At 40.0% G+C, this 576,716-nt stretch overlaps 4 protein-coding genes and 1 pseudogene across 4 annotated transcripts; 1 reads left to right on the top strand and 4 right to left on the bottom strand.

Annotated features, from left to right (window-relative positions):
- Positions 1–6,672: 6,672 nt before the first annotated feature.
- LOC140860125 (uncharacterized) lies at positions 6,673–8,959 on the bottom strand. The gene is made up of 3 exons (XM_073262944.1): positions 7,671–8,959; positions 6,987–7,229; positions 6,673–6,898 (listed from the first exon to the last, which is right to left on the bottom strand). Exons 1-3 carry the CDS (start codon positions 8,957–8,959, stop codon positions 6,673–6,675), a joined length of 1,758 nt encoding a protein of 585 aa, XP_073119045.1.
- Positions 8,960–159,613: 150,654 nt separating this feature from the next.
- LOC140860115 (NADPH--cytochrome P450 reductase-like) lies at positions 159,614–162,981 on the bottom strand (annotated as a pseudogene).
- A 2,120-nt stretch (positions 162,982–165,101) lies between these two features.
- On the bottom strand, positions 165,102–165,846 carry LOC140860109 (early light-induced protein 1, chloroplastic-like). Its single transcript, XM_073262922.1, has 2 exons — positions 165,703–165,846; positions 165,102–165,548 (listed from the first exon to the last, which is right to left on the bottom strand). The coding sequence occupies exons 1-2, from the start codon at positions 165,844–165,846 to the stop codon at positions 165,102–165,104; spliced, it is 591 nt and encodes a 196-aa protein (XP_073119023.1).
- Positions 165,847–220,683: 54,837 nt separating this feature from the next.
- Positions 220,684–221,796, bottom strand: LOC140860107 (cyclin-dependent kinase G-1-like). The gene has a single exon (XM_073262906.1). It carries the CDS (start codon positions 221,794–221,796, stop codon positions 220,684–220,686), a length of 1,113 nt encoding a protein of 370 aa, XP_073119007.1.
- A 214,312-nt stretch (positions 221,797–436,108) lies between these two features.
- LOC140860104 (uncharacterized) lies at positions 436,109–436,747 on the top strand. The gene is made up of 2 exons (XM_073262891.1): positions 436,109–436,224; positions 436,342–436,747. The coding sequence occupies exons 1-2, from the start codon at positions 436,109–436,111 to the stop codon at positions 436,745–436,747; spliced, it is 522 nt and encodes a 173-aa protein (XP_073118992.1).
- The last annotated feature ends 139,969 nt before the right edge of the window (positions 436,748–576,716 follow it).

Here is a 576,716-nt window from a genome sequence, read left to right as displayed (position 1 = left end):
ATAAACTTCTAGACTTGCCCAATAACTTAACTTAAGCCCGTTAACTTAAATTTAGTCCAAATAATTTATTTAGGCCCAATAGTACATTTAGTGTAACCCAAGCCATTAATAATCTAGACAGGCCTAATGGGCCCAAATCACTATAAATTGGCCCAATAAGTTTCCTGGGCCCTTGGCCCATAAAAATTAATAGACTTACTTAAGCAATTATTTAATCCCAATTAATGATAATCATGTGGCCCATTTATTTAATAAGCTTAGAATTAAGCCCATTAAAACTCTTAAACTAATAATTAACTTAAAAATAAAATACCAGAGCCCAACTAACAGAACCCGGACCCAAAAACCCAGCTCATCCCGTCATAAAACCCTAAGCCCGAGCAGCCCATTCTCTTAGCTTGTGGCCGCGACCAACAGCTCTTCAAAGGCGTCGGCCGCCTTGCCCCGGCCACCACCGGCCGGAGCACCACCATCTACCCCTACCCCACATCCAGGCGCTTCCAACAAGCAAAACCACAGCCCCAACCAAGGTCTACACAGCCCACATGCTCGATTCTCCCTGGAACCTAACTCTTGCTAGCCTCCTGTGCGCGATAGAGGAGTTCAGGGGTTTCGGCCACCCAGCTTTGGCCACCAAAGGCCGGAGCCCCACCGTAATATCCTTCCCCAAGGTCTTGGGGTTCTAACCCAATTGGAACCAACCTCTAACTCGCACCTACAGTGTATACAAACCAATCTCCCGGAACTGCTCAATCTGCGACCTATTGTGCATCAGAAGAGATGGCTTCGGTTCCAGCCCATTACAGCCCCAAACCCTGACCAAGCTCGACCCTAGGAACCATAAGACACCCACCTAGCCATGCACCAACAGCCTTGACCGACCCATATCAGAAAAATTTGAGAAATCTTCATGAAAAGAACAATAAACCATGGACAGCTTGTAGATACGTACATAAACTTCATGCAAATCAAACATAGGATGCTAAATCAATGATTTCATGCTCAAATCAGAATATATAACTTAAATGGTGGCCAAGAAGAGAATTCAAACGTGCCTTTTTTATTTTAGAAGTCAAAAACAAATTCTTGACGCGTACGACGATCTCCGGGACGAACGAGCTTCAAAACTTTGATGAAATCTTCAAAGTGTTTGTGTGTGATGTGTGTTTTCTGATGAAAAATGTGAGGGAGAGGGGAGATGGTTGCTAGGGTGAAATAACGTAAAGAAGATGATGAAAACAAAGTCTAAATAAATCTATTTATTTGTTTAAATTTTTGGAATATAATTATATAAATTTTTAATATAAAAATAGATCCTAAAAAATTAATATTTTTCTGATTAAATTTCGTAATATATAATTATAGGTTTTTAAAAGCCTATTAAAAACTTTTAAAATGGCTAATTTTTGTGAAAATTGGACTTATATATATTAAAACTATTATTTTAAGAAAATAATACCTTAAAATAATAATTTATGGCTCATTAAATTTTCATAAAAATATTTTGAGTAAAAATCCTAATCTCGTTCATCCACGGTCCCTTCTACGCGATCGAAAAACAATATTTCTAAAAATTCCATAAATAGCATAAATGCGGGTTAAATGCTAAAAATAATAAAATTTAAAACATGAAAATAATTCACATAAATTCACATAATAGTACATAAAATCATTTAACCTCTTTTATAATTTTTAAATCATTAAATTCCCTAGTTATGCATGCGGGTTTACGTAAACGAATTTTCGGGCGTTAGAATTCTCCCCCCTTAAATGGAATTCTGTCTTTGAAATTCGAATGATCAAATTCTAATAGCGAAGTCTCTAAAAGTTCAATTTACTAAATCCTCATTTACATACCTAGTTCCCAAGTTTTAGTATTTCAAAAATCATGCTTTCGCTGCGCACTCTGATAAACAACATATTTTAACTGTTCCATGTGTGTACTTTATCTCTATCAAGCCTAGATTTATAAACCTTCGCTGATAAACACCTAGTAAAGAGAATTATTACAACTTACTTACTACGCATTGTAACCCAAATTTGACTTCTTATATAATCTTTAATACTATACTGAAAGTACAACTATATGCTTACCTCAACTTATACATAAAAACCAATTATTAACTCTACTTCTCATCTTCCCAAATACAACAATCGCATTATACCAAAACTTAACTGGTTACATATGCTTATACACTCCACTTATATATCTCCCAACATTCGTGAGCTGGACGTTTGTTCCCAAATTTTTCATGTAAACATGACACGTAAAATATCAACTCCTATAAAAAAAAATGAACTAGTAAAACTTTTCCATGCAAACTCAAAAATAACCTCACATATCAACTATGTTTCTTGTTATAACTAAATCCGAAAAATCATAACCTATACGTGTAAATCATTGTTCTCAAATAATTCCTCAAAAATCACAAATTCATGAGTTAAATAATTACATTTATAATATACCCTATGTGCTAATCCCACGATCAATTTAACCAACAATTCACCCATGAAATCATTCTAACTTAAAATCAATAAGTTAATACCAAAATTCAAGTGTCAACCCATATATCATAAATATCAAACTTAGATTCAAACAAAATATAATCAAATTCTCAAATTTCGAAATTCCTTGTGGTCATCCTGTCGTAAAACACGATTCGGAGATATACTGTAATTTCCATAAATCCCTTACGTAACCGCCATGCATAACTAAGCATTTTATTTTAAAACTTTCATACTTCAAATTTTCATAAAATAAACATGTGCCCCCTACATAAAACATAACTTAAAACATTTAAAACTCACAGACTGACACTGCGACTTCTGAGCACCACGTGGCAGACTAGTACCCTCCAAGGACCTTGCTCTGATACCAACTGAAACGACTCAATCTTACTACTTCTAAATTTTTTTAAAATAATAATTAACAAAATAACTAAATATTTAATAATATATATTTATTAAATAAATCCATAAATATTTTTAGACTTAAATAAATTTCCATAACAATATTCTACATAAAAATCTCAATATTTTGCATGCAAATAAAAATATCTTAAAAATAAACAAACCCATGCATAAAATATCATCGTTCATACCCTCATAAAATCCTCAACCTAATAAACTATAAATCAAGAAATACTTGTGCGAGAAACTGTATAATTCATAAAAAACACTGAGAAATAGACTAGAGCGTAGGTCACGGGCTAGCCAACCGTCGGGAGCTCATGCGTCCTCACCGCCAGTTGGGGCTAAGTTCTCTACATCAAAATCTACCTGCTCACTTGCACCATTTAAGTCTAGTAAGCCTAGAGGCTCAACATGTTCTATCTCATAGTAACAACATGCTTCAAAATCATGAAGCATATAATACATGCAATATACATAATAAATAATATATATGCATGCATGTCCTTAAAATACATAATTTATGATCATCACATAAGAATATTGTAGCACCTAAAATCCAATCTACTAAATTGCATGCATTAAATTAAATAAATATTAGGATTATTATTTTTAAGTTTAATTGATTTAAATTCTTTATTTGAATTATTTGTCAATAAAATATTAATTATTTATTCAAATGATTTTATTTTACTAACTATTTATTTAATGCTTTTAATTTGTTTAAGTTTATTTGTCAAAATGATTTTTATTGTGCAACTTAATTGTTCTAAATATTTTAAAAGTTAAGTTTGATTAATTAAATGATTTAATTATTTTGTTTATTCATTTAAATGATCTTAAGTGTTCCGTTTACTTATTAAAAATTACTTGAACTTATTTGATAGTTATTTATAAGATTTTAATTGCTCAACTTATTTATTATAAATAATTTAAGTTTAGTGGTTAGTTATTTAAATTATTTAAATTTATATCTTATTTATTTAAATAATTTTAACTGTCCAAGTCATTTTAAACATTTTTTATTCTGCTGGCGTATTTATTTAAATGACTTTTAATCGTTCGTTAAGCTTGTTTAAATTATTTTAATCGCTCTGTTTATTATTTAAATATTTTATTTATCGTTTTGACATCAAAATATTCAAAGTATTGATTTTAATTTCTAATTTATTGTTTAAATTCCTTTAAAGTTTAAGTTGCTCAAATATTTTAAGTTATTTATTCATAAGATTCTTGAGTTCAGTGACTTTTGGTTCTGACTTTCGGCGACGGTGGACTTCGGCGGTTAATTCCAAGATTTTATTTCGAGAGTTATAAGTTGGGAGAAATGATGAAAATAGATGAAAGTTAATTTTTAGAATTTTTCTGGTGACAAAAATCGTCTTTATCGCATTCTTGAGATTATTTTTAAACTTTTCAAAAATTAGCATTTTAAAACCCGGATTAGTAAAAATCCAATTTAATATTTTAAATTGGGAATTTCAAATTAGGAATTTTATAGTGCAAAGTTTATTTGAAAGAAAAGTTGTAACAATTAGGATAACACTTTTATTAAAATGAGTAGCACTTTTTAAAACACACTCACACACCACACACCCACCTATGCATACATACATCTATACATACACACACATATACACTTAAACTTAAAATATAACTCAAGTATAACCCTAGCCCCAAATTAAACCTCTCCCACGCCTCACACTCTCTCTCTCACGTTTCTCACTTCCTCACCAAGCCATTCCATCGGCTTCCTCTCCTAGCTTTCCGATGGCCGCCGCCTACTGCAACCACCATAGCTGATCGAAGCTCGAGTCTTGGGTGTCCTAGCAGCTGTTGTGCCGTGTTCCAGCTAGGTTCCACCAGTTTTTTTTAAGCATTTCAAGAAAGGCAAGTATAGGCTTCCATTTGGACTTCAAGCTAGCTATTTAACCCTTTTGTGCTATAGTTCTTGTTAAAATTCGAAATGGTCATGATTTTGGCATTGTTGTGTTCGGTTTTTACCATTTTCCAGCAAGTATTATGTTTAAATTCGAGCTATGCTTATGATTTGCATTTTAAAGAGTTGTATGATGAATTGTGATATGAGATATGAAGAGTTTTAAAGGCATATTGATTTTTCAAAAATTTCAGAAGTTATTCATGCCTAAATTCGAGATTTTCAAGATGTGTTGTTTGAGTTTGAAGTTGTGTTATGAGAAATTTTTGAATGCCAATGGTCTTTTTGATTGCACAAGTGTTTATTACTTTTTTTTGAGTGATCTTGGCATTTTCGAAAATGAGATTTGTTGTGTGGTTAGGGGCTGCCCTAGTGCCTGTATTAAGTCCCTAAGGATGGTATTAGGGTCTAGAAAGAGTTAAAGTTTAAGGAAAAAGGGGCATAGAGTTGGGTTTGAAAGTATAGGTGAAGTTGGTTGATTAAGCTTTTGCCTGTGGGTTGTTGGATTTCTGGGCAGGGGAGCTGTCACACCAGGTCTGGTTGAGTCGTGACTTAGTCGTGGTCGTGTCGGTTCAAATTGGGCTCGATTAGGTTAAGTTTCGGATAGGATAAGGGTCATTTAAGTTAAAGGGTTGGAGCATAATTTTTAGAGCAATGTGTGAGATGTTGGATTAGTTGCTTAAACTGAACGGTTTGGGCAACTATGGATGGGTGAGGGCTGGTCCTAAGTCTAGTTTAGGATTTTTTGTTCATGTCGGTTTGAATTGGGAGCAAATCGGGTTAGTTTTGGTCAAGTTAGGAATTTCTCAAGTTGGGGTGACTAGTGCAGAATTTTGACAAATTTGAGGGCTGCCCGGAAATCCATTTTGATCGGGTTGCTCGGTTGGTCTTTGGAGGTCCTAACCTAGTCCTTGGGTTAGTTTGAAGTGTTTAGAGAGTGTCGGTTCAAGCGAAATTGAATTTGGTTAAGGTAAGATTGAGTTAAGGGCTTTTCGGTTTGATTGCTCGGTTTAAGACACGTTTGAGGAAAAATAGAGCCAAAGTTGGGTATCTAACTTAGGGGCAGCCACTCACTCATCTAATATTATTATTTTGAGTTGGGCTTTCATTTCATAAAGTTTCATATTCGTGTGCCTGAGTTATCGTCTTCGAGTTGAGTAAAGTTTAAGCAAATTGAAGTATTTCTTTTGCATCTCAAGAAAAGTTAAAGTTTAAAGTCAAGGAAAGTAAATTTTTTTTGAATGAAGTGAGTTGATTTGTGACACAGAGGAGTTTGGACGGGTTGAGAGAAATTCTGGCTTCCCTTACCAATAGAGGGATTTGGACGGGTTGAGAGAAATCCTGTTTTCCCTTACCAACAGACGGGTTTGGACGGGTTGGGAGAAATCCTGGCTTCACAGAAAAGTAAAGTTCAGTTAAAGGAAAGTTTAAGAAAGTTTCAAGTAAAGTTTAAGTAAGTTCCAAGTTTCAAAGTGTGAGTTTGCGTGAGTTCATTGCATACAGTGCAAGTTTCAAAGTATTATATGTACAGTAATTTAAGTATTGCCGCAGATATTTTCAACCCTTGTTATTACAAAGTTTATACTTGTTGAGTCATTAGACTCACTATGCTTGCTTGGTGCAGGTTAGATTATCGTTGAGATCGAGGGGCAGGACCAGGGGCGGAGCCAGGATTCAAAAATACCTGGGGCTGGCTCCGTCCCGTACTTTAATATATTGACAAAATAAATAATTAATTAAAAATTATGTAAATATTAACTTTATGCAAACATGCAACAAAAGTATTTAATATTTAATACCTTCAAAAACACGTAGCTAAAACACTACTGGAGTTGCGCTCTTCGATTCTTCTTAGAATCAAACTCAAGAATGATTAAATCGTTATCAATTTTTTCGACCAAATCCCGTTCAATGTAGATTACCATAGAATCTGCGAAGAACTCTGCTTCCATCTTATTTCGAGGAGCTATTTTAACAAGTTTCATAGCTGAAAATGCTCGTTCTGTTGTTGCAGTAGAAACTGGGAGAGTTAAAACAAGACGAATCAACCTATCAATTAATTAAACATATTAGATTTAATATATAAGTAAACGATGTAGCTGATGTAAATATAAAGTATAACACATGAAAAAATAACCTGTCAATCAAATTGTAGGTTTCTGACTTATTTGTCTCAACCAATCTTCGACACCATTCAGAAATAGATGATAAATTCTGAAATATTTCATGGCCAACAATATCAAGTTTATAATGATCCAATTGCAATCTCAAGTGATGCAAATCTTGTGCATCGAAATCAAGAGAGTAGAATTTCTCAGCAAGTCGATAAACATGATCAACATTAAAAAACTTAAAGTTTTCTCTAGGTTCCAAAGCACAACTAAGTTAAGAAGTTCAACTGTCTCATCATTGAATTTATTATTAAGCTCTTCAACTTGAAAATCTATTGCACCTGTAAATACATCAAATCGATAGTGGTGCTCAACTGTGATTGAATCTTTTTGTTGACAAGAACGACCCGTACCAGATTTATAACGAGCTTCCATGTTTGGTATCTCAATATCATGCTTGACACAAACTTCTTTCACATAACTAAGTAGGATAACAAATCCTTCTTCTCATAATGTATGCAGTAAAGTTTTAGTAGTTGAAACACAATCCATTGCATTTAAAATATCCAGAGATTTCTCTTGCAATGATCGACAAACCAGATTTGTTAGCCCCATTATCTTCTGCATCAAGTGTAATATGAATACGAAATCAAAAGACTTCATCGCAATCAACAAACACCACGGATAGAATTAGAAGCCCCATCATTCACCATATTCCTAACACAGTAGTGACAGAGCTATACATATCAATCATGCTGCAAAGTGAGTCAAAATTAGAACTCCAACGAGTCTTTTCAGGCCCTAATAAATTTCCAATTTGATTACATCCTCTACCAGTATCACGTTCACCAGTAGCTACCATATGCGCAACTTCAATTCTTTGAGCAGAATGTAACTCAGCATGGCGTTTAGGAGATGCATTGATGAGATTACAAATGGAATTCAATTTTGAAAAGAATAACCAAATGGATACCTCTTTTTCAGCAGCTGCAATTAATGCTAGTTGGAGCCGATGAGCGAAACAATGTACATTATATGCACATGAAAAATCTCTCAAGAAAAGAGCTTGTAATCCATTCCAAGAACCGCGCATATTGCTAGCTCCATCATATCCATGTCCCCGCATGTTGTGGATATGCAAGTCATAACGACCAAGAGCATCAGATATTTCTTTCTTAAGTATTGCAGCAGTTGTATCTGTCACATGTACAATGGAAAAGAACCGCTCTTTTAAAAATCCATCACTATCTACAAATCTTAATACAATTGCCATCTGCTCCTTGTTAGATGCATCTCTTGCTTCATCAACTAAAATGCAGAATTTTGCATCCCCGATTTCTAAACGAATATTGGTTATCACTTGGTTGGAAATAATATTCAAGATATCTTTCTGAATATCTGGTGAAGTATACTTTGCATTCTTTGGAGCTTTCTCTAAGACGATGTCCCCAATACTCTCATTCATTTTTCCCATAAATTTTATCATTTCGATAAAATTTCCATGATTTTTAGAAGCTGGAGATTCGTCATGCCCTGTAAGTGCACATGCTTGCAAAGTGAGCCATCTAATGCTTTCAATAGTTGCTATAAGACGTAATCTATTCTTCTGCTTTTCTTCTGAAGATTGTGCATTTATCACTTTGTCAATATGACAAGGTATATTCATCAAATTATTAAGATATTCCACAGCCTTGTTATGTGGGGAAGTATTGCATCCTATATGCATAAAAAATGCGCATCTATCCCCATCATTAACTCGCTTCCAATATTTGAATCCATCTATCGTAAATGCAGAATTGCGAGGATTTTTATGTTCAAACAAGAAACATGGAAAACAAAATGCAGCATCTTTCGAAGGAGAATACTCTAACCAAGTAAATTTCTTAAACCAATGACTTTGGAATCGTCGATTCTGACTTCCAAATTTGGTCGGCGGATACTCATTCTTAATAGGTTGATATGGCCCCATCTTGATATAAACTCGTCTGATTTCATCCATTTGATTAACAGGATATTTCCATATCGGGGTACGTAATGCCGGATCAGGTTCAAGAGTACTCACATCAATATCAATTCTAGGAGATTTGTTAGGTTGTTTGTAACGCCCCGAATTTATCTTAATTGAGCATAATTGAGTTAATCGGAGATTTCAGAGTTCAAGAGCCGACTTGTTTTTTATCAGGATCCTTTTTGCAAATGTCGGATTTTTCAGGGACTAAAATGCAAAAATGGAGATTGTTAGATATTTAATGGGCTTTTGACTTTTCTTCTCCATTCCTTCTCCTTCTTCTTCCTCTCTCCCTCGCCTCTCTCCTCCATAGACGAAGCCCCAAACCCATTCCAAACTTTGTGATTTCGATTTCCGGTCGATCCGTCCGTTGGAATTTAATTCTGAAGGCAGATTAGCGATCACGGCAGTGAGAGCTCCGTTATACCGTAGGTATTTCTCCGATCAGATACGTTTTGTTTTTTGGATGTTGTTAGAATCGACTGAGTTTCGAGTATGTTATTCTTGGCAGAGTTTTGATCGTTTATTCTCATTCAGTTTTGAATTTGAGCGTCGTTCGGAATTGTTTTGATTTTTGGAAGATTATTCAAAATTTGGGTTTTGGAGATTTGTTGGGTTTGAGCCATTTTTGGGTTTGATAGTTGATTTGAGTTTATTGGATTGATATTATACTGTCTGTATTTTCGGTTTGATCAGTTATAGCCGTTATGCCGCCAGTTTGAGTTTTGAAATATCAATCGTTTATATTGATGAGATTTTGGATTTAGGAGTTGAAATTGAGTTTGAATGGTTGATTTGGATGGATTGACATTGGAATTCTTTTATATCTCCTTTCAGATTCAGTTGCAGATTTTGGAGTCCAGAAATTACAGAATTCAAATCGTTGTTGAATTGTTCGAGGTTTGATATCGATGTTACTTTATTATTTTACTTGAATCGAATGATGTTTGATTGAGCCTTTTGTGCTTGTAGCTTGTCCGGATTTCAGCTACGTCAATCAAGGAAGAGGTAAAAGATGACTTTGGAATGGTATAGGACGATTAACTCGAATCCGGAATGATTCGAGTGTCCTAGGGAAAATCACATACTTGCATGCTTCTTGAATTATATGTTATTTATTTTACTGGAATCAGTTGAATGAGTTTTGATTTGCATTGCATTCATATTGAGCCAATTACCTTTGTTTTGCGGGCAAGAGAGGCCCAGAAGAGTTAGATGTTCTATGGACTATAGTTGAGTGACATTGGTTAGCAGATTTTTACCAATTGTCGAGAAACACTCTCTATATGTGCCCAGAGTCTAGAGGAGAAAAATATGCACCGTCCACCTTGATCGGGAGAGTCGGTGTGTTGGTGATATTTTGTCCTCGGGATCCCAATTGAGAAAAGAGAACTTTTACCTTGTGATTATCCAGACTTGATAATCCTTATTTTAAAGACATGCATTGCACTTTATGCAATTGATTTGGAGTTATTGACATGCTATTGGAACTATTATTTGGCTATTTCATATATCGCGTTCGATATATTATTTGATATGCATGCTTTGTCTCTTTTACTTAGAAATTATATTTTTAACCGGATTATTCCGGCTGTTGTCTTTGTTTTGTATGTGTAACTTGGCAACAGGAGGATCAGGAGCTGGACCGAGTCGTCCTGTTTAGCTTGGGGTGAGATTGATAGAAGTGAGACTCCGTGTCGTAGGGTCGAGTCTATTTGAAATTGTATTAGTTTTGTTGAGTCGGTGGAACTCATTTATAAAACTCGACTGGTTATTGTATTTTGGGCAGAACCTAGATTTGGCATGTTCTAAATATTGATTTGTATTATGTTTGAGCTTGGAATGTTTAGAATTGCCTTGTTGGTTGTTTTTGCAGGCTCCTCGACCCCTCTGCCCATTTTGCCTGCGCGCGGGCGAGGAATCACCTCGCGCGTGCGCGAGGAGATTGAAGAGGCTCGGGAGATTTTGCCTGCGTGCGCGCGAGCATCTCCGCGAGCCTTTGCTCGCATAGCCTGCGCGCGCGCGAGGTTATGACCTCGCGCGGGCGCGAGGCTCTAAAAAAAAAAAAAAAATTGATTCGTTTTTCGCGGCTTATTGTGTTCGATTATGTTTAATTATTCGATATTAGAAGATTAGAAACGGGGTCTCACATTGTTGATCACTGGGATTTGAGATGACAATGCTGGACAGAGAATGCTCCTGACTCGTCGATATCTGCTCTTTTGGTTTAAAAATAAATCGATAGTTTTTCTTTTCTTCATTTGAGTTCCTCTATAATCTATCAAAACAACAAAAATGTAAATAATGAGAATTAGTTTAATACATGATTATACAATATTCAATTAGAACAAACAAATGTTAGAAAAAACATTTAATTGAGCATTTAAAAAATCCAAATTTTGATCATAAAAAAACTTAATTTCAATCATCAATTATAAAAATAAAGAATGTTACTACACTCTTTCAACCACTGTTTTTTGTTTTTGTTTGTTTGTGAAGTAAACACTAAACACTATCTAGACAATAAATCCACCAAAAAACTACCTTACTTTTTTTTTTTTTTATAACAAACTACCTTACTTTTAGAACAAAAGAAAAAAACAAGATAAAAAAATATTTCATTGAATTTCTACCAATATATACAAATTCAGAACCAAAAAACAAAAAAATAAAACAACAAATATTTCATCCCAAACCAAACCTTCTGTAGTTCTGTTCGATCGGCTCAATGATTCCATCTAAAAAAACTTTTCAAGAGATTATTTCTTAATTACTATCAAATAATCTTAAACACATTCAATTCTTGTAATTGAAGAACCAAAAATATAACAATCAAACAAAAATCTGGGTCACCTCCTTTAAATCTTGTGCTAGGGCAGAAAATAATTCTTCACAAAAGTAGTGTCAAAAGATAACTTGCAATAAGAGCTTTTCAAATATGTGGTCGATTATAAATTTTGGCAACCAAATATGATGAATCGATTGATTAAAGAGATAGGAGGGTTTAAGAACTTTTTGTTTCAGAATTTTTTTAGGAAAAAACGAGAGAAGAAGAGAAGGAATACAAGGATGAGTGTGGGGCTACACATATATTATAAATAATAAAAAAACTACTAATATTTTTTTTTAATTAGGTGGGGCTGGAGCCCACCCTATCCCCTAGGGTGGCTCCGCCCCTGGGCATGACCATCGAGTGGACTGCCATGCAGGCACGGCACATCCCTCCGACCTATGCTAGACTTCTGCAAAAGTTTACTTTAATGCTTTAAAGTCTTTCTTTTTGTTGATTGGATAAATGTAAGCTTAAGAATTTATAGAATTGTTTGTAGACATGTAAAGTCAGAATGTTGTATTTTCGAAAGATTATGATTATCGTATTTGTTTTCCTTTTTAGCGTCTATTATATTTTTGAATTGCTAAGTATGACAGGTTGGTTTGAAGTATTTTCAAATAAGTCATGGAAATTTTTTTTTAAAAAAATCTGTATTATTCTTTATTAATTAATTTAAAGTAGAGGTCAGGGTCGTTCCACATATCATACATACTCATAACATAATTCATCATGCATCATACTAAGGGCATATTATAACTTAAAAACTCTGTAAGGTTATATCCATGTTGTGTGACGTGTCATGTCGATTGATAAATCTAAAAGCAGCATACGTGGCGATGGGATCTCCACCTCATGTCCCCTTCACCAGGCTGACCCCAGATCCGTAGGCAATCGTAATCATAGTCGTAAGGAAAGGCAATCGGGCCCCAGTATCCTGACCCACAGTCCCGTGTCATATGAAAAGGGCTCTGGGCCTAGGCATCCCATCTCCAATCCCGTAGGTTGTCACACACCCACTTCAATTTCCTTAAAATATTTTTCATGCGCAGCATCACACATATGCATATATCATCATGCACACACATAGAAATTCTTCATGATATTATTTTCATAAAAAATTGCCCGTAAATATATATTTAATTATTTTATATAAAAATAATAATTTAACATACTAAAAAATATTCATGCAAGAATTAAATATATATTTACGGACTATGCATTTTTCAAGGACTGGTTCAGGCTGCTGACTTCTTAGAATTAGGCCCATAAACTTCTATACTGGCCCAATAACTTAACATAAGCCCATTAACTTAAATTTAGCCCAAATAATTTATTTAAGCCCAATAGTACATTCCTAGCCCATTAGTGTAGCCCAAGCCCATTAATAATCTAGACTGGCCCAATGAGCCCAAATCACCATAAACTGGCCCAATAATTTTCATGGGCCCTAGGCGCATAAAAACTAATGGACTTACTTAATCAATTATTTAAGCCCAATTAATAAAACTCATGTGGCCCATTTATTTAATAAGCTTAGACTTAAGCCCATTAATACTCTTAAACTAATAATTTACTTAAAAATAAAATACCCGAGCCCAACTAACACAACCGGGACCGGGACCCGGACCCAACTAACTTGTCCCGTGAAATTTTAGACCCTACCCGGATCCAACAACCCAGCCCGGTTCATCCTAAAACCCTAAGCCCGAATAGCCCCTTCTCTTAGCTGGTGGCCACGACCAGCAGCCCTTTAGAGGCGTCGGCCGCCTTGCTCCGGCAACCACCGGCCAGAGCACCACCACCTACACCTAGCCCACATCAAGGATATTTCAACAAGCCAAACCCCAGCCCCAACCGAGGTCTACACATCCCACACGCTCGATTCTCCCTGGAACCTAATCCTGCTTGCCACCTATGCGCGACATCGGACATCAGGGGCTTTGGCCGCCCACCAATGGCCACCACGGGCCAGAGAACCACCGAAACATCCTTCCGCAAGGTCTTGGAGTTCTAACCCAACTAGAACCAACCTCTAACTTGCACCCTACAGTGTATATGAACCAATCTCCAGGAACTGCTCAATCTGCGACCTGTTGTGCATCAGAAGATATGTCTTCGGTTCCAGCCCATTACAGCCCCAAAACCTGACCAAGATCGACCCTAGGGACCCTAAGACACCCCCCTAGCCATGAACTAGCAGCCATAACCGAGACATGATAGAAAACATGAGTAAATATTCATGAAAAGAACAATAAACCATGGATAGCTTGTATATACGTACATAAACTTCATGTAAATCAAACATAGGATGCTAAATCAATGATTTCATGCTCAAATCAGAATATATAACTTAAATGGTGGCCAATGAGAGAATTCAAACGTGCCTTTTTTATTTTAAAAATCAAAAACGAATTCTTGACACGTACGAAGATCTCCGGGACGAACGAACTTCAAAACTTTGATTAAATCTTCAAAGTGTTTGTGTGTGATGTGTGTTTTCTGATGAAAAATGTGAGGAAGAGGCGAGATGGTGGCTAGGGTTAAATAACGTGAAGAAGATGATGAAAACTAAGTCTAAATAAATCTATTTATTTGTTTAAATTTTTGGAATATAATTATATAAATTTTTAATATAAAAATAGCTCATAAAAAATTAATATTTTTCTGATTAAATTTCGTAATATATAATTATAGGTTTTTAAAAGCCTATTAAAAACTCTTAAAATAGATAATTTTGGGGAAAAACAATATTTCTAAAAAATTCATAAATAACATGCGGGTTAAATGCTAAAAATAATAAAATTTAAAACATGCAAATAATTCACATAAATTCACATAATAGCACATAAAATCATTTAATTCCTTTATAATTTTTAAATCATTAAATTCCCTAGTTATGCATGCGAGTTTACGTAAACAAATTTCCGGGCGTTACAACATTAATAAACTCAAAAATAGTCCTTGTTTTCAAGTTAAACATCTTATAGGCTTGGCTATTTGAAGAATATCCTAAGAAAATACATTTATCACTTTTTGCATCAAACTTAGCAATTTGATCTCTATCATTCAAAACGTAACATACACATCCAAACACATGAAAATACTTAAGTTTTGGCCTCATTTCCTTGAGAATTTCATAGGATGTCATAGTAGAACCATTCCTTAATTATACCTTATTCGAAATATGACATGCAGTGTTTAAGGCTTCTGCTCAAAAATGTTTTGAAATATTCTTTGAACTTAACATCACTCTTGTCATCTCTTGCGAAGCTCTATTCTTTCTTTCTGCAATTCTATTTTGCTGTGAAGTTTTAGGAGCAGAAAATTCATGAGAAATACCTTTCTTATCACACAAACTTGCAAAGAAAGAGTTTTCAACTCCTTACCATGATCAGTGCGAATTCTGACTACCTTCAGGTTGTATAGATTCACAATCTTATTGAGCAATTTTTTTAAGGCATCATACGTGTTTGATTTTTCTCTAAAAAAGTTTACCCATGTATATCTTGAAAAATAATCAACACAAACAAAAGAGTATTTCTGACCTCCGAAGCTTTCAACATCCATTGGACCAATTAAGTCCATATGTATAAGCTCAAGACAACATGTTGTCTCAGATGTTGGCAATATCTGGTGCGACACCCTTGTCTACTTCCCTTTTTGACATGCTTCACAAACAAATAGAATTTCAGATTTTAAATTAGGCTTACCTCTTACAACATCAAGCTTACTTAAGTTCTTCAAAGTTTTGAAGTTTGCATGTCCCAACTTTTGATGCCAAAGGTTGAATTCATTCACCTTTGTATGCCTACAAGTCATCTCTTCTCCAAGTTGATAACAATTTTCACATGACCTAGTACCTGTCATCACACACTTGTTAGAACTATCAAAAACTTTGCATAATTTCTTATCAAATTTCACATGCAAGTTATCGTCACAAAGCTGACTTATGCTTATTAGATTTGCCATCAATCCTTAAACATGATGCACGTTGCGAAGTTTAAGCAAACCAACAACATTCATTGTGTCTTTTTCAACAATTTTTCCTTGGAACCTTCTCCATAGGTTACTTTTCCACTCTTCTATTCAGCATAGTCAGTGAGAAATCTCTTGGAACCTGTCATATGACGTGAGCTACCTCTATCAAAGTACCAATCACCTGAAAAATTAGTTCTCAAAGCAGTATAGAACATATACCAATGAATTTTATATTTTGGTACCCAAACATTTCTCATAGTGGATCTATTCGTGGAGATGTTGTGGAAGGGGTTGTGCAATACCTTAGACAACACCTTAGATACAAATCTCTGTCTATAGTCTTCCTGCAGCTTAAAACAGTATGGTTTGATATGACCAGGTCTATAACAGTAGTGACAAACAAACTTACATTTTCTTCCAGACTTTATAGGAGCAGTAGGCAATGGATTTGGTTTTGGAAGATCGGTTGATATGAATTTTTTGGTTGAGCTTCCTGTACAGCTAATTTATTTGACAAACACAGGAGCTTTTGAAGATTCACCAACCTCAAATTTGCTATTTTCAAAACCCAGTTCTGCCTTACAATCTCTTCCCATCACGAGCAAAGAATCAAACTCATTTGTGCTTGAGTTAAACTTGGCCAGTGTGGCCTTAGATCTCTCAAGTTCTTCCTTTACCTGACACAATTCTAGGTCCTTCTTACTCAGCAAAACTTCAAGTCTTGACACAACAACCTTCAAGTCAGTATTTTCCTTTGAAAGAATAGTATTCGCCTTATTCCTTTCAATCCAGTCAGCATATAGCTCTTCATACATCATACAAACATCTTCCATAGACATTGTTTCATAACCTGTATCAGAATTGCACTTATCATTTGCAGTAGAAGAAGTCAAACATACTGACCTTTGGGAGATGTTGCGTCCAGGTGTGGCAACACCTGCGACAACACCTAATGGATTGACTTAAAAAAATTTCTTTCTTTCAAATAAAGCTGACAGAGCTGTGTGATTTCTTCATCATAATGTTATTAATCTTCTTCATACTCTTCATCACTCAAAGATGTGTTCATTACCTTCCGAAGAGAATTAGCACACTCATTGGAATAATGTCCAAAGCCTTGACATCCATGACACTGTACAGTGTCTATCTTCTTTGAAACAGGCTTATTCTTCCCTTCCAACATTAGTCGAGGCTTTTGAGGATCATGAAACTTCCTTGGTGATTGATCTGGCCCAGCAATTCTCAAAGGCTTGTTAGAAAACATTGGTGCCTTAAGTTTCTGATTAGATTTCTTGATCTCCTTCATCTTCTTCAGATAGTCATTGAACTTTTTGGTGATGAGTGAGATCATATCATCCTCTGGATTATACTGAAGAACTTCTTTTCGGAATTGAACAAAGTCCTCATATGAGTCATTTGAGACTTGAAAAGCTATAGACATTCCTTTATCCTTCTTCTGTGCAGTAGTATTCATCTCAAACACTTGAAGAATGCTTTTCAATTCTGTTAACTTCATATTTGAAGTCCCTTTTACTTCTACAAAGGCCCAAATATTCTCATTAAATCTTTCCGGCAGTGAACGAAGAACCTTATTCACAAGTCTTTCATTAGCAATCAGTTCTCCAAGAGTGAATGCTTCAGTGACTAACTCTCGAAGATGCTGATCATATTCAGAGATCATTTAATCATCATTCATACGGAAGTTCTTGAATTTTGAATTTAGTAGTCTCATCCTTGTTCTTTTGACACTTTTCGATCCTTCACAATGCTCTTGTAGAGTATCCAATACATCCTTGGCAGTAACACAGTCAGCAATAAGCCCGAACATTCTCATGTCCACGCTGAATAATATAGCATTGATAGCCTTAGTGTTGAAGCTTGAGATTTGTGCCTCCTCGGTTGTCCATTGGGTTTCTTGTTTTATGCTGTAGTCACCCTCTTTGTCCACAATATTTGGTGCAGTCCAACCGGTAAGTATACTCTGCCATGCACGTTCATCCATAGCTTTGATAGTGAATCACAACCTTGTCTTCCACAAGGCATAGTTAATGCCATCAAGAGCTGGAGGTTTCAAAAAAAAAAATTGGCTGTATTATATGAGTCCATATTATTCCCTGAAAAATTAAACTCAACCAGGATCAGTTCTTAGTGTATCAAGAAATTGGCTCTGATGCCACTTTAAAGGAATAATTGGTTGTACACAAAATCAGATTCAGATATTTTCACTAGGTGTTGACAACATTTTCAATAACATGCAGCGGAATTTATGAAGAACGTGATTAAAATAAACAATCAACCAAATAAACAGACTCAAATATTTAAGCAAGAGAATAAAATACTCTTGCAATGCCTTAGGCAAAACTTTCACTAGAAAACAAATCAAAGAGTTTTACAAACCTTAAAAATAGTAAATTATTGTAAAAATCAATTTTCTCAAAACATGTGAGAAAATAAAGAATAAAACATCTCCTAAAAATTATATGTAAGACATAATAAGAAAAACAAAGTAGAGATGATCCTTGACGACTAAACATGAGAGAAACAACAACGACGATCCAATCTTCAATGCTCTCAAAACCTTTGAAGTCGATCAAGTAAAGTAGCACGAACAAATTCGAAATCCGAGCTTTAGTAATCTTCAAAGTGTACACAAAATTCTCTCAATCTCGGTTCTCTCTTATTCGTATTCCTCTCTTGTAAGCCTCCACGCCTTTTTTATAAAATCCTCATGATTTGTTTCCATGTAGACGTGGACTCTTATCTCCAAAATTAGCATGATCTTGTTTCCTTCGTTTCAAAATTGTATCTGCAAAGACAAGGTAACAAGAGATTAAGATATGATAAATATAAGATAATACCATAAGTGTACAATATATCATATCTTATCAACTAAGGAAATAATTCTATTAAAACTTTGAGTCCAAGAAAGGCAAAAGACTTAAATAAATCTTCTTAACACTTGGGGGATTTTAGGAAATAAATATTTCCTTCAGGTACTTTTATGGTTAATTTATGAAATGTTTTCCCTGTTTAATTTAATTTTCCTTTAAAGATTAATTTTTTTTATTTATGATTAAGGCGTAATCATGTTTAATTAATGATTGAGACACATTTTCTATGTAGTAATGCAAGGTATGTCATAATGATGTTACTTTTTGTTTGTATCGCGGGGGTGAAATATAATTTTATTATCGTAAATTAGATATAATTTTTATAGTAACCAAATATCATATTTACGTGTTTAAGTTGCTTAATCATGTTTAGAATAGTCAAACATGGTTCATGTAGTGACCCTTACCTGGATCACCTACTAAAAAGAACTTAGGCATGCAATTAACTTAATAAAACAGATATAAGAATAATCTTGCGGAAACCATTAACAAATACAATCCCAAGGAAAGGAATCTGTAATTTATCCAAATAATATACAACCAAATCGAATAGCTGTATCAACCCAAAACAATAGAAATAAAACTTAGACGAAGCTCCAGCTGGCCAACCATTGTCTAGCCCCTCTTGGATCCACCCGCCTCGTCCAATCGCAAACCTGCCCCATGGAATAGGGTGTCCAGAAACACAGAGTACGAGACGTGAGCATAAAACGCTCAGTACGAGAGTATGAGTATACATGCATGCAAAGTTAACTCCTTATAGACTCGAGGTCAAATATCAGATAACAGAGACAGACCGGGCCATGGTATGTAGCACGCTGTGCCGTCGCTTCAGGAGGTGGCTCCCATACCATAATACTAGTGGATATGCCGGACCAAATCGATGGAAGTCCAACCACTAACAGGATAGGGAAAAACCCTACTAACAGACATCTCGAAGGAGATAGCTCAGTATGCAAATGAATGCAGCATAAATCAATGACATATAAACCATGCAGTCACATAATACATGCATACTCAGTCAGGATATCTCGAACAGTACTTTCGTACCTCAAATCAGTACAAGCTCTACCAACTCTAGGTCCACGCCTATAATCTGCTCTACACTGCCAAATGATACTACTATCATTATAGTGCTCTAAAAGCCTTAACTAAGCTATTGCATACTCCTAAATATTTATAGGAAGCAAAAGCTATACATTTGTTCGTCGTTAGCCCTTTGCTGTCGAGTGCCTCAAAACTAGACCACAGTTCCGCTACGACGCCTGGATCGCTATGCCTCTTCTGGATTCCCCACGGGACGCCTAAAATTCCCTAGATCTGAGTTAGAAGGCTAAGGAATCGAGAGAGAAGAGAGGGATTGGTGCACTCAAAAATAAGCTCGGCACCCCCTATTTATAGACGGAGTTCGGATCGTCCGAACTGGACTTCGGGTTGTCCGAACACGTTTGGGTCGTCCGAACTGGACTTTGGTTCGTCTGAACCCGATATTACGTCATTGCTTTTGTCAGCATGATGACATCATCCTTGACGACTGTTGGCAGCACGATCGGAGCGTCCGAACCACTCTTCGAACCGTCCGAACTCGGACTTCGGATCGTCCGAACTCACCAACGGAGCCTCCGAACTCGATGACCCTCAAACCATTTCCAAGTGTTCTGAATTCAATTCCGGACTCCATTAACCCATTAAGAGTTCCCTTAATCATGTTTACTCTTAACTAGTAGGATTAATGAATTGATTAACACTTAATCACTGATTTCGGGTACGGGCTACTACATTCTCCCCCACTTAAGATGTTTCGTCCTCGAAAACAGATCTTAAGTACTGAATGTAAAACAGAAATCAGAAACATTCTTTATTCAAATCAAATGTTTACAGAGTTTGCAACTGAATACAACTTAAAGAATGAAATCAAAACAACTCAGGATGGTCTTCACGCATCCTGTCCTCAAGCTCCCAAGTATCTTATTCAATGTCTCGGTGCTGCCACTGAACTAAAACCAAAGGAATGACTTTTTTCCGCAAAGCCTTATTCTTATAATCCAGGATACGAATAAGTTTCTCAACATAATTCAAATCCTTGCTTACCTGAATCTCAGACCGCTGCAGAATATGAGACTCATCCGCCACATACCGTCGCAACAGAGATACGTGGAACACATCGTGAATACTGGAAAGATGCGGTGGCAAAGCTAGTCAATAAGCCAAATCGCCAATGCTTTCCAAGATCTCAAACGGACCGATAAACCTGGGAGACAACTTGCCCTTAAGACCAAATCTGAGAATATTGCGGAAAGGTGACACTCTCAGAAACACTTTCTCCCCGACATCGAACTACAAAGGCCTACGCTTGGCATTAGCTAGCTGGCCTGACGATCTTGTGCAGTCTTAATCCGTTTCTTGATCTGATCAACAATGTCTATTGCCTGCTGGATAAACTCCGGTCCCTCAGCCTGTCTCACCCCACTTCTTCCCAGAAGAGTGGAGTACGACAACATCGCCCGTACAACGCCTCAAAAGGTGCCATCCCAATACTAGTATGATAGCTGTTGTTGTACACGAACTCGATCAACGGAAAATGATCCTGCCAGGCTGAACCAAAATCCATGACGCACGCTCTAAGCATATCCTCAAAAGTACGGATAGTGCGCTCTGACTGACCATCAGTCTCCAGATGATAGGCAGTACTCAAACTAAGAGTAGTACCCATCGCACGCTGAACACTCCCCCAGAATCTAGAAGTGAACCTGAGGTCCCGATCGCTGACAATGCTCACAGGCACTCCATGAAGTTGAACGATCTCCTGAATTTACAACCGAGCCATACGATCCAATCCACATTGTACTCCCGGCTATAGGCAATGTAATGCGCTGACTTGGTGAGTCGGTCCACCACAACCCAGATAGCATCACAGTTCCTCGGGGATACCGGTAAATGGGTCACAACATCCATTGTGATAAACTCCCATTTCCATTCAGGAATAGGCAGACTTTGAAGCAATCCTCCAGGTCGTCGGTGCTCTGCCTTGACCTGTTGACACACCAAACATCTCGAAACAAACTGATAAAGACTGCGTTTCATACCCTTCCACCAGAAATGAGTACGTAGATCCTTGTACATCTTATTGCTCCCAGGATGAATACTCAACTTAGTGCGATGCGCCTGAGACAAAATCTCCTCTCGCAACTCTTCATCCTGCGGAATCACAAGCCTACCAGACAAACACAGAAAGCCATCTGACTGATAATGAAATCCAGACGAGCTACCCTCGTTAGCTAGACGAGCTAAATGTTGGGTCTTCGAATCAGACATCTGAACATCTCGAATCCGCGAATACAAAGCTGGCTCAGATAATATCGCAAACATCTGGATACTCTGCATACCTTTATTATGCTTGAAAGTATATCCCGAAGTACAACAGTCACTGATCGCACTAGACATTGAACAAGTCTGAAGTGCGGATAGTCACACCTTGCGACTCAAAGCATCAGCGGTGAGATTTGCAGCTCCCGGATGGTACGTAATCTCGCAATCATAGTCCTTAAGCAAATCCATCAAATGTCTCTGCCTCATGTTCAACTCCGCCTGAGTGAACAAATACTTGAGACTCTTATGGTCGGTGAAGATCTCAAATTTCTTGCCATACAGATAATGACGCCAGATCTTCAAAGATAACACAATGGCTGCTAACTCCAAATCATGGACTGGATAGTTGTCCTCATGAAGCTTCAGCTGTCTAGAAGTGTATGCGATCACATGCCCATTCTGAGTCAGGACACAACCTAACCCCTGAAGAGAAGCATCTGTGTATACCACATACCCTCCAGATCCTGACGGTAATGCCAACACCGACGCAGAAGTCAACCGCCGTAGAAGCTCACAGAAGTTCTCCTCACACTCGGAGGACCACTCGAAATCCACACCCTTGCGGGTAAGCTGCGTCAAAGGTCGAGCTAACTGAGAGAAGTTCAGAATGAAGCGACGATAATAGCCTGCTAGACCCAGAAAACTACGGATCTCCGCAACCGTCGTCGGACGCGACCAATTAAGCACCGCCTCAATCTTGCTTGGATCAAAATAAATCCCTTCCCTGGATATGATATGGCCAAGAAATACCACTCGATTCATCCAGAACTCACACTTGCTCAGCTTGGCATACAAGTGCTCATCTCGAAGAGTCTGCAGTACCAACCTCAAGTGAGAAACATGCTCTTCCGTATTACGCAAATACACCAAGATTTCGTCAATGAAGACCATGACAAACTTGTCCAAATACTCCCTGAAGACACGGTTCATCAGGTCCATGAACATAGCCGGCGCATTAGTCAAACCAAATGGCATCACTAGAAACTCGTAATGCCCATAGCGAGTACGGAATGCAGTCTTGGCTACGTCCTGATCACAGACTCTCAACTGATGATACCCAGATCTCAAGTCGATCTTGGAGTAAACTGAAGTGCCCTGCAGCTGATCAAACAAGTCATCAATACGAGGCTACGGATACTTGTTCTTCACAGTGACTCAATTCAGCTGCCGATAGTCAATGCATAGCCGCATAGACCCATCCTTCTTCTTTACAAAAAGAACAGGAGCTCCCCAAGGAGATACACTAGGATGAATGTACCCCTTGTCCAAAAGATCCTGTAGCTGATTCTTCAACTCATGCATCTCTGACGGAGCCAGACGATACGGTGCTCGAGAAATAGGCGAAGTACCCGACATCAACTCTATGCCAAACTCGAATTCCCTAACAGGAGGAAAACCCGGAATCTCATTGGGAAAAACGTCTGGGAATTCATCCACAACAGGAATACTCTCTATCCCGATGCTCTCAGCGGACAAATCAACTGCATAGATAAGGTAGCCTTCCCCTCAAGACTCTAGAGCTCTACAGGCTCTCAAAGCTGATACCAAAGGCATCGGGGGTCGCGCTCCCTCTCCGTAGAAAAAACCAGCTCTCACTCCCCTCTGGATAAAAGCGTACTAATCTCTGATAGCAGTCCAATGAAGCTCGATAAGTAGTCAACATATCTATTCCCAGAATGCAATCAAAGGCATCCATCGCCAGGACCATGAGATTTGCTAACAGAATGTTCCCCTCGAACTCTAAAGGGCAACCCATCACTAGACGCTTAGACAAAGGAGATTGGCCCATCGGAGTAGAAATAAACATCACTACGTCTAGTGCAATGCATGGTAACTTATGCCTCTTAACAAAATGTGCAGAAATTAAGGAATGAGATGCACCAGTGTCAATAAGTACAAGAGCTGTTATACCATAAGGCAGAAATGTACCTACGATGACTTTCTCATTCTCCTCCACTGCCTGATCATGTCTCAGGGCAAACACCTGGCCAGAAGCTCGTGGCCTCAAATGAGAACTCCCAGCAGGCTGTCCCTGCGACCTCTGCTGAATGGTGGCCTGAGAACCAGATCCAGAACCAGATCCTGAACCAGAACCAGAACCAGAACCGCCTCCCTCAGATAGTGGAAAATCCCTCCGGATATGACCAGTCTCTCCACAACGGAAACAAGCTCCAGAAGCTCTATGGCACTTGTCGGATGGATGGTTCTTCCCACAGTGATCACACTTGTCCTTCTTACCGAAACAGAAAACACCAGTAGAGCCAGAGGAAGAAGAAGTAGATCCAGACTTCTTGAAAGATTGGGCATGGGGACCCAAAGAACTAGCAGGTCTTGACTGAGAGAAAGACCTGTTCCGCCGAATGCTGTTGTAGTAACCCACATTTCTAATTAGTGATTAATGAGTAATTAATCACGTGATCATGTTTAGATTAAGTAAAACATGATTAAGTAAGTTCTTGTTGGGGTAACGGACTTCAGAATTGGATTCAGAACACTCGAAAATAGCCAGGAAGGTCCCAAGGGTTCGGATGGATCGGAAGCTCCGAACCAAGTCAGGAGGCTCCGAACGGGTTCGGAGGATCCGAACTCAGGATCGGAGGCTCCGAAGTGGATCGGAAGCTCCGTCGGTAAGATCGGACGTTCCGATCGGGACCAGGGCACACGTCATCGCTTACATCAGCAAGGTGACGTCATGGATGACGTAATATTGGGCGATCGGATGCTCCGAAGGAGGGATCGGAGGTTCCGATCGTGTTCGGACGATACGAACCAGGTTCGGAGGCTCCAAACGTTGCCTATAAATAGAGGGTCCGAGAATTCATTTTCTCGCACCAGTTCCCTCTCTTCTCTCTCAATTCCTAAGCCTTTTAACTCAGATCCAGAGAGATCTAGGCATCCTACGGGAAATCCGGAAGTGGCTTAGTGATCTAGACGTCATCGCGGATCTACGGCCTAGTTTTGAGGCTATTGACAGCAAAGGGCTAACGACGGACGCAGGTATAGCTTTGGCATCCTAAAAATATTTAGGAGTATGCAATAGCTTAGTTAAGGCTTTTAGAGCTTTATTATTGATGCATTGATATTTTCATTGTAGTAGCAGTAGACTGGACTAGTAGGCTTGGAGTCTAGGTTAGTGGAGCTAGGTTTGACCAGCAGTGTTAGAGGTACGTAAGTACTGACCGAGATAGCCGACATGATATATTTGCTTATATGTTGCATGAGTATGTGCTATATGTTTTATCATGTTTTAGCATGTTTTACCGTCTTAGCACATACATGATTTTACGTGTGACTGCATCCGGAGAGATGTGAGTCATTGACAGTCTCCATAGGGAACAATGATCTTATTTTGGACTCGAGTCAGGTATGACAGTTTCCATATGAGGCTTGTATCCTGTTTTGGATTCGGGTCAGGATGGGGTTGGCTCAGCCCTGATATGGAATATACGAGTACCCCGCGGAGTAGCTCTCTAGCCAGTACTGTATATTCTCGGCGCCATGAGCAAGTGTTTTCAATTGAGTTTTAAATCATTTGTGTGCGCATATTTGTATTTATATCATTGCTTCGTATTGAGCGTTCTAGCTCACGCCCCTATGTTTGGGTATTGTGTACCTTGTGGCGGGGCAGGTTTGAGGTTGGACGGTTCCGGCGGCTCCCAACAGGATTGAGCTTTGGAGAGTCCAAGGTTGTAGAGGGTAGGGATTTATTTACCCTGAACCTTCGATTTGGTTGTATAACAGTACTTATACACTTTTTATAGCGTCGGTTGTATTCTGCCGATGGATTTGTTGTATTTAATTATCCGCTCTTTACGCTTTAAGCTTTTATTGCTTGCGCTTTTTCTATAACTCTGATTAGGTAGTGGATCCGGGTTGGGTCACTATATTTTTGGTATCAGAGCGACGCATTGCACTGGGAATATCGTAAAGCGGATTAAGTAATTATCTGTTCTTATGTAACAGATGGCAGATTATGACGAGAGTCACGGTAGCGTAGACGGCAGTCGTTGGGGCGATCCGGACGATCGTAGACGTCGGGGACAGCCCGAGGAGCGCAGGCGAGTGAGCATGCGTAGATTTAAGGAAGTTAGCCCTAAGCCTTTGACGGGTGGTCAGACAGCCGAAGAGGCAGAGGATTGTATGGAGCTGATGGAGCAGTGCTTCCAGGAGTTCCGTTGCACAGCTAAGGATAGGATGGAGATTCTTGCCTTTATGCTTGAGGGCAGAGCGAGGAAGTGGTGGAGATCTACTTCCACACCGTTCATCGAAGCTAGAGGTGCAGCTACTTGGGTTGAGTTCCGTACTGCCTATCAGAGATTTTATTTTCCTCCAGCTCTTCGTCAGGCGAAAGCCAGTGAGTTGTTGAGTTTGCGACAGGGGACGATGACGATCGAGGAGTACCAGCAGAAGTTATTTGATCTGCTACCCTTATGTCCTCATATTGCAGATAGTTCTATGGCGAATTTTGATCATTTCCTTCAGGGTTTAAACCCTAACATTCATCGTATGGTTGCTGTGGGCGGCGATGGGACTTACGAGGATTTGGTGGACCGTTGTCGCCAGACCGAGGACAGTATTCGGAGGAACAGGGGACTTTACTCTTCTTCTTCCAGGCCAGCGAGCTCTAGTCCTTTGGGTCCGAGAGGACAGTCCTTCAAGAAGCCAGGAGGTACTTCTTCTTCTTCCTCTGGATCTGGTGGGGTGCATCGTTTTGGTGGACAGAGACCGAACCGGTGTACTCAGTGCCGACGCAGACATCCGCCAGGGCAGTGTGGTTGATCAACCACTGCATGTTTCCAGTGTGGCCAGGAGGGTCACATGAAGAGAGATTGTCCTATGCTGATTGGGGAAGCGAGTGGTTCTGGAGATTCTCAGGCATCTGTTCAGCCATCTCAGTACCAGCAGCCACCTTTCCAGCAGCAGTATTCGCAGCAGCGCCAGCATCCGCAGCAGTTTCAGAGACAGCCTACTCAGACTCCTTCTCGGGGTCATTCCTCTTTGAGGCCACGTACCCAGGGTCAGGTCTTTGCGCTTAACCAGGAGCAGGCAGAGGCTAAAAGCGATCGGATGATTGCAGGTATCTGTAGTTTATGTGGTTTTCCTGCATATGTTTTAATTGATACCGGTGCATTGCATTCTTTTGTCTCAGCACGTATTGCTAAGAAGTATAGATTGCTGTTTATTCCTTTAGACGTGTTGCTAGTGGTTTATACTCCTATGGGGAGCGAGGTGTTAGCCAAGCTTCTAGTTGTGGGTTGTGTTCTAGATTTTGAGGGACAACAGCTTAGTGCTAACCTGATGATTCTAGCGATGGAGGATTTCGATTGCATCATTGGGATAGATCTATTGACTACCTACCGAGCGATAGTGGATTGCTATCAGAGGTTTTTTCAGTTTCATCCAGAGGATGATGAGTCATGGTATTTCTATGGTGAGGGAGCGCGACCCCCGATGCCAGTGGTTTCAGCTCTGAAGGCACGACATGCTTTAGAGTCTGGCGGGGAAGGCTACCTTATCTACGCCATTGACGCATCCTTAGGAGAGCCAGATATCCGAGAGATACCAGTGGTTCGTGACTTTCCAGATGTATTTTCGGAGGAGATTCCAGGTTTGCCACCAGTAAGGGAGATTGAGTTTGGCATTGAGTCAGTGCCAGGGACTGCACCGATTTCCAGGACTCCTTACCGATTGGCACCGTCAGAAATGAAAGAGTTGCAGAAGCAATTGCAAGATCTTCTTCTTAAGGGTTATATTAGACCTAGCGTTTTGCCATGGGGAGCCCCAGTACTGTTTGTCAAGAAGAAGGATGGTTCGATGCAGTTGTGTATTGACTACCGTCAGTTGAATCAGGTGACAGTGATGAATAAGTATCCTCTTCCGCGGATAGATGATCTCTTTGATCAGTTGCAGGGTACTTCTGTCTATTCAAAGATTGATCTTTGGTCTGGGTATCATCAGTTGCGAGTTCGACAAGAGGATGTTCCTAAGACAGCATTTCGTACGCGGTATGGACACTATGAGTTTCTAGTGATGCCGTTTGGTTTGACAAATTCTCCAGCTATTTTTATGGATCTGATGAACAGAGTTTTCCACAACTTTCTGGATAAGTTCGTGGTGGTGTTCATCGATGATATTTTGGTGTACTCTCGCAGCATGGATGAGCATGCCTACCATCTCTATACTATACTCCAGGTCTTGAGGGAGAGACAGTTGTACGCGAAGCTGAGTAAGTGTGACTTCTGGATTGACCGAGTGGTGTTCCTTGGTCATGTCATTTCTCAGGAGGGCGTATCTGTTGATCCTAGCAAGACAGAGGCTATTCTGAATTGGTCACGACCGACTACAGCTTCTGAGATTCGTAGTTTCCTTGGTTTAACAGGATCCTATCGTCGTTTTGTGGAGAATTTCTCTCAGATAGCTAAGCCTTTGACTCAGTTGATGAAGAAAGACGTTTCTTTCGTTTGGTCTGATGCTTGTGAAGACAGTTTTCGTGAGTTGAGACGTCGTCTGACGACAGCTCCAGTTCTTGCTTTACCGATTGGATCATGTGGTTTTGTAGTCTTCACTGATGCTTCTCTCCAGGGTTTGGGGTGTGTGTTGACTCAGAATGGCCACGTGATCGCTTATGCTTCCAGACAGTTGAAGACTCACGAGGAGAACTATCCCGTACACGATTTAGAGCTTGCAGCAATTGTCTTTGCTCTTAAGATATGGCGTCACTATTTTTACGGAGAACGATTTGAGATCTTCACCGATTATAAGAGTTTGAAGTATCTGTTTACTCAGGCGGAGTTGAACATGCGGCAGCGTCGTTGGATGGATCTGTTGAAGGATTACGATTGTGAGATCAAGTACCATCCAGGTTCTTCAAATCCCGTTGCTGATGCGCTTAGTCGCAAGGTTTATGTGAGTTCCCTTCGTACCAGTTCGGTTTCAAAGGCAGTGGAGGAGTGTTGTTCTTTGGGATTCACGTTCCATCATAGGAAAGAACAACAAGGGATTCGTGTCTCTTCTGTGCTTGCAGAGCCAGCGCTATACAGACAAATCCGGGAAGCTCAGAATTCTGATCTGAAGACTCAGAAGTTGGCCCTCCTGGCTGAGGGTGATAATACTTCTGGTTTTCATTTACAAGGAGACGGTCTGTTGTTTCTTTCTGGTCGAGTTGTGGTACCCGAGGATTCTACTTTGAGGGATGAGATCTTATCGCAAGCTCACCGCAGTCGATTCTCTGTACATCCAGGAAGCATGAAGATGTATAAGGATCTTCGCACTCAATTTTGGTGGAAAGGAATGAAGCGCAGCGTTTATCAGTTTGTATCCCGATGCCTTGTGTGTCAACAAGTCAAGGGAGAGTTTAGACTACCCGGAGGGTTACTTCACAGCTTAGAGATTCCTGAATGGAAGTGGGAGCATGTGACGATGGACTTTGTCACCCACTTGCCTATGTCTTCCAGGAATTGTGATGCTATTTGGGTTGTCGTGGATCGGTTGTCGAAGTCAGCGCATTTTTTTCCCTATAACCGCGATAAAACCTTTGATAGGATGGAGCAATTGTATGTGCGGGAGATTGTTCGATTGCATGGGATTCCGTTGAGCATTGTCAGCGATAGAGATCCGAGGTTCACCTCAAGATTTTGGGGTAGTTTCCAGCAAGCACCTTGGTACTACTTTGAGCTTGAGTACGGCTTATCATCCAGAGACGGATGGACAGTCGGAGTGTACTATTCGCACTTTAGAGGATATGCTTCGCGCGGCGGTGATGGATTTTGGTTCAGCGTGGCATGATCATTTACCCTTGGTGGAGTTCGCCTACAACAATAGTTACCATTGCAGCATTAGCATGGCACCATTTGAGGCTCTTTATGGACGCCGTTGTCGTACACATTTGTTTTGGGACGAGGTTGGCGAGCGTCAGGTTGAGGTTCCTCAGATGATTCAGCAGATTATTGATGCAGTAGAGTTGATCCGACGCAGGGTTAAGGTAGCCCAGGATCGACAGGCTAGCTACGTGAACACCCACCGCAGGACACTTCATTTTGAGGTAGGAGAGTATGTTTTCTTTCGTGTGTCACCTTTCCGGAAGGTGATGAGGTTTGGTCGCAAGGGTAAGCTGACACCTAGATTTATTGGTCCTTTTGAGATTTTCGAGAAGGTTGGGGATGTGGCTTATTGTCTGGCCTTGCCACCCGATCTTTCGGAGATCCACGATGTGTTCCACGTGTCCTTGTTGAGGTAGTATATGGCGGACGAGTCGCATATTTTGCATCCAACCGAGGTAAAGGTAGATCGGGATCTGTCGTATGTGGAGAAACCCCTACGGATTCTTGAAAGGAAGGACAAGGTACTTCGTAACAAGCGTATACCATTGGTGATGGTACAGTGGCAGCGCAGAGGTACAGAGAAAGCTACTTGGGAGTTGGAGAGTCGGATGTTAGCCGAGCACCCCGAGTTATTTTGAGATTTTGTACTTCTTTGTATCGAGTTATACTTGTTCAGTTGTAATAAAGAACATTTGGTTGGCTATTTATGTTTTCCTCTAAGACTTAAATTTCGAGGACGAAATTTCTTAAGTGGGGGAGAATGTAGTAACCCGCATTTCTAATTAGTGATTAATGAGTAATTAATCACGTGATCATGTTTAGATTAAGTAAAAAATGATTAAGTAAGTTCCTGTTGGGTAACGGACATCAGAAATGGATTCAGAACACTCAAAAATAGCCTGGAAGGTCCCAAGGGTTCGGATGGATCGGAAGCTCCGAACCAAGTCAGGAGGCTCCGAACGGGTTCGGAGGATCCGAACTCAGGATCGGAGGCTCCGAAGTGGATCGGAAGCTCCGTCGGTAAGATCGGACGTTCCGATCGGGACCAGGGCACATGTCATCGCTTACATCAGCAAGGTGACGTCATGGATGACATAATATTGGGCGATCGGACGCTCCGAAGGAGGGATCGGAGGTTCCGATCGTGTTCGGACGATCCGAACCAGGTTCGGAGGCTCCGAACGTTGCCTATAAATAGAGGGTCCGAGAATTCATTTTCTCGCACCAGTTCCCTCTCTTCTCTCTCGATTCCTAAGCCTTCTAACTCAGATCCAGAGAGATCTAGGCGTCCTACGGGAAATCCAGAAGTGGCTTAGTGATCTAGACGTCATCGAGGAGCTACGGCCTAGTTTTGAGGCTATTGACAGCAAAGGGCTAACGACGGACGCAGGTATAGCTTTGGCATCCTAAAAATATTTAGGAGTATGCAATAGCTTAGTTAAGGCTTTTAGAGCTTTATTATTGATGCATGGATATTTGCATTGTAGTAGCAGTAGACTGGACTAGTAGGCTTGGAGTCTAGGTGAGTGGAGCTAGGTTTGACCAGCAGTGTTAGAGGTACATAAGTACTAACCGAGATAGCCGGCATGATATATTTGCTTATATGTTGCATGAGTATGTGCTATATGTTTTATCATGTTTTAGCATGTTTTACCGTCTTAGCACATACATGATTTTACGTGTGACTGCATCCGGAGAGATGTGAGTCATTGACAGTCTCCATAGGGAATAATGATCTTATTTTGGACTCGAGTCAGGTATGAAAGTTTCTATATGAGGCTTGTATCCTGTTTTGGATTCGGGTCAGGATGGGGTTGGCTCAGCCCTGATATTTAATATACGAGTACCCCGCGGAGTAGATCTCTAGCCAGTACTGTATATTCTCGACGCCATGAGCAAGTGTTTTAACTTGAGTTTTAAATCATTTGTGTGCACATATTTGTATTTATATCATTGATTCATATTGAGCGTTCTAGCTCACGCCCTTGTGTTTGGGTATTGTGTACGTTGTGGCGGGGCAGGTTTGAGGCTGGACGATTCCGGCAGCTCCCAGCAGGATTGTGCTTTGGAGAGTCCAAGGTTGTAGAGGTTAGGGATTTATTTACCCTGAACCTTTGATTTGGTTGTATAACAGTACTTATACACTTGTGATAGCGTCGGTTGTATTCTGCCGATTGGATTTGTTGTATTTTAATTATCCGCTCTTTACGCTTTAAGCTTTTATTGCGTGCGCTTTTTCTATAACTCTGATTAGGTAGTGGATCCGGGTTGGGTCACTACAGCTGTCCTCTGCCTGGTGACAACGGCTCACCTAACCCTCGTAGGACATGTCGTCGCCAACCGCCACACGGTCATGGATCTCAAGGTTAAGGCCCTGAAGGAACAGATTATACTTCATCCCAGAGCTGTCCGCAATCTCGGGGCAATAGGATAGCAGATCAAAGAACTTCTGCTGATACTCATCAATTGACATGGCTCCCTGTCGCAGACTCAGTAGCTCGCGTGCCTTCGACTGACGGAGTGCAGGAGGAAAATACAGCTTCTGAAAAGCTGTGCGGAACTCGGCCCAAGTGGCCACTCCTCTCGCCACAACAAAATTTGCAGAAGTAAACCTCCACCAACTGGGCGCACGTCCATCCAGAAGATAACCCAGGGTCTCCATCTTCTGCTCCTCGGTGCAGTGGAAAGTCTGAAAATTTGTCTCCATGCGGTCTAACCAGTTCTCCGCATCCTCCGGAGACTCACCTCCAACTAAGGGCTTAGGACCCATATCTAAGAATCGATGCACAGTGAAACGCTCGTCGTCATGATGACGATGACGCCGTTCTCGACGACGCTCTCGGTCGGCATCGCCCCAACGACCGCCTCCACTTCCATGGCTACTCTCATCATTGTATTTTGCCATCTACAAAAAAATTCCTCATGATGAGACTAAATCCCAATAATACTTTTGCATGCTCAGATACCATAAATGTAGTGACCCTTACCTGGATCACCTACTAAACAGAACTTAGGCATGCAATTAACTTAATAAAACAGATATCAGAATAATCTTGCGGAAACCATAAACAAATACAATCCCAAGGAAAGGAATCTGTAATTTATCCAAATAATATACAACCAAATCGAATAGCTGTATCAACCCAAAACAACATAAATAAAACCTAGACGAAGCTCCAGCTGGCCAACTACTGCCTAGCCCCTCTTGGATCCACCCGCCTCGTCCAATCGCAAACCTGCCCCATGGAATAGGGTGTCCAGAAACATAGAGTATGAGACGTGAGCATAAAACGCTCAGTACGAGAGTATGAGTATACATGCATGCAAAGTGAACTCCCTATAGACTCAAGGTCAAAGATCAGATAACAGAGACAGACCGGGCCCTGGTATGTAGCACGCTGTGCCATCGCTTCAGGAGGTGGCTCCCATACCATAATACCAGTGGATATGCCGGACCCAAATCAATGGAAGTCCAACCACTAACAGGATAGGGAAAAACCCTACTAACAGACATCTCGAAGGAGATAGCTCAGTATGCAAATGAATGCAGCATGAATCAATGACATATAAACCATGCAGTCACATAATACATGCATACTCAGTCAGGATATCTCGAACAGTACTTTCGTACCTCAAATCAGTGCAAGCTCTACCAACTCTAGGTCCACGCCTATAGTCTGCTCTATACTGCCAAATGATACTACTATCATTATAGTGCTTTAAAAGCCTTAACTAAGCTATTGCATACTCCTAAATATTTATAGGAAGCAAAAGCTATACCTTCGTCCGTCGTTAGCCATTTGCTGTCAAGTGCCTCAAAACTAGACCACAGTTCCGCTACGACGCCTGGATCGCTATGCCACTTCCGGATTCCCCACGGGACGCCTAGAATTCCCTAGATCTGAGTTAGAAGGCTAAGGAATCGAGAGAGAAGAGAGGGATTGGTGCACTCAAAAATGCGCTCGGCACCCCCTATTTATAGATGGAGTTCGGATCGTCCGAACTGGACTTCGGGTCGTCCGAACACGTTTGGGTCGTCCGAACCCAATATTACATCATTGCTTACATTAGCATGATGACATCATCCATGACGGCTGTCGGCAGCACGATCGGAGCGTCCGAACCACTCTTCGGACTGTCCGAACTCGGACTTCGGACCGTCCGAACTCACCAACGGAGCCTCCAAACTTGATGACCCTCAAACCATTTCCAAGTGTTCTGAATTCAATTCTGGACTCCATTAACCCATTAAGAGTTCCCTTAATCACGTTTACTCTTAACTAGTAGGATTAATGAATTGATTAACACTTAATTACTGATTTCGGGTACGGGCTACTACAATTCAGGGATTCTAAAATTATAAATCGGACCAAGAGATCGACCCCAGGATGTTAGAAAATGGTCCAGGAGACAAAATGACTCAGGTAGTTGGGAAGGTCTGAACATGGACCAGTGTGCGTTCGAAAGGTCCGAAGTGTTTAGACCAAGCGAAGGAGTTCAGAAGAAGATATGAATTTCAGAACAGGAGATTGGAACATCTGAAGAGTTAGGTAATGCGTATTATTTACGTGTCAAGTGTGTGTAAACAAGTGGAAAGACATGCAGATCGGAGCTTCCTATGTGGGAGTTTGGAGTTGATAAGTTCAATTTATGCACTTGATTTATATATGATTTGACTTGGCTTTTGTGAAGTATCGAGTGAATATTATGCGTATTTGTTGTTATGTTTTTGAGATGCAAGAATTTGAGGAAAAGTACCAAGAAGAAGCGAATGAAGGAATTACGGAGCTGTAAGTTTACAAAAATTACTGGAGCTATTAGAAACATCAAAATCCGATCTCTACCATTCAGAATGAAGTTAGAGATGTTTAAAGCTGCTCTCAAAATTTCAGCTCAATCTGACGGTTAAAACGTTAGATATGATTTTTTGAAAATGCCATGCAGCTGGAACAAGATCTGTAGTCGAGATTGTGAAGAGCAGCAGCGCTTGGGATGAAGATTGTGAAGAGCAGCATCACATAGTGAAGAGCAGCAAAGCTATGTGAAAATTTTGGAGATGCATAGCCTAAGCGCTATAGCGCAAGGAGAGAAGAGCAACAACGCTTCCTACATGCGTGAATGAAGAGTTGTTGCGCTTAAAAGAAGAGCTATTGCCCTGCTGCTATTTTTGGGAACTATCAGAATTTTGGAAATTCAAAACACTCAATTTTTGGGCTTCGAGAAGGACTCTACCTCATATAAAAAAACAAGAATAGCACGCATCAAAATGGGGGTTAGCCGCACACACCAGAAAAATAAGGAAAGCAGCAGCCACACACACAACTCATGCACAAAAACAACAACGTGAAGAAGAGAGATTGAGAGGAAGAAGAAGGACTCACGTGCAGAGAAGAAATCTGAGAAAAACTCGAAGACAAAGATGCGGACACTACTTCGGCTTGGTTTCTCTTTTCCTTTTCTTCTTAAATTTTGATTTGATGTCTAGTTTCATAAACATGAATTATATTTGCAATATTTTGATAATGAACTAAATTTTGTTAGTCTTGAGGATGATGGAACCTGGTGTAGACATCTTTTTCAACTGTTAATTTTATTTGATTGAATTCTCCTAGATTAAATTTTTTTTCTAGTATTGATTGTATTTTCAATTTACTGACCATAAATTTATTTGTTATATTTATTTGAAATAGTTGCTCGGAAGAGGGGATTTTGAATAGGACAATAGAAATTACACTGTTAATTGTTTATGTTGCTCGGGAGAGTATATAAATGTTAACGGAGCTTTAAGAAGAACATCATCTTTTCATATATCATTAAGCTTAGATTTTTAATAGGGATATTGAAAGCGAAGTTTAATTGATACAATTTATTTGTTGTTCGGGAGAGGGAAATAAAACAATTAAGTGTTCTTAGCTATTAATTGAATAAAATTTATGAAAATAAGTTAATTAGGAGTATTTTTTGTCGAAACTAGGTGAAATAAAAACCTCTAGACCATTTTCTCTCATTGATTTAATATCTGAATTTGTGTGCTCGGTTTGCTAAATTTTCTGAATTTTCTGAATTAATTAATTTTTCTGAAAAATTCTCATCTTATTTAATTTTCTAGATAAAGTTTGGATTATTTTAATTAAAAGTACTAAATAATTTTCAACACTACTCTTCGTGGGATCGATACTCTACTTACTCTTTATTAAAATTTTACACCGTGCACTTGCGGGCACAAAATTACGCAACAGGAGCTTTCAAAGAGCAGATCAGAGCTTCCGATCAAAGGGAATTCGAGACGTGTCAGACATGCGAGTTTGGAGCTTCCAAACCAGTGATCAAAGATTTCAAACCCTTGCCTATGAATATGGGCCAAAAACTCATAATTCAGTGCGTGTTTTAGGTGTTTAAGTATGTATCAGCGTATATTTCTTAGGGTTCTAGTCATTTACTCGAGGGCCTGGCGATAGCGAGGTGCTACGGGGCTTGTAGCGGAGCTGTGCTTGAGTCAGGGCCCTCAACATCAACAGACTGACATCGGGCGCAGGTATAAATCTAGACCCTTAGTAGCTATTGGGAGTTGTTATTAGTCTAGTTAAGGCTTGTAGACCAGTGTTAGTGATATAGTATATCTTGGATTGTAGGCTTGGACTGTAGATGCTTGTACATCTAGGCCATTTGTTGAGGTACGTAAAGTACTGACTGAAATATCCAACGAGTATGGATGCTTATGCGTTGCATATTATGTGCCATGATCCATGATATACTGCTTTGATGTATTATGCTGCATGTGCATATATCATGTTGAGTCAGTTTCTCCTTCGAGATAAGCCTTTCCAGTAGAGTCGCTCAGCCCTTGTTTTTGGACGGTTAAATGCTGAGAGTCATAGTGGCCGACGGGTTGAGCGGACTCTAGAGTTCTTGGACATTGTAGATCCATGTTCGGTTTGGATTGAGGGAGTTACTCAGTGGTTTGAGTCCCCAGATGGTACTACTCACACTTTGGCGCTAGTCTGAGCAGTATACCCAGATACCCAATCATTCATTTTACATGCATCATTTCAGTATGTTTACTCATGCTTTACGTTCTGAGCTTAGTTCGCCCATGTTCTTGTTATTGTGTTTCTTGGACACCCCATTCGTCAGGACAGTTGCAGGTGGTTTACCTTGGACCTGGGTTATTTGGTGACCAAGGCTGGATTGCAGAGTTAGCGGTTAGGTTGCTCACTTAAGTTTTAATTCTTTTGTATTGGGTTTTATTTACCGAATGTTTCCCACTAATTTAGTATATTTTTTTATTTTCCGTAGTATCTCTGATTAAGATTTCTGATTATTGTTATTGCATGCTTAAGACTCTGGTTAGTAAGTGATCTGAGTCAGGTCACTACATTTTTGTATTAAATGTATGTACCATGAGCAACACATATTAACACTTAAGTGACTGATCTGTGTCATTATATACTTGAACTTGAAACATTAGAACATAAATACAAATTGGTTTATTTAATGTACTCGAATTTTATTCTTTATTCATTTTAACTCGAAAACTTCAAGCGAGATGACCAATTGTGTGAATCATCTCTTCCTCTCGTAATAGGTTGAATTACTATTGCGACGCTGTCATCAGTAGGGTAAAACTAACCTGTCTCACGATGGCCTAAACCCAGCTCACGTTCTCTATTGGTGGGTGAACAATCTAACACTTGGTGAATTCTGCTTTACAATGATAGGAAGAGCCGACATCGAAGGATAAAAAAGAAATGTCGCTATGAACGCTTGGCTGCCACAAGCCAGTTATCCCTGTGATAACTTTTCTAATACCTCTAGCTTCAAAATCCAAAGGTCTAAATGATCGTTAGGCCATGCTTTCACGGTTCGTATTCGTATTGAAAATCATAATAAAACGAGATTTGACCCTTATGTTCCACACAAGATTTCTGTTCTCGTTGAGCTCATCTTAGTACACCTGCGTTATCTATTAATAGATGTGCCGCCCCAGCCAAAATCCCAACCTAACAATATCTTCCTCCTATATCGGCCCACCGAGGCGAGCCTTGGGTCTAAAAGTGATATGAATTCTTATGAATGAAAGGCAAGCACGATTATAACGAATCTCACCCTCAATTCGAATACAAAATAAATCAAATATTTTGTCCCGACTTTTGAAACAAGTAATAGATTTGGATCTCCACCTCTAGTTGAACCCGTAACTAGCAACAGAGAATCACAATAGAAAACAATCAATAATTCAATTAGACCTTCAAAGAAACCTGTCTTTGACAACCCAAGTGAAAATTGATTGACAAATGCCATAAAGTTTTGACACTTTGATAAGTTTAATTTGAACTAAAGCTAAAAGCCTTAATCAAAATTCTAGAGAGAATTTTAGTTAAATAATCAATAATTTGTATTCTATATAAAATAATGAATGTTTGTTGTATTTATAATACAACTACAAAATAATAAAAGATATCGCAATATATATCTAAAGATATAATAATATCTCCTAAAAGTTTCTTAGTAGGAATAAAAGACTCAAAAATATCATAAAATATCAAAACTAAGCCTAATATCTCGCTCACAAACAAAGACCTTCGGTGTGTGTAAAAGTGCATCGCGCGCAAAGCTTACGCAGGTGCGGCGCGGGCGGGCAAGGACTAAGGCGCGGGCGCGCTATAGTCTCGCACAATCTTCGTCAATTCAAGCCTCGTATGCGCGGGCACACGGTTCATGGCGTGGGCACGCGTGGGGTTCGCTCAATATGGCATAGGCGCGCGGAGAAATAGGCGCTGGTGCACTGTAGCTTCGACTTTGACCTTCAGTTTCTTCACTTTCTTGACCTCCTTTGACCTTAATAAGGTTATAACATCTTCCAAATTGAATATTAATAAATCCAACGCCCTCTTGTGACTTCATCATCAAAGATTGAAGTGAATTTTTGAATCTCTTAGCTCGACCTCTCGTAATTGGTCCTCTTAGCATCTCCAATGGATCCTTAGCCACTTGATCAGCATGCGAGTCATCCACGATCGCGTCATCCTCCCCTTCTTGAAAAGGATTTGTCCTCAAATCTTGATCATTACCTACATTAAACAACGATAAGTCAGAAACATTAAAAGTTGTACTCACATTATACTCACTCGGCAAATCTAATTTGTAGTCATTGTCATTGATCCGATCCATGTCTTGGAAAGGTCCATCGCCTCTAGGTAACAACTTAGAACACCGCTTCTCCGGAAAATGCTCCTTCCTCAAATGCAACCAAACCCAATCACCGGGTTCAAACACTACCTTCTTTTTACTTTTGTTTGCTTGCTTTGTATATTGCAAGTTCTTTTTCTCGATGTTCGCTTTCACCTTCTCTTGCAAATTTCTCACAAACTCAGACTTTTTCTTTCCATCCATATTAACCCTTTCACTCATAGGCAAAGACATTAAATCCAACGGGGTTAAAGGATTAAAACCATACACAATTTCAAAAGGTAAAAATTTGTAGTAGAATGCACACTACGATTATATGCAAACTCAACAAATGTCAAACATTCCTCCCAACTCTTAAAATTCTTTTTAATTTTAGTACGTAACAAAGTTCCTAACGTCCTATTAACAACCTCAGTTTGACCATCCGTTTGAGGATGACATGTAGTCGAAAATAGTAGTTTAGTACCAAGTTTGCACCATAATGTTTTCCAAAAGTATCTCAAGAAACGAGTATCTCTATCAGACACAATACTCCTAGGCATGCCATGCAATCTAACAATTTCATTAAAGAACAAGTCCGCAACATGAGATGCATCATAAGATTTATGACACGCAATGAAATGAGCCATCTTAGAAAATCGATCAACCACCACAAACACAGAATCCCTCCCCTTCTTAGACCTTGGTAATCCTAAAACAAAATCCATAGAAATGTCTACTCATGGTTCACTAGGAATGGGAAGTGGAGTATACAATCCATGTGGTTGTGTCTTAGACTTAGCTTTCTTACAAGTCACACACCACTCACAAATATTCTCAACATCATGCTTCATATGTGGCCAATAAAAATGTTCATGCAAAGTATCATAAGTTTTAGCCACACAAAAATGTCCCATCAAACCACCCCCATGTGATTTCCTAACAAGTAACTCACGAATATACGATTTAGGCACACACAATTTGTCTTCCTCAAACAAATATCCATCATGCATGAAAAATTTATCCTTTGGATCATGCAAACACGACGCATAAATTGTTGGAACACGGTCGTTCTCCGGATCGAAAAAGAAAGTGATACCCAGTGCAGCGAAAGTTTTAAAATTTTATATGGAATGATTCCATATGGGTATCAAATTCCTACGATTAAAATTGATAATATAAAATTTAAACAATATAAATTTTACCTTAAAATCTCGAAGCGAGATTATGAACACCAACATATTAAACTGCTCTTGTTGTATATCCCAGGAACTGATGAACGAACAATTCTTCAATCAGGTCCACGAATAGAAATTTAATCCCTCTGATAGACTGCACTAAAAAGTCTATCAGAAGTTTCTACGATGAGATAGAACAGATATGATCTGTTAAATCAGTCTGCAAATTCAAAAATTTACAGACTGAATTTTCGAACAATGTGAGAGAGAGAGGGAGGGGTCGGCCGAAAACCCTAAGAGAGAGCTCTCTAGGTTTTCGAAATTATGAACTGTGTTGTTTAATTTCTGTACTGCAATAACTTATTTATAATGTGGGCTGCTAACAGCTTAGGGCCCATTAGTCATAAGTTCAAGCCTGACAAGCAAAGCCCGCATGTTCAGAAATTAATATAAAATTCATCGTGACTCAGATTGATAAACCAATTTCACGAATGTGCATAGAAATCATTTTTGCATCTTTTAAAGTCAAGATAAATTTTCTGAATCCGAATTCAGTGATTTCCAAAAATTTTCATCACTATGTCATTTTAGGAAATCTTACTCCCTCTACTTTTAAATAAGAAGTCCCACTTCTTTATTCACTAAATTTAACTCTTTAAATTTAATTATCTCAACGGGGATTAAAAATCCATTACTTGTGTGACCCTCAATGGTTCAGGGATACATCTAGCCGTGGGCTCACAACTCCTTGTGACTCGGAACAACAATTTCCGACTTACCCATCGAATCATGGTAAGAGCACCTAGCAACATCGCCCCATGATTCCCTAGGTATCACTGATAGTGCCTGCAAGAACCAATAGATTTTGGTTAGCGTACAGTACGGTCCCTTCATCCACATATCCCGATCGAATCAACAACCATTGGAAAATCGAGAGTCGTTCGAGATTCGATAACTATGCAATGCATCTTGAAGATCAAATAGTGACATCGCATGTGCTACTAAGAAACTATTTCTTAAAACACATCATGTACTCTGGCCAGAGATTCGTCATACTAATATCTCCTTAGATTGCATAGGATATTCACACTCGCAAGTATGTGGTGAATCCTTGACAACAAAGCATCGACTCCTATATGTGTCGTAACTGTACCCAATCCCAACACCTGATGACCCCAATAGAGTCGGTAAATGAGTCAAAGTACAGTACTAGCATATAGAGTCTCAATGATGTTTCAAGTAGTAAGGACTAATGGTGTACAACCAAAACCGCGGAATTTATCCACTCGATATGTGATAACCACTTGGAAAGTCCGGATAGGGTAGTTCGATCATTCATCATATGAATATCCATTTGCATGCTTTTGAACATCTCTATGTTCCATACCAATGAAACGTGGTACTCGGCATCGCAAATGCTAGTCTCAGTCTCGAGCGATCCTTATCCTTATTAACGAACGGCTCAATCGACTAGGAACTGTTTAGAATATACAGTGACTATAAGATGTGTTTCATGATAGCCATCCCCATGTGCTACCACATCTTACATACACTATAGTATATTCAAGGTCTTCATCTAAACATCTTATAGTATGTCACAACATAATAATGTGATAAAAGATAAAGTAAAAGCCATTATAAAAGTTTAAATTATATTAAACAAAAGATCGTTTATACATAGAGTCATAAAAGCCCTTAGCCACAAGTTGGCTCACCGGGCACCCACTCTTTCATAAATATGTCCAAAATAGCATACAACTCTTTCACATACTCAAATCCTAAAAACTTAGAATCTAGAGTAGATAGAAGCACATACCTTCGTGATTGAGAATCCGCTACCACGTTTTTCTTCCCTTGCTTGTACTTGATAATGTAGGAAAAAAGTCTCTACAAATGCCACCCACTTGGCATGTCTCTTGTTCAGCTTTTGTTGTCTTTTGAGATGCTTCAAAGACTCATGATCCGTATGAATCACGAATTCTTTTGGCCTCAAATAATGCTTCCATGTTTCAAGCACTCGAACCAAGACATAGAATTCCTTGTCGTAGGTAGGATAATTCAACGCTGCTCCACTTAGATTCGCACTGAAGTATGCAATTGGTCGTCCACCTTGCATCAAAACACCACCAATTCCTACACATGACGCATCATATTAAATTTCAAAAGTATTAGAAAAATCAGGTAATACAAGTAAAGGAGCATAAATTAATTTTTGCTTAATAATATCAAAATACTTCTCTTGCTCCTCGCCCCAATGGAATGGAATGTTCTTTTTGATCACCGCGGTCATAGGAGCCGCCAAAGTGCTAAAATCCTTCACAAATCGCCTATAGAAACTTGAAAGACCATGAAAACTTCAAACTTGACCATTAGAAGTAGGCGTTGGCTAATCTCAAATTGCACTTACCTTGTCCTCACCAACTTTGACACATTGAGCACTCACAACAAAACCAAGAAACACAATCTCGTTTGTACAAAACACACACTTTTTCAAGTTAGCATACAAGTGTTCAGCTTTTAGTGTGATTAGCACAATTCTCAAATGTTCAACATGCTCATTCAAACTTTTTCTATATACCAAAATATCATCAAATTAAACCAACACAAATTTTCCAATGTAAGCATGCAAAACATGATTCATCAACCTCAAAAGTACTAGGTGCATTAGTTAACTCAAAGGGCATAACCAGCCACTCATACAACCCATACTTAGTTTTAAAAGCAGTTTTTCATTCATCACATTCTCTCATTCTAATTTGATGATAACCACTTTTAAGATCAATTTTACTAAAAATTCTAGAACCATGCAATTCATCTAACATATCATCTAGTCTAGGAATACGATGCTTATACTTGATGGTAATGTTATTAATGACTCTACAATCTACACACATTCTCCATGGACAGTCTTTCTTAGGAACCAACAAAACAGGTACATCACAAGGAGACATAGACTCACGCACAAATCCCTTATCAAGAAGTTCACTTACCTGCCTTTGTAGCTCTTTTGTTTCCTCCGGGTTACTTCTATAACCTGGACGATTCGGCAATGCACTTACGGGCACAAGATCAATTTGATGCTCAATTCCCCTCAAAGGTAGTAATCCTTGAGGTAAATCCTCCGGAAATAATTCTTCAAATTCCTGCAAGAGAGAAATAACACTGCTCGGAAGATTTTCGGCTATATCACTTGTGTTAAGGAGAATCTTCTTATAGAAAATCAACACAAGTGAAGTATGCACATGTAAAATCTCTCGCAACTCACTCGTTTGGGCCATAAATATTTTTTTATTGGCCTCTTTGCTCTCAATATTTTTCTCATTTTTTTTTTCTTTCATTCTTTTTTTCTAAGGCCACCTCACTTTTTTGTTCACTCTTTTTTTCGGCCTCTTCACTCTTTTTATTTTTCAAATGATCCTCCAATACTTGCTTTGGAGTCATAGGTAACAATACAACAGACTCTTTTTTCATAGTAAAAGAATAACGATTTTTAAAACCGTCATGTATCACCTTCTTATCAAATTGCCACGGTCTCCCCAACAAAATATGACAAGATTGCATAGAAACAACATCACACAACACCTCATCCTCATATTTAACAACTGAGAAAGGCACCACAACTCGCCTAGTCACTCTCACTTCAGAACTATCATTAAACCAGTGCAATTTATATGGTTGAGGATGCTTTAAAGTAGGCAAACTCAATTTTTCAACAAGCTCACTACTCGCCACATTAGTACAACTCTCCCCAATCAATAATGACACTACACACTTTATTTTTCACAAAGAATCTAGTATGAAATAAATTTTCTCTTTGATTTTCTTCCTCCTCTTTTTGTTGCACATTCAAAACTCTCCTAGTCAGCAACAACTCTCCAATCACCGCATCATATCCCTCATCATCGGGATCTTCCAACGCAGGCATACCATCATAATTCTCGTCCTCACTCTCCGACTCAAACTCACTACAAGCATTCATAATCATAATCTTTTTATTTGGACACTGACTAGCAATATGACCAACACCTTGACATCTATAGCATTTGATATCTCTAGAAATATTAATAGAAGTTTCAGATTTACCTTGCACTCATCGCTTTGGTGTTTCTTGCTTGGTGTCGAAATTTGGTTTGGACACCGACTTAACATCCTCTCGTTTTCCAACGTTTGGACGCCAAGGGGTTGAAGAACCTCCAACAGTATAATTTCGACCCATTCCTCTTCTTTTGAGTTGTTTTTCCAATTTCATGGAAATTTGCACCATCTCCTCAAGATCCATGCAATGTCTAAGCTCCACTTGGTCTTGAATCTCCCTATTCAAACCACATAAGAAACGAGCCATAGTTGCTTCACGATCCTCTTCAATATTAGCCTGGATCATAGTAACCTCCAACTCCTTGAAATAATCCTCTATACACTCTTTGGACCTTGCTTCAAATTCTGTAGCCGCCTAAACATGTCACGATAGTAGTAATTCGGCACAAATCTTTTTTGCAAAATTTGCTTCATCTCATCCCATGTCTCAATAGGACGCTCTCGATTCCTCCTCCTAGAAATAACAAATTGATCCCACCAAATAATAGCATAATCCACAAACTCAACAACCGCCAATTTTATTTTTTTCGAGTCACTGTAGTTGTGACAATCAAACACCGACTCCACTCTCATCTCCCACTCCAAATAAACTAGTCTTAGTAGCTAAGAGTTAATGAGCTACTATTTCGGATCAGATTTCCCATGGAATGAAGGAATCTTCATCTTAATCCCACTAATATTTCCATCCTCTTGACCCCCTTCAATGTATCTTCCTCTCACCGCTTCTCTTCTATTTCTACCCCAATTTTTACCCAAACTTTCTTCACCCTCACCACCATCATCCTCTTCTTCAAATATTTTATTTTTACTTTTACTACCACCCCTACTAACTTGAAGCTTATCCAACTTCTCATGTATTGGACCCAAAGCCGCCATCATCATCTTGGTCAATTCATCCATTTGTCCTTGAGAAAAATTTTGGCTAGAAGAACTCATTGTACCTGCAAAGAAACGTTAGTAATAAAATTTCCTCACACAAATTCTCACACGACACTCCAAAGAAAATTCACTCAATCACTCTTTTCTTTCCACTCAAAATTTATGTAGAAGGTCTTTTTGCTTTATGATTTTGTATCAAACTCACAAATCCAAAACTTGTAGATGCTTGACAACTGACTCCCACGGGTTGTACAAAAACAAGACAAAGAAATTTATGTATACTTGAATTTTCTACTCGCACCCAAAGATTGACAAAGACTAAATACTTCACCTCAAGTTATCTTGCTTCTCTACTTATTTTTATTTTTTTTTGAAGCTTCTCGGTCCTTTTTTTTTTTTGACCAATTTTTTTTTCTTGAGATATCTTGCAGCAAACAACACGAACAAGAAATAGAGTCAGACGAAGAATGAAAGAAGAAGAACGAAGAACGCAAATAACACGAAGAACATATAAGATCAAAGAATTGAAATTGTAACGCCCCGAATTTATCTTAATTGAGCTTAGTTGAGTTAATTAGAGATTTCAGAGTTCACGAGCCGACTTGATTTTGATCAGGATCCTTTTTGCAAATTTCGGATTTTTCAGGGACTAAAATAAAAAATGGAGATTGTTAGATATTTATAGCATGTTTGACTTGTCTTCTCCTTCATTCTTCCTCATTACATCTCCCTCACGCCTCCTCCCTCTCAAGACCGCCATGGACGTCCCTTTGAGCTTCCAGAATTCTCCCCGAGCTCGATCCGTCCGTTAGAATTTAATTCTGAAGGCAGATTAGCGATCACGACAACGAGAGCTTCGTTATAGAGTAAGTATTTCTCCGATCAAATTCGTTATATTTTTCGGATGTTGTTAGAATCAGATGATTTCCGAGTATGTTGCTCTTGGTAGAGTTCTGGTCGTTTATTCTCAGTCAGTTTTGAATTTGAGCATCGTTCGGAATTGTTTTGATTTTTGGAAGATTATTCGATATTTGGGTTTTGGAGATTTGTTGGGTTTGAGCCATTTTTGGGTTTGATGGTTGATTGGATTTTATTGGATTGATATTATACTGTCTGTATTTTCGGTTTGATCAGTTATAGCCGTTATGCCGCCAGTTTGAGTTTTGGAATATCAATCGTGTATATTGATGAGATTTTGGATTTAGGAGTTGGAATTGAGTTTGAATGGTTGATTTGGATGGATTGACATTGGAATTCTTTTATATCTCCTTTCAGATTCAGTTGCAGATTTTGGAGTCCAGAAATTACAGAATTCGAATCGTTGACGAATTGATCGAGGTTTGATATCGAGGTTACTTTATTATTTGACTTGAATCGAATGATGTTTGATTGAGCCTTTTGTGCTTGTAGCTTGTCCGGATTTCAGCTACGACAATAAAATAAGAGGTTTTCAAGACTTCTACTCATGTGGATCCAAGTTTTGGATTGAGTACCGGATGCCAGAGGCAGTGGTAGAGCATTGGATGGGACGCACTTGATGCTTGCATTTGTACCGTCCATACCATGATGACACTACTCTGAAGATTCTCCAGTCATAGATGGAGAGATTGTCAGATAGACCTTCACCAAAGAATGCCTCGAGTGCCTAAAGCATGACAGGTTTTGAGCGTGAGGTCTTTAACCTCATGTAGAACATGGTTTTGCCGGTATGCTTGTATCGATGCTTTCGGTAGGCACACGGGAAACTTCATGTTCAAAAGCATGATTTGGTTACAAGAATAAGGCTGATGGAAGATCGTGAGCAGAAGGGGTTGACTGACATGCGCTGACGCAGAGCATAGCTGGTTAGCTATCACGTGCCATTTCTCCAAAGTTCTTTACGGGAGGACATGTAGAGAGACTTGGACGGGAGTATGCTTGTATCGATGCGTATGTCGATTAGAAGCTTAATGCTCAACAAACGAAGACTAGTACGATGATTTAAATACTGTATCGTTGTAGTTGTAAACAGTATTTCAGTTGTAATGAATCATCATACTATGGTTGTATCATTTCAAGTTCGATTGTACATTTCATTGTATTTTCGGAATACTGTAAATGTATTACATGGGATTGTAATTAAGAAATTGTACATAAATGGAAGCAATGATACATGTTTTATTTATCCAGCAATTCGTGAATGATTGCAAGTGATTTTGCTAGGATTGGCATTGTTTTAGTTGATTAGTGTTCAACTATTGCAGCTCATGGGATTTGAGTGGGCCGACTACGACAGTGTGACTTATGGTTAGTCTAGGCGTTTTCCTAGGATCGACCTGGTTAGTCAGTGGACTATGTTAGTGCCAGCGATGAGTGGACTCATCTAGGGGCATAAGAATATTGTTCGGTTTAGAACATTTGGTCTTTATTCTAAGTTGTTTCCTTAGAATAGTAGGTTGTCTGACCTTTGTTGTGTTGAGGCTTGTGATGATGGGTTTTCATCAGGGATACCAGGTCCAGTATATGCCGATAGTTGTGGACTATGACCATGACTAGATGTGATGGGGCGCGACCCTATGCCAGTGTTATCTGGGAGCCTTTGTGCTTCAGGATTGGCGGTGGGAAGGCTACTCAGTCTAGGGATTTGGTGACAGTCACGACGAGGTAAAACCTTGGATTAGATATCAGGTTTGATATCAATGGTTCGATATCGTCTGGTGTACCAGAGATATAGTTTGAGTATTCTGCTGTAGGAACCAGTCATGGAGGGATTTTCTTGACAAGTGTGTACTATGAGCAAATAGGTATTAACCTTTGGGTTACAACTAGACGTGTGGATCTAGTAGGTGGACGGATTCTACCAGCGATGGCTATGGGTTGTCATCAGAGTTGTGGTTAGAATTTCCTTGTGATAGGAATTATCCAAGATACTGGATGGAATGCTATTTTAAGACTTAGACTCGAATACGAGGACTACTCCATGATGATTGACTTCATCTGTGATAGATTATGTCAGATGCTAAGGATTGTATATGACTATTTAAGATGTGAGGGAAGCATGGCCTATGACCGTGAAACCTTGGTGGTTTTCCAGGTGGGTTAGTGAGTTAAGCTACCTTAGTCTTGAACGGTTGCACAATCTTTACAAGGGATATGATCAGGAGAGTGTCCGAAGATTGTGGAAATCTTTGGGATTCTTTAGTTATTCTTCTTGGACTTGACGAGCCGTGGTGTTCATTCTGAATGAACGAGGTAAGGATAGTGAGTCCAGTGGTTGCGCTAAGTACTGTCTGATATTTTTAGAGGTTGAGCGTAGGATTTTCCATGGGATGGAATGGGCTTAGTTTATGTTTGCCTTGGGTGAACAAGACAACTATTAGTAGTGCTAAGGTTGCACGAGATCTGTGCTAGTGACTACTAGTGGTTATTGGGTAACTCTGTCAGAGTTAGGATGATTAAGTTCAGAATACGAAGCAACGGTTAGTAGTGCTAAAAAGGCACAGGACTTGTGCCAAGTAAACTACTTATGTAACGTGATCTGACATCGTTTGGAAATGGTTCTTTGTGGCAGCTGAGTCATAGTTATTGACCGAGCAATGTAGGTTGGATGATTAGTGGTGGTCTGATCTGATAAGTGCAAGCTTAAGTAGATTGACGAATTCGATTGGTTGAGCCAATCAGGGTCATGATGTAGCAATTAAGAAATACTTGGGATAGTATTTTGTCGAGTAGTGCTTATGGGATGAGTACTGGATACCATCTCAGAGCATTTGACAATTCGGATGATTTAGGGTCTCTAGGTTGCCAGGGACTAATCTACCGAAAGATTATGATTGACTTGTATGAACAAGTTAGGTGCTAACTTGACAGTGGAGACAAGCAAAGGAGTTTGTAGTTTCCAGTATGGTGTATTCTTGTTAAGAAAGAAGCTGATATTGATCTAATCAATTGCTTAGTGATAGCAAGAGGTCAGGAAAGGATCATGTTATTGTTTCATGTGAGAGTTTTCCATTGAACAACAAAAGTGAAGATTGTTGACCGGACATTTCGGTTAATTAAGGACATCTATGTGTACCGTTGTGGTTGGATCCGACGAGTAGTTTGAAATGCTAATGGACATTAGCAAGGAAACATCAGTTGTGTGATCTGTGTGACATTAGCTAGGATCTAATCCTCGAGATCTAGCAGGATGTGTCACTAGCCTTCTACCGTGTGATGAACGATGTCTCTAAAATGACAGTGATAGTAGAATTTCAACTTAGTAGCCAACAAGATTGTTGTGGGAATTGAAGATTTTGCAAGATCGTGACGGATCGAGTTTGTTCTTTTCAAGCCGTGAGTCACATCCGTGCGGACTATTTGTCAAGGATATTGCGCTTTAGCAATGAACGATAGTTGGACGTGGGTTAGGTGACAAGTAATTTGGTAAAAAGCGAATTGCGATATTCCAGGGATGACGTGTTCATCAGAAATCTTCGTCTTTTCAGTGCTAAGGATGATGCGTTCAGCAAGGGAGTGATTTGACAATTGAGAATCCGTGGAGATTTAGTTCCAGGATCAGTATGTTCAACCTTGGGAGATTGATATGAGCTGATGGTATTATCAGAGACTCTGAGTTGAGTTATACCAGGTGCAATGACTGTCGAGTTTCGAGATGGAATAGGAAGCGTTTCCATATGTCTGTGCACTGTGGAATGTCCCAGTCGAGCATATTGGTGGGGGATTGCCTTTTTCTTGATGAGCGTACAGTGATTGCGAGTATGTATAACTAACCAGAGGATGTCTATCGATTGAAATTCATGAGGTGAATAACCTATGATCGAGGTGATGTAGATCATCAGCGGCATGATGACTTCCATTGCAATGTATGCGGGACTTCGCAGGCCAATGGCTAGGAGATGATGTAGCATCATGAATTGCAAGTGATGATAGTTATCATCAGGGCACAGTGTTGAGGTTATACTGAGAATCGTGGACAGCAGAATGTACTAGACATGATGGTTTAAGTTCCCAGTAATCCTTGGGAAGCCGGTTGTGCTTCAGGGAGAGTGGGGAGGGTAACCAGTCTAGGGAACATTGTGAGCAGTTACGTTGAAGTATAGACTTAAGTCAATTGGATTATCTTAAAGAGAGATTCATGTTAGAATGTGTCAGCACAATGTTGGGGATTAGTGTTTTCCTAACTAGAGGTGTTGAGCACCGGGAACTTTTGGAACCATTAGATGGTTAATTTGATTAGTGATTCGACGATTGTCGTAAACCAATCAGGTTATGATTTGGTTTTCGTCAGTCTAAGACTTTTCCTTGGGACAATGATCTCGATCAAACGGGTGTTTGTATCCTTGGTGATCAGGGAGATCTTGGTCAGGATGGAAGGCGTATCAGTGTTGTGATATACTAGTGCTAGAGGAGTTCGACTGTCGACCAGTAGCGAAGTAATTTTCAGCTGGGAAAATGTTAATGCGGTTCAGCATTAATAAAGTTTATAGAGAATTCGACGAGAGTCTGAGTGTGTCGGAGGATATTTCGACCAGACAATCGAGCAAGGGTTTCTTGTACGTTCTCGAGGTTTTACCTTAGATTTCGAGGACAAAATATTTTAAGCGGGGAGAATGTAGTAACCCGTATCCAGAATTACCAATTAATGAGTATATTAATCGTGTAATCATGTTTAGATTAAGTAAAACATGACTAAGAAAATTCCAAATGGGTTAACGGAATTCAGAAATGGATCCAGGACACTCGAAAACGGCTTAGAGGACCCCAAGACTCGAGTGGGATCGGAACCATCGATCCAGGATCGGAGCTTCCGATCTTGGTGACATCGGAACCAAATCGGAACCACATCGGAAGCATGGAGATCGGAACTTCCGATCAGCAATCGGAGCTTCCGATCGACTGTCGGTGACAGGTGTGTGGTTGCATGTGGTTGAGATTGACATGTGGCATCGGAGCTTCCGATCGGAGGAACGGAGCTTCCGATCTACACGTTCGGAGCTTCCGATCAGGGAACGGAACTTCCGATCGACGTCTATAAATATAGGGTCCGAGCTCCTCATTTCTTGCCAATTCCGAATTCCTCTCCTTCGCCCTAGTAGCTCTATTTTGGGTTTTGGGTACTCTTATTTTAGAGTTGGAGTAGGAAATATATTTTAGTATAGTCGGACAGTGTCTGACATAGTAGCGGGGCAGTGCTCGTGTAGTGGAGCAGTGCTCGAAGCTGTGGAGCTGCAGCAGGGTTGTGCCCCTAGTTGCGGGATAATCGCCATCAGCGGGCTGACGACGGACGCAGGTATAGCTATGGTCTCCTTAAATTATTTAGGAGTATGCAATATCTTAGTTAAGTCTTTTAGAGCTTATTGAATAATGCATGGGTATTTGCATTGTAGAGCTGATGTAGGCTTGGAACCTAGAGTGGGACTGCTAGGAACTGCCTGTAGAAAGGTACGCAAGTACAGACTGAGATTGCCAGCGGGTTTTTCATGTTTATATGTTGCATTTTGTATGTCATTTATTATGCATTATGTGAATATGATATTGTGTCTGTCCATCTTATGAGATGAGCCATGTAGGGCCGCTCAGCCCTATCTGGATGGTTGATGTCTAGTGCTCAGTGACTGACGGGTCATGGGTAATTAGCATCGGGGGACACGGTCCACGTCCTGTAGGAATGAGCAGTGTACGCAGGGTTTGCTCCCCGGGTTGTACCACTCATATCCTAGGCACCATTACTGAGCAGTTATATACAGTTATCCCATATATGGATACCCTATCATTTGCATGCATCATATTTGTATGTTTTACCCAGTGCTTTCGTATTGAGCTTAGAGCTCACGTTCAGTATTTTTTTGTATATCTTGACACCCCATTCAACGGGGCAGGTGTAGGTGCAGGATTGAGCACCAGGAGCTTGGAGTAGCCAGTGACCAGTGAAGACAGTAGGATTAGCTGTAGGTTATGCCTTTAGGTTATTTATTCGATTTGGTTGTATAAATCGAATTGATTTAACCGGTTGTATTCTGCCGGTCTATTTTTATTTAAAGTCTTCCGCAGCGATTTATTTTATGCATGTTTAATTATGCTCTTAACTCTGATTAGGTAGTGGATCCGGGTAGGGTCACTACAGTTTCAAATGTGCTAAAAAATGCACAAATATGATCAATTGTGTCTAAAAAGCCTTAGAATTTGTTCTCTTACCACTTACAAATAGAATGAAAATTGTACACATGCACGTTGTTTTCAATATATTTATTTTTCATAATGAATATTAATTTCTCATTAAGAAACAATTTAATTTTTTGAGAATGTTGACATTTATAGGGTATCCGTATGTTACAAAACCATAAAGGGGCAGCATAATCACTATATAACTTTTAAAGGTTGACACGTTCATTTTTTCTTCATTGTGTTTCCTTGTAATTTGAATAAGCTGGGTCATTCTTAATCCTAAAATTTTTTTTGAATCCTTAAATTTTTTAACACTTGCATTTGAAATTTATTTGTATTTTTAATTATTAATAAAAAAACACACATTACGTGGCTTTTGATACTAAGGAAAAAAATAATTTTCATAGGGTGAAGTACGTGCATTTTCAAAATTTTACAAGGGTTTTATTACAAATAATTATATTTTTCTTATAGATTAAAAAATGGCTTTTTTTTGTACATTTCATTTATTTTTTTAAAAAAATTGGTCTCACAGACGTAGTATGGGCACATGTTCCAACAATTAGATTAGTAAGGGTAAATCTTGCAGCAGTACACAAAGGCTACGACGCCTCTTTAATTTTCATAGATGTAATGTTTGCATTTTCGATATTTCACAAGAGGTTTGGTACAAATTAAAGAACTCTTTTTTTAATTGATCAAATCAAATAGGAAGTTTGTCTTACAAAATTGATTCATGCCGAGATCCTCTCAATAAATAAAGTTATGTGAGGTTTGATTTAATCATACTAAATTTTTGGTGACTTTTAGACAGCAAAATTTGAGCTATGCATGTAATGTAATTAATACCGAAAAAACATTACACGACGTGGTATATATAAAATAATAATAATAATAAACATATTTTACGGCTAGCTAGTTTTTGATTGAAATAAGTATCACTACAATATTAGTCAAATTTACATATATAATAGTGTACACACCATACATGCACATATATTTATATATATATATATATATATATATATATATATATATATATATATAATATATATATATATATATATATATATATTAGCTAGTACATAGTACATCGACAGTACCCTTTTGTCCCTTACAAATTAAAGCCTTTAATTAATTCACACAAGAGTTCCGCCCTTGACATACTCGGTGTAAGCCAAATATATGAGCCCTACCATTGCGAGCCTCCCATTCCTGAGCTCTGCGTCGGATGTCATGAATCCACGGGATTTCGAATCCGCGCTCACGCCTTTAAACAACGGCACGAGGGAGCATGTGATGTGATAAGTGTATTTTGTGCACTTAATTTGTATATGATTTTACTTGACTTTTGGAATTTATTGGTAGATATTGCGTGAAATTGTTGTTGTTTTTGTGTTTGTAAGAAGTTATGGACTTTGATGTGTTCAAATGGAAATAAGCTTAAAAGATGGAAGTTTACAAGGAAATTAAAGAGTTGGAAAAGTGAAGAAAAAAGGCTGAGTTCGAGCTAGAGGCGCGCCCGCCCTATCCTTAGGCGCGCCCGCGATGTTACTGAAGAGTTCAAGATGAAGAGTCGAGCTGAGAGCGCGCCTGCCCTATCCATAGGCGCGCCCGCGCCGTTGAGGAATGTTTAAAAGTATGTTTTGCGAGTTGAGAGGGCGCCCGCCCTGTTTTCGGCGCGCCCACGCCGTCGTCTGTTTGGAATATTAGAGTTCGATTGTTTATGGAAACTCTGGGGATATCTTTGGTATTTTTTTGGACGATTGTTACGTCATATTTAAGGGATTTTTCGGAGTCATAGGAAGGAGCTATCAGCCACCAATACACACAATATTCGAGAGAGCACTTCTGTGAGTTTTTGGAGTTGAAGAACTGAAGATTGCTTGGAACGAAGACGAAGAATTTTCGACCGGACACGGAAGAAAGACTACGGCTTTGTTCTTCTTTTTATTTTCTTTTGATTGTTGAATTATGTTTGAGATATTAAACATTATTTGGTTTTTATTGAATTCGAGCATGAACTAAACTTTTCTAGTCTAGAGGTTGACGTAGCTTGGTTGAGACATATTCATGAATCTTTGATTTTAATAAATTAAATTTCTATAGATTAATTATGTTTCTAGAATTGAATGTCTTCTTAATTTATTGGCCATAAATTGAGTTGTTATATTTACTTAGAATCATTGCTCGGGAGAGGGGATTTTGAGTAGGATCAATATGAACTACACTGTTAATTGTTTATATAGCTCGGGAGAGTATATAGCTTTAATAGAACCTTTAAGGAACATCATTTTACACATATCACTACATCTAGATTTTTAATAGGGATATTGAAATCGAATTGTAATTAATCGAAGGAAATTCATAAAATAGATTAATTAGGATTGAATATTGTCGAGACCAAGTGAAATCAAAACCTCTGGACTATTTTTATCTGATTGATAATTCCTCGAAATTTGTGTGTGTGTGAGCTGAATAATTTCTATTTATTTATTTTATTTATTCTGCAAAACTCTTGAAGTTTGATTTTCTAGATAAAATTAAGACTATTTTAATTACAAGTATTGAATCTTTTCATTTTACTCCCTGTGGGATCGACACTCTCTCTTTCACTATACTAAAACTTGACACTCGTACGCTTGCGAGAAAATTTCACAACAAGTTTTTGGCACCGTTGCCGGGGAGTAATTTTGATTATTTTTTAATCTTGTTACCAATTAGTCGAAGTTTTAATTTAGAGTTTTCTTTATTTTGATTTAAGTACTAATAAATTGCTATTGTTCTTAATTGAAGTTTATGCGAAGATCTAAAAGTGAGAATTCTTTGCTCTTTGATCCGGAGATTGAACGAACTGCAAGAGCTTTGAGAAAAGCTAGGAGAGAAGAACAATTAAACATGGCTGAAGAAGATGTCAATGAATTGCCTTTGGTGCCAATTAGAGATCATTTCAGGCCAACGATCCAGGCTCACTATTCTGGAATCGCTAGAGGGACAATAAATGCCAACAACTTTGAGTTGAAGCCGGCCTTAATCAACATGGTTCAGCAGAACCAATTCAATGGAACTGCCACAGCTGATCCTCATTTACACTTGCGCACTTTTTTAGAGATTACTGATACTGTTAAAATAAATGGTGTTTTTGAGGATACAATACGCTTACGTTTGTTTCCTTTTTCTCTCAGGGACAAGGCACGGAGTTGGCTGCAGTCATTGCCACTAGGACGCATAACAACTTGGGAGGGCATGGCTGTGAAATTCTTAGAGAAATTTTTTCCACCTTTCAAGGCAACCCAGCTGATGATTGAGATCAGTACCTTTCAACAGCATGATTCAGAACAACTATACGAGGCATGGGAAAGGTACAAAGATTTTTTAAGGCGTTTTCCTAATCATAATTTTGCAGATTGGGAAGAAATAGAGTTTTTATACAATTGATTGAATAAGCCTACAAGAATGTATGTGGACTCTGCTGCTGGAGGTACCATATTTGCCAAGGATCCCGTTCAGGCTTATGATATGCTGGAATAGATGACTATCAATAGTTATCAATGGCCATCTGAACGTATGGGAGTCAAGAAAGGAGTGTACATTGTGGATCCTCTTACATCCATTACTGCACAGCTATCTGCGTTGAGTACACAAGTGGCTTCTCTGAACAAGGTGAATATCGCAGAACCTGCAGGTGTTTCGGTTGCCATAGATGAATCTCATCCACCTGAGGAAGCTCAATATATCAATCCTAGAGGCTATGTAAACTATCGAGGTAACCCTCCTCCTAATACTTATCATCCTGGTTTACGTAACCATGAAAACTTTTCTTATTCCAACAACAAGAATGTGTTGAAACCCCCTCCGGGATTCAATACAAATCAAGGGGAAGGTAAAACATCGTTGGAGGATGTGGTGTCTACATTTGTTACGGAATCTAACAAGCGGATGTCGAGGACTGAAACTCGAATGGACAGCATGGAGACACACATGTGTAGTTTGGGAGCTATGATGAAATCCATGGAGACACAGATTGGACAACTTGCAAATTCTTTGAAGGATCAAAACAGAGGACAGTTTCCCAGCAATACTGAAGTGAATCCAAAAGAGCAGTGCAAAGCAGTTGAGTTGAGAAGTGGGAAGAAAGTAGAAGAGAAAGAGCAGAGCAAAGCCAAAGAAAGTGAAGAACCAGTGACTGAAGAAATTGTGGTTGAAGAGCCAAAGAAGGAAGCTGAATCTGAACCGATGTACAAGCCACAACTTCCTTATCCACAGCGGTTTAAGAAGAAGGCACTTGATGAGCAGTTTTCCAAGTTTCTAGATATATTCAAGAAGATACACATCAATATTCCATTTGCAGATGCCTTGGAACAAATGCCTAATTATGCAAAATTAATCAAAGATGTAATGTCTAAGAAGAGGAGATTGCAGGACAACGAAGTGGTGAATTTGACAGAAGAATGTAGCGCAATCCTGCAGAAAAAATTTCCACAAAAGTTGAAGGATCCAGGGAGTTTTACTATCCCTTGTTTTATTGGTGGTTCTAAGGTAAATAGAGCTTTATGTGATTTAGGAGCCAGTATAAATTTAATGCCTTTTTCTGTTTACAGGACTTTGGAGCTTGGAGAAGTCAGGGCGACCACCATCACATTATAGCTGGCTGATCGGAGTATCACATACCCATGGGGTATTGTGGAGGATGTTTTGGTAAAGGTCGATAAGTTCATATTTCCAGCAGATTTCGTGATTTTGGACATGGATGAAGATGAAGAAACTTCCTTGATTTTTGGGAGACCTTTTCTAGCTACTGCACGCGCATTGATCGATGTACACAAGGGAGAACTCACACTTCGAGTTGGTGGTGAAGCAATGATTTTTAATATTTATCACACCATGAGGGGCCCAAATGAGGTAAGTACATGTAAGAGCATTGAAATTATTGATTCTCATAACTCTTTTTCATGTGCAGAAAGTACGGATCCGCTCGAACGATGTTTGGTGGCGGACGAGATGGTTGAGAAGGAAGAGGATTGGGAGTTACATGAACAAAAAGTATTCCTAGACAGCGCTCCGAAAGAAAAAATGGTGAGTTCTAAAGAATCTAAAACTTTGGAAAATAGTGCACCAGAGGTATCCCCTAAAACTCATGATCTGAAAGCATTGCCTGCGCACTTATGTTATGAATTTCTTGGTGAAAATTCTTCTTGTCCTGTTATTATATCTGCTCATTTGTCTGCTGTAGAAAAATATAAGTTGTTGAGAGTTCTGAGAAATTTTAAAACCGCTCTAGGATGGTCAATTTCTGACATTAAGGGTATTAGTCCAACAATTTGCATGCATAAAATTTTTATGGAAGAGTCGTATACTTCTTATGTTGATCATCAGAGAAGGTTGAATCCCGCCATGAAAGAGGTAGTTAAGAAAGAAGTTTTAAAGCTGTTGAATGCGGGAGTGATTTATGCTATTTCTGACAGTAGTTGGGTATCTCCTGTTCAATTGGCGCCTAAGAAGGGAGGGATTACTGTGGTTAAGAACGAGAATAATTAGTTAATCTCCACACGTACAGTAACTGGCTGGAGAGTTTGTATAGATTATAGGAAGTTGAATAAAGCTACTCGTAAAGATCATTTTCCACTTCCTTTTATTGATCAAATGCTTGATAGACTTGCTGGTTATTGCTATTACTGTTTCTTAGATGGTTATTCAGGCTATAATCAAATTGCTATAGCACCGGAAGATCAGGAGAAGACTACTTTTACGTGTCCCTATGGCACGTGTAGTGACCCTTACCCGGATCACCTACTAAACAGAACTTAGGCATGCAATTAACTTAATAAAACAGATATCAGAATAAAACTGCGGAATCCATAAACAAAAATACAATCCCAAGAAAAGGAATCTGTGATTTATCCAATAATATACAACTAAATCGAATAGCTGTATAAACCCAAAACAACAGTAATAAAACCTAAGCGAATCTCCAGCTGGCCAACCACTGACTAGCCCCTTCTGGATCCACCCTCCTCGTCCAATCACAAACCTGCCCCATGGAATAGGGTGTCCAAAAAATACAGAGTACGAGACGTGAGCATAAACGCTCAGCACGAGAGTATGAGTATACATGCATGCAAAGTGAACTCCCTATAGACTCGAGGTCAAGGATCAGATAACAGAGACAGACAGGGCCCTGGTATGTAGCACGCTGTGCCGTCGCTTCAGGAGGTGGCTCCCATACCGAGATAACCATGGATACGCCGGACCCAAATCGATGGAAGTCCATCCACTAACAGGATAGGGTACAACCCTACTAACAGACATCTCGAAAGAGATACAACAAGATGCAAATGAATGCAGCATAATATCATGGCATATAAATCATGCAGTCACATAATACATGCATACTCAGTCAGGATATCTCGAACAGTACTTTCGTACCTCAATACAGTGCAAGCTCTACCAACTCTAGGTCCACGCCTATAGTCTGCTCTACACTTCCAAATGATACTACTATCATCAAAGTGCTCTAAAAGCCTTAACTAAGCTATTGTATACTCCTAAATATTTATAGGAAGCAAAAGCTATACCTTCGTCCGTCGTTAGCCCTTTGATGTCGATGCCTCCAGAACTTGGGCACAACTCCGCTACGACTACCGAATGCCTCGCCGACCTCCGAACCAAGCCTAAGAAGACTAGAACAGCTCCAAAAGGACTAGAAAGGAAAGGAGAACTCGGAATTGGCAAATGAAAGTGAAGCCTCGGCCTTCTATTTATAGACAACGATCGGAACTTCCGATCCTTGATCGGAACGTCCGAACCTCGATCGGAACGTCCGATCCTGCCATCGGAGCTTCCGAAGATCCTGATCTGCCACGTGTCAAAATATAACTTGTTGACTACGGATAGGGGTGATCGGAGCTTCCGGTCCTGATCGGAGCTTCCGATCTTGCCACACGTCATGCCTGACGTAATAACATCGGTGCCTCCGATCGCTCATCGGAGCTTCCGATCCTGTTCGCAGCTTCCGATCGTGCCTTCGGAGCTTCCGATCTGTCCGATACCCAATTCAATTAATTAGCATTAATCCTTTAATTACTCAATTAGGGTACGGGCTACTACATTCTCCCCCACTTAAGATATTTCGTCCTCGAAATCAGATCTTAAGTACCGAATGCAAAATACAGAAATCAAAAACATTCTTTATTCAAATCGAACGTTACAAAGTTTGCAACTGAATACAACTTTAAAGAATGAAATCAAAACAACTCAGGATGGTCTTTACGCATCCTGTCTTCAAGCTCCCAAGTAGCTTCCTCAGTGCCTCGGCGCTGCCACTGAACTAAAACCAAAGGAATGACTTTGTTCCGTAAAACCTTAACCTTGTAATCCAGGATACGAAGAGGTTTCTCAACATAAGTCAAATCCTTGTCTACCTGAACCTCAGACCGCTGCAGAATATGAGATTCATCCGCCACATACCATCGCAACAGAGATACGTGGAACACGTCGTGAATACTGGATAGATGTGGTGGCAAAGCTAGTCGATAAGCCAAATCGCCAATGCTTTCCAAGATCTCAAACGGACCGATAAATCTGGGAGACAACTTGCCTTTAAGGCCAAATCTGAGAATCTTGCGGAAAGGTGACACTCTCAGAAACACTTTCTCCCCGACCTCGAACTGCAAGGGCCTACGCTTGATATTAACATAGCTGGCCTGACGATCCTGTGCAGTCTTAATCCGTTTCTTGATCTGATCAACAATGTCTATCGCCTGCTGGATAAACTCCGGTCCCTCAGCCTGTCTCTCCCCCACTTCTTCCCAGAAGAGTGGAGTACGACAACATCGCCCATACAACGCCTCAAAAGGTGCCATCCCAATACTAGTGTGATAGCTGTTGTTGTAAGCGAACTCGATCAACGGCAAATGATCCTGACAGGCTGAACCAAAATCCAAGACGCACGCTCTAAGCATATCCTCTAACGTACGGATAGTGCGCTCTGACTGACCATCAGTCTCCGGATGATAGGCTGTACTCAAACTGAGAGTAGTACGCATCGCACGCTGAACACTCCCCCAGAATCTAGAAGTAAACCTGGGGTCCCGATCGCTGACAATGCTCACAGGCACTCCATGAAGTCGGATGATCTCCTAAATGTACATCCGTGCCATGCGATCCACAAAGTACTCTCGGCTATAGGCAATGAAATGTGCTGACTTGGTGAGTCGGTCCACCACAACCCAGATAGCATCACAGTTCTTCGGGGATACCGGCAAATGGGTCACAAAGTCCATTGTGATAAACTCCCATTTCCATTCAGGAATAGGCAGACTGTGAAGCAATCCTCCAGGTCGTCGGTGCTCTGCCTTGACTTGTTGACACACCAAACATCTCGAAACAAACTGATAAACACTGCGTTTCATTCCCTTCCACCAGAAATGAGTACGTAGATCCTTGTACATCTTGTTGCTCCCAGGATGAATACTCAACTTAGTGCGATGCGCCTGAGACAAAATCTCCTCTCGCAACTCTTCATCCTGCGGAATCACAAGCCTACCAGACAAACACAGAAAGCCATCTGACTAATAATGAAATCCAGACGAGCTACCCTCGTTAGCTAAACGAGCTAAACGCTGGGTCTTCGAATCAGACATCTGAGCATCTCGAATCCGCGAATACAAGGCTGGCTCAGATAATATCGCAAACATCTGGATACTCTGCATACCTTTTTTATGCTTGAAGGTATAACCTGAAGTACAACAGTCACTAATCGCACTAGACATCGAACAAGTCTGAAGTGCGGATAGTCGCACCTTGCGACTCAAAGCATCAGCGGTGAGATTAGCATCTCCCGGATGGTACTTAATCTCGCAATCATAGTCCTTAAGCAAGTCCATCCAACGTCTCTGCCTCATGTTCAACTCTGCCTGAGTGAACAAATACTTGAGACTCTTATGGTCGATGAAGATCTCAAATTTCTCGCCATACAGATAATGACGCCAGATCTTCAAAGCGAACACAATGGCTGCTAACTCCAAATCATGGACTGGGTAGTTGTCCTCGTGAAGCTTCAGCTGTCTAGAAGCGTATGCGATCACATGCCCATTCTGAGTCAGGACACAGCCTAACCCCATAAGAGAAGCATCCGTGTAAACTACATACCCTCCAGATCCTGACGGTAATGCCAACACCGGCGCAGAAGTCAACCGCCGTCGAAGCTCACGGAAATTCTCCTCACACTCGGAGGACCACTCAAAATCCACACCCTTGCGGGTAAGCTGCATCAACGGTCGAGCTAACTGAGAGAAGTTCAGAATGAAGCGACGATAATACCCTGCTAGACCCAAAAAACTACGGATCTCAGCAACTGTCGTCGGACGCGACCAATTAAGTACTGCTTCAATCTTGCTTGGATCAACAGAAATCCCCTCCCTGGATATGATATGGCCAAGAAAGACCACTCTATCCATCCAGAACTCACACTTGCTCAGCTTGGCGTACAATTGCTCATCTCGAAGAGTCTGCAGTACCAACCGCAAGTGAGAAACATGCTCTTCCGTATTACGCGAATACACCAAGATGTCGTCAATGAAGACCACGACAAACTTGTCCAAATACTCCCTGAAGACACGGTTCATCAAATCCATGAATATAGCCGGCGCATTAGTCAAACCAAATGGCATCACTAGGAACTCGTAATGCCCATAGCGAGTACGGAATGCGGTCTTGGCTACATCCTGATCACGGACTCTCAACTGATGATACCCAGATCTCAAGTCAATCTTGGAGTAAACTTACGTGCCCTGCAGCTGATCAAACAAGTCATCAATACGAGGCAACGGATACTTGTTCTTCACAGTGACTCGATTCAGTTGCCAATAGTCAATGCACAGCCGCATCGACCCATCCTTCTTCTTCACGAAGAGAACAGGAGCTCCCCAAGGAGATACACTAGGACGAATGTACCCCTTGTCCAAAAGATCCTGTAGCTGATTCTTCAACTCACGCATCTCTGACGGAGCCAGACGATACGGTGCTCTAGAAATAGGCGAAGTACCCGGCATCAACTCTATGCCAAACTCGACTTCCCTAGCAGGAGGAAAACCCGGAATCTCATCAGGAAACACATCTGGAAATTCATCCACAACAGGAATGCTCTCTATCCCAATTATCTCAGCGGAAAAATCAACTGCATAGATAAGGTAGCCTTCCCCGCCAGACTCCAGAGCTCGACAGGCTCTCAACGCTGATACCAAAGGCATCGGGGGTCGCGCTCCCTCACCATAGAAAAACCAGCTCTCACTCCCCTCCGGATGAAAGCGTATTAATCTCTGATAGCAGTCCACTGAAGCTCGATAGGTAGTCAACACATCTATTCCCAGAATTCAATCAAAGTCGTCCATCGCCAGGACCATGAGATTCGCTAACAGAATGTTCCCTTCGAACTCTAAAGGGCAACCTATCACTAGACGCTTAGCCAAAGCAGATTGGCCCGTCGGAGTAGAAACAGACATCACTACGTCTAGTGCAATGCATGGTAACTTATGCCTCTTAACAAAACGTGCAGAAATGAAGGAATGAGATGCACCAGTGTCAATAAGTACAAGAGCAGGTATACCATAAAGAAGAAATGTACCTGCGATGACTTTCTCATTCTCTTCCACAGCCTGATCATGTCTCAGGGCAAACACCTAGCCAGAAGCTCGTGGCCTTAAATGAGAACTCCCAGCAGACTGTCCCTGCGACCTCTGCTGAACGGTGGCCTGAGAACCCGATCCTAAACCAGAACCAGAACCACCTCCCCCAGACAGTGGACAATCTCTCCGGATATGACCAGTCTCTCCACAATGGAAACAAGCTCCAGAAGCTCTACGGCACTTGTCGGATGGATGGTTCTTCCCACAGTGATCACACTTGTCCTTCTTATCGTAACGGACAACACCTCCAGAACCAGAGGAAGAAGAAGATCCAGACTTCTTGAAAGTTTGGGCACGGGGACCCAAAGAACTGGCAGGTCTCGACTGAGGGAAAGACCTGTTCCGCCGAATACTGTCCTCCGCCTGGTGACAACGGCTCACCAAACCTTCGTAGGACATGTCGTTGCCAACCGCCACACGGTCATGGATCTCAGGGTTAAGTCCCTGAAGGAACAGATTATACTTCATCTCTGAGCTATCAGCAATCTCGGGGCAATAGGATAGCAGATCAAAGAACCTCTGCTGATACTCATCGATAGACATGGCTCCCTGTCGCAGACTCAGTAGCTCGCCTGCCTTCAACTGACAGAGTGCAAGAGGAAAATACCGCTTTTGGAAAGCTGTGCGGAACTCGGCCCAAGTGGCCACTCCTCTTGCCGCAACAAAAGGTGCAGAAGTAAACCTCCACCACCTGCGCGCACACCCATCCAGAAGGTAGCCAAGGGTCTCCACCTTCTACTCCTCGGTGCATTGGAAAGTCTGAAAAGTCGTCTCCATGCGGTCTAACCAGTTCTCCGCATCCTCCGGAGACTCACCTCCAACTAAGGGCTCTGGACCCATAGCTAAGAATCGACGCACAGTGAAACGCTCGTCGTCATGGTGACGATGACGCCGTTCTCGACGAGGGTCCCGATCGGCATCACCCCAACGCCCACCAACACTGCCATGAGAACTCTGGTCGTCACGATTTGACATCTACAAAAATACCTCAAGATGAGAATAAATCCCAAGAATTCTTTTGCATGCTCTGATACCATAAATGTAGTGACCCTTACCCGAATCACCTACTAAACAGAACTTAGGCATGCAATTAACTTAATAAAACAGATATCAGAATAAAACTGCGGAATCCATAAACAAAAATACAATCCCAAGAAAAGGAATCTGTGATTTATCCAATAATATACAACCAAATTGAATAGCTGTATAAACCCAAAACAACAGTAATAAAACCTAAGCGAAGCTCCAGCTGGCCAACCACTGACTAGCCCCTCCTGGATCCACCCTCCTTGTCCAATCGCAAACCTGCCCCATGGAATAGGGTGTCCAGAAAATACAGAGTACGAGACATGAGCATAAAACGCTCAGCACGAGAGTATGAGTATACATGAATGCAAAGTGAACTCCCTATAGACTCGAGGACAAGGATCAGATAACAGAGACAGACCGGGCCCTGGTATGTAGCACGTTGTGCCGTCGCTTCAGGAGGTGGCTCCCATACCAAGATAACCGTGGATACGCCGGACCCAAATAGATGGAAGTCCATCCACTAATAGGATAGGGTACAACCCTACTAACAGACATCTCGAAAGAGATACAGCAAGATGCAAATGAATGCAGCATAATATCATGGCATATAAATCATGCAGTCACATAATACATGCATACTCAGTCAGGATATCTCGAACAGTACTTTCGTACCTCAATACAGTGCAAGCTCTACCAACTCTAGGTCCACGCCTATAGTCTGCTCTACACTGCCAAATGATACTACTATCATCAAAGTGCTCTAAAAGCATTAACTAAGCTATTGCATACTCCTAAATATTTATAGGAAGCAAAAGCTATACCTTCGTCCGTCGTTAGACCTTTGATGTTGATGCCTCCAGAACTTGGGCACAACTCTGCTACGACTACCGAATGCCTCGCCGACCTCCGGACCAAGCCTAAGAAGACTAGAACAGCTCCAAAAGGACTAGAAAGGAAAGGAGAACTCGGAATTGGCAAATGAAAGTGAAGCCTTGGCCTTCTATTTATAGACAACGATCGGAACTTCCGATTCTTTATCGGAACGTCCGAACCTCGATCGGAACGTCCGATCCTGCCATCGGAGCTTCCGAAGATCCTGATCTGCCACGTGTCAAAATATCACATGTTGACTCCGGATAGGGGTGATCGGAGCTTTTGGTCCTGATCTGAGCTTCCGATCTTGCCACACGTCATGCCTGACGTAATAACATCGGTGCCTCCGATGCTCATCGGAGCTTCCGATCCTGTTCGGAGCTTCCGATCGTGCCTTCGGAGCTTCCGATCCGTCCGATACCCAATTCAATTAATTAGCATTAATCCTTTAATTACTTAATTAGGGTACGGGCTACTACAGCACGTTTGCTTTCAGGAGGATGCCGTTTGGACTGTGTAATGCACCTGCAACTTTTCAGCGGTGTATGATGGCGATTTTTGCAGATATGGTGGAGGACATGATGGAAGTGTTTATGGATGACTTTTCAGTATTTGGTTCCTCTTTTGATCATTGCTTGCATAATCTGTCTCTTGTTTTGCAGAGGTGCCAAGAAAATAATTTAGTTCTCAACTGCGAAAAATGTCACTTCATGGTTCAAGAGGGCATTTTCCTTGGACATAAAGTGTCATCCAATGGATTAGAGGTGGATCGAGCCAAAGTGATTGCAATAGAGAAGCTTCCACCTCCGAAGAATATCAAGGGCATCAGAAGTTTTTTAGGCCATGCAGGGTTTTATCGGCGTTTCATCAAGGATTTTCTAAAATCACAAAACCCCTATGTAATTTACTTGAAAAAGATTCTACATTCATTTTTGATGATGATTGTTTGCAGGCCTTTGAAAATATCAAGACGGCATTGACCACAGCACCCATCATGATTGTGCCAGATTGGAAGGAACCCTTTGAGCTTATGTGCGATGCTAGTGACTATGCAGTGGGCGCGGTATTAGGCCAAAGGAGAGATAAGATTTTCAGAGCTATATATTATGCCAGTCGCACCATGGATTCCGCGCAGCAAAACTACACTACTACCGAAAAAGAGATGCTTGCAGTAGTCTTTGCTTTTGATAAATTTCGTCCATATTTAATTTGTACTAAAGTAGTTGTTTTTACTGACCATGCAGCAATTCGCTACTTGTTTGCCAAAAAGGATGCCAAGCCACGCTTGATAAGGTGGATTCTACTTTTACAAGAGTTTGATTTTGAGATCAAGGATAAGAAGGGTAGTGAAAATCAAGTTGCTGATCACTTGTCAAGATTGGAGCTAGAAGACGTGAAGGAGGAGGAGAGCATAAAGGAATTGTTTTCGGATGAACAAATCTTTGAGGTAAGTTCCTTTATTCCATGGTTTGCTGATATTGCAAATTTCTTGTCTTGTGGTGCTATGCCTCCAGAGTTGAATAGACATCAAAAGAAGAAGTTTTTCCATGACATTAAGTTCTACTTGTGGGATGATCCCTATGTTTTCAAACGTTGTGCCGATCAAGTGATTCGGAGATGTGTGGCGGGGCAAGAGGCAAATGAAATTTTGGAACAATGCCATTCCTCCCCCTATGGAGGACATTTTGGACCCATCCGCACTGCTGCTAAGGTATTACAATCTGGTTTTTATTGGCCTACGTTGTTTAAAGATAGTTATACCTTGGTGAAATCATGTGATAAGTGTCAAAGAACGGGAAATATTTCAAGAAGGCATGAATTACCCCTCACAAATATTTTAGAAGTAGAATTATTTGATGTGTGGGGTATTGATTTTATGGGTCCCTTTCCCCCTTCTTTTGGGTACACTTATATTTTGTTAGCAGTTGATTACGTTTCGAAATGGGTGGAAGCCATTGCCACCTCGACTAATGACGCTCGTGTTGTAGTTAAATTTTTGCAAAAGAATATCTTCACGCAGTTTGGAACTCCACGAGCAATAATCAGTGATGAAGGTACGCATTTCTGCAATAAGATTTTTAATACCTTGCTCACGAAGTATGGTGTCAAGCATAAGGTGGCGTGCACATACCATCCTTAAACCAATGGCCAGGCGGAGATCTCTAACCGGGAAATCAAGCAAATCTTGGAGAAAACGGTTAAGACAAATCGGAAAGATTGGGAAATCAAGCTAGATGACGCCATTTGGGCCTACCGCACTGCATTCAAAACACCCATTGGGATGTCTCCCTACAGGCTGGTTTTTGGTAAGGCATGCCATTTACCGTTGGAGTTGGAGCACAAGGCGTTTTGGGCTATCAAGAAGCTAAACATGGATCTCGAAGCATCCGAAGAGTTGCGGAAACTACAGTTGAATGAATTGGATGAATTTCGGAGTGAAGCATATGAGAATGCCAAGATCTACAAAGAGAAAACAAAGAAGTGGTATGATAAAGTCATTGTGCATAGGGAATTCGAAAAGGGTCAGAGAGTTTTGCTATTTAACTCTCGGTTGAAATTATTTCCAGGGAAGTTGAAATCGCGATGGTCAGGGCCGTTTCTCGTTGAGACTGTTTATCCACATGGTGCCATTGAATTGCGATGTACAAATGGAAGAGTTTTCAAGGTCAATGGGCAGAGAGTCAAGCACTACTTTGGCAATGAAGTACCACCCGCATCCAGCGCATTGCTTAATGATCCCAACTAAAGACTGGTGCACGTCGGGCTGATGACTTTAAAACAAGCGCTTTTTCGGAGGCAACCCAATTTTTTTTTAGTTTTTGTCTTTGCTTTCTCGTTTTAATTTTGTTCTTTAGTTTTTACTGTTAATTTTATTGTTTTGGAATTAATTTGTTTTTTTCTTTGATTTTTCAGTATTTTGGATGCCAATCTCGAGGTGAAGGCGCGCTCGCTCTGATCTTAGGCGCGCCCGCGCCTCTCCTGCAATGATTTTGTGATTTTTTTCGAGCTCAAGGCGCGCCCGCCCCGTCTTCAGCGCGCCCGCGCCATCCCTATACCTTAGTTTTGAAAAAAAAATTTCGAGCCGTAGGCGCGCCCGCTCTGTCTGAAGCGCGCCCGCCCCGCCCCTGCTATTCCATATCTCACAAAACGAGATGTAGGCGCGCCCGCCCCGTCACCGATTTCTTCCGTTTAACCTACTATTTTCTTTCCTTTCTCCCAAATCTTTTCCCTAATTTCTTGTCCACTTTCCTCCTCACGAATTCTTCCCCTCTTTTATTGTTATCACCGGCTCGTGTATCTCGTCTTCTCCAAACCCCCACAATCTAATTTCTTTCATCCTCTATTTGACGCGGGACGATCGAACCACTCTTATCCTGGGCACGCCTCATTTAATTTTTGGAGGATTGTACATTGGGGAAGCTTTTGATTATCTACTCTTCTCGGACTCATATGGAGTAAGTCATTCTTTTGGTACTTCTACAATTGTTTTGGGTGGTGCGTATTTCGCAAATTCTACTCGTGCGATTCGTTCTTGAAGTATTAATTGATTAATCGATCTTTGAAGTGTGAATTCTATTGGATTGTTACGGAAGCGGTTGTTGTTGTGTGTGGATTGTGGAGTAGATTTAAGTTTGGGGAAGTTGTGATTGTGTTAAATTGGTTATTTGTGCGTGACGTGTGGTGCCTACTACGTGTTTGATTCATGGCACCAAAGAAGAAACAAAAATCTGTTGCATCCTCTTCTCATGCTAATCCGGAGCCTGAGCCGCAGCGTTTCTGAAATGAGAGTGCCGAACAACATTATCAAAATTGTCTAGGCAAAACGATATTACCGGAGCGTGGGTTTGACACGACATTGGGATTTGGGAACAATGAGTTTTTGCATACAATTGGTAGGGCTGTGAATGGGCGTCAATGGTTAAATTTTGTTAAGCCACCTCAGGATGCAGTCGTCCCAGTCGTTCGTGAATTTTATGCAAACATGAAAGTAAAGCACATGCAGTTGAAAGTGCTTGTCCGAGGCTAGCTGGTGTCTTTTGATGCTCACACTATTAACACCTTGTACAACCTTCCACCAGTATTTCACGATGAGTATGCGGAGTACCGAGCGAATGAAGTGGATTACGCGGCGATTCTGAGCCGTATTTGTGTTTCGGGCGTGGAATGGCGCATGGGCCGTAATCATCAGCCTTCTAAGTTGAAGAAGACCGAGCTAATTCCTGATGCTAAGCTATGGTACAACTTTGTGTTTGCTCGTCTTAAACCGACTGACCCCGAGCATGAGGTGACACGAGAATGAGCGATTCTTGTTTATTGTATTTTGGAGGGCAAAGCAATCGACTTGGGACAGATTTTTCAAGCAACTATTTAGGGTGTGGCGGCCGGTAAGACGACTGGCGGGTTTGCTTTGCCCGCACTTATCACTGATCTTTGTGAAGCGACTGGAGTTGAGTGGGGCCAAAATGAAGAATTGTTGAAAGCTACTGCTCCCATTGCTTGTCATACTCCTTTTCGCATGATACCGGCTTCTGAGCACCGAACTCGCGCTGAGAGGCGAGATTTTAATGAGCGAGCAGCTGCACGAAGCGACCGTGCACCCCGACCTCAAGCACCCCCTGTTGCGCCCGATCGTGTTGCTATTCTGGAGGATGAATTGAGAGCACACCGTCAAGAGTTTCAGACATTTCAGCAGACTACTGGTGTCTTTATGGACTACATGATGGATTTTACAGATGCTTTGAGACATCAGTTTCCACAGGCTGCTAGTTCGACTCATCCATTTCCTCTGTATCCACAGTGGCCGCCCACTTTTGGCCCCTCTGGTCCATCCCATGATGATTCCGCTGATGATGGCGACGACCACTAATGGTCGTCATTTGTGGTACATGTCCTTTATGCTTTCTTGTTTTAATTCCTTGAGGACAATGAATGTACTAAGTTTGGGGGAGTTGTGTCAGTTCTGACTTTTATTGTTTTTTATTTAGTTGCTTTTGGTTTTGTTTTGTTTTTATTTTAGTTGTTTGGTTCTTAAGAGTTGTGTTGTGTTGGTGTGTGGCTGAATCTGAGAAAAATTTGAGAAATTTATGTAGTTGTGGTTTTTTGGTGAATGATGTTGAGAAATCATAATGAAATGGATTGATGGCCAATGATGTTAATTTTTGTTTTGTAACTGAAGTCCATGACTACCTGCCTAGCTGACAAAATTTTGAAATAAACGGAACCAAGTGAACAATTGAACTCCTATATATTCTGTGATTTTGCTTGAATCTGAATCTTGAGACAGACAAACAGAAAAATGATTGAGGCATTGTTTGGATTTTTTTTGGGCCTTGAATGTTATTGAATCAGTTTATCCTTAGTTGCCCATTTGAGCTTACACGCATATTTGTACTTAGAGGTACGAGAATTCTGAAACTACTTGTGAAAATCATCGTTTACTGCTGATGATTATTCCTTTCTGCACTGATTGAGATTTGTATGATTTAATTGTGGATTGAGACTTGTCTAGAACTAGTTCGGACACCCCTTGAGGAAAAACACGGGCAAAACTGTGATTAGGAATGATTTAGGCGATTTTTCTGAATTCGTTTGAGCTTTTAAAGCTACCTATTATACATGTTATCCCAAGTACCTTGTTTGAGTTTTATTGAAAATCGAATAGCATGCGTGTAAACATGTGATTAAACCCCCATTCGTCATTATTTCAAGGTCCTACATTGACTACCTGAATAGCTTATACACTATTTCCTACCTTTAAGGGAGTAATTTGAATGCTAAAATGTTGTATGCTCCTAGCTTTATTTGTAAAAATTGGAATGGTGTGGTGGATGAATTGAAAAGATGAAAAGAGGTAGTAGAATATAAAAAAATGTGGTTGGAAAAGTTGTAAAAGAGAGTTGAAAGAAGTTGTGAAAAAAAAAAATTAAAAAATCAATGAAGGAAAATAAGTGTGAAGTTGTGAATTACTCCTTATTTGAATTCTTTTCCTTCATTTGTAGCCATGAGCTAGGCCTTGCATTATAAGCTTATTAAGTCTTATTGACCGAGTCACAGTTGCCTAATATACTAGTGGAGAGGGGCTGCGAGAATTTAGCCTATGGACTGTTGATTGAAACTTAAATGATTATGAATTCTTGATCGAAACACGCACACACTACGTTCTTTGAATTAAACCAATTGAGTGTGGTTGTGATGATATATCCTTGAATTTGATCCTGTTCTACCATGAAAGTCCTCATGATTTGTGAATGTTTGAATTGAGTTAAGAGTAGAGTATTTTGAAACGTGAGTTGCGGAGGTTATGAGTCTATGAGGTTGAATCACTTTTCTGGATATCTTACTTTTCAAGTGTTAGTAGGGCAGAGATGATTGGATTTAAATTGTTTTGAAATTCCATACTGAGGTCATTAATCCATAGTCATTCTTGATGGTTGTTGTTCTTGCAATTGAGTGGAGTTTGAGTTAGTTTTGCTCGAGACGAACAAAAGTTCAAGTTTGGGGGAATTTGATAAGTGCATTTTGTGCACTTAATTTGTATATGGTTTTACTTGACTTTTGGAATTTATTGGTAGATATTGCGTGAAATTGTTGTTGTTTTTGTGTTTGTAGGAAGTTATGGACTTTGATGTGTTCAAATGGAAATAAGCTTACAAGATGGAAGTTTACAAGGAAATTCAAGAGTTGGAAAAGTGAAGAAAAAAGGCTGAGTTCGAGCTGGAGGCGCGCCCGCCCTATCCTTAAGCGCGCCCGCGCTGTTACTGAAGAGTTCAAGATGAAGAGTCGAGCTGAGAGCGCACCCGCCCTATCCATAGGCGCGCCCCCGCCGTTGAGGAATGTTTAAAAGCATGTTTTGCGAGTTGAGAGGGCACCCGCCCTGTTTTCGGCGTGCCCGCGCCGTCGTCTGTTTGGAATATTAGAGTCCGATTGTTTATGGAAACTCTGGGGATATCTTTGGTATTTTTTTGGACGATTGTTAGGTCATATTTAAGGGATTTTTCGGAGTCATAGGAAGGAGCTATCAGCCACCAATTCACACATTATTCGAGAGAGCACTTCTGTGAGTTTTTGGAGTTGAAGAACTGAAGATTGCTTGGAACGAAGACGAAGAATTTTCGACCGGACACGGAAGAAAGACTACGGCTTTGTTCTTCTTTTTATTTTCTTTTGATTGTTGAATTATGTTTGAGATATTAAACATTATTTGGTTTTTATTGAATTCGAGCATGAACTAAACTTTTCTAGTCTAGAGGTTGACGTAGCTTGGTTGAGACATATTCATGAATCTTTGATTTTAATAAATTGAATTTCTATAGATTAATTGTGTTTCTAGAATTGAATGTCTTCTTAATTTATTGGTCATAAATTAAGTTGTTGTATTTACTTAGAATCATTGATCGGGAGAGGGGATTTTTAGTAGGATCAATAGGAACTACACTGTTAATTGTTTATATAGCTCGGGAGAGTATATAGCTTTAATAGAACCTTTAAGGAACATCATTTTACACATATCACTACATCTAGATTTTTAATAGGGATATTGAAATCCAATTGTAATTGATACACTCTATTTATTGCTCGGGAGAGGGGAATAGAATACTCTAAGTGTTTTTGGTTATTAATCGAAGGAAATTCATAAAATAGATTAATTAGGATTGAATATTGTCGAGACCAAGTGAAATCAAAACCTCTGGACTATTTTTCTCTGATTGATAATTCCTCGAAATTTGTGTGTGTGTGAGCTAAATAATTTATATTTATTTATTTTATTTATTCTGCAAAACTCTTGAAGTTTGATTTTCTAAATAAAATTAAGACTATTTTAATTACAAGTATTGAATCTTTTCATTTTACTCCATGTGGGATCGACACTCTCTCTTTAACTATACTAAAACTTGACACTCGTACGCTTGCGAGGAAATTTCACAACATGATGCTAACTTGAAATTTCTATATTTTCTACTGGGATTGGAGAGATCCACTTCAGATGCTCGAGTAATACGTGATGAAATGAGTAGACATAATGGCTTAAAAGTTAATATCAGTAAGTAAAAAATTATTGAGTTGATCTATGTTTTTATTTTTTACTTTTTTTAAAATAAAGTTTTTCAATCTCTAACTTCATATTTTTGTAAATTGTGTTTAGATGAATATTATCTGGTTGATGCTGGATAAACAAATAGTCCTGGTTTTCTTGAACCTTTCAGAAAAACTCGTTATCATCTCAAGGAGTGGAGAGGGAACACCCAAGAAATTATAAATAATTTTTCAATCTTCGACACTCTTTTGCACGAAATGCAATTGAAAGGTGTTTTGGTTTGCATAAAAAAAGATGGACGATTTTGCGTACTGCTTGATTTTATGATCTAAAAACACAAATTAAAATCATCAATATTTGTTGCATTTTACATAACTTTGTCGGTGATGAGATGCTGGAAGATTCATTATTAGATGAAGTGGACTGAGAATTAGGACAAAGGGTTGTGACTGAAATTATTTGGGTGATCATGAAGAACTAATAATGTATATTCGACCAACTAGAGAATGGACAATGTTTCGAGAAACTTTGGCGATGCAAATGTATGAAGAATATTGAGTTCGTCGTAGAATTTAGTTGTTGGAATATCCCATGTTTTTTTTCTAAATCATTGTGAAATTATTTTGTTTTATTTATTTATTGATCCAACATATTTTATCGATACTGGAACTTTATTACCAGATTTTTTTTATGATTTTAACTATAAAAAAGCATTAACTATTGATGGATTTGACGATTTTGTTATGAAAAACTCGATTATTTGATGTATTAGATTATATTAGTTATTTTTAGCTTATGAAATTTAATGTTATTATCTGATATATATTTGTTTTTTTGAAAAAAATATCAATATTTTAGTGGATGTTTATTTATATAAATTCAGTTTTTTATCTCATATAAATAAATATAAATTTTATTTTCTATTTTTTTAAAAAAATACTAGACATGGTTATTTTATTATGATAATACTTGTTTTCATCTTAAAATATATATAGAATTATAGATCGGTATTTTTATGATTAAAATTCTCAATTTTTTAAGTCATACAACATAGTTCTAATTAATTAAATTAAAATATATTGTGAATTGATATGTCTATCCAAGAAAATGATTTAATAATTAGAGGATTTCAAATCAATGGATTCCACATGTCTATCAAAGCAAAAGATCCTCAATTCCAAATACCTCCAACCAAGCACAACCTGAAAGCAGCATAGGCAAGAAGTATTCTAATAGCCTCGAGCCTTGATAATGGTGTTATAGATTCATGAAAGTCTAAGCCCTCTTCTTATTTGTACCCTTGTGCAATTAGTCTGACCTTATTTCTAACAATATTGCTATCTTCATTTAGTTTGTTTCTAAATACTCATCGAGTACTTATGATAAATTTATTAGGAGGTCTAGGAACTAAGTGCCAAATAAATTTCTTTCAAATTGATTAAATTCCTCCTGTATAGCATCTATCCAGTTACTACCAGTTAAATATTCTTCTATTTTCTTAGGTTCTATTTGAAAAAAAGTGTCATGTAAAAACTCATTAATAATCTGACCTCTGGTTCTCAAAGGTCAGATGGATTACGTATTACTAAACTTGGAGGATGAGTCTTGGTCCATTTGTAATTTGGTCCAAGTTGATATGCTAGAATAGGTTGAACTGTTTGAACTGGATCCTCTGTTTGTTTTGGATCAGGTGGAAATATCATTATCAATCAAATGTTCTTCTACAATTTCTTGTTGATGGGGTTATTTAAACTCAACTGGCTCAGCTGGATGTTCTGGTTCACAAGGAATTTCTTTGTTTCTTCTGATCTGGATATATGTATCATCATCTATATCTAATATTGAATCTTCCAACCTGTTTCTTATATCATTTATCCTTGAAGATTCATTAGTACCGGATGTTTCATCAAATACAACATGAATGGATTCTTCAACTATTAGTGTTTTAGTATTGAACACTTTATAAGACTTGCTAACAGCTGAATATCCAAGAAACAAACAAAAATCTGATCTGACATCCAGTGCAGTTATATGAGTCTTACCATTGTTGTGTATAAAGCATTTACAACCAAAGACTTTGAAATATAATATCATAGGGACTTTGCCATACCAGATCTCATAAGGGGTTTTTCCATGTTTTTTACTAATCATTGATCTGTTTTGAGTGTAACATGTTGTTTTTTACAGCTTCTGCCCAAATTTTTTGAGAAATGCCAGAGTCAGCAAGCATTGTTCTAGCAGCCTCTTTGAAAGTACGATTCCTCCTTTTTGCAACACCATTTTGTTGAGGTGTTTTGGCTGCAGAGAATTCATGTTTAATCCCATGGTTTTCCAAACAAGCAGACAAACTTTGATTTGAAAACTCAGTTCCTTTGTCACTTTAAAATTTGTCAATCTTTTGAGATTTTTCAATTTGAAATCTTTAAAAAATTTTGATCAGTTGGGTGCCAATATGATCTTTTGTTTTAAGAAAAATCACCCATGTAAATCTTGAAAAGTCATCAACAATAAACAAAGAGTACTTCATTTAACCTAAGCTCATTACAGGTATCGGACCAAAAATATTCATGTGCAGTAATTCTAAGCTTCTGGAAGAAGAGTTACTACCTTTGTTTTAAAAAGTTGATCTGAATTGCTTACCTAGCTAGCAAGCATTGCAAATCTTGTCTTTTGAATACTCAATATTAGGCAGACCAATAACCAAATCATGTTTGCTTAGATTGGCAATAGCCTTGAAGTTCAAATGGTTTAATATTTTGTTCCATAACCAGTTCTTGTTCATATTTGAGACAACCAAACAAATAAGATCACTTGGTTGTACAGATTAGTTGACTCGATAAGTGTTTCCACTTCTTTCACCTGTCATAATTGTTATTCCAGATAGATCTTTAATTGTACAGGTATGTTTTTGAAATTACACACAATAATCATAATCACATAATTGAATTATGCTAATCAAATTATAATTTAAAATTTATACTTGCAGAACATCTTTACTAACAATGTTACCATAGATAAGCTTACCCTTACCCATATTCATACCCTTTGAATTATGTCTAAATCTGATATTTGGTCATGAACCTTGTGAAAATTCAGATAGCAACTTGATTTCTCCGGTCATGTGTCTGGAACAACCACTATCTAAGTTCCAGACTGATTTCTTTCCCAAATTATTTCTTTTGTTCTGAAATCAAAGATAAGAATAACTTTGGTACCCATACCTACTTGGGTCCACACTGGATTAATCCTTTAGGAATCCATACTTGAATTATATTTACAAATTTTCCATTATACAGGCCCCCAAGAGTAAGTGATATAGATGATACCTTTCGTGCATTCTGTTGTGGGTGCCTATTGACATAGTCCGACTGATTCTTCATGTCAGGTTTCCAATACTTCTTTTGAGCAGGTTTATTTTTAAAATATGGTCTATGTTTTAGTGTCATAAAGTTCTGTCTGCTTTGAACATATTCAAACCTATCTGGTCTGGTTTTATTCATTCTAGACTGTGAACTTTCAGGTTCAACATATCCCAAACCTTTATGAAAAATTTTACACTGTTGAATTATTGGAGTTTTAACATGAATTTCAGGCTCAAGGAGTTCATATATTGTGCTGGATCTTACAAATTTCATACATTTTGAAATGTTTTTATCTAGACATGACTGAATATTTGTTTTAGATGAACTGATGTCATTCATGATGAATCCTGGGCCAGTTCTATCACCAGCTTGCTTCTGCATTTTATTCAGTTTATCTAGTGAAACAGAAGACTTGTTCCAAGTGTTTACTAAGTTTGTCAACCTTTGGTTATCAGATAGAACTACTTGGAGTTCACTTCTCATGTTTGTGTTTTCAGTCATTAACATATTTACTTGAGCCCTTAGACTGTCTGATTCAATAGAATTAATATAGTCTATTTGATCTGACTTATATATTGTTCTCTAGCCATCTGTTTGGACTTCATCAAACTGATGAGATAGTCTTCGATACTCAATTACCATCTCATTTAAAGTAGTGATAAGATCTTCTCTAGTAAATTCATCAGAGGTAAAGTCAAATACCTCTCCATCATTTGGGATTTCTGAATCATCTCTTGCCATCAATAAATTGACAGCTTCATCATTACTTTTACTTGAAGAATTTTCTTAAAAAATGACTTTCTATCTGACTCAGCCCACTTGCTATTGCTCTCCTCTGCCATGAGTGTTTTTTGCTCTTTATTTATTTTGAAGTTCTTTCTTTCTTCTCCGGAGAGATTCTTGTGAGATGTCTTTCTTTTGTCCTTCTTTGGTTTTGTGCATTCAGTTATGTAATGTCATTTCTTTCCACATTTATAGCAAACGTGATCATCATTGGTTGGCTCTTTTCGTCTGAAGCTGGATTTGTTTGTGCTCTGGAAATTATTGTGATTCTTTCTCATGAACTTGACAAATTTCTTTACAAAGAGTGACATTGCACCACTACTTAGTTGGTCTGATGTCTTAAGAGTAGATGTTTCTTCTGTTGCTGTTAAAGCTTTAGTGACTTATGGAGTGAATGGTTCTTCTTCAATTCTTGCTCCCAGCTCAAACTCATTAGCTTTGAGATCTACGAATAGGTCATGTAGTTCGATCTTACCGAGGTCTTTAGATTCTCTTATAGCAATTGTCTTAACATCCCATTCTCAATGCAAAGCTCTCATAAATTTCAAGGCCACTTTTCTGTTGCTGTAGCTTTTACCCAAAGCATTTAGCTCAATGACTATGCTACAGAATCTTTCATAGAACTAATTCATTTCCTATTCGGGCTTCATTTTGATACTGTCGAACATCTAGATTGCCACCATGAGTTTGTTTTCTTTTTTTTGATCATTGTCTTCACACATTTGTGTGAGTTTCTCCCATATCTCTTTAGCAGTAGTGCATGTTTAGATCTTGCTAAACATATTCTTATCAAAAGTTTTGTATAATATGTCTCTTGCCACATTGTCCAAATTTTCTTTCTTTTTGTCCTCGGTTGTCCATTCTGATCTAGACTTTTCAATCATATGAGGTGCACCTTTGGTGACAGAAACTGCAGTATTGGCTTTCATGATCTTCATTGGTCCATCTTTGATGATGTACCACATATCATCATCTTGAGTACGAATTTTCCAATCATCATAATCTTCCTTTGAGAACATAGGAATCTTGTTAAATGATGCCATACTTATCAAGAGCAGTTCAAATTTAAGCAAAAAAACCCGTTCTGATACCACGTGTTAGGATCTTGAGCGTGTGGAGCGTGAGGGGGAGGGGGGGGGGGGGGTGGGCGGGAGGGGGTTGAAGACACTTAAAATATTTTTGAAAACTTGAGCTGAATTATCAGCTCGAATTAAAAATACTTTTTCTTAAACGATGTTTGCTCGAAAAAACTGATCTGGTCAGGCAGAATATTTCTTCCTTGAAAAATTGAATTGGATTGCTATGGCAGATCAAGTAAGTAAATGCAGTAATTAAAAGTAAGGAGCAAGAGTGTTTTTATGGAAGTTCGAAGCTTAAACTTTTACGTCTCCCCTTCTTCTGTTTCAAGAAGGATTTTAGTAGAATAATTTGATTTAGACAATAACTTGTACAAATCCGATCCAATCAACCCTTGAAAAGAAATCCTAGCATCAACTTCTCAAATCAGATCAATCTCTGATTGAGTTACTGATATGAATCTTGATGTGTAAGATTAGCAAACATGATTACAATTTGAATCGCACCCTCTAATCAATAAACAAAAGACCCAAAGTTTGCCCAATCTTTGAAACAAGTAAAAATTGATAGGGTTTTTGTGAGACCTCGTTTCTAAACAACTAATACCAGACAACAAGCAATAAGTAATCAAGAACCCAATAAATATTTTTTTTTAAAATGAGGCTCGCGCGCCCGCGCTGACATCAGCGCGCCCGTGCCTATGCCTCGCAAAACCCAGCGCGCCCGCGCCAAAGGAAGCGCGCCCGCGCTCATACCTCGCAAAGAGGCCGCGCACCCGCGCCAACAACCGCGCGCCCGCGCCGTCCCCTCGCCCAGAAAGGTTAAGGCACTGAAATAAACTCAATCAAAACCTAAACACTTGCATTAAGAGTATTTGACATTCCAATAACAATACAAGAAAGGTTTAGGGAAGGGCAACATTCAATTCAATAGCACCTACATCGTTTCTTGCTTACAAAACATATATGAGAAGTTCGAATGACTAAACATGATCGCAAACATAACTAGGTTGACTTGCTGATTCGACTTCTAAACGAGTCTCACTTCTATCTCTTGCTCTGGACGCTAACCAGGTCTATGCTGACTTGATCCTGCCCTTCCTGTTGCCAAGTACACATACAAAACAAAGAAACAGCCGGATAACCGGTGAGAATGATAATCCCAGTAAAAGCAACATATCAAGTAATGAATATACAACATGCTATCAAACCACATATTCAAGTCGAAGTTAATGATATGCATGTCTTTAAAACCAGGATATCGATTCTGATAAACACGGGAGTATTGCTCTGCTTTTGGGATCCCGAGGATGAGATCACGTAACGACTCACCGAATCTCCCAATCAAGGTGGTGCCACGTATCCCTCTTCTCTAGACTTTGAGCAACCATAATGAGTATGCTAGCACTAGGTGAAATACTACAACCTAGGCCACTCAATCATAGTTCCCAAACGTCTAACAAAAAGGGCGGTTCTGCCCGCTGAAATCAAAGTAGGCTCAAGATGAATGCATAACAGAAACATAAACGTAAGCCACATAACAAAAACTCAATCAATCAACAAATACAAGTTCCACATGCTAGAACAATTATCAATGCAATATATGATTTAAAAAGGGGAAACTCGAGAACCAACAGTCCCGAGTATGCTATCCCGCTACGATGACTACTTTTACCTTTCAATGCAGTAGTTCCAACTCTGGATAAGCTACAACAAAAGGTTTAATCAACAACTAAACAATCCAACAACAAAGGCAACGGTTCAAGGTAATCTCTTTACCGTTCTTCGTCCAATTCTCAACCACCAATGCTGCTAACACAGGGCTTGACAACTCCAAACGAATCTGTTCAGATACAATCAAAGATCAATTACCATGATCGACTTACAAGCCAAGTTCAACAACTTCAAAAACGGTTCAAATCTCCAAAACTCAAACCGACGGCATAACGGCTATAACTGAACAAACCGACAACGCAGACAGCAGTTCAATAGCGATATAACCTCATAAAAATTCTAAGACAACCAAAACAAAGCAACCCCATCAATCTCAAAATCCACATTTTCGAAAATGGCTTCCAAAAATCATAACAAATCCGAACGTCGCTCTAATTCAAAACCGACAGATAATAAACGATCAGAACTCTGTCTAGAACAACATACTCGAATCTAGAACGATTCTAACAACATCCAAAAACTAGAATGTATCCGATCGTAGAAAAACTTACGATATAACAGAGCTCTCACTGCAGTGATCGATAATCTGCCTTCAGAAATAAATTCCAACGGCCGGATCGAGCTCGGACTGAAATCTGGAAGCTTGGAAAAGGTTGGAGGCGTCTTCAATGGAGCTCACGGTTTGGAGGAGGAAGAAGAAGACTTTGTCAACAAAATCTAAGTGTAGATAATATATAAAAATCAATATTTGCATTTTAGTCCCTGAAATTTCCAAAATTTGCAAAAAGGACCCTGATCAAAATCAAACCGGCTCGAGAACTCTGTAATCTCTTATTAACTCAAATAAACTCATTTAAGATAAAAACAGGGCGTTACAATTCTCCCCCACTAAGAAGAGATTTCGTCCTCGAAATCAACGAGAACCACAACTCATAAGATAGAATAAAGAACTAAAGACAGTAAGAAGAACTCACGTCATCCAAATAGCTCCGGAAATCGCTGTCTCATGTCAGATTCTGTCTCCCAAGTCGCTTCCTCGACGCCGTGACGGCTCCACTGCACTTTCACCAACGGAATCAACTTGGTTTTGAGTTGCTTCTCCTTCCGATCAAGGATCTGAATCGGTCGCTCAAAGTAGCTCAGGGTCTCGTCTAACTCGGCTTCGTCAGGCTGAAGGATATGAGAAGTATCTGGTTGATACTTTCGCAGCATAGAGACGTGAAAAACGTCGTGAATACCAGATAAAGACGGAGGAAGTGCAAGTCTGTAGGCAAGATCACCTATCTTCTCGAGAATCTCATACGGCCCGATGAATCTCGGAGATAACTTCCTTCTCTTACCGAATCTGACAGTGCCTCTGAAAGGTGAAATCTTCAGAAAGACTCGGTCTCCCTGATCAAAACTCAGAGGTCTACGCCTGACATTCGCATACTTCGCCTGTCTATCTTGAGCTGACTTCATTCTGGTCTGAATGATCTTAACCTGCTCTGCCATATCTCTAAGCATCTCCGGTCCCAAATCTGGTGACTCGGACAATTCATCCCAAAACAACGGAGATCGGCACTTCCTACCATACAAAGCCTCAAAAGGCGCCATACCGATACTCGCTTGGAAGCTGTTGTTGTAAGAAAACTCGACAAGAGGCAAAGAATCCTGCCAACTAGTGCCAAAGTCTAGCACTACCGCTCGCAGCATATCGTCTAACGTCTGGATAGTCCGCTCTGACTGTCCATCGGTCTGAGGATGATAAGCTGTACTCAGATGCAATCGAGTACCAAGTGCCCCCTGAAGACTGTGCCAGAAGTGAGAAGTGAATCTAGGATCTCTGTCTGAAACGATCGACTTCGGCACACCATGCAATCTCACAACATAACTAACATACAACTCAGCCATCTGATCATGACGATACGTCATCCTGTACGGAATAAAACACGCAGACTTCGTCAATCGGTCGATCACTACCCAAATGGCATCGCATCCTCGAACGGATCGTGGTATCTTCGTGACGAAATCCATGGAAATGTGATCCCACTTCCATTCAGGAACAGATAGACTGCGCAACAGACCTCCTGGTCGCTTCCGTTCGTCTTTCACCTGCTGACAATTCAAACACCGAGATACAAACCTTGCTACGTCGCTCTTCATTCTCTTCCACCAAAACTGAATCTTCAGATCGTTGTACATCTTACGACCTCCAGGATGAATACTAAACCGACTGCAATAAGCCTCTCGAAGAATACGTTGCCTCAAATCAAAAATATCAGGCACAACAATACGGTTATTCACATACAGTACATCATCTCTAACCTGGAATTCAGACTGATGCCCAGATCTGAATTTCTCTACTGAAACCTGAATGCTCGGCTCAGACTTCTGTGCTTCTCTGATTGCGACAAACAACTCCGGTTTGGCTTGAATAGCAAACACTCTGATAGTCTCCCTATCAATTTCAAACTCTAAACCAGAAGTGCAACAATCATCGATCAACTGAGAAACACCAATAGTAGAAAGAGATAAAGAACAAAGCTTTCGGCTCAACGCATCTGCAACTGCATTCGACTTCCCCGGATAATACTTGATCTCACAGTCGAAATCTTTCAACAGATCTAACCACCTTTTCTGTCTCATATTCAGCTCTGCCTGAGAAAACAAGTACTTAAGACTCTTATGATCAGAAAATATCTCGAAGGACTCACCATAAAGATAGTGACGCCAGATCTTCAGAGCAAAGATGATCGCAGCTAGTTCAAGATCATGAACCGGATAACGAGTCTCGTGCGGTTTCAGCTGCCTCGATGCATATGCTATCACCTGCTTATGCTGCATCAGAACACAACCCAAGCCTCGGTTAGAAGCATCACAATAGACTGTGAAACCTCCAGTACCCTTCGGAATAGAAAGAATTGGAGCACTGGTCAGTCTCCTCTTCAGATCAACAAAGCTAGCCTCACAATCTGCAGTCCAGACAAAAGGCGCATTCTTCTGAGTCAGCTGGGTAATAGGCTTGGCAATAGACGAGAAACCCTCGATGAAACGACTGTAATAACAAGCTAAACCCATGAAGCTTCGGATCTCCGGCACTGAAGTAGGTCTAGGCCAATTCATAACCGCTTCAATCTTGCTGGGATCGACAGAAATCCCATCTCCAGAAATGATATGACCGAGAAAGACAACTAGATCTAACCAGAATTCACACTTAGTCAGCTTGGCAAACAACTGCTCAGCTCGTAAAATCTGGAGTACGGTCCTCAAGTGCTCTGCATGGTCAGTACGGTTCTTCGAGTAGATAAGAATATCATCGATAAAGATAATGACGAACTCATCTAAATAACGCTGAAAGATACGGTTCATCAAACCCATAAAAACCGCTGGAGCGTTAGTCAAACCGAACGGCATGACTATAAACTCAAAATGACCATACCTCATTCTGAATGCGGTCTTAGGAACGTCTTCCTCTCGCACTCTCAACTGATGATAACCTGACCTCAAATCAATCTTAGAGTAGACAGAAGAACCCTACAGTTGATCAAACAAGTCATCTATTCGGGGTAAAGGATACCTGTTCTTAACTGTAGCCTGATTCAATTGACGGTAGTCGATACAGAGCCGCATAGAACCATCCTTCTTCCGAACGAATAGAACAGGAGCACCCCAAGGCGATACACTAGGTCTGATGTATCCCTTGGCAATCAAATCCTCAAGCTGCTCCTTCAACTCTCTCAATTCAACAAGTGTCATACGATAAGGAGCTTTTGAAATAGGTTGAGTACCTCGCACTAAGTCAATGCTGAATTCAACCTCTCGAATGGGTGGCAATCCAAGAACATTTTCCGGAAACACATCAGCAAAATCTCTAACCGCTGGTAAGTCAACCAAAGCTGGGCTAGATTTCAGTACATCAATCGCATAAACCAAAAATCCTTCTGCACCTCTCTGTAACAAACGAGTCATAGATAACACTGAAATCAAAGGAATTCTAGATCGAGAACCCTTACCAAAGAATTTCCACTCGTCTGCCATTTCAGGTCTGAACCTGACAACTTTCAGAAAACAATCAACTGTTGCCCTGTACTTGGTCAAAGCATCTATACCGACAATACAATCAAAGTTTGACAACCCAAGCACAATACAGTCGAATTCTAACAAATTTCCCTCAAAACAAAGTTCACAGTTCCTGACTAGTCTGACAGAAGCAATTCCTCCACCCAAAGGTGATGTAACAGCTACTACTGTAGGCAACAATTCAGTTGGCAAAGCATGCAATAACACATATTTCTCAGAGATAAAGGAATGGGAAGCACCTGTATCTATCAAGACATGAGCAGAATGACCGAAAATCGAACAGTTACCTGCTATGACATCGTCAGGTGCTGCCTGAGCCTGATCCTCTGTCAATGCAAAGACTCGGGCTTGCTGTCTCGGAGGCTGATTTGCACTAGAGCTACCTCCCTGTCTGTTCTGCTGTTGCTGAGGTTGGAAAGAGTGCACTGCAAACGACTACCTCTCCGGCTGAGCTGCAGGTCTAGATGAACTCCCACTCTGAGCTCTATCTCTATTACGTTGAGGGCACACCTTAGAGAAGTGTCCCGGTTGCTGACAGGTGTTACAATTACCGAAGACTCCCACACACTGATCCGGTGAGTGTCTTCCCCCACACTTGCTGCAGTACATGGCTGAAGATCCAAAACTCTGTCCGGAACCGAATTGCTTTGAACCAATGGAACTGGACGAACTGTTTCCTTGCCTCTTGGACTGTTTACCTCTTGCTTTGTACTGATCCTTTCTGTTTCCCCCACTGCTACCACCTTCATACCTCTGCTGCTGGTTCTGATGTTGAGGTGGCTGATTCTGGTACTGAGATGGTTGGTTCTGATACTGTCTCTGCTGCTGAGGTGCCCCCTGATTACCTCTTTGCCTCCACAAGCCTGCTTCTGCTCCCTTTGTGTAATTCATGGCATCCGCAAAGTTGCTAGGCCTGTTGGTGTTAACCAACGTGAAGACATCGGGGTTCAACCCGTTGATGAACTGATCTGCCTTAGCTTCTTCATCTCCGGCAATTAGAGGTGCAAAACGCAACAGACTATCGAACTTAGCCACGTACTCTTCAATGTTCAGATTCCCTTGCCTCAGATTTGCAAACTCTGCTCCCTTATCCTTACGATACGAGATAGGGAAAAACCGCTTATAAAACTCAGATTTAAAAAGAGTCCAAGTAACCTCCGTACCTCTACTCTCCATTGCTTTCTTTGTCATGATCCACCAGCTCTTAGCACCACCACGCAGCTGATGAATTACTAACCTGATTCGGCGGTCATCTGTGTAGTCAATGGAATCGAACAGCTGATCAATATCATCCAACCAACTCTCGCAGTCAACTGGATTTTCTGAACCCATCAACAACGGCGGATTGAACGACTGAAACCTCTTCAGCAAGGTTTCCATAGGCGTTGCTGAAGCATCCAACTGATCAACTTCAGTGCTAGCTTGCTCAGTCGCAAGGATAACTGGCGGTGTGTTTCTGTTTATCACTCGACGAGGACCCATCTGATAATCAAAGATTAGGACACGAGATATCTCAATCGCTACAATCAGTATCCTTACAACCGCTTGGAATACCGGATACCAGTCGGTAACAGAACAGTTATATCTCAAGTAGATCATGCTTTATAAATTAAATCACATAACCATGTAATTCAATAATTCTCAATAATAAAGCATGCTCTCATGGAATTAAGTACACTGTTAAAATTATTCAAACACATGCGAGGAGTCAATACACGCAGACTCGATCTACCCGCTCACTCTAGTTCGACCAAGAATCTTAATGCTCTGATACCACTTTAATGTGAGACCACGTTTCTAAACAACTAATACCAGACAACAAGCAATAAGTAATCAAGAACCCAATAAATTTTTTTTTTTAAAGGAGGCTCGCGCGCCCGCGCCTCGCAAAACCCAGCGCGCCTGCGCCAAAGGAAGCGTGCCCGCGCTCATACCTCGCAAAGAGGCCGCGCGCCCGCGCCGTCCCCTCGCCCAGAAAGGTTAAGGCACTGAAATAAACTCAATCAAAACCTAAACACTTGCATTAAGAGTATTTGACATTCCAATAACAATACAAGAAAGGTTTAGGGAAGGGCAACATTCAATTCAATAGCACCTACATCGTTTCTTGCTTACAAAACATATATGAGAAGTTCGAATGACTAAACATGATCGCAAAACATAACTAGGTTGACATGCTGATTCGACTTCTAAACGAGTCTCACTTCTATCTCTTGCTCTGGACGCTAACCAGGTCTATGCTGACTTGATCCTGCCCTTCCTGTTGCCAAGTACACATACAAAACAAAGCAACAGCCGGATAACCGGTGAGAATGATAATCCCAGTAAAAGCAACATATCAAGTAATGAATATACAACATGCTATCAAACCACATATTCAAGTCGAAGTTAATGATATGCATGTCTTTAAAAACAGGATATCGATTCTGATAAACACGGGAGTATTGCTCTGCTTTTGGGATCCCGAGGATGAGATCACGTAACGACTCACCGACTCTCCCAATCGAGGTGGTGCCACGTATCCCACTCCTCTAGACTTTGAGCAACCATACTGAGTATGCTAGCACTAGGTGAAATACTACAACCTAGGCCACTCAATCATAGTTCCCAAACGTCTAACAAAAAGGGCAGTTCTGCCCGCTGAAATCAAAGTAGGCTCAAGATGAATGCATAACAGAAACATAAACGTAAGCCACATAACAAAAACTCAATCAATCAACAAATACAAGTTCCACATGCTAGAACAATTATCAATGCAATATGTGATTTAAAAATGGGAAACTCGAGAACCAACAGTCCCGAGTATGCTATCCCTCTACGATGACTGCTTTTACCTTTCAATGCAGTAGTTCCAACTCTGGATAAGCTACAACAAAAGGTTTAATCAACAACTAAACAATCCAACAACAAAGGCAACGGTTCAAGGTAATCTCTTTACCGTTCTTCGTCCAATTCTCGACCACCAATGCTGCTAACACAGGGCTTGACAACTCCAAACGAATCTGTTCAGATAGAATCAAAGATGAATTACCATGATCGACTTACAAGCCAAGTTCAACAACTTCAAAAACGGTTCAAATCTCCAAAACTCAAACCGACGGCATAACGGCTATAACTGAACAAACCGACAACGCAGACAGCAGTTCAATAGCGATATAACCTCATAAAAATTCTAAGACAACCAAAACAAAGCAACCCCATCAATCTTAAAATCCACATTTTCGAAAATGGCTTCCAAAAATCATAACGAATCCGAACGTTGCTCTAATTCAAAACCGACAGATAATAAACGATCAGAAATCTGTCTAGAACAACATACTCGAATCTAAAACGATTCTAACAACATCCAAAAACTAGAATGTATCCGATCGTAGAAAACTTACGATATAACAGAGCTCTCACTGCAGTGATCGATAATCTACCTTCAGAAATAAATTCCAACGGCCGGATCGAGCTCGGACTGAATTCTGGAAGCTTGGAAAAGGTTGGAGGCGTCTTCAATGGAGCTCACGGTTTGGAGGAGGAAGAAGAAGACTTTGTCAACAAAATATAAGTGTAGATAATATATAAAAATCAATATTTGCGTTTTAGTCCCTGAAATTTCCAAAATTTGCAAAAAGGACCCTGATCAAAATCAAACCGGCTCGAGAACTCTGTAATCTCTGATTAACTCAAATAAACTCATTTAAGATAAAAACAGGGCGTTACACTTTTGGATTTCCATCTTTAATCGACGGTACGATTAACAACAGAAACCACAACAATTGAAACCAAAGAAAACCTTCAGATAACTTGTATCTGACAATCTTCAGTGAGAAACAATCGACAAACGCTTCCAAGTAATTAAATTAAAAAAGTTTGATTTGAAGAGCAAAGCAAAGCTTTGAATAATATTCATGAGAGAATTTCAATAATTTTTGTATAAACTGAATCTGAATTATTATTAAAGAAATAAACAAAAGTATTTATAGTTTACAATCAAAAATAAAAGATAATTCAAAATATAATCTAAAGATATCAAAGATATCATCTAGAAAGTTTCCTAGTATAATTAAAAGACTCAAAATATAGAAAATAATGCCAAAATATCAAAAAGTCTCGCACACACACAACATGCCGAACTGTGTATAAAATTCGGAGGCGCGGGCGCGCATGGCTCTCTGTTCGTCCGGCGCGGGCGCACATGGGCTTCTGTCCGTCTGGCGCGGCCGCACGTCAGGAAGGCGCGGGCATGCATACGTCACTGTCCGTGACACTTATTTTTGTGTTTTCTTTGATATTTCCTCTACTTTCTTGACCTTTTTGGACTTCAATAATATTATAACATCCTTCAAAGTAAACTTCAAACATCCCAATGCCTTCTTGACAATTCACCATCAATGACTGAAGCGCATCTTTTAATTTCTTAGCTCGACCCCTCGTAACTGGTCCTCTTGGCATGTCCAATGGATCCTTAGTCACTTGATCAGCATGCGAGCCATCCATGATCGCATCATCCTTCCCTTCTTGAAAAGGATTTGTCCTCAAATCTTGATCATCACCTACACCAAATGGAGAAAATCAGAAACATTGAAATTAGCACTGACATTATACTCACCTGGCAAGTACAATTTGTAAGCATTGTCATTGATCCGCTCCAAGAGTTGGAAAGGTCCATCGCCTCTAGGTAGCAACTTAGAACGCCGCTTCTCCGGAAAATGCTCCTTCCGCAAATGCAACCAAAACCAATCAGCGGGTTCAAAAACGACCTTCTTTTTACCTTTGTTTGCTTGCTTTGTGTATTGCAAATTCTTTTTCTCAATGTTAGCCTTTACCCTTTCATGCAAATTTCTCACAAAGTCCGCTTTTTTCTTACCATCCATGTTAACCCTTTCATTCATAGGCAAAGACATCAAATCCAGCGGGGTTAAAGGATTAAAACCATACACAATTTCAAATGGTGAAAAATTTGTAGTAGAATGCATACTACGATTATATGCAAACTCAACAAATGGCAAACATTCTTCCCAACTCTTCAAATTCTTTTAAATTATAGCACGCAACAAAGTTCCTAACGTTCTATTAACAACTTTAGTTTGACCATCCGTTTGAGGATGACATGTAGTCGAAAACAGTAATTTAGTATCAAGTTTGCACCATAATGTTTTCCAAAAGTAGCTCAAGAAACGAGTATCTCTATCAGACACAATACTCCTAGGCATGCCATGCAATCTAACAACTTCATTAAAGAAAAATTCAGCAACATGAGAAGCATCATCAGATTTATGACACGCAATAAAATGAGCCATCTTAGAAAATCTATCAACCACAATAAAAATTGAATCCCTCCCCTTCTTAGACCTCGGTAGTCCTAAAACAAAATCCATAGAAATATCTACCTACGGTTCACTAGGAACGGGAAGTGGAGTATACAAACCATGTGGATGTTGTCTAGACTTTGCTTTCTTACAAGTCACACATCTTTCACAAATTTTCTCAACATCATGCTTCATATGTGGCCAATATAAATGTTCATGAAAAGTTTAATAAGTTTTAGCCACACCAAAATATCCCATTAAGCCACCCCCATGTGATTCCCTAGCAAGTAATTCACGAATAGACGACTTAGGAATACATAACTTATCCTCCTTAAACAAATACCCATCATGAATGAAGAATTTATCTTTTGGACCATGCAAACATGACGCATATATCTCACCAAAATCAAGATCACTAGTATATAACTCTTTCACATACTCAAATTCACTCAACTTCTCGCTGAAGTACGCAACTGGATTTCCCCCTGCATCAAAACACCTCCAATCCCTACACCTGATGCATCACATTCGATTTCAAACATATTAGTAAAGTCAGGTAAAACAAGTAAAGGAGCATTAATCAACTTTTGCTTAATGATATTAAAAGACTTCTCTTGCTCCTCGCCCCAATGGAATGGAACGTTTTTCTTGATGACTGCAGTCATAGGCGCTGCCAATGTGATAAAATCCTTCACGAATCTCCTGTAAAAACTCGCAAGACCATGAAAACTCCGAATTTGACCAATCGATGCAGGTGTCGGCCAATCTTGAATGGCACTTACATTCTCTTCATCAACTCTCACACCTTGTGCACTCACAACAAATCCAAGAAACACGAGTTCGTTTGTATAAAACACACATTTCTTTAGGTTAGCATATAAATGTTTAGCACGCAAGGTGATTAAAACAACTCTCAAGTGTTCCACATGATCATCTAAGTTTTTGCTATATACTAATTGTGAGACCTCGTTTCTAAACAACTAATACCAGACAACAAGCAATAAGTAATCAAGAACCCAATAAATATTTTTTTTTAAAAGGAGGCTCGCGCGCCCGCGCTGACATCAGCGCGCCCGCGCCTACGCCTCGCAAAACCCAGCGCGCCCGCGCTCATACCTCGCAAAGAGGCCGCGCGCCCGCGCCGTCCCCTCGCCCAGAAAGGTTAAGGCACTGAAATAAACTCAATCAAAACCTAAACACTTGCATTAAGAGTATTTGACATTCCAATAACAATACAAGAAAGGTTTAGGGAAGGGCAACATTCAATTTAATAGCACCTACATCGTTTCTTGCTTACAAAACATATATGAGAAGTTCGAATGACTAAACATGATCGCAAAACATAACTAGGTTGACATGCTGATTCGACTTCTAAACGAGTCTCACTTCTATCTCTTGCTCTGGACGCTAACCAGGTCTATGCTGACTTGATCCTGCCCTTCCTGTTGCCAAGTACACATACAAAACAAAGCAACAGCCGGATAACCGGTGAGAATGATAATCCCAGTAAAAGCAACATATCAAGTAATGAATATACAACATGCTATCAAACCACATATTCAAGTCTAAGTTAATGATATGCATGTCTTTAAAACCAGGATATCGATTCTGATAAACACGGGAGTATTGCTCTGCTTTTAGGATCCCAAGGATGAGATCACGTAACGACTCACCGACTCTCCCAATCGAGGTGGTGCCACGTATCCAACTCCTCTAGACTTTGAGCAACCATAATGAGTATGCTAGCACTAGGTGAAATACTACAACCTAGGCCACTCAATCATAGTTCCCAAACGTCTAACAAAAAGGGCGGTTCTGCCCGCTGAAATCAAAGTAGGCTCAAGATGAATGCATAACAGAAACATAAACGTAAGCCACATAACAAAAACTCAATCAATCAACAAATACAAGTTCCACATGCTAGAACAATTATCAATGCAATATGTGATTTAAAAAGGGGAAACTCGAGAACCAACAGTCCCGAGTATGCTATCCCGCTACGATGACCGCTTTTACCTTTCAATGCAGTAGTTCCAACTCTGGATAAGCTACAACAAAAGGTTTAATCAACAACTAAACAATCCAACAACAAAGGCAACGGTTCAAGGTAATCTCTTTACCGTTCTTCGTCCAATTCTCAACCACCAATGCTGCTAACACAGGGCTTGACAACTCCAAACGAATCTGTTCAGATACAATCAAATATCAATTACCATGATCGACTTATAAGCCAAGTTCAACAACTTCAAAAACGGTTCAAATCTCCAAAACTCAAACCGACGGCATAACGGCTATAACTGAACAAACCGACAACGCAGACAGCAGTTCAATAGCGATATAACCTCATAAAAATTCTAAGACAACCAAAACAAAGCAACCCCATCAATCTCAAAATCCACATTTTCGAAAATGGCTTCCAAAAATCATAACAAATCCGAACGTCGCTCTAATTCAAAACCGACAGATAATAAACGATCATAACTCTGCCTAGAACAACATACTCGAATCTAAAACGATTCTAACAACATCCAAAAACTAGAATGTATCCGATCGTAGAAAAACTTACGATATAACAGAGCTCTCACTGCAGTGATCGATAATCTACCTTCAGAAATAAATTCCAATGGCCGGATCGAGCTCGGACTGAATTTTGGAAGCTTGGAAAAGGTTGGAGGCGTCTTCAATGGAGCTCACGGTTTTGAGGAGGAAGAAGAAGACTTTGTCAACAAAATCTAAGTGTAGATAATATATAAAAATCAATATTTGCGTTTTAGTCCCTGAAATTTCCAAAATTTGCAAAAAGGACCCTGATCAAAATCAAACCGGCTCGAGAACTCTGTAATCTCTGATTAACTCAAATAAACTCATTTAAGATAAAAACAGGGCGTTACAGTTTTGGATTTCCACCTTTAATCGACGGTACGATTAACAACAGAAACCACAACAATTGAAACCAAAGAAAACCTTCAGATAACTTGTATCTGACAATCTTCAGTGAGAAACAATCGACAAACGCTTCCAAGTAATTAAATTAAAAAAGTTTGATTTGAAGAGAAAAGCAAAGCTTTGAATAATATTCATGAGAGAATTTCAATAATTTTTGTATATAAACTGAATCTGAATTATTATTAAAGAAATAAACAAAAGTATTTATAGTTTACAATCAAAAATAAAAGATAATTCAAAATATAATCTAAAGATATCAAAGATATCATCTAGAAAGTTTCCTAGTATAATTAAAAGACTCAAAATATAGAAAATAATGCCAAAATATCAAAAAGTCTCGCACACACACAACATGCCGAACTGTGTATAAAATTCGGAGGCGCGGGCGCGCATGGCTCTCTGTTCGTCCGGCGCGGGCGCACATGGGCTTCTGTCCGTCTGGCGCGGCCGCACGTCAGGAAGGCGCGGGCATGCATACGTCACTGTCCGTGACACTTATTTTTGTGTTTTCTTTGATATTTCCTCTACTTTCTTGACCTTTTTGGAATTCAATAATATTATAACATCCTTCAAAGTAAACTTCAAACATCCCAATGCCTTCTTGACAATTCACCATCAATGACTGAAGCGCATCTTTTAATTTCTTAGCTCGACCCCTCGTAACTGGTCCTCTTGGCATGTCCAATGGATCCTTAGTCACTTGATCAGCATGCGAGTCATCCATGATCGCATCATCCTTCCCTTCTTGAAAAGGATTTGTCCTCAAATCTTGATCATCACCTACACCAAATGGAGACAAATCAGAAACATTGAAATTAGCACTGACATTATACTCACCTGGAAAGTCCAATTTGTAAGCATTGTCATTGATCCGCTCCAAGAGTTGGAAAGGTCCATCGCCTCTAGGTAGCAACTTAGAACACCGCTTCTCCGGAAAATGCTCCTTCCGCAAATGCAACCAAAACCAATCAGCGGGTTCAAACACGACCTTCTTTTTACCTTTGTTTGCTTGCTTTGTGTATTGCAAATTCTTTTTCTCAATGTTAGCCTTTACCCTTTCATGCAAATTTCTCACAAAGTCCGCTTTTTTCTTACCATCCATGTTAACCCTTTCATTCATAGGCAAAGACATCAAATCCAGCGGGGTTAAAGGATTAAAACCATACACAATTTCAAATGGTGAAAAATTTGTAGTAGAATGCATACTACGATTATATGCAAACTCAACAAATGGCAAACATTCTTCCCAACTCTTCAAATTCTTTTAAATTATAGCACGCAACAAAGTTCCTAACGTTCTATTAACAACTTTAGTTTGACCATCCGTTTGAGGATGACATGTAGTCGAAAACAGTAGTTTAGTACCAAGTTTGCACCATAATGTTTTCCAAAAGTACCTCAAGAAACGAGTATCTCTATCAGACACAATACTCCTAGGCATGCCATGCAATCTAACAACTTCATTAAAGAACAATTCAGCAACATGAGAAGCATTATCAGATTTATGACACGCAATAAAATGAGCCATCTTAGAAAATCTATCAACCACAATAAAAATTGAATCCCTCCCCTTCTTAGACCTCGGTAGTCCTAAAACAAAATCCATAGAAATATCTACCTACGGTTCACTAGGAACGGGAAGTGGAGTATACAAACCATGTGGATGTTGTCTAGACTTTGCTTTCTTACAAGTCACACATCTTTCACAAATTTTCTCAACATCATGCTTCATATGTGGCCAATATAAATGTTCATGAAAAGTTTAATAAGTTTTAGCCACACCAAAATATCCCATTAAGCCACCCCCATGTGATTCCCTAACAAGTAATTCACGAATAGACGACTTAGAAATACATAACTTATCCTCCTTAAACAAATACCCATCATGAATGAAGAATTTATCTTTTGGACCATGCAAACATGACGCATATATCTCACCAAAATCAAGATCACTAGTATATAACTCTTTCACATACTCAAATCCACTCAACTTCTCGCTGAAGTACGCAACTGGATTTCCCCCTGCATCAAAACACCTCCAATCCCTACACCTGATGCATCACATTCGATTTCAAACATATTAGTAAAGTCAGGTAAAACAAGTAAAGGAGCATTAATCAACTTTTGCTTAATGATATTAAAAGACTTCTCTTGCTCCTCGCCCCAATGGAATGGAACGTTTTTCTTGATGACTGCAGTCATAGGCGCTGCCAATGTGCTAAAATCCTTCACGAATCTCCTGTAAAAACTCGCAAGACCATGAAAACTCCGAATTTGACCAATCGATGCAGGTGTCGGCCAATCTTGAATGGCACTTACATTCTCTTCATCAACTCTCACACCTTGTGCACTCACAACAAATCCAAGAAACACGAGTTCGTTTCACACATTTCTTTAGGTTAGCATATAAATGTTCAGCACGCAAGGTGATTAAAACAACTCTCAAGTGTTCCACATGATCATCTAATTTTTTGCTATATACCAATTGTGAGACCTCGTTTCTAAACAACTAATACCAGAAAACAAGCAATAAGTAATCAAGAACCCAATAAATATTTTTTTTTTAAAAGGAGGCTCGCGCGCCCGCGCTGACATCAGCGCGCCCGCGCCTACGCCTCGCAAAACCCAGCGCGCCCGCGCCAAAGGAAGCGCGCCCGCGCTCATACCTCGCAAAGAGGCCGCGCGCCCGCGCCATTTCCTCGCCCAGAAAGGTTAAGGCACTGAAATAAACTCAATCAAAACCTAAACACTTGCATTAAGAGTATTTGACATTCCAATAACAATACAAGAAAGGTTTAGGGAAGGGCAACATTCAATTTAATAGCACCTACATCGTTTCTTGCTTACAAAACATATATGAGAAGTTCGAATGACTAAACATGATCGCAAAACATAACTAGGTTGACATGCTGATTCGACTTCTAAACGAGTCTCACTTCTATCTCTTGCTCTGGACGCTAACCAGGTCTATGCTGACTTGATCATGCCCTTCCTGTTGCCAAGTACACATACAAAACAAAGCAACAGCCGGATAACCGGTGAGAATGATAATCCCAGTAAAAGCAACATATCAAGTAATGAATATACAACATGCTATCAAACCACATATTCAAGTCGAAGTTAATGATATGCATGTCTTTAAAACCAGGATATCGATTCTGATAAACACGGGAGTATTGCTCTGCTTTTGGGATCCCGAGGATGAGATCACGTAACGACTCACCGACTCTCCCAATCGAGGTGGTGCCACGTATCCAACTCCTCTAGACTTTGAGCAACCATAATGAGTATGCTAGCACTAGGTGAAATACTACAACCTAGGCCACTCAATCATAGTTCCCAAACGTCTAACAAAAAGGGCGGTTCTGCCCGCTGAAATCAAAGTAGGCTCAAGATGAATGCATAACAGAAACATAAACGTAAGCCACATAACAAAAACTCAATCAATCAACAAATACAAGTTCCACATGCTAGAAAAATTATCAATGCAATATGTGATTTAAAAAGGGGAAACTCAAGAACCAACAGTCCCGAGTATGCTATCCCGCTACGATGACTGCTTTTACCTTTCAATGCAGTAGTTCCAACTCTGGATAAGCTACAACAAAAGGTTTAATCAACAACTAAACAATCCAACAACAAAGGCAACGGTTCAAGGTAATCTCTTTACCGTTCTTCGTCCAATTCTCGACCACCAATGCTGCTAACACAGGGCTTGACAACTCCAAACGAATCTGTTCAGATACAATCAAAGATCAATTACCATGATCGACTTACAAGCCAAGTTCAACAACTTCAAAAACGGTTCAAATCTCCAAAACTCAAACCGAAGGCATAACGGCTATAACTGAACAAACCGACAACGCAGACAGCAGTTCAATAGCGATATAACCTCATAAAAATTATAAGACAACCAAAACAAAGCAACCCCATCAATCTAAAAATCCACATTTTCGAAAATGGCTTCTAAAAATCATAACAAATCCGAACGTCGCTCTAATTCAAAACCGACAGATAATAAACGATCAGAACTCTGTCTAGAACAACATACTCGAATCTAAAACGATTCTAACAACATCCAAAAACTAGAATGTATCCGATCGTAGAAAAACTTACGATATAACAGAGCTCTCACTGCAGTGATCGATAATCTACCTTCAGAAATAAATTCCAACAGCCGGATCGAGCTCGGACTGAATTTTGGAAGCTTGGAAAAGGTTGGAGGCGTCTTCAATGGAGCTCACGGTTTGGAGGAGGAAGAAGAAGACTTTGTCAACAAAATCTAAGTGTAGATAATATATAAAAATCAATATTTGCGTTTTAGTCCCTGAAATTTCCAAAATTTGCAAAAAGGACCCTGATCAAAATCAAACCGGCTCGAGAACTCTGTAATCTCTGATTAACTCAAATAAACTCATTTAAGATAAAAACAGGGCGTTACAGTTTTGGATTTCCACCTTTAATCGACGGTACGATTAACAACAGAAACCACAACAATTGAAACCAAAGAAAACCTTCAGATAACTTGTATCTGACAATCTTCAGTGAGAAACAATCGACAAACGCTTCCAAGTAATTAAATTAAAAAAGTTTGATTTGAAGAGAAAAGCAAAGCTTTGAATAATATTCATGAGAGAATTTCAATAATTTTTGTATAAACTGAATCTGAATTATTATTAAAGAAATAAACAAAAGTATTTATAGTTTACAATCAAAAATAAAAGATAATTCAAAATATAATCTAAAGATATCAAAGATATCATCTAGAAAGTTTCCTAGTATAATTAAAAGACTCAAAATATAGAAAATAATGCCAAAATATCAAAAAGTCTCGCACACACACAACATGCCAAACTGTGTATAAAATTCGGAGGCGCGGGCGCGCATGGCTCTCTGTTCGTCCGGCGCGGGCGCACATGGGCTTCTGTCCGTCTGGCGCGGCCGCACGTCAGGAAGGCGCGGGCATGCATACGTCACTGTCCGTGACACTTATTTTTGTGTTTTCTTTGATATTTCCTCTACTTTCTTGACCTTTTTGGAATTCAATAATATTATAACATCCTTCAAAGTAAACTTCAAACATCCCAATGCCTTCTTGACAATTCACCATCAATGACTGAAGCGCATCTTTTAATTTCTTAGCTCGACCCCTCGTAACTGGTCCTCTTGTCATGTCCAATGGATCCTTAGTCACTTGATCAGCATGCGAGTCATCCATGATCGCATCATCCTTCCCTTCTTGAAAAGGATTTGTCCTCAAATCTTGATCATCACCTACACCAAATGGAGACAAATCAGAAACATTGAAATTAGCACTGACATTATACTCACCTGGAAAGTCCAATTTGTAAGCATTGTCATTGATCCGCTCCAAGAGTTGGAAAGGTCCATCGCCTCTAGGTAGCAACTTAGAACACCGCTTCTCCGGAAAATGCTCCTTCCGCAAATGCAACCAAAACCAATCAGCGGGTTCAAACACGACCTTCTTTTTACCTTTGTTTGCTTGCTTTGTGTATTGCAAATTCTTTTTCTCAATGTTAGCCTTTACCCTTTCATGCAAATTTCTCACAAAGTCCGCTTTTTTCTTACCATCCATGTTAACCCTTTCATTCATAGGCAAAGACATCAAATCCAGCGGGGTTAAAGGATTAAAACCATACACAATTTCAAATGGTGAAAAATTTGTAGTAGAATGCATACTACGATTATATGCAAACTCAACAAATGGCAAACATTCTTCCCAACTCTTCAAATTCTTTTAAATTATAGCACGCAACAAAGTTCCTAACGTTCTATTAACAACTTTAGTTTGACCATCCGTTTGAGGATGACATGTAGTCGAAAACAGTAGTTTAGTACCAAGTTTGCACCAAAAGTACCTCAAGAAACGAGTATCTCTATCAGACACAATACTCCTAGGCATGCCATGCAATCTAACAACTTCATTAAAGAACAATTCAACAACATGAGAAGCATTATCAGATTTATGACACGCAATAAAATGAGCCATCTTAGAAAATCTATCAACCACAATAAAAATTGAATCCCTCCCCTTCTTAGACCTCGGTAGTCCTAAAACAAAATCCATAGAAATATCTACCTACGGTTCACTAGGAACGGGAAGTGGAGTATACAAACCATGTGGATGTTGTCTAGACTTTGCTTTCTTACAAGTCACACAACCCAGATAGCATCACAGTTCTTCGGGGATACCGGCAAATGGGTCACAAAGTCCATAGTGATAAACTCCCATTTCCATTCAGGAATAGGCAGACTGTGAAGCAATCCTCCAGGTCGTCGGTGCTCTGCCTTGACCTGTTGACACACCAAACATCTCGAAACAAACTGATAAACACTGTGTTTCATTCCCTTCCACCAGAAACGAGTACGGAGATCCTTGTACATCTTGTTGCTCCCAGGATGAATACTCAACTTAGTGCGATGTGCCTGAGACAAAATCTCCTCTCGCAACTCTTCATCATGTGGAATCACAAGCCTACCAGACAAACACAGAAAGCCATCTGACTGATAATGAAATCCAGACAAGCTACCCTCGTTAGCTAGACGAGCTAAATGCTGGGTCTTCAAATCAGACATCTGAGCATCTCGGATCCGCGAATACAAGGCTGGCTCAGATAATATCGCAAACATCTGGATACTCTGCATACCTTTCTTATGCTTGAATGTAAAACCTGAAGTACAACAGTCACTGATCGCACTAGACATCGAACAAGTCTGAAGTGCGGATAGTCGCACCTTGCGACTCAAAGCATCAGCGGTGAGATTAGCAGCTCCCGGATGGTACTTAATCTCGCAATCATAGTCTTTAAGCAAATCCATCCAACATCTCTGCCTCATGTTCAACTCCGCCTGAGTGAACAAATACTTGAGACTCTTATGGTTGGTGAAGATCTCAAATTTCTCGCCATACAGATAATGACGCCAGATCTTCAAAGCGAACACAATGGCTGCTAACTCCAAATCATGGACTGGGTAGTTGTCCTCGTGAAGCTTCAGCTGTCTAGAAGCGTATGCGATCACATGCCCATTCTGAGTCAGGACACAGCCTAACCCTTGAAGAGAAGCATCCGTGTAAACTACATACCCTCCAGATCCAGACGGTAATGCCAACACCGGCGCATAAGTCAACCGCCGTCAAAGCTCACGGAAATTCTCCTCGCACTCGGAGGACCACTCGAAATCCACACCCTTGCGGGTAAGCTGCGTCAACGGTCGAGCTAACTGAGAGAAGTTCAGAATGAAGCGACGATAATACCCTGCTAGACCCAAAAAACTACGGATCTCAGCAACTGTCGTCGGACGCGACCAATTAAGTACCGCTTCAATCTTGCTTGGATCAACAGAAATCCCCTCCATGGATATGATATGGCCAAGAAAGACCACTCTATTCCATCCAGAACTCACACTTGCTCAGCTTGGCGTACAACTGCTCATCTCGAAGAGTCTGTAGTACCAACCGCAAGTGAGAAACATGCTCTTCCGTATTACGCGAATACACCAAGATGTCGTCAATAAGGACCACGACAAACTTGTCCAAATACTCCCTGAAAACACGGTTCATCAGATCCATGAATATAGCCGGCGCATTAGTCAAACCAAATGGCATCACTAGGAACTCGTAATGCCCATAGCGAGTACGGAATGCAGTCTTGGCTACGTCCTGATCATGGACTCTCAACTGATGATACCCGGATCTCAAGTCAATCTTGGAGTAAACTGACGTGCCCTGCAGCTGATCGAACAAGTCATCAATACGAGGCAACGGATACTTGTTCTTCACAGTGACTCGATTCAGCTGCCGATAGTTAATGCATAGCCGCATCGACCCATCCTTCTTCTTTACGAAGAGAACAGGAGCTCCCCAAGGAGACACACTAGGACAAATATACCCCTTGTCCAAAAGATCCTGTAGCTGATTCTTCAACTCACGCATCTCTGACGAAGCCAGACGATACGGTGCTCTAGAAATAGGCGAAGTACCCGGCATCAACTCTATGCCAAACTCGACTTCCCTAGCAGGAGGAAAACCCGGAATCTCATCAGGAAACACATCTGAAAATTCATCCACAACAGGAATGCTCTCTATCCCAATACTCTCAGCGGACAAATCAACTGCATAGATAAGGTAGCCTTCCCCGCCAGACTCTAGAGCTCGACAGGCTCTCAAAGCTGATACCAAAGGCATCGGGGGTCGCGCTCCCTCACCATAGAAAAACCAGCTCTCACTCCCCTCCGGATGAAAGCGTACTAATCTCTGATAGCAGTCCACTGAAGCTCGATAGGTAGTCAACAAATATATTCCCAGAATGCAATCAAAGTCGTCCATCACCGGGACCATGAGATTCGCTAACAGAATGTTCCCTTCGAACTCTAAAGGGCAACCCATCACTAGACGCTTAGCCAAAGCAGATTGGCCCGTCGGAGTAGAAACAGACATCACTACGTCTAGTGCAATGCATGGTAACTTATGCCTCTTAACAAAACGTGCAGAAATGAAGGAATGAGATGCACCAGTGTCAATAAGTACAAGAGCAGGTATACCATAAAGCAGAAATGTACCTGCGATGACTTTCTCATTCTCCTCCACAGCCTCATCATGTCTCAGGGCAAACACCTGGCCAGAAGCTCGTGGCCTCAAATGAGAACTCCCAGCAGACTGTCCCTGCGACCTCTTCTGTACGGTGGCCTGAGAACCCGATCCTGAACCAGAACCAGAACCGCCTCCCCCAGACAGTGGAGAATCCCTCCGGATGTGACCAGTCTCTCCACAACGGAAACAAGCTCCAGAAGCTCTACGGCACTTGTCGGATGGATGGTTCTTCCCACAGTGATCACACTTGTCCTTCTTACCGTAACGGACAACACCTCCAGAACCAGAGGACGAAGAAGTAGATCCAGACTTCTTGAAAGTTTGGGCACGGGGACCCAAAGAACTAGCAGGTCTCGACTGAGAGAAAGACTTGTTACGCCGAATGCTGTCCTCCGCCTGGTGACAACGGCTCACCAAACCCTCGTAGGACATGTCGTCGCCAACCGCCACACGGTCATAGATCTCAGGGTTAAGGCCCTGAAGGAACAAATTATACTTCATCTCTGAGCTATCAGCAATCTCGGGACAATAGGATAGCAGATCAAAACCTCTGCTGATACTCATCGATAGACATGGCTCCCTGTCGCAGACTCAGTAGCTCGCCTGCCTTTGACTGACGGAGTGCAGGAGGAAAATACCGCTTTTGGAAAGCTGTGCGGAACTCGGCCTAGGTGGCCACTCCTCTCGCCGCAACAAAAGGTGCAGAAGTAAACCGCCACTGCGCGCACGCCCATCCAGAAGATAGCCAAGGGTCTCCACCTTCTGCTCCTCGGTGCATTGGAAAGTCTGAAAAGTTGTCTCCATGCGGTCTAACCAGTTCTCCGCATCCTCCGGAGACTCACCTCCAACTAAGGGCTTAGGACCCATAGCTAAGAATCTACGCACGGTGAAACGCTCGTCGTCATGATGATGATGATGTCGTTCTCGACGAGGCTCCCGGTCGGCATCACCCCAACGCCCACCAACACTGCCATGAGAACTCCGGTCGTCACGATTTGACATCTACAAAAACACCTCAAGATGAGACTAAATCCCAAGAATTCTTTTGCATGCTCTGATACCATAAATGTAGTGACCCTTACCCGGATCACCTACTAAACAGAACTTATGCATGCAATTAACTTAATTAAATAGATATCAGAATAAAACTGCGGAAACCAGAAACAAATACAATCCCAAGTAAAGGAATCTGTAATTTATCCAATAATATACAACCAAATCGAATAGCTGTATAAACCCAAACAACAGTAATAAAAACCTAAGCGAAGCTCCAGCTGGCCAACCACTGACTAGCCCCTCCTGGATCCACCCTCCTCGTCCAATCGCAAACCTGCCCCATGGAATAGGGTGTCTAGAAAATACAGAGTACGAAACGTGAGCATAAAACGCTCAGTGCGAGAGTATGAGTATACATGCATGCAAAGTGAACTCCCTAAAGACTCGAGGTCAAGGATCAGAATACAGAGACAGATCGGGCCCTGGTATGTAGCACGCTGTGCCGTCGCTTCAGGAGGTGGCTCCCATACCGAGATAACCTGTGGATACGCCGGACCCAAATCGATGGAAGTCCATCCACTAACAGGATAGGGTACAACCCTACTAACAGACATCTCGAAAGAGATACAGCAAGATGCAAATGAATGCAGTAAAATATCATGGCATATAAATCATGCAGTCACATAATACATGCATACTCAGTCAGGATATTTCGAACAGTACTTTCATACCTCAAAATAGAACAAGCTCTACCAACTCTAGGTCCACGCCTATAGTCTGCTCTACACTGCCAAATGATACTACTATCATTAAAGTGCTCTAAAAGCCTTAACTAAGCTATTGCATACTCCCAAATATTTATAGGAAGCAAAAGCTATACCTTCGTCCGTCGTTAGCCCTTTGATGTCGATGCCTCCAGAACTTGGGCACAACTCCGCTATGACTACCGAATGCCTCGCCGACCACCAGACCAAGCCTAAGAAGACTAGAAAAGCTGCAAAAGGACTAGAATGGAAAGGAAAACTCGGAATTGGCAAATGAAAGTGAAGTCTCGGCCTTCTATTTATAGACAACGATCGGAACTTCCGATCCTTGATCGGAACGTCCGAACCTCGATCGGAACGTCCGATCCTGCCATCGGAGCATCCGAAGATCCTGATCTGCCACGTGTCAAAATATCACTTGTTGACTCCGGATAGGGGTGATCGGAGCTTCCGGTCCTGATCGGAGCTTCCGATCTTGCCACTCGTCATGCCTGACGTAATAACGATCGGAGCTTCCGAACTCACCTTCGGAGCTTCCGAACTCTATCCAAGTAATTATGATTAATTCCTTTAATTACTCAATTAGGGTACGGGCTACTACAGCACTGGTCAGTTTCCTCTTCAGATCAACAAAGCTAGCCTCACAATCTGCAGTCCAGACAAAAGGCGCATTCTTCTGAGTCAGCTGGGTAATAGGTTTGGCAATAGACGAGAAACCCTCGATGAAACGACGGTAATAACCAGCTAAACCCATGAAGCTTCGGATCTCCGACACTGAAGTAGGTCTAGGCCAATTCATAACCGCTTAAATCTTGCTGGGATCGACAGAAATCCCATCTCCAGAAATGATATGACCGAGAAAGACAACTCGATCTAACCAGAATTCACACTTAGAGAGCTTGGCAAACAACTGCTCAGCTCGTAAAATCTGGAGTACGGTCCTCAAGTGCTCTACATGGTCAGTACGGTTCTTCGAGTAGATAAGAATATCATCGATAAAGATAATGACGAACTCATCTAAATAACGCTGAAAGATACGGTTCATCAAACCCATAAAAACCACTAGAGCGTTAGTCAAACCGAACGGCATGACTATAAACTCAAAATGATCATACCTCGTTCTGAATGCGGTCTTAGGAACGTCTTCCTCTCGCACTCTCAACTGATGATAACCTGACCTCAGATCAATCTTAGAGTAGACAGAAGAACCCTGCAGTTGATCAAACAAGTCATCTATTCGGGGTAAAGGATACCTGTTCTTAACTGTAGCCTGATTCAATTGACGGTAGTCGATACAGAGCCGCATAGAACCATCCTTCTTCCGAACGAATAGACTAGGAGCACCCCAAGGCGATACACTAGGTCTGATGTATCCCTTGTCAATCAAATCCTCAAGCTGCTCCTTCAACTCTCTCAATTCAACAAGTGCCATACGATAAGGAGCTTTTAAAATAGGTTGAGTACCTGGCACTAAGTCAATGCTGAATTCAACCTCTCGAATGGGTGGCAATCCAGGAACATCTTCCGGAAACACATCAGCAAAATCTCTAACCACTGGTAAGTCAACCAAAGCTGGGCTAGATTTCAGTACATCAACCGCATAAACCAAAAATCCTTCTGCACCTCTCTGTAACAAACGAGTCATAGATAACACTGAAATCAAAGGAATTCTAGATCGAGAACCCTTACCAAAGAATTTCCATTCGTCTGCCATTTCAGGTCTGAACCTGACAACTTTCAGAAAACAATCAACTGTTGCCCTGTACTTGGTCAAAGCATCTATACCGACAATACAATCAAAGTCTGACAACCCAAGCACAATACAGTCGAATTCTAACAAATTTCCCTCAAAACAAAGTTCACAGTTCCTGACTAGTCTGACAGACGCAATTCCTCCACCCAAAGGTGAAGTAACAGCTACTACTGTAGGCAACAATTCAGTTGGCAAAGCATGCAATAACACATATTTCTCAGAGATAAAGGAATGGGAAGCACCTGTATCTATAAAGACATGAGCAGAATGACCGAAAATCGAACAGTTACCTGCTATGACATCGTCAGGTGCTGCCTGAGCCTGATCCTCTGTCAATGCAAAGACTCGTGCTTGCTGTCTCGGAGGCTGATTTGCACTAGAGCTACCTCCCTATCTGTTCTGCTATTGCTGAGGTTGGAAAGAGTGCACTGCAGACGACTGCCTCTCCGGCTGAGCTGCAGGTCTAGACGAACTCCCACTCTGAGCTCTATCTCTATTACGTTGAGGGCATACCTTAGAGAAGTGTCCCAGTTGCTGACAGGTGTTACAATTACCGAAGACTCCCACACACTGATCCGGTGAGTGTCTTCCCCCACACTTGCTGCAGTACATGGCTGAAGATCCAGAACTCTTTCCGGAACCGAATTGCTTCGAACCACTGGAACTGGACGAACTGTTTCCTTGCCTCTTGAACTGTTTACCTCTTGCTTTGTATTGATCCTTTCTGTTTCCCCCACTGCTACCACCTTCATACCTCTGCTGCTGGTTCTGATGTTGAGGTGGCTGATTCTGGTACTGAGATGGTTGGTTCTGATACTGTCTCTACTGTTGAGGTGCCCCCTGATTACCTCTTTGCCTCCACAAGCCTGCTTCTGCTCCCTTTGCGTAATTCAAGGCATCCGCAAAGTTGCTAGGCCTGTTGGTGTTAACCAACGTGAAGACATCGGGGTTTAACCCGTTGATGAACTGATCTGCCTTAGCTTCTTCATCTCCGGCAATTAAAGGTGCAAAACGCAACAGACTAACGAACTTAGCCACGTACTCTTCAATGTTCAGATTCCCTTGCCTCAGATTTGCAAACTCTGCTCCCTTATCCTTATGATACGAGATAGGGAAAAACCGCTTATAAAACTCAGATTTAAAAAGAGTCCAAGTAACCTCCGTACCTCTACTCTCCATTGCTTTCTTTGTCATGATCCACCAGCTCTTAGCACCACCACGCAGCTGATGAATTACTAACCTGATTCGGCGGTCATCTGTGTAGTCAATGGAATCGAACAGCTGATCAATATCATCCAACCAACTCTCGCAGTCAACTGGATTTTCTGAACCCATCAACAACGGCGGATTGAACGACTGAAACCTCTTCAGCAAGGTTTCCATAGGCGTTGCTGAAGCATCCAACTGATCAACTTCAGTGCTAGCTTGCTCAGTCGTAGGGATAACTGGCGGTGTATTTCTGTTTATCACTCGACGAGAACCCATCTGATAATCAAAGATTAGGACACGAGATATCTCAATCGCTACAATCAGTGTCCTTACAACCGCTTGGAATACCGGATACCAGTCGGTAACAGAACAGTTATATCTCAAGTAGATCATGCTTTATAAATTAAATCACATAACCATGTAATTCAATAGTTCTCAATAATAATGCATACTCGCATGGAATCAAGTACACAGTTAAAATTATTCAAACACATGCGAGGAGTCAATACACGTAGACTCGATCTACCCGCTCACTCTAGTTCGACCAAGAATCTTAATGCTCTGATACCACTTAATGTGAGACCTCGTTTCTAAACAACTAATACCAGACAACAAGCAACAAGTAATCAAGAACCCAATAAATATTTTTTTTTTAAAAGTAGGCTAGCGCGCCCGCGCTGACATCAGCGCGCCCACGCCTACGCCTCGCAAAACCCAGCGCGCCCGCGCCAAAGGAAGCGCGCCCGCGCTCATACCTCGAAAAGAGGTCGCGCGCCCGCGCCGTCCCCTCGCCCAGAAAGGTTAAGGCACTGAAATAAACTCAATCAAAACCTAAACACTTGCATTAAGAGTATTTGACATTCCAATAACAATACAAGAGAGGTTTAGGGAAGGGCAACATTCAATTCAATAGCACCTACATCATTTCTTGCTTACAAAACATATATGAGAAGTTCGAATGACTAAACATGATCGCAAAACATAACTAGGTTGACATGCTGATTCGACTTCTAAACGAGTCTCACTTCTATCTCTTGCTCTGGACGCTAACCAGGTCTATGCTGACTTGAACCTGCCCTTCCTGTTGCCAAGTACACATACAAAACAAAGCAACAGCCAGATAACCGGTGAGAATGATAATCCCAGTAAAAGCAACATATCAAGTAATGAATATACAACATGCTATCAAACCACATATTCAAGTCGAAGTTAATGATATGCATGTCTTTAAAACCAGGATATCGATTCTGATAAACACGGGAGTATTGCTCTGCTTTTGGGATCCCGAGGATGAGATCACGTAACGACTCACCGACTCTTCCAATCGAGGTGGTGCCACGTATCCCACTCCTCTAGACTTTGAGAAACCATAATGAGTATGCTAGCACTAGGTGAAATACTACAACCTAGGCCACTCAATCATAGTTCCCAAACATCTAACAAAAAGGGCGGTTCTGCCCGCTGAAATCAAAGTAGGCTCAAGATGAATGCATAACAGAAACATAAACGTAAGCCACATAACAAAAACTCAATCAATCAACAAATACAAGTTCCACGTGCTAGAACAATTATCAATGCAATATGTGATTTAAAAAGGGGAAACTCGAGAACCAACAGTCCCGAGTATGCTATCCCGCTACGATGACTGCTTTTACCTTTCAATGCAGTAGTTCCAACTCTGGATAAGCTACAACAAAAGGTTTAATCAACAACTAAACAATCCAACAACAAAGGCAACGGTTCAAGGTAATCTCTTTACCGTTCTTCGTCCAATTCTCGACCACCAATGCTGCTAACACAGGGCTTGACAACTCCAAACGAATCTGTTCAGATACAATTAAAGATCAATTACCATGATCGACTTACAAGCCAAGTTCAACAACTTCAAAAACGGTTCAAATCTCCAAAACTCAAACCTACGGCATAACAGCTATAACTGAACAAACCGACAACGCAGACAGCAGTTCAATAGCGATATAACCTCATAAAAATTCTAAGACAACCAAAACAAAGCAAACCCATCAATCTCAAAATCCACATTTTCGAAAATGGCTTCCAAAAATCATAACAAATCCGAACGTCGCTCTAATTCAAAACCGACAGATAATAAACGATCAGAATTCTGTCTAGAACAACATACTCGAATCTAGAAAGATTCTAACAACATCAAAAAACTATAATGTATCCGATCATAGAAAAACTTACGATATAACAGAGCTCTCACTGCAGTGATCGATAATCTGCCTTTAGAAATAAATTCCAACGGCCGGATCGAGCTCGGACAGAAATCTGGAAGCTTGGAAAAGGTTGGAGGCGTCTTCAATGTAGCTCACGGTTTGGAGGAGGAAGAAGAAGACTTTGTCAACAAAATCTAAGTGTAGATAATATATAAAAATCAATATTTGCGTTTTAGTCCCTGAAATTTCCAAAATTTGCAAAAAGGACCCTGATCAAAATCAAACCGGCTCGAGAACTCTGTAATCTCTGATTAACTCAAATAAACTCATTTAAGATAAAAACAGGGTGTTACACCAATATATCATCAAAATATACAACCACAAATTTCCCAATATATGCACTCAAAACATGATTCATAAACGCATGAAAGTACTAGGTGCATTAGCCAAACCAAAAGGCATAACCATCCATTCATACAACCCATACTTTGTTTTAAATGCAGTTTTCCACTCGTCTCGCTCTCTCATCCTAATTTGATGATAACCACTTTAAAGATCAATCTTGCTAAACACACAAGCACCATGCAATTCATCTAAAATATCATCAAGTCTAGGAATATTATTCCTATACTTAATGATAATGTTATTTATAGCTCTACAATCAACACACATACGCCAAGATCCATCCTTTTTAGGTACTAAAAATACAGGTACAGCACACGGTGACATCGACTCACGCACAAAACCTTTATCTAAAAGCTCACTTACCTGTCGTTGCAACTCTTTAGTTTTGTGAGACCTCGTTTCTATACAATTAATCTCGGACAAAACAACCACAGACAAATTTTTATTTTTATTTTTAAAAAGTACGTTCACGCGCCCGCGCTGAAGTCAGTGCGCCCTAACCTCGCCAAGAGGCCGCGCGCCCGCCCCATCCTCTAGCCCAAAAATCAAAGGCACCAAAAAGAAATCCAACCAAACCTAAACACTTGCATTTAAAATATCTGATAAGCCAACAACAATACAAGAACAGTTTAGGGAAGAAAAACATTCGATTCGGTAGTACCTACATCGATTCTTGCTTACAATACAACACGAGAAGTTCGAATGACAAAACATGATTGTAAAACATAAACTAGATTGACATGATGATTCGACTTTTGAACGAGTCTCACTTCTATCTCTTGCTCTTGACGCTAACCAGGTATACGCTGACTTGATCCTGACCCTCCTGTTGCCAAGTACACATACAAAACAAAGCAACAGCCGGATAACCGATGAAAATGATATTCCCAGTAAAAGCAACATAACAAGTAATGAATCAATAAACATGCTTTCAAGACAAAACTTAATCAATATTAACGTAATGAAATGCATGTCTTTAAACGGGATATCAATTCTGATAAACGAGGGATTGCTGCTGTGCTTTTGGGATCCCGAGGATGAGATCACGTAACGACTCACTGACTCTCCCAATCGAGATGGTGTCACATATCCCAATCCTCTAGACTTTGAGCAACCATAATGAGTATGCTAGCACTAGGAGAAACGACTACGACCTAGGCCACTCAATCATAGTTCTCAAACATCTAAACAAAAAGGGCGGTTATGCCCGCTGAAATCAACGTAGGCTCAAGATGAATGCATAACAGAAACATAAACATAAGCCACATAATCAAAAGCAAAATCAATCAACAAGACACAAGTTCCTCATGCTAGAGCAAGTGTAGATGCAATATGTGATTTGAAAGGGAAACTCGAGAACCAACTGTCCCGAGTATGCTATCCCGCTACGATGACTGTTTTTACCTTTCGATGCAGTAGATCCAACTCCGGATAAGCTACACAAAAGATTGTATCAAAGACTCTACCAACTAAACAACAACTACGGTTCAAGGTAATTCTCTTTACCGTTCTTCGTCCAATCTCTTGACGATCAAAAGCTGTTAACACCAGCTTGACAACTCCAAATGAATCTGTTCAGATACAAAAATTGATCAACAACGACGATCAATACACAAGCCCAAAAACAACAACTCCAATGGTTCAAAACTCCAAAAACTCAAACCGGCGGCATAACGGCTAAAACTGAACAAACCGAAAACGCAGACAGCAGTTCAATACCGATATCAACTCATATCAATGCTAAACAACAAAAGCTCAAACCCAACCAATCTAAAAATCCACATTTTTGAAATTGGCTTCCAAAAATCATAACAAATCCGAACTTCGTTCTAATTCAAAACCGACAGATAATAAACGATCAGAACTCTGTCAAGAACAACATACTCGAATCTCGAACGATTCTAACAACATCCAAAAACTAGAATGTATCCGATCGTAGAAAAACTTACAATATAGCGGAACTCTAGCTGCAGTGATCGTTAATCTTCCATCAGTAATAAATTCCAACGGTTGGATCGAGTTCGGACTGAAATCACAAGGATAGGAGAAAGCTTGGAGGCGCTACAATGGTGGATCTCTGTTTTTAGAGGAAGGATAAGACTTTGAAAAGTCAATACAAGTGTAGATAATAAATATCCAATAATTGTGTTTTAGTCCCTGAAATTTCCAAAATTTGCAAAATGGACCATGATCAAAATCAAGTCGGCTTGTGAACTCTGAAACCTCCGATTAACTCAAATAAACTCATTTAAGATAAAAATGGGGCGTTAAAATTCTCCCCCACTAAGAAGAGATTTCGTCCTCGAAATCAACGAGAACCACAACTCATAAGATAGAATAAAGAACTAAAGACAGTAAGAAGAACTCAAGTCATCCGAATAACTCCGGAAATTGCTGTCTCATGTCAGATTCTGTCTCCCAAGTCGCTTCCTCGATGCCGTGACGGCTACATTGCACTTTCACCAATGGAATCAACTTGGTTCTAAGCTGTTTCTCTTTTCGATCAAGGATCTGAATCGGTCGTTCAAAGTAGCTCAGAGTCTCATCTAACTCGGCTTTGTTAGGCTGAAGGATATGAGAAGGATCAGGATGATACTTTCGCAGCATAGAGACGTGAAAAACGTCGTGAATACCAGATAAAGACGGAGGAAGAGCAAGTCTATAGGCAAGCTCGCCTATCTTCTCGAGAATCTCATACGGACCGATGAATCTCGGAGATAACTTCCCTCTCTTACCGAATCTGACAGTGCCTCTGAATGGATTAATCTTAAGGAATACACGGTCTCCCTGCTCGAAACTCAGAGGTCTACGTCTGACATTCGCATACTTCGCCTGTCAATCTTGAGCTGACTTCATTCTGGTCTGAATGATCTTAACTTGCTCTGCCATATCTCTAAGCATATCCGGTCCCAAATCAGGTGACTCGAACAAATCATCCCAAAACAATGGAGATCGGCATTTCTTACCGTACAATGCCTCAAAAGGCGCCATACCGATACTCGCTTGGAAGCTGTTGTTGTAAGAAAACTCAACAAGAGGCAAAGAATCTTGCCAACTAGTGCCAGCACTACCGCTCGCAGCATATCCTCTAACGTCTGGATAGTCCGCTCTGACTGTCCATCGGTCTGAGGATGATAAGCTGTACTCAGATGCAATCGAGTACCAAGTGCCTCCTGAAGACTGTGCCAGAAGTGCAAAGTGAATCTAGGGTCTCGGTCTGAAATGATTAACTTCGGCACCCCATGCAATCTCACAACATATCTAACATACAATTCAGCCATCTGATCATGACAATACGTCATCTTGTACGGAATAAAACAAGCAGACTTCGTCAATCGGTCGATCACTACCCAAACAGCATCTCATCCTCGAACAGATCGCGATAGCTTCGTGACGAAATCAGTAGAAATATGATCTCATTTCCATTCAGGAACAGATAGACTGTGCAATAGACCACCCGGTTGCTTCCGTTCTGCTTTCACTTGCTGACAGTTCAAACACCGAGATACAAACCTCGCAACATCGCTCTTCATTCTCTTCCACTAGAACTGGTTCTTCAGATCTTTGTACATTTTACGACCTCCAGGATGGACACTGAACCGACTACAATGAGCCTCTTGGAGAATACGCTGTCTCAACTCCGAAATATCAGGCACAAAAATATGGTTATTCACGAACAAAATGTCATCTCTAACCTGGAATTCAGACTAATGCCCAGATTTGACTTTCTCTACTGAAACCTGAATGCTCGGCTCAGACTTCTGTGGTTCTCTGATCGTAGCAAACAACTCCGGCTCGGCTTGAATAGCAAACACTCTGATAGTCTTCCTATCTGTTTCAAACTCTAAACCAGAAGTGCAACAATCATCGATCAACTGAGAAACACCGATAGTCGAAAGAGATAGAGAACAAAGCTTTCGGCTCAAGGCATCTGCAACTGCATTCGACTTTTCCGGATAATACTTGATTTCGCAGTTGAAATTCTTCAACAAATCTAACCATCTTCTCTGTCTCATATTCAGCTCTGCCTGTGAAAACAAATACTTAAGGCTCTTATGATCAGAGAAGATCTCGAAAGACTCACCATAAAGATAGTGACGCCAGATCTTCAGAGCAAATACAATTGCAGCTACTTCAAGATCATGAACCGGATAACGAGTCTCATGCGGTTTCAGCTGCCTCGATGCATACGCTATCACATGCTAATGATGCATAAGAACACAACCCAAGCCTCGGTTAGAAGCATCACAATAGACTGTGAAACCTCCAGTACCTTTCGTAATAGAAAGAATCGGAGCACTGGTCAGTCTCCTCTTCAAATCAACAAAACTAGCCTCACAATCTGAAGTCCAGACAAAATGTGCATTCTTCTGAGTCAGCTGGGTAATAGGCTTGGCAATAGACGAGAAACCCTCGATGAATCGGCGATAATAACGAGCTAAACCCATGAAGCTTCGGATCTCAGGTACTGATGTCGGTCTAGGCCAATTCATAACCGCTTCAATCTTGCTGGGATCGACAGAAATTCCATCTCCAAAAATGATGTGACCGAGGAAGACAACTTGATCCAACCAGAATTCACACTTAGACAACTTGGCAAACAACTGCTCAACTCGCAAAATCTGCAGTACGGTCCTCAAGTGCTCTGCATGGTCAGTATGGTTCTTCGAGTAGATAAGAATATCATCGATAAAGATAATGACGAACTCATCTAAAAAATGCTGAAAGATACGGTTCATCAAACCCATAAAAACCGTGGGAGAATTAGTCAAACCGAACGGCATTTCTATAAACTCAAAATGACCATACCTTGTTCTGAATGCGGTCTTAGGAACATCTTTCTCTCGCACTCTCAGCTGGTGATAACCTGACCTCAGATCAATTTTAGAATAGATAGAAGAACCCTGCAGCTGATCAAAAAGGTCATCTATTCTGGGTAAAGGATACCTATTCTTAACTGTAGCCTTATTCAGTTTACGGTAGTCAATACAGAACTGCATAGAACCATCCTTCTTTCGAACAAACAGAACAGGAGCGCCCCAAGGAGATACACTAGGTCTGATGTATCCCTTGGCAATCAAATCCTCAAGTTGTTCCTTCAACTCTCTCAGTTCAATAGGTGTCATACGATAAGGAGCTTTGGAAATAGGTTGTGTACCTGGCACCAAATCGATGCTGAATTCGATCTCTCGAATAGGCGGTAATCCAGAAACATCTTCCGGAAACACATACGCAAAATCTCTAACCACTGGTATATCAACCAATTCGGGGCTAGATTTCAGTACATCAATTGCATAGACCAAAAACCCCTCTGCACCTTTCTGTAACAAATGAGTCATAGATAACACTGAAATCAAAGGAATTCTAGATCGAGAACCCTTACCAAAAAATTTCCACTCGTCTGCCATTTCAGGTCTGAACCTGACAACTTTCAGAAAACAATCGACTGTTGCCCTGTACTTGGTTAAAGCATCGATACCGACAATACAATCAAAATCTGACAGCCCAAGTACAATACAGTCAAACTCTAAAATATTACCCTCAAAACACAGTTCACAGTTCCTGACTAATCTGACAGAAACAATTCCTCCACCTAAAGATAAAGTAACAGCTACTACAGTAGGCAACAACTCAGTAGGCAAATCATGCAATAACACAAATTTCTCATAGATAAAGGATTGGAAAGCACCTGTATCTATCATGACATGAGCAAAATAACCGAAAATTGAACAGTTACCTACTATAACATCGTCAGGTGCTGCCTGAGCCTGATCATCTATCAGAGCAAAGACTCGTGCCTGCTGTCTCGGAGGCTGGTTTGCACTAGAGTTACCTCCCTGTCTGTTCTGTTGCTAAGGCTGGAAAGAGTGCACTGCAGAAGACTGCCTCTCAGGATGAGCTGTAGGTCGAGATGAACTTCCACTCTGAGCTCGATCTCTGTTACACTGAGGGCACACCTTGGAAAAATGTCCCGGTTGCTGACAAGTGTTGCAGTTCCCGAAGACTCCTACACACTGATCTGTCGAGTGCCTACCTCCACACTTGCTGCAATACAAGGAAGATGATCCGGAACTCTGTCCAGAAACAAATTGCATGGAACCACTGGAACTAGAAGAACTGTTCCCCTGCCTCTTGAACTGTTTCCCTCTTGCTTTATACTGATCCTTTCTGTTTCCCCCACTGCTTCCACCTTCATACCTCTGCTGCTGGTTCTGGTGCTGAGGTGGCTGATTCTGATACTGAGATGGTTGGTTCTGATACTGCCTCTGCTGCTAAGATACCACCTGATTACCTCTCTGCCTCTACAAGCCTGCTTCTTCTCCTTTTGCGTGATTCATGGCATCCGCAAAGTTGTCTGGCCTAGCCGTGTTCACCAACGTGAAGATGTTGGGATTCAAGCCGTTGATAAACTGATCGGATTTGGCTTCTTCACTGTCGGCAATGTGCGGGGCAAAATGCAACAAGCTATCAAACTTGGCTACGTACTCCTCAATGTTCATATTTCCTTGCCTCAGATTGGCAAACTCGGATCCCTTGTCCTTTCGGTACGAAACAGGGAAAAACCGCTTATAAAACTCAGTTTTGAAAAGAGACCAATCGACAACTGTACCTCTGTTCTCCATGGATCTCTTGGTCGTGATCCACCAGTTCTTTGCAACACCACGCAGCTGATGAATGACTAACCTGGTTCGGCGGTCATCTGTATAATCCAGGGAATCGAACAGCTGATCAATGTCATCCAACCAACTCTCACAGTAAACTAGATTCTCAGTACCTATCAACAAAGGCGGATTAAAAGACTGAAACCTCTTCAACAAGGTTTCCATAGGAGTCGCTGTAGCATCCAACTGATCAACTTCAGTACTAGCTTGTTCAATCGTTGGAATGACTGGCGTTGTGTTCCTGTTTATCACTCGACGAGGACCCATCTGAAAATCAAAGGTTAGGACACGAGAAATATCAATTGCTACAATTCGGTGCCCTTACAACCGCTTGGAATACCGGATACCCTTCAATAACAAAAACAGTTATATCTCAAGTAGTTCATGCTTTATAAATTAAATCACACATCACGCAATTCAATTAATTCTTAAATAATAAAGCATTCCAGCATGGTATTAATTAAACAATTAAAGAACTCAAACACATGCGAGGAGCCAATACATGCGGACTCGAACTACCCTGCTCACTCTAGTTCAACCAAGAATCTTAATGCTTTGATACCACTTAATGTGAGACCTCATTTCTAAACAACTAATCTCGGACAAAACAACTACAGACAAAATTTTATTTTTTTTTTAAAAAAGGACGTTTGCGCACCCGCACCGGCACCTCGCCAAAACCAGCGCGCCCGCGCTCTCAGAACGCGCGCCCGCGCCCTAACCTCGCCAAGAGGCCGCGCGCCCGTGCCGTCCTCTCGCCCAGAAATCAAAGGCACCGAAAAGAAATCCAACCAAACCTAAACACTGGCATTTAAAATATCTGATATGCCAACAACAATACAAGAACAGTTTAGGGAAGAAAAACATTCGATTCGTTAGTACCTACATCGATTCTTGCTTACAATACAACACGAGAAGTTTGAATGACAAAACATGATCGTAAAATATAAACTAGATTGACATGCTGATTTGACTTCTAAATGAGTCTCACTTCTATCTCTTGCTCTTGACGCTAACCAGGTCTACGCTGACTTGATCCTGACCCTCCTGTTGCCAAGTACACATACAAAACAAAGCAACAATGGATAACCGGTATAGTAGCCCGTAACCAAAATCAGTGATTAAGGAATTAATCATAATTACTTGGGAATGGTTCGGAAGCTTCGAACAGGATCGAAAGCTCCGATGGCACGATCGGAAGCTCCGATTAGGATCGGAAGCTTCGATGAGCGATCGGAGGCACCAATGTTATTACGTCATCCATGACGTGTGGTTGGATCGGAAGCTTCGATCACCCCTATCATAAGTCAACAAGTGATATTTTGACATGTGGCAGATCAGGATCTTTGGAAGCTCCGATGGCAGGGTCGGACGTTTTGATCGAGGTTCAGAAGTTCCGATCGAGGATCGGAGGCTCCGATCGTTGTCTATAAATAGAAGGCTGAGAATTCACTTTCAATTGCCAATTCCGGATTTCCTCTCTACTCTAGTCATATTTGATTTGTTCTAGCCTTCCTAGGCTTGACCCGGGATTCGTCGAGGTGTTCGATAGTCGTAGCGGAGTTGTGCCCAAGTTCTGGAGACATCGACATCAAAGGGCTAACGACGGAAGAAGGTATAGCTTTTGCTTCCTATAAATATTTAGGAGTATGAAATAGCTTAGTTAAGGCTTTTAGAACACTATAATGATATTAGTATCATTTGGAAGTGTAGAGAAGACTATAGGCGTGGACCTAGAGTTCGTAGAGATTGCATTGATTTGAGGTACGAAAGTACTGTTCGAGATATCCTGACTGAGTATGCATGTATTTTGTGACTGCATGGTTTATTTGTCATTGATTTATGCTGCATTCATTTGCATACTGAGCTATCTCCTTCGAGATGTCTGTTAGTAGGGTTTTTCCCTATCCTGTTAGTGGTTGGACTTCCATCGATTTGGGTCCGGCATATCCACTGGTATTATGGTATGGGAGCCACCTCCTGAAGCGACGGCACAGCGTGCTACATACCAGGGCCCGGTCTGTTTCTGTTATCTGGTTCTTGACCTCGAGTTTATAGGGAGTTCACTTTGCATGCATGTATACTCATACTCTCGTACTGAGCATTTTATGCTCACGTCTCGTACTCTGTGTTTTTGGACACCCTATTCCATGGGGCAGTTTTGCGATTGGATGAGGCGGGTGGATCCAACAGGGGCTAGGAAGTGGTTGGTCAGCTAGAGATTCGCCTAAGTTTTATTTCTGTTGTTATTGGATTGATACAGTTGTTCTATCTGGTTGTATAATATTTGGTTATTTATAGATTCCTTTCCTTGGGATTGTATATGTTTATGGTTTCCGCAAGTTTTTTCTGATATCTGTTTAATTAAGTTAATTGCATGCCTAAGTTCTGTTTCGTAGGTGATCCAGGTAAGGGTCACTACATTTATGGTATCAGAGCATGCAAAGTATTCTTGGGATTTAGATTCTACATAAGATGGTTCCGTTAGGTTAATTTTGTAGATGGCAGATCGTGACGACCAGAGTTCTCATGGCAGTATTGGTGGGCGTTTGGGTGATGCCGACCAAGAGCCTCGTCGGGAACGCCTCCATCGTCATCGAGATGAGGACCGTTTTAGTGTACGTCGATTCTTGCAGATGGGGCCTACGCCCTTGGTTGGAGGAGAGTCTCCGGAGGATGCGGAGAACTGGTTAGAACGCATGGAGACGACTTTTCAGACTTTTCAATGCACCGAGGAGCAAAAGATGGAGACCCTTGGTTATCTTCTGGATGGACGTGCGCGCAGGTGGTGGAGGTTTACTTCTGCACCTTTTGTTGCGGCGAGAGGAGTGGCCACCTGGGCCGAGTTCCGCATAGCTTTTCAGAAGCTGTATTTTCCTCCTACACTCCGTCAGTCGAAGGCGGGTGAACTACTGAGTCTGCGACAGAGAGCCATGTTTATTGATGAGTATCAGCAGAAGTTCTTTGATCTGCTATCCTATTGCTCCGAGATTGCTGGCAGCTCTGAGATATAGTATAATCTGTTCCTTCAGGGCCTTAACCCTGAGATCCATGACCGTGTGGCAGTTGGTGACGACATGTCCTACGAGGGTTTGGTGAGCCGTTGATATCAGGCGGAGGACAGCCTTCGACGGAACAGGTCTTTCTCTCAATCAAGACCTGCTAGTTCTTTGGATCCCCGTGCCCAATATTTCAAGAAGTCTAGATCTACTTCTTCTTTCTCTGGCTCTGTTGGTGTTGTCTCTTTCGGTAAGAAGGACAAGTGTGATCACTGTGGGAAGAACCATCCATCCGACAAGTGCCGTAGAGCTTCTGGAGCTTGTTTCCGTTGCGGCGAGGTGGGTCATATCTGGAGGGATTGTCCACTATCTGGGGGAGGTGGTTCTGGTTCTGGTTCAGGATCTGGTTCTTAGGCCACCGTTAAGTAGAGGTCGCAGGGATAGCCTTCTGGGAGTTCTCATTTGAGGCCACGAGCTTCTGGCCAGGTGTTTGCCCTGAGACATGATCAGGCAGTGTAGGAGAATGAGAAAGTCATCGCAGGTACTTTTTTGCTTTATGGTATACCTGCTCTTGTAATTATTGACACTGGTGCATCTCATTCCTTCATTTCTACACGTTTTGTTAAGAGGCATAAGTTACTATGCATTGCACTAGACATAATGATGTCTGTTTCTACTCCGATGGGCCAATCTGCTTTGGCTAAGCGTCTAGTGATGGGTTGCCCTTTAGAGTTCGAGGGGAACATTCTGTTGGCGAATCTCATGGTCCTTGCGATGGACGATTTCGATTGTATTCTGGGGATAGACATGCTGACTACCTATCGAGCTTCAGTGGACTGCTACCAAAGATTAGTATGCTTTCATCCGGTTGAGGGTGATAGCTGGTTTTTTTATGGTGAGGGAGCGCGACCCCCGATGCCTTTGGAATCAGCTTTGAGAGCCTGTCGAGCTCTAGAGTCTGGCGGGGAAGGCTACCTTATCTATGCAGTTGATTTGTCTGCTGAGAGCATTGGGATAGAGAGTATTCCGGTCGTGGATGAATTTCCAAATGTATTTCCTGATGAGATTCCGGGTTTTCCTCCTGTTAGGGAAGTCGAGTTTGGCATAGAGTTGATGCCAGGTATTTCGCCTATTTCTCGAGCACCGTATCTTCTGGCTCCGTCAGAGATGCGTGAGTTGAAGAATCAGCTACAGGATCTTTTGGACAAGGGGTACATTCGTCCTAGTGTATCTCCTTGGGGAGCTCCTGTTCTTTTTGTAAAGAAGAAGGATGGGTCTATGCGGTTGTGCATTGACTATAGGCAGCTAAATCGTGTTACAGTGAAGAACAAGTATCCGTTGCCTCGCATTGATGACTTTTTTGATCAGCTGCAGGGTAATTCTATTTACTCCAAGATTGACTTGAGATCTGGGTATCATCAGTTGAGGGTCCGAGATCAGGACGTAGCCAAGACTGCATTTCGTACACGCTATGGGCATTACGAGTTTTTAGTGATGCCATTTGGTCTGACCAATGCACCGGCTATATTCATGGATCTGATGAACCGCGTTTTCAGGGAGTATTTGGACAAGTTTGTCAAGTCTTCATTGACGACATTCTGGTGTATTCGCGCAACACTGAAGAACATGTTTCTCTCTTGCGGATAGTACTACAGACTCTTCGGGATGAGCAGTTGTACGCCAAGCTTAGAAAGTGTGAGTTCTGGATGGATCGTGTGGTCTTTCTTGGCAATATTATATCCAGGGAGGGGATTTCTGTTGATCCAAGCAAGATTGAGGTTGTAGTAGCCCGTGCCCAAAATCAGTGATTTAGCATAATCAAATAATTAATCCTATTAAGTAAGAGTAAACATGATTAAGGGAACTCTTAATGGATTATCGGAGTCCGGAATTGGATTCAGAACACTTGAAAATGGTTTGAAGGTTGTCGAGTTCGGAGGCTTCGAAGTTAAGGATCATACGGTCCAAAGTCAGGGTTCGAACATTCCCAAGAGTGGTTCGGACGCTCCAATCTTGTTGCCGACAGTCGTCATGGATGACTTCATCATGCTGACGTAAGCAATTACGTAATATTGGGATCAGACGATCCGAAGTCGAGATCGGATGCTCCGATCGTGTTCGGACGCTCCGAAGTCCAGTTCGGACGATCCGAACTCCGTCTATAAATAGGAGGTCCGAGATTCAGATTTAGACGCACCAATCACCCCTTCTCTCTCGATTCCTTAGCCTTCTAACTCAGATCTAGGGAATTCTAGGCGTCCCATCGGAAATCCGGAAGTGGCATAGCGATCCAGGAATCGTAGCGGAGCTGTGGCCTAGTTTTGAGGCACTCGACAGCAAAGGGCTAACGAAGGACGAAGGTATAGCTTTTTCTTCCTAAAAATATTTAGGAGTATGCTTTAGCTTAGTTAAGGCTTTTAGAGCGCTATAATGATAGTAGTATCATTTGGCAGTGTTGCGCGGATTATAGGCGTGGACCTAGGGCTGATATCACTTGCCTAGTATTTGAGGTACGAAAGTACTGTTCGAGATATCCTGGCTGAGTATGCATGTATTATGTGACTGCATGGGTTGTATGTTATTGATTTATGCTGCATTCATTTGCATACTGAGCTATCTCCTTCGAGATGTCTGTTAGTAGGGTTTTTCCCTATCCTGTTAGTGGTTGGACTTCCATCGATTTGGGTCCGGCATATCCACTTGTATTATGGTATGGGAGCCACCTCCTGAAGCGATGGCATAGCGTGCTACATACCAGGGCCCGATCTGTCTCTGTTATCTGATCCTTGACCTCGAGTTTATAGGGAGTTCACTTTGCATGCATGTATACTCATACTCTCGTACTGAGCATTTTATGCTCACGTCTCGTACTCTGTGTTTCTGGACACCCTATTCCATGGGGCAGGTTTGCGATTGGACGAGGCGGGTGGATCCAAGAGGGGCTAGGCAGTGATTGGCCAGCTGGAGCTTCGTCTAGGTTTTATTTCTGTTGTTTTGGGTTGATACAGCTATTCGATTTGGTTGTAAATTATTTGGATAAAATTATAGATTCCTTTCCTTGGGATTGTATTTATTTATGGTTTCCACAAGTTTATTCTGATATCTGTCTTATTAAGTTAATTGCATGCCTAAGTTCTGTTTAGTAGGTGATCCAGGTAAGGGTCACTACATTTATGGTATCAGAGCATGCAAAGTATTCTTGGGATTTAGATTCTACATAAGATAACCGTTAGGTTAATTTTGTAGATGGCAGATCGTGACGACCAGAGTTCTCATGGCAGTATTGGTGGGCGTTGGGGTGATGCCGACCGGGAGCCTCATCGGGAACGCCGCCATCGTCATCGAGATAAGAACCGTTTCAGTGTACGTAGATTCTTGCAGATGGGGCCTAATCCCTTAGTTGGAGGTGAGTCTCTGGAGGATGCGGAGAATTGGATTGACTGCATGGAGATGACTTTTCAGACTTTCCACTGCACCGAAGAGCAGAAGATGGAGACCCTTGGCTATCTTCTGGATGGGCGAGCCCGTAGGTAGTGGAGGTTTACTTCTGCACCTTTTGTTGTGGCGAGAGGAGTGGCCACCTGGGCCGAGTTCCGCACAGCTTTTCAGAAGCTGTATTTTCCTCCTGCATTCCGTCAGTCGAAAGCGGGCGAGCTACTGAGTCTGCGACAGGGAGCCATGTCTATTGATGAGTATCAGCAGAAGTTCTTTGATCTGTTATCCTATTGCCCCAAGATTGCCAACAGCTCCGAGATGAAGTATTATCTGTTCCTTCAGGGCCTTAACCCTGAGATCCATGACCGTGTGGTGGTTGGTGATGACATGTCCTACGAGGGTTTGGTGAGCCGTTGTCACCAGGCTGAGGACATTATTCGGCGAAACAGGTCTTTCTCTCAGTCGAGACCTGCTAGTTCTTTGGGTCCCCGTGCCCAATCTTTCAAGATGTCTGGATCTACTTCTATTTTCCTCTGGATCTGCTGGTGTTGTCCGTTTCAGTAAGAAGGACAAGTGTGATCACTGTGGGAAGAACCATCCATCCGACAAGTGCCGTAGAGCTTCTGGAGCTTGTTTCCGTTGTGGAGAGACTGGTCATATTCGGAGGGATTGTCCACTATCTGGGGGAGGTGGTTCTGGTTCTGGTTCAGGATCTGGTTCTCAGGCTACCGTTCAGCAGAGGTCGCAGGGACAGCCTACTGGGAGTTCTCATTTGAGGCCACGAGCTTCTGGCCAGGTGTTTGCCCTGAGACATGATCAGGCAGTGGAGAAGAATGAGAAAGTCATCGCAGGTACATTTCTGCTTTATGGTATATCTGCTCTTGTATTTATTGACACTGGTGCATCTCATTCCTTCATTTCTGCACGTTTTGTTAAGAGGCATAAGTTACCATGCATTGCACTAGATGTAGTGATGTTTGTTTCTACTCCGACGGGCCAATCTGCTTTGGCTAAGCGTCTAGTGATGGGTTGCCCTTTAGAGTTCGAGGGGAACATTCTGTTAGCGAATCTCATGGTTCTTGCAATGGCCGACTTTGATTGAATTATGGGAATAGATATGTTGACTACCTATCGAGTTTCAGTGGACTGCTATCAAAGATTAGTACTCTTTCATCCGGAGGGGAGTGATAGCTGGTATTTCTATGGAGAGGGAGCGCGACCCCCGATGCCTTTGATATCAGCTTTGAGAGCTTGTCGAGTTCTAGAGTCTGGCGGGGAAGGCTACATTATCTATGCAGTTGATTTGTCCGCTGAGATTATTGGGATAGAGAGCATTCCTGTTGTAGATAAATTCCCAGATGTATTTCCTGATGAGATTCCAGGTTTTCCTCCTGCTAGGGAAATCGAGTTTGGCATAGAGTTGATGCCGGGTACTTCACCTATTTCTCGAGCACCGTATCGTCTGGCTACGTCAGAGATGCGTGAATTGAAGAATCAACTACAGGATCTTTTGGACAAGGGGTACATTCGTCCTAGTGTATCTACTTGGGGAGCTCCTATTCTTTTTGTGAAAAAAAAGGATGGGTGTATGCGGTTGTGCATTGACTATCGGCAGCTGAATCGAGTCACTGTGAAGAACAAGTATCCGTTGCCTCGTATTGATGACTTGTTTGATCAGCTGCAGGGCACGTCAGTTTACTCCAAGATTGAATTTAGATCTGGGTAGCATCAGTTGAGAGTCCGTGATCAGGACGTAGTAAATACTGCATTCCGTACTCGCTATGGGCATTACGAGTTCCTAGTGATGCCATTTGGTTTGACTAATGCGCCGGCTATATTCGTGGATCTAATGAACCGTGTCTTCAGGGAGTATTTGGACAAGTTTGTCGTGGTCTTCATTGATGACATCTTTGTGTATTCGTGTAATATGGAAGAGCATGTTTCTTACTTGCGGTTGGTACTGCAGACTCTTCGAGATGAGAAGTTGTACGCCAAGCTGAGCAAGTGTGAGTTCTGGATGGATCGAGTGGTCTTTCTTGGCCATATCATATCCAGGGAAGGAATTTATGTTGATCCCAGCAAGATTGAGGCGGTGCTTAATTGGTCGCGTTCGAAGACAGTTGCTGAAATCCGTAGTTTTCTGGGTCTAGCAGGGTATTATCGTCGCTTCATTCTGAACTTCTCTCAGCTAGCTCAACCTTTGACGCAGCTTACCCGCAAGGGTGTGGATTTTGAGTGGTCCTCCGTGTGTGAGGAGAACTTCTGTGAGCTTCGACGGCGGTTGACTTCTGGGCCGATGTTGGCATTACCGTCAGGATCTGGAGGGTATGTAGTATACACTAATGCTTCTTTTCAGGGGTTAGGTTGTGTCCTGACTCAGAATGGGCATGTGATCGCATACGCTTCTAGACAGCTAAATCTTTACGAGGACAACTACCCAGTCCATGATTTGGAGTTAGCAGCCATTGTGTTCGCTTTGAAGATCTGGCGTCATTATCTGTTTGGCGAGAAATTTGAGATCTTCACCGACCATAAGAGTATCAAGTATTTGTTCACTCAGGCGGAGTTGAACATGAGGCAGAGACATTGGATGGACTTGCTTAAGGACTATGATTGCGAGATTAAGTACCATCCGGAAGCTGCTAATCTCACCGCTGATGCTTTGAGTCGCAAGGTGCGACTATCCGCACTTCATACTTGTTCGATGTCTAGTGGGATCAGTGACTGTTGTACTTCAGGTTATACCTTCAAGCATAAGAAAGGTATGCAGAGTATCCAGATGTTTGCGATACTATCTGAGCCAGCTTTGTATTCACGGATCTGAGATGCTAAGATGTCTGATTCAAAGACCCAGTGTTTAGCTCGTATAGCTAACGAGGGTAGCTCGTCTGGATTTCATTATCAGTCAGATGGCTTTCTATGTTTGTCTGGTAGGCTTGTGATTCCGCAGGATGAAGAGTTGCGAGAGGAGATTTTGTTTCAGGCACATCGCACTAAGTTGAGTATTCATCCTGGGAGCAACAAGATGTACAAGGATCTACGTACTCGTTTCTGGTGGAAGGGAATGAAACGCAGTGTTTATGAGTTTGTTTCGAGATGTTTGGTGTGTCAACAGGTCAAGGCAAAGCACCGACGACCTGGAGGATTGCTTCACAGTCTGCCTATTCCTGAATGGAAATTGGAGTTTATCACAATGGACTGTGTGGCCCATTTGCCGGTATCCCCGAGGAACTATGATGCTATCTGGGTTGTGGTGGACCGACTCACCAAGTCAGCGCATTTCATTTCCTATAGCCGGGAGTACAATGTGGATCGTATGGCTCGGTTGTACATTCAGGAGATCGTTCGACTTCATGGAGTGCCTGTAAGCATTGTCAGCGATCGGGACCCCAGGTTCACTTCTAGATTCTGGGGGAGTGTTCAGCATGCGATGGGTACTACTCTCAGTTTGAGTACTGCCTATCATCCGGAGACTGATGGTCAGTCAGAGCGCACTATCCGTACTTTGGAGGATATGCTTAGAGCGTGCGTCATGGATTTTGGTTCAGCCTGGCAGGATCATTTGCCATTGATCTAGTTCGCGTACAACAATAGCTATCATACTAGTATTGGGATGGCACCTTTTGAGGCATTTTACGGGAGACGTTGTCGTACTCCACTCTTCTGGGAAGAGGTGGGGGAGAGACAGGCTGAGGGACCAGAGTTTATCCAACAGGCAATAGAAATTGTTGATTAGATCAAGAAACGGATTAAGACTGCACAGGATCGTCAGGCCAGCTATGCTAATACCAAGCATAGGCCTTTGCAGTTCGATGTCGGGGAGAAAGTGTTTCTGAGAGTGTCACCTTTCCGCAAGATTCTCAGATTTGGCCTTAGGGCAAGTTGTCTCCCAGGTTTATCGGTCCGTTTGAGATCTTGGAGAGCATTGGCGATTTGGCTTATCGACTAGCTTTGCCACCGCATCTTTCCAGTATTCACGACGTGTTCCATGTATCTCTATTGCGACGGTATGTGGCGGATGAGTCTCATATTCTGCAGCGATCTGAGGTTCAGGTGAGCAAGGATTTGACTTATGTTGAGAAACCTATTCGTATCCTGGATTTGACTTATGTTGAGAAACATATTCTGCAGTGATCTGAGTATTTGACAAAGTCATTCCTTTGGTTTTAGTTCAGTGGCACCGCCGAGGCACTGAGGAAGCTACTTGGGAGCTTGAGGATAGGATGCGTGAAGACCATCCTAAGTTGTTTTGATTTCTTTCTTAAAGATGTATTCAGCTGCAAAATTTTGTAAACGTTTGATTTGAATGAAGAATGTTGCTGATTTCTGTTTTACATTCAGTACTTAAGATCTGTTTTCGAGGACGAAACATCTTAAGTGGGGGAGAATGTAGTAGCCCGTACCCAAAATCAGTGATTTAGTGTAATCAAATCATTAATCATATTAAGTAAGAGAAAATGTGATTAAGGGAACTCTTAATGGATTATCGGAGTCCGGAATTAGATTCAGAACACTTGAAAATGGTTTGAAGTTTGTCGAGTTCGGAGGCTTCGAAGTTAAGGATCGGACGGTACGAAGTCAGGGTTTGGACGTTCCGAAGAGTGGTTCGGACGCTCCGATCTTGCTGCCGACAGTCGTCATGGATGATGTCATCATGCTGACATAAGCAATGATGTAATATTGGGATCGGACGATCCGAAGTCGAGATCGGACTCTCCGATCGTGTTCGGATGCTCCGAAATCTTGTTCGGACGATCCAAAATCCGTCTATAAATAGGAGGGCCGAGATTCAGATTTAGACGCACCAATCACCCCTTCTCTCTCGATTCCTTAGCCTTCTAACTAAGATCTAGGGAATTCTAGGCGTCCCATCGGGAATGCGGAAGTGGCATAGCAATCCAGGCGTCGTAGCGGAGCTGTGGCCTAGTTTTGAGGCACTCGACAGCAAAGGGTCCACGACGGACGAAGGTATAGCTTTTGCTTCCTAAAAATATTTAGGAGTATGATTTAGCTTAGTTAAGGCTTTTAGAGCGCTATAATGATAGTAGTATCATTTGGCAGTGTAGCGCGGATTATAGGAGTGGACCTAAGGCTGATAGCACTTGCCTAGTATTTGAGGTACGAAAGTACTGTTCGAGATATCCTGACTGAGTATGCATGTATTATGTGACTGCATGGGTTGTATGTTATTGATTTATGCTGCATTCATTTGCATACTGAGCTATCTCCTTCGAGATGTCTGTTAGTAGGGTTTTTCCCTATCCTGTTAGTGGTTGGACTTCCATCGATTTGGGTCCGGCATATCCACTTGTATTATGGTATGAGAGCCACTTCCTGAAGCGACGGCACATCGTGCTACATACCAGGGCCCGGTCTTTCTCTGTTATCTAATCCTTGACCTCGAGTTTATAGGGAGTTCAGTTTGCATGCATGTATACTCATACTCTCGTACTGAGCGTTTTATGCTCATGTCTCGTACTCTGGGTTTTTGGAAACCCTATTCCATGGGGCAGGTTTGCGATTGGACGAGGCGGGTGGATCCAAGAGGGGCTAGGCAGTGGTTGGCCAGCTAGAGCTTCGTCTAGGTTTTATTTCTGTTGTTTTGGGTTGATACATCTATTCGATTTGGTTGTATATTATTTGGATAAAATTACAGATTCCTTTCCTTGGGATTGTATTTATTTATGGTTTCCGCAAGTTTATTCTGATATCTGTCTTATTAAGTTAATTGCATGCCTAAGTTCTATTTAGTAGGTGATTCAGGTAAGGGTCACTACAGAGGCGGTGCTTAATTTGTCACGTCCGACGACAGTAGCTGAGATCCGTAGTTTTCTGTGTCTAGCAGGGTATTATCGTCGCTTTATTCTAAACTTCTCTCAGCTAGCTCAACCTTTGACGCAGCTTATCCGCAAGGGTGTGGATTTCGAGTGGTCCTCCGAGTGTGAGGAGAACTTCTGTGAGCTTCGATGGCGGTTGACTTCTGCGCCGGTGTTGGCATTACCGTCAGGATCTGGAGGGTATGTGGTGTACACTGATGCTTCTCTTCAGGGGTTAGGTTGTGTCCTGACTCAGAATGGGCATGTGATCGCATACGCTTCTAGACAGCTGAAGCTTCACAAGGACAACTATCCAGTCCATGATTTGGAGTTAGCAGCCATTGTGTTTGCTTTGAAGATCTGGCGTCATTATCTGTATGGCGAGAAATTTGAGATCTTCACCGACCATAATAGTCTCAAGTATTTGTTCACTCAAGCGGAATTGAACATGAGGCAGAGACGTTGGATGGACTTGCTTAAGGACTATGATTGCGAGATTAAGTACCATCCAGGAGCTGATAATCTCACCGCTGATGCATTGAGTCGCAAGGTGAGACTATCAACACTTCAGACTTGTTCGATGTCTAGTGCGATCAGTGACTGTTGTACTTCAGGATATACTTTCAAGCATAAGAAAGGTATGCAGGGTATCAATATGTTTGCGATATTATCTGAGCCAGCTTTGTATTCGCGGATTCGAGATGCTCAGATGTCTGATTCGAAGACCCAGTGTTTAGCTCGTCTAGCTAACGAGGGTAGTTCGTCTGGATTTCACTATCAGTCAAATTGTAGTACCCCGTAACCGAAATTGGTAATCAAGAGATTAATTATGTTAATTAAACCAATTTGGTATCTGAAGGATCGGAAGCTCCGAAGGTGAGATCGGAAGCTCCGATGCAGGATCAGAAGCTCCGATCGATATTACGTCATGCATGACGTGTGGCAGGATCGGAAACTCTGATCGGGATCGGAAGCTCCGATTGCCCTATCTGAAGTCAACCAGTAAGATTTTGACATGTGGCAGATAAGGATGTTCAGAAGCTCCGATGGTAGGATCGGACGTTCCGCTCAAGGATCGGAAGTTCCGATCGAGGATCGGAGGTTCCGATCGATGCCTATAAATATAAGGTCCGAGGCATTCATTTCTTGCCAATTCCAAATTCTCTCCTTCGCCCTCGTGGCTCTATTTTACGGCTTTGGGTACTCTAATTTTAGAGTTGGAGTAGGGAACATATTTTAGTATAGTCAGACAGTGTGTGACATAGTAGCGGAGCAGCGCTCGTGTTGTAGAGCCATGTTCGAGGCTGTGGATTCGCAGCAGGGGAGTGCCCTAGTTGCGGGATAGTCACCATCAGTGGGGTGACGACGGACGCAGGTATAGCTATGGTCTCCTTAAATTATTTAGGAGTATGCAATAGCTTAGTTAAGGCTTTTAGCGCTTATTGAATGATGCATGGGTATTTGCATTGTAGACTTGATGATAGGCTTGGAACCTAGAGTGGGACTGCTAGGACTGCCTTAGAAAGGTACGTAAGTACTGACTGAGATTGCCAGCGGATATGCATGCTTATATGTTGCATTTATGTGTTTGCATGTTATTATTGTTATGCGGCATGTGCATATCATCTTGTGTCTGTACATCTGTATATCTTTCGAGATGAGCAAGTTAGGGTTGCTCAGCCCTGTTAGGACGTTTGATATCGAGTACCCTTAGGTACTGATACCTCGAGGACTCCGTGGTCCGCGTCCGGGATTCGGGAATGAGTGGTCGCACACAGTGGTTAGCTACCCCGATGTGACGAGCTTATATCCCAGGCGCCAGTTTGAGCAGTTTGTATACAGTTATCCCAGATATGGATACCCGGTCATTTGCATGCATCATATTTGTATGTTTATCCGTGCTTTCGTATTGAGCTTAGAGCTCACGTCCAGTATTTTCTGTGTATCTGGGTACCCTATTCGATGGGGCAGGTATAGGTTCAGGATTGAGCACCAGGAGCCTGGAGTAGCCAGTGACCGTGAAGACAGCAGGATTAGCTGTAGGTTTTATTTAAAGTAATTCGATTGGGTTGTATAAATCGAGTTTGATTAGCCGGTTGTATTCTGCCGGTCTACTTGTATTTAGTCTTCCGCAGCAATTTGATTTAATGCATGCTTAATTATACTCTTAACTCTGATTAGGTAGTGGATCCAGGTCGGGTCGCTACATTTATGGTATCAGAGCACTGCATGCAAGGGACTAAGGGAATTGAAAATAAGACTTCTTGATTATCCTTGTAGGATTGATTGAGGCTAGCGAAAGAAGATTTGGTTCTTCGTTGACAAGGTTTGCGGCAGAAGTTTTTACTATAAGGAATGCAACAGTGATGAGAAAACCAATAGTAGCATATCGATAGATAGACTGACTGCTGTGGACGGTTCATCATTCGATGCATTGGGATGTTGGTCAAAGAACATATGGATTCCAGCCAGGGAAGACTAGAAGAGAAGATCGGTTATATCTCGTCAGATGCCTCTGAGGGCTTTTTGGAATGAATGGTGTTTAGTAATCCATTTGGTTTTAGTCCTTGAAGATTCTCCACTCGTAGTTGGAGAGATTGTCAGATAGACCTTCACCAGAGAATGCCTCGAGTGCCTAAAACATGACAAGTTTCGAGAGTGAGGTCTTTAACCTCGTGCAGAACATGGTTTTACCGGTATGCTTGTATCGATGCTTTTGGTAGGCATACGGAAAACTTCATGTTCAAAAGCATGATTTAGATACAAGAAGAACGCTGATGGTAGATCGTGAGGAGAAGAAGTCGACTGACATGCACTGACGCGGAGCATAGCTGGTTAGCTATCACGTGCCATTTCTCCGGAGTTCTTCGCTAGAGGACATTTAGAGAGACTTGGACGGAAGTATGCTTGTATCGATGCGTGTGTCGATTGGAAGCTTCATGCTCAAGAAGTGAAGACAAGTTCGACGATTTTAAATACTGTATTGATGTATTTGTAAACAGTATTTCAGTTGTAATGAATCATCAGAAATTGGTTGTATCAGTTCAAGTTATTGGATGTACATTTTGTTGTATTTTGAAATACTGTATGTATTACATGGGATTGTAATAAAGGAAGTTGTACATAACTTGAAGTAATGATACATGTTCAAAGATTCGTGTTTGATTACAAGTAATTTTACTAAGTTTGGCTTGGAATTAGTTGACTAGGATAGCTCATGGATTTTGAGTAAGTCAACGGTAACGGATTGACATGGGGTTAGTCTAGGTGTCTTCCTAGGGCTGACCTAATTAGTCGTTTGACTGAGTTAGTGCCATTGATGAGGTAATTCATCTGGGAGCATGGAATATCGATCTTGTTTGGAATTTTGAGTTTTTGTTCTAAGTTGTTTCCTTAGGATGGTAGTATGATTGACCTGCATAGGTTGAGACTTCGTGATGATGGGATTTCATCGGGATATCAAGTCAGGTATATGCCGAGAGTTGTGGACTATGACCATGACTAGACATGATGGAGCGCGACCCTATGTCAGTGTTACTCTGGGAGTCTTTCGTACTTCGAAGAATGCCTGGAAGCCTTCGTGCTTCAGGATTTGGCGGTGGGAAGGCTACTTAGTCTAGAGTTTTGGTAACAGTAACGACGGGGTATGACATTGGATTTGATGCCTGGTTAGGTGTCAGCGGTTTAGATATCGTCTGACTGTCGTCAGAGATATTGGGTTGCAGTTTTGTCACAAGGACCAGTCTTGGAGGGATTTTCCTTGACGAGTACGTACTCTGAACAAATAGTTTTAGTCTATTGGATACTGCTAGACTAGTGGATCTAGTCGGGGTTTGGATGCTCTTGTGATAGGGGCTATCCAGGAGTTTTGGTTTGTGAAATTCCTGAAACATTTGACTCGGAGATGAGTAGTTTTCAGCCTTAAAGGTTTCCTTCAGTGATAGATTATATCCGATGCTAAGGATTGTACATGACTATTTGAGGCGTGAGGATAGCGTGATTTATGCCAGTGTACACTTGGTGGTGATTTTAGGTGGGACACCGCGGCAAGTAACCTCAGTCTCGATTTGTTGCAGTCTTAGCTAAAGATATAGTTATCAAGAGCAAGTTTAGCGACAGTGAGTCAGTATCGATGCAAGATTGGTACTGGTGACTACTAATAGCTAGTGTCTGACTTTGTCAGAGATAGGTGAGTTGAATCAGCTGTGATTCTTTTGATTCCAAGTATTTGGGATATGCGGACGTATGGCCGTGAGATCATGATTATTGATCGAGCCATGTGAGATTTCAAATGACCAAGACCTAGCGGATGGTTGCCATAATTTTGTTGGTACTGACAAGTTGTGTGATAGTCACAACTTATCGACGAGGTCGATTAGTTGAGCAGATTTTCGGAGTTCAGTCATTTGGACTTTCAAGTTCGATAGATCACGGGAGGTGATTGCATGTTTTGACTTTGGTAAGTCATGGCTAGTTCGATAACTCGGGTAAAGTTATCAGTGGTAAGAGAAGACATAATTGATCTGAACATTGCTTGGTATTTGCAATGGTTGACCCAGTTTTGGAAATAGAATTGTTCCATGCTATTGGATTACAGTTTTGGGAACTGTTAGCCGAATACTTGTTTAGGCATTTCCAGCAGTTTTCTCGGAGGATTTTCGTTAAATTGTGATTCGACGAGTGTTGCGGAATTCAATGAGCATTAGCAGGCCGATATCAGTTGTTTGTTCGTGGGATAATACGACAGCTGAGACTGTGTTCAGAGTCTAGTGAGATTGTTGTTGGTGATTTCCCAGTACGTTCTGATGTGCTATGCCATTGAGGTGTTGGGATCGACCGAGATCTATCGGGTAAATTCGTTGGTTTACCGCATGTGTCATGGATTGCGCGAAGGGTTGAGGTGAACTAGTTTTGTTCATCTTGGTAACAAGTCAAGTGTGACTTGGGATTGTTATCTATGATTGGATAACCAGTGTTGCAAATTCAATTGATATTTTGAGTGACGAGATAGTGGTGATCTCTAATCTAGACTACTAATGTTGTAGATGTTGCGGTCCCATCTATGTGTTCAGCATTATAGCGGTGACATTCTTTGAGAATATTAGTCAGCATCGAAGAAAATAAGTACGGTATGTAAGTCTGTCGATGCTAGGAACTTTCGGGATTGGTTGTTATCTGTGGCAGGACGTCAAGTGGGAATCGATTGGTTAACACTTGCGGTCACCTCTGGGATTTGATGTCAGTGTTAGACCAGTGGAGATACAGGTTGGTTGTATCTGGTCTTCTCATTAGTACGAACTGATTCTAGCAAGAGGGATAGTCGGTATCAAGTGGTATACTTGACGAGGAACTATCAGTGCTATGGTTCGTAGGAACAGTGGGTATTCGAAGAGCAGTCGAGAGCACTCTATTGATCTTAAGGCTCGGTTATACATCCAAAAGATCGTTCTACTTCATGGATGCCGGCGGGCATTGTCAGCGATCGAGACCCAGGTTTACTTCCATATTCTGGGGGAGTGTCCAGCGTTTTACGAGCACTGCTTTCAGTTAAAATACTGAATATCATCCAGAGAAAGATGGTCAGATGGAGAGTGCTATCCATAACTTGGAGGACATGTTTTGGGCGTGTACTATGGATTTTTGGTTCAGTTTAGCCAGATCAGTTATCATTGATTAAGTTCACGTACAACAATAGGTACCATCGTAACATTGGGAGGACACCTGTTGATACGTTTTACGGGCGACTTGTCATACTCCATTCTTCTAGAAAGAAGTGGGGGAGACAGTATTTCTGGGAATGTCACTTTTTTGTAAGATTCTCAGATTTAGTCTTAAAGGCAAGTTGTCTCCTAGGTTTATCGGTCCGTTTGAGATCTTGGAGAACATTGGCGATTTCACTTATCGACTAGCTTTGCCGCCGCATCTTTCCAGTATTCACGACGTGTTCCACGTATCACTGTTGCGATGGTATGTGGCGGATGAGTCTCATATTCTGCAGCGGTCTGAGGTTCAAGTGAGCAAGGATTTGACCTATGCTGAGAAACCTATTCGTATCCTGGATTATAAGAATAAGGTTTTACGGAACAAAGTTATTCCTATGGTTTTAGTTCAGTGGCAGCGCCGAGGCACTGAGGAAGCTACTTGGGAGCTTGAAGAAAGGATGCGTGAAGACCATCCTGAGTTGTTTTGATTTCAGTTTTGAGTTGTATTCGGTTGTAACGTTTAATTTGAATAAGGAATGTTTATGTACCTTGTATTGCATTCGGTACTTAAGATCTATTTTCGAGGACGAAATATCTTAAGTGGGGGAGAATGTAGTACCCCGTAATCGAAATTGGTAATTAAGAGATTAATTATGTTAATTAAACCAATTTGGTATCTGAAGGATCGGAAGCTCCGAAGGTGAGATCGGTAGCTCCGATACAGGATCGGAAGCTCCGATGCAGGATCGGAAGCTCCGATCGATATTACGTCATGCATGACGTGTGGCAGGATCGGAAACTCCGATCGGGATCGGAAGCTCCGATCGCCCTATCCGAAGTCAACCAGTAAGATTTTGACATGTGGCAGATAAGGATGTTCGGAAGCTCCGATGGTAGGATTGGACGTTCCGATCAAGGATTGGAATTTCCGATCGAGGATCGGAGGTTCCGATCGATGCCTATAAATATAAGGTCTGAGGCATTCATTTCTTGCCGATTCCGAATTCTCTCCTTCGCCCTCGTGGCTCTATTTTAGGGCTTTGGGTACTCTTATTTTAGATTTGGAGTAGGAAACATATTTTAGTATAGTCAGACAGTGTCTGACATAGTAGCGGAGCAGCGCTCGTGTTGTAGAGCCGTGTTCGAGGCTGTGGATTCGCAGCAGGGGAGGGCCCTAGTTGCGGGATAGTCGCCATCAATGGGCTGACGACGGACGCAGGTATAGCTATGGTCTCCTTAAATTATTTAGGATTATGCAATAGCTTAGTTAAGGCTTTTAGCGCTTATTGAATGATGCATGGGTATTTGCATTGTAGACTTGATGATAGGCTTGGAACCTAGAGTGGGACTCCTAGGACTGCCTTAGAAAGGTACGTAAGTAATGACTGAGATTGCCAGCGGATATGCATGCTTATATGTTGCATTTATGTGTTTGCATGTTATTATTGTTATGCGGCATGTGCATATCATCTTGTGCCTGTACATCTGTATATCTTTCGAGATGAGCCAGTTAGGGTTGCTCAGCCCTGTTAAGACGTTTGATATCGAGTACCCTTAGGTACTGATACCTCGAGGACTCCGTGGTCCGCGTCCGGGATTCGGGAATGAGTGGTCGCACACAGTGGTTAGCTACCCCGATGTGACGAGCTTATATCCCAGGCACCAGTTTGAGCAGTTTGTATACAGTTATCCCAGATATGGATACCCGGTCATTTGCATGCATCATATTTGTATGTTTATCCGTGCTTTCGTATTGAGCTTAGAGCTCACGTCCTGTATTTTCTGTGTATCTGGGTACCCTATTCGATGGGGCAGGTATAGGTGCAGGATTGAGCACTAGGATCCTGGAGTAGCCAGTGACCGTGAAGACAACAGGATTAGCTGTAGGTTTTATTTAAAGTAATTCGATTGGGTTGTATAAATTGAGTTTGATTAGCCGGTTGTATTCTGTCGGTCTACTTGTATTTAGCCTTCCGCAGCAATTTGATTTAATGCATGCTTAATTATGCTCTTAACTCTGATTAGGTAGTGGATCCAGGTCGGGTCGCTACACAGATGGTTTTCTGTGTTTGTCTGGTAGACTTGTGATTCCGCAGGATGTAGATTTGCGAGAGGAGATTTTGTCTCAGGCGCATCGCACTAAGTTGAGTATTCATCCTGGGAGCAACAAGATGTACAAGGATCTACGTACTCGGTTCTGGTGGAAGGAAATGAAACTTAGTGTTTATGAGTTTGTTTCGAGATGTTTGGTGTGTCAACAGGTCAAGACAGAGCACCGACGACCTAGAGGATTGCTTCACAGTCTGCCTATTCCTGAATGGAAATGAGAGTTTATCACAATGGACTTTGTGACCCATTTGTCGGTATCCCCGAGGAACTGTTATGCTATCTGGGTTGTGGTGGACCGACTCACCAAGTCAGCGCATTTCATTGCCTATAGCCGGGAGTACAATGTGGATCGTATGAATCGGTTGTACATTTAGGAGATCGTTCGACTTCATGGAGTGCCTGTGAGCATTGTCAGCGATCGGGACCTCAGGTTTACTTCTAGATTCTGGGGGAGTGTTCAGCGTGCGATGGGTACTACTCTCAGTTTGAGTGCTGCCTATCATCCGGATACTGATGGTGAGTCAGAGCGCACTATCCGTACTTTGGAGGATATGCTTAGAGCGTGCGTCATGGATTTTGGTTCAGCCTGGCAGGATCATTTGCCATTGATCGAGTTCGCGTACCACAACAGCTATCATACTAGTATTGGGATGACACCTTTTGAGGCGTTGTACGGATGACGTTGTCGTCCTCCACTCTTCTGGGAAGAAGTGAGGGAGAGACAGGCTGAGGGACCAGAGTTTATCCAGCAGGCGATAGACATTGTTAATCAGATCAAGAAATGGATTAAGACTGCACAGGATCGTCAGGCCAGCTATGCTAACACCAATCGTAGGCCTTTGCAGTTCGATGTCGGGGAGAAAGTGTTTCTGAGAGTGTCACCTTTTTGCAAAATTCTTAGATTTGGCCTTAAGATCAAGTTGTCACCTAGGTTTATCGGTCCGTTTGAGATCTTTGAGAGCATTGGCGATTTGGCTTATCGACTAGCTTTTCCACCGCATCTTTCCAATATTCACGACGTGTTCCACGTATCTCTGTTGCGACGGTATGTGGCGGATGAGTCTCATATTCTGCAGCGGTCTGAGGTTCAAGTGAGCAAGGATTTGACCTATGTTGAGAAACCTATTAGTATCCTGGATTATAAGGATAAGGTTTTGCGAAACAAAGTCATTCCTTTGGTTTTAGTTCATTGGCAGCGCCGAGGCACTGAGGAAGCTACTTGGAAGCGTGAGGACAGGATGCGTGAAGACCATCCTGAGTTGTTTTGATTTCATTCCTAAGTTGTATTCAGTTGCAAACTCTATAAACGTTTGGTTTGAATAAAGAATGTTTCTGATTTCTGTATTACATTCAGTACTTAAGATCTGATTTCGAGGACGAAATATCTTAAGTGGGGGAGAATGTAGTAGCCCGTAACCAAAATCAGTGATCAAGGAATTAATCATAATTACTTGGAAAGGGTTCGGAAGCTCCGAACAGGATCGGAAGCTCCGAAGGCACGATCGGAAGCTCCGATCAGGATCGGAAGCTCCGATGAGCGATCGGAGGCACCGATGTTATTACGTCATCCATGACGTGTGGTTTTATCGGAAGCTCCGATCACCCCTATCCGAAGTCAACAAGTGATATTTTGACATGTGGCAGATCAGGATCTTCGAAAGCTCCGATGGCAGGATCGGACGTTCCGATTGAGGTTCGGAAGTTCCGATCGAGGATCGGAGGCTCCGATCGTTGTCTATAAATAGAAGGCCGAGAATTCACTTTCAATTGCCAATTCCGGATTTCCTCTCTATTCTAGTCGTATTCGATTTGTTCTAGCCTTCTTAGGCTTGACCCGAGAGTCGTCGAGGCATTCGATAGTCGTAGCGGAGCTGTGCCCAAGTTCTGGAGGCATCGACATCAAAGGGCTAACGATGGATGAAGGTATAGCTTTTGCTTCCTATAAATATTTAGGAGTATGCAATAGCTTAGTTAAGGCTTTTAGAACACTATAATGACAGTAGTATCATTTGGCAATGTATAGCAGACTATAGGCGTGGACCTAGAGTTGGTAGAGCTTGCACTGATTTGAGGTACGAAAGTACTATTCGAGATATCCTGATTGAGTATGCATGTATTTTGTGACTGCGTGGTTTATATGTCATTGATTTATGCTTCATTCATTTGCATACTGAGCTATCTCCTTCGAGATGTCTGTTAGTAGGGTTTTTCCCTATCCTATTAGTGGTTGGACTTCCATCGATTTGGGTCCGGCATAGCCACTGGTATTATGGTATGGGAGCCACCTCCTGAAGCGACGGCACAGCGTGCTACATACCAGGGCCCGGTCTGTCTCTGTTATCTGATTCTTGACCTCGAGTTTATATGGAGTTCACTTTGCATGCATGTATACTCATACTCTCGTACTGAGCATTTTATGCTCACGTCTCGTACTCTGTGTTTTTGGACATCCTATTCCATGGGGCAGGTTTGCGATTGGATGAGGCGGGTGGATCCAAGAGGGGCTAGGCAGCGGTTGGTCAGCTGGAGCTTCGCCTACGTTTTATTTCTGTTGTTATTGGATTGATACAGTTGTTCGATCTGGTTGTATAATATTTGGTTATTTACAGATTCCTTTCCTTGGGATTGTATATGTTTATGGTTTCCGCAAGTTTATTCTGATATCTGTTTAATTAAGTTAATTGCATGCCTAAGTTTTGTTTAGTAGGAGATCCAGGTAAGGGTAACTACAACCGGTGAGAATGATATTCCCAGTAAAAGCAACATAACAAGTAATGAATCAATAAACATGCAATCAAGACAACACTTAATCAATATTAACGTAATGAAATGAATGTCTTTAAACGGGATATCAATTCTGATAAACGAGGTATTGCTGTTGTGCTTTTGGGATCCCAAGGATGAGATCACATAATGACTCACCGACTCTCCCAATCGAGGTGGTGTCACGTATCCCACTTCTCTAGACTTTGAGCAACCATAATGAGTATGCTAGCACTAGGAGAAACGACTACGACCTAGGTCACTCAATCATAGTTCTCAAACGTCTAAACAAAAAAGGCGGTTCTGCCCGCTGATATTAACGTAGGCTCAAGATGAATGCATAACACAAACATAAACATAAGCCACATAATCAAAAGCAAAATCAATCAACAAGACACAAGTTCCTCATGCTAGAACAAGTGTAGATGCAATATGTGATTTGAAAGGGAAACTCGAGAACCAACTGTCCCGAGTATGATATCCCGCTACGATGACTGCTTTTACCTTTCGATGCAGTAGATCCAACTCCGGATAAGCTACAACAAAAGATTGTATCAAAGACTATACCAACTAAACAACAACTACGGTTCAAGGTAATTCTCTTTACCGTTCTTCGTCCAATCTCTTGACGATCAAAATTTGTTAACACCGGTTTGACAACTCCAAACGAATCTGTTCAGATACAAAAATTGATCAACAACGACGATCAATACACAAGCCCAAAAACAACAACTCCAACGGTTAAAAACTCCAAAAACTCAAACCGGCAGCATAACGGCTAAAACTGAACAAACCGAAAACGCATACAACAGTTCAATACCGATATCAACTGATATCAATGCTAATACAACAACAAAAGCTCAAACCCAACCAATCTAAAAATCCACATTTTCGAAATTGGCTTCCAAAAATCATAACAAATCCGAATGTCGTTCTAATTCAAAACCGACAAATAATAAACGATCAGAACTCTGTCAAGAACAACATACTCGAATCTCGAACGATTCTAACAACATCCAAAAACTAGAATGTATCCGATCGTATAAAAACTTACAATATAACGGAGCTCTAGCTGCAGTGATCGTTAATCTGCCATCAATAATAAATTCCAACGGCTGGATCGAACTCGGACTGAAATCACAAGGATAGGAGAAAGCTTGGAGGCGCTACAATGGTGGATCTCAGTTTTGAGAGGAAGGATAAGACTTTGAAAAGTCAATACAAGTGTAGATAATATATAAAATCCAATAATTGCGTTTTAGTCCCTGAAATTTCAAAAATTTGCAAAATGGACCCTGATCAAAATCAAGTCGGCTTGTGAACTCTGAAACCTCCGATTAACTCAAATAAACTCATTTAAGATAAAAACGGGGCGTTACAAGTTCCCTTCTGATTGCTCCTATAAGCTGGACGATTCGGCAATGCACTCCCGGGTACCAAATCAATTTGGTGCTCAATTCCTCTCAAAGGTGGTAATCCTTGAGGTAGTTCCTCCGGAAATAAATCATCGAATTCTTGCAATAGAGAAACAACAATGCTCGGAAGATCTTCGGCTATATCACTTGTGTTAAGGAGTACCTCCTTATAAATCATCAACACAAGTGGAATTTGAGAATTCATAACATCTCTCAACTCACTCTTTTGGGTTAGATATATTTTTTTTTCAGCCTCTTTTCGCTCAACTTTTTTTCCATCTTTTTTTCATCATTCTTTTTTTTTAAGGCCATCTAACTATTTTGTTCACTTTTTTTTTCGGCCTCTTCCTTTTTTTTTCTTTTTCATTTGATCCTCCAACACTTGTTTTGGTGTCATAGGCAACAATACAATGGACTCTTTTTTCATTACAAATGAATATTTATTTTTAAAGTCATCATGAACCACTCTCCTATCAAACTGTCATGGTCTACCTAATATGAATCTAGAAGGCGCTCAAAGATTCATATTGTTCCAAGATTTGCTTCATGATTTACATTTGAGAGTTGAAGGGTTTGGAATTCATGTCAATCAAGTTGGAGTACTTGAAGATCACTTTGAAGGATGCTACAATGTTATTGAAGTCCAAAGAAGTCAATAGAGTGGGGAAAATGTCAAGAAGAACACAAAAATAGGTGACACAACCCGAGACGCATGCGCGCCCGCGTCTTGTTCTCGTGCGCCCGCGCCTGTTTGACAGAACGTTATGCGCGCCCGCGCCACTTCCCACGCACGCCCGCGCGTCGATTCAGAAAGCTATGTGTGCCCGCACCTGCTCACGCGCATCCGCGCCTGCACTCGTTTTCACACAGTTTGGCATGTTTGTGTGTGTGCGAAACTTTTTGATATTTTGGAATTATTTTCCTTTTTTGAGTCTTTTAATTATACTAGGAAACTTTTATGAGATATCTTTGATATCTTTAGATATATTTTGAATTATTTTGCGATATCTTTTATTATTTGTAATTGTATTATAAATACAACAAAAACACTTATTATTGATATAGAATTCAGATTTTTGATATTGATCAATTAAAATTCTCTCTAGAATTTTATCAAGCTTTTGCTTACCCAAAAATCAAACTTATCAAACTTTTTCAACTTTGTGGCGTTTGTCGATTGATTATCCTCGTGGGTTGTCAGAAACAGGTTTGCTGAAGGTCCCATTGTGATCAATTGTTTTCTTCGTGTTTAACTGTTGCTAGTTTCGTTGTAAGCTAGAGGTGGTTAATCCCAAAATTTTTTACTTGTTTTCAAGATTGGGTAATTTCTTGATTTCTTTTGTTATTGGATTGAGGGTATGATTTTAATATAGTCGTGTTTGCCTTCCATACATTAAGAATTCATATCATTTGGTATCAAAGCCAAGGTTTTGAATCAAGTAAGTATTTATCTTCATCTATCTCTGTTCTTCGTGTTCCTCGTTCTTATCTGAATCTATTCTTTATCAAATTTCTGTGTCATTTCTTTCAAACTTGTTACCCAAGTCTCGTGTCTTGTGCTACAAGTTATAAATTAAAAAAAAAAGAGAAAATTCGAAAAAAAAAATCAATAATCGTTCAAAAAAAAAAAAAGAGACCGAAATTTTCAAATAAAAAAAAGGAAGCAAAATAACTTGTGGTCAAAATTTCTTGTGTCTTGTGAGTCTTGGGTGCCAAGTTTATTTCAATCTTCATAAAGTCAATTTCTTGTTTTTGTGCAATCTACGTGACTCGATTGAAAAGTGTTTACAAGTTTTGAACTTGTGAGTTTGATATTTAAAATCACAAAGCATAAGCTACTCCATATATTTGAGTGGAAAAAAAAAGAGTATTGAGTGATTTTCTTTGGAGTGACTAGTGAGAATTTGGGTGAGGATATTTTATTGCTAACCTTTTTCTTGCAGGTACAATGTTTGAAAGAAAATTCAATGGGTATTGGGAGAGTGAAAGGAGGTTTGATTATGGGAGTAGGAGAGAGAGAAAAATTGATGTGTATAGAGATGATGATGGTTGACGTGGAGAAAAAGATTTTGAATATTATTTGGATAGGATTAAGAAAAATAAAATTACATCGTTTGATGGTTATTCGGATTCGGAGTCGTATTTGAAGTGCGAGAAAAGGGTAGAGAGTGTATTAGATGATCGTGATATTTCTGAATCTAGGAAGGTAAAACTTATCATAAAAGTGTTTACCGACTATGCTTGCACTTGGTGGGATAGGTTAGATGAGAATCGGGAGAGGCCTGGAATGAGTCCTATATCTACGTAGGATGAGTTGAAAAGGGTGTTGAGGAAACGCTTTGCTCCTAATCACTATGAGAGGAAAAGTGAAGTTTTCAAACGTGAACATCAAGGTACATCTAAACTTTCAAATTCTAGTATCTTTGATATTGCCTGCTTATGGTGTCATAGAAAAGATAAGCATGATATGAGCCAATGTTTTAATGAGGCTATGAAGAAAGTGGCGGATTCTTGTGTAGAGATTGAATCTAATGGTGTCGTAGAGGTTGAATCTAAAGTTGAAGTTGATTCGATAGTTGAGGATGAAACTTCATTGATTGATGATGTGAGTGTCGAAATTTGTGCGGTGGAAGGTGAATGGCTTGATGAGAAATCTTCTATTGTGAATGATGTGGTTGATAGTGGTGTTATTGTTGGAAAATGTTAAGTGGTAGGTTAGTTTGTAGTTGTTGAAGAGTCATCTAATATTTTTGTCGTAGATGAGAGTCCTATGGATGTTCATAGTGGGACTAGTAATTTTTTGGATGAGTCTTGTAATATTGCTATTCAATTGAGTCCAAAAGAATTTCTTGAGGATCAATTGGAATTTGAAAATTTGAGTGATATGGCTAAAAAAATGAGTGATGAAAAAAGTAAGATAGCCATTGAAAAGGAAAAAGAAAAAGAAGAGGCCGAAAAAATGAGTGTTCAAAAAAGTGAGATGGCCTTTGAGAGAAAAAAAAGAGAGGAAAGAGACCAATAAACAAAGAAAATATTATGGTCCAAAATATTGAGGTTGAAATTTTTGTGCAATTGAATGAAATTCCTAAAGTACTTATGCACAAAAATTTTTTATCTCATTGTGATGATATAGCCGGTTCAATCCCGAGCAACGTTTGTTCTTCTTTGCAGGATTTTGGAGATGTATTGATGAGCAAGAAAAGAAGATACAACATGTTGGGTCCATGTGAAGTAGGTCACACACGAAGTGAGGTTAGAGATTTGAAAGTTGTTCCATTCGAGAGGTATGAATTAAATGTTGAATACCAATCAAATTTTTACTTTCAAAGGTATGATCTCAATTCTCAATTGTTGAGATTTAATGACTTCGTTGAGAGATTTATGAATGTTCTATCTATGAAATATGGATTGAATTCAAATCTTAATCTTAAGTTATTGGAATCTAGGTATTTGAATAATTTGGATCAGTTGATAGTGTTGAAATCATTTGTTGATCTTAATGTGTTGGAATCTTTGTGTGATATGAGATTAAGCAAGTTGATGTATGTTGTTGTGAATTATTTGAATTGTTTTGATGTGAGTCAATTGTGCATAAATAGTATAGGTTGGAAGTCCTATTTGTTTGATTGGTTAGTGTCGACTTTTGGGCTAGCTAATGTGCGTAATATTTTCATGGGATTGATGAGTTGTGTTTTGCATGCCTCTAGGGATATATTTGTTGTTGCGTGCTTTGATTATATCTTAGTATATAGAAAATTTTTTAAAGTGCATGTTGAACATTATAGAGTTATGTTAATCATGTTGGATATGAATTTTTTGGGTCATGAGCATGTTAGAAAGTTGAATGTCTTTCGTGCAAAGGAACTTATTGATTTTGGTGTAAGTTCTCAAGGATTAAGAGTTGTTGGTGAAGAGTTGATTAAGTACCAACGAGGTAAGGAAAATGTGTTAGTTACTACACTATCACAAAGGTATGAGTTCTTATCTCTTTTGGTTACAAGGTGCTTATGGTTTGAAAATGTTAATGAATTGCAAGAATGGGTTAATAATTTTGAGGATGTGTTTGAAAAATACTTGTGCAATGTTAATGAAAAATTTTATGTGAGCACGTATTTGTTTAAAGAAAATAAGTTTTTCTTTATATGTTCGTCATTGCATGATTTATTTGATGAAAGGACATGTGTGTTCAAAATAAAGTGTAATTTTGAGAGGTCCAAAAGAATGAGTATAATGGATGAATATTTGTTGTGGTTACACATGAAGAGATATGTTGAGTGGAGTTGTAAGTGGGATAATGCATGTGAGTTGTTTCTTATTCCTAGAAAACAATGGTTGTATTTAAGTATTCATTTTGTGTTAGGGTTAACTAGGTCTAAGAAGGGGAGGAACTTGAGTTTTGTAATGCTTAACGGAATTGTGATCATGTTTATGCATGCTAGTGGTTATAAGGTGTTTAGTTTGAGTATGAGAAATTTCGTGTGTCTTGATATAGTTTTGAGTGTGCAAAGTACATTGTTGCTTGTGAAAAATATTTTTAAATTTTCTAATCTTTGCTTGGTTTTTGTAGATGAAGGGCAAGATTTGAGGACAAGTCTTTTTGAAGAAGGGGAGTCTGATATGAATCTAGAAGGCGCTCAAAGATTCATATTGTTCCAAGATTTGCTTCATGATTTACATTCGAGAGTTGAAGGGTTTGGAATTCATTTCAATCAAGTTGGAGTACTTGAAGATCACTTTGAAGGATGCTACAATGTTATTGAAGTCCAAATAAGTCAAGAGAGTGGAGAAAATGTCAAGAAGAACACAAAAATAGGTGACAAAACCCGAGACGCATGCGCGCCCGCGTTTTGTTCTCGTGCGCCCGCGCCTGTTTGACAGAACGTTATGCGCGCCCGCGCCACTTCCCACGCGCGCCCGCACGTCGATTCAGAAAGCTATGCGCGCCCGCGCCTGCTCATGCGTGTCCGCGCCTGCACTCGTTTTCACACAGTTTTGCATGTTTGTGTGTGTGCGAGACTTTTTGATATTTTGGCATTATTTTCCTATTTTTGAGTCTTTTAATTATACTAGGAAACTTTTAGGAGATATCTTTGAAATCTTTAGATATATTTTGAATTATTTTAATATCTTTTATTATTTGTAGTTGTATTATAAATACAACAAAAACACTTATTATTGATATAGAATTCAGATTTTTGATATTGATCAATTAAAATTCTCTCTAGAATTTTATCAAGCTTTTGCTTACCCAAAAATCAAACTTATCAAACTTTTTCAACTTTGTGGCATTTGTCGATTGATTATCCTCGTGGGTTGTCAGAAACAGGTTTTCAGGTCCCGTTGTGATCAATTGTTTTTTTCGTGTTTAATTGTTGCTAGTTTCGTTGTAAGCTAGAGGTGGTTAATCCCAAAATTTTTTACATGTTTTCAAGATTGGGCAATTTCTTGATTTCTTTTGTTATTGGATTGAGGGTACGATTTTAATATAGTCATGTTTGCCTTCCATACATTAAGAATTCATATCACTACCCAATAAAATGTGACACGCTTGCATAGGGACCACATCACACAAGACCTTATCAACATATTTGCCAATAGTAAATTGCACCACAACTCGCCTATTAACTCTCACCTCCGCACAGTCATTAAACCATTGCAATCTATATGGTTGAGGATGCTTCAAAAGAGATAACCCCAATTTTTTCACAAGTTCACAACTTGAAAGAGTTGGTGCCCGGTGAGCCAACTTGTGGCTAAGGGCTTTTATGACTCTATGTATAAACAATCTTTTATTTAATATAATTTACACTTTTATAATGGCGTTTACTTTATCTTTTATCATATTATTATGTTGTGACATACTATAAGATGTTTAGATGAAGACCTTGAATATACTATAGTGTATGTAAGATATGGTGGCACATGGGGATGGCTATCATTAAACACATCTTATAGTCACTGTATATTCTAAACAGTTCCTAGTCGATTGAGCCGTCCGTTAATAAGGATAAGGATCGCTCGAGATTGAGACTAGCATTTGCGATGCCGAGTACCACATTTCATTGGTATGGAACATAGAGATGTTCAAAGCATGCAAATGGATATTCATACGATGAATGATCGAACTACCCTATCCGGACTTTCCAAGTGGTTATCACTTATCGAGTGGATAAAGTCCGCGTTTTTGGTTGTACACCATTAGTCCTTACTACTTGAAACATCATTGAGACTCTATATGCTAGTACTGTACTTTGACTCGTTTACCGAATCTATTGGGGTCATCAGGTGTCGGGATTGGGTACAGTTACGACACATATAGGAGTCGATGCTTTGTTGTCAAGGATTCACCACATACTTGCTAGTGTGGATATCCTATGAAATCTGAGGAGATATTAGTGTGACGAATCTCTGACCAGAGTACATGATGTGTTTTAAGAAATGGTTTCATAGTAGCACATGCGATGTCACTATTTGATCTTCAAGATGCATTGCATAGTTATCGAATCTCGAACGACTCTTGATTTACCAATGGTTGTTGATTCGATCGGGATATATGGATGAAGGGACCGTACTGTACGCTAACCAAAATCTATTGGTTCTTACAGGCACTATCAGTGATACCTAGGGAATCATGGGGCGATGTTGCTAGGCGCTCTTACCATGATTCGATGGGCAAGTCGGAAATTGTTGTTCCGAGTCACAAGGAGTTGTGAGCCCACGGCTAGCTGTATCCTTGAACCATTGAGGGTCACACAAGTAATGGATTTTTAATCCCCGTTGAGATAGTTAAATTTAAAGAGTTCAATTTAATGAACAAAGAAGTGGGACTTCTTATATCAGAGTAGAAGAGTAAGATTTCCTAAAATGACATAGGGATGGGCATTTTTGGAAATCACTGAATTCGGATTCAAAAAATTTATCTTAACTTTAAAAGATGCCGAAATGGTTTTTGTGCACATTGGTGAAATTGGTTTATCAATCTGAGTCACGATGAATTTTATATTAATTTCTGAACATGCGGGATTTGTTTGTCAGGCTTGAACTTATGACTAATGGGCTCTAAGCTGTTAGCAGCCCACATTATAAATAAGTTATTGCAGTACAGAAATTACACAACAGAGGCATAATTTTCGAAAAATACTAGGGTTTTCTCTCTAGTGGCCGCCGCCCCTCTCCTCTCTCTGTCGAAAATTCCAGCCTGTGATTTTTGAATTTGCAGTCTGGTTTAACGGATCAAATTCGTTAATTCTCTTCGTAGAAACTTCTGAATCGCTGCCCGTGTTTTGCCCGTCAAAAATTTAATTTTTAAAATTTTTTTTGTTTCAAAAAACCGAGGCTTAAAAATTTTTGTACAATCGATGATAAGATATGATCTTATGGAAATATTGAGTAAAATATGATTTTATGTATAAAATTGGATTTTATATGTAAAATATGATTTTATTTGATAAAAAGATAAAATATGATTTTGTATGTAAAATAAGATTTTATATATGGAATATGATTTTATCCTTTTTAATTTAATTGCCATTGCATGTTATCCAATAAATTAATTTTGAATTAAATATTATTGGATAAGGATGATCGATTGCCATGACCAATTTTGTAGGTGTATGTTAGGGAATTTACATTTGTTTTTATTGTTGTTGGATTTATTAATGGGCCTGGTTTATGGCCCAATATGAATTGTCATATATAATAAAAGTGGGTCTGGTTAATGGCCCGTTCCCACTCCTTAAAATGTATCCCCTACTTGTCATAGTTATTTATTGTAAATACATTATACTTAGTAGGAGATGAAGATTTGAAGACGGAGGTGGGCCCAGCAGACAATAAAGACTGAAGAAATGTAAATTGGAAGCACAATGTAATAGGATTGCATTGCATACTTGCATATCACCTAGGATTGGACTTAAACTCGTGATTGGCAACCACGGGTCGATTAGAAATGGAATCGATCATCCTAAATAATATGTGATATTATTGTTGTATGCATGTTTAGACTAAATTGTATGAATCCCGCAAGCATACAAATTTTAAATGATGAGACAAATTTTCAAAATTAAAATCCCTCATTTTAAATATGATTTAAAATTGATATCAAGATTAAAAGGGAATTTAAATATTGTTTAAATGTTCCTACCTTCCATCAACGATCAATGTATGAGATGCTACCCGCGGATACGGTCCGGCTCATATTATTGGGGGGCCCGTTCGTCGGAAAGCTGTACATTGGATCGACACATGTTGTAAGTTGGGTGGAACTCCCATGGGATTTGCTCATATTATTGGGGATCCACATGGCGACCGTCCATCACAACTTAATATTGATGGGTCATCTTGACATGTCACAATAAACGGCGTCATATTATTGGGCCCTTATTGGACATGAGGTAAAAACATGGAGGTTGCTTTGGAAGCAATTGGGCTCTACCTTTTGAAAATTATGGTTGGCTGATATTATTCGAGACTATAGTTTGTCAATTGGACTCCATGTTCCCACTAAAGAAAATGTTTCTCGTTTTCACTAGAGGGTAGTGAAATCGTTAAAATAGTGGGAGTGAGATTCATAAAATAAATTTCGCCTATTTTATGTCTTAGTAAATTAATTAAACAATCACTGATAATTGTCTGTTTCTTTTCAGTATTTCATTAAGATGAATTCGCGCAATCCACTATTCTCTATTCTCGAACAAAATAAACTGACTGGCGCAAACTATACGGAATGGTTCCGTAAGTTGAAGATTGTCTTGACCTCGGAGAAGATGCTCTACGTGTTAGAAAAATCTCCTCCGAAGGAAGCACCAACTGATATAAGTCCGGAAGAGTTGGCCAAACTTGATAAATGGTGGGACCATGATATCAAGGCCAAATGCTATATGCAAGCTTCGATGTCTGATGAACTCCAGAGGCGATTTGAGGATACCATGAATGCTGCTGACATTCACGTACAACTCAAGAAACTTTTTGGGGCTCAATCGAGAGCTGAAAGGTTCGCTACTGTAAAAGAGTTAATGACGTGTCGCATGCGTGAAGGGACTTCGGTCCGTGATCATGGGGTACGCGTGATTTGGCTCATATAGAAGTTGGTAACGCTTGATTTGGTATTGGAGCATGAACTCAATGTGGACTTATTACTTCTCTCTCTTCCTTCGTCGTTTGACGGTTTTGTGGTGAATTTCAATATGAACAAGATAGAGGCCTCCCTTGAAGAGATGGTCAATATGCTTGTAACTTATGAAGCCACTTTAAAGAAGGATAAACCGGTTCTCTTGGTGGGCTCCTCTTCTTCTGCTAAGAAGGGACCAAGTACAAAGGGTAAGAAACGTTCTGCCCCATCCAAGAAAACCGAACCCGAGAAGAAGAACAAGACAAAGGCTTCAAACATGGAAAAGTCCAAGGATGTTTTCCATCACTGCAAGAAACCCGGTCATTGGAAATGTAACTACAAGGAATATCTAGAGCAGTTGCGAACTGCGAAGGGTATGTTTTATATTGAAATAAATGTTTCACTTAATACAACTTCTTGGTTATTGGATACCGGATGTGGATCTCATATTTGCAATGATTTGCAGGTGATGACAAGAAGTCGCAAGCTTAGAATGGGTGAGACCCAGCTGAGGCTCGAAAATGGTTCTAGAGTTGAAACCAAAGCTGTGGGAGACGTTTATTTAATTTTGCAGAACGATTTTAAGTTACTTTTGAGAGATGTTTTATTTGTTCCAGATTTGATTAAAAACATTATTTCTGTTTCTATGCAATTTTGTGAATGAGATTTGCAATATTTACAAGAATGAATATTTGATTGGAAATGGACAACTTGAAAACGATCTATATAACTTAAAATTAAAATACGTTCCAATAAATTATGTTGATAAACCGGTAACAACGAACAAAAGGAAAATCGATAGTCAAAACCCGGCAAACCTTTGGCATGCTAGGCTAGGTCATATTTCCTCAAGGAGGATGAACAAGCTAGTGGGAGAGGGCATGTTTGATATTTCTGATATTAACTCTCTACCTACTTGTGAATCCTGCCTGAAAGGAAAAATGACTAAATCTCCATTCAAGGGGAAACCTGAGCGTAGTCAAAATCTGTTGGATTTGATCCATACAGATGTTTGTGGTCCATTTAGAATTGGTACTCAATTTGGCCACACCTACTTCATTACCTTTACTGATGATTATTCTAGGTATGGGTATTTATATTTAATGAAATATAAGTCTGAAGCATTTGAAAAGTTCAAAGAATTCAAGGCTGAAGTAGAAAACAAGCTAGGTAAAAGTATTAAAGCACTTCGATCGGATCGAGGTGGAGAATACTTAAGTACCGAGTTTTTGGACTATCTGAAAGAGAATGCGATTCTCTCTCAGTGGACTCCTCCTATGACACCTCAGCTGAATGGTGTATCGGAGCGTCGTAATCGAACTTTGTTGGATATGGTTCGATCCATGATGAGCTTCACTGAGCTCCCACCATCGTTTTGGGGCTACGCGCTTGAAACGGCGGTTTTGTTGTTGAACAACGTCCACACCAAAGCAGTGGACAAAACACCATACGAGTTATGGAATGGCAAAGCTCCTAAGTATTCGTACTTGAGGATTTGGGGATGTCCAGCTTACGTGAAGCAGACAGTGGGAGATAAGTTGGATAGTCGATCCACCTTATGTTATTTTGTAGGGTATCCGAAGAATTCAATCGGATATTATTTCTATCATCCTACTGAAACAAAAGTGTTTGTTTCAAGGAATGCCACCTTCTTGGAGAAGGAGTTCTTATTGGATAAGAAAGGCGAGATGATGGAACTCGAACAAATTCGAGAAGAACCCGAAATAAAAAAATAATGTTCCCATACATCAAGAATCTTCAGAGGACACGCCTATACCTAGAAGATCCGAGAGGACTTCTAGACCTCCTATTCGATATGGTCTTCTTATTGAAGGGGATCAAGATGAACCCGACGTTGGATGTGATCCAAGAAACTTCAAAGAAGCAATTTCTGATGCGGATTCAAATTTATGGCTTGAAGCTATGCAGTCGGAAATAGATTCGATGCATACAAACCAAGTTTGGTCTTTAGTAGATCCTCCCGATGGAATTGTTCCAATAGGGTGTAAATGGATCTACAAGAGAAAGCTTGGGCCTGATGGTAAGGTATTGACCTACAAGGCACGATTGGTGGCGAAAGGTTATACTCAAAGACAAGGAGTTGACTATGATGAAACCTTTTCACCAGTTGCAATGTTCAAGTCCATAAGAATCCTTATTGCCATAGCTGCTTGGTATGACTATGAGATATGACAAATGGATGTGAAGACTGCATTTCTTAATGGAAACATTAAGGAAGAGATCTATATGACGCAGCCTGAGGGATACACATCCATGGGAAGCGAGCATAAGGTATGCAAGCTTCAGAGATCAATCTATGGTCTCAAAGAAGCATCAAGAAGTTGGAACCAGAAATTTGATGAAACAATAAAGGATTTTGGTTTCATCAAGAACCTGGAGGAACCGTGCATGTACAAGAAAGTAGTTAAGGATGCTGTGACATTCTTAGTACTTTATGTTGATGACATCCTACTCATTGGGAATGACGTAGGGATGTTGCAGTCAACAAAGATATGGTTATCAGGTAGATTCTCGATGAAGGATTTGGGTGAGGCATCCTATATTCTAGGGATACAGATCTATAGAGATAGATCTAAGAGAATGATAGGACTCACTCAATCAACTTACATCGAAATCATATTGAAAAGGTTTTCAATGGATGGGTCCAAGAGAGGACATCTAACTATGTGTCATGGAGTTTCTCTATCCAAGTCCATGTGTCCCAAGACTGATGAACAGATAGAGAAAATGACACATGTACCATATGCGTCGGCCATAGGTAGTATCATGTATGGGATGATATCTACCAGACCGGATGTAGCATTTGCTCTGAGTGTCACGAGCAGATATCAAGCCAATCTCGGTCAAATGCATTGGAAAGCCGTGAAGGACATTCTTAAGTACTTACGAAGGACTAAGAATATGTTCATGGTATATGGAGGAAGAGAACTGAAATTGGAAGGCTATACCGACTCTAGCTTCCAAAGTGACGTGGATGACTCGAAGTCAACCTCTGGATTTGTGTTCATGCTCAATGGCGGTGCTGTCTCTTAGAAGAGTTCCAAGCATGACACCACAGCGGATTCCACCACTGAGGCAGAATACATTGCGGCATCAGCTGCTGCTAAAGAGGCCATTTGGATGAGGAATTTCGTCCAAGAGTTGGGCGTCATTCCTGAAGTTGTTGGTCCAGTCCCGGTGTACTGTGACAACACGGTGCCGTTGCTCAGGCAAAGGAACCAAGGTCTCATCAAAGATCCAAACACGTACTGAGGAAATATCACATCATCCGGGAGATCGTGGAAAGAGGAGACATCACTGTCGAGAGAGTGGCCTCTGCAGACAATATCGCTGATCCACTTACTAAGCCCTTGCCAGGACCATTATTTGACAAACATCGCGAAGCAATGGGACTGCGTAGTATGACTAGTTGGCTTTAGGGCAAGTGGGAGATTGAAAGAGTGGGTGCCCGGTGAGCCAACTTGTGGCTAAGGGCTTTTATGACTCTATGTATAAACAATCTTTTGTTTAATATAATTTACACTTTTATAATGGCGTTTACTTTATCTTTTATCATATTATTATGTTGTGACATACTATAAGATGTTTAGATGAAGACCTTGAATATACTATAGTGTATGTAAGATGTGGTGGCACATGGGGATGACTATCATGAAGCACATCTTATAGTTACTGTATATTCTAAACAGTTCCTAGTCGATTAAGCCATCCGTTAATAAGGATAAGAATCGCTCGAGATTGAGACTAGCATTTGCGATGCCGAGTACCACGTTTCATTGGTATGGAACATATAGATGTTCAAAGCATGCAAATGGATATTCATACGATGAATGATCGAACTACCCTATCCGGACTTTCCAAGTGGTTATCACTTATCGAGTGGATAAAGTCCGCGTTTTTGGTTGTACACCATTAGTCCTTACTACTTGAAACATCATTGAGACTCTATATGCTAGTACTGTACTTTGACTCGTTTACCGATTCTATTGGGGTCATCAGGTGTCGGTATTGGGTACAGTTACGACACATATAGGAGTCGATGCTTTGTTGTCAAGGATTCACCACATACTTGCTAGTGTAGATATCCTATGCAATCTGAGGAGATATTAGTGTGACGAATCTCTGGCCAGAGTACATGATGTGTTTTAAGAAATGGTTTCTTAGTAGCACATGCGATGTCACTATTTGATCTTCAAGATGCATTGCATAGTTATCGAATCTCGAACGACTCTCGATTTACCAATGGTTGTTGATTCGATCGGGATATATGGATGAAGGGACCGTACTGTACGCTAACCAAAATCTATTGGTTCTTGCAGGCACTATCAGTGATACCTAGGGAATCATGGGGCGATGTTGCTAGGCGCTCTTACCATGATTCGATGGGCAAGTCGGAAATTGTTGTTCCGAGTCACAAGGAGTTGTGAGCCCACGGCTAGCTGTATCCCTGAACCATTGAGGGTCACACAAGTAATGGATTTTTAATCCCCGTTGAGATAGTTAAATTTAAAGAGTTAAATTTAATGAACAAAGAAGTGGGACTTCTTATATCAGAGTAGAAGAGTAAGATTTCCTAAAATGACATAGGGATGGGAATTTTTGGAAATCACTGAATTCGGATTCAGAAAAGTTATCTTGACTTTAAAAGATGCAGAAATGGTTTCTGTGCACATTGATGAAATTGGTTTATCAATCTGAGTCACGATGAATTTTATATTAATTTCTGAACATGCGGGCTTTGCTTGTCAGGCTTGAACTTGTGACTAATGGGTCCTAAGCTGTTAGCAGCCCACATTATAAATAAGTTATTGCAGTACAGAAATTACACAACAGAGGCATAATTTTCGAAAAATACTAGGGTTTTCTCTCTAGTGGCCGCCACCCCTCTCCTCTCTCTGTCGAAAATTCCAGCCTGTGAATTTTGAATTTGCAGTCTGGTTTAACGGATCAAATTCGTTAATTCTCTTCGTAGAAACTTCTGATAGATTTTCTAGTGCAATCTATCAGAGGGATTAAACTTCTGTTCGTGGACCTGATTGAAGAATTGTTCGCCCATCAGTTCCTGGGATATACAACAAGAGCAGAGTTATCTGTTGGTGTCCATAATCTCGTTTCGAGATTCAAGGTAAAAATTTAATTGTTATTTAATTTTTACACGCACAATTTAATCGTAAAGTTTTGATACCCATGATATGGAATCGTTCCATATAAAATTTTAAAACTTCCGCTGCACCGGGTATCAATTCTGATTGATCTGAACACAGTTTTCCAACACAACTAGCTACATTGGTGCAACTACCCCCATCAATGATAAGACTGCATACTTTTCCCTTTACAAAACAACGAGTATGAAAAATATTTTCTCTCTGGCTCTCTCCCTCTTCCCTAGGTTGTGCATGTAACGCTCTCCTGCTCACCAATAACTCACCAACAACAGCCTCAAACCCATCCTCATCATCAGGATCTACCAACGCAGGCATTCCATCATAACTTTCCTCCTCATTCTCCGACTCCACATCACCACAAGAATTAACAATCATCAATTTCTTATTTGGGAATTTGCTAGAGATATGGCCAATACCTTGACACCTAAAACATTTAATATTTCTAGAACGAGTATTAGAAGTTTCAGTTGTACCTTTAACCACTTGCCTTGGTGTCTCCGATCTGGTGTCAGGTTTTGGTTTGAACACCTGCTTGTTATCCTCCCGTTTTGCAACGTTTGGACGCCAAGAAGTCGACGATCCTCTACTTGAAGGAAATCGACCAGCTCCTCTTCTCTTGAGCTGTTGTTCCACCTTCATGGCCGTCTGCACCATCTCATCCAAATCTAAACAATGGTGAAGCTCCACTTGGTCTTGGATTTCTCTATTCAATCCGCACAAAAATCTGGCCATTGTAGCTTCATGATCCTCCTCAATGTTGGTCCGGATCATCGTGGTTTCCAACTCGTTGTAGTAATCCTCCACGCTCCTTGGACCCTGCTTCAAAGTTTGTAAACACCTGTACATCTCACGATAATAATGGTTAGGCACAAACCGCTTCTTCATGACACGCTTCATCTCTTCCCACGTCTCAATAGACGGCTCTCCACATCTTCTTCTAGTGGTCACTAATTGATCCCACCAGATTAATGCATAATCTACAAACTCAACCACTGCCAACCTCACTTTCTTAAGATCAGAATAGTGATGGCAATCGAATACAAACTCCACACGCTTCTCCCATTCCAGATACGCCTCCTGATCAGATTTTCCATGAAACGATGGAATTTTATATCTTAATACTACTGATGTTCCCATCTTCCTTACTACTCTCCGTATATTTTCCTCGCACCGCTTCTCGCCTATGCATACCCCCATGTACTCTTCTCTCCTCATCCCAATTCTCATCAAAACTTTCCTCATCATCTTCGAAATCATTCTCCTTCCTATTTTTATTTTTCTTTCCACTACAACTACTTTCCTCCAGCTTACTCATCCGCTCATGAAGAGGTTCTAACTCCGATCTCATCACCCTAGTAAATTGCCCCATCAACGCATCCATTTGAACCTTGGAAATTCCTTGGTTCACACTCTCACTAACATCTTTATTAGGATTCATGGTACCTGCAAGAAAATCGCTAGTAATAAATTTCCTCACACAAGTTCTCACAGTTCACACCAAACGAATCACTCAATCACTCCTTTTTTTTCACTCAAATTTATGGAAATGCTTTGCTTTGTAGAATAAAATTTAAACTTCAAGTCTAAAACTTTTAGACGCTTGAAAATTGACCCACAAAGATTGCACAAACACAAGAAAGGAATTTTTATGAACAATTTGACTCTGACTTGCTTCAAGGATGAATAAAGACAAAGAAATTGGCCACAAGCTACTTTTCTTCACTTTTTTTTTTGAATTTTCGATTTTTTTTTTGAAATTATAACTTGTAGCACAAGATACGAGACTTGGATAACAAGTTTGAAAGAAACAACACAGAAATTTGACGAAGGAAATATTCCAACGAAGAACGATGAAGAACGGATAAGAAGAACGAAGAACGCGAAGAACAGAGATAGATGAATATATATACTTACTTGATTCAAAACCTTGGCTTTGATACCAAATGATATGAATCTTGATGTGTATGATTAGCAAACACGATTACAATTTGAATCGCACCCTCTAATCAATAAACAAAAGACCCAAAGTTTGCCCAATCTTTGAAACAAGTAAAAATTGATAGAGTTTTGGATTTCCACCTTTAATCGACGGTACGATTAACAACAGAAACGACAACAATTGTGTTACGCCTTAAACGCATACAAATCTCGAGTTATGAGATTAATGTTTTTAATACATAAACAAGTCTCATAATATGTTTTTATGATTACAAAACTCGGTTAATTGTTACTAACCATTTAAAGTGAGATTTTGCAGATTAGATTTATTGACAAATAAATTATTGGAAGTTATTTTGAAGCTATCAATGTATTTATGAAGTCTCATATTACTTATATAATGGACACAATGTTATGTGGATGCCATGAAACATTGTTATGAGGATATGAAGAAAGGGACAAGAAGAAGCCAAAGTATGGAGCAGCAACTTCCGAAAATTACTGGAAATTTTATATGACTCTAAATCAGATCTTCACCAGTCATAATTTAGCTGAGGATGTTTTGAACCAGCTGTCCAAAGTTTAGAGCAATCCAACGGCCATATTGAGAGATATGATTTTTTCAAATATGCTGCACAATACCTACTCATGCAAGGAACGAAACCATGAAGAGGAAATTTCAAAAATTTACTGGAAACGTTTGAAACATCAAAATCCAATCTCCACCAGTCATAGTCAATATCAGGATGTTTTCAAACTTATATAAATATTTCATGTCAATCCAACAACTAGATATGGAGTTATGATTTTTCCACAAAATCTGCGCAGTACCAATTTCTGCAGAACATGAAGCGAAGGATGAAGAATCAACTTCCGAAAATTACTGGACGTGTTGAGACATCCAAATCAAATCTCCACCAATCAAACTCCAGATTTGGATGTTATAAACCTTATGTCCAAATTTCAGACCAATCCAACGGATGGATTGTGAGATATGAATTTTTCACAAGTGTTGCACAGAATAAGAAGTGAAAATATGATGAATCGAATTCCGGAATTTACTGGGCATGTTTGATTCCTCTAAATCCCATCTCCACCTTTCTGAATGAAGATTAGGATGTTGGAAAGCGTCTGTCAAAATTTGAGCTCAATCCGATGGTTAGATTGAGAGATATGATTTTTCCACAAAATCCGCACAGGGCTGTTTTTGAAAGGGACAGCGGCGCCGAACACTTTTTGTCACTCCTTGACTTCCCAACACACGCTCCATGCACCAAAATCAGATTCAAATCTTTGCAAACTATAAATAGAGGCCTTCCAAGGTCATTTGGAGACATCCCAACTCTTCTCTTCTCTACTTTCCAAGCAATCTTCTCTCTATCAAAGTGTGTGTGTGATATATTCAAGTATTTGAGAGTGTTTGTAAAAATAGTTTGTGAGTTGGTTGTGCTATTGTTGTAAACACTTGAGTGTGAAGCCAAGTGTGTTGTGTTATTGTTGTAAGCACTTGAGTGTGAAGCCAAGTGTTTGTGTTGAGGCTATCCTTGGGGCCCTTAAGGCCAAGAGTATCGAGTTGTATCGGCGCGGTGATCGTGTCAAGTTTTACGGCAATCCTTGGAGCCATCAAGACCAAGACGTTGAAGTGCTAGTGGATCCTTGGTTAATCGATCTTAACCAAGAAGGGGAGACGTAGATGATTTATCGTCGAACTTCCATAAACATATCCTACCTCATTTATCGCTTTATTTCTTTTACGCATTTATTTACCGCATTTATTTTTTATTGCTTTAAGTCTTTCGCTTGCGTATTTGCATAATCGCTTTAAATTGCTAAAGTTGTCAATAGAACCTAAATCACCCCCCCCCCCCCCATCAGGTTCTAACAAATTGAAACCAAAGAAAACCTTCAGATAACTTGTATCTGACAATCTTCAGTGAGAAACAATCGACAAACGCTTCCAAGTAATTAAACTGAAAAAGTTTGATTTGAAGAGCAAAGAAAAGCTTTGAATAAAATTTTTGAGAGAATTTCAATAATTTTTGTATAAACTGAATCTGAATTATTATTAAAGAAATAAGCAAAAGTATTTATAGTTTACAATCAAAAATAAAAGATAATGCAAAATATAATCTAAAGATATCAAAGATATCATCTAGAAAGTTTTCTAGTATAATTAAAAAACTCAAAATATAGAAAATAATGCCAAAATATCAAAAAGTATCGCACACACACAACACGCCGAACTGTGTGTAAAATTCAGAGGCGCGGGCTCGCGTAGTTTGGCGCGGGCGCGCATGGCTCTCTGTTCGTCTGGCGCGGGCGCACGTCAGGAGGCGCAGGCGCGCATGGGCTTCTGTCCGTCTGGCGCGGCCGCACGTCAGGAAGGCGCGGGCGCGCATACGTCACTGTCCGTGACACTTATTTTTGTGTTTTATTTGATATTTCCTCCACTTTCTTGACCTCTTTGGACTTCAATAATATTATAACATCTTTCAAAGTGAACTTCAAACACCCCAATGCCTTCTTGACAATTCACCATCAATGACTGAAGCGCATCTTTGAATTTCTTAGCTCGACCCCTCGTAACTGGTCCTCTTGGCATCTCCAACGGATCCTTAGTCACTTGATCAGCATGCGAGCCATCCATGATCGCATCAGTTACAACTTGAATTCAATAGGGGATATGCTTCAACAAGCTGATATAAATATCATAGAATGATCCAATCAATCGATCTGATAAAGCAATAGGATTGAATTCTGAGTTTGATCTATGATATGCTTCTTGTCTGTCTAAGTTTTCTTATGAAGGCTTGATGATCGTTAAAGTTCTGTATTGTGAGAGAAAGAGTTATGATTACCTGAATATCATTTATAAGTGATCTTCTTCAACGTTCAAAAAAGTAGTCGGTAGAATTGTCTCTCATATGTCCGACATTCAATTAGAAGATGCCACATGTCCTTGTACCATGTCCAAATATTGTGGAGCATTTTGAATCATTGTCGAGTATGGAAGATAACGTCTGTATCACCAATAACTTTTCTTGTCTTTTAGTCTAACAACTTTGATTGATATTGGGTTGCGTAGATTGATTTGGTTTAGCTTTGATCTGGTCTCATCTTATCTTGTCTGATTAACGAGTACTACAAAAGATAGATATTCAAAAATTTTGAAACATCAAGATCATTAGACTGACTTAAAATCAGACCGATTTGAGTTTATGTATTTTGCTCTTGGTTTTGTTTTATATTATCCAATTGACCCGCTTATCATCAACAAAATCAAGAAGTATTCTTCATCAATATGTTTGGAAGGTCAAACAAGATTTATATATATTTCGAAAGTCATAAATAAGGATAATATTGACAACTAGTACAATAAAAATATAATTTGAAAAGTAAGTAACACTTTTTGGAGTGTAAATAACACTCTCTATTGAGAAATTAGTTAATCGGCACAAAAATAGAAAGAAATAGTAAAGTACTATGTCATTCATTCAACCAAATAATAAAATATTGTTCTTCCCATTAATTTTCAATCTCAATTTAAAAAATATTTTCTTCTCTGTAAGTCCAACCTTGTGGCCATCAACGGTTAAATTTACAAGTAAACAATGAAAAAACAACTTGCTAAGTTAAATAGTTAAGAACATATAGAAGATTTCACAATTGGAACTCATATATTTATCATTTTATTCACCCCAAAAAAGAAAGATACCTCGATATAACATTAGAGGAAATAAAGTGCATGCAATTGACCAAATGTTTCAAATGTGCTAAAATAAATGCACAAATGTGAACAATTGTGTCTAAAAAGCCTTAGAATTTTTTCTCTTATCACTTACAAATAGAATGATAATTGTACACATGCACGTTGTTTTCAATATATTTATTTTTCAGAATGAATATTTTTTTCTCATTGAGAAACAATTTAATGTTTTGAGAATATTGACATTTATAGGGTATTTGTATGTTATAAAACCATGAAGTGACAACATAATCACTATATAACTTTTAAAAGTTTACACATTCATTTTTTCGGTACAAATTAAATAACATTTTTTTTAATTGATCGAATCAAATAAGAAGTTTATCTTACAAAATTGATTAATGAGATCCTCTCAATAAATAAAGTTATGTGATGTTCGATTTAATCATATATACAAAATTTTTGGTTATTAGACTTAGACTTTTAGAGATAGCTAAATTCGAGCCATGCATGTAATTAATACCGAAAAAACATTACTACATGACATGGTATATAAAAAAATAATAATAATAAACATACATTAGAAACAAGTATTTGATTGAAAGACGTACCACTACAATATTAGTCAAATTTACATAATAATGTACACACCATACATATATATTAGCTAGTAGTACCCTTTAGTCCCTTACAAAGCCGGCCAGGTTTAATTCACACAAGAGTCCCGCCGTTGACATACTCGGTATAAGCCAAAGCTATGAGCCCTACCATTGCGAGCCTCCCATTCCAGAGCTCTGCGTCGGATGTCATCAATCCCTGGGATTTCGAATCTGCGCTCACGCCTTTAAACAATGGCACGAGGGATGCTATGGACAGCACAACAAAGACTGCTTGTTATACCATTGGTCCATTTTAAATCTCAACTATCAAGATAAAACATTAATATGAGATTCAATTGGATAGATAACAAATACCTTCATCCATGTTGAGGAAACACCCTCGTGGATTCGTCCTGTAGGTGTTTTCTCGTAAACTAATGCACAAGTGACATGAATTCTAGATGGCGCAATCCTGAAGAAAACCAACAATTGATAATTAATATCCTAAAGCAAAAGCTAGTGAAAAATGGAATATAGTACAAGTAAACGAGAGGTTGCTTGAATCGCAACAAATCTTTTCTTTTCTTTTCTTTTTTTAAACTTGAATCAGCGACATCTTGTTTCATCACTAGGAGTATAACATAATACTCAAAATGCAAAATTTATAAAGGCTTTACCAACAATAAATGCAGATAACATTAATTCAGCAAGTGTCTCTACACTCTTGTTATTATCAAGACAACCATACAAAGGAGCATAACAAGAACTCACTTCGGAGAGGACGAGATTGAATAGAATCTGGTTTGAAGGCGTGGAGCAACTGCCGCAAAGAAAACGCCAAGTGGAGGCTTGGCTGACGGGAATTCTGAAATGACCTCGAGTAGGCTTCTCTGATTTGCAACAACCCATTGTGTATATTCCTCCTGAAGCAAAGAAAAAATGTTCATAAGAAAATTTGGCATGTAGTCATGTACTCGATTCGGATAGGAAATATGAGACTTCATTGATTACAAACCTTTCCAGCAGGGGATGAAAGATGTCTCAGTCGATCGGCATCACTTGGATCAGAGGCATAAGCGGCTAATGCAACCAAAGCAGGCTGGAAAATATACGCGATAGTGCCTTAATGTCTGCCTATGTGAATCGCACATAAAATGCAAGACATAGGAATGCAGCATACCTTCTTAGGTGAGTTTAAAAGGTCTGCATATCGAGCTAGTGACATTCTCAATGTGCAAGGCGGGAAGGGAGGTAGCAATGAATCTCCACTGAGCAGTGTTCCGTCCTCTTTATCAGTGTGAAGTGAGAAGCATGTATCCGGTGGAAGATTTAGTAACCTCTCCGCTTCCATCACAGTTTCAATTGAATTTTCACAGTATACACCAACATGATCGCCTGTTTCATACCTGAGGGTGATATGTACACTAGAATAAGTACAAACTCTTGCATACTGCTTTAGAGTTAAAGGAAGCTAACAAGTAGCTGTGATAAAAAAAAATAATATCCTGAACATTTATACGATACATAATATTGGACAGAAATTTACATAAGTCCAGTGCCAGATATGTCAAATTCCAAGTGAATGCACGAACGATCAGATGAGGCAATATGGAGCTCCTTCTTACAAGCAACATTAGATCTTCAAGGATACAGCACTCTCCGGGCCGGAGTGACCTACATTTCTCAATAACTCACAATAAGAATGTCTTTCAAACTATTAAAGATTAATGATATTATTAACACGTATAGAAAAAAGAAATATAATTGCAGAGAATGCAACAACATAGTCTCTTCAAAGAGCACGGAACACTCACATAAAAAACTGGTAACACATTTCATATGAAAATTTATGAAGGAAGATCAAGCACCTTGCATGCTTATATCTAACTATAAGACAAGAAAAAAAAATCAGCAAGGGATAACTCACCTTGTTCAGCAAGAATTTCATCCACCACTTTAGCAATCTGGCATCCAAACATAATAAAACAAAATGAGAATACCATCAATTAAATGAATACTTTAGTAATCTGGCATCCAAACATAATTAAATGTATGTATATAAAGTGGATAGACCTTGTTAAAATGTTCATATAGTCTGTTCCCAAGACCAAATACACCATACTGTAGATTTTTAAGCCAGTCACCTCTATCATTTCCCTGCACCGCAAAATCATAAACTAAGACTATAATTTCAAGCCAGAGAGAGAAATCCATGAAGATTAATTATTAATCGGATGTCAAGATGTTATACCTCTGTAAACCATTTGTAAAATCTTGCTGCATTGTCCGTAGGCTCACCGTCTCCATATATGCAAGTAACAAATCCTTGACCGTCACAATGCAATCATAAACCACATGATCTGGATTGTGTCAGACACACAAATATTTTCACCATAACACAAAACTACATCTTTGATAAAGAACATATTTCAAAGAACATACGTGGCCAGGCAAAAGAATGCTATAGTTTCCTTATTGAATTTCTCCTCATATTCTTCATCATCGGCGGCATAATCATCCTACCATAACCAAAAAGATAAGCCTAGAACAAGTACTTCAACAATAAAAGTAAAAGGAAAATTCAAATAAAACCTTACCAAATCAACCACTCTAAACTTGGCCTTTTCATACCTGGCTTTAGCTTCTTCGGCAAGTGCCTGGACAACAAAATTCCCAACCAAAACATCAAAATTTTAAATCTTATGCAAGTAAAAATTCATTTTTACCACAATTATATTTCTTTAAAAAGAAAATCTTCTGAAAGGAGGCGGATCAGTCAATATACAATACAATTGAATCACACACAATCACCCTACACGCGTGCCAGAATTCCCATACCAATTCGTGCCCTTCATCTTGTTTCTAGCACTAACTGGACAATTCTTGGCCTCTTGTCAATGCAGATGTTAAGGTTCGGCCATTTACATCAAAACAATATTTTTGGGCACGTGACACTCATTAAAAACTCCAAGGATTTCATTTTATTAAGAGAAAATCCAGATGCAATCTCAATTAAATTTTTTATTTAACAATTAATTAAGTTCGAAAAAGTATCCCCATACAAAGTCTTTGGAGAAAGAATCCAAATGCGATTCAATACTTTTCATGCCTTTAGTCGATATAAAGTAATCGGTGTTTCTACCTTGGCAAAGCCTTCAGCCGTGCCAGTCTGAGTCCCGAAAAAAAGGACACTTTCTTCTTTCCATCATCAACTTCATCCAGCTCGAGCACCGCCTTGGGCACAACCAGCTTCGGCATCTCCACCGCCTTCTTGCCTGATCCACCCACCCGCCGCCACAACAGAACCACGATACATCTGATCAGCACCGCCACGGAGGTGGTGAGAACCATCATGAGCTCCCTGTTCTCCATCAGCAGCGGCACCAAGTCCAACGACCCATCAGAATTATCGGGTTTCCGTCCCTTTAAGATCGCCAATATAAAATCAAACGGCTAGAGCTTCTCCGACGTGGGTTCCATGCTTTCTCAACTGGGTCCCAGCTAGACTTTATCAATAAAGCAAAGAAAATCGAAAATCCAGAAATCAGAGTTATACATTCAAGGGAGAAATACGGTAGTCGAGTTCTAAACATACCCTAGAGGCTCAAGACAGGCCGATATGAACATAGCGGGATCCTCAGTGAACGATGTAACCAACTGATGAATCTGTTGTTTGTCGCAGACTTGGAACAGCTTTTGAACCACAAAACTAAGGGATCGGTCTTCACCTGTAGTGAAGATGCGAGGTGGGCTTCCCGACGGCTCGAGCGAGAACATTGCGAGGTGTCAACCAATTCATCGTCGGAGTCACTTCAAAAATCGTTTGAAGAATCGAGCAAAAATCGAAGCCATAAATCGAGGTGGGATTTTGAATTGAAAGAGAGAAAAAGGAGCTAAGGGATATGTCGGAAGAAGAAATCGCGATCGAGAGAAGGGGTCTGAGATTTAGAAATCGCGATCGAGAGAAGGGGTCTGAGATTTGGGGATCTAATTGGCTAAGGAAATATTATTTATTTTATGTTTTATTTTAAATAAAAATAATATTTTTTCTACAACACTTGGCTAAGGAAATATTATTTATTTTATGTTTTATTTTAAATAAAAATAATATTTTTTCTACAACACTTTTTAAAAAGTGTTGTTATACATGGGAAAAAAAACGCTCATAGACAACACTTTTAAAAGCGTTGCCTTTAACCCCAAAAAAACGCTTATTGACAACGCTTTTTAAAATAAGCGTTGTCTTTGATGAACAAAAAACATATAACGACAACGCTTTTCACTAAAAGCGTTGTCTTTTAAAAAAAAACAACCCTTTTCGTTAAAAGCATTGTCTTTTAAGTGTTGTGTTTGTGCATTTTTCTTGTAGTGCCGATTTGAGTTTATGTATTTTGCTCTTGGTTTTGTTTTATATTATCCAATTGACCCGCTTATCATCAACAAAATCAAGAAGTATTCTTCATCAATATGTTTGGAAGGTCAAACAAGATTTATATATATTTCGAAAGTCATAAATAAGGATAATATTGACAACTAGTACAATAAAAATATAATTTGAAAAGTGATTAACACTTTTTGGAGTATAAATAACACTCCCCATTGAGAAATTAGTTAATCGGCACAAAAAAAGAAAGAAAGAGTAAAGTACTATGTCATTCATTCAACCAAATAATAAAATATTGTTCTTCCCATTAATTTTCAATCTCAATTTAAAAAATATTTTCTTCTCTGTAAGTCCAACCTTGTGGCCATCAACACATAAAATTTAACGGTTAAATTTACAAGTGAACCATGAAAAAACAACTTTCTAAGTTAAATAGTTAAGAACATATAGAAGATTTCACAATTGAAACTCATATATTGATCATTTTATTCACCCCGAAAAAAAGAGATACCTCGATATAACATTAGAGGAAATAAAGTGCATGAAATTGACCAAATGTTTCAAATGTGCTAAAAAAAATGCACAAATGTGATCAATTATTGTGTCTAAAAAGCCTTAGAATTTGTTCTCTTACCACTTATAAATAGAATGATAATTGTACACATGCACGTTGTTTCCAATATATTTATTTTTCAGAATGAATATTTTTTTCTCATTGAGAAACAATTTAATGTTTTGAGAATATTGACATTTATAGGGTATTTGTATGTTATAAAACCATGAAGTGACAACATAATCACTATATAACTTTTAAAAGTTTACACATTCATTTTTTCGGTACAAATTAAATAACATTTTTTTTAATTGATCGAATCAAATAAGAAGTTTATCTTACAAAATTGATTAATGAGATCCTCTCAATAAATAAAGTTATGTGATGTTCGATTTAATCATATATACAAAATTTTTGGTTATTAGACTTAGACTTTTAGAGATAGCTAAATTCGAGCCATGCATGTAATTAATACCGAAAAAACATTACTACATGACATGGTATATAAAAAAATAATAATAATAAACATACATTAGAAACAAGTATTTGATTGAAAGACGTACCACTACAATATTAGTCAAATTTACATAATAATGTACACACCATACATATATATTAGCTAGTAGTACCCTTTAGTCCCTTACAAAGCCGGCCAGGTTTAATTCACACAAGAGTCCCGCCGTTGACATACTCGGTATAAGCCAAAGCTATGAGCCCTACCATTGCGAGCCTCCCATTCCAGAGCTCTGCGTCGGATGTCATCAATCCCTGGGATTTCGAATCTGCGCTCACGCCTTTAAACAATGGCACGAGGGATGCTATGGACAGCACAACAGTTGTCCCGATAAACCACTGGATTCCTCCGTTTTGTATCTGCGAAAAGATACCTTGTCCTCTGGTTAATTCCACTGCAATGGCCGCCACGAATCCGATCATGGCTAGGCGGCCGTTGATCCTCTCGGGGCCGGGACCGTCGAAGGCCATGATGTCTGTAATCTTGGTGCTCTCCTCAGGCTGGGGCGGCGGAGGTGGTGTTGAAAACAACTGTGGCGGAACTGGAACAGCTGCTTTCTGTTTCTCATCAGCAACATTATTAATATCACCACCATCCTGCATGTTAAATCAACAATAAACATTAATTATATAATTTCATGCATATATCTTTTCATTCATTAAGCTTGCTAGCTGTAGCAAACATCAATATATATTATAATTAGTACGTATTTGACAAATTACTTCACGTACTATATATATATGTAATTACCTCGGCCGTGCTTCGAACTCGAAACTTGAGGTCCCTGATCTTAAAAAGTGGCACACGAGCAAACTGGTTGGGACCAGCAATATTAATTCTTGAACTCAAACCAGCTCCACATGAGATCATTTGCATTCCTGTTGCTGCTGCCATATTGTGCTTGAACAAAAGCTTAGCTAGCTTTAATGGAATTAAGAAGAAGAATGTAATGTAATATTAATTAGCAGATAGAGAAATTGCGGGTTGAATATGGTGGAGTAGCATGCCAAGTGTATTTATAGGGGTTTTGTGCAAAGAAATTGCGGCTCTTTCTTGTTCCACGTAACTTGGTTATCACTCGTACAACATGCTATGGAACTTGGATCCATACACACCCGACATGTTTCTAGCTAGCCAAAATTAAGGGTAATTGCAAGAATTCTGGATCTTTCTCATATATATATATATAAGACTTTTCACATATTTTTAATGGGTTTTTTTTCTTTTCTTTTCTTTTTTTAATGAAATATCCTAAATTTATATATATAACAAATCATGAGCTTTTCACTTTATATATATATACTTATAATAATGAATGCTTCCTGCTTTAATTTTCATGACAAAGTTCAACCACGTCAAGCAAGAGTTAAATTTTTCTTTTTTTTTTTAAACAAATTTCTTGATTTTTTTTTTAAAAATATAATCATGTTAAGATATTTTTCAAGACAATCAAATATTCTATTAGCCCGGGTGCTAAATGTTTTTTAAAAAACCACCAGATTCACTACAATCTTTATCACTCATTTGAATTCATTCATCACAACTATCTTTTTGAGTGTTCACATAACCAATTTGTGAATTCATCCCACATCCACATCCACATACACATCCACATCGCAAGTTATCATATGATCATGTAGGGGGTCCTAAATCTAATATTAATGCTCATAACTTAGTTTTCAGCAAATGTCGAAACTTGCTAAATCAAGTACAACATATTTAGAATAATTTTGTTAAAGCGACATGAGAGGCAAATTAAAATTGATCAAAAGATTCGACTGTAGTCATCAATTAACTGCAGCGGAATTCTTACGAATCATTTATAATATTTCATGCTCACGATGAATCTGAATATTCAAGTTAATCGGGAGATTTTTGTTGAGTTATTGTAATTTTTTGCTGACAATTAATAATGAAGGAATTTGGAGATTTGTACTTCAAAATAACTGTATTGTCTTCCTTTTAAAACACTATTTTATGATACATATGTTCATGATTCAAAAGTAATTTTAAAAAGTTAAATTTAAGATATATGCCATGAAATCATAAATATGCATTCACATAATGCAATAACTTGGTTATCACTCGTACAACATGCTATGGAACTTGGATCCATACGCACCCGACATGTTTCTAGCTAGACAAAATTAAGGGTAATTGCAAGAATTCTGGATCTTTCTCATATATATATATATATAAGACTTTTCACATATTTTTAATGGGTTTTTTTTCTTTTCTTTTCTTTTTTTAATGAAATATCCTAAATTTATATATATAACAAATCATGAGCTTTTCACTTTATATATATATACTTATAATAATGAATGCTTCCTGCTTTAATTTTCATGACAAAGTTCAACCACGTCAAGCAAGAATTAAATTTTTCTTTTTTTTTTAAACAAATTTCTTGGTTTTTAAGAACGAGTATGGAGATCAAGGTTTTAAAAATTGAAAAAAGAATGAAAAAGTTATGAGATCATGTAGGGGGTCCTAATAGTGCTCATAACCTTTCAGCAAATGTCGAGACTTGCTAAATCAAGTACGTACAACATATTTAGAATAATTTGTTAAAGCGACATGAGAAGCAAAAATTGATTAAAAGATTCAAGTCATCAATTAACTGCAGCGGAATTCCTACGAATCATTCTTCTATTTCATGGTCATGGTGAATCTTAATATTCAAGTAATCAGCGGATTTTTGTTGAGCTATTGCAATTTTTTGCTGACAATAATTAAGGAATTAGGAGATTTGTACTTCAAAATAACTATATTTTCTTACTTTTAAAACTATTTCATGATACATAAGTTCATGATTCAAGAGTAATTTTAAAATGTTAAATTTAAGATATATTCCATGTTAAATAATCAACAATAAACATTAATTAATTTCATATATCTTTTGATTCATTTTATTATAATTAGTACGTATTTGACAAATTACTTCACCTTATATATATATATATATATATATATATATATATATATATATATATATATATGTAATTACCTCGGCCGTGCTTCACCTTGTATTTGACAACTTACATATTTAGTTACAGATTTAAAAAAACTATTTCATCATACACATGTTCAAGATTGAAAAGTAATTGTAAAAAGTTATATTTAAGATATATGCCATGAAATCATAAATATGCATTCACATAATGCAATAAGTTATCTATACTAAAATATTACAAAAAAAGTTTTGGGGAAAAAATATTTTAAACATTAGTAGTGGTATTATTTCAATCTAATTCGATAATAATAGTTTATACATTTTAAATTTAAATTTATAGTAATAATAGTAATAGTATGACCGTAAGTAATGTAATAAAAAATAATTAAATTAGCTTCATTAAACATGGTGGAAATAACTTAATACTGATCCCTTAACTTTTCACCATTCAAATCAAATAAAAAAAAATACGGGCAATTAAACTATTCAATAAACAAACTCACATATTTATATATAGATGGATTGATTAAAATAAATGTATATAAAAATTTTAAAATCACTAATATACTTACTCAATAAAAAAATTAATTTAGCGAAATACATGACAATACAAAATAAGTTAATATCTTATGACGATACACAAAATATATTCAAAACAATCCGTTATTGGAATTTTTTTTAAGAAATAACAGTAATTTATTACTTTTAGAACACTATTTCATGATACATATTCTTAGGATCGGTGATTAGAGTTTAGACAGAGAGGGAGGGGGGATGAAAACTCCCAAATTTTTGTTTTTTAGAGGCCTAAAATTGGTGTTAGAAGCTAAGCAGGCGAATCTTGTAATGAATGCCGACAAAGCAGTAGTTTATTGATATAGTGGGGAAACAGACTACTAGGTTTTGCTGAAGCTCAATGGTTAAGTAGAACAGTAAAAACAGATTTGTTTCTGAAAGTACGAAGGTTAAAACCTTTTACGTCTCCCCTTCTTCTGTTTTCAGAATGTATCACTAGAAGATTTGATAAGTACACACACATTGGTACAAACCCACTTCAATAGGGCTTATCTACTGCCTACTGAAAATCCTAGTACTCATGAATACTTTACAACTCAACACACTTTTGAAGAAAGAATCTTTTCTCAAAAGTTTATAAATATTATACTCTAATAAGAATATATATTACAATGAATCAAACACACAAGAGTGATATGAAGATCTGATATATCACTTGGAGTGTGCAGGAGTATTCTTTCGAGTGTAGAGAATTTGGAACTGAATTAATACTTGATTGTGGGTTTTTATCTCGGTATCTCTACTCGAATGAGCCAATTGCTTTTTATAGCTGTTGATTCAACGTTAAGAAACGACTCTATCAACTCCTTAATTTATTGTACATGCACTCAAGAAATGTATTTTTCTTAGTACGTAACATCTTTCATACTCCAAAAGGATATGCAATAAATGCGCCATTAATGCTAGTACGAAACATTAAATGAAACTGTGAAATTAAATAGAACTACATTAAATGAGTTGTCTACTGAAATGTGGACCACTAAATTTACTCGATTGAAGCCTACTGAAACTATCTTTTATTCTCAAAAAGTGTTGACTGGACTAAGGCTACTGGTTTTGCGATAAGGCTCGGTTTACAGACTTAGTTTTTTGGTTCCTGATTTTTGAGTACTTTATATTACTACTGATTCTTAGTCTACGGTACTACTAGTTCTCATCACCAAAACTAAATTACATAACAATTTCTCCCTTTTTGGTGATGCCAAAACCTAGCAATGAAAATGGAAGTATAAAAATTTGTTGGTGATAAGTGCATTTTGTGCACTTAATTTGTGTTGATATTATTGGATAATTGTTTGGTTTCAAGCGAAATTACGTGGAATTTGCTGTTGTTTGTGTTGGATGTTAGGAGATGAAGCAAATACCGAATCTTTGATGAATAGAGTCAAAGGAGTCAAGGAAGAGGCAAAACGAGTGAAGATGGTCCAAGATTTTGAAGGAAAAATGATGAAGGACCCGAGACTCATGCACGCCCGCGCCAGCCATCGCGCGCGCCCGCGCCTTCTGGAGTGTTTTTAGAGTGTTGAGGCAGAGGGTCATACGCGCCCATGTCAGACATTACGCGCGCCCGCGCGTGTTTGAGAATTTTGAAGTTGAGATCCAGAGCTTTATGCGCGCCCGCGTGTCGCCGATTTTCTGACGAAGTGTTTCTGTAATTTTGGAAACTTTGAGATATCTTTGGGTTGATTTTGGACGATTCTTAGGGATTATTTAAGGGAGTTTTTTAGACCTAATGGGGATCTATCTAGCCGCCAATACACACAATAATCTTGAGAGAAAATTCGTGAGATTTTGGATCGAGATTTGAAGCTGCTTGGAACGAAGATGAAGACTTTTTAACCGGACACGGAAGAAAGACTACGACTTTGTTATTTCTTCTTTATTGTTTTCTCTTAGTTATTGAATTATGTTTGAAATATTGAACATGATTTGGGTTATTTTAAATTTTTCTATTAACTAAACTTTTTATGTCTAGATGTTCACGTGGCCTGGTCAAGACATGTTTATGAATTGTTGATTTTATTGAATTGAATTTTTCTAAATTAATTGTGATTTTAGTTTTGAAAGTCTTATCAATTTACTGGCCATAAATTGATTTGTCATATTTATTTAGAATCTGGCACTCGGGAGAGTGGATTTAGAATAGGATCGGTGGAATTCACACTATTAATTGTTTATATGACTCGAGAGAGCTTATAACTTTAATAGAGCCTAGAAAGAACATTTTTTTACACATATCACTACACGTAAATTCTCAATAGGGATATTAGAATTGATCGGTAGTTGATACACTCTATTTGATACTCGGTAGAGGGAAATAGTATAATCTATGTGTTCTTGGTTATTAATTGAAATGAACTCATATAGATTAATTATGAATGAATATTGTCGAGACCAGGTGAAATCAAAACCTCAAGACTATTTCTCTTTGATTGATAATCCTTTAAGAATTGCGTGTGAGCGCGTTTTGCAAATTTATTATTAATTTAATTTGTCAGCAACTCTTTAAAGTTTATTTTTCTGAATAAAATTAAGACTATTTTAATTAGTTTATATGGTTTCTCGAACTTGACTCGTTTAGTCATTTATATGCTCATTGAGTAAATTTACAAATTATAATATTTTTAAAAATTGTATATTAAAATTTATATTAATTCTTTCCTGAAATAAAAAGATCTTGATTTTTTTAAATAATAAAATTTAGATATATGTCAACTAGTATTAACAAAAAACTTGTATTTGGAATTTTATCTAATATTATTGATATGATATAATAAATTTATTTGATTTTTAAATATTATTGTAAAATATTATATTATAAAAAATATTTATATTATTTTAGATAATGCTTAAATGTGGATAACAATTTTGTGAGGTTACATTAACTTCTTTCTCTTAACTATGTGAAATTGTTACTAACAGAAAGAATATGAATAGATCTGAAGAATAAATATCAAAATATTTGTCATTGTCGATGAATATATTTGATTAAAAATTTAATTATTTTTTTATATGAAATAAGGATCACATTTTGAGTGGATGCACGAAAACTTAGCCTTATTTTGATTATTATTAGCCTCAAATCAAAACAACATAATAGCTTATTGGATGTTTATTGACAATCTTTTTGTTTAATATTTAAATGTTGAGAAAATTGAATTGAATTTTGAAAAAAAAAATCACTTAAAGTCATTATCATCGACTGTGAAAATCTCACAATGCTCATTGTCTTTGAATTTGTGAAGTTTATTTGTTTTTTGAATTTAAATATGCTATATGCTTCTTGATGAATTGAGAAACCTTAGAATTTTTTTTTTATGGACTTTGCAGGATAGTTTTTATAGGAGATGCTTTTGTGATTCTTTTTCTAATGGCTTTTCGAATTCTCTATTGTCTTTGGACATAACTTAAGTTGAAGTATTAAGATTGATTTCGATAGTGAAATTATTGTCATGATGTTATTTATTGGGTATCGTCGTATTGGACTAATGGCATATGACGGATATTTGATGATCAATTTTATGGTTTTATTCTCGTTGTGTCGTGACTAGGGAGATTTTGGATAATAGATTTTATGTTGATGTTATTTTATATGGTATTTGGAAGTTTGATATAATATTTTGGGATCTTCTTTTTGTTATTAGGTTTTCCATTTTTTGTATGTACGAAAATTTTAATTTTAGTTTATAATTAATTTATAGAGATGTATTGTATTGTATATAGGCTTGATGAGCTCGAAAATTAGCCCCACTTAATGAGCTGAAATCAAACCCGAAAATGAGCTCTCTTAAGGAGACCGAAAACGAGCTCGCAAACGAGCTTGAAAACGAGCTCGTTAATGAGCCTTCTTAACGAGCTCGCTTAATGAGCCTGCTTAACGAGCCGAACTCGAGCCAGGCTCATTTAATACGATAAACGTAAGGCCTCAAAAATATTAAGTTATTAATTATGGAATTTGAGATATAAATTCCGTATTTGGGTAAACTATGAATTGCAGAATTTATGGAAATTAAAGATTTAATTTCCGAGCCGAAAATATTTAATCTGAGAATTTACGGATATTGAGATTTAAAATCCCAGATTCTTAAATTAAGAGATTTTGAATATTTCCATTGAGAAATTATGGAATTAGGAATTACATTCCGAGTTTAAGATATTAAAGGGATTAAATTGATATGTTTGAAATTGAGCGGAGACCGAATTTCAATTATCGAAGTTTCGGGAGTAAGGCCCGAGATTATTTAATTTTAATCCGAGACTATTTAATTTGAGAAATTTTGGAGTTTAGAATTAAATTCTAATATTATTAAATTATTTAGGATTGAAATTGAATTAAAGATTGGCCGAGGACTTATTTGCAATTACTGAAGAGTTCAGGGACTAAATTTCAAATAAGCTAATATATATCTCTTTGACTCATTTTTCAACCTCTTTCACGTGAACTTCAACAACAAGGAGCAAGGAAATTTCAAAAGCTCCTCCCACACGTCATTTTCAAGAGCATTCTACATCTAATTTCGTTATCTTTTGATCCGGCTGTCCGATTTCAAAATCGAGCATAGTTTTGGAATCCTTGCGATGAGAGCTTTAATTTGGTGTAAGTATTTTGAATTTTACAGCATATTTCGAAATTAGAATATTGGGGAAATAAGAATTGAAGCATGAATTAGTGTTCTTGAGTTTATATGCGTTATCGAAGTCGGATTCAAGAAGGATATCGGTTTGATTTTTATGTAGTTTCCAGTCTATTGTTCAAACCTAGACATGTTTTATTGAGCTGGTTTATGATGGTATTTTTCTGATATATATTGTTTATGAAGTTAGTTCGAATGTTGGATTGAGTTTGATATCGGTGCGATTATCATTTTTTTAGTCGTTACGCCGCCGGTTTACGATTTAAAAAGCTGTTTTGATGTTTTGTGCGTGAACCGAGGATTATAAAACTTGATAGCTGATAAATCGAGCTTATGATCACTTCATTTCAGATTTATTTTGAAGCGTGACGGGCTCGAGAACTCCAACTTCGATCAATGAAGCTTTGAGTGAGGTTTGAAGTTGTTTTGCATTGAAGATTGAGTTGGGAACTTGAATAGACTTTGATATATGTATTGCTTTGAGTGGAATGATAATCTTGAGCTTCTTCACTACTGATTTCACAATTGTAATAAGTTGATCAACTCGAGATTGCAGCCTTCGAACCGAAGAAGAATGAATGAACAAGGTTTGGCAGTTGTTTGTCATGAAGATTAAATGCAGAATTGGTTGAACTAGAATAGAATGCTGATATGAAGTGCTTATTGTTGTTATTTAGTTTCGAAGTAAGATTTGAGCATAAGGAATCGAGAAGCAAGAAATGAAACGAAAGGTATAAGACAATATCGAGAGCCAGGGTTTCGATACTCAAGGTTGATGAATCTTGAGTTATCCCGAAGAAATCACATACTGGTTATGTTTTATTCTTGATTTAGAATTTTATGTTGTTGATCCACCTCAGGTAGTGGATCTTTATTGTTTATGATATGATATGATAATGAATTGATTCTTGCCAAGATCAGATGAAACCTTATTTTCGAGTCAGATGTACTACGATAGATGGATATTCATGTCAAGATCGTATACAAATCTTGATGGCAGCGATTTGATATGAATAAATTCTTGATATACGCGTGCTATTTACTTGATGTTTTGATTTGATATGTTTAGAGTTGAATTGATATGACTGATATGTATATGTTGTTTATAGTGAGAATTATATTTTCACAGGATGTTTTCCGGCTGTTGTCTTGTTTTGTATGTGTGAATGAAAACAGATGGGGCAGGAGTTAGTCAGAGAAGACATTGATAGCTCGAGAGAAAGACTTAGCACGTGTGGACTCGAGTTGTAGCGCAAATGATAGTAGATCCTTGATGAACCTACTAAAAGACTTAAGTGTAGTTGAATAACTCTTGTTACTTCATGCTTTTGTAGCTATTTTGATGTACTTTAAGTTACTTGTTAGATGTAACAATTGATTGGAAACATGATGAGAAATTCTTGTATAGATCAATGCATGCTTTAGACTTGATAGACCATGAATTGAAAGAAGTTGAAGGATCAAGTTTTGCTGTAGAAAAACAGAGCATGTTCTGCCCTAAGAAGCGCCCTCGCCACTGATTTTTGTAGCCCGCGCGCATCCTGTATTTACGTTAATATAACATTAGGCACGCCCGAGCGGTTGTTTTTCATCGCTCAAGCGCGACTCATTTTAAAAAAAATTCTTGTTGTACTTATCTTTGATCCTCGATCCATTAATCATGTTTAATGATTAATTTCCCCAAGATGAGATTAACAACCCGAGGCCCCACAACAGGTGGTATCAGAGGGTAGGTTCTGGACTGTTTAGAAATATGTGAGTGGAATAGATCGAGTCGCATGTTTTTATAGTATTGCATGAATAATGCTTTGCTTGAATTGCTGAATTGCATGCTAATATTATTTACTATTTTTTTATCTTACCGATTTATGAATTATGAAGTTTCTTATAAATTTTGTTATTGAATAAAACAGTGTTCTTGGGTGATGTAACCTCCCAGATTGAATAAAAAAGTATTTTATTTCGGGTTAGTTAAGAACCCTAGACTGAACAGAACAGTAAGCTTCAGACGAAGTAAGCATCTCAGATTGAGCAGAACTATATATGATTGAACTAAAGAATGCTTATCTTGATGGAGATAATATTGACGAGTTTTTAGACATACTATCCGCCAACTATGAAAGGTACGGATGATGCCAGTGCATGTTGAAGTTGATTTATGGGGCTTGATCACTTGTTGAGTCTTTGAAATATTCAGATGAATGTAGAATCAGGCTGATGGTTTCTCAACTTCCAGATTTGTCAAAAAGCTGGTGGATTGTTACGAAGAAATTCGTCGAGAGCCGAGGTATGTTATTTACTTGGCAGATGTTGAGATCAGATTTGTTTTCTTAGCGATTTCTTTCCACATCAGAAAGAAAAGATATGTGAATAGAATATGCCAAGAAAGTAGAATATGCTAATGAGAAGCTGAGCAATTTAAATATTGAGGAATACAAAACTAGATCCTCAAGCTTGTTGCGTTTTCATTGATTTGTTGATAATGAAGAAACTCAAGATGAGCTGTTTATGAAAGGCTTGAATCCAGACATTTATGACTGGGTAAATGTTGGCGAACAAAGATTTTACCGAAGCTATAGACAGGGCCAAGAAAGCTGAAGCTACTTTTTTTGAAGTAAAAAGGAAATGGAGATATTCCACAGTAGGTGAGATAACTACCACCTCAGCCGCAATTTACACAAAAAAGTAGGTTTGAAGCTAGAGATAGTGGCATCCACATCAAAGAGTCAACAATTTAAGAAAGATGAGAAAAGTTCTTTTAGCTCTAGTGGACTGAGACAAATTTGTTTAAGTCTGAATGCAGTATATGCTAATGATTCTTGCATTATTTGTGGAGGGAGATCTCCTAGCAATCATTGCCAAGGATTTGCAAGAAGATTAAAGAGGTGCAAGAAAGTGAAAGAGTTTGCTAGAATGCATCTTAATCAAAGTAAATTCCGAGGAAATCAGAATGAAGAATAATCCCAGTAATACACAGAGAATCATACATAAATGCACCTGAGAATGAGATTTGCAGGTAACAAATTTATGTTGTTTAGATAACCTGTTTATGTTATTGGTGCAAGATATATTGATAGCTGAAATCTTTGTTATGTTATGATCATCTCAGTATAAAAAGGGAGAATTCGTGAATTGAATGGATGAGTTGCATTATAGTTTTAAAGAAATATGAAATTGAACATGATTTTGTTCGTACTTGGGATATTTATTGATATTTGTATGGTAGATGATGATGCACTAACTGTAGTGACCCTTACCCGGATCACCTACTAAACAGAACTTAGGCATGCAATTAACTTAATAAAACAGATATCAGAATAAAACTGCGGAATCCAAAAATTTTATACAATCCCAAGTAAAGGAATCTGTAATTTATCCAATAATATACAACCAAATAGAATAGCTGTATAAACCCAAAACAACAGTGATAAAAACTAAGCGAAGCTCCAGCTGGCCAACCACTGACTAGCCCCTCTTGGATCCACCCTCCTCGTCCAATCGCAAACCTGCCCCATGGAATAGGGTGTCCAGAAAATATAGAGTACGAGACGTGAGCATAAAACGCTCAGTGTGAGAGTATGAGTATACATGCATGCAAAGTGAACTCCCTATAGACTCGAGGTCAAGGATCAGATAACAGAGACAGACCGGGCCCTGGTATGTAGCACGCTGTGCCGTCGCTTCAGGAGGTGGCTCCCATACCGAGATAACCGTGGATACGCCGGACCCAAATCGATGGAAGTCCATCCACAACAGGATAGGGTACAACCCTACTAACAGACATCTCGAAAGAGATACAGCAAGATGCAAATGAATGCAGCATAATATCATGGCATATAAATCATGCAGTCACATAATACATGCATACTCAGTCAGGATATCTCGAACAGTACTTTCGTACCTCAATACAGTGCAAGCTCTACCAACTCTAGGTCCATGCCTATAGTCTGCTCTACACTGCCAAATGATACTACTATCATTAAAGTGCTCTAAAAGCCTTAACTAAGCTATTGCATACTCCTAAATATTTATAGGAAGCAAAAGCTATACCTTCGTCCGTCGTTAGCCCTTTGATGTCGATGCCTCTAGAACTTGGGCACAACTCCGCTACGACTACTGAACGCCTCGCCGACCTCCGGACCAAGCCTAAGAAGACTAGAACAGCTCCAAAAGGACTAGAATGGAAAGGAGAACTCGGAATTGGCAAATGAAAGTGAAGTCTCGGCCTTCTATTTATAGACATCGATCGGAACTTCCGATCCTTGATCGGAACAACCGAACCTCGATCGGAACGTCCGATCCTGCCATCGGAGCTTCCGAAGATCCTGATCTGCCATGTGTCAAAATATCACTTGTTGACTCCGGATAGGGGTGATCGGAGCTTCCGGTCCTGATCGGAGCTTCCGATCTAGCCACACATCATGCCTGACGTAATATCGATCGGAGCTTCCGATCCTGTTCGAAGCTTCCGATCCTGATCGGAGCTTCCGAACTCACCTCCGGAGCTTCCGAACTCTACCCAAGTAATTATGATTAATTCCTTAATTACTGATTTTGGTTACGGGCTACTACATTCTCCCCCACTTAAGATATTTCGTTCTCGAAATCAGATCTTAAGTACCGAATGCAAATACAGAAATCAGAAATATTCTTTATTCAAATCAAACGTTTACAGAGTTTGCAACTGAATACAACTCAAAGAATGAAATCAGAACAACTCAGGATGGTCTTTATGCATCCTTTCCTCAAGCTCCCAAGTAGCTTCCTCAGTGCCTCGGCGCTGCCACTGAACTAAAACCAAAGGAATGACTTTGTTCCGTAAAACCTTATCCTTATAATCCAGGATACGAAGAGGTTTCTCAACATAAGTCAAATCCTTGTCTACCTGAACCTCAGACCGCTGCAGAATATGAGATTCATCCGCCACATACCGTCGCAACAGAGATACGTGGAACACGTCGTGAATACTGGACAGATGCGGTGGCAAAGCGAGTCGATAAGCCAAATCGCCAATGCTCTCCAAGATCTCAAACGGACCGATAAATCTGGGAGACAACTTGCCCTTAAGGCCAAATCTGAGAATCTTGCGGAAAGGTGACACTCTCAGAAACACTTTCTCCCCGACCTCGAACTGCAAGGGCCTACGCTTGATATTAGCATAACTAGCCTGACGATCCTGTGCAGTCTTAATCCATTTCTTGATCTGATCAACAATGTCTATCGCCTGCTGGATAAACTCCGGTCCTTCAGCCTGTCTCTCCCCCACTTCTTCCCAGAAGAGTGGAGTACGACAATGTCGCCCATACAACACCTCAAAAGGTGCCATCCCAATACTAGTATGATAGCTGTTTTTGTAAGCGAACTCGATCAACGGCAAATGATCCTGCCAGGCTGAACCAAAATCTATGACGCACGCTCTAAGCATATCCTCTAGGGTACGGATAGTGCGCTCTGACTGACCATCAGTCTCCGGATGATAGGCTGTACTCAAACTGAGAGTAATACCCATCGCACGCTGAACACTCCCCCAGAATCTAGAAGTAAACCTGGGGTCCCGATCGCTGACAATGCTCACAGGCACTCCATGAAGTCGGACGATCTCCTGAATGTACATCCGTGCCATGCGATCTACAGAGTACTCTCGGCTATAGGCAATGAAATGCGCTGACTTGGTGAGTCGGTCCACCACAACCCAGATAGCATCACAGTTCCTCGGAGATACCGGCAAATGGGTCACAAAGTCCATTGTGATAAACTCCCATTTCCATTCAGGAATAGGTAGACTGTGAAGCAATCCTCCAGGTCGTCGGTGCTCTGCCTTGACCTGTTGACACACCAAACATCTCGAAACAAACTGATAAGCACTGCGTTTCATTCCCTTCCACCAGAAACGAGTACGTAGATCCTTGTACATCTTGTTGCTCCCAGGGTGAATACTCAACTTAGTGCGATGCGCCTGAGACAAAATCTCCTCTCGCAACTCTTCATCATGAGGAATCACAAGCCTACCAGACAAACACAGAAAGCCATATGACTAATAATGAAATCCAGACGAGCTACCCTCGTTAGCTAGACGAGCTAAACGCTGGGTCTTCGAATCAGACATCTGAGCATCTCGGATCCGCGAATACAAGGATGGCTCAGATAATATCGCAAACATCTGGATACTCTGCATACCTTTCTTATGCTTGAAGGTAAAACCTGAAGTACAACAGTCACTGATCGCACTAGACATCGAACAAGTCTGAAGTGCGGATAGTCGCACCTTGCGACTCAAAGCATCAGCGGTGAGATTAGCAGCTCCCGGATGGTACTTAATCTCGCAATCATAGTCCTTAAGCCAGTCCATCCAACGTCTCTGCCTCATGTTCAACTCCGCCTGAGTGAACATGTAGTAGCTCGTACCCTAATTGAGTAATTAAAGGATTAGTGCTAATTAATTGAATTGGGTATTGGACGGATCGGAAGCTCCGAAGGCACGATCGGAAGCTCCGAACATGATCGGAAGCTCCGATGAGCGATCGGAGGAACCGATGTTATTACGTCAGGCATGACGTGTGGTCGGATCGGAAGCTCCGATCAGGACCGGAGGCTCCGATCACCCCTATCCGGAGTCAACAAGTGATATTTTGACACGTGGCAGATCAGGATCTTCGGAAGCTCCGATGGCAGGATCGGACGTTCCGATAGAGGTTCGGACGTTCCGATCAAGGATCGGAAGTTCCGATCGTTGTCTATAAATAGAAGGCCGAGACTTCACTTTCATTTGCCAATTCCGAGTTCTCCTTTCCTTTCTAGTCGTTTTGGAGCTGTTCTAGTCTTCTTAGGCTTGGTCCGGAGGTCAGCGAGGCGTTCGGTAGTCGTAGCGGAGTTGTGCCCAAGTTCTGGAGGCATCGACATCAAAGGGCTAACGACGGACGAAGGTATAGCTTTTGCTTCCTATAAATATTTAGGAGTATGCAATAGCTTAGTTAAGGCTTTTAGAGCACTTTAATGATAGTAGTATCATTTGGCAGTGTAGAGCAGACTATAGGCGTGGACCTAGAGTTGGTAGAGCTTGCACTGTTTTGAGGTACGAAAGTACTGTTCGAGATATCCTGACTGAGTATGCATGTATTATGTGACCGCATGATTTATATGCCATGATATTATGCTGCATTCATTTGCATCTTGCTGTATCTCCTTCGAGATGTCTGTTAGTAGGGTTGTACCCTATCCTGTTAGTGGATGGACTTCCATCGATTTGGGTCCGGCGTTTCCACGGTTATCTTGGTATGGGAGCCACCTCCTGAAGTGACGGCACAACGTGCTACATACCAGGGCCCGGTCTGTCTCTGTTATCTGATCCTTTGACCTCGAGTCTATAGGGAGTTCACTTTGCATGCATGTATACTCATACTCTCGCACTGAGCATTTTATGCTCACGTCTCGTACTCTGTATTTTATGGACACCCTATTCCATGGGGCAGGTTTGCGATTGGACGAGGAGGGTGGATCCAGGAGGGGCTAGTCAGTGGTTGGCCGGCTGGAGCTTCGCTTAGGTTTTATTACTGTTGTTTGGGTTTATACAGCTATTCGATTTGGTTGTATATTATTGGATAAATTACAGATTCCTTTACTTGGGATTGTATAATGTTTATGGTTTCCGCAGTTTTATTCTGATATCTATTTTATTAAGTTAATTGCATGCCTAAGTTCTGTTTAGTAGGTGATCCGGGTAAGGGTCACTACATTTATGGTATCAGAGCATGCAAAAGATTTCTTGGGATTTAGTCTCATCTTGAGGTATTTTTGTAGATGTCAAATCGTGACGACCAGAGTTCTCATGGCAGTGTTGGTGGGCGTTGGGGTTATGCCGACCGGGAGCCTCGTCGAGAACGGCGTCATCGTCACCATGACGACGAGCGTTTCACTGTGCGTCGATTCTTAGCTATGGGTCCTAAGCCCTTAGTTGGAGGTGAGTTTCCGGAGGATGCGGAGAACTGGTTAGACCGCATGGAGATGACTTTTCAGGCTTTCCAATGCACCGATGAGCAGAAGGTGGAGACCCTTGGCTATCTTCTGGATGGGCGTGCGCGCAGGTGGTGGAGGTTTACTTCAGCACCTTTTGTTACGGCGAGAGGAGTGGCCACCTGGGCCGAGTTCCGCACAGCTTTCCAAAAGCGGTATTTTCCTCCTGCACTCCGTCAGTCGAAGACAGGCGAGCTACTGAGTCTGCGACAGGGAGCCATGTCTATAGATGAGTATCAGCAGAGGTTCTTTGATCTGTTATCCTATTGTCCCGAGATTGCTGATAGCTCAGAGATGAAGTATAATCTGTTCCTTCAGGGCCTTAACCCTGAGATCCATGACCGTGTGGCGGTTGGCGACGACATGTCCTACGAGGGTTTGGTGAGCCGTTGTCACCAGGCGGAGGACAGCATTCGGCGGAACAGGTCTTTCCCTCAGTCGAGGCCTGCTAGTTTTTTGGGTCCCCGTGCCCAAACTTTCAAAAAGTCTGGATCTTCTTCTTCCTCTGGTTCTGGAGGTGTTGTTCGTTTCGGTAAGAAAGACAAGTGCGATCACTGTGGGAAGAACCATCCATCCGACAAGTGTCGTAGAGCTTCTGGAGCTTGTTTTCGTTGTGGAGAGACTGGTCATATCCGGAGGGATTGTCCACAGTCTGGGGGAGGCGGTTCTGGATCTGGTTCAGGATCGGGTTCTCAGGCCACCATTCAGCAGAGGTCGCAGGGACAGTCTGCTGGGAGTTCTCATTTGAGGCCACGAGCTTCTGGCCAAGTGTTTGCCCTGAGACATGATCAGGCTGTGGTGGAGAATGAGAAAGTCATCGCAGGTACATTTCTGCTTTATGGTATACCTGCTCTTGTACTTATTGACACTGGTGCATCTCATTCCTTCATTTCTGCACGTTTTGTTAAGAGGCATAAGTTACCATGCATTGCACTAGACGTAGTGATGTCTGTTTCTACTAAGACGGGCCAATCTGCTTTGGCTAAGCGTCTAGTGATGGGTTGCCCTTTAGAGTTCGAAGGGAACATTCTGTTAGCGAATCTCATGGTCCTGGCGATGGACGACTTTGATTGCATTCTGGGAATAGATGTGTTGACTACCTATCGAGCTTCAATGGACTGCTATCAGAGATTAGTACGCTTTCATCCGGAGGGGAGTGAGAGCTGGTTTTTCTATGGTGAGGGAGCGCGACCCCCGATGCCTTTGGTATCAGCTTTGAGAGCCTGTCGAGCTCTAGAGTCTGGCGGGGAAGGCTACCTTATCTATGCAGTTGATTCGTCCGCTGAGAGTATTGGGATAGAGAGCATTCCTGTTGTGGATGAATTTCCAGATGTGTTTCCTGATGAGATTCCGGGTTTTCCTCCTGCTAGGGAAGTCGAGTTTGACATAGAGTTGATGCCGGGTACTTCGCCTATTTCTAGAGCACCGTATCATCTGGCTCCGTCAGAGATGCGTGAGTTGAAGAATCAGCTACAGGATCTTTTGGACAAGGGGTACATTCGTCCTAGTGTATCTCCTTGGGGAGCTCCTGTTCTCTTCGTGAAGAAGAAGGATGGGTCGATGCGGCTGTGCATTGACTATCGGCAGCTGAATCGAGTCACTGTGAAGAACAAGTATCCATTGCCTCGTATTGATGACTTGTTTGACCAGCTGCAGGGCACGTCAGTTTACTCCAAGATTGACTTGAGATCTGGGTATCATCAGTTGAGAGTCCGTGATCAGGACGTAGCCAAGACTGCATTCCGTACTCGCTATGGGCATTACGAGTTCCTAGTGATGCCATTTGGTTTGACTAATGCGCCGGCTATATTCATGGATTTGATAAACCGTGTCTTCAGGGAGTATTTGGACAAGTTTGTCGTGGTCTTCATCGACGACATCTTGGTGTATTCGTGTAATACGGAAGAGCATGTTTCTCACTTGCAGTTAGTACTACAGACTCTTCGAGATGAGCAGTTGTACGCCAATCTGAGCAAGTGTGAGTTCTGGATGGATAGAGTGGTCTTTCTTGGCCATATCATATCCAGGGAGGGGATTTCTGTTGATCCAAGCAAGATTGAAGCGGTACTTAATTGGTCGCGTCCGACGACAGTTGCTGAGATCCGTAGTTTTCTGGGTCTAGCAGGATATTATCGTCGCTTTATTCTGAACTTATCTCAGTTAGCTCGACCGTTGACGCAGCTTACTCGCAAGGGTGTGGATTTTGAGTGGTCCTCCGAGTGCGAGGAGAATTTCCGTGAGCTTCGACGGCGGTTGACTTCTGCGCCGGTGTTGGCTTTACCGTCAGGATCTGGAGGGTATGTAGTTTACACGGATGCTTCTCTTCAGGGGTTAGGTTGTGTCCTGACTCAGAATGGGCATGTGATCGCATATGCTTCTAGACAGCTGAAACTTCACGAGGACAACTACCCAGTCCATGATTTGGAGTTAGCAGCCATTGTGTTCGCTTTGAAGATCTGGCGTCATTATCTGTATGGCGAGAAATTTGAGATCTTCACCGACCATAAGAGTCTCAAGTATTTGTTCACTCAGGCAGAGTTGAACATGAGGCAGAGACGTTGGATGGACTTGCTTAAGGACTATGATTGCGAGATTAAGTACCATCCAGGAGCTGCTAATCTCACCACTGATGCTTTGAGTCGCAAGGTGCGACTATCCGCACTTCAGACTTGTTCGATGTCTAGTATGATCAGTGACTGTTGTACTTCAGGTTATACCTTCAAGCATAAGAAAGGTATGCAGAGTATCCAGATGTTTGCAATATTATCTGAGCCAGCCTTGTATTCGCGGATCCGAGATGCTCAGATGTCTGATTCGAAGACCCAGCGTTTAGCTCGTCTAGCTAACGAGGGTAGCTCTTCTGGATTTCATTATCAGTCAGATGGTTTTCTGTGTTTGTCTGGTAGGCTTGTGATTCCACCGAATGAAGAGTTGCGAGAGGAGATTTTATCTCAAGCACATCGCACTAAGTTGAGTATTCATCCTGGGAGCAACAAGATGTACAAGGATCTACGTACTCGTTTCTGGTGGAAGGGAATAAAACGTAGTGTTTATCAGTTTGTTTCGAGATGTTTGGTGTGTCAACAGGTCAAGGCAGAGCACCGACGACCTGGAGGATTGCTTCACAGTCTGCCTATTCCGGAATGGAAATGGGAGTTTATCACTATGAACTATGTGACCCATTTGCCGGTATCCCCGAAGAACTGTGATGCTATCTGGGTTGTGGTGGACCGACTCACCAAGTCAGCGCATTTCATTGCCTATAGCCGAGAGTACTCTGTGGATTGCATGGCACAGATGTACATTCAGGAGATCGTCCGATTTCATGGAGTGCCTGTGAGCATTGTCAGCGATCGGGACCCCAGGTTTACTTCTAGATTTTGGGGGAGTGTTCAGCGTGCGATGGGTACTACTCTCAGTTTGAGTACAGCCTATCATCCGGAGACTGATGGTCAGTCAGAGCGCACTATCCGTACCCTAGAGGATATGCTTAGAGCGTGCGTCATGGATTTTGGTTCAGCCTGGCAGGATCATTTGTCGTTGATCGAGTTTGCTTACAACAACAGCTATCATACTAGTATTGGGATGGCACCTTTTGAGGCGTTGTATGGGCGACGTTGTTGTACTCCACTCTTCTGGGAAGAATTGGGGGAGAGACAGGCTGAGGGACCGGAATTTATCCAGCAGGCGATAGACATTGTTGATCAGATCAAGAAACGGATTAAGACTGCACAGGATCGTCAGGCCAGCTATGCTAATATCAAGCGTAGGCCTTTGCAGTTCGAGGTCGGGGAGAAAGTGTTTCTGAGAGTGTCACCTTTCCGCAAGATTCTCAGATTTGGCCTTAAGGGCAAGTTGTCTCCCAGATTTATCGGTCCGTTTGAGATCTTGGAGAGCATAGGCGATTTGGCTTATCGACTAGCTTTGCCACCGCATCTGTCCAGTATTCACGACGTGTTCCACGTATCTCTGTTGCGACGGTATGTGGCAGATGAATCTCATATTCTGCAGCGGTCTGAGTTTCAGGTAGACAAGGATTTGACTTATGTTGAGAAACCTCTTCGTATCCTGGATTATAAGGATAAGGTTTTACGGAACAAAGTCATTCCTTTGGTTTTAGTTCAGTGGCAGCGCAGAGGCACTGAGGAAGCTACTTGGGAGCTTGAGGACAGGATGCGTAAAGACCATCCTGAGTTGTTTTGATTTCATTCTTTAAGTTGTATTCAGTTGCAAACTCTGTAAACGTTTGATTGGAATAAAGAATGTTTCTGATTTCTGTATTTGCATTCGGTACTTAAGATCTGTTTTCGAGGACGAAATATCTTAATTGGGGGAGAATGTAGTAGCCCGTACCCTTATTGAGTAATTAAAGGATTAATGCTAATTAATTGAATTGGGTATTGGACGGATCGGAAGCTCCGAAGGCACGATCGGAAGCTCCGAACAGGATCGGAAGCTCCGATGAGCGATCGGAGGCACCGATGTTATTACGTCAGGCATGACGTGTGGTCGGATCGGAAGCTCCGATCAGGACCGGAGGCTCCGATCACCCCTATCCGGAGTCAACAAGTGATATTTTGACACATGGCAGATCAGGATCTTCGGAAGCTCCGATGGCAGGATCGGACGTTCCGATCGAGGTTCGAATGTTCCGATCAAGGATCGGAAGTTCCGATCGTTGTCTATAAATAGAAGGCCGAGACTTCACTTTCATTTGCCAATTCCGAGTTCTCCTTTCCTTTCTAGTCCTTTTGGAGCTGTTCTAGTCTTCTTAGGCTTGGTCCGGAGGTCAGCGAGGCGTTCGGTAGTCGTAGCAGAGTTGTGCCCAAGTTCTGGAGGCATCGACATCAAAGAGCTAACGACGGACGAAGGTATAGCTTTTGCTTCCTATAAATATTTAGGAGTATGCAATAGCTTAGTTAAGGCTTTTAGAGAACTTTAATGATAGTAGTATCATTTGTCAGTGTAGAGCAGACTATAGGCGTGGACCTAGAGTTGGTAGAGCTTGCACTGTTTTGAGGTACGAAAGTACTGTTCGAGATATCCTGACTGAGTATGCATGTATTATGTGACCGCATGATTTATATGCCATGATATTATGCTGCATTCATTTGCATCTTGCTGTATCTCCTTCGAGATGTCTGTTAGTAGGGTTGTACCCTATCCTGTTAGTGGATGGACTTCCATCGATTTGGGACCGGCGTTTCCACGGTTATCTCGGTATGGGAGCCACCTCCTGAAGCGATGGCACAGCGTGCTACATACCAGGGCCCGGTCTGTCTCTGTTATCTGATCCTTGACCTCGAGTCTATAGGGAGTTCACTTTGCATGCATGTATACTCATACTCTCGCACTGAGCATTTTATGCTCACGTCTCGTACTCTGTATTTTCTGGACACCCTATTCCATGGGGCAGGTTTGCGATTGGACGAGGAGGGTGGATCCAGGAGGGGCTAGTCAGCGGTTGGCCGGCTGGAGCTTCGCTTAGGTTTTATTACTGTTGTTTGGGTTTATACAACTATTCGATTTGGTTGTATATTATTGGATAAATTACAGATTCCTTTACTTGGGATTGTATAATGTTTATGGTTTGTGCAGTTTTATTCTGATATCTGTTTTATTAAGTTAATTGCATGCCTAAGTTCTGTTTAGTAGGTGATCCGGGTAAGGGTCACTACAGAACAAATACTTGAGACTCTTATGGTCGGTGAAGATCTTAAATTTCTCGCCATACAGATAATGACGCCAGATCTTCAAGGCGAACACAATGGCTGCTAACTCCAAATCATGGACTGGGTAGTTGTCCTCGTGAAGCTTCAACTGTCTAGAAGCGTATGCGATCACATGCCCATTCTGAGTCAGGACACAACCTAACCCCTGAAAAGAAGCATCCGTGTAAACTACATACCCTCCAGATCCTGACGGTAATGCCAACACCGGCGCAGAAGTCAACCGCCGTCAAAGCTCACGGAAATTCTCCTCGCACTCGGAGGACCACTTGAAATCCACACCCTTGCGGGTAAGCTGCGTCAACGGTCGAGCTAACTGAGAGAAGTTCAGAATGAAGCGACGATAATACCCTGCTAGACCCAGAAAACTACGGATCTCAGCAACCGTCGTCGGACGCGACCAATTAAGTACCGCTTCAATCTTGCTTGGATCAATAGAAATCCCTTCCCTGGATATGATATGGCCAAGAAAGACCACTCTATCCATCTAGAACTCACACTTGCTCAGCTTGGCGTACAACTGCTCATCTCAAAGAGTCTGTAGTACTAACCGCAAGTGAGAAACATGCTCTTCCGTATTACGTGAATACACCAAGATGTCGTCAATGAAGACCACGACAAACTTGTCCAAGTACTCCCTAAAGACACGGTTCATCAAATCCATGAATATAGCCGGCGCATTAGTCAAACCAAATGGCATCACTAGGAACTCGTAATACCCATAGCGAGTACGGAATGCAGTCTTGGCTACGTCCTGATCACAGACTCTCAACTGATGATACCCAGATCTCAAGTCAATCTTGGAGTAAACTGACGTGCCCTGCAGCTGGTCAAACAAGTCATCGATACGAGGCAACGGATACTTGTTCTTCACAGTGACTCGATTCAGCTGCCGATAGTCAATGCATAGCCGCATCGACCCATCCTTCTTCTCTACGAAGAGAACAGGAGCTCCCCAAGGAGACACACTAGGACGAATGTACCCCTTGTCCAAAAGATCCTGTTGCTGATTCTTCAACTCACGCATCTCTGACGGAGCCAGATGATACGGTGCTCTAGAAATAGGCGAAGTACCCGGCATCAACTCTATGCCAAACTCGACTTCCCTAGAAGGAGGAAAACCCGGAATCTCATCAGGAAATACATCTGGAAATTCATCCACAACCGGAATGCTCTCTATCCCAATACTCTCAGCGGACAAATCAACTGCATAGATAAGGTAGCCTTCCCCGCCAGACTCTAGAGCTCGACAGGTTCTCAAAGTTGATACCAAAGGCATCGGGGGTCGCGCTCCCTCACCATAGAAAAACCAGCTCTCACTCCCCTCCGGATGAAAGCGTACTAATCTTTGATAGCAGTCCACCGAAGCTCGATAGGTAGTCAACATATCTATTCCCATAATGCAATCAAAGTCGTCCATCGTCAGGACCATGAGATTCGCTAACAGAATGTTCCCTTCGAACTCTAAAGGGCAACCCATCACTAGACGCTTAGCCAAAGCAGATTGGCCCGTCGGAGTAGAAACAGACATCACTATGTCTAGTGCAATGCCTGGTAACTTATGCCTCTTAACAAAACGTGCAGAAATGAAGGAATGAGATGCACCAGTGTCAATAAGTACAAGAGCAGGTATACCATAAAGCAGAAATATACCTGCGATGACTTTCTCATTCTCCTCCACAGCCTGATCATGTCTCAGGGCAAACACCTGGCCAGAAGCTCGTGGCCTCAAATGAGAACTCCCAGCAGACTGTCCCTGCGACCTCTGCTGTACGGTGTCCTGAGAACCCGATCCTGAACCAGATCCAGAACCGCCTCCCCCAGAAAGTGGACAATCCCTCCGGATATGACCAGTCTCTCCACAATGGAAACAAGCTCCAGAAGCTCTACGGCACTTGTCGGATGGATGGTTCTTCCCACAGTGATCACACTTGTCCTTCTTACCGTAACGGACAACACCTCCAGAACCAGAGGAAGAAGAAGATCCAGATTTCTTGAAAGTTTGGGCACGGGGACCCAAAGAACTAGCAGGCCTCGACTGAGGGAAAGACCTGTTCTGCCGAATGCTGTCCTCCGCCTGGTGACAACGGCTCACCAAACCCTCATAGGACATGTCGTCGCCAACCGCCACACGGTCATAGATCTCAGGGTTAAGGCCCTGAAGGAACAGATTATACTTCATCTCTGAGCTATCAGCAATCTCGGGGCAATAGGATAGCAGATCAAAGAACCTCTGCTGATACTCATCGATAGACATGGCTCCCTGTCGCAGACTCAGTAGCTCGCCTGCCTTTGAATGACGGAGTGCAGGAGGAAAATACCGCTTTTGGAAAGCTGTGCGGAACTCGGCCCAGGTGGCCACTCCTCTCGCCGCAACAAAAGGTGCAGAAGTAAACCTCCACCACCTGCGCGCACGCCCATCTGGAAGATAGCCAAGGGTCTCCACCTTCTGCTCCTCGGTGCATTGGAAAGTCTGAAAAGTCGTCTCCATGCGGTCTAACCAGTTCTCCGCATCCTCCGGAGACTCACCTCCAACTAAGGGCTTAGGACCCATAGCTAAGAATCGACGCATAGTGAAACGCTCTTCGTCATGGTGACGATGACGCCGTTCTCGACGAGGCTCCCGGTCGGCATCACCCCAACGCCCACCAGCACTACCATGAGAACTCTGGTCGTCACGATTTGACATCTACAAAAATACCTCATGATGAGACTAAATCCCAAGAATTCTTTTGCATGCTCTGATACCATAAATGTAGTGACCCTTACCCGGATCACCTACTAAACAGAACTTAGGCATGCAATTAACTTAATAAAACAGATATCAGAATAAAACTGCGGAATCCAAAAACATTATACAATCCCAAGTAAAGGAATCTGTAATTTATCCAATAATATACAACCAAATCGAATAGCTGTATAAACCCAAAACAACAGTGATAAAAACTAAGCGAAGCTCCAGCTGGCCAACCACTGACTAGCCCCTCCTGGATCCACCCTCCTCGTCCAATCGCAAACCTGTCCCATGGAATAGGGTGTCCAGAAAATACAGAGTACGAGACGTGAGCATAAAACGCTCAGTGCGAGAGTATGAGTATACATGCATGCAAAGTGAACTCCCTATAGACTCGAGGTCAAGGATCAGATAACAGAGACAGACCGGGCCCTGGTATGTAGCACGTTGTGCCGTCGCTTCAGGAGGTGGCTCCCATACCGAGATAACCGTGGATACGCCGGACCCAAATCGATGGAAGTCCATCCACAACAGGATAGGGTACAACCCTACTAACAGACATCTCGAAAGAGATACAGCAAGATGCAAATGAATGCAGCATAATATCATGGCATATAAATCATGCAGTCACATAATACATGCATACTCAGTCAGGGTATCTCGAATAGTACTTTCGTACCTCAATACAGTGCAAGCTCTACCAACTCTAGGTCCACGCCTATAGTCTGATCTACACTGCCAAATGATACTACTATAATTAAAGTGCTCTAAAAGCCTTAACTAAGCTATTGCATACTCCTAAATATTTATAAGAAGCAAAAGCTATACCTTCGTCCGTCGTTAGCCCTTTGATGTCGATGCCTCCAGAACTTGGGCACAACTCCGCTACGACTACTGAACGCCTCTCCAACCTCCGGACCAAGCCTAAGAAGACTAGAACAGCTCCAAAAGGACTAGAATGGAAAGGAGGACTCGGAATTGGCAAATGAAAGTGAAGTCTCGGCCTTCTATTTATAGACATCGATCGGAACTTCCGATCCTTGATCGGAACGTCCGAACCTCGATCGGAACGTCCGATCCTGCCATCGGAGCTTCCGAAGATCCTGATCTGCCACGTGTCAAAATATCACTTGTTGACTCCGGATAGGGGTGATCGGAGCTTCCGGTCCTGATCGGAGCTTCCGATCTAGCCACACATCATGCCTGACGTAATATCGATCGGAGCTTCCGATCCTGTTCGAAGCTTCCGATCCTGATCGGAGCTTCCGAACTCACCTCCGGAGCTTCAGAACTCTACCCAAGTAATTATGATTAATTCCTTAATTACTGATTTTGGTTACGGGCTACTACACTAACCAAGTACAGAATAATAACAGATTGATTTTAAGAACAGATTATGCTAGTTTGGCGAAAGAAGAAAGTGCATATGAATGAATTTTATGTATGGGATCTAGATTTTAGATTTTTTTATTTCAGTATGGTGTATCTTCTATTTGATTTCCGAAAAGTTCCGAAATAAGTATATTCTATGCACTAGAAATGTTCAGAATGACACCAGAATTGATAAATATGCTAGTGAATAGGAATTGCAGATATATTCCAGATGAGATTCAAACTTGATGTTAAGTTGTGAACTGGAGTTCAATAGAGAATTGATAAGCATATGAACTGAATATTGGGAATAAGAGGTTATAGATTAGTCGAAAATAAGAAAATCAGTTACAGTTGAGCTATTTCTTTGATTATGCTGAATTAGTACATCAGATGGGGAATATGATTCTTGAATTGTTTGATATTGATTGGCTCTCATTGCTTTATTCATAGAGCCTAAGTTTCTTCACTTGTTTGGAGTTATAAATTCAAGTGAGTTGTTTTCACTTTGCAGAGTTTGTTATCCAGAAGATTTGATTTTTGATGACCCTGATTGAGATATTTTCTAAATCTTGATTTATTTCTTTTGAGTTTGAGAATTATTGGCCCTTTGATGGATATTTCAGCGTAGTCTGTGATTGTTAGTTTGTAACTGATAGAGAGATTCGAGTACTACCTAGATTTATGAATTGATTGGGTGATTTTTTAGTACTTGAGAATCAGAAAGAGAGAATCTGTTGGACACATGAGTAAATGATTATAGAATTCAATATGTTTTGACTTGCATTTTGTTCAGGCAACAACATTCTCAATCAGCATTTTTTTCAATTGATGATTGTAGATATACAGAATTGAAATGAAAGCAGTTTGAATTCAGTAGAGAATGCCTTATCAGAAGATGAATTGAAGACAATAGATCAGAATGGATGGAATTTGTAGTGAATAATCGTTGGATTATGCCAGATATGGAATATTAGAGTTCGAAAGAGGCACACTACAACAGATTGAATATCCATCTAGTTGTCTGAAAATTATATAAACTACTTGGAAAAATTCAGTATTGATGAAAGGAAATGGACGCAAATATGACAGAATTGAATTTTTGATATCCGAATTTCCAATGGAAGAAACAGAAAAGAAGAGATTAAGTGGTTTATGTAACAGTTTAGCCACTTTCGAGTCGAAATACGAACAAATTTTCGACAAAAAATTGTAGTTCGAAATTATTCAAATGGTCATGAGTTTGCGATTTGAATTGAGATAGAATTCGACAGATGCTTGAATACGCTGTATTTGAATTAATACAGATATGATTTGATACTTTTTACAAAGATTCATATGTTTAGAAGTACATGAATTATTGGAATCTATGGTTGAGATGGAAAACATTATATTTCTTTTGATAGATTGTGGCATTGATTCTCAGAGATTCTGAGTGTATGGTTATATGTGATTGAATTATACCATTCTCTGATCGATGAACTGTCTAAGTTAACTATTCAGATTAGAGGAGAGACTCAGAACTCTAGTACCTGATTCAGTGCTAATTGATTGATTTTGCCACTTGATTATTTTAATTCCTGTAACAACTATCTAATTGATATAAAGCTAGTGATGCTGATAATCAGAAATGCTTTGTGTTGAGAACAAGAATTGTAGAAATATCAGCTATAAAATCAAATGTGATTTGAGAAAAAGACAGAGACGGTGATGATTGATTTGTACAACTGAAAGATGAACAATGTATGAGATACGACTTATAAATGTGAATGATAGATAATGCTATCGAAGTGGCAATCAGAATGACAGTATAGACTTTATATATGTTCTGCAATAGAACATAGAATGATATAGAATAAAGACAAGTGTCATCAAAGATGCATGAACAAGGTTAAGGAATTTCATTGACAGATTTATTCTTGTCAACTCGATAAGATACATCAGATATGTTCCATGTGTCTAAGAGAAGGAAGTATCAGATAGATTCTTCTTATGTACTTCAATTGGATGAGACAAAGTTTAATAAGATTCTGAGTTAAGTCGAGTATTCGACAGATATTTGATTGAAAGAGAGATAGCTCGGAGAGAATTCTCCTCAGCTAAATAAAGTACAAAAGAATAGACACGGAATGGAAGAGATACCCTGAAATTAAATTAATAGATAATCTAAGAGGTTCAAGGTTATGTGATTGAAGTAAGAATTACTTCAGATAATCATTTAGCCTATCAGATTTGATATTCCGACTGCAGGTGATTTCGAGGACGAAAACATTCCTTAGAGGGGAGGAATTGTAAGGCCTCAAAAATATTAAGTTATTAATTATGAAATTTGAGATATAAATTCCGTATTTGGGGAAAATATGAATTGCATAATTTATGGAAATTAGAGATTTAATTTCCGAGCCGAAAATACTTAATCTGAGAATTTACGGATATTGGGATTTAAAATCCCAGATTCTTAAATTAAGGGATTTTGAATATTTCCATTGAGAAATTATGGAATTAGGAATTAAATTCTGAGATTAAGATATTGAAGGGATTAAATTGATATGTCAGAAATTGAGCAGAGACCGAATTTCAATTATCGAAGTTTCAGGAATAGGGCCAGAGATTATTTAATTTTAATTCGAGACTATTTAATTTGGGAATTTTTGGAGTTTAGAATTAAATTCTAATATTCTTAAATTATTTAATATTGAAATTGAATTAAATATTGGCCGATGACTGATTTGCAATTACTGAAGAGTTCAGGGACTAAATTGTAAATAAGCTAATATATATCTCTTTGACTCATTTTTCAACCTCTATCACATGAACTTCAGCAGCAAGGAGCAAGGAAATTTCATAATCTCCCACACGCCATTTTCAAGAGCATTCTTAATTTTTTAATTTTGATATCTTTTGATCCGGCTGTTCAATTTCAAAACCGAGCATAGTTTTGGAATCCTTGAGACGAGAGCTTCAATATGGTGCAAGTATTTCGATGTTTACAGAATATTTCGAAATTATAATGTTGGAGGAATCAGAATTGAAGCATGAATTAGTGTTCTTGAGTTTATATACGTTACCGTATCGAAGTCGGATTGAAGAAGGATATCGGTTTGATTGTTATGTAGTTTCCAGCCTATTGTTTGAACCTAGCCACGTTTTATTGAGCTGGTTTATGATAGTATTTTGCTGATATATATTGTTTATGAAGTTAGTTTGAATGTTGGATTGAGTTTGATATCGGTGCGATTACCGTTTATTTTAGTCGTTACACCGCCGGTTTACAATTTAAAGATGTTTTGATGTCTTGTGCATGAACTGAGGATTATAAGACTTGATAGCTGATAAATCGAGCTTATTATCACTTCATTTCAGATTTATTTTGAAGCGTGATGGGCTCGAGAACTCCAACTTCGATCAATGAAGCTTTGAGTGAGGTTTGAAGTTGTTTTGCATTGAATATTGAGTTGGGAACTTGAATAGACTTTGACATATGTATTGATTTGAGTGGAATAATAATCTTGAGATTCTTCACTACTGATTTTAGAATTTTAATAAGTTTATCAACTCGAGATTGCAGCCTTCGAATCGAAAAAGAAGGAATGAACAAGGTTTGGAAGTTTTTTGTCATGAAGATTAAATGAAGAATTGGTTGAACTAGAATAGAGTTCTAATATGAAGTGCTTCTTGTTTTTATTTAGATTCGAAGCAAGATTTGAGCATAAGGAATCGAGAAGCAAGAAACAAAACCAAAGGTATAAGACAATATCGAGAGTCAGGGATTCGATACTCAAGGTTGATGAATCTTGAGTTATCCCGAAGAAATCACATACTGGTTATGTTTTATTCTTGATTTACAATTTGATGTTTTCGATCCATCTTAGGTAGTGGATCTTTATTGATTATGATATGATATGATATGATAATGAATTTATTCTTGCCAAGGTCAAATGAGATCTTATTTTCGAGTCAGATGTGACTACGATAGATTGATATCCATGTCAAGATCGCATACGAATCTTGATGGCAGCGATTTGATATGAATAAATTCTTGATATACGCGCGCTATTTACTTGAAGTTTTGATTTGATATATTTAGAGTTGAATTGATATGAGTATGATATGTATATGTTGTTTATACTGAGAATTATATTCTCACCGGATGTTTTTCGGCTGTTGTCTTGTTTTGTATGTGTGCATGACAACAGATGGGGCAGGAGCTAGTCAGAGAAGACATTGATAGCTCGAGATAGAGACTTAGAACGTGTGGACTCGGGTTGTAGCGCAAATGATGTTAGAGTAGGTGCCCGTCGAGCCAATGTGTTGGCCGATGGTCCTTGAGAGAACTCTTGTATGACAATCTTTATTTTAATAATATTTGACATTATTTAATTTGGCACATCTTTATCTTTATACCCATGCAAGCTGCATAGATAAAGCCCTTGAATATACAAATAGTAGAAAGAATATGAGATGGTCATGTGATGACTATCATGAAACTCATATTTGGAATAATTTATATTCTAAACTGTTCCTAGTCGATTTAGCCGCCATAAAGAAGGATAAAGGCCGCTCGAGCTTGAGACTAGTATTTGCGATGTGAGTACCATGTTTCATTGGTAGGGGACATGGAGATGTCCAAGCATGCAAATAGGTGCTCCTTGTAGAGTGCACTGAACAACCCTCCCTAAAGGATTTTCCAAGTGGTTTTCACTTATCGAGTGGAGAAGTCCTAGTTTATGGTTGTACACCATTAGTCCTTATAACCCGGGACAACATAGAGACTCTATATGCTTGTGCTTCACTTTGACTTGTTTGTTGACTCATCTGGGGTCATCAGGTGGCAATGTTGGGTGTTGTGACGAAACATATAGGAGTCAATGCATTGTAGTCGGGGATTCACCGCTTACCTACGGGTATGGATATCCTATGTTATATCATGCATACGTAGCTTGAAATCTCTGATCAGAGTAAGTGTAATTAAGAAAGGAGTTTCTTGAATTACATTTTCGATGCAACTACGGCATGACACATAGTTATTGATTCAATGACAACTCTCGATAAACCAATGGTTGTCGAATCGGTCGGGATATATGAGTTGAAGGGACCGTACTGTACGCTAACCATAATTGATTGGTTCTTGCAGGCACTATCATTTGATACCTAGGGAGTCATGTAAGCGATGCTGCTAGATGTTTACATGACTGGTTGGGTACTATCAGACTTGAGTTTTCTGATGTTCTTATTATCAATGTGTTGATCAATAAGAATGGAGCTATATATAGGGTATGCTCATATAAGGGACTTGTTGATCCCGAATCACATGGAAATGTGAACCCACTGCTGTTGTATCAGTGAACCATTGAGGGTCACACAAGTACTAGATTTCTAAATCCCGTTGAGATTAAAATAAGTTCAATGTGTTGCTTACAAAGGAGTTTATAAGTAAAATAAATTAGAATTTTGACTTCTAAATTGGAGAATGAATGGAATAAGTAACTTTTAATTTGTGAATGTGTTCCAAGATTAAAAGTTGACTTAAAATAATTAGTTTATGAAAATGGTGATTTTCTAAACTATTATTTTGAACTTAGTTATTTAATTCAAGTGTTGAATTAATTTAACACTAGTTGACATTTTAATGTACAAATAATTAAACACTATTGAGTCTTGCAGAGCTCAAATAAAATAGTGTTATATAATTATTGTTACTAGTGTACTTGAATGAGTTCAAGTTGAATTTAATTAACTGATTAAACTTAAATGGGTTTAGGTTTAATATTTAATTAAAATAAGTTCAAAACATTTAAATATAAATATTTATATATGTATATATATTTTTGGCGTGTATATATATATATATATGTTTGTGTGTGATGGAATTTGAAGAGTTGGATGATAGTTTACAATTTTCCATGCATGACTTGCACTTTTCCATGCATGGCTTAATTGTGCCTAATTAATCCTTTTCCATTATAATTATATACACACATTCACATATTCCACTAATTTAATCCTAGTGGTGGCCGAACACTATCCAAAAGAATTCTCCAATTTTTCTTTCAACTTTTTGAGGAAGAAAGAAAAGGATATCTCAATGCAAAATTTTCTAAATATTCTAGTGCATATTTAGAGCGGATCTAGATCGTCTAGTCGTGGAACTAATTCGGAGGCTCGAAGTGTTGAATCCATTTTGAGCAAGGAGTGCTCTTGGAAGCTTGTAGATTGAGTCTACCCTTGTCAAGAGCCTAGTTGTTTATCAACTTGGTTGGAGCCATAAATCAATCTTTGAGATTGATAGGTAAAATTCTAAACACCCTATGGTTGTTTAAGTTTTTGAATACTACACAAGTGCTCGTATTTATTTTGTTAAAAATTTTTATATTTCCGCTGCGTTTTCGGGCACGAGTTAACCGATCCTCTTCAGTGGTATCAGAGACTAGGTTACTTTTTTGTGTAGTATTTTGTTGGATATTATGTTGAGGTCAATTTCTAACCGCATGAGAAAATCAAGATTTATCAATTTTGGGCTGTTTTTATAAATATTTTTTTTATGGTTTCGGGCAGCCCATAGGTGTCCTAGGGGCAGCCGTGGGCTGCCCCATATTTTTAATAAAAAAATAAAAAAAAAATTTGGCCGGAATCCGGTGACGGAGTTTCTTTTGTCAAAAATTTTTATATTTCCGCTGCGTTTCCGGGCACGAGTTAACCGATCTCCTTCAAATGATGTATAGATCCTTGATGAACCTACTATAAGACATAAGTGTAGTTGAAGAACTCTTGTTACTTCATGCTTTTGTAGCTATTTTGATGTACTTTAAGTTACTTGTTAATTGTAACAATTTATTGGAAACATGATGAGAACTTCTTGTATAGATCAATGCATGTTTTAGACTTGATAGACCATGAATTGAAAGGAGTTGAGGATCAAGTTTTGTTGTAGAAAAACAGAGCATGTTCTGCCCTGAGAAGCTCCCTCGCCGCTGATTTTTGCAGCCCGTGCACAGCCTGCATTTATGTTACTGTTTTGGTAACAAGGGGCGCTCCCGAGCGGTTGTTTTTGACCGCTCGAGCGCGACCCATTTTAAAAAAATATTCTTGTTTTACTTCTCTTTGAACCTCAATCCCTTAATCATGTTTAATGATTAATTCTACAAAGATGAGATTAGCAACACAATACCCCACAATAAAAATGCTTCTATTAAAATTTTTTTGGAAATGTATTAGCTCGGGTTATAAAATTTTAAAAAAAACCACCAGATTTACTGCAATCTTTATCACTCATTTGAATTCATTCATGACAACTATCTTTTTGAGTGTTTTCACATAACCAATTTCTGAATGCATCCCACATCCACTCATCTTTTAAATTGTTTTCACATCCATGCACATTTTTAATTTTAAAACAAAAATTCTATGAGAATTTCTCACAGATCAATTTTATTTTACGAATCTCAGATCCTACCCAACCTATGAAAAACATTTTTTTTAGTACGTCAAAAAATATTATTTTTTAGTCCAAACACGGTCGGATCCACACGGATATAGATATCCGTGAAACTTTGTTTCATAATTTAGTTTCTTTACTTTTATATTTTTTCAGAATGTTGATTGTTGAATATTTGTTACTTTGATCATTTATAATTGATAAGACTTGATTATAAGTATTCTATTTCTTGACAAATTTCTTGATTTCTTAAATATAATCATGTTTAGATATTTCTCAAGAAAATAAAATGTTCAACAATCATCATCTTAAAAAAAGGTATTTAACCGTATGCTGAAAAAAGAAGTTATGAAAAACTTCATAATATTGGTTCAGATGTTGTAGTAGTCTAGTTTTATTTTATAATATTAAGTGATTAAAAATGGTTAAAACATGATTAAGGAAATCCCAATTGTTTTATGGGAGCAAAAAATTGGATTCAGGACGTTCTAAAATGGTCCGGAGGGGTCCAAGTTGTCTGGTGGATCGGACAATCCGAACCCATAGATCGGAGGGTCCGATCAGTTTGGAAGCTAGGGTCCTAGTTCGGAGGGCCAGGGTGCGATCGGACGATCCAATCCCAATATCGGAGCATCTGAACTCCATCAGCTAGGTGTCCAATGTGTTGTCAACATGGGATTGCCTTATGGCTGCAATTGGACCATCCGAAGTCCAAGATCGGAGAGTCCAAAGTGCTGGCGAGATAGATGGCGTGGATTTAGCCACGTGGTTTGCATGCCCCGATCGGACTGTCCGATCTCTGCCTATAAATAGGGCATTTGGGATTCAAAATTCTTTTCCAATTCACAATTATCCATCTCATCTTCTGAGAAGTTTTAGGGGATTCCAGCCTTCTTTGGTGAGATACGGGCCTTGCCGAGACGTCCCTAGAGTCGTAGCAAAGTTGTGCCCAAGTTTTGGGGCCATAGACATCAACGGGCTAACGACGGACGAAGGTAAAATCCGAATTCCTATAAATATTTTGGGAGTATCTACTGCTTAGTTAATGCTTTTAGATGATGATTAATGATATAGTAATCTCATTATTATAGGCTTGGACAGTATAGCTGGAGTAGATAGACTGGTTTTATTGAGGTACGAAAGTACTATTCGGGATACCCTCACTGATTATGCATGTATTATGTGTTGCATTATTTATTTGACATGATTTTATCTGCATATATTATGACATGATATTATGCTTCATGCATTATCATATTGAGCTTGTATTCTTGAGATAGCTTGTAGTAAGGTGTTTACCCTATGTGTTAGTGGATGGTTGGACACATGGAATCATGATCAGGTCACTTAAATCCACTATAGGGCGTGTGAGCCATCTCCTGATGCGACGGCACAAAGTGCTACATACTTGGGCGTCGTGTTTGTCTGAACAGAGTTTCTTGACCTTGATTCTTGGTTTCCCGGACACTTACATTCATGATCATATAGTATTTTTATACCCATACTCTCGTGCTGAGAGCATTTTTCACTCACGTCCTCAATTTGTTTTGGGGCACCCCATTACACGGGGCAGGCCTTAGGTTTGACGGAGCTTGAGGCTCATGACGGAATTATTTGCAAGGTTTTTGGTCGCTGTTGGGAGGTTTGTTTCTTCAAGGTGTTGTATCAGGACTTGTTGGTTTGTTACTGAGAAATTTATTCGATTTTTTTGTAATAACTTTATTATTCGGATTTATTTTTCTTGGGTTTGTATAAATTTAATGTTTTCCATTGTGGTATTTCTGATTATGTTTAAATAAGATTATTGCATGCTTAAACTTTTGATTAGTAGGTGATCACGAAGTTGGTTACTACATTTATGGTAACAGAGTATACATAAAATTTTGGGATATAGATTCTGCTTTGGGGTTGACCTTTGTTTCGTATTGTAGATGGCGGAACATGGTGATGAGATTAGTCATGGTAGTGTGGCTCCGATTGAATTGAAGGAATTGAAGGAGCAGTTGGAGGACGTGATTACCAAGGGATACATCCGACCTAGTGTATCGCTTTGGGTTTCTCAGGTACTCTTCGTTCAAAAGAAAGATGGTTCTATGAGACTCTGCATCGATTACCGCCAATTCAATTAAGCGACAGTGAAGTACAGGTATCCTTTACCTCGAATAGATGACCTCTTTGATCAACTGCAGGGTTCTTGTGTTTATTCAAAGATTGATTTGAGGTTCGGATATCATCAGCTGAGGGTTCGTTATGAGGATGTTTCTAAGACTGCGTTTAGAACGAGGTATGGCCACTTTGAGTTCATTGTCATGCCGTTCGGTTTGACAAACGCTCCAGCAGTCTTTATGGGTTTGATGAACCGTATATTTCAGCGTTATTTGGATGAGTTTGTTATTATTTTTATTGATGATATTCTTATCTATTCGAAGAGCCGTACTGACCATGCAGAGCACTTGAAGATCGTCTTATAGGTTTTGAGGACTGAAAAATTGTATGTCAAGTTATCAAAGTGCGAGTTCTGGTTGGACCGAGTCACCTTTCTAGGTCAAATTATCTCTGGAGATGGGATTTCTGTTGATCCCAAAAAGATCGAAGCAGTTATGAACTGGCGTAGACCGAATTCTTTGCCTGAGATCCGAAATTTCATGGGTTTAGCGGGTTACTATCGTAGATTCATCCAGGGTTTCTCTTCTATTGCGAAGCCGATTACCCAGCTGACTCAGAAGAATGCACCTTTTGTTTGGACTGAAGAGTGTGAGGCCAGTTTTATTGATCTGAAGAAGAGATTGACCAGTGCTTCGATTCTTTCTATTCCTTCAGGTACTGGGGGTTTTATTTTTTATTGCGATGCTTCTATTCTAGGTCTTGGATGTGTTCTTATGCATAGGAAGCATGTGATAGCGTATGCATCGAGGCAGCTAAAGCCGCACGAGACTCGATATCCGATACATGATCTTGAGCTCGTTGTGTTTGTGTTTGCGTTGAAGAATTGGCGTCAATATCTTTATGGTGGGTCCTTCGAGTTCTTTTCTGACTATAAGAGCCTGAAATATTTTCTTTCACAGTCCAAAATTAATATGAGACACATGAGATGGCTAGATTTGTTGAAGGACTTTGACTGCGAAATCAAGTATTATCTGGGGAAGTCGAATGCTGCTGCTTATGCTTTGAGCCGAAAACTTTGTTCTTTATCTCTTTCTACTATCAGTGTTTCTCAGTTGATAGAGGACTGTTGCACTTCAGGGTTGGAGTTTGAATCATATAGGAGGTCTATCAGAGTGTTTGCTATTCAAGCCAAGCCAGAGTTATTTGTGTTGATCAAAGAAGCACAGAAATCTTATGCGAGTATCCAGAATTCGTTAGAGAAAGTCAGATTAGGACATCAGTCTTAGTTTCAGGTCAGAGATGATATATTGTTTGTGAATAATCGTATTGTTGTACCTGATATTTTTGAGTTGAGACAGCATATTATGCGAGAGGCACACTGCAGTCTATTTAGTGTTCATCCTGGTAGCCGGAAGATGTATAACGATCTGAGGAGTCACGAAAAATATGAAGAGCGATGTTACAAAGTTTGTATCCCGATGTTTGAACTGTCAACAGGTGGAAGAAGAGAGGAAGCGATCGGGTGGTCTGTTGCACAGTTTATCTGTTCCTGAATGAAAGTGGGATCACATCTCAATGGATTTCGTCACGAAGCTACCACAAATAGTCCGTGGATGTGATGCTATCTTGGTAGTGATTAACCGACTGATGAAATCTGCCTGTTTTATTCCATAAAGGATGATTTATCGTCATGATCAGATGACCGAGTTTTATGTCAGGGAGATTTTTAGATTTCACGGTGTGCCGAGGTCGATTGTTTCTGATCGAGATCCTCGGTTTACTTCTCACTTCTGGCACAGTCTACAGGAGCACTTGGTACTCGTTGGCACTTGAGTACAACATATCATCCTCAGACTGACGCTCAGTCTGAGCGGACGGTTCAGACTCTTGAGGACATGCTACGAGCCGTAGTTCTTGACTTTGGCAATAGTTGGTAGGATTTGTTGCCTCTTGTCGAATTTTCGTACAACTACAGCTATCAGACGAGCATCGGTATGGCACCTTTTGAAGCGTTGTACGGAAAGAATTGCAGATCTCCTTTGTACTGAGATGATATTTCTGAGTCGCCTGAGTTGGGACCAGATTTGATTCGTGACATGTCTGAGCAGTTAAATATTATTCGACTGAGAATGAAGATGGCACAAGAAATACATGCGAAGTATGTGAATATCAGACGCAAACCTTTGGTTTTTGATCAGGGAGACCGAGTTTCTTTCAGAGGCACTGTTCCATTCGGGAAGCAAGGGAAGTTGTCACCAAGATTCATCGGTCCGTACGAGATTCTGGAGAAGATAGACGATCTTTCCTACAGATTAGCTCTTCCTCCTTCTTTATCTCGTATTCACGACGTTTTTCACATCTCGATGTTGCGGAAATATCATCCAGATCCGTCGTATATTCTTCAGCCTGACGAGACTGAACTGGATGAAACCCTGAGTTACTTCGAGCGACCGATTCAGATCCTTGACAAAAAGGAGAAATAGCTCAGAACCAAGTCGATTCCGTTGGTGAATGTTCAGTGGAGTCATCACGGAGTCGAGAAAGCAAATTGGGAGACATAATCTGATATGCGACAGAGATTTCCGGACTTATTTATCTAACGTGAGTCCTTATTCAGTTTCTTGATTCTTTATTCTCTATCTTATGTGTTGATTTTATTTAATTTCGAAGATGAAATCTATTCTTAGAGATGGAGAATTGTAACGCCCCAAATTTAGCTTAATTGAGTTTATTTGAGATAATCGAATATTATAGAATTGGAGGATCGTTTTGATTTATAACAGGGACCATTATGCAATTTTTGGATTTTTCAGGGACTTAAATGAAAATATGGAGTTTATTAGATATTTATACTTGAATTTGAATTTTTCACTCCTTTATCATCTTCTCCATCACCTCATCCCCCAATGAAGAACTCCAAACGCCTCTTCAATCTTTTGACTCTCCGGGTTTGTTCGATCCGTCCGATAGAATTTCAATCTGAAGGCATATTCGAGATCACAGCATAGAGAGCTTAGTTCTATCCTAAGTATTTCTCCGATCATTTATAATTTATTTTCCGAATGTTGTTAGAATTGAATGAGTTTCGAGTATGATGTTCTTGAACTAGTTCTTATTGTTTATTCTCAGTCGGATCGGAAAAAGAACGTCCTTCGAAATTGTTATGATTTTGTTATTATTTTTGAAAAATGAGGTTTAGAGATATGATGGATTTGAGATGTTTTGATGATATTGAAGTTGTTATGAGTTTAATGAGATATTGTACTGCTGTCTGCGTTTTCAGTTGATTGATTTATAGCCGTTATGCCGTCGGTTTGAGTTTGGGATTTTCGATCGATTGTATTGTTGAAACGTATTCGAATTGAGTCTTTGAATGATATTGATACGTTTACATCTCCGTACAGATTGGTTTGAAGGCCGATAACTTCGAATTATAGAGTTTGAATCTCGAGAGATTGAAGACGGTATAGTATTGTACTTCTTGACTATTTGATTTGAATTCAAATAGTTTTTGAATCGAATTATATTTTGATTGTTCTGGATTTGAAATTTCGATCAAAGAGAGGTATAAGACGACATTTGATGGAATATGACGATTAAATCGAATCCGGATTGATTCGAGTGTCCTAGAGAAATCACATACTTGCATGTCTATGTGAATTACTCAAATTACATGACTGAATGTTTTAGTTTTTCATATGCATTCATATTGAGCCGAACGTTTCGTTTCATTTGAACTTGACGATCTGGGGATGATAATCGAGTGACACTGGTAGGCGATTTACTACAATGGCCAATCAACTCTCTATTGAACGCATCGGAGTATGGAGGATTGAAGTATACATCGTCCACCTCGAAAGGGGAAATCGGTGTGATTGTTTTGATATTTCATTCTCGGGATCCAAACCAAAGAATTGAGGAACTGATTTACCTTTCGATTATCTGGATTGATAATATAGGCTTTTTAAGTCATGCATTCATCTACTCTCATTTTGAATATCTGGTGTATTTCATTTTGAGATGCCTATTTGATATAGCATGTTGTCTCTTTTACTGGGATTTATTCTCATCGGTTATCCCGCTGTTATCTTGTGTTTGTATGTGTGCTTGGAGACAGGTGGGGTAGGACTGAGTCAGAGATCACATGGCTAGGTGGTTGAGTTGATAGAAGTGAGGACTCGGTGTTTTAGAAGTCGATTATGTAATTCGAACTTGTTTTGTATTCGTATTGAATAAACTATAACGAAGCATGTTCTACTAGTTTGAAGATTGTATAACTCTAGAACTACCTTGTATTGGATTATGCATGTTGATTGGAGTGAGTTGTGCATGTTGAGTTGTTATTGTATTGGAGATTGAGCCCTAGAGCAAATTCTAGAATCTTGTTCAGAGTCTGAACAAGATTCCAGAATTTGCTCTAGGGCTCAATCTCCAATACAATAACAACTCAACATGCACAACGAGTTTTACCGATCGAGAAAGGATGCCTGCAATGCTTTTTTTTAGACAAAATTTTGTACGCTCGATCGGTGAAGTTGTACTGATTGAGCGAGAGGTCCTGGAAAGATTGGGAAGGGATTTACTCGCTCAATCGGTAAGACTTCACTGATCGATCAAGGCCTGTAGCAGAGAAAATAAAATTTTTTATGGTTTTTCTTTATTATTTCTTTGGACCTTTGATTTACTGATGTATGATGGTAATTATTTGAGATTAGAGGATTAGAACCGAGGTCCTCACATTAAGTGGTATCAGAGCAATAAGTTTCTTGGACTGTATTAGAGTGAGCGGGGTAGATCGAGTCCGCTTGAACTCATTTCTCGCATGTGTTTGCGTTATTTAATTGATTTTTAAATACCATGCGATCATGCTTTATTAATTGAGGATTATTTGAGTTACATGATATGTGATTTAAATATCTAAAGCATGATGTACTTGAGATATCAATTACTTGAATTCCTAGATCGAATTCGAATCTTCTCAAGATGGTTGAATTATTCGAGAAAGAGATTTTGGGAACCAAATGGAATGATGGAATTGGATTATCTGTGTCCTAACACTTGATCATTATCAGATTATGGGTCCCTGAAGAATGTTGAATAGGAACCCGCCGCTATTTATTCCTCCGAATGAGAATCCTCATGCAGTCACTCCTCCGAACGAACAGGGAAGTACCGTGACAGATCAGATGGATGCCACAGCTACGCCAATGGAGACCTTATTGAAGAGGTTCCAATCTTTCCGACCCCCGATTCTGAAGGGTACGGAGAATCCAGTTGACTGTGAGAGCTGTTTGGACGATATAGATTAGCTTTTTGATTCTCTCGACTATTTTGATGACCGCAAAACCAGGTTGGTTAATCATCAGCTGCGGGATGTTGCTAAGAACTGGTGGATCGCGACAAAGGAGCCATTGAAAATCGAGGTACATCGATTAACTGGAATCTTTTCACATCTGAGTTTTATAAGCGGTTTTTCCCAGTTTCGTACCAAAAGAATAAGGGTGCCGAGTTCGCTAACCTGAAACAAGGGAACTTGAATATCGAGGAGTATGTTACCAAGTTTGACAGCTTAATGAGGTTCGCACCACACGTTGCTGACAACGAAGAAGCAAAAGCCGATTAGTTCATCAACGGCTTGAATCCTGATATCTTTACTCTTGTGAATATTTGGAGGCTCAATAATTTTGCGGATGCAATGGATCAGGCCAAGGGCGCTGAGGCAGGACTGATGAGGCAGAGAGGGAATCAGTTTGCACCTCAGCAACAACAGAGACAGTTTCAGGCACAACCGTCTCAATATAAGAATCAACCTCAGAGATCATAGGGTGGTAACAGTGGAGGCAATAGGAAGGACTACTTTAGTCCCAAGGGAAAACAGTTTAAGAAATCTGGGATCTGTTCTTCGAGTTCAGGTGGCTCGAAGCAGTATAGTTCATGACAGAGTTCAGGATTCTCTGGAGCGGCTTGTAACAAGTGTGGAGGTCGCCACTCCAGTGATCAGTGTAGTGGTGTGTCTGGGAGTTGTTATATCTGTCAACAGTCTGAATACTACGCGAGATTATGTCCTCAGCGTGTTCCTGAGAGATCACGGGGTGGAAGTTCGTCGAGACAGTCAGCTCAGCCCGAGAGGCAAGCATCTGCTCCTTTCAGCCACCACAACAGAGTCGATAGGGAGGTGGACAGAACGCAAATCAGCCTCATAGACAGTAGGCTATAGTTTTTGCTTTGAATGAGGATCAGGCTCAGGCAGCACCTGATGACTTCATAGCAGGTAACTGTTCGAAATTTGGTTATCCTGCTCATGTTTTGATTGATACGGGTGTGTCTCACTCTTTTATTTCTGAGAAATTTTTTTTGATGCATGCCTTGCCTTGCGAGCCATTACCTACTGTAGTTTCTGTTACTTCACCTTTGAGTGGAGGAATTGTTTCAGTGAGGTTAGTCAGGAACTTTGAACTGCAATTTGATGAGAATGTGATTGAATTTGATTGTATTGTACTTGGGTTATCCGATTTTGATTGCATTGTTGGTATTGATGCTTTGACCAAGTACAGAGCTACAGTATATTGTTTTCAAAAGATAGTCAAATTCATTTTGGAGATGGCGGATGAGTGAAAATTCTTTGGTAAGGGTTCTGGATCCAAAATTCCTTTGATATCTATTTTTTCTATGACTCGACTGTTACGGGAAGGAGCAAAGGGATTTCTGATTTATGCGATGGATGTTTTGAAGTCTAGCCCTGGGTTGACTGACATACCATGGATTACCTCCTATTCGTGAGGTAGAATTCAATATAGAACTATTGTTAGGTACTCAGCCGATTTCCAAGGCTCCATATCGAAAGGCTCCGATTGAATTGAAGGAATTGAAAGAGCAGTTGGAGGACTTGATTACCAAGGGATACATCCAACCTAGTGTATCGCCTTGGGGTGCTCTGGTACTCTTCGTTTGAAAGAAAAATGGTTCTATGAGACTCTGCATCGACTACCGCCAACTGAATCAAGCGACGGTGAAGAACATGTATCCTTTACCTCGAATAGATGACCTATTTGATCAACTGCAGGGTTCTTGTGTTTATTCGAAGATTTATTTGAGGTTTGGATATCATCAGCTGAGGGTTCATGATGAGGACATTTCTATGACTGAGTTTAGAACGAGGTATGGCCACTTTGAGTTCATTGTCATGTCGTTCGGTTTGACAAATGCTCCAGCAGTCTTTATGGGTTTGATGAACCGTATCTTTCAGCGTTATTTGGATGAGTTTGTTATTATTTTCATTGATGATATCTTTATCTATTCGAAGAGCCGTACTGACCATGTAGAGCACTTGAAGATCGTCTTACAGGTTTTGAGGACTAAGAAATCGTATGCCAAGTTAACAAAGTGCGAGTTCTGGTTGGACCGAGTCGTCTTTCTCGGTCACAATATCTCTGGAGATGGGATTTCTGTTGATCTCAGCAAGATCGAAGCGGTTATGTACTGGCATAGACCGACTTCTGTGCCTGAGATCCGATGTTTCATGGGTTTAGCGGGTTACTATCATAGATTCATCTAGGGTTTCTCTTCTATTGCGAAGCCGATTACCCAGCTGACTAAGAAGAATGCACCTTTTGTTTGTACTGAAGAGTGTGAGGCCACTTTTATTGATCTGAAGAAGAGATTGATCAGTGCTTCGATTCTTTCTATTCCTTTAGGGACTGGGGGTTTTATCGTTTATTGCGATGCTTCTCTTCTAGGTCTTGGATGTGTTCTTATGCAGAGGAAGCATGTGATAGCGTATGCATCAAGGCAGCTGAAGCCGCACGAGACTCGATATCTGATTCATGTTCTTGAGCTCGTTGCGATTGTGTTTGCGTTGAAGATTTGGTGTCACTATCTTTATGGTGAGTTCTTTGAGATATTTTTTGACCATAAGAGCCTTAAATATTTGTTTTCACAGTCCAAACTGAATATGAGACAAAGGAGATGGCTAGATTTGTTGAAGGACTTCGACTGCGAAATCAAGTATTATCCGAGGAAGTAGAATGCTGCTGCTGATGCTTTGATCAAAAAACTTTGTTCTTTATCTCTTTCTACTATCGGTGTTTCTCAGTTGATAGAGGATTGTTGCACTTCTGGTTTGGAGTTTGAATAATATAGGAGGTCTATCAGTGTGTTTGTTATTCAAGCCGAGCCAGAGTTATTTGTGTTGATCAAAGAAGCACAGAAATCTGATGCAAGTATCCAGAATTCGATAGAGAAAGTCAGATCAGGACATCAGTCTGAGTTTCAGGTCAGGAATGATATCTTGTTTGTGAATAATCTTATTGTTGTGCCTGATATTTCTGAGTTGAGATAGCGTGTCCTGCGAGAGGCACTCTGCAGTCGATTTAGTGATCATCCCGGTGGCCGGAAGATGTATAACGATCTGAGGAGTCAGTTTTGGTGGAAGAATATGAAGAGCGATGTTACGAAGTTTGTATCCCGGTGTTTGAACTGTCAACAGGTGAAAGCAGAGAGGAAGCGACCGGGTGGTCTATTGCACAGTTTATCTGTTCCTGAATGGAAGTGGGATCACATCTCAATGGATTTCCTCACGAAGCTACCACGATCAGTCTGTGGATGTGATGCTATCTAGGTAGTGATTGACCGACTGATGAATTCTGCCTGTTTTATTCCGTACAGGTTGACTTATCGTCATGATCAAATGGCCGAGTTGTATGTCAGGGAGATTTTTAGATTGCACGTTGTGCCGAGGTCGATTGTTTCTGACCGAGATCCTCGGTTTACTTCTCACTTCTGGCACAGTCTACAGGAGGCACTTGGTACTCGTTTGCACTTGAGTACAACATATCATCCTTAGACCGACGATCAGTCTGAGCGAACGATTCAGACTCTTGAGGACATGATACGAGCCGTAGTGCTTGACTTTGGCACTAGTTGGCAGGATTCGTTGCCTCTTGTCAAATTTTCGTACAACAATAGCTATCAGACGAGCATCGGTATGGCACATTTTGAAGCTTTGTACGGAAAAAAGTGCAGGTCTCCTTTGTACTGGGATGAGATTTCTGAGTCTCCTGAGTTGGGACCAGATTTGATTCGTGACATGTATGAGCAGGTAAAGATTATTCAACTGAGAATGAAGACCGCACAAGAAATACATGCGAAGTATGCGAATATCAGACGCAGACCTCTGGTTTTTGATCAGGGAGACCGAGTTTTTCTTAAGATTTCTCCTTTCAGAGGCACTGTTTGATTCGGGAAGCGAGGGAAGTCGTCACCGAGATTCATCGGTCCGTACGAGATTCTGGAGAGCATAGGTGATCTTGCCTATAGATTAGCTCTTTCTCCTTCTTTATCTGGTATTCACGACATTTTTCACGTCTCGATGTTGCGGAAATATCATCCAGATCCTTCGCATATTCTTTGGCCTGACGAGGCTGAACTGAATGAAACCCTGAGCTACTTCGAGCGACCAATTCAGATCCTTGACACAAAGGAGAAACAACTCAGAACCAAGTCGATTCCGTTGGTGAAGGTTCAGTGGAGTTGTCACGGAGTCAAGGAAGCGACTTGGGAGACAGAATCTGATATGAAACAGAGATTTCCGGACTTATTTATCTGACATGAGTCCTTATTCAGTTTCTTAATTCTTTATTCTCTATCTTATGTGTTGATTTTATCTGATTTCGAGGACGAAATCTATTCTTAGATGGGGAGAATTGTAATGCCCCAAATTTATCTTAATTGAGTTTATTTGAGATAATCGGAGATTATAGAATTGGAGGATCATTCTGAATTATATAATGGACCATTTCTAAATTTTTGGATTTTTCAGGGACTTAAATGCAAATATGGAGTTTATTAGATATTTGTACTTGGATTTGAATTTTTCACTCCTTTATCATCTTCTCCATCGCCTCATCCACCAATGTAGAACTCCAAACGCCTCTTCAAGCTTTTGACTCTCCGGGTTTGTTCGATCCGTCCGATAGAATTTCAATCTTAAGGCATATTCGAGATCACAACATTGAGAGCTTCGTTCTATCATAAGTATTTCTTCGATCAGTTATACTTTATTTTTTGAATGTTGTTAGAATCGAATGAGGTTCGAGTATGATGTTCTTGAACTAGTTTTTATCGTGTATTCTCAGTCGGATCGGAAAAAGAACGTTGTTCGGAATTGTTATGATTTTGTTATGATTTTTTGAAAATGAGGTTTAGAGATATGATGGGTTTGAGATGTTTTGATGATATTGAAGTTGTTATGAGTTGAATGAGATTATATCACTCACATCCGACAAATCCATAAATTTCAAAGGATATAGAAGTGAAAATGTATACAAGGTTTCTTTAAATAATTTATCTTTATCAAATATCAAAAGCCTTGTATCCTTGAATGTTGATGACAACATTCTTTGGCATAGACGACTAGTTCATGTTGGTCCTAGTACCATAGAAAAACTTTTTAAACTTGACTTAGTTGTTGGTATGCCAAAACTCAATTTAAAATTAGATTCTGTTTGTGATGTGTGTCAACTTGGCAAACACACAAGAAAATCTTTTAAAAGCAAAAATTTTGTATCAACTTCTATGCCCCTTGAACTTCTTCACCTAGATCTATGTGGTCCCTCGAGGAATGCTAGCCTAGGAGGGAAGCTTTATGCATTTGTCATTGTGGATGATTTCTCACGTTACACATGGACATTGTTTTTAGCCCACAAAAATGATGCCTTTGATTATTTTAAAACTTTTGTCAAACGTGTTGAGAATGAGAAAAATCTTTCTATCAAACAGATCCGTAGTGACCATGGAACTGAATTTCAAAATGAGATTTTTACAAATTTTTGTGAAGAGAAAGGCATCGGTCACAATTTTTCTTGTCCTAGGACTCCTCAACGAAACGGGGTCGTTGAGAGGAAAAATAGGACACTTGTGGAGATTGCGAGGACCATGATATGTGAGCATTCTCTACCAAAATATTTTTGGACTGAAGCAATGAACACTGCCTGTTACATTATCAATCGTGTATCAATAAGGCCAATTCTCAAGAAAACTCCATATGAATTATGGAGAGGGAGAAAGCCTAACATTTCATACTTTCGGGCTTTTGGATCAAAATGTCATTCATAATAATGGTAAGGACAACCTTGGCAAATTTGATGGCAAATCCGACAAAGGTATTTTTTTTGGGTATTCTACTACGAGTAAGGCTTTTAGAGTATTTAATAAACGCACTTTACTTGTTGAAGAATCAATGCATTTTGTATTTGATGAATCTATGTCTATAGTTTCTCGTATACTAACGATGATGTAGAATTACTTGAAGAAGAGATGGCCTCCTCAAGCTTAAATAAAATAGATGTTTCTGTTGAGGAAACACCACTTCCGAAGGATTGGACTCTTCACAAAGATCATCCTATAGATCTTATCATTGGAAGTCCTTCGAAGGGAGTAACCACTCGCTCTTCACTTAATAATATCTGCAATAATCTTGCTTTTGTTTCGCATGTTGAACCTAAGAGCATTGATGATGCTTTATTAGATGATTCATGGATTATTGCTATGCAAGATGAATTAAATGAATTCAAGCGTAATGATGTTTGGAATCTTGTTCCTAGGCCGCATGATAGATCTATTATTGGTACTAAATGAGTCTTTAGGAATAAACTTGATGAGCATGGTACTATCACTAGAAATAAAGCTAGGTTTGTAGCGAAAGGATATAGTCAAGAAGAAGAAATTGATTATGATGAAACTTATGCGCCTGTTTCTAGACTAGAATCTATTCGCATGCTACTTGCTTTTGCTTGCTCTAGAAATTTTAAGTTATTTCAAATGGATGTCAAAAGTGCATTTCTTAATGGTGAATTGAAAGATGAAGTTTACATTGAACAACCTGATGACTTTGTTGATGCATTATTGCCTGATCATGTGTATAGACTAAACAAAGCATTGTATGGTTTAAAACAAGCTCCTCGAGCTTGGTATGAAAAATTATCAACTTTCCTTCTTTCAAATTGTTTTTCGAGAGGAAAGATTGACATTACTTTATTTAACAAAAATGTCAAAGATGATTTATTGATTGTGCAAATTTATGTTGATGACATAATTTTTGGTTCTACTAATGAAACTCTCTGTCAAGATTTCTCCAAGCTTATGCAGGAACACTTTGAGATGAGCATGATGGGGGAACTTAAATATTTCCTCGGATTGCAAATCAAACAGTGCAAGGATGGGTTCTTTGTGAACCAAAGCAAATACATCAAGGAGATTATAAAGAAGTTTGGGATGGAGAACACAAAATCATCATCCACATCGATGAGCACAACAATCAGACTCGACAAGGATGAAAATGGTAAATCTGTAGATCAATCTTCCTTTCGTAGTATGATTGGCTCCTTACTTTATGCTACTGCTAGTAGACCGGACATTATGTTTAGTGTTTTCTTGTGTGCACAATTTCAATCATGTCCAAAGGAATCACATTTGTTCGCCTTAAAACGCATTTTCAAATATCTTTCAAATACTCCAAATCTTGGCTTGTGGTATTCGAAAAATTCTTTCTTTGATTTAAAAGCTTAATGTGATGCCGACTTTGGTGGATATAAGGTGGACAGGAAAAGCACTAATGAAACTTGTTTCTTTTTAGAAAACTGTTTAGTTTATTGGTTTTCCAAAAAGCAAAATTGTGTTGCATTGTCAACAACCGAAGCCGAATATATGGCTGCCGGTAGTTGTTGTGCGCAAATTCTTTGGATGAAGCATCAATTTCTCGACTATGGTGTATCTTTTTCAAAAATCCCTATTTTTTGTGACAACACTAGCGCCATATGTCTTACAAAGAATCCGATTCAACATTCGCGCACCAAACATATTGACATTCGTCATCATTTTATTCGTGACCACATCGAACAAAATGAAGTTGAACTTCAATATGTTGACACGTCAAATCAAATTGCCGATATTTTTACAAAAACACTAGATGAAAATACTTTTATTCGTTTGCGTGGTGAACTTGACATGATTGAATTGTAATCACTTGTAGACATAAGTTTAAATTTAATTTCATATTAAGGGGGATCTTAATATTAAAATTCGAGCAAATTAATGTTGAATAATACAAATTAATTGTATTTATTCATAATTATAAGCTCACATTTTATGTGTATTATTTGGTATAAAATTTTCAAAAAAATATAATTCTAAGAAGAAAAATCCAAAAAATTCTTCACATTTCCGAACGTTGCTTCTGTCCCACATAACGTTGCTTCGGTTGGAGGACAAGAACGTTGCTTCCGGTCATCCATCGTTGCTTCCGTTGCCTCCTATTCCCGCCTCATTTTAAAATTTTAACCCCGAAAATTTACCGCCAATAGTATGAACGTTGCGTCCGATGGACCAACGTTGCTTCCGTTCGTTGCAAATCCCTCCTCAATTTCAAAATTAACCGCGAACTCTTACCGCCAAAAAGACCTAACGTTGCATCCGTTGGTGGAACGTTCCTTCCGTTCGTACCTTTTACCCGCGAATTTTTCCCGCCAGGACAAACGTTGCTTCCATTCCGTCCCTTGCCTATATATAGAGGCCGAAACTTTCAGATTTTTGCACACCAAAATCATTCTTCTTTCTTTCTTTTGCACAAAAATATCTCTCCTAAATGGCTTCTGGACGCCAAGTTGATCCCTCCAATCCGAGGCGACGCACTCGTGCCCGTACTCAACCTTTTGTCCACAACCTTAACCAACCTGCTATCTCACGACCTATTCCTGTCGACTATAGGGATAGGCAGATTTTTCCAGGCCGTATTCTTGATCGCTCTTACTTGGCGACCTCTCATCTTTGTTTATTGGATATTATTGATTTCCAACAATGGGGTGCATTTTTCCAACCCTCTGATCCAGATTTCATTTATTCTTCCCTTATCCATGAGTTTTATGCCAATTTTGAACTCGAATTGTACAACGATGATATATATGCTGTTACAATTGTTCAAAATCGGTACATTCGTTTCTTTCAGGTGATCTCGCTGCTTGGTTCTCTCTTCCTAGAAATGAACCCAGCGAGTTCTTTGCATTTAAATGGCCTGATGATAGTCCCGAGTTTAACCGCTTCGAGGCCCTTTCTGATATTCTCGGTCGACCACCTCACGCTGGTGATGATCGACCATCTCTTAAGATGCTTTGTCCTGATTTTCAAATTATCCAAAAGCTGATCACTTTTTCCATCATTCCGCACACGGGAGACCACTCCAAGTGCAAATATCTGGACCTTTATGTCCTTTTTCACATTATTACTCAGCGACCTTTTAACCTTCCTAGGTTTATCATTCAGGTCATGCATCACACTGCCAAAAACTCAAAGAAAGTCATTCTTCCTTTTGCTCGGTTTATTAACCGAATTCTTACTCATTTTGACATTATCTTCGATTATTTGGAGAACATGCCTATCACTGAGACTTATACTCTTGACCATGCCTCCATCACTAAAATGGAGTTGTCATGGAATCCTGTATTATCTCGATGGGTGCATGATCCAGCTCATATTTTCATCCTCTATAATCCTGTAACCCACTTTCACATTCCTTTTTCTCTTATTCCTCCTTCCATTCAAGAGAAAGGATTTCCTGTTGGTTTCACTGACACAAATATTTCTTCCTCTTCTACGATTCCTCCATCTTCTTCTACATTTGATTACGACGATCTACCTTTTTCCCCTCCTTTGATGTCTCAGCCTCCACCTACTCCGGCTCCATCTTCCGATCGACTCCTTGAGTATCTTCACCGGCTTAAGATCAACATGGATTGCAACTACTCCGCTATTCAGTCTATCCAGACATCGATCACAGACTTGACCTTAGAGATGCGAGGATCTTTTGAATCTGTCCATGACCGACTCAATTTGATGGAAGCAAAACTTCTTGAACAACCTTCGGATGATGACTCTTAGTTTTATATTTTGATGTATTTTGTAAATTCTCTATTAATGAAATATGCTTTTATTTATTGTGTTATTTATTTATCATATTTGTTGCCTTTTTAATTATCACAAAAAGGAGGAGAATTAATTTGGTTAAATATTCAAATTGGCTAAATAAAAATTGATTATGTGATAAACATTTTGGTTAAATTATTGTTACTTTAAGGGGGAGCTTTTTATATGTATTTCAATTACACTTTATATCTCCTGTTTAACCAAGTTTTTTTATTATCAAAAAAGGGGAGATTGTTACGCCTTAAACGCATACAAATCTCTTAAATGAGATTAATGTTTTTAATGAGATAACTTATCTTGTTTTGATAATTACAAAACTAGGTTATTATTTCTAATCGTTTAAAGTGTGATTTGCAGATTAGATTATTATAAATATTAATATGGAGAAGAACATTGCAAAAATTACTGAGAATGTTTGAATCATCCAATTTCGATCTCTACCAATAATATTAAAGTTTAGGATACTGAAAAGCTACGGTCCAAAATTCAAGTCGATCCGACGTACGGATTTGGAGTTATGAATTTTTTAAAAGTGCCGCGCAGAATTAGAAGCAAAAATACGACGAAGTAACTTCAGAAAAATACTGGAATCGTTTTAGACTTTCAAATCCAAATTCTACCATTCACAAAGAAATCAGGATGTTCTAAAGCTACTGTTCAAATTTCAAGTTGATCCGACGGACGGATTATGAGATATGAATTTTTGAAATTTGTCGCGCAGTCTGAATTATGCCGAACGGACGCAACGAACCTAGGAACGGACGCAACGTTCCTTGTCAAGAACACGATCCAATTTTTAAGAAAAAAATTCATCCGACAAAAGGCGCAATGTGCCGAACGGACGCAACGAACCTACGAATGGACGCAACGTTAGTCAACAACGCCGGAAGAATTTAATGTGCGCCGAACGGATGCAACGATGGCCCGAACAGACGCAACGAACCTGCCCGAATTTTCAGCTATAAATACATGTCATTTGAAGTCATTTGAACTCACCAATTCACTCTCATCTCTCTTTGCAAGCAAGATCCTCTCCTTCAAAAGTTCAAGAAATATTTGTGTGTTATATTCAAAATCGAGGGTTGTTTGTATAAGTTCATTCGTGAGTTGGTTGCTCGGTTGTTGTAAACACTTGTGTGTGAAGCCAAGTGTATTATACGAGTGTTTTGGCTATCCTTGGAGCTCTTAAGGCCAAGTGTTGAGTTGTATCAGCGCGGTGATCATGTTGAGTTGTACGGCTATCCTTGGAGCCATCAAGGCCAAGACGTTGAAGTGCTAGTGGATCCTTGGTTAATCGATCTTAACCAAGAAGGGGAGACGTAGACCATTTATCGTCGAACTTCCATAAACATCTCTTATCCCTTTTACTGATTTATCTACATTACGCATTTATTTACCGCACTTATTATTAATTGCTTTAAGTCTTCCGCTTGCGTACGAGCATAATTGCTTTAAATTTCTAAAGTTGCCAATAGAACCTAAATCCCCCCCCCCCCCCATTAGGTTCTAACAGTATGTTACTTGTTATCTTATTAGTGTCGGGAGAATGGTAGAAAGCAGACTCGTATTGAAATAATACAATTGAGTCGAAGTAGTAAAAAGAAAGTATGTGCTCCAGTTGATGATGAAGCAATACGAGTGGAGGTAAAAATGTTCTCATATATTAACTTCTATATACTCTATTCATTTTATAAACAAACAACTCTTGTTAGAAATTATTGGAGGAGTTTGTACAACGTCATCTCATCAATAAGCCCAAGGAAACACAATCGATAGAAGTGCATGAGGAAGCATTTTGGTAATAAATTTTTTGTTATAGTTTCATAATTATTGTTAAAACTATTACATATTGTTTGATGTTAATTTTATTTTTATATAGTGATGTATTTGGACCCGAACATTCTAGTCGAGTTCGATGTTTGGGAGTCAAGTATTTCCTGAGTGTTGTAAGTGTATCCCCATTTATATTCAAACCTCTCATTCTACTCCAAATATATCAAACAAAGTTAAGGAAATGGAAGAGAAAATGAGAGATATGGAAGCTCGCCAAGCTCAAAGGGAGGCAGAAATAAAGGCACGAATGATGAGACAGATGCAAGAACAACATATGCAACATTTAACACACATCATGAAAACTATGACATTTGGAACTGCTGGAGGATCTCATGAACCCGAGTCACTACCAAGACAGGTATAAATTCTTAATCCCAAGAAATAAGTTATAATTATTTGTGTAAATTAATGATTTTAAACTATATTTATTTTTTTAGATGGCGGCTGTGATGGAGGATATTATGAATCAACACGCAAATGCTCTTTCAATCACAAATGGAAGTATGCGCAAATCTCCACCACGAGAAGAGCATAACCTCTAGTTAGAATATTAAAGACAAGTACTTTGATTTTTATTATCATTTTCGTATGTTTTATGGAGACTTATTTGTTGATGGAGTTATATATTTGGTAGATTGAAGTGTGGTTTTGCTTGGTATAAAAGTTCCTTTGTTTTTATTATATATTATTCATGAATTATGGTTGAGATTGCATCATTGTAGTATGCAATATTTAACAGCAAGCCACGGCAAAAGGAGTGTATAGATGGACAAAATCTATATCAACGATTTATCTAACTATTAGAAGAAAAAAAAAACTATAACCATTTCTAATTCTTGGTTAAATCATTCTAGAAAACCGCTTTTAGAACACATGATTAACGAAAAAAGATATAAGGGCGGTTTGAAAACCGTTATAGAATCAAGCATTACAAATGGTTAATAACCGTTGTTAAATCTTAGATTACGCACAAACATCAATGATTCTGAAGTATTTGTGAACCGCTTCTATATCAATATATATAAGCGGTTATTCTCCGATGCTATTGTTGCATTCTCCGCGTTTTACAATCGCATCTCTATAACAGTGATTACACCACCTCTGCGGGAGTATCTATAGAAGCCGTTGTTGCACCGCCGCTGGAGTATCTATAGAAGCGGTAATACCTCCGCCGCTAAAGCAATGAATTAAAAACGGGTATTGACCGTTGCTAATAGTAGAAAATGTGACTAAAACTAAAACTGTAGATTCGTTTCATAACCGCTCTAATAGATGGCAATAGATGTGTTTTCGCAGCCGCCTCAATTGAACAACAATAGAAACGGTTATAAAAGGTGTACCACCGGGAGAGACTTCTGCTTCTAAAACCTTTAGCACCGCCAACACGCGAGACGGGAATTGAACCGGAGGTAAAAGTTTAGAAGCGGTGGCAAACCGCATCTAAAGCTTATATATAACCGGTTCCGAAACCGTTTTTTTTTTTTTTTTTTGTAGTGTTTCTCGAAGGTATAATTAAGGAATAATTCATAATTTGGTATGAAACATGCAATCATTGTTTCAACCCACAGAGACCACAAATAGTCATTTTTTTTAACATTATAAAGTTAAAAGACCAAGATATTTCCAAGGTAATTAATGCACTTCATATGTATTAGTAGTATTGTACAACTTTATATACAAACAAGAAAAATTAATTAAATGTTAATTTTTATTTCAAGATCACAATGTTCGATGATGTTGCTGCAACGTTCGTTGAACATCCTATTCAAGACTACATCAACTCCAAAATAAGGTTCACGCTATATAGCACATATATAAATATTTTTTAAAAAAATCCAATTACAATGATATAAAGTAAACATATTTTTGTGTGTGTTGTTAATGATGCAGCTAACGTCATATAAAGTAAAGTTGTTGATCAATTGGATGACATGGTTAATGATAACTACACATTCTTGTTTATGATGAGAGAATTAGTGGATACAAATAATAACACATTGTCTGCAATAGTTGATTTAGAATCCCTTTTAATACATCTAAGCAATGTATAAATAATTAAACTATAAATTTGAGATTTCTCTATATTTCATAAATTATAATCCAAATCCATGGATTTGAAATACTTCAATCCAAACGCAACCTAAAGGCATACATGCATATATAGACAAGATATATTGTTTCGTTAGTCTTTTGTCAATAGAATTTAGCATTCATCAGATCCTTTGACTCAAGATTCTGGTTTTCCGTCTATGGAATTAATCTCCCTAAAAAATAGATCGATGCATGCATGGCTGAATAAAGAGGTAATTAATGGATATATTGTTGTTAAAGTCATACAAAATCATTTGCATAGGATCAAGTTGCAAGTAAAACCACTGTCTCGATCATATTAATTAATTTATTTGTTTCAGTCCATATTTATCGGCCGTCATTCTCGATAATCATGATTTCGACTACATAGACGTGTATGAATTATGATCTTTGAATATAATGGCGCCAAAAACTGATCCCCATAAAGCTTTCAGACAACCAGAGTATTTTAGAATTAGGATCATCTTCATTGTAACACACATGACCATAAATGAAAAGCTTTTGTGAATCTGTTACATTAAATTATCAATCCAAGAATCAACAATTTTATGACAAAGATCCAAGCAAAAAAAAAGGTCTGTTTTTTTTTTTTTAACCTTCCCCGTTTTGAACACAAATTAAAACTGCCATCAACAGCTTAATTTGAAAGTACGTAACATATATATATATCAGTATGAATTAGGAACCGCACAATGCAAGGTACCCGTTTGCATTAATGTAGTGAGAAAATGAATGGCATTACGTTTCTGAAACATAATTAATCGGAGTTCGTGTCTAATTACTTTGTTATTATTCAAAATCCCGGCCAGTAATTTTAAATTCATATGATACGAACTTTGAAGTGAATTTTTTAAATTTGTACTACCATTTAATTTCTTCGCACAGTTCATGATAACATCTGAAATATTATAGGAATTAAAAAATAGCGCAAGCTTAAGACATGAAATATAATATTTAATATACTTATTATGCTTAAAAAATACACATAAAAAGGTGTTTAACTATATATATTCCAATCAATATCAATGGTTTGGAGTATTCGTCAATATATATATATATATAACACCTGATTTAGAAAACTTAATTCAGATGAATTAGAACATAAAGTACTTTTACAATTTTACTATATATATATATATATACACAATGAATGAATTATATATATATATTAACAATTAATGTTTTCATCATAGCTAAAAGATCGATCATCAAATGTTATGTTTACAGACGTGGATCGATCCATGAACCTCCAAATCAAACTAAACTAAACTAAAAATTATACATAATTAATCGATGATGATTTCCCGAAACCAATCGTGATTGAGAGCATCCTTGGCTGTAATCCTCTCTTCCGGATTGTAAAGCAAGAGCTTGCTCAACAGATCAATCCCCACTTGCGAAAGAATCGGCCCGAACTTCCTGTTCAGTAGATTCAATGGCTGTACTTGTTCTTCAAACATGAACATGCTCCCGGGAAGGCTCGAAAATCCCGGCAACCTGATATCATCCGGGGTCCCAAGTATCTCGTACACCTTCTTAATCTGATCCATCTCCGAATTCCCTCTGAAAATCACTTCTCCAAGCAACAGCACTTCAGCCATGATGCAACCCACCGCCCATATATCCACGGCGCACGAATATGTCTTCGCCCAGAGAAGCAGCTCGGGTGCCCTGTACCATAAAGTCACCACATGAGGAGAGTAGGAGTCGAATGCTCTTTCTCTTTCGTATCGCCGCGACAACCCGAAATCGCAGATCTTGGCTTCTCCCTTGTGGTTGAGAAGGATGTTGGAAGGCTTCAAGTCCCTGTGCATTATCCTGTTTTCGTGGAGGAAGCGGACACCCTCCAACAACTGTTTGATGAGAGCTTGTGCTCGAGTAGTCCCGTCGAAAGGAGTTGTTGTATTTTTCATTGCCCTTCCGAGGTCATTCTCCATATATTCCATGACCACGTAAACGCCGTCGTACTGGTCCACGAAGACTCGCTTGAATCCCACGAACGATGGGTGGTGGGTGACTGATTTGAGTATGTCTATTTCTCTGGAAGTGGATTCGCAGAAGCCGTCGAATTCTTCCTTGATGGCCACCACTTGGCCGGTCTTCTTCTCCATGGCTTTGTAAACCACTCCGTACGAGCCGTGGCTGATTTCGGACAAGAGTTGGTATTCATCCACGCTTCCGTATCCGACTGAATCTAAGCCTAATGTGTTCTTCGACAAAACGCTTGGGGGTGTTTTCGATTCTCCAGAACTCAGATTAACAATTTCTACCCTTTTCTTGATCACGATCCCAATCTGTCCTCCCTTGCTTCTTCTAGCAAATTTCTGCCTCCGAGAAACGCCTCCGCCGCAGCCCTTCTTGGATCGACGATCCAAATGACAAGGATGTTTGTTCGCCATCAGAATATTTTTTTTGGTTTGGTTTCGCGTTCGAGGATATATAATGAACTTGTGAAAGTAACTCTCTTGGTATATATGATAAAAGACTTGCATGTAAATTAATTCAGATATTTTTATTATTATTATATACTCCGATTATATTTTTGGAAACCATATCTAGAATCGATCGTGTAAAAGATATTTATTTGTATGTGTATTTTAAATATCTTGATGGTTTTGATATATCGTTTTCTTGTTAACCACAGCATGTTTAGATATAAAATCATTTTATCTTCAAAAGTTGGATTTTAAATTAAAGTGACATTTTTTTAAAAAATAATTTTGTATTTGGATAAACAGACTAAAAAATGTTTTTTTTTAGTTATTAGAATAATAATTGAAAAGGTATAAATATAACTTTTAGAAAAACACTTGTTTTAATTAATAAATGCTTTTAAAACCAATATAAAATAAACCTATTCAAACATCTAAAGCAATAAAATTAAACACCTTCTTCTTTTTTTTGAAAAAAATATATATATATATATATATATATATAAATAAATAATATTTTTTACTATTTAGTTTCTTAGTCCAAACACACTTTTATTCAACCACCACATACACAACGTTTACTTTATAAATTGGATAATAATAAATTTTACAAAAAATTTACTTTTCAAAAATATGCGGTTGATCAATAAATTTGATTACTAATAATGATACACATTTCAAAAGTTTTAATCAAATTACTTTGATGGAAGCTCATTTTTTTAATCAACTTATTTTTTTTAAAAAAAATTATACATCTATATCTATACTATTGTTGTAACGCTCGAAATTATTTAATTTTAATCCGAGAATATTTAATTTGAGAATATTTGGAGTTTTGATTTAAATTCTAATATTCATAAATTATTTAGGATTGAAATTGAATGAAATTGAAATCCGAAAGGTGTTCTGGACACCTTGCAACGAGACCTTCGATTTGATGTAAGTTTTTTGTTCTTTCATTATGGTTTGAGAATTCGAAATTGACAGACATCAGATTTGTGTTTGTATTGAGGTTGATGAGCTTGTATTCCTTGATTATATTGAAGTTGGGTTGTTGGATCAGTTTTATGATTTCCCAGCTACTAGTCGACTTATATGCTTGCTGATATGATGGATTTGAGTTGATATGCAACTGATATAAGTGTATATATTTGTGAGATTTGATATAGTTGGGTTTCGGATTGCCGACTTATACCAATATGCCGTCGAATTTTTGATTTGAGGCTGTTTTACTATCTTATGTGTGAGCTGCTATTGAGATAAGTTTAAGCTGATGTTTCTTGGTAATTATTTTATGGTTTCAGCTTGTAATCAAGGGATATCGAGCTTGAGAACATCGCCTTCGAACCGGTAGAGAATTGAAGCAAGGTTTGAAGCCTATTTGACAATAGAATTGGATTGAATTTGAGGGCAGATTTTGATAAAGATTTGGTTATGTTGTTGTTCAGATTTGGAGAGCTTTGAAGATACCTTGAAACGTCACAATTGAAAGGTAAAAGTGAACTAGGATTCGAATAGGATTATAACTCGAGATGGTTTGTATCGAGTTCCCTAAATCACATACTTATTTGCTTAATTGCTTTTATATGCTCTTCTTTGAATTGTTGAATGAGTCTTTGATGTTTGTGAATGCTATTATGATGATATATATTGCATTCATCTTGTAAGACTTATTCTTTGATTTTGAAATGAACGGAAACGTTCGATTAGACGATTTGAGGGATTATATATGTATGGCCTGGGTGGTTGACTTAGCCTATCGTTTGATTTACATATATAATGGCTTCAAAGTCTAGAGAAGCAAGATAAGTAGCCCCACCTCGATCGGGAGAGTCGGTGGTTAGTTATGATATCTTCTTCTCGGGATCCCAAACGATGAATTAGAGAACCTTGTTTTAAAACATGCATTGTAGTTACTTTTATATCATGAATTTGATATATGCTTTTCTATGCATGTTTAGTTGCTTTTACTGGGAAATATATTTCTCACCGGAGTTATCCGGCTATTGTTGTGTTGTATGTGTCATGGCAATAGGCGGGAGTGGAACCGGGCAAAAGCGATCTTGAAGAACAAGGGATGAGGAGATTAGCGTGATGATCCGAGTTTAGATGGTTTCTTGTGCTGTCAATATTAGAGTTAAGTCCAAAAACATGATCTTGTTGTAGTTACATGTACTAAGACTTGTTGGCTATGAGTTTGATGTATTACTTATATGCTCAAGACTTTAGATGATGTATATTACTTCTTAGGACTTGAATTGTTGTTGTATACAATGATTCTTGTTTGATATGTTAGCCTATCTTGAATTGATTTTAAGGATTTGTTATGATCTATTTCTATCAGCTTATATCATGTTAGAATGCATGTTAGCTTATGATTTTGTATAAGCTATGTATGAGTTGAAGTTACATGAAAATGAATGGAAGAACTTGTGTTGACAGCAAAAGAGGATCTGTTTTTATTTTTCTGGATGTGTGCTCGCTCGATCGGGCGATTCCTGCCGATCGAGCGAGGCCTTCATTTTGAAGGCAGAAACTTGAGCACATTTGGCTATCTCGATCGGTGAAACATGACCGATCGAGTGAGGCCAAAACTTTGCAAACCCGAGAAGCTGAGCTGAGGGCTCGCTCGATCGGGTGTTTTTCCCCGATCGAGCGAGGTGCTCTAATTTTTTAAATTTTTTTTTTTACTTTATTTAGACTTTGATTCTTTTTACTTTATTTAGACTTTGATTCTTTGTCTATTATTTATGATGATTTGATTAATGAGAGATTAGAACTCGGGTCGTCACAACAGGTGGTATCAAAGCGAGAAAATTCTGGACTGAGTTAGATAGCGAGTGGGGTAGATCGAGTCATCTTCCTTGCTTCTTTATTTTAATTATGCTATGATTTAATTACATGATTGAATTACATGTGGTAAATGCTAGCATGATTTACTTTCAAGTATTTTATTACATGATGTTGTATTTATTTTATTTGAAAGTATGATAAAGACGCATGCTTACTGGAATATCTGGAATGATTAGAGGCATATGTTCTGATGAATTATGATATGCTACCTGATTATCTGAATGGATTGGAAGCATGTCTTGTTGAGTACTTCGATTATTTTTTTAAGATTGAATCAAAACCGAGTCTTGATCAGAGGTAAGATGATCGGAGGAGGACTGAGATATATTTGATGATTATGGTATCCTAACCCTTTTGATAATCAGATATGTCTCAAAGACCAAGACGACCTCCTCTTATACCACGGGTTCCTACTCCTATGCCAGAGCAGACAGTTCATACTTCTCTGCTAGAACAGACAGTGGTAACACCGATAGTACCTCAAGCTGCAGTCCCGAGCAATGAACAGGGAAGTACCTCTCGAGATATGATAGATATGACTGTCACTCCGATGGAAACTGTAGTAGCCCGTACCCTAATTGAGTAATTAAAGGATTAATGCTAATTAATCGAATTGGGTATCGGACGGATCGGAAGCTCCGAAGGCACGATCGGAAGCTCCGATGAGCGATCGGAGGCACCGATGTTATTACGTCAGGCATGACATGTGGTTGGATCGGAAGCTCCGATCAGGACCGGAAGCTCCGATCACCCCTATCCGGAGTCAACAAGTGATATTTTGACACGTGGCAGATCAGGATCTTCGGAAGCTCCGATGGCAGGATCGGACGTTCCGATCGAGGTTCGGACGTTCCGATCAAGGATCGGAAGTTCCGATCGTTGTCTATAAATAGAAGGTCGAGGCTTCACTTTCATTTGCCAATTCCGAGTTCCCCTTTCCATTCTAGTCCTTTTGCAGTTGTTCTAGTCTTCTTAGGCTTGGTCCGGAGGTCGGCGAGGCGTTCGGTAGTCGTAGCGGAGTTGTGCCCAAGTTCTGGAGGCATCGACATCAAAGGGCTAACGACGGACGAAGGTATAGCTTTTGCTTCCTATAAATATTTAGGAGTATGCAATAGTTTAGTTAAGGCTTTTAGAGCACTTTGATGATAGTAGTATCATTTGGCAGTGTAGAGCAGACTATAGGCGTGGACCTAGAGTTGGTAGAGCTTGCACTATTTTGAGGTACGAAAGTACTGTTCGAGATATCCTGACTGATTATGCATGTATTATGTGACTGCATGATTTATATGCCATGATATTATGCTGCATTCATTTGCATCTTGCTGTATCTCTTTCGAGATGTCTGTTAGTAGGGTTCCTGTTAGTGGATGGACTTCCATCGATTTGGGTCCGGCATATCCACGGTTATCTCGGTATGGGAGCCACCTCCTGAAGCGACGGCACAGCGTGCTACATACCAGGGCCCGGTCTGTCTCTGTTATCTGATCCTTGACCTCGAGTCTTTAGGGAGTTCACTTTGCATGCATGTATACTCATACTCTCGCACTGAGCGTTTTATGCTCACGTCTCGTACTCTGTATTTTCTGGACATCCTATTCCATGGGGCAGGTTTGCGATTGGACGAGGAGGGTGGATCCAGGAGGGGCTAGTCAGCGGTTGGCCAGCTGGAGCTTCGCTTAGGTTTTATTACTGTTGTTTTTGGTTTATACAGCTATTCGATTTGGTTGTATATTATTGGATAAATTACAGATTCCTTTACTTGGGATTGTATAAAGTTTATGGTTTCCGCAGTTTTATTCTGATATCTGTTTAATTGAGTTAATTGCATGCCTAAGTTCTGTTTAGTAGGTGATCCGGGTAAGGGTCACTACATTTATGGTATCAGAGCATGCAAAAGATTTCTTGGGATTTAGTCTCATCTTGAGGTATTTTTGTAGATGTCAAATCGTGACGACCAGAGTTCTCATGGCAGTGTTGGTGGGCGTTGGGGTGATGCCGACCGGGAGCCTCGTCGAGAACGGCGTCATCGTCACCATGACGACGAGCGTTTCACTGTGCGTCGATTCTTAGCTATGGGTCCTAAGCACTTAGTTGGAGGTGAGTCTCCGGAGGATGCGGAGAACTGGTTAGACCGCATGGAGACAACTTTTCAGACTTTTCAATGCACCGAGGAGCAGAAGGTGGAGACCCTTGGCTATATTCTGGATGGGCGTGCGCGCAGGTGGTGGAGGTTTACTTCTGCACCTTTTGTTGCGGCGAGAGGAGTGGCCACCTGGGCCGAGTTCCGCACAGCTTTCCAAAAGCGGTATTTTCCTCCTGCACTCCGTTAGTCGAAGGCAGGCGAGCTACTGAGTCTGCGACAGGGAGCCATGTCTATCGATGAGTATCAGCAGAGGTTCTTTGATCTGCTATCCTATTGCCCCGAGATTTCTGATAGCTCAGAGATGAAGTATAATCTGTTCCTTCAGGGCCTTAACCCTAAGATCCATGACCGTGTGGCGGTTGGCGACGACATGTCCTACGAGGGTTTGGTGAGCCGTTGTCACCAGGCGGAGGACAGCATTCGGCGGAACAAGTCTTTCTCTCAGTCGAGACCTGCTAGTTCTTTGGGTCCCCGTGCCCAAACTTTCAAGAAGTCTGGATCTTCTTCTTCCTCTGGTTCTGAAGGTGTTGTCCATTTCGGTAAGAAGGACAAGTGTGATCACTGTGGGAAGAACCATCCATCCGACAAGTGCGGTAGAGCTTCTGGAGCATGTTTCCGTTGTGGAGAGACTGGTCATATCCGGAGGGATTGTCCACTGTCTGGGGGAGGTGGTTCTGGTTCTGGTTCAGGATCGGGTTCTCAGGCTACCGTGCAGCAGAGGTCGCAGGGACAGTCTGCTGGGAGTTCTCATTTGAGGCCACGAGCTTCTGGCCAGGTGTTTGCCCTGAGACATGATCAGGCTGTGGAGGAGAATGAGAAAGTCATCGCAGGTACATTTCTGCTTTATGGTATACCTGCTCTTGTACTTATTGACACTGGTGCATCTCATTCCTTAATTTTTGCACGTTTTGTTAAGAGGCATAAGTTACCATGCATTGCACTAGACGTAGTGATGTCTGTTTCTACTCCGACGGGCCAATCTGCTTTGGCTAAGCGTCTAGTGATGGGTTGCCCTTTAGAGTTCGAAGGGAACATTCTGTTAGAGAATCTCATGGTCCTGACGATGGACGACTTTGATTGCATTCTGGGAATAGATATGCTGACTACCTATCGAGCTTCAGTGGACTGCTATCAGAGATTAGTACGCTTTCATCCAGAGGGGAGTAAGAGTTGGTTTTTCTATGGTGAGGGAGCCCAACCCTCGATGCCTTTGGTATCAGCTTTGAGAGCCTGTCGAGCTCTAGAGTCTGGCGGGGAAGGCTACCTTATCTATGCAGTTGATTTGTCCGCTGAGAGTATTGGGATAGAGAGCATTCCTGTTGTGGATGAATTTCCAGATGTGTTTCCTGATGAGATTCTGGGTTTTCCTCCTGCTAGGGAAGTCGAGTTTGGCATAGAGTTGATGCCGGGTACTTCGCCTATTTCTAGGGCACCGTATCGTCTGGATCCGTCAGAGATGCGTGAGTTGAAGAATCAGTTACAGGATCTTTTGGACAAGGGGTACATTCGTCCTAGTGTATCTCCTTGGGGAGCTCCTGTTCTCTTCGTAAAGAAGAAGGATGGGTCGATGCGGCTATGCATTGACTATCGGCAGCTGAATCAAGTCACTGTGAAGAACAAGTATCCGTTGCCTCGTATTGATGATTTGTTCGACCAGCTGCAGGGCACGTCAGTTTACTCCAAGATTGACTTGAGATCTGGGTATCATCAGTTGAGAGTCCGTGATCAGGACATAGCCAAGACTACATTTCGTACTCGCTATGGGCATTACGAGTTCCTAATGATGCCATTTGGTTTGACTAATGCGTCGGCTATATTCATGGATTTGATGAACCATGTCTTCAGGGAGTATTTGGACAAGTTTGTCGTGGTCTTTATTGACGACATCTTGGTGTATTCACGTAATACGGAAGAGCATGTTTCTCACTTGCGGTTGGTACTACAGACTCTTCGAGATGAGCAGTTGTACGCCAAGCTGAGCAAGTGTGAGTTCTGGATGGATAGAGTGGTCTTTCTTGGCCATATCATATCCAGGGAAGGGATTTCTGTTGATCCAAGCAAGATTGAAGCGGTACTTAATTGGTCGCATCCGACGACAGTTGCTGAGATCCGTAGTTTTCTGGGTCTAGCAGGGTATTATCGTCGCTTCATTCTGAACTTCTCTCAGTTAGCTCGACCGTTGACGCAGCTTACCCGCAAGGGTGTGGATTTCGAGTGGTCCTCCGAGTGCGAGGAGAATTTCCGTGAGCTTCGACGGCGGTTGACTTCTGCGCCGGTGTTGGCATTACCGTCAGGATCTGGAGGGTATGTAGTTTACACGGATGCTTCTCTTCAGGGGTTAGGCTGTGTCCAGACTCAGAATGGGCATGTGATCGCATACGCTTCTAGACAGCTGAAGCTTCACGAGGACAACTACCCAGTCCATGATTTAGAATTGGCAGCCATTGTGTTCGCTTTGAAGATCTGGCGTCATTATCTGTATGGCGAGAAATTTGAGATCTTCACCGACCATAAGAGTCTCAAGTATTTGTTCACTCAGGCAGAGTTGAACATGAGGCAGAGACGTTGGATGGACTTGCTTAAGGACTATGATTGCGAGATTAAGTACCATCCGGGAGCTGCTAATCTCACCGCTGATGCTTTGAGTCGCAAGGTGCGACTATCCGCACTTCAGACTTGTTCGATGTCTAGTGCGATCAGTGACTGTTGTACTTCAGGTTTTACCTTCAAGCATAAGAAAGGTATGCAGAGTATCCAGATGTTTGCGATATTATCTGAGCCAGCCTTGTATTCGCGGATCCAAGATGCTCAGATGTCTGATTCGAAGACACAGCGTTTAGCTCGTCTAGCTAACGAGGGTAGCTCTTCTGGATTTCATTATCAGTCAGATGGTTTTCTGTGTTTGTCTGGTAGGCTTGTGATTCCACCGAATGAAGAGTTGCGAGAGGAGATTTTATCTCAAGCACATCGCACTAAGTTGAGTATTCATCCTGGGAGCAACAAGATGTACAAGTATCTACGTACTCGTTTCTGGTGGAAGGGAATAAAACGCAGTGTTTATCAGTTTGTTTCGAGATGTTTGGTGTGACAACAGGTCAAGGCAGAGCACCGACGACCTGGAGGATTGCTTCACAGTCTGCCTATTCCGGAATGGAAATGGGAGTTTATCACAATGGACTTTGTGACCTATTTGCCGGTATCCCCGAAGAACTGTGATGCTATCTGGGTTGTGGTGGACCGACTCACCAAGTCAGCGCATTTCATTGCCTATAGCCGAGAGTACTCTGTGGATCGCATGGCACGGATGTACATTCAGGAGATTGTCCGACTTCGTGGAGTGCCTGTGAGCATTGTCAGCGATCGGGACCCCAGGTTTACTTCTAGATTCTGGGGGAGTGTTCAGCGTGCGATGGGTACTACTCTCAGTTTGAGTACAGCCTATCATCCGGAGACTGATGGTCAGTCAGAGCGCACTATCCATACGTTAGAGGATATGCTTAGAGAGTGCGTCATGGATTTTGGTTCAGCCTGGCAGGATCATTTGCCGTTGATCGAGTTCGCTTACAACAACAGCTATCACACTAGTATTGGGATGGCACCTTTTGAGGCGTTGTATGGGCGACGTTGTCGTACTCCACTCTTCTGGGAAGAAGTGGGGGAGAGACAGGCTGAGGGACCGGAGTTTATCTAGCAGGCGATAGACATTGTTGATCAAATCAAGAAACGGATTAAGACTGCACAGGATCGTCAGGCCAGCTATGCTAATATCAAGCGTAGGCCCTTGCAGTTCGAGGTCAGAGAGAAAGTGTTTCTGAGAGTGTCACCTTTCCGCAAGATTTTTAGATTTGGCCTTAAGGGCAAGTTGTCTCCCAGATTTATCGGTCCGTTTGAGATCTTGGAGAGCATTGGAGATTTGGCTTATCGACTAGCTTTGCCACCGCATCTATCCAGTATTCACGACGTGTTCCACGTATCTCTGTTACGACAGTATGTGGCAGATGAATCTCATATTCTGCAGCGGTCTGAAGTTCAGGTAGACAAGGATTTGACTTATGTTGAAAAACCTCTTCGTATCCTGGATTATAAGGATAAGGTTTTACGGAACAAAGTCATTCCTTTGGTTTTAGTTCAGTGGCAGCACCGAGGCACTGAGGAAGCTACTTGGGAGCTTGAGGAAAGGATGCGTAAAGACCATCCTGAGTTGTTTTGATTTCATTCTTTAAAGTTGTATTCAGTTGCAAACTCTGTAATCGTTTGATTTGAATAAAGAATGTTTCTGATTTCTGTTTTTGCATTCGGTACTTAAGATCTGATTTCGAGGACGAAATATCTTAAGTGGGGGAGAATGTAGTAGCCCGTACCCTAATTGAGTAATTAAAGGATTAATGCAAATTAATCGAATTGGGTATCGAACGGATCGGAAGCTCCGAAGGCACGATCGGAAGCTCCGAACAGGATCGGAAGCTCTGATGAGCGATCGGAGGCACCGATGTTATTACGTCAGGCATGACGTGTGGTTGGATCGGAAGCTCCGATCAGGACCGGAAGCTCCGATCACCCCTATCCGGAGTCAACAAGTGATATTTTGACACGTGGCAGATCAGGATCTTCGGAAGCTCCGATGGCAGGATCGGACGTTCCGATCGAGGTTCGGACGTTCCGATCAAGGATCGGAAGTTCCGATCAAGGATCGGAATGTCTATAAATAGAAGGCCGAGGCTTCACTTTCATTTGCGAATTCCGAGTTCTCCTTTCCATTCTAGTACTTTTGGAGCTGTTCTAGTCTTCTTAGGCTTGGTCCGGAGGTCGGCGAGGCGTTCGGTAGTCGTAGCGGAGTTGTGCCCAAGTTCTGGAGGCATCGACATCAAAGGGATAACGACGGACGAAGGTATAGCTTTTGCTTCCTATAAATATTTAGGAGTATGCAATAGCTTAGTTAAGGCTTTTAGAGCACTTTGATGATAGTAGTATCATTTGGCAGTGTAGAGCAGACTATAGGCGTGGACCTAGAGTTGGTAGAGCTTGCACTGTTTTGAGGTACGAAAGTACTGTTCGAGATATCCTGACTGAGTATGCATGTATTATGTGACTGCATGATTTATATGCCATGATATTATGCTGCATTCATTTGCATCTTGCTGTATCTCTTTCGAGATGTCTGTTAGTAGGGTTGTACCCTATCCTGTTAGTAGATGGACTTCCATCGATTTGTGTCCGGCATATCCACGGTTATCTCGGTATGTGAGCCACCTCCTGAAGCGACGGCGTAGCGTGCTACATACCAGGGCGCGGTCTGTCTCTGTTATCTGATCCTTGACCTCGAGTCTTTAGGGAGTTCACTTTGCATGCATGTATACTCATACTCTCGCACTGAGCGTTTTATGCTTACGTCTCGTACTCTGTATTTTCTGGACACCCTATTCCATTGGGCAGGTTTGCGATTGGACGAGGAGGGTGGATCCAGGAGGGGCTAGTCAGCGGTTGGCCAGCTGGAGCTTCGCTTAGGTTTTATTACTGTTGTTTTGGGTTTATACAGCTATTCGATTTGGTTGTATATTATTGGATAAATTACAGATTCCTTTACTTGGGATTGTATAAAGTTTATGGTTTCCGCAGTTTTATTCTGATATCTGTTTAATTGAGTTAATTGCATGCCTAAGTTCTGTTTAGTAGGTAATCCGGGTAAGGGTCACTACAGAAACACTGCTCAAACGCTTTCAATCATACCATCCTCCTACTCTGAATGGTACTGAAAATGCAGTTGTATGTGAAGGATGGCTCGATGACATGGAGATGTTGTTTGATTCGCTTGATTATGGTGATGAACGGAGAGTCAGATTGATTGTACATCAGTTGCATGAGGTTGCGAAGAGCTGGTGGTTCACGACCAAGAAAGCTTTGGAACGTAGAGGAACTTTACTGACGTGGAATGTCTTCAAAACAGAGTTTTACCAACGTTTCTTTCCAGTGTCTTACCGCAAAGATAAAGGTGCAGAATTTGCGAATCTGAAGCAGGGCAACTTAAATATTGAAGATTATGTTGAAAAATTCACTACATTGCTACGTTTTGCTCCACATGTTGCTGATAGTGACGAGGCTATGGCTGATCAGTTCATTAATGGATTGACTCCGGAGGTCTTTACTTTGGTAAACACACGGCGACCGAATAATTTTGCTGATGCTATGAACAGTGCCAAAGGAGTGGAAGCTGGTTTGATACAACAGCAAGGAGCTTCGTATATCGCTCAGCCTCCGAGACAGTCACAACCCTCAGCTCCAATCTCGCAAAAACCTCCTCGATTTGAAAGTGGTGGTAGTAGCAGTGGCAAGAAAGGATATTTGCAAGCTTGAGGAAAACAGTTTAAAAAGTCAGGGAGCAGTTCTTCGAGTTCCAGTGGCACGAAACAGAAGTCGGGAGTGTTTTGTAACAATTGCGGTGGAGGTCATCCAACCGATCAGTGCCGAGTGTATCTGGGAGGTGCCATATATGCCATCAGACTAGACATTTTGCGAGGGTGTGTCCTCAGAGAGGTTCTGGACAGACACGAGGTGCAGAGTCATCACGATCAGTGGCTCAACCTGCGAGGCAAGCCTCTTCTATTCATTCCTTTCAACCATCACATCCACAGCAACAACCAAGGCCAGGAGGGAGTAAGACAGGTAGTCAGCCTTCGAGACAACAGGCTCATGTCTTTGCACTGATAGAGGAACAGGCACAGGGAGCACAAGATGACGTGATTGCAGGTAACTGTTCTCTTTATGGTTATCCTGCATATGTTTTGATAGATACAGGTGCATCCCATACATTTATCTCTGCACGATTTGCTTCATTACATTCTTTTCCTATTGAAACATTGCCTGTTGTAGTATCTGTTTCTTCTCCTTTGGGGAGAGGTCTTATATCTATTCAGACAGTTAAGAATTGTTTGTTACAGTATGATGGTAATGAGATCGAGATAGATTGTTTTGTGCTTGGTTTGTCTGATTTTGACTGCATTATTGGGATTGATATGCTAAACAAGTACAAAGCTACCGTAGATTGTTTTCAGAAGATAGTGAGATTCAAACCTGAGATGGCTGGAGAATGGAAATTCTATGGTAAGGGTTCTCGTGCTAAGATTCCTCTGATATCTGTATTATCATTGACCCGAATTTTGCAGAAAGGAGCAGAGGGATTTATTATTTATACAGTTGATGTTTCGAAAACTAGCCCGAACCTGGCTGACTTGCCAGTGGTTAGTGAATTTGCGGATGTTTTCCCTGATGAGATTCCAGGACTACCTCCGTATCGTGAGATTGATTTCAACATAGAACTGATGTCAGGTACTATACTGATTTCTAAAGCACCTTATCAAATGGCACCAGTGGAATTGAAAGAGTTGAAAGATCAGTTGGAAGATTTACTGGCCAAGGGATACATTCGACCCAGTGTTTCTCCTTGGGGTGCTCCAGTATTATTTGTACGCAAGAAAGACGGTTCAATGAGATTGTGCATCGACTACCGGCAACTGAATATGGCAACGGTAAAGAACAAATACCCTTTGCCTCATATTGATGATTTATTTGACCAGTTGCAGGGTTCTTCTGTGTATTCCAAGATCGATCTGAGATCTGAATACCATCAGCTGAGAGTTAGGGATTCTGATATTCCGAAAACTGCGTTCAGAACCAGGTATGGCCATTATGAGTTTAGAATTATGCCGTTTGGTTTGACAAATGGTCCAGCTGTGTTTATGGCTTTGATGAACCGTGTGTTTCAAAAATATCTCGATGATTTTGTGATAATTTGTGGGGACCTCGGGTTGCTAATCTCATCTTAGGGCAATTAATGAACAATTAACATTCATTAAACATCAATTAAGAAACCAAGAGCCAAGTAAATTTTTTTTTTTTTTTTATAAAATCAGTGCCTCGCTCGATCGGTGAAAAACACCCGATCGAGAGAGCACAATTGCTCAACTCTCGGATGGAACATATTTTGGCCTCGCTCGATCCGTCAACTTCTGCGGATCGAGCGAGCCAAAAACTAAATTCTCTGTTTTGCAAAATACAGGGCTCGCTCGATCCGTCAACTTCTACGGATCGAGCGGGCTTCAATTTCCAAAAAATCTGCAGATCACATTTTGCTGTCAAACTCGAGCACTATCACTTCCAATCACCAAATTCGATCCAAAACATGATATATCAAGTCCAAAACATGCATATACTCATAAACAAGGTCATAAGCATTTATACATGCATTTATTTACATCAAACAAGTCGCTAAAGATCATAAACGACATCAATTAACTCAAACTTTATACATAAAATTCAAAACCAACTAGACTAAAGTTTCATGCTTCAAAAGTTCAAGACATCATCTACAACCCGAGTCCTCACGTGCTAGACTCTCTCCCAGCTGTCAATGACGTCGACGACTAGCTCCTGCCTCTTCTGTTGTCATGCACACATACAAAACAAGACAACAGCCGAATAAACTCCGGTGAGAAACAATTCTCAGTATAACCAACATATAGAAAGTGTTAAATAAATCATCTTAACAATATTTAAACTCGACTCAACAAATAGAGTACGTAAACGCTTTACAAACGAATTGATTCACATAAATTCAAAGCCATCAATATTCATAACTGATCTTGACATGGATATCCATCTAACGAGTTCGTAACCGACTCGCAAATAAGGTTAACCGCAACCTTGGCATAGAACAATTCAATATAGCATCATATCAACTCGAATATAAAGATCCACTACCTGTGATGGATCGACAACATCACAATCAAAGCAAAAACATAAACAAGTATATGGTTTTTGCGGGCCAACTCAAGATTAGTCGTTCTTGAGTTTCAAAGTCCCTACTTCGCGATGTTATCATTATACCTTCGTTTATCTCGGTTCTGAACTCTTCAAATCTGAAAGATACAACCAAATACATATATCAAACTTCATTTCAATCTATCGTTTCAGAAACGAGTCAAAATCATCAAGAATTTATCAATCAATCGCATTTCAAACCTCAACTCTTTCTTCGTTAGTTCAAGTCGGTGTCTTGTGTCGCTTAGCCTTCAAACTCGACTGAAACTGAATAATAAAAATACTATAACATTCAAAACATCTCAACAACAACTTCAACTCAAATATCGGCTATCAAAACAGTTCCAAAACTTGATTAAACGACGTAGCGATTCAAAATCGGTAACCGACGTAATCCCGAAACCATTTCTTTTATTCAAACCATATGTACGTGTTCTCAATCAAGAAAACCAGCTGATATATCATTCAAACTTCATCTCAATAGCTATAAAAATTGATGAACATGCTGGAATCAAGATTGGATACAAATAACACAAACTCATCAATCCGATTTCGATATCGAATCGCATAAACGTCGATAAACATAATCGAAAACTCAACATCTGATATCTGTCAACTTTAGAGCTTCAAACCATACTTAAAGATATAAAAACTTATATTAAATCGAAGCCCTCGTCGTAAGGATTCCAAAACAATTGACGGAATCGAAATCGGACAACCGGTTCAAAAGTTATGAGACTTTGAAGATTGCAAATCCAAAAGAAACAAAAGGATCTCGGCTTCTCTGTTCTTGAATTCTGAATTGATAAGAAATATACACGTATACATGCTGATAATCAATTCAAAATCTGATACTTTAATTCTATTTGCACTTTAGTCCCTCATCTTTTCAATAATTGCAATTTGGTCCTCGACCCCTATTTTAATTCAATTTCAATCCTAAATAATTTAAGAATATTAGAATTTAAATCAAAACTCTAAATATTCCCAAATTAAATATACTTGGATTAAAATCAAATTAAATTCGGATTAATTTTCATTAATCCCGGGCCTTACATTTTTCCCCCACTAAGACATGAGTTCGTCCTCGAATTCATAAACAGTATAGATATGCAGTCCGCATGCTCATAAGAATAAAGAATAACTAAAAACTGAATAAGAACTCACATCAGTGAAATAGATAAGGAAATCGTTGCTTCATATCATCTTCTACTTCCCACGTCGCCTCTTCAACTCCGTGTCTACTCCATTGAATCTTCACCAATGGAATGGTCTTCGTTCGGAGTTACTTCGTCTTTCTATCAAGAATCTGAATAGGTCGTTCGAAATAGCAAAGAGTATCATCCAACTCAGCTTCATCAGATCGAATCACATGAGACGCATCAGATATATACTTCCTCAACATCGATACATGAAAGACATCATGTATCCCAGATAAATACATAGGAAGAGCGAGTCGATAAGCAAGATTGCCTATATTCTCAAGAATCTCATACGGCCCAATATACCTCGAAGATAATTTTCCTCGTTTGCCAAATTGAACTGTGCCCATGAACGGTGAAATCTTCAGAAACACTCTATCTCCCTGATTAAAAGATAATGGCCGTCGTCGCACATTTTCATATCTCGTCTATCTATGCTGCGCTGTTCTCATTCTCTGCTGTATCAATTTCACTTTCTCAGTCATCTGTCTGATCATATCTGGCCCTAACTTAGGTACCTCAGAAACATCATCCCAATACAAAGGCGATCGACACTTTTTCTCATATAATGCTTCAAATGGTGTCATCTCTATACTCGTCTGATAACTGTTGTTATAAGAAAATTCCACGAGTGGTTTGCCATGTAACACCAAGATCAAGTACTACAGCTCTAAGAATATCCTCAAGCGTCTGAATAGTTCGTTCAGATTGACCGTCAGTTTGAGGATGATAAGCGGTACTCAAATGTAAACGCGTACCTAGAGCTTCCTGTAGGCTATGCCAAAAGTGCGAAGTAAACCACGGATCTCGGTCAGATACAATCGACTTTGGCACACCGTGTAGTCTTACCAATTCTCGAATATAGAGATCCGCCATTTGATCATGACGATAAGTCATTCGGTAGGGAATAAAGCACGCAGATTTCGTCAATCTGTCGATGATCACCCAAACCGCATCGCATCCTCGAGATGATCGTGGCAACTTCGTTACAAAGTCCATGGAAATGTGGTCTCATTTCCATTCAGGAATCGATAAACTCTGTAATAAGCCACCTGGTTTCTTTCTTTCAGCTTTCACTTGTTGACAATTCAAACATTTAGATACAAATTCAGTCACATCAGACTTCATTTGTTTCCACCAGTACTGACTCTTCAAGTCGTTGTACATCTTTCTGCCTCCAGGGTGAACACTGAAGCAACTACAATGGGCTTCTTTCAAAATATTCTGTATTAAGTCTGCAATATCGGGAACAACTATTCGGTCATTCACATACAAGATATCATCATCACTAACCTTGTACTCAGACTGATGTCCTAATCGAATCATTTCAATCGATTTTTGCACATTCTGATCGGCTTTTTGTGCTTCTTTGATACGAATCAATAACTCTGGCTCAGCACTGATTGCATACACTCTCATCGGCCTTCTATCTATCTCAAATACATACCCCTAAATACAACAATCTTCAATAAAATTAGATACACCTATCGTAGACAAGGATAAAGCACATACCTTTCTACTTAGGGCATCCGCTGCTGCTTTAGATTTTCCCGGATAGTATTTAATTTCACAATCGAAATCCTTCAACAAATCAAGCCATCGTCGTTGTCTCATATTCAACTCAGATTGTGAAAACAGATACTTCAGACTTTTGTGATCAGAAAAGATTTCAAACTTCTCGCCATATAAATAATGTCTCCAGATTTTCAATGCAAAGACGATTGCAGCCAATTCAAGATCATGAATCGGATACCTGACTTCATGTGGTTTCAGTTGTCGAGAAGCATAAGCGACAACATGTCCTTTCTGCATTAAAATACATCTCAAACCCTGGTGAGAAGCACCACAATAAACAACAAAATCACCAGTACCTGTAGGGATTATTAGAACATGCGCTGTAGTCAATCTCTTCTTAAGTTCGACGAAACTTCTTTCACATGCTTCAAACCAAATAAATGGTGCATTCTTCTGTGTAAGCTGTGTAATAGGCTTTGCTATAGATGAAAAATCTCGAATGAATCGACGGTAATAACCTGCTAAGCCCATAAAACTTCAAATTTCTGGCACAGATGTCGGTCTCTGCCAACTAATCACAGCTTCAACCTTACTCGGATCAACGGAAATGCCATCTCCTGAAATTACATGACCAAGAAAAACAACTCGCTGCAACCAAAACTCACATTTGGATAACTTGGCATATAATTTCTCTTCTCTTAATATTCTCAATACAGTTCGGAGATGATCAGCATGTTCACACAGATTCTTAAAGTATATCAAAATATCATCGATAAAGATAATCACAAAGTAATATAAATATCTTTGAAATACTCTATTCATCAATCCCATAAAAACTGCTGGTGCATTCGTTAGACCAAAAGGCATGACTATGAATTCATAATGGCCATACCTAGTTCTAAATGCAGTCTTAGGAATGTCTTCGTCTCTAACCCTCAGTTGATGATATCCGGATCGTAGATCAATCTTCGAATATACTGACGATCCCTGCAATTGATCAAATAAATCATCGATACGAGGTAAAGGATAGCGATTCTTTACCGTTGCTTTGTTCAATTGTCGGTAGTCAATACGCAATCTCATCGATCCGTCTTTCTTTCGAACAAATAATATCGGAGCACCCCAAGGGGAAACACTCGGTCTGATATATCCTTTGGCCAACAAATCTTCAAGTTGGTCCTTCAATTCTTTCAGTTTAATTGGTGTCATTCGGTACGGTGCTTTCGATATCGGTTGTGTACCTGGTATCAATTCAATACCGAAATTTACCTCTCTGTACGGTGGCAATCCTGGAATCTCGTCAGGGAATACATCTGCAAACTCGCTCACCACCAGTATATCAGTCAATGTCGGACTAGTCTTCAGTATATCGACTGCATAAATAAGGAATCCTTCTACCCCTTTCTGTAACAAGTTAGTCATAGAAAGAACAGATATCAAAGGAATTCTGGCTCGTGATCCCTTACCATAGAATTTCCACTCATCAGTCATATCAGGTCTGAACTTCACAATCTTCTGAAAACAATAAACTATTGCTCTGTACTTGGTTAGCATATCGATACCGATTATGCAATCAAAATCAGATAAACCAAGAACAATACAGTCAAGCTCAACTTCATTACCTTCGTACTATAGTATACAATTTTTAACAGATTTCACTGATACTATACCTTTTCCCAACGGTGAAGATATAGACACTACAGTAGCTAATGACTCAATAGGCAATGAATACAACGTAACAAATTGTTCAGATATAAATGTATGCGACGCACCAGTATCGAATAAGACATAGGCAGGATAACCAGAAAGAAAACAGTTACCTGCAATCACATCATCCGGTGCTGCTTGTGCTTGCTCTTCTGTCAATGCAAATACTCGTGCTTGTTTCCTGGGAGGTTGATTCACTGTCTGACCTCCACCTCTACTCGTTGCTGCAGGCTGTGGTTGAAAAGAGTGAACAGAAGATGTAGATTGACCTACCGGTCTCGATGATCCCGCACCATGTGCACCTTCAGAACCTCGTTGTGGACGCACTCGTGCAAAGTGTCCCATCTTGTTGCAAATGTGGCAGCTTCCAAATACACCTCGGCATTGTTCATTGGTATGGCTACCACCATACTTGGTGCAATACATATCAGACTTCTGTCCAACTCTAGACTATCGAGAACTACCTGAACTCGAAGAGCTACTACCACCAGATCTCTTGAACTGTTTACTCTTGCCCTTGAAGAAGTTCTTCTTTCCACTACTGCTAACTCCAGCTTCAAATCGAGGTGGCAGTGGAATCTGTGACTGTTCTTGGGACTGTCTCACTGGCTGTGGCACAAACTGTGCTCCTTGTTGTTTCAGTATCCCTGCTTCTGCACCCTTTGCTCGATTCAGAGCATCAGCAAAGGTATTCGGTCTTCCCGAATTCACAAGTGTAAATACATCAGGATTCAAGCCATTGATGAATTGATCGGCTTGAGCTTCATCACTAACAGCGATATGTGGAGCAAACTTCAACAAGCTAGTGAACTTGGCAACATATTCCTCGATATTTAACTGTCCATGTTGCAAACTCGCAAACTCTGCTCCTTTGTCCTTGCAATAAGACACAGGAAAGAAACGCTGATAGAAAGCAGTTCGAAATACAGACCAGGTAATAACAGTACCTTGGTTCTCCAATGGTTTCTTCGTCGCTATCCACCAACTCTTGGCAAGGCCATGCAGTTGATGAATAACCAGTCTCACACGACGATCATCTGAATAGTCAATGGACTCATATAACTGCTCAATATCTTCCAGCCAATTCTCACATTCCACAGCATTCTCAGTTCCTTGCAACTTCGGTGGTTGGAATGACTGGAATCGTTTCAGAAGTTTCTCCATCGGATTAGCATCACTAAACTCATCAGTAGACGTACTACCCTGTCATGTTCATACACTGTCACTGGGACCTATGCAGCATTTGTCTGTTCAGGCTGATTCGTAGCCAATGTCTGTCTAACCCTCAGTGCTGGTCGGGGAGGCATATATGAAAATCCAACAGATTAGTGTTGGAAAAATTGGCGTTCAGATCAATCACGATTGATACCCGGTGCAGCGGAAGTTTAAAAATTTTATTATGGAACAATTCCATAGTGTGGGTATCAACCGTTTAACGATTAAATTATAAGTGTGTGTAAAATTAAATAACAATTATGTAATTTTTACCTTCAATCTCGAAGCGAGATTATTGGACACCACACAGATTTCTCTACGCTTCTTGTATCTCCCTGGAAGTGATGAACAAGCATTCCTTCAATCAGGTCCACGAATAGAGGTTTAATCCCTCTGATATATTGCACTAGAAAATCTATCAGAAGTTTTCTACGAAGAGAATAAACGAATTTGATTCGCTATTCCAGACTGCAATTCAAAATCACAAACCGGAATTTCTCACGCAGAGAAGGGAGGGGGGAGGCCGAATTGAGAGGGGAGGCTAGGGTTTTTCAAAAAATCCTGTCTCAATTATGACCAGTTGTATGTAATTTCTGTACTGCAATAACTTATTCATCGTGACTCCGATTGATGAACCGATTTCACCAATGTGCACAGAAACCATTTCTGCACATTTTAAAGTCAAGATAAATTTTCCTGAATCCGAATTCAGTGATTTCCAAAAAATGTCCATCCCTATGTCATTTTAGGAAATCCTACTCCCTTACTCTTATTTAAGAAGTCCAACTTCTTTATTCATTAAATTTAACTCTTTAAATTTAACTATCTCAACGGGGATTAAAACTCCATTACACTGTGTGACCCTCAATGGTTCAGGGATACAGCTAGCCGTGGGCTCACAACTCCTTGTGACACGGAACAACGATTTCCGACTTGCCCAACGAATCATGGTAAAGCGCCTAGCAACATTGCCCCATGATTCCCTAGGTATCACTGATAGTGCCTACAAGAACCAGTAGATTTTGGTTAGCGTACAGTACGGTCCCTTCATCCATATATCCCGATCGAATCAACAACCATTGGTATATCGAGAGTCGCTCAAGATTCGATAACTATGCAATACATCTTGAAGATCAAATTAGTGACATCGCATGTGCTACTAAGAAACCATTTCTTAAATCACATCAAGTACTCTGGCCAGAGATTCGTCACAATAATATCTTCTCAGATCGCATAGGATATCCACACTCGCAAGTATGTGGTGAATCCTTGACAACAATGCATCGACTCCTATATGTGTTGTAACTGTACCCAATCCCGACACCTGATGACCCCCATAGAGTCGGTAAACGAGTCAAAGCACAGTACTAGCATATAGAGTCTCCATGATGTTTCAAGTAGTAAGGACTAATGGTTTACAACCAAAACCGCGGACTTTATCCACTCGATAAGTGATAACCACTTGGAAAGTCCGGATAGGGTAGTTCGATTATTCATCCTATGAATATCCATTTGCATGCTTCGAACATCTCCATGTTTCCTACCAATGAAACGTGGTACTCCGCATCGCAAATGCTAGTCTCAAACTCGAGCGATCATTATCCTTATTATCGGACGGCTCAATCGACTAGGAACAGTTTAGAATATACAGTGACTATAAGATGAATTTCATGATAGACATCCCCATGTTCTACCACATCTTACATACACTATAGTATATTCAAGGTCTTTATCAAAACAACAATAGTATATATCACAATATAACAATATGAAGAAAGATAAAGTCATTGCCATTAATAAAAGTGTAAATTATATTAAACAAAAGATCGTTTGTACAAAGAGTCATCAAAGCCCATAGCCACAAGTTGGCTCACTGGGCACCCACTCTTTCAATTAGTGTACAGTTCAATCTCAATTACAACAAGTCTGTTATAGTCCACATTGCCTTCATAAAAGATCGAGTTTCGATTCATCCTCATAATACATGCTAGTACTTCAATCAAATAACCAGATAACATGTAATTCAAACCATTGTATAGCATATTCTTCGCAAATTATCACAGCATCATGTGACAATTTAATATCTATAATCAATCAATCATATGCCATACAATTATAAAAGCAATAAATAAATCAGAATAGAAGACTCGATCTACCCCGCTCATCTAATCTCAGTCCAAGAAACTTATGCTTTGATACCACCTGTTATGGGGACCTCGGGTTGCTAATCTCATCTTAGGGAAATTAATGAATAATTAACATTCATTAAACATCAATTAAGAAACCAAGAGCCAAGTAAAAAAAATTTTATTTTTTTTATAAAATCAGTGCCTCGCTCGATCGGTGAAAAACACCCGATCGAGCGAGCACAATTGCTCAACTCTCGGATGGAACATATTTTGGCCTCGCTCGATCCGTCAACTTCTGCGGATCGAGCGAGCCAAAAACTAAATTCTCTGTTTTGCAAAATACAGGGCTCGCTCGATCCGTCAACTTCTACGGATCGAGCGGGCTTCAATTTCCAGAAAATCTGCAGATCACATTTTGCTGTCAAACTCGAGCACTATCACTTCCAATCACCAAATTCGATCCAAAACATGATATATCAAGTCCAAAACATGCATATACTCATAAAAAAGGTCATAAGCATTTATACATGCATTTATTTACATCAAAAAAGTCGCTAAAGATCATAAACGACATCAATTAACTCAAACTTTATACATGAAATTCAAAACCAACTAGACTAAAGTTTCATGCTTCTAAAGTTCAAGACATCATCTACAACCCGAGTCCTCATGTGCTAGACTCTCTCCCAGCTGTCAATGACGTTGATGACTAGCTCCTGCCCCTTCTGTTGTCATGCACACATACAAAACAAGACAACAGCCGGATAAACTCCGGTGAGAAACAATTCTCAGTATAACCAACATATAGAAAGCGTTAAATAAATCATCTTGACTCTATTTAAACTCGACTCAACAAATAGAGTACATAAACGCTTTACAAACGAATTGATTCACATAACTTCAAAGCCATCAAGATTCATAACTGATCTTGACATGGATATCCATCTAACGAGTTCGTAACCGACTCGCAAATAAGGTTAACCGCAACCTTGGCATAGAATCAATTCAATATAGCATCATATCAACTCGAATATAAAGATCCACTACCTGTGATGGATCGACAACATCACAATCAAATCAAAAACATAAACAAGTATATGGTTTTTGCGGGCCAATTCAAGATTAGTCGTTCATGAGTTTCAAAGTCCCTACTTTGCGATTTCGTCATTATACCTTCGTTTATCTTGGTTCTGAACTCTTCTAATCTGAAAGATACAACCAAAATACATATATCAAACTTCATTTTAATCTATCGTTTCAGAAACGAGTCAAAACCATCAAGAATTTATCAATCAATCGCATTTCAAACCTCAACTCTTTCTTCGTTAGTTCAAGTCGGTGTCTTGTGTCTCTTAGCCTTCAAACTTGACTGAAACTGAATAATAAAAATACTATAACATTCAAAACATCTCAACAACAACTTCAACTCAAATATCGGCTATCAAAACAGTTCCAAAACTTGATTAAACGACGTAGCGATTCAAAATCGGTAACCGACGTAATCCCGAAACCATTTCTTTTATTCAAACCATATGTACGTGTTCTGAATCAAGAAAACCAGCTGATATATAATTCAAAACTTCATCTCAATAGCTATAAAAATCGATGAACATGCTGGAATCAAGATTGGATACAAATAACACAAACTCATCAATCTGGTTTCGATATAGAATCGCATAAACGTCGATAAACATAATCGAAAACTCAACATCTGATATCTGTCAACTTTTGAGCTTCAAACCATGCTTAAAGATATAAAAACTTACACTAAATCGAAGCCCTCGTCCTAAGGATTCCAAAACAATTGACGGAATCGAAATCGGACAACCGATTCAAAAGTTACGAGACTTTGAAGATTGCAAATCCAAAAGAAACGAAAGGATCTCGGCTTCTCTGTTCTTGAATTCTGAATTGATAAGAAATATACACGTATACATGCTAATATCAATTCAAAATCTGATAACTTTAATTCTATTTGCACTTTAGTCCCTCACCTTTTCAATAATTGCAATCTGGTCCTCGACCCCTATTTTAATTCAATTTCAATCCTAAATAATTTAAGAATATTAGAATTTAAATCAAAACTCTAAATATTCCCAAATTAAATATACTCGGATTAAAATCAAATTAAATTCGGATTAATTTTCATTAATCCCGGGCCTTACATAATTTTTATTGATGATATTCTGATATATTCGAAGAATCTGATTGATCATTCTGAGCATTTGAGAACTGTGTTGAAGACTCTGAGATCTGAGAAACTGTATGCTAAACTGTCGAAATGTGAGTTTTGGCTGAAACAGGTTGTATTTCTTGGACATATCATATCTGGAGATGGTATAGTTGTTGATCCAAGTAAAGTCGAGGCAGTGATCAGTTGGTCGAGACCAACATCTGTTCCTGAGATACGTAGTTTCATGGGTTTGGCTGGGTACTATCGCCAGTTCATTAAAGATTTTTCTAGTATTGCGAAGCCGATTACTCAGTTAACTCAGAAGAATGCTCCATTTATCTGGTCTGAAGCCTGTGAATCCAGTTTTATTGAGTTGAAGAAGCGATTGACCAGTGCACCAGTCTTGACGATTCCTTCAGGTACTGGTGGTTTCACTGTTTCTTGTGATGCATCTCATCGCGGTTTGGGGTGTGTTTTGATGCAGCGAGGGCATGTGATTGCTTATGCCTCGAGACAGCTGAAGCCTCATGAGACCAGATACCCGATTCATGATCTTGAATTGGCCGCCATCGTATTTGCTTTGAAGATTTGGCGACATTATTTGTACGGGGAACAGTTTGAGATTTATTCTGATCACAAGAGTCTGAAATATTTGTTTTCACAGTCATAATTGAATATGAGACAGCGTAGATGGCTTGATTTGCTTAAAGATTTTGATTGTGAGATTAAATACTATCCGGGGAAATCGAATGCAGCTGCTGATGCACTGAGTCGAAAGGTATGTTCTTTATCCCTATCGACGATTGGTATATCCCATTTGATTGAAGACTGTTGTTGTCCTGGATTAGTATTTGATATGAATTATCAGCCTCTGCGACTTTATCAAATTCAAGTTGAACCAGAGTTACTTTCGAGAATTAAAGAAGCTCAGAAACTTGATCAGAATGTGCAGAATTCGATTGAGAAAGTTCGATCAGGGTATGTATCTGAATACCAAGTCCGAGATGATCTTTTGTATGTAAACAATCGCCTTGTAGTGCCTGATATTTCTGATGTGCGACAACAACTACTGAACGAGGCGCATTGTAGTCGTTATAGTATTCATCCTGGTGGGAGAAAGATGTACAAAGATTTGAAGACTCGATATTGGTGGAAACCAATGAAGTCTGATATCACTGATTTTGTGTCTCGATGTCTGAATTGACAACAGGTGAAGGCTGAAAGGAAGAAACCGCCTGGTTTGTTACAGAGTTTATCAGTGCCAGAATGGAAATGGGATCATATTTCCATGGACTTTGTGACGAAGTTACCTCGATCTTCTAGAGGTTGCGATGCTATCTGGGTGATTATCGATAGATTGACGAATTCAGCATGTTTTATACCTTATCGTATGACATATAGACACGATCAGATGGCAGAGCTTTATGTCCAAGAAGTTATCAGATTACATGGAGTGCCGAAGTCTATTGTATCAGATCGTGATCCTCGATTTACATCTCACTTTTGGCACAACTTACAAAGTGCTTTGGGTACTCAGTTACACTTGAGCACAGCCTATCATCCACAGACAGACGGACAGTCTGAGCGTACCATTCAGACATTGGAGGACATGTTGAGAGCTGTGGTGCTTGATTTTGGCACGAGTTGGCAAGATTCATTACCTCTTTGTGAATTCTCGTACAACAACAGCTATCAATCGAGTATTGAGATGGCTCCGTTTGAAGCTCTGTATGGTAGAAGGTGTCGATCACCTCTTTTCTGGGATGATATTTCAGAGGTACCTGACATTGGACCTGACATGATTTGAGATATGACTGAACAGGTAAACATTATTCAGAAGAGAATGAAGACAGCACAGGATAGACAAACGAAGTATGCCAATATCGCGACCTTTGTCTTTTGAACAAGGGGATAGGGTGTTTCTGAAGATTTCTCCATTCAGAGGCACAGTACGATTTGGCAAGCGAGGGAAATTGTCTCCACGTTATATCGGTCCGTATGAAGTTCTGGAAAGAATAGGCAATCTTGCCTATCGATTAGCTTTGCCTCCATCCTTATCTGGAATACATGATGTCTTTCATGTATCGATGCTTCGAAAATACCTTGCTGATGAATCTCATGTGCTTCAACCTGATGAGGCTGAACTCGACGAAACTTTGAGTTATTTTGAAAAGCCAATTCAGATTCTTGATCGTAATGACAAGCAGCTTTGAACAAAGACTATTCCTCTTGTGAAAGTCCAGTGGAGTCGTCATGGTATTGAAGAAGCTACTTGGGAGACGGAATCAGATATGCGACAGCGATTTCCAGAGATGTTTCAATGATGTGAGTTCTCCTTTAGTTTTCTGTTATCTGATATATCTTATGTGATGTTCGTACTTGAGATTTCGAGGACGAAATTGAATCTTAGTGGGGGAGAATTGTAATGCCAGGAATTATTTAATTTTAATCCGAGAATATTTAATTTGGGAATATTTGGAGTTTTGATTTAAATTCTAATATTCTTAAATTATTTAGGATTGAAATTGAATGAAATGAGAAGCTGAGGACCAAATTGCAATTTTTGAAGAATTGAGGGGCTAAATTGCAAATAGGAATGAGTTATCAGAATTTTAAGTTATTACTCAGCATGTATACGTGTATGTGTGAGAATCAATTCAGACAATTGATAGAAACAAGAACAGAGCAATCGATTCCTCTTTTCTTTGCCATTTCAATTTTCAAATTGAGATATCTTGAGTTCCGGTTATCCGATTTCGATTCCGAAAGGTGTTCTGGACTCCTTGCAATGAGACATTCGATTTGATGTCAGTTTTCTGTTCTTTCATTATGGTTTGAGAATTCTAAATTGACAGACATCAGATTTGTGTTTGTATTGAGGTTGATGAGCTTGTATTCCTTGATTATATTGAAGTTGGGTTGTTGGATCAGTTTTATGATTTTCCAGCTACTAGTCGACTTATATGCTTGCTAATATGATGGGTTTGAGTTGATATGCAGCTGATATAAGTGTATATATTTGTGAGATTTGATATAGTTGGGTTTCGGATTGCCGACTTATACCGATATGCCGTCGAATTTTTGATTTGAGGCTGTTTTACTATCTTATGTGTGAGCTGATATTGAGATAAGTTTAAGCTGATGTTTCTTGGTAATTATGTTATGGTTTCAGCTTGTAATCAAGGGATATCGAGCTTGAGAACATCGCCTTCGAACCGGTAGAGAATTGAAGCAAGGTTTGAAGCCTATTTGACAATAGAATTGGATTGAATTTGAGGGAAGATTTTGATAGAGATTTGGTTATGTTGTTGTTCAGATTTGGAGAGCTTTTAAGATACCTTGAAACGTCACAATTGAAAGGTAAAAGTGAACTAGGATTCGAATGGGATTATAACTCAAGATGGTTTGTATCGAGTTCCCTAAATCACATACTTATTTGCTTAATTGCTTTTATATGCTCTTCTTTGAATTGTTGAATGAGTCTTTGATGTTTGTGAATGCTATTATGATGATATATGTTGCATTCATCTTGTAAGACTTATTCTTTGATTTTTAAATGAACGGAAACGTTCGATTAGACGATTTGAGGGATTATATATGTATGGCATGGGTGGTTGACTTAGCCTAGCGTCTGATTTACATATATAATGGCTTCAAAGTCTAGAGAAGCAAGATAAGTAGCCCCACCTCGATTGGAAGAGTCGGTGGTTAATTATGATATCTTCTTCTCGGGATCCCAAACGATGAATTAGAGAACCTTGTTTTAAAACATGCATTGTAGTTACTTTTATATCATGAATTTGATATATGCTTTGCTATGAATGTTTATTTGCTTTTACTGGGAAATATATTTCTCACCGGAGTTATCCGGCTATTGTTGTGTTGTATGTGTCATGGCAATAGACGGGAGTGGAACCGGGCAAAAGCGATCTTGAAGAACAAAGGATGAGGAGATTAGCGTGATGATCCGAGTTTAGATGGTTTCTTGTGCTGTCAATGTTAGAGTTAAGTCCAAAAACATGATCTTGTTGTAGTTACATGTACTAAGACTTATTGGCTATGAGTTTGATGTATTACTTATATGCTCAAGACTTTAGATGATGTATATTACTTCTTAGGACTTGAATTGTTGTTGTATACAATGATTCTTGTTTGATATGTTAGCCTATCTTGAATTGATTTTAAGGCTTTGTTATGATCTATTTCTATCAGCTTATATCATGTTAGAATGCATGTTAGCTTATGATTTTGTATAGGCTATGTATGAGTTGAAGTTACATGAAAATGAATGGAAGAACTTGTGTTGACAGCAAAAGAGGATCTGTTTTTATTTTTCTGGATGTGTGCTCGCTCGATCGGGCGATTCCTGCCGATCGAGCGAGGCCTTCATTTCGAAGGCAGAAACTTGAGCACATTTGGCTCGCTCGATCGGTGAAACATGACCGATCGAGCGAGGCCAAAACTTTGCAAACCCGAGAAGTTGAGCTGAGGGCTCGCTCGATCGGGTGTTTTTCCCCGATCGAGCGAGGTGCTCTAATTTAAAATTTTGTTTTTTTTACCTTATTTAGACTTTGATTCTTTTTACTTTATTTAGATTTTGATTCTTTGTCTATTATTTATGATGATTTTATTAATGAGAGATTGGAACTCGGGTCGTCACAATTGTAAAGCAAGAGGACCTCTTACTAACTTATTTGGTCTGCGACCTAATTACATCAATATAATTTTATATAAATGTCTCAAATATAATATCATGATATTCACTCTTTTAGGGACAAACTGTCATAAAGACCTTTCCACACTTCTTTCACTATTGTAACCATAATGCACCTTTCTCTCCCACAAAATTCTCCTAACTTCCATTCTCTTTCATTTTTTGTACTCTTTATTTCATTTGTACTGATTTCACAAATATTATAATTGTTTGTCTCATGATTTTGCAAATATTGCACTGCAAAAACTTTGTTTTCTTTGAATTCTACACGCATGCATTACGTGTGCACAACAACTAGTATGATAGTATCTATATAGTTTACACTTGTACCTTTAAAATTTATTCGAATTGTGATAATTGTATATCAGATAATTTATTTTTATAAAAAAATAATAACTTTAAAATTTATTAAGTAACTTTTCTTTAAAAAATGATTATTTAGTAGCTTGTACAATACACCGAATAATTTTTTTTATAATATATATTTTGCATATCGTATAGTTGACTGCCACATTTTTAGTACATTTGGAATTTATTTTTTTTTATCGTAAGTACATTTGGAATTTCGATACACAAAAATAATAAACTTGGATTTTATATTTTTTAAAAAAATCATGTATTTTATTTTTACTGAATTTATTTAATTAGGTGTTTTTCCTTTTCGTTTTTTGTATTATTAGGTTTTGAGTAGGTTTTTTGTTGTGAGATGGTCTCACGGATCATTATCTGTGAGACGTGTGAATGTTACTCATATTTACAATAAAAAATAATATTTTTGACATAAAAAATAATATTTTTTCATGGATAACCTAAATAGGTCATCTGTATCACAAAATTGATTCGTGCGACCTTCTCACATAAGTATTTGTGTTAGGTTTTTCTCCCTTAAATTTATGTAACTCGACATTGAAAACGTTAAAAATAAATAAATTAAATTGAACGAGGATTTTCTAACCTTAATTAGTATTCCATCGCATTTTGTTAGATTCTCACAAAAACTAACATGAGACTGTCTCAGTGGTTAATTTTGTGAGAAAAATATCTTATTCGACTCTGTCCATGAAAATTATTATTTATTATGCCAAAAATATTATTTTCAGTATGTATATGGATCAACTCATCTCACTAATAAATATTTGTTAGGCAATTTCACAAGAGACATATAAGTTGATTATCTTTTATAGGAAATGCAAAATTAAACTATAAAATTTTGTAATGCGTAGTTGATATATAAGTGGAAAACAAATAATATTTGTTTATTATTAAAGTAACTCATTTATTATGCTTACATGTGTTTTCACATTAAAAAAAATATCAAAAAAATAAATTTCACGAAAATTCTCAATTTTATTTGTATTTATTAAGTTTTTGAATATTATATAAAAGATCGTTGAAAGTAACTCATTCATTTAATGAATAATAAAGATTGTTAGAAAACATAAAATAAAATATTAAATATAGATACTAAATTATATATATTTGAGTCGAATAAAAAATATATATAACCTTAAAGACGAAACATAATCTATACTATTATATTAAAGATGGATGAATAAAGATAAAATAGTAGGTTGATATAGATTTCATCTTAATTGCACAATCACCCTCATTTTCTTACATATTTATTATTTGACGCATCTAAGTTTAATTGCAATACTTTTGATAATTATAAAATTATCGCTATTTTTTAACATAAATATAAAAACAATTTAAAAAAGACTGTACAAGAACGTAACGCGTATGTACAGACACAAGTATTATATTAAGTATAACATGCATTAAAAGCAGGCGTTTGAAAATGTTTTAGCAACAAAAAGAAATATTATTTTCTCCATGAAACAGTGAAATTAACCTAGTGCGGCTGCCAATTGTTCCCATTTCAGCTTACATTCTAGTTGTATGGACATGGATTCATTCAGAATGATGTTCCATCCTTGATACTTAAATTTTCGATTCACCAATTTAATCCCAGTGTCGCCAATATCTTGGTCAGCCGACAGTATTTGTGCTTTGAGAGATTCGCCTTCCTCAAGTAGTTGCACTCTATTGGCTTCACAAGTAGCCAATTCTCTCTTCAAATGCGATATTTTTTCTTCCACATTGTCAAAAGTTTAAGCCACTTCAATCAGTTTGTTGACATTACTTTCTCTCACTCTCTTGAGATTATCCCAAGTTTTTTTAGAGGCCTTGAAAGTCTCTATTTTGACCGAGAACTCGGTATGTTTGTTCACCGCATCCCGGGACTGTTAAAGGATAGAAGGTAGAGAATGAGAAGCCATACCTAGTGGGGATTCAGTAAACCCTTGGGAACTCTGAAGCAAGTGAAAAATCGTTAGAAGTTCTTGATATTGCTGCTCTGTTAATGTGAGTAAATCCTGAGTGATTAAAGACTTGATGGTGGTCATAGCTTGATTAACGGACTCTATACTGGGATGGGGTAGAACATCTGGAATGGGTTCACTTTTGACGTCTTGCAAAAAACTGAAATCTAAGTCCATCGTGACTGAAGGAAGAGTGCACATTTGAATCCGTCGAGAAGAATAATCCTGCAAAAATTACCAGGAGGTATTGGAATAAAAAGAATAGGTACAAGAACATAGTTGTAAACAAAGTGTTACCTAGACAGCAGTTGAGGCGGTGGCTATGTTGGAAACTTGTGCAACATGGGGAGCATGAATGAGAATACTTAGTTTGGGAAGAGGAGCTTTTGAAGATATGCCAGTGATGATTTGCGCCGCAATGATGTTCTCAGTAACATCAGCAGGTGTTGGGTGCTTGAAGAGAGGCACTGCATCTTTCAATGGCATGTAACTCATTGGTTGAGTTACCTCAATAGTTGATCCAGGGGCATCAACGTTGAAGGGAATCGAGGAAACAGATATGGTGTCATCTTCTTTGGAATCAACAGAAACCTCGGAACTACGTGAAGGTTGCATGGCCAATCTTCGTGATACACGGGTACTTTTTCTTACTCTGACAGGGGAATGTTCTTTTGGCACTCCACTACCCATGGTATTCAATTTTTTGACGGAGGTTTGAACTGCTAAAGGAAGGAAAGTAATAATAAGTAAGACAGTTAATTTTAAAAGTCCAGTTTAGAGATTGTACAATTACCAGGAGGAACTGTCAAAGCAACGATAAGAGCTTGGTATTTGGGAGTCCACCATGACATAAAAGGAACAATTCTTTCCCGAGTCACTTCCTGAATTGGAGCTTGAAAGAAGATCCCCATACTAGGTTTAATTTCGCTATTGGTAAAGAAAAACGACGATCAACTAGCTCATCCCAAATGTTCTCAGGCAACTGTTGAGGGAAGAAAAAGTGGTTTTCGGGTACAGTAGGAGGAAAGCCAAACTGCCGGGCCACGATCAAATGATTGTATATTTAAAAAGGGAGAATGACATTATCATTGTAGTGACCCTTACCCGGATCACCTACTGAACAGACACTTAGGCATGCAATTAACTTAATTAAAACAAATATCAGAATAAAACTGCGGAAACCAATAACATTATACAATCCCAAGTAAAGGAATCTGTAATTTATCCAATAATATACAACCAAATCGAATAGCTGTATAAACCCAAGCAACAGTAATAAAACCTAAACGAAGCTCCAGCTGGCCAACCACTGACTAGCCCCTCCTGGATCCACCCTCCTCGTCCAATCGCAAACCTGCCCCATGGAATAGGGTGTCCAGAAAATACAGAGTACGAGACGTGAGCATAAAACGCTCAGTGCGAGAGTATGAGTATACATGCATGCAAAGTGAACTCCCTATAGACTCGAGGTCAAGGATCAGATAACAGAGACAGACCGGGCCCTGGTATGTAGCACGCTGTGCCGTCGCTTCAGGAGGTGGCTCCCATACCGAGATAATCGTGGATACGCCGGACCCAAATCGATGGAAGTCCATCCACTAACAGGATAGGGTACAACCCTACTAACAGACATCTCGAAGGAGATACAGCAAGATGCAAATGAATGCAGCATAATATCATGGCATATAAATCATGCGGTCACATGCATACTCAGTCAGGATATCTCGAACAGTACTTTCGTACCTCAAAACAGTGCAAGCTCTACCAACTCTAGGTCCACGCCTATAGTCTGCTCTACACTGCCAAATGATACTACTATCATTAAAGTGCTCTAAAAGCCTTAACTAGGCTATTTCATACTCCTAAATATTTATAGGAAGCAAAAGCTATACCTTCGTCCGTCGTTAGCCCTTTGATGTTGATGCCTCCAGAACTTGGGCACAACTCCGCTACGACTACCGAACGCCTCTCCGACCTCCGGACCAAGCCTAAGAAGACTAGAACAGCTCCAAAAGGACTAGAAAGGAAAGGAGAACTCGGAATTGGCAAATGAAAGTGAAGTCTCGGCCTTCTATTTATAGACAATGATCGGAACTTCCGATCCTTGATCGGAACGTCCGAACCTCGATCGGAACGTCCGATCCTGTCATCGGAGCTTCCGAAGATCCTGATCTGCCACGTGTCAAAATATCACTTGTTGACTCCGGATAGGGGTGATCGGAGCCTCCGGTCCTGATCGGAGCTTCCGATCCAACCACACGTCATGCCTGACGTAATATCGATCGGTGCCTCCGATCGCTCATCGGAGATTCCGATCCTGTTCGGAGCTTCCGATCGTGCCTTCGGAGCTTCCGATCCGTCCAATACCCAATTCAATTAATTAGCATTAATCCTTTGATTACTCAATTAGGGCACGGGCTACTACATTCTCCCCCACTTAAGATATTTCGTCCTCGAAATCAGATCTTAAGTACCGAACGCAAATACAGAAATCAGAAACATTCTTTATTCAATCAAACTTTTACAGAGTTTGCAACTAAATACAACTTAAAGAATGAAATCAAAACAACTCAGGATGGTCTTTACACATCCTGTCCTCAAGCTCCCAAGTAGCTTCCTCAGTGCCTCGGCGCTGCCACTGAACTAAAACCAAAGGAATGACTTTGTTCCGTAAAACCTTATCCTTATAATCAAGGATGCGAAGAGGTTTCTCAACATAAGTCAAATCCTTGTCTACCTGAACCTCAGATCGCTGCAGAATATGAGATTCATCCGCCACATACCGTCGCAACAGAGATACGTGGAACACGTCGTGAATGCTGGATAGATGCGGTGGCAATGCTAGTCGATAAGCCAAATCGCCAATACTCTCCAAGATCTCAAACGGACCGATAAATCTGGGAGACAACTTGCCCTTAAGGCCAAATCTGAGAATCTTGCGGAAAGGTGACACTCTCAGAAACACTTTCTCCCCGACCTCGAACTGCAAAGGCCTACGCTTGATATTAGCATAACTGGCCTGACGATCTTGTGCAGTCTTAATCCGTTTCTTGATCTGATCAACAATGTCTATCGCCTGCTGGATAAACTCCGGTCCTTCAGCCTGTCTCTCCCCCACTTCTTCCCAGAAGAGTGGAGTACGACAACGTCGCCCATACAACGCTTCAAAAGGTGCCATCCCAATACTAGTGTGATAGCTGTTGTTGTAAGCAAACTCGATCAACGACAAATGATCCTGCCAGGCTGAACCAAAATCCAAGACGCACACTCTAAGCATATCCTCTAACGTACGGATAGTGCGCTCTGACTGACCATCAGTCTCCGGATGATAGGCTGTACTCAAACTGAGAGTAGTACCCATCGCACGCTGAACACTCTCCCAGAACCTAGAAGTAAACCTGGGGTCCCGATCGCTGACAATGCTCACAGGCACTCCATGAAGTCGAACGATCTCCTGAATGTACAACCGAGCCATGCGATCCACAGAGTACTCTCGGCTATAGGCAATGAAATGCGCTGACTTGGTGAGTCGGTCCACCACAACCCAGATAGCATCACAGTTCCTCGGGGATACCGGCAAATGGGTCACAAAGTCCATAGTGATAAACTCCCATTTCCATTCAGGAATAGGCAGACTGTGAAGCAATCCTCCAGGTCGTCGGTGCTCTGCCTTGACCTGTTGACACACCAAACATCTCGAAACAAACTGATAAACACTGCGTTTCATTCCCTTCCACCAGAAACGAGTACGTAGATCCTTGTACATCTTGTTGCTCCCAGGATGAATACTCAACTTAGTGCGATGTGCCTGAGATAAAATCTCCTCTCGCAACTCTTCATCATGTGGAATCACAAGCCTACCAGACAAACACAGAAAGCCATCTGACTGATAATGAAATCCAGACGAGCTACCCTCGTTAGCTAGACGAGCTAAACGCTGGGTCTTCGAATCAGACATCTGAGCATCTCGGATCCGCGAGTACAAAGCTGGCTCAGATAATATCGCAAACATCTGGATACTCTGCATACCTTTCTTATGCTTGAAGGTATAACCTGAAGTACAACAGTCACTGATCGCACTAGACATCGAACAAGTCTGAAGTGCGGATAGTCGCACCTTGCGACTCAAAGCATCAGCGGTGAGATTAGCAGCTCCCGGATGGTACTTAATCTCGCAATCATAGTCCTTAAGCAAATCCATCCAACGTCTCTGTCTCATGTTCAATTCTGCCTGAGTGAACAAATACTTGAGACTCTTATGGTCGGTGAAGATCTCAATTCTCGCCATACAGATAATGACGACAGATCTTCAAAGCGAACACAATGGCTGCTAACTCCAAATCATGGATTGGGTAGTTGTCCTCGTGAAGCTTCAGCTGTCTAGAAGCGTATGCAATCACATGCCCATTCTGAGTCAGGACACAACCTAACCCCTGAAGAGAAGCATCCGTGTAAACTACATACCCTCCAGATCCTGACGGTAATGCCAACACCGGCGCAGAAGTCAACCGCCGTCGAAGCTCACGGAAATTCTCCTTGCACTCGGAGGACCATTCGAAATCCACACCCTTGCGGGTAAGCTACGTCAACGGTCGAGCTAACTGAGAGAAGTTCAGAATGAAGCGACGATAATACCCTGCTAGACCCAGAAAACTACGGATCTCAGCAACTGTCGTCGGACGCGACCAATTAAGTACCGCTTCAATCTTGCTTGGATCAACAGAAATCCCCTCCCTGGATATGATATGGCCAAGAAAGACCACTCTATCCATCCAGAACTCACACTTGCTCAGCTTGGCGTACAACTGCTCATCTCGAAGAGTCTGTAGTACCAACCGCAAGTGAGAAACATGCTCTTTCGTATTACGCGAATACACCAAGATGTCGTCAATGAAGACCACGACAAACTTGTCCAAATACTCCCTGAAGACACGGTTCATCAAATCCATGAATATAGCCGGCGCATTAGTCAAACCAAATGGCATCACTAGAAACTCGTAATGCCCATAGCGAGTACGGAATGCAGTCTTGGCTACGTCCTGATCACGGACTCTCAACTGATGATACCCAGATCTCAAGTCAATCTTGGAGTAAATTGATGTGCCCTGCAGCTGGTCAAACAAGTCATCAATACGAGGCAACGGATACTTGTTCTTCACAGTCACTCGATTCAGCTGCCGATAGTCAATGCACAGCCGCATCGACCCATCCTTCGTCTTTACGAAGAGAACAGGAGCTCCCCAAGGAGATACACTAGGACGAATGTACCCCTTGTCCAAAAGATCCTGTAGCTGATTCTTCAACTCACGCATCTCTGACGGAGCCAGACGATACGGTGCTCTAGAAATAGGCGAAGTACCCGGCATCAATTCTATGCCAAACTCGACTTCCCTAGCAGGAGGAAAACCCGGAATCTCATCAGGAAATACATCTGGAAATTCATCCACAACAGGAATGCTCTCTATCCCAATACTCTCAGCAGACAAATCAACTGCATAGATAAGGTAACCTTCCCCGCCAGACTCTAGAGCTCGACAGGCTCTCAAAGCTGATACCAAAGGCATCGGGGGTCGCGCTCCCTCACCATAGAAAAACCAGCTCTCACTCCCCTCCGGATGAAAGCGTACTAATCTCTGATAGCAGTCCACTGAAGCTCGATAGGTAGTCAGCACATCTATTCCCAGAATGCAATCAAAGTCGTCCATCGCCAGGACCATGAGATTCGCCAACAGAACGTTCCCTTCAAACTCTAAAGGGAAACCCATCATTAGACGCTTAGCCAAAGCAGATTGGCCCGTCGAAGTAGAAACAGACATCACTACGTCTAGTGCAATGCATGGTAACTTATGCCTCTTAACAAAACGTGCAGAAATGAAGGAATGAGATGCACCAGTGTCAATAAGTACAAGAGCAGGTATACCATAAATCATAAATGTACCTGCGATGACTTTCTCATTCTCCTCCACAGCCTGATCATGTCTCAGGGCAAACACCTGGCCAGAAGCTCGTGGCCTCAAATGAGAACTCCCAGCAGACTGTCCCTGCGACCTCTGCTGAACGGTAGCCTGAGAACCCGATCCTGAACCAGAACCACCTCCCCCAGACATTGGACAGTCTCTCCGGATATGACCAGTCTCTCCACAACGGAAACAAGCTCCAGAAGCTCTACGGCACTTGTCGGATGGATGGTTCTTCCCACAGTGATCACACTTGTCCTTCTTACCATAACGGACAATACCTCCAGAACCAGAGGAAGAAGAAGATCCAGACTTCTTGAAAGTTTGGGCACGGGGACCCAAAGAACTAGCAGGCCTTGACTGAGGGAAAGACCTGTTCCGCCGAATGCTGTCCTCCGCTTGGTGACAACGGCTCACCAAACCCTCATAGGACATGTCGTCACCAACCGCCACACGGTCATGGATCTCAGGGTTAAGGCCAAAGAACCTCTGCTGATACTCATCGATAGACATGGTTCCCTATCGCAGACTCAGTAGCTCGCCTGCCTTCGACTGTCGGAGTGCAGGAGGAAAATACCGCTTTTGGAAAGCTGTGCGAAACTCGGCCTAGGTGGCCACTCCTCTCGCCGCAACAAAAGGTGTAGAAGTAAACCTCCACCACCTGCGCGCACGCCCATCCAGAAGATAGCCAAGGGTCTCCACCTTCTGCTCATCGGTGCATTGGAAAGTCTGAAAAGTCGTCTCCATGCGGTCTAACCAGTTCTCCGCATCCTCCGGAGACTCACCTCCAACTAAGGGCTTAGGACCCATAGCTAAGAATCGACGCACAGTGAAACTCTCGTCGTCATGGTGACGATGACGCCGTTCTCGACGAGGCTCCCGGTCGGCATCACCCCAACGCCCACCAACACTGCCATGAGAACTCTGGTCGTCACGATTTGACATCTACAAAAATACCTCAAGATGAGACTAAATCCCAAGAAATCTTTTGCATGCTTTGATACCATAAATGTAGTGACCCTTACCCGGATCACCTACTGAACAGACACTTAGGCATGCAATTAACTTAATTAAAACATATATCAGAATAAAACTACGGAAACCAATAACATTATACAATCCCAAGTAAAGGAATCTGTAATTTATCCAATAATATACAACCAAATCGAATAGCTGTATAAACCCAAGCAACAGTAATAAAACCTAGACGAAGCTCCAGCTGGCCAACCACTGACTAGCCCCTCCTGGATCCACCCTCCTCGTCCAATCGCAAACCTGCCCCATGGAATAGGGTGTCCAGAAAATACAGAGTACGAGACGTGAGCATAAAACGCTCAGTGCGAGAGTATGAGTATACATGCATGCAAAGTGAACTCCCTATAGACTCGAGGTCAAGGATCAGATAACAGAGACAGACCGGGCCCTGGTATGTAGCACGCTGTGCCGTCACTTCAGGAGGTGGCTCCCATACCGAGATAATCGTGGATACGCCGGACCCAAATCGATGGAAGTCCATCCACTAACAGGATAGGGTACAACCCTACTAACAGACATCTCGAAGGAGATACAGCAAGATGCAAATGAATGCAGCATAATATCATGGCATATAAATCATGCGGTCACATGCATACTCAGTCAGGATATCTCGAACAGTACTTTCGTACCTCAAAACAGTGCAAGCTCTACCAACTCTAGGTCCACGCCTATAGTCTGCTCTACACTGCCAAATGATACTACTATCATTAAAGTGCTCTAAAAGCCTTAACTAGGCTATTTCATACTCCTAAATATTTATAGGAAGCTTAGGGCTCATTAGTCATAAGTTCAAATTTCTGTACTGCAATAACTTATTTATAATGTAGGCCACTAACAGCTTAGGGCCCATTAGTCATAAGTTCAAGCCCGACAAGCAAAGCCCGCATGTTCAGAAATTAATATAAAATTCATCATGACTCCGATTGATAAACCGATTTCACCAATGTGCACAGAAACCATTTCTGCACCTTTTAAAGTCAAGATAAATTTTTTTGAATCCGAATTCAGTGATTTCCAAAAATGCCCATCCCTATGTCATTTTATGAAATCTTACTCCTCTACTCATAATTAAGAAGTCCAACTTCTTTGTTCATTAAATTTAACTCTTTAAATTTAAATATCTCAACGGGGATTAAAAATCCATTACTCTGTGTGACCCTCAATAGTTCAGGGATACAGCTAGTCGTGGGCTCACAACTTCTTGTGACTCGGAACAACAATTTCCGACTTGCCCATCGAATCATGGTAAGAGCGTCTAGCAACATCGCCCCATGATTCCCTAGGTATCACTGATAGTGCCTACAAGAACCAATAGATTTTGGTTAGCGTACAGTACGGTCCCTTCATCCATATATCCCGATCGAATCAACAACCATTGGTATATCGAGAGTCGTTCGAGATTCGATAACTATGCAATACATCTTGAAGATCAAATAGTGACATCGCATGTGTTACTAAGAAACCATTTCTTAAACCACATCATGTACTCTGGCCAGAGATTCGTCACACTAATATCTCCTCAGATCGCATAGGATATCCACACTCGCAAGTATGTGGTGAATCCTTGACAACAAAGCATCGACTCCTATATGTGTTGTAACTGTACCCAATCCCGACACCTGATGACCCCAATAGAGTCGGTAAACGAGTCAAAGCACAGTACTAGCATATAGAGTCTCAATGATGTTTCAAGTAGTAAGGACTACTGGTGTACAACCAAAACCGCGGACTATATCCACTCGATAAGTGATAACCACTTGGAAAGTCCGGATAGGTAGTTCGATCATTCATCATATGAATATCCATTTGCATGCTTTGAACATCTCTATGTTCCTTACCAATGAAATGTGGTACTCCGCATCGCAAATGCTAGTCTCAAACTCGAGCGATCCTTATCCTTATTATCGGACGGCTCAATCGACTAGGAACAGTTTAGAATATACAGTGACTATAAGATGTGTTTCATGATAGACATCTCCATGTTCTACCACATCTTACATACACTATAGTATATTCAAGGTCTTTATCAAAACAACAATAGTATATCACAATATAACAATATGAAGAAAGATAAAGTCATTGCCATTAATAAAAGTGTAAATAATATTAAACAAAAGATTGTTTATACAAAGAGTCATCAAAGCCCTTAGCCACAAGTTGGCTCACCGGGCACCCACTCTTTCAATCTCCCACTTGCCCTAAAGCCAACTAGTCATACTACGTAGACCCATTGCTTCGCGATGTTTGTCAAATAATGGTCCTGGCAAGGGCTTAGTAAGTGGATCAACGATATTGTCTGCAGAGGCCACTCTTTCGACAGTGATGTCTCCTCTTTCCACAATCTCCCGGATGATGTGGTATTTCCTCAGTACGTGTTTGGATCTTTGATGAGACCTTGGTTCCTTTGCCTGAGCAACGGCACCCGTGTTGTCACAGTACACCGGGACTGGACCAACAACTTCAGGAATGACGCCCAACTCTTGGACGAAATTCCTCATCCAAACGGCCTCTTTAGCAGCAGCTGATGCTGCAATGTATTATGCTTCAGTGATGGAATCCGCTGTGGTGTCCTGCTTGGAACTCTTCCAAGAGACAGCACTGCCATTGAGCATGAACACAAATCCAGAGGTTGACTTCGAGTCATCCACATCACTTTGGAAGCTAGAGTCGGTATAGCCTTCCAATTTTAGTTCTCTTCCTCCATATACCATGAACATATTCTTAGTCCTTCGTAAGTACTTAAGAATGTCCTTCACGGCTTTCCAATGCATTTGACCGGGATTAGCTTGATATCTGCACGTGACATTCAGAGCAAATGCTACATCCGGTCTGGTAGATATCATCCCATACATGATACTACCTATGGCTGACGCATATGGTACATGTGTCATTTTCTCTATCTCTTCATCAGTCTTGGGACACATAGACTTGGATAGAGAAACTCCATGACACATGGGTAGATGTCCTCTCTTGGACCCATCCATTAAAAACCGTTTCAATATGGTGTCGATGTAGGTTGATTGAGTGAGTCCTATCATTCTCTTAGATCTATCTCTATAGATCTGTATCCCAAGAATATAGGATGCCTCACCCAAATCCTTCATCGAGAATCTACCTGATAACCATATCTTTGTTGACTGCAACATCCCTACATCATTCCCAATGAGTAGGATGTCATCAACATAAAGTACTAAGAATGTCACAGCATCCTTAACTACTTTCTTGTACACGCATGGTTCCTCCGGATTCTTGATGAAACCAAAATCTTTTATTGTTTCATCAAATTTCTGGTTCCAACTTCTTGATGCTTGTTTTAGACCATAAATTGATCTCTGAAGCTTGCATACCTTATGCTCGCTTCCCATGGATGTGTACCCCTCAGGCTGCTTCATATAGATTTCTTCCTTAATGTCTCCATTAAGAAAAGCAGTCTTCACATCCATGAAAGAGTGGGTGCCCAGTGAGCCAACTTGTGGCTATGGGCTTTGATGACTCTTTGTACAAACGATCTTTTGTTTAATGTAATTTACACTTTTATTAATGGCAATGACTTTATCTTTCTTCATATTGTTATATTATGATATACTATTGTTGTTTTGATAAAGACCTTGAATATACTATAGTGTATGTAAGATGTGGTAGAACATGGGGATGTCTATCATGAAATACATCTTATAGTCACTGTATATTCTAAACTGTTCCTAGTCGATTGAGCCGTCCGATAATAAGGATAAGGATCGCTCGAGTTTGAGACTAGCTTTGCGATGCGGAGTACCACGTTTCATTGGTAGGGAACATGGAGATGTTCGAAGCATGCAAATGGATATTCATAGGATGAATAATCGAACTACCCTATCCGGACATTCCAAGTGGTTATCACTTATCGAGTGGATAAAGTCCGCGGTTTTGGTTGTACACCATTAGTCCTTACTACTTGAAACATCATGGAGACTCTATATGCTAGTACTGTGCTTTGACTCGTTTACCGACTCTATGGGGGTCATCAGGTGTCGGTATTGGGTACAGTTACAACACATATAGGAGTCGATGCATTGTTGTCAAGGATTCACCACATACTTGCGAGTGTGGATATCCTATGCGATCTGAGGAGATATTAGTGTGACGAATCTCTGGCCAGAGTACTTGATGTGATTTAAGAAATGGTTTCTTAGTAGCACATGCGATGTCACTAATTTGATCTTCAAGATGTATTGCATAGTTATCGAATCTTGAGCGACTCTCGATATACCAATGGTTGTTGATTCGATCGGGATATATGGATGAAGGGACCGTACTGTACGCTAACCAAAATCTACTGGTTCTTGTAGGCACTATCAGTAATACTTAGGGAATCATGGGGCGATGTTGCTAGGCGCTTTACCATGATTCGTTGGGCAAGTCGGAAATCATTGTTCCGAGTCACAAGGAGTTGTGAGCCCACGGCTAGCTGTATCCCTGAACCATTGAGGGTCACACAGTGTAATGGAGTTTTAATCCCCGTTGAGATAGTTAAATTTAAAGAGTTAAATTTAATGAATAAAGAAGTTGGACTTCTTAAATAAGAGTAAGGGAGTAGGATTTCCTAAAATGACATAGGGATGTACATTTTTGGAAACCACTGAATTCGGATTCAGGAAAATTTATCTTGACTTTAAAATGTGCAGAAATGGTTTCTGTGCACATTGGTAAAATCGGTTTATCATGTTGGAAAACTGGCGTTCAGATCAATCACGATTGATACCCGGTGCAGCGGAAGTTTAAAAATTTTATTATGGAACAATTCCATATTGTGGGTATCAACCGTTCAACGATTAAATTATAAGTGTGTGTAAAATTTAAATAACAATTATTAAAATTTTACCTTCAATCTCGAATCGAGATTAATGGACTCCAACAGATTTCTCTGCTCTTGTTGTCTCTCCCTGGAACCGATGAACTCCTTCAATCAGGTCCACGAATGGGGTTTAAATCCCTCTGATAGATTGCACTAGAAAATCTATCAGAAGTTTTTCTGCGAAGAGATTAAACGAATCTGATTCGTTATTCCTGACTGCAATTAAAAATCACAGACCGGAAATTCTCTGACAGAGCAAGGAGGGGTCGGCCGAAATTTAAGAGAGAGAGGCTAGGGTTTTTCGATTTCTGCTCTCAAAATTATGACTAGTTGTGTTGTAATTTCTGTACTGTAATAAATTATTTATAATGCAGGCCACTAACACCTTAGGGCCCATTAGTCATAAGTTGAAGCCCGACAAGCAAAGCCCGCATGTTCAGAAATTAATATAAAATTCATCGTGACTCCGATTGATAAACCGATTTTACCAATGTGCACAGAAACCATTTCTGCACATTTTAAAGTCAAGATAAATTTTCCTGAATCCGAATTCAGTGATTTCCAAAAATGTACATCCCTATGTCATTTTAGGAAATCCTACTCCCTTACTCTTATTTAAGAAGTCCAACTTCTTTATTTATTAAATTTAACTCTTTAAATTTAACTATCTCAACGGGGATTAAAACTCCATTACACTGTGTGACCCTCAATGGTTCAGGGATACAGCTAGCCGTGGGCTCACAACTTCTTGTGACTCGGAACAACGATTTCCGACTTGCCCAACGAATCATGGTAAAGCGCCTAGCAACATCGCCCCATGATTCCCTAGGTATCACTGATAGTGCCTACAAGAACCAGTAGATTTTGGTTAGCGTACAGTACGGTCCCTTCATCCAAATATCCCGATCGAATCAACAACCATTGGTATATCGAGAGTCGCTCAAGATTCGATAACTATGCAATACATCTTGAAGATCAAATTAGTGACATCGCATGTGCTACTAAGAAACCATTTCTTAAATCACATCAAGTACTCTGGCCAGAGATTCGTCACACTAATATCTCCTCAGATCGCATAGGATATCCACACTCGCAAGTATGTGGTGAATCCTTGACAACAATGCATCGACTCCTATATGTGTTGTAACTGTACCCAATCCCGACACCTGATGACCCCCATAGAGTCGGTAAACGAGTCAAAGCACAGTACTAGCATATAGAGTCTCCATGATGTTTCAAGTAGTAAGGACTAATGGTGTACAACCAAAACCGCGGACTTTATCCACTCGATAAGTGATAACCACTTGGAAAGTCCGGATAGGGTAGTTCGATTATTCATCCTATGAATATCCATTTGCATGCTTCGAACATCTCCATGTTCCCTACCAATGAAACGTGGTACTCCGCATCGCAAATGCTAGTCTCAAACTCGAGCGATCCTTATCCTTATTATCGGACGGCTCAATCGACTAGGAACAGTTTAGAATATACAGTGACTATAAGATGTATTTCATGATAGACATCCCCATGTTCTACCACATCTTACATACACGATAGTATATTCAAGGTCTTTATCAAAACAACAATAGTATATCACAATATAACAATATGAAGAAAGATAAAGTCATTGCCATTAATAAAAGTGTAAATTACATTAAACAAAAGATCGTTTGTACAAAGAGTCATCAAAGCCCATAGCCACAAGTTGGCTCACTGGGCACCCACTCTTTCAATCTCCCACTTGCCCTATAGCCAACTAGTCATACTACGTAGACCCATTGCTTCGCGATGTTTGTCAAACAATGGTCCTGGCAAGGGCTTAGTAAGCGGATCAGCGATATTGTCTGCAGAGGCCACTCGTTCGACAGTGATGTCTCCTCTTTCCACAATCTCCCGGATGATGTGGTATTTCCTCAGTACGTGTTTGGATCTTTGATGAGACCTTGGTTCCTTTGCTTGAGCAACGGCACCCGTGTTGTCACAGTACACCGGGACTGGACCAACAAATTCAGGAATGACGCCCAACTCTTGGACGAACTTCCTCATCCAAACGGCCTCTTTAGCAGCAGCTGATGCTGCAATGTATTCAGCCTCAGTGGTGGAATCCGCTGTGGTGTCCTGCTTGGAACTCTTCCAAGAGACAGCACCGCCATTGAGCATGAACACAAATCCAGAGGTTGACTTCGAGTCATCCACGTCACTTTGGAAGCTAGAGTCGGTATAGCCTTCCAATTTCAGATCTCGTCCTCCATATACCATGAACATATTCTTAGTCCTTCGTAAGTACTTAAGAATGTCCTTCACGGCTTTCCAATGCATTTGACCGGGATTAGCTTGATATCTGCTCGTGACACTCAGAGCAAATGCTACATCCGGTCTGGTAGATATCATCCCATACATGATACTACCTATAGCTGACGCATATGGTACATGTGTCATATTCTCTATCTCTGCATCAGTCTTGGGACACATAGACTTGGATAAAGAAACTCCATGACACATGGGTAGATGTCCTCTCTTGGACCCATCCATTGAAAATCGTTTCAATATGGTGTCGATGTAGGTTGATTGAGTGAGTCCTATCATTCCCTTAGATCTATCTCTATAGATCTGTATCCCAAGAATGTAGGATGCCTCACCCAAATCCTTCATCGAGAATCTACCTGATAACCATATCTTTGTTGACTGTAACATCCCTACATCATTCCCAATGAGTAGGATGTCATCAACATAAAGTACTAAGAATGTCACAGCATCCTTAACTACTTTCTTGTACACGCACGGTTCCTCCGGGTTCTTGATGAAACCAAAATCTTTTATTGTTTCATCAAATTTCTGGTTCCAACTTCTTGATGCTTGTTTTAGACCATAAATTGATCTCTGAAGCTTGCATACCTTATGCTCGCTTCCCATGGATGTGAACCCCTCTGGCTGCTTCATATAGATTTCTTCCTTAATGTCTCCATTAAGAAAAGCAGTCTTCACATCCATTTGCCATATCTCATAGTCATACCATGCAGCTATGGCAATAAGGATTCTTATGGACTTGAACATTGCAACTGGTGAAAAGGTTTCATCATAGTCAACTCCTTGTCTTTGAGTGTAACCTTTCGCCACCAATCGCGCCTTGTAGGTCAATACCTTACCATCAGGCCCAAGCTTTCTCTTGTAGATCCATTTACACCCTATTGGAACAATTCCATCAGGAGGATCTACTAAAGACCAAACTTGGTTTGTATGCATTGAATCCAATTCAGACTGCATAGCTTCAAGCCATAAATTTGAATCCGCATCAGAAATTGCTTCCTTGAAGTTTCTTGGATCACATCCAATGTCGGGTTCATCTTGATCCCCTTCAAGAAGAAGACCATATCGAACAGGAGGTCTAGAAGTCCTCTCGGATCTTCTAGGTTCAGGCGTGTCCAGTAATGGTTCCTGAGGCGTAGGATCGTTATTTTGTATTTCGGGTTCTTCTCGAACTTCTTCGAGTTCCATCATCTCACCTTTCTTATCCAATAAGAACTCCTTCTCCAAGAAGGTGGCATTCCTAGAAACAAACACTTTTGTTTCAGCAGGATAATAGAAATAATATCCGATTGAATTCTTCGGATACCCTACAAAATAACATAAGCTGGATCGACTATCCAACTTATCTCCCACTGTCCGCTTCACGTAAGCAGGACATCCCCAAATCCTCAAGTACGAATACTTAGGAGCTTTGCCATTCCATAACTCGTATGGTGTTTTGTCCACTGCTTTAGTGTGGACGTTGTTCAACAACAATACCGCCGTTTCAAGCGCATAGCCCCAAAATGAAGGTGGAAGCTCAGTGAAGATCATCATAGATCGAACCATGTCCAACAAAGTTCGATTACGACGCTCCGATACACCATTCAGCTGTGGTGTCATAGGAGGAGTCCACTGAGAGAGAATCCCATTCTCTTTTAGATAGTCCAAAAACTCGGTACTTAAGTATTCTCCACCTCGATCCGATCGAAGTGCTTTAATACTTTTACCTAGCTTGTTTTCTACTTCAGCCTTGAATTCTTTGAACTTTTCAAATGCTTCAGACTTATATTTCATTAAATATAAATACCCATACCTTGAATAATCGTCAGTAAAGGTAATGAAGTAGGTGTGGCCATATTGAGTCCCAACTCTAAATGGTCCACAAACATCTGTATGGATCAAATCCAACAGATTTTGACTACGCTCAGGCTTCCCCTTAAAAGGAGATTTAGTCATTTTCCCTTTTAGACAGGATTCACAAGTAGGTAGAGAGTTAATATCAGACATATCAAACATGCCCTCTCCCACTAGCTTGTTCATCCTCCTTGAGGAAATATGACCTAGCCTAGCATGCCAAAGGTTCGCCGGGTTTTGACTATCGATTTTTCTTTTGTTTGTTGTTGCCGGTTTATCAATATAATTTATTGGAACGTCTTTCAGTTTTAAGTTGTATAGATCATTTTCAATTTATCCATTTCCAATCAAACATTCATTCTTGTAAATATTGCAAATCCCATTCACAAAATTGCAAGAATAACCATCTCTATCTAGCATAGAAACAGAAATAATGTTTTTAATTAAATCCGGAACAAATAAAACATCTCTTAAAAATAACTTAAAACCGTTCTGCAAAATTAAACAAACATCTCCAATGGCTGTAGTTTCAACTCTGGAACCATTCCCGAGCCTCAGCTGGGTCTCACCCATTCTAAGCCTGCGACTTCTTGTCATCACCTGCAAATCATTGCAAATGTGAGATCCACATCCGGTATCCAATACCCAAGAAGTAGTATTAAGTGAAATGTTTATTTCAATATAGAACATACCCTTTGCAGTTCCCAACTGCTCTAGATATTCCTTGCAGTTGCGCTTCCAATGACCGGGCTTCTTGCAGTAATGGCAAACATCCTTGGATTTTCCATTGTTTGAAGCCTCTGTCTTGTGCTTCTTCTCGGGCTCGACTTTCTTGGGTGGGGCAGAACGTTTCTTGCCCTTCATACTTGGCCCCTTCTTAGCAGAAGATGAGGAGCCCACCAAGAAAGCTGGCTTATCCTTCTTAAGTGTGGATTCATATGTAACGAGCATATTGACCATCTCTTCAAGGGTGGCCTCTATCTTGTTCATATTAAAATTTACCACAAATCCGTCAAACGAAGAAGGAAGAGACAGAAGCAGTAAATCCACATTGAGTTCATGCTCCAACACCAAATCTAGGGTCGCTAACTTCTGTATGAGCCAAATCACTCGTACCCCATGATCACGGACCGAAGTCCCTTCACGCATGCAACACGTCATTAGCTCCTTAACAGTAGCGAACCTTTCAGCCCTCGATTGAGCCCCAAAAAGTTCCTTGAGTTGAGCGTGAATGTCAGCAGCATTCACGGTGTCCTCAAATCGCCTCTGGAGTTCATCAGACATCGAGGCTTGCATATAGCATTTGGTCTTGATGTCATGGTCCCACCATGCATCAAGTTTGGCCAATTCCTCCGGACTTACATCAGCTGGTGCTTCCTTCGGAGGTGCTTTCTCTAACACGTAGAGCATTTTCTCCGAAGTCAAGACAATCTTCAACTTCCGGAACCATTCCGTATAGTTGGCGCCAGTCAACTTGTTTTGTTCGAGGATCGAGAATAATGGATTACGCGAATTCATCGTATGAAATACTGAAAAGAAAAACAGACATATATCAATGATTGTTTAACAATTTACTAAGACATAAAATAGGCGAAATTTAATTTTATGAATCTCACTCCCACTATTTTAACGATTTCACCACCCTCTAGTGAAAACGAGAAACTTTTTCCTTAGTGAGAACATGGAGTCCAATTGACAAACTTATGGTCCCGAATAATATCAGCCAACCATAATTTTCAAAAGGTAGAGCCCAATTGCTTCCAAAGCAACCCCCATGTATTTACCTCATGTCCAATAAGGGCCCAATAATATGACGCCGTTTAAAGTGACATGTCAAGATGACCCATCAATATTAAGTTGTGATGGACGGTCGCCATGTGGATCCCCCAATAATATGAGCCGATCCCATGGGAGTTCCACCCAACTTACAACATTTGTCGATCCAATGTACAGCTTTCCGACGGACGGGCCCCCCCAATAATATGAGCCGGACCGTATCCGCGGGTAGCATCACATACATTGACCGTTGATGGAAGGTAGGAATATTTAAACAAATTTAAATTTCCTTTGTTTATCTTGATATCAATTTTAAATCATATTTAAAATGAGGGATTTTTAATTATAAAAATTTGTCTCATCAATTTCAAATTATTGCATGCTTGCCGGATTCACGCAATTATGTCTAAAACATGCATACAATCATAATATCATATATTATATAGGATGATCGATTCCATTTCTAATTGACCCGTGGTTGCCAATCACGAGTCTTAGTCCAATATTAGGTAATATGCAGTATGCAATGCAATCCTATTACATGTGCTTCCAATTTACATTTCTTCTGTCTTTATTGTCTGCTGGGCCCACCATCTTCAAATCTTGATCTCCCACTAAATCTAATGTATTTACAATAAATAACAATGACAAGTAGGGGATACATTTTTAGGGGTGGGAACGGGCCATAAACCAAGCCCACTTTTATTACATATGACATTCATACTGGGCCATAAACCAGGCCCATTAATAAAACCAACAACAATAAGAACAAATGTAAATTCCTAACATACACCTACAAAATTGGTCATGGCAATCGATCATCCTTATCCAATAACATTTAATTCAAAATTAATTTATTGGATAACATGCAGTGGCAATTCAAATTTAAACAAGATAAAATCATATTTTACATATAAAATCATATTTTATCTCTTTATCAAATAAAATCATATTTTATCTACAAAATCCAATTTTATAGATAAAATCATATTTTACTTAATATATCATAAGATCAAATCTTATCATCAATTGTACCAAAAATAATTGATTTCAAAATTCAATTTAAGGATAAAATATTAAAATTTTCCAAAAATTCAAATTTATCCAAAAATCAATTTTAAAATTTACGGACTCGAACAATTCGATCCGAAATCTCGTGAACCAATCAAAAACAATTTTTTGACCGGACCAAAAATAAAATTTTAACACATTAAAATTAATTTTAAATAAAAAATTTAATTTTTCCCGCGGGCCGCCTGGGACACTCCCGGGCCGGCCCGCACCCGTGGGCGCGGGCCGGGGTAGCCCGGCTGCCCCTTTAGGGCAGCAACAGTTGCTGCCCTGGCGGCGCCTGGCGCCGCCCCTTGGCGACGCCGTGCGCCGCCGTGCGCCGCCGTGGGCGGTGCCGTGCGCCCCCTTTGGGCGGCGCCGTGCGCCGCCCGGGGCAGCAACAATTGCTGCCCCACCGGGCAGCGATCCAATCGCTGCCCGGGTTTTGCCCCGAAAAATTTTTTTTTATTTAAAAATATTTATTTTGTTTCAAAAACCGAGACTCAAAAATTTTTGTACAATCGATTAATTTAATCGTTTGATCTGAGCAACCTGGCTCTGATACCACTGTTGGAAAACTGGTGTTCAGATCAATCACGATTGATACCCGGTGCAGCGGAAGTTTAAAAATTTTATTATGGAACAATTCCATATTGTGGGTATCAACCGTTCAACGATTAAATTATAAGTGTGTGTAAAATTTAAATAACAATTATTAAAATTTTACCTTCAATCTCGAATCGAGATTAATGGACTCCAACAGATTTCTCTGCTCTTGTTGTCTCTCCCTGGAACCGATGAACTCCTTCAATCAGGTCCACGAATGGGGTTTAAATCCCTCTGATAGATTGCACTAGAAAATCTATCAGAAGTTTTTCTGCGTAGAGATTAAACGAATCTGATTCGTTATTCCTGACTGCAATTAAAAATCACAGACCGGAAATTCTCTGACATAGCAAGGAGGGGTCGGCCGAAATTTAAGAGAGAGAGGCTAGGGTTTTTCGATTTCTGCTCTCAAAATTATGACCAGTTGTGTTGTAATTTCTGTACTGTAATAACTTATTTATAATGCAGGCCACTAACACCTTAGGGCCCATTAGTCATAAGTTGAAGCCCGACAAGCAAAGCCCGCATGTTCAGAAATTAATATAAAATTCATCGTGACTCCGATTGATAAACCGATTTTACCAATGTGCACAGAAACCATTTCTGCACATTTTAAAGTCAAGATAAATTTTCCTGAATCCGAATTCAGTGATTTCCAAAAATGTACATCCCTATGTCATTTTAGGAAATCCTACTCCCTTACTCTTATTTAAGAAGTCCAACTTCTTTATTCATTAAATTTAACTCTTTAAATTTAACTATCTCAACGGGGATTAAAACTCCATTACACTGTGTGACCCTCAATGGTTCAGGGATACAGCTAGCCGTGGGCTCACAACTCCTTGTAACTCGGAACAACGATTTCCGACTTGCCCAACGAATCATGGTAAAGCGCCTAGCAACATCGCCCCATGATTCCCTAGGTATCACTGATAGTGCCTACAAGAACCAGTAGATTTTGGTTAGCGTACAGTACGGTCCCTTCATCCAAATATCCCGATCGAATCAACAACCATTGGTATATCGAGAGTCGCTCAAGATTCGATAACTATGCAATACATCTTGAAGATCAAATTAGTGACATCGCATGTGCTACTAAGAAACCATTTCTTAAATCACATCAAGTACTCTGGCCAGAGATTCGTCACACTAATATCTCCTCAGATCGCATAGGATATCCACACTCGCAAGTATGTGGTGAATCCTTGACAACAATGCATCGACTCCTATATGTGTTGTAACTGTACCCAATCCCGACACCTGATGACCCCCATAGAGTCGGTAAACGAGTCAAAGCACAGTACTAGCATATAGAGTCTCCATGATGTTTCAAGTAGTAAGGACTAATGGTGTACAACCAAAACCGCGGACTTTATCCACTCGATAAGTGATAACCACTTGGAAAGTCCGGATAGGGTAGTTCGATTATTCATCCTATGAATATCCATTTGCATGCTTCGAACATCTCCATGTTCCCTACCAATGAAACGTGGTACTCCGCATCGCAAATGCTAGTCTCAAACTCGAGCGATCCTTATCCTTATTATCGGACGGCTCAATCGACTAGGAACAGTTTAGAATATACAGTGACTATAAGATGTATTTCATGATAGACATCCCCATGTTCTACCACATCTTACATACACTATAGTATATTCAAGGTCTTTATCAAAACAACAATAGTATATCACAATATAACAATATGAAGAAAGATAAAGTCATTGCCATTAATAAAAGTGTAAATTACATTAAACAAAAGATCGTTTGTACAAAGAGTCATCAAAGCCCATAGCCACAAGTTGGCTCACTGGGCACCCACTCTTTCATATCAATCGGAGTCACGATGAATTTTATATTAATTTATGAACATGCGGGCTTTGCTTGTCGGGCCTCAACTTATGACTAATGGGCCCTAAGGTGTTAGTGGCCTGCATTATAAATAAGTTATTGCAGTACAGAAATTAGACACAGTTGGTCATAATTTTGAGAGACAGTTTTCGAAAAAAAAAAACCCTAGCTCTCTCTAGAAATTCGGCCGCCCCTCCCTCTCTCTGTCAGAGATTTTCCGGTCTGTGATTTTGAATTGCAGACAGGATTAGCGAATCAAATTCGTTATTCTCTTCGCAGAAAACTTCTGATAGATTTTCTAGTGCAATCTATCAGAGGGATTAAACCTCCATTCGTAGACCTGATTGAAGGAAAGCTTGTTCATCAGTTCCAGGGAGATACAAGAAGCGCAGAGAAATCTGTGTGGTGACCAATAATCTCGCTTCGAGATTGAAGGTAAAATTTAATAATAGTTATTTAATTTTACACACACAAATAATTTAATCGTATGGTTGATACCCACACTATGGAATTGTTCCATACTAAAAATTTTAAACTTCCGCTGCACCGGGTATCAATCGTGATTGATCTGAACGCCGCGTTCTCCAACAATCCATTTGCCATATCTCATAGTCATACCATGCAGCTATGGCAATAAGGATTCTTATGGACATGAACATTGCAACTGGTAAAAAGGTTTCATCATAGTCAACTCCTTGTCTTTGAGTATAACCTTTTGCCACCAATCGTGCCTTGTAGGTCAATACCTTACCATCAGGCCCAAGCTTTCTCTTGTAGATCAATTTACACCCTATTGGAACAATTCCATCGGGAGGATCTACTAAAGACCAAACTTGGTTTGTATGCATCGAATCTATTTCCGACTGCATAGCTTCAAGCCATAAATTTGAATCCGCATCAGAAATTGCTTCCTTGAAGTTTCTTGGATCACATCCAACATCGGGTTCATCTTGATCCCCTTCAAGAAGAAGACCATATCGAATAGGAGGTCTAGAAGTCCTCTTGGATCTTCTAGGTACAGGCGTGTCTATCAATGGTTCCTGAGGTGTAGGATCGTTATTTTGTATTTCGGGTTCTTCTCGAATTTCTTCGAGTTCCATCATCTCGCCTTTCTTATCCAATAAGAACTCCTTCTCCAAGAAGGTGGCATTCCTTGAAACAAACACCTTTGTTTCAGCAGGATAATAGAAATAATATCCGATTGAATTCTTCGGATACCCTACAAAATAACATAAGCTGGATTGACTATCCAACTTATCTCCCACTGTCCGCTTCACGTAAGCAGGACATCCCCAAATCCTCAAGTACGAATACTTAGGAGCTTTGCCATTCCATAACTCGTATGGTGTTTTGTCGACTGCTTTAGTGTAGACGTTGTTCAATAACAATACCGCCGTTTCAAGCGCATAGCCCCAAAACGAAGGTGGAAGCTCAGTGAAGCTCATCATGGACCGAACCATGTCCAACAAAGTTTGATTACGACGCTCTGATACACCATTAAGCTGTGGTGTCATAGGAGGAGTCCACTGAGAGAGAATCCCATTCTCTTTTAGATAGTCCAAAAACTCGGTACTTAAGTATTCTCCACCTCGATCCGATCAAAGTGCTTTAATACTTTTACCTAGCTTGTTTTCTACTTCAGCCTTGAATTTTTTGAACTTTTCAAATGCTTCAGACTTATACTTCATTAAATATAAATACCCATACCTAGAATAATCATCAGTAAAGGTAATGAAGTAGGTGTGGCCATATTGAGTACCAACTCTAAATGGACCACAAACATCTGTATGGATCAAATCCAACAGATTTTGACTACGCTCAGGTTTCCCCTTAAAAGGAGATTTAGTCATTTTTCCTTTTAGGCAGGATTCACAAGTAGGTAGAGAGTTAATATCAGACATATCAAACATGCCCTCTCCCACTAGCTTGTTCATCCTCCTTGAGGAAATATGACCTAGCCTAGCGTGCCAAAGGTTTGCCGGGTTTTGGCTATCGATTTTCCTTTTGTTTGTTGTTGCCGGTTTATCAACATAATTTATTGGAACGTCTTTTAGTTTTAAGTTGTATAGATCGTTTTCAAGTTGTCCATTTCCAATTAAACATTCATTCTTGTAAATATTGCAAATCCCATTCACAAAATTGCAAGAATAACCATCTCTATCAAGCATAGAAACAGAAATAATGTTTTTAATCAAATCCGGAACAAATAAAACATCTCTTAAAAGTAACTTAAAACCGTTCTGCAAAATTAAATAAACATCTCCCACGGCTTTAGCTTCAACTCTGGAACCATTTCCGAGCCTCAGCTGGGTCTCACCCATTCTAAGCCTGCGACTTCTTGTCATCACCTGCAAATCATTGCAAATGTGAGATCCACATCCGGTATCCAATACCCAAGAAGTAGTATTAAGTGAAACATTTATTTCAATATAGAACATACCCTTCGCAGTTCGCAACTGCTCTACATATTCCTTGCAGTTACGCTTCCAATGACCGGGCTTCTTGCAGTAATGGCAAACATCCTTGGATTTTTCCATGTTTGAAGCCTTTGTCTTGTACTTCTTCTCGGGTTCGATTTTCTTGGGTGGGGCAGAACGTTTCTTACCCTTTGTACTTAGCCCCTTCTTAGCAGAAGAAGAGGAGCCCTCCAAGAAAGCCGGTTTATCCTTCTTTAATGTGGATTCATATGTCACAAGCATATTGACCATCTCTTCAAGGGAGGCCTCTATCTTGTTCATATTGAAATTCACCACAAATCCGTCAAACGAAGAAGGAAGAGACAGAAGTAGTAAGTCCACGTTGAGTTCATGCTGCAACACCAAATCAAGGGTTACCAACTTCTGTATGAGCCAAATCACTCGTACCCCATGATCACGGACCGAAGTCCCTTCACGCATGCGACACGTCATTAGCTCCTTTACAGTAGCGAACCTTTCAGCCCTCGATTGAGCCCCAAAAAGTTCCTTGAGTTGTACGTGAATGTCAGCAGCATTCACGGTGTCCTCAAATCGCCTCTGGAGTTCATCAGACATCGAGGCTTGCAAATAGCATTTGGTCTTGATATCATGGTCCCACCTTGTATCAAGTTTGGCTAACTCTTCCGGACTTACGTCAGCTGGTGCTTCCTTCGGAGGAGATTTTTCTAACACGTAGAGTATCTTCTCCGAAGTCAAGACAATCTTCAACTTACGGAACCATTCCGTATAGTTTGCGCCAGTCAACTTATTTTGTTCGAGGATCGAGAAAAGTGGATTACGCGAATTCATCTTATGAAATACTGAAAAGAAACAGACAAATATCAGTGATTGTTTAAGCAATTTACTAAGACATAAAATAGGTGAAATTTATTTTATGAATCTCACTCCCACTATTTTAACGATTTCACTACCCTCTAGTGAAAACGGGAAACTGTTTTCCTTAGTGAGAACATGGAGTCCAATTGACAAACTATGGTCCCGAATAATATCAGCCAACCATAATTTTCAAAAGGTAGAGCCCAATTGCTTCCAAAGCAACCTCCATGTCTTTTACCTCATGTCCAATAAGGGCCCAATAATATGACGCCGTTTATTGTGACATGTCAAGATGACCCATCAATATTAAGTTGTGATGGACGGTCGCCATGTGGATCCCCCAATAATATGAGCCGATCCCATGGGAGTTCCACCCAACTTACAACATGTGTCGATCCATTGTACAACTTTCCGACGAACGGACCCCCCCAATAATATGAGCCGGACCGTATTCGCGGGTAGCATCTCATACATTGATCGTTGATGGAAGGTAGGAACATTTAAACAAATTTAAATTTCCTTTATTTATCTTGATATCAATTTTAAATCATATTAAAATGAGAGATTTTAATTATAAAAATTTGTCTCATCATTTTTAAAATTTTGTATGCTTGTCGGATTCACACAATTTTGTCTAAAACATGCATACAACTATAATATCACATATTATATAGGATGATCGATTCCATTTCTAATCGACCCGTGGTTGCCAATCACGAGTCTTAGTCCAATCCTAGGTAATATGCAGTATGCAATGCAATCCTATTACATTGAGCTTCCAATTTACATTTCTTCTGTCTTTATTGTCTGCTGGGCCCACCACCGTCTTCAAATCTTGATCTCCCACTAAATCTAATGTATTTACAATAAATAACAATGACAAGTAGGGGATACATTTTTAAGGGGTGGGAACGGGCCATAAACCAAGCCCACTTTTATTACATATGACAATTCATATTGGGCCATAAACCAGGCCCATTAATAAAACCAACAACAATAAAAACAAATGTAAATTCCTAACATACACCTACAAAATTGGTCATGGCAATCGATCATCCTTATCCAATAACATTTAATTCAAAATTAATTTATTGGATAACATGCAATGACAATTTAAATTTAAAAGGATAAAATCATATTTCATACATAAAATCTTATTTTATATACAAAATCATATTTTATCTTTTTATCAAATAAAATCATATTTTATCTATAAAATCCAATTTTATACATAAAATCATATTTTACTCAATATATCCATAAGATCATATCTTATCATCAATTGTACCAAAAATAATTAATTTCAAAATTCAATTTAACGGATAAAATATTTAAATTTTCCAAAAATTCAAATTTATCCAAAAATCAATTTTAAAATTTTTGGACTCGAACAATTCGATCCGACGCCTCGTGGACCAATCAAAAACAATTTTCGATCGGACCAAAAATAGAATTTTAACATATTAAAATTTAATTTAAAAATTAAAAAATTAATTTTTCCCGCGGGCCGCCCGGGACATTCCCGGGCTGACCGCGCCCTAATGGGGTCGGGCCGGGCAGCGACGATCGCTGCCCTGGGCAGCGCACTGGGCAGCGATCACATCGCTGCCCATGGGCAGCGCCGAGCGCTGCACTGCGCAGCGCCCAGCGCTGCGCTGGGCAGCGACCATCGCTGCCCCCCCCCCGGGCAGCGATCCAATCGCTGCCCGGGTTTTTGCCCGAAAAAAAATTTTATTTTTAAAATATTTATTTTGTTTCAAAAACCGAGGCCTAAAATTTTTTTGTACAATCAATTAATTTAATCGCTTGATCTGAGCAACCTGGCTCTGATACCACTGTTGGATAACGCGGCGATCAGATCAATCAGGATTGATACCCGGTGCAGCGGAAGTTTAAAATTTTTATATGGAACGATTCCATAATGGGTATCAAAACCTTACGATTAAATTGTGTGTGTAAAAATTAAATAACAATTATAAATTTTTACCTCCAATCTCGAATCGAGATTTTGGACACCAACAGATTGCTCTGCTCTTGTTGTATATCCCTGGAACTGATGGACGAACTGTTCTTCAATCAGGTCCACGAACGGATATTTAATCCCTCTGATAGATTGCACTAGAAAATCTATCAGAAGTTTCTACGAAGAGATTAACGAATTTGATCCGTTAAACCAGACTGTAATTCAAAATTCACAGACTGGATTTTGCCGAGCAGAGGGGAGAAAGGGGGCGGCCACTACTGAGAGAAAAATAGGGTTTTTTCAAAAATTGTGACCTGTTATGTGTAATTTCTGTACTGCAATAACTTATTTATAATGTAGGCCGCTAACAGCTTAGGACCCATTAGTCATAAGTTCAAGCCCGACAAGCAAAGCCCGCATGTTCAGAAATTAATATAAAATTCATCATGACTCCGATTGATAAACCGATTTCACCAATGTGCACAGAAACCATTTCTGCACCTTTTAAAGTCAAGATAAATTTTTCTGAATCCGAATTCAGTGATTTCCAAAAATGCCCATCCCTATGTCATTTTAGGAAATCTTACTCCTCTACTCATAATTAAGAAGTCCAACTTTTTTGTTCATTAAATTTAACTCTTTAAATTTAACTATCTCAACGGGGATTAAAAATCCATTACTCTGTGTGACCCTCAATGGTTCAGGGATACAGCTAGCCGTGGGCTCACAACTCCTTGTGACTCGGAACAACAATTTCCGACTTGCCCATCGAATCATGGTAAGAGCGTCTAGCAACATCGCCCCATGATTCCCTAGGTATCACTGATAGTGCCTACAAGAACCAATAGATTTTGGTTAGCGTACAGTACGGTCCCTTCATCCATATATCCCGATCGAATCAACAACCATTGGTATATCGAGAGTCGTTCGAGATTCGATAACTATGCAATACATCTTGAAGATCAAATACTGACATCGCATGTGTTACTAAGAAACCATTTCTTAAACCACATCATGTACTCTGGCCAGAGATTCGTCACACTAATATCTCCTCAGATCGCATAGGATATCCACACTCGCAAGTATGTGGTGAATCCTTGACAACAAAGCATCGACTCCTATATGTGTTGTAACTGCACCCAATCCAGACACCTGATGACCCCAATAGAGTCGGTAAACGAGTCAAAGCACAGTACTAGCATATAGAGTCTCAATGATGTTTCAAGTAGTAAGGACTACTGGTGTATAACCAAAACCGCGGACTATATCCACTCGATAAGTGATAACTACTTGGAAAGTCCGGATAGGGTAGTTCGATCATTCATCATATGAATATCCATTTGCATGCTTCGAACATCTCTATGTTCCTTACCAATGAAACGTGGTACTCCGCATCGCAAATGCTAGTCTCAAACTCGAGCGATCCTTATCCTTATTATCGGATGGCTCAATCGACTAGGAACAGTTTAGAATATACAATGACTATAAGATGTGTTTCATGATAGACATCTCCATGTTCTACCACATCTTACATACACTATAGTATATTCAAGGTCTTTATCAAAACAACAATAGTATATCACAATATAACAATATGAAGAAAGATAAAGTCATTGCCATTAATAAAAGTGTAAATAATATTAAACAAAAGATTGTTTATACAAAGAGTCATCAAAGCCCTTAGCCACAAGTTGGCTCACCGGGCACCCACTCTTTCAATTGTTAACCCATAAAATAAAATATTATATGAATTAAAGTTTCTTGGCCCAGTTTCTAAATACCATGCAGCCCAAGTGGTTCGGCCCACCAGGTGAAGCCCACAAGACGGATGTCCATCCGTAAGAAACGAAGGAGAAGTCAAAAGTCAGTTGAAAAGAACGTGGCCCATGTTGAGAAATATTGGGATGGAAGTTACGGAATTGGGAACAAAAGAGCCGTCTGAAGAGAAGAGAAGACAGACATCATCTCATCAACACTTAGCTTTCAAAAAGCTCTGTATTTTCAGCAATCTTTCTGCAAAAATTTCGTACCGTCATCTTGTCATTTTCTAGACATTTTAGTGTACATATTTAGCTTATTTTTGCTTGGTTCCTCGAACTATTACAACATTTACTTTTGTGATTAGTATGGCAAACACTTGTTATTTTGAATTTTCAGTAGCACAAAATCAATATTCGGTTGCTATTAATAATTCTTCTTTTACTTTATTTTAGTTCTTTAGCGTTTTATCGGTGGACTTGAGACCGACGACGAAACCGGGACTCATTTTCACTTGGTTTTAGAAGTTAGATTTTTACTTTCATTTGCTATTTTCATTTGGCACTCACGTTCCTGGCACGCCCGCAATCAACCCGCTCGAGCCAATGTTTGTGTACAAACACATACATATGTCTCGACTCTTGCACAAGTTCCCCGTTTGCATTAATGTACTGAGAAAATGAATGGCATTACGTTTCTGAAACATGCATAAATCGGAGTCACGCCTGCAGAGGTTGCAGAAGAACTGATGAGGGGTGACGATGCTCAATCTGCTCTTCAAGGGCTGATTCATTTTCTCAAGTCCAAGAGGATCAGTAGCACTCGTCCTCATTTGGCTGATCCAGAAAGTGACATGGAAGTTAATTGTAACCAATAATGGGTGCTGACTAACACAAATTAAACTTGCATGTTATCATGCAACGTCGTCGTCGGAATTATTAGATTAAAAATAACAGCTTGTTTCAAATGACCAACTAGCGGCCATTTCTATTTATCTCATTTTGTTGGGTTTTTCACTAGTTTTTTTTTTTTTTTTTTTGGTTAAAATTCGGATCAATGGCTTTACTATTAATTAACATTTTATTTCAAATAACCATTTTGCTAACAGAGATTTGGCTTTAGGAGCAAAAGCTAAAGCATTCAGGTTATTTTATGCTACCTAGCTAGCTAGTTGAAACCATATTTGTATTAGTGGGAACCAATCGTTAAAATTCTTTAATCATATTCAAGTTCAATAATTAATAATCAATATATTATTTCTTCAACGTTGAGAAAAGGTTGAATTTTGAAGCAGCAGGGAAATGAGGGGGAAAATATGATATGCCGTGACTAATTACTTTGTTATTATTCAAAATCCCAGTAATTTTAAATTCATATGATATGAACTTTGAAATGAATTTTTTAATTTGTACTACCATTTTCTTCACAGTTCATAGCATTTGAAATATTATAATAGGAATTCGAAAATGGTGCCCGCAGACAAATATAATGTTTAATATACTTATCTATAATCTATAATCTATAACCCCTATAAATATATGAGTTTCATTTGTGAATTTCCCTAATTAACCTCTTTCTTAACAATTAATTATCCCTATAAATATATGGGTTACTACAACAAAAAAAGGTCAACGACAACGCATTTTTCGCGTTGTCTATGTGGCTGAAAAAGCGTTGTCAAAGCCAGTGTTGTAAAAAAGCTCGCTCAACGACAACGCTTTTTCCGCATTGTCTTTTTGAGAAAAGACAACGCTTATTTTAAGCGTTGTCTTTTCTCAAAAAGACAACGCGGAAAAAGCGTTGTCTTTTTCAAATAAGAAACAAAAAAAAAAAAAATATTATTTCGCAAATTTTCAATATTATAAACAACTCAAAATTCAAAATTTCAAAAATAAAATTTAACATACAATATTTATAAATCATTCAAATACAAAAAATAATCGAATTCTAAACATAGGAATGCCTCTAATACCCCAAAATAATATTATTAATGGAAAAAATGCATAATCCGCATATTGAAAATATGCTCCTCATCATCCAAAAGTTCATCATCTCCGATACTGAACTTGTCCAGTGATTGAACCTACAACACAATCCGATAATGAATATAACAACAAAAAAAGGACAAAATTTGAAATAAATCTAGCAACCATTACTTTATGCATTAAATAACAATGAAGCCATGAAACTCAAAAACACATACTAAAATTTTCACTTCAAATGCCAAATACAACAGAACAAAATCAATCACAGATTCCTACCTTCAAAGAAAAACCAAATCTTCTCAGCGCTTTTGTAGAAGTAAAACACAATCAGCACGAGCAACTTCCCCCACTCACAGACCTAAACCAAATATATTAAACACAATTAGCCATCAACATCAAGCAACTTTAACAAAAAAAAGTTCATCCTAAAAAAGGTATCATATTCTGCTTTATGACTCAAAACTAGCCATACATAAACATGGGGTATTAAGCTATATTTCAAACTATTACTTTGAACATATCCTCTCTGAAAATTGTGAAAATTAGACTTCACAAGTGAAATTGTCGTACAACCCCATCACAAATTGAATGTGAAAAATAAACTTCAACATATTCTATGGCAATACCAACACAATGGACTAGCGAAGAGTTCACTTTCCATTTAAAAAGTTCCCATTTTAGTATTCTAATCTAATGATAGATAAAAGACATATTCATGACAACTTGACAAGAACTAAGCCAGACTACTCAAATTTTATCACAAATTACGTGGTTCATTTCATATGGATTATTTACCTAAAGAACATTCTGCTCCTAATTTGACACTACACACCCACGCAAACACGGGCAAAGAGAGTAGAAACAACTAAGCAAGCATCACCATTCCTTCCCATCAAGGACTTCTGATCAAAAAAATCCAAGAAACTACACCACACATACACACACACACCCAAAACAAAGTACCTCTTGCTTAACACCTAGGTGATAGATATTTCCAGATTTGATCTTCCAAGTGTAAAATATATATGGGTTGTTGCCATTTGAAACATAGAATAGGAGCAACAATGCAAAAATGTTGATGAAACAACACACTTTGGAAAACCAAGTTCATCCATTTATATGTTTCTTCACAGGAAAAAAAATAAAGGGAAGAAATAGCAAGATAATTCTTTTTAGGAATGCAAGAGTGGACTAAAATTACCACGGCGAAGGCATATGCTCTAGCATCGGGCAAGCCAACATCTCTTCAAAACAACCTCTTCCTAATTTAAGAGACTGTGAATTACATATGTATGGATAAAATATTGAAACGTATAAGCATCGAGATGTTTCAGAATTGGTATATACGTTTCTTCTTGTGTCAATATCAATCTTTGTGTAGTTGTTCGAAGTGATTTAACTTCATTTCAGACATCGTGGAGCTGATCCAAAGCCAATGTACCTTCATCACTTGTAGCCTTATAAGAATATCATGATAATAATATTTAGAATATACTTGGATATCAAGCCGTTACCTTTAATTTATTAAGATTTAATGAATATGTTTTGGCATAAGCAGTTATGATACTGACTATCATGAATGGAAACCTGATGGTCATTAATACAAATCACAAAAAAATTCATTAGAAGTTGGTAGTTACAATCTTACAGACCTCTCATTTCTGAAGGTCGACTTCCTTTTGAAGATCAAACTATGTAGCTATTGATAAATAATGATTCATGATAGGAAATATCTGTCTAATGAATTCTTACAAAAAAAAAAAATCAAACACTGTGCAAGTTTTTGAAGAAGCGCTATTAATATAAGGTAAAGTCACCTGAGTTCTCCAGTTATGAATATTGTGTTCCCCAAACCCCTTTAAAGGTATTACAACTGTGACCCTCGGCAACTTGATCTGATTAGAAAATGATCCTGGTCATTATTGTCATAACAAAGAAAAGCAATTCACCTCTAGCTTCTTTGATATTCGCAAGGAAAAGAACAGGATCCTGGAAGCCAGGGAAAAACATACATTTCTTCATCAAGAGCCAAATTTATGCTTCACGCACTGTAATCTATCTTGTTGATTTGTACATGTATATATTTACACTATGGGGGCGTCAAGGTATAACGATGATAGCAGGAGTTACAAATTCATTTAATTTATATATATCATATGAAATATTAATAAATTAGTAAGTGAAATCAATATAATTTATTAATTACTTGAACTAAATTATTTATTTAATTTAATTTAAATTCTTACAATTTCCCCACGAGATGAAGTACGTTAAAGCTATTTATGACAAGTCTGGAATATAGACTACACGGAAAAATCTCGTTCGTTTTTGTACAAACTCGAACTAACCAATTTTGCAGATTCCCAAGCACTACACCTCATCATTTGTATGTATATCCACATTCCAACAAATTTATGTGCCATAATTTAAGACCTTCTACTCGATACAAAGTTAAATTTTCAAATGAAATTGATCAAAAATTAGCGAGGGATAAACACAGGGAAAAATAAAAAGAAAAAGAAAACATTAGTTTTGTAATTGTATTATTCATGCTTGCATGAAACAGACCAAATCAAGAAAGGCAACAAAACATGAAACCCGCTTCTTTAGAAATTGAGACAAAAAAAACTCACCTCTCCAGCGTTGATGTCAGCAAAAAAAAAGATCAAAAACCTGCGAGGAGTCGAAGAAGCTGTGGAAGATCTCAATCCTGTACGTAAGAACTGGAATCGAGCTTATAATGTCGAAACTCAAAGTAAAGAAGGCTGAAACAGAACAACAGCCATACTCACCTTAAATGCCAATAACATCCATCTCAGGAAAATCATTTTCAAGGAAGTCTAAGAAATTCTGAACACCTTTCAAAACCATGTTCATCCCCATGGCATCACCTGTGCTAGAATTCACAGATTTTTCCCCACAGTAGAACACTAGATTCTAAAGAGTCTTGCAAATCTACTCGACATGGTCCAACATTGAAAATTCATACATTTTCAGTAACAGAATCGAATTCAATGCATATAACGATATCAAACAAGATCAACTTAACAAAGCACGACTTTGGCGTCAAGATCGGCACCAGATGATGTGATTGCAGGTAACTGTTCTCTTTATGGTTATCCTACTTATGTCTTATTTGATACTGGTGCGTCGCATACTTTTATATCTGAGCAGTTTGTTGCATTGAATTCATTACCTGTTGAGCCCTTAGCTACTATTGTATCTATTTCATCACCTCTGGGTCGAGGTATTGTATCAGTGAAATCTGTACGAAATTGTATATTACAGTGTGAGGGGCATGAGATTGAGCTTGATTGTATTGTACTCGGTTTGTCTGATTTTGATTGCATAATCGGTATTGATATGCTAACCAAGTACAGAGCTACAGTAGACTGTTTTCAGAAGATTGTGAAGTTCAGACCTGATATGGCTGATGAATGGAAATTTTATGGTAAGGGATCAAGATCTAAAATTCCATTGATATATGTTCTTGCTATGACTGAGTTGTTACAGAAAGGAGCAAAGGGATTTCTGATATATGATGTTGATGTATTGAAGACTAGCCCTGAATTGGCTGACTTGCCAATCGTTAGTGAATTTCCTGATGTTTTTCCTGACGAGATTCCGGGATTGCCTCCATACCGAGAGATAGACTTCGGTATTGAATTGATGCCAGGTACACAGCTGATATCAAAAGCACCTTACCGTATGGCACCGATAGAATTGAAAGAACTGAAAGACCAACTCAAAGATTTGTTGGCCAAGGGTTATATCAGACCGAGCGTCTCTCCTTGGGGTGCTCCGGTATTGTTTGCTAGAAAGAAGGACGGATCGATGAGACTATGTATTGACTACCAGCAATTGAACAAAGCAACGGTAAAGAATCGCTATCCTTTACCTCGTATCGATGATTTATTTGATCAATTGCAGGGATCGGCAGTATATTCGAAGATTGATTTGCAATCCGGATATCATCAACTGAGGGTTACAGACGAAGATATTCCTAAGACTGCATTTAGAACCAGGTATGACCATTATGAATTCATAGTCATGCCTTTTGGTCTAACGAATGCACCAGCAGTTTTTATGGGATTGATGAATAGGGTATTTCAAAGATATCTAGATGATTTCGTGATCATATTTATCGATGATATCTTGATTTATTCTAAGAATATGTGTGAACATGCTGATCATCTCCGAATTGTATTGAGAACGTTACGGGAAGAAAAATTATATGTCAAGTTATCCAAATGTGAGTTTTGGTTGCAGCGAGTCGTGTTTCTTGGCCATATAATTTCAGGAGATGGTATATCAGTGGATCCAAGGAAAGTAGAAGCTGTGATCAGTTGGCAAAGACCGACGTCTGTGCCAGAAATTCGAAGTTTTATGGGCTTAGCTGGTTATTATCGTCGATTCATTCGAGATTTTTCATCTATAGCGAAGCCTATTACACAACTTACACAGAAGAATGCACCATTTGTTTGGTCTGAGGCTTGTGAAAGGAGTTTTGTTGAACTGAAGAAGAGATTGACTACTACGCCAGTGTTGATAATCCCTAAAGGTACTGGTGATTTTGTTGTTTATTGTGATGCTTCTCATCAGGGTTTGGGATGTATTTTAATGCAGAAAGGACATGTTGTTGCTTATGCTTCTCGACAACTTAAACCACATGAGGTTAGGTATCCGATTCATGATCTTGAATTGGCTGCTATCGTTTTTGCATTGAAGATCTGGAGACATTATTTATACGGCGAGAAGTTTGAAATCTTTTCTGATCATAAAAGTCTGAAGTATCTATTCTCACAATTTGAATTGAACATGAGACAACGACGATGGCTTGATTTATTGAAGAATTTTGATTGTGAAATCAAATACTATCCGGGAAAATCTAACGCAGTAGCAGATGCCCTGAGTAGAAAAGTATGTGCTCTATCTTTATCTACTATAGGTGTATCTAATTTGATTGAGAATTGTTGTGTTTCTGGGTATGTATTTGAGACATATAGAAGGCCGATGAGAGTGTATGCAATCAGTGCTGAGCCAGAGTTGTTGATTCGTATCAAAGAAGCACAGAAAGCTGATCAGAATGTACAGAAATCGATTGAAATGATCAGATCAGGACATCAGTCTGAGTACAAGCTTAGTGACGATGATATCTTGTATGTGAATAACCGAATAGTTGTTCCCAATATTGCAGACTTGAGACAAAATATTCTGAAAGAAGCCCATTGTAGTCGCTTTAGTGTTCACCCTGGAGGCAGAAAGATGTACAACGACTTGAAGAGTCAGTACTGGTGGAAGCAAATGAAGTCTGATGTGACTGAATTTGTATCTAAATGTTTGAATTGCCAACAGGTGAAAGCTGAAAGAAAGAAACCGAGTGGCTTATTACAGAGTTTATCAATTCCTGAATGGAAATGAGATCACATTTCCATGGACTTTGTAACGAAGTTGCCACGATCATCTTGAGGATGTGATGCTGTTTGGGTGATCATCGACAAGTTGACGAAATTTGCGTGCTTTATTCCTTATTGAATGACTTATCGTCATGATCAAATGGCGGATCTTTATATTCGAGAAGTGGTAAGACTTCATGGTGTGCCAAAGTCGATTGTATCTGACCGAGATCCGAGATTTACTTCGCACTTTTGGCATAGCCGACAGGAAGCTCTAGGTACGCGTTTACATTTGAGTACTGCTTACCATCCTCAAACCGACGGTCAATCTGAACAAACAATTCAGACGCTTGAGGATATGCTTAGAGCTGTAGTACTTGATTTTGGTGTTACATGGCAAAATTCTATACCACTCGTGGAATTTTCTTATAACAACAGTTATCAGACGAGTATAGAGATGGCACCATTCGAAGCGTTATATGGGAAGAGGTGTCGATCGCCTTTGTATTGCGATGATGTTTCTGAGGTACCTGAGTTAGGGCCAGATATGATCAGACAGATGACTAAAAAGGTGAAACTGATACAGCAGAGAATGAGAACAGCACAGCACAGATAGACCAGATATGCGAATGTACGACGACGGCCGTTATCTTTTGATCAGGGAGATAGAGTGTTTCTGAAGATTTCACCGTTCAGAGGCACCGTTCGATTTGGTAAACGAGGGAAATTATCTCCGAGGTATATTGGGCCGTATGAGATTCTCGAGAAGATAGGCAATCTAGCTTATCGACTCGCTCTTCCTATGTCTTTATCTGGAATACATGATGTCTTTCATGTATCGATGTTGAGGAAGTACATATCTGATGCATCTCATGTGATTCACTCCGATGAAGCTGAATTGGATGACACTCTTAGTTATTTCGAGCAACCTATTCAGATTCTTGATAGAAAGACGAAGCAACTCCGAACGAAGACCATTCCATTAGTGAAGATTCAATGGAGTAGACACGGAGTTGAAGAAGCGACTTGGGAAGTCGAAGAAGATATGAAGCAACGATTTCCTTATCTATTCCACTGATGTGAGTTCTTATTCAGTTTTCAGTTATTCTTTATTCTTATGAGCATACGGACTGCATATCTATACTGTTTATGAATTCGAGGACGAACTCAAGTCTTAGTGGGGGAGAAATGTAAGGCCCGGGATTAATTAGAGATTAATCAAAATTTATTTAAATTTTAATCCGAGTATATTTAATTAGGGAATATTTGGAGTTTTGATTTAAATTCTAATATTCTTAAATTATTTAGGATTGAAATTGAATTAAAATAGGGGCCGAGGACCAAATTGCAATTATTGAAGAATCTAGGGACTAAGTTGCAAATTCTATTGAAAGTTATCAGATATTGAATTGATTATCAGCTTGTGCACGTGTATGAAGTAGGAAAAATTCAGAAAATAAGAACAGAGCCCGTCTTCTTCCTCTTTTCCTTAGAAAGTTTGATTTTCGATTTGCCATAACTTTTGTTCCGGTTGTCCGATTTCGATTCCAAAAAGTGTTCTGGAATCCTTACGATCAGAGCTTCTATCTCGTGTAAGTTTTATGCTGTGTTTTATGGATTTCAAAATCATTATGGAGCAGATATCATATTTTTAGTTGTTGATTGTGTTCTTGCTATTGTATCGCTTCTATTTTCGAAACTGGATCAAAGTTGGATGATTGAAGGGGATGATTATGATTTGTAGCATGTATATCGATGACTATAGCTGCTGATAATATGTTTTATGACTGAGTTTTATATGATACATGCTGATATATGAATTGGAGTTACAAGTTTCAAAGTCGGGATTACGTCGGTTACCGATTTTGAATCGCTACGTCGTTTAATCGAGTTTTGGAACTGTTTTGATAGCCGAATTCTGAGTTGAAGTTGTTATTGAGATGTTATGAATGTTATAGTATTTTTATTGTTCAGTTTCAGTCAAGTTTGGAAGGCCAACAACACGAGACGCCGACTTTGAACCGAAGAAAGTTGATTGAGGTTTGAAGTGATTTTGATTGATGAAATCTTGATGGTTTTGACTCGTTTCTTAAATGATAGGTTGAAATGAAGTTTGATATGAGTATTTTGATTGTTATCTTTCAGATTTAAGAGTTCAGAATCAACATCAAAGAAGGTATAATGACGACATCGCGAAGTAGGGACTTTGAAACTCAAGAACGATTATCTTTGAGTTGGCCCGCAAAAAATCACATACTTGTTTATGTTTTGATTTGATTGTGGTGTTGTCGATCCATCTCAGGTAGTGGATCTTTAAATTTGAGTTGATATGATGTTATATCGAATTGATTCTAAGACAAGGTTGCGGTTAACCTTATTTGCGAGTCGTTTACGAATTCGTTAGATGGATATCCATGTCAAGATCATTTATGAATCTTGATGGCTTCGAAGTTATATGAATCAATTCGTATTTAAAGCGTTTGAGTACTCTATTTGTTGAGTCGAGTTTTAAATAGAGTTAATATGATTTATTTAACGCTTTCGATATGTTGGTTATACTGAGATTTGTATCTCACCGGAGTTTATCCGGCTGTTGTCTTGTTTTGTATGTGTGCATGACAACAGAGAGGGCAGGAGCTGATCATCGACGTCATTGACAGCTGGGAGAGAGTCTAGCACGTGAGGACTCGGGTTGTAGATGATGTTTTGAATGTTAGAAGCAAGGAACTTTAGAACTTGTTGGTTTTGGAATATATGTATAAAACATGAGATAGTTTGTGTCGTTATCGTTATCGTTTGTTTAGCGACTTGGTTGATGTCATAAAATGAATGTATACTTTCTTGAGACTTTCTTTAGATGTATAAGTTTGTGTTTACATCAAAGGAAACAAGTTTTGGGCAGCCCGAGCGCAGCCCGGGGCAGAAAGTTCTGCCTCGAAATGGGCAGGGCGTGCCCGAGCGGCGCTTTTCAGCCGCTGGAGCACAGCCTATTTATAAAAAAAATAAATTTTTTGTTTGTTACAACTTCGGATGCTTGGTGATTGCTTATTCATTAATTGCCCTTAAGATTTGAGATTAGCAACCCGAGGCCCCACAGGTAAAATCTTACCGATCAAGCGGACACAAAATTCCCGACTTACTGCCTCAGTTCAGGGGTGCTCGCTCGATCGGTAAGATTCAACCGATCGAGCGGCACAATCTGCAGAAAAGAAAAACAGATTGCTCGACTCCATTCAACTCCAAATCTTCAAAATTAAATCCATTCAACATGCATAAATCATCCCAACATCATGCATAATCCAATACAAGGTAGTTCTAGAGTTATACAATTTCCAACTAGTAGAACATGCTTTCGTCTAGCTTATTCAATACAAACATAACGAGTACGAATCCAATCTAAGTTCGATTACAAAATCAACTTCTAAAAATTCCAAGGCCTCACTCTATCAACTTGACCACCTATCCATGTGATCTCTGACTCGGTCCTTCCCCACCTGTTGCCAAGAACACATACAAAGACTAGACAACAGCCGGATAATCCGGTGAGAATAACATTCCCAGTAAAAGAGACAAACATGCAATATCAGCTAAGCATCTCAAAACAAAATACATCAACTTCCAGATATTCAAATATCAATCATGCAATTCCAAGACAATTCAAAATGAAATGCATGTCTTTAAAACTCTGGGATTATCAAGTCCGGATAATCAAGGTAATCAGCTCTTCTCTTCCTCTATTGGGATCAAGAGGATGAACTATCACACAAAATCGCACCGACCCTCCACTCGGGGTGGATAGTGTATAATTCAATCCCCTAGACTCTGAAGCAACTATATAGAGTTAAGTCGATCATTGCAGTAAATCGCCTGTCAATGCTCCCTACTATAGTTCTCAGAACGTCTAACTCAAAATGAAATAAATCCATTGGCTCAATATGAATTCAATGCAAATCATAACTCATTCAAGTAAATCAAATAACATGCAAGTATGTGATTTTTTCGGAACACTCGAATCAAGTCGGATTCGAGTCACTCGTTCCATTCCAGTCTAAGTCATCTTATATCTTTTCTCAAACGTCGATGCTCCAAACCTGGAACAACAACAATTCCTCAATCAAGATTCAATCAAACTTCCTCAATCGATAATAAGAAATCGATACTATACCGGCTACAATCTTCAAGCTGCACAAAGCTGCAATCTCGCAAATCCACTGGCCTCAAATCAATCTGTACGGAAACAAGAGAAGATCAACAACGACGATCAAACTCAATAGCCAAATATCATCAATTCAAAACAGTTCAAAACCCCAATTTCAAACCGGCGGCATAACGGCTATATCCTGATAAACCGGAAACGCAGACAGCATAATATCAATCCAAACAACTCATATCAATCAACATTCAACCATAACAATCCAATTCCAACGAATCATAAAAACTCAACTTTCAAAAATCCCTTCAAAAATCATAACAAATCCTAACGACGCTCTATTTCAAAACCGACAGAGAATCAACGATCAAAACTCTGCCAAGATCAACATACTCAAAACTCAATCGATTCTAACGACATCCAAAAATAGAAGTCTAGTTGATCGAAGAAAAACTTACTATAGAACGAAGCTCTCGCAGCCACGATCGCTAATATGCCTTCAGAATTAAATTCTAACGGACGGATCGAGCTCGGGAAGAAATCTGGAAGCTTGGAAGAAGCTTGAAGTGTCTCTAATGGAGGAAGAGGCGTAGGGAAGAAGGATAAATGAAGGGGGAGGGGATTAAATATCTAATAAATCCACTATTTGCATTTAAGTCCCTCAAAAATCCAAAATTTGCAAAATAGACCCCGATCAATAAAAAGTCGGCTCTTGAACTCTGCAATCTCCTATTATCTAAATACAGTCAATTAAGATAAAATAGGGGTGTTACATCAAGTCTTGTAGAATCCTAGGTTCCAAGCCTATGTTCAAAAGTTCACCGTATCATTGCCCAAGTTCTATAATCCTTAACTAAGATAATAAATACTTCCAAAACATAAATAGATTTCCGGATCATACCTTTGTCCGTAGTAAGCCCTTTGGAGTTGCTAGTCTCGGATGACAATAACCACGCCTTGGTTATTCCAGAACCTCTTTAATAACTGATAGGGCCCTCAAGTGTATATCTCACACTTATATAACTGAATAAGGAAACTCGAGAATTCGTATCAAATTATGACTCCAAAGAGCCCTATTTATAGCCAAAAAAATCAGTCAGAGTTCGGAGCCTCTGAACTGGGTTTGGACCCTCCAAACCTGCATGTTCGACACTTGTCGAAAATCGTGGATTAGTCATCTAACATTGTTGTCTGAGGGAGTTCGGAGCCTATGAACTGGGTTCGGAGCGTTCGATCCTGACTAGGTTTGGAGCCTGCTAATATCTGGGTTCGGAGCCTCCAAAGTGCTGAGTTCGGATGGTCTGGACTCATTTTGGTGCCTCCGAACTTTCCGAGACCCTCGGGACCCTTCCTACCATTTTCGGACGTACCGAAGCCGATTTTCAGCTTATTTTCACCAAGTATGGACTCCTTAATCATGTTTTGCCATTTTAAAAATTATATGCCATAACATAGCATGTAAAGTGGAACTTGGCTACTACCTTTACGTGTAGCGATCCATCTGGTAATTCTGATGTCCAATTTAAGCCCTTGAATATGTTAATTACTAACCCTTAATCATGATTAACATTTTATTATTTTAAAATGGGTTCTGGGTTACTACATTCTCCCCACCATTAGATATTTCGTCTGTGAAATAAAATCTAAAGACAAATCAAGATAACAATATGAAACATCAAACCATGTTTTATTACAACAATTGTAATTACATCTTTACATGGTAATCAAAAGTACAAAGCAAACAACTCAGGATATTTTGCTCGTATACGGCTTTCGGTTTCCCAAGTTTCTTCTTCAACGCCTCGGCGCTGCCACTGTACCATCACGAGTGGTATAGTCTTGTTCCGAAGAACTTTCTCCTTCCTGTCTAGGATACGGAGTGGTCGTTCAACATACGACAGATCTGGCTCTAGTTGAACATCAGTAGGCTGGATAATATGAGATTCATCAGCTATGTACTGTTGAAGTAACGACACTTGAAAAACATCATGTATACTGGAAAGATATGGCGGTAACGCCAAACGATAAGCAACAACTCCGATCTTTTTCAGTATCTAGAAAGGCCCAATGAAACGAGGTGACAACTTGCTTTTCACACCGAATCTCATCACCTTCCTGAAAGGTGATACTTGAAAGAACACAAATTCACCAGACTCGAACTGAAGTGGCCTGCGGTGAATATTAGCATAACTGGCTTGCCTATCTTGAGCAGCTTTGATCCTCCGCTTGATCAAATCTACCTTGTCTAGAATCTGCTGTACCAACTCATGATCCTCGACTTGTCGTTTTCCTATCTCATCCCAAAATAACAGAGTATGACATCATCGACCATATAATGCCTTGAAAGGTGTCATATCAATACTATGATGATAACTGTTATTGTAGGAAAATTCAATCAAAGGTAACTGTTCCTGCCATGACAAACCAAAATTCATGATAGAAGAACGTAGCATATCCTCCAACATACGAATCATGCGTTCTGACTGTCCATCAGTCTCCGGATGATATGAAGTGCTCAAACTCAGAGTGGTACTCAACGCTTTCTGAAAACTACCCCAGAAACGTGAGGTAAACCGCGGGTCTCTATCATTGACTATGCTCACTGGAATCCCATGCAATCGCACTATCTCCTGGATGTATAAGCGTGCCATGCAATCATAAGAATACTCCTGGTTGTAAGGAATAAAATGTGCTGATTTCATCAAACGGTCAACAACGACCCAGATAGCATCACACTAACGTGAAGTCATAGGCAAGTGGGTGACAAAATTCATAGTCACGTGCTCCCACTTCCATTCGAGAATCTCAAGATTCTGCAGTAATCCACCTGGTCGTCGGTGTTCAGCCTTGACCTGTTGACAAACCAAACATCGAGAAACAAATTGATATACACTTCGCTTCATCCCCTTCCACCAGAATCTAGTTCGCAAATCCCTATAAATTTTCATGTTTCCAAGATGAACTGACAATCGACTCCTGTGATCTTGAGAAAGAATATCATTCCTGAGCTTCGCCACATAAGGTACAACCACTCGATTCGATAAGTACAATAAACCATTTGCCTGATAATGTAATCCAGATGTATTAACTCCATTGGCTAGACATGCCAAATGCTGAGTCTTAACATCAGATATCTAAGCATCTCTAATCCGAGAATACAAAGCCGGCTCAGATAATATAGTATACAAACGAATCCCATTTCTTCCTTTCTTTTGCTTGAGCGTAAAACTCAGTTAACAACATTCCTGAATCATATGAGATAAATCACTAGTTTGAAGTGCAAAAAGTTTCACCTGCCGACTCAAGGCATCAAAAGTAAGATTAGCAGAATGTAGTAGCCCGTAACCAAAATCAGTAATTAAGGAATTAATCATAATTATTTGGGTAGAGTTCGGAAGCTCCAAAGGTGAGATCGGAAGCTCCGATCAGGATCGGAAGCTCCGAACAGGATCGGAAGCTCCGATCGGTATTACGTCAGGCATGACGTGTGGCAAGATCGGATGCTCCGATCACCCCTATCCGGAGTCAACAAGTGATATTTTCACACGTGGCAGATCAGGATCTTCGAAAGCTCCAATGGCAGGATCGGACGTTCCGATCGAGGTTCGGACGTTCCGATCAAGGATCGGAAGTTCCTATCGTTGTCTATAAATAGAAGGCCGAGGCTTCACTTTCATTTGCCAATTCCGAGTTCTCTTTCCTTTCTAGTCCTTTTGGAGCTGTTCTAGTCTTCTTAGGCTTGGTCCGGAGGTCGGCGAGGCGTTTGGTAGTCGTAGCGGAGTTGTGCCCAAGTTCTGGAGGCATCGACATCAAAGGGCTAACGACGGACGAAGGTATAGCTTTTGCTTCCTATAAATATTTAGGAGTATGCAATAGCTTAGTTAAGGCTTTTAGAGCACTTTAATGATAGTAGTATCATTTGGCAGTGTAGAGCAGACTATAGGCGTGGACCTAGAGTTGGTAGAACTTGCACTGTATTGAGGTACGAAAGTACTGTTCGAGATATCCTGACTGAGTATGCATGTATTATGTGACTGCATGATTTATATGCCATGTTATTATGCTGCATTCATTTGCATCTTGTTGTATCTCTTTCGAGATGTCTTTTAGTAGGGTTGTACCCTATCCTGTTAGTGGATGGACTTCCATCGATTTGGGTTCGGCGTATCCACGGTTATCTCGGTATGGGAGCCACCTCCTGAAGCGACGGCACAGCATGCTACATACCAGGGCCCGGTCTGTCTCTGTTATCTGATCCTTGACCTCGAGTCTATAGGGAGTTCACTTTGCATGCATGTTTACTCATACTCTTGTACTGAGCGTTTTATGCTCACGTCTCGTACTCTGTATTTTCTGGACACCCTATTTCCATGGGGCAGGTTTGCGATTGGACGAGGAGGGTGGATCCAGGAGGGGCTAGTCAGTGGTTGGCCAGCTGGAGCTTCGCTTAGGTTTTATTACTGTTGTTTGGGTTTATACAGCTATTCGATTTGGTTGTATATTATTGGAAAAATTACAGATTCCTTTACTTGGGATTGTATAATGTTTATGGTTTCCGCAGTTTTATTCTGATATCTGTTTTATTAAGTTAATTGCATGCCTAAGTTCTGTTTAATAGGTGATCTGGGTAAGGGTCACTACATTTATGGTATCAGAGCATGCAAAAGAATTCTTGGGATTTAGTCTCATCTTGAGGTATTTTTGTAGATGTCAAATCGTGACGACCGGAGTTCTCATGGCAGTGTTGGTGGGCGTTGGGTTGATGCCGACCGGGAGCCTCGTCGAGAATGGCTTCATCGTCACCATGACGACGAGCGTTTCACTGTGCGTCGATTCTTAGCTATGGGTCCTAAGCCCTTAGTTGGAGGTGAGTCTCCGGAGGATGCGGAGAACTGGTTAGACCGCATGGAGACGACTTTTCAGACTTTCCTATGCACCGAGGAGCAGAAGGTGGAGACCCTTGGCTATCTTCTGGATGGGCATGCGCGCAGGTGGTGGAGGTTTACTTTTGCACCTTTTGTTGCGGCGAGAGGAGTGGCCACCTGGGCCGAGTTCCGCACAGCTTTCCAAAAGCGGTATTTTCCTCCTGCACTCCGTCAGTCGAAGGCAGGCGAGCTACTGAGTCTGCGACAGGGAGCCATGTCTATCGATGAGTATCAGCAGAGGTTCTTTGATCTGCTATCCTATTGCCCCGAGATTGCTGATAGCTCAGAGATGAAGTATAATCTGTTCCTTCAGGGCCTTAACCCTGAGATCCATGACCGTGTGGCGGTTGGCGATGACATGTCCTACGAGGGTTTGGTGAGCCGTTGTCACCAAGCGGAGGACAGCATTCGGCGGAACAGGTCTTTCCCTCAGTCGAGGCCTGCTAGTTCTTTGGGTCCCCGTGCCCAAACTTTCAAGAAGTCTGGATCTTCTTCTTCCTCTGGTTCTGGAGGTGTTGTCCGTTACGGTAAGAAGGACAAGTGTGATCACTGTGGGAAGAACCATCCATCCGACAAGTGCCATAGAGCTTCTGGAGCTTGTTTCCATTGTGGAGAGACGGGTCATATCCGGAGAGATTGTCCACTGTCTGGGGGAGGCGGTTCTGGTTCTGGTTCAGGATCGGGTTCTCAGGCCACCATACAGCAGAGGTCGCAGGGACAGTCTGCTGGGAGTTCTCATTTGAGGCCACGAGCTTCTGGCCAGGTGTTTGCCCTGAGACATGATCAGGCTGTGGAGGAGAATGAGAAAGTCATCGCAGGTACATTTCTGCTTTATGGTATACCTGCTCTTGTACTTATTGACACTGGTGCATCTCATTCCTTCATTTCTGCACGTTTTGTTAAGAGGCATAAGTTACCATGCATTGCACTAGACGTAGTGATGTATGTTTCTACTCCGACGGGCCAATCTGCTTTGGCTAAGCGTCTAGTGATGGGTTGCCCTTTAGAGTTCGAAGGGAACATTCTGTTAGCGAATCTCATGGTCCTGGCGATGGACGACTTTGATTGCATTCTGGGAATAGATATGTTGACTACCTATCGAGCTTCAGTGGACTGCTATAAGAGATTAGTACGCTTTCATCCGAAAGGGAGTGAGAGTTGGTTTTTCTATGGTGAGGGAGTGCGACCCCCGATGACTTTGGTATCAGCTTTGAGAGCCTGTCGAGCTCTAGAGTCTGGCGGGGAAGGTTACCTTATCTATGCAGTTGATTTGTCCGCTGAGAGTATTGGGATAGAGAGCATTCCTGTTGTGGATGAATTTCCAGATGTATTTCCTGATGAGATTCCGGGTTTTCCTCCTGCTAGGGAAGTCGAGTTTGGCATAGAGTTGATGCCGGGTACTTCGCCTATTTCTAGAGCACCGTATCGTCTGGCTCCGTCAGAGATGCGTAAGTTTAAGAATCAGCTACAGGATCTTTTGGACAAGGGGTATATTCGTCCTAGTGTATCTCCTTGGGGAGCTCCTGTTCTCTTCGTGAAGAAGAAGGATGGGTCGATGCGGCTGTGCATTGACTATCGGCAGCTGAATCGAGTCACTGTGAAGAACAAGTATCAGTTGCCTCGTATTGATGACTTGTTTGACCAGCTGCAGGGCACATCAGTTTACTCCAATATTGACTTGAGATCTGGGTATCATTAGTTGAGAGTCCGTGATCAGGACGTAGCCAAGACTGCATTCCGTACTCGCTATGGGCATTACGAGTTCCTAGTGATGCCATTTGGTTTGACTAATGCGCCGGCTATATTCATGGATTTAATGAACCGTGTCTTCAGGGAGTACTTGGACAAGTTTGTCGTGGTCTTCATTGACGACATCTTGGTGTATTCACGTAATACGGAAGAGCATGTTTCTCACTTGCGGTTGGTACTGCAGACGCTTCGAGATGAGCAGTTGTACGCCAAGCTGAGCAAGTGTGAGTTCTGGATGGATAGAGTGGTCTTTCTTGGCCATATCATATCCAGGGAGGGGATTTCTGTTGATCCAAGCAAGATTGAAGCGGTACTTAATTGGTCGCGTCCGACGACAGTTGCTGAGATCCGTAGTTTTCTGGGTCTAGCAGGGTATTATCGTCGCTTCATTCTGAACGTCTCTTAGTTAGCTCGACCGTTGACGCATCTTACTCGCAAGGGTGTGGATTTTGAGTGGTCCTCTGAGTGTGAGGAGAATTTCCGTGAGCTTCGACGGCGGTTTACTTCTGCGCCGGTGTTGGCATTACCGTCAGGATCTGGAGGGTATGTAGTTTACACGGATGCTTCTCTTCAGGGGTTAGGTTGTGTCCTGACTCAGAATGGGCATGTGATCGCATACGCTTCTAGACAGCTGAAGCTTCACGAGGACAACTACCCAGTCCATGATTTGGAATTGGCAGCCATTGTGTTCGCTTTGAAGATCTGGCGTCATTACCTGTATGGCGAGAAATTTGAGATCTTCACCGACCATAAGAGTCTCAAGTATTTGTTCACTCAGGCGGAGTTGAACATGAGGCAGAGACGTTGGATGGACTTGCTTAAGGACTATGATTGCGAGATTAAGTACCATCCGGGAGCTGCTAATCTCACCGCTGATGCTTTGAGTCGCAAGTGCGACTATCCGCACTTCAGACTTGTTCGATATCTAGTGCGATCAGTGACTGTTGTACTTCAGGTTATACCTTCAAGCATAAGAAAGGTATGCAGAGTATCCAGATGTTTGCGATATTATCTGAGCCAGCCTTGTATTCGCGGATCCGAGATGCTCAGATGTCTGATTCGAAGACCCAGTGTTTAGCTCGTCTAGCTAACGAGGGTAGCTCGTCTGGATTTCATTATCAGTCAGATGACTTCCTGTGTTTGTCTGGTAGGCTTGTGATTCCTCAGGATGAAGAGTTGCGAGAGGAGATTTTGTCTCAGGCGCATCGCACTAAGTTGAGTATTCATCCTGGGAGCAACAAGATGTACAAGGATCTACGTACTCGTTTCTGGTGGAAGGGAATGAAACGCAGTGTTTATCAGTTTGTTTCGAGATGTTTGGTGTGTCAACAGGTCAAGGCAGAGCACCGACGACCTGGAGGATTGCTTCACAGTCTGCCTATTCCTGAATGGAAATGGGAGTTTATCACAATGGACTTTGTGACCCATTTGCCGGTATCCCCAAGGAACTGTGATGCTATCTGGGTGGTGGTGGACCGACTCACCAAGTCAGCGCATTTCATTGCCTATATCCGAGAGTGCTCTGTGGATCTCATGGCACGGATGTACATTCAGGAGATCGTCCGACTTCATGGAGTGCCTGTGAGCATTGTCAGCGATCGGGACCCCAGGTTTACTTCTAGATTCTGGGGGAGTGTTCAGCGTGCGATGGGTACTACTCTCAGTTTGAGTACAACCTATCATCCGAAGACTGATGGTCAGTCAGAGCGCACTATCCGTACGTTAGAGGATATGCTTAGAGCGTGCGTCATGGATTTTGGTTCAGCCTGGCAGGATCATTTGTCGTTGATCGAGTTCGCTTACAACAACAGCTATCACACTAGTATTGGGATGGCACCTTTTGAGGCGTTGTATGGGCGACGTTGTCGTACTCCACTCTTCTGGGAAGAAGTGGGGGAGAGACAGGCTGAGGGACCGGAGTTTATCCAGCAGGCGATAGATATTGTTGATCTAATCAAGAAACGGATTAAGACTGCACAGGATCGTCAGGCCAGCTATGCTAATATCAAGCGTAGGCCTTTGCAGTTCGAGGTCGGGGAGAAAGTATTTCTGAGAGTGTCACCTTTCCGCAAGATTCTCAGATTTGGCCTTAAGGGCAAGTTGTCTCCCAGATTTATCAGTCCGTTTGAGATCTTGGAGAGCATTGGCGATTTGGCTTATCGACTAGCTTTGCCACCGCATCTATCCAGTATTCACGACGTGTTCCACGTATCTCTGTTACGACGGTATGTGGCGGATGAATCTCATATTCTGCAGCGGTCTGAGGTTCAGGTAGACAAGGATTTGACTTATGTGGAGAAACCTCTTCGTATCCTGGATTATAAGGATAAGGTTTTACGAAACAAAGTCATTCCTTTGGTTTTAGTTCAGTGGCAGCGTCGAGGCACTGAGGAAGCTACTTGGGAGCTTGAGGACAGGATGCGTAAAGACCATCCTGAGTTGTTCTGATTTCATTCTTTAAGTTGTATTCAGTTGCAAACTCTGTAAACGTTTGATTTGAATAAAGAATGTTCTGATTTCTGTATTTGCATTCGGTACTTAAGATCTGATTTCGAGGACGAAATATCTTAAGTGGGGGAGAATGTAGTAGCCCGTAACCAAAATCAGTAATTAAGGAATTAATCATAATTATTTGGGTAGAGTTCGGAAGCTCCGATCAGGATCGGAAACTCCAAACAGGATCGGAAGCTTCGATCGGTAATACGTCAGGCATGACGTGTGGCAAGATCGAAAGCTCCGATCAGGACCGGAAGCTCCGATCACCCCTATCCGGAGTCAACAAGTGATATTTTGACATGTGGCAGATCAGGATCTTCGGAAGCTCCGATGGCAGGATCGGACGTTCCGATCGAGGTTCGGACGTTCCGATCAAGGATCGGAAGTTCCGATCGAGGTTCGGACGTTCCGATCAAGGATCGGAAGTTCCGATCGTTGTCTATAAATAGAAGGCCGAGGCTTCACTTTCATTTGCCAATTCCGAGTTCTCCTTTCCTTTCTAGTCCTTTTGGAGCTGTTCTAGTTTTCTTAGGCTTGGTCCGGAGGTCGGCGAAGTGTTCGGTAGTCGTAGCAGAGTTGTGCCCAAGTTCTGGAGGCATCGACATCAAAGGGCTAACGACGGACGAAGGTATAGCTTTTGCTTCCTATAAATATTTAGGAGTATGCAATAGCTTAGTTAAGGCTTTTAGAGCACTTTAATGATAGTAGTATCATTTGGCAGTATAGAGCAGACTATAGGCGTGGACCTAGAGTTGGTAGAGCTTGCACTGTATTGAGGTACGAAAGTACTGTTCGAGATATCCTGACTGAGTATGCATGTATTATGTGACTGCATGATTTATATGCCATGTTATTATGCTGCATTCATTTGCATCTTGCTGTATCTCTTTCGAGATGTCTGTTAGTAGGGTTGTACCCTATCCTGTTAGTGGATGGACTTCCATCGATTTGGGTCCGGCGTATCCACGGTTATCTCGGTATGGGAGCCACCTCCTGAAGCGACGGCACAGCGTGCTACATACCAGGGCCCGGTCTGTCTCTGTTATCTGATCCTTGACCTCGAGTCTATAGGGAGTTCACTTTGCATGCATGTTTACTCATACTCTCGTACTGAGCGTTTTATGCTCACGTCTCGTACTCTGTATTTTCTGGACACCCTATTTCCATGGGGCAGGTTTGCGATTGGACGAGGAGGGTGGATCCAGGAGGGGCTAGTCAGTGGTTGGCCAGCTGGAGCTTCGCTTAGGTTTTATTACTGTTGTTTGGGTTTATACAGCTATTCGATTTGGTTGTATATTATTGGATAAATTACAGGTTCCTTTACTTGGGATTGTATAATGTTTATGGTTTCCGCAGTTTTATTATGATATCTGTTTTATTAAGTTAATTGCATGCCTAAGTTCTGTTTAGTAGGTGATCTGGGTAAGGGTCACTACACAGAACCTGGATGATACTTGATCTCGCAGTCATAATCTTTAAGTAAATCCATCAAGTGTCTCTGTCGCATATTCAACTCCATCTGAGAAAATAAATATTTCAGACTCTTGTGATCCGTAAATATCTCAAATTTATCGCCATAAAGATAATGCCTCCAGATCTTGAGCGCAAATACAATGGCAGGTAACTCGAGATCATTCACTGGATAATTATTCTCATGCGTCTTAAAATTTCGAGAAGCATAGGCAATAACATGTCCATGCTGTGTTAGAACACATCCTAACCCCTGACCAGAGGCATCAGTATAAACAAAATAACCTACTGAACCAGAAGGTAGAGCTAGCACAGGTTCAGTAGTAAGACGTCTATGCAGTTCATGAAATGACTCCTCACAATCTGTGGAACATATTAAGGAAACATCTTTCCGTGTAAGCTGTGTCAAAGGCCTGGCCAACTGTGCAAAATTCTCAATGAACCAACGGTAATAACCAGTTATACCCAAGAAACTTCGAATCTCAGCAACCGTCGTCAAACGAGACCAGTTTAGCACTACCTCTATCTTACTATGATCAACAGATATTTCTTCACTATAAATCACATGACCGAGAAACACTACCCGATCAAGACAAAATTCAAACTTGCTCAATTTTGCATATAGCTGCTTATCTCGTAACGTCTACAAAACAATCCTCAAATGTTGTGCATGCTCATTCTTGTCATGAGAATAGACAAGAATATCATCAATGAAGCCGATGACAAATCTATCCAGATATTCTCGAAATACCTAATTCATCAGATTCATAAATACTGCCGGTGCATTCGTCAAACCAAATGGCAACACTAGGAATTCATAATGCCCGTATCTGGTCCTAAAAGTAGTCGTAGAAATATCTGAGTCTCGTACCCGCATCTGGTGGTATCCAGATCTCAGATCTATCTTAAAGTAAACAGAAGTACCCTGTAATTGATCGAACAGATAATCAATCCGCGGCAAAGGATACTTATTCTTGATGGTGACACGATTTAGCTGCTTGTAATCAATACATAATTGCATCGATACATACTTCTTCTTCACAAATAAAACAGGTTCTCCTCATGGAGAAACACTCAAATGAATATATCCCTTATCAAGCATATCCTGCAACTACTGTATCAATTCTCTCATCTCTGACGGCGCCAGACGATAAGGTGCTCGGGATATAGGCGTAGTTCCTGGTACTAGATCAATACCAAATTCAACATCTTGAACCGAAGGAAAACAAGGAATCTCATCAAGGAAAACATCAGCAAAATCGCTGACAACCGATAACTGATCAATACTCGTACTACTCATGGACATATCAACTGCATAGATGAGGTACCCCTCCCCACCTGACTCCAAGACATGACATGCCTTCAGAGCTGAAACAAGTGGCATCGGAGGTCGCGCACCCTCACCATTAAAGTACCAGCTCTCACCCTCATCAGGATGAAACTCTACCAGACGCTGATAACAATCCACAATAGAGTGATACAAAGTCAGCATATCTATTCCCAAAATATAGTCAAAATCTTTCATCGCTAAAATCATTAGATTAGCCAATAACACATGACCCTCAAACTCTAGAAGGAAAACCATCACTAGACGCTTAGTTACTACCTCCTGCTCCAGCGAAGTACAAACAACTAAATCCATATCTAATGATACATAAGGTAATCTATGTCTCTTAACAAAATGACAAGAAATAAAGGAATATGATGCTCCAGTATCAATTAAAACAAGTGAAGGAATACCTCATAGCAAAAAGATACCTGCCAACATGTGATCGATTCCCTCAGTAGCTTGTTCCAGAGACAGAGCAAATACCTGCCCTTGAGTCTATGGACGGTAACCAGAAGAACTTTGTGGTGCTGGTTGCTGATGTGGAAAAGTAGAAGCCTGAGATCCAACCTCTGATCCCGATCCACTAGAAGAACTCATACGATGAGGACAATCTCTCCGCAGATGTCCCTGCTCACCACAAATATACCAAGCACCAGTAGCCTTCCGACATGAAGCTGCAGGATGCTTCCCACCACAGTGACTGCAAAACTCCTCCTCCTTCTTCTTCTTCTTCCCAAAATGGAACGGACCTCGTGAGCCACGAGAACCAGACGAAGTAGTAATAGAAGAAGACATAGGTCCAGATTGCACAACATATTGAGCCCTAGGCTCAAGAGAACGAGTAGGCTGTCCTGGCATCATCAACAGTGCCTACTTATTGCTGTTATCCACTTGACGGCAACGTTTCACCAAAGTCTCATAAGATGTCGGATCATCAAAGAAGACAACTTGTGAATAGATATCTTGATTCTAGCCTTGCAGAAAGATATCATACTATGACGCATCACAGTCACTGATATGAGGACTGAAAGCTAGCAGATCTAGAAATCGTTCCTGATATTGATCAGTAGTCATTGATCCATGCCTCAGAGTCAGCAACTGCATAGATTGTGCCTGACGAACTGCTGGAGGAAAATATAGTTTCTAAAACTACTGATAGAAGTCTACCCCAAGTCACCTGTCCTCTCTCCGTACGTGCCTGAGTAACCTTGGAATCCCATCATAAGAGTGCTTGATCCTCTAGAACAAATTCTAGAACTTCCAGTTTCTGCTCTTTAGTGCAATCAAAAGCTCGAAAAGCACTCTCAAGTTTGGACATCCAACCTCTCGCATGTTCAGGATTTTCACCACCCAATAAAAGCTTCGGTCCTACTTGCATAAAATTATTGATAGTGTAGCGACGTCTACCATCATGAGGACGATGTCGATCCTCATGATGATGGCGATGGTGACGATGATGATGACCACCTTTCTGGCCAACACTACCATGGCTCTCATCACCTCTTTCGGCCATATCCTGAAAATATTTGCACATTTAAAATCCCAATTGCGCAATAATTACTCAAGACTAGACTAAATCCCAAGTACTAATCCCAAAATCTAAGCATGCTCTGATACCAAACATGTAGTGACCCTGCATTAAATCACCTACTAACTGCAACTAATAGCATGCATTAAACTCGATAAAGCAAGAATGTTTAACATAGTAAAATGTGCGGAAACATAATCCATAATTTACATATAAGCTTAGTAAAACATATCCAGGCTTAATACTGTAGTAATACAACCAAATCAAAATAACTAGAAAGTAAACATTATACAACTATATCAAATCCTATTGTATAAAATCCCCTGAAAAATTTCGGCTCCCTAGTCCTGCCTCGAGCTATCGGCTCCATCCATCCTGTGACCTGCCCCATGGAATAGGGTGTCCCAGATAACAACTAGGACGTGAGCGCTAACGCTCAGTACGTAAACATGAGTACACGTATATATACGATGCATGCAACATGATTACTGGTAAATGGTCATCTGAAAAGTCATGCTCTATACCGGCTCCACATGAGTGCTGCCACCGTACGGATCAACCTCTGGGTGCAAACACACTCGTCTAGTACACCAGATTAGTCAGACATACATGTTCCCGCCGTTGCGGTACTTTCAGTGACAGACTATCGAGTATAGAGCTGAGTGGCTCTATAATCAGGTATAACAAGGTACAGGCTCAACATGTATGTGCACATGATATATGAATACAGGATGAAACGCCCCGTTTTTATCTTAAATGAGTTTATTTGAGTTAATCGGAGATTGCAGAGTTCACGAGCCGACTTGATTTTGATCAGGGTCCTTTTTGCAAATTTTGGAAATTTCAGGGACTAAAATGCAAATAGGGGATTTAATATATTATCTACACTTAGATATTTATTTTGGAAGCCTCATCTTCCTCCTCCCAACTGTGAGCATCCATTGAAGAGCCTCTTTGGACTTTCAAGCTTCTAGATTTCAGTCCGAGCACGATCCGACCGTTGAAATTTATTTCTGAAGGCAGATTATCGATCACTGCAGCGAGAGCTCCGTTATATCGTAAGTATTTCTACGATCGGATACATTCTAGTTTTTGGATGTTGTTAGAATCGTTTGAGATTTGAGTATGTTGTTCTCTACAGAGTTCTGATCGTTTATTATCTGTCGGTTTTGAATTAGAGCGACGTTCGGAATTGTTATGATTTTTGGAAGTATTATTCGAAAATGTGGGTTTTGAGATTTGTTGGGTTTGTCTTGTTGTTGTGGTTTTAGCATTGAATTGAGTTGATATCAGTATTGAACTGCTGTCTGCGTTGCCGGTTTGTTCAGTTTATAGCCGTTATGCCGTCGGTTTGAGTTTTGAGGGTTTCGAACCGTTTTTGAGTTGTTGAACTTGTCTTGTAAGTTGGTCTTTGTTGTTGATCAATCTCTTGTATCTGAACAGATTCGTTTGGAGTTGTCAAGCCCTGAGTTAGCAGCTGATTGATCGTTTCAGAGTTGGACGAAGATCGGTAATGAGATTTACCTTGATCCGTAGTTGTTGTTTAGATTGTATAGTTGTTGATACAATCTTTTGTTGTAGCTTTCCTGGAGTTGGAACTACTGCATTGAAAGGTAAAAGCAGTCATCGTAGCGGGATAGCATACTCGGGACTGTTGGTTCTCGAGTTTCCCTTTTTAAATCACATATTGCATTGATACTTGTTCTAGCACGTGGAACTTGTAATTGTTGATTGATTGAGTTTTTGTTATGTGGCTTATGTTTATGTTTCTGTTATGCATTCATCTTGAGCCTACTTTGATTTCAGAGGGCAGAACCGCCCTTTTTGTTAGACGTTTGGGAACTATGATTGAGTGGCCTAGGTTGTAGTATTTCGCCTAGTGCTAGCATACTCATTATGGTTGCTCAAAGTCTAGAGGAGTGGGATACGTGGCACCACCTCGATTGGGAGAGTCGGTGAGTCGTTACGTGATCTCATCCTCGGGATCCCAAAAGCAGAGCAATACTCCCGTGTTTATCAGAATCGACATCCTGGTTTTAAAGACATGCATATCATTAACTTCGACTTGAATATGTGGTTTGATAGCATGTGGTATATTCATTACTTGATATGTTGCTTTTATTGGGATTATCATTCTCACCGGTTATCCGGCTGTTGCTTTGTTTTGTATGTGTACTTGGCAACAGGTGGGGCAGGAACAAGTCAGTAGAGGCATGGTTAGCTTCGAGGGCAAGTAGTAGAAGTGAGACTTGGTTTAGAAGTCGAATTAGCATGTTTATCTAGTTTAAGATTGAAGCATGTTAGAACTCGAACTTGATATGTTTTGTTATTCGAATTAGTTTGTATTCGGATTGTAATCTGAAATCGAAGTATGTTGTTATTGTATCGATTTAGACTTCTGGTTGTTTTTAGGCCTTCTGAAAGCATGACTTGTTATGGCATGTTTCCCTACACCCTGTTATTGCATTTGTATTTGAAGGCATGTCGGACCAAGCGCGGAATCCTTTCTTTTTTTTTTTTTCTGCAGCCTGAGCATTTTCTGCCCAGGCCTTCCGCGCGCGGGCGAGGCGTTCCTCGCGCGCGCGCGAGGCCTCCGTTGGGCCTCGGGATCGTTTGCCCGCGCGCGCGCGAGCTTGGTTCCTCGCGCGGGCGCGCGGCGTTCTTTTTAAAATAAAAAAAAAAAAAAACTTTGACTTGTTTTACTCTTGGATTCTTGTTCGCTTAATTGTTGTTTAATCCGAGATTAGTGGTTTAGAATCGAGGTCTCACATTAAGTGGTATCAAAGCCATAAGATTCTTGGTCGAACTAGAGTGAGCGGGGTAGATCGAGTCTGTGTGTAATGACTCCTCGCATGTGTTTGAATTATTTAAGTGTGTATTTAATTCCATGCGAGCATGCTTTATTGTTCGAGCATTATTTGAATTACATGGTTGTGTGATTTAAATTAATAAAGCATGATCTACTTGAGATATAACTGTTTCTGTTCTCGATTGGTATTCGGTATTCCAAGCGGTTGTAAGGGCACTGATGGTAGCGATTGAGATATCTCGTGTGCTAACCTTTGATTATCAGATGGGTCCTCGTCGAGTGATAAACAGAAACACACCACCAGTTATCCCTGCGACTGAGCAAGCTAGCACTGAGGTTGATCAGTTGGATGCTTCAGCAACTCCTATGGAAACCTTGCTGAAGAGGTTTCAGTCGTTCAATCCGCCATTGTTGATGGGTTCAGAAAATCCAGTTGACTGTGAGAGTTGGTTGGATGATATGGATCAGTTGTTTGATTCCATTGACTACACAGATGACCGCCGAATCAGGTTAGTAATTCATCAGCTGCGTGGTGGTGCTAAGAGCTGGTGGATCATGACAAAGAAAGCAATTGAGAGTAGAGGTACAGAGGTTACTTGGACTCTTTTTAAATCTGAGTTTTATAAGCGGTTTTTCCCTATCTCGTATCGTAAGGATAAGGGAGCAGAGTTTGCAAATCTGAGGCAAGGGAATCTGAACATTGAAGAGTACGTGGCTAAGTTCGATAGTCTGTTGCGTTTTGCACCGCTAATTGCCGGAGATGAAGAAGCTAAGGCAGATCAGTTCATCAACGGGTTGAACCCCGATGTCTTCACGTTGGTTAACACCAACAGGCCTAGCAACTTTGCGGATGTCATGAATTACGCAAAGGGAGCAGAAGCAGGCTTGTGGAGGCAAAGAGGCAATCAGGGGGCACCTCAGCAGCAGAGGCAGTATCAGAACCAACCATCTCAGTACCAGAATCAGCCACCTCAACATCAGAACCAGCAGCAGAGGTATGAAGGTGGAAACAGTGGGGGAAACAGAAAGGATCAGTACAAGGCAAGAGGTAAACAGTTCAAGAGACAGGGGAACAGTTCGTCCAGTTCCAGTGGTTCGAATCAATTCGGTTCAGGACCGAGTTCTGGGTCATCATCCTTGTACTGCAGCAAGTGTGGAGGAAGACACTCACCGGATCAGTGTGTGGGAGTCTTCGGCAATTGTAACACATGTCAGCAACCGGGACACTTCTCTAAAGTGTGCCCTCAACGTAATAGAGATAGAGCTCAGAGTGGGAGTTCGTCTAGACCTGCAGCTCAGCCGGAGAGGCAGTCGTCTGTAGTGCACTCTTTCCAACCCCAGCAACAGCAGAACAGACAAGGAGGTAGCTCTAGTGCAAATCAGCCTCCGAGATAGCAAGCACGAGTCTTTGCATTGACAGAGGATCAGGCTCAGGCAGCACCTGACGATGTCATAGCAGGTAACTGTTCGATTTTCGGTCATTCTGCTCATGTCTTGATAGATACAGGTGCTTCCCATTCCTTTATCTCTGAGAAATATGTGTTATTGCATGCTTTGCCAACTGAATTGTTGCCTACAGTAGTAGCTGTTACTTCACCTTTGGGTGGAGGAATTGTTTCTGTCCGACTAGTCAGGAACTGTGAACTTTGTTTCGAGGGGAATTGGTTAGAATTCGACTGTATTGTGCTTGGGTTGTCAGATTTTGATTGTATTGTCGGTATAGATGCTTTGACCAAGTACAGGGCAACAGTTGATTGTTTTCTGAAGGTTGTCAGGTTCAGACCTGAAATGGCAGACGAGTGGAAATTCTTTGGTAAGGGTTCTCGATCTAGAATTCCTTTGATTTCAGTGTTATCTATGACTCGTTTGTTACAGAGAGGTGCAGAAGGATTTTTGGTTTATGCGGTTGATGTACTGAAATCTAGCCCAGCTTTGGTTGACTTACCAGTGGTTAGAGATTTTGCTGATGTGTTTCCGGAAGATGTTCCTGGATTGCCACCCATTCGAGAGGTTGAATTCAACATTGACTTAGTGCCAGGTACTCAACCTATTTCAAAAGCTCCTTATCGTATGGCACTTGTTGAATTGAGAGAGTTGAAGGAGCAGCTTGAGGATTTGATTTCCAGGGGATACATCAGACCTAGTGTATCGCCTTGGGGTGCTCCTGTTCTATTCGTTCGGAAGAAGGATGGTTCTATGCGGCTCTGTATCGACTACCGTCAATTGAATCAGGCTACAGTTAAGAACAAGTATCCTTTACCCCGAATAGATGACTTGTTCGATCAACTGCAGGGTTCTTCTGTCTACTCTAAGATTGATATTAGGTCAGGCTACCATCAGCTGAGAGTGCGAGAGGAAGATGTTCCTAAGACCGCATTCAGAACGAGGTATGGTCACTTTGAGTTTATAGTCATGCCGTTCGGTTTGACTAACGCTCCAGCTGTTTTTATGGGTTTGATGAACCGTATCTTTCAGCGTTATTTAGATGAGTTCGTCATTATTTTCATCGATGATATTCTTATCTACTCGAAGAACCGTACTGACCATGCAGAGCACTTGAGAATCGTCTTGCAGATTTTACGAGTTGAGCAGTTGTTTGCCAAGCTATCGAAATGCGAATTCTGGTTAGATCGAGTTGTCTTTCGGTCATATTATTTCTGAAGATGGGATTTCTGTCGATCCCAGCAAAATCAAAGCGGTTATGAATTGGCCTAGACCGACATCAGTACCTGAGATCCGAAGCTTCATGGGTTTAGCTGGTTATTACCGTCGTTTCATCGAGGGTTTCTCGTCTATTGCCAAGCCTATTACCCAGCTGACTCAGAAGAATGCGCCTTTTGTCTGGACTCCAGATTGTGAGGCTAGCTTTGTTGATCTGAAGAGGAGACTGACCAGTTCTCCAATTCTTTCTATTCCAAAGGGTACTGGAGGTTTCACAGTGTATTGTGATGCTTCTAACCGAGGTTTGGGTTGTGTTCTTATGCAGCATAAGCATGTGGTGGCGTATGCATCAAGGCAGCTGAAACCGCAAGAGACTCGTTATCCGGTCCATGATCTTGAACTAGCTGCGATCGTCTTTGCTCTGAAGATCTGGCGTCACTATCTTTATGGTGAGTCTTTCGAGATCTTTTCTGACCATAAGAGTCTTAAGTACTTGTTTTCTCAAGCAGAGCTGAATATGAGACAGAGGAGATGGTTAGATCTGTTGAAGGATTTCGACTGTGAAATCAAGTACTATCCGGGGAAGTCTAATGCAGTTGCAGATGCCTTGAGCCGAAAGCTTTGTTCTTTATCTCTTTCTACTATGGGTATTTCCCAGTTGATCGATGATTGTTGCACTTCTGGTTTAGAGTTTGAAACAGATAGGGAGACTATCAGAGTGTTTGATATTCAAGCCGAGCCGGAGTTGTTTGTTGCAATCAGAGAAGCACAGAAGTCTGAGCCGAGCATTCAGGTTTCAGTAGAGAAATTCAGAACTGGGCATCAGTCTGAATTCCAGGTTAGAGATGATGTTTTGTTCGTGAATAATCGTATTGTTGTGCCTGATATTTCGGAGTTGAGACAGCGTATTCTCCGAGAGGCTCATTGCAGTTGGTTTAGCGTTCATCCTGGAGGTCGTAAGATGTACAACGATCTGAAGAGTCAGTTCTGGTGGAAGAGAATGAAGGACGATGTTGCGAGATTTGTATCTCGTTGTTTGAATTGTCAGCAAGTGAAAGCAGAGCGGAAGCGACCAGGTGGTCTTTTGCACAGCCTATCTGTTCCTGAATGGAAATGGGATCACATTTCTATGGATTTTGTCAAGAAGCTACCACGATCCGTTCGAGGATGCGATGCTATTTGGGTAGTGATCGACCGATTGACGAAGTTTGCGTGTTTTATTCCGTACAGGATGATGTATCGTCATGATCAGATGGCTGAGTTGTATGTTAGCAATGTTGTGAGATTGCATGGTGTGCCGAAGTCGATCGTTTCAGACAGAGATCCTAGATTCACTTCGCACTTCTGGCATAGTTTGCAAGAGGCGCTTGGTACTCGATTGCATCTGAGTACAGCTTATCATCCTCAGACAGATGGACAGTCAGAGCGGACTATCCAGACGTTGGAGGATATGCTGCGAGCGGTAGTGCTAGACTTTGGCACTAGTTGGCAGGATTCTTTGCCTCTTGTCGAGTTTTCTTACAACAACAGCTTCCAAGCAAGTATCGGTATGGCGCCTTTTGAGGCTTTGTATGGTAGAAAGTGCCGATCTCCGTTGTTTTGGGATGATTTATCTGAGTCACCAGATTTGGGGCCGGATATGCTTCGAGTTATGGCAGAACAGGTTAAGGTCATTCAGACCAGAATGAAGACAGCTCAAGATAGACAAGCAAAGTATGCGAATGTCAGACGTCGATCTCTGAGTTTTGAGCAAGGAGACCGTGTATTCCTTAAGATTTCTCCGTTCAGAGGCACCGTCAGATTCGGTAAGAGAGGAAAGTTATCTCCGAGATTCATCGGTCCGTACGAAATTCTCGAGAAAATAGGCGATCTTGCCTACAGACTTGCACTTCCTCCGTCTTTATCTGGTATTCACGACGTTTTTCACGTCTCTATGCTGCGAAAGTATCAACCAGATATTTCTCATGTTCTGCAGCCTGACAAAGCCGAGTTAGACGAGACTCTGAGCTATTTTGAGCGACCGATTCAGATGCTTGATCGGAAAGAAAAGCAACTCAGGACCAAGTTGATTCCATTAGTGAAGGTGCAGTGGAGCCATCACGGTGTTGAGGAAGCAACTTGGGAGACAGAGTCGGACATGAGACAGCGTTTTCCAGAGCTATTCGGATGACGTGAGTTCTTCTTACTGTCTTTTGATTCTTTATTCTATCTTTGAGTTGTGGTTCTCGTTGATTTCGAGGACGAAATCTCTTCTTAGTGGGGGAGAATTGTAATGCCCCGTTTTTATCTTAAATGAGTTTATTTGAGTTAATCGGAGATTGCAGAGTTCACGAGCCGACTTGATTTTGATCAGGGTCCTTTTTGCAAATTTTGGAAATTTCAGGGACTAAAATGCAAATAGGGGATTTAATATATTATCTACACTTAGATATTTATTTTGGAAGCCTCATCTTCCTCCTCCCAACCGTGAGCATCCATTGAAGCGCCTCTTTGGACTTTCAAGCTTCTAGATTTCAGTCCGAGCACGATCCGACCGTTGAAATTTATTTCTGAAGGCAGATTATCGATCACTGCAGCGAGAGCTCCGTTATATCGTAAGTTTTTCTACGATCGGATACATTCTAGTTTTTGGATGTTTTTAGAATCGTTTGAGATTCGAGTATGTTGTTCTCTACAGAGTTCTGATCGTTTATTATCTGTCGGTTTTGAACTAGAGCGACGTTCGGAATTGTTATGATTTTTGGAAGTATTATTCGAAAATGTGGGTTTTGAGATTTGTTGGGTTTGTCTTGTTGTTGTGGTTTTAGCATTGAATTGAGTTGATATCAGTATTGAACTGCTGTCTGCGTTGCCGGTTTGTTCAGTTTATAGCCGTTATGCCGTCGGTTTGAGTTTTGAGGGTTTCGAACCATTTTTGAGTTGTTGAACTTGGCTTGTAAGTTGGTCTTTGTTGTTGATCAATCTCTTGTATCTGAACAGATTCGTTTGGAGTTGTCAAGCCCTGAGTTAGCAGCTGATTGATCATTTCAGAGTTGGACGAAGATCGGTAATGAGATTTACCTTGATCCGTAGTTGTTGTTTAGATTGTATAGTTGTTGATACAATCTTTTGTTGTAGCTTTCCTGGAGTTGGAACTACTTCATTCAAAGGTAAAAGCAGTCATCGTAGCGGGATAGCATACTCGGGACTGTTGGTTCTCGAGTTTCCCTTTTTAAATCACATATTGCATTGATATTTGTTCTAGCACGTGGAACTTGTAATTGTTGATTGATTGAGTTTTTGTTATGTGGCTTATGTTTATGTTTCTGTTATGCATTCATCTTGAGCCTACTTTGATTTCAGCGGGCAGAACCGCCCTTTTTGTTAGACGTTTGGGAAATATGATTGAGTGGCCTAGGTTGTAGTATTTCGCCTAGTGCTAGCATACTCATTATGGTTGATCAAAGTCTAGAGGAGTGGGATACGTGGCACCACCTCGATTGGGAGAGTCGGTGAGTCGTTACGTGATCTCATCCTCGGGATCCCAAAAGCAGAGCAATACTCCCGTGTTTATGAGAATCGATATCCTGGTTTTAAAGACATGCATATCATTAACTTCGACTTGAATATGTGGTTTGATAGCATGTGGTATATTCATTACTTGATATGTTGCTTTTACTGGGATTATCATTCTCACCGGTTATCCGGCTGTTGCTTTGTTTTGTATGTGTACTTGGCAACAGGTGGGGCAGGAACAAGTCAGTAGAGGCATGGTTAGCTTCGAGGTCAAGTAGTAGAAGTGAGACTCGGTTTAGAAGTCGAATTAGCATGTTTATCTAGTTTAAGATTGAAGCATGTTAGAACTCGAACTTGATATGTTTTGTTATTCGAATTAGTTTGTATTCGGATTGTAATCTGAAATCGAAGTATGTTGTTGTTGTATCGATTTAGACTTCTGGTTGTTTTTAGGCCTTCTGAAAGCATGACTTGTTATGGCATGTTTCCCTACACCCTGTTATTGCATTTGTATTTGAAGGCATGTAGGACCAAGCGCGGAATCCTTTCTTTTTTTTTTTCTGCAGCCTGAGCATTTTCTGCCCAGGCCTTCCGCGCGCGGGCGAGGCGTTCCTCGCGCGCGCGCGAGGCCTCCGTTGGGCCTCGGGATCGTTTGCCCGCGCGCGCGCAAGCTTGGTTCCTCGCGCGCGCGCGCGGCGTTCTTTTTTAAAAAAAAAAAAAAAAAGAAAAAAAAAAAACTTTGACTTGTTTTACTCTTGGATTCTTGTTCGCTTAATTATTGTTTAATCCGAGATTAGTGGTTTAGAATCGAGGTCTCACACAGGAAGAGATAAAACATATATCATGCCAGATAATAATGCCAAATAAATGCAACATATAAACATGTATACTCGCTGGCAATCTCAGTCAATGTGTACGTACCTCTAGGCTAGTTCAAGTCTAGTAGGACCCTAGGTTCCAAGCCTATATTCAAAAGTTCTATGTATCACTACACAAGTTCTATAAGTCTTAACTAAGCTAATAAATACTCCCAAAATTTAAATAGATTCCCGGACTATACCTTCGTCCATAGTAAGACCTTTGGAGTCGCTAGTCCCGGATGACTATAACCACGCCTTAGTTATTCCAGAACCTCTATAATAATCGATAGGGCTCTCAAGTGTATATCTCACACTTATATAACTGAAGAAGGAAACTAGAGAATTCGTATCAAATTATGACTCCGAAGAGCCCTATTTATAGCCAAAAATCAGTTAGAGTTCGGAGCCTTTGAACTGGGTCCGGACCCTCCGAACCTGCATGTTTGACACCTGTCGAAAATTGTGAATTAGTCATCTAGAATTGCTGTATGAGGGAGTTCGGTGCCTCTGAACTGCGTTCGAAGCGTCCGATCCTGACTAGGTTCGGAGCCTCCTAAGAGCTGGGTTCGGAGCCTCCGATGTGCTGAGTTCGGATCCTCCGAACTGGGTTCGGATGGTCCGAACTTGGTATCTAAGTTCGGATGGTCTGAACTTATTTCGGTGCCTCCAAACTTTCCGAGTCCCCCGGGAACCTTCCTACCATTTTCGGACGTCCCAAAGCTGATTTTCAATTATTTTCACCAAATAATGACTCCTTAATCATGTTTTGCCATTTTTAAAATTATTTCATATCATATCATGTAAAGTGGAACTTGGCTACTACCTTTACATGAAGCGATCCATCTGGTAATTCTGAAGTCCAATTTAAGCCCTTGAATTGGTTAATTACTAACTTTTAATCATGATTAACATATTATTATCTTAAAATGGGTTCTGGGTTACTACATTAATTTTGGGGAGACCATTCTTAGCAACTGGAAGAGCTTTAATTGATGTGCAGGAGGGTAAATTAACTCTACGAGTTGGTGGTGAGGCGGTCACTTTTAATATTTATAAGACCTTGAATTAACAAGATGAGGTACATGCTTGTAATCTTAATGATTTATTTGATTCTAATTTGAATAATGTTGGTGTAGTAATGGAGTTGGAAGATGCACTAGCGAGATGTTTAGTTAATTTTGTAACTCAATTTAATGGTGATGATTGAGAACTTAGAGAGAAATTTCTTTCTCTTGAAAGTTTTCCAAAAGAAAAAGAATGTCAAGAAATACAAGAAGATTTGCCAAAGGAACCCATCAAAGAGGTACCAGCTTCTATTCCGGAATTGAAAGAACTGACAGATCATTTATGTTATGAATTTTTGGGTGAAAATTCGACTTATTTGGTAAATATTTCTTCTTATCTGACTCCGGATGAAAAAGATAAATTATTTAGAGTTTTGAGAAAATTTAAACCTTCTTTGGGTTGGTCAATTTCTGATATCAAGGGAATTAGTCCCAATATTTTCATGCATAATATTTTGATGGAGGAATCATATAGTCCGTATGTTGATCATCAAAGTAGGTGAAATCCTGCGAATTAGTTTGTATTCGGATTGTAATCTGAAATCGAAGTATGTTGTTGTTGTATCGATTTAGACTTCTGGTTGTTTTTAGGCCTTCTGAAAGCATGACTTGTTATGGCATGTTTCCCTACACCCTGTTATTGCATTTGTATTTGAAGGCATGTAGGACCAAGCGCGGAATCCTTTCTTTTTTTTTTTCTGCAGCCTGAGCATTTTCTGCCCAGGCCTTCCGCGCGCGGGCGAGGCGTTCCTCGCGCGCGCGCGAGGCCTCCGTTGGGCCTCGGGATCGTTTGCCCGCGCGCGCGCAAGCTTGGTTCCTCGCGCGCGCGCGCGGCGTTCTTTTTTAAAAAAAAAAAAAAAAAAGAAAAAAAAAAAACTTTGACTTGTTTTACTCTTGGATTCTTGTTCGCTTAATTATTGTTTAATCCGAGATTAGTGGTTTAGAATCGAGGTCTCACACAGGAAGAGATAAAACATATATCATGCCAGATAATAATGCCAAATAAATGCAACATATAAACATGTATACTCGCTGGCAATCTCAGTCAATGTGTACGTACCTCTAGGCTAGTTCAAGTCTAGTAGGACCCTAGGTTCCAAGCCTATATTCAAAAGTTCTATGTATCACTACACAAGTTCTATAAGTCTTAACTAAGCTAATAAATACTCCCAAAATTTAAATAGATTCCCGGACTATACCTTCGTCCATAGTAAGACCTTTGGAGTCGCTAGTCCCGGATGACTATAACCACGCCTTAGTTATTCCAGAACCTCTATAATAATCGATAGGGCTCTCAAGTGTATATCTCACACTTATATAACTGAAGAAGGAAACTAGAGAATTCGTATCAAATTATGACTCCGAAGAGCCCTATTTATAGCCAAAAATCAGTTAGAGTTCGGAGCCTTTGAACTGGGTCCGGACCCTCCGAACCTGCATGTTTGACACCTGTCGAAAATTGTGAATTAGTCATCTAGAATTGCTGTATGAGGGAGTTCGGTGCCTCTGAACTGCGTTCGAAGCGTCCGATCCTGACTAGGTTCGGAGCCTCCTAAGAGCTGGGTTCGGAGCCTCCGATGTGCTGAGTTCGGATCCTCCGAACTGGGTTCGGATGGTCCGAACTTGGTATCTAAGTTCGGATGGTCTGAACTTATTTCGGTGCCTCCAAACTTTCCGAGTCCCCCGGGAACCTTCCTACCATTTTCGGACGTCCCAAAGCTGATTTTCAATTATTTTCACCAAATAATGACTCCTTAATCATGTTTTGCCATTTTTAAAATTATTTCATATCATATCATGTAAAGTGGAACTTGGCTACTACCTTTACATGAAGCGATCCATCTGGTAATTCTGAAGTCCAATTTAAGCCCTTGAATTGGTTAATTACTAACTTTTAATCATGATTAACATATTATTATCTTAAAATGGGTTCTGGGTTACTACATTAATTTTGGGGAGACCATTCTTAGCAACTGGAAGAGCTTTAATTGATGTGCAGGAGGGTAAATTAACTCTACGAGTTGGTGGTGAGGCGGTCACTTTTAATATTTATAAGACCTTGAATTAACAAGATGAGGTACATGCTTGTAATCTTAATGATTTATTTGATTCTAATTTGAATAATGTTGGTGTAGTAATGGAGTTGGAAGATGCACTAGCGAGATGTTTAGTTAATTTTGTAACTCAATTTAATGGTGATGATTGAGAACTTAGAGAGAAATTTCTTTCTCTTGAAAGTTTTCCAAAAGAAAAAGAATGTCAAGAAATACAAGAAGATTTGCCAAAGGAACCCATCAAAGAGGTACCAGCTTCTATTCCGGAATTGAAAGAACTGACAGATCATTTATGTTATGAATTTTTGGGTGAAAATTCGACTTATTTGGTAAATATTTCTTCTTATCTGACTCCGGATGAAAAAGATAAATTATTTAGAGTTTTGAGAAAATTTAAACCTTCTTTGGGTTGGTCAATTTCTGATATCAAGGGAATTAGTCCCAATATTTTCATGCATAATATTTTGATGGAGGAATCATATAGTCCGTATGTTGATCATCAAAGTAGGTGAAATCCTGCGATGAAAGAAGTGTTAAAGGTTGAAGTTTTGAAATTATTGAATGCTGGAATTATTTATGTTATTTCTGACAGTTATTGGGTATCTCCAGTACAGGTTGTGCCTAAAAAGGAGGTCTGACTATGGTTAAAAATGAGAAAAATGAGTTGATCTCGTCTCATACTGTCACTGGTTGGAGTGTCTGCATTTATTATAGGAGGTTGAATAAATCTACTAGAAAAGATCATTTTCCTCTTTTTAAATGGTTATTCTGGTTATAATCAAATTGTTATAGCGCTAGAGGATCAAGAAAAAACAAATTTTACCTGTCCCTATGGTACTTATGCTTTTAGGAGAATGCCATTTGGGTTATGTAATGCACCAGCTACTTTTCAGTGATGCATGACGGCAATTTTTTCGAACATGGTGGAGGAAATCATGGAGATTTTTATAGATGATTTTTCTGTGTTTGGTTCTTCTTTTGATCATTGTCTACACAATCTGACCCTTGTTTTGCAGCGCTGTGAAGAAAATAATTTAGTGCTTAATTGGGAAAAATGCCACTTCATGGTTCAAGAAGGCATTGTACTTGGGCATTAAATGTCATCTAATGGGCTTGAGGTTGATTGAGCTAAAGTGGTTGCGATTGAAAATCTTCCGCCGCTAAATAATGTGAAAGCTATTAGAAGTTTCTTGGGACAAGCCGGGTTTTTTTTGTCACTTTATTAGAGTTTTTCTAAAATTACTAAGCCTTTATTTAATTTATTAGAAAAAGATTCATCTTTTATTTTTTATGATGCGTGCTTGCAGGTGTTCAAAAAGATAAAGGAGGCATTAATTTCTGCGCCTATCATGATTGTGCCTGACTGAAAAGCGCCGTTTGAAGTCATGTGTGACGCCAGTGATTATGTTGTGGGATATATTTTGGGCCAAAGATGAGACAAGATGTTTCGAGAAATCTATTATACCAGCTGCACTCTTGATGGAGCACAACGGAATTACACTACTACTGAAAAAGAGATGTTGGATGTGGTGTTTTCGTTTGACAAATTCAGGTCCTATCTTATTGTGTGAGACCTCGGTTCTAAACAAAAATTAAAGGAGTAATTAAATAAGTAAGCAATTAAAAGTCAAGAGCAATTTTTTTTTTTAAAAGGGGACGCGCGGGCGCGCAGCTTGAGGCGCGGGCGCGCATGGCGTCCTGCCCAAGCCCTCGCGCGGGCGCGCCTGAAGCTCTACCCAAAACTTCCGAAAAAAAGTGCGGGATGCGCGGGCGCGCCACCTGCGGCGCGGGCGCACATGGCTTGCTGAATTGGCTCAAAACAAGCCTCCAAAAGTGCAATAACATAACCAAAAGAACTCTAACATGATCCAACTAATATATATCCAACAACATAGCATTTAAATACATAAAAGTGAAGAACACGCATCGATGCTAGCTATTACATGCCGAATACAGAATACAAGAGTTCTAACCACAAGCAAGACCACTTCCAATCCAAGTTCAAGTTCTTAACATGCTTCAAAACATAAGCTAGATTGTCATGCTAACAAGACTTCTAAACCGAGTCTCACTTCTACATCATTCCCTCAAAGCTAACCATGCCTCTTCTGACTTGATCCTGCCCCACCTGTTGCCAAGTACACATACAAAACAAAGCAACAGCCGGATAACCGGTAAGAATGATAATCCCAGTAAAAGCAACATAACAAGTAATACAACAATAATCATGCTTTCAAGAAAACGACGAAATCCATGACAACGTAATGAGATGCATGTCTTTAAACCAGGTTATCAAATCTGATAAACGAGGGATTGCATGCTGTGCTTTTGGGATCCCGAGGGTGAGATTATGTAACGACTCACCGACTCACCCAATCGAGGTGGTGCCACGTATCCCACTCCTCTAGACTTTGAGCAACTATAATGAGTATTCTAGCACTAGGAGAAACGACTACGACCTATGCCACTCAATCATAGTTCCCAAACGTCTAAAGAAAAAGGGCGGTTCTGCCCGCTGAGAACAAGATTGGCTCAAGATGAATGCATAACAGAAACATAAAACATAGCCATATAACAAAATCTCAATCAAAACAACAGAACACAAGTTCCTCATGCTAGAACGAGTGTAGATGCAAGTATGTGCTTTTAAGGGAAACTCGATAACCAACTGTCCCGAGTATGCTATCCCGCTATCGATGTCTCCTTTTACCTGTCAAGGCAGTAGTTCCAACTTCTGGGAAGCTACAACAAAAGATTGTATCAAAGTCTAACCAATCTAAACAACAACAAGGCTCAAGGTAATTATCTATACCGTTCTTCGTCCAAATCTCTGAAACGAACAAATGCTGTTAACCCTGGGCTTGACAAACTCCAAACGAATCTGTTCAGATACCAATCAAAGATCAATAACCATGATTAACTTACAAGCCAAGTTCAACACTCAAAAACGGTTCGAAATCCCAAAACTCAAACCGACGGCATAACGGCTAAAAACTGAACAAACCGGAAACGCAGACAACAGTTCAATACCGATATCAACTCAATTCAATGCTAATACAACAACAACAAGACAAACCCAACAAATCTCAAAACTCAAACTTTCGAAAATGGCTTCCAAAAATCACAACAAATCCGAACGTCGCTTTAATTCAAAACCGACAGATAATAAACGATAAGAACTCTGCCAAGAACAACATACTAGAATCTAGATCGATTCTAACAACCTCCAAAAAACAAAACATATCTGATCGGAGAAATACTTACGGTATAACAGAGCTCTCACTGCAGATCGATAATCTGCCTTCAGAAATAATTTCTAACGGCCGGATCGAGCTCGGGAGAAAATCTGGAAGCTTGAAATCCAAAAGGGGCACTTCAATGGAGTCTCTCGATTGTGTGGAGGAGGAGGAAGACTTTAGAAATCAATTTCAAGTGTAGATAATATATAAAAATCAATATTTGCATTTTAGTCCCTAAAATTTCCAAAATTTGCAAAAAGGACCCTGATCAAAATCAAATCGGCTCGTGAACTCTGCAAACTCTAATTAACTCAAATAAACTCATTTAAGATAAAACAGGGCGTTACAATTCTCCCCCACTAAGAAAAGATTTCGTCCTCGAAATCAACGAGAACCACAACTCATAAGATAGAAAGAAGAACTAGAGACAGTAAGAAGAACTCACGTCATCTGAATAACTCCGGAAATCGCTGCCTCATGTCAGACTCTATCTCGCAAGTCGCTTCCTCGATGCCGTGACGGCTCCACTGCACTTTCACCAACGGAATTGACTTGGTCCTGAGTTGTTTCTCCTTCCGATCAAGGATCTGAATCGGTCGCTCAAAGTAGCTCAGAGTCTCGTCTAACTCGGCTTCGTCAGGCTGAAGGATATGAGAAGGATCTGGATGATACTTTCGCAGCATAGAGACGTGAAAAACGTCATGAATACCAGATAAAGACGTAGGAAGTGCAAGCCTGTAGGCAAGATCGCCTATCTTCTCGAGAATCTCGTAGGGCCTGATGAATCTCGGAGATAATTTCCCTCTAAATCTGACAGTGCCTATGAACGGAGAAATCTTCAAAAATACTCGGTCTCCCTGATCAAAACTCAGAGGTCTACGCCTGACATTCGCATACTTCGCCTGTCTATCTTGAGCTGACTTCATTCTGGTCTGAATGATCTTAACCTGCTCTGCCATATCTCTAAGCATATTCGGTCCCAAATCTGGTGACTCGGACAATTCATCCCAAAACAACGGAGATCGGCATTTCTTACCGTACAATGCCTCAAAAGGCGCCATACCGATACTCGCTTGGAAGCTGTTGTTGTAAGGAAACTCGACAAGAGGCAAAGAATCCTGCCAACTAGTGCCAAAATCTTGCACTACCGCTCGCAGCATATCCTCTAACGTCTGGATAGTCCGCTCTGACTGTCCATCGGTCTGAGGATGATAAGCTGTACTCAGATGCAATTGAGTACCAAGAGCCCCCTGAAGACTGTGTCAGAAGTGAGAAGTGAATCTAGGATCTCTGTCTGAAACGATTGACTTCGGCACACCATGCAATCTCACAACATTGCTAACATACAACTCAGCCATCTGATCATGAAGATACGTCATCCTGTACGGAATAAAACACGCAGACTTCGTCAATCGGTCGATCACTACCCAAATGGCATCGCATCCTCGAACGGATCGTGGTAGCTTCGTGACGAAATCCATGGAAATGTGATCCCACTTCCATTCAGGAATAGATAGACTGTGCAACAGACCTCCTAGTCGCTTCCGTTCTGCTTTCACCTGTTGACAATTCAAATACCGAGATACAAACCTCGCTACGTCGCTCTTCATTCTCTTCCACCAGAACTGGTTCTTCAGATCGTTGTACATCTTACGACCTCCAGGATGAATACTAAACCGACTGCAATGAGCCTCTCGGAGAATACGCTGTCTCAACTCCGAAATATCAGGCACAACAATACGGTTATTCACGAAAAAAACATCATCTCTAACCTGGAATTCAGACTGATGACCCGATCTGACTTTCTCTACTGAGATCTGGATGCTCGGCTCAGACTTCTGTGCTTCTCTGATTGCAACAAACAACTCTGGCTCGGCTTGAATAGCAAACACTCTGATAGTCTCCCTATCTGTTTCAAACTCTAAACCAGAAGTGCAACAATCATCGATCAACTGAGAAACACCGGTAGTAGAAAGAGAAAAAGAACAAAGCTTTCGGCTCAAGGCATCTGCAACTGCATTAGACTTCCCCGGATAGTACTTGATTTCACAGTCGAAGTCCTTCAACAGATCTAACCATCTTCTCTGTCTCATATTTAGCTCTGCCTGTGAAAACATGTACTTAAGGCTCTTATGGTCAGAAAAGATCTCGAAAGACTCACCATAAAGATAGTGACGCCAGATCTTCAGAGCAAAGACGATCGCAGCTAGTTCAAGATCATGGACCGGATAACGAGTCTCGGGCGGTTTCAGCTGCCTCGATGCATACGCTATCACATGCTTATGCTGCATAAGAACACAACCCAAGCCTCGGTTAGAAGCATCACAATAGACTGTGAAACCTCCAGTACCCTTCGGAATAGAAAGAATTGGAGCACTGGTCATTCTCCTCTTCAGATCAACAAAGCTAGCCTCACAATCTGGAGTCCAAACAAAAGACGCATTCTTCTGAGTCAGCTGGGTAATAGGCTTGGCAATAGACGAGAAACCCTCGATGAAACGACGGTAATAACCAGCTAAACTCATGAAGCTTCGGATCTCCAGCACTGAAGTAGGTCTAGGCCAATTCATAACCGCTTCAATCTTGCTGGGATCGACAGAAATCCCATCTTGAGAAATAATATGACCGAGAAAGACAACTCTATCTAACCAAAATTCACACTTAGACAGCTTGGCAAACAACTGCTCAACTCGCAAAATCTACAGTACGGTCCTCAAGTGCTCTGCATGGTCAGTACGGTTCTTCGAGTAGATAAGAATATCATCGATAAAGATAATGACGAACTCATCTAAATAACGCTGAAAGATACGGTTCATCAAACCCATAAAAACCGATGGGGCGTCAGTCAAACCGAACGACATGACTATAAACTCAAAGTGACCATACCTCGTCCTGAATGCAATTTTAGGAACGTCTTCCTCTCGCGCTCTCAACTGGTGATAACCTGACCTAAGATCAATCTTAGAGTAGACAGAAGAACCCTGCAGTTGATCAAACAAGTCATCTATTCGGGGTAAAGGATACCTGTTCTTAACTGTAGCCTGATTCAATTGACGGTAGTCGATACAGAGCCGCATAGAACCATCCTTCTTCCGAACGAATAGAACAGGAGCACCCCAAGGCGATACACTAGGTCTGATGTATCCCTTGGCAATCAAATCCTCAAGCTGCTCCTTCAACTCTCTTAATTCAACAAGTGTCATACGATAAGGAGCTTTTGAAATAGGTTGAGTACCTGGCACTAAGTCAATGCTGAATTCGATTTCTCGAATAGGCGGCAATCCAGGAACATATTCCGGGAACACATCCGCAAATTCTCTAACCACCGGTAAATCTACCAAAGCTGGGCTAGATTTCAGTACATCAACCGCATAAACCAAAAATCCTTCTGCACCTCTCTGTAGCAAACGAGTCATATATAACAATGAAATCAAAGGAATCCTAGATCGAGAACCCTTACCAAAGAATTTCCACTCGTCTGCCATTTCCGGTCTGAACCTGATAACTTTTTGGAAACAATCGACTGTCACCCTGTACTTGGTTAAAGCATCTATTCCGACAATACAATCAAAATCTGACAGTCCAAGTACAATATAGTCGAATTCTAACAAATTTCCTTCAAAACACAGTTCAAAGTTCCTGACTAATCTGACAGAAACAATTCCTCCACCCAAAGGTGAAGTAACAGCTACTACTGTAGGCAAAAATTCAGTTGGCAAAGCATGCAATAATACGAGTTTCTCAGAGATAAAAGAATGGGAAGCACCTGTATCTATCAAGAAATGAGCAGAATAACCGAAAATCGAACAGTTACCTGCTATAACATCGTCAGGTGCTGCTTGAGCCTGATCCTCTGTCAGAGCAAAGACTCGTGCTTGCTGTCTCGGAGGCTGATTTGCACTGGTACTACCTCCATGTCTGTTCTGCTGCTGAGGCTGGAAAGAGTGCACTGCAGAAGACTGCCTCTCAGGCTGAGCTGCAGGTCTAGATGAACTCCCACTCTGAGATCTATCTCTATTACGCTGAGGGCACACCTTAGAGAAGTGTCCCGATTGCTGACATGTGTTACAATTGCCGAAGACTCCCACACACTGATCCAGTGAGTGTCTTCCTCCACACTTGCTGTAGTACAAGGATGATGACCCAGAACTCGGTCCTGAACCGAATTGCTTCGAACCACTGGAACTGGACAAACTGTTCCCCTGCCTCTTGAATTGTTTACCTCTTGCCTTGTACTGATCCTTTCTGTTTCCCCACTGTTACCACCTTCATACCTCTGCTGCTGGTTCTGATGCTGAGGCGGCTGATTCTGATACTGAGAGGGTTGGTTCTGATACTGTCTCTGCTGCTGAGGTGCTACCTGATTACCTCTTTGCCTCCACAAGCCTGCTTCTGCTCCCTTTGCGTGATTCATGGCATCCGCAAAGTTGTCTGGCCTAGCAGTGTTCACCAAATTGAAGATGTCAGGATTCAAGCCATTTATGAAATGATCTGCCTTAGCTTCTTCATCTTCGGCAATTAGTGGTTCAAAACGCAACAGACTATCAAACTTGGCAACGTACTCTTCGATGTTCAGATTCCCTTGTCTCAAATTGGCAAATTCTGCTCCCTTGTCCTTACGGTACGAGATAGGGAAAAACCTCTTATAGAATTCAGATTTAAAAAGAGTCCAAGTAACTTCCGTACCTCTATTCTCTATTGCTTTCTTTGTCATAATCCACAAGCTCTTAGCAACCCCACGTAGCTGATGAATGACTAACCTGATTCTGCGGTCATCTGTGTAATCAATGGAATCGAATAGCTGATCAATATCATCCAACCAACTCTCGCAGTCAACTGGATTTTCTGAACCCATCAATAATGGCGGATTGAACGACTGAAACCTCTTCAACAAGGTTGTTGGAGAACGGTGATCACATCAATCAGAATTGATACCCGGTGCAGCGGAAGTTTAAAAATTTTATATGGAACGATTCCATAATGGGTATCAAAACTTTACGATTAAATTGTGTGTGTAAAAATTAAATAACAATTATAAATTTTTACCTCCAATCTCGAATCGAGATTATGGACACCAACAGATTACTCTGCTCTTGTTGTATCTCCCAGGAACTGATGGACGAACTGTTCTTCAATCAGGTCCACGAACAGAGATTTAATCCCTCTGATAGATTGCACTAGAAAATCTATTAGAAGTTTCTACGAAGAGAATTAACGAATTTGATCCGTTAAACCAGACTGCAATTCAAAATTCACAGGCTGGATTTTCCCGAGCAGAGAGGGAAAGGGGGCGGCCACTTTTTAATAAAAACAACTAGGGTTTTCGAAAATTGTGAGCCTCTGTTGTTTAATTTCTGTACTGCAATAACTTATTTATAATGTGGGCTGCTAATAGCTTAGGGCCCATTAGTCATAAGTTCAAGCCTGACAAGCAAAGCCCGCATGTTCAGAAATTAATATAAAATTCATCGTGACTCAGATTGATAAACCAATTTCACCAATGTTCACAGAAACCATTTCTGCATCTCTTAGAGTCAAGATAAATTTTCTGAATCCGAATTCAGTGATTTCCAAAAATGCCCATCTCTATGTCATTTTAGGAAATCTTACTCCTCTACTCTTAAATAAGAAGTCCCACTTCTTTGTTCATTAAATTTAACTCTTTAAATTTAACTATCTCAATGGGGATTAAAAATCCATTACTCTGTGTGACCCTCAATGGTTCAGGGATACAGCTAGCCGTGGGCTCACAACTCCTTGTGACTCGGAACAACAATTTTCGACTTGCCCATCGAATCATGGTAAGAGCGCCTAGCAACATCGCCCCATGATTCCCTAGGTATCACTGATAGTGCCTACAAGAACCAATAGATTTTGGTTAGCGTACAGTACGGTCCCTTCATCCATATATCCCGATCGAATCAACAACCATTGGTAAATCGAGAGTCGTTCGAGATTCGATAACTATGCAATAAATCTTGAAGATCAAATAGTGACATCGCATGTGCTACTAAGAAACCATTTCTTAAAACACATCATGTACTCTGGCCAGAGATTCGTCACACTAATATCTCCTCAGAATGCATAGGATATCCATACCTGCAAGTATGTGGTGAATCCTTGACAACAAAGCATCGACTCCTATATGTGTTGTAACTGTACCCAATCCCGACACCTGATGACCCCAATAGAGTCAGTAAACGAGTCAAAGCACAGTACTAGCATATAGAGTCTCAATGATGTTTCAAGTAGTAAGGACTAATGGTGTACAACCAAAACCGCGGACTTTATCCACTCGATAAGTGATAACCACTTGGAATGTCCGGATAGGGTAGTTCGATCATTCATCGTATGAATATCCATTTGCATGCTTTGAACATCTCTATGTTCCATACCAATGAAACGTGGTACTCGGCATCGCAAATGCTAGTCTCAATCTCGAGCGATCCTTATCCTTATTAACGGACGGCTCAATCGACTAGGAACTGTTTAGAATATACAGTGACTATAAGATGTGTTTCATGATAGTCATCCCCATGTACTACCACATCTTACATACACTATAGTATATTCAAGGTCTTTATCAAAACAACAATAGTATATCACAATATAACAATATGAAGAAATATAAAGTCATTGCCATTAATAAAAGTGTAAATTATATTAAACAAAAGATTGTTTATACAAAGAGCCATCAAAGCCCTTAGCCACAAGTTGGCTCACCGGGCACCCACTCTTTCAATCTCCCACTTGCCCTAAAGCCAACTAGTCATACTACGCAAACCCATTGCTTCGCGATGTTTGTCAAACAATGTTCCTGGCAAGGGCTTAGTAAGTGGATCAGCGATATTGTCTGCAGAGGCCACTCTCTCGACAGTTATGTCTCCTCTTTCCACGATCTCCCGGATGATGTGGTATTTCCTCAGTACGTGTTTGGATCTTTGATGAGACCTTGGTTCCTTTTCCTGAGCAACGGCACCCGTGTTGTCACAGTACACCGGGACTGGACCAACAACTTCAGGAATGACGCCCAACTCTTGGACGAAATTCCTCATCCAAACGGCCTCTTTAGCAGCAGCTGATGCTGCAATGTATTTTGCCTCAGTGGTGGAATCCGCTGTGGTGTCCTGCTTGGAACTCTTCCAAGAGACAGCACCGCCATTGAGCATGAACAAAAATCCAGAGGTTGACTTCGAGTCATCCACGTCACTTTGAATTCTCTTCCTCCATATACCATGAACATATTCTTAGTCCTTCGTAAGTACTTAAGAATGTCCTTCACGGCTTTCCAATGCATTTGACCGGGATTAGCTTGATATCTGCTCGTGATACTCAGAGCAAATGCTACATCCGGTCTAGTAGATATCATCCCATACATGATACTACCAATGGCTGACGCATATGGTACATGTGTCATTTTCTCTATCTCTTCATCAGTCTTGGGACACATAGACTTGGATAGAGAAACTCAATGACACATAGGTAGATGTCCTCTCTTGGACCCATCCATTGAAAACCGTTTCAATATGGTGTCGATGTAGGTTGCTTGAGTGAGTCCTATCATTCTCATAGATCTATCTCTATAGATCTGTATCCCTAGAATATAGGATGCCTCACCCAAATCCTTCATCGAGAATATACCTGATAACCATATCTTTGTTGACTGCAACATCCCTACATCATTCCCAATGAGTAGGATGTCATCAACATAAAGTACTAAGAATGTCACAGCATCCTTAACTACTTTCTTGTACACGCATGGTTCCTCCGGGTTCTTGATGAAACCAAAATCCTTTATTGTTTCATCAAATTTCTGGTTCCAACTTCTTGATGCTTGTTTGAGACCATAGATTGATCTCTGAAGCTTGCATACCTTATGCTCGCTTCCCATGGATGTGTATCCCTCAGGCTGCGTCATATAGATCTCTTCCTTAATGTTTCCATTAAGAAATGCAGTCTTCACATCCATTTGCCATATCTCATAGTCATACCAAGCAGCTATGGCAATTAGGATTCTTATGGACTTGAACATTGCAACTGGTGAAAAGGTTTCATCATAGTCAACTCCTTGTCTTTGAGTATAACCTTTCGCCACCAATCGCGCCTTGTAGGTCAATACCTTACCATCAGGCCCAAGCTTTCTCTTGTAGATCCATTTACACCCTATTGGAACAATTCCATCGGGAGGATCTACTAAATACCAAACTTGGTTTGTATGCATCGAATCTATTTCCGACTGCATAGCTTCAAGCCATAAATTTGAATCCGCATCAGAAATTGCTTCTTTGAAGTTTCTTGGATCACATCCAACATCGGGTTCATCTTGATCCCCTTCAAGAAGAAGACCATATCGAATAGGAGGTCTAGAAGTCCTCTCGGATCTTCTAGGTATAGGTGTGTCTATCAATGGTTCCTGAGGTGTAGGATCATTATTTTGTATTTCGGGTTCTTCTCGAATTTCTTCGAGTTCCATCATCTCGCCTTTCTTATCCAATAAGAACTCCTTCTCCAAGAAGGTGGCATTCCTTGAAACAAACACCTTTGTTTCAGCAGGATGATAGAAATAATATCCGATTAAATTCTTCGGATACCCTACAAAATAACATAAGGTGGATCGACTATCCAACTTATCTCCCACTGTCTGCTTCACGTAAGCAGAACATCCCCAAATCCTCAAGTACGAATACTTAGGAGCTTTGCCATTCCATAACTCGTATGGTGTTTTTTCCACTGCTTTGGTGTGGACGTTGTTCAACAACAACACCGCCGTTTCAAGCGCGTAGCCCCAAAACGAAGGTGGAAGCTCAGTGAAGCTCATCATGGATCGAACCATGTCCAACAAAGTTTGATTACGACGCTCCGATACACCATTCAGCTGTGGTGTCATAGGAGGAGTCCACTGAGAGAGAATCCCATTCTCTTTTAGATAGTCCAAAAACTCGGTACTTAAGTATTCTCCACCCCGATCCGATCGAAGTGCTTTAATACTTTTAACTAGCTTATTTTCTACTTCAGCCTTGAATTCTTTGAACTTTTCAAATTCTTCAGACTTATATTTCATTAAATATAAATACCCATACCTAGAATAATCATTAGTAAAGGTAATGAAGTAGGTGTGGCCATATTGAGTACCAATTCTAAATGGACCACAAACATCTGTATGGATCAAATCCAACAGATTTTGACTACGCTCAGGTTTCCCCTTAAAAGGAGATTTAGTCATTTTTCCTTTCAGGCAAGATTCACAAGTAGGTAGAGAGTTAATATCAGACATATCAAACATGCCCTCTCCCACTAGCTTGTTCATCCTCCTTGAGGAAATATGACCTAGCCTAGCATGCCAAAGGTTTGCCGGGTTTTGATTATCGATTTTCCTTTTGTTTGTTGTTACCGGTTTATCAACATAATTTATTGGAACGTCTTTTAATTTTAAGTTATATAGATCGTTTTCAAGTTGTCCATTTTCAATCAAACATTCATTCTTGTAAATATTGCAAATCCCATTCACAAAATTGCAAGAATAACCATCTCTATCAAGCATAGAAACAGAAATAATGTTTTTAATCAAATCTGGAACAAATAAAATATCTCTCAAAAGTAACTTAAAACCGTTCTGCAAAATTAAATAAACATCTCCCACAGCTTTAGCTTCAACTCTGGAACCATTTCCGAGCCTCAGCTGGATCTCACCCATTCTAAGCCTGCGACTTCTTATCATCACCTGCAAATAATTGCAAATGTGAGATCCACATCCGGTATCCAATACCCAAGTAGTATTAAGTGAAACATTTATTTCAATATAGAACATATCCTTCGCAGTTCGCAACTGCTCTAGATATTCCTTGCAGTTACGTTTCCAATGACCGGGTTTCTTGCAGTGATGGCAAACTTGTTTAGACTTGTCCAATTTTGCATGTAACATTAGGCCTTGAGATCATGGTCCAACCATTTCTCTAGTTCGGCCAACCTTTCGGCATTTACATTAGCCGGGGCTGTTTTCGGAGAAGCCTTTTCTAACACTTAGAAAATCTTTTCCGAACTTAGGACAATCTTAACTTATGAAATCATTCTGTATTGTTTGCGCCAGTAAGTTTGTTTTTGGATAATTGAAACATGTGGATTACGAAGATTCATCATAATGATATACTGAGATGAAACAAAAAATTATCGATGATTGTTTAATTAATTTACTAAGACATAAAATAGGCGAAATTTATTTTATGAATCTCACTCCCACTATTTTAACGATTTCACTACCCTCTAGTGAAAACGGAAAACTATTTTCCTTAGTGGGAACATGGAGTCCAATTGACAAACTATGGTCCCGAATAATATCAGCCAACCATAATTTTCAAAAGGTAGAGCCCAATTGCTTCCAAAGCAACCTCCACGTTTTTACCTCATGTCCAATAAGGGCCCAATAATATGACGCCGTTTATTGTGACATGTCAAGATGACCCATCAATATTAAGTTGTGATGGATGGTCGCCATGTGGATCCCCCAATAATATGAGCCGATCCCATGGGAGTTCCACCCAACTTACAACATGTGTCGATCCAATGTACAGCTTTCCGATGAACGGGCCCCCCCAATAATATGAGCCGGACCGTATCTGCGGGTAGCATCTCATACATTGATCGTTGATGGAAGGTAGGAACATTTAAACAATATTTAAATTTCCTTTATTTATCTTGATATCAATTTTAAATCATATTTAAAATGAGGGATTTTAATTTTGAAAATTTGTCTCATCATTTAAAAAATTTGTATGCTTGCGGGATTCATACAATTTAGTCTAAAACATGCATACAACTATAATATCATATATTATATAGGATGATCGATTCCATTTCTAATCGACCCGTGGTTGCCAATCACGAGTCTTAGTCCAATCCTAGGTAATATGCAGGTATGCAATGCAATCCTATTACATTGAGCTTCCAATTTACATTTCTTCAGTCTTTATTGTCTGCTGGGCCCACCTCCGTCTTCAAATCTTCAACTCCCACTAAGTCTAATGTATTTACAATAAATAACCATGACAAGTAGGGGATACATTTTAAGGGGTGGGAACGGGCCATAAACCAGACCCACTTTTATTACATATGACAATTCATATTGGGCCATAAACCAGGCTCATTAATAAACCCAACAACAATAACAACAAATGTAAATTCCTAACATACACCTACAAAATTGGTCATGGCAATCGATCATCCTTATCCAATAACGTTTAATTCAAAATTAATTTATTGGATAACATGCAATGGCAATTAAATTTAAAAGGATAAAATCATATTCCATATATAAAATCTTATTTTACATACAAAATCATATTTTATCTTTTTATCAAATAAAATCATATTTTACATATAAAATCCAATTTTATACATAAAATCATATTTTACTCAATATTTCCATAAGATCATATCTTATCATCAATTGAACCAAAAATAATTAATTTCATAAAATCTGATTTAACGGATAAAATCTATAAATTTTCCAAAAATTCAAATTTATCCAAAAATCAATTTTAAAATTTTCGGACTCGAACAATTCGATCCGACGCCTCGTGGACCAATCAAAAACAATTTTCGATCGGACAAAAAATAGAATTTTAACATATTAAAATTTTAATTTTAAAATTAAAAATTAATTTTCGCGGGCCGCCCGGGACGCTCCCGGGCTGCCCGTGCCCCAAAGGGGCTCGAGCTGGGCAGCGACGCTCGCTGCCCGTGTTTTTGCCCGAAAAATTTTATTTTTAAAAAAAATATTTATTTTGTTTAAAAAACCGAGGTTTAAAAATTTTTTGTACAATCGATTAATTTAATCGCTTGATCTGAGCAACCTGGCTCTGATATCACTGTTGGAGAACGGTGATCAGATCAATCAGAATTGATACCCGGTGCAGCGGAAGTTTAAAAATTTTATATGGAACGATTCCATAATGGGTATCAAAACTTTACGATTAAATTGTGTGTGTAAAAATTAAATAACAATTATAAATTTTTACCTCCAATCTCGAATCGAGATTATGGACACCAACAGATTACTCTGCTCTTGTTGTATCTCCCAGGAACTGATGGACGAAATGTTCTTCAATCAGGTCCACGAACAGAGATTTAATCCCTCTGATAGATTGCACTAGAAAATCTATCAGAAGTTTCTACGAAGAGAATTAACGAATTTGATCCGTTAAACCAGACTGCAATTCAAAATTCATAGGCTGGATTTTTCCGAGCAAACAGGGAAAGGGGGCGGCCACTTTTTAATAAAAACAACTAGGGTTTTCGAAAATTGTGAGCCTCTGTTGTTTAATTTTTGTACTGCAATAACTTTTTTATAATGTGGGCTGCTAACAGCTTAGGGCCCATTAGTCATAAGTTCAAGCCTGACAAGCAAAGCCCGCATGTTCAGAAATTAATATAAAATTCATCGTGACTCAGATTGATAAACCAATTTCACCAATGTTCACAGAAACCATTTCTGCATCTCTTAGAGTCAAGATAAATTTTCTGAATCCGAATTCAGTGATTTCCAAAAATGCCCATCTTTATGTCATTTTAGGAAATCTTACTCCTCTACTCTTAAATAAGAAGTCCCACTTCTTTGTTCATTAAATTTAACTCTTTAAATTTAACTATCTCAACGGGGATTAAAAATCCATTACTCTGTGTGACTCTCAATGGTTCAGGGATACAGCTAGCCGTGGGCTCACAACTCCTTGTGACTCGGAACAACAATTTCCGACTTGCCCATCGTGGTAAGAGCGCCTAGCAACATCGCCCCATGATTCCCTAGGTATCACTGATAGTGCCTACAAGAACCAATAGATTTTGGTTAGCGTACAGTACGGTCCCTTCATCCATATATCCCGATCGAATCAACAACCATTGGTAAATCGAGAGTCGTTCGAGATTCGATAACTATGCAATACATCTTGAAGATCAAATAGTGACATCGCATGTGCTACTAAGAAATCATTTCTTAAAACACATCATGTACTCTGGCCAGAGATTCGTCACACTAATATCTCCTCAGAATGCATAGGATATCCATACCAGCAAGTATGTGGTGAATCCTTGAGAACAAAGCATCGACTCCTATATGTGTTGTAACTGTACCCAATCCCGACACCTGATGACCCCAATAGAGTCAGTAAACGAGTCAAAGCACAGTACTAGCATATAGAGTCTCCATGATGTTTCAAGTAGTAAGGACTAATGGTGTACAACCAAAACCGCAGACTTTATCCACTCGATAAGTGATAACCACTTGGAAAGTCCGGATAGGGTAGTTCGATCATTCATCGTATGAATATCCATTTGCATGCTTTGAACATCTCTATGTTCCATACCAATGAAACGTGGTACTCGGCATCGCAAATGCTAGTCTCAATCTCGAGCGATCCTTATCCTTATTAACGGACGGCTCAATCGACTAGGAACTGTTTAGAATATACAGTGACTATAAGATGTGTTTCATGATAGTCATCCCCATGTACTACCACATCTTACATACACTATAGTATATTCAAGGTCTTTATCAAAACAACAATAGTATATCACAATATAACAATATGAAGCAAGATAAAGTCATTGCCATTAATAAAAGTATAAATTATATTAAACAAAAGATTGTTTATAAAAAGAGTCATCAAAGCCCTTAGCCACAAGTTGGCTCACCGGGCACCCACTCTTTCAAAGGTTTCCATAGGCGTTGCTGAAGCATCCAACTGATCAAATTCAGTGCTAGCTTGCTCAGTCGCAGAGATAACTGGCGGTGTGTTTCTGTTTATCACTCGACGAGGACCCATCTGATAATCAAAGGTTAGGACACGAGATATCTCAATCGCTACAATCAGTGCCCTTACAACCGCTTGGAATATCGGATACCAGTCGATAACAGAAACAGTTATATTTCAAGTAGATCATGCTTTATAAATTAAATCACATAACCATGTAATTCAATAATTCTCAATAATAAAGCATGCTCGCATGGAATTAAGTACACAGTTAAAATAATTCAAACACATGCGAGGAGCCAATACACGCAGACTCGATCTACCCGCTCACTCTAGTTCGACCAAGAATCTTAACTCTCTGATACCACTTAATGTGAGACCTCGGTTCTAAACAACAATTAAAGGAGTAATTCAATAAGTAAGCAATTAAAAGCCAAGAGCATTTTTTTTTTAAAAGGGGACGCGCGGGCGCGCAGCTTGAGGCGCGGGCACGCATGGCGTCTTGCCCAAGCCCTCGCGCGGGCGCACCACCCGAGGCGCGGGCGCGCCTGAAGCTCTGCCAAAAACTTCCGAAACGAAGTGTGGGACGCGCGGGCACACATGGCTTGCTGAATTGGCTCAAAACAAGCCTCCAAAAGTGCAATAACGTAACCAAAAGAACTCTAACATGATCCAACTAATATATATCCAACAACATAGCATTTAAATACATAAAAGCGAAGAACACGCATCGATGCTAGCTATTACACGCCGAATACAGAATACAAGAGTTCTAACCACAAGAAAGACCACTTCCAATCCAAGTTCAAGTTCTTAACATGCTTCAAAACATAAGCTATATTTTCATGCTAACAAGACTTCTAAACCGAGTCTCACTTCTACATCATTCCCTCAAATCTAACCATGCCTCTTCTGACTTGATCATGCCCCACCTATTGCCAAGTACACATACAAAACAAAGCAACAGCCGGATAACCGGTGAGAATGATAATCCCAGTAAAAGCAACATAACAAGTAATACAACAATAATTATGCTTTCAAGACAATGACGAAATCCATGACAACGTAATGAGATGCATGTCTTTAAACCGGGATATCAAATCTGATAAACGAGGGATTGCATGCTGTGCTTTTGGGATCCCGAGGGTGAGATTACGTAGCGACTCACTGACTCACCCAATCGAGGTGGTGCCACGTATCCCAATCCTCTAGACTTTGAGCAACTATAATGAGAATGCTAGCACTAGGCGAAACGACTACGACCTAGGCCACTCAATCATAGTTCCCAAACGTCTAAACAAAAAGTACGGTTCTGCCCGCTGAAAACAAGATTGGCTCAAGATGAATGCATAACAGAAACATAAAATATAGCCATATAACAAAAGCTCAATCAAAACAACAGAACACAAGTTCCTCATGCTAGAACGAGTGTAGATGCAAGTATGTGCTTTTAAGGGAAACTCGAGAACCAACTGTCCTGAGTATGCTATCCCGCTATCGATGTCTGATTTTACCTTTCAATCCAGTAGTTCCAACTTTTGGGAAGCTACAACAAAAGATTGTATCAAAGTCTAACCAATCTAAACAACAACAAGACTCAAGGTAATTATCTATACCGTTCTTCGTCCAAATCTCTGAAACGAACAAATGCTGTTAACCCTGGGCTTGACAAACTCCAAACGAATCTGTTCAGATACCAATCAAAGATCAATAACCATGATTAACTTACAAGCCAAGTTCAACACTCAAAAACTGTTCGAAATCCCAAAACTCAAACCGACGGCATAACGGCTAAAAACTGAACAAACCGGAAATGCAGACAGCAGTTCAATACCGATATCAACTCAATTCAATGCTAATACAACAACAACAAGACAAACCCAACAAATCTCAAAACTCAAACTTTCGAAAATGGCTTCCAAAAATCAAAACAAATCCGAACGTCGCTCTAATTCAAAATCGACAGATAATAAATGATCAGAACTCTGCCAAGAACAACATACTAGAATCTAGATCGATTCTAACAACCTCCGAAAAACAAAACATATCTGATCGGAGAAATACTTATGGTATAACAGAGCTCTCACTGCAGTGATCGATAATCTGCCTTCAGAAATAATTTCTAACGGCCGGATCGAGCTCGGGAGGAAATCTGGAATCTTGAAATCCAAAAGGGGCGCTTCAATGGAGTCTCTCGGTTGTGTGGAGGAGGAGGAAGACTTTAGAAATCAATTTCAAGTGTAGATAATATATAAAAATCAATATTTGCATTTTAGTCCCTGAAATTTCCAAAATTTGCAAAAAGGACCCTGATCAAAATCATATCGGCTCGTGAACTCTGCAAACTCTAATTAACTCAAATAAACTCATTTAAGATAAAACAGGGCGTTACATATTGGCTCTAAAGTAATTGTTTATATTGACCATGTAGCAATTTTCTACCTCTTTGCCAAGAAGGATGCTAAGCCAAGATTAATTCGGTGGATACTTTTGCTACAAGAGTTTGATTTTGAAATTAGAGACAAGAAGGGGAGTGAAAATTTAGTGGCGGATCATTTTTCTCGTTTGGAGTTGGAAGAAAAAGCTTAATTTGAACTAATCAAGGAACAATTTCCGGGTGAGCATCTCTTTGAAGTAAATTTTAAACTTCCTTGGTTTGTTGATATTGCTAATTTTCTTTCTTGTGGTGTTTTGCCTTCAGATATTAATCATCACCAAAGGAAGAAATTTTTTCATGATGTCAAATTCTATCTATGGGATGATCCATTTGTGTACAAGAAGTGTTCGGATCAAGTGATAAGAAGATGTGTTTCTGAAGGTGAAGTGAAAGAAATTCTGGAACAATGTCATTCTGCACCATATGGTGGTCACTTTGGAGCATCAAGGAAAGCCGCTAATATACTTCAATCTAGTTTTTATTGTCCAACTTTGTTTAAGGATAGTTATTGTAGTGACACCCACCATGATCACCTACTAATCAAAAACTTAGACATGCAATTAAACAATAAATAATCATAATCAGAGTAACTGCAGAAATAAAACAAAATCCAGAATCGGCAGAATACAACCGGTAAATAAATCCAAAAAAAAAAAACCCATCGAATTTATCTTAATACAAGTAAGGTAAAACCTAGTGGCTAACCCTGAAATCCTGCCTTGGTCGCCCCCTAAACTCCAAATCCCTGGGAGAACTACCTGCACCTGCTTTATCGAATGGGGTGTCCATACAACAGAAAAAAATAACAGGACGTGAGCGCTAAAGCTCAGTTAGCTAGTACGGGTAAACATACGTATATGATGCATGCAATGTGATAAGGGTATCATATCTGGGTAGACAAATCAGAATCTGCTCATACTGGCGCCTAGGATGTGAGTTGTAATCTCGGGAAATCAAACCATTGGATGCAACCACTCACTCCTAACTGGACGTGGAGAAAATGTACCAGATCACTAGAGTCCAACAGACGCATCGGTCATAGTGACTCTCAGTGTCAAAACGTCCTAACAAGGGCTGAGCACCCTATAATACTTGCTTATCTCGAAGGAGATCCAAGCTCAATATGAATTGCACATGCAACATAATATCTCAAAGTAGTAACATGCATCATGTCATATAATATGCAACACATAAGCATGCAAACCCGCTGGCTATCTCAGTCAATACTTACGTACCTTTCTAAGGCAGTTCCTGCAAGCACCCATCTAAGTTCCAAGCCTGCCATGCAACACTACAATTCATAATAACCATGCATCATATAACATGCTCTAAAAGCCTAAATTAAACTATAGCATACTCCTTATTTTCTATAAGGAGCTAGAGCTATACCTTCGTCCTTCGTCAGCCCGATGATGTCGAATGCCCCAGAGCTTGGGCACAGCTCCGCTACGACCTTTGGACACCTCTCCAATGCTCCGCTTCTTGGCTACTATTACGGACTGGTTGCGCTTAGTCGTGTCATGCCCAAATTAACCCAACTCAGATAACCAAAATATGTTGTAGTGAGAGTAGGGATCGTTTCCATGAAGAAAAGGAAATTTAATGTGTTCTAAAATAAAATAAAGGGGGTTTTGAGTTTGAGATTAACTACTAAAAATTTAAAAACAAATATTTAATGAAATTCTTAACAAATATCATTCAAGATTAAATTATAACTGAAGAATTCACTGAGAAACTGTGAGACCTCGATTCTAAACCACTAATCTCGGATTAAACAATAATTAAGCGAACAAGAAACCAAGAGTAAAACAATTCAAAGTTTTTTTTTTTTTTTAAACGCCGCGCGCCCGCGCGAGGAACCAAGCTCGCACATGCGTGGGCTTCAACAACCGAGACCAACCAAAGACTCGCGCCCGCGCGAGGTACCAAGCTCGCGCGCGCGCGGGAAAACAATTCAGAGGCCCAACGGAGGCCTCGCGCGCGCGCGAGGAACGCCTCGCCCGCGCGCGCAAGGCCTGGGCAGAAAATGCTCAGGCTGCAGAAAATAAAGAAAGGATTCCGCGCTTGGTCCGACATGCCTTCAAATACATATGCAATAACATGGTGTAGGGAAACATGCCATAACAAGTCATGCTTTCAGAAGGCCTAAAAACAACCAGAAGTCTAAATCGATACAACAACAATATACTTCGATTTTAGATTACAATCCGAATACAAACTAATTCGAATAACAAAACATATCAAGTTCGAGTTCTAACATGCTTCAATCTTAAACTAGATAAACATGCTAATTCGACTTCTAAACCGAGTCTCACTTCTACTACTTGCCCTCTAAGCTAACCATGCCTCTTCTGACTTGTTCCTGCCCCACCTGTTGCCAAGTACACATACAAAACAAAGCAACAGCCGGATAACCGGTGAGAACGACATTCCCAGTAAAAGCAACATAACAAGTAATACAAGTAACAAACATGCTTTCAATACAATAACGAAATCAATAACATCGTAATGAAATGCATGTCTTTAAACAGGGATATCAAATCTGATAACGAGGGATTGCTGCTGTGCCTTTGGGATCCCGAGGATAAGATCACGTAACAACTCACCGACTCTCCCAATCGAGGTGGTGCCACGTATCTCACTCCTCTAGACTTTGAGCAACTATAATGAGTATGCTAGCACCAGACGAAACGACTACGACCTGGGCCACTCAATCATAGTTCCCAAACGTCTAAACAAAAAGGGCGGTTCTGCCCGCTGAAACAAGATTGACTCAAGATGAATGCATAACAAAAACATAAAACATAATCCTTTTAACAAAAACCAATACAATCAAACAATACACAAGTTCCTCATGCTAGAACAAGTGTAGATGCAAGTATGTGATTTCAAAAGGGAAAACTCGAGAACCACAGTCCCGAGTATGCTATCCCGCTACGATGACTGCTTTTACATTTCAATGCAGTAGCTCCAACTCTGGATAAGCTACAAAAGAGATTGTATAAACAACTACACAATCTAACAACAACAAGGCAACGGTTCAAGGAAAACTCTTTATACCGTTCTTCGTCCAATTCTCTGAAACAATCAAACAGCTGCTAACTCTGGGCTTGACAACTCCAAACGAATCTGCTCAGATACAAGAGATGATTGATCAATAACCACGATCAACTTACAAGCCAAGTTCAAACTCAAAAACGGTTCAAAATCTCCAAAAACTCAAACCGACGGCATAACGGCTATAACTGAACAAACCGGCAACGCAGACATCAGTTCAATACTGATAACAACTCAATTCAATGCTAATACAACAACAACAAGACAAACCCAACAAATCTCAAAACCATGATTTTCGAAAATGGCTTCCAAAAATCATAACAAATCCGAACGTCGCTCTATTTCAAAACTGACAGATAATAAACGATCAGAACTCTGTAGAGAACAACATACTCGAATCTAGAACGATTCTAACAACATCCAAAAACTAGAATGTATCCGATCGTAGAAAAACTTACGATATAACGAAGCTCTCGCTGCAGTGATCGCTAAACTGCCTTCAGAAATAATTTCTAACGGCCGGATCGAGCTCGGACTGAAATCCAAAAGCTTGAAAAGGAGATGGGGCGTTTCAATGGAGGAGGAGCCGGCTAAGGAAGGAGAAGGATGAATGAGAAAAGTCAAAAGTTGAGTAGATAATATAACAAATCCATTATTTGCGTTTTAGTCCCTGAAATTTCCAAAATTTGCAAAAAGGACCCTGATCAAAATCAAGTCGGCTCGTGAACTCTGCAATCTCCGATTAACTCAAATAAACTCAATTAAGATAAAAACGGGGCGTCACAATTCTCCTCCACTAAGAAGAGATTTCGTCTTCGAAATCAACGAGAACCACAACTCAAAGATAGAATAAAGAACTAAAGACAGTAAGAAGAACTCACGTCATCCGAATAGCTCTGGAAAACGCTGTCTCATGTCAGACTCTGTCTCCCAAGTCGCTTCCTCAACACCGTGACGGCTCCACTGCACCTTCACTAACGGAATCAACTTGGTCCTGAGTTGCTTTTCTTTCCGATCAAGGATCTGAATCGGTCGCTCAAAATAGCTCAGAGTCTCGTCTAACTCGGCTTCGTCAGGCTGAAGGATATGAGAAGGATCTGGATGATACTTTCGCAGCATAGAGACGTGAAAAAAGTCGTGAATACCAGATAAAGACGGAGGAAGTGCAAGTCTGTAGGCAAGATCGCCTATCTTCTCGAGAATCTCGTACGGACCGATGAATCTCGGAGATAACTTTCCTCTCTTACCGAATCTGATGGTGCCTCTGAACGGAGAAATCTTATGGAATACACGGTCTCCCTGCTCAAAACTCAGAGGTCGACGTCTGACATTCGCATACTTTGCTTGTCTATCTTGAGCTGTCTTCATTCTGGTCTGAATGACCTTAATCTGTTCTGCCATAACTCGAAGCATATCCGGCCCCAAATCTGGTGACTCAGATAAATCATCCCAAAACAACGGAGATCGGCATTTCTTACCATACAATGCCTCAAAAGGCGCTATACCGATACTCGCTTGGAAGCTGTTGTTGTAAGAAAACTCGACAAGAGGCAAATAATCCTGCCAACTAGTGCCAAATTCTAGCACTACCGCTCGCAGCATATCCTCCAATGTCTGGATAGTCCGCTCTGACTGTCCATCTGTCTGAGGATGATAAGCTGTACTCAGATGCAATCGAGTACCAAGCGCCTCTTGCAAACTATGCCAGAAGTGCGAAGTGAATCTCGGGTCTCTGTCTGAAACGATCGACTTCGGCACCCCATGCAATCTCACAACATTGCTAACATAAAGCTCAGCCATCTGATCATGACGATACGTCATCCTGTAAGGAATAAAGCAAGCTGACTTCGTCAATCGGTCGATTACTACCCAAATGGCATCGCATCCTCGAACGGATCGTGGTAGCTTCGTGACGAAATCCATAAAAATGTGATCCCATTTCCAATCAAGAACAGATAAGCTGTGCAATAGACCACCTGGTCGCTTACGCTCTGCTTTCACTTGCTGATAGTTCAAACACCGTGACACAAACCTCGCGATGTCGCTCTTCATTCTCTTCCACCAGAACTGACTCTTTAGATCATTGTACATCTTACGACCTCCAGGATGAATGCTAAACCGACTGCAATGAGCCTCTAGGAGAATACGCTGTCTCAACTCCGAAATATTAGGCACAACAATACGGTTATTCACAAACAAAACGTCATCTCTAACCTGGAATTCTGACTGATGCCCAGTTCTGACTTTCTCTACTGAAACCTGAATGCTCGGCTCAGACTTCTGTGCTTCTCTGATTGCAACAAACAACTCCGGCTCGGCTTGAATAGCAAACACTCTGATAGTCTCCCTATCTGTTTCAAACTCTAAACCAGAAGTGCAACAATCATCGACCAACTGAGAAACACCGATAGTTGAAAGAGATAAAGAACAAAGCTTTCGGCTCAAGGCATCTGCAACTGCATTCGACTTCCCTGGATAATACTTGATCTCACAGTCGAAATCCTTCAACAGATCTAACCATCTTCTCTGTCTCATATTCAGCTCTGCCTGTGAAAACAAGTACTTAAGACTCTTATGATCAGAAAAGATCTCGAAAGACTCACCATAAAGATAGTGACGCCAGATCTTCAAAGCAAATACAATCGCTGCAAGTTCAAGATCATGAACAGGATAACGAGTCTCGTGCGGTTTCAGCTGCCTTGATGCATACGCTATCACATGCTTATGCTGCATAAGAACACAACCCAAACCTCGGTTAGAAGCATTACAATACACTGTGAAACCTCCAGTACCCTTCGGAATAGAAAGAATTGGAGCACTGGTCAGTCTCCTCTTCAGATCAACAAAGCTAGCCTCACAATCTGTAGTCCAGACAAAAGGCGCATTCTTCTGAGTCAGCTGGGTAATAGGCTTTGCAATAGACGAGAAACCCTCGATGAAACGACGGTAATAACCAGCTAAACCCATGAAGCTTCGGATCTCAGGTACCGATGTCGGTCTAGGCCAATTCATAACCGCTTCGATTTTGCTTGGATCGACAGAAATCCCATCTTCAGAAATAATATGACCGAGAAAGACAACTCGATCTGTAGTGACCCTTACCCGGATCACCTACTAAACAGAACTTAGGCATGCAATTAACTTAATTAAACAGATATCAGAATAAAACTGCGAAATTCAATAACATTATACAATCCCAAGTAAAGGAATCTGTAATTATCCAATAATATACAACCAAATCGAATAGCTGTATAAACCCAAACAACAGTAATAAAACTTAGACGAAGCTCCAGGTGGCCAACCACTGACTAGCCCCTCCTGGATCCACCCTCCTCGTCCAATCGCAAACCAGCCCCATGGAATAGGGTGTCCAGAAAATACAGAGTACGAGACGTGAGCATAAAACGCTCAGTGCAAGAGTATGAGTATACATGCATGCAAAGTGAACTCCCTATAGACTCGAGGTCAAGGATCAGATAACAGAGACAGACCGGGCCCTGGTATGTAGCACGCTGTGCCGTTGCTTCAGGAGGTGGCTCCCATACCGAGATAACTGTGGATACGCCGGACCCAAATCGATGGAAGTCCATCCACTAACAGGATAGGGTAAAACCCTACTAACAGACATCTCGAAAGAGATACAGCAAGATGCAAATGAATGCAGCATAATATCATGGCATATAAATCATGCAGTCACGTAATACATGCATACTCAGTCAGGATATCTCGAACAGTACTTTCGTACCTCAATACAGTGCAAGCTCTACCAACTCTAGGTCCACGCCTATAGTCTGCTCTACACTGCCAAATGATACTACTATCATTAAAGTGCTCTAAAAGCCTTAACTAAACTATTTCATACTCCTAAATATTTATAGGAAGCAAAAGCTATACCTTCGTCCGTCGTTAGCCCTTTGATGTCGATGCCTCCAGAACTTGGGCACAACTCCGCTACGACTACCGAACGCCTCTCCGACCTCCGGACCAAGCCTAAGAAGACTAGAACAGCTCCAAAAGGACTAGAAAGGAAAGGAGAACTCGGAATTGGCAAATGAAAGTGAAGTCTCGGCCTTCTATTTATAGACAACGATCGGAACTTCCGATCCTTGATCGGAACGTCCGAACCTCGATCGGAACATCCGATCCTGCCATCGGAGCTTCCGAAGATCCTGATCTGCCACGTGTCAAAATATCACTTGATGACTCCGGATAGGGGTGATCGGAGCCTCCGGTCCTGATCGGAGCTTCCGATCCAACCACACGTCATGGATGACGTAATATCATCGGTGCCTCCGATCCTCATCGGAGCTTCCGATCCCGATCGGAGCTTCCGATCGTCCCTTCGGAGCTTCCATCCGTCCGATGCCTAATTGAATTAATTAGCATTAATCCTTTAATTACTCAATTAGGGCACGGGCTACTACATTGTCCCCCACTTAAGATATTTCGTCCTCGAAATCAGATCTTAAGTACCGAATGCAAATACAGAAATCAGAAACATTCTTTATTCAAATCAAACGTTTACAGAGTTTGCAACTGAATACAACTTAAAGAATGAAATCAAAACAACTCAGGATGGTCTTTACGCATCCTGTCCTCAAGCTCCCAAGTAGCTTCCTCAGTGCCTCGGCGCTGCCACTGAACTAAAACCAAAGGAATGACTTTGTTCCGTAAAACCTTATCCTTATAATCCAGGATACGAAGAGGTTTCTCAACATAAGTCAAATCCTTGTCTACCTGAACCTCAGATCGCAGAATATGAGATTCATCCGCCACATACCGTCGCAACAGAGATACGTGGAACACGTCGTGAATGCTGGATAGATGCGGTGGCAATGCTAGTCGATAAGCCAAATCGCCAATACTCTCCAAGATCTCAAACGGGCCGATAAATCTGGGAGACAACTTGCCCTTAAGGCCAAATCTGAGAATCTTGCGGAAAGGTGACACTCTCAGAAACACTTTCTCCCCGACCTCGAACTGCAAAGGCCTACGCTTGATATTAGCATAACTGGCCTGACGATCCTGTGCAGTCTTAATCCGTTTCTTGATCTGATCAACAATGTCTATCGCCTGCTGGATAAACTCCGGTCCTTCAGCCTGTCTCTCCCCCACTTCTTCCCAGAAGAGTGGAGTACGACAACGTCGCCCATACAACGCCTCAAAAGGTGCCATCCCAATACTAGTGTGATAGCTGTTGTTATAAGCGAACTCGATCACCGGCAAATGATTCTGCCAGGCTGAACCAAAATCCATGACGCACGCTCTAAGCATATCCTCTAACGTACGGATGGTGCGCTCTGACTGACCATCAGTCTCCGTATGATAGGCTGTACTCAAACTGAGAGTAGTACCCATCGCACGCTGAACACTCCCCCAGAATCTAGAAGTAAACCTGGGGTCCCGATCGCTGACAATGCTCACAGGCACTCCATGAAGTCGAACGATCTCCTGAATGTACAACCGAGCCATGCGATCCACAGAGTACTCTCGGCTATAGGCAATGAAATGCGCTGACTTGGTGAGTCGGTCCACCACCACCCAGATAGAATCACAGTTCCTCGGGGATACCGGCAAATGGGTCACAAAGTCCATAGTGATAAACTCCCATTTCCATTCAGGAATAGGCAGACTGTGAAGCAATCCTCCAGGTCGTCGGTGCTCTGCCTTGACCTGTTGACACACCAAACATCTCGAAACAAACTGATAAACACTGCGTTTCATTCCCTTCCACTAGAAACGAGTACGTAGATCTTTGTACATCTTGTTGCTCCCAGGATGAATACTCAACTTAGTGCGATGTGCCTGAGATAAAATCTCCTCTCGCAACTCTTCATCCTGTGGAATCACAAGCCTACCAGACAAACACAGAAAGCCATCTGACTGATAATGAAATCCAGACGAGCTACCCTCGTTAGCTAGACGAGCTAAACGCTGGGTCTTCGAATAAGACATCTGAGCATCTCGGATGCGCGAATACAAGGCTGGCTCAGATAATATCGCAAACATCTGGATACTCTGCATACCTTTCTTATGCTTGAAGGTAAAACCTGAAGCACAACAGTCACTGATCGCACTAGACATCGAACAAGTCTGAAGTGCGGATAGTCGCACCTTGCGACTCAAGGCATCAGCGGTGAGATTAGCAGCTCCCGGATGGTACTTAATCTCGCAATCATAGTCCTTAAGCAAGTCCATCCAACGTCTCTGTCTCATGTTCAATTTTGCCTGAGTGAACAAATACTTGAGACTCTTATGGTCGGTGAAGATCTCAAATTTCTCGCCATACAGATAATGACGCCAGATCTTCAAAGCGAACACAATGGCTGCTAACTCCAAATCATGGACTGGGTAGTTTTCCTCGTGAAGCTTCAGCTCTCTAGAAGCATATGCGATTACATGCCCATTCTGAGTCAGGACACAACCTAACCCCTGAAGAGAAGCATCCGTGTAAACTACATACCCTCCAGATCCTGACGGTAATGCTAACACCGGCGCAGAAGTCAACCGCCGTCGAAGCTCACGGAAATTCTCCTCGCACTCGGAGGACCACTCAAAATCCACACCCTTGCGGGTAAGCTGCGTCAACGGTCGAGCTAACTGAGAGAAGTTCAGAATGAAGCGACGATAATACCCTGCTAGACCCAGAAAACTACGGATCTCAGCAACTGTAGTCGGACGCGACCAATTAAGTACCGCTTCAATCTTGCTTGGATCAACAGAAATCCCTTCCCTGGATATGATATGGCCAAGAAAGACCACTCTATCCATCCAGAACTCACACTTGCTCAGCTTGGCGTACAATTGCTCATCTCGAAGAGTCTGCAGTACCAACCGCAAGTGAGAAACATGCTCTTCCGTATTACGCGAATACACCAAGATGTCGTCAATGAAGACCACGACAAACTTGTCCAAATACTCCCTGAAGACACGGTTCATCAGATCCATGAATATAGCCGGCGCATTAGTCAAACCAAAAGGCATCACTAGGAACTCGTAATGCCCATAGCGAGTACGGAATGCAGTCTTGGCTACGTCCTGATCACGGACTCTCAACTGATGATACCCAGATCTCAAGTCAATCTTGGAGTAAATTGATGTGCCCTGCAGCTGGTCAAACAAGTCATCAACACGAGGCAACGGATACTTGTTCTTCACAGTCACTCGATTCAGCTGCCGATAGTCAATGCACAGCCGCATCGACCCATCCTTCTTCTTCACGAAGAGAACAGGAGCTCCCCAAGGAGATACACTAGGACGAATGTACCCCTTGTCCAAAAGATCCTGTAGCTGATTCTTTAACTCACGCATCTCTGACGGAGCCAGACGATACGGTGCTCTAGAAATAGGCGAAGTACCCGGCATCAACTCTATGCCAAACTCGACTTCCCTAGCAGGAGGAAAACCCGGAATCTCATCAGGAAACACATCTGGAAATTCATCCACAACAGGAATGCTCTCTATCCCAATACTCTCAGCGAACAAATTAACTTCATAGATAAGGTAGCCTTCCCCGCCAGACTCCAGAGCTCGACAGGCTCTCAAAGCTGATACCAAAGGCATCGGGGGTCGCGCTCCCTCACCATAGAAAAACCAACTCTCACTCCCTTCCGGATGAAAGCGTACTAATCTCTGATAGCAGTCCACTGAAGCTCGATAGGTAGTCAGCACATCTATTCCCAGAATGCAATCAAAGTCGTCCATCGCCAGGACCATGAGATTCGCCAACAGAACGTTCCCTTCGAACTCTAAAGGGCAACCCATCACTAGACGCTTAGCCAAAGCAGATTGGCCCGTCGGAGTAGAAACAGACATCACTACGTCTAGTGCAATGCATGGTAACTTATGCCTCTTAACAAAACGTGCAGAAATGAAGGAATGAGATGCACCAGTGTCAATAAGTACAAGAGCAGGTATACCATAAAGCATAAATGTACCTGCGATGACTTTCTCATTCTCCTCCACAGCCTGATCATGTCTCAGGGCAAACACCTGGCCAGAAGCTCGTGGCCTCAAATGAGAACTCCTAGCAGACTGTCCTTGCGACCTCTGCTGTACGGTAGCCTGAGAACCTGATCCTGTACCAGAACCAGAACCGCCTCCCCCAGACAGTGGACAATCCCTCCGGATATGACCAGTCTCTCCACAACGGAAACAAGCTCCAGAAGCTCTGCGGCACTTGTTGGATGGATGGTTCTTCCCACAGTGATCACACTTCTCCTTCTTACCATAACGAACAACACCTCCAGAACCAGAGGAAGAAGAAGATCCAGACTTCTTGAAAGTTTGGGCACGGGGACCCAAAGAACTAGCAGGTCTCGACTGAGAGAAAGACCTATTCCGCCGAATGCTGTCCTCTGCCTGATGACAATGGCTCACCAAACCCTCATAGGACATGTCGTCGCCAACCGCCACACGGTCATGGATCTCAGGGTTAAGGCCCTGAAGAAACAGATTATACTTCATCTCTGAGCTATCAGCAATCTCGGGGCAATAGGATAGCAGATCAAAGAACCTCTGCTGATACTCATCGATAGACATGGTTCCCTGTCGCAGACTCAGTAGCTCGCCTGCCTTTGACTGTCGGAGTGCAGGAGGAAAATACCGCTTTTGGAAAGCTGTGCGAAACTCGGCCCAGGTGGCCACTCCTCTCGCCGCAACAAAAGGTGTAGAAGTAAACCTCCAACACCTGCGCGCACGCCCATCCAGAAGGTAGCCAAGGGTCTCCACCTTCTGCTCATCGGTGCATTGGAAAGTCTGAAAAGTCGTCTCCATGCGGTCTAACCAGTTCTCCGCATCCTCCGGAGACTCACCTCCAACTAAGGGCTTCGGACCCATAGCTAAGAATTGACGCACAGTGAAACGCTCGTCGTCATGGTGACGATGACGCCGTTCTCGACGAGGCTCCCGGTCGGCATCACCCCAACGCCCACCAACACTGCCATGAGAACTCTGGTCGTCACGATTTGACATCTACAAAAATACCTCAAGATGAGACTAAATCCCAAGAAATCTTTTGCATGCTCTGATACCATAAATGTAGTGACCCTTACCCGGATCACCTACTAAACAGAACTTAGGCATGCAATTAACTTAATTTAACAGATATTAGAATAAAACTGCGGAATCCAATAACATTATACAATCCCAAGTAAAGGAATCTGTAATTATCCAATAATATACAACCAAATCGAATAGCTGTATAAACCCAAACAACAGTAATAAAACTTAGACGAAGCTCCAGCTGGCCAACCACTGACTAGCCCCTCCTGGATCCACCCTCCTCGTCCAATCGCAAACCTGCCCCATGGAATAGGGTGTCCAGAAAATACAGAGTACGAGACGTGAGCATAAAACGCTCAGTGCGAGAGTATGAGTATACATGCATGCAAAGTGAACTCCCTATAGACTCGAGGTCAAGGATCAGATAACAGAGACAGACCGGGCCCTGGTATGTAGCACGCTGTGCCGTCGCTTCAGGAGGTGGCTCCCATACCGAGATAACTGTGGATACGCCGGACCCAAATCGATGGAAGTCCATCCACTAACAGGATAGGGTAAAACCCTACTAACAGACATCTCGAAAGAGATACAGCAAGATGCAAATGAATGCAGCATAATATCATGGCATATAAATCATGCAGTCACGTAATACATGCATACTCAGTCAGGATATCTCGAACAGTACTTTCGTACCTCAATACAGTGCAAGCTCTACCAACTCTAGGTCCACGCCTATAGTCTGCTCTACACTGCCAAATGATACTACTATCATTAAAGTGCTCTAAAAGCCTTAACTAAGCTATTGCATACTCCTAAATATTTATAGGAAGCAAAAGCTATACCTTCGTCCGTCGTTAGCCCTTTGATGTCGATGCCTCCAGAACTTGGGCACAACTCCGCTACGACTACCGAACGCCTCTCCGACCTCCGGACCAAGCCTAAGAAGACTAGAACAGCTCCAAAAGGACTAGAAAGGAAAGGAGAACTCGGAATTGGCAAATGAAAGTGAAGTCTCGGCCTTCTATTTATAGACAACGATCGGAACTTCCGATCCTTGATCGGAACGTCCGAACCTCGATCGGAACGTCCGATCCTGCCATCGAAGCTTCCGAAGATCTTGATCTGCCACGTGTCAAAATATCACTTGATGACTCCGGATAGGGGTGATCGGAGCCTCCGGTCCTGATCGGAGCTTCCGATCCAACCACACGTCATGGATGACGTAATATCATCGGTGCCTCCGATCCTCATCGGAGCTTCCGATCCCGATCAGAGCTTTCGATCGTCCCTTCGGAGCTTCCGATCCGTCCGATGCCTAATTGAATTAATTAGCATTAATCCTTTAATTACTCAATTAGGGCACGGGCTACTACACGATCTAACCAGAATTTGCATTTCGATAGCTTGGCAAACAATTGCTCAACTCGCAAAATCTGCAAGACGATTATCAAGTGCTCTGCATGGTCAGTACGGTTCTTCGAGTAGATAAGAATATCATCGATGAAAATAATGACGAACTCATCTAAATAACGCTGAAAGATACAGTTCATCAAACCCATAAAAACAGCTGGAGCGTTAGTCAAACCGAACGGCATGACTATAAACTCAAAGTGACCATACCTCGTTCTGAATGCGGTCTTAGGAACATCTTCCTCTCGCACTCTCAGCTGATGGTAGCCTGACCTCAGATCAATCTTAGAGTAGACAGAAGAACCCTGCAGTTGATCGAACAAGTCATCTATTCGGGGTAAAGGATACCTGTTCTTAACTGTAGCCTGATTCAATTGACGGTAGTCGATACAGAGCCTCATAGAACCATCCTTATTCCGAACGAATAGAACAGGAGCACCCCAAGGCGATACACTAGGTCTGATGTATCCCTTGGCAATCAAATCCTCAAGCTGCTCCTTCAACTCTCTCAATTCAACAAGTACCATACGATAAGGAGCTTTTGAAATAGGTTGAGTACCTGGCACTAAGTCAATGCTGAATTCAACCTCTCTAATGGGTGGCAATCTAGGAACATCTTCCGGAAACACATCAGCAAAATCTCTAACCACTGGTAAGTCAACCAAAGCTGGGCTAGATTTCAGTACATCAACCGCATAAACCAAAAATCCTTCTGCACCGCTCTGTAACAAACGAGTCATAGATAACACTAAAATCAAAGGAATTCTAGATCGAGAACCCTTACCAAAGAATTTCCACTCGTCTGCCATTTCAGGTCTGAACCTGACAACTTTCAGAAAACAATCAACTGTTGCCCTGTACTTGGTCAAAGCATCTATACCGACAATACAATCAAAATCTGACAACCCAAGCACAATACAGTCGAATTCTAACAAGTTCCTCTCGAAACAAAGTTCACAGTTCCTGACTAGTCGGACAGAAACAATTCCTCCACCCAAAGGTGAAGTAACAGCTACTACTGTAGGCAACAATTCAGTTGGCAAAGCATGCAATAACACATATTTCTCAGAGATAAAGGAATGGGAAGCACCTGTATCTATCAAGACATGAGCAGAATGACCGAAAATCGAACAGTTACCTGCTATGACATCGTCAGGTGCTGCCTGAGCCTGATCCTCTGTCAATGCAAACACTCGTGCTTGCTGTCTCGAAGGCTGATTTGCACTAGAGCTACCTCCCTGTCTGTTCTGCTGTTTTTGGGGTTGGAAAGAGTGCACTGTGAAAGAGTGGGTTCCCGGTGAGCCAACTTGTGGCTAAGGGCTTTGATGACTCTTTGTATAAACAATCTTTTGTTTAATATAATTTACACTTTTATTAATGGCAATGACTTTATCTTTCTTCATATTGTTATATTGTGATATACTATTGTTGTTTTGATAAAGACCTTGAATATACTATAGTGTATGTAAGATGTGGTAGAACATGGGGATGTCTATCATGAAACACATCTTATAGTCACTGTATATTCTAAACTGTTCCTAGTCGATTGAGCCGTCCGATAATAAGGATAAGGATCGCTCGAGTTTGAGACTAGCATTTGCGATGCAGAGTACCACGTTTCATTGGTAGGGAACATAGATAAGTTCGAAGCATGCAAATGGATATTCATATGATGAATGATCGAACTACCCTATCCGGACTTTCCAAGTGGTTATCACTTATCGAGTGGATAAAGTCCGCGGTTTTGGTTGTACACCATTAGTCCTTACTACTTGAAACATCATTGAGACTCTATATGCTAGTACTGTGCTTTGACTCATTTACCGACTCTATTGGGGTCATCAGGTGTCGGGATTGGGTAAAATTACAACACTTATAAGAGTCGATGCTTTGTTGTCAAGGATTCACCACATACTTGCGAGTGTGGATATCCTATGCGATCTGAGGAGATATTAGTGTGACGAATCTCTGGCCAGAGTACATGATGTGATTTAAGAAATGGTTTCTTAGTAGCACATGCGATGTCACTATTTGATCTTCAAGATGTATTGCATAGTTATCGAATCTCGAACGACTCTCGATATACCAATGGTTGTTGATTCGATCGGGATATATGGATGAAGGGACCGTACTGTACGCTAACCAAAATCTATTGGTTCTTGCAGGCACTATCAGTGATACCTAGGGAATCATGGGGCGATGTTTCTAGGCGCTCTTACCATGATTCGATGGACAAGTCGGAAATTGTTGTTACGAGTCACAAGGAGTTGTGAGCCCACGGCTAGCTGTATCCCTGAACCATTGAGGGTCACACAGAGTAATGGATTTTTAATCCCCGTTGAGATAGTTAAATTTAAAGAGTTAAATTTAATGAACAAATAAGTTGGACTTCTTATTTAAGAGTAGAGGAGTAAGATTTCCTAAAATGACATAGGGATGGGCATTTTTTGAAATCATTGAATTCGGATTCAAAAAAATTTATCTTGACTTTAAAAGGTGCAGAAATGGTTTCTGTGCACATTAGTGAAATCGGTTTATCAATCGGAGTCATGATGAATTTTATATTAATTTCTGAACATGCGGGCTTTGCTTGTCGGGCTTGAACTTATGACTAATGGGCCCTAAGCTTTTAGCGGCCTGCATTATAAATAAGTTATTGCAGTACAGAAATTACACACAATAGGTCACAAATTTTCGAAAAAAACCTAGTATTTTTCTCTGACAGTGGCCGCGCCCCTTCCCCTCTGCTCGGAAAATCCAGTCTGTGAATTTTGAATTACAGTCTGGTTTAACGGATCAAATTCGTTAATTCTCTTCGCATAAACTTTTGATAGATTTTCTAGTGCAATCTATCAGAGGGATTAAATATCCGTTCGTGGACCTGATTGAAGAACAGTTCGTCCATCAGTTCCAGGGATATACAACAAGAGCAGAGCAATCTGTTGGTGTCCATAATCTCGATTCGAGATTGGAGGTAAAAATTTATAATTGTTATTTAATTTTTACACACACAATTTAATCGTAAAGTTTTGATATCGTTCCATATAAAATTTTTAAACTTCCGCTGCACCGGGTATCAATTCTGATTGATCTGATCGCCGCGTTCTACAACAGTGGTATCAGAGCCAGGTTGCTCAGATCAAGCGATTAAATTAATCGATTGTACTAAAAATTTTTAAGCCTCGGTTTTTGAAACAAAATAAATATTTTAAAAAATAAAAAAAAAATTTCCGGGCAAAAACCCGGGCAGCGATTGGATCGCTGCCCGGGGGGGGGGGGGCAGCGATGGTCGCTGCCCCGGGCAGCGCCGTGCGCCGCCCTGTGCAGCGCCAGCGCTGCGCAGGGCAGCGCACGGCACTGCCCTAGGGGCAGCCGGGCTGCCCGGCCCGAGCCCTATGGGGCGCGGGCAGCCCAGAAATGTCCCGGGCGGCCCGCGTAAAAATTATTTTTTTAAATTTTAAATTAAATTTTAATATGTTAAAATTCTATTTTTGGTCCGATCGAAAATTGTTTTTGATTCGTCCACAAGGTGTCGGATCGAATTGTTCGAGTCCGAAAATTTTAAAATTGATTTTTGGATAAATTTGAATTTTTTTGAAAATTTAAATATTTTATCCGTTAAATTGAATTTTGAAATTAATTATTTTTGGTACAATTGATGATAAGATATGATCTTATGGATATATTGAGTAAAATATGATTTTATGTATAAAATTGGATTTTATAGATAAAATATGATTTTATTTGATAAAAAGATAAAATATGATTTTGTATGTAAAATAAGATTTTATATATGGAATATGATTTTATCCTTTTAAATTTAAATTGCCATTGCATGTTATCCAATAAATTAATTTTGAATTAAATGTTATTGGATAAGGATGATCGATTGCCATGACCAATTTTGTAGGTGTATGTTAGGAATTTACATTTGTTTTTATTGTTGTTGGATTTATTAATGGGCCTGGTTTATGGCCCAATATGAATTGTCATATGTAATAAAAGTGGGCTTGGTTTATGGCCCGTTCCCACCCCTTAAAAATGTATCCCCTACTTGTCATTGTTATTTATTGTAAATACATTAGATTTAGTAGGAGATGAAGATTTGAAGACGGAGGTGGGCCCAGCAGACAATAAAGACAGAAAAAATGTAAATTGGAAGCACAATGTAATAGGATTGCATTGCATACTGCATATTACCTAGGATTGGACTAAGACTCGTGATTGCCAACCACGGGTCGATTAGAAATGGAATCGATCATCCTATATAATATGTGATATTATTGTTGTATGCATATTTTAGACAAAATTGTGTGAATCCGGCAAGCATACAAAATTTTAAAAATGATGAGACAAATTTTCAAAATTAAAATCCCTCATTTTAAATATGATTTAAAATTGATATCAAGATAAATAAAGGAAATTTAAAATTGTTTAAATGTTCCTACCTTCCATCAACGATCAATGTATGAGATGCTACCCGCGGATACGGTCCGGCTCATATTATTGGGGGGGCCCGTTCGTCGGAAAGCTGTACATTGGATCGACACATGTTGTAAGTTGGGTGGAACTCCCATGGGATCGGCTCATATTATTGGGGGATCCACATGGCGACCGTCCATCACAACTTAATATTTATGGGTCATCTTGACATGTCACAATAAACGGCGTCATATTATTGGGACCTTATTGGACATGAGGTAAAAACGTGGAGGTTGCTTTGGAAGCAATTGGGCTCTACCTTTTGAAAATTATGGTTGGCTGATATTATTCGGGACCATAGTTTGTCAATTGGACTCCATGTTCTCACTAAGGAAAACAGTTTTCCGTTTTCACTAGAGGGTAATGAAATCGTTAAAATAGTGGGAGTGAGATTCATAAAATAAATTTCGCCTATTTTATGTCTTAGTAAATTAATTAAACAATCATCGATAATTGTCTGTTTCATCTCAGTAATCCACATGTTTCTATTCTCCAACAAAACAAACTTATTGGCGCAAACAATACATAATGCTTCCATAAGTTAAGATTGTTCTAAGTTCGAAAAAGATTTTCTAAGTGTTAGAAAAGGCTTCTCTGAAAACAGCCTCGGCTGATGTAACTGCCGAAAGGTTGTCCGAACTAGAGAAATGGTTGGACCATGATCTCAAGGCCAAATGTTACATGCAAAATTGGACAAGTCTAAACAAGTTTGCCATCACTGCAAGAAACCCGGTCATTGGAAACGTAACTGCAAGGAATACCTCGAGCAGTTGCGAACTGCAAAGGGTATGTTTTACATTGAAATAAATGTTTTCTTAATACTACCTCTTGGGTATTGGATACTAGATGTAGATCCCATATTTGCAATGAGTTGCAAATGATGATAAGAAGTAATAGGCTAAGGATGGGTGAGACCCAGTCAAGGCTCGGGAATGGTTCCAGAGTTAAATCCATGGCTATGGGAAATATTTGTTTAATTTTGCAGAAATATTTTAAGTTACTTTTGAGAGATGTTTTATTTGTTCCGGATTTGATTAAAAACATTATTTCTGTTTCTATGCTTAATAGAGATGGTTATTCTTGCAATTTTGTGAATGGGATTTGCAATATTTACAAGAATGAATGTTTGATTGGAAATGGACAACTTGAAAATGATCTATATAACTTAAAACTAAAAGACGTTCCAATAAATTATGTTGATAAACCGGCAACAACAAACAAAAGGAAAATTGATAGCCAAAACCCGGCAAACCTTTGGCATGCTAGGCTAGGTCATATTTCCTCAAGGAGGATGAACAAGCTAGTGGGAGAGGGCATGTTTGATATGTCTGATATTAACTCTCTACCTACTTATGAATCCTGCCTGAAAGGAAAAATGACTAAATCTCCTTTTAAGGGGAAACTTGAGCGTAGTCAAAATCTGTTGGATTTGATCCATACAGATGTTTGTGGTCCATTTAGAGTTGGTACTCAATATGGCCACACCTACTTCATTACCTTTACTGATGATTATTCAAGGTATGGGTATTTATATTTAATGAAATATAAGTCTGAAGCATTTAAAAGGTTCAAAGAATTCAAGGCTGAAGTAGAAAACAAGTTAGGTAAAAGTATTAAAGCACTTCGATCGGATCGAGGTGGAGAATACTTGAGTACCGAGTTTTTGGACTATCTAAAAGAGAATGGGATTCTCTCTCAGTGGACTCCTCCTATGACACCACAGCTGAATGGTGTATCGGAGCGTCGTAATCGAACTTTGTTGGACATGGTTCGATCCATGATGAGCTTCACTGAGCTTCCATCTTCGTTTTGGGGCTATGCGCTTGAAACGGCGGTATTGTTGTTGAACAACGTCCACACTAAGGCAGTGGACAAAACACCATACGAGTTATGGAATGGCAAAGCTCCTAAGTATTCGTACTTGAGGATTTGGGGATGTCCTGCTTATGTGAAGCAGACAGTGGGAGATAAGTTGGATAGTCGATCCACCTTATGTTATTTTGTAGGGTATCCGAAGAATTCAATCGGATATTATTTCTATCATCCTGCTGAAACAAAGGTGTTTGTTTCAAGGAATGCCACCTTCTTGGAGAAGGAGTTCTTATTGGATAAGAAATGCGAGATGATGGAACTCGAAGAAATTCGAGAAGAACCCGAAATACAAAATAACGATCCTACACCTCAGGAACCATTGATAGAAACGCCTATACCTAGAAGATCCGAGAGGACTTCTAGACCTCATATTCGATATGGTCTTCATCTTGAAGGGGATCAAGATGAACCCGATGTTGGATGTGATCCAAGAAACTTCAAGGAAGCAATTTCTGATGCGGATTCAAATTTATGGCTTGAAGCTATGCAGTCGGAAATAGATTTGATGTATACAAACCAAGTTTGGTCTTTAGTAGATCCTCCCGATGGAATTGTTCCAATAGGGTGTAAATGGATCTACAAGAGAAAGTTTGGGCCTGATGGTAAGGTATTGACCTACAAGGCGCGATTGGTGGCGAAAGGTTATACTCAAAGACAAGGAGTTGACTATGATGAAACCTTTTCACCAGTTGAAATGTTCAAGTCCATAAGAATCCTTATTGCCATAGCTGCTTGGTATGACTATGAGATATGGCAAATGGATGTGAAGACTGCTTTTCTTAATGGAGACATTAAGGAAGAAATCTATATGAAGCAGTCTGAGGGTTACACATCCATGGGAAGCGAGCATAAGGTATGCAAGCTTCAGAGATCAATTTATGGTCTAAAACAAGCATCAAGAAGTTGGAACCAAAAATTTGATGAAACAATAAAGGATTTTGGTTTCATCAAGAACCCGGAGGAACCATGCGTGTACAAGAAAGTAGTTAAGGATGCTGTGACATTCTTAGTACTTTATGTTGATGACATCCTACTCATTGGGAATGACGTAGGGATGTTGCAGTCAACAAAGATATGGTTATCAGGTAGATTCTCGATGAAGGATTTGGGTGAGGCATCCTATATTCTAGGGATACAGATCTATAGAGATAGATCTAAGAGAATGATAGGACTCACTCAATCAACCTACATCGACACCATATTGAAACGGTTTTCAATGGATGGGTCCAAGAGAGGACATCTACCCATGTGTCATGGAGTTTCTCTATCCAAGTCTATGTGTCCCAAGACGGATGAAGAGATAGAGAAAATGACACATGTACCATTTGCGTCAGCCATAGGTAGTATCATGTATGGGATGATATCTACCAGACCGGATGTAGCATTTGCTCTGAGTGTCACGAGCAGATATCAAGCTAATCCCGGTCAAATGCATTGGAAAGCCGTGAAGGACATTCTTAAGTACTTACGAAGTACTAAGAATATGTTCATGGTATATGGAGGAAGAGAACTAAAATTGGAAGGCTATACCGACTCTAGCTTCCAAAGTGACGTGGATGACTCGAAGTCAACCTCTGGATTTGTGTTCATGCTCGATGGCGGTGCTGTCTCTTGGAAGAGTTCCAAGCAGGACACCACAGCGGATTCCACCACTGAGGCAAAATACATTGCAGCATCAGCTGCTGCTAAAGAGGCCGTTTGGATGAGGAATTTCGTCCAAGAGTTGGGCGTCATTCCTGAAGTTGTTGGTCCAGTCCCGGTGTACTGTGACAACACGGGTGCCGTTGCTCAGGCAAAGGAACCAAGGTCTCATCAAAGATCCAAACACGTACTGAGGAAATACCACATCATCCTGGAGATTGTGGAAAGAGGAGACATCACTGTCGAAAGAGTGGCCTCTGCAGACAATATCGCTGATCCACTTACTAAGCCCTTGCCAGGACCATTATTTGACAAACATCGCGAAGCAATGGGTCTACGTAGTATGACTAGTTGGCTATAGGGCAAGTGGGAGATTGAAAGAGTGGGTGCCCGATGAGCCAACTTATGGCTAAGGGCTTTGATGACTCTTTGTATAAACAATCTTTTGTTTAATATAATTTACACTTTTATTAATGGCAATGACTTTATCTTTCTTCATATTTTTATATTGTGATATACTATTGTTGTTTTGATAAAGACCTTGAATATACTATAGGGTATATAAGATGTGGTAGAACATGGGGATGTCTATCATGAAACACATCTTATAGTCACTGTATATTCTAAACTGTTCCTAGTCGATTGAGCCGTCCGATAATAAGGATAAGGATCGCTCGAGTTTGAGACTAGCATTTGCGATGCAGAGTACCACGTTTCATTGGTAGGGAACATAGAGATGTTCGAAGCATGCAAATGGATATTCATATGATGAATGATCGAACTACCCTATCCGGACTTTCCAAGTGGTTATCACTTATCGAGTGGATAAAGTCCGCGGTTTTGGTTGTACACCATTAGTCCTTACTACTTGAAACATCATTGAGACTCTATATGCTAGTACTGTGCTTTGACTCGTTTACCGACTCTATTGGGATCATCAGGTGTCGGGATTGGGTACAGTTACAACACATATAGGAGTCGATGCTTTGTTGTCAAGGATTCACCACATACTTGCGAGTGTGGATATCCTATGCGATCTGAGGAGATATTAGTGTGACGAATCTCTGGCCAAAGTACATGATGTGATTTAAGAAATGGTTTCTTAGTAGCACATGCGATGTCACTATTTGATCTTCAAGATGTATTGCATAGTTATCGAATCTCGAACGACTCTCGATATACCAATGGTTGTTGATTCGATCGGGATATATGGATGAAGGGACCGTACTGTACGCTAACCAAAATCTATTGGTTCTTGCAGGCACTATCAGTGATACCTAGGGAATCATGGGGCGATGTTGCTAGGCGCTCTTACCATGATTCGATGGGAAAGTCGAAAATTGTTGTTCCGAGTCACAAGGAGTTGTGAGCCCACGGCTAGCTGTATCCCTGAACCATTGAGGGTCACACAGAGTAATTGATTTTTAATCCCCGTTGAGATAGTTAAATTTAAAGAGTTAAATTTAATGAACAAAGAAGTTGGACTTCTTATTTAAGAGTAGAGGAGTAAGATTTCCTAAAATGACATAGGGATGGGCATTTTTGGAAATCACTGAATTCGGATTCAGAAAAATTTATCTTGACTTTAAAAGGTGCAGAAATGGTTTTTGTGCACATTGGTGAAATCGGTTTATCAATCGGAGTCATGATGAATTTTATATTAATTTCTGAACATGCGGGCTTTGCTTGTCGGGCTTGAACTTATGACTAATGGGCCCTAAGCTGTTAGCGGCCTGCATTATAAATAAGTTATTGCAGTACAGAAATTACACACAACAGGTCACAAATTTTCGAAAAAAACCTAGTATTTTTCTCTGACAGTGGCCGCGCCCCTTCCCCTCTGCTCGGAAAATACTGTCTGTGAATTTTGAATTACAGTCTGGTTTAACGGATCAAATTCGTTAATTCTCTTCGCAGAAACTTTTGATAGATTTTCTAGTGCAATCTATCAGAGGGATTAAATATCCGTTCGTGGACCTGATTGAAGAATAGTTCGTCCATCAGTTCCAGGGATATACAACAAGAGCAGAGCAATCTGTTGGTGTCCATAATCTCGATTCGAGATTGGAGGTAAAAATTTATAATTGTTATTTAATTTTTACACACACAATTTAATCGTAAAGTTTTGATACCCATTATGGAATCGTTCCATATAAAATTTTTAAACTTCCGCTGCACCGGGTATCAATTCTGATTGATCTGATCGCCGCGTTCTACAACACACTGCAGATGACTGCCTCTCCGGCTGAGCTGCAGGTCTAGACGAACTCCCACTCTAAGCTGTATCTCTATTACGTTGAGGGCACACTTTAGAGAAGTGTCCCGGTTGCTGACATGTGTTACAATTGCCGAAGACTCCCACACACTGATCCGGTGAGTGTCTTCCTCCACACTTGCTGCAGTACAAGGATGATGACCCAGAACTCGGTCCTGAACCGAATTGCTTCGAACCACTGGAACTGGACGAACTGTTCCCCTGTCTCTTGAACTGTTTACCTCTTGCCTTGTACTGATCCTTTCTGTTTCCCCCACTATTTCCACCTTCATACCTCTGCTGCTGGTTTTGATGTTGAGGTGGCTGATTCTGGTACTGAGATGGTTGGTTCTGATACTGCCTCTGCTGCTGAGGTGCCCCCTGATTACCTCTTTGCCTCCACAAGCCTGCTTCTGCTCCCTTTGCGTAATTCATGGCATCCGCAAAGTTGCTAGGCCTGTTGGTGCTAACCAACGTGAAGACATCGGGGTTCAACCCGTTGATGAACTGATCTGCCTTAGCTTCTTCATCTCCGGCAATTAGCGGTGCAAAACGCAACAGACTATCGAACTTAGCCACGTACTCTTCAATGTTCAGATTCCCTTGCCTCAGATTTGCAAACTCTGCTCCCTTATCCTTACGATACGAGATAGGGAAAAACCGCTTATAAAACTCAAATTTAAAAAGAGTCCAAGTAACCTCTGTACCTCTACTCTCAAATGCTTTCTTTGTCATGATCCACCAGCTCTTAGCACCACCACGCAGCTGATGAATTACTAACCTGATTCGGCGGTCATCTGTGTAGTCAATGGAATCAAACAACTGATCCATATCATCCAACCAACTCTCACAGTCAACTGGATTTTCTGAACCCATCAACAATGACGGATTGAACGACTGAAACCTCTTCAGCAAGGTTTCCATAGGAGTCGCTGAAGCATCCAACTGATCAACATCAGTGCTAGCTTGCTCAGTCGCAGGGATAACTGGTGGTGTGTTTCTGTTTATCACTCGACGAGGACCCATCTGATAATAAAAGGTTAGCACACGAGATATCTCAATCGCTACCATCAGTGCCCTTACAACCGCTTGGAATACCGAATACCAGTCGAGAACAGAAACAGTTATATCTCAAGTAGATCATGCTTTATTAATTTAAATCACACAACCATGTAATTCAAATAATGCTCAAACAATAAAGCATGCTCGCATGGAATTAAGTACACAATTAAATAATTCAAACACATGCGAGGAGTCATTGCACACAGATTCGATCTACCCCGCTCACTCTAGTTCGACCAAGAATCTTAACGCTTTGATACCACTTAATGTGAGACCTCGATTCTAAACCACTAATCTCGGATTAAACAACAATTAAGCGAACAAGAAACCAAGAGTAAAACAATTCAAAGTTTTTTTTTTTTTAAACGTCGCGCGCCCGCGCGAGGAACCAAGCTCGCGCATGCGCGGGCTTCAACAACCGAGACCAACCAAAGGCTCGCGCCCGCGCAAGGTACCAAGCTCGCGCGCGCGCGGGCAAACAATTCAGAGGCCCAACGGAGGACTCGCGCGCGCGCGGAAGGCCTTGGCAGAAAATGCTCAGGCTGCAGAAAATAAAGAAAGGATTCCGCGCTTGCTCCGACATGCCTTCAAATACATATGCAATAACAGGGTGTAGGGAAACATGCCATAACAAGTCATGCTTTCAGAAGGCCTAAAAACAACCAGAAGTCTAAATCGATACAACAACAACATACTTCGATTTTAGATTACAATCCGAATACAAACTAATTCGAATAACAAAACATATCAAGTTCGAGTTCTAACATGCTTCAATCTTAAACTAGATAAACATGCTAATTCGACTTCTAAACCGAGTCTCACTTCTACTACTTGCCCTCGAAGCTAACCATGCCTCTTCTGACTTGTTCCTGCCCCACCTGTTGCCAAGTACACATACAAAACAAAGCAACAGCCGGATAACCGGTGAGAACGACATTCCCAGTAAAAGCAACATAACATGTAATACAAGTAACAAACATGCTTTCAATACAATAACGAAATCAATAACATCGTAATGAAATGCATGTCTTTAAACAGGGATATCAAATCTGATAACGAGGGATTGCTGTTTTGCCTTTGGGATCCCGAGGATAAGATCACGTAACAACTCACCGACTCTCCCAATCAAGGTAGTGCCACGTATCTCACTCCTCTAGAGTTTGAGCAACTATAATGAGTATGCTAGCACCAGACGAAACGACTACGACCTGGGCCACTCAATCATAGTTCCCAAACGTCTAAACAAAAAGGGCGGTTCTGCCCGCTGAAACAAGATTGGCTCAAGATGAATGCATAACAGAAACATAAAACATAATCCTTTTAACAAAAACCAATACAATCAAACAATACACAAGTTCCTCATGCTAGAACAAGTGTAGATGCAAGTATGTGATTTCAAAAGGGAAAACTAGAGAACCACAGTCCCGAGTATGCTATCCCGCTACGATGAATGCTTTTACCTTTCAATGCAGTAGCTCCAACTCTGGATAAGCTACAAAAGAGATTGTATAAACAACTACACAATCTAACAACAACAAGGCAACGGTTCAAGGAAAACTCTTTATACCGTTCTTCGTCCAATTCTCTGAAAAGATCAAACAGCTGCTAATTCTGGGCTTGACAACTCCAAACGAATCTGTTCAGATACAAGAGATGATTGATCAATAACCACGATCAACTTACAAGCCAAGTTCAAACTCAAAAACGGTTCAAAATCTCCAAAAACTCAAACCGACGGCATAACGGCTATAACTGAACAAACCGGCAACGCAGACAGCAGTTCAATACTGATAACAACTCAATTCAATGCTAATACAACAACAACAAGACAAACCCAACAAATCTCAAAACCATGATTTTCGAAAATGGCTTCCAAAAATCATAACAAATCCGAACGTCGCTCTATTTCAAAACTGACAGATAATAAACGATCAGAACTCTGTAGAGAACAACATACTCGAATCTAGAACGATTCTAACAACATCCAAAAACTAGAATGTATCCGATCGTAGAAAAACTTACGATATAACGGAGCTCTCGCTGCAGTGATCGCTAAACTGCCTTCAGAAATAATTTCTAACGGCCGGATCGAGCTCGGACTGAAATCCAAAAGCTTGAAAAGGAGATGGGGCGTTTCAATGGAGGAGGAGCCGGCTAAGGAAGGAGAAGGATGAATGAGAAAAGTCAAAAGTTGAGTAGATAATATAACAAATCCATTATTTGCGTTTTAGTCCCTGAAATTTCCAAAATTTTCAAAAAGGACCCTGATCAAAATCAAGTCGGCTCGTGAACTGTGCAATCTCCGATTAACTCAAATAAACTCAATTAAGATAAAAACGGGGCGTCACAGAAACAAGCATTGATATCGGTCGACTACACCCTTGATATCATTCATTCAATCATTGATTACCTAAAAATAATTAATCATATCAAATATTCATCATTGAAAATTTAATCCCTGTTTCATCTTAATCCTAGTTAATTATATATCAGCATTCTAGATTAACCCTTACCAATAAATCAACCCGGATACCAGCGATCTAGATTTAAATTTAAGGTAGCATTCAAATGAGTAAAACTGATGAATCTAGACAACACAAATACCAGCGATTGTATTTAGCCTAGTCAATTGTTGTTCCTACGATTTAACAAATTCACCAGCAGAAAATATTAAACGCAGTTGCTTCGCAAATTAGTTGATTCAAACAATTAAGTATTTGAATTCTAATTTAGAATTAGATTGTATAGCAAAATCTTAATATGGCCAATCTAAAAATCTCACAAACCAACATAGAATAAACCAGAACAACTTTTGATACTCAATAAGGATTAAACACTGAAAAATTCGAATCTCATAAATAAACAAAATCAAGGGCTTGTCTTCCTCAACCAAGTTCTAAGGTTTAGCCACAATGATTCATGAAAAACCAAAGAAAAATCAAAATAAAAGAAGAAATCTTGAGAAAGTTGGAATAAAAAACCTAGCCGCCAAAGATAAGTTCAAAGTCTGATAATTAATGTTAGAAAAATGGAATAAAAGACCTAATAAAATCTAGAGTCCAAAATAAATGAGTTTCCAAAATTAAAATTTCTTCTCCCGAACAGCGCCTCTCGCTTGATCGGTTAAAGTCTGCCGAGCGAGCGAGAGCAAAATCCTAATCCTACTGTACTTCAAATATAATGCGACCGCTCGATCGATAAAATGTTGCGGATCGAGCGAGTGCAAAATCCAGCGCCTACTGTTTTGCAACTTCACATGACCCGCTCGATCGTAGAAGTTGGCAGATCGAGTTGGCAGATCGAGCGGTCCTCTTTTCTTCAAAATTCTTTAGCATTTCTATTGCTCCATATTTCATCCATACGTCCTCCAAAACTCACAACCTACACACAAAACCGGGAAACAATCATGCACACACAAAATATGCAATACGAACAAATTACGAAATTAAAACACATAAACGAATGCAAAAAAACAACAAAATGACATTAAAATATGCAATACAAACATAACTATCAAATTCCCCCATACTTACTCCTTACTCTCCCTCAAGTAAGTCATGCAAAAGCAAAATAAAAACACAACAAACACAAAAGCAAGGACGAATCATGCATAACATAGCCTCAAAAAAGTTTTCCTACTAAAACAAATTCACAACTACTCTAGATTATCAATGATACACCCTCAGTCGAATGCGAACGTGCGTGTGTGACATGTTACCCCAGTTACATGCAACTTCAAAAGACAAAGTTTCAAGACTGTTTGCCGACCTAAAACAATTCAGTGCAAGTCTCACAATCAAGAACTCTCCTCTTAACAATCTATCAACACAACACAACTCTCTTGAGATAATTACGCACCAACTATTATTAAAGTCCCAATAATTACCCGCATACTTAGCTATAACTAGATAGGATTCGAATTTCAATCCCCTCGTCTGTAGCCCGGATGGAACTACAATCCCATGGAATCCGCATACTTAGCTATGAAATAGTGAATAAAATTTTATTTACATTCCAAGCCCGGATGAAATTGTTATTTTAAAAGGTTTTCAAGAAATCAACCCCATTTAAACCGCATACTTAGCCACAAACAAGACGAATAGGATTTCAAACATCTCGCTTGCAACCCGGATGGAGTTAATTGCATTTTTATAAACATGGCATAAAATTTTTTAAAGGTGCGCCAAGAGTGTATATGCTATATCACAGAAATCATCAAGATTCAAAAGCTATCAAGTTCCACAAAAACCTATTATTGTGCAATAGTCCAACAGACATCCACAATATCTAATACATCACTACACTTCACCGGTTAAACATGCGTGCTTGGGATATTCAACAATCAACCTACGGTTTCTCATATCTAACCAAGAGTAAAAAATTTCCAAAATTTTCAATTTTTCTCAACATCTCATCATAGGCTAACAATCTTCATCCTCAACTTATGCATACCACACACAAATATTAATAACAACGACAAACACAATTCACAACAAAATGCAATAAAGCAACAAAACAAATTCAACAACATGAATGCAACCCCCCCCCCCCCCCACACACACACACACATAAACGAATCATTGCCCTCAATGGATCAAAACACAAGACACAAACAAAAACTAAACACAATGAAATTCAAAAATGTAAATCTGAACTCCCCTGGTTTATTGTTCGGTGGCATCCTACTCTTCAACCTCGAACGGGGGAACAGGAGCGGCGTACTGAAATGGGAAGGGTGGCAGATATGGAAGAGCAGTAGGGATAGCAGTCGGGTCAAGGCCGAGCTGCAAAGTGATATTGCGCAGGAGAGCATCCATAGCTTGCGAGTTGTGAGCCGCCACAGTATCGTAGGCATCTTGGTGATGGGCAAAGGCGGTGAGTTCATGGATGGAATCAGCCTGTGATCGATGAGGAGGCGGAGGTAGGCGTGTTGGAGCATGTATCGGAACGAATTGATTATCCACCACAAACTGACTTCTCCGATATTCTCTTTTAGCATCTATAGCTGCTTTGTCGATGGGGCGCATTGGTTGCAACCATTCTTCGTCAACTCGAGGTTGCACACCGGCACAGATGTAGAGCTAAGTAATAATCATCGGAAAGAAAATACCAGCCATCTTGGAGGTAATCGAATGCCGTATCTGATTGTGTATCACGCGACCCACATTGTGAAAGAGTGGGTGCCCGGTGAGCCAACTTGTGGTTAAGGGCTTTGATGACTCTATGTATAAACAATCTTTTGTTTAATATAATTTACACTTTTATAATGGCGTTTACTTTATCTTTTATCATATTATTATGTTGTGACATACTATAAGATGTTTAGATGAAGACCTTGAATATACTATAGTGTATGTAAGATGTGGTGGCACATGGGGATGGCTATCATGAAACACATCTTATAGTCACTGTATATTCTAAACAGTTCCTAGTCGATTGAGCCGTCCGTTAAAAGGGATAAGGATCGCTCGAGATTCAGACTAGCATTTGCGATGCCGAGTACCACGTTTCATTGGTATGGAACATAGAGATGTTCAAAGCATGCAAATGGATATTCATACGATGAATGATCGAACTACCCTATCCGGACTTTCCAAGTGGTTATCACTTATCGAGTGGATAAAGTACGCGGTTTTGGTTGTACACCATTAGTCCTTACTACTTGAAACATCATTGAGACTCTATATGCTAGTACTGTGCTTTGACTCGTTTACCGACTCTATTGGGGTCATCAGGTGTCGGGATTGGGTACAGTTACGACACATATAGGAGTCGATACTTTGTTGTCAAGGATTCACCACATACTTGATAGTGTGGATATCCTATGAAATCTGAGGAGATATTAGTGTGACGAATCTCTGGCCAGAGTACATGATGTGTTTTAAGAAATGGTTTCTTAATAGCACGTGCGATGTCATTATTTGATCTTCAAGATGTATTGCATAGTTATCGAATCTCGAACGACTCTCGATTTACCAATGGTTGTTGATTCGATCGGGATATATGGATGAAGGGACCGTACTGTACGCTAACCAAAATCTATTGGTTCTTGCAGGCACTATCAGTGATACCTAGGGAATCATGGGGCGATGTTGCTAGGCGCTCTTATCATGAATCGATGGGCAAGTCGGAAATTGTTGTTCCGAGTCACAAGGAGTTATGAGCCCATGGCTAGATGTATCCCTGAACCATTGAGGGTCACAAAAGTAAAGGATTTTTAATCCCCGTTGAGATTGTTAAATTTAAAGAGTTAAATTTAATGAACAAAGAAGTGGGACTTCTTATTTAAGAGTAGAGGGAGTAAGATTTCCTAAAATGACATAGGGATGGGCATTTTTGGAAATCACTGAATTCGGATTCAGAAAAATTTATCTTGACTTTAAAAGATGCAGAAATGGTTTCTGTGCACATTGGTGAAAGTGGTTTATCAATCTGAGTCACGATGAATTTTATATTAATTTCTGAACATGCGGGCTTTGCTTGTCAAGCTTGAACTTATGACTAATGGGCCCTAAGCTGTTAGCAGCCCACATTATAAATAAGTTATTGCAGTACAGAAATTAAATAACAGAGGTCACAAAATTTTCGAAAAACCCTAGCTGTGTTTTTTAAGTGGCCGTCGCCCCCCTCTCCTCTCTCTGCTCGTAAAATTCCAGCCTGTGAATTTTGAATTTGCAGTCTGGTTTAACGGATCAAATTCGTTAATTCTCTTCGTAGAAACTTCTGATAGATTTTCTAGTGCAATTTATCAGAGGGATTAAACTTCTGTTCGTGGACCTGATTGAAGAATTGTTCGTCCATCAGTTCCTGGGATATACAACAAGAGCAGAGTAATCTGTTGGTGTCCATAATCTCGTTTCGAGATTTCAAGGTAAAAATTTATAATTGTTATTTAATTTTTACACGCACAATTTAATCGTAAAGTTTTGATACCCATGATTTGGAATTGTTCCATATAAAATTTTTAAAACTTCCGCTACACCGGGTTTCAATTCTGATTTATCTGATCACCGTTTTCCAACAGTGGTATCAGAGCCAGGTTGCTCAGATCAAGCGATTAATTTAATCGATTGTACAAAAATTTTTAAGCCTCGGTTTTTGAAACAAAATAAATTTTTTTAAAATAAAATTTTTTGACGGGCAAAACACGGGCAGCGATTTGATCGCTGCCCGGGGGTCAGCGATGGTCGCTGCCCAGGGCAGCGACGGGCTGCCCGGCCCGAGCCCCTTTTGGGGCGCGGGTTGCCCGGGATCGTCCCGGGCGGCCCGGGAAAAATTATTTTTTATTTTTTAATTAAAATTTTAATATGTTAAAATTCTATTTTTGGTCCGATCGAAAATTGTTTTTTGATTGGTCAATGAGGCATCGGATCGAATTGTTCGAGTCCGAAAATTTTAAAATTGATTTTTGGATAAATTTGAATTTTTGGAAAATTTATAGATTTTATCCGTTAAATCAGATTTTATGAAATTAATTATTTTTGGTACAATTGATGATAAGATATGATCTTATGGAAATATTGAGTAAAATATGATTTTATGTATAAAATTGGATTTTATATTTAAAATATGATTTTATTTGATAAAAAGATAAAATATGATTTTGTATGTAAAATAAGATTTTATATATGGAATATGATTTTATCCTTTTAAATTTAATTTCCATTGCATCTTATCCAATAGGATTGCATTGCATACCTGCATATTACCTAGGATTGGACTTAGACTCGTGATTGGCAACCACGGGTCGATTAGTAATGGAATCGATCATCCTAAAATATAATATATGATATTATCGTTGTATGCATGTTTTAGACTAAATTGTATGAATCCCGCAAGCATACAAAATTTAAATGATGAGACAAATTTTCAAAATTAAAATATCTCATTTTAAATATGATTTAAAATTGATATCAAGATAAATAAATGGAATTTAAATATTATTTAAATGTTCCTACCTTCCATCAACGATCAATGTATGAGATGCTACCCGCGGATAAGGTCCGGCTCATATTTTGGTGGGGCCCGTTCGTCGGAAAGCTGTACATTGGATCGACACATGTTGTAAGTTGGGTGGAACTCCCATGGGATTTGCTCATATTATTGGGGATCCACATGGCCACCGTCCATCACAACTTAATATTGATGAGTCATCTTGACGTGTCACAATAAACGGCGTCGTATTATTGGGCCCTTATTGGACATGAGGTAAAAACATGGAGGTTGCTTTGGAAGCAATTGGGCTCTACCTTTTGAAAATTATGGTTGGCTGATATTATTCGGGACCATAGTTTGTCAATTGGACTCCATGTTCCCACTAAGGAAAACAGTTTCTCGTTTTCACTAGAGGGTAGTGAAATCGTTAAAATAGTGGGAGTGAGATTCTTAAAATAAATTTCGCCTATTTTATGTCTTAGTAAATTAATTAAACAATCATCGATAATTGTCTGTTTCATCTCAGTATATCATTATGATGTATCTTCATAATCCACATGTTTCAATTCTTGAACAAAACAAACTTACTGGCGCAAACAATACAGAATGATTCCATAAGTTAAGATTGTCCTAAGTTCGGAAAAGATTTTCTAAGTGTTAGAAAAGGCTTCTCCGAAAATAGCCCCGGCTGATATAACTGCCGAAAGGTTGGCCGAACTAGAGAAATGGTTGGACCATGATCTCAAGGCCAAATGTTACATGCAAAATTGGACAAGTCTAAACTAGTTTGCCATCACTGCAAGAAACCCGGTCATTGGAAACGTAACTGCAAGGAATACCTCGAGCAGTTGCGAACTGCAAAGGGTATGTTTTACATTGAAATAAATGTTTTTTTTAATACTACTTCTTGGGTATTGGATACCAGATGTAGATCTCATATTTGCAATGAGTTGCAAATGATGACAAGAAGTAATAGGCTAAGGATGGGTGAGACCCAGTCAAGGCTCGGGAATGGTTCCAGAGTTAAATCCATAGCTATGGGAAATATTTGTTTAATTTTGCAAACCAATTTTAAGTTGTATTATGAGAAAGATATTTTTATTTGTGCCAAAGATTTCATTAAAACATTATTTCTATGCTTGATAGAGATGGGTTTTCTTGTAATTTTGTGAATGGGATTTGCAATATTTACAAGAATGAATGTTTGATTGGAAATGGACAACTTGAAAACAATCTATATAACTTAAAATTAAAAGACGTTCCAATAAATTATGTTGATAAACCGGTAACAATGAACAAAAGAAAAATCGATAGTCAAAACCCGGCAAACCTTTGGCATGCTAGGCTTACGTGAAGCAGACAGTGGGAGATAAGTTGGATAGTCGATCCACCTTATGTTATTTTGTAGGGTATCCGAAAAATTCAATCGGATATTATTTCTATCATCCTACTGAAACAAAAGTGTTTGTTTCAAGGAATGCCACCTTCTTGGAGAAGGAGTTCTTATTGGATAAGAAAGGCGAGATGATGGAACTCGAAGAAATTCGAGAAGAACCCAAGATACAAAATAATGATCCTATACCTCAGGAACCATTGATGGACACGCCTATACTTAGAAGATCCGAGAGGACTTCTAGACCTCCTATTCGATATGGTCTTCTTCTTGAAGGGGATCAAGATGAACCCGACGTTGGATGTGATCCAAGAAACTTCAAGGAAGCAATTTCTGATGCGGATTCAAATTTATGGCTTGAAGCTATGCAGTCGGAAATAGATTCGATGCATACAAACCAAGTTTGGTCTTTAGTAGATCCTCCCGATGGAATTGTTCCAATAGGGTGTAAATGGATCTACAAGAGAAAGCTTGGGCCTGATGGTAAGGTATTGACCTACAAGGCACGATTGGTGGCTAAAGGTTATACTCAAAGACAAAGAGTTGACTATGATGAAACCTTTTCACCAGTTGCAATGTTCAAGTCCATAAGAATCCTTATTGCCATAGCTGCTTGGTATGACTATGAGATATGGCAAATGGATGTGAAGACTGCATTTCTTAATGGAAACATTAAGGAAGAGATCTATATGATGCAGCCTGAGGGATACGCATCCATGGGAAGCGAGCATAAGGTATGCAAGCTTCAGAGATCGATCTATGGTCTCAAACAAGCATCAAGAAGTTGGAACCAGAAATTTGATGAAACAATAAAGGATTTTGGTTTCATCAAGAACCCGAAAGAACCGTGCGTGTACAAGAAAGTAGTTAAGGATGCTGTGACATTCTTAGTACTTTATGTTGATGACATCCTACTCATTGGGAATGATGTAGGGATGTTGCAGTCAACAAAGATATGGTTATCAGGTAGATTCTCGATGAAGGATTTGGGTGAGGCATCCTATATTCTAGGGATACAGATCTATAGAGATAGATCTAAGAGAATGATAGGACTCACTCAATCAACTTACATCGAAACCATATTGAAAAGGTTTTCAATGGATGGGTCCAAGAGAGGAAATCTACCTATGTGTCATGGAGTTTCTCTATCCAAGTCTATGTGTCCCAAGACTGATGAAGAGATAGAGAAAATGACACATGTACCATATGCGTCAGCCATTGGTAGTATCATGTATGGGATGATATCTACCAGACCGGATGTAGCATTTGCTCTGAGTGTCACGAGCAGATATCAAGCTAATCCCGGTCAAATGCATTGGAAAGTCGTGAAGGACATTCTTAAGTACTTACGAAGGACTAAGAATATGTTCATGGTATATGGAGGAAGAGAACTGAAATTGGAAGGCTATACCGACTCTAGCTTCCAAAGTGACGTGGATGACTCGAAGTCAAGCTCTGGATTTGTGTTCATGCTCAATGGCGGTGCTGTCTCTTGGAAGAGTTCCAAGCAGGACACCACAGCGGATTCCACCACTGAGGCAGAATACATTGCGGCATCAGCTGCTGCTAAAGAGGCCGTTTGGATGAGGAATTTCGTCCAAGAGTTGGGCGTTATTCCTGAAGTTGTTCCATACAGATGACTAAATCTCCTTTTAAGGGGAAACCTGAGCGTAGTCAAAATCTGTTGGATTTGATCCATACAGATGTTTGTGGTCCATTTAGAATTGGTACTCAATTTGGCCACACATAATTCATTACCTTTACTGATGATTATTCAAGGTATGGGTATTTATATTTAATGAAATATAAGTCTGAAGCATTTGAAAAGTTCAAAGAATTCAAGGCTGAAGTAGAAAACAAGCTAGGTAAAAGTATTAAAGCACTTCGATCGGATCGAGGTGGAGAATACTTAAGTACCGAGTTTTTGGACTATCTGAAAGAGAATGGGATTCTCTCTCAGTGGACTCCTCCTATGACACCTCAGCTGAATGGTGTATCGGAGCGTCGTAATCGAACTTTGTTGGACATGGTTCGATCCATGATGAGCTTCACTGAGCTTCCACCTTCGTTTTGGGGCTACGTGCTTGAAACGGCGGTGTTGTTTTTGAACAACGTCCACACCAAAGCAGTGGAAAAAACACCATACGAGTTATGGAATGGCAAAGCTCCTAAGTATTCGTACTTGAGGATTTGGGGATGTCCTGCTTACGTGAAGCAGACAGTGGGAGATAAGTTGAATAGTCGATCCACCTTATGTTATTTTGTAGGGTATCCGAAGAATTCAATCGGATATTATTTCTATCATCCTATTGAAACAAAAGTGTTTGTTTCAAGGAATGCCACCTTCTTGGAGAAGGAGTTCTTATTGGATAAGAAAGGCGGGATGATGGAACTCGAAGAAATTCGAGAAGAACCCAAGATACAAAATAATGATCCTACACCTCAGGAACCATTGATGGACACGCCTATACTTAGAAGATCCGAGAGGACTTCTAGACCTCCTATTCGATATGGTCTTCTTCTTGAAGGGGATCAAGATGAACCCGACGTTGGATGTGATCCAAGAAACTTCAAGGAAGCAATTTCTGATGCGGATTCAAATTTATGGCTTGAAGCTATGCAGTCGGAAATAGATTTGATGCATACAAACCAAGTTTGTTCTTTAGTAGATCCTCCCGATGGAATTGTTCCAATAGGGTGTAAATGGATCTACAAGAGAAAGCTTGGGCCTGATGGTAAGGTATTGACCTACAAGGCACGATTGGTGGCGAAAGGTTATACTCAAAGACAAGGAGTTGACTATGATGAAACCTTTTCACCAGTTGCAATGTTCAAGTCCATAAGAATCCTTATTGCCATAGCTGCTTGGTATGACTATGAGATATGGCAAATGGATGTGAAGACTGCATTTCTTAATGGGAACATTAAGGAAGAGATCTATATGACGCAGCCTGAGGGATACACATCCATGGGAAGCGAGCATAAGGTATGCAAGCTTCAGAGATCGATCTATGGTCTCAAACAAGCATCAAGAAGTTGGAACCAGAAATTTGATGAAACAATAAAGGATTTTTGTTTCATCAAGAACCCGGAGGAACCGTGCGTGTACAAGAAAGTAGTTAAGGATGCTGTGACATTCTTAGTACTTTATGTTGATGACATCCTACTCATTGGGAATGATGTAGGGATGTTGCAGTCAACAAAGATATGGTTATCAGGTAGATTCTCGATGAAGGATTTGGGTGAGGCATCCTATATTCTAGGGATACAGATCTATAGAGATTGATCTAAGAGAATGATAGGACTCACTCAATAAACTTACATCGAAACCATATTGAAAAGGTTTTCAATGGATGGGTCCAAGAGAGGAAATCTACCTATGTGTCATGGAGTTTCTCTATCCAAGTCTATGTGTCCCAAGACTGATGAAGAGATAGAGAAAATGACACATATACCATATGCGTCAGCCATTGGTAGTATCATGTATGAGATGATATCTACCAGACCGGATGTAGCATTTGCTCTGAGTGTCACGAGCAGATATCAAGCTAATCCCGGTCAAATGCATTGGAAAGTCGTGAAGGACATTCTTAAGTACTTACGAAGGACTAAGAATATGTTCATGGTATATGGAGGAAGAGAACTGAAATTGGAAGGCTATACCGACTCTAGCTTCCAAAGTGACGTGGATGACTCGAAGTCAACCTTTGGATTTGTGTTCATGCTCAATGGCAGTGCTGTCTCTTGGAAGAGTTCCAAGCAGGACACCACAGCGGATTCCACCACTGAGGCAGAATACATTGCGGCATCAGCTGCTGCTAAAGAGGCCGTTTGGATGAGGAATTTCGTCCAAGAGTTGGGCGTTATTCCTGAAGTTGTTGGTCCAGTCCCGGTGTACGGTGACAACACGGGTGCCGTTGCTCAAGCAAAGGAACCAAGGTCTCATCAAAGATCCAAACACGTACTGAGGAAATACCACATCATCCGGGAGATCGTGGAAAGAGGAGACATCACTGTCGAGAGAGTGGCCTCTGCAGACAATATCGCTGATCCACTTACTAAGCCCTTGCCAGGACCATTATTTTACAAACATCGCGTAGCAATGGGTCTACGTAGTATGACTAGTTTGCTTTAGGGCAAGTGGGAGATTGAAAGAGTGGGTGCCCGGTGAGCCAACTTGTGGCTAAGTGCTTTGATGACTCTATTTATAAACAATCTTTTGTTTAATATAATTTATACTTTTATAACGGCGTTTACTTTATCTTTTATCATATTATTATGTTGTGACATACTATTAGATGTTTAGATGAAGACCTTGAATATACTATAGTGTATGTAAGATGTGGTGGCACATGGGGATGACTATCATGAAACACATCTTATAGTCACTGTATATTCTAAACAGTTTCTAGTCGATTGAGCCGTCCGTTAAAAGGGATAAGGATCGCTCGAGATTCAGACTAGCATTTGCGATGCCGAGTGCCACGTTTCATTGGTATGAAACATAGAGATGTTCAAAGCATGCAAATGGATATTCATACGATGAATGATCGAACTACCCTATCCGGACTTTCCAAGTGGTTATCACTTATCGAGTGGATAAAGTCCGTGGTTTTGGTTGTACACCATTAGTCCTTACTACTTGAAACATCATTCAGACTCTATATGCTAGTACTGTGCTTTGACTCGTTTACCGACTCTATTGGGGTCATCAGGTGTTGGGATTGGGTACAGTTACGACACATATAGGAGTCGATGCTTTGTTGTCAAGGATTCACCACATACTTCATAGTGTGGATATCCAATGCAATCTGAGGAGATATTAGTGTGACGAATCTCTGGCCAGAGTACATGATGTGTTTTAAGAAATGGTTTCTTAGTAGCACGTGCGATGTCACTATTTGATCTTCAAGATGTATTGCATAGTTATCGAATCTCGAACGACTCTCGATTTACCAATGGTTTTTGATTCGATCGGAATATATGGATGAAGGGACCGTACTGTACGCTAACCAAAATCTATTGGTTCTTGCAGGAACTATCAGTGATACCTAGGGAATCATGGGGCGATGTTGCTAGGCGCTCTTACCATGATTCGATGGGCAAGTCGGAAATTGTTGTTCCGAGTCACAAGGAGTTATGAGCCCACGGCTAGCTGTATCCCTGAACCATTGAGGGTCACACAAGTAATGGATTTTTAATCCACGTTGAGATAGTTAAATTTAAAGAGTTAAATTTAATGAACAAAGAAGTGGGACTTCTTATTTAAGAGTAGAGGGAGTAAGATTTCCTAAAATGACATAGGGATGGGCATTTTTGGAAATCACTGAATTCGGATTCAGAAAAATTTATCTTGACTTTAAAAGATGCAGAAATGGTTTCTGTGCACATTGGTGAAATTGGTTTATCAATCTGAGTCACGATGAATTTTATATTAATTTCTGAACATGCGGGCTTTGTTTGTCAAGCTTGAACTTATGACTAATGGGGGCCCTAAGCTGTTAGCAGCCCACATTATAAATAAGTTATTGCAGTACAGAAATTAAATAACAGAGGTCACAAAATTTTCGAAAAACCCTAGCTGTGTTTTTTAAGTGGCCGTCGCCCCCCTCTCCTCTCTCTGCTTGTAAAATTCCAGCCTGTGAATTTTGAATTTGCAGTCTGGTTTAACGGAACATATTCGTTAATTCTCTTCGTAGAAACTTCTGATAGATTTTCTAGTGCAATCTATCAGAGGGATTAAACTTCTGTTCGTGGACTTGATTGAAGAATTGTTCGTCCATCAGTTCCTGGGATATACAACAAGAGCAGAGTAATCTGTTGGTGTCCATAATCTCGTTTCGGGATTTCAAGGTAAAAATTTATAATTGTTATTTAATTTTTACACGCACAATTTAATCGTAAAGTTTTGATACCCATGATATGGAATTGTTCCATATAAAATTTTTAAAACTTCCGCTGCACCGGGTATCAATTCTGATTGATCTGATCAGCATTTTCCAACACATTGATCGGCCAATCCAAATCCAGAGCATAGAGAAGCAAGGAACACTCAATTTGGACCTCACTAGTATGTGAAATAGGAATCATGCGGTGGCATACGAAAGTTTACCAAGTTTTCGGGCCCAAGTATAGGTATTTTTCGGAAAATCACTGGTAAGTGACACGGTTCTGCCATGCAGCACCGATAAAGCACAATTGAGTAAGAACCTCGTTTAAATTCGGGTCGATGGAGAGGCTTTGGTAGAGACTGTCGTCGACATCCTGCGTTTCAAGCAAACTATTCAATGCATGGGGTTCAAATGAAACCAATGTACCTCGGACAAAGGCTTTACCATCAACACGTTCTGCAACATTGACATAGAATTCCCGAACAAGAGGGACAACTGTTGGAGTGGGCTGCTCACAGAATGTCCCCCAACCACAGTTAGAAACTTTGATAGCCACCTCGCTATCTGTAAAATCAAGTCCAAAACCCCTCTCAGTAATAGGGGAGCGATGGGCCTTAGCATGATCATATCTATCCCGGGCCGCTTGATTGACGAATCGGCTGGCAAGTTTAAGTGAAGTGTTGGATTCCTCGGCGCCTTGGCGAGAAGATTTGCCGGTCTCTCGAGTGCGTTTAGCAGGCATGATATCCCAAAGAGTACACAAATAGTAGCAGGGGCGATTCGTCGAACACTTGGCGTGCAAAACAAAATTTCGGTGGTGCTCTGGTAACTGTGGCGGCCGGGTGGTGTGGAGGATGAGGAAGATGATGAGTCCAACTCTTGATGAATCCCTGCGAGATAAGAAGCACAATTGGTGAAGATGAGGGCCGGCGGAGTGAGTGAATCGATGGAACAGAGATGAGCGGCGTGACAGACTGCCGGAGAAGAAGACCGGATGGTGGTGACCGGAGCGTAGTGGTGTGGCCGCCTGTCGATTCCTGTGATTAAAGAGAAAAATGGGTGAGAAATTGAGAGGAAGGGATTGGGGAGTTAGGGATTTAGAGATAAAATAGAGGGGAGAATGAGAGAGGGAGAGAGAAAAGTCGCGATAATAATCGCGGTATAAAGTTTCTCGCTCGATCAGTGAGATGTGACCGATCGAGCGAGACCAAAGTTCCAAACTTACTACTTGTTCCAAAATGTGTGCTCGCTCAATCGGTAAAAATTAACTGATCGAGCGAGACAAAAACACGAAACATTCTGTTTTCACCAAAAGAGTTCTCACTCGATCGGTGAGATGTGACCGATCGAGCAAGACCAAAAATGCCAACTTTATGCCTGTTTATAAACTATGCTCACTCGATCGGTAAGATGCTGCCGATCGAGCGAGCCAAATAAATTCAAAATATTTTTGGGTTTTTCATTTTTCCGAAAAAAACAAATTAAAAACAAGAACAGTGCATTAATTAAAAAAAACAAGGGAAAAGAAACAAAAAAACACTGGTTTGTCTCCCAGTCAGCGCTAAATTTACAGTCAGTATATAGCTCGACTGCATGCTATGATTCCTCATGGTGGTTCATGTCGAACTGCTTTGCCCTCCTTCACCCCTTTGAAAAAATTCACAATCAATCTCTGTCACTGCATTTTCTTCTTGGGTATACCCATCTCAAGATGGTGTCTTCCATTTTTCTTAGGCATTCCTTTTTCTTGATCTGGAGGCAGTTCTGTCTCAATTTTAGGTACCTGCAAACTAGAAATAAAAATTTCAGCAACAGAATTTTTAGCAGGTTGTGCCATTACTTCTTTCAGCTCCCTCTTTTTCACAACTGACTTGTGTTTTTGTTAAAGGTAATCTTTAACATCAAGATTATTAACAACACTTTCACAACTAGAAATTTTCAGGGTATCAAAAATATTAAACTTAACAATTTCCCCATCAAATTCCATAGTAAGAGTACCATTATTGACATCTATGATGGACTTTGAAGTTTTCAAAAATGGTCTTCCTAGCAAAATTGGACTATTCAGATCATTGTTTTTCATGTTCAGCACATAAAAATCAGCAAGAAAACCAATTTACCAACTTTCACAAGAACATCCTCTATCACTCCTTTAGGAAAAATAGTAGATTTATCAGCCATCTGAACAACAATTGTAGTATCATTCAAGGGCCCTAGTTTTAAGGAGGCATAAACAGAATATGACATCACATTAATCGATGCTCCTAAATCTAGCATGGTTGTATCAAGCTGAATATTTCCTATCTTACAAGGAATAGAAAACATATCTGGATCCTTGCATTTTGAAGGTATTTTTCTTTGTATCACAGAAGAAACCTGTTCTCCAAATTCAACTCCCTGACATCCCTTCAATTTGTGTTTTTTCTTCACAGTACACAACTCTTTAAAAAAATTAGCATAGCGAGGTAATTGTCTGATAGCATCTAATAAAGGAATATTCACCTCACATCTACAAAAAGTTACATACAGTCCCTTGATACCTTCATCCTTCCTAGACTCTTTTAACGCTAAGGGAAAATGGGCTACAGGTTTATACTCAGATAGGGGAGGAAACTTACCTCTTGGTGTGTCTTTCTGACTTGTCTCATCCTCCTCTAGTTTGGACTCCTCAACCTCTTCATTCTTTTCTAAGACTTGCACCACCTTTTCATGAACCTTCAACTCTCTTCCACTCCTCAAAGTTATGGCACTCACGTTCTCTCTTGGGTTTGCAATTTTTTGGGATGGCAAAGCATTGGAATGTTGTGCTTCCAACTTATTGATTGCGGTGGCGAGCTGTCCCATCTGGGTATTCAAGTTCAGGATACTTGCTGTTGTTTCTTGTTGAAAAGTTACAGTATTAGTAGCAAGATCCTTACCAAAATTTTCGAGAGACTCACCTGGAGCTGGTATCCGAGGGCGCTGCTGCTGTTGAAGATACGGTGGCCTATAAGCTTGATTGTGTGGCGGTGCTTGACGGCCAGGTTGATTCGCCTGAGGATTTCCGTATATCAGATTTGGATGATCCTTCCAACCAGGATTGTATGTGTTGGAATATGGATCATACTTTCGCTGTGGTGGTCCAAGAAATCCGCCAGTAGCATTAACCTGTTCGATCGATTCCTCTTGAAGAGTGGGACACATATCATTGGCGTGTCCCATTGCAGCGCAGATACCACATGCCTTTGCAGTCTGTCCATTCCCTACAGTCATTTGACGCACAAGAGACGTCAATTCAATCAATTGTTGCTCAAGGGAAGAGACATTTACCTCATTGTTTTTCCTTGGTACATGACCATTCCTGTTGGTGCCAAATTGTTGAGAATTGGCAGCCATGTTCTCAATTAAATTCCTCGCTTGTATCGGAGTTTTATCCACAAAAACTCCTCCACTGGCTGCATCCATCATACTCTTGTCATGAGGCAACAAACCTTCGTAGCACAATTGAATTAATTGGTTTTCACTTATCTGATGTTGCGGACAGCTAGCACAAAGCTTTTTGAACCGCTCTTAGTATTCATGAAGTGATTCCCCTATGTATTGCTTTATCCCAAAGATTTCCTTCCTAATATTTGCTGCTCAAGAAGCTGGGAAGTACTTCTCCAGAAAAATTCTTTTCATCTCAGTCTAAGTCGTGATGGATCCAGAGGGTAAATAATAAAGCCAATCCTTAGCAGCACTCTTCAAGGAGAAAGGAAAGGCTCTCAGTTGGATTTGCTCCTCTATCACTCCATGGGGTTTCATACTTGTGCAAACCACATGGAATTCCATCAAGTTCTTGTTAGGGTCCTCACCTGCAAGACCATGAAAAGAAGGCAATAAGTGAATCAATCCAGATTTAAGCTCAAAAGTAGCATTATTTTCTAGAGTAGGAAAAGTAATGCATATAGGTTGTTGGTATGGATCAGGAGTGCCCAATTGTCTAAGACTAAGATTTGCGTTTTCAGCCATTTCGTGCTCAGGAATTTCAGCACTAATCTCTTCCTCTTCTTGTCTTCTACGAGCTTCTCTCCTTCGCCTGTGTAAAGTTCTTTCAATCTCCGGGTCGTAGGAAAAGTCTTCTTCAGATAAATCACCTGAAAGCATGAACGAGAGAGAAAAACTAAAAACAAAGAAAAGAGAAGAGAGTGAGATTAAACAAAACAAAATAAAAAGAAAAAGAACACAATAAATTAAACACCGATCCCCGGCAACGGCGCCAAAATTTGGTTGCAATTAGTGGTGTCACGCCCAAATTAACCTAACTCAGATAACCAAAATATGTAGTAGTGAGAGTAGGGATCGTTCCCACGAGGAAAGTGAAATTTAATGTGTTCTAAAATAAAATAAAGGGGGTTTTGAGTTTGAGATTAACTACTAAAAATTTAAAAACAAATATTTAATGAAATTCTTAACAACTATCATGCAAGATTAAATTATAACTGAAGAATTCACTAAGAAACAAGCCTTGGTATATGTCGACTATACCCTTGATATCATTCATTCAATCATTGATTACCTAAAAATAATTAATCCTATCAAATATTCATCATTGAAAATTTAAATCCTGTTTCACCTTAATCCTAGTTAATTAGATGTTGTGAAAATTCCTCGCAAGAGTACGAGTGTCAAGTTTTAATATAGTGATTAAATCAGATCGATCCCACAGGGAGTAATTTGAAAATATTCAGTGCTTGTAATTAAAATAGTCAAAACTTTATCTAGAAAATCAAACTTTCAGAATTTTGCAGAAAAATAAAAATAAGAAGATGATTTTATAGCACACACACAACTTTCAGATAAATATCAATCAGATAAAAATGGTCTAGAGGTATAGATTTCACCTGGTTTCAACAACAGTCAATCCTAATTAATTAATCTTCATGAATTTCAATCAATTAATAGCCAAGAACACTTAAGTGTATTATTCCCTCTCCCGAGTGTCGAATAAAATATATCAACTACAGTTCAATTCCAATATCCCAATTAAGAATCTACTTGCAGTGATCAATTCAAGACGATGTTCTTTTTAAAAGCTCTGTTAAAATTATACACTCTCCCGAGTAATATAAATAATTAACAGTGTATTTTCTATTGGTCCTATTCAAAATCTCCTCTCCCGAATGCCAGATTTCAAATAATTATTACAAATCAATTATTGATCAGATAATTGAAAAGACAATCAATTCTAGAAAAAAACAATTAATCTAGAAGAAACTCAATCCAATAAAATCAAGAATTCATGAAAGTGTCTACACCAGGTTCCATCCAACCTCTAGACTATAAAAATTTAGTTCATAATAAAATTCTGAATAAAATAAAACATGTTCAAAAATCCAAACATATTCAGAATAAAATAAAAGATAAGAAACAAATCCATCTTCGACGCCGTGTCCGGACTATCAAACTTCGTCTTTGTTCTTCAATTAAGCTCCAAAAAATCCCAGAAATCTCACGATCAAAATCTCTGATGTGCATGTCAATCTGTTGTGGCGGCTCCTCTTTGTCTGATATGAAGAATCCCTTTTATATCGTACATGAAAAGCCCAGTCAAAAAGCCCAAGAAAATAGAAAGTTTCCTTTTCGATAAAAATTTCCAATTCAGATTTCCGCGACGCGCGGGCGCTTAAAAACCCAGGAGGGCGCGCATAGGGCTCTGGCTTCCAATCTTCTTGCTTTCATTAACAAGCGCGATAGCGCTTCTCCTTCAAATCTTTAGCGCTAAGTTAGCGCTATCCTTAAGCCCAATAAAGGAAAGCCCATCACTGTTCATTATCTCTTGTCTGATCGTCTTCTGATCGTTCCTTTTCTTTTTCTTTTCTTTTAATTCTTTTAATTCCCTTATTTACTTCTTCAATTTCTTCTTTTTCCTCTTTTTCACATAAATTCAATAAATGACTGTAAACACAAAATCAACAAAATACCCACATAAATCTGCTCGAAGCAAATATTTAACAATTAAAATCATATATAAATTAAATGTATAAAATACACTTATCAAATACCCCCAAACTTAGACTTTTTCTAGTCCCGAGCAAAACTATTAAAAACAAATTCTACAAACTCATTCTATCAAACCAACAAGAATAGTCAAGAAATAATATAGAGCAATGGCATCTGCAATGATTTCAAAAATTTCAAATCCAATCTCATCCAACCCACTAACACTTAAAAATTTCAGCCAGAACAAAATAACCTCATAAAATCACAATCTCCGCAACTCACGTTCAAAACACCCTTATCCAAGTTCAATTCATACATTCATAGATCATGAGGACTTTTCAAGGATAGCATAGGATCAAATATAGGATATAAATCAAAAACACTCATAATAAGGTTAATGCAATGAATAATAGTGTGTGCGTGTTTTGATAAAAATTCATAATCATTAAAAATATCAATCAACAGTCCATAGGCTAAATTCTCGCAACTCTTCTCCACTATTATATTGGGCAACTAAGACTCGGTCAATAGGACTTAATTGGCTCATAATGTAAGGCCTGGCTCATGGCTACAAACGAAGGATAAGAATTCAAATAAGGAGTAATTCATATTTATCAAACTCTAATTACGACTCCTTTTTCATTCACAATTTCACACTTTTTCTCTTCAATTCACTTCATTAATTTTTTCTCAACTTCATCTTCTTTCACAACTCTTTTAAACTTTCATCATTTTTTTTTCTACTACCTTTTTCATTTTTTCTTTTCAATTCACCACCACACCATTCCATTTTCACTAATAAAACTAGGAGCATATAACATTTTAGCATTCAAATTACTCCCTTAAAGGTAGGAAATAGTGTATAGGCTATTAAGGTAGTCAATGTAGGACCTTGAAATAATGACGAATGGAGGTTTAGTCACACGTTTACACGCATGCCATTCGATTTTCAAATAAAGCTCAAACAAGGTACTAGGGATAAAATATTAACAGGTAGCTTGAAAGGCTCAAACGAATTCAGAAAAATCGCCTAAATCATTCCTAATCTCAGTTTTGCCCGTATTGCCTCGAAGAGTGTTCGAACTAGTTCTAGACAAGTCTCAATCCACGATTAATTCATACAAATTTCAATCAGTGCAGAAAAGATAATCATCAGCAGTAAACAATGATTATCACAAAAATTTAGATTTTTGTACCTCAATGTACTAATATACGTGTAGGCTCAAATAAGAGACTAAGATAAAATTATTTCAATGAATATCAGGCCCAAAATCTCAAACAATGCCTCAATAATATCTCTGTCTGTATGTCTCAAAAATCAGATTCAAGTATTAATCACAGAGTGTATAAGAGATTGTTCATCTAATTGGTTCCATTTTCTCAAAAATATTTGTCAGATAGGTAGACAATCATGGATTTCAGTTATAGCACAAAAAATATTTTTTCATCAGTCATGCGTCCATTTCTTTCTTGACTCCTTTTCAACTCAACTCAACAAAAACAACAAAAATTTTATCTATGAAGAACATCTATAATCCAACTAATCAACTATCAACCAACTACTAAATCAAACAAAAATTGATTCATCCCCCCAAACTTAACATAATCATTGTCCCTAATGATTAAAAACAATAAAAGAAAAAGGTACATGGGACACGTACCTTTGACACCGAGCATCAGTACTCGATGTAACCATCATCATCCTCTCCATATTCATGGAAAATAATTTCTTAGCCGCAACCATTGGAGAGATGATAAGCGCAACATGGACATCCAATTTAACCTTCGAAGAAAACATGCACAAGGTAAGATAAATATCAAAAATTGAAACCACATTAAGCGATATACGACGCTTAAAGCATAGGGATAAAAATGATCGCGCGTAGGAGATGTGGTTGTAGAAGCTCCAAGCTGCATGGAACTGTAAAGGTTATATGCATGTTACGCAAAGAATTGAGCTGCTAAGGACGCCTGATTGCAAAGGAGTCTGCGCTAATGGAGGGGTAGCAACTGATAAGCGCAAAGGAGAAATGGCTAGGCGCATGGTTGATGAGCAGGTGATGTAGCAGCTGGTTCGGGCATGTGATCTCTAGGCCGTCCTGCTGAAATTTCTTGTAAGCTGTCATGGAAGGAGTGTGGGCACAACTAATATGCTTTCTTGTGATGAGCCCTTAAGATTTGGTGTGGTGCATGTGAGTGAGCAGCTGGATTTCCCGTTTTCTCATGGTGAAGCACAGATGGGAGCTGGAGGGCGCATGGAAAGGCGCAATCGCGCTAGGGGTGGACTTTGCGTGTTAGCGCATCATTTGGAGCTGAAAAGGGATGTTGTTTGCGCAAGGTGGAGAAGTGCGTTTGCTCAAGGAAGGAGCGCAGATGAGATGGTTAGCGCAAGAAGTTATGCAGATGGCTTGCGCAATTGCGCTAGAAGAGGCGCGGATGGTGATCGGTTTGCGCTTAATGTTTGCGCTGTAGGGATGCGCAATCGCGCAGTGTTGTAGGAATGTTAGCGCAAAGTTGGTGTTGTTGGTGTCTCGTTTGCGCTAGGATTGCTCAAATGGTGTGCGCGATTGCGCGTGAAGAAGCGCAGAGTAGGTAAGTTTCAATGCGTTGAGGAGGCGCGGGCGCGCATGAGCCTCTGATATCAACTCCCAAATCTTGAGCGGGCGCTCAAATCTTGGGCGAGCGCGCTTAAGCCGCTGCCAGAATTCCATAATCCTGAAAAATTTTAAAAACAATTGTAAAATTAGGCCTCCAAAATTCTCAATAATAATCTGAAAATCAATAATCATAAATTATCTAATGAACAAAAATAACAATTAAAGCATAAACTAAAAATAAAAATAGAAAAGAACTAAAAAATAAAATAAAACAAAAATTTTGGGTTGCCTCCAAAAAAGCGCTTGGTTTATAGTCTTCATCCCGACTTTCACTGGTATTAAGTCTTTCCCTTCTCTTTGACACGCCAAATACATTCTACGAACCGCCTTTTAAATTTCGCTCTCTTTTTCGTGGACTTCTTTGGTGGTAAATTTGGTGCTTTCTCCTTCGATGAATCAACCGCAAAATCATCTCTTTGACATTTCTCCAACTTCACAACCGGTTCAATTAAGCACAATTCTTCGATGGGTGGATTAGGTGTCTTCATGAATAAGTTGAAAATCACCCGTTCGCACTCCACACCCATTGACAACTCCCCTTTCAGTACTTCAATTTTTGCATCCGTCTTGGCCAAGAATGGTCTCCCAAAAATGAGCGGAGCACCATGATCCGCTTCTATGTCCAATATCACAAAATCCACTGGGAAGATGAATTTATCCACCTTGACTAGAACATCTTCAACAATTCCTAGTGGATATTTATTGCTTCTATCCGCCAATTGCAATGAAATCTTAGTCGATTTCATGTCTCCCAACGCCAAGGCCCTGTAAATAGATAATGGCATTAAATTAATACAGACCCCTAAATCACAAAGTGCATTAGTAAAATAAGAAGAGCCAATAGAATAAGGAATAGTAAAACTCCCTGGATCCTTAAGCTTTTGTGGCATTTTCTTTTGAAGCACCGCACTGCACTCTTCAGTTATATTGACCACCTCGTTCTCTAGCAGCCTCCTCTTCTTGGACATCATCTCCTTGATGAACTTCGCATAGTTTGGCATTTGCTCCAAAGCATCAACAAAGGGGATGTTGATGTGAATTTTCTTGAAAATCTCCAAGAATTTGGAGAACTGCTCATCAAGAGCCTTCTTTTTGAACCTCTGCGGGTAGGGAAGTGGAGGCTTGTACATCGGTTTCGGCTCCGGTTCAGGCTCCTTCTCTTCGACTTTCTTCTCAAATTTCTCCTCTTCAACATCAGGTTCTTGGACTTCAACTTCTTTCCCACTCCTCAACTCTATGGCATTACACTGCTCTTTTGGATTTACCTCAGTATTGCTAGCGAACTAGCCTCTATTATTATCCTTCAGTGCATTCGCCAACTGCCCGATGCTATTCTCCATGGATTGCAACACCGCGCCCATGTTGGCCATGTGCGTCTCCAAGATGTTGAGGCGAGACTCAGTTCTCGCCATCCTCTTACCTGATTCCTGCACAAAAGTACTAACCACATCCTCCAAAGACTGCTTACCCTCATCCTTGTTTCCATTAAACCCCGGAGGATTCAACACATTTCTATTGTTAGAATACGAAACTTTTCATGATTACGCAAGCTATGATGATATGTATTTGGGATAGGGTTACCTCTATAGCCTCCATATCCTCGGTAGCCATTAGGATTGATATAATTCACTTCCTCTATGGCATGTGATCCTTCAACTCCAGTTGAATCTGCCACATAAATTTTATTCAAAGAAGCTACCTGTGTAGTTAGTGCAAATAATTGAGCAGTGATGTACGTGAGAGGATCCACAGCATACACTCCAGCTGGCTTCTTGACTCCCATATGCTCAAATGGCCATTGGAAACTATTGACCGTCATCTCCTCCAGCATATCATAGGCCTGCACATGGTCCTTAGCAAAAATGGTGCCTCCAGCAGCAGAGTCCACATTCATTCTCGTAGGCGCATTCAGTCCATTGTAAAATCACTCGATCTGTTCCCAATCTGCAAAATTGTGGTTAGGACAACGTCTAAGTAATTCTTTATACCTTTTACATGCCTCGTATAGCTGTTCAGTGTCCATCTGCCTGAAGGTGCTGATTTCGATCTTCAGTTGGGTGGTTTTGGCAGGTGGAAAATATTTCGCAAGAAATGTTTCTGTCATCCCCTCCCATGTAGTGATGCTTCCAAGCGGCAGTGATTGCAACCAACTTCTGGCTTGATCCCTAAGAGAAAACGGAAACAAGCGTAAGCGTATAATATCCTCAGACACACCATTAATTTTTACCGTATCAGTAATTTCTAAGAAGGTGCGTAGGTGTAAGTGAGGATCAACAGTGGCGCTCCCATTAAATTGGTTCGATTGAACCATGTTGATCAAGGCCGGCTTCAGCTCAAAATTGTTTGCATTGATAGTTCCACGAGCTATTCCAGAGTAGTGAGCCTGGATTACTAACCTGAAGTGATCTCTAATTGGCACCAGGGGAGATTGATTTTCTTCAGCCATTCTATTAATTTCTTCTCTTCTCGCTCTTCTCAAAGCACGTGCAGTGCACTCGATCTCCGGATCAAATAGTAAGGAATTCGCACTTTGAGATCGTCGCATAAACTGCAATTAAAAATAAGAATAAATTAATTAGTAACTTAAAATAAAATAAATAAAACTCTAAATTAAAATCTAGAATAATTGGTAACAAGACTAAAAAATAATCAAAATTTACTCCCTGGCAATGGCGCCAAAAACTTGTTGTGAAAATTCCTCGCAAGCGTACGAGTGTAAAGTTTTAATATAGTGATTAAATCAGATATCGATCCCACAGGGAGTAATTTTAAAATATTAAGTGCTTGTAATTAAAATAGTCCCAACTTTATCTAGAAAATCAAACTTTCAGAATTTTGTAGAAAAATAAAAATAAGCAGATGATTTTATAGTACGCACACAACTTTCAGATAAATATCAATCAGAGAAAAATGGTCTAGAGGTATAGATTTCACCTGGTTTCAACAACAGTCAATCCTAATTAATTAATCTTCATGAATTTCAATCAATTAATAGCCAAGAACACTTAAGTGTATTATTCCCTCTCCCGAGTGCCGAATAAAATATATCAACTACAGTTCAATTCCAATATCCCTATAAAGAATCTACTTGCAGTGATCAATTCAAGACGATGTTCTTTTTAAAAGCTCTGTTAAAATTATACACTCTCCCGAGTAATATAAATAATTAACAATGTATTTTCTATTGGTCCTATTCAAAATCTCCTCTCCCGAGTGCCATATTTCAAATAAATATTACAAATCAATTATTGATCAGATAATTGAAAAGACAATCAATTCTAGAAAAAAACAATTAATCTAGAAAAAACTCAATCCAATAAAATCAAGAATTCATGAAAGTGTCTACACTAGGTTCCATCCGACCTCTAGACTATAAAAATTTAGTTCATAATAAAATTCTGAATAAAATAAAACATGTTCAAAAATCCAAACATATTCAGAATAAAATAAAAGATAAGAAACAAATCCATCGTCGACGTCGTGTCCGGACTATCAAACTCCGTCTTTGTTCTTCAATTAAGCTCCAGAAAATCCTAGAAATCTCACGATCAAAATCTCTGACGTGCATGTTAATTTTTTGTGGCGGCTCCTCTTTGTCTGATAAGAAGAATCCCTTTTATATCGTATATGAAAAGCCCAGTCAAAAAGCCCAAGAAAATAGAAAGTTTCCTTTCCGATAAAAATTTCCAATTCAGATTTCCGCGACGCGCGGGCGCTTAAAAACCCAGGAGGGCGCGCATAGGGTTCTGGCTTCCAATCTTCTCGCTTTCATTGACAAGCGCGATAACGCTTCTCCTTCAAATCTTTAGCGCTAAGTTAGCGCTATCCTTAAGCCCAATAAAGGAAATCCCATCACTGTTCATTCTCTCTTGTCTGATCGTCTTCTGATCGTTCCTTTTCTTCTTCTTTTCTTTTAATTCTTTTAATTCCCTTATTTACTTCTTCAATTTATTATTTTTCCTCTTTTTCACATAAATTCAATAAATCAATGTAAACACAAAATCAACAAAATACCCACATAAATCTGCTCGAAACAAATATTTAACAATTAAAATCATATATAAATTAAGTGTATAAAATACACTTATCATTAGACACCAGCGTTCTAGATTAAACCTTACCAATAAATCAACCCGGATACCAGGGATCTAGATTTAAATTTAAGGTAGCATTCAAATGAGTAAAACTGATGAATCTAGACAACAAAAATACCAGCGATTGTATTTAGCCTAGTCAATTGTTGTTCCTACGATTTAACAAATTCACCAGCAGAAAATATTAAACGCAGTTGCTTCGCAAATTAGTTGATTCAAACAATTACGGATTTAAATTCTAATTTAGCATTAGATTGTATAGCAAAATCTTAAGATGGCCAATCTAAAAATCTCACATACAAACATAGAATAAACCAGAACAACTTTTGATACTCAATAAGGATTAAAACACTGAAAAATTCGAATATCATGAATAAAAAAAATCAAGGGCTTGTCTTCCTCAACCAAGTTCTAAGGTTTAGCCACAACGATTCATGAAAAACCAAAGAAAAATCAAAAGAAAAGAAGAAATCTTAAGAAAGTTGGAATACAAAACCTAGCCGCCAAAGAGAAGTTCAAAGTCTGATAATTAATGTCAGAAAAATGGAATAAAAGACCAAATAAAAGTCCGTCGAGTTTCCAAATGGAATAAAAGACCTAAGAGTTTCCAAAATTAAAATTTCTTCTCCCAAATAGCGCCTCTCGCTCGATCAGTTAAAGTCCGCCGATCGAGCGAGAGCAAAATCCAACGCCTACTGTTTTGCAACTTCACATGACCCGCTCGATCGGTGGAATTTGGCAGATCTAGCGGTCCTCTTTTCTTCAAAATATCTTCAGCATTTCTCTTGCTCCATAATTCGTCCATACTTCCTCTAAAACGCACAACCTACACACAAAACCGGGAAACAATCATGCAAACACAAAATATGCAATACAAACAAAATACGAAATTAAAAAACATAAACGAATGCAAAACAACAACAAAATGACATTAAAATATGCAACACAAAAATGACTATCACGGACACTGTCCGTTATTAATAAAAATACTACTACCTACTCCAACTCTTTATAAAAGAGTCCCAAAGCCCTTAAAATCGAGTCTATCTTCATGGGAGAGGATTGGATTTTGAACGATTTCAAATGAGCCTCTCACGCCCTTATTTATAGGCAACGTTCGGATCGTCCGATCCTGGATTCGGACGGTGTGATCATGCATGGTAGCCACGTCGCATGCATGCATGTTCGGACGGTCCGGTCTCTTGCGCGAAACACTTGTATAATTTCCTTTGACACTTGTCTGGTTTACAATTTGGATTGTCCGATCCACTCTTCAGATCGTCCGATCTGGCCTAGTGACATAAGCCATGATGTCATCTCCCTCACAAGATTTGGACACGTGTCTTTCTTGGGTTCGGAAAGTCCAATCTCCCCTTCATCCGAACTCCTAACTCATCTTCGGAACTCTCCTGGTTCGGATGGTCCAATCTAGGGTTTGATCGTTCGATCCTTCATAACCCTTGGACCCCTTCTGGAATATTTTGGATGTTCTAGATCCAATTTCTTGGTCCATTTTATCATATAAATATTCATTAATCATAATTTATTTTGTAGTGACCCTTACCTGAATCACCTACTAAACAGAACTTAGGCATGCAATTAACTTAATAAAAAGATATTAGAATAAATTGCGGAAACATTACTAAAATTACAATCCCAAGGCAAGGAATCTGTAAATATCCAAAATAGGTTATACAACCAAATCGAAAGTTGTATCAACCCAAAACAACAGCAATAAACCTAGACGAAGCTCCAGTTGGCCAACCACTGCCTAGCCCCTCTTGGAGCTACCCGCCTCGTCCAATCGCAAACCTGTCCCATGGAACCTTTGAATACCCACTGTTCCTGCGAACCTTAGCGGTGATAGTTCCTCGTCAAGTATACCACTTGATACCGACTATCCCTCTTGCTAGAATCAGTTCGTACTAACGAGAAGACCAGATACAACCAATATGTATCTCCACTGGTCTAACACTGACATCGAATCTCAGAGGTAACCGCAAGTGTTAACCAATCGATTCCCACTTGACGTCCTGCCACAGATAACAACCCATCCCAAAAGTTCCTAGCATCGACAGACTTACATTCCGTACTTATTTTCTTCGATGCTGACTAATATTCTCAAAGAATATCACAGCTATAATGCTGAACACATAGATGGAACCGCAACATCTACAACATTAGTAGTCTAGATTAAAGATCAATTGAATTCACAACACTAGTTATCCAACCATAGATAACAATCCCAAGTCACACTTGACTCGCTACCAAGATGAACAAAACTAGTTCACCTCAACCCTTCGCGCAATCCACGATACATGCGGTAAACCAACGAATCTACTTGATCAATCTCGGTCGATCCCAACACCTCAATGGAATAGCACATCAGAACGTACTGGGAAATCACCGACATCAATCTCGCTAGACTCGGAACACAAGTCTCAGCTGTCGTATCATCCCACGAACAAACAACTGATATCGGCCTACTAATGCTCACTGAATTCCGCAACACTCGTTGAATCACAATTCAACAAAAATCCTCCGAGAAAACTGCTGGAAACGCCTAAACAGGTACTCGGCTAACAGTTCCCAAAACTTTAGTCCAATAGCATGGAACAATCCTATTTCCAAAACTGGGTCAACCATTGCTAATACCAAGCAATGTTCAGATCAATTATGTCTCCTCTTACCGAGAAGATACTCTTCCTGAAACGTCACTAAGTCCAAACGTCTCTGCTTACCACTGATAACTTTACCCAAGTTATCGAACTAGCCATGACTTACCAAAGTCAAAACATGCAATCACTTCCCGTGATCTATCGAACTCGAAAGTCCAAACGTCTGCACTCCGAAAATCTCAACCACCCGAGAATCCTGAATGCAAATAATACTCTTACTGTTCTGAGACATTTACTTAAAGGATCCAAACTCATAAGCACGATGGCTTATAGTATCGTCCCAAGTATTTCTCGATTCATGATATCTCAATCACTGATCTGCTCAACCAATCGACCACGTCGATAAGTTGTGACTAACACACAACCTGTCAGTACCAACCAAAAATATGGCAACCATCTGCCAAGTCATGGTCATTTTGAAATCTCACATGGCTTGATCAATAATCATGATCTTACTACCATAAGTCATACGGTTTCCAAACACTTGGAATTACAAGAATCACACTTGATTCAACTCACCTATCTCTGACAAAGTCAGACAATAGCTATTATTAGTCGTCGGTACCAATCTCGCATCGATACTGACTCACTACCAACTGTCTTTGAACCTGCTCCTGGAAATCATATCCCTTGCTGAGACTGTGCACTAATCAAGACTGAGGTAGCCTCCACTGATAATCCATCCGGAATATCCTACCAAAGAACCACTGGCAAAGGTCATGCTTTCCTCCTGTCTCGAACCATCCAGTACAGTCTTTAGCTACTGATATAATTCACTTACTGATGAAATCTATCATCAGTGAGCCAAACTCCCAACCGAGTCAAAATCCCAAAACAACTCGTAATCCAGTAACCTGAATAGTTCCTATCACAAGGAAATCCATTGCGAAACAAGCCTCACTTCCTACCAAATCCCAATGGTAGTCCCAAAGTGAACAATGGTAGAAAACCGTCTACCTACTAGATCTATCCATCTAGCTATATCCCAATATCGAAGATCAAAGCCATCTGCTCTGAACAATCACTCGTCAAGGAAATCTCTTCAAGACAATTTCTGACAGCAGAAACCTAAAACCCAGTATCTTTGACAAACATCAGACGATTACTAAATCCCAATACCAACACCGGTATCAATCCAATCCAAGGTCATACCCCGTCATGACTATTGCCCAACCTCTAGACTGAATAGCCTTCCCACCGCCGATCCTGAAGCACGAAGGCTCCCAGGAAACCTCTGAAGTACAAAAGACTCCCAGAGTGCACTGGCATAGGGTTGCGCCCCATCACGTCTAGTCCCGATCAGAGTACACAACTCTTGGTATCACTCGACCTGGTACACTGATGAAATCTCATCATCACATGGCAATCACCTAAAGAGGTCAAAACACTACTAACTGTTCTTAGGAAACAACCTAGAACACACCCCATGCCTCATGAGGAATCATCCCAACACGGCACTAATCATTAGTCAACTGACTAACTATAACCCAAATAAATTCAGCTATCACTGATTTTCAACTTGACAGTTATACCCCTGACTACACTGTGTAAATATCAAGACTAAGGTAGCCTTCCCTTTAAGCCCTTCTGAAATGTAACCTTCCAGAATCACCGGCTAGGGTCGCGCTTACTTTCCCGTCCTGATCAACCACACAGTCCATAGTCCCTGGTATAGTCCAACATCCAGCCTCTGATGAAAATCCATCATCACTTGACAAAACCATAGTCGAACGACTAGCTAGGTCAATCCTAGGAAAACACCTAGATCACCCAATCAACTGCAGACATGAAACTATCCAGAAAGCCACCATAGTTGAACACAGGACAACTACACACTGGACTAATCCCAAAGATTATATAACCTCAAAAGAACAGATGTACAATGAAACAACAACTGGTACATCAATATCATTAAACCACTGAACCCGGTTTAATACAAATCTTATTACAATAAATGTATTACGTCATGTCTAAGATACCTAATACAACTCAACCATCGTACATTCCTTGGTATCTACCTGGTTTGAACGTGCAGTTTCCTGTCTGTCTCCCAAAAGCATCTATGCAAGCATACTCCACAGACATACCTTCACACGATCTTTATGACAATCTCTCCAACTACGAGTGGAGATCTTCCTTTGGTTAGAGTCGTATGTGTAGTCACACACCATGCGTTCTAACCAATTTTCAGAAGCATCTGGAATCCAAAACTCGATATTTTCTTCCAACTCGAACCGGCTGGAATCTTCATGAACTGAATCTCTGACAGTAACCTTAGCAATGACAAGCTCGAGAATTCCTAAGAATCTCGTCATCCCAAAGTCAATTGCAAATCTCTTGTCAAATACAGTCATCTCCTACAGAGACAACCCAAAAATATCAGCATTTATTCCCAAGAGTCTCTTTGCATGCTCTGATACCATAAATATATTGACCCTTACCTGGATCACCTACTAAACAGAACTTAGGCATGCAATTAACTTAATAAATAGATATCATAATAAACTGTGGAAACATTACTAAAATTACAATCCCTAAGGCAAGGAATCTGTAAATATCCAAAATAGGTTATACAACCAAATCGAAAGATTTATCAACCCAAAACAATGCAATAAACCTAGACGAAGCTCTAGCTGGCCAACCACTGCCTAGCCCCTCTTGGAACCACCCGCCTTGTCCGATCGCAAACCTGCCTCATGGAATAGGGTGTCCAAAAACACAAAGTATGAGACGTGAGCATAAAATGCTCAGTACGAGAGTATGAGTATACATGTAGTGACCCTGCATGGAATCACCTACTAACTGGCAACCAATAGCATGCATTAAACTTAATACAGCAATATACTTAACAGAGTAAAAACGTGCGGAAACTTAACCATAAATTACATATCAGCTTAGTAATATAATTCAGGCTTAAATCTGTAGTGATACAACCATATCGAAATTCTTAAAAGTAAACATTATACAGCTAATAAATCATGCTGTATAAAAACTTTCAAAGCTCCTGCTCCCTAGTCCTGTGTGAGACCTCGATTCTAATCATCTAATCTCAGAATAAACAATAATTACGCATACAAGATCTAAGATTAAAAGCAAAGTTTTTTTTTTTTTTTTACACAGGGTGACGCGCGGGCGCGCCACCCGAGGCGCGGGCGCGCATACAGCCCTGCCCTGGCCTCCGAGAAAGGGAGCAGAACGCGCGGGCGCTCCTCACCAGGCGCGGGCGTGCATGGCCTGCTGTTTTAGCTCAAAATAAGGCTCCAAAAGTGCAATCCAACACCCGGAAAGGCTCCGACATGATCCAACTAACACTTTTCCAACAATGAAGTATTCAATTACAAGAAAGAGTAGAACATGCATCAATTCTAAGTTCCAAAATCCAAAATACAAATCGAGTTCGAATACAATCTAAGTTCGATTTCAAATTCAACTTCTACAATAACAAGACCTCACTCTATCAACTCATCCACCTAGCCATGCGATCTCTGACTCGGTCCTGCCCCATCTGTTGCCAAGCACACATACAAAGACAAGACAACAGCCGGATAATCCGGTGAGAATAATATTCCCAGTAAAAGAGACAAACATGCAATATCATAAAAACATCTCAAACGAAATGCATCATCTTCTACATATTCAAATAACAACCATGCAATTCCACAAGCATGTCTAAAACTCAATTCATATGCATAAATGCAATGCATGTCTTTAAATCTGAGATTATCAAGTCGGATAATCAAAACATTTCAGCTTTTGCTTTTGGAATCCCGAGGACGAGATCACGTAAACGACTCACCGACTCTCCCGATCGAGGTGGTGCTACGTATCTCCATCCTCTAGACTTTGGTGCAACTATAAGGAGTATGCTAGCACTAGGTGAAACAGCTACACCCAGGCCACTCACAATATAATTCCCAAAACGTCTATCATCAAAAGGGCCGTCCTGCCGCTATTCAAATCAAGGATTCATGTTCAAGATGAATGAAATTCAAAACATAACTCAAATAATTCAAATAATCAAATAACATGCAAGTATGTGATTCTTCGGAACACTCGAATCGAGTCGGATTCGAGTCACACGTTCCATTCCAATCTAAGTCATCTTATACCTCTTTTCAACAACTTCGATGCTCCAAACCTGGAAACAACAACGATTCCTCAATCAAGATTCAATCAAACTACTTCAATCGATAATAAGAAATCGATACTATACCGGCTACAATCTTCAAGTCGAACAAAGATGAAATCTCGCAACTCCACTGGCCTCAAATCAATCTGTGCAAGAAGTAATAAAGGCTCGAGATTAACATACAACTCAAACAAAGGCTTGGCTCAACAGTTCGAACCGATAAACAATCCAAAACTCAAACCGACGGCATAACGGCTATAATCTAATCAAACCGGAAATGCAGACAGCAGTTCAATAACGATATAACCTCATATCAATCAACATTCAACCAAAACAATCCAATTCCAACAAATCACAAAACTCACTTTTTCGAAAATCCCTTCAAAAATTCATAACAAATCCGAACGTCGCTCTAATTCAAAACTGACAGATAATAAACGATCAGAACTCCGCCAGGAACAACATACTAGAATCTAAATCGATTCTAACAACCTCCGAAAAACAAAACATATCCGATCGGAGAAATACTTACGGTAGAACGAAGCTCTCGCAGCCGTGATCGCTAATCTTCCTTCAGAAATAAATTCTAACGGACGGATCGTGCTCGGGGTGAAATCTGGGAGCTCAAGGAGACGTCCATGGCATCTAGAGAGGGGGGAGGCGTGTTGGGGAAGGGGATGAAGTGAAAAGGTAAGTCAACTCAAGCTTAAATATCTAAAAATCTCAATATTTGCACTTTAGTCCCTGAAAAATCCGAAATTTGCAAAAAGGACCCTGATCAAAATCAAGTCGGCTCTTGAACTCTGAAATCTCCGATTATCTCAAATAAAGCCGATTAAGATAAAATCGGGGCGTTACATCCTGCCTTGAACTACCAGTTCCGTCCATCCTGCGACCTGCCCATGGAATAGGGTGTCCAAGATAACAACTAGGACGTGAGCGCTACGCCCAGTACATAGACATGAGTAAACATATGTATATAATGCATGCAACATGATGACTGGTAAAAGATCATCTGAAAAGTCATGCTCAGAACCGGCACCATATGAGTGCTGCCACCGCACGGATCAACCTCTGGGTGCAACCACACTCGTCTAGTACACCAGAGTAGACAGACATAAATGCCCCCGCCGTCGCGGTACTCTCAGTGACAGACTATCGAGTATAGAGCTGAGCGGCTCTATAATCATGTATAACAAGGAATAGGCTCAACGTGTATATGCACATGACATATGAGTATAGAAAACGGTAAATCATACATCATGCCATATAATAATGCCAAATAAATGCAACATATAAACATGTATACTCGCTGGAAATCTCAGTCAATGTGTACATACCTCTAGGCTAGTTCAAGTAAAGTAGATCCTAGGTTCCAAGCCTATATTCAAAAGTTCACCGTATCACTACACAAGTTCTATAAGCCTTAACTAAGCTAATAAGTACTCCCAAAACTTAAATCGATTCCCGGACCATACCTTCGTCCGAAGTAAGCCCTTTGAAGACGTTAGTCCCGGATGACTATAACCACAACTTGGTTATTCCAGAACATTGATTATAACCGATAGGGCCCTCAAGTGTATATCTCACACTATATAACTGAAGAAGGAAACTCGGGAATTCGTAATTGAAAATGAACTCTGAACGACCCTATTTATAGCCAAATTTCTCGGCCAGGATCAGAACTTCCGATTTCGGAATCGGAGCTTCCGATCCAGCTCATTGCGTGCATGTCTGCCACGCCAGGATCGGAGCTTCCGATCTGCTCTATGATCGACACTTGTCAAAACTCGTGACTGAGTCATCGATCATTTCTGGCAGCTGGGGATCGGAACTTCCGTTCCAGGATCGGAGCTTCCGTTCCGATCGGAGCTTACTATCCAGGATCGGAGCTTACTATCTGGGATCGGAGCTAACTATCCGGCCCAAAATTAAAAAGCCCAAATTTTACTTCTGAAGTCCAATAACATTCCGAAATTGGTTAAATACCAACCCTTAATCATGTTTAACATATTATTATCTTAAAATGGTATCTGGGTTACTACATTCTCTCCACCTTTAGATATTTGGTCCGCGAAATAACATCTAAAGACAATAAAGACAACAATATGAAACATCAAACCATGGCTTATTACAACAACTGTAAGTACATCTTACATGGTAATAAAAAATACAAAGAAAACAACTCAGGATATTCTGCTCGCATACGACTCTCAGTTTCCCAAGTTGCTTCTTCAATGCCTCGGCGCTGCCACTGTACCATCACAAGTGGTATAGTCTTGTTCCGAAGAACTTTCTCCTTCCTGTCTAGGATACAGATTGGTCGTTCAATAAAAGAAAAAATCTGGCTCTAGCTGAATATCAGTAGACTGAATCATATGAGACTCATCAGCTATGTACTTTCGAAGCAACGACACATGAAAAACATTGTGTACACTGGAAAGAGAAGGCGGTAAAGCCAAACGATAAGCAACATCTCCGATCTTATCCAGTATCTGGAAAGGCCCAATGTAACGAGGAGACAACTTGCCTTTCACAACGAATCTCATCACCTTCCTGAAAGGTGATACTCGCAGAAAAACATATTCACCAGGCTCAAACTGAAGTGGCCTGCGGCGAATATTCGCATAACTGGCTTGTCTATCTTGAGCAACTTTGATCCTATGCTTGATCAAATCTACCTTGTCTACAATCTGCTGCACCAATTCAGGACCCTCGACTTGCCGTTCCCCGACTTCATGTCCGAAAACGCGGCTCTCAGATCAATCACGATTGATACCCGGTGCAGCGGAAGTTTAAAAATTTTATTATGGAACAATTCCATAGTGTGGGTATCAACCGTTTAACGATTAAATTATTTGTGTGTGTAAAATTAAATAACTATTATTAAATTTTACCTTCAATCTCGAAGCGAGATTATTGGACACCACACAGATTTCTCTGCGCTTCTTGTATCTCCCTGGAACTGATGAACAAGCTTTCCTTCAATCAGGTCCACGAATAGAGGTTTAATCCCTCTGATAGATTGCACTAGAAAATCTATCAGAAGTTTTCTACGAAGAGAATAAACGAATATTATTCGCTATTCTAGACTGCAATTCAAAATCACAGACCGGAATTTCTCACGCAGAGAAGGGAGGGGGGCGGCCGAATTGAGAGGGGAGGCTAGGGTTTTTTTTTTTTTTTTACGAAAAATCCTGTCTCAATTATGACCAGTTGTGTGTAATTTCTGTACTGCAATAACTTATTTATAATGCAGGCCACTAACACCTTAGGGCCCATTAGTCATAAGTTGAGGCCCGACAAGCAAAGCCCGCATGTTCAGAAATTAATATAAAATTCATCGTGACTCCGATTGATAAACCGATTTTACCAATATGCACAGAAACCATTTCTGCACATTTTAAAGTCAAGATAAATTTTCCTGAATCCGAATTCAGTGGTTTCCAAAAATATACATCCCTATGTCATTTTAGAAAATCCTACTCCCTTACTCTTATTTAAGAAGTCCAACTTCTTTATTCATTAAATTTAACTCTTTAAATTTAACTATCTCAACGGGGATTAAAACTCCATTACACTGTGTGACCCTCAATGGTTCAGGGATACAGTTAGCCGTGGGCTCACATCTCCTTGTGACTCGGAACAACGATTTCCGACTTGCCCAACGAATCATGGTAAAGCGCCTAGCAACATCGCCCCATGATTCCCTAGGTATCACTGATAGTGCCTACAAGAACCAGTAGATTTTGGTTAGCGTACAGTACGGTCCCTTCATCCATATATCCCGATCGAATCAACAACCATTGGTATATCGAGAGTCGCTCAAGATTCGATAACTATGCAATACATCTTGAAGATCAAATTAGTGACATCGCATGTGCTACTAAGAAACCATTTCTTAAATCACATCAAGTACTCTGGCCAGAGATTCGTCACACTAATATCTCCTCAGATCGCATAGGATATCCACACTCGCAAGTATGTGGTGAATCCTTGACAACAATGCATCGACTCCTATATGTGTTGTAACTGTACCCAATCCCGACACCTGATGACCCCCATAGAGTCGGTAAATGAGTCAAAGCACAATACTAGCATATAGAGTCTCCATGATGTTTCAAGTAGTAAGGACTAATGGTGTACAACCAAAACCGCGGACTTTATCCACTCGATAAGTGATAACCACTTGGAAAGTCCGGATAGGGTAGTTCGATTATTCATCCTATGAATATCCATTTGCATGCTTCGAACATCTCCATGTTCCCTACCAATGAAACGTGGTACTCCGCATCGCAAATGCTAGTCTCAAACTCGAGCGATCCTTATCCTTATTATCGGACGGCTCAATCGACTAGGAACAGTTTAGAATATACAGTGACTATAAGATGTATTTCATGATAGACATCCCCATGTTCTACCACATCTTACATACACTATAATATATTCAAGGTCTTTATCAAAACAACAATAGTATATCACAATATAACAATATGAAGAAAGATAAAGTCATTGCCATTAATAAAAGTGTAAATTATATTAAACAAAAGATCGTTTGTACAAAGAGTCATCAAAGCCCATAGCCACAAGTTGGCTCACTGGGCACCCACTCTTTCAATCTCCCACTTGCCCTATAGCCAACTAGTCATACTACGTAGACCCATTGCTTCGCGATGTTTGTCAAACAATGGTCCTGGCAAGGGCTTAGTAAGCGGATCAGCGATATTGTCTGCAGAGGCCACTCGTTCGACAGTGATGTCTCCTCTTTCCACAATCTCCCGGATGATGTGGTATTTCCTCAGTACGTGTTTGGATCTTTGATGAGACCTTGGTTCCTTTGCTTGAGCAACGGCACCCGTGTTGTCACAGTACACCGGGACTGGACCAACAAATTCAGGAATGACGCCCAACTCTTGGACGAACTTCCTCATCCAAACGACCTCTTTAGCAGCAGCTGATGCTGCAATGTATTCAGCTCAGTGGTGGAATCCGCTGTGGTGTCCTGCTTGGAACTCTTCCAAGAGACAGCACCGCCATTGAACATGAACACAAATCCAGAGGTTGACTTCGAGTCATCCACGTCACTTTGGAAGCTAGAGTCGGTATAGCCTTCCAATTTCAGATCTCGTCCTCCATATACCATGAACATATTCTTAGTCCTTCGTAAGTACTTAAGAATGTCCTTCACGGCTTTCCAATGCATTTGACCAGGATTAGCCTGATATCTGCTCGTGACACTCAGAGCAAATGCTACATCCGGTCTGGTAGATATCATCCCATACATGATACTACCTATAGCTGACGCATATGGTACATGTGTCATGTTCTCTATCTCTGCATCAGTCTTGGGACACATAGACTTGGATAAAGAAACTCCATGACACATGGGTAGATGTCCTCTCTTGGACCCATCCATTGAAAACCGTTTCAATATGGTGTCGATGTAGGTTGATTGAGTGAGTCCTATCATTCTCTTAGATCTATCTCTATAGATCTGTATCCCAAGAATGTAGGATGCCTCACCCAAATCCTTCATCGAGAATCTACCTGATAACCATATCTTTGTTGACTGCAACATCCCTACATCATTCCCAATGAGTAGGATGTCATCAACATAAAGTACTAAGAATGTCACAACATCCTTAACTACTTTCTTGTACACGCACGGTTCCTCCGGGTTCTTGATGAAACCAAAATCTTTTATTGTTTCATCAAATTTCTGGTTCCAACTTCTTGATGCTTGTTTTAGACCATAAATTGATCTCTGAAGCTTGCATACCTTATGCTCGCTTCCCATGGATGTGAACCCCTCTGGCTGCTTCATATAGATTTCTTCCTTAATGTCTCCATTAAGAAAAGCAGTCTTCACATCCATTTGCCATATCTCATAGTCATACCATGCAGCTATGGCAATAAGGATTCTTATGGACTTGAACATTGCAACTGGTGAAAAGGTTTCATCATAGTCAACTCCTTGTCTTTGAGTGTAACCTTTCGCCACCAATCGCGCCTTGTAGGTCAATACCTTACCATCAGGCCCAAGCTTTCTCTTGTAGATCCATTTACACCCTATTGGAACAATTCCATCGGGAGGATCTACTAAAGACCAAACTTGGTTTGTATGCATCGAATCTAATTCTGACTGCATAGCTTCAAGCCATAAATTTGAATCCGCATCAGAAATTGCTTCCTTGAAGTTTCTTGGATCACATCCAATGTCGGGTTCATCTTGATCCCCTTCAAGAAGAAGACCATATCGAACAGGAGGTCTAGAAGTCCTCTCGGATCTTCTAGGTTCAGGCGTGTCCAGTAATGGTTCCTGAGGCGTAGGATCGTTATTTTGTATTTCGGGTTCTTCTCGAACTTCTTCGAGTTCCATCATCTCGCCTTTCTTATCCAATAAGAACTCCTTCTCCAAGAAGGTGGCATTCCTAGAAACAAACACCTTTGTTTCAGCAGGATAATAGAAATAATATCTGATTGAATTCTTCGGATACCCTACAAAATAACATAAGCTGGATCGACTATCCAACTTATCTCCCACTGTCCGCTTCACGTAAGCTGGACATCCCCAAATCCTCAAGTACGAATACTTAGGAGCTTTGCCATTCCATAACTCGTATGGTGTTTTTTCCACTGCTTTAGTGTGGACGTTGTTCAACAACAATACCGCCGTTTCAAGCGCATAGCCCCAAAACGAAGGTGGAAGCTCAGTGAAGCTCATCATGGATCGAACCATGTCCAACAAAGTTCGATTACGACGCTCCGATACACCATTCAGCTGTGGTGTCATAGGAGGAGTCCACTGAGAGAGAATCCCATTCTCTTTTAGATAGTCCAAAAACTCGGTACTTAAGTATTCTCCACCTCGATCCGATCGAAGTGCTTTAATACTTTTACCTAGCTTGTTTTCTACTTCACCCTTGAATTCTTTGAACTTTTCAAATGCTTCAGACTTATATTTCATTAAATATAAATACCCATACCTTGAATAATCGTCAGTAAAGGTAATGAAGTAGGTGTGGCCATATTGAGTCCCAACTCTAAATGGTCCACAAACATCTGTATGGATCAAATCCAACAGATTTTGACTACGCTCAGGCTTCCCCTTAAAAGAAGATTTAGTCATTTTCCCTTTTAGACAGGATTCACAAGTAGGTAGAGAGTTAATATCAGACATATCAAACACGCCCTCTCCCACTAGCTTGTTCATCCTCCTTGAGGAAATATGACCTAGCCTAGCATGCCAAAGGTTCGCCGGGTTTTGACTATCGATTTTCCTTTTGTTTGTTGTTGCCGGTTTATCAATATAATTTATTGGAACGTCTTTCAGTTTTAAGTTGTATAGATCGTTTTCAAGTTGTCCATTTCCAATCAAACATTCATTCTTGTAAATATTGCAAATCCCATTCACAAAATTGCAAGAATAACCATCTCTATCTAGCATAGAAACAAAAATAATGTTTTTAATTAAATCCGGAACAAATAAAACATCTCTTAAAAATAACTTAAAACCGTTCTGCAAAATTAAACAAACATCTCCAATGGCTGTAGCTTCAACTCTGGAACCATTCCCGAGCCTCAGCTGGGTCTCACCCATTCTAAGCCTGCGACTTCTTGTCATCACCTGCAAATCATTGCAAATGTGAGATCCACATCCGGTATCCAATACCCAAGAAGTAGTATTAAGTGAAATGTTTATTTCAATATAGAACATACCCTTTGCAGTTCCCAACTGCTCTAGATATTCCTTGCAGTTGCGCTTCCAATGACCGGGCTTCTTGCAGTAATGGCAAACATCCTTGGATTTTCCATTGTTTGAAGCCTTTGTCTTGTGCTTCTTCTCGGGCTCGACTTTCTTGGGTGGGGCAGAACGTTTCTTGCCCTTCATACTTGGCCCCTTCTTAGCAGAAGATGAGGAGCCCACCAAGAAAGCTGGCTTATCCTTCTTAAGTGTGGATTCATATGTCACAAGCATATTGACCATCTCTTCAAGGGTGGCCTCTATCTTGTTCATATTAAAATTTACCACAAATCCGTCAAACGAAGAAGGAAGAGACAGAAGCAGTAAATCCACGTTGAGTTCATGCTCCAACACCAAATCAAGGGTCGCTAACTTTTGTATGAGCCAAATCACTCGTACCCCATGATCACGGACCGAAGTCCCTTCACGCATGCGACACGTCATTAGCTCCTTAACAGTAGCGAACCTTTCAGCCCTCGATTGAGCCCCAAAAAATTCCTTGAGTTGAGCGTGAATGTCAGCAGCATTCACGGTGTCCTCAAATCGCCTTTGGAGTTCATCAGACATCGAGGCTTGCATATAGCATTTGGTCTTGATGTCATGGTCCCACCATGCATCAAGTTTGGCCAATTCCTCCGGACTTACGTCAGCTGGTGCTTCCTTCGGAGGTGATTTCTCTAAAACGTAGAGCATCTTCTCCGAAGTCAAGACAATCTTCAACTTCCGGAACCATTCCGTATAGTTTGCGCCAGTTAACTTGTTTTGTTCGAGGATCGAGAATAAAGGATTACGCGAATTCATCGTATGAAATACTGAAAAGAAAAACAGACATATATCAATGATTGTTTAAGCAATTTACTAAGACATAAAATAGGCGAAATTTAATTTTATGAATCTCACTCCCACTATTTTAACAATTTCACTACCCTCTAGTGAAAGCGGGAAACTTTTTCCTTAGTGAGAACATGGAGTCCAATTGACAAACTTATGGTCCCGAATAATATCAGCCAACCATAATTCTCAAAAGGTAGAGCCCAATTGCTTCCAAAGCAACCCCCATGTTTTTACCTCATGTCCAATAAGGGCCCAATAATATGACGCCGTTTAAAGTGACATGTCAAGATGACCCATCAATATTAAGTTGTGATGGACGGTCGCCATGTGGATCCCCCAATAATATGAGCCGATCCCATGGGAGTTCCACCCAACTTACAACATGTGTCGATCCAATGTACAGCTTTCCGACGGACGGGCCCCCCCAATAATATGAGCCGGACCGTATCCGCGGGTAGCATCACATACATTGACCGTTGATGGAAGGTAGGAACATTTAAACAAATTTAAATTTCCTTTATTTATCTTGATATCAATTTTAAATCACATTTAAAATGAGGGATTTTTAATTATGAAAATTTGTCTCATCATTTTTCAATTTATTGTATGCTTGCCGGATTCATACAATTATGTCTAAAACATGCATACAATCATAATATCATATATTATATATAGGATGATCGATTCCATTTCTAATTGACTCGTGGTTGCCAATCACGAGTCTTAGTCCAATCCTAGGTAATATGCAGTATGCAATGCAATCCTATTACATTAGCTTCCAATTTACATTTCACCATCTTTATTGTCTGCTGGGCCCACCATCTTCAAATCTTGATCTCCCACTAAATCTAATGTATTTACAATAAATAGCAATGACAAGTAGGGGATACATTTTAGGGGTGGGAACGGGCCATAAACCAGGCCCACTTTTATTACATATGACATTCATATTGGGCCATAAACCAGGCCCATTAATAAAACCAACAACAATAAAACAAATGTAAATTCCTAACATACACCTACAAAATTGGTCATGGCAATCGATCATCCTTATCCAATAACATTTAATTCAAAATTAATTTATTGGATATCATGCATATGGCAATTTAAATTTAAACAGGATAAAATCATATTTTATATATAAAATCATATTTTACATATAAAATCATATTTTACCTTTTATTAAATAAAATCATATTTTATCTACAGAATCTAATTTTATAGATAAAATCATATTTTACTTAATATATACATAAGATCAAATCTTATCATCAATTGTACCAAAAATAATTGATTTCAAAATTCAATTTAAGGATAAAATATTAAAATTTTCCAAAAATTCAAATTTATCCAAAAATCAATTTTAAAATTTTCGGACTCGAACAATTCGATCCGATGCCTCGTGAACCAATCAAAAACAATTTTTGACCGGACCAAAAATAAAATTTTAACACATTAAAATTAATTTAAATAAAAAAAAATAATTTTTCCCGCGGGCCGCCCGGGACACTCCCGGGCCGGCCCGCACCCGTGGGCGCGGGCCGGGGCAGCCCGGCTGCCCCTTTAGGGCAGCGACAATCGCTGCCCTGGCGGCGCCTGGCGCCGCCCCTGGGCAGCGCCGAGCGCTGCCCTGCGCAGCGCTCTGCGCTGGGCAGCGCCGGGCGCTGCCCTGGCGGCGCTGAGCGCCGCCCCTAGGCTGCGACGTGCGCCGTCGTGGGCGGCGCACCCGGAAAAAAAATTTTTTTTTATTTAAAATATTTATTTTGTTTTTAAAAACCAAGACTCAAAAATTTTTGTACAATCGATTAATTTAATCGTTTGATCTGAGCAACCTGGCTCTGATACCATTGTCCGAAAACGCGGCTCTCAGATCAATCACGATTGATACCCGGTGCAGCGGAAGTTTAAAAATTTTATTATGGAACAATTCCATAGTGTGGGTATCAACCGTTTAACGATTAAATTATTTGTGTGTGTAAAATTAAATAACTATTATTAAATTTTACCTTCAATCTCGAAGCGAGATTATTGGACACCACACAGATTTCTCTGCGCTTCTTGTATCTCCCTGGAACTGATGAACAAGCTTTCCTTCAATCAGGTCCACGAATAGAGGTTTAATCCCTCTGATAGATTGCACTAGAAAATCTATCAGAAGTTTTCTACGAAGAGAATAAACGAATTTGATTCGCTATTCTAGACTGCAATTCAAAATCACAGACCGGAATTTCTCACGCAGAGAAGGGAGGGGGGCGGCCGAATTGAGAGGGGAGGCTAGGGTTTTTTTTTTTTTTTTTACGAAAAATCCTGTCTCAATTATGACCAGTTGTGTGTAATTTTTGTACTGCAATAACTTATTTATAATGCAGGCCACTAACACCTTAGGGCCCATTAGTCATAAGTTGAGGCCCGACAAGCAAAGCCCGCATGTTCAGAAATTAATATAAAATTCATCTTGACTCCGATTGATAAACCGATTTTACCAATATGCACAGAAACCATTTCTGCACATTTTAAAGTCAAGATAAATTTTCCTGAATCCGAATTCAGTGGTTTCCAAAAATATACATCCCTATGTCATTTTAGGAAATCCTACTCCCTTACTCTTATTTAAGAAGTCCAACTTCTTTATTCATTAAATTTAACTCTTTAAATTTAACTATCTCAACGGGGATTAAAACTCCATTACACTGTGTGACCCTCAATGGTTCAGGGATACAGCTAGCCGTGGGCTCACAACTCCTTGTGACTCGGAACAACGATTTCCGACTTGCCCAACAAATCATGGTAAAGCGCCTAGCAACATCGCCCCATGATTCCCTAGGTATCACTGATAGTGCCTACAAGAACCAGTAGATTTTGGTTAGCGTACAGTACGGTCCCTTCATCCATATATCCCGATCGAATCAACAACCATTGGTATATTGAGAGTCGCTCAAGATTCGATAACTATGCAATACATCTTGAAGATCAAATTAGTGACATCGCATGTGCTACTAAGAAACCATTTCTTAAATCACATCAAGTACTCTGGCCAGAGATTCGTCACACTAATATCTCCTCAGATCGCATAGGATATCCACACTCGCAAGTATGTGGTGAATCCTTGACAACAATGCATCGACTCCTATATGTGTTGTAACTGTACCCAATCCCGACACCTGATGACCCCCATAGAGTCGGTAAACGAGTCAAAGCACAGTACTAGCATATAGAGTCTCCATGATGTTTCAAGTAGTAAGGACTAATGGTGTACAACCAAAACCGCGGACTTTATCCACTCGATAAGTGATAACCACTTGGAAAGTCCGGATAGGGTAGTTCGATTATTCATCCTATGAATATCCATTTTCATGCTTCGAACATCTCCATGTTCCCTACCAATGAAACGTGGTACTCCGCATCGCAAATGCTAGTCTCAAACTCGAGCGATCCTTATCCTTATTATCGGACGGCTCAATCGACTAGGAACAGTTTAGAATATACAGTGACTATAAGATGTATTTTATGATAGACATCCCCATGTTCTACCACATCTTACATACACTATAGTATATTCAAGGTCTTTATCAAAACAACAATAGTATATCACAATATAACAATATGAAGAAAGATAAAGTCATTGCCATTAATAAAAGTGTAAATTATATTAAACAAAAGATCGTTTGTTCAAAGAGTCATCAAAGCCCATAGCCACAAGTTGGCTCACTGGGCACCCACTCTTTCACTTCATCCCAGAATAACGGAGTACGACACCGTCGACCATACAATGCCTCGAAAGGTTCCATATCAATACTACGATGATAACTGTTATTGTAGGCAAATTCAATCAAAGGTAACTGATCCTGCCAAGATAAACCAAAGTCCATGACAGAAGAACGTAGCATATCCTCCAGCGTACGAATAGTGCGCTCTGACTGCCCATCAATCTCCGGATGATACGCAGTGCTCAAACTCAGAGTGGTACCCAACGCCTGCTGAAAACTACCCCAAAAACCTGAAGTAAATCGCGGATCTCTATCACTGACGATACTCACTGGAATCCCATGTAATCGCACAATCTCCTGGATATAAGCGTGCCATGCGATCATAAGAATACTCCCGGTTATAAGGAATGAAATGTGCTGATTTTGTCAAACGGTCAACGACAACCCAGATAGCATCACACTGACGTGAAGTCATAGGCAAGTAGGTAACAAAATCCATAGTCACGTGCTCCCACTTCCATTCGAGAATCTCAAGATTCTGCAGTAATCCACCTGGTCGTCGATGTTCAGCCTTGACCTGTTGACAAACCAAACATCTCGAAACAAATTGATACACACTTCGCTTCATCCCCTTCCACCAGAATCTAGTTCGCAAGTCCTTATACATTTTCATACTTCCAGGATGAATTGATAATCGACTCCTGTGAGCTTGAGATAGAATATCATTCCTGAGCTCTGCAACATTAGGTACAACCACTCTATTGGATAGGCACAATAAATCATCTGCCTGAAAATGGAATCCAGATGTATTAACTCTATTGGCTAGACGTGTCAATCGCTGAGTCTTAACATCAGATATCTGACCATCTCTGATCCGAGAATACAATGCTGGCTCAGATAGAATAGTATACAAACGAATCCCATTCCTCCCTTTCTTGTGCTTGAGCGTAAAACTCAATGAACAGCACTCTTGAATCATATGAGATATTTCATTAGTCTGAAGTGCAGATAGTCTCACCTGCCGACTCAAGGCATCAGCAATAATATTAGCAGAACCTGGATGATATTTGATTTCACAATCATAATCCTTCAGGAGATCCATCCAACGTCTCTGTCGCATATTCAACTCTGCCTGAGTGAATAAATACTTCAAACTCTTGTGATCCGTAAATATCTCAAATTTCTCGCCATAAAGATATTGTCTCCAAATCTTGAGCGCAAATACAATGGCGGCTAACTCGAGATCATGCACTGGATAGTTATTCTCATGCGTCTTTAACTGTCGAGAAGCATAGGCAATAACATGTCCATGTTGTGTCAACAGACATCCCAACCCCTGACCAGAGGCATCAGTATAGACAACATAACCTCCTGCTCTAGAAGGTAGAGCTAACACAGGTGCAGTAGTAAGATGTCTACGCAGCTCGTGAAACGACTCCTCACAATCCGAGGACCAAATGAAGGTAACATCTTTCCGAGTAAGCTGAGTCAAAGGCCTGACCAACTGTGAAAAATTCTCGATGAACCGACGGTAATATCCCGCTAGACCCAAGAAACTACGAATCTCAGCAACCGTTGTCGGACGAGACCAGTTCAGCACTGCCTCTATATTACTAGGATCAACAGATATCCCTTAACTCGAAATCACATGACCGAGAAATACTACCCGATCAAGCCAGAATTCACACTTGCTCAATTTCGCATATAGATGCTTATCTCGTAACGTCTGTAGAACAATCCTCAAATGTTGTGCATGCTCATCCTTGTCATGAGAATGAACAAGAATATCATCTATGAAGACGATGACAAATCTATCCAGATAATCTCGAAATACCCGATTCATCAGATTCGACTGCCGGTGCATTCGTCAAACCGAATGGCATCACCAGAAACTCATAATGCCCGTATCTGGTCCTAAAAGCAGTCGTAGATATATCTGAGTCTCGTACCCGCATCTGATGGTATCCAGATCTCAGATCTATCTTCGAATAAACAGAATTACCCTGTAGTTGATCGAACAGATCATCAATCTGCGGCAAAGGATACTTATTCTTGATGGTGACACGATTCAACTGCCTGTAATCAATACATAATCGCATCAATCCATCCTTTTTCTTGACAAACAAAACAGGTGCTCCCCACGGAGAAACACTCGAACGAATATATCCCTTATCAAGCAGATCTTGCAACTGCTGTTTCAATTCCCTCATCTCTGACAGTGCCAGACGATAAGGTACTCGGGATATAGGCATAGTTCCTGGTACTAGATCAATACCAAATTCAACCTCTCGAACCGGAGGAAAACCAGGAATCTCATCAGGGAATACGTCAGGAAACTCGCTGACAATCGGTAGCTGATCAATACCCGGACTACTCGCAGACATATCAACCGCATAGATGAGGTAGCCCTCCCCACCTGACTCCAAGACATGACATGCCTTCAGAGCCGAAACAAGTGGCATCGGAGGTCGCGCACCCTCACCATAAAAGTACCAGCTATCACCCTCAACGGGATGAAACTGTACCAGACGCTGATAACAATCCACAGTAGCATGATACAAAGTCAGCATATCTATTCCCAAAATACAATCAAAATCCGTCATCGCTAATATCATCAAATTAGCCGATAACACATTACCCCTAAATTCCAGAAGGCAACCCATCACTAGACGCTTAGTTATTACTTCCTGCTCTAACGGAGTAGATACAACTAAATCCATATCTAATGATACGTAAGGTAATCTATGTCTCTTAACGAAGCGACTAGAAATAAAGGAATGTGATGCTCCAGTATCAATTAATACAAGTGCAGGAATACCACATAACAAGAAGTTACCTGCCAACATGCGATCGCTTCCCTCAGTAGCCTGCTCCTGAGACAGAGCAAACACCTGCCCTTGAGTCTGGGGATGAAAACCAGAAGAACTCTGTGGTTCTGGCTGCTGACGTGGAAAAGTAGAAGTCTGAGATCCAACCTGGGATCCCGATCCACTAGCAGAACCCATGCGCTGAGGACAATCTCTCCGCAGATGTCCCTGCTGACCACAAATATAACAAGCCCCAGTAGCTCTCCGACATGAAGCTGCAGGATGCTTCCCACCACAGTGGCTACAAAACTCCTCCTTCTTCTTCTTCTTCCCAAAGCGGAAAGTACCTCATGAACCACGAGAACCAGACGAAGTAGTAGGAGTAGAAGAAGACGTAGGTACAGATGGCACAACAGATTGAGCTCGAGGCTCAACAAATCCACTAGGTTGTGCTGGCATCATCAACTGTCCACGCCTGTTGCTGGTCTCCACAAGACGACAACGGTTCACCAAAGTCTCATAAGACACCGGGTCATCACAGACGACAACCTGTGCGTAGATATCTTGGTTCAGGCCTTGCAGAAAGATATCATACTTCGACGCATCACTCGCATTAATATGAGGACTGAAAGGTAGCAGATCAAGAAATCGCTGCTGATACTGATCAATAGTCATTGATCCTTGCCTCAAAGTAAGCAACTCCATAGATCGTGCTTGGCGAACAGCCGGAGGAAAATATAATTTTTGAAACTCCCGACAGAAATCCCCCCAAGTCACCTGTCCTCTCTCAGTACGTGCCTGAGCAACCTTGGCATCCCACCAAAAACGTGCTCTATCCTCTAGAACGAATTCTAGAACTTCCAGTTTCTGCTCCTCAGTACACTCGAAAGCTCGGAACGTGCTCTCAAGTTTAGACATCCAGCTTCTAGCTTGTTCAGGATTCTCGCCTCCCACTAAGGGTTTCGGTCCTACCTGCATGAACTTATTAATAGTATAGCGACGTCGACCCTCATGAGGATGATTTTGATCATCTTGATGATGATGGCGATGATGATGATGACCACCTCCCTGGCCAACACTATCGTGACTCTCGTCAGCCATATCCTGAAAATAATTACACATTAAAATCCCAAATGCGCAAGAATTACTCAAGACTAAACTAAATTCCAATTACTAATCCCAAAATCTATGCATGATCTGATACCAAAAATGTAGTGACCCTGCATTGAATCACCTACTAACTGGCAACCAATAGCATAAATTAAACTTAATACAGCAATATACTTAACAGAGTAAAAACGTGCGGAAACTTAACCATAAATTACATATCAGCTTAGTAATATAATTCAGGCTTAAATCTGTAGTGATACAACCATATCAAAATTCCTAAAAGTAAACATTATACAGCTAATAATCATGCTGTATAAAAACTTTCAAAGCTCCTGCTCCCTAGTCCTGCCTTGAACTACCAGTTCCTTCCATCCTGCGACCTACCCCATGGAATAGGGTGTCCAAGATAACAACTAGGACGTGAGCGCTACGCCCATTACATAGACATGAGTAAACATATGTATATAATGCATGCAACATGATGACTGGTAAAAGATCATCTGAAAAGTCATGCTCAGAACCGGCACCATATGAGTGCTGCCACCGCACGGATCAACCTCTGGGTGCAACCACACTCGTCTAGTACACCAGAGTAGACAGACATAAATGCCCCCGCCGTCGCGGTACTCTCAGTGACAGACTATCGAGTATAGAGCTGAGCGGCTCTATAATCAGGTATAACAAGGAATAGGCTCAACGTGTATATGAACATGACATATGGGTATAGAAAACGGTAAATCATACATCATGCCATATAATAATGCCAAATAAATGTAACATATAAACATGTATACTCGCTGGCAATCTCAGTCAATGTGTACGTACCTCTAGGCTAGTTCAAGTAAAGTAGATCCTAGGTTCCAAGCCTATATTCAAAAGTTCACCGTATCACTACACAAGTTCTATAAGCCTTAACTAAGCTAATAAGTACTCCCAAAACTTAAATCGATTCCCGGACCATACCTTCGTCCGAAGTAAGCCCTTTGAAGACGCTAGTCTCGGATGACTATAACCACAACTTGGTTATTCCAGAACATCGATATAACCGATAGGGCCCTCAAGTGTATATCTCACACTATATAACTGAAGAAGGAAACTCGGGAATTCGTAATTGAAAATGAACTCTGAAAGGCCCTATTTATAGCAAAATTTCTCGGCCAGGATCGGAACTTCCGATTTTGGAATCGGAGCTTCCGATCCAGCTCATTGCGTGCATGTCTGCCACGCCATGATCGGAGCTTTCGATCTACGATCGGAGCTTCCGATCTGCTCTATGATCGACACTTGTTAAAACTCGCGACTGAGTCATCGATCATTTCTGGCAGCTGGGGATCGGAACTTCCGTTCCGATCGGAGCTTACTATCCAGGATCGGAGCTTACTATCTAGGATCGGAGCTTACTATCTGGGATCGGAGCTTACTATTTGGCCCAAAATTAAAAAGCCCAAAATTTACTTTTGAAGTCCAATAACAATCCGAAATTGGTTAAATACCAACCCTTAATCATGTTTAACATATTATTATCTTAAAATGGTATCTGGGTTACTACAATACATGCATGCAAAGTGAACTCCCTATAAACTCGAGGTCAAGGATCAGATAACAGAGACAGACCGGGCCTTGGTATGTAGCACGCTGTGCCGTCGCTTCAGGAGGTGGCTCCCATACCATAATACCAGTGGATATGCCGGACCCAAATCGATGGAAGTTCAACCACTGACAGGATAGGGAAAAATCCTACTAACAGACATCTCGAAGGAGATAGCTCAGTATGCAAATGAATGCAGCATAAATCAATGACATATAAACCATGCAGTCACATAATACATGCATACTCAGTCAGGATATCTCGAACAGTACTTCCGTACCTCAAATCAGTGCAAGCTCTACCCACTCTAGGTCAACGCCTATAGTCTGCTCTACACTGCCAAATGATACTACTATCATTAAAGTGCTCTAAAAGCCTTAACTAAGCCATTGCATACTCCTAAATATTTATAGGAAGCAAAAGCTATACTTTCGTCCGTCGTTAGCCCTTTGTTGTCGATTGCCTCAAAACTAGTCCACAGCTCCGCTACGACACCTGGATTGCTATGCCACTTCCGGATTCCCCACGGGATGCCTAGAATTCCCTAGATCTGAGTTAGAAGGCTAAGAAACCAGAGAGAAAAGGAACTCGGTGCGCCTAAAAGTGAGCCACGCATCCCCTATATATAGGACGAGTTCGGGCCGTCCGAACACGTTCGGAGCCTCCGAACTCAGCTTTGGGTCGTCCGGAGTCACATCATGGACGTGTAAGGCCCTGAAATTATGAATATTATTTACGGAATTAAAGATTTAAATTTCGTATTTGGAAAATATTCAATGTGAAATTTATGGAAATTAGAGATTTAATTTCCGAGCCGAAAGTATTTAATTTGAAAATTTTCGGATATTTGGGAATTAAATTCCGAGATTCTTAAATTAAAAGAATAAATATTCTCATTGAATATTTATGAGATTGAATGTTTTTATTAAGACTTTGAATACAAAGAGGATTTAATTTGGCGAAGAAACTCGAGCAGGGACTAAATTTCAAATATCGAAATTTCAGGGGCTAAACTGCAAAAATAGAATTTGACTTGTCAACAAGCGATTTTTTTTATACACTGTGCACGTGTATATTTGTCCTTCAGCAGTCTTAAGAATGAGATAGAGATTAATGAAAGTTCCAAGGATTGATTTGCAATTGTCCAAAAGCTTAAGGACCAAAGTGCAATTTTTCTAATGCAAGTGGATCACACGTGTAAATCACTTTGAACTTGCATGTATTTCATCAGATTGAGGAGCAACATACAATAGCCAAAACCGAGAGAGGAGAACAGAAATTCCATGGCCGATTCTTTGCCTTCCAAAATTCATAGAATCCAATCCGGTTGGTAGAATTTCAAATTGATCGTATATTTGCGATCACGACTTCGAGTGCTACACTTTGACGTAAGTTTGGCTAAATTCTACCTGTTTGAATTTTAAGATGTTGGTAGAATTACGATTTGATTGTATAAACGTGTTCTAGTATATACGACGATAGTATAATTAAGACGGTTCGCAAAAAGATCGTCGTTTGGACATGTTTTTCAATTATCTATTAGTTTCTGAAATTCTGGAATTTTTAGGTTATTGGTTTCGTGTGATATGGATGGAATTGAATATGAAAATGAGACTAGGTTATAGATAAGATGGTGTCTATGCTTTTGGAATTACCGAATTCGAGTCGTTACGCCGTTGTTTTTGTTTGTCGAATTTCTGAAAAATGCAAGTGTTGGATTTGAATGTGTAGTGATGAAATAATATTGATATGGAGTAGATATCAATGTTTGATTGATATTAAAAGTATTAGAATCATCTGTTTCGAATTGATTCATCGTTGATTGGATTTTGGTTAATTGAACAAGATTTGAAGTTGATGAAACCTTGATAAGTTGAAATAAATTTGAGAAGCTAATGTTTAGTTGTAAACACTTCAATTCAGATTTAATTTGAAAGGTATCGAATTCGATTCGACGAGTCCGGAATTGAATTGTCATGAGCTACAAGTTGGACACAACTAGAGTTGAAATAGCAAGAGGACTTGAGCAGATTTTGTGAAGAAGCTTTGGTAATCAAAATTTACAAGAGAGTTGAGAAGTGAAGATCAAGATCAAGGTATGATTCGGCATTAATTCGACAGGTATAATAACTCGAAAACGTGGTGGTTTTCGAGTTTATTAAATCACATACATGTATGATTAGGTGTTTTACTTAATCTTATATGATTCTATGAAATACTTGACTTAGTTGATTGAGTTAATTGTTATATGAGTTGTTTGCTTTCAACATGATTTCTTGTTGAGATATATGATGGATAATTTATTTGATATTGTTGGTTTAGATTATTTTGAAGTGTTGAGTTGTTGTAGATTGATTATAGAGTTGAGAGTAAATCCTTTGAGCCACAATTCTTTCGAAACCTTGAAAATAGAATCGAAAAGAAAATATTGGACGTGGTGAACTTGTATGCGAGAAGCTAGGGATCTGACTTGATTTCTTTTGCCACGGTTCTCAATATAGTGTTCACAGTGAAAGAGTGGGTGCCCGGTGAACCAACTTGTGGCTAAGGGCTTTGATGACTCTTTGTATAAACAATCTTTTGTTTAATATAATTTACACTTTTATTAATGGCAATGACTTTATCTTTCTTCATATTGTTATATTGTGATATACTATTGTTTTTTTGATAAAGACTTTGAATATACTATAGTGTATGTAAGATGTGGTAGTACATGGGGATGTCTATCATGAAACACATCTTATAGTCACTGTATATTCTAAACGGTTCCTAGTCGATTGAGCCGTCCGTTAATAAGGATAAGGATCGCTCGAGTTTGAGACTAGCATTTGCGATGCAGAGTACCACGTTTCATTGGTAAGGAACATAGAGATGTTCAAAGCATGCAAATGGATATTCATACGATGAATGATCGAACTACCCTATCCGGACTTTCCAAGTGGTTATTACTTATAGAGTGGATAAAGTCCGCGGTTTTGGTTGTACACCATTAGTCCTTACTACTTGAAACATCATTGAGACTCTATATGCTAGTACTGTGCTTTGACTCGTTTACCGACTCTATTGGGGTCATCAGGTGTCGGAATTGGGTACAGTTACAACACATATAAGAGTCGATGCTTTGTTGTCAAGGATTCACCACATACTTGCGAGTGTGGATATCCTATGCAATCTGAGGAGATATTAGTGTGACGAATCTCTGGCCAGAGTACATGATGTGTTTTAAGAAATGGTTTCTTAGTAGCACATGCGATGTCACTATTTGATCTTCAAGATGTATTGCATAGTTATCGAATCTCGAACGACTCTCGATTTACCAATGGTTGTTGATTCGATCGTGATATATGGATGAAGGGACCGTACTGTACGCTAACCAAAATCTATTGGTTCTTGCAGGCACTATCAGTGATACCTAGGGAATCATGGGGCGATGTTGCTAGGCGCTCTTACCATGATTCGATGGGCAAGTCGGAAATTGTTGTTCCGAGTCACAAGGAGTTGTGAGCCCACGGCTAGCTGTATCCCTGAACCATTGAGGGTCACACAGAGTAATGGATTTTTAATCCCCGTTGAGATAGTTAAATTTAAAGAATTAAATTTAATCAACAAAGAAGTGGGACTTCTTATTTAAGAGTAGAGGAGTAAGATTTCCTAAAATGGCATAGGGATGAGCATTTTTGGAAATCACTGAATTCGGATTCAGAAAATTTATCTTGACTCTAAAAGATGCAGAAATGGTTTCTGTGATCATTGGTGAAATTGGTTTATCAATCTGAGTCACGATGAATTTTATATTAATTTCTGAACATGCGGGCTTTGCTTGTCAGACTTGAACTTATGACTAATGGGCCCTAAGCTGTTAGCAGCCCACATTATAAATAAGTTATTGCAGTACAGAAATTACACAACAGAAGGTCACAATTTTCGAAAACCCAAGTTTTTCTCTATAAAAGTGGCCGCCCCCCTCCCCTCTACTCGAGAAAATCCAGCCTGTGAATTTTGAATTGCAGTCTGGTTTAACGGATCAAATTCGTTAATTCTCTTCGTAGAAACTTCTGATAGATTTTCTAGTGCAATCTATCAGAGGGATTAAATCTCTGTTCGTGGACCTGATTGAAGAACAGTTCGTCCATCAGTTCCTGGAATATACAACAAGAGCAGAGTAATATGTTGGTGTCCATAATCTCGATTCGAGATTGGAGGTAAAAATTTATAATAGTTATTTAATTTTTACACACACAATTTAATCGTAAAGTTTTGATACCCATTATGGAATCGTTCCATATAAAATTTTTAAACTTCCGCTGCACCGGGTATCAATCCTGATTGATCTGATCACCGTTCTCCAACATTGGTATCAGAGCCAGGTTGCTCAGATCAAGCGATTAAATTAATCGATTGTACAAAAATTTTTAAGCCTCGGTTTTTGAAACAAAATAATTTTTTTTAAAATAAAAATTTTTCGGGCAAAACACGGGAAGCAATTGGATCGCTGCCCGGGGGGCAGCGAGGGTCGCTGCCCATGGGCAGCGACGGGCTGGGGGCGCGGGCAGCCCGGGAGCGTCCCAGGCGGCCCGCGAAAATTTATTTTTAATTTTAAAATTAAAATTTTAATATGTTAAAATTCTATTTTTGGTCCGATCGAAAATTGTTTTTGATTGGTCCACGAGGCGTCGGATCAAATTGTTCGAGTCCGAAAATTTTAAAATTGATTTTTGGATAAATTTGAATTTTTGGAAAATTTATAGATTTTATCCGTTAAATCAGATTTTATGAAATTAATTATTTTTGGTACAATTGATGATAAGATATGATCTTATGGAAATATTGAGTAAAATATGATTTTATGTATAAAATTGGATTTTATATGTAAAATATGATTTTATTTGATAAAAAGATAAAATATGATTTTGTATGTAAAATAAGATTTTATATATGGAATATGATTTTATCCTTTTAATTTAAATTGCCATTGCATGTTATCCAATAAATTAATTTTGAATTAAATGTTATTGGATAAGGATGATAGATTGCCATGACCAATTTTGTAGGTGTATGTTAGGAATTTACATTTGTTTTTATTGTTGTTGGATTTATTAATGGGCATGGTTTATGGCCCAATATGAATTGTCATATGTAATAAAAGTGGGCCTGGTTTATGGCCCGTTTCCACCCCTTAAAATGTATCCCCTACTTGTCATGGTTATTTATTGTAAATACATTAGACTTAGTGGGAGATGAAGATTTGAAGATGGAGGTGGGCCCAGCAGACAATAAAGACAGAAGAAATGTAAATTGGAAGCTCAATGTAATAGTATTGCATTGCATACCTGCATATTACCTAGGATTGGACTTAGACTCGTGATTGACAACCACGGGTCGATTAGAAATGGAATCGATCATCCTATATAATATATGATATTATAGTTGTATGCATCTTTTAGAAAAAATTGTATGAATCCCGCAAGCATACAAATTTTAAAATGATGAGACAAATTTTCAAAATTAAAATCCCTCATTTTAAATATGATTTAAAATTGATATGCTTAAAATATGATTTTAAATATGATTTAAAATTGTTTAAATGTTCCTACCTTCCATCAACGATCAATGTATGAGATGCTACCCGCGGATACGGTCCGGCTCATATTATTGGGGGGGCCCGTTCGTCGGAAAGCTGTACATTGGATCGACACATGTTGTAAGTTGGGTGGAACTCCCATGGGATTGGCTCATATTATTGGGGGATCCACATGGCGACCGTCCATCACAACTTAATATTGATGGGTCATCTTGACATGTCACAATAAACGACGTCATATTATTGGGCCCTTATTGGACATGAGGTAAAAACGTGGAGGTTGCTTTGGAAGCAATTGGGCTCTACCTTTTGAAAATTATGGTTGGCTGATATTATTCGGGACCATAGTTTGTCAATTGGACTCCATGTTCTCACTAAGAAAAATAGTTTCCCGTTTTCACTAGAGGGTAGTGAAATCGTTAAAATAGTGGGAGTGAGATTCATAAAATAAATTTCGCCTATTTTATGTCTTAGTAAATTAATTAAACAATCACTGATATTTGTCTGTTTCTTTTCAGTATTTCATAAAGATGAATTTGCCTAATCCACTATTCTCTATCCTCGAACAAAATAAACTGACTGGCGCAAACTATACGGAATGGTTCCGTAAGTTGAAGATTGTCTTGACCTCGGAGAAGATGCTCTACGTGTTAAAAAAATCTCCTCCGAAGGAAGCACCAGCTGATGTAAGTCCAGAAGAGTTGGCCAAACTTGATACATGGTGGGACCATGATATCAAGGCCAAATGCTATATGCAAGCCTCGATGTCTGATGAACTCCAGAGGCGATTTGAGGATACCGTGAATGCTGCTGACATTCACGTACAACTCAAGGAACTTTTTGGGGCTCAATCGAGAGCTGAAAGGTTCGCTACTGTAAAAGAGCTAATGACGTGTCGCATGCGTGAAGGGACTTCGGTCCGTGATCATGGGGTACGAGTGATTTGGCTCATACAGAAGTTGGTAACGCTTGATTTGGTGTTGGAGCAAGAACTCAACGTGGACTTATTACTTCTATCTCTTCCTTCTTCGTTTGACGGATTTGTGGTGAATTTCAATATGAACAAGATAGAGGCCTCCCTTGAAGAGATGGTCAATATGCTTGTAACATATTAATCCACTTTAAAGAAGGATAAACCGGCTTTCTTGGTGGGCTCCTCTTCTTCTGCTAAGAAGGGGCCAAGTACAAAGGGTAAGAAACGTTCTGCCCCACCCATAAAACCGAACACGAGAAGAAGTACAAGGCAAAGGCTTCAAACATGGAAAAGTCCAAGGATGTTTGCCATTACTGCAAGAAGCCCGGTCATTGGAAACGTAACTGCAAGGAATATCTAGAGCAGTTGCGAACTGCGAATGGTATGTTCTATATTGAAATAAATGTTTCACTTAATACTACTTCTTGGGTATTGGATACCGGATGTGGATCTCACATTTGCAATGATTTGCAGGTGATGACAAGAAGTCGCAGGCTTAGAATGGGTGAGACCCAGCTGAGGCTTGAAAATGGTTCCAGAGTTGAAGCTAAAGTTGTGGGAGATGTTTATTTAATTTTGCAGAACGGTTTTAAATTACTTTTGAGAGATGTTTTATTTGTTCCAGATTTGATTAAAAACATTATTTCTGTTTCTATGCTTGATAGAGATGGTTATTCTTGCAATTTTGTGAATGGGATTTGCAATATTTACAAGAATGAATGTTTGATTGGAAATGGACAACTTGAAAACGATCTATATAACTTAAAATTAAAATACGTTCCAATAAATTATGTTGATAAACCGGTAACAACAAACAAAAGGAAAATCGATAGTCAAAACCCGGCAAACCTTTGGCATGCTAGGCTAGGTCATATTTCCTCAAGGAGGATGAACAAGCTAGTGGGAGAGGGCATGTTTGATATGTCTGATATTAACTCTCTACCTACTTGTGAATCCTGCCTGAAAGGAAAAATGACTAAATCTCCTTTTAAGGGGAAACCTGAGCATAGTCAAAATCTGTTGGATTTGATCCATACAGACGTTTGTGGTCCATTTAGAATTGGTACTCAATATGACCACACCTACTTCATTACCTTTACTGATGATTATTCTAGGTATGGGTATTTATATTTAATGAAATATAAGTCTGAAGCATTTGAAAAGTTCAAAGAATTCAAGGCTGAAGTAGAAAACAAGCTAGGTAAAAGTATTAAAGCACTTCGATCGGATCGAGGTGGAGAATACTTGAGTACCGAGTTTTTGGACTATCTGAAAGAGAATGGGATTCTCTCTCAGTGGACTCCTCCTATGACACCTCAGCTGAATGGTGTATCGGAGCGTCGTAATCGAACCTTGTTGGACATGGTTCGATCCATGATGAGCTTCACTGAGCTTCCACCTTCGTTTTGGGGCTATGCGCTTGAAACAGCGGTATTGTTGTTGAACAACATCCACACTAAAGCAGTGGATAAAACACCATACGAGTTATGGAATGGCAAAACTCCTAAGTATTCGTACTTGAGGATTTGGGGATGTCCTGCTTACGTGAAGCAGACAGTGGGAGATAAGTTGGATAGTCGATCCACCTTATGTTATTTTGTAGGGTATCCGAAGAATTCAATCGGATATTATTTCTAGCATCCTGCTGAAACAAAGGTGTTTGTTTCAAGGAATGCCACCTTCTTGGAGGAGGAGTTCTTATTGGATAAGAAAGGCGAGATGATGGAACTCGAAGAAATTCGAGAAGAACCCGAAATACAAAATAATGATCCTACACCTCAGGAACCATTGATAGACACGCCTATACCTAGAAGATCCGAGAGGACTTCTAGACCTCCTATTCGATATGGTCTTCTTCTTGAAGGGGATCAAGATGAACCCGACGTTGGATGTGATCCAAGAAACTTCAAGGAAGAAATTTTTGATGCGGATTCAAACTTATGGCTTGAAGCTATGCAGTCGGAAATAGATTCGATGCATACAAACCAAGTTTGGTCTTTAGTAGATCCTCCCGATGGAATTGTTCCAATAGGGTGTAAATGGATCTACAAGAGAAAGCTTGGGCCTGATGGTAAGGTATTGACCTACAAGGCACGATTGGTGGCGAAAGGTTATACTCAAAGACAAGGAGTTGACTATGATGAAACCTTTTCATCAGTTGCAATGTTCAAGTCCATAAGAATCCTTATTGCCATAGCTGCTTGGTATGACTATGAGATATGGCAAATGGATGTGAAGACTGCATTTCTTAATGGAAACATTAAGGAAGAGATCTATATGACGCAGCCTGAGGGATACACATCCATGGGAAGCGAGCATAAGGTATGCAAGCTTCAGAGATCGAGCTATGGTCTAAAACAAGCATCAATAAGTTGGAACCAGAAATTTGATGAAACAATAAAGGATTTTGGTTTCATCAAGAACCCGGAGGAACCATGCGTGTACAAGAAAGTAGTTAAGGATGCTGTGACATTCTTAGTACTTTATGTTGATGACATCCTACTCATTGGGAATGACGTAGGGATGTTGCAGTCAACAAAGATATGGTTATCAGGTAGATTCTCGATGAAGGATTTGGGTGAGGCATCCTATATTCTAGGGATACAGATCTATAGAGATAGATCTAAGAGAATGATAGGACTCACTCAAGCAACCTACATCGACACCATATTGAAACGGTTTTCAATGGATGGGTCCAAGAGAGGACATCTACCTATGTGTCATGGAGTTTCTCTATCCAGGTCTATGTGTCCCAAGACTGATGAAGAGATAGAGAAAATGACACATGTACCATATGCGTCAGCCATTGGTAGTATCATGTATGGGATGATATCTACCAGACCGGATGTAGCATTTGCTCTGAGTGTCACGAGCAGATATCAAGCTAATCCCGGTCAAATGCATTGGAAAGCCGTGAAGGACATTTTTAAGTACTTACGAAGGACTAAGAATATGTTCATGGTATATGGAGGAAGAGAACTAAAATTGGAAGGCTATACCGACTCTAGCTTCCAAAGTGACGTGGATGACTCGAATTCAACCTCTGGATTTGTGTTCATGCTCAATGGCGGTGTTGTCTCTGGGAAGAGTTCCAAGCAGGACACCACAGCGGATTCCACCACTGAGGCAGAATACATTGCAGCATCAGTTGCTGCTAAAGAGGCCGTTTGGATGAGGAATTTCGTCCAAGAGTTGGGCGTTATTCCGGAAGTTGTTGGTCCAGTCCCGGTGTACTGTGACAACACGGGTGTCGTTGCTCAGGCAAAGGAACCAAGGTCTCATCAAAGATCCAAACACGTACTGAGGAAATACCACATCATCCGGGAGATTGTGGAAAGAGGAGACATCACTGTCGAAAGAGTGGCCTCTGCAGACAATATCGCTGATCCACTTACTAAGCCCTTTCCAGGACCATTATTTGACAAACATCGCGAAGCAATGGGTCTACGTAGTATAACTAGTTGGCTTTAGGGCAAGTGGGAGATTGAAAGAGTGGGTGCCCGGTGAACCAACTTGTGGCTAAGGGCTTTGATGACTCTTTGTATAAACAATCTTTTGTTTAATATAATTTACACTTTTATTAATGGCAATGACTTTATCTTTCTTCATATTGTTATATTGTGATATACTATTGTTTTTTTGATAAAGACTTTGAATATACTATAGTGTATGTAAGATGTGGTAGTACATGGGGATGTCTATCATGAAACACATCTTATAGTCACTGTATATTCTAAACGATTACTAGTCGATTGAGCCGTCCGTTAATATGGATAAGGATCGCTCGAGTTTGAGACTAGCATTTGCGATGCAGAGTACCACGTTTCATTGGTAAGGAACATAGAGATGTTCAAAGCATGCAAATGGATATTGATACGATGAATGATCGAACTACCCTATCCGGACTTTCCAAGTGGTTATTACTTATCGAGTGGATAAAGTTTGCGGTTTTGGTTGTACACCATTAGTCCTTACTACTTGAAACATCATTGAGACTCTATATGCTAGTACTGTGCTTTGACTCGTTTACCGACTCTATTTGGGTCATTAGGTGTCGGAATTTGGTACAGTTACAACACATATAGGAGTCGATGCTTTGTTGTCAAGGATTCACCACATACTTGCGAGTGTGGATATCCTATGCAATCTGAGGAGATAATAGTGTGACGAATCTCTGGCCAGAGTACATGATGTGTTTTAAGAAATGGTTTCTTAGTAGCACATGCGATGTCACTATTTGATCTTCAAGATGTATTGCATAGTTATCGAATCTCGAACGACTCTCGATTTACCAATGGTTGTTGATTCGATCGTGATATATGGATGAAGGGACCGTACTGTACGCTAACCAAAATCTATTGGTTCTTGCAGGCACTATCAGTGATACCTAGGGAATCATGGGGCGATGTTGCTAGGCGCTCTTATCATGATTCGATGGGCAAGTCGGAAATTGTTGTTCCGAGTCACAAGGAGTTGTGAGCCCACGGCTAGCTGTATCCCTGAACCATTGAGGGTCACACAGAGTAATGGATTTTTAATCCCCGTTGAGATAGTTAAATTTAAAGAGTTAAATTTAATGAACAAAGAAGTGGGACTTCTTATTTAAGAATAGAGGAGTAAGATTTCCTAAAATGACATAGGGATGGACATTTTTGGAAATCACTGAATTCGGATTCAGAAAATTTATCTTGACTCTAAAAGATGCAGAAATGGTTTCTGTGATCATTGGTGAAATTGGTTTATCAATCTGAGTCACGATGAATTTTATATTAATTTCTGAACATGCGGGCTTTGCTTGTCAGGCTTGAACTTATGACTAATGGGCCCTAAGCTGTTAGCAGCCCACATTATAAATAAGTTATTGCAGTACAGAAATTACAAAACAGAAGGTCACAATTTTTGAAAACCCTAGTTTTTCTCTCTAAAAGTGGCCGCCCCCCCTCCCCTCTACTAGGGAAAATCCAGCCTATGAATTTTGAATTGCAGTCTGGTTTAACGGATCAAATTCGTTAATTCTCTTCGTAGAAACTTCTGATAGATTTTCTAGTGCAATCTATCAGAGGGATTAAATCTCTGTTCGTGGACCTGATTGAAGAACAGTTCGTCCATCAGTTCTTGGGATAAATAACAAGAGCAGAGTAATCTGTTGGTGTCCATAATCTCGATTCGAGATTGGAGGTAAAAATTTATAATAGTTATTTAATTTTTACACACAATTTAATCTTAAAGTTTTGATACCCATTATGGAATCGTTCCATATAAAATTTTTAATCTTCCGCTGCACCGGGTATCAATCCTGATTGATTTGATCACCGTTCTCCAACACACAGTCCAGGGAATATCAGATTTTACCACCCTGAGCGGGAGCGTAGGTGGAAGGCTTGATATTTTATGGCCTGATTATATTCCCGGGATCCCAACGATATGAATTTTTAAATTATCGATTCTGTAATACTTGAATCCTTTAACCTTCCACCGTATTCGAGTCTTTATGATATTGAATGAGTTTATTTGAAAGACATCCGGCAGGTAAGGTATAAGGAAATTTTTGATTGTAATAGTAAATTACTTGATTGAGTTATTTCTATTTGATTTATAAAGATGTCTTTCATACTGAGATTTATTCTCACCGGAGTTATCCGGCTGTTGTTTTGCTTGTATGTGTGCATTGCATCAGGTTGAAGAGTAAGCGAGTCGGAATTGGCAAGAAATCGAGAGATTGAGAGATTAGAGTGGAGACTCGGGTGTTAGAAGAAGTTTATGTTTTGTCAAACATGTTAGATTTGGATTCCAATGTTTAGATGTTAAAACATTGGTTGAGACTTTAATAGTTTTTCATGTTTTGATATTTGTATTAAAGCTTGAGACTAGCTTTTAATCTAGTAGTATATAATGTTGCTACCTTGAAATCTGTAGTGACCCATCCCGGATCCACTATCTAATCAGAGTTAAGAGCATAATTAAGCATGCATTAAATTAATCGCTGCGGAAGTCTTACATACAAAAAGACCGGCGGAATACAACCGGCTAAACAAACTCGATTATACAACCCAATCGAATTTAAATAAAACCTACAGCTAATCCTGCTGTCTTCAAGGTCACTGGCTACTCCAGACTCCTAGTGCTCAATCCTGCACCTACACCTGCCCCGTCTAATAGGGTATCCAAATATACAGAAAATACTGGACATGAGCTCTAAGCTCAATACGAAAGCACGGATAAACATACAAATATGATGCATGCAAATGACAGGATATCCATATCTGGGATAACTGTATACAAACTGCTCAGACTGGCGCCTGGGATATAAGCTCGTCACATCGGGGTAGCTAACCACTGTGTGCGACCACTCATTCCCGAATCACGGACGCGGACCACGGAGTCCTTCTGGTATCAGTACCTAGGGGTACTCGATATCAAACGTCCTAACAGGGCTGAGCAACCCTAACTGGCTCATCTCGAAAGGTATACAGATGTACAGGCACAAGATGATATGCACATGCCGCATAACAATAATAACATGCAAACACATAAATGCAACATATAAGCATGCATATCCGCTGGCAATCTCAGTCAGTACTTACGTACCTTTCTAAGGCAGTCCTAGTAGTCCCACTCTAGGTTCCAAGCCTATCATCAAGTCTACAATGCAAATACCCATGCATCATTCAATAAGCTCTAAAAGCCTTAACTAAGCTATTGCATACTCCTTAATAATTTAAGGAGACCATAGCTATACCTGCGTCCGTCGTTAGCCCACTGATGGCGACTATCCCGCAACTAGGGGCACACCCCTGCTGCAGCTCCACTGCCTCGAGCACTACTCCACTACACGAGCGCTGCTCCGCTACTCGAGCACCGCTCCGCTACTATGTCAAACATTGTCTGACTATACTAAAATATATTTCCTACTCCAACTCTAAAATAAGAGTACCCAAAGCCCTAAAATAGAGCTACTAGGCGAAGGAGAGGAACTCGGAACTGGCAAGAAATGAGGAGCTCGGACCTCATATTTATAGGCATCGATCGGAAGCTCCGTTCCTCGATCGGAAGCTCCGTTCGTTTAGATCGGAAGCTCCGTTCCCCGATCGGAAGTTCCGTTCGCTACGTGTCAATTCGGTCCACATGCAACCACACACCTGTCATCGACAGCCATCGGAAGCTCCGACCCTGATCGGACGTTCCGATCTCCCTGCTTCCGATGTGGTTCCGAACTCACCAAGATCGGAGGCTCCGATCCTGGATCGGTGGTTCCGATCCCACTCGAGTCATGAAACCCTCTAAGCCATTTTCGAGTGTCCTGGATCCATTTCTGGAATCCGTTAACCCTTCTGGAATTTCCTCAATCATGTTTCACTTAATCCCGACATGATTATACGATTTAATTACTCATTACTCATTAGTTTTGGATACGGGCCACTACATTCCCACCACCTTAAAAGGATTTCGTCCTCGAAATCTAAGGTAATCCTCGGAATATAGTACAAACCACTTGTCCAATTCAGCAATAGTTCCGGTTCCAAATATTGGGCCGAATAACCTTCGACAGACCCAATCCTTGATAAAATAGTGTAACACTATTGACTACCGTCAGTTATCCATCGATAACCTCAACAACACGGCACCTTCGGTCCAAATTGCCCATTGAATCAGTCACACTGCCTACAAATCTTAGCGATGACACCCTTGCTAAGATAGTAATTAATCAGCAGTTATCTATAGATATGTACGAACTCCATCGCAGTCCAACTAGAGAACAAGATACAACACATTGTATCTCACTGGTCTAACGGTAACATCTCATCCCTTGATGTTATCGAAAAGCCCTAAACAATCGACCTAGATTCAACTCTCGGTCAAATCCTAGATATCCTTTTTCCAAGAACTCGTGTGAGTTACTTTTTATCAAGAAGGATAACATATATTTTCCAAAACAGTACCTTATGCGAATAGAAATGGCAGCCACCGGCCACCCGCTCGCAGAGCAATCGCACCACTGCACGCGACTCTAACCATTTGAAATCCTTAGAATAATTGCGATAAACCTTGATCCGAATCTCGCCATCGTAGATAGCATCTACTCGATTACATTAGTCATACTGCCATGGATAACAACAAAATCCTGACAATTCCTGGCGTCATAGTATGTACTTTCAGTACTCACCCTGCCATTGGCCAACAAATGTTCCCAAAGAACAACAACTAGCAAACAAAGATTACTAACCCCAATTGTGATAAGATCCTTATACACAATTTCTTGTCTAAAAGCATTCTTCGAGGTCGTCGTCTCGAAGTTTACTAAAATCATGCTGAAACTCCCAGATGGACCACACCATCCTCAGCAGTAGTCTCAATCAGATGTTTACTTCCATATCAGAACTAGAGATAGTATCAACGAAAACGATTCCGGTTAATCCTGTTCCAGATAACCAAACCCTTGGCTCTCTAGCGGGGATAACCAAACTGATTCACCGCGATCCCGCACAGAATCTATCAATACGGATGTCAATTACGTTATCAAATCCTTTCAATGACACAGCATATCAGAACGCACTGGGATATCAGTGACAACAATCCTGCCAGACTCAGAAACACAAGTCTCAGCTGTTGTCTCATCCCATGAAACAACTAATGCTATCATGGTAATGCTCATTGAAATCCAAAAGCACTTGTCGAATTACCGCTCAAGAACAACTCTTGAGAAATCTGCTGGAAGCACCCAAGCTGATCATTCCGACTAACAGTCTGCAAAATTCGTTCACTGACAACCTTGGAACAATCACTGAATCCTTTTTCCGCTAACTGAATAAATCATTGCTAAAACCAAGCAATGTTCAGATCAAAATCCGTCACTGGTAACCAAAGCAACGTTACCAACAACTACGATCGCAAAAGAAAACTAATGACCACTTTCGTGATCCGCATAATCCAAAAGTCTCGATTCCCGCATCCCTGGAGATTCCTTAGCGACTAAAGAATTTCCTAAATGCACTTGAATCGCTATATCATAGCATACCATTTTTTTAAGTACTATTCCAACACTTCTTGATTCACTATATCCCAATCAGTACCAATTGGAATATTCTGATCAATCAAGTTGATCTACTGTAGCTCTTGCTATGCCTGACTATACAAATTCTAATCAGACAATCATAGATCAATGAAAAATCCCATGGCCGATCACTATCAATGATCTCAATGCCACACGTCCGCAGATCCCAAATACTTGAAATCAAAAGAATCACAGCTGATTCAATCGCTCATCTTTGACAGAGTCAGACAACAGTTACAATTAGTCACTAGTGCTAAACCTGCACCAGTCTAGACATACTATCCACTGTCTATCTTCATCCAAGATGATCATAAGGATTTGTTCAACTCAAGCCGCAATACAAGTCCGAATGATTTCAACTATTGTTAAACATACTCCTGATAATTATATCTCTTGCTAAGACTGCAACAAATCGAGACTGAGGTTACTTGCCGCGGTGTTCCACCTGAAATCACCACCAAGTGTACACTGGCATAAATCACGCTATCCTCACGCCTCAAATCGTCATGTACAATCCTTAGCATCGGATATAATCTATCACTGAAGGAAACCATCAATGCTGAAAAAATACTAGTCCCCGAGTCAAACGTTATAGGAAGTTCACAAACCAAACTCCTAGTTAGCCCCTATCACCAGAGCATCCAAACACCGACTAGATCCACCAGTCTAGCAGTAACCAATAGTCTAAAACTATCTGCTCAGAGTACGCACTTGTCAAGGAAATCCCTCCAAGACTGGTCCTTATGACAAAATCCAAAGCAATATCTCTGACGACAGTCAGACGATATCTAAACCACAGATACTTAACCAGCCAATATCTCTGACGACAGTCAGACGATATCTAAACCACTGATACCTACCAAGGCAACTAATCCAAATTCATACCCCGTTGTGACTGTTACCACAACTCTAGACTAGTAGCCTTCCCACCGCCAATCCTGAAGTACGAAGGCTTCCAGGCATTCTCCAAAGTACGAAAGACTCCCAGAGTAACATTGGCATAGGGTCGCGCTCCATCATGTCTAGTCATGGTCATAGTCCACAACTCTCGGTATATATACTAGACTTGGTATCCCGATGAAATCTCATCATCACGAAGTCTCAACCTATGAAGGTTAATCAAGTTATTGATCTACGGAAATCACCTAGAACGAAACTCAAAATTCCAAAACAAGATCAATAATCCCATGCCCCCAGATGAATCACCTCATCAATGGCACTAATCCAGTCAAATGACTAAATAGGTCAATCCTAGGAAAACACCTAGACTAACCACACTTCGATTCGTTACTGCTGGCTTACCCAAAATCCATGAGCTAACCTAGTTGATTACCAATCAACTAATTCCAAGCCAAACTTTATAAAATTACTTGCAATCAATCACGAATTGCTGAATAAATAAAACATGTATCATTACTTCAAGTTATGTAAAATTTTCTTTATTACAATCCCATGTAATACATACAGTATTCAAAATACAACAAATGTACATCCAATAACTTGAACTGATACAATCAAATTCTGATGATTCATTACGACTGAAATACTGTTTACAACTACAACAATACAGTATTTAAAATCATCAAATCTTGTCTTCGTTCCTTGAGCATGAAGCTTCCCATCGTCACACGCATCGATACAAGCATACTCCCGTCCAAGTTTCTCTATATGTCCTCCCGCGAAGAACTCCGGAGAAATGGCACGTAATAGCTAACCAGCTATGCTCTGCGTCAGTGCATGTCGGTCGACTTCTTTTGCTCGCGATCTACCTTCAGCGTTCTTCTTGTATCCGAATCATGCTTTTGAACATGAAGTTTCCCGTATGCCTAACAAAAGCATCAATGCAAGCATACCGGCAAAACCATGTTCTGCATGAGTTTACAGACCTTATGCTAGGAACCTGCCATGCCTTAGGCACTCGAAATATTCCCTGGTAAAGGTCTATCTGACAATCTCTCCAACTACGAGTGGAGAATATTCGAGTACTGGAACCACATGGATTATTAAACACCATTCGTTTCAAAGAGTCCTCAGAGGTATCTGACGCGATATACTCGATCTTCTCTTCCAGTCTTCCTTGGCTGGAATCCATATATTCTTCGATCAATATCCCAATGCATCGAATGATGAACTGTCCACAGCAGTCAGTCTATCTATCGATGTGCTACTACTGGTGTTCTCATCACTGTTGCATTCCTTATAGTAAAGACTTATCCCGCAAACCTCGGCAATGAAGAACCAAATCTTCTTTCGCTGGGCCTCAATCAATCCTACAAGGATAATCAAGAAGTCTTAATATCAATTTTCTAAGTCCCTTGCATGCATTGCTCTGATACCAATAAATGTAGTGACCCATCCCGGATCCACTATCTAATCAGAGTTAAGAGCATAATTAAGCATGCATTAAATTAATCGCTGCGGAAGTCTTACATACAAAAAGACCGGCGGAATACAACCGGCTAAACAAACTCGATTATACAACCCAATCGAATTTAAATAAAACCTACAGCTAATCCTACTGTCTTCAAGGTCACTGGCTACTCCAGACTCCTGGTGCTCAATCCTGCACCTACACCTGCCCCGTCGAATAGGGTATCCAAATATACAGAAAATACTGGGCATGAGCTCTAAGCTCAATACGAAAGCACGGATAAACATACAAATATGATGCATGCAAATGACAGGATATCCATATCTGGGATAACTGTATACAAACTGCTCAGACTGGCGCCTGGGATATAAGCTCGTCACATCGGGGTAGCTAACCACTGTGTGCGACCACTCATTCCCGAATCACGGACGCGGACCACGGAGTCCTTCCGGTATCAGTACCTAGGGGTACTCGATATCAAACGTCCTGACAGGGCTGAGCAACCCTAACTGGCTCATCTCGAAAGGTATACAGATGTACAGGCACAAGATGATATGCACATGCCGCATAACAATAATAACATGCAAACACATAAATGCAACATATAAGCATGCATATCCGCTGGAAATCTCAGTCAGTACTTACGTACCTTTCTAAGGCAGTCCTAGTAGTCCCACTCTAGGTTCCAAGCCTATCATCAAGTCTACAATGCAAATACCCATGCATCATTCAATAAGCTCTAAAAGCCTTAACTAAGCTATTGCATACTCCTAAATAATTTAAGGATACCATAGCTATACCTGCGTCCGTCGTTAGCCCACTGATGGCGACTATCCCGCAACTAGGGGCACACCCCTGCTGCAGCTCCACTGCCTCGAGCACTACTCCACTACACGAGCGCTGCTCCGCTACTCGAGCACCGCTCCGCTACTATGTCAAACACTGTCTGACTATACTAAAATATATTTCCTACTCCAACTCTAAAATAAGAGTACCCAAAGCCCTAAAATAGAGCTACTAGGCGAAGGAGAGGAACTCGGAACTGGCAAGAAATGAGGAGCTCGGACCTCATATTTATAGGCATCGATCGGAAGCTCCGTTCCTCGATCGGAAGCTCCGTTCGTTTAGATCGGAAGCTCCGTTCCCCGATCGGAAGTTCCGTTCGCTACATGTCAATTCGGTCCACATGCAACCACACACCTGTCATCGACAGCCATCGGAAGCTCCGATCCTGATCGGACGTTCCGATCTCCCTGCTTCCGATGTGGTTCCGAACTTACCAAGATCGGAGGCTCCGATCCTGGATCGGTGGTTCCGATCCCACTCGAGTCATGAAACCCTCTAAGCCATTTTCGAGTGTCCTGGATCCATTTATGGAATCCGTTAACCCTTTTGGAATTTCCTCAATCATGTTTCACTTAATCCCGACATGATTATACGATTTAATTACTCATTACTCATTAGTTTTGGATACGGGCCACTACAAAATCTAGTTGAGTTACTTTTTGTAGGTTCTACATGTAAACTTGAAATTGTTTATGTGAAGAGTTGGAACTCTACTTGTTTTAGCATCTTATGAATTGGCTTGATGTTCTTGTATATATATATACCACTAGTTTTGAGATTACCTTAAGGAATATGGCATGAATTTGATCTTATTCTTTTGGATAGGTTCCAAGAAGAATCATCATGTTATCTTGGAATCTATACTTGGATCTTATAGTATGTTTAAGATTCTTATTGGCATTGGTATATCATGGTAGCTTGTATGAGACTCATGTTAGCATGGATATATCTTGTTTAGATGTTTAGAGATGGCATGGAAAGGTTTAGACAGTAACAACAGATTTTTAGTTTCTGCACAGAGCATTCTCGCTCGATCGGTGAACTTTAACCGATCGAGCGAGGCCATGTTTTCTTCGGGCAGAAAGTTGCTGAATTGTGCTCGCTCGATCGGTGAACTTTTACCGATCGAGCGAGGCCTTGTTATTTAAAAAAAAATAAAAAATTATTTAGGCCTTTGATTGCTTGATCTTAATTCATGTATTGGATTAAATGTTTAGTATTTCATCTTGTATAAATCGTTATGATTTGAGAGATTAGTGCCCGAGTCCTCACAGACGTCAGCAATGACGAAATAGTTCGGGCCGTTCAAACCCAAGTTCGGATCCCCCGAACCAGTTCGGAGCCCACTAACCCTGTTCGGGCCCTCTGAATTATCCAAACCCTCGGAGCCTTCCGGACCATTTTCGGGCATTCTAAATCCATTTCCGGACTCCGTTAACCCATCAGAAATCATCTTAATCAAGTTTAACCCGCCTAATCATAATTAGACACTTGATTTGATTAATTTGGATATGGGTTACTACATATTTAATCTAAACATGATTAGAAATTTAATCTTATAAAATTGAACCGGGTTACTACAGTTATACCTTAGTGAAATCTTGTCATAGATTCCAAAGGATGGGAAATATATCTAGGCGTCATGAATTACCCTTTACAAATATTTTAGAGGTTGAATTATTTTGATGTTTGAGGTATTGATTTTATGGGCCCGTTTCCTACATCTTTTGGGCAATCTTATATTTTACTGGCTGTTGATTATGTTTTGAAATGGGTGGAAGCAATTTTCACCCCGATTAATGATGCTCGTGTAGTAGTGAAGTTTGTGCAGAAAAATATTTTCACGCAATTTGGAACTCCATGATAAATTATCAGTGATGAAGTTATGCATTTTTGCAATAAGACTTTTAATTCATTACTGACAAAATATGGTGTTAGGCATAAAGTGGCATGTGCTTACCATCCGCAAACAAATGGTCAGGCTGAAATTTCCAATCGAAATATTAAGCAAATTATGGAAAAGACAGTAAAGACTAACCGGAAGGATTGGTCAATCAAGTTGTATGATGTACTATGGGCTTATAGGACTGTGTTCAAAACTCAAATTAGTATGTCTCCGTACATGGTGGTTTTTGGGAAGACATTTCATCTGCCAGTGGAGATAGAACATCGAGCGTATTGGGCTGTGAAAAAAAAATTGAATTTTGATTTGAAAGCAGCTGACGAAGAGCGGTTGTTGCAATTGAATGAGATGGATGAGTTTCGCAATTATGCTTATGAAAATTCCAAGATTTACAAAGAACAAACCAAAAAGTGGCATGACAAAAAATTACTGAGGAGATAATTCGAGCCTGGACAGCATGTATTATTATTTAATTCTCCTCTCAGATTATTTCCATGTAAGTTGAAATTGAGATGATCTGGTCCTTTCATAGTGGTAAAAGTGCACCATTATGGAGCCATTGAACTGAGTTGTCATGATGGACAGATCTTCCAAGTCAATGGTCAGAGGTTGAAGCATTATTTTGGAGATGTAGTACGGAACGTAGTGAGCGTTCCATTGATCGAGCCTAGTTAAAAACAGAGGAAAAGTTAGGCTGACGACTTAAAACCAAGCACTTTTTGAGAGGCAACCCAAATTTTAATTCCGTTATAATTTTTTATTTATTTTAATTTTATTTTAGTTTTATATACAAATAGTTATTTATTTAAATTATTTTGTCTTAATTAAGATTTTATTTTCATGTATAAGACAACACAAAATCACATATTGAAGGTGACAAATTCGAACCTTCGGCGCCCCAGCGCTGAATCTATAGTGCTCCAGCGCTTAATCCGTGGCTCAGGAAATTTTTTTTTATTCGAAGGTGTAGTGCCCCAGATCTAAATCTTAATCGCCCCAGCGCTGCTGCATATATTTTGGAAAAAAAAACGGGATCTCACACTTCGGCTCTAAGTTCTTCTCCAAACTTTTTGCACCTCTTCGCCGCCTTGGAGACCTAGCACCGATCCGACACCACCATTCCGTCCACAACATCCCTCTCATATCTCCATCGATCTCAAAAGGTACTCTCTTGCTCCGATTAGCAACACCCCATCGATTCGATAGATAGGTTCTCCAATTTTAGGGGTTTCTCGAATTTATATCAATTTGGGGATATTGGTTCAAATTAACATCTCAAGTGGCATGTATATTGTTCAAATTCTCACCTTGATAGCAACCACAGTTTATTTCAAGTTTATCTTGAGGTACCCGCAAGAGTTGTTGTGCTTTGAATAATCTTTTGGAAGCTTGGTTACATACATTTGTGGATTAGAGGGTGTTTTGGAGTCGTTAGTGATTAAGTTTGTTCTCGGTGTCATTGTTTTATATTCCGATATTGCATATCAGTATTAGTGTTCTATGTGTGAAGATTCATTATTGTTTTCCTTGTCTACTAGCGGCTGTTGTGATTAATTGTAGTTGATGGGTTGAGTATGGTTTGTTTGAATTGTGTTGATTGGTTTGAATTTGATCGGCATAGTTGGAAGTGCGTAATTGCATTTGAGCTCTTGTAGTTGAGTTGTTGTGTGAAGTATTGCGATGGCTCCAAAAAATAAACAAAAGCAAGAAGCGCCTTCGTCTACTGGTTTTGATCGAAATAGATTTTGGAACGAAGATGCGGCAAATAATTATTCTTTAATGGTCAATAAGAATATGGTTCGGGAACGGTGATTTGATACTAGCTCCGGTTTGGCCATATTTGATGTGAATAGAGCATCCCGAACGCGGGGTTGGTATAAGTTCGTTAGACCACCCCCTGATGCCGTTATTTCTTTGGTAAGGGATTTTTACGCTAATATAAATGTGAAACATGAAGGATTTACAGTGTTGGTCCGAGGTCGGAAGGTCGCTTTTGATGGGGCTACCATTAACAACATCTATGGCATGCCGGCCATTGAGGAAGATGAGTACTTGGCGTATATCTCCGGTGAAGTGGATTACAATGCCATTATTTTTCAACTCTGTGAAGAAGGGGTCCAGTGGAAAATGAAGGATAATGATGTGGTGAATTTTTCTTCGGGTAAGATGAAGCAAGATGCGAGGTCTTGGTTCTTGTTTGTGGCTGCTCGCGTGATACCCATCGGTCACACTTCTGAGGTGATGAAGAAACAGGCTTCCCACACTTATAGTATCATCACTGGGATGACGGTCAATTCTAGAAATCGGGATTCCATTCTAGAGGCGGTCAAGGGAACCACTACTCTAGGACTTCCGCACCCTTCTCTGATCACTGTCATTTGTGAGAGTAACGACGTTAGATGGAGTCGAGATGAGGAACTTTTTAGAATCCAAGGGCCCATTACTGTTGTCACCCGGGAAAAAGTCCCACCACCTCCTCAAGCGGCAGCACCCCAGGACTTTCCCACCAGCAGCCATTAGACACCACATCACCCTCTACCACCTCCGGAAGCTCACATGACTAATAGTGAGATATTGGCACGTCTGGAGCAGCAGATGATGTACCAGCAGCAGCATATGGAGGGCCAATATCATCGGGCTGGTGCTTTTATGAGTTACATGAAAATTTTTACAACAGTCCTAGCCCGGCGTTTTCCTAGATCCAATGATGATAATGTGCAGTTTCCTCCATCACCTACTTGGCTGTCGCAGGGCGATGACCACTAAAGATCATTGTCGGTATGTGTATTTCCCTTGTTCTTATCGATTTACTATACATTGGGGACAATTCACATATCTAAGTTTGGCGGGTGATTTGATTTGATTTATTTATGATGATTTTATTAGTTTTATGCTATGTTTGAGAGTGGATTTGGTTGCTTTGCCTGCTGTATTTGGTTTGTTTGAGAAGATGTTGGTTTTCTAGTTTTCTGTTGTGTTTGAGAGTTTCATAGAAGTTTTAACTTGTTCCTGCATTTGTCATTTTTTAATATTTCCATAGTTCGTCTTGTGTCTCGTGTCAGTTTTATTGTTCGTATTTTTTATTAATTTTTGAAAAAGAAATAAATGAAAAATGAAACCCAAAAAACAAAACCAAAAACAAATTTGTCTTTTATTATGTTTATTTTTGTGTGAGTCAATGTCATGAGAAATATCATAATCGGCATATGAGGAGAAAAATGAAAAAAAATTAAGGTTTGTAATGTTTTATCTGAAAAATATCATTCGGTCTCAGCTACATCTGATATGAATCAAGGAGGCGCTCGAAGATTCATATTGTTCCAAGATTTGCTCCGTAATTTGCCGTCAAGAATTGAAGGATTCGGGATCCATGGAAATTTAGTTGAAGATCATGGAAATAATTTTTTAGAGTATTATGATATTTTTCAAGACCAAAAGGATCAAGAAAATGAAGAAAATACAAAAATAAGTCATCAAGGCCGCAGCCTATGCGCGCCCGCGCCATTCTTGTCCGAGTGAATTTTGACGATGCTAGACAGAACTTTGTGCGCTCCCGCGCCTGCACTATCTTTCACACAGCTCGGCGTTTTGTGTGCGTGCAAGAATTTTTGATATTTTGGCATAATTTTTTTCTATTTTGAGTCTTTTATTTCTATTAGGAAACTTCTAGATGATATCTTTTGCATTATTTTTGCATTATGTTTAGGATTTTGGAATTATAATCCAACTAGGAAATCTTTAGTCTAATTCTATTTGGATTCCTACTTTATTTTTTTTATATATTGTAAACTTCTCATTCATAAGAGACAGTTAATGAATTATTCAGTTTATTGATTTTTATCAATCCTTAAAAATTCTCTCTAGAATTTTTCCAAAGCTTTGCTTTGTTTTTATCAAAATCAAACTTATCAAAGTTTAACAACTTTGTGGCGTTTGTCAATTTATTATCTTCGTGGATTTTCAGAAAAAAGTTTTCTGAAGGTTCCGTTGTGATTAATTGTTTTCTTCTCGTGATTATCTGTTGCTAATTTCAAATAAATTAGAGGTGGATATCTGAAAACTTACTTGTTCAAATGGTCGGAACAAAATTAAAGAATCTTTTTTTTATTGGATTGAGGGTACGATTTTAATATATTCGTGTTTGCTTTCCATGCATCCTAGATTCGCATAATTTGGTATCAAAGCTTAAGGTTCCATTGATTAAAGTAAGTCGTATCTTCCTATTTGTTCTTCTTATTCGTTATTCGTTATTCGTTCTTCGTTCTTCTTAACCGTTCTTCGTTCTTCGTTTTTCATTCTTTAAATCTTGTTTCCCAAGTTTTGTTTCTTGTGCTACAAGTTATTATAAAAAAGAGAAAAATCGAAAAAGTCAAAAAAAGAGAGAAAAAAAAAACCGGTCAAAAGAGAAAAAAAATATTGAAGGGCCGAAAAAGCTTCAAAAATAAGGAAGAAGCAAAATAACTTATGGCAAAATTCTTGTGTCTTGTGAGTCTTTGGGTAAAAAGTTATTTCAATCTTCATAAAGTCAATTTCTTGTTTTTGTGCAATCTACGTGAGTCGATTGACAAGTGTTTAAAAGTTTTGAACTTGTGGGTTTGATATTTAAAATCATAAAGCATAAGATATTCTTTATTTGAGTGAAAAAAGAGTGTTTGAGTGAATTTTCTTTCGAGTGACTTGTTAGGTTTTGGATGAGAAATATTTTATTACTAACTTTTTTCTTGCAAGGTACAATGTTTTAAAGAAACTATGATGTTGATGGAAAATATCAAAAATATGATGGGTATACGGAGAGTGAAAGGAGATTTGATTATGGGAGTAGGAGAGAGACAAAAATCGAGGGATATAGTGATGTGTATAGATATGATGATGGGGAAAGAAATTTTGAATATTATTTGGATAGGTGGAAGAAAAATAAAATTTCGTCATTCCATGGAGACATGAATCTGAAGTCGTATTTGAATTGGGAGAAAAGAGTAGAAAATATATTTGAAGGTAATGATGTTTCAGAAGCCAAGAAGGTTAAATTCGTTTTACGAGAATTTACCGACTATGTGGGATAAAGTGTTGGTGAATAGAAAAAGGCATGGAATGAATCATATTTCTACGTGGGATGAGATGAAGAGAGCTATGCGGAAACGTTTTTGCTCCTAATCACTGTGAAGCTTCCAAACGTGAACATCAAGGTACATCTAAACTTTCAAATTCTAGTACCTTTGATATTGCATGCTTATGGTGTCATAGAAAAGATAAGCATGATATGTGCCAATGTTTTAAGGATGCTATGATGAAAGTGGCGGATTCTCATGTAGATGTTGAATCTATTGTTGTCGTAGAGGTTGAATCTAAATGTGAAGTGGAAGAAGTGGAGAAAATTGAGGATGAAACTTCCTTGGTTGATGATGTTAGTGTTGGAGAATGTGAAGTGGTAAGTGAGTTTGTATGTGTTGAGGAGTCATCTAATGTTCTTGTGATAGATGAAATTCCTATTGATGTTAATAGTGGGACTAGTAATTTGTTGTTGGATGAGTCTTGTAATCTTGCTATTCAATTGAATCCAAAATAATTTCATAAGGATCAATTGAAAATTGAAAATTTGTGTGATATGGTTGAAAAAAAGAGTGATGACAAAAGTGAGATAGCCATGGAAAAAGAAAAAGAAAATGAAAAAGAAAATAAAGAGGCCGAAAAAATGAGTTTCCAAAAGAGTGAGATGACCTTTGAAAGAAAAAAAAAAAGGAAATAAAAGAGAGGAAAGAGACCAAGAAAAAAATAAAATATTATGGTCCAAAATAGTGAGGTTGAAAAGTTTGTGCAAATGAATACAATCCCTAAAGTACTTTTGTACAAAGAGGTTTTATCTCATTGTCATGATATAGGTGGTTCAATCCCGAGCAGTATTCTTTCTTCTTTGCAGGTTGTGAAAGATGCTGGGATGAGTAAGCAAAGGAGATTTAATGCTAAAAGAGTAAGCATGATTGATCAATGTAAATTTGGTCACACACAAGGTGGAGTTGGAGGTTTTAAAATTGTTCCCTTTATGAGGTATGATTTAAATTCAAGTTTAAACTACAAATCCAATGTCAACTTCCAAAGGCATGAACTCAATTCAATGTTACATGGATTTAAATACTTAGTTGAAGGATTTGAAAAGGTGTTAGCTATGAATTATGGATTGCATTCAAATCTTGATATTAAGTTATTGGAATCTAGGTATGTTGAGGAATTGAATAATTTGGATCATATGGTAGTGTTGAAATCATTTGTTGATCTTAATGTGTCGGAATCTTGGTGTGATACGAGATTAATCAAGTTGGTGTATGTTGTTCTGAATTATTTGAATTATGTTGATGTGAGTCAATTGTGCATGAATAGCATAGGTGGGAAGTCTTATTTGCTTGATTGGCTAGTGATGACTTTTGGGCTATCATATGTGCGTAATACTTTTATGAGATTGATGTGTTATATTTTGCATGCATCTAGAGGTAAATTTATTGTTTTATACTTTGATTATTTCTTAGTATATATCAAAACTTTGACTGGGCATGTCGAATATTTGATACTTGTGGTGTCAACACAAAGAGATGAGAGTTTGTGTGCAAGTTTGAAAGATAATGTATTGTGTACAAGAGAACTTGTTGTATTTGTTTATGGTGTAAGTTCTCAAGGATTTAGAATTGTTGGTGAAGAATTGATAAAGTACCAACAAGGTAAGGAAAATGTGGTAGTTACTACACTATCACCAAGGTATGAGTTCTTATCTCTTTTGGTTACGAGATGCTTATGGTTTGAAAATGTTAATGAATTGCATGAATGGATTACTGATTTTGAGGAAGTGTTTGGAACACATTTGTGCAGTGTTAATGATAAATTTTATGTGAGCAAGTATTACTTAAAGAAAATAAGTTTTTTTCTATATGTTCTTCATTGCATGATTTGTTTGATGAATGGACATGTGTGTTGATTTTGAAGTGTAATTTTGAGAGATCTAAAAGGATGAATCTGATAGATGAATATTTTTTGTGGTTGCATATGAAGAGATATGTTGAGAGGATTTGTGAGTGGCATCTTTCAAGTGCATTGTTTCTTATTCCTAGAAAGCAATATTTGTACTTAACTATGAACATTGTGTTGGGGTTAACTAGGTCTAAGAAGGGGAGGAATTTAGTGTTTTTAATGCTTAATGGAGTAATAATCATGTTTATGCATGTGAGTGGTTATAAGGTGTTTAGTTTGAGCATGAGAAATTTCGTGTGTCTTGATATAGTTTTAAGTGAGCGATGTCTATTATTGCCTGTGGGAAATAATTTTCAAGTTTTTAATTCTTGCATGGTTTTTGTAGACAAGGGGAAAGATTTGAGGACAAATCTTTTTTAAGAAGGGGAGTCTGATATGAATCTACGAGGCATATTGTTCCAAGATTTGCAACGTAATTTGCCGTCAAGAATTGAAGGATTCGGGATCCATGAAAATTTAGTTGGAGATCATGGAAATAATTTTGGAGAGTATTATGATATTTTCCAAGACCAAAAGGATCAAGAAAGTGAAAAAAATAAAAAAAATAAGTCATCAAGGCCGCAGCCTATGCGCGCCCGCGCCTTTCTTGTCGCGCGCCCGCGCGTCTGATTGAATTTTGACGATGCTAGATAGAACTTTGTGCGCGCCCGCGCCTGCACTATCTTTCGCATAGCTCGGCTTTTTGTGTGTGTACGAGACTTTTTGATATTTTGGCATTATTTTTCCTATTTTTAGTTTTTTATTTCTATTAGGAAACTTCCAGATGATATCTTTGATATCTTTTGCATTATTTTTCCATTATCTTTAGGATTTTGGAATTATAATCCAACTAGAAAATCTTTAATATAATTCTAATAGGATTCTTAGTTTATTTTTTTTATATATTGTAAAGTTCCCATTCATAAGAGACAGTTAATGAATTATTCATTTTATTGAATTTTATCAATCTTTAAAAATTCTCTCTAGAATTTTTCCAAAGCTTTGCTTTGTTTTTATCAAAATCAAACTTATAAAAATTTAACAACTTTGTGGCGTTTGTCAATTGATTATCTTCGTGGATTGTTAGAAACTAGTTTTCTAAAGGTTCCGTTGTGATTAATTGTTTTCTTCTCGTTATTATCTGTTGCTATTTTCAAGTAAATTAGAGGCGGATATCTGAAAACTTACTTGTTCAAAAGGTCGGGACAAAATTACAGAATTTTTTGTTATTGGATCGAGGGTACGATTTTAATATAGTCGTGTTTGCCTTCCATGCATCCTAGATTTGCATCAACATCTTGTCTTGAGTTTTCACCAAAATATGCACGTAATGCCATGACCTTCAATACTCCTGATGCTTAGAGAAAAAATATGTGCACTTTGTGACGTGGATTAGAGACATGCATTCTTAACTCTTGTGAATTTTTGCTAGAAACTGAGGTAGAGTTTTATGAGCACAGAAGTGATTTAGATAATTTTTGAATAATTTGAGCCTTTTTAGCCACCTTACAATCATGAGAAGTACAAAACAAAATGAGCAGCTAAAAAGTTAAAAGAAAAAATGCAATGACAAATTTAATGGCGTTGAAATTAAGGTGAGGGGAGGCCTTGGATTAAAATTCTAATACAAGGTTAAAAAGAAGAAGAATGTATGGTGCAGAAAGAAGCCGGATGAAATATCTGACAGCACAAATAATTTAATTTTTGCTTCTCGTACTTCTCAATCTAATAAGAAAGCTTGATCAAATTCCTTTGCCTTAATCCTGATATGTTTGATTGATTCTGATCTACTTTTGGATACTTGTTCTCCTGCCTAATTTATGTTGAACCAATAACCGAAAAATTCCTTTTGATCTGTGCAAATAAAGATTGAACTTGGTTGATTGCATTTTGAAACTTGAGGGCGGGATTACTGAATTTTTGAAGCTCACTGGTTGCATAATTATATCCGAGTGTTAGGTTGGGTAGACGAGATTGGAAAATCACACACACGAGAACTCTTGAGAATGATGTAGCAAACAAGTGGACTGCACGATGAAAATTAAATCTCTGAGGCCGACTGCATTAATTGATATCATGACTTGCGTGTTTTAGGTGTTAGTTGTTTTCTGGTGTCGCTTTTTTCTCTCTTATTTTTGTTCTATTTCTGCTCGGGACTAGAAAAAGTTTAAGTTTGGAGGGATTTGATAAGTGCAAAATCTTATATTTTATATGATTTAACTTGACTTTTGTTATGTATCGAGCGATATTATGCATATTTTCTTGTTGTTAGTGTTGTTTGCAGGAAATTGAGTGATGACTATTTTATTTGAATTTAAAGAGTCAGAAATGTGCAAAAAAAAGGGAATAAAAAAGCGCGCAAAAAAGAAAATAAAATTGGACAGACCAGCGCCCTAGCGCCCTATTCGCAGCGCCCGTAATTTTTCGTGTTCAGCGCCCCGGCGCCACTTTCGGAGTGCTCCAGCGCTAGGCTTCCTTCATTGAAAAAAAATAAATACGAAACTTCAGCGCCCCAGCGTCGAAGAAGCAGCGCTCCAGCGCTGCGCTGTCTAAAAAATATGAAAACTTTCCGAGTTGGTTTAAGAGGGGATTTCTTGGCTTATTTGGGGGATTATCGAGTTTTGGCAAGGGTTTGGGACTGCTGAGAGAGTTTGGATCACATAAGAGCCAAGGAATTCGGAACGAAGGTAGAAGATGGCGACATCCGACGATGGAGAAGCTTATTCTAACTTCGTTCTTGATTCTCTTTGATACTCTATTTTTATTTTGATGAAGTGTTGGAAGAACATGTTTAGTTTATTGCTTAAATTCATCATGAACTAATTTCTAAGTCTAGAGGGTAGACTGATCTTGACTTGAATCCATGATTTGGATATTTTGATTTATATATTTGAATTCTTCGCACGGTTTATTTGTGTTTTTCTGATTTCAATGCTTTAAATTTACTGGCAATATATTGAATGATTTATTGTTTTGAATTTCACTCGAGGGAGGAGGTTTTAAATACGACATAGAGATCAAATACATCTTTGGTGTTTATGTTGTTCTAGTGACATATAACTCCATAGAAGTTGTTAGAAGAATTACTGCGCTATTTACCGAATATAATAGTTGAACTTAGATAGAAATATTAAGTTGACTATTAGATACGAATTTGTGCTTAACACTCGAGAAACAGAGTAGAAAATAATATGGATTCTTGACTAATAAACTAGAAGAATTTGTAAGTAAGAAATCATTAGGAATAAATTGTGGTGGATAGTCAAGTAAACCCAAACCTCTAGAATTTGTCTCTCATTGAATTTTTGTCTTGCGAACTCATCGTTAATTAATTTTAATCATTGCAATTTTTATTTACTTGAACTCCAAACATTCTCGTAGCTCTACATATGATTAAGAGTTTATAAGTTACAAATATTTAATATAATATCATTTTATTTATTCTCTGTGGGATCGACTTGGACTTAATTCTTATATTATAATTTGACGTCGTACGCTTGCGAGCGAAAAACACGCAACAATTTTAGATATATTTTCTCTGTATTTTGAATAACTAAGTTTTGTGCAATTTAGAATTGCATTTGCTCAATCTTCAAAATATTTCTCCATTTAACTTTTTCGAAAAAAAAATGTAATAGTCTATACAATTTTAATTTAATTTTACAATTTATACTTGTTTAAAATTGATAAAAAAAATATTTGAATTTGTAATACTATTCAAAATTTTTAAAGTACGTAATTGAATTAATTTTCAATGAATGAAAAAGGGTATTGAACTAAAAACCTAAAAAATGGAGTTACATCGCAAGATTTTTAAACAAAAAAGAGTTAAAGGACGACATTGAAGTTAACTAAAAGTCAGGGATAACTTTGACGATGGCTTCAAACCTCGAACATGGGATGAATTTTCCCCCGAAAAATATAAAATATTAGTAAAAGAATAATAAGGCTACAAATATACATATTTTAAAGGGAAAATTTGTGATAAATCACCAACAGCAAACACATATACCTCGCCAGTCCCTGTTTCAGAAAATCTTTGTTCTCAATCCCTAACAAATGTCTACTCTTTGTATCAACTACCTATTTTGGCCAATTTACCAAAATGTCCCTAATTTTTTTTACGAAAAAAAAGAAGAACAGGATGCTCCTGAGAAATTGTTACTTTCCCTCGATCCTTCTTTTTTATTCTCCTCTCCCAAACCTTTCTCTATCAATCTTAAACGTTTAATCCGTCAACAAAAATGTCGCAGATCTATGTTTACTCGGGCAATGTTGAAGATCTGAATTGGCGTGGGTTGAAGGGATTTGTCCATCCTTGAGCTCAAACTGAAATTTTCAAAGATTTGCAGGTTAGATTTTAGATTTGAAATATTTTAAATTTTGGGCGAATAAATTATTGTCACAGTTTGATGTATGTCTTACAAATTTAAAATATTGAATTGATGGAATTATTTGAGATTTTTTATGTTATATAGGTGGTGTTGAGTTTTCGTGCATTGTGTTAGTTTTACAAATTAGCTTACCAATATCAATTTTTACGTCTGTTGCTGAGAATGCAGTTCATTTGATGAGCATTTGTGATAGATTAGCTAATATTTCGTATTGTTCTCGATTATAATGTTTTAATTCTTAAATTGGGGGTTTTAGTTTTGTACTATTACATTTATTCTGTGATTAAAATTATTAAAATTAAAATCTAGTATTTTGAATTTGTTATTTTGTACTGTTGGTGTGTAATATATTATGAAAGAATGTATTATGCTTTGATTTACTGTATTGAAGAGCATTCCCATTTTGTAGTTTGAGAATAAAATCTGGAAGTGGTCCTTGAAATCTTTCATTTTTGGGTTGCTGTAAATCAAGAAGCAGTTGTTTGTCATCTCAATCTTCAGTGGTTGTATCTTGATGGATGTTTTTGCAAGTTTGAGCAAAAAATGTGCAGAAATATCTCTGAAATCCATTATTCTTCAATATGTAGCTCCATTGCATAAGATTCTTGTGTCTTTGAATGATGATGATGATGTCCTTAATATGATTCATCTTTATATGTGTGTAAAGCTTACCACGATTGAATTGAGGGCAGAGAAAAGAAATGAACACTTCAACAACTTGAATGATGGGAGGTAAAATACATTTACTTATTATTAGACGTATTTTAATTCTGCTATTTTGATATGTTTAGTAACATGTTTAAAAAAATTAAAGGTAAAATATTGTAGATTGCTTTGTATAAATTATCAATTAGCTGTTTGAAACCAAGATTAATTTTTAAAAATTTAAAATTTGTTTTTGTGGTTATTTTTCTTTTTTATCTTATTATTTTTATATTAAAATGGTAAGAGTTGTTGAGGAAGACACGCAGTCGAAGAGTGATAACGAGGTTGAATAGGCCCCTTGCTCCAATACTATAAATGCCTGGTTTAATTGCATTCGTGGTGTAGGACAAACATTCAAGGGTGCTGGTTAATTTAGGAAATGTTTGAAAAAAATTTTTGTTGCTACAAGACGTTTATTTGTGTATGTAAAAAATGATAGCAAGAAGGTTATTGTGATTTGTAATGAAAAGAGCTGTGATTGGAGAATTTATGTTTCGAAACATAAAAGTGACAATTTTTTTGTCATCAAAAAATGTAAACTGCAACATAGTTGTAGTGAGAACAATCTACGTAGCAGAGGGCATCCTAGAGCCGATGCCTATTGGATAGCGAATGTTGTTTTAGAAAAATTGAGAGGAGATCCCTCTTATCATCCGTGTACAATGCAGATGTACTTGCAAAAAGATTTTTGGGTAGAGTTAGAATACCGCAAAGTGTGGAAGGGTAAGGAGTTGGCGATTCATGATATTGATGTCACGGATGAAGGATGCTATGATAGATTAAGATGATACTGTGATGATGTTAAAAAGACTAATCCTGGTAGTGTTGTAGAGTGTGAGATTGAACCTTTGACTAAAAAATTCATACGGTTGTTCATTTGTTTTCATGCATGTGCCGTTGTTTTTGTTAGTGGTTGTAGGTCATTGATATTTTTGGATGGTACTCATATAAAAAATAAGTATAAAGGATGTATCTTAGTTGATGTGTCAAAAGATACGAACATGTGGAGAATGATGCGAACTTGGATTGGTTTTGTTATCATTTGAGTGGTGTGCTCCTTTACTATCAATGCATTCCATTCGACGAGTTCACATTTTATTCGGACAGACATCCCAGTATCATCAAGGCAGTGAATCAAGTATTTTTTGGGAGTCGCCATGCTTATTTTTTGAGACATTTAGTGGATAATTTCGTGAAGCAGGTAAATTCAAAATTACGTATCCTTGAGAAATTTTACTTTAATTTTTTCATATTATATGATCATTTTAAGCTCAATCTAAATTGTTATTAATCTTTTTAGGTTTTGAGAAGTTATCCCAGACATAACAGAAAGCATTAGTCTTCGGTATTCAAGAAATCTGCGTATGATCCGTCTTTTCTAGAGCATGAACAACATATTAACAATATATTTGAGTCAATGTCACTTGCCAGAAGTTTTATTGTAAATTCTGATCCAAAACGTTGGACCAATACATTGTTTGTTGGTAATAGATGGGGTGTTAGAAATAACAATATAGCCGAGTGTTGGAATAGTTTGGTTAGGCCAGCTCGTCATCTGCCTATTGTTTCTATGGTTGATCACATACGCATGCAAATAATGAAAATGATGCACCGATGACGTGAATCAACTTTAATCATGACCAGGGAATTAAGTCCAAGAAAAGAAAAGTCTGTTGCAAGCGTATATATCGAATCCCGAACATTAAGAGTTCAGCGTTCGTGTGATTGGAATTTTGAGGTTGTTGATGGTGAAAAGTCATTTGTCGTGGATTTAGTGGATATGACTTGTTCATGTAGAGCTTGGCATATCAATAAGCTTCCGTGCAAGCACGCCTGCTCTACCATTGAGGCAGAATTGCCATCTGTGTATGATTTTTGTGACAAGTATTTCAAGATCGAAGCGTATCGTGTTGTGTACAAAGGACATATTAATCATATCCCAACCTTTGATATAAGTGAGTCATGTGTTGCTGAATCCGATATAATCCAAGCTCCTTCTGTGTGTGGTCAGCTCGGTCGTAGAAGGATAAAGAGGATACCATCGCAAGTTAATACACGTGTCTCAACATGTGGTCATTGTCATGCGAGAGGACACAATAGACGCAGTTGCAAGGAGCCTATAAAGTAGCTGTTATTGTTTCAAAAAATGGTGTTTCAATTATTTGTTATTAGCAAAACTTTTTAATAGAACTTATTCATAAATTAATCTTGATTGTTCTACAAATATGCAGGAGAAAGCGATTACTGGAAGGGGGTTAGAGCATGAAATTTCCCTCGAAAATGCATACACGTTCGAGTGGAAGCATTGATGGATTGCGCTTGGTTTGAGGCTTTTGTATTGTGTTGTGACATTTTAACTTGAGATGTGGTCGTAGTTTAGTCAAATGTATTGTGTTGTCTTAGGTTCTTCTGAAACCAACTCTTTTTGTGGTAAAAAATCATGCTACACATTGGACAAATATGTAATGTTCTAATTTGAGAAATGATATTCGTCATTAATGTTTCAGTGAAAGATATATTCCCAGTTAACTAATCAAATAAGTCGTTGCTTTAAATTTTCAAATGGCAGAGGCTAACTGATATGTATTTTGTACAACTTGTATTTAATATGGAATAAAGCTGTATAAATTTGGAGCTTATTGTCTGATTATTACAATAAACAGATCTACAAGTAATATTAGCACAAGAACAAAACATGTGCAACCAAAACAACAACATATTCCTATGATATGGTCGGGAACGGGTGCACTAATCAGAGGACGAATACTCATTACTCTTATAATTCAACTGTTCCGTTGAATCATGAATGGATGAGGATGCAGATTGTTGAGGCATTGAATACACAACTCTCTTTACCTTGCTTACTTGTGTTTGACTTCAACTTCGACGATTTATGAAGAGATTCACCATGACAATCATCGTACCAGAAAATTTTATTTTGATGTTGCAGCTGTAGTGACCCTTACCTGGATCACCTACTAAATAGAACTTATGCATGCAATTAACTTAATTAAACAGATATCAGAATGAAACTGCGGAAACCATAAATAATATACAATCCCAAGTAAAGGAATCTGTAATTTATCCAATAATATACAACCAAATCGAATTGCTGTATAAACCCAAACAACAGTAATAAAACCTAGACGAAGCTCCAGCTGGCCAACCACTGACTAGCCCCTCCTGGATCCACCCTCCTCGTCCAATCGCAAACCTGCCCCATGGAATAGGTGTCCAAAAAATACAGAGTACGAGACGTGAGCATAAAACGCTCAGTACGAGAGTATGAGTATACATGCATGCAAAGTGAACTCCCTATAGACTCGAGGTCAAGGATCAGATAACAGAGACAGACCGGGCCCTGGTATGTAGCACGTTGTGCCGTCGCTTCAGGAGGTGGATCCCATACCGAGATAACCGTGGATACGCCGGACCCAAATCGATGGAAGTCCATCCACTAACAAGATAGGGTACAACCCTACTAACAGACATCTCGAAAGAGATACAGCAAGATGCAAATGAATGCAGCATAATATCATGGCATATAAATCATGCAGTCACATAATACATGCATACTCAGTCAGGATATCTCGAACAGTACTTTCGTACCTCAAAACAGTGCAAGCTCTACCAACTCTAGGTCCACGCCTATAGTCTGCTCTACACTGCCAAATGATACTACTATCATTAAAGTGTTCTAAAAGCCTTAACTAAGCTATTGTATACTCCTAAATATTTATAGGAAGCAAAAGCTATACCTTCGTCCGTCGTTAGCCCTTTGATGTCGATGCCTCCAGAACTTGGGCACAACTCCGCTACGACAACCGAACGCCTCGCCGACCTCCGGACCAAGCCTAAGAAGAGTAGAACAGTTCCAAAAGGACTAGAATGGAAAGGAGAACTCGGAATTGGCAAATGAAAGTGAGGCCTCGGCCTTCTATTTATAGACAACGATCGGAACTTCCGATCCTTGATCGGAACGTCCGAACCTCGATCGGAACGTCCGATCCTGCCATCGGAGCTTCCGAAGATCCTGATCTGCCACGTGTCAAAATATCACTTGTTGACTCCGGATAGGGGTGATCGGAGCTTCCGGTCCTGATCGAAGCTTCCGATCTTGCCACACGTCATGCCTGACATAATATCGATCGGAGCTTTCGATCCTGTTTGGAGCTTCCGATCCTGATCGGAGCTTCCGAACTCACCTTCGGAGCTTCTGAACTCTACCCAAGTAATTATGATTACTTCCTTAATTACTGATTTTGGTTACGGGCTACTACATTCTCCCCCACTTAAGATATTTTGTCCTCAAAATCAGATCTTAAGTACTGAATGCAAATACAGAAATCAGAAACATTCTTTATTCAAATCAAGCGTTTACAGAGTTTGCAACTGAATACAACTTAAAGAATGAAATCAAAACAACTCAAGATGGTCTTTACGCATCCTGTCCTCAAGCTCCCAAGTAGCTTCCTCAGTGCCTCGGCGCTGCCACTGAACTAAAACCAAAGGAATGACTTTGTTCCGTAAAACCTTATCCTTATAATCCAGGATACGAAGAGGTTTCTCAACATAAGTCAAATCCTTGTCTACCTGAACCTCAGACCGCTGCAGAATATGAGATTCATCCGCCACATACCGTCGCAACAGAGATACGTGGAACACGTCGTGAATACTGGATAGATGCGGTGGCAAAGCTAGTCGATAAGCCAAATCTCCAATGCTCTCCAAGATCTCAAACGGATCGATAAATCTGGGAGACAACTTGCCCTTAAGGCCAAATCTGAGAATCTTGCGGAAAGGTGACACTCTCAGAAACACTTTCTCCCCGACCTCGAACTGCAAGGGCCTACGCTCGATATTAGCATAACTGGCCTGACGATCCTGTGCAGTCTTAATCCGTTTCTTGATTTGATCAACAATATCTATCGCCTGCTGAATAAACTCCGGCCCCTCAGCCTGTCTCTCCCCCACTTCTTCCCAAAAGAGTGGAGTACGACAATGTCGCCCATACAACGCCTCAAAAGGTGCCATCCCAATACTAGTGTGATAGCTGTTGTTGTAAGCGAACTCGATCAACGACAAATGATCCCGCCAGGCTGAACCAAAATCCATGACGCACGCTCTAAGCATATCCTCTAACGTACGGATAGTGCTCTTTGACTGACCATCAGTCTCCGGATGATAGGCTGTACTCAAACTGAGAGTAGTACCCATCGCACGCTGAACACTCCCCCAGAATCTAGAAGTAAACCTGGGGTCCCGATCGCTGACAATGATCACAGGCACTCCATGAAGTCGAAAGATCTCCTGAATGTACATCCGTGCCATGCGATCCACAGAGTACTCTCGGCTATAGGCAATGAAATGCGCTGACTTGGTGAGTCGGTCCACCACAACCCAGATAGCATCACAGTTCCTCGGGGATACCGGCAAATGGGTCACAAAGTCCATTGTGATAAACTCTCATTTCCATTCAGGAATAGGGAGACTGTGAAGCAATCCTTCACGTCGTCGGTGCTCTCCCTTGACCTGTTGACACACCAAACATCTCGAAACAAACTGATAAACACTGCGTTTCATTCCCTTCCACAAGAAACGAGTACGTAGGTCCTTGTACATCTTGTTGCTCCCAGGATGAATACTCAACTTAGTGCGATGCGCCTGAGACAAAATCTCCTCTTGCAACTCTTCATCCTGCGGAATCACAAGCCTACCAGACAAACACAGAAAGCCATCTGACTAATAGTGAAATCCAGACGAGCTACCCTCGTTAGCTAGACGAGCTAAATGCTGGGTCTTTGAATCAGACATCTGAGCATCTCGAATCCGCGAATCAAGGCTGGCTCAGATAATATCGCAAACATCTGGATACTCTGCATACCTTTCTTATGCTTGAAGGTATAACCTGAAGTACAACAGTCACTTATCGCACTAGACATCGAACAAGTCTAAAGTGCGGATAGTCGCACCTTGCGACTCAAAGCAATAGCGGTGAGATTAGCAGCTCCCGGATGGTACTTAATCTCGCAATAATAGTCCTTAAGGAAGTCCATCCAACGTCTCTGCCTCATGTTCAACTCCGCCTGAGTGAACAAATACTTGAGACTCTTATGGTCGGTAAAGATCTCAAATTTCTCGCTATACAGATAATGACGCCAGATCTTCAAAGCGAACACAATGGCTGCTAACTCCAAATCATGGACTGGGTAGTTGTCCTCGTGAAGCTTCAGCTGTCTAGAAGCGTATGCGATCACATGCCCATTTTGAGTCAGGACACAACCTAACCTCTGAAGAGAAGCATCTGTGTATACCACATACCCTCCAGATCCGGACGGTAATGCCAACACCGGCGCAGAAGTCAATCGTCGTCGAAGCTCACAGAAATTCTCCTCACACTCGGAGGACCACTCGAAATCCACACCCTTGCGGGTAAGCTGCGTCAACGGTCAAGCTAACTGAGAGAAGTTCAGAATGAAGCGACGATAATACCCTGCTAGACCCAGAAAACTACGGATCTCAGCAACTGTCGTCGGACGCGACCAATTAAGTACCGCTTCAATCTTGCTTGGATCAACAGAAATCCCTTCCCTGGATATGATATGGCCAAGAAAAACCACTCTATCCATCCAAAACTCACACTTGCTCAGCTTGGCGTACAACTGCTCATCTCGAAGAGTCTGTAGTACTAACCGCAAGTGAGAAACATGTTCTTCCGTATTACGCGAATACACCAAGATGTCATCAATAAAGACCACGACAAACTTGTCCAAATACTCCCTGAAGACACGGTTTATTAGATCCATGAATATAGCCGGCGCATTAGTCAAACCAAATGGCATCACGAGGAACTCATAATACCCATAGCAAGTACGGAATGAAGTCTTGGCTACGTCCTGATCACGGACTCTCAACTGATGATACCCAGATCTCAAGTCAATCTTGGATTAAACTGATGTGCCCTGCAGCTGATCAAACAAGTCATCAATACGAGGCAACGGATACTTGTTCTTCACAGTGACTCGATTCAGCTTCCGATAGTCAATGCACAGCCGCATCGACCCATCCTTCTTCTTCACGAAAAGAACAGGAGCTCCCCAAGGAGATACACTAGGACGAATGTACCCCTTGTCCAAAAGATCCTGTAGCTGATTCTTCAACTCACGCATCTCTGACGGAGCCAGACGATACGGTGCTCTAGAAATAGGCGTAGTTCGGCATCAACTCTATGCCGAACTCGACTTCCCTAGCAGGAGGAAAACCCGGAATCTCATCAGGAAATACATCTGGAAATTCATCCACAACAGGAATGCTCTCTATCCCAATACTCTCAGCGGACAAATCAACTGCATAGATAAGGTAGCCTTCCCCGCCAGACTCTAGAGCTCGACAGGCTCTCAAAGCTGATACCAAAGGCATCGGAGGTCGCGCTCCCTCACCATAGAAAAACCAGCTCTCACTCCCCTCCGGATGAAAGCGTAATAATCTCTGATAGCAGTCCACTGAAGCTCGATAGGTAGTCAACATATCTATTCCCAGAATGCAATCAAAGTCGTCCATCGCCAGGACCATGAGATTTGCTAACAGAATGTTCCCTTCGAACTCTAAAGGGCAACCCATCACTAGACGCCTAGCCAAAGCAGATTGGCCCGTCGGAGTAGAAACAGACATCACTACATCTAGTGCAATGCATGGTAACTTATGCCTCTTAACAAAACGTGCAGAAATGAAGGAATGAGATGCACCAGTGTCAATAAGTACAAGAGCAGGTATACCATAAAGCAGAAATGTACCTGCGATGACTTTCTCATTCTCCTCCACAGCCTGGTCATGTCTCAGGGCAAACACCTGGCCAGAAGCTCGTGGCCTCAAATGAGAACTCCCAGCAGACTGTCCCTGCGACCTCTGCTGTACGGTGGCCTGAGAACCCGATCCTGAACCAGATCCAGAACCGCCTCCCCCAGACAGTGGACAATCCCTCCGGATATGACCAATATCTCCACAACGGAAACAAGCTCCACAAGCTCTACGGCACTTGTCGGATGGATGGTTCTTCCCACAGTGATCACACTTGTCCTTCTTACCGTAACGGACAACACCTCCAGAACCAGAGGAAGAAGAAGATCCAGACTTCTTGAAAGTTTGGGCACGGGGTCCCAAAGAACTAGTAGGTCTCGACTGAGGGAAAGACCTGTTCCACCGAATGCTGTCCTCCGCCTGGTGACAACGGCTCACCAAACCCTCGTAGGACATGTCGTCGCCAACCGCCACACGGTCATGGATCTCAGGGTTAAGGCCCTGAAGGAACAGATAATACTTCATCTCTGAGCTATCAGCAATCTCGGGGCAATAGGATAGCAGATCAAAGAACCTCTGCTGATACTCATCATAGACATGGCTTGTAGTGACCCTTACCCGGATCACCTACTAAACAGAACTTATGCATGCAATTAACTTAATTAAACAGATATCAGAATAAAACTGCGGAATCCAATAACAATATACAATCCCAAGTAAAGGAATCTGTAATTTATCCAATAATATACAACCAAATCGAATAGCTGTATAAACCCAAACATCAGTAATAAAACCTAGACGAAGCTCCAGCTAGCCAACCACAGACTAGCCCCTCCTGGATCCACCCTCCTCGTCCAATCGCAAACCTGTCCCATGGAATAGGGTGTCCAGAAAATACAGAGTACGAGACGTGAGCATAAAACGATCAGTGCGAGAGTATGAGTATACATGCATGCAAAGTGAACTCCCTATAGACTCGAGGTCAAGGATCAGATAACAGAGACAGACCGGGCCCTGGTATGTAGCACGCTGTGCCGTCGCTTCAGGAGGTGGCTCCCATACCGAGATAACTGTGGATACGCCGGACCCAAATCGATGGAAGTCCATCCACTAACAGGATAGGGTACAACCCTACTAACAGACATCTCGAAGGAGATACAGCAAGATGCAAATGAATGCAGCATAATATCATGGCATATAAATCATGCAGTCACATAATACATGCATACTCAGTCAGGATATCTCGAACAGTACTTTCGTACCTCAATACAGTGCAAGCTCTACCAACTCTAGGTCCACACCTATAGTCTGCTCTACACTGCCAAATGATACTACTATCATTAAAGTGCTCTAAAAGCCTTAACTAAGCTATTGCATACTCCTAAATATTTACAGGAAGCAAAAGCTATACCTTCGTCCGTCGTTAGCCCTTTGATGTCGATGCCTCCAGAACTTGGGCACAACTCCGCTACAACTACCGAACGCCTCTCCGACCTCCGGACCAAGCCTAAGAAGACTAGAATAGCTCCAAAAGGACTAGAAAGGAAAGGAGAACTCGGAATTGGCAAATGAAAGTGAAGTCTCGGCCTTCTATTTATAGACAACGATCGGAACTTCCGATCCTTGATCGGAACGTCCGAACCTCGATCGGAACGTCCGATCCTGCCATCGGAGCTTCCGAAGATCCTGATCTTCCACGTGTCAAAATATCACTTGTTGATTCCGGATAGGGGTGATCGGAGCCTCCGGTCCTGATCGGAGCTTTCGATCCAACCACACGTCATGCCTGACGTAATAACATCGGTGCCTCCGATCGCTCATCGGAGCTTCCGATCCTGTTCGGAGCTTCCGATCGTGCCTTCGGAGCTTCCGATCCGTCCGATGCTTAATTCAATTAATTAGCATTAATCCTTTAATTACTCAATTAGGGCACGGGCTACTACATTCTCCCCCACTTAAGATATTTTGTCCTCGAAATCAGATCTTAAGTACCGAATGCAAATACAGAAATCAGAAACATTCTTTATTCAAATCAAACGTTTACAGAGTTTGCAACTGAATACAACTTAAAGAATGTAATCAAAACAACTCAGGATGGTCTTTACGCATCCTATCCTCAAGCTCCCAAGTGGCTTCCTCAGTGCCTCGGCGCTGCCACTGAACTAAGACCAAAGGGATGACTTTGTTCCGTAAAACCTTATCCTTATAATCAAGGATACGAAGAGGTTTCTCAACATAAGTCAAATCCTTGTCTACCTAAACCTCAGACCGCTGCAGAATATGAGATTCATCCGCCACATACCGTTGCAACAGAGATACGTGGAACACGTCGTGAATGCTAGATAGATGCGGTGGCAATGCTAGTCGATAAGCCAAATCGCCAATACTCTCCAAGATCTCAAACGGACCGATAAATCTAGGAGACAACTTGCCCTTAAGGCCAAATCTGAGAATCTTGCGGAAATTTGACACTCTCAGAAACACTTTCTCCCCGACCTTGAACTGCAAAGGCCTACGCTTGATATTAGCATAGCTGGCCTGACGATCCTGTGCAGTCTTAATCCGTTTCTTGATCTGATCAACAATGTCTATCGCCTGCTAAATAAACTCCGGTCCTTCAGCCTGTCTCTCCCCCACTTCTTCCCAGAAGAGTGGAGTACGACAACGTCGCCCATACAACGCTTCAAAAGGTGCCATCCCAATACTAGCGTGATAGCTGTTGTTGTAAGCGAACTCGATCAACGGCAAATGATCCTGCCAGGCTGAACCAAAATCCATGACGCACGCTCTAAGCATATCTTCTAACGTACGGATAGTGCACTCTGACTGGCCATCAGTCTCCGGATGATAGGCTGTACTTAAACTGAGAGTAGTACCCATCGCACGCTGAACACTCCCCCAGAATCTAGAAGTAAACCTGGGGTCCCGATCGCTGACAATGCTCACAGGCACTCCATGAATTCGGACGATCTCCTGAATGTATATCCGTGCCATGCGATCCACAGAGTACTCTTGGTTATAGGCAATGAAATGCGCTGACTTGGTGAGTCGGTCCACCACAAACCAGATAGCATCACAGTTCCTCGGGGATACCGGCAAATGGGTCACAAAGTCCATAGTGATAAACTCCCATTTCCATTCAGGAATAGGCAGACTGTGAAGCAATCCTCCAGGTCGTCGGTGCTCTGCCTTGACCTATTGACACACCAAACATCTCGAAACAAACTGATAAACACTGCGTTTCATTCCCTTCCACCAGAAACGAGTACGTAGATCCTTGTACATCTTGTTGCTCCCAGGATGAATACTCAACTTAGTGCGATGTGCCTGAGATAAAATCTCCTCTCGCAACTCTTCATCCTGTGGAATCACAAGCCTACCAGACAAACACAGAAAGCCATCTGACTGATAATGAAATCTAGACGAGCTACCCTCGTTAGCTAGACGAGCTAAACGCTGGGTCTTTGAATCAGACATCTGAGCATCTCGGATCCGCGAATACAAGGCTGGCTCAGATAATATCGCAAACATCTGGATACTCTGCATACCTTTCTTATGCTTGAAGGTAAAACCTGAAGTACAACAGTCACTGATCGCACTAGACATCGAACAAGTCTGAAGTGCGGATTGTCGCACCTTGCGACTCAAGGCATCAGCGGTGAGATTAGCAGCTCCCGGATGGTACTTAATCTCGCAATCATAAACCTTAAGCAAGTCCAACCAACGTCTCTGTCTCATGTTCAATTCTGCCTGAGTGAACAAATACTTGAGACTCTTATGGTCGATGAAGATCTCAAATTTCTCGCCATACAGATAATGACGCCAGATCTTCAAAGCGAACAAAATGGCTGCTAACTCCAAATCATGGACTGGGTAGTTGTCCTCGTGAAGCTTCAGCTGTCTAGAAGCGTATGCGATCACATGCCCATTCTGATTCAGGACACAACCTAACCCCTGAAGAGAAGCATCCGTGTAAACTACATACCCTCCAGATCCTGACGGTAATGCTAACACCGGCGCAGAAGTCAACCGCCGTCGAAGCTCACGGAAATTCTCCTCACACTCGGAGGACCACTCAAAATCCACACCCTTGCGGGTAAGCTGCGTCAACGGTCGAGCTAACTGAGAGAAGTTCAGAATGAAGCGACGATAATACCCTGCTAGACCCAGAAAACTACGGATCTCAGCAACTGTCGTCGGACGCGACCAATTAAGTACCGCTTCAATCTTTCTTGGATCAACAGAAATCCCCTCCCTGGATATTATATGGCCAAGAAAAACCACTCTATCCATCCAGAACTCACACTTGCTCATCTTGGCGTACAATTGCTCATCTCGAAGAGTCTGCAGTACCAACCGCAAGTGAGAAACATGCTCTTCCGTATTACGTGAATACACCAAGATGTCGTCAATGAAGACCACGACAAACTTGTCTAAGTACTCCCTGAAGACACGGTTCATCAAATCCATGAATATAGCCGGCGCATTAGTCAAACCAAATGGCATCACTAGAAACTCGTAATGCCCATAGCGAGTACGGAATGCAGTCTTGGCTACGTCCTGATCAAGGACTCTCAACTGATGATACCCAGATCTCAAGTCAATCTTGGAGTAAATTGATGTGCCCTGCAGCTGCTCAAACAAGTCATCAACACGAGGCAACGGATACTTGTTCTTCACAGTGACTCGATTCAGCTGCCGATAGTCAATGCACAGCCGCATCGACCCATCCTTCTTCTTCACGAAGAGAACAGGAGCTCCCCAAGGAGATACACTAGGACGAATGTACCCCTTGTCCAAAAGATCATGTAGCTGATTCTTTAACTCACGCATCTCTGACGGAGCCAGACGATACGGTGCTCTAGAAATAGGCGAAGTACCCGGCATCAACTCTATGCCAAACTCAACTTCCCTAGCAGGAGGAAAACCCGGAATCTCATCAGGAAACACATCTGGAAATTCATCTACAACAGGAATGCTCTCTATCCCAATACTCTCAGCGGACAAATCAACTGCATAGATAAGGTAGCCTTCCCTGCCAGACTCTAGAGCTCGACAGGCTCTCAAAGCTGATACCAAAGGCATTGGGGTTCGCGCTCCCTCACCATAGAAAAACCAACTCTCACTCCCTTCTGGATGAAAGCGTACTAATCTCTGATAGCAGTCCACTGAAGCTCAATAGGTAGTCAGCACATCTATTCCCAGAATGCAATCAAAGTCGTCCATCGCCAGGACCATGAGATTCGCTAACAAAATGCTCCCTTCGAACTCTAAAGGGCAACCCATCACTAGACGCTTAGCCAACGCAGATTGGCCCGTCGGAGTAGAAACAGACATCACTACGTCTAGTGCAATGCATGCTAATTTATGCCTCTTAACAAAACGTGCAGAAATGAAGGAATGAGATGCACCAGTGTCAATAAGTACAAGAGCAGGTATACCATAAAGCAGAAATGTACCTGCGATGACTTTCTCATTCTCCTCCACAGCCTAATCATGTCTCAGGGTAAACACCTGGCCAGAAGCTCGTGGCCTCAAATGAGAACTCCCAGCAGACTGTCCCTGCAACCTCTGCTGAACGGTGGCCTGAGAACCCGATCCTGAACCAGAACCAGAACCGCCTCCCCCAGACTGTGGACAATCCCTCCGGATATGACCAGTCTCTCCACAACGGAAACAAGCTCCAGAAGCTTTACGGCACTTGTCGGATGGATGGTTCTTCCCACAGTGATCGCAGTTGTCCTTCTTACCGAAACGGACAACACCTCCAGAACCAGAGGAAGAAGAAGATCCAGACTTCTTGAAAGTTTGGGCACGGGGACCCAAAGAACTAGTAGGCCTCGACTGAGGGAAAGACCTTTTCCGCCGAATGCTGTCCTCTGCCTGATGACATCGGCTCACCAAACCCTCGTAGGACATGTCGCCGCCAACCGCCACACGGTCATGGATATCAGGGTTAAGGCCTTGAAGGAACAAATTATACTTCATCTCTGAGCTATCAGCAATATCGGGGCAATAGGATAGCAGATCAAAGAACCTCTGCTGATACTCATCGATAGACATGGCTCCCTGTCGCAGACTCAGTAGCTCGCCTGCCTTCGACTTTCGGAGTGCAGGATGAAAATACCGCTTTTGGAAAGTTGTGCGGAACTCGGCCCAGGTGGCCACTCCTCTCGCCGCAACAAAAGGTGCAGAAGTAAACCTCCACCACCTGCGCGCACGCCCATCCAGAAGATAGCCAAGGGTCTCCACCTTCTGCTCATCGGTGCATTGGACGGTCTGAAAAGTCGTCTCCATGCGGTCTAACCAGTTCTCTGCATCCTCCGGAGACTCACCTCCAACTAAGGGCTTAGGACCCATAGCTAAGACTCGACGCACAGTGAAACACTCGTCGTCATGGTGACGATGATGCCGTTCTTGACGAGGTTCCCGGTCGGCATCACCCCAACGCCCACCAACACTGCCATGAGAACTCTGGTCGTCACGATTTGACATCTACAAAAATACCTCAAGATGAGACTAAATCCCAAGAAATCTTTTGCATGCTCTGATACCATAAATGTAGTGACCCTTACCCGGATCACCTACTAAACAGAACTTATGCATGCAATTAACTTAATTAAACAGATATCAGAATAAAACTGCGGAATCCAATAACAATATACAATCCCAAGTAAAGGAATCTGTAATTTATCCAATAATATACAACCAAATCGAATAGCTGTATAAACCCAAACATCAGTAATAAAACCTAGACGAAGCTCCAGCTGGCCAACCACAGACTAGCCCCTCCTGGATCCACCCTCCTCGTCCAATCGCAAACCTGCCCCATGGAATAGGGTGTCCAGAAAATACAGAGTACGAGACGTGAGCATAAAACGATCAGTGCGAGAGTATGAGTATACATGCATGCAAAGTGAACTCCCTATAGACTCGAGGTCAAGGATCAGATAACAGAGACAGACCGGGCCCTGGTATGTAGCACGCTGTGCCGACAGAGCTTAATAATGAAGGGTAGGTGATAATCAAAGTCTTTGATTGGTCAATGTCCACAAGGAGAGTGTGATCCTCATGGCCCATAATGATTGTCCTACAGCCGGAACAAATTGTTCTCGATTTAATAAAATTTATCACATCCCTCTTTACTAGTTGTGCTCGATCTCGCAGTCACATGTTCTGAAAGATGAGTGGAATTAAAGTAAATGATAATCCTCAAATTGTTGTAGTAGATGAAAAAAATCATATTAAACAACTTACGAGTTTGGAATTTGTAAAATATACCCCTATTGTATACATTAGGTGGCAATGGACATCCAAAAATGGTGCTCTCATTGGGTCATGATCAATGTCTTTCTCATACACCTTAGCTAAAGTGGTGCACAGGAAATTACAAGACAAACACTTGGGTGATGGTTCTACCAATCTCGAGGGATTGAAAACTCCTCTCCACTTGTGTCAAGTAGCGTATTATAGAATCTTGGTGCATGTTAACAAGGACATGCCTTCTTGTCCCGGAATTCAAAAAGATTATTTTGCATAATTCTGAGATTGTTCATAATACATGACATTTTGATCCAAACTCACTTCCACTAGGAGAGTGTGATTCTCATTGTGAGGACCTCGGTTCTAATCATCTAATCGAGAATAAATCATTCAAACATCAACAGAGCGTCAAAACAAAAGTAAAGAATTTTCCTTTTTTTTAAAACATGCACGGACTCCGTGAACACCTCCGTGCTCAGGTCTGTGCATTAACCTGTATCCAAGGATCAACGGCTGCAAGGTACACGTACCTTGTGCAACATCCGTGTCAGGATCCGTGCTAATAAAATACACTAAAAAGGCAACTCTCTGTTTTTTGCACGGACTCCGTGCCCCTTCTGTTCTCGGGTCCGTGCACAACATATCAAAAAATCCAACTTAATGCCTCAACAAAAACTCACACAGACCCATGCACGGATGCATGTATGGGGTCCGTGCATGAACAAAATAAATCCATCTCAAATGAGAAGATACACGGACCCAGACACGAATGTTGGCACGGGGTCCGTGCCCTGCTAAAATCAGAAAGATTCAAAGGCATAACAGATCTGATAAATTCCAATATCAACTCTCAAACTCATACAACAACATGAATTAAATATTCAACTCGCATTCTACAATACATGAAGTATTAAGAGTACTCGAAAGGTAGAAACATGCATCGAATTCAAGGTTTGCTACATTTCAAAATACAATAAAATGAAAGAGGTTGAAGGGGTTATTATTATATCCAATCAGTATATTATGATCTTTGGAAAAACCAAATGTCCCTATATATCCAATCTGTATATTATGATCTTTGGAAAGTAACCGTGAAAGGTCCCTATATACCTATGAAATATGTTGAAGGGGTTAAAGTTCATAAGGGAATGTATGACTTTTCAAAGGAGGACATGAAGTTTGTAGTGACCCTTACCGAGATCACCTACTAAACAGAATTTAGGCATGCAATTAACTTAATCAAATAGTAAACCAGAATAAGCTGCGGAAACAATAAACATTACTACAATCCCAAGGAAAGGAATCTGCAGTACCCAAATATTTTATACAACCAAATCGAACGATATATCAACCCAAATACAACAGAATAAAACCTAGACGAAGCTCCAGCTAGCCATCCACTGCCTAGCCCCTCTAGGATCCACTCGCCTCATCCAATCGCAAATCTGCCCCATGGAATAGGGTGTCCAGAAACACAGAGTACGAGACGTAAGCATAAAACGCTCAGCACGAGAGTATGAGTATAAATGAATGCAAGTGAACCGCCTACAGACTAGAGGTCAATAATTAGATAACAAAGACAGACCGGGCCCAAGTATGTAGCACGTTGTGCCATCGCTTCAGGAGGTGGCTCACATACCGAAATACCAGTGGATACGAGGGGCCCAAATCGATGGAAGTCCATCCACTAACAGGATAGGGTAAAACCCTGCTAACAGACATCTCAAAAGAGATAGCTCAAGATGCAAATGTATGCAGCATAAAATCATGGCATATAAATCATGAAGTCACATAATACATGCATACTCAGTTAGGATATTTCAAACAGTACTTTCGTACCTCAAATACTAGGCACGCTCTACCAGCTCTAGGTCCACGCCTATAATCCGCACTACATTGCCAAATGATACTAATATCATTAAAATGATCTAAAAGCCTTAACTAAGCTATTGCATATTCCTAAATATTTTTAGAAAGCAAAAGGTATACCTTCGTCCGTCGTCAGCCATTTGCTGTCGCTTGCCTCAAAACTATGCTACAGCTCCGCTACGACGCCTACGCCACTTCCGGATTCCAAATGGGATTCTTAAAATGCCCTAGATCTAAGCTGGAAGACCAAGGAATCGAGAGAAGAGAGGTGAATGGTGTGCCTAGAAATGAATCTCGGCACCTTTATTTATAGACAACGAACGGAACGTCTGTTCCTCATCATTGCGTCCATTCGTCCGACGAACGTTGCTTCCGTTCTCCTTCGTTGCTTCCAATGTCCCATCAAGTGCGTAAGAAATGATGCATTCTGATGGCACGAACGTTGCGTCCGTTCCGCCTGACCCTCCGGACCATTTCTGATCATTCTGGGTCTATTTCCGGACTCCGTTAAAACATTAGAAGGCCCCTTAATCACGTTTAACTCAACTAACATGATAAATTGGAGTGATTAACATGTAATTACCAATTTTGGGTACGGGTTACTACATTCTCCCTCACTTATGATATTTCATCCTCGAAATCAGATCTTAAGTAATGAATGTAAAACAAGATGCAGAAACATTCTTTTATGCAAGAAAAATTTACAGAGTTCATAACTGAATACAACTCGAAGCTAAAATCAAAATAACTCAGGATGTTCTGTACGCATCCTGCTTTCGAGCTCCCAAGTGGCTTCCTCAATGCCTCGGCGCTGCCACTGAACTAAAACCAGAGGAATAACTTTATTACGCAAGACCTTATCCTTATGATCTAGGATACGAATAGGTTCTCAACATAAGTCAAATCTGTATCCACCTGAACTTCAGACGGCTGCAGAATATGAGATTGATCTGCCACATATCGTCAAAACAGAGATACGTGGAACACATCGTGAATACTGGACAGATACGGTTGCAAAGCTATCCAATAAGCCAAATCGCCAATGCTCTCCAATATCTCAAACGGACCGATAAATCTGGGAGACAACTTGCCCTTGAGGCCAAATCTGAGAATCCTGCGGAAAGGTGAAACTCTCAGAAACACTTTTTCCCCGACGTCAAACTGCAGAGGCCTATGCTTAGTATTAGCATAGCTGGCCTGACGATCCTGTGCAGTCTTAATCTATTTCTTGATTTAATAAACAACATCTGCTGTCTGCTGAACTAACTCCGGTCCTTCAGCCTGTCTCTCCCCCACTTCTTTCCAGAAGAGTGGAGTACGACAACGTCGCCCGTACAACGCCTCAAAAGGTGTCATCCCAATACTAGTATGATAGCTGTTGTTGTACGCAAACTCAATCAATGGCAAATGATCCTGCCAGGCTGAACCAAAGTCCATAGTGCACACTCGAAGCATATCCTTCAAATTACGGATAGTACGCTCTGACTGTCCATCGGTCTCCGGATGATAGGCAGTACTCAAACTGAGAGTCGTGCCCATCGCACGCTGAACACTCCCCCAGAACCTAGAAGTAAACCTGGTGTCTCGATCACTGACAATGCTCACAGGCACTCCATGAAGTCAAACGATCTCCTGAATGTACAATCGCGCCATACGATCCACAGAGTACTCTCGGCTATAGGCAATGAAATGCGCTGACTTGGTGAGTCGGTCCACCACAACCCAGATAGCATCACAATTCCTCGAGGATATCGGCAAATGGGTCACAAAATCCATCGTGATAAGCTCCCATTTCCACTCAGGAATAGGAAGACTGTGAAGCAAACCTCCAGGTCGTCGGTGTTTTGCCTTGACCTGCTGACAGACCAAGCATTTCAAAACATACTGATACATGTTGCGTTTCATCCCCTTCCACCAAAACCGAGTACGTAGATCCTTGTACATCTTGTTGCTCCATAGATGAATACTCAACTTAGTGCGATGTGCCTGAGACAAGATCTCTTCTCGCAACTCTTCATCCTCCGGGATCACAAGCCTACCAAACAAACACAGAAATCCATCTGACTGATAGTGAAATCCAGACGTGCTACCCTTGTTGGCTAGACGAGCCAAACGCTGGGTCTTCGAATCAGACATCTAATAATCCTGAATCCATGAATACAAAGCTAGCTCAGATAGTATCGCAAACATCTGGATACTCTGCATACCTTTCTTGTGCTTGAAGGTATACCCTGAAGAACAACAATCCCCGATCGCACTAGACATCGAACAAGTCTGAAGTGCGGATAGTCTCACCTTGCGACTCAAAGCATCATAGGTGAGATTAGCAGCTCCCGGATGGTACTAAATCTCGCAATCATACTCCTTAAGCAAGTCCATCCAACGTCTCTGCCTCATGTTCAACTCCGCCTGAGTGAACAAATACTTGAGACTCTTGTGGTCGGTGAAGATCTCAAATTTCTCGCCATACAGATAATGACGCAAGATCTTCAAGGCGAACACAATAGCTGCCAACTCCAAATCATCAACTGGATAATTTTCTTCGTGCAACTTCAACTGTCTAGAAGCGTATGCGATCACATGCCCATTCTGAGTCAAAACACAACCTAACCCCTGAAGAGAAGCATCTGTGTACACCACATACCCTCCAGATCCTGACGGTAATGCCAACACTAGTGCAAAAGTCAACCACCGTTGAAGCTCACAAAAATTATCCTCTCATTCGGAGGACCACTAGAAATCAACACCTTTGCGAGTAAACTGCGTCAAAGGTCGAGCTAGTTGCAAGAAGTTCAGAATGAAGCGACGATAATATCCTGCTAGACCCAGAAAACTACGGATCTCAGCAACCGTCGTCGGACGCGATCAATTAAGCACAACCTCAATCTTGCTCGGATCAACAGAAATCCCCTCCCTGGAGATGATGTGGCCAAGAAAGACCACTCGATCCATCCAAAACTCACACATTCTCAGTTTGGCGTACAACTGCTCATCCCAAAGAGTCTGTAGTACCAACCGCAAGTGAGAAACATGCTCGTCCGCATTACGCGAATACACTAGGATGTCGTCAATAAAGACCATGACAAACTTGTCCAAATTCTCCCTGAAGACACGGTTCATAAGATCCATAAATATAGCCGGTGCATTAGTCAATCCAAATGGCATCACTAGAAAATTGTAATGCCCATAGTGAGTACGGAATGCAGTCTTAGCTATGTCCTGATCTCGAACTCTCATCTGATGATACCCAGATCTCAAGTCAATCTTGGAGTAAACAGAAGTACCCTGCGACTGATCAAACAAGTCATCAATACGAGGCAAAGGATACTTGTTCTTCACAGTAACTCGGTTCAACTGCCGAAAGTCAATGCACAACCGCATAGACCCATCCTTTTTCTTCACAAAGAGAACAGGAGCTCCCCAAGGAGATACACTAGGACAAATGTACCCCTTGTCCAAAAGATCTTGTAACTGATTCTTCAACTCTCGAATCTCTGACGGAGCCAAAAAATATGGTGCTCGAGAAATAGGCGAAGTACCCGACATCAACTCTATGCAAAACTTGACTTCCCTAGCAGGAGGAAAAACCGGAATCTCATCTGGAAATACATCTGGGAATTCATCCACAACAGGAATACTCTATATACCAATGCTCTCAGCGGACAAATCAACTGCATAGATAACGTAGCCTTCCCCGCCAGACTATAGAGCTCGACAGGCTCTCAAAGCTGATACCAATGGCATCGGGGGTCGCGCTCCCTCTCCATAGAAAAACCAGCTATCACTCCCATCCGGATGAAAGAGTACTAATCTCTGATATCAGTCCACTGAAGCTCGATAGGTAGTCAACATGTCTATCCCCAGAATACAATCAAAATCATCCATCGAAAGAACCATGAGATTCGATATCAAAATGTTCCCTTCGAACTCTAAAGGGCAACCCATCACTAGACACTTAGCCAAAGTAGATTGACCCATCGGAGTAGAAACAGAAACTACTACGTCTAGTGCAATGCATGGTAACTTATGCCTCTTAACAAAACGTGCAGAAATGAAGGAATGATATGCACCAGTGTCAATAAGTACAAGAGCAGGTATACCATATAACAGAAATGTACCTGCGATGACCTTCTCATTCTCCTCCACTCCCTAATCGTGCCTCAAGGAAAACACCTGGCCAGAATCCCGCGGCTTCAAGTGAGAACTCCCAACAGACTGTCCCTGCGACCTCTGCTGAACGGTAGCCTGAGAACCCGATCCCGAACCAAAACCAGAACCGCCTCCCCCAGATAGTGGACAATCCCTCCGAAGATGACCCACCTCTCCACAACGGAAACAAGCTCCAGAAGCTTTACGGCATCTGTCGGTCGGATGGTTCTTCCCGCAATGGTCGCACTTCTCCTTCTTCCCAAAACGAACAACACCAGCAGAACCAGATGAAGAAGAAGTAGATCCGGACTTCTTGAAAGACTGAGCACGGGGACCCAAAGAACTCGTAGGCCTCGACTGAGAGAAAGACCTGTTCTGCCGAATGCTATCCTCCGCCTGGTGACAAAGGCTCACCAAACCCTCGTAGGTCATGTCATCACCGACCGCCACATGATCATGAATCTCCGCGTTAAGACCCTGAAGGAACATATTGTACTTTATCTCAGAGCTATCAGCAATCTCGGGGCAGTAGGATAATAGATCAAAGAACTTCTGCTGACTCGTCAATCGACATGGCTCCCTGACGTAAACTCAGTAGCTCACCCGCCTTCATCTGACGGAGTGCAGGAGAAAAATATAGCTTCTGAAAAGCATTGCGAAACTCGGCCCAAGTGGCAACTCCTCTCGCCGCAACAAATGGTGCATAAGTGAATCTCCACCACTTCCGGGCTTGCCCATCCAAAAGATAATCAAGCGTCTCCATCTTCTGCTCCTCAGTACAGTGAAATGTCTGAAAAGTCATCTCCATACGGTCTAGCCAGTTCTCCGCATCCTCCGGAGACTTGCCTCCAACCAAGGGCTTAGAAACCATCTACAAGAACCGGCACATACTGAAACGCTGATCATCATGACAACGATGATGGCGTTCTCAACGACGCTCCCGATCGGCATCGCCCCAACGTCCACCAATACTGCCATGGCTCCTCTGATTATCGCGATCTGCCATCTACAAAAATTACCTCACGGTTATCTTATGGAGAATCTAAATCCCAAGAATACTATGCATGCTCTGATACCATAAATGTAGTGACCCTTACCGAGATCACCTACTAAACAGAACTTAGGCATGCAATTAACTTAATCAAACAGTAAACCAGAATAAGTTGCGGAAACAATAAACATTACTGCAATACCAAGGAAAGGAATCTGCAGTACCCAAATAGTTTATACAACCAAATAGAATGTTGTATCAACCAAAATACAATAGAATTAAAACCTAGAAGAAGCTCCAGCTAGCCATCCACTGCCTAGCCCCTCTTGGATCCACGCCCTCATCCAATCGCAAACCTACCCCATGGAATAGGGTGTCCAGAAACACAGAGTACGAGACGTGAGCATAAAACGCTCAGCACGAGTGTATGAGTATACATGAATGCAAGTGAACCGCCTACTGACTAGAGGTCAAGAATCTGATAACAAAGACAGACCGGGCCCTGGTATTTAGCACGATGTGCCGTCGCTTCAGGAGGTGTCTCACATACCAAAATACCAGTGGATGCGCGGGACCCAAATCGATGGAAGTCCATCCACTAACAGGATATGGTAAAACCATACTAACAGACATCTCAAAAGAGATAGATCATGATGCAAATGTATGCAGCATAAAATCATGGCATATAAATCATGCAGTCACATAATATATGCATACCCAGTAAGGATATCTAGAACAGTACTTTCGTACCTCAAATACTAGGCACGCTCTACCAGCTCGAGGTCCACGCCTATAATCCGCACTACACTGCCAAATGATACTAATATCATTAAAGTACTCTAAAAGCCTTAACTAAGCTATTGCATACTTCTAAATATTATTAGGAAGCAAAAGCTATACCTTCATCTGTCGTCAGCCCTTTGCTGTCGCTTGCCTCAAAACTAGGCTACAACTTTGCTACGACGCCTGGATCGCTACGCCACTTCCGGATTCCCAATGGGACGCCTAGAATGCCCTAGATCTAAGCTGGAAGACCAAGGAATCGAGAGAAGAGAGGTGAATGGTGTGCCTGGAAATGAATCTCGGCACCTCTATTTATAGACAACGAACGGAACGTCCGTTCCTCATCGTTGCATTCGTTCGTCCGACGAACGTTGCTTTCGTTCTCCTTCGTTGCTTCTAATGTCCCATCAAATGCGTAAGCAATGGCGCATTCTGATGGCACGAACATTGCGTCCAATCTCCGGACGTTGCGTCCGTTCCGCCTGACCCTCCGGACCATTTCTGATAATTCTGGGTCTATTCCCGAACTCCGTTAATCCATTAGAAGTCCCCTTAATCATGTTTAACTCAACTAACATGATAAATTGGAGTGATTAACACGTAATTACCAATTTCTTTTACGGTTTACTACAAAGTTAATTTCTCAAAATGCTAAAGATATGAATATTTTGCATTGTTCTTTAGATATGAACGAATACAACAGGATTTCAATGTGCTCCTCCGCAAACGAGATATGGGATAAATTGGAGATATGGCACGAATAAACTAATCAAGTCAAGGATACAAAGATCGATCAACTCCAACTCAAATACGAGACATTCGAGATGGAAGCTAATGAGGATGTTGACACCATGTTCCTAAGGCTTACTCAAATCATCACCGAGTTAGCTCAACTTGAAGAGAAATATCTATCCAAGAAACTTTGGAGGAGAGCTCTACGCGCCCTACCCAAGGAGTGGGATGCAAAGAAAACGGCCATCATCGAATCCAACAAAGGTGACGCTGCATTCTATGATCTTGACCAACTTCATGGGACCCTAAAAACCCATGAGTTTGAAGTATCCACAAGAAAGTAAGTGAAGAAAGAAGATGAAAAGATCAAGGCAAAGGGGATTTCCTTATCTAGCCAAGTTGAAGATGATGATGATGATTACATGGTGCTCTTCACAAGGAAATTCAAAAGGTTCATGCGAGGAAATAAATTCAAGAAGACGGACAAAGAAGTGACATGCTACAACTGTCAACAACAAGGGCATTATGCAAATGAATGCCCTCTCAAGAAGGAAAAATGACAATGGCAAGAAGAAAGCACTCATATCCACTTGGAGCGATAGCGATGACAACGATGAGAAAGCCAACATATGCCTCATGACTAAGGATGATGACATCGTCTCCGACGATGATGACGAGGTACCTTTCTATGATGAACTATTGCATGCATATCAACTCATGTATGATATGACTAAATCTCTTAGAAAGGAAAATAAAAACCTTAAAAATGAATTAGAGTCTAAAGAGCATGAAAACCTAAGATTAAAGGATAAAATAGCTCACTTAGAAAAATCATTTGACAAATTCAATGTTAGTAGCAAAAAATTGAATAACTTACTAAGCATGCAAAAATGTAGCTTTGATAGAGGCGGTTTAGGGTATGAAAAGAAATCAATAGACTTTACTAGTCTCATTGCTAAAGCAAAAATGAGATCACCCCCTACATGCTCTTATTGTTGTAAAATTGGTCATGTTTGACATAAATGTAGATCTTTAATATTTCAATATGATCAAAAGAGCTATATGAAATGGAGGCCTAAGAGTACTTAACAACTCATTAGTCGGCATTATGAGATCATGATCTAAGGGAGTTCATCATAGACAGGTTTAAACTGTCTTGACTTGCGACATATCTTCCAGATGAAAGCTGCTCTGTCCAAGGAAATAGGTTTTTAAAGAGGCCATAGCCCTACCTACTACTAGGATCACTCTTGGAAAATGGCGATGATGTTGCTATGAGAGACTGAACTCTTAGAAATCTATTTTATGTTTCACTTTTCTAACAACTGTGGACCCCAAAGAACTAAAGGGTACCAAAAACACTCTCTGCAGGAAAATAGGAAAAATATTCTTCCTAGCATATGGTACCTAGACAGTGGATGTTTTAGACATATGACGGGGAACAAGGATCTAATCCAATCCGTCAAACCAAAGGAGAAGGGAACTGTCACCTTTGGAGACAACATCAAAGGAGTAATTGAAGGAATCGGCTCAATAGGTATATCTAAATCTTGCTTGATTGATGATGTACTTCTAGTGAAAGGGGTTAAACACAATCTACTAAGCATAAGTCAATTGTGCGATAAAGGTTATGAAGTCAAATTCACTCCCCAACACTGCACTATATCACTCACGACTGACAAATCCATAAATTTCAAAGGATATAGAAGTGAAAATGTATACAAGGTTTCTTTAAATAATTTATCTTTATCAAATATCAAAACCCTTTTATCTTTGAATGTTAATGATAACATTTTTTGGCATAGACGACTAGGTCATGTTGGTCCTAGTACCATTGAAAAACTTTTGAAATTTGATTTATCCGTTGGTATGCCAAAATTTAATTTAAAATTAGATTATGTTTGTGATGCGTGCCAACTTGACAAACATACAAGAGAATCTATTAAAAGCAAAAATTTTGTATCAACTTCTATGCCCCTTGAACTTCTCCACCTAGATCCATGTGGTTCCTCGAGGAATGCTAGTGTGGGGACCTCGGGTTGCTAATTTAATCTTAGGGTAATTAATGATTAATTAAAAAAATTAATCAAATATTAAAAGAATATTGAAACCAAGAACTTAAAATTTTTTAAAAAAAATTCAAGAACCTCGCTCGATCGGATGAACTCGTCCGATCGAGCGAGCCCAATTCCTCAGCTCTCGGATTTCAGGATTTTTAGGCCGCGCTCGATCCCATGTACTCACACGATCGAGCGAGCTCCAATTTTCCATTCTTTGTTTGTAAAAGTTATAAGCCGCGCTCGATCCTATGAGTTCACATGATCGAGCGTGCACCCTGTCCAGAAAAAAAAAAATCACAGAATCAATTTCTTGCTGTCAAATCTAGAGCAAGGTAAGAATCATCATTTAACACGAATTTCAAGCATGTTATAGAATCTAAAAACATGCATATATACATGTAAGAGGTTTCAAGTATCAAATCATTCGTTTATTACATCAAACGAATAGCATAAAAAGCACGAAATTACAAGATACACCAAGTCTAAAAAGTGAGCTTCTAAAACAAAGTTTCATGTCATGTGTGATGCTATCTAAATACCATTCTCCAGCTTAAACCCCGAGTACACACTTGCTAAGTCTCACTCCCAAGCTATCAATGTCCTATCAGACTAGCTCATGCTCCATCTGTTGCAATGCAAACATCCAAAACAAAGCAACAACCAGATAAACTTCAGTGAGAAATCATTCTCAGTATAATCGACATATAAAGCGTTAAATAAATCATATCAACTCTAATCATAATCGACTCGACAATAGAGTAAATAACGCATATATCGATCAAGAATTGATTCATATATCGTCGTTGCCATCAAGATTCGTAACAGATCTTCACATGTATATCCATCTATCGTAGTTGTCTCAGACTAGAAAATAAGATCGCCTCAGATCTTGGCATAGAATCAATTCAATATCATATCATATAATCATCGTAATCATATCGACTCAAAGATCCATTACCTGAGATGGATCGACAACATCAAATCAAATCGAAAAGATAAACAAGTATGTGATTTTGGCGGGACAACTTAAGAAGCTTCATTCTCGAGTTTCAAATCCCTGACACGCGATGTCGTCTTATACCTTTGTATTTCCTTGGTTTTGAACGCTTCAAATCTGAAACATAACATCAAAACATTCATATCAAACTTAGTTCAAGTCTATCATTTCAAAATCAGCAATATATCTTCAATCAAAATCACTTCAAACCTCGACTTCTTCTTCTTTGGTTTGAAATTAGAGTCTTGAGTCGTTAGCCTTCAAAACTAGTCTGAAACTGAGGAATAAATTTTCTATATCATTAATAACATCTCAAAGAAAATCTCAGCTCAGTCATAGGCTATCAAAACGATCTCAAAACATTAATCGACGGCATAGCGATTTAAAATCGGTAACCGACGAAATATCGAAATGATTTTCAAATTCAATACAATTCATACGAATATCCAAATCAGTAAAACATCATCCTAATCCTCATACCAGCAGCTATGATCATCGAATATAAGATGGAATTCATATTAAACTCATACGTTGTTCATTTCTCGGTTCGGTTTCGGTACGATCCACATATCATTTCAAAAACATGCGCATAACAAAAATTTCTGATCTCGATCATATTTCAATCTTCAAAACATGCCGAAGTAAATAAATACATACATCAAATCGAAGTTCTCATCGCAAGGATTCCAAAACTATTTTCGGAATCGAAATCGGGCGATCGGATCAAACGTTATGGGGTTTGTAAAATCAAGAATCAAAAGGAAAAGAAGGTCTCGACTGCTTCTGCTCTCAATTTCTGAATTCCATATCCCTATCCACGTATCAATCTGATTATAATTGGATAACCTCAGTCAATATTGCAATTTAGTCCCTAAAACTTCATAAATTGCAATTCAGTCCTCGGTCCTCTTTTTAATTCAATTTCAATCCTAAATAATTTAAGAATATTAGAATTTAAATCAAAACTCTAAATATTCCCAAAAATTAAATATACTCGGATTCAAATTAAATAAGTTCGGATTAAATTGAATAATCCCGACCTTTTGCACTTTAGCCCTTGCAACTTCGATATTTTCAAATCAACCCCTGATCGAGTTTCACTTTTGAATTAAATCATATTAATTCCAAAAACTTGGAATTTAATCCTAAATTCCATAAATATTAAAATCAAATATTTATTCTTTTAATTTAAGAATTCTCGAAATTTAATTCTCAAAATCTGTAAATTCTCAAATTAAATATTTTCGGCTCAAAAATTAAATCTCTAATTTCCATAACTTCTCAAATCAATATTTGCCCAAAATACGGAATTTAATTCTCAAATTCCATAATTAATAACTTAATATTTTCGAGCCTTACAATTCCTCCCCTCTAAGGAATGATTTCGTCCTCGAAATCGTATTCAATCGAACTATCAATTCTGATAAACTGAATGATTATCTGAAGTAATTTTCGTTTAAATCATATAACTCTGCTCTTTGTATCTCATCTCTTAATCTCTTATCAGATTATCTCTTCTAATCTGCGTCTATTCTCTTGTATTCTGTATCTATTCATTCGTACTTTAATTAACTAAAAAGACTTCTTTCTGAGCTGTTTCTCTCCTTAATCAAGGATCTATCGAATATTCAACTTAACTCAGAATCTCTTCAATATCTATTTCATCCGATTAAAGCACATAGGAAGAATCTATTGATATATCATTCACTTAAATACGTGGAACAAATCTGATCCATCATATCAAGTTGGAAAGAATAATTCTTTCAATAAATCATCAATTATGTCTGATATCTCATTTAGTAAAATTCCGTTTCAGTGACGACTTGTTTCTTTCTCTATATCATTATATGCTCTGCATAAAAGATATTTCACGTCTACATTGTCATTTTGTTCAACGCTTCAAGATCAGTATCCAACATTATATTCTGAATCTGTAATACATATACTGCTCTTTCTCTATTCTGAATCGAAATATGTTTCACGAATAACTTTTTCGCTGACCAATCAGTTCCAACTTTTAAAAGTTATATCTATCATTCACTTACTAACTCTGTTTCTTCTTCTCTTTTTCTCATTTCGTACAGATTCATATTTATATTCTCTGTGTATTTCCAATCACATTTGATCCGATGTCGGATACTTCTGAAATATCATTTCAACACAAAGAAATCTGGTTTTCTTCTTATCGTATCATCAAAGAACTATCTCAATATCGACTCGATAGCTTTTACAGGAATCATATAATCAAGTGGCAATACATCAAGTCAATTAATACCGAATCGGGTATTAAAGTTTTGAGTATATCCTCAAAATTCTGGATAATCAATTCAGATAATCCATCATTTGGAGAATGGTATAATGCAATCACATATAACCAATACGCAGAACATCAATCAATCGATGCCACAATCTATCAAGGAAATCTAAAGTCTCTATCTTGAAAATAGATTTTAATAATTCCTGTAATCTCATCATTTCATTAACTTCTTAATGGCTATATATTCATATCTGTATCACATTTCTTACAGCATATTTGGAAAATCTGATTAGTCTGTTCGGACTATTCATTAATCAGAGAATAATAGGTTGTATTCACAGATTCCAAAGTACTCAGAGCATTTGATAATCTATATCATGTCCGATATAGTTTATTCTTAAAATTCGATTCATCTGCTCTGACTATCCTTCAATTCAAGGATAATATGGTGTACTTTCACATCAAAGAGTACTCAGTGTTTTATATTCTATTAATCATAATTCAATAGTAAACCTACTGTCTCAATATGAAACAATAATCCTTGGCTTACTGTGTAATCTCACAACAATTCTGATCTCAAATCAGTGATACAATCATGATTATAAATTATCTTATTCAGTAACTTCAATCAATCTGATCATAAGTCATATCATATTATTCAGTAATTCAAATCAATTCAATCATCACTACCACAGTTTACATCATGCATACGACTTCATCTTGGTAGTTAAGTAAAGTAATCTATCAAATCAAGACTTTATTCCAATTCTGGAGTCTCTAAACTGTCACCGGACCCATCTGGTCAATGCTTTTCAACTTCAATTGAAACTCTCTCTATATGTTTAGCTTCTAAAACGTACAAATTCTGTTACATTTGTTTGATTTATCCTCTGATAAAACAATTATTGGATGAATATTGAATTCATTATTGTGCATTTCTTTCAGAATATGATATCTCTTTTCGGAAATATCAAGCACAATCATATAATCAATCACAATATAATTCATCCATTCTAATCTGTGATATCTCAATCTGGCATTCGTTACCGAATTCTAATCACTTTGATTTACTTTCTGTGTTTCTTTCATGTTCTGAACAAATCTGGCTCATTTCCAATTGAAAATCATTCTGATTGGTTATGCATTCGTCTGAATATATTCAAACCAAAATACACAGAAATCTGAAATCAATCGATCGAATGCCTTTCATTTCTCACTTATATTTCCAAAGTACTGACAAATCATACAATCAATCTAAAATCTGGATAGTAATCTAATTTTTCTATCAGTTACGAGTCAAAAATATTAAAATATGATGAAATATCCATCAAAGGATCAATAATTCTCAAAATCAAAAGAGTAAATCAAGATTGAGAAAATCTCTCAATCAAGGTCATCCAAAAATCAAGTCTTTTGGATAACAAACTCTGCTAAGTGAAAACAACTCACTTGCATCTCATAACTCAAAATGAGTAAATCAACTCAGGCTCTATGAACAAAACAAGGAGAGCCACTCAAATCAAACATTTCAAGAATCATATTTCCAATTGATGTAATCGATTCAGCATAATCAAAGAAAAGATACAATTGTAACTGATTTTCATTTCATCATCTATTCTATAAACCTCAAAAGCAGTATTCAATTCTTAAACTGATCAATTCGCTATTGAATTCCAGGTCACAACTTAAACTAAAGTTGAAATCTTACTGGAACATATCTGCAATCTCTACTCATTGACATATCTACCAATGTTGGTTTAGATCTTGAACATATCTAGTGCATAGAATATACTTATTTCGGAACATTTCTGTAATCCACATAATATACACGGAACTGAAATCAAAGAATCTTAATTCTAGATCCCATATCATATCATCATATTCATATGCACACTATGTTCTTACTGATCTAATTTAATATCTTCTTATCATCAATATTCTGCTAATCTGTATTTGGTTATTGCATTATCATCTATCATGCAACATACACAGTTATCTCAAATATGAACAAAATCATGTTTAGTTTCATTTCATCGAAGAAGTAGTTCAATTATTCAGTTCAATTCACAAATTCTCTTTCCTGATACAGAGGTGGAAATATAATAAGCTTTCAGCTATCATATATCTCTTGCACCAATAACATAAACAGGTTAAAACAAAATAAATCTGTTACCTGCAATCTCATTTCCAGGTGCACTTTCATTCTAATCCTCTGTATATTTTTGGAACTGTTCTTTATTCAAATTTTCTCAGAATCTGATTTGCTTCGAACATATTCTAGCACATCTGCTTGAAATGTCTTTGTACTGATTACTAGGATATCTCCCTCCACAATAAGTGCAATAATCTCTAACATACTTTGCATTCAGACCCAGACCCAGACCAATCTGTCTCGGTTCATTAGAGTTAAAGAACTACTTTCATAAAATGTTTCAGTCGTCAACATTTACTCAGACATAATCTCCGAATTCAAGCCATGAATAAACAACTCAATCTTGAGCTTCTTCATCATCTACAATTCAAAGAATCGTAGTAGGCTTGAAAATCTAATAAAATATTATTCTTAAGTATTCAAATTGCTCTGCTTCTGATTGGTATATTCTATTTTTCTGGCTATTCTTCTTTCTTTGCACAATCTTCTTTTTCTCATCATTTCTATCTGTTATAGCAAATAACCGCTAATAAATCTCTGTTCTAAGAACTTCCCAAGAAATCAATATACCTATTCTCTTTCAGAATTTCTTCGTCACAATCCATCAGCTGGTTTTTAGGTTTTGAAGTTGGTATACAATTAATCTGATACGACATATATCTGTATATTTCAAAGATTTGCACAACTGATCAAGCTCTGCAAACCAACTTCTATTTGCAATAGCATCAATTAATTCGCTAATATAATGTCCTGTTCAATCAAAAATACTTCTTTCAGCTGAGCAATACAGTTCTGTTCTGTCTGGGGTGCTTACGTCACCCAAATAATACTGTTATATTCAATTCTGGGTGCTTACATCACCCTGGAAATCTTATAACAAAATTAGTAAGAAATTCAAAAATTTACAAATTAGTAAATCAGGCAGTTTAATTTCTAGAGTAGATCATGCTCACATGCAATGTAGTAGCCCGTAACCAAAATCAGTAATTAAGGAATTTATCATAATTACTTGGGTAGAGTTCGGAAGCTCCGAAGGTGAGTTCGGAAGCTCCGATCAGGATCAGAAGCTCCGAACAGGATCGGAAGCTCCGATCGATATTACGTCAGGCATGACGTGTGGCAAGATCGGAAGCTCCGATCAGGACCGGAAGCTCCGATCACCCCTATCCGGAGTCAACAAGTGATATTTTGACACGTGGCAGATCAGGATCTTCGGAAGCTCCGATGGCAGGATCGGACGTTCCGATCGAGGTTCGGACGTTCCGATCAAGGATTGGAAGTTCCGATCGTTGTCTATAAATAGAAGGCCGAGGCTTCACTTTCATTTGCCAATTCCGAGTTCTCCTTTCCATTCTAGTCCTTTTGGAGCTGTTCTAATCTTCTTAGTCTTGGTCCGGAGGTCGGCGAGGCGTTCAGTAGTCGTAGCGGAGTTGTGCCCAAGTTCTGGAGGCATCGACATCAAAGGGCTAACGACGGACGAATGTATAGCTTTTGCTTCCTATAAATATTTAGGAGTATGCAATAGCTTAGTTAAGGCTTTTAGAGCACTTTAATGATAGTAGTATCATTTGGCAGTGTAGAGCAGACTATAGGCGTGGACCTAGAGTTGGTAGAGCTTGCTCTGTTTTGAGGTACGAAAGTACTGTTCGAGATATCCTGACTGAGTATGCATGTATTATGTGACTGCATGATTTATATGCCATGATATTATGCTGCATTCATTTGCATCTTGCTGTATCTCTTTCGAGATGTCTGTTAGTAGGGTTGTACCCTATCCTGTTAGTGGATGGACTTCCATCGATTTGGGTCCGGCGTATCCACGGTTATCTCGGTATGGGAGCCACCTCCTGAATAGACGGCACAGCGTGCTACATACCAGGGCCCGGTTTGTCTCTGTTATCTGATCCTTGACCTCGAGTCTATAGGGAGTTCACTTTGCATGCATGTATACTCATACTCTCGCACTGAGCGTTTTATGCTCACGTCTCGTACTCTATGTTTCTGGACACCCTATTCCATGGGGCAGGTTTGCGATTGGACGAGGAGGGTGGATCCAGGAGGGGCTAGTCAGTGGTTGGCCAGCTGGAGCTTCGTCTAGGTTTTATTACTGTTGTTTGGGTTTATACAGCTATTCGATTTGGTTGTATATTATTGGATAAATTACAGATTCCTTTACTTGGGATTGTATATTGTTTATGGTTTCCGCAGTTTTATTCTGATATCTGTTTAATTAAGTTAATTGCATGCATAAGTTCTGTTTAGTAGGTGATCCGGGTAAGGGTCACTACATTTATGGTATCAGAGCATGCAAAAGAATTCTTGGGATTTAGTCTCATCTTGAGGTATTTTTGTAGATGGCAAATCATGACGACCGGAGTTCTCATGTCAGTGTTGGTGGGCGTTGGGGTGATGCCGACCGGGAGCCTCGTCGAGAACGGCGTCATCGTCATCATGGCGACGAGCGTTTCACTGTGCGTCGATTCTTAGCTATGGGTCCTAAGCCCTTAGTTGGAGGTGAGTCTCCGGAAGATGCGGAGAACTGGTTAGACCGCATGGAGATGACTTTTCAGACTTTCCAATGCACCGAGGAGCAGAAGGTGGAGACCCTTGGCTATCTTCTGGATGGCGTGCGCGCAGGTGGTGGAGGTTTACTTCTGCACCTTTTGTTGCGGCGAGAGGAGTGGCCACCTTGGCCGAGTTCCGCACAGCTTTCCAAAAGCGGTATTTTCCTCCTGCACTTCGTCAGTCAAAGGCAGGCGAGCTACTGAGTCTGCGACAGGGAGCCATGTCTATCGATGAGTATCAGCAGAGGTTCTTTGATCTGCTATCCTATTGCCCCGAGATTGCTGATAGCTCAGAGATGAAGTATAATCTGCTCCTTCAGGGCCTTAACCCTGAGATCCATGACCGTGTGGCGATTGGCGACGACATGTCCTACGAGGGTTTGGTGAGCCGTTGTCACCAGGCGGAGGATAGCATTCGGCGGAACAGGTCTTTCCCTCAGTCAAGGCCTGCTAGTTCTTTGGGTCCCCGTGCCCAAACATTCAAGAAGTCTGGATCTTCTTCTTCCTCTGGTTCTGGAGGTGTTGTCCGGTATGGTAAGAAGGACAAGTGTGATCACTGTGGGAAGAACCATCCATCCGACAAGTGCCGTAGAGCTTCTGGAGCTTATTTCCGTTGTGGAGAGACTGGTCATATCCGGAGGGATTGTCCACTGTCTGGGGGAGGCGGTTCTGGATCTGGTTCAGGATCGGGTTCTCAGGCCACCATACAGCAGAGGTCGCAGGGACAGTCTGCTGGGAGTTCTCATTTGAGGCCACGAGCTTCTGGCCAGGTGTTTGCCCTGAGACATGATCAGGCTGTGGAGGAGAATGAGAAAGTCATCGCAGGTACATTTTTGCTTTTTGGTATACCTGCTCTTGTACTTATTGACACTAGTGCATCTCATTCCTTCATTTCTGCACGTTTTGTTAAGAGGCATAAGTTACCATGCATTGCACTAGACGTAGTGATGTCTGTTTCTACTCCGACGGGCCAATCTTCTTTGGCTAAGCGTCTAGTGATGGGTTGCCCTTTAGAGTTCGAAGGGAACATTCTGTTAGCGAATCTCATGGTCCTGGCAATGGACGACTTTGATTGCATTCTGGGAATAGATATTTTGACTACCTATCGAGCTTCAGTGGACTGCTATCAGAGATTAGTACGCCTTCATCCGGAGGGGAGTGAGAGCTGGTTTTTCTATGGTGAGGGAGCGCGACCCCCGATGCCTTTGGTATCAGCTTTGAGAGCCTGTCGAGCACTAGAGTCTGGCGGGGAAGGCTACCTTATCTATGCAAATGATTTGTTCGCTGAGAGTATTGGGTTAGAGATCATTCCTGTTGTGGATGAATTTCCAAATGTATTTCATGATGAAATTCCGGGTTTTCCTCCTGCTAGGGAAGTCGAGTTTGACATAGAGTTGATGCCGGGTACTTTGCCTATTTCTAGAGCACCGTATCGTCTGGCTCCGTCAGAGATGCGTGAGTTGAAGAATCAGCTACAGGATCTTTTGGACAAGGGGTATTTTCGTCCTAGTGTATCTCCTTGGGGAGCTCCTGTTCTCTTCGTGAAGAAGAAGGATGGGTCGATGCGGCTGTGCATTGATTATTGGCAGCTAAATCGAGTCACTGTGAAGAACAAGTATCCGTTGCCTCGTATTGATGACTTGTTTGACCAGCTGTAGGGCACATCAGTTTACTCCAAGATTGACTTGAGATCTGGGTATCATCAGTTGAGAGTCCGTGATCAGGACGTAGCCAAGACTGCATTTCGTACTCGCTATGGGCATTACGAGTTCCTAGTGATGCCATTTGGTTTGACTAATGCACCGGCTATATTCATGGATCTGATGAACCGTGTCTTCAGGGAGTATTTGGACAAGTTTGTCATGGTCTTCATTGACGACATCTTGGTGTATTCATGTAATACGGAAGAGCATGTTTCTCACTTGCGGTTGGTACTACAGACTCTTCGAGATGAGCAGTTGTACGCCAAGCTGAGCAAGTGTGAGTTCTGGATGGATAGAGTGGTCTTTCTTGGCCATATCATATCCAGGGAGGGGATTGCTGTTGATCCAAGCAATATTGAAGCGGTACTTAATTGGTCGCGTCCGACGACAGTTGTTGAGATCCGTAGTTTTCTGGGTCTAGCAGGGTGTTATCGTCGCTTCATTCTGAACTTCTCTCAGTTAGCTCGACCGTTGACACAACTTACCCGCAAGGGTGTGGATTTCGAGTGGTCCTCCGAGTGTGAGGAGAATTTCTGTGAGCTTCGACGGCAGTTGACTTCTGCGCCGGTGTTGGCATTACCGTCAGGATCTGGAGGGTATGTGGTTTACACGGATGCTTCTCTTCAGGGGTTAGGTTGTGTCCTGACTCAGAATGGGCATATGATCGCATACGCTTCTAGACAGCTGAAGCTTCACGAGGACAACTACCCAGTCCATGATTTGGAGTTAGCAGCCATTGTGTTCGCTTTGAAGATCTGGCATCATTATCTGTATGGCGAGAAATTTGAGATCTTCACCGACCATAAGAGTCTCAAGTATTTGTTCACTCAGGCGGAGTTGAACATGAGGCAGAGACGTTGGATGGACTTGCTTAAGGACTATGATTGCGAGATTAAGTACCATCCGGGAGCTGCTAATCTCACCGCTGATGCTTTGAGTTGCAAGGTGCGACTATCCGCACTTCAGACTTGTTCGATGTCTAGTGCGATCAGTGACTGTTGTACTTCAAGATATACCTTCAAGCATAAGAAAGGTATGCAGAGTATCCAGATGTTTCCGATATTATCTGAGCCAGCCTTGTATTCGCGGATCCGAGATGCTCAGATATCTAATTCAAAGACCCAGCGTTTAGCTCGTCTAGCTAACGAGGGTAGCTCGTCTGGATTTCATTATCAGTCATATGACTTTCTGTGTTTTTCTGGTAGGCTTGTGATCCCGCAGGATGAAGAGTTGCGAGAGGAGATTTTGTCTCAGGCACATCGCACTAAGTTGAGTATTCATCCTGGGAGCAACAAGATGTACAAGGATCTACGTACTCGTTTCTGGTGGAAGGGAATGAAACGCAGTGTTTATCAGTTTGTTTCGATATGTTTGGTGTGTCAACAAGTCAAGGCAGAGCACCGACGACCTGGAGGATTGCTTCACAGTCTGCCTATTCCTGAATGGAAATGGGAGTTTATCACAATGGACTTTGTGACCCATTTGCCGGTATCCCCGAGGAACTGTGATGCTATCTGGGTTGTGGTGGACCGACTCACCAAGTCAGCACATTTCATTGCCTATAGCCAAGAGTACTCTGTGGATCGCATGGAACGGATGTACATTCAGGAGATCGTTCGACTTCATGGAGTGCCTGTGAGCATTGTCAGCGATCGGGACCCCAGGTTTACTTCTAGATTCTGGGGGAGTGTTCAGCGTGCGATGGGTACTACTCTCAGTTTGAGTACTGCCTATCATCCGAAGACTGATGGTCAGTCGGAGCGCACTATCCGTACTTTGGAGGATATGCTTAGAGCGTGCGTCATGGATTTTGGTTCAGCCTGGCAGGATCATTTGCCGTTGATTGAGTTCGCTTACAACAACAGCTATCACACTAGTATTGGGATGGCACCTTTTGAGGCGTTGTATGGGCGACGTTGTCGTACTCCACTCTTCTGGGAAGAAGTGGGGGATAGACAGGCTGAGGGACCGGAATTTATTCAGCAGGCGATAGATATTGTTGATCAAATCAAGAAACGGATTAAGACTGCACAGGATCGTCAGTCCAGTTATGCTAATATCAAGCGTAGGCCCTTGCAGTTCGAGGTCGGGGAGAAAGTGTTTCTGAGAGTGTCACCTTTCCGCAAAATTCTCAGATTTGGCCTTAAGGGCAAGTTGTCTCCCAGATTTATCGGTCCGATTGAAATCTTGGAGAGCATTGGCGATTTGGCTTATCGACTAGCCTTGCCACCGCATCTATCCAGTATTCACGACGTCTTCCACGTATCTCTGTTGCGACGGTATGTGGCGGATGAATCTCATATTCTGCAGCGGTCTGAGGTTCAGGTGGACAAGGATTTGACTTATGTTGAGAAGCCTCTTCGTATCCTGGATTATAAGGATAAGGTTTTACGGAACAAAGTCATTCCTTTGGTTTTAGTTCAATGGCAGCGCCGAGGCACTGAGGAAGCTACTTGGGAGCTTGAGGACAGGATGCGTAAAGACCATCCTGAGTTATTTTGATTTCATTCTTTAAGTTGTATTCAGTTGCAAACTCTGTAAACATTTGATTTGAATAAAGAATGTTTATGATTTCTGTATTTACATTCGGTACTTAAGATCTGATTTTGAGGACGAAATATCTTAAGTGGGGGAGAATGTAGTAGCCCGTAACCAAAATCAGTAATTAAGGAATTTATCATAATTACTTGGGTAGAGTTCAGAAGCTCCGAAGGTGAGTTCGGAAGCTCCGATCAGGATCGGAAGCTCCGAACAGGATCGGAAGCTCCGATCGATATTACGTCAGGCATGATGTGTGGCAAGATCGGAAGCTCCGATCAGGACCGGAAGCTCCGATCACCCCTATCCGGAGTCAACAAGTGATATTTTGACACGTGGCAGATCAGGATCTTCGCAAGCTCCGATGGCAGGATCGGACGTTCCGATCAAGGTTCGGACGTTCCGATCAAGGATCAGAAGTTCCGATCGTTGTCTATAAATAGAAGGCCGAGGCTTCACTTTCATTTGCCAATTCCGAGTTCTCCTTTCCATTCTAGTCCTTTTGGAGCTGTTCTAGTCTTCTTAGGCTTGGTCCGGAGGTCGGCGAGGCGTTCAGTAGTCGTAGCGGAGTTGTGCCCAAGTTCTGGAGGCATCGACATCAAAGGGCTAACGACGGACGAAGGTATAGCTTTTGCTTCCTATAAATATTTAGGAGTATGCAATAGCTTAGTTAAGGCATTTAGAGCACTTTAATGATAGTAGTATCATTTGGAAGTGTAGAGCAAACTATAGGCGTGGACCTAGAGTTGGTAGAGCTTGCTCTGTTTTGAGGTACGAAAGTACTGTTCGAGATATCCTGACTGAGTATTCATGTATTATGTGACTGCATGATTTATATGCCATGATATTATCCTGCATTCATTTGCATCTTGCTGTATCTCTTTCGAGATGTCTGTTAGTAGGGTTGTACCCTATCCTGTTAGTGGATGGACTTCCATCGATTTGGGTCCGGCGTATCCACGGTTATCTCGGTATGGGAGCCACCTCCTGAAGCGACGGCATAGTGTGCTACATACCAGGGCCCGGTCTGTCTCTGTTATCTGATCCTTGACCTCGAGTCTATAGGGAGTTCACTTTGCATGCATGTATACTCATACTCTCGCACTGAGCGTTTTATGCTCACGTCTCGTACTCTGTGTTTCTGGACACCCTATTCCATGGGGCAGGTTTGTGATTGGACAAGTAGGGTGGATCCAGGAGGGGCTAGTCAGTGGTTGGCCAGCTGGAGCTTCGTCTAGGTTTTATTACTGTTGTTTGGGTTTATACAGCTATTCGATTTGGTTGTATATTATTGGATAAATTACAGATTCCTTTACTTGGGATTGTATATTGTTTATGGTTTCCGCAGTTTTATTCTGATATCTGTTTAATTAAGTTAATTGCATGCATAAGTTCTGTTTAGTAGGTGATCCGGGTAAGGGTCACTACATGCAATTCATCAAATCATCAAATCAAGTAATGCATAATCATGCAATACTATAAATGCATGCGACTCAATCTACCCCGCTCAGCTTCTATCTCAGTCCAAGAAACTTATGCTCTGATACCACCTGTTGTGGGACCTCGGGTTGCTAATCTAATCTTAGGGCAATTAATGATTAATTAAAACAATTAATCAAATATTAAAAGAATATTAAAACCAAGAGCTTAAAAAAATTTTAAAAATTCAAGAACCTCGCTCGATCGGATGAACTCATCTGATCGAGCGAGCCCAATTCCTCAGCTCTCGGATTTCAGGATTTTCAGGCCGCGCTCGATCCCATGTACTCACACGATCGAGCGAGCTCCAATTTTCCATTCTCTGTTTTTATAAGTTATAGGCCGCGCTCGATCCTACGAGTTCACAGGATCGAGCGTGCACCCTGTCCAGAAAAAAAAATCACATAATCGATTTCTTGTTGTCAAATTTGGAGCAAGGTAAGAATCGTCATTAAACACCAATTTCAAGCATGTTATACAATCTGAAAACATGCATATATACATGTAAGAGGTTTCAAGCATCAAATCATGCATTTATTACATCAAACAAATAGCATAAAAAGCACGAAACTACAAGCTACACCAAGTCTCAAAAGTGAGCTTCTAAAACAAAGTTTCATGTCAAGTTCGATGCTTTCTAAATACCATTATTCAGCTTAAACCTGAGTACACACTTGCTAAGTCTCGCTCTCGAGCTGTCAATGTCCTATCAGACTAACTCCTGCCCCATCTATTGCAATGCACACATACAAAACAGAGCAGCAGCCGGATAAACTCTGGTGAAAAATCATTCTCAGTATAATTGACATATAAAGCGTTAAATAAATCATGTCAACTCTAATCATAATCGACTCGACAATAGTGTAAATAAAGCATATATTGATCAAGAATTGATTCATATATCATCGTTGACATCAAGATTCGTAACCGATCTTGACATGGATATCCAACTATCGTAGTCGTCTCAGACTAGAAAATAATATTGCCTCAGATCTTGGCATATAATCAATTCAATATCATATCATATCATCATCGTAATCATATCAACTCAAAGATACACTACTTGAGATGGATCGAAAACATCAAAATCAAATCGAAGAGATAAATAAGTATGTGATTTTGGCGGGACAACTCAAGAAGCTTCATTCTCGAGTTTCAAATATCTGACTCACAATGTCGTCTTATACCTTCGTATTTCCTCGGTTTTGAACGCTTCAAATCTGAAACATAACATCAAAACATTCATATCAAAATTCGTTCAAGTCTAACATTTCAAAATCGATTCAAAATCAGCAATATATCTTCAATCAAAATCACTTCAAACCTCGACTTTTTCTTCTTTGGTTCGAAATCAGAGTCTTGAGTGGTTAGCCATCAAAACTAGTCTGAAACTGAAGAATAAATTTTCTATATAATTAATAACATTTCAAAGAAGATCTCAGCTCAGTCATAGGCTATCAAAATAATCTCAAAACATTAATCGACAACGTAGCAATTTAAAATCGGTAACCGACGAAATATTGAAATCATTTTCAACTTCAATAGAATTCATATGTATATCCAAATAAGTAAAATATCATTCTAATCCTCATACCAGCAGCTATAATCATCGAATATAAGCTGGAATTCATATTAAACTCATACGCTGTTCATTTCTCGGTTCGGTTTCAGTACGATCCACATATCATTTCAAAAACATGCGCATAACAACAATTTCTGATCTCGATCATATTTCAATCTTCAAAACATGCCGAAGTAAATAAATACTTACATCAAATCAAAGTTCTTGTCGCAAGGATTCCTGAACTATTTTTGGAATCGAAATCGGGCGATCGGATCAAACGTTACGGGGTTCGTAAAATCAAGAATCAAAAGGAAAAGAAGGTCTCGGCTGCTTCTGCTCTCAATTTCTGAATTCCATATCCCTATCCACGTATCAATCTGATTATAATCGGATAACCTCAGTCAATATTGCAATTTAGTCCATAAAACTTCATAAATTGCAATTCAGTCTTCGGTCCTCTTTTTAATTCAATTTCAATCCTAAATAATTTAAGAATATTAGAATTTAAATCAAAACTCTAAATATTCTCAAAAATTAAATATACTCGGATTCAAATTAAATAAGTTCGGATTAAATTAAATAATCCAGGCCTTTTGTACTTTAGCCCTTGCATCTTCGATATTTTCAAATCAACCCCTGATCGGGTTTCACTTTCGAATTAAATCATATTAATTCCAAAAACTTTTCCATAAATATTAAAATCAAATATTTATTCTTTTAATTTAATAATTCCCGAAATTTTATTCTCAAAATCTGTAAATTCTCAAATTAAATATTTTCGGCTCAAAAATTAAATCTCTAATTTCCATAACTTCTCAAATCAATATTTGCCCAAAATACGGAATTTAATTCTCAAATTCCGTAAATAATAACTTAATATTTTTGGCTCTTACAACTAGCCTAGGAGGGAAGCTTTATGCATTTGTCATTGTGGATGATTTCTCACGTTACACATGGGCATTGTTTTTAGCCCACAAAAATGATGCCTTTGATTATTTTAAAACTTTTGTCAAATGAGTTGAGAATGAAAAAAATCTTTTAATAAAGCAGATCCGTAGTGACCACGGAACTGAATTTCAAAATAAGAGTTTTACAAATTTTTGTGAAGAAAAAGGCATCGGTCACAAGTTTTCTTGTCCTAAGACTCCTCAACAAAACGGGGTTGTTGAAAGGAAAAATAGGACACTTGTAGAGATTGCAAGGACTATGATATGTTAGCATTCTCTACCAAAATATTTTTGGGCTGAAGAAATGAACACTTCCTGTTATGTCATCAATCGTGTATCAATAAGGCTCATTCTCAATAAAACTCCATATGAATTATGGAGAGGGAGAAAGCCTAACATTTCTTATTTTCGGGCTTTTGTATCTAAAGGCTATATCCATAATAATGGTAAGGACAACCTTGGCAAATTTGATGTAATATCCGACAAAGGTATTTTTCTTGGGTATTCTACTATGAGTAAGGCTTATAGAGTATTTAATAAGCGCACCTTACTTGTCGAAGAATCCATGCATGTAATTTTTTATGAATCTATGTCTATAGTTTCTCGTACTAACAATGATGACGTATATTTACTCGAACAAGAGATGGTCTCCTCAAGCCTAAATGATATATATGTTTCTGTTGAGGAAACACCACTTTCGAAGGAATGGATGCTTCACAAAGATTACCCAATGGATCTTATCATCGGCAGTCCTTCAAAGGGAGTAACCACTCGTTTTTCTCTTAAAAATATTTGCAATCATCTTGCTTTGGTTTCTCATATTGAACCAAAGTGTATTGATGATGCTTTATTAGATGATGCATGGATTATTGCTATGCAAGATGAATTAAATGAATTTAAACGGAATGATGTATGGTTTCTTGTTCCTATGCCGCATGATAGTACTATTATTGGTACTAAATGGGTTTTTAGGAATAAAATTGATGAGCATAGTACTATCACTAAAAATAAAGGTAGGCTTGTAGCAAAAGGTTATAGTAAAGAGGAAGGCATAGATTACGATGAAACTTATGCTCCCGTTGCTAGACTTGAATCAATTCTCATGTTTCTTGCTTTTGCCTGCCCTAAAAATTTTAAACTATTCCAAATGGATGTTAAAAGTGCATTTTTAAATGGTGATTTAAAAGAGGAAGTTTATTTTGAGCAACCTGATGGCTTTGTTGATCCTTCTTTGCCCGATCATGTTTATAGACTAAACAAAGCATTGTATGGTTTGAAACAAGCTCCTCGAGCTTGGTATGAAAAACTATCAACTTTCCTTATTTCAAACGGTTTTTCAAGAGGAAAGATTGATATTACTTTATTTACCAAATTAACATGCTAAAGATGATTTATTGATTGTGCAATTTATGTTCATGATATAATTTTTGGTTCTACTAATGAAACTCTTTGTCAAGAATTCTCTAAGTTGATGCAGGATCACTTTGAGATGATCATGATGAGGGGAACTTAACTATTTCCTCGGATTTCAAACCAAACAGTGCAAGGATGGGTTCTTTGTGAACCAAAGCAAATACATCAAGGAGATTCTAAAGATGTTTGGGTTGGAGAACACAAAATCATCATCTACACCAATGAGCACAACAATCAGACTCGACAAGGATGAAAATGGTAAACCTGTAGATCAATCTTCCTTTCATAGTATGATTGGCTCCTTACTTTATGCTACTGCTAGTAGACCGGACATTATGTTTAGTGTTTGCTTGTGTGCACGATTTCAATCGTGTCCAAAGGAATCAAATTTGTTCGCCTTAAAACGCATTTTCAAATAACTTTCAAATACTCCAAATATCGGCTTGTGGTATTCGAAAAAAAATATTTATTTGATTTAAAAGCTTATTGTGATGCCAACTTTGGTGGATATAAGGTGGACAGGAAAAGCACTAGTGAAACTTGCTTCTTTCTAGGAAATTGTTTAGTTTCTTGGTTTTCAAAGAAACAAAATTGTGTTGCGTTGTCAATGACCGAAGCCGAATATATGGCTGCCGGTAGTTGTTGTGCGCAAATTTTTTGGATGAAGCATCAATTGCTCGACTATGGTGTATCTTTTTCAAAAATCCTTATTTTTTGTGACAACACTAGCGTCATATGTCTTACAAAGAATCCAATTCAACATTTGCGCACCAAACATATTGACATTCGTCATCATTTTATTCGTGACCACATTGAACGAAATGAAGTTGAACTTCAATATGTTGACACTAAAAAGCAAATTGCCGATATTTTTATAAAACCACTAGATGAAAATACTTTTATTCGTTTGCGTGGTGATCTGGGCATGATTGAGTTGTAATATCTTGTGGACATAAATTAAAATTTAATGGCATATTAAGGGGGAGCTTAATATTAAATTCGAGCAATTTAATGTTGGATAGTACAAATTAATTTTATTTATTCAAAGTTATAAAGCTCACATTTTATGTGAAATTTATGTGTTGCATTTTAGAAATCATATTTAAACTCTCTTGTTTTGCATTTACTTTTTCAGTCTTTTTGATTATCACAAAAAGGGGGAGAATTAGTTTGGTTAAATACTTTAACTAAGGGGGAGAATTAGTATGGTTAAATGCATGAATAATAAAATCGGTTATTTGATAAACAAACTTGTCTTTAACTAATTGTTTAATTTAGGGGGAGTTTTGTTCATGCAATTATATTGTGAAAATTTAAACTATTTATTTAATATTGCACATTTATTTCTCCTATTTAACCAAGTTTTGTGATCATCAAAAAGGGGGAGATTGTTACACCTTAAACGCATAAAAATCTCGAGTTATGAGATTAATTTTTTTAATGGATTAACAAGTTTCGTAATATTATGTTTTGATGATTACAAAACTCGGTTAATTGTTATTAACCATTTAAAGTAAGATTTTGCAGATTATATTTATTGACAAATAAATTATTGGAAGTTATTTTGAAGCTATCAATGTATTTATGAAGTCTCATATTGCTCATATAATGGACACAATGTTATGTGGATGTCATGAAACATTGTTATGAGTATATGAAGAAAAGGACAAGAAGAAGCCAAAAGTATGAAGCAGCAACTTCCGAAAATTACTGGAAATTTTCTATGTCTCCAAATCAGATCTCAATCAATCATAATTTATATGAGGATGTGTTAAACCATCTGTCAAAATTTGAGAGTAATCCAAAGGACATATTGAGAGATATGATTTTTTCAAATATGTTGCACATTACCTACTTCTACAAGGAACGAAACCATGAAGATTCAACTTAAGAAAATAACTGGGAATGGTTGATACATTCAAATCAAATCTCCACCAATAAAACTCAAGATCAGGATGTTATAAACCTTATGTCCAAATTTCAGATCACTCCAATGGATGGATTGGGAGATATGAATTTTTCAAATGTGTCGCGCAGAACAAGAAACAAAAATTTGATGAAGCGACTTCTGAAAATTACTGGAAATGTTTGACTTGTTCCAATCAAATCTTCACCATTCCGAATAAAGATTATGATGTTTTAAATCTTCAGTCAAAATTTCTGATCAATGCAATGGTTAGATTGTGAGATATAATTTTGCCACAAAATCCGCTCAGTGATGGGTGGAAGCAGGCAGATGCGCTGAATACTTTTTTGTCTACTCCTTGACTTCCCAACACATACTCCATGCACCAAAATCCGAATCAAATCCTTGCCAACTATAAATAGAGGCTTTCCAAGGTCATTTGGAGACATTCCAACTCAACTCTTCTCTCTTTTTCTAGCAATCTTCTCTCTATCAAAGTGTTTGTGTGATATATTCAAATATTTGAGAGTGTTTGTAAAAATAGTTTGTGAGTTGGTTGTGCTATTCTTGTAAAATCTTGAGTGTGAAGCCAAGTGTGTTGTGCTATCATTGTAAACACTTGAGTGTGAAGCCAAGTGTGTTGTGTGATTGTTGAGGATATCCTTGGAGCCCTTAGGGCCAAGTGTTCGAGTTGTATCGGCGCGGTGATCTTGTTGAGTTGTACGGCTATCCTTGGAGCCATCAAGGCCAAGACGTTGAAGTGCTAGTGGATCCTTAGGTAATCGATCTTAACCAAGAAGGGAAGACGTAGACGATTTATCATCGAACTTCCATAAACATATCCTATCTATTTTATCGCTTTATTTACTTTAATCATTTATTTATTTTACGCATATATTTACCGCAATTATATTTGATTGTTTTAAGTCTTCCGCTTGCGTACATGCATAATCGCTTTAAATTTTTAAAGTTGCCAATAGAACCTAAATCCCCCCCCCCCCCATTAGGTTCTAACAAGAATAATATTCCCAGTAAAAGTAACATAACATGCAATTTCAAAAGGTATATCAAAATCATGATATAACGACAACCTATTCCAAAAAGTAAATAGAATGAACTGCATGTCTTTAAAATTCAGGATTATCTAATCGAATAATCAAAAGGTAACTCGGTTCTTCGGTTGGGATCCCGAGGACAAGATATCACAACAACTCACCGACTCTCCCGATCGAGGTGAATGATGCAATTCTCACTACCCTAGACTCTGGAGCAACTATAAGAAGCATTCTAGCTCTTGAAAGAACTCAACAACCAAGGCCACTCCAATATAGTTCCCAAAACGTCTAATTCGAAATGAAATAAATTAATTCGGCTCAAGATGAATTCATATGAAAATCTTAATACATTCAAACATAATTCAAGTAATTCAAATAACATGCAAGTATATGATTTTGGAAAACTCGAAATCAATTCAGATTCGAGTATTTGTCCTTTTTTAGCTCGATGTCAACTTATAATTTTTCTCAATTCGAAGCCTCAACCCAGGATAAGCTACAAAGACAAAAGATACAATAAAAATCCATCCGAACCCAATTCAAACCAACAAGGTAAACTCGTTACCAGTCTCGATCAAGTAGTCAATGATTCAAATTCTACTAACTCCAAGTTTAACAGCCTTCAAAAAATCTGAAATGAAGTATACTAGGATCAATATAGACATTCAAACTCAATAGAAACACGGCTCAATCAATTCAAACTAATCGGTATTAAAACTTGAACCGGCGGCATAACGGCTAACAGACGGCTAACCGAAAATCAACAAACTCAGCATAACTATCAAATCTACCTCATATCTTCAACAAACAACTCAAAAATCAACACTATTCCAAACCCCCATTTTCAAATTTCACTCTAAAAATCATAACAAATCCGAGCATCGTTCTTTTTCCGATCCGTCTTGAAATAAACAATCTATGCTAGCTCAAGGACAACATATCCAATAGAAATCAAATTCTGACAGCGTCTCAAAATCAAAACATATTGGATCGAAATAAAAATTACGATAGAAAGAAGCTCTCACAGCTATGATTGAAAATATATACTCGGATCGAAATTCTATCGGACGGATCGTGCAAAATCGAGAAACCCAAAAGCTTCAAGACATGTTTTGGAGCTTCAATGTAGGGGAACACGTTGGAGAAGGAATAAATGAAGGAGAATAAGACTTAGTCAAAGAATTAAAGGCCAAGTGTTATATATAAAATCCAATTTTTACACTTTGGTCCCTGAGCTCCTCAAAAATTGCAATTCAGTCCCTGATCAAATATCAATTCAATACCTCAAATTCCTATTCTCGGAATATCAAATAATAATCTCACTTAAGATAATTTTTGAACGTTACAATTCTCCCCCTCTAAGAACTGATTTCGTCCTCGAAATCGTATACGATTCAAAAACATAAGATAAAAAATTGAATCAAAGACTGAAATAAGAACTCACGTCATAGAAATAAGTCTGGAAATCGCTGTCTCATATCGGACTCTGTCTCCCAAGTCGCTTCTTTGACTCCGTGTTGGCTCCACTGCACTTTCACCAACAAAATCGACTTGTTTCTAAGCTACTTCTCTTTCCGGTCAAGAATCTATATCGGTCGCTCGAAGTAGCTAAATGTCCCATCAAGTTCGGCTTCGTCTGGCTGAAGAACATAAGAAGGATCTGGGTGATATTTCCGCAACATAGAGACGTGAAATATGTCGTGAATACCAGAAAGAGACGGAGGAAGTCCAAGTCTATAGGCAAGATTGCCTATCTTCTCCAGAATCTCATACGGACCGATGAATCTCGGGGACAACTTCCCTCTTTTCACAAATCTGACAATGCCTCTGAAAGAAGAAATCTTCAGAAATACTCGGTCTCCCTGGTCAACATACAGAGGTCTGCATCTTATATTTGCATATTTCACATGTCTTTCTTGAGCTGTCTTTATTGTCAACCGAATAATCTTCACTTGCTCAGCCATATCTCGAATCATATCCGGTCCCACATCACGCAACTTAGAAATCTCATCCCAGTACAAAGGAGATCTACATTTCTTTTCATACAACGTTTCGAAAGGTGCCATCCCGATACTCGTGTGATAGCTGTTGTTGTACGAAAACTCAACAAGAGGTAAAGAATATTGCCAACTAGTGCCAAAGTCAAGCACTACGGCTCGGTGCATATCCTCTAAATTCTGAATTGTCCACTCTGACTGTCCGTTGGTCTGAGGATGATAAGTTGTACTCATATGCAATCGAGTATCGAGTGCCTCTTGAAGACTGTGCCAAAAGTGAGAAGTAAACCGAGGATCTCGGTCTGAAACAATAGATCTCGGCACACCATACAATCTAACAACATCTTTGACATATATCTTGGTCATCTGATCGTGTCGATACGTCATCCTGTACGGAATAAAGAAGGAAAATTTCTTTAATTGGTCAATCACTACCCATATAGCATCGCAACCTCGAACTGATCGTGGTAGCTTCGTGACGAAATCCATCGAAATGTAATCCCATTTCCACTCAGGAACAGATAGACTGTGAAACAGACCACCGGGTCGCTTCCTCTCTGCTTTCACCTGTTGACAGTTCAAATATCGGGAAAAAAACCTTGTAACATCGTTCTTTATCTTCTTCCACCAGAACTGATTTCTCAAATCGTTGTACATCTTTCGACCTCCTGGATGAATGCTGAATCGACTGAAATGAGCCTCTCGCAAGATACGCTATCTCAACTCTGCAACATCGGGCACAACAATACGATTATTCAAAAACAAAGCATAATCACTGACCTAAAATTCAGACTGGTGTCCAGATGTGGCTTTCTCTATCAAACTCTGAATATTGGGATCAAATTTATGTGCCTCTTTGATATTCACAAACAACTCTAGTTCGGTTTGAATAGCAAAAAATCTGATAGACCTCCTATCTGTTTCAAACTCTAAACCAGAAGTACAACAATCATCGATCAAATGAGAGACACCAATAGTAGATAATGATAAAGAACGGATCTTTCAACTCAAGGCATCAACAACTGCATTCGATTTCCCGGGTAATACTTGATTTCACAGTCAAAGTCCTTCAGCAGATCTAACCATATTCTATGTCTCATATTCAGTTCAGACTGTTAAAACAATTCAAGCTTTTATGATCTAAAAAGATTTCAAAGGTCTCACCGTAAAGGTAGTGACACCAGATCTTCAAAGCAAACACAATCGCTGCAAGCTCAAGATCATGAATCGGATATCAAGTCTCGTGTGGCTTCAGCTGTCTCGATGCATAAGCTATCATGAGATTCCCTTGCATAAGAACACATCCCAATCCTCTATGAGAAGCATTGCAATAAACTGAAAAATCACCTGTACGTGAAAGAATAGATAGAACTGGAGCACTGGACAACCGCTTCTTCAAGTCAATAAAACTGGCCTCACACGCCTCGGTCCAGACAAAAGGCGCATTATTCTGAGTTAGCTGAGTAATCGGCTTTGCAATCGCTAAGAATCCCTCGATGAATCTGCGATAGTAACCCCCTAAACCCATAAAACTTTGAATCTCAAGCACAGATCTCGGTCTAGGCCAATTCATAACCGCTTCAATATTGCTGGAATCGAAAGAAATACCATATCCAGATATAATGTGACCGAGAAAAACAACTCGATCCAACCAAAACTCGCACTTCGAAAGTTTAGCAAACAATTGTTCAGCCCGCAAAATCTGCAAAATGATCATCAAATGCTCTACATGATCAGTACGAATCTTTCAATAGATAAGAATATCATCAATGAAAATAATCACAAACTCATCCAAGAATTTCCAAAAGATTCGGTTCATAAGACCCATAAACACTACTGGAGTGTCAGTGTAGTGACCCGAATCCGGGATTAATGATTAATGAGAAATTAATCATGTAATCATGTTTAGATTAAGTAAAACATGGTTAAGGAAATTCCAAATGGATTAAGGGAGTCCGAAAATGGATCCAAAACACTCGAAAATGGTCGGGAAGATTCCGAGTCTTAGACAGGATCGGAGGCTCCGAACCTGAGTTCGTGTGATCGAAAGTGTCCAAGTTCAGAGGGCCTGAGGTTGTTCAAGAGGGTGAATTTCGGACGATCCGAAGAGGGATCAGACGGCCCGATCTCCACCAGATAAGATAAGATAAGGAAATTATGTGATTGGCCAAAACCAGAGTTCGGACGATCCAAAGTGATGGATCTGACGGTCCGAATAGTCCCTCGGCCAGGTGTCAGAAGGAGTGACGTCATGAATGACGTAATATCGGGATCGGACGATCCAAAGTCCCGATCGAACGGTCCGAAGTGCTATTAGGTGACACTTGTCATGCATGCAGAGTTCGGACGGTCCGAAGACAGGTTCAGACAGTCCGAACGTGTTCTATAAATATGAGGTCCGAGATCCTCATTTTGTGCGAATTTTGAATTCCTCTCCTACGCCCGCGTGGCTCTAATTAGGGCTTTGGGTACTCTTATTGTAGAGTTGGAGTAGGAAATATATATTTTAGCATAGTCAGACAGTGTCTGACATAGTAGCGGAGCAGTGCTCGTGTAGTGGAGCCGTGCTCAAGGCTGTGGAGCTGCAGCAGGGGGTGCCCCTAGTTGCGGGATAGTCGCCATCAGCGGGCTAATGACGGACGCAAGTATAGCTATGGTCTCAAATTATTTAGGAGTATGCAATAGCTTAGTTAAGGCTTTTAGAGCTTATTAAAAGATGCATGGGTATTTGCATTGTAGAGTTGATGATAGGCTTGGAAGCTAGAGTGGGACTGCTAGGACTGCCTGTAATAAGGTACGCAAGTACTGATTGAGATAGACAGCGAGTTTTGCATGCTTATATATTGCATTTGTGTGTCATATTATTATGTAGCATGTGCATATCATATTGTTCATGTCCATCTTTTGAGATGAGCCATGTAGTGAAAGAGTGGGTGCCCGGTTAGCCAACTTGTGGCTAAGGGCTTTTGTGACTCTATGTGTAAACAATCTTTGTTTAATATAATTTACACTTTTATATTGGTATTTACTTTATCTTTTATCATATTATTATGTTGTGACGTACTATACGATGTTTAGATAAAGACCTTGAATATACTAGAGTGCATGTAAGATGTGATAGTAGAATTGAATGACTATCATGAAACACATCTTATAATCTCTGTATATTCTAAATAGTTCCTAGTCAATTGAGTCGTCCGCTAATAAGGATAAGGATCGCTCGAGATTGAGACTAGAATTTGCGATGCCTAGTACCACGTTTCATTGGTATAGAACATAAAGATGTTCGAAGCATGCAAATGGATATTCATATGATGGATGATCGAACTACCCTATTCGAACTTTCCAAGTGGTTATCATTAATTGAGTGGATAAGTCCGCGGTTTTGGTTGTACACCATTAGTCCTTACTACTTGAAACATCATGGAGACTCTATATGCTAGTTCTTTAATTTGACTCGTTTACCGACTCTATGAGGGTCATCAGGTGTCGAGATTGGGTACAGTTATGACACATATAGGAGTCAATGCTTTGTTGTCAAGGATTCACCACACGCTTGCGAGTGTGGATATCCTATGCGATCTGAGGAGATATTAGTGTGACAAATCTCTGGCCAGAGTACATGATGTGCTTTAGGTTACTTGGTTTCCTAGTAGCATATGCGATGTCACTATTTGATCTTCAAGATGTATTGCATAGTTATCGAATCTCGAACGACTCTCGATGTACCAATGGTTGTTGATTCGATCGGGATATATGGTTGAAGGGACCGTACTGTACGCTAACCAAAACCTACTGGTTCTTGCAGGCACTATCAGTGATACCTAGGGAATCATGGGGCGATGTTGCTAGGCGCTCTTACCATGATTCTATGGGTAAGTCAGAAATTGTTGTTCCGAGTCACAAGAAGTTGTGAGCCCACGGCTAGCTGTATCCCTGAACCATTGAGGGTTACACAAGTAATGGATTTCTAATCCCCGTTGAGATAGTTGAATTTAAAGAGTTAATTGGTGAAAGAGAAGTTGGACTTCTTAACTAAAGGGAGTGTAATTTCCTAAAATGACATAGGGATGGGTATTTTTGGAAATCACTGAATTCGGATTTAGAAAATTTATCTTGACTTTAAAAGGTGCAGAAATGGTTTCTGTGCACATTGGTGAAATCTGTTTATCAATCGCAATCATGATAAATTTTATATTAATTTCTATAATAACAGGAATGGCTTGTTGGGCTTAAGTTATGACTAATGGGCCCTAAGGTGTTAGTGTCCTATTAGACATATAATTAGTCCAGTACAGAAATTATATATAGGGGTTGATGGGATTTTCGAAACACACACAATCATCTACAGTTTTCGAAAATCCTAGACTAATTCTAAGGAGAATTTTCGAATTCTGTCTCCCTTTTTGAGAGAATTCATTCTGTGATTTTTCGAAAAATTACATTCTGAATTGACAAATCAAATCTGTAAATCTCTTCGATAAACATTTGATTGATTTCTAGTGCAATCAATCAGAGGGTTTTAGGTTTCTATTCGTGGACCTAATTCAGGAGTTGATCGAGTAAGTCATCTTTTCCTGGGATTTACAACAAGAGCAGATTTAATCTGTTGGAGTCCATAGATCAAGCCATAGCTTGAAGAGGTAAAATATTATAATTGTTATTATTATTTTACTTGTATATTTTAATCGTAAGGATATGATACCCATGATATGGAATCGTTCCATATCAGAAAAGAAAAATTTTTAAACTTCCGCTGCTCCGGGTATTAGATCTGGCTGATCTGAAATCGTGTTCCAACATGTAGGGCCGCTCAGCCCTGTTCGGACGGTTGATGTCGAGCGCCCCGCGACCGAAGGGTTAGCCGGAACTGGCATCTGTGAGACACGGTCTACATCCGTTATGAATGAGAAGTGTACGCAGGGTTTGATCCCCGGGTTGTACCACTCATGTCCTAGGTGCCATTACTGAGCAGTTGTATACAGTTATCCCAGATACGGATACCCTGTCATTTGCATGCAACATATTTGTATGTTTACCCGTATTTGTGTATTGAGCTTAGAGCTCACGTCCAGTCTTTTCTGTGTATCTGGACACCCCATTTGACGGGGCAGGTGTAGGTGCAGGATTGAGCACCAGGAGCTTGGAGTCGCCAGTGACCAGTAAAGACAACAGGATTATCTGTAGGTTTTTGTCCTTTAGGCTTATTTATTTGATTGGATTGTATAATTGAATTTGTTTAACTGGTTGTATTCTGCCGGTCTGCTTTTATTTAAGTCTTCCGCAGCAATTTATTTAATGCATGCTTAATTATGCTCTTAACTCTGATAGAGGTAGTGGATCCGGGTTGGGTCGCTACATTTATTGGTATCAGAGCATGCATGCAAGAGACTTGGGAGATGGTAATGAGACTTTTGGGTTATCCTTAGAGGATTGATGAGACCTTGGAAGAGGTGATGATGCGGCGATTAGGTTTCCCGAAGACTATCATCATCAGCAGGAATTTAAAGATTTGGCTTATGGGATTCCAGCAAATGCGGACAGGAGCGATGGATTGTCTCCAAGATTTCGAGATTTCTACTCATGTGGATCCTAGCTTTGGATCGAGTACCAGATGCCAGAGGTAGTGACAGATGATTGGATGGGACGCAATTGATGCTTGCATCTGTATCGTCCATACCATGATGACACTACTCTGAAGATTCTCCAGTCATAGTTGGAGAGATTTTCAGATAGACCTTCACCAGGGAATGCCTCGAGTGGCCAAGGCATGACTGGATTCGAATGCAAGGTCATTAAATTCATGTAGGACATGATTTTATCTGTATGCTTGTATCGATGCGTTCGGTAAGCACACGGGAAACTTCATGTTCAAAAGCATGATATGAATACAAGAAGAATGCTGACGGTAGATCGTGAGCAGAAGAGGTCGACTGAAGGCACTGATGCAGCACATAGCTGGTTAGCGAGCTCAAGTTATTTATTTGGAATTCGTGGCAGGACGAGATGCCGAGAGATATTGGGCAGGATTATGCTTGCATTGATGTGTGTGTCGATTAGAAGCTTCATTCTCAAGAAACTTAGACTAGTACGATGATTTAAATACTGTATTGTTGTAATTTGTAAACAGTATTTCAGTTGTAATGAATCATCATACTTTGGTTGTATCATTTCAAGTTAATGGTTGTACATTTTCATTGTATTTTGAATATTTTATGTATTACATGGAATTGTAATAATGAAATTGTACATAACTTGAAGAAATGATATGTGTATTATTATTTCGGCAATTCGTGGATGATTGCATGATTCTGCTAAGTTTTGGCATGACGTTAGTTGATTAGTTTTCAACTGTGGTAACTCATGGGGTTTGAGTGGGCCGATTGTAACCATGTGAGTTGTGGTTAGTCTAAGCTTTTCCTAGGATTGACCTAGTTAGTCAGCAGACTAAGATAGTGTCAGCGATGAGTGGACTCATCTAGAGGCATGGGAGTGTTGTTCGGGTTAAAACATTGGGCTTGTTCTAGGTGGTTTCCTTAGAACAGTAATATGTTGGACCTTCTTAGGTTGCAACATTGTGATGATAGGTTTTCATCATGGAACTAGGTCGAGTATATGCCGAGAGTTGTGTACTATGACCATGACTTGACATGATTGGGCGCGACCCTATGCCAGTGTTACTCTGGGAGTCTTTGTACTTCAGATGTTGTGTAGTAACCCGTATCAAAAAGTAATGATTAATAGGTAATTAATCAAGTGATCATGTTTAAATTTAATAAAACATGATTAAATAAATTTCAAATGGATTAACGGAGCCCGAAAATAGATCCAGGATACTCGAAAATGGTGGGCATGGCTCGGGAAGTTCGGACGCTCCGAACTGGAGTTCGGAGGATCCGAAGAGGATCGGAGGCTTCGTTGGTGGGATCGGAGGATCCGAACAGGGTTAGGGCTTACGTCATCAACTACGTCAGCAAGGTGAAATCATGGATGACATCACTGATGGGACTTCGGAAGACCCAAAGTAAGGATCGGACGGTCCGATCGTGTTCGGACGATTCGAAGTCATGATCGGAGGATCCGAACCAGTTCGGAGGGCCCAAAGCCGAGTTCGGACGGCCCGAACGTTGTCAAAAAATAGAGGAGCCGAGGTTCATTTGTGACTCGCTTATCTCCTCTCTTCTCTCTCAATTCCTAAGACTTCTAACTCAGATCTAGGGAGATTTAGGCGTCCTACGGGAAATCCGGAAGTGGCTTAGTGATCTAGACGTCGTCGCGGAGCTATGGCCTAGTTTTGAGGCTATCTACAGCAAAGGGCTAACGACGAACGCAGGTATAGCTTTGGCATCCTAAAAATATTTAGGAGTATGCATTAGCTTAGTTAAGGCTTTTAGAGCTTTATTGTTGATGCATGGATATTTGCATTGTAGTAGCAAGTAGACTGAACTAGTAGGCTTGGAGTCTAGACCAGCGAAGCTAGGTTTGACCAGCAGTGTTAGGGGTACGTAAGTACTGACCGAGATAGCCGGCATGATATATTTGCATGTATGTTGCATGAGTATGTGTTATATGTTTTATTATGTTTTAGCATGTTTTACTGTCTTAGCACATACATGATTTTACGTGTGACTGCATCCGGAGAGATGTGAGTCATTGACAGTCTCCATAGGGAACTATGATCTCATTTTGGACTCAAGTCAGGTATGACAGTTTCCATATGGGTCTTCTATCCTGTTTTGGATTCGGGTCAGGATGGGGTTGGCTCAGCCCTGATATGGAGTATACGAGTACCCCGCAGAGTCGCTCTCTAGCCGGTACTGTATATTCTCGGCGCCATGAGCAAGTGTTTTCACTTGAGTTTTAAATCATCTGTGTGCGCATATTTGTATTTATATCATTGCTTCGTATTGAGCATTCTAGCTCACATCCCTGTGTTTGGGTATTCATTGTGTACCTTGTGGCGGGGCAAGTTTGAGGCTGGACGGTCCAGGCGGCTCTTAGCAGGATTAAGCTTTGGAGAGTGCAAGGTTGTAGAGGGTAGGGATTCGTTTACACTAAACCTTCGATTTGGTTGTATAACAGTACTTATACACTTGTGATATCGTCGGTTGTATTCTGCCGATTGGATTTGTTGTATTTTAATTATCCACCCTTTACGCTTTAAGTTTTAATTGCATGCGCTTTTATTGTAACTCTGATTAGTTAGTGGATCCGGGTTGGGTCACTACATTTTTGGTATCAGAGCGCATTGCACTGGGAATATCGTAAAGCGGATTAAGTAATTATCTGTTCTTATGTAACAGATGACAGATTACGACGAGAGCCACGGTAGCATAGACGGCGGTCGTTGGGGCGATCCAGATGATCGTAGACGTCGGGGACAGCCCGAGGAGCGCAGGCGAGTGAGCATGCGTAGATTCAAGGAGGTTAGCCCGAAGCCTTTGATGGGTGGTGAGACAGCTGAAGAGGCGGAGGATTGGATTAAGAGGATGGAGCAATGCTTCCAGGAGTTCCGTTGCACGGCTGAGGATATGATGGAGATTCATGCCTTTATGCTTGAGGGCAGAGCGAGGAAGTGGTGGAGATCTACTTCTGCACCGTTCATAGCTGCTAGATGTGCAGCTACTTGGGTTGAGTTCCGTACTGCTTATCAGAGGTTGTATTTTCCTCCAGCTCTTCGTCAGGCGAAAGCCAGTGAGTTGTTGAGTTTACGACAGGGGACGATGACGATCGAGGAGTACCAGCAAAAGTTCTTTGATCTGCTACCTTTTTGTCCTCATGTTGCTGAGAGTTCTATGGCGAAGTTTGATCATTTCCTTCAAGGGTTGAACCTTGATATTCATCGGATGGTTGCTGTGGGCGGCGATGGGACTTACGAGGATTTGGTGGACCGTTGTCACCAGGCCGAGGACAGTATTCGGAGGAACAGGGGACTTTTCTCTTCTTCTTCCAGGTCAGCGAGTGCCAGTACTTTGGGCCCTAGGGGGCAGTCCTTCAAGAATCCAGGAGGTACTTCTTCTTCTTCCTCTGGATCTGGGGGAGTGCATCGTTTTGGTGGAAAGAGACCGAACCGATGTAGTCAGTGCAGACGCAGGCATCCTCCAGGACAATGTGGTCGATCGGCCACTGCATGTTTCCAGTGTGGCCAGGAGGGTCACATGAAGAGAGATTGTCCTATGCTGTTTGGGGCAGTGAGTGGTTCCGGAGGTTCTCAGGCATCTGTTCAGCCACCTCAGTACCAGCAGCCACCTTTCCAGCAGCAGTATTAGCAGCAGCGCCAGCAGCCGCAACAGTCTCAAAGATAGCCTACTCAGACTCCTTATCGGGGTCATTCTTCTTTGAGGCAACGTACCCAGGGTCAGGTCTTTGCGCTTAACCAGGAGCAGGCAGACGCTGACAGTGATCGGATGATTGCAGGTATCTGTAGTTTATGTGGTTTTCCTGCATATGTTTTTATTGATACCGGTGCATCACATTCTTTTGTCTCAGCACGTTTTGCTAAGAAGTATAGATTGTCGTTTATTCCTTTAGACGTGTTGCTAGTGGTTTCTACTCCTATGGGGAGCGAGGTTTTAGCCAAGCGTCTAGTTGTGGGTTGTGTTTTGGATTTCAAGGGACATCAGCTTAGTGCTAACCTGATGATTCTAGCGATGGAAGATTTCGATTGCATCATTGGGATAGATCTATTGACTACCTACCGAGCAATAGTGGATTTATATCAGAGGTTTGTTCAGTTTCGTCCAGAGGATGAAGAGTCATGGTATTTCTATGGTGAGGGAGCGCGACCCCCGATGCCAGTGGTTTCAGCTCTGAAGGCCCGGCATGCTTTAGAGTCTGGCGGGGAAGGCTACCTTATATACGCCATTGACGCATCCTTAGGAGAGCCAGATATCCAAGAGATACCAGTGGTTCGTGACTTTCCAGTTGTGTTTCCGAAGGAGATTCCAGGTTTGCCACCAGTAAGGGAGATTGAGTTTGGCATTGAATTAGTGCCAGGGACTACACCGATTTCCAGAACTCCTTACCGATTGGCACCGTCAGAAATGAAAGAGCTGCAGAAGCAATTGCATGATCTTCTTGATAAGGGTTATATTCGACCTAGTGTTTCTCCATGGGGAGCCCCAATACTGTTTGTCAAGAAGAAGGATGGGTCGATGCGGTTGTGTATTGAATACCGTCAGTTGAATCAGGTGACAGTGAAAAATAAGTATCCTCTTCCGTGGATAGATGATCTTTTTGATCAATTGCAGGGTACTTCTGTCTATTCGAAGATTGATCTTCATTCTGGGTATCATCAGTTGCGAGTTCGACAGGAGGATGTTCCTAAGACAGCATTTCGTACGCGGTACGGACACTATGAGTTTCTAGTGATGCCGTTTGGTTTGACGAATGCTCCAGCTATTTTTATGGATCTGATGAACAGAGTTTTCTGCGACTTTCTAGATAAGTTCGTGGTGGTGTTCATCGATGACAGTTTGGTGTATTCTCGCAGCATGGATGAGAATGCCTACCACCTCTATACTGTACTGCAGGTCTTCAGGGAGAGACAGTTGTACGCGAAGCTGAGTAAGTGTGACTTCTATATTGACCAAGTTGTGTTCCTTGGTCATGTCATTTCTTAGGAGGGCGTATCTATTTATCCTAGCAAGACAGAGGTTATTTTGAATTGGTCACATCCGACTACAGCTTCTGAGATTCGTAGTTTCCTTGGTTTAGCAGGATACTATCGTCGTTTTGTGGAGAATTTCTCTCAGATAGCTAAGCCTTTGACTCAGTTGACGAAGAAAGAGGTTTCTTTCATTTGGTCTAATGCTTGTGGAGACAGTTTTTGTGAGTTGAGACATCGTCTGATGACAACTCCAGTTCTTGCTTTACCGTCTGGATCAGGTGGTTTTGTAGTCTTCACTGATGCTTCTCTCCAGGGTTTGGGGTGTGTGTTGACTCAGAATGGCCACGTGATCGCTTATGCCTCCAGACAGCTGAAGATTCACGAGGAGAACTATCCCGTACATGATTTAGAGCTTGCGGCCATTGTCTTTGCTCTTAAGATATGGCGTCACTATTTGTACGGAGAACAATTTGAGATCTTCACCGACCATAAGAGTTTGAAGTATTTGTTCACTCAGGCTGAGTTGAACATGCGGCAACGTCGTTGGATGGATCTGTTGAAAGATTACGATTGTGAGATCAAGTACCATCCAGGTTCTTCAAATCCTGTTGCTGATGCGCTTAGTCGCAAAATCTATGTGAGTTCCCTTCGTACCAGTTCGGTACAGAAGGCAGTGGAAGAGTGTTGTTCTTCAGGATTCACATTCCTTCATAAGAAAGAACAGCAAGGGATTTGTGTTTCTTCTGTGCTTGCAGAGCCAGCATTGTATCGACGAATCCGGGAAGCTCAGAATTCTGATCTGAAGATGCAGAAGTTAACCCGTTTGGCTGAAGGTGATAATACTTCTGGTTTCCATTTGCAGGGAGACGACCTGTTGTGTCTTTTTGGTCGAGTTGTGGTACCCGAGGACTCTACTTTGAGGGATGAGATCTTATCGCAAGCTCACCACAGTCGATTCTCTATACATCCAGGCAGCATGAAGATGTATAAGGATCTTCGCACTCGATTTTGGTGGAAAGGGATGAAGCACAACGTTTATCAGTTCGTATCCCGATGCCTTGTGTGTCAGCAGGTCAAGGCAGAATTTAGACGACCCGGAGGGTTATTTCACAGCTTAGAGATTCTTGAATGGAAGTATGAGCATGTGACGATGGACTTTGTCACCCACTTGCCTATGTCTTCCAGGAATTGCGATGCTATTTGGGTTGTCGTGGATCGGTTGTCAAAGTCAGCACATTTTCTTCCCTATAACTGCGATTACACCTTTGATAGGATGTCGCAATTGTATGTGCGGGAAATTGTTCGATTGCATGGGATTCCGTTGAGAATTGTCAGCGATAGAGATCCGAGATTCACCTCGAGATTTTGGGGTAGTTTCCAGCGAGCCCTTGGTACTACTTTGAGCTTGAGTACGGCTTATCATCTAGAGACGGACAGACATTCGGAGCGTACTATTCGCACTTTAGAGGATATACTTCGCGCGACGGTGATGGATTTTGGTCCAGCGTGGCATGATCATTTACCCTTGGTGGAGTTCGCTTATAAAAATAGTTTCCATCGCAGCATTGGCAAGGCACCATTTGAGGCTCTTTATGGACGCCGTTGTCGTACACCTTTGTTTTGGGACGAGGTTGGCGAGCATCAGGTTGAGGGTCCTCAGATGATTCAGCAGATGATTAGTGCAGTGGAGTTAATCCGACGCAGGATTAAGGCGGCCCAGGATCGACAGGCTAGCTATGCGAACACTCATCGGAGGCCGCTACACTTCGAGGTAGGAGAGCATGTTTTCTTGCATGTGTCACCTTTCCGGAAGGTGATGAGGTTTGGTCGAAAGGGTAAGCTGACACCTAGATTTATTAGTCCTTTCGAGATTCTCGAGAAGATTGGGGATGTTGCTTATCGTCTGGCCTTGCCACCCGATCTTTCGGAGATCCACGATGTGTTCCACGTGTCCTTGTTGAGGCAGTATGTGGCGGACGAGTCGCATATTTTGCATCCGACCGAGGTAAAGGTAGATCGGGATCTATCGTATGTGGAGAAACCCCTGCGGATTCTTGACAGGAAGGAAAAGGTACTTCGTAACAAGCGTATACTGTTGGTGATGGTACAGTGGCAGCACATAGGTACAAAGGAAGCTACTTGGGAGTTGGAGAGTCGGATGTTAGCCGAGCACCCCGAGTTATTTTGAGATTTTGTACTTCTTTGTACCGAGTTTGTACTTGTTCAATTTTAAAAAGGGATATTCGTGTTGAATCCTTTACTTTTCCTCTAACTTTAATTTCGAGGACGAAATTTCTTAAGTGGGGGAGAATGTAGTAACCCGTATCCAAAAGTAATGATTAATAGGTAATTAATCAAGTGATCATGTTTAAATTTAATAAAACATGATTAAAGAAATTTCAAATGGATTAACGGAGCCCGAAAATAGATCCAGGATACTCGAAAATGGTGGGCATGGCTCGGGAAGTTCGGACGCTCCGAACTGGAGTTCGGAGGATCCGAAGAGGATCGGAAGCTTCGTCGGTGGGATCGGAGGATCCGAACTGAAAGAGTGGGTGCCCGATGAGCCAAATTGTGGCTAAGGGCTTTGATGACTCTTTGTATAAACAATATTTTGTTTAATATAATTTACACTTTTATTAATGGCAATGACTTTATCTTTCTTCATATTGTTATATTGTGATATACTATTGTTGTTTTGATAAAGACCTTGAATATACTATAGTGTATGTAAGATGTGGTAGTACATGGGGATGACTATCATGAAACACATCTTATAGTCACTGTATATTCTAAACAGTTCCTAGCCGATTGAGCCGTCCGTTAATAAGGATAAGGATCGCTCGAGATTGAGACTAGCATTTGCGATGCAGAGTACCACGTTTCATTGGTATGGAACATAGAGATGTTCAAAGCATGCAAATAGATATTCATACGATGAATGATCGAACTACCCTATCCGGACTTTCCAAGTGGTTATCACTTATCGAGTGGATAAAGTCCGCGGTTTTGGTTGTACACCATTTGTCCTTACTACTTGAAACATCATTGAGACTCTATATGCTAGTACTGTGCTTTGACTCGTTTACCGACTCTATTGGGGTCATCAGGTGTCGGGATTGGGTACAGTTACGACACGTATAGGAGTCGATGCTTTGTTGTCAAGGATTCACCACATACTTGCGAGTGTGGATATCCTATGCAATCTGAGGAGATATTAGTGTGACGAATCTCTGGCCAGAGTACATGATGTGTTTTAAGAAATGGTTTCTTAGTAGCACATGCGATGTCACTATTTGATCTTCAAGATGCATTGCATACTTATCGAATCTCGAACGACTCTCGATTTACCAATGGTTGTTGATTCGATCGGGATATATGGATGAAGGGACCGTACTGTACGCTAACCAAAATCTATTGGTTCTTGCAGGCACTATCAGTGATACCTAGGGAATCATGGGGCGATGTTACTAGGCGCTCTTACCATGATTCGATGGGCAAGTCGGAAATTGTTGTTCCTAGTCATAAGGAGTTGTGAGCCCACGGATAGCTGTATCCCTGAACCATTGAGGGTCACACAGAGTAATGGATTTTTAATCCCCGTTGAGATAGTTAAATTTAAAGAGTTAAATTTAATGAATAAAGAAGTGGGACTTCTTATATCAGATTAGAGGAGTAAGATTTCCTAAAATGACATAGTGATGGGCATTTTTGGAAATCACTGAATTCGGATTCAGAAAAATTTATCTTGACTTTAAAAGATGCAGAAATGGTTTCTGTGCACATTGGTGAAATTGGTTCATCAATCTGAGTCACGATGAATTTTATATTAATTTTTGAACATGCGGGCTTTGCTTGTCAGGCTTGAACTTATGACTAATGGGCCCTAAGCTGTTAGCAGCCCACATTATAAATAAGTTATTGCAGTACAGAAATTACACAACAGAGGTCACAAAATATTTTCGAAAACCCTAGCTGTGTTTTAAAAGGTGGCCGCCCCCCTCCCTCTCTGCTTGGGAAAATCCAGCCTGTGAATTTTGAATTTTCAGTCTTGTTTAACGGATCAAATTCGTTAATTCTCTTCTTAGAAACTTCTGATAGATTTTCTAGTGCAATCTATCAGAGGGATTAAATTTCCGTTCGTGGACCTGATTGAAGAATTGTTCGTCCATCAGTTCCTGGGATATACAAGAAGAGCAGAGTAATCTGTTGGTGTCCATAATCTCGTTTCGAGATTGGAGGTAAAAATTTATAATTGTTATTTAATTTTTACACACACAATTTAATCGTAAAGTTTTGATACCCATTATGGAATCGTTCAATATAAAATTTTTAAACTTCCGCTGCACCGGGTATCAATTCTGATTGATCTAATCGACGTTCTCCATCAGTGGTATCAGAGCCAGGTTGCTCAGATCAAGCGATTAAATTAATCGATTATACAAAAATTTTTTATGCCTCGGTTTTTGAAACAAAATAAATTTTTTAAAATAAAATTTTTTTTTTTCGGGCAAAACACGGGCAGCGAGGGTCGCTGCCCAGCCCGAGCCCCTTTGGGAGCGCGGGCAACCCGGGAGCGTCCCGGGCGGCCCGGGAAAAATTAATTTTTTTATTTTAAATTAAAATTTTAATATGTTAAAATTCTATTTTTGGTCCGATCAAAAATTTTTTTGATTGGTCCACGAGGCGTCGGATCGAATTGTTCGAGTCCGAAAATTTTAAAATTGATTTTTGGATAAATTTGAATTTTTGGAAAATTTATAGATTTTATCCGTTAAATCAGATTTTATGAAATTAATTATTTTTGGTACAATTGATGATAAGATATGATCTTATGGAAATATTGAGTAAAATATGATTTTATGTATAAAATTGGATTTTATATGTAAAATATGATTTTATTTGATAAAAAGATAAAATATGATTTTGTATGTAAAATAAGATTTTATATATGGAATATGATTTTATCCTTTTAATTTAAATTGCCATTGCATGTTATCCAATAAATTAATTTTGAATTAAATATTATTGGATAAGGATGATCGATTGACATGACCAATTTTGTAGGTGTATGTTAGGAATTTACATTTGTTTTTATTGTTGTTGGATTTATTAATGGGCATGGTTTATGACCCAATATGAATTTTCATATGTAATAAAAGTGGGCCTGGTTTATGGCCCGTTCCCACCCCTTAAAATGTATCCCCTACTTGTCATAGTTATTTATTGTAAATACATTAGACTTAGTGGGAGAGGAAAATTTGAAGACGGAGGTGGGCCCAGCAGACAATAAAGACTGAAAAAATGTAAATTGGAAGCTCAATGTAATAGGATTGCATTGCATACCTGCATATTACCTAGGATTGGACTTAGACTCGTGATTGGCAACCACGGGTCGATTAGAAATGGAATCGATCATCCTAAAAAATATATGATATTATCGTTGTATGCAAGTTTTAGACTAAATTGTATGAATCCCGCAAGCATACAAATTATAAATTATGAGACAAATTTTCAAAATTAAAATCCCTCATTTTAAATATGATTTAAAATTGATATCAAGATAAATAAAGGAAATTTAAATATTGTTTAAATGTTCCTACCTTCCATCAACGATCAATGTATGAGATGTTACCCGCGGATACGGTCCGGCTCATATTATTGAAGGGGCCCGTTCGTCGGAAAGCTGTACATTGGATCGAAAAATGTTGTAAGTTGGGTGGAACTCCCATGGGATCGGCTCATATTATTGGGGGATCCACATGGCGACCGTCCATCACAACTTAATATTGATGGGTCATCTTGACATGTCACAATAAACGTCGTCATATTATTGGGGCCTTATTGGACATGAGGTAAAAACGTGGAGGTTGCTTTGGAAGCAATTGGGCTCTACCTTTTGAAAATTATGGTTGGCTGATATTATTCGGGACCATAGTTTGTCAATTGGACTTCATGTTCCCACTAAGGAAAACAGTTTCCCGTTTTCACTAGAGGGTAGTGAAACCGTTAAAATAGTGGGAGTGAGATTCATAAAATAAATTTCGCCTATTTTATGTCTTAGTAAATTAATTAAACAATCACTGATAATTGTCTGTTTCTTTTCAGTATTTCATAAAGATGAATTCGCGCAATCCACTATTCTCTATTCTCGAACAAAATAAACTGACTGGCGCAAACTATACGGAATGGTTCCGTAAGTTGAAGATTGTCTTGACCTCGGAGAAGATGCTCTACGTGTTAGAAAAATTTTCTCCGAAGGAAGCATCAGCTGATATAAGTCCGGAAGAGTTGGCCAAACTTGATAAATGGTGGGACCATGATATCAAGGCCAAATGTTATATGCAAGCCTCGATGTCTGATGAACTCCAGAGGCGATTTGAGGACACCGTGAATGCTGCTGACATTCACGTACAACTCAAGGAATTTTTTGGGCTCAATCGAGAGCTGAAAGGTTCGCTACTATAAAAGAGCTAATGACGTGTCGCATGCGTGAAGGGACTTCGGTCCGTGATCATGGGGTACGAGTGATTTGGCTCATACAGAAGTTGGTAACGCTTGATTTGGTGTTGGAGCATGAACTCAACGTGGACTTATTACTTCTCTCTCTTCCTTCTTCGTTTGACGAGTTTGTGGTGAATTTCAATATGAACAAGATAGAGGCCTCCCTTGAAGAGATGGTCAATATGCTTGTAACATATGAAGCCACTTTAAAGAAGGATAAACCGGTTCTCTTGGTGGGCTCCTCTTCCTCTGCTAAGAAGGGGCCAAGTACAAAGGGTAAGAAAAGTTCTGCCCCACCCAAGAAAACCGGACCCGAGAAGAAGAATAAGACAAAGGCTTCAAACATGGAAAAGTCCAAGGATGTTTGCCATTACTGCAAGAAACCCGGTCATTGGAAACGTAACTGCAAGGAATATGTAGAGCAGTTGCGAACTGCGAAGGGTATGTTCTATATTGAAATAAATGTTTCACTTAATACTACTTCTTGGGTATTGGATACCGGATGTGGATCTCACATTTGCAATGATTTGCAGGTGATGACAAGAAGTCGCAAGCTTAGAATGGGTGAGACCCAGCTGAGGCTCGGAAATGGTTCTAGAGTTGAAGCCAAAGCTGTGGGAGACGTTTATTTAATTTTGCAGAACGATTTTAAGTTACTTTTGAGAGATGTTTTATTTGTTTCAGATTTGATTAAAAACATTATTTCTGTTTCTATGCTTGATAGAGATGGTTATTCTTGCAATTTTGTGAATGGGATTTGCAATATTTACAAGAATGAATGTTTGATTGGAAATGGACAACTTGAAAACGATCTATATAACTTAAAATTAAAAGACGTTCCAATCAATTGTGTTGATAAAACGGTAACAACGAACAAAAGGAAAATCGATAGTCAAAACCCGACAAACCTTTGGCATGCTAGGCTAGGTCATATTTCCTCAAGGAGGATGAACAAGCTAGTGGGAGAGGGCATGTTTGATATGTCTGATATTAACTCTCTACCTACTTGTGAGTCATGCCTGAAAGGAAAAATGACTAAATCTCCTTTTAAGGGGAAACCTGAGCGTAGTCAAAATCTGTTGGATTTGATCCATACAGACGTTTGTGGTCCATTTAGAATTGGTACTCAATATGGCCACACCTACTTCATTACCTTTACTGATGATTATTCAAGGTATGGGTATTTATATTTAATGAAATATAAGTCTGAAGCATTTGAAAAGTTCAAAGAATTCAAGGCTGAAGTAGAAAACAAGCTAGGTAAAAGTATTAAAGCACTTCGATCGGATCGAGGTGGAGAATACTTAAGTACCGAGTTTTTGGACTATCTGAAAGAGAATGGGATTCTCTCTCAGTGGACTCCTCCTATGACACCTCAGCTAAATGGTGTATCGGAGCGTCGTAATCGAACTTTGTTGGACATGGTTCGATCCATGATGAGCTTCACTGAGCTTCCACCTTCGTTTTGGGGCTACGCGCTTGAAACGGCGGTGTTGTTGTTGAACAACGTCCACACCAAAGCAGTGGACAAAACACCATACGAGTTATGGAATGGCAAAGCTCCTAAGTATTCGAACTTGAGGATTTGGGGATGTCCTGCTTACGTGAAGCAGACAGTGGGAGATAAGTTGGATAGTCGATCCACCTTATGTTATTTTGTAGGGTATCCGAAGAATTCAATCGGATATTATTTCTATCATCCTGCTGAAACAAAGGTGTTTGTTTCAAGGAATGCCACCTTCTTGGAGAAGGAGTTCTTATTGGATAAGAAAGGCGAGATTATGGAACTCGAAGAAATTCGAGAAGAACCCAAAATACAAAATAATGATCCTACACCTCAGGAACCAATGATGGACACGCCTATACCTAGAAGATCCGAGAGGACTTCTAGACCTCCTATTCGATATGGTCTTCTTCTTGAAGGGGATCAAGATGAACCCGACATTGGATGTGATCCAAGAAACTTCAAGGAAGCAATTTCTGATGCAGATTCAAATTTATGGCTTGAAGCTATGCAGTCGGAAATAGATTCGATGCATACAAACCAAGTTTGGTCTTTAGCAGATCCTCCTGATGGAATTGTTCCAATAGGGTGTAAATGGATCTACAAGAGAAAGCTTGGGCCTGATGGTAAGGTATTGACCTACAAGGCATGATTGGTGGTGAAAGGTTATACTCAAAGGCAAGGAGTTGACTATGATGAAACCTTTTCACCAGTTGCAATGTTCAAGTCCATAAGAATCCTTATTGCCATAGCTGCTTGGTATGACTATGAGATATGGCAAATGGATGTGATGTTGGAAAACTGGCGTTCAGATCAATCACGATTGATACCCGGTGCAGCGGAAGTTTAAAAATTTTATTATGGAACAATTCCATAGTGTGGGTATCAACCGTTTAACGATTAAATTATAAGTGTGTGTAAAATTAAATAACGATTATTAAATTTTACCTTCAATCTCGAAGCGAGATTATTGGACTCCAACAGATTTCTCTGCTCTTGTTGTCTCTCCCAGGAACTGATGAACTCCTTCAATCAGGTCCACGAATGGAGGTTTAATCCCTCTGATAGATTGCACTAGAAAATCTATCAGAAGTTTTCTGCGAAGAGAATAAACGAATTTGATTCGCTATTCCAGACTGCAATTCAAAATCACAGACCGGAATTTCTCAGACAGAGAGAGGGAGGGTGTTCGGTCAAAATATTTGAGAGAGAGGCTAGGGTTTCGAAATTTTTCTCTCAAAATCATGACCTGTTGTGTGTAATTTCTGTACTGCAATAACTTATTTATAATGCAGGCCACTAACACCTTAGGGCCCATTAGTCATAAGTTGAGGCCCGACAAGCAAAGCCCACATGTTCAGAAATTAATATAAAATTCATCGTGACTCCGATTGATAAACCGATTTTACCAATGTGCACAGAAACCATTTCTGCACATTTTAAAGTCAAGATAAATTTTCCTGAATCCGAATTCAGTGGTTTCCAAAAATGTACATCCCTATGTCATTTTAGGAAATCCTACTCCCTTACTCTTATTTAAGAAGTCCAACTTCTTTATTCATTAAATTTAACTCTTTAAATTTAAATATCTCAACGGGGATTAAAACTCCATTACACTGTGTGACCCTCAATGGTTCAGGGATACAGCTAGCCGTGGGCTCACAACTCCTTGTGACTCGGAACAACGATTTCCGACTTGCCCAACGAATCATGGTAAAGCGCCTAGCAACATCGCCCCATGATTCCCTAGGTATCACTGATAGTGCCTACAAGAACCAGTAGATTTTGGTTAGCGTACAGTACGGTCCCTTCATCCAAATATCCCGATCGAATCAACAACCATTGGTATATCGAGAGTCGCTCAAGATTCGATAACTATGCAATACATCTTGAAGATCAAATTAGTGACATCGCATGTGCTACTAAGAAACCATTTCTTAAATCACATCAAGTACTCTGGCCAGAGATTCGTCACACTAATATCTCCTCAGATCGCATAGGATATCCACACTCGCAAGTATGTGGTGAATCCTTGACAACAATGCATCGACTCCTATATGTGTTGTAACTGTACCCAATCCCGACACCTGATGACCCCCATAGAGTCGGTAAACGAGTCAAAGCACAGTACTAGCATATAGAGTCTCCATGATGTTTCAAGTAGTAAGGACTAATGGTGTACAACCAAAACCGCGGACTTTATCCACTCGATAAGTGATAACCACTTGGAAAGTCCGGATAGGGCAGTTCGATTATTCATCCTATGAATATTTATTTGCATGCTTCGAACATCTCCATGTTCCCTACCAATGAAACGTGGTACTCCGCATCGCAAATGCTAGTCTCAAACTCGAGCGATCCTTATCCTTATTATCGGACGGCTCAATCGACTAGGAACAGTTTAGAATATACAGTGACTATAAGATGTATTTCATGATAGACATCCCCATGTTCTACCACATCTTACATACACTATAGTATATTCAAGGTCTTTATCAAAACAACAATAGTATATCACAATATAACAATATGAAGAAAGATAAAGTCATTGCCATTAATAAAAGTGTAAATTATATTAAACAAAAGATCGTTTGTACAAAGAGTCATCAAAGCCCATAGCCACAAGTTGGCTCACTGGGCACCCACTCTTTCATGTGAAGACTGCATTTCTTAATGGAAACATTAAGGAAGAGATCTATATGACGCAGCCTGAGGGATACTCATCCATGGGAAGCGAGCATAAGGTATGCAAGTTTCAGAGATCGATCTATGGTCTCAAACAAGCATCAAAAAGTTGGAACCAGAAATTTGATGAAACAATAAAGGATTTTGGTTTCATCAAGAACCCGGAGGAACCGTGCGTGTACAAGAAAGTAGTTAAGGATGCTGTGACATTCTTAGTACTTTATGTTGATGACATCTTACTCATTGGGAATGATGTAGGGATGTTGCAGTCAACAAAGATATGGTTATCATGTAGATTCTCGATGAAGGATTTGGGTGAGGCATCCTATATTCTAGGGATACAGATCTATAGATATAGATCTAAGAGAATGATAGGACTCACTCAATCAACTTACATCGAAACCATATTGAAAAGGTTTTCAATGGATGGGTCCAAGAGAGGACATCTACCTATGTGTCATGGAGTTTCTCTATCCAAGTCCATGTGTCCCAAGACTGAAGAAGAGATAGAGAAAATGACACATGTACCATATGCGTCAGCCATAGGTAGTATCATGTATGGGATGATATCTACCAGACCGGATGTAGCATTTGCTCTGAGTGTCACGAGCAGATATCAAGCTAATCCCGGTCAAATGCATTGGAAAGCCGTGAAGGACATTCTTAAGTACTTACGAAGGACTAAGAATATGTTCATGGTATATGGAGGAAGAGAACTAAAATTGGAAGGCTATACCGACTCTAGCTTCCAAAGTGACGTGGATGACTCGAAGTCAACCTATGGATTTGTGTTCATGCTCAATGGCGGTGCTGTCTCTTGGAAGAGTTCCAAGCAGGACACCACAGCGGATTCCACCACTGAGGCAGAATACATTGCGGCATCAGCTGCTGCTAAAGAGGCCGTTTGGATGAGGAATTTCGTCCAAGAGTTGGGCGTTATTCCGGAAGTTTTTGGTCCAGTCCCGGTGTACTGTGACAACACGGGTGCCATTGCTCAGGCAAAGGAACCAAGGTCTCATCAAAGATCCAAACACGTACTGAGGAAATACCACATCATCCGGGAGATCGTGGAAAGAGGAGACATCACTGTCGAGAGAGTGGCCTCTGCAGACAATATCGCTGATCCACTTACTAAGCCCTTGCCAGGACCATTATTTGACAAACATCGCGAAGCAATGGGTCTATGTAGTATGACTAGTTGGCTTTAGGGCAAGTGGGAGATTGAAAGAGTGGGTGCCCGATGAGCCAACTTGTGGCTAAGGGCTTTGATGACTCTTTGTATAAACAATCTTTTGTTTAATATAATTTACACTTTTATTAATGGCAATGACTTTATCTTTCTTCATATTGTTATATTGTTATATACTATTGTTGTTTTGATAAAGACCTTGAATATACTATAGTGTATGTAAGATGTGGTAGTACATGGGGATGACTATCATGAAACACATCTTATAGTCACTGTATATTCTAAACAGTTCCTAGTCGATTGAGTCGTCTGTTAATAAGGATAAGGATCGCTCGAGATTGAGACTAGCATTTGCGATGCCGAGTACCACGTTTCATTGGTATGGAACATAGAGATGTTCAAAGCATGCAAATGGATATTCATACGATGAATGATCGAACTACCCTATCCGGACTTTCCAAGTGGTTATGACTTATCGAGTGGATAAAGTCCGCGGTTTTGGTTGTACACCATTAGTCCTTACTACTTGAAACATCATTGAGACTCTATATTCTAGTACTTTGCTTTGACTCGTTTATCGGTCTCTATTGGGGTCATCAGGTGTCGGGATTGGGTACAGTTACGACATGTATAGGAGTCGATGATTTGTTGTCAAGGATTCACCACATACTTGAGAGTGTGGATATCCTATGCAATCTGAGGAGATATTAGTGTGACGAATCTCTGGCCAGAGTACATGATGTGTTTTAAGAAATGGTTTCTTAGTAGTACATGCGATGTCACTATTTGATCTTCAAGATGCATTGCATAGTTAACGAATCTCGAACGACTCTCGATTTACCAATGGTTGTTGATTCGATCGGGATATATGAATGAAGGGACCGTACTGTACGCTAACCAAAATCTATTGGTTCTTGCAGGCACTATCAGTGATACCTAGTGAATCATGGGGCGATGTTACTAGGCGCTCTTACCATGATTCGATGGGCAAGTCGGAAATTGTTGTTCCGAGTCACAAGGAGTTGTGAGCCCACGGCTAGCTGTATCCCTGAACCATTGAGGGTCACACAAGTAATGGATTTTTATTCCCTGTTGAGATAGTTAAATTTAAAGAGTTAAATTTAATGAATAAAGAAGTGGGACTTCTTATATCAGAGTAGAGGAGTAAGATTTCCTAAAATGACATAGTGATGGGCATTTTTGGAAATCACTGAATTCGGATTCAGAAAAATTTATCTTGACTTTAAAAGATGCAGAAATGGTTTCTGTGCACATTGGTGAAATTGGTTTATCAATCTGAGTCACGATGAATTTTATATTAATTTCTGAACATGCGGGCTTTGCTTGTCAGGCTTGAACTTATGACTAATGGGCCCTAAGCTGTTAGCAGCCCACATTATAAATAAGTTATTGCAGTACAGAAATTACACAACAGAGGTCACAAAATATTTTCGAAAACCCTAGCTGTGTTTTAAAAGGTGGCCGCCCCCCTCCCTCTCTGCTTGGGAAAATCCAGCCTATGAATTTTGAATTTTCAGTCTGGTTTAACGGATCAAATTCGTTAATTCTCTTCATAGAAACTTCTGATAGATTTTCTAGTGCAACCTATCAGAGGGATTAAATTTCCGTTCGTGGACCTGATTGAAGAATTGTTCGTCCATCAGTTCCTGGGATATACAACAAGAGCATAGTAATCTGTTGGTGTCCATAATCTCGTTTCGAGATTGGAGGTAAAAATTTATAATTGTTATTTAATTTTTACACACACAATTTAATCGTAAAGTTTTGATACCCATTATGGAATCGTTCCATATAAAATTTTTAAACTTTCGCTGCACCGGGTATCAATTCTGATTGATCTGATCGACGTTCTCCATCACGAACATGGTTAGGGCTTACATCATCAACTACGTCAGCAAGGTGACGTCATGGATGACATCACTGATGGGACTTCGGAAGACCCGAAGTAAGGATCGGACGGTTCGATCGTGTTCGGACGATCCGAAGTCATGATCGGAGGATCCAAACCAGTTCGGAGGGCCCGAAGCCAAGTTCGGAGGGCCCGAACGTTGTCTATAAATAGAGGAGCCGAGGTTCATTTGTGACTCGCTCATCTCCTCTCTTCTCTCTCAATTCCTAAGCCTTCTAACTCAGATCTAGGGAGATCTAGGCGTCCTACGGGAAATCCAAAAGTGGCTTAGTGATCTAGACATCGTCGCGGAGCTATGGCCTAGTTTTGAGGCTATCTGCAGCAAAGGGCTAACGACGGACGCAGGTATAGCTTTGGCATCCTAAAAATATTTAGAAGTATGCATTAACTTAGTTAAGGCTTTTAGAGCTTTATTGTTGATGCATGGATATTTGCATTGTAGTAGCAAGTAGACTGAACTAGTAGGCTTGGAGTCTAGACCAGCGGAGCTTGGTTTGACCAGCAGTGTTATAGGTACGTAAGTACTGACCGAGATAGCCGGAATGATATATTTGCATGTATGTTGCATGAGTATGTGCTATATGTTTTATCATGTTTTAGCATGTTTCACTGTCTTAGCACATACATGATTTTACGTGTGACTTCATCCGGAGAGATGTGAGTCATTGACAGTCTCCATAGGGAACTATGATCTCATTTTGGACTCGAGTTAGGTATGACAGTTTCCATATGGGGCTTGTATCCTGTTTTGGATTCGGGTAAGGATGAGGTTGGCTCAACCCTGATATGGAGTATACGAGTACCCCGCAGAGTCGCTCTCTAGCCGATACTGTATATTCTCGGCGCCATGAGCAAGTGTTTTCACTTGAGTTTTAAATCATCTGTGTGCGCATATTTGTATTTATATCATTGCTTCGTATTGAGCGTTCTAGCTCATGCCCCTGTGTTTGGGTATTCGTTGTGTACCTTGTGGCGGGGCAGGTTTGAGGATGGACGGTCCAGGCTGCTCTCAGCAGGATTAAGCTTTGGAGAGTGCGAGGTTGTAGAGGGTAGGGATTCGTTTACCCTAAACCTTCGATTTGGTTGTATAATAGTACTTATACACTTGTGATATCTTCGGTTGTATTCTGCCGATTGGATTTGTCGTATTTTAATTATCCGCTCTTTACGCTTTAAGTTTTAATTGCATGCGCTTTTATCGTAACTCTGATTAGTTAGTGGATCCGGGTTGGGTCACTACATGTTGCCTGGAGCCTTCGTGCTTCAGGATTGGCGGTGAGAAGCTACTCATTCTAGGGATTTGGTAGCAGTCACAACAGGGTATGACCATGGATTGGATATCGAGCTTGATATCAGTGGGTTTAGATATCGTCTGATTTTGTCAGAGATTTTAGGTTGAGTTTTCTGCTGTAGGAACCAGCCTTGGAGGGATTTTCTTGATGAGTGTGTACTCTAAGCAGATAGGTTTTAACCTCTGGGTTACTGCTAGACGTGTGGATCTAGTAGTTGGACGGATTTCTACCAATGATGATTGGGGATATCATCTGACTAGTATCATATTAGATGATATGATTGGACTCTCTTGAGATAGGATTTATCCAGGAGAGAAGATTTTAGATTGTCTGGGACGTTGACTCAGAGATGAGTATTTCCCAGCGATGATTGTTTTCCTTAGTAATGGGATTATATCAGATGTTAAAGACTGTATAAGACTATTTAAGATGATAGGGAAGCGTGGCCTATTCCTGTGAAGCCTTGGTGATTGTTCAGGTGGGTTATTGAGGTAAGCTACCTTAGTATTAATTTGTTGAGCAGTCTTTGTGAGGAATATAATCAGGATCCTGTCCGGAGATTGTGAGAATCATTGGGATTCATTAGTTGTAATATTTTTGGACTTGACGAGTCGTGGCGTTCATTATGAATGAGCGAGGTAAGGATAGTGAGTCCAGTGTTTGCGTTGAATCGTGTCTGATGTTTTCAGAATTAAGCGTATGATTTTTCGTGAGATGGAAATGATCTAGGTTGATAGATCACGAGCATTTCTTGGGTTTAGTTCGCCTTAATATTCGATTTCAGTGTAAGAGGAAGCTGTCAGTAGTAAGGCGCGCGATGGTGCCAATAGACTACTAATAGCTATTGTCTGGATATCGAGTATAGGTGTGTTGAACCAGAGCGATTTGGTATTCCAAGTGTTGGGAAGAGTTCGTTGTGGCAGCGGAGCCAAGTTTGATCTAGCCAAGTAGGATGGATGATCAATGGTGGTCTGATCTGATGAGTGCGAGCCTAAGTAGATCGACGAGTTCGATTGGTTGAGCCAATCGGTGATGATCAAGGTGCAGCAATTAAGAAATACTTGAGATAGTATTTCATCGCATAGTGCTTAAGGGGATTTGTACTTGGTACAATCTCATAGCAGTCGGCGATTTGGATGATTTAGAGTCTCTAGGATCGCCAGAGATGGATATTTTGGGATTGCTGCTAATTGGAAACGATTGAAATTTGACTTAGGTAATACTCGACAAAAGAAACAAGCAAAGGATTTTGTGCCATGATTGTCATGAGATGAGAGTTCCTTTATGACACGGTGTTGAGTTATACTATAAACGTGAACTGTGATTCGCACTGGACATGGTGGATTGAATTCCCAGTATTGCTTGGGAAGCTCGTTTGTTTCGGTGGAGCATGGGAAGGATGACCAGTCTGGGAATCGTGTTAAGCAGTTACGTTGGAGCATAGCTTTGTGTCGACTAGATTCTATTGGGGAGAAATTTGGGCTTTGTTGTGTTAGCACAGTGTTTGGATTGATGTTTCCTGATTAGAGGTGTTGAGCACCGAGAACTTTTAGAGCCATTAGACGGTTAGGTTCAGTTAGTGATTTGACGAATGTCGTAAGCCAGTCAGGTTATGACTTGGTCTTTGTCAGTCTAGACTTTTCCTTGGGACGATGATCTCAATCAAGTGGGTGTTGGTATCTTTCGTGATCAGAGAGATCTTGGTCAGGATGGAAGACGTATCAGTTTTATGATACATTAGTGCCAAGGAAATTTGAATGTCGACAAGTAGCGCAAAAATCTTCATTTGGGAGAATGTTAATGTGGTTCAGCATTAATGGAGCTTGCAGGAAATTTGACAAGAGTCTGAGTGTGTCGGGAGCTATTTCGACCAGACACTCGAGCAAGGGTTTCTAGTACGTTCTCGAGGTTTTATGCTAGATTTTGAGGATTAAATCTTTTAAGGGGGGGAGAATGTAGTGACCCGAATCTGGGATTAACGATTAATGAGAAATTAATCATATAATCATGTTTAGATTAAGTAAAACATGGTTAAGGGAATTCCAAATGGATTAACGGAGTACGGAAATGGATCCAAAACACTTGAAAATGGTCGGGAAGATTTCGAGTCTTAGACATAATCGAAGGCTCCGAACCTGAGTTCGGGTGATCCGAAGTGTCCAAGTTCGGAGGGCCTGAGGTTTTTCGGGAGGGTGAAGTTCGGACGATCCGAAGAGGGATCAGACGGCCCGATCTCCACTAGATAAGATAAGATAAGGAAATTATGTGATTGTCCAAAACCAGAGTTTGGACGATCCAAAGTGATGGATCGGACGGTCCGAACAGTGCCTCGGCCAGGTGTCCGAAGGAGTGACATCATGAATGACGTAATATCAGGATCAGAGGATCCAAAGTCCCGATCGGACGGTCCAAAGTGCTATCAGGTGACACTTGTCATGCATGCAGAGTTTGGACGGTCCGAATACAGGTTCGGATGGTCCGAACGTGTTCTATAAATATGAGGTCCAAACTCCTCATTTTGTGCGAATTCCGAATTCCTCTTCTTCACCTGCATGGCTCTATTTAGGGCTTTGGGTACTCTTATTTTAGAGTTGGAGTAGGGAATATATATATTTTAGCATAGTTAGACTATGTCTGACATAGTAGCGGAGCAGTGCTCGTGTAGTGGAGCCGTGCTCAAGGCTGTGGACCTGCAGCAGGGGGTGCCCCTAGTTGCGGGATATTCGCCATCAGCGGGTTAACGACGGACGCAGATATAGCTATGGTCTCTTTAAATTATTTAGGAGTATGCAATAGCTTAGTTATGGCTTTTAGAGCTTATTGAATGATGCATGGGTATTTGCATTGTGGAGTTGTTGATAGGCTTGGAACCTAGAGTGGGACTGCTAGGACTGCCTGTAATAAGGTACGTAAGTATTGACTGAGATAGCCAGCGGGTTTTGCATGCTTATATGTTGCATTTGTGTGTCATTATTATGTAGCATGTGCATATCATATTGTGTATGTCCATCTTTTGAGATGAGCCACGTAGGGCCGCTCAGCCCTGTTCGAACGGTTGATGTTGAGAGCCCTGCGACCAATGGGTTAGCTGGCACTGGCATCTATGAGACATGGTCTATGTCCATTAGGAATGAGCAGTGTACGCAGGGTTTGATCCCCAGGTTGTACCACTCATGTCCTAGGCACCATTATTGAGCAGTTGTACACAATTATCCCAGATACAGATACCCTGTCATTTGCATGCATCATATTTGTATGTTTACCCGTATTTGCGTATTGAGCTTAGAGCTCACGTCCAGTCTTTTCTGTGTATCTGGACACCCCATTCGACGGGGCAGGTGTAGGTGCAGGATTGAGCACTAGGAGCTTAGAGTTGCCAGTGACCAGTAAAGATAGCAGGATTAGCTATAGGTTTTTGTCCTTTAGGCTTATTTATTCGATTGGATTGTATAATCAAATTTTTTTAATCGGTTGTATTCTGCCGGTCTGCTTTTATTGAAGTCTTCCGCAACAATTTATTTAATGCATGCTTAATTATGCTCTTAACTCTGATAGAGGTAGTGGATCTGGGTTTGGGTCGCTAAAGTCAGTCAAACCGAACGGCATGATATAAACTCAAAATGGCCATACCTCGTTCTGAAAGCGGTCTTTGGAACATATTCTTCTCGAACTCTCAGCTGATGATTTACTGACCTCAGATTAATCTTTGAATAAACACATGAACCCTGCAATTGATCAAAAAGGTCATCTATTTGAGGCAATGGATACTTGTTATTTATCGTATCTTGGTTCAATTGACGGTAGTCGATACAGAGTATCATGGATCCATCTTTCTTTCGCACAAAAAGAATAAGAGCGCCCCAAGGCGAAACACTAGGTCTGATGTAACCCTTGTCAATCAATTCCTCGAGCTGTTCTTTCAATTCTTTCAATTCGACAGGTGTCATTCAATAAAGAGCTTTCAAAATCAGTTGAGTACCTTACATCAATTCGATGCTGAACTCGATCTCACGAATTGGAGGCAATCCAGGAATCTCATTCGGAAAGACGTCAGCAAACTCTCTAACCACTAGTATACCAACCAACTCGGGGATAGATTTCAATACATCAACTGCATATATCAAGAATCCCTCTCCACCTTTCTATAACAAACGGGTCATCGACAAAACAAATATCAAAGGAATCTTGGATAGAGAAACCTTACCAAAAAATTTCCACTTGTCTGCCATTTCGGGTCTGGATATGACCACTTTCTGAAAACAATCCACGGTAGCCCTATACTTGGTTAAAACATCTATACCGACAATAAAGTCAAAATCTGACAGCCCAAGCATAATATAATCGAATTCAATTACATTCTCTTCGAATTGAAGTTCACAGTTTCAGACTAATCTCACAGAAACAATTCCTCCACCCAAGGGTGAAGTAACAGCAACTACAACAGGCAATGGTTTGGAAGGAAAATCATGCATCATAACAAATTTCTCTGATATGAAACTATGGGATGCACCTGTATCCATCAATACAAGAGCAGGATAACCAAAGATCGAACAGTTACCTGCTATGACATCATCAGGTGCTTCCTGAGCCTGACCCTAGGTAAGATCAAAAACTCAAGCCTGCTGCCTCGGAGTTTGATTAACATTATGGTTACCCCCTGTAAATTCTGCTGCTGTGGTTGAAAAGAGTTAACTGCAGAAGCTTGCCTCTCAGACTGAGTTGTCGGTCTAGAAGAACTACCACTCTGAGATCGCTCGGTAGAACGCTGAGGACAACCTCTGGAAAAGTGTCCAGGATGCTTGCAGATATTGCAGCTTCCAAAAATCCCACGACACTGCTCACTGATGTGGCGACCTCCAAACTTGCTGCAAGATATCCCTGAAAAACAAGAACTATGTCCCGAACCAAACTGCTTTGAGCCACTAGAACTAGAATAACTGTTCCCTGACTTCTTGAACTATTTCCATTTCGGTCGAAAGTGATCTTTTTTGCTACTGCCACTACTTCCTCCCTCATACCTCAGTGGTAGATTCTGATACTCAGATGGTTGATTCTGAAACTGTCTCGGTTGCTGAGATACAAACTGAGTTCCACGTTGTTTCATCAAACCCGCTTCAGCTCCTTTGGCTTGATTCAGTGCATCAGCAAAATTAACGGGCCTTTCAGTATTTACCAAGGTAAAGATATCGAGATTCAATCCATTTATGAACTGATCGGATTTTTCTTCCTCGTTATCGATTATATGTGGCGCAAATCGCAACAGACTATCGAACTTGGCCACATACTCTTCAATATTCAAATTCCTTTGCCTCAAAGTAGCAAACTCGGCCCCTTTATCTTTTCTGTAAGAGACTGGAAAGAAGCATTTATAAAACTCAGCCTTAAAAAAACTCCAAGAAATAACCGTACCTCGATTATCTAGGGCTTTCTTCATCAAAATCCACAAAATTTTTTCAATACCCTAAATCTGATGAACTAATCGGATTCGATGGTCGTCGGTGTAGTACAGAGAATCAAATAATTGTTTTATGTATTCCAACTAATTTTCGCAATCAACTGCATTTTTGGTGCCCTTCAGAGTCGGTGATTTGAAAGATTGACACCTCTTCAGCAAGGTTTCCATCGATATCGCAGTGATATCCATCTCCTCAGCCTCAGTACTACCCTAATCATTCGGAGGAGTTACTGCTGGTTGTTCCCTGTTCAAAACTCGACAAGGAGCCATATATGATATTCAAGAGTTTAAGACACATATATCTCAATTTCAACAATTTCGTGACCAATATTCTCCAATCGGTATACTCATTCAATCGCAGAAGTATTCGAATTCAAAACAGGAATCAATTACAATTTGTATCTCAAATAATTCATGCTTTAAGATTTAAATCACAAAATCATGTAATTCAAATAATTCTCAAATAATAAAGCATGATTGCATGGAATCCAAATAATCAAACAAGGACTTTAGTCACATGCGAGAAATTAAATCAAGCGGACTCGATCTACCCCGCTCGCTTCTAATTCAGTCCAAGAACTTATCATTATGATACCACTTAATGTGAGGACCTTGGTTCTAATCATCTAATCGAGAATAAATAATTCCAACATCAACAAAGAGTCAAGACAAAAGTAAAGAATTTTCCTTTTCTTTTTAAAACATGCACGGACTCCGTGCACACCTCCGTGCTCGGGTCCGTGCATTAACCTGTAGCCAAGGATCAACGGCTGCAAGGTACATGGACCCCATGCCACCTCCATGTCGGGGTCCGTGCTAATCAAATACACTAAAAAGAAACTTTTTGTTTTCTTCACGGACTCCGTGCCCCTTTTATTCTCGGTTCCGTGCACAACATATCCAAAAATCCAACTTATTTCCTCAACAAAAACTCACACGGACCCATGCACGGATGCATGTACGGGGTCCGTGCATGAACAAAATAAATTCATCTCAAATGCGAAGGTACAAGGACCCAGGCACGGATGTAGGCACGGGTTCCGTGCCCTGCTAAAATCAAAAAGATTCAAAGGCATAACAGATCAGATAAATTTCAATATCAACTCAAAAACTCATACAACAACATGCATTAAAATATTCAACTCGCATTCTACAATACATGAAGTATTAAGAGTACTCGAAGGGTAGAAACATGCATCGAATTCAAGGTTTGCTACATTTCAAAATATAATACAAGTTCGAAATACATAATCGACTTCTAAAACGAGTCCCCACATCTATCAATCACACCCCAAACTAGTCATGTCGCCTCTGACTCAATCCTGCCCCACCTGTTTCCAACTACACATACAAAACAAGAAAACATCCGGATAACTTCAGTGAGAATAAAATTTCCAGTAAAAGCAACATAGCATGCAATATCAAAAAGTATATCAAAATCATGATATAACTACAACCTATTCCAAAAACGAAATAGAATGAAATGCATGTCTTTAAAATTCGATATTATCTAATCGGATAATCAAAAGGTAACTTGGTTCTTCGGTTGGGATCCCGATGACTAGATATCACAACAGCTCACCGACTCTCCCAATCGAGGTGAATGATGCATATCTCAATACCCTAGACTTTGGAGAAACTATAAGAAGCATTCTAGCTCTTGGAAGAACTCAACAACCAAAGCCACTCCAATATAGTTCCCAAAACATCTAATTCGAAATGAAATCAATTTATTCGGCTCAAGATGAATGCATATGAAAATCGTAATACATTCAAACATAATTCAAGTAATTCAAATAACAAGCAAGTATGTGATTTTGGGAAACTCAAAATCAATTCATATTCAAGTATTCGTCCTTTTTCAGCTCGATGTCAACTTATACCTTTTCTCAATTCGAAACTTCAACTCAAGATAAGCTACAAAGACAAAAGATACAATCAAAATCCATCCAAACCCAATTCAAACCAACAAGGTAAACTCGTTACCAATCTCGATCAAGTCTTCAACGATTCGAATTCTACTAAATCCGAGTTTAACAACCTTAAAACAATCTGAAATGAAGTATACTAGGATCAATATCGACATTCAAACTCAATTGAAACACCGCTCAATCAATTCAAACTAATCGATATTAAAACTTGAACCGACGGCATAACGGCTAAAGACGGCTAACCGAAAATCAATAAACTCAGCATAAATATCAAATCCCACATATCTTCAACAAAACAACTCAAAAATCAACACTATTCCAAACCCCCATTTTCGAATTTCACTCTAAAAATCATTTAAAAAAAATCCGAATGTCGTTATTTTTTCGATCCGTCTTGAAATAAACAATCTATTCTAGCTCAAGGACAACATATCCAATCGAAATCAAATTCAGACAACGTCTCAAAATCAAAACATGTTATATCGAAATAAAACTTAAAATAGAACGAATCTCTCGCAGGTGTGATCGCAAATATATACTCATATCAAAATTCTATCGGACGGATCGTGCAAAATCGAGAAACCCAAAAGCTTCAAGACACGTTTTGGAGCTTCAACGGAGGGGAACACATTGGAGAAGGAAGAAATGAAGGAAAAGAAGACTTAGTCAAATAATTAAAGGCCAAGTGTTATATATAAAATCCACATTTTACACTTTGGTCCCTGAGCTCCTCAAAAATTGCAATTTAGTCACTGATCAAATATAAATTCAATCCCTCAAATTTCTAATCACGGAATATCAAATAATAATCTAAATTAAGATAATTTTGGGGTGTTACATTCATGATCCACAATGTTTGTCCTACAGTCAAAACAAATTATTCTCGATTGAATAACATTCATCACATCCCTCCGTACAAGTTGTGCTCGATCTCACAGTCACATGTTCTGAAAGATGAGTGGAATTAGAGTAAATTATGTCCTCAAATTGTTATAGTAGATGAGAAAAAATAATATTAAACAACTTACGAGTTTGGAATTTAGAAAATATACCCCTATTGCATACATTGGGTGGCAATGAAAATCCACAAATGGTGCTCTCATTGGGTCATGGTCAATGTCTTTCTCCTACACCTTAGACAAATTGGGGCACAAGACATTACAAGAAAAACACTTGAGTGATGGTTCTACCAATCTCGGGGGATTAAAAACTCCCTTCCACTTGTGTTATGCAGCGTATTATATAATCTTGGTGCATGTTAACAAGGACATGACTTCTTGTGCCGCAAATAAAAAATATTATTCTGCATAATTCTGAGATTGTTCCAAATACATGAAATTTTGTCCAAAGCCACCTTTACTAGGAGAGTGTGATCCTCATGGCCCATAATATTTGTCCTACAGTCGGAACAAATTGTTCTCGATTAAATAAAATTTATCCCATCCCTCTATACTAGTTGTGCTCGATCTTGCAGTCACATGTTCTGAAATATGAGTTGAATTAGAATAAATGATAGTCCTCAAATTGTTGTAGTAGATGACAAAACATCATATTAAACAAATTACGAGTTTGGAATTTCGAAAATATACACCTATTGTATACATTGGGTGGCAATGGACATCCACAAATGGTGCTCTCATTGGGACATGATCAATGTCTTCCTTCTACACGTTAGACTAAGTGGGGCACAAGACATTACAAGACAAACACTTGGGTGATGGTTCTACCAATCTCGAGGGATTGAAAAATCCTCTCCACTTGTGTCATGTAGCGTATTATAGAATCTTGGTGCATTTTAACAAGGACATGCCTTCTTGTGCCGCAAATCAAAAAGATTATTATGCATAATTCTGAGATTGTTCCAAATACATGGCATTTTTATCCAAAGCCACCTTTACTAGGAGAGTGTGATACTCATGGCCCACAATGTTTGTCCTACAGTCGAAACAAATTGTTCTCGATTGAATAAAATTTATCCCATCCCTCTGTACTAGTTGTGCTCGATCTCGCAGTCACATGTTCGGAAAGATGAGTGGAATTAGAGTAAATGATAGTCCTCAAATTGTTGTAGTAGATGAGAAAAAATATACCCCTATTTTATTCTATCACTGTGTATGTCTTACAAATTTAGTTCAAGTACATGAATCGCACCAAACAAGAGATTATTCTAATTATTAAAGATATTATTCTTAATTTGCGACAATTTCTTCCTGAATTAAATTGTACAAAATATTAGACTACTCGAACTTTTTTCATACCAAATGGAGTTTTACAAAATATATAAACAGACTTACGTACTATTTTATTTCCATCAATCACAAAAGCTTACAAAGAAAGTTAATCAAAGTTTTTTTTGAGCAATTTACATTCATGAGATAAAATACTTGTAGTCAGTCGAGCACGATATGTGTCCATCTTCACTGTATTCTGATATTCCCACATCTCAAACAGGTCACGGGCTAGACACTCTACCCACATGCATGCAAAAACACCACAATCAAGTGATTCACCTTGATGACACGTACGTTCTCTCAACACACTACTTTCATGCGTGAAGAACTTTGAACGATGACATACCCAACCAATCAAAAAGCGTGCCTTCATAGAAAAACATCATTAAAAGAATCATTCAGAAAAATGACATAACATGATATAACAAAGTCTCACCAAATTTCTACATGCTCCTAAGCTGAAAGAATCAGGAAGTGAATTCCACATTTTAAATATCCCTTATTTTGCGTGAAATACTAGTAGAAACCAATGCACTCTCCTATTAATTGGAAAAATGAGATATTTGCATCTCTTGAACAAATCTTCATTAATTTTATGCAAACAAAATTTAGAGGCAGCAAAGAGTCTCGCAAAGAGGAGTCGTAGTCATTTTTCTGGACCTTCATTTTTTCCCGACTCTTCGAGGAGATGAAACACTTCTCTCTACGTTAAACAAAACTAAATAACATGAAAAACCAAAAACTAACTCAAATATATAATAAATCACCGATCACGCTTTTACATTTCTACTAACCTGCACCAAAGTGTCCATGCAAAATATTTCAATTCCATTATCTACACTGTATTTTTCCTTCATGCGCATTTGAACATTGATAATTTCATAGATAACAAGCTTACCAAACAAGAACCCACAGGATACGAACCCTGACAAATGGACAATTTCATTTTTCCAAACCTCGACACTACAAAAATAGATGAATTCTTTTGTATTAAAAATGATCCTAAAAAAGTGATAAGAAAATAGAACGAGCTTTTAGTGAGAAATTCATATGCTATGTCATCCCTTGAAAGATAATCTTTCAACAACTTTTTTTCTTCGGTAGTGGCTTCTTCATGTCCACAGAAATTTTTTCTACCTTGATATTGACTAGTACATTCCTTACTCATATCATTATTTAGTTCAAGCTTCTCAACATCAATTACTTTTCCTCCTTACGTCGGAATACACAAACATGGTCAACTTCAGTAACACGAAGTAAAATATAGGACTTAAAAATCAAATAACCAAGGTTAAAGTTGGTTCCGATCAAAGTCAAACCTTTTTCCTGCCTTTCCTCTTTGGTGTGGTACTGGGTGGAGTCACAAACATTTATGGATTTCTTTTCTTTACCTAATCACCCATCGTTTGGACATTATTAACGATAGAATATTGGAAATTAGTGTTTTTTGCAACCTTCTCAAAATTATCATCACTCTCGTTCACCCTACCACTTTTTTCAGAAGTATAGGCACCAGTATCTAGTAGCGCTTAGTCGTATCACGCCCAAATTAACCCAACTCATTTCAACTAAATAAACATGTAGTAGCGAGAGAAGGGATCATTCCTACAAGTAAGGTGCAATTTATTGTGTTTTTAAAAATACTGATGTTGTGAAAAATACTCGCAAGCGTACGAGTGTCAAGTTTTAATATAGTGAAAAATCAAGGATCGTTCCCACAGAGAGTAAAATGAAAATATTCAGTGCTTGTAATTAAAATAATCTAAACTTTATCTAGAAAATCAATAGTTGAGAATTTTGCAGAATAAAATAATTAATGAGTTTTAAATAGCACGCACACAACTTTTAGAAATAATCAATCAGAGAAAAATGGTCTAGAGGTTTAGATTTCACCTGGTTTCAACAAAAATCAATCCTAATTAATTAATCTTCATAAATTTCAATCAATTAATAGCCAAGAACACTTAAGTGTATTATTCCCCCTCCCGGGTGCCGAATAAAATATATCAACTACATTTCAATTCTAATATCCCTATTAAGAATCGACTTGCAGTGATCTATCCCAAAACAATGTTCTTTTTTAAAAGCTCTGTTAAAATTACACACTCTTCCGAGCAATATAAATAATTAACAGTGTATTTTATAATGGTCCTATTCAAAATCTCCTCTCCCGAATGCCAGATTTCAAATAAATATAACAAATCAATTATTGATCAGGTAATTGAAAAGGCAATCAATTCTCGAAACACAATTAATCCAGAAGAAACTCATTTCAATAAAATCAAAAATTCATGAAAGCGTCTACACCAGGTTTCATCCGACCTCTAGACTCTAAAAATTAGTTCATAATAAAATTCTGAATAAAACAATAATTCATAAATCCAAACATATTCAGAATTAAATAAAAAGTAGAAAACAAATCTGTCGTCAATGCCATGTTCGGTCTATCGATCTCCGTCTTCGTTCCTCAATTAAAGCTCCAGATTTTTTTAGGAAATCACACGATCAAACTCCAAAAATCTTTTCTCTGATTTTCTGTGTATGCGTGTGTGACGGCTTCCCCCAATCTCACGCTCAGAAATCCCTTTTATATCGCATGAAAAAGCCCACTCAAAAGCCCAAGAAAATAAAAACTTTCCTTCCCGAAATAATTAAAACGCCAAAAATTTCAATCACGCGCGGCCGCTCCAGAATTCTCACGCGGGCGCGCATAAGGTTCTGACTCAAATATTCAATCTCACAATGAACGCGCGTTTGCTCTTCAATTCCTCTTCTTTAGCGCTAAAGAAGCGCTAACAATCCAAGCCCAATAAGAAAAGCCCATTTCTCTTTCTCTTCTTTTCTTTTTCCTTTTCTTTCACGATTTTCTTTACAGCTTCTTCTATTTTTTTTTCTAATTCTTTTTTCTTATTCTTTTCCATAAAATCTCCATAATTCCCTACAACCACAAAAACAACAAAACCCAGGCATAAATCTGCTCGAAACAAACAATTAATAATTAAAATCATATATAAATTAAGTGTATAAAATACACTTATCAAATACCCCCAAACTTAGACTTTTGCTAGTCCCGGGCAAAACTATCAAAAATATATTCCAAAAACTCAAGTCACCAAAAAAAAATAGTCAAGAAATATTATGGAGCAATGGCCTCAGAAATAATTTTAAAAATTCAAATCCATTCTCATCCAACCTACTAACACTTGAAAATTTTAATCATAACCAAATAACCGCATAAACTTACAATATCCGCAACTCACGTTTCAAAACATCCTTATCCAAATTCATTTCAAACATTCATAGATCGTGAGGACTTTTCAGGGTAGCAAGGGATCAAATATAGGATATAAAATCAAAAACACTCACAATCTGGTAAATGCAAAGAATAATAGTGTGTGCGTGTTTCAATCAAAATTCATAATCATTAAAAGTATCAATCAAGAGTGCATAGGCTAAATTCTCGCAACTCTTCTCTACTAGTATATTGGGCAACTGAAACTCGATCAATAGCACTTAATTAGCTTATAATATATTTATGCTCAATTTAACTTCCTCTCCTTTTCATTCACAATTTCACACTTATTTTTCACTTCATTGATTTTTCTAATTTTTCACAACTTCTTTCACAACTTTTTTTCTTTCAAACCCCTTTTCAATTCTTTTTTTTTCACTACTACCTTTTTCTTTTCAATTCATCTACCACACCATTCAATTTTTAACAAATAAAACTAGGAGCATATAACATTTTAGCATTCAAATTACTCCCATAAAAGTATGAATTAGTGTTTATGCTATTCATAGGTAAACAATGTAGGACCTTGAAATAATGACGAATGGGGATTTATCACACGTTTACACACATATCATTCGATTTTCAGTAAGGCTCAAACAAGGTACTAGGGATAACATATATTAATAGGGTAGCTTGAAAGGTTCAAAAGATTTTTCAGAAAAATTGCCTAAATCATTCCTAATCACAGTTATGCCTATATTTTGCCTCGAAGAGTGTCTAAACTAGTTCTAGACAAGTCTTCCACAATTAAATCATACAAATTCAATCAGTGCAGAAAAAATAATCATCAGCAGTTAACGATGACTTTCAACAAAAATTCAGATTTTTCGTACCTCATAGTACTAATATACGTGTAGGCTCAAATGGACAACTAAGGATAAAATTTATTTCAATGAAAATTAGGCCCAAAAATTTCAAAACATGCCTCAATCATGTCTATGTTTGTATGTTTCAAAAATCAGATTCAAGTATTAATCACAGAGTATATAAGAAATTGTTCATCTAATTGGTTCCATTTTTTCAAAAATATTTGTCAGATAGGCACACCGTCATGGATTTCAGTTATAGCACAAAAAATTTATTTTTCATCATTGACCATGCATCCATTTCTTTCTCGACTTCTTTTCAAAACTATCACTTAAACAACAACTAAACTCAAACAAAAATTTTATCTATGAAGCACACAATAATACTCAACTAATCAACTATCAACCAAACAACTAAATCAAACACTGATTCACCCCCCCCCCCCCAAACTTAGTATAAGCATTGTCCCTAATGATTAAAAACAATAAAAAGAACAAGGGGCGCGTACCTTCGATACCGAGCATCAGTACTCGGCGTAACCATATCATGTTCATGAAAAATTATTCGCAACCACAACCGCAACCTAGAAGAGATGGATAAGCACCCTATGAACTTCCAAATTAACATGAAAATAATACAAGCACACGATAAAACTACAACAAGCAAGATACAGTGCTTAATATATAAGAAAAAAAATGAGTGTGCGTAGGAAATGTGGATGTAGGAACTCGATGCTGCATGGAAGTGTGAGGAAGATTGCGCATTGCACAAGGAGCCTGCATTGTTGGGATTGTTGATGCATGAGTGCAACAGCGGAGACATGTGATTGCTCAAGAGGGAGACGCCGATGATGTTTGTTTGCGCACGGATGAGATATAGTAGTGTGATAACACATCAAGGAGTGATGCTGGTGGACCTGGTTGGCGGGGGATTTTTCATCAGCTTGGACGCGCGATTGAACTAGAGATGGAGCAGAAGAGATCTTGTTGACGCATGGTTTCTTGCGCGTTTGCACGTGAGGGAGCACAAATGGCAGCTGGTTCGCGCAAGGTGTGCGCAGACAAGGACATGTAGGGCTGCGCGTTTGCGCATGGATCTTGCGCAGATGAGTTTCTTGTTTGCTCTTGGCATTTTGCTGATGGGGATTTCGTTAGCGCATGGTGTTGCGCAGAATAGTTGCGCGTTTGCACATGAGTTGCGCACTTGAGAGCTGGTTTGCGCATGAGTTGCGCAGATGATCTGCACGATTGCGCGTGTAGCTGCGTGGTTGGGCTAGAATCAATGCGCAGGGGAGAGGCGGGCGCTAGATAGGTGACGAGCGTGCGCGTACAAACTTGTGCCAGAAGCTCTAAAATCCTGAAAAAAAATTCAAAAATTTTATAATATTAGGCCTCCAAAATTCCCAAGAATGCATTCAAAAATCATAAATTAACTAATGAACAAAAATAAAAAATTAAAGCATAAATTGAATAAAATAAAAAAAATGAAATAACACAAAAATTTTGGATTGCCTCCCAAAAAGCACTTGGTTTAGAGTCGTCAGCCTGACTTGCACCGATTTTAAGTCTTCCCTTTCTCTTTCACTCGCCAAATAAATTCCATGAACCGTCTTTTAAATTTCGCTCTATTTTTCGTGGCATTCTTCATTGATGAACTTGGCGCTTTCTTCGTTGATTCAACCTCAATATCGGCTCTATGACGGCACTCCAACTTCACAACTGGCTCAATTAAGCATAATTCTTCGATTGGTGGATTAAGTGTCTTCATGAATATGTTGAAAATCACTCTCTCGTCTTCCACACCCATCGATAATTCACCTTTCTTTACCTCGATCTTGGTATCCGCAGTGGCCAGAAATGGTCTCCCCAATATCAGTGGCATATTTGTATCCTCCTCCATATATAGCACAACAAAATCCACAGGAAAAATAAATTTATCTATTTTTACCAAAACATCTTCAATGATTTAAAGCGGATAAGTAATAGATCTATCAGCCAGCTGCAATGCAATAATTGTAGGCTTTACCTCACCAAGTCCTAAGCTCCTGAAAACAGACAAATGCAATAGATTAATGCTAGCTCCTAAATCACAAAGTGCATTATTAAAATAAAAAGAACCAATCGTGCAAGGAATAGTAAAAATTCCTGGATCCTTAAGCTTTTGTGTCATCTTCTTTTGTAGCACCGCACTACACTCTTCCGTTAGATTGACCACCTCGTTCTCCAGCAGCTTCTTTTTCTTGGACATCACCTCCTTGATGAACTTTGCATAATTCGGTATTTGCTCTAAAGCATCAACAAAGGGGATGTTGATATGAATCTTCTTGAAAATCTCCAAGAATTTGGAGAACTGCTCATCAAGAGTCTTCTTTTTGAACCTTTGGGGATATGGAAGTTGAGGCTTGTACATAGGTTTCTGTTCAGGTTCAGGCTCCTCCTTCTCGACTTCCTTCTCTTCAACTAAAGTTTTTTTAGTCCTTTCAGATGGCTGGCTTTCTTCTCTATCTACTTGCTTTCCAATCCTCAACATGATAGCATTGCACTGCTCCTTCGGATTTACCTCTGTGTTTCTCGGGAACTGTCCTCTGTTATTATCTTTCAAGGCATTTTCCAGCTGCCCAATGCTAGTCTCCATGGATTGAAGTACAGCACCCATGTTGGCCATGTGCGTCTCCAAGCTATCTAGACGAGTCTCAGTCCTTGCCATCCTTTTACCATATACCTGCACAAAATTACTAACAGCGTCCTCCAAAGATGGCTTACCCTCACCCTTAATTGTGTTGTATCCCCGTGGAGGATTTAACACATTTTTATTGTTAGCATAAGAAAAATTTTCATGATTACGCATACTAGGGTGATAAGTATTGGGTATAGGATTACTTGTGTAAGCTCCATAACCTCTCTGATTTATGTACTGCACTTGTTTAGGATAGTGAGATTCTTCCATTGCACCCGGCACACCTGCTTGTTTTGCAATACTCACTTTATTCAACGCAGCTACCTGTGTAGTCAGTGCAGATAATTGAGCAGTGATAGATGTGAGAGGATCCACTGCATACACTCCAACTGGCTTCTTGACTCCCAGACGCTTAGATGGCCATTGAAAACTATTGATCGTCATCTGCTCCAACATATCATAGGCCTGTACAGGGTCTTTTGCAAATATAGTACCTCCAGCCGCAGAATCCACATTCATCCTTGTAGGCGCATTCAACCCATTGTTGAACAATTCTATTTGCTCCCAATCTGCAAATTTATGGTTAGGACAACGTCTAAGCAAATCTTTGTACCTTTCCCACGCCTCGTAGAGCTGTTCAGAATCCATCTGCCTGAATTTGCTGATCTCAATCTTCAGTTGGGTGGATTTGGCATGTGAAAAATATTTTGCAAGAAATTTTTCTGCCATCCCCTCCCAAGTAGTGATGCTTCCTAGCGGAAGTGATTGCAACCTACTCCTGTCCTGATCTCTGAGAGAAAAATAAAACAAGCGTAAACGAATAATATCCTCAAGAACACCATTATTTTTTACCGTATCTGTTATTTCCAAGAAAGTCCGCAGGTGTAGATGAGGATCGGCAGTTGCGCTCCCATTAAATTGGTTCTGCTGAACCATGTTAATCAATGCAGGCTTTAGCTCAAAATTTTTAGCATTGATAGTTCCACGAGCGATTCCAGAATAGTGAGCCTGGATCTCTAATTGGCACTAAGGGAGCTTCTTGTGCATTCTCTTCAGTCATTCTGTCAATTTATTCTCTTCTAATTCTTCTCAAAGCACGTGCAGTGCACTCGATCTCCGGATCAAACAGTAAAGAATTCGCACTTTGAGATCGTCGCATAAACTGAAATTAAAAATAAAAAGAAATTTATTAGTAACTTAAAATAAAATAAAAAACTCTAAATTAAAACTTAGACTAATTGGTAACAAGACTAAACAAAAATCAAAATTTACTCCTCGGCAACGGCGCCAAAAACTTTTTGTGAAATGTAGTAGCCCGTAACCAAAATCAGTAATTAAGGAATTAATCATAATTACTTGGGTAGAGTTCGGAAGCTCCGAAGGTGAGTTCGGAAGCTCCGATCAGGATCGGAAGTTCCGAACAGGATCGGAAGCTCCGATCGATATTACGTCAGGCATGACATGTGGCAAGATCGGAAGCTCCGATCAGGACCGGAAGCTCCGATCACCCCTATCCGGAGTCAACAAGTGATATTTTGACACGTGGCAGATCAAGATCTTCGGAAGCTCCGATGGCAGGATCGGACGTTCCGATCGAGGTTCGGACGTTCCGATCAAGGATCGGAAGTTCCGATCGTTGTCTATAAATAGAAGGCCGAGGCTTCACTTTCATTTGCCAATTCCGAGTTCTCCTTTCCATTCTAGTCCTTTTGGAGCTGTTCTAGTCTTCTTAGGCTTGGTCCGGAGATCGGCGAGGCATTCGGTAGTCGTAGCGGAGTTGTGCCCAAGTTCTGGGGGCATCGACATCAAAGGTCTAACGACGGATGAAGGTATAGCTTTTGCTTCCTATAAATATTTAGGAGTATGCAATATCTTAGTTAAGGCTTTTGGAGTACTTTAATGATAGTAGTATCATTTGGCAGTGTAGAGCAGACTATAGGCGTGGACCTAGAGTTGGTAGAGCTTGCACTGTTTTGAGGTACGAAAGTACTGTTCGAGATATCCTGACTGAGTATGCATGTATTATGTGACTGCATAATTTATATGCCATGATATTATACTGCATTCATTTGCATCTTGTTGTATCTCTTTCGAGATGTCTGTTAGTAGGGTTGTACCCTATCCTGTTAGTTGATGGACTTCCATCGATTTGGGTCCGGCGTATCCACGGTTATCTCGGTATGGGAGCCACCTCCTGAAGCGATGGCACAGCGTGCTACATACTAGGGCCCGGTCTGTCTCTGTCATCTGATCCTTGACCTCGAGTCTATAGGGAGTTCACTTTGCATGCATGTATACTCATACTCTCGCACTGAGCGTTTTATGCCCACGTCTCGTACTCTGTATTTTCTGGACACCCTATTCCATGGGGCAGGTTTGCGATTGGACGAGGAGGGTGGATCCAGGAGGGGCTAGTCAGTGGTTGGCCAGCTGGAGCTTCGCTTAGGTTTTATTACTGTTGTTTTGGGTTTATACAGCTATTCGATTTGGTTGTATATTATTGGATAAACTACAGATTCCTTTACTTGGGGTTGTAAACTATTTATGGTTTCCGCAGTTTTATTCTGATAACTGTTTAATTAAGTTAATTGCATGCATAAGTTCTGTTTAGTAGGTGATCTGGGTAAGGGTCACTACATTTATGGTATCAGAGCATGCAAAAGAATTCTTGGGATTTAGTCTCATCTTGAGGTATTTTTGTAGATGTCAAATCGTGACGACCGGAGTTCTCATGGCACTGTTGGTGGGCGTAAGGGTGATGCCGACCGGGAGCCTCATCGAGAACGGCGTCATCGTCATCATGACGATGAGCGTTTCATTGTGCGTCGATTCTTAGCTATGGGTCCTAAGCCCTTAGTTGGAGGAGAGTCTCCGGAGGATGCGGAGAACTGGTTAGACCGCATGGAGACGACCTTTCAGACTTTCCAATGCACCGAGGAGCAGAAGGTGGAGACCCTTGGCTATCTTCTGGATGGGCGTGCGCGCAGGTGGTGGAGGTTTACTTCTGCACTTTTTGTTGCGGCGAGAGGAGTGGCCACCTGGGCCGAGTTTCGCACAGCTTTCCAAAAGCGATATTTTCCTCCTGCACTCCGTCAGTCAAAGGCAGGCGAGCTACTGAGTCTGCGACAGGGAGCCATGTCTATCGATGAGTATCAGCAGAGGTTCTTTGATCTGCTATCCTAGTGCCCCGAGATTGCTGATAGCTCAGAGATGAAGTATAATCTGTTCCTTCAGGGCCTTAACCCTGAGATCCATGACCGTGTGGCGGTTGGCGATGACATGTCCTACGAGGGTTTGGTGAGCCGTTGTCACCAGGCGGAGGACAGCATACGGCGGAACAGGTCTTTCCCTCAGTCGAGGCCTGCTAGTTCTTTGGGTCCCCGTGCCCAAACATTCAAGAAATCTAGATCTTCTTCTTCCTCTGGTTCTAGAGGTTTTGTTCGTTACGGTAAGAAGGACAAGTGTGATCACTGTGGGAAGAACCATCCATCCGACAAGTGCCGTAGAGCTTTTGGAGCTTGTTTCCGTTGTGGAGAGACTGGTCATATCCGGAGGGATTGTCCACTGTCTGGGGGAGGCGGTTCTGGTTCTGGTTCAGGATCGGGTTCTCAGGCCACCGTACAGCAGAGGTCGCAGGGACATTCTGCTGGGAGTTCTCATTTGAGGCCACGAGCTTCTGGCTAGGTATTTGCCCTGAGACATGATCAGGCTGTGGAGGAGAATGAGAAAGTCATCGCAGGTACATTTCTGCTTTATGGTATACCTGCTCTTGTACTTATTGACACTGGTGCATCTCATTCCTTCATTTCTGCACGTTTTGTTAAGAGGCATAAGTTACCATGCATTGCACTAGACGTAGTGATGTCTGTTTCTACTCCGACGGGCCAATCTGCTTTGGCTAAGCGTCTAGTGATGGGTTGCCTTTTAGAGTTTGAAGGGAACATTCTGTTAGTGAATCTCATGGTCCTGGCGATGGACGACTTTGATTGCATTCTGGGAATAGATATGTTGACTACCTATCGAGCTTCAGTGGACTGCTATCAGAGATTAGTACGCTTTCATCCAGAAGGGAGTGAGAGTTGGTTTTTCTATGGTGAGGGAGCGCGACCCCCGATTCCTTTGGTATCAGCTTTGAGAGCCTGTCGAGCTCTAGAGTCTGGCGGGGAAGGCTACCTTATCTATGCAGTTGATTTGTCCGCTGAGAATATTGGGATAGAGAGCATTCCTGTTGTGGATGAATTTTCAGATGTGTTTCCTGATGAGATTCCGGGTTTTCCTCCTGCTAGGGAAGTCGAGTTTGGCATAGAGTTGATGCCGGGTACTTCACCTATTTCTAGAGCACCGTATCGTCTGGCTCCGTCAGAGATGCGTGAGTTGAAGAATCAGCTACAGGATCTTTTGGACAAGGGGTACATTCGTCCTAGTGTGTCTCCTTGGGGAGCTCCTGTTCTCTTCGTAAAGAAGAAGGATGGGTCGATGCGGCTGTGCATTGACTATCGGCAGCTGAATCGAGTCACTGTGAAGAACAAGTATCCGTTGCCTCGTATTTATGACTAGTTCGATCAGCTGCAGGGCACGTCAGTTTACTCCAAGATTGACTTGAGATCTGGGTATCATCAGTTGAGAGTCCGTGATCAGGACGTAGCCAAGACTTCATTCCGTACTCGTTATGGGCATTACGAGTTTCTAGTGATGCCATTTGGTTTGACTAATGCGCCGGCTATATTCATGGATTTGATGAACCGTGTCTTCAGGGAGTATTTGGACAAGTTTGTCGTGGTCTTCATTGACGACATCTTGGTTTATTCGCGTAATACGGAAGAGCATGTTTCTCACTTGCGGTTAGTACTGCAGACTCTTCGAGATGAGCAGTTGTACGCCAAGCTGAGCAAGTGTGAGTTCTGGATGGATAGAGTGGTCTTTCTTGGCCATATCATATCCAGGGAAGGGATTTTTGTTGATCCAAGCAAGATTGAAGTGGTACTTAATTGGTCTCGTCCAACGACAGTTGCTGAGATCCGTAGTTTTTTGGGTCTAGCAGGGTATTATCGTCGCTTCATTCTGAACTTCTCTCAGTTAGCTCGACCGTTGACGCAACTTACCCGCAAGGGTGTGGTTTTTGAGTGGTCCTCCGAGTGTGAGGAGAATTTCCGTGAGCTTCGACGGCGGTTGACTTCTGCGCCGGTGTTGGCATTACCGTCAGGATCTGGAGGGTATATAGTTTACACGGATGCTTCTCTTCAGGGGTTAGGCTGTGTCCTGACTCAGAATGGGCATGTGATCGCATACGCTTCTAGACAGCTGAAGCTTCACGAGGACAACTACCCAGTCCATGATTTGGAGTTAGCAGCCATTGTGTTCGCTTTGAAGATCTGGCGTCATTATCTGTATGGCGAGAAATTTGAGATCTTCACCGACCATAAGAGTCTCAAGTATTTGTTCACTCAGGCGGAGTTGAACATGAGGCAGAGACATTGGATGGACTTGCTTAAGGACTATGATTGCGAGATTAAGTACCATCCGGGAGCTGCTAATCTCACCACTGATGCTTTGAGTCGCAAGGTGCGACTATCCGCACTTAAGACTTGTTTGATGTCTAGTGCGATTAGTGACTGTTGTACTTCAGGTTATACCTTCAAGCATAAGAAAGGTATGCAGAGTATCCAGATGTTTGCGATATTATCTGAGCCAGCCTTGTATTCGCGGATCCGAGATGCTCAGATGTCTGATTCGAAGACCCAGCGTTTAGCTCGTCTAGCTAACGAGGGTAGCTTTTCTGGATTTCATTATTAGTCAGATGGCTTTCTGTGTTTTTCTGGTAGGCTTGTGATTCCACAGGATGAAGAGTTGCGAGAGGAGATTTTATCTCAGGCACATCGCACTAAGTTGAGTATTCATCCTGGGAGCAACAAGATGTACAAGGATCTACGTACTCGTTTCTGGTGGAAGGGAATGAAACGCAGTGTTTATCAGTTTGTTTCGAGATGTTTGGTGTGTCAACAGGTCAAGGCAGAGCACCGATGACCTGGAGGATTGCTTCATAGTCTGCCTATTCCTGAATGGAAATGAGAGTTTATCACAATGGACTTTGTGACCCATTTGCCGGTATCCCCGAGGAACTGTGATGCTATATGGGTTGTGGTGGACCGACTCACCAAGTCAGCGCATTTCATTGCCTATAGCCGAGAGTACTCTGTGGATCGCATGGCACGGATGTACATTCAGGAGATCGTCCCACTTCATGGAGTGCCTGTGAGCATTGTCAGCGATCGGGACCCCAGGTTTACTTCTAGATTCTGGGGAGGTGTTCAGCGTGCGATGGGTACTACTCTCAGTTTGAGTACAGCCTATCATCCGGAGACTGATGGTCAGTCAGAGCGCACTATCCGTACCTTGGAGGATATGCTTAGAGCGTGCGTCATGGATTTTGGTTCAGCCTGGCAGGATCATTTGCCGTTGATCGAGTTCGCTTACAACAACAGCTATCATACTAGTATTGGAATGGCACCTTTTGAGGCGTTGTATGGGCGACGTTGTCGTACTCCACTCTTCTGGGAAGAAGTGGGGGAGAGACAGGCTGAGGGACCGGAGCTTATCCAGCAGGCGATTGATATTGTTGATCAAATCAAGAAACGGATTAAGACTGCACATGATCGTCAGGCCAGCTATGCTAATATCAAGCGTAGGCCTTTGCAGTTCGAGGTCGGGGAAAAAGTGTTTCTGAGAGTGTCACCTTTCCGCAAGAATCTCAGATTTGGCCTTAAGGGCAAGTTGTCTCCCAGATTTATCGGTCCATTTGAGATCTTTGAGAGCATTGGCGATTTGGCTTATCGACTAGCTTTGCCACCGCATCTATCTAGTATTCATGACGTGTTCCACGTATCTCTGTTGCGACGGTATGTGGCGGATGATTCTCATATTTTGCAGCGGTCTGAGGTTCAGGTAGACAAGGATTTGACTTATGTTGAGAAACCTCTTCGTATCCTGGATTATAAGGATAAGGTTTTACGGAACAAAGTCATTCCTTTGGTTTTAGTTCAGTGGCAGCGCCGAGGCACTGAGGAAGCTACTTGGGAGCTTGAGGACAGGATGCGTAAAGACCATCCTGAGTTGTTTTGATTTCATTCTTTAAGTTGTATTCAGTTGCAAACTCTGTAAACGTTTGATTTGAATAAAGAATGTTTCTGATTTTTGAAAGAGTGGGTGCCCGGTGAGCCAACTTGTGGCTAAGGGCTTTGATGACTCTTTGTATAAACAATCTTTTGTTTAATATTATTTACACTTTTATTAATGGCAATGACTTTATCTTTCTTCATATTGTGATATTGTGATATACTATTGTTGTTTTGATAAAGACCTTGAATATACTATAGTGTATGTAAGATGTGGTAGAACATGGAGATGTCTATCATGAAACACATCTTATAGTCACTGTATATTCTAAACTGTTCCTAGTCGATTGAGCCGTCCGATAATAAGGATAAGGATCGCTCGAGCTTGAGACTAGCATTTGTGATGCCGAGTACCACGTTTCATTGGTAAGGAACATGGAGATGTTCGAAGCATGCAAATGGATATTCATATGATGAATGATCGAACTACCCTATCCGGACTTTCCAAGTGGTTATCACTTATCGAGTGGATAAAGTCCGCGGTTTTGGTTGTACACCATTAGTCCTTACTACTTGAGACATCATTGAGACTCTATATGCTAGTACTGTGCTTTGACTCGTTTACCGACTCTATTGGGGTCATCAGGTGTCGGGATTGGGTACAGTTACAACACATATAGGATTCGATGCTTTGTTGTCAAGGATTCACCACATACTTGCGAGTGTGGATATCCTATGCGATCTGAAGAGATATTAGTGTGACGAATCTCTGGCCAGAGTACATGATGTGATTTAATAAATGGTTTCTTAGTAGCACATGCGATGTCACTATTTGATCTTCAAGATGTATTGCATAGTTATCGAATCTCGAGCGACTCTCGATATACCAATGGTTGTTGATTCGATCGGGATATATGGATGAAGGGACCGTACTGTACGCTAACCAAAATCTACTGGTTCTTGTAGGCACTATCAGTGATACCTAGGGAATCATGGGGCGATGTTGCTAGGCGCTCATACCATGATTCGATGGGCAAGTCGGAAATTGTTGTTCGGAGTCACAAGGAGTTGTGAGCCCATGGCTAGCTGTATCCCTGAACCATTGAGGGTCACACAGTGTAATGGATTTTTAATCCCCGTTGAGATAGTTAAATTTAAAGAGTTAAATTTAATGAACGAAGAAGTTGGACTTCTTATTTAAGAGTAGAGGAGTAAGATTTCCTAAAATGACATAGGGATGGCCATTTTTGGAAATCACTGAATTCGGATTCAGAAAAAATTATCTTGACTTTAAAAGGTGCAGAAATGGTTTCTGTGCACATTGGTGAAATCGGTTTATCAATCGGAGTCACGATGAATTTTATATTAATTTCTGAACATGCGGGCTTTGCTTGTCGGGCTTGAACTTATGACTAATGGGCCCTAAGCTGTTAGTGGCCTACATTATAAATAAGTTATTGCAGTACAGAAATTACACACAACAAGGTCACAATTTTCGAAAACCTAAGTATTTTTCTAACAAGAGTGGCCGCCCCCTTCCCTGTCTACTCGAGAAAAATCCAGCCTGTGATTTTGAATTACAGTCTGGTTTAACGGATCAAATTAGTTAATCTCTTCGTAGAAACTTCTGATAGATTTTCTAGTGCAATCTATCAGAGGGATTGAATATCCGTTCGTAAACCTGATTGAAGAACAGTTCGTCCATCAGTTCCAGGGATATACAACAAGAGCAGAGAAATCTGTTGGTGTCCAAAATCTCGATTCGAGATTAAAGGTAAAAATTTTATAATTGTTATTTAATTTTTACACACACAATTTAATCGAAAAAGTTTTGATACCCATTATGGAATCGTTCCATATAAAATTTTTAAACTTCCGCTGCACTGGGTATCAATTCTGATTGATCTGATCGCCGGGTTTTACAACAGTGGTATCAGAGCTAGGTTGCTCAGATCAAGCGATTAAATTAATCGATTGTACAAAAATTTTTTAGGCCTTGGTTTTTTGAAACAAAATAAATATTTTAAAAATAAAAATATTTTTTCGGGCAAAAACCCGGGCAGCGATTGGATCGCTGCCCAGGGCAGCGATCGTCGCTGCCCTAGGGGCAGCCGGGCTGCCCGGCCCGAGCCCTACGGGGCGCGGGCAGCCCGGGAATGTCCCAGGCGGCCCGCGAAAAAATAAATTTTTAATTTTTAAATTAAATTTTAATATGTTAAAATTCTATTTTTGGTCCGATCGAAAATTGTTTTGATTGGTCCACGAGGCGTCGGATCGAATTGTTCGAGTCCGAAAATTTTAAAATTGATTTTTGGATAAATTTAAATTTTTGGAAAATTTTAATATTTTATCCTTAAATTGAATTTTGAAATTAATTATTTTTGGTACAATTGATGATAAGATATGATCTTATGGATATATTGATAAAATATGATTTTATGTATAAAATTGGATTTTATAGATAAAATATGATTTTATTTGATAAAAAGATAAAATATGATTTTGTATGTAAAATAAGATTTTATGTATGAAATATGATTTTATTCTTTTAAATTTAAATGACATTGCATGTTATCCAATAAATTAATTTTGAATTAAATGTTATTGGATAAGGATGATCGATTGACATGACCAATTTTGTAGGTGTATGTTAGGAATTTACATTTGTTTTTATTGTTGTTGGTTTTATTAATGGGCCTGGTTTATGGCCCAATATGAATGTCATATGTAATAAAAGTGGGCTTGGTTTATGGCCCGTTCCCACCCCTTAAAAATGTATCCCCTACTTGTCATTGTTATTTATTGTAAATACATTAGATTTAGTGGGAGATCAAGATTTGAAGATGGAGGTGGGCCCAGCAGACAATAAAGACAGAAGAATGTAAATTGGAAGCAAATGTAATAGGATTGCATTGCATACTGCATATTACCTAGGATTGGACTAAGACTCGTGATTGGCAACCACGGGTCGATTAGAAATGGAATCGATCATCCTATATAATATGTGATATTATAGTTGTATGCATGTTTTAGACATAATTGTGTGAATCCGGCAAGCATACAAAAATTTTAAAAAATGATGAGACAAATTTTTATAATTAAAAATCCCTCATTTTAAATATGATTTAAAATTGATATCAAGATAAATAAAGGAAATTTAAATTTGTTTAAATGTTCCTACCTTCCATCAACGATCAATGTATGAGATGCTACCCGCGGATACGGTCCGGCTCATATTATTGGGGGGGCCCGTTCGTCGGAAAGTTGTACATTGGATCGACACATGTTGTAAGTTGGGTGGAACTCCCATGGGGTCGGCTCATATTATTGGGGGATCCACATGGCGACCGTTCATCACAACTTAATATTGATGGGTCATCTTGACATGTCACAATAATCGGCGTCATATTATTGGGCCCTTATTGGACATGAGGTAAAAACGTGGAGGTTGCTTTGGAAGCAATTGGGCTCTACCTTTTGAAAATTATGGTTGGCTGATATTATTCGGGACTATAAGTTTGTCAATTGGACTCCATGTTCTCACTAAGGAAAACAGTTTCCCGTTTTCACTAGAGGGTAGTGAAATCGTTAAAATAGTGGGAGTGAGATTCATAAAATAAATTTCGCCTATTTTATGTCTTAGTAAATTGCTTAAACAATCACTGATATTTGTCTGTTTCTTTTCAGTATTTCATACGATGAATTCGCGTAATCCACTTTTCTCGATCCTTGAACAAAATAAGTTGACTGGCGCAAACTATACGGAATGGTTCCGTAAGTTGAAGATTGTCTTGACTTCGGAGAAGATGCTCTACGTGTTAGAAAAATCTCCTCCGAAGGAAGCACCAGCTGACGTAAGTCCGGAGGAGTTAGCCAAGCTTGATACATGGTGGGACCATGATATCAAGACCAAATGCTATATGCAAGCCTCGATGTCTGATGAACTCCAGAGGCGATTTGAGGACACCGTGAATGCTGCTGACATTCACGTTCAACTCAAGGAACTTTTTGGGGCTCAATCGAGGGCTGAAAGGTTCGCTACTGTAAAGGAGCTAATGACGTGTCGCATGCGTAAAGGGACTTCGGTCCGTGATCATGGGGTACGAGTGATTTGGCTCATACAGAAGTTGGTAACCCTTGATTTGGTGTTGGAGCATGAACTCAACGTGGACTTACTACTTCTGTCTCTTCCTTCTTCGTTTGACGGATTTGTGGTAAATTTCAATATGAACAAAATAGAGGCCTCCCTTGAAGAGATGGTCAATATGCTTGTGACATATGAATCCACATTAAAGAAGGATAAACCGGCTTTCTTGGTGGGCTCCTCTTCTTTTACTAAGAAGGGGCCAAGTACAAAGGGTAAGAAACGTTCTGCCCCACCCAAGAAAATCGAACCCGAGAAGAAGTACAAGACAAAGGCTTCAAACATGGAAAAATCCAAGGATGTTTGCCATTACTGCAAGAAGCCCGGTCATTGGAAGCGTAACTGCAAGGAATATCTAGAGCAGTTGCGAACTGCGAAGGGTATGTTCTATATTGAAATAAATGTTTCACTTAATACTACTTCTTGGGTATTGGATACCGGATGTGGATCTCACATTTGCAATGATTTGCAGGTGATGACAAGAAGTCGCAGGCTTAGGATGGGTGAGACCCAGCTGAGGCTCGGAAATGGTTCCAGAGTTGAAGCAAAAGCCGTGGGAGATGTTTATTTAATTTTGCAGAACGGTTTTAAGTTACTTTTAAGAGATGTTTTATTTGTTCCGGATTTGATTAAAAACATTATTTCTGTTTCTATGCTTGATAGAGATGGTTATTCTTGCAATTTTGTGAATGAGATTTGCAATATTTACAAGAATGAATGTTTAATTGGAAATGGACAACTTGAAAACGATCTATACAACTTAAAACTAAAAGACGTTCCAATAAATTATGTTGATAAACCGGCAACAACAAACAAAAGAAAAATCGATAGCCAAAACCCGGCAAACCTTTGGCACGCTAGGCTAGGTCATATTTCCTCAAGGAGGATGAACAAGCTAGTGGGAGAGGGCATGTTTGATATGTCTGATATTAACTCTCTACCTACTTGTGAATCCTTCCTAAAAGGAAAAATGACTAAATCTTCTTTTAAGGGGAAACCTGAACGTAGTCAAAATCTGTTGGATTTGATCCATACAGATGTTTGTGGTCCATTTAGAGTTGGGACTCAATATGGCCACACCTACTTCATTACCTTTACTGATGATTATTCAAGGTATGGGTATTTATATTTAATGAAATATAAGTCTGAAGCATTTGAAAAGTTCAAAGAATTCAAGGCTGAAGTAGAAAACAAGCTAGGTAAAAGTATTAAAGCACTTCGATCGGATCGAGGTGGAGAATACTTGAGTACCGAGTTTTTGGACTATCTAAGAGAGAATGGGATTCTCTCTCAGTGGACTCCTCCTATGACACCATAGCTTAATGGTGTATCGGAGCGTCGTAATCGAACTTTGTTGGACATGGTTCGGTCCATGATGAGCTTCACTGAGCTTCCACCTTCGTTTTGGGGCTATGCGCTTGAAACGGCGGTATTGTTGTTGAACAACGTCCACACTAAAGCAGTGGACAAAACACCATACGAGTTATGGAATGGCAAAGCTCCTAAGTATTCGTACTTGAGGATTTGGGGATGTCCTGCTTACGTGAAGCGGACAGTGGGAGATAAGTTGGATAGTCGATCCAGCTTATGTTATTTTGTAGGGTATCCGAAGAATTCAATCGGATATTATTTCTATTATCCTGCTGAAACAAAGGTGTTTGTTTCAAGGAATGCCACCTTCTTGGAGAAGGAGTTCTTATTGGATAAGAAAGGCGAGATGATGGAACTCGAAGAAATTCGAGAAGAACCCGAAATACAAAATAACAATACTACACCTCAGGAACCATTGCTGGACACGCCTATACCTAGAAGATCCGAGAGGACTTCTAGACCTCCTATTCGATATGGTCTTCTTCTTGAAGGGGATCAAGATGAACCCGATGTTGGATGTGATCCAAGAAACTTCAAGGAAGCAATTTCTGATGCGGATTCAAATTTATGGCTTGAAGCTATGCAGTCGGAAATAGATTCGATGCATACAAACCAAGTTTGGTCTTTAGTAGATCCTCCCGATGGAATTGTTCCAATAGGGTGTAAATGGATCTACAAGAGAAAGCTTGGGCCTGATGGTAAGGTATTGACCTACAAGGAGCGATTGGTGGCAAAAGGTTATACTCAAAGACAAGGAGTTGACTATGATGAAACCTTTTCGCCAGTTGCAATGTTCAAGTCCATAAGAATCCTTATTGCCATAGCTGCATGGTATGACTATGAGATATGGCAAATGGATGTGAAGACTGCTTTTCTTAATGGAGACATTAAGGAAGAAATCTATATGAAGCAGCCTGAGGGGTTCACATCCATGGGAAGCGAGCATAAGATATGCAAGCTTCAGAGATCAATTTATGGTCTAAAACAAGCATCAAGAAGTTGGAACCAGAAATTTGATGAAACAATAAAGGATTTTGGTTTCATCAAGAACCCGGAGGAACCATGCGTGTACAAGAAAGTAGTTAAGGATGCTGTGACATTCTTAGTACTTTATGTTGATGACATCTTACTCATTGGGAATGATGTAGGGATGTTGCAGTCAACAAAGATATGGTTATCAGGTAGATTCTCGATGAAGGATTTGGGTGAGGCATCCTATATTCTTGGGATACAGATCTATAGAGATAGATCTAAGAGAATGATAGGACTCACTCAATCAACCTACATCGACACCATATTGAAACGGTTTTCAATGGATGGGTCCAAGAGAGGACATCTACCCATGTGTCATGGAGTTTCTCTATCCAAGTCTATGTGTCCCAAGACTGATGAAGAGATAGAGAAAATGACACATGTACCACATGCGTCAGCCATAGGTAGTATCATATATGGGATGATATCTACCAAACCGGATGTAGCATTTGCTCTGAGTGTCACGAGCAGATATCAAGCTAATCCCGGTCAAATGCATTGGAAAGCCGTGAAGGACATTCTTAAGTACTTACGAAGGACTAAGAATATGTTCATGGTATATGGAGGAAGAGAACTAAAATTGGAAGGCTATACCGACTCTAGCTTCCAAAGTGACGTGGATGACTCGAAGTCAACCTCTGGATTTGTGTTCATGCTCAATGGCGGTGCTGTCTCTTGGAAGAGTTCCAAGCAGGACACCACAGCGGATTCCACCACTGAAGCAGAATACATTGCAGCATCAGCTGCTGCTAAAGAGGCCGTTTGGATGAGGAATTTTGTCCAAGAGTTGGGCGTCATTCCTGAAGTTGTTGGTCCAGTCCCGGTGTACTGTGACAACACGGGTGCCGTTGCTCAGGCAAAGGAACCAAGGTCACATCAAAGATCCAAACACGTACTGAGGAAATACCACATCATCCGGGAGATTGTGGAAAGAGGAGACATCACTGTCGAAAGAGTGGCCTCTACAGACAATATCGCTGATCTACTTACTAAGCCCTTGCCAGGACCATTATTTGACAAACATCGCGAAGCAATGGGTCTACGTAGTATGACTAGTTGGCTATAGGGCAAGTGGCAGATTGAAAGAGTGGGTGCCCGGTGAGCCAACTTGTGGCTAAGGGCTTTGATGACTCTTTGCATAAACAATCTTTTGTTTAATATTATTTACACTTTTATTAATGGCAATGAATTTATCTTTCTTCATATTGTGATATTGTGATATACTATTGTTGTTTTGATAAAGACCTTGAATATACTATAGTGTATGTAAGATGTGGTAGAACATGGAGATGTCTATCATGAAACACATCTTATAGTCACTGTATATTCTAAACTGTTCCTAGTCGATTGAGCCGTCCGATAATAAGGATAAGGATCGCTCGAGCTTGAGACTAGCATTTGTGATGCCGAGTACCATGTTTCATTGGTAAGGAACATGGAGATGTTCGAAGCATGCAAATGGATATTCATATGATGAATGATCGAACTACCCTATCCGGACTTTCCAAGTGGTTATCACTTATCGAGTGGATAAAGTCCGCGGTTTTGGTTGTACACCATTAGTCCTTACTACTTGAGACATCATTGAGACTCTATATGCTAGTACGGTGCTTTGACTCGTTTACCGACTCTATTGGGGTCATCAGGTGTCGGGATTGGGTACAGTTACAACACATATAGGAGTCGATGCTTTGTTGTCAAGGATTCACCACATACTTGCGAGTGTGGATATCCTATGCGATCTGAGGAGATATTAGTGTGACGAATCTCTGGCCAGAGTACATGATGTGATTTAAGAAATGGTTTCTTAGTAGCACATGCGATGTCACTATTTGATCTTCAAGATGTATTGCATAGTTATCGAATCTCGAGCGACTCTCGATATACCAATGGTTGTTGATTCGATCGGGATATATGGATGAAGGGACCGTACTGTACGCTAACCAAAATCTACTGGTTCTTGTAGGCACTATCAGTGATACCTAGGGAATCATGGGGCGATGTTGCTAGGCGCTCATACCATGATTCGATGGGCAAGTCGGAAATTGTTGTTCCGAGTCACAAGGAGTTGTGAGCCCACGGCTAGCTGTATCCCTGAACCATTGAGGGTCACACAGTGTAATGGATTTTTAATCCCCGTTGAGATAGTTAAATTTAAAGAGTTAAATTTAATGAACGAAGAAGTTGGACTTCTTATTTAAGAGTAGAGGAGTAAGATTTCCTAAAATGACATAGGGATGGCCATTTTTGGAAATCACTGAATTCGGATTCAAAAAAATTTATCTTGACTTTAAAAGGTGCAGAAATGGTTTCTGTGCACATTGGTGAAATCGGTTTATCAATCGGAGTCACGATGAATTTTATATTAATTTCTGAACATGCGGGCTTTGCTTGTCGGGCTTGAACTTATGACTAATAGGCCCTAAGCTGTTAGTGGCCTACATTATAAATAAGTTATTGCAGTACAGAAATTACACACAACAAGGTCACAATTTTCGAAAACCTAAGTATTTTTCTAACAAGAGTGGCCGCCCCCTTCCCTGTCTACTCGAGAAAAATCCAGCCTGTGATTTTGAATTACAGTCTGGTTTAACGGATCAAATTTGTTAATCTCTTCGTAGAAACTTTTGATAGATTTTCTAGTGCAATCTATCAGAGGGATTGAATATCCGTTCGTGGACCTGATTGAAGAACAGTTCGTCCATCAGTTCCAGGGATATACAACAAGAGCAGAGAAATCTGTTGGTGTCCAAAATCTCGATTCGAGATTAAAGGTAAAAATTTTATAATTGTTATTTAATTTTTACACACACAATTTAATCGTAAAAGTTTTGATACCCATTACGGAATCGTTCCATATAAAATTTTTAAACTTCCGCTGCACTGGGTATCAATTCTGATTGATCTGATCGCCGGGTTTTACAACAATTTTTGTATTTGCATTCGGTACTTAAGATCTGATTTCGAGGACGAAATATCTTAAGTGGGGGAGAATGTAGTAGCCCGTAACCAAAATCAGTAATTAAGGAATTAATCATAATTACTTGGGTAGAGTTCGGAAGCTCCGAAGATGAGTTCGGAAGCTCCGATCAGGATCGGAAGTTCCGAACAGGATCGGAAGCTCCGATCGATATTACGTCAGGCATGACATGTGGCAAGATCGGAAGCTCCGATCAGGACCGGAAGCTCCGATCACCCCTATCCGGAGTCAACAAGTGATATTTTGACACGTGGCAGATCAGGATCTTCGGAAGCTCCGATGGCAGGATCGGACGTTCCGATCGAGGTTCGGACGTTCCGATCAAGGATCGGAAGTTCCGATCGTTGTCTATAAATAGAAGGCCGAGGCTTCACTTTCATTTGCCAATTCCGAGTTCTCCTTTCCATTCTAGTCCTTTTGGAGCTGTTCTAGTCTTCTTAGGCTTGGTCCGGAGGTCGGCGAGGCATTCGGTAGTCGTAGCGGAGTTGTGCCCAAGTTCTGGGGTCATCGACATCAAAGGGCTAACGACGGACGAAGGTATAGCTTTTGCTTCCTATAAATATTTAGAAGTATGCAATAGCTTAGTTAAGGCTTTTGGAGCACTTTAATGATAGTAGTATCATTTGGCAGTATAGAGCAGACTATAGGCGTGGACCTAGAGTTGGTAGAGCTTGCACTGTTTTGAGGTACGAAAGTACTGTTCGAGATATCCTGACTGAGTATGCATGTATTATGTGACTGCATAATTTATATGCCATGATATTATGCTGCATTCATTTGCATCTTGCTGTATCTCTTTCGAGATGTCTGTTAGTAGGGTTGTACCCTATCCTGTTAGTGGATGGACTTCCATCGATTTGGGTCCGGCGTATCCACGGTTATCTCGGTATGGGAACCACCTCCTGAAGCGACGGCATAGCGTGCTACATACCAGGGCCCGGTCTGTCTCTGTCATCTGATCCTTGACCTCGAGTCTATAGGGAGTTCACTTTGCATGCATGTATACTCATACTCTCGCACTGAGCGTTTTATGCTCACGTCTCGTACTCTGTATTTTCTGGACACCCTATTCCATGGGGCAGGTTTGCGATTGGACGAGGAGGGTGGATCCAGGAGGGGCTAGTCAGTGGTTGGCCAGCTGGAGCTTCGCTTAGGTTTTATTACTGTTGTTTTGGGTTTATACAGCTATTCGATTTGGTTGTATATTATTGGATAAATTACAGATTCCTTTACTTGGGGTTGTAAACTATTTATGGTTTCCGCAGTTTTATTCTGATAACTGTTTAATTAAGTTAATTGCATGCATAAGTTCTGTTTAGTAGGTGATCTGGGTAAGGGTCACTACATGAAAAATACTCGCAAGCGTACGAGTGTCAAGTTTTAATATAGTAAAAAATCAAGTATCATTCCCACAGAGAGTAAAATGAAAATATTCAATGCTTATAATTAAAATAGTCTAAACTTTATCTAGAAAATCAATAGTTGAAAATTTTGCAGAATAAAATAATTAATGAGTTTTTAATAGCACGCACACAACTTTCAGAAATAATCAATCAAAGAAAAATGGTCTAGAGGTTTAGATTTCACCTGGTTTCAATAACAATCAATCCTAATTAATTAATCTTTATGAATTTCAATCAATTAATAGCCAAGAACACTTAAAGGTATTATTCCCTCTCCCGGGTGTCGAATAAAATATATCAACTACAATTATATTCCAATATCCCTATTAAGAATCGACTTGCAGTGATCTATTCCAAAACAATGTTCTTTTTTAAAAGCTCTGTTATACACACTCTCCCTAGCAATATAAATAATTAACAGTGTATTTTCTAATGGTCCTATTCAAAATCTCATCTCCGAGTGTTAGATTTCAAATAAATATAACAAATCAATTATTGATCAGGTAATTGAAAAGACAATCAATTCTAGAAAAATAATTAATCTAGAAGAAACTCAATTCAATAAAATCAAAAATTCATCAAAGCGTCTACACCAGGTTCCATCCGACCTCTAGACTCTAAAAATTAGTTCATAATAAAATTTTGAATAAAACAATAATTCATAAATCCAAACATATTCAGAATTAAATAAAGGTAAAAAACAAATATGTCGTCAAAGTCGTGTCCGATCTATCGATCTCCGTCTTCGTTCTTCAATTAAAACTCGAGATTTTTCCAGGAAATCACACGATCAAACTCCAAAAATATTTTCTCTGATTTTGTGTCTATGCGTTTGTGACGGCTTCCCCCAATCTCATGCTCAGAAATCCATTTTATATCGCATGAAAAAGCCCAAGAAAATAAAAACTTTCCTTCCCGCAATAATTAAAACACTGAGAATTTCAATCACGCGCGGCCGCTCCAGAATTCTCACGCGGGCGCCCATAACGTTCTGACTCAAATCTTCAATCTCACAATGAACGCGCGTTTGCTCTTGAATTCCTCTTCTTTAGCGCTAAAGAGGCGCTAACAATCCAAGTCCAATAAGAAAAGCCCATTTCTCTTCCTGTTCTTTTCTTTTTCCTTTTCTTTCACGATTTTCTTTACAGCTTCTTCTATTTTCTTTTCTAATTCTTTTTTTCTTCTTATTTTCCATAAAATCTCCATAATTTCCTACAACCGCAAAAACAACAAAACCCAGGCATAAATCTACTTGAAACAAACAATTAATAATTAAAATCATATATAAATTAAGTGCATAAAATGCACTTATCAACTGGACAAAAAATAAAAGGAGATTTTTCGATTTTCAAAATTAAATACTAAAAATTTAAAGCAATTTAAAATAAATTTTATCTCTAGCATGCAAGATTAAGAATATGATAAATCAATAAATTAACAAGTCTTGTTATCGGTCGACTACACCCTTGAAATTATTCATTCGATCATCGATTATCTAAAAATAATTATTTCTCATTGAATATTCATCTTTGAAAACTTAATTCCTATTTCATCTTAATTTTAGTTAACTAGACACAAGCGTTCTAAATTAACCCTTACCAATGAATTAAACCAATACAAGCGATTAAGGTTTAAATCCAAGGCAGCATGCAAACTTGTAAAACTGATGAATCTAGACAACATATACACAAGCGGATGTATTTAATCTAGTCAAGCGTTGTTCCTAAAAATTAATAAATTCACAGGAGAAAGATTATTAATTGCAGTTTCTTCACAAATTAGAGAAATCAAACAATTACGGATTTGATTTTTAATTTAGCTTTAGATTGTAAGAGAAAATTATCAAGTGATCAATCCATTAATCTCACATACAAGCATAAAATAAATCCCAAACAACTTTTGATATCCAAATAAAATTAAACACTGAAAATTCGAATCTCACAATCAAATAAATTCAAGGGCTTGTCTTTCTCAACCAAGAATTAAAACTTAGAAAAATTAAATTTAAGAACAAGGAAGATAAAACCTAGCCACAAGATTTTTCTCCTCTCTTCAGCCGTCCAAAGATGATTCAAGATCTGATGTTTTATCTTCTATTTATATGGCATGAAAAGCCCACGAAATAAAGCCCAAAAAGTCAAGGATTTTAATTCCCAAAATTTCCTATTTCTTAATTTGCGCGACGCCCCGCTCGAGCGGCAAAAAGTATTCGATCGAGGGAACAAATTTCTGCCAAATATATTTTTTCCCGCAGCACAGGTCTCGCTCAATCGGTAAAAAATGATGGATCGAGCGAGCAAGTTTTTTTCCAGCGCGCAACGATATTGAAAAATTAATAACATATAAGTTCTAGCCGTCGGATCGGGCTAATTTTTGGACAGCAGTTTCAAAACATCTTGAACTTCATTTTGAACAGTGGAGATCGGATTTAAATATCTTTAGCATCAAAAATAAGTTTTTGACCATTGTTTCTTTGTAATTCATTCTTGCGGCTCTTCTCCTACTCCAAATTCTTCCCTTGTCTGCACTTTTCTTCCATCCTTTGCTCCATTTATTCTCTTTACCTTGATCAAATCACATACAATGATTAGGAACTATGAAATGAATTTAATCAATCAAAACGCACCTAATCGTGAAAATTTAATCCAAGTAAACATAGGAAAATGTCGACATATCAAACTCCCTCATACTTATAAGTTTGCTCGCCTTCGAGCAAGTCATGCAAAAACAATATGCAAACATAACAAAAATATAAGCAAGGACGAATCATGAAATAATAGCCTCCGAATAGTTCCAACATACAAAAATAAACTTACGAATACTCTTGATTTTCCACAATACACCTCCAGTCAAGTGTGAACACGTGTGTGTGTCATGTTATTCCAGCAACATGCAACTTCAGAAGACATAGTTTTAAGATAGTTCTCTGACCTATGACACCTCAGTGTAAGTATCACAATCAAGGGCTCCTTCCTCCCAACAATCCCTTAACAAAAACACGACTTTCTTGAGATTTATTACGCACCTCCAGATTTTGCACCCGATTTTCTTAAGCCCCAATAATTACCGGCAAACTTAGATATAACTATGATAGGATTAGAATTTCAACCCCCTCGTCTATATCCCGGATGGAGCATCAATCCCATTGAATCCGCAACTTAGCCATGAAATAGTGATTATGATTTCAATCACTTTCCAAGCCCGGATGGAATTGTTATTTTAAAATTTTTCAAATTTTTAACCACATTTAGTTTGCAAACTTAGTCAATAACAAGGTGATATGGATTTCAATCCCTTGCTCATAACCCGGATGGAGTTAATTACATTGTTCTCAAAAATTTTCATTAAAAAGTTTTAACAGCTGCGCCCAAGTTCTTATATGCCATGCCAAAAAGATCATCAAGATTCAAAACACTATCAGGCTCCACAAACACCTATTCCCGTACAATGGTCCGACAGACACAAACATCATCCAATGCATCGCTACAATTCACTGGTTAAACATGTGTGCTTTAAAATATTCACTACTCAACCTACAATTATTATGTCCAATCAAGAGAAAAAAAAATTCACCAAAAATTTCATTTTTTCAACTTCATATCATCATTGGCTATCAATCATCATCCTACTTACTATGAGCTCGAAAAAAAATTTTCTTTCAAAAACCTGCTGAATCCTCTCAATGACTGGCTAAGTCATCTCCCCCATACTTAAGATCTTACATTGTCCCCAATGAATGTAAAAATAACACTAAATAAAAACAAATAAAATAAAAGATATGGAAGAAAATACTCCCCTTGGGTTGCCTCCCAAGCAGCGCCTGATTTTCAATCTTCAGCTTAACCCTCAGAAGCACTCCTCAAAGAGCGGCTGACGCCCAAAATAAGTGTCATATGACACCACAAATGGGTCTTTGTTCCATGTGCCCTCAAGCTTGGCAAGATGTATACAGTTTAAGCTCGCCACCTCAACAACACTCCATAATATCTGGTAAACATGGGAAGAGAACATCTATGTGGGCTCTCGGATTCCAACATCTTTTGAAACTGGTATTGATGGAAGAGAAGGATCTTGGGAATGTGTGTATGATAATACTATCGATGAACTCAAATCGATAGACTCTTGAACTCCGTCATCCTCAAACTTGAGTGGCAACATATTTCCATCATACCCTATTTCTTCCATAACATCTTCCAACTGAAGTTCAATAAGAAGAGAAGACTCAAACACCTCTAAATCTTCAACATGATTTGATTCGCACTCCCAATCCTGGTTCTCTGATTCATCATCATTGAACCAAATTGGGTTGGTCACTGCTTGAGTATCTTGCTTCACTTTCTATTCTTGGTGTACATGAAGGATTGATATCTTCATATTCCCTATTTTCTCCACAAGGTGGCATCTAGAATTGATTAGATCCTCTATATCTGACTCAGTCGATGCCACAAACTTGTTCATTATCTCCTCTAGCGGATGTAAAATCAATTGAGAACAACTTCCCTCCTCCTTTTGATTAAGCTCGATTGGTTGGTCTGTAAAATCTGGGTATTGAGTATATTGTGGGTATTGGTGGCTCCATACATGTGGTGTAAGATCCCAATATCGGTAATAGTCAAATTTTACCATATCATCCAACAGGTGTTTCATACTATCATCATCTCGGCAAAATAGTAGACTACCGGTTGTGAAAGCTCCATCAATTACTCATCTTCTTGTCACTGCATCCAAACTATCAAGAAAAAATGTAAGGATAGAATAGTTAGAAAATTCATGATACCAGAAGATAGTTGTCAAATCCTTGAATCTCTCCCAAGCTGCGTAGAATTGCTCTCCGTGTTGCTGGATAATACTTGTGAATACTTGTCGATTTGACATCTCAAATTATTACACCATAAGACTTCTTCCATAAAAAAAACAGATTAGAAAACGGTGAATAAAATAAAAAAAAAACACAAATAAATTAAACTCCTTCCCCGGAAACGGCGCCAAAATTTGGTAGCTCTTAGTCGTATCACGCCCAAATTAACCCCTCAGTTCAACTAAATAAACATGTAGTAGCGAGAGTAGAGATCATTCCCACGAGGAAGATGCAATTTATTGTGTTCTTAAAAATACTGAAAAAAAATAAAAGGAGATTTTTGGATTTTCAAAATTAACTACTAAAAATATAAAGCAATTTAAAATAAATTTTAGCGCTAGAATGCAAGATTAAGAATATGAGAAATCAATAAATAAACAAGTCTTGGTATCGATCGACTATACCATTGAAATTATTCATTCGATCATCGATTATCTAAAAATAATTAATTCTCATTGAATATTCATCATTGAAAACTTAATTCCTATTTCACCTTAATTTTAGTTAACTATACACAATCATTCTAAATTAACTCTTACCAATGAATTAACCCAATAAAAGCGATTAAGGTTTAAATCCAAGGCAGCATGCAAACTAGTAAAACTTATGAATATAGACAACACATACACAAGCGGATGTATTTAATCTAGTAAATCGTTGTTCCTTAAAATTAATAAATTCACAAGCGAAAGATTATTAATTGCAATTGCTTCACAAATTATTGAAATCAAACAATTACGTATTTGATTTCTAATTTAGCTTTAGATTGTATGAGAAAATTATCAGGTGATCAATCCAATAATCTCACATACAAGCATAAAATAAATCCCAAACAACTTTTGATATCCAAAAAAAATTAAACGCTGAAAATTCGAATCTCACAAACAAATAAATTCAAGGGCTTGTCTTCCTAAACCAAGAATTAAAACTTAGAAAAATTAAATCTAAACAAGGAAGATAAAACCTAGCCGCCAGATGTTTTCTCCTCTCTTCAGCCGTCCAAAGATGATTCAAGATCTGATGTTTTATCTTATATTTATATGGCTTGAAAAGCCCACGAAATAAAACCCAAAAAGTCAAGGATTTTAATTCCCGAAATTTCCTGTTTTTGAGTCTGCGAGACGCCTCGCTCGAGCGGCAAAAAGTATCCGATCGAGCGAGCAACTTTCTGCCAAATATATTTTTTCCCGCAGCACAGGTCTCTCTTGATCGGTAAAAAATGACAGATCGAGCGAGTAAGTTTCTGTCCAGCGCGCAATGATTTTTAAAAATTAATAACTGGAGTTTTAGCCATTGGATCGAGCTGATTTTTGAACAGCAGCTTCAAAAAATTTTGAACTTAATTTTGAACAGTGGAGATCGGATTTAAATATATGTAGCATCAAAAATAAGTTTTTGACCATTGCTGCTTCGTAATTCATTCTTGCGGCTCTTCTCCTACTCCAAATTCTTCCTTTTTCAGCGCTTTTATTCCATCCTTTGCTTCATTTGTTCTCTTTACCTTCATCAAATCACATACAATGATTAGGAACTATAAAAAGAATTTATTCAATCAAAACGCACCTAATCCTAACAATTTAATCCAAGTAAACATAGGAAAATGTCGACATATCAAACTCCCTCATACTTAAACCTTTGCTCGCCCTTGAGCAAGTCATGCAAAAACAATATGCAAACATAACAAAAACATAAGCAAGGACAAATCATGACATCATAGCCTCCGAATAGCTCCAACATACAAAAACAAACTTACGAATACTCTTGATTTTCCACAATACACCTCCAGTCAAGTGTGAACGTGTGTGTGTGTGTCATGTTATTCCAACAACATGCAACTTCAAAAGACATAGTTTTAAGACTGTTCGCCGATCTATGACACCTCAGTGTAAGTATCACAATCAAGGGCTCCTTCCTCCCAACAATCCCTACACAAAAACACGACTTTCTTGAAATTTATTACGCACCTCCGATTTTTCACCCGGTTTTATTAAGCCCCAATAATTACCCGCAAACTTAGCTATAACTGTGATAGGATTAAAATTTCAACCCCCTCATCTATAGCCCGAGTGGAGCATCAATCCCATTGAATCCGCAACTTAGCCATGAAATAGTGATTAGGATTTCAATCACTTTCCATGCCCGGATTGAATTGTTATTTTAAAATTTTTCAAATTTTTAACCCCATTTTGTCCGCAAACTTAATCAATAACAAAGTGATTAGGATTTCAATCCCTTGCTCATAACCCGGATGGAGTTAATTTCATTTTTCTCAAAAAATTTCATTAAAAAATTTTAACAGGTGTGCCCAAGATCTTATATGCCATGTCAAAAAGATCATCAAGATTCAAAACACTATCAGGCTCCACAAACACCTATTGTCGTGCAATGGTCCGACAGACACAAACATCATCTAATGCATTGCTACAATTCACTGGTTAAACATGTGTGCTTTAAAATATTCACTACTCAACCTACGGTTCTTATGTCCAATAAAGAGCAAAAAATTTTCACCAAAAATTTCATTTTTTCAACTTCATATCATCATTGGCTATCAATCATCATCCTACTTACTATGAGCTCGAAAAAAAAATTTCTTTCAAAAACCTTCTGAATCCTCTCAATGACTGGCTAAGTTCTCTCCCTCATACTTAAGATCTTACATTGTCCCCAATGTAAATAAAAATAACACTAAATAAAAAAAATAAAAAACAAATAAAATAAAAGATATGGAAGAAAATACTCCCCTTGGGTTTCCTTCCAAGCAGTGCCTGATTTTCAGTCTTCAGCTTGACCCTCGGAAGCACTCCTCAAAGAGCGGCTGACACCCAAAATAAGTGTCATATCACACCACAAATGGGTATTTGTTCCATGTGCCCTGAAGCTTGGCTAGATGTATACAGTTTAAGCTCGTCACCTCAACAACACTCCATAATATCTGGTAAACATAGGAAGAGAACATCTCTATGGGCTCTCGGATGCCAACATCTTTTGAAACTGTTATTGATGGAAGAGAAGGATCTTGAGAATGTGTGTATGATAATACTATCGATGAGCTCAAATCGATAGACTCTTGAACTCCGTCATCCTCAAACTTGAGTGGCAAAATATTTCCATCATACCCTATTTCTTCCATAACATCTTTCGACTGAGGTTCAATAAGAAGAGAAGACTCAAACACCTCTAAATCTTCAGCATGATTTGATTCGCACTCCCAATCGTGGTTCTCTGATTCATCATCATTGAACAAAATTGGGTTGGTCACTGCTTGAGTATCTTGCTTCACTTCCTGTTCTTGGTGTACATGGAGGATTGATCTCTTCATATTCCCTATTTTCTCCACAAGGTGGCATCTAGAATTGATTAGATCTTCTATATCTGACTCAGTCGATGCCACAAACTTGTTCATTATCTCCTCTAGCGGATGTAAAATTAATTGAGAACAACTTCCCTCCTCCTTTTGATTAAGCTCGAATGGTTGTTCTGTAAAATCTGGGTATTGAGTATATTGTGGGTATTGGTGGCTCCATACATGTGGTGTAAGATCCCAATATCGGTAATAGTCAAATTTTGCCATATCATCCAATATGTGTTTCATACTATCATCATCTCGGCAAAATAGTACTGGACTATCGGTTGTGAAAGCTTCATCAATTACCCATCTTCTTGTCACTGCATCCAAACCATCAAGAAAAAATGTAAGGATAGAATAGTAAGAAAAATCATGATACCGGAATATGGTTGTCAAATCCTTGAATCTCTCCCATGCTACGTAGAATTTCTCTCCATGTGAATACTTGTCGATTTGACATCTCAAAGTATTACACCATAAGAATTCTTCCAAAAAAAATAGATTATAAAATGGTGAATAAAATAAAAACAAAAACACAAATAAATTAAACTCCTTCCCCGGCAACGGCGCCAAAATTTAGTAGCTCTTAGTCGTATCACGCCCAAATTAACCAAAGTCAGTTCAACTAAATAAACATGTAGTAGCGAGAGTAGGGATCATTCCCATGAGGAAGATGCAATTTATTGTGTTGTTAAAAATACTGAAAAAAAATAAAAGGAGATTTTTGGATTTTCAAAATTAAATACTAAAATTTAAAGCAATTTAAAATAAATTTTATCGCTAGCATGCAAGATTAAGAATATGAGAAATCAATAAATAAACAAGTCTTGGTATCGGTCGACTACACCCTTGAAATTATTCATTCGATCATCGATTATATAAAAATAATTAATTCTCATTGAATATTCATCATTGGAAACTTAATTCCTATTTCACCTTAATTTTAGTTAATTAGACACAAGCGGTCTAAATTAACTCTTACCAATGAATTAACCCAATACAAGCAATTAAGATTTAAATCCAAGGCAGCGTGCAAACTAGTAAAACTGATTAATCTCGACAACACATACACAAGCGGATGTATTTAATATAGTCAATCGTTGTTCCTACAAATTAATAAATTCACAAGATGAAGATTATTAATTGCAGTTCCTTCACAAATTATTGAAATCAAACAATTACGGATTCGATTTCTAATTTAGCTTTAGATTGTATGAGAAAATTATCAAGTGATCAATCCAATAATCTCATATACAAGTATAAAATAAATCCCAAACAACTTTTGATATCCAAATAAAATTAAACACTGAAAATTCGAATCTCACAAACAAATAAATTCAAAGGCTTGTCTTCCTCAACCAAGAATTAAAACTTAGAAAAATTAAATCTAAACAAGGAAGATAAAACCTAGCCGCCAGATGTTTTCTCCTCTCTTCAGCCGTCCAAAGATGATTCAAGATATGATGTTTTATCTTCTATTTATATGGCTTGAAAAGCCCACGAAATAAAGGCCAAAAAGTCAAGGATTTTAATTCCCGAAATTTCCTATTTCTGAGTTTGCGCGAAGCCTCGCTCTAGCGGCAAAAATATCCAATTGAGCGAGCAACTTTCTGCCAAATATACTTTTTTCCCATAGCACAGGTCTCGCTCGATCGGTAAAAAATGACGGATCGAGCGAGCAATTTTCTGTCTAGCGCGCAATAATTTTTAAAAATTAATAACTGGAGTTCTAGCCGTTGGATCGAGCTGATTTTTGGACAGAAGCTTCAAAACATTTTTAAATTCATTTTGAACAGTGGAGATTGGATTTAAATATTTCTAGCATCAAAAATAAGTTTTTGACCATTGCTGCTCCGTAATTCATTCTTGCGACTCTTCTCCTACTACAAATTCTTCCTTTTTCTGCTTTCTTCCAAACTTTACTCCATTTATTCTCTTTACCTTCATCAAATCACATACAATTATTAGGACTATAAAATGAATTTAATCAATCAAAACGCACCTAATCCTGACAATTTAATCCAAGTAAACATAGGAAAATGTCGACATATCAAACTCCCTCATACTTAAACATTTGCTCGCCCTCGAACAGGTCATGCAAAAACAATATGCAAACATAACAAAAACATAAGCAAGGAAGAATCATGAAATCATAGCTTCCGAATAGTTCCAACATACAAAAACAAACTTACGAATACTCTTGATTTTACACAATACACCTCCAGTTAAGTGTGAGCGTGTGTGTGTGTCATGTTATTCCAGCAACATGCAATTTTAAAAGACATAGTTTTTAGAATATTCTCCGACCTATGACACCTCAGTGTAACTATCAAAATCAAGGGCTCCTTCATCCCAACAATCACTAAATAAAAACACGACTTTCTTGAGATTTATTACGAACCTCCGGATTTTTCACTCGGTTTTCTTAAGCCCCAATAATTACCGGCAAACTTAGCTATAACTGTGATAGGATTAAAATTTCAACCCCCTCGTCTATAGCCCGGATGTTGCATCAATCCCATTGAATCCGCAACTTAGCCATGAAATAGTGATTAGGATTTCAATCACTTTCCAAGCCCGGATGAAATTGTTATTTTAAAATTTTTCAAATTTTTAACACCATTTAGTCCGATAACTTAGTCAATAACAAGATGATTAGGATTTCAATCCCTTGCTCATAACCCGGACTGAGTTAATTTCATTTTTCTCAAAAATTTTCATTAAAAAGTTTTAACAGTTGCGCCAAAGATCGTATATGCCAAGTCAAAAAGATCATCAAGATTTAAAACGCTATCGGGCTCCACAAAAACCTATTGTCGTGCAATGGTTCGACATACACAAACATCATCTAATGCATCGCTACAATTCACTGGTTAAACATGTGTGTTTTAAAATATTCACTACTCAACCTACGATTCTCATGTCCAATCAAGAGCAAAAAAATTTCACCAAAAATTTCATTTTTTCAACTTCATATCATCATTGGCTATCAATCATTATCCTACTTACTATGAGCTTGAAAAAAAAAAATTTCTTTCAAAAACCTACTGAATCCTCTCAATGACTGGCTAAGTCCTCTCCCCCATACTTAAGATCTTACATTGTCCCCAATGTAAGTAAAAATAATACTAAATAAAAAAACAAATAAAAAAACAAATAAAATAAAAGATATAGAAGAAAATACTCCCCTTGGGTTGCCTCCCAAGCAGCGCCTGATTTTCAGTCTTCAGCTTGACCCTCAGAAGCACTCCACAAAGAGCGGCTGACGCCCAAAATAAGTGTCATATGATGTAGCACCTAGAATTTCATAATTTAAATTCCATGCCTAAATTTGTTTTCAATATTTATGATTTTAATTGCTTTATTTAAATTGCTTAAGTTTCCTTTAAAGTTTAAGTTGCTCAAATATTTTAAGTTATTTATTATTGAGATTCTTGAGTCAGTGGCTTTCGATCCCGGTGTTTGGCGATGGTGGATTTCGGCGGTAAATTCCAATATTTTATTTTATTGATTTAAGTAGGGAGGAAGGTGGAAATTAGACGAGAGTTTGAAAGTTAGAAGTTTTCGGGTATCAAAAATCATTTTTTTATCGCATTCTTGGGCTTATTCTTTAACTTTTTCAAAAGTTAGAATTTTCTTAAACCCGGATTAGTAAAATCCAATATAATATTTTAATTTGAGGTTTTTAAACTTATGAATTTTACTACTGTAAGTTTAGTAGGCAAAAGTTGTAGTACTTTAAGTTGTACTTTTAAAACAACACTCACACTTACTTTTTTTTATCCTTACAATTATACTTATACACACATGTACACCTCACATACACCTTTTTTTTAAACCCAAAATAAAGACACAACACAAATCCTAGCCCTAATTCTTTCAACTAGCCCCCCCCCCCCCCCCCTCTCTCCCATTTCCCTTCCCCCATTCGGCCGCCCCCTTCCTTGAAGCTCCAGCCGCCGTCGCTGCCCTCCACCACCGCCTCCGTCACCGGGAAGCCACCTAGGGAGGTCCACCTAGCTGCTGGTCAAGTGTTCCAGCCCCTTTCCCCTTCCTTGGTTAAAATTTTGGTAGTTAAAAGTCAAGGCAAGTATAGGTTTTTCTTGAGCATTCAAGCTAGCTATTATGTTCTTCTGCTAAATCTCTTTTTAATTTCGAAATGCCTATGTTTATATGACATGTTGGGTTCGGTTTTAAGTAATTTTCAGCAAGGTAATATGTGAAATTTTTGAAATATGTATATGCATGAAGTTTAAGGAGTTGCATGTTGATTGTGATTGGAGTCATGAAGTGTTTTGAATGCATATTGGTGAATTCAAAATTTCCGAAGTTGAGCATGCCCTAAATTCGAAAAATTTATGGTTTGAGGGCTGAGATTGAAGTGTTTTTGGAGAATTTTGTTGATTCCCTTTTTGCTTCATTGGTTGTTCAAGAGTTTATTGCATTTTGGTGCATGATCATGTTGTTTTTGAATTGTGGAGTGGAAGTGTGGTTGAGGACTGCCTAGGTGCTTGTGTTAAGTCCTAAGAGATGTTAATAGGTGTGTTTGGTGGTTTGGAAAGAGGTAGAGTTAAGGGAAAAGGGGCATGGGGTTGTATTATTGAGGTGGAAGTGAAGTAGAGTGTTGGATGCATTGTGAAGGGGCTACTGAATTCTTTACAGGGGAGTCACAATTTCTGGTCTTGTCGTGTCATGGGCTGGTCCTAGGTCAAGTTTAAGACTGTGTGGTCGTGTCGATATAAATTGGGCTTGTTTCGGTTAAGATTTAGATAGGTTAAGGGTCTTTTAAGTTTAAGGTGTTGGTGCAGAATTTTTAAGAGGAAAAGGGGCTGTCCGGAAATGGTTTTTGTTTGGATTGCTTGGGCTGTCAAATGAAGTCACAACCTAGTCCTATGGTTAGTTTTTAGTGTTTGGAGAGTGTCGGTTCAAGCGAGGTTGAATTCAGTTAAGGTAAGATTGAGTTAAGGGCTTTTCGGTATGATTGCTCGGGTTATGCCTTGTTTGTGAGAATTAGAGCTAAAGTTGGGTAATTCACCTAGGGAAGCCACTCACTAACCTAATACCCACATTTTTTAGTTGAGTTTTATTTCCTAAAGTTGCATACTCGTGTACTTGATTCTCGTCTTTGAGCCGATCAAATGTTTACAAAGGAAGTCGCTCATGCTAAGTATTTTGAGTCGAGTCAAAGAAAGAAAAGAAAATATTTTTGAACAAAGTGAGTTGATTGTGACAAGACAGGACAATGTAGGTTGGGGGATGCCTCACTCACTTTCCAAAATGACGTATAGTACGAGATCGGGAGACATCCCGGGATCACTACCAAAATAGACGGGTAGTGTGAGATCGGCAGAAATCTCGAGATCCCTACCAAATAAAAGAAAAAGGGGCAATGTCGCATCGGGAGAAATCTCGGCTTCTTGCCGGCATAGTATACTGCAGCCGTTGATCGATCAAAATATAGGGTCACAATTCAAGGATCTAAGTTTTCAGTATCTGTTTGACTCGTCTTAATTTATTTAGTTTTCAGACATGCATGAGTTTCAGTTAAGTTAAGAAAGTTCAAAGTTCTCATAGCGTGAGTTGGCGTGAGTTCATTGTATACAAGGTGTCTTATTCTCTTGTATCATGCATATTTTCAGTTTAAGTTTCAAAGTATATTATGTACAGTACTTTGAGTATTGCTTCAGGTATTTTAAACCCTTGTTATATCTCTGTTTATACTTGCTGAGTCATTAGACTCACTATGCTTGTTTGATTTCAGGTGAGGACGAGTATTTAGGGACCAAGGGGCAGGATCCTTGAAGTTGAGGTCGCCGGCGGTGCAAGGCCCTATGAACTTCGCTACTTTTAAGTTCCGCATAAGTCTATGTTTGAAATAAAGAATTTTAATTTGCGTACTTTCAGTATTAGCCAGGATGTGTTTTACCTGTGCTCAAATATTAGTCTTGGAATTTTGTTATCGCTATTATTGCAACCGTGTGGGGTTGCCTCTCCTTTCGTAGTTTATGATTATCACAGTTTGGATTTTTTATCAGACGTATATTTCTTTATGTTAGAATTGTTGTGAGTGACAGGGTTGCTTTGTTTACTTTCAATCAAGTCAAGGCAAAATTTTTATAAATCCGTATTTTCTTTATTATTTAATTAAGTTTAGAGGTTAGGGTCGTTTCAGTTGGTATCAAAGCACGGTCTCAAAGCACGGTCTTGGTTTGGGCTGTGCCTACTGCCGGTTTCCGATACTCAAGGTATTTCCCCTCAAAGTCTGTAGGATTTAAGTTTTCATTATTTCTAGTTGTTTAAGTTTGATAGTACTAGTTCCTATAATATTTTGAGCATGTTTAAGTTTAAAGAAAATCTTTTTTTTTATGGCATGAAATTTCAATGTGAGAATTCGAACTTGCGTGTAGATGGCACGTCGTCGTGATCCCCATGCACCTCCTCCGCCTCCTCCACCCCCACCACCTCCGCCTCCGCCACCTCCACTAGCTGCGGATGTTGGGACTCAGGTGCTAGCTGGCTTAGCCCGTATTCTAGATCAACATGTGGACGCCTAGGCCACTCGCTTAAAAGACCCAAAACATCCTCTAGACTTTGGTGCGACTATAAGGAGTATGCTACGTATCTCCATCCTCTAGACTTTGGTGCGACTATAAGGAGTATGCTGACACTAGGCGAACATTTACGCCTAGGCCACTCGCTTAAAAGACCCAAAACATCTACTCAAAAGGGTCATTCTGCCCGCTGAAATCAAGGATTTTGGCTCAAGATGAATGTAATGCAAATCATAACTCATTCAATAAGTTCAAGTAATTCAATTAACATGCAAGTATGTGATTTCTTTGGAACACTCGAATCACGTCGGATTCGAGTCACTTGTTCCATTCCAGTCTAAGTCGTCTTATATCTTTTTCAAACGTCGATGCTCCAACCGGCTACAATCTCTAAAACGATACAAATCCTGCAACCTCGCAACTCAACGGCCTTCAAACGAATGATAGAACGAAGCTCTCGCAGCCGTGATCGCTAATCTGCCTTCAGAAATAATTTCTAGCGGACGGATCGAGCTCGGACTGAAATCCCAAAGCTTGGAATCTCACGTTGGTTCTTCAATGGAGGAGGAGACGGCTTGGAGGAGATGAGGAGGGAATGGACCAAGTCAACCAAGTGAAGATATTATATAAAATCCATTATTTGCATTTTAGTCCTTGAAAATTCCAAAATTTGCAAAATAGACCCTGATCCAAATCAAGTAGGCTCTTGAAATCTGTAATCTCCGATTATCTCAAATAAAGTCAATTAAGATAAATTTTGGGCGTTACAATTCTCCCCCTCTAAGAAAAGATTTTGTCCTAGAAATCAAACACGGTTTCAACACGAACTCTGTCTCTCAATTTACTCCTTCAAGTCCGTCAATCAAAAGTCGACTCATCTGATTTGGATGTCCGTCGTTCTGAGGATATTGAACTGAAATAAGTTGTAATCAAAACAACAAAAGTCTCTTTGAAGTCTTTGCCAAAAGAACGAGTGCAACGAGGATCTCTATCAAAACTGACGAACTTTGACAAAACAAAACATCTGACGACCTTTGACAAAATATTAGTCCTCTGATCCTGACTAAAAGTCATTCTGTACGGAATACGGAAGCAGATTTCAACAATCAGACAATCATAAACAGATAGTAGATAAAATAAGATCAAATCCTACGGCTCAAGACATCAGTTGTTGCATTCAATTCCTTAGGTAAAGTGATAGTTGTGTTTTTGTTGCATTTATTAGTGTCATTTTTGTTGTTGTTTTGCATTAGTTGCATGTTTTATTTTAGCATTTTGTTCGTTTTGCATTTTCAGTGTTTGCATGATGAGATTCTTGTTTTTATGGTTAGGTCGCTTATTTTGCGGACTAAGAAGGAACCTCGGAGGAACGGAAGTTTGAAGCAAAGGAAAGGCCGGGAATTTTCTGGAAACCATCTCTCGCTCGATCTGCAGAAGTATGCGGATCGAGCGAGCACCTACATTATGAAGACAGTGGAGGCTGAATTTTCTCTCGCTCAATCCGCAGAATGTTGCAGATCGAGCGAGACCCGTTTTTCGCAAGACAGTAGCAGCTGCAATTTTCTCTCGCTCGATCCGCAGAATGTTGCAGATCGAGCGAGAGCCATGTTTCGGGAAAAAATTATATTTTTGGAAACTTTGTTAATTTAGTTCCTAGTCTTTATTAGACTATTATTCCGTTTTTATTTTTTTTGATCAGACGTTTTTTGGAGAGATTGGAGGCTAGGTTTTATTCTTCTCTTTGGAATTAGAGTTTTCTGAATTTTTCTTTGATTTTTATGAATTTTGCTATGAATCGTTGTAGCTAAACTCTTTTACTTGGTTGAGGGAGACGAAACCTTGTTATATTTCATTCATGAGATTTGATTCGTAGTGTTCAATCTTTATTAAGTATCAATCTTTGATCTGTTTTATTTTATGTTTGTATGCGAGATTTTAGGATTGGCCATCTTAGGATTTTGTATTGCAAGCGATAGCTAAATTAGAGTTCAAATCCGTAATTTTATGAATAAACTAATTTGCGAAGCAACTACGTGTGATAATTTCTGCTGTTGAACTTATTATTTCGTAGGGTCAATTATTGGATAGGCTAAATACAATCGCTGGTATTGTGTTGTCTAGTTTCGTCAGTTTTACTAGTTTAAATGCTACCGTGGATTTAAATCTAGATTGTTGTTGTCGGGTTGGTTCATTGGTAAGGGTTAATTAAGAATGCTGTTTTCTAATTAACTAAAATTACGGTGAAACAGGAATTGAATTTTCAATGACGAATATTTAATAAGATTGATTATTTTTAGAGAATCAATGATTGAATGAATGAATAACAATGGTGTAGTCGACCGATACCAAGTCTCGTCTCCTATTGAATTTCTCCAGTCTTTTATTTAATTTTGCATGCTAGTGAATTTTTAATTGCTTAAATTTCTTAGTAGTTAATCCAAACTTGAAAACCCCCTATTTTATTTATTTAGAACACTTTGAATTTACCTTTCCTCGTGAGAACGATCCCTACTCACACTACTACATTTTTAGTGATTATCTGCTTGAGTTGGGTAATTTGGGCATGACACGATAAGCGCTTCCAAATTTTGGCGTCGTTGCCGGGGAACGGTGTTAATTTATTGTGTTCTTTTTCTTTTTGTTTTTATTTGTTTAAACTCACTCTCTTGTCTTTTCTTTGTTTCTAGGTTCTCTTGTTCATGATTTCAGGTGATCTTGCTGAAGAAGGCTTTTTCTACGATCCGGAGATCGAAAGAACTCTGCATAGGCGAGGCGAGAACTCCGTAGGCACCAACAAGAAGCCGCTGCTCGAGCTGCTTTTCCTGAGAACGAAGAGATGGCTGCGAATGCGAACCAGAGTCTTAGAAAATTGGGCACTCCTGATGCCAATCAACAACCCTTATGCATTACTTTCCCTACTTTGGAAAATAATGCTACTTTTGAACTCAAATCTGGTTTAATTCACTTACTACCTGCTTTTCATGGTCTTGCAGGTGAGGATCACAATAAACACTTGATGGAGTTTCACGTGGTCTGCACGAGTATGAAACCCCATGGAGTAACAGAGGAACAGATTCAGTTGAGAGCCTTTCCTTTCTCTTTGAAGAGTGCTGCTAAGGATTGGTTATACTACTTACACTCTGGCTCTATCACTACTTGGACAGAGATGAAAAGAACCTTCCTGGAAAATACTTTCCAGCCTCTAGAGCTGCAAATATCCGGAAGGAAATCTATGGGATCAAACAATATTCAGGAGAATCACTGCATGAATATTGGGAGCGGTTCAAGAAGCTTTGTGATAGCTGTCCGCAACACCAGATAAGTGAGAACCAATTAATTCAATTATGCTATGAAGGTTTGTTTCCTCATGACAAGAGCATGCTGGATGCGGCTAGTGGAGGAGTGTTCATGGACAAAACACCGGTGCAAGCGAGGAACTTACTTGAGAATATGGCTGCCAATTCTCAACAATTTGGCACCATCAGGAACGAACATCCACCAAGGAAAAACAACGAGGTAAATGTCTCTTCCCTTGAACAGCAATTAATTGAATTAACCACTCTTGTGCGTCAGATAGCTGTAGGGAATGGACAGACTGCGAAGGCATGTGGCATTTGCGCTGCAATAGGACACGCCACTGATATGTGTCCTACACTTCAAGAGGATTCAGTTGAACAGGTAAACGCTACTGGAGGATTTCCTGGACAACCACAGAGGAAGTATGATCCGTATTCCAACACATTCAATCCTGGTTGGAAGGATCATCCAAATCTAAGATATGGGAATCCTCAAGCAAGTCAATCGGGGCCTCAAGCACCACCACATAATCAAACTTATAGGCCGCCGTATCCTCAACAGCAACAGCAGAGACCTCAGATACCAACTCCAGGTGAGTTTCTCGAAAATATAGTTAAGGATCTTTCAACTAAAACTGCATCTTTTCAACAGGATACCATGGTAATTATTCAAAACTTGAGTACCCAGATGGGACAACTAGCCACTGCCATCAACAAGTTAGAAGCACAGCACTCAAACGCTCTGCCATCTCAAACTGTGGTGAACCCAAGGGAGAACGCAAGTGCAATAACATTAAGGAATGGGAAGGAGTTGAAAATGAAGGAGAAAGAAGTTGAGATTGAGCACAAAGAGAAGCTGAAAGAAGAAGAAGAGCAAAAGGTAAGTGAGGAAAAATCATCCAAGGATGATTCGCCAAGAGGTAAATTTCCCCCTTTATCTGAATATAAGCCTGTTGCCCCTTTTCCCTTAGCACTTAAGGATTCTAGAAAAGGTGAGGGGATTAAAGAACTATATGAAACTTTTCGTAGATGTGAGGTTAATATTCCATTGCTAGATGCCATTAAGCAGGTACCTCGATACACGAAGTTTTTGAAGGAATTGTGCACAGCCAAGAGGAAGCAGACATTGAAGGGATGTCAGAAAGTGGAACTTGGTGAGAACGTATCTGCTGTGATCCAACGGAAACTACCTGCAAAATGTAAGGATCCAGGTATGTTTTCTATCTCATGCACCATAGGGAATGTTCGACTTGAGAAGGCCATGCTAGATCTAGGAGCATCAACCAATGTTATGCCTTATTCTATATATGCATCCTTGAAACTTGGCCCACTGAACAAAACTGGGATTGTTATTCAGTTAGCTGACAGGTCGAATGCATATCCTAGGGGAGTCGTTGAAGATGTGTTGGTGCAAGTTAATGAATTAGTGTTCCCCGCTGATTTTTATGTGCTAGATATGGAAAACGGTGATCATAATAGTCCTAATTTGTTAGGGAGACCGTTTTTGAAAACTTCCATGACGAAAATTGATGTTCACAGTGGCACAATTACTATGGAATTCGATGGCGAGGTTGTAAAATTTAATATTTATGATGCCATGAAATTTCCTGATAGCGATGATTGTGTGTTTTCTGTTGATATTGTGGATTTCTTGGCACAAGAGTATTGTGAGCATGCAGGGAAAGATGATCTAGAGGTGGCTATTACAGCACCCATTATGCAGACAGAAGAGGGTATTCGATACAATCAAGAAGTGGAAGAGATTGAGAAACTTCTGAATACTTTGCCTGAGCTACCTCAGTCAAGTAATGTCTCTTACTTAGCTTTACCAGTTTCTAATACTAGGCATCTTCCATCTGTTTTGCAGGCACCCGAGGTCGAATTGAAGACACTTCCAA

This window comes from Henckelia pumila, chromosome 1, assembly GCF_033568475.1.
Source record: "Henckelia pumila isolate YLH828 chromosome 1, ASM3356847v2, whole genome shotgun sequence".
NCBI classification, from domain to species: domain Eukaryota; kingdom Viridiplantae; phylum Streptophyta; class Magnoliopsida; order Lamiales; family Gesneriaceae; genus Henckelia; species Henckelia pumila.
This window is presented reverse-complemented; position numbering and strand designations above follow the sequence as displayed.

Coding starts and splice junctions, on each gene's coding strand:
- LOC140860125 (XM_073262944.1), bottom strand. CDS start 8,959: ATGGATGAAATCAGACGAGTTTATATCAAGATGGGGCCATATCAACCT. Junction 7,230..7,670: donor ACTACTGTGTTAGGAATATG/GTGAATGATGGG, acceptor TTCTTAACTTAG/TTGTGCTTTGGAACCTAGAG. Junction 6,899..6,986: donor ACCTACAATTTGATTGACAG/GTTATTTTTTCA, acceptor ATTAATTGATAG/GTTGATTCGTCTTGTTTTAA.
- LOC140860109 (XM_073262922.1), bottom strand. CDS start 165,846: ATGGCAGCAGCAACAGGAATGCAAATGATCTCATGTGGAGCTGGTTTG. Junction 165,549..165,702: donor GAGTTCGAAGCACGGCCGAG/GTAATTACATAT, acceptor TTTAACATGCAG/GATGGTGGTGATATTAATAA.
- LOC140860107 (XM_073262906.1), bottom strand. CDS start 221,796: ATGGCGAACAAACATCCTTGTCATTTGGATCGTCGATCCAAGAAGGGC.
- LOC140860104 (XM_073262891.1), top strand. CDS start 436,109: ATGGGCCCGTTTCCTACATCTTTTGGGCAATCTTATATTTTACTGGCT. Junction 436,225..436,341: donor GATGCTCGTGTAGTAGTGAA/GTTTGTGCAGAA, acceptor ATATGGTGTTAG/GCATAAAGTGGCATGTGCTT.